The sequence below is a fragment of the Eublepharis macularius genome, chromosome 16 (genome assembly GCF_028583425.1).
Source record: "Eublepharis macularius isolate TG4126 chromosome 16, MPM_Emac_v1.0, whole genome shotgun sequence".
NCBI lineage: Eukaryota > Metazoa > Chordata > Lepidosauria > Squamata > Eublepharidae > Eublepharis > Eublepharis macularius.
In genome coordinates this window covers 36,632,363-37,133,922 of record NC_072805.1, presented here as the reverse complement: position 1 = coordinate 37,133,922, position 501,560 = coordinate 36,632,363, and the positions used below count along the sequence as shown (strand labels likewise).

The window sequence follows — 501,560 nt, the reverse complement described above, 5'->3', positions numbered from 1 at the left end:
CTGGCACAACAGGATGCAGGTGGGACTGTGGCTCGATGGCGGAGCATCCGCTTTGTGCATGGAGGGTCCTAGGTTCAATCCCCGGCATCTCATGTTAAAAGACTCTGAGTGTAAGTGAGAAGAAAGACCCTGGTCAGCCACTGCTAGTTGGAGTAGACAATACTGACTTTGATGGGCCAGTGGTCTTACATACAGAGTAACATTTGCAAAAGGAAAAGAGGACTTTGCCCCAAGATGCTTGCAATCAAAAATTTGATGGCGGTGGAGGGAAAAAAGGACAAGGTTGGCAGAACGTAAGAAGATCCCTACCGGATGGATCAGACAAGTGGTCCACCTGATCTACCGTTCTGTTTCACACAACAGAGAGAAGAGAAACATGAGAAGCAGGAATGAATGAAGGTAGTCACACAGATTTAACTTTTGCTTTGCTTGGAGGGACTGAAAAGTTTGGCTGCACATCTGGCCCTGGTGGTTGTTCTTTATCTCCTGTTGTCTTTTCCTCAGGCACTGCTTGAGCAGTTTCCAGCCCACCAGGTTCTTCAGGGAGCTGTCCAATCGCCTGGCTAAAGCTGTACTAGCAATGGCTGGAAATGAAGTTCTTATAACGAGCCTAGTAGCTCCACCCCTGCTGCTGTCCTGAGTGGGTCCCTGGGCCTGGCAAGACTCGAAGTCCCTCCTCCTGAGTAGGACTCTGTGATAGGATGCCCTTGGGGTCTTGGGGGTGAACACAGGGGTTCTGAAGGTAGACAGGTCCAAATTGTGGCCTTCTGATTAACCCGGTCTCTGGTTGGGAGTTTCTCCTAGCTGATTATTGTGGAGTTGGATTCCAATTTCTCAGATCCTCAGGTGTGGTAGGTTTGTGGGGAGTTCCTCCTTTCTGGAGAAGATCCCTTTCCAATCCAGAGCTGGGATGGGGTGAATCCTGACAGACACTACTCTGCCCCTGTTTCAACTGCATTGCTATTATATTGGATTCATGTACAACCATGCATATGTATGCTTACACAGGTGTGTACTAGGTACAGGCCTGTTAATTAATAATACCTGCGCACATATTACTTATGAAGAGTGATGTCTGTAATGCATTTCAGAAACAAAGTGGTAAATTTCATGTATTTTTATCTACATGGCTTTCCTCTCTTCAGTTGTGTTCCTTATTGACCTTTAATCATTTATATTAAAACTCACAAGGGTAAAAAATTGTATCTCCACAGTTTGGGGCCCTCTTTTTTTCCCTACAAATGTTTGGTTGCTTTTTTTCTGTCTACATCCATAGCGTGTATTTTGTGGTAATGGTCTGTTCCTGTAAAATTATTGAGGAAGTCTTTTATAGGCTTTTGTTTGTTCTCTGACATCTTTTGTTTTAGGGAAGCTAATGCTTCATTCTGTCACTAGGTGTCACTGTTTACTACTTTTCTCCTGAGGGCTAACACTGCATTCGGTCACTAGGTGCCACTATTTGCTGAGTCTCTGAACTGTAACTGGTACTGCAGTGCTAATTTCTTATGCAAAGAAATGAAAAAAAAACCCTTAGATTTCCCCATTCAAAGAAAGCACACTTTTAAAAACAAAACCATGGATAAGTGTGCTTAATGCCAACTAACCAAAGAATAATAGCTACACATTTTGATCGCATACGGTCACTCAACTGTGCCTTTTCCTGGTTGTCGGCATTTCCACACCTCCTTTAGATTCTCCACTCTACATACATTTCTGCTCCTACTACTATAGATCAACACCCTTCGTAGGCAAATGTGAAATTTCAGCAATGTAATCTGAATATGTGTTGAAGATCAGGTTATTCTTTCATAGTTGCGATGCAGAGGTCATATTCTGCCAAGCATACATACATATCCCACAATTTATTAAATTAAAAGGTACCAGTCTACAAAGCAAAATCAGGCCACTGAAATGTCACAAACGGCGAGGACCTTTGCCGTACGGGAACAACCTGCGTCACACAATCATTGTTTGAAACTGCTCAACAGATAATTATATCCTCAGCTCTCGACTGTTCTGTGCAAAAGGGGGAAAATCCTGTTTTAAGCAATGTGGAATAGCATTTGCCCTCTCTACGAGAAACAGAAAGATGGATTAGCTGTTTGGGGACCTAGAGACTTGGCTTGTGTTAATCTCCCAAGTGTATAGAGAAGATGTTAATAGTTAGGCAGGGGAGAGAGAGAAGTTGAATCCAGGGAGTTTGTCAGTTTAAGTTATGTGAGAATCAAATTCACTGTGAGAGTTCTTACAAGCTTTTGTTGTTCTATTTGTTCAACACACTCTATCTTTTCGAGCCAGCCCCCGGAACAATCTGTTACAGCTTTATCTCATTCCGCTGTCTTTTCCAACCTTTCGGTTTTTCATAATGATTTAATTTCTACCTCTGATTCTTGATTTTACAAAAAAAAAAACCCACAACTACCCTAGATTATGATGGTGAAGATCGCAGGGAAAGAAATTAAGCACAGACTCAGCATACTTGGAAGAGTTCGGTATATATATATGACCTCTGAAGGACGTACCGGTGTACGTGAAAAACACGAGCAGGAGCACCGCTTGGTTTTCTGTGCATGGAATGCTCTGCTGCAAGGAAGAAATTCCTGGTGGGCTGGCAGAACAGATGTGCAGATTCAGTCCAAGATGTGCTAAGCACTGCACATGCATAAACAAAGATAGCAATTAGGCAGTGAGAAAATAGTTGGCTTGTCATCCAAGCTTACCATCTTAATACAGGAGTGAATCTTAACCCACATCTTAATGAAGATGCTTACATGCCTTAAAGTGCTCTGGTATCAGACATGTGCAATGCTCATTTGCGTGTAAGTATCTTCAAAGCTTACACATCCTTCTAGTCCTCTGTTCTCCTGCTGCTAGTCTTTCTTCTCTTGGCAGAGCATGTTGTTACATGGAACATTTATTTACTTCATTTATACCCCACCTTTCTCCCCAATGGGAACTCAAAGCGGCATACATCATCTCTCCTCCATTCTATCCTCACAACAACCTGGTGGGGTAGGTTTGGTCGAGAGGGTGTGATGGCCCAAGGTGTCCTGCCCAAGTGATGGCCCAAGGTGTCCTGTCTGCAAGCTTCCGTGGCAGAGTGGGGATTCAAACCCAGGTCTCCCAGATCATAGTTCAATGCTTAAACCACAATACAACACTGACTTTCTTGTAATGTAGTAACATTCAGGGGTGGAATTATTAGGAAAGCTCTTGATAGACCACATTGCTGGATGTCCATTGGTGGTCAAAGCAAGTGGAATCTCAATGGCGTAGGCTGCACTGCAGGGTCTGCTCAGCCTGGACCTGTTGGCAGTTCATTCTAGGGATACCGTTCCCCCGATAGGGTCAGGGGCTCCCCCACTTCACTTCCTGGAGACTAAAACATCACTTCCTTGGAGTGATGTCATTGCACTGCCCCGGGAGAGCTCCTACTCTTTGCATCAGGCTGATTTGGGGCCCAAACGGGGCCCAAATCAGCCCACAGCGAAGCATGCACACGCCTCAGTTCCTGCACAATGACATCACTTCCTGGAAGTGATTTCATTGCACAGGGGTGGGGGGGGCACACGTGTGTGAATTGCATCCAAGAACTGACAAAAGGTAAGCATTGGGCGCTCCCTCCCTTCGCGTCCCCCCTCTACTGCCTAGTTAAGTCTTTGACGGTGTTGTTATAGAAAGAGATGGTGGGCATCATCATTAATGTGGCCCAGGTCTAAACCAGCAGCAGCACCTAGACTGCTCTGTTTTGCCTGTTCCTGGACCATTTTAGCACCCCGTTTTAATGTCCTAGAAAACACTGGGGGTGGAGCCAATCTATTGGAGAAGCGACAGCCTGCTAAGAGTCTATTTACTGTAAATACTGCTGGGAAAGCAGTGTAGTCCACTTGTACCCTAGCAGGAGTTGTGAAACATTCTCTATTTTAGGGTTTACTGATTTTTTTTCTTACCGTTGAACCTACCTCTTATTGTTTTCCTCTCTCTGCTGCGTATCCATATGCATTAGTGCTTATGCCCCGAAGGAGTCTCTGTTGCATTAATGGCCTGCAGTCAGTTATTGTCTTCTGCAAAAATCCTGTGGCAGTCAATAGATTGAAAGCAAATTCCAAAGCGTGGACTGGGTTATTTCCTGAACTCTGCCAACTCAACCACCCTCCAGTGAGCCTTCCTCCAACTTAAGTGGCTCTTCCTCCAATGGAAGAGTCATTTAAATTGGCAAAACATTTTAAGTAAATGGAGAAAACCAAGTACATGGAGAAAACCAAGAAGTACATGGAGAAAACCAAGAAGTATTATTTCAGAATTTTAAAAGATTCCATCATGAAGGATAGGATAAACCAAACACCTATGTACAAATGCTAATTTAAAGTAATGGGATGGATCCTACCCCTATCCTACTACTCCACTGAGCAAAGTTCCCACCTACAGAGTCCAAAAAGATAAGGTGAAATAGAAATTCCAGGTTCATCCTATAGTGTGGCACTTTTATGCCTAACTCAGCTATTGCCCCTGAATCCGAGGAGATAACATGGGATAGAAATGATGGGAGGGAAGCATTTGAGAGTTTTTATCTGGTTTTAACCTGAAACGGTTTGATTATTCTTTGTAAGACATCTTAAGCCAAGAAGAAAGCCAGAGTATAAATATATTAATTAATTAATTAATTGTGGCAGCAGCTTTGAAGGGCCAAAGCCCACTCGGTCAGAGGCACCAGGTATAATCCGAGTGAGTAAATAGATGTATCCAGAGGGAGGATGGTATGTAGAGCACACATGAAAACACAATCCTGTTGAACATGTAAAAGATTGGGGCGGGGGGGGGGAGCTCTCTGAATTGGCAAACTAAGGCCAATAGTGGTGCAATCCTATGCAGAGTTAATCCACTCTAACCTCATTTTATTTCAATGTACTAAGGGCCAAGCTACAAGTGATGAATGACACTTGAATGGCAAGTGGATCGAGTGGAGTGCAAGTGAACAGGGAGAAATACACTTGCCGTTCTAGTGTCATTCGTCACTTGTAGCTTGGCCCTTAGACTTGAGTAATTTTGCATATCATTCATTCATTCATTCATTCATTCATTCATTCATTCATTCATTTGCGTCATTTATAGTCCACCTTTCTCCCTGAGACTCAAGGCAGATTACATAGTGTGAGATTAGTACAATCAGGGGCAAGGACAAGGGCAAGCAAATGTCAAGGACATTTCCATAAGCAATGTCCTAGGGTAAATGAATACAAGTTTACAAAGACATAGCATTAGCAAGGATCCAATATGGGGTTGAAGAATTGCTGAAACAGAACATAATCAGTTCTAGGACTGTCATTAGACAACATGAAGCATAAGTAGTATATAGGAGTACATATTTAAAGCAACAGATAACATGTAAGTCAACTTAGTGGTGAAGTCTAAGGTCTCTAACTCATTAGCAAAGCATCTGAGACCCCCCCTCCCTGCAATACTTTTTGAATAATTTGGTTTTGCATCGTTTGCTGAAAGCTAGGAGATTGGGGGCTCTCCCGACCTCCTCAGACAGGCCATTCCACAGAGTAGGGGCCACCACAGAGAAAGCCTTTGTACGGGCTGCTGTTGACTTCGTCCATGTGTAGGCTGGCACCTGCAAGAGACCCTGTTCAGATGAGCGAAGCTGCCGTGGAGGGACATATGGAGGGAGGCATAAAAAGGGATAATGACTCTCTGTAATGAGCTAGCGCATTCCAGTCCCTGTTGAGCCCAAGTTCAGCAATGTCATATTTGCAATTGAATTTCAACTCAGAGGGCTTCATGCTGCAACCTCCTTATGGGATTGTTTTGGTTTGGGGTTATATTTTCCTACCTATTGAGATGACTACTTCATGTATCTGGATTTTAGTTCATGAATGATTATACTACCAAAAATGTGCTTGTTGTTAAAGTAGAAGACTGTTATTTTTCTGAAGCTGATATTCATGAACTCACCTCACCTCTGAGGGTGGAAACAAAATGGCAGCTGCCAGCCATGGAATAGCAGCAGCAAGAAAGAGAACAGCTCCAAATTCCCAAACCTGCCTTCAGCTTCCAGCACACAGCACTCTTTGCGCCTTTAATAGCAGCATGTAATTCCAATTTCAGTCTTGCTTTGTGTGGGTGGAATAATCTTTCTTGACCCACCTCTGTTTCTCTAAGCATAATGCTGTACATATTGGCATTTAATTCAAATATGTGCTTTATGCTGCAATGGTCATTTCCAAGCCACTTTGTCCAGAGTCATTCTATTGACAGAAGACGCAGATTGATTATTACCCCTCAAATGCTGTTCGCATCAGTTGTTTTATCCCTTTGTTTTTCCTAATATTGATCACAGAGTTATATCTCTGCAATATGCCGGTCCTGATTCCCCCACCCCACCCCTTCTCGTCTCCTTGACCAAATTCTCTCAACAGTTAAACACAGCCTTTCATTAGCTAACCTCACTTGAGGAGACTAATTGCCATCAAAATTATACATCTCGGTCTTTATCTCGGTTTGAATAAACGCGACCGTTTCTCCATGTCAATTAAGTGCAGATCAGGAGTTGCAGTTCCACTACTCAAAATGTAAATTTCCCGTCAAATGGAATTCTAAATAACAGGTTACTGGCTTGCACAGAACGGGAAGATAATATAGAAATGTAGCAAAATCAAAGGGCCAGGGCTGTATATCGCTTAAGAAAATCAACTGAAATGCCAGGAACAAATGAACATGGTGCAAATACAATTTTGTCCTTTATTAAGGTATTTGATTAGGTAATATCAAGGGTGGGTGGAGTGAGTGCACCTCTTTTCCTGTCCATATTTTTCCAGTCTCATCACTTCACACCAGCAGTCAAGCACACCCCTTGATGATGAGGTTGACAGCCCTGCCTAGACAAATTACAAGAGACTTTTTAGGGCAGTGCCAAAGGAGGAAGAAGTTCAAGAAAGATGTGATGTCACTTCTGGGTGACACTCTAGGAATTTATTCTTATCTCTATGATAAAGACCATAGAGACATGAGGAAATTCCTAGACTGTTACTACAGAGGCCATTTTCTGTTCTTTGTTCTTCTTTTTTTCCTCTCTTGGTTCTCAATTTCTCAAGGGCGAGGGATTGGGGCTGTGGCAAACCTGCTTGATCACAATATTGCAGCTCAAATACCCATGCAGGAGTCATATGAAAGATCCAGGTATGTACAGAGCTTCCATGGGCCTCCAGATGAAGAGTCCATATGTGCTTCATGGTGCAGATCTAAATAAACATTCTTGCTAATCCTAGGACTTTCTTGCTCTACAGACCCTCAGAGTGATCAGGGCCGCTGAATTCTGTTCCACAATTCTGGCAGCCCTAAAAAGGCCATGCATTTTGCATGAAGAAGGGCCCGGGTTCAGACATGGACATTGCTGGATATCACTGCTGAAGGTGATCCCATTTTGCCATTTGGTTTTGCTTTCCTTCATTTTATAAAGAGGTGTCCAGAGAAGTTTTCAGCAGTTTGTTAAAACGGTTGAGAATCCATAGATTTGAGGGGAGTGTCCCCCTTCTTTCTAGTAAGGTTTCATGAGCGTCAGATCAGGATGAATGGGGTTCACATCTCCTCTCTGCCATGAAACTCTTTGCAGATGGAAATCTGTCGCTCTAGCTTGTTGGGATGATCTCAGAAAAATAATGGATGGAGATCCTGTATATATGACCCCGAGCACAGTGGAGGAAGTAGGGTTGCCAGGTCCCCTACCTGGCACTCATCTTTTCTTTGCTCGTGCATGCATGAAGCACATGTGTGCATCCAGGCCTGAGTCATGATGTCACTTCCAGGTGACTTTGCCACTTTTTAATTATACCATTTTCCCAAAACAGCATGCAGCAACATTAATAAATGAAAATTTCACCAGATTTTTTTCTCAGTTTGGGCAGGCATACATAATTCTCCTCCCCAGGTTTTTTTTTCAGCGGGAATGTGGTGGAACGGAGTTCCGGCACCTCTTGAAAATGGTCACATGGTCGGTGGGCCTGCCCCCTGATCTCCAGACAGAGGGGAGTTTAGATTGCCCTCTGCGCCGCTGGCGGCGCAGAGGGCAGTCTAAACTCCCCTCTGTCTGGAGATCAGGGGGCGGGGCCACCGACCATGTGACCATTTTCGCCAAGGGTGATTTAAACTTTAAAAAACACCCCCCTTGTTCCAGCTGACCCAAAGTGACGTCATTGTGCGGTCCTGAGTTCCACCACTGAGTTCCACCACCTCTTTTCCCAGAAAAAAGCCCTGCTCTTCCCTGTTTTATCCCCACAACAACCCTATGAGGTAGAATAATCTGAGACTGGCCCACGGTCACACAGAAAGTTGCATGTTCACTGTAGAATTCAATCTGGGTCTCCCAGGTCCTAGTTGATACAGTAAACACTACCTCACACTGGCCTGGAAGTCTGCCCTGACAAATATAGCCCAAATCCATCAGACTTCTAAGTAAACAGGTTAGGAAGGTTAGTTTTATCTACTTATTTGTTCTTATTTTTTCCAACTGGAGGCTTCCTTTTTTCTTCTTCTCAGAAGGTCAAAGGGACAATCAGTTTTTCCACCGGCGCTATTTTATCGATTCTAACCTGCCGCGCATTCTACACAGAATACAGAGAAGAGGAATTAAGATCAGGGCAAAAAAAAAAGTATTTTCCCCCTCCCCCTACCTTAAACATCCAAATTAACGAAGAATTTAGAGATAGTGGTAAAGTTAGGTAAATTTAAGCTGTATACTTAATGGTCTTACAGGAGACCTTTAGATGAGAATGTATTTCAAATGCAAAGCACAGAACAAACATTCCAACTTGTCTCCTCTCATCCCACTTGAGTCTATGGGCCAAGCTACACATGACGAATGACACTTGAATGGCAAGTGGATTGATTGGAGGGCAAGTGAACAGGGAGAAACACACTTGCCGTTCAAGTGTCATTCGTCATGTGTAGCTTGGCCCTATGTCTAATTATTCATACTTGAACTCAACAGGGATTGCTAAAACAACCAAGATTTGGAACTTCTCTGCTTAGACCATAAGGTGGAGGGGCTTCTTTCCCAAAGCGTTGCCCTAACGGTACCTCTTACAACAAAAAGGAGGAACCCACTCAAATATGAAACCAACAGAAGAGAATACACATGAGTGGGGTACATTAACAAATACACAAGTATAAACAATCCAAACAATGTATTGGTGCAGATTTTCAACATTAATCAAAAGTCAAAAAAGTTAAAGTTCAATATCACTATGCACGTCCCACAGACAATAAAGTAGGTAAGTAGGTAAGTACCTGCTGGACGTCTTCCCGTGTATATCCCGTTACACTGTGATTGTCTGTGGGACGTGCATAGTGGTATTGAACTTTAACTTTTTTGACTTTTGATTAATGTGTATTCTCGTCTGATGGTACCGCTGTCTGGACAAATCAAAAGATGGCTCAGCCCCCCCCCCCCCGCCCCTAGACCACTGTCAGGAAGTGAGCCTGCCCCTTTGGTGCAGAGTTATGGAATACAGCTTCCAGTACTCCCTTGTCTTCAAAGAGTCGCAGATGGTTTACCGACCTATTTGATGATCAGTGCTAACACACTTGCAAAAGGAGTAAACAAATAAAACACCAAGGTCATTGCAAACGATCTTGTGTTGTGCAAGGTTAATTCCTGTTTTTCCACACACAAAAAAAACCACATTTCAAATGGACTGCACATTCTGTTCCAAATGCCTGAAACTAGGTATGAACAGTGTTTTTAAAATGCGGACATTTGCAAAGACACCTTAGGGAATTCCTAGCAGTTCAAATAGCTAGCTCTAGGATAATGCTATTCTGTCCTAGAAGCTCGGAGTCTTATGGGTTTAACCTTTGATATTCTACAGGCTAAATCTGGAGCATAGCTGCAGATTCCGCTGAATAGGAGAGGAGTTTCAAGTGTTCAAGAATTGCTTAGGCTTCTGGAATTCTCTGAGAGATTTTTTTTTTTAAGTCAAGAGTTATAAATGGCTGAGTAGAACGTTTGCAATCAAGGTGCTTCTAAGGTGCTTCAAGAGAAAATATGTATGCAAATGGCAGCGATCCTTAACTCATCCATCTCTCACTGTTAATGCTATGGAATTATTCTATGCATGATCAGAAACTGCTGAACAAAGCTGCAGATCAGTAGATTTGCTCTGCTTTGGATTTCCCATCTGCTGTGCGCTGCTCTAGCTACAGAGCCTCAGAAAATCCAGAGGTATTCAGAAGAAAAAGGGGGAGGAGAAATCAACAACTATTTTATGATCTTCAATTTCAGTTGCCAGCATATGATTCCTTTATAATTTATCTCAGGGCTTTTTTTCAGCAGGAACGCGGTGGAACGGAGTTCTGGCACCTCTTGAAAATACTGGGCAATAGTGCGTGAAAATAATATTATTTCAAAGAATCTCATGTGTTTCTTCCTCATTTCCCTCTTGAGAGTTCCATCCACCTCTTTTCCCAGAAAAAAAACCCTGATTTATATAGAGGTGGGCACAAACCAGGAAAATACCAAACCGTGCAGTTCGTGGTTCATCACATTTCATGAACCACGAACCAAAAACTTTCACAAACTTGCCCCGGTTCATGAACCGGTTCATTGGGTTCATGAAAACGTCACTTCTGGGGCAGCAGAAGGTCTGCAGAAAGCCATTCCCCTCATTGTCTAGGAAACTGATTGATCGGTGCCATGCTGTCTGCAGTGATGGACCGAAAAATGAACCGGCTTAAAGTTCGTGGCAGTTCATCAGAAATGAACTCTGACGAACTGTTGGTTCATGAACCGTGAACCAGCCAGGTACGTGATGAACTTTTGGTTCATATTTTGGTTTATGCCTGCCTCTAAATTTATCCATATCTAGATTGCCTAGTATGTTTCTATTCCACCTAAGGGCTGGTTCACACAGACATGCTTGTCATCTTTGCTCGTTTCACATTTGCTTGTAGCTTCATGTGTGAATTGGATCCATTGAAAAGCATGGTATTCCAGCTGACAATTTTAGCTACGGGCCAGTTCACACTAGAGATGGCTTTGATGTGAACATCTCAGGAATGCTCAAGGACCACACTGTTTATGGTTAGGCAGCACTTGCACGGAGACATTTGTGAGAACTAGAATCTTCATACCACTACCAACATGAATTTATTTACAAAATTTATATGCCATCTCTTCAGCAATACACACCCTACAGCTAATACAGAGCCATTAAAACATGTCCATTAAAAACAAATCCATTAAATATGTGTGTGCGCATTGTCAATCAAGGCACAACCAACTTACGGCAACCCCGTCAAAAGGCTTTTAAGGCAAGTGAGGAACAGAGGTGGTTTGCCACTACCTTCCTCTGCCATCTTCCTTGGTGAAATCAGAGGGACTTAAAAGTACTTGACCTTGCTGGATCGTGCCTTGTATAGCTATAATTCCACTCAATATTATTTGACTTCTAACTGTAGGCTTTATTACGTTGGGCTTTATTGGCGGTTTTAGTGTTTTGGTCTCATGTCTCCTTGTGGAATATGCCATAAAAAGCCTTCTGATAGATGGCAATGAATGAACAAACGAACGAACGAATGAATGAATGAATGGGGACCGTTAGTAATAGAGACAAACTTACTCCCACAACTTTTCTCCTCATCCTCAGATATTATTATTCACAATTCCATATAAGGTTAAATATATTTCAGCCCCACTGATTTCAGCGATAGAGAATTAAGCACATGCTCAACCTTCCTGCTGGAATCAATGCTCTTGATTTTAGATTGATTGCGCTCTTTGTGTTTAATTGGATATTGTCCCTCAAATCTTCTGATTCTCCACTGTGCCACCAAACACAAGGTTGCTTTTCCAATCAGCTTCTACAGTCTAGGTCACAGAGAGGGTATTGCAATCTGAACATCGTGAAATGGACATAGCTCAGCAACATTTCTTGGTTTTTGTACAGTTGGCCTCTGGGGGAGCTACAATTCTTGGGTCTGGTTTCTAGCTGCAGAAACTGCGGGAGAAAACAACCTAAAGCTGCCAATCCCTAAAACTGGCCCTGCTTCTCAGGGTGGAAATACATATAAGTACCTCAAGACACTCAGGTGAACTTCATTTCATGTGTCCAACTCCAACTTTCCATGCACTCTCTCACACAGTCACATTTCAATTTGCTCCACACGAATACATTCACATGTTCAATATCAATTCCTCCTCAACTGCTAAAACTAACTCAGTTTCCCCCACCTCCCCCTTCCATTCATACAGATCTTGACACTTTCTCACACCTTTAAGAAATGAAAATTGGCAAGTCAAAGGAGCCTACAGTAGAAACTCCCACAGTAACACAACTTGGCCCTGCTCTTCCTCCCACTTACCTCATGCTGGCAGCGTGCTGTGTCCACACGCATGTGTACAGCATGGCACCGCTCCAGCACCTGCACGATGACATCACTCCCGGAAGTGACATCATCACGTTGGCCATGGGAGTGCTCCCACACTCCATGCAAGGCTGATTCGGTCCATTTGGGATCAAAATCAGCCCCAAACGAAGTGCGGGAGCTTTCCCGAAGTGGGCACCATGACATAACTTCTGGGAAGTGGTGGACGACCTCTGGGGGAGCTTGACACCTCCCATCAATTGCTGGCAGATCGGCAGGCAAGGGTGCAAATCCCCAGGAGTTTGCCTGCCACCAGCAGACACCTGGGAACCCTATCTATTGATAGAGCAATTTATTTGTACATAAATGGCGACTGCATTGTTTCCAAAGTGAGTTGCCATTTGGGGATAAATAGATGCTGGCCCTGCAGCAAAATCCCCCCTCTCATTGATCCTCAGCATAGCCCCCCCCCCAATGAGTATTCTCAGAGCTTGATGGGAGTGGCTTTGCAAACAATGTTGTGACTTGACTAGGACACTTCTGTGCATGGAAACCATCTGTTCCAATCCACTGTCAGCCACAACCCTTGCCTTGGCTCAGCAATATTTCCAAATTCCACTTTCTGTGTGTTTGCAACAAGAAGACCGCTCCAGTCTAAAATTACTCGCCTCGGTCCATTTGCACTGGGAAAAGTTGCTCTTTGTTATGGCTTGCTAAGTAATCAATATTTGACGGTGCGGGTCAACCCACAGTGTTCTGATCTATCGATCTGGCATGTTGATAATGCTTTTGTAACATTTATCATACGGTGCAGTTGCAGTAATATATTCCCTGTCATTGTTCATGACCAATACATGCCCTGGGGTAGCAGCTATGCATTTGTTCCCGTTGACATGAGTTCCCTTCCTCCACCCAATTCTTAAATCTATATTGCATGTTTGGTACAACGCCTTCCTCAAAATCATCTGTTTTTTTAATTTATAATCCAGCAGATTTTTACTTCTCCATTGACTGAGAGCCAATCCCCACATTACAAAGTCGACGTGTCCACGATGTGAACTTCGTACAGGTGTGTTTGGGGATTTTCTAACTGGGAACTTAATTAGCAGGTGCGCTTGGGCCTGATTTGGGACTGTGGAACAGCAGGAAAAGTGACTGCAGCCTTCCTTCCCCGTCCTTACAAGCTGTTTTCTCAACTCAAATGTTATGTATGCTATTGGCCTATGGGGGAAACTTACATATACTGATAACTGGAGCAGCCATGGTTCAGTGGTAGAACATCTGACTGGCAGAAGGTCCTAGGTTCAATCCCAGCATATCCATTTTATAAAAGCATGGCTTTTTTTCAGCTGGTACGCGATGGAACGGAGTTCCGGCACCTCTTGAAAATGGTCACCTGGCTGGTGGCCCCGCCCCCTGCTCTCCAGACAGAGGGGAGTTTAGATTGCCCTCCGCACTGGAGCAGCATGGAGGGCAATCAAAACTCACTTTGGCTGGAGAGCAGGGGGCAGGGCCATCAGCCATGCGACCATTTTCACCGAGGGTGATTTAAACTTTAAAAAACTTCCCTTGTTCCAGCTGACCCAAAGTGACATCATTGTGCAGTCCTTGGAGCATGCATGCCCTTTGCACACACACATGTGGTACCAGGGGCACTACCTCCCGCCAAGAGTTGCCCCCAGTGCGGGCAACTCACTGAGTTCCACCACTTCTTTTCCCAGAAAAAAAGCCCTGTATAAAAGTATCAAGTAGTTGGCAATCTGAAAGACCCTGGAGACCTTGGAGAGTCGCTGCCACTCAGTGGGCCAAGCTACACATGACGAATGACACTTGAACGGCAAGTGTATTTCTCCCTGTTCACTTGCCCTCCGCTCAATCCACTTGCTGTTCAAGTGTCATTTGTCATGTGTAGCTTGGCCCTGAGTAGACAATACTGACATGAAACGGTTGGTGGTGTGATACTCTGATTCAGTAGTATAACACAGTTTCATGTGTCTAAATGCCTCGCTTTTGTCTCTTTCCAGAGACTTGAGTTCTTTGAAGACCTCACACGCACCTTCCAACAAACACGAATAGGTCAGGCTACAGAGTTTGCCGCTGTGATTCCGCCCGCCCGCCCAACCACCGCTGCCCATGCCTTTGTGCTGCCTTTGTCTGAAAAGGGCTCGTGCCATTCTTGATGGGAATTGCTTGGGAGAACGAAGGAAGACACGAAAAGCCTTCCCCGTTAATGCCAGCTGGATTTATTACACGTGGCATTATCACAGTGAATTCCAAAGTGAATTAAAAATGAATTAATGATGACTCGGGAAAGCTAAAAAAAGAAAATGTTGCTGCCAAGACCTTGATGCTATTCGCGCCTGATATGCGGAGAGCCAGTTCTTCTTTACAGAATTGCTAGAAGGTTGCAGGCGTCCGTAAGCCAGACTGTCTTGTTTAAATTATCTTCCTTTTTGAAATTATTCTGACCTCCATAAAGTCTGTGCATATCCCAGGGTGTGTAGCTGCAGGCAATGGCAAGAGAAGTCTTTGGAGGGTGCTAAGAATTGTATTATTTAAAGAAGCAAGCAGAAAGCGGTTCTTCTTTATCTCTCTTTTCTTGTGTGTTGAAGTGTGGCAATAACGAAGAGCCTGGGGATACTTTAAAATGAGGCTTCCCGCACAACTGTTGCCAAAGGATTTGCTTGGTTACTGTTTTTTTAATCACAGCCTTGCAATCTTTAGTGTAGACAAATGCATAGACCTGTTACCGTGGCTTACAAACCGTTTATTTAAAAATATATATGTAGAAATGGCAGGGGGAAAAATCTTCCACGTACATTTTATCAAAACGTAGTAAACTTTAAAGTAATATACATGCCTTCTCTGTGGTGGCCCCTGCCCTATGGAACAGCCTGCCTGAGGAGGTCAGAAGAGCTCCCACTCTCCTGGCTTTCTGAAAACGATGCAAAACTGAATTATTCAAAAGGACCATATTGTAGGGAGATCATCTCTCAAAGAGATGCTTCACTAACAAGTTAGGAACCGTAGACTTCACCTCTATGCTGCCTTATTCACTATCTGTTGCTTTAAGTATGTGCTCCTATGTATTACCTCTTGCTTCAAGTATGACCCTACTGGGTAGTTCTATGTTGTCTAACGTCAGTCCTAGAATTGCTAATGCTTCTGTTTCAGCATTTCTTCAACTCTGTATTGGATTTTTAACAGTGCTATGTCTTTGTAAACTTGTATTTATTTACCTTATGGCATTGTTTATTGAAATGTCCTTGATACTGACTGTGCTAATCTCACACAATGAAATCCACCTTGGTCTCAGTGAGAAAGGTGGACTGTAAGTTGTACAAATAAATCAAATAAATAAAGACACACCAATTTCAGATGCTACAAAATGGGTGGTCTTCAGGGCTCATTTCGAGGGGGAACGTGCTGGAACGCAGTTCCGGCAGTTCCCCAAAGAGGTCACATGACAGGTGGCCCTGTTCACCTGACTCTCAGCCATTTTGGGCCTGTTTCTGCCTGGATTGGGGCTGAAATGGCCCAGATCAGGCCTCTGACAGGTGGTGGATCACTCTCCCACTCAGCAGCAGCCCGATCCTGACCATTTCGGGCTCCTTTTCGGCCATTTTCAGCCCCTTTTTGCCATTTTGCCAAATCACAGTCCTTCGGACCATTGGAAAAAGCAAAACACCACAGTGGAGAATGCTAACTCCCTCTCTCCCATTCTGAACCCTAGTGGGTTAAAAGAGAAAACACTGAATGCTTCATACCCCAAGACACCCAGAACTGAATTTGGTTTGGCTCTGACTTCAGTCCCATAGCATTCATTGGGACTGATTACCATAGAACTCAATGGGAATTACAACCAAATCCTACACATGTTGATTTGGAAGTAAGTCACGAGCGACTTTATTTAGATTGGGGTCATAGTATTGATCAGATGACTGAAGTGCAGTTGTGAACATCAAAACCGATGAAACAAAATTATCGTAGGGTTGGATCCAATGGTTCATGCTGCCAAGTGAGGAAACTTCTTTTGGAGGACCTCCTCCAATGAATAGAAGCTTCCTCAGGCTAGAACATCCCCTGGGTCCCTCACTTAGCAGGAGGGAATTAAACCGTACTACAGAGTAACGGACATGGACATGGGCTAAACTACACAAGATGCTCACGCGTGTCCTTCACGTTTCGGGTTCCTGCAAGTTTCCCTAGGATGTGTAGTCTGACAAAGAATGGCTGCTCAATGCAATTCTCCACTCTGGAGAATCACCAGGAGACAGAGTTTCTCTAGGATCTGGCCAACTGCTCTCCCACACCTCTCCCTCCCTTGCTCTTTGCAGTTGCTCCGCACTCACACTTCACAGGGCAAGTGGAGCTTGCTTTTTTTGTTGTGTTATAGATGCTTCTCTTTCCCTTCTGAGGGTACTGTAATTACTTTGCCAGCTTTGCAAGAAAGTGAAGAAAAAAAGCAGGCACCACAGCACCGGGGAGATGGGACCACCACCACCCCCAGCTACGCCACTCTGGTTCGGGTTACCACCCTAAGGATGGGGTCTGGAGTTCTCCCAGACTTCCAAATGATCTACAAGGAACAGTTAGTTGGAAATGGATGTTTCAGCAGGTGGATTTCATAGCGCCACATCCCTGTTGAGCTCCTTTCTGTCCCCAGGCACAACCCAGAAATCTCCAGGAATCACCAACGCTGGAGATGGCTACCCTAATATGTACTTTAAAGGAGTGCAAATGCAGAAAAAAGAGCATTTAGGGATGGGAATGAAGAAAGCAAGAAGAAATGGCTGTCCTCTGAAGCTAGAAATGATTGACGTTTGAAACACTGAAAGCTTCTTTGGCTTGAACACTTTCTGTCAAACTTGCTTTTCTGCACTGCAAAATCCTGTCACACACTCTAAAGCTTCCTGGCTATAACACTCACTGCCTTTCTCCGAACAAGCAAATCCACTGTACTGATTATTTTCCTTCAAAGACATTAGCCTTTTGACCAGCAGATGCAGGCGCATATTGGAAAGATTTGTGTTGTTCTTTTGCCGAGATACAAATAAGGTGGGTTTTTTTTTCCTTTTGTTGCGGCTGGAGATGGAAAACTGCTTCTATTTTCTCATTTGAAAATGGGGGTGTTTTGTTTTTAATGTTAAAAGGCTTGTTTTTACCATGTTCAGAAAAATATCCACTTGTGGACAAATGCTGGAGCTTGTCCCCTGAGCTCTCAATCAGGAACATGAATGCGGACAGATGTTATGAGATCTCTTCTCTTGTATAACAAGGCGTAGGCACCTTGGGGGTTGCTACAGGATAATAATAATAATAATAGTAACAACAACAAAATTTGATTTTTACACCGCCCTTCAGGACAATTTAATGCCACACCCAGTGCGGTTTACAAAGTGTATTATTATTATCCGCAAAACAGTCACCCTGTGAAGTGGGTGGGGCTGAGAGAGCTCTGATAGAGCTGTGACTGACCCAAAGTCACCCAGCTGGCTTCAAGCGGAGGAGTGGGGAATCAAACCTGGCTCTCCCGATTAGAGTCCTGCCGCTCTAAACCACTACACCAAATTGGATGGTGCATTGAACTCATGCAAATCCCTATACCAAGCCAGACGATCGGTCCATCTAGCTCACGATCGACAGCAATGACACAGGAAGAGACAGTTCCTGAGATCATTAACTGGAAATACAAAGCACTGAACCCCAGACTGTCTGAATACAAAAGAGATGCTTTGTCATGGACCGGAAAAAAATGCAAAACGTTTCTGCAGCAAAGAACTGAAGCAATTCTTAGCACTAACCCATTCTGTAATTTTGTCATTCCACTGCAACGCCTTCTAAGGGTTCACTCGCACGTGTAAGATGCCATTGAATGTTGTCGTCCTTAGCTTCACACCTGTGCAAAACACTGATTACCAAATTCCTTCTGTGATAAGAAGCAGCAGATCGGCTGTGATCCAAAACTATCACACAACTGTATGCCTGACAGGGTTTTAGGACTGGGATTCTTGATCCATAAACCTCCACGCTATACGGCAGACCTATGTCATACATGTGATTGTCAAGTCAAAAATCCCAGTGCCTACGCCCAAGCCCTTGGGTGAACCTAATATTTGAACCCCTGCCACTGTGTGCAGTCACTGAGAGGCTACAGGGGTGTAGTGGTTAAAATTCTGCATTAGGAACTGGGCAATCCAGGTTCAAATCCGCACTCTGTTATGGAAGCTTGTGGGGTGACCTTGGGCATGTCAGTCTTTCAGCCTACCTGACAGGATTGTTGTTGTGAGGATAAAATCGAGGAGGAGAGACTAATATTGTAAGAAAAGCAAGCAGAAGCGTCCTTCTGCCATGTTTCTTCCCCTATCTGTCCTCCACATAAAGATGCCTTGGCCAATGCTCTGCCCATATGCAGTAGAACAGCAAGATCCACGTCCAGTAGCACCTTGAAGCCAACAAGATTTTCAGGGTATAAGCTTTCAAGAGTCAAAGCTCCCTTCATTAGACAATCTGACAAAGGGAACTTAGAATCTTGAAAATATATACCCTAAAAATCTTGTTGGTCTTAATGGTGCTATTTGACTCGAATCTTGTTTCCCAGTTTTGGCAACCTTGAACTGGTCTTACGAAGTTCAAGAAGTCAAATAAACTGGGAATCAATGATCGGCACTTTATTTCCCCTTCCATCCTTCCCCACCCCCGTCTCATCTTCCATGTAATTCTGAAACAAAGAGCAACTAGTCAGTTCTTTCAGAGCCCACAATAATTCTGATAAATGGAATGCCTGTGAAATACAAGTGGATTTCAAGGAGACAATTGATCAAAAGCTGCACCGTTGGGACTGTGTTGTGGGCGGCTGATAGAGATCAGATGGGACATAGTGTTTGCCTCCTGACGAACTACAGAGATGATGGATCTGCCTTAGGAAGCAGATTGCCAAGATGGGGGGGGGGAAATTCTACCCACACTTGGGGCTATCAAGGCAGGTGGTCAAGCTGGGTTCATATGTACTACCTGTTGCTTTAAGACTGACACTACTGGGTCATTTTATGTTGTCTAATGTCAGTCCTAGAATTGCTCTGTTATGCTCTGTTTCAGCATTTCTTCAACTCTGTATTGGATTTTTGCTAATGCTATGTCTTTGTACACTTGCATTTATTTACCCTATGGCATTGTTTATTGAAATGTCCTTGATATTGACTGTATTAATCTCACACTATGTAATCCAACTTGAGTCTCAGTGAAAAAGACAGACTGTAAATGACATAGACAGACAGATAGACAGACAGACAGACAGACAGACAGACAGACTGACTGACTGACTGACTGACTGACTGGTTGGTTGGTTGGTTGGTTGGTTGGTTGTATGGGCTGGTTACCAACCAGCTTCTTAGCTATTGAAATAGCTCGAAGAATCCCATTTTGAGTATCAAAAAAGCTATGCTAGAGTCTGTGGGACCCACACGTCCAAAGTCATGTAGGATAGGGGCAGTAATGAAGAGGGAAGTTGGGTGAGATCACTGGTAGGATCCAACATTTTGTATTCTTATTGGTATGTTTGCTTCCTTGGTTGTTTAGTGTCACTCCCAAGTAAAACAATACTGCATAAATCATAAAAAGCATAACAAATTATCAATATTAAAATCAAAAAAGCTCATTAATAACAAGCCAAAAATAGCATAAAACAACCATATAAACAGTACCCTGAAATTTCTATAAAACAGACCTCAGACAAGAAGCAGACCACAAAACAGCTAAAAGTTCACATTATTTGGCCCCCACCCAGCCAGCAGCCAAAGGCTTGAGGCCGGGGGCCGCATTTGCCACTGTGGAGGAGAAGCGGCAGTGTTTCCCCGGCCTCTCAGGGTCACATGGGAAGGGGGCGGGGCTAAGTGCCTTAACAGGACAGCCCTGCCTCTGCATCAGCACTTGCTGCCTCGTGCTCTCGTTCATTATATTGAGGCCCTTTTCCTTTTCAAGGGGCCTTCACTTGCCACCTTGAGCATATATCAAGCTCTCTCAGAGCCAAACTAAAAGTGACGTCTTACACAGGTTGGACACTAGTCGGCTTCCCTCAAGTTTTGATGGGAAATGTAGGCATCCTGGTCTTGCAGCTGTAATGGAGAGCCAAGCTGTAAAACCAGGATGCCTACATTTCCCATCAAAACTTGAGGGAAGCCGACTAGTGTCCAACCTGTGTAAGACGTCACTTGTAGTTTGGCTCTCAGTTGAGTTCCTCTGAGGCCAGTTTTACTGAAGGCCCTCAGGGCTAGGTGGCTATAGCTGCCTCGGGGAAAGCTGTGATATTCCCCTGCTTGATACCTTCAAACAACAAGAGGAGAGCCAGGGCCCAGCGCCAGGCTCAGTGGTTTGGTAGAGATTATTATTATTATTATTATTATTATTATTATTATTATTATTATCCCCTTCTTATTTACATTTGGGGACTGTTGTCTATCAGTCAGGAGTTCACATTAGTGTTGTTTCTCCGTAGTCCCCACAGCTCGGCTGCTTCTTCTGCCTTAAGTAATGAATTCACCATTGCTGGATGTCCAGGAAATCCAGAAGCAACAGCAATAGGAAGTGCCGTAGCATGATTGCCCTCCCCGTGCCCAGAGCCTGATGGGCTTTTCCAACCTCTCCACACCGTTTTAAAGACCATAGTGTATGGCCGATGAGTAGTTGTAGCTTGAATAAACTGAACTGAAAACTGAGCTAAAAAGTTAAAATCCTGTAGTTAAAAGTCTGGATAAAAAGAAGTTTTGAGGACCTGGAGGCTAAAAAACTGTACGGTAGGTGCCGGGCAACCTGCAAGGAGCAAGGCATTCTAAAAGTATTGTCGAAGGCTTTGTCAGACTGCACAGGGAAGCCATTGAAATTCACAAGCATAAGCAAAACTTCAACAGGAAAGAAGAAACCTTAAGAATGAACAGAGCATGGGCTCCAGTTCTGAAAAACACCAGGCCAACAAAACACTCCACACCCGACAATAGCCCTGCAGAGAAGATTAGCACATCAAGCACCAATCCATATGCAAAAGAACCTCCTCAGGTTACAGTGAAGCCTCCCGCCATTAGCATTCCACACCCTGGGAAACTCTTACAGAATGACTCAGCTCAACCCCACCCCTCCTGAGTAGATACAAATGACCTACATCTTTTCCACACTGTGACACTGAGAGATCTCTGTCTTTTGGTGCTACACCTCTGAAGATGCCAGCCACAGCTGCTGGCGAAACGTCAGGAACTACAATGCCAAGACCACGGCAATACAGCCCGGAAAACCCCCAACAACCATCATTCTAAAAGTCTTCATACAAAAGGTATTGATGTGAGACAGAATCAGTGACAGTTGAACACTCTTTTGAATGAACCATAAATTGATCATAAATTATGAGCTCTTCTGAACATTCAACGGTGTTCTCTTCTCACCAAACGCTCGGCATTGGTCTACAGGGTGTTGCTAATATTCCCACACTGGTTTCTTGCGCTAGTTGCCTCGTTTTGTAAAAGGTAAGGCTAAAGTGCCTCTCTAGCCCTGTCTCTGCCATCATGTGAATTGGAGGCCGCAGCCCTCATGGTAGAAGATCCCATGGTTCCAGGATTCATCCCAACTGAAACGCTGTCAGGCAATTACATACTTTGGACAGCTGCTGTTTGTCTGAGGGCCAAGCTACAAGTGACGAATGACACTTGAACGGCAAGTGTATTTATCCCTGTTCACTTGCCCTCCACTCAATCCACTTGCCATTCAAGTGTCATTCGTCATTTGTAGCTTGGCCCTGAGTTGGCAGTTCTGGACTAGACAGATCTCCAGTGGTAAATTTCCGCTAAAGGAAAAGAGGGATGAATTTCACCAGTCCCCCTTTCCCACTGCAGATCCCCAGTTTGCCCCTCATGCTATCCCTCAGGGTCCCCTGATCTCTCAGAAGCAACATTTATTTCAGGCTGTTGTACAGGAGAAGGAAGGGGAGAAAGTCCTTTTTCACCAGTTTGGTGTAGTGGTTAAGAGTGTGGGACTCTAATCTGGAGAATCGGGTTTGATTCCCCACTCCTCCACTGAAGCCAGCTGGGTGACCTTGGGCAGTTACAGCTTGTATGAGCTCTCTCAGCCCCACCCACCTCACAGAGTGTTGGTTGTGGGGATAAAAATAACATATTTTGTAAACCACTCTGAGTGGGTGTTAAGTCGTCCTCAAGGGCAGTATATAAATCGAATGTTGTTGTTGTTGCTGTTGTTGCTATTATTAGTTAATGGATTCCTTTCCATCAGTTGAAATTACTGTTGGATCTGACACTTTATAAGAAACTCCAAAGTAATGGGATCCAAAGAAGCCATCTTCCCAGATGAAATAATGAATCAAGCTCTGAATTTATACAGTATTTGTTTAGAAATAGTTTATTGCTTGGAGTGGCTCTGTTCATTTATTTTGGTAGAATGCTGTTATTTTCTGCTTTGGTAGTTGGCATGCCAAGAATTTTTTTTTTAAAGTGGGAAAGATTCTACACAAAACAGCAAGATTGCCCTAACTATTGATTTATCACTGCGATCGTAAATTAGATCTGTCTGAGCGATGTACAGCATTATAGTATTATTGTCAAATTTGTAGCTAAATTATGGTCTTAACTCATGCAGTAATTTAATTTAGGTTTTACTAGAGCGCTGCTATCGGCCAGCACAGAATCCTGCAATTGGATATTCATCGAAAATGATACGAGCAGGGCTGTTTTTCAGCTCTGAGAAAAGCTACCTAAATGTAACCATTCTTCTTCTATTAGATTAAATTAGTTGCCCCTTCTTAAATGAAGAAAAATGCCTTCAATCAAGAAGAGCGTTGCTGGCAAAGCAAAGGGTTTGGGGACATAGAAGACAGAGCATCACCGAGCCTGGTTTTAAGCAGAGTCATTCTACACAAGTGACATTTCCAATTCCCTTCCCAGGAGTCATGCGAGCCTAGAATTTGGAAACACATGTTAAGTGTGATGCACCAGTGCTCAGACTTTTTGTAACAGGCTGGATTTAAAAAAAAAAAGTCAGATGCATCGACTTTGGAGGCAGAAAGGAAAGCTGCTTTCTGTGGATAACATTACCGAGGGCCGGTGTAGGGGAGCGGCATAGTTAGGCAGCTGGTAGACCCCAAGGCCTTAGGAGAACCCATTGCAGAGTCTGACCGTGTGCAAGCAGGTATACATTCAAGTGGGACCCTGGAGATTCTTTTTTTTTTCCAGGCCCCTCCTCAAAATCTGGAGCCAGCCCTTATATTATACAAACTTGGAAGAGGTTGCAAGAGGAAGAGGCCAGACTGGTGAGAAAGCTGTGCTTCATGTGCTCACATCTTGGAAATAATAATAACCTGTGGAAATAACAACAACAACAACAACAACAACATTCAATTTACATACTGCCCTTCAGGACAACTTAACACCCACTCAGAGAAGTTTACAAAGTGTGTTATTATTATCCCCACAACAATCACTCTGAAGGTGGGTGAGGCTGAGAGAGCTCCAGGAAACAATCCAATTTCCCCAAGCTTTCTGCTTTCATTTTCTTCTTCCTTGGCCCCCATGAATATTTCTCTAGCGGATCCAAATAAATGCCTCTAGTACTTTTGAATTACATTGATTGAATGCCGTTCACTGGTCTTACTCTTATTTTTATTGGTGATTGATCAGGTTTTTTTATAGGTATTGCATACTGTTTTTATATTTGATTGCTAGAAGCTGCCTCAGGAGTGGAAGTTACGTGAGTGGGACAGAAATGTTTTAAATAGAGAAAAGTGTGTATTGTGTGTGCCAATTTTTCAACAGACAGTTCATAAACCTGCTCATGGCTGTTCGGCAGATTACTTCCAAGCAGGGCTTTTTTTCTGGGAAAAGAGGTGGTGGAACTCAGTGGGTTGCCCTCAGAGAAAATGGTCACATGGCCGGTGGCCCCACCCCCTGATCTCCAGACAGAGGGGAGTTTAGATTGCTGTGGCACGGAGAGCAATCTAAACTCCCTTCTGTCTGGAGATCAGGTGGGACCACCAGCCATGTGACCATTTTCAAGAGGTTCCGGAACTCTGTTCCACCGCGTTCCAGCCCTGCTTCAATGCATTCCTTCCTAAGTGTGGCACAGTGCAATCAGCTTTTTACACATGTGCATACATCTCATATAACTGCATGGAATTCTACTCCCCCCCATCACTGAAGTGCCACTGTGCCACTTGGCAGGGCAGTTGTCCGAATAAACAGTTAAATCAGCCACAAGTCATATAAGGTAAAAAGGTAAAGGTAGTCCCCTGTGCAAGCCCGGAGTCATTACTGACCCATGGGGGGATGTCATCTACACTTTACCCCCAGGAAACTGGGTACTAATTTTACCTGCCTTGGAAGGATGGAAGGCTGAGTCGACTTTGAGCCAGCTACCTGAACCCGGCTTCCGCCAAGATCGAACTCAGGTTGTGAGCAGATCTTGGGCTGCAGTACTGTCACTTACCACTCTGTGCCACAGGGCTCTTATAAGCCATATAAAACAGTCACAAATAAAGGCTAGGGCTTATATTCCCCAGAGCCAGTTTGGTGTAGTAGATAAGAGCGCAGGACTCTAATCTGGAGAGCTGGGTTTGATTCCTCACTCCTCTGCTTGTAGCCAGCTCAGTGACCTTGGGTCAGTCACAGCTCTTCCAGAGCTCTCTCAGCCTCACCCACCTCACAGGGTGATTGTTGTGGGGATAATAATAACACACTTTATAAACTTCTCTGAGTGGGTGTTAAGTTGTCCTGAAGGGCAGTATGTAAATTGAATGTTGTTGTTGTTATTATTTCCACAGGTTATTATTATTTCCAAGATGTGAGCTCATGAAGCACAGCTTTCTCACCAGACTGGCCTCTTCCTCCTGCATATCGGAGTCATGCTTTGCTTCTTTTCCTTCTAGCAGGAAACTGGAGATCAACCCAAGGCCTTTGCAGTATTGGAAACTTTATTTGATTGTATTTATTTGATTGATTCGATTTTTAGCCCGCCCCCGTGAATGGGCTCAGGTCGGGTTACAATAAAATGTTTGGTACACAATAGAACAGATAAATATATTTAAAATCCAAAAGCCCCAAAATGCATATAAAGCAGCATCTCAGATGGCAGCCCCTCCAACTTCCCCAGTTAAATGTAAACAAAAGAGGGGAGGTGAAGTTAACGTTATTTCTGTGACTGCGCTTGTGGGGGAGGGATGATTTTGTCACCCCCCTGGGAGGAGACCGGTAGGAAGGCTCCTAATACAATCAAAGACAGACCTCAACCATATGCCTGGCGGAACATCTCTGTCTTACAGGCCTGCCAAAAAGATATCAGGTCTTGGCAGGCTCGGGTGTCCTCCAACAGAGAGTTCCACCAGGTTGGGGCCAGGACTGAAAAATCCCTGGCCCTGGTCGAGGCCAGTTGGGCCACCCTGAGGCCAGGGACCACCGGTAGGTTTTTATTTGCTGATCTTAGTGCTCTGCAGGGTACATACGGGGAGAGGCAGTCTCGCAGTTATGTTGGTCCCAGTCCATTTAGGGCTTTAAAGGTTAAAAACAAAACCTTGAACTTGATCAGGAACGCCATAGGGAGCCAGCGTAGCTGCTGCAGAACTGGAGTGATACGTGCCCTGTATGGTATGCCCACCAGGACACATGCAGCACCGTTCTGGACCTGCTGTAATTTCCGGATCAAGCCCAAGGGAAGCCCTGAGTAGAGCGAGTTACAGTAGTCTGTTCTGGAGGCAAACACAACAAATGGGTGGGAGCTGCTTGTGCTAAATCAAACTTATTGTATTCCCATTTATGTTTCCACTTCCATAAGATCTCATGCAACCGATTTCTGGATACCATATAGGGATGGAAGTGCTAGGTATTGTACAAGATCTTGCACAAGTGGAACTGTACTCAGCCCATTTATGTTTCTGCCTACACATAGCTGGATCCAATCCTCTGGATCCCTGAGCCTTTGATTTGGTTGGACTTTATTACATTTCTTTTATCTCTTTCTTGGAGGAGCTCAGGGCAGTGTAGAGTTCTCTTGTATTTTTTCCTCACAACAACCCTGTGAGGTTGCTGAGAGAGAGAGTGATGGGCCCAAAATAACCTTGTTTGCTTTATTTAAAGACTTGAGTTGGTGTCTTTCTGGTCCTCCTAATCTGATAACTCCAACCAATGCAACACAATGGCTGTTATTCCTCCTCACCCTTCTTATTCCGTGGATTTCATTCTTCCTCCCTTTGGCTTTCAAGTTCCAAAGAGTCAAAGAAAATCAAAATCACTTTGGCAAGTTTTGTCCAATCTACAGGCCACAACATAGGGGAGACGCCTGTCATTTGGCCTATAGCCTGAAAAGACACATCTATGCCCGGTTTTGGAAACAAAGACCAGCTCACTGAAAATCAATACAAGTTGGCAACTCGACTCCCAGAGGAGTCTTTGAGAATCTCTGCCAGTATTAATGACATCCTAGAAGCTATTTCCTAACCCCCTGCCTATTTAATAGAATTCTTTCACTGTAAAGTGACAGGGCTATGGTGAATTAACTTTGGCAGCAAGCGGATTCATCTTTTGGGGAAACAGATTTTTTTTTCCCCTGATGGTGGCATATGAAGATCCATCATATGTGCCCCTTGATCTATCAAGCATTATTGTTCAATGGCATTGGCAACAGATGAAATGGTAACAGTAATTTTTATACTCCCAGGATCTGGAGGAAGTATGAAAATCATAGCAAACAGGGCATTTGCTATACCATGGGGATTTTTACCTGGTTGTTCAGAAACAGGGCTCATTTCGAGGGGGAATGTGCCAGAACGCAGTTCCAGCAGTTCCCCAAAGAGGTCACATGTCAGGTGGCTCCTCCCACCTGACTCTCGGCCATTTTGGGCGGCCCGATCATGACCATTTTGGGCCCCTTTTCGGCCATTTTCAGCCCCTTTTTGCCATTTTGGGCCCACTTTCAGCCCTGAATGGCCAGGATTCGGTCCAAAACAGCCAGGATAGGTGATGTCAGGGGTGTGGCATATGCAAATAAATTATGCTAATGAGTTATGCTAATGAGTTATGCTAATGAGTTATGCTAATGAGTTCCTCCAGCTCTTTTTCTATGAAATGACCCCTGTTCAGAAACATAAAGAAGAGAAAGTTGGAGAAATTCATCTGTGGTAGCAAGTGAAAGTCTGAAGAAATCATGGCCAGCCTTTGCAACTATAATGGATGAAAAGAGATTAAAATACTGTTCAAATATACCAATCAATGTCACAACTCTATTGGCCTCTTTCATCCTGACCACCTTAATTCTATATTTTAATTCCACCACAGAGACAGGAGCAGCAAAGGCGTTCTTCCCCCCTTCCTTATTTTGTTCGCACAACAATCCTGCACAGTGTTTAGTTAAGAAAGCATAAATGCCAGAGGTCTTAGGGCTGAGAAGGAATCTGAACCCATATCTCACCTATCCTAGGTTAAGACTCTAACCACTACGACATACTGTCTGTTTCCAAGCTTCTGGCCCTTGCATTGAGCAGAAAGGTGTCCTATCAGACATATCAGGCTGCACACTCTTAAGCTCACAGGTCATGTTTCTATGATGTAGCATGCCTATTTGAATACCGTTGCCAGCACTGTCTCAGCAATGCCAGGAGATCTGGGGGGAAGTGCCCTGGAGGGTGAAGTGTGGGCACTTCCAGATAATGCCCAAGGAATTTCCCTTAATCTCTACTGTAATGACCATAAAGAAATCTCTAGAATCTGTATGGAAGTCATTTTGGGTCTTCTTCCCTCCCGTTTTTCAATTTCTCGAAGGTGGGGGATTGGGCAGAAGTTTACCCATCATGAGTGAACAAATGGCGAACCTGTATTTGAATGGATCTCTTTTCAACTGGGGAACCCTTCTTTGCTGGTCTTATTATGTTTGGGTAAGGTTGTGTTACAGCCAGCTTCCTGAATAGCTGCTGTGTTTGCTAACAGCTCTTGAGAGTGTTGAAATCTCTCCTCAGTTTCCACAAAGCAAGGAGGGGGGGACTAATTGCCAGAGACCCAAGCCAGGAAAAGCAGAAAGTATTTTGCATGAAAGAAATCTCTCCCGTTTCCATTCTGAAATTCTTCAAAGTGGCTTACAATCTCCCTTATAAATGTCATCATAATAAATAATCAGAAATTCCCCTCAGGTGGCAACTCAATAAATACAGGTAGCGGTATTGCAGTTACCAAGAAAATAGTATTGTTTTGTTAGAGCCACTTTAAAATATTTATTACTCAAAACAACAAGCTGCAAAATCCAGGCAAACCTGAAAATGCATCCAGGAAAAACAAAACAAAACATTCACGCCCAGATTGATTTGGAGCAGAGCAGACTTCCCAGTACAAGAGAAAAACTGGGACGGGAAGGCTAAACAACATGTTACAGTTTTCCACAGGTTGTAGAGTAGCTCGGACTGAGAGAAAATGATAGGCCTAAAGGCACAGCAAATTTCATGGCAGAGATGAGATGCGAACATAGGTTTCCCTTGCCAGACATTCTAGGTACAATCTACCTCAGTCTTAGGGTCGCCAGGTGTCCTTACCCTCCTGGAGGGAGAAAGGGTACCTGGCACTCACCTTTGAAGTAATGTCATCATGCAGGCCTCGGGGGTGCTCCCACACTTCAAACCGGGCCAATTCTTAAAGAATCGGCTAATTTGGGGCCCAAAGCGGCTCTGCACGAACCTCAGGAGCAGTCCCAAGGCCTGTGTGATGAATAGGGATCTCGTTCCCTCAGTGGGGACAGGGGAACCCCAGCTCCCGCTTCGTGATGGGCTGATTTGGACCTGCTGCGAAGCGCACATGCTCCTCTGCCTTGCGCGATGATGTCACTTCCTGGAAGTGACATCATCATGCCAGCAGGGGGCTGGGCACGTGCAGTTCCAAGAGCACCAGTAAGGTAAGCACTGAGTTCCCCCCCTTCTATTAGGAGGGGAAGGGGACCTGGTAGCCCTAGTGATGATGTTACTCCTGGGAGTGAGGTTTCCGCACTCTGTCAAGAGCACGCCCCAGGAGGCCTGTTTCCATGCTTCCCCCCTCTGCCAGCCAGGTGAGTGGGGGCAGGTGGTGGAGGCTGGAAATGGAGTATCCCTCATCCCCACTAGGGGACCAGCAACCCTAGTACTGTAATGAATTATTTTGGCAATACAGGGTGATTCCACACACGTTGGATAATGCACTTCCAATCCTCTTTATAGATCATTTGGAACGGATTTTTTTGTGTGCGGAACAAAAAATCCACCTCAAATGATTGATAAAGTGCATTGAAAGTGCATTATCCAATGTGTGCGGAATCAACCACAGTCTTGTAAAGTCTGCAACTTCCATCACTACTGAAAGACATCTCGTTACATAGTTTTCTTCCTCCCTCTTCAGATTGGCTGGCTGACGCTGTACTAATTCAAAAATAACCACACGAACTGCAGACTTGTTTTGTTTTTCCCGACCTTTGACTTTGATAAGGCGCTAAACATGTGATGTCAGAAACATGCATCTTTTTACCTCCACCAATTTCAGGTTACATCTCAGTTTAATCAGAAACAAAAGGGCTACTTATTATTATTGGTGATGATTAAACACAACAGAATGTGAAAAGTAGCCAGTTTGGATAGGCTTGTATAGGGGACTTCTTGGTTCAAATCCAAGATGGGGTATAGTAGTTTGTGTTGGACTACGATCAACGGGACCCAGGTTCGAATTCCCACTCTGTCATGGAAGCTTGCTGGGTGACCTTGGGCCAAACACACTCTTACCTGATGCAACCTAACAGGGCTGTTATGAAGGTAAAATGGATGAGGAGGGGATGACGTAACCTGCGTTGGGTCCCCATTTGGGAGAAAGGTGGGCCATAAATGAAGTAAATAAATAAATATCCCTGTTCAGCCATTCCTTGGTGATCTTAGCCCTGTCATGCGCAAGCCCACCTTCTTGTGAGGCTAAAATGTACAGAGAGGAACATGGATCCTGAGTTTACAGAGGGGAGGAGGAGAAGAAAAATGTAATAAACTGAGTAACGCTTTTGCGAGAATGTACAAACACATGTATTGTTTGTATCCACTATCTTTAAGAATTTGCAGAAATTAGTGACAGTTACAGGTTTTTTTAGCATTAAACATTAATCACAATCCAATGCAGAGTTAAATGTTCTTACAGCCCATTACGTTCAGAAGTCATGCACACTGAAGTCTGTGTTGGTTTGCAACCTTTATGACCTTTGTAATATTTTTTTTTTTTACTTTGCAATTTATTGTGCAAATGTTACTGCTAAAAATGGCCAGTAATCCAATCTGAGGGATATTTTTCTCTAGTGAGCCAGATAAAAATGCAAATGGGGTTGGCTTTGCATTCATTCTCATTATTTGCTGCATTCAGAATATGGCAGGCGCTGATAAAAAGCTCACTGGAGTTTTCCGCCTTTCGGGGGTCCTCTGTGGGTGTACCGACTTTTCCCTATTCCAATAATGTGCTTTGAATGCTGGGCCCAATGTCAAGGGAACTTTATGAACTGCACAGGCTCGTTTTTAATCCCAGTTAGCCTCAAGATGTTAAAATAAGCTTTTCGATTCTTCCTTCTTTTGTGCATTCATTGGCTACGTAGCAATGACCTATTTGGCTCCATTTCTGGGACTGTAAACAAGAGTACACCTTTTGCTTCTTCGTGCTGTTCATTCAAGCTTAAAGGCAGACAGTTGCTAACTGTGATTTGGTTTTATGCAGCGTTGCCACAGCAAGTGACCTCCTGTCTAATTTTGGCAAATTCAGTAGGAAAATTGCTGGACATTTGGGAGGGTAGAACCTGGGGAGGCTTGGTGCACGTGCATGCCCCTTTCATGGGAGCTCCTTTTGTGGGATTACATCTGCAAATGAGAGAACAAGTACTGCCACAGAGTCCATCCTCCAAAACCGACATTTTCTCCAGGTAAACCAATGACTGTAGTCTAGAGATCAGTCACTCCCAACCCCAGTTCTATACCCCGAGGAACTGAAAAGTAGGAGAAAAATGGCCTCTACATATTGTGAATAACCTGGGGACACTCAAGTGCAGGATTTTACGTGTGGTCCTCAGTTCACGTGCAGGCTGTTCTTGCTTGGCACATATGAACGCTGCTTTGATGGGAACTCCGTTTGTGGGATTGCATCTGCAAATGAGTCCTTTGCTGAGAGAACAAGTACTGTGGGCTCCTTTGACTTGCCAATTTACATTTCTTTAAGGTGTGAGAAAGTGTCAAGATCTGCATTTCAATGAATGGATGTGGAGGTGGGGGAAACTGGGATACTTTTAGCAGTTGAGGAGGAACTGATATCGAACGTGTGGAGCAAATTGAAGTGTGACTGTGCAAGCAAGTACATGGAAAATTGGAGGGGGGACACGTGAAATGATGTTCACTTGAGTGTCCCTAGGTACTTAGTAATGTGTATTTCTGCCCACAGTAACACACTAAATATTTCCCCTCACTTGTATAGTAAAGATCATAGAGACTAGGGGAGACAGCCCAGAGTATCACACCAAAGTAACATCACATCCTCCCCGACAGTGTTGGGAACCTTAATCATGAGCAACTTGCAATTACAACATTGAAACAAGGTATCCCTGACAGGCAAAAATGTAGCATAATGACTTCCCAGAGACTTCCCAGACTTCCCAGGGACTTAGCAGAGAAAAGGACTATTCCTGGTAAACAGGGACAGTTGGAACATATGAGGGTTATCTGACCCTAAAAGGAAAAAATGGCAACCAATGTCTTTATATCAAGATGGGTAGCTGTGTTAGTCTGTCTACAGCAGTAGAAAAGAGCAAGAATCCAGTAGCATCTATAAGACGAACAAAATTTGTGGTAGGGTATGCGCTTTCATGAGTTACAACTCAAAAGAACTGAGCTGTGACTCACAAAAGCTCATACCCTACACAAATTTTTGTTAGTCTTATAGGTGCAACTGGACTCTTGCTCTTTTCTAATGTCTTCATATGTAAGACAGGAGTGTGCTTGAAGATGGTGCTTGAAGATGGTGCCTAAACTTCCGGGTGACTCCAGCCATTGCGAATCGCATCCGTTCCTATCTTCATGGTCTCATCCTGGATTCTGTTGTTCGTTCATGTTTGTCTGTGATGCTGGTAAGTTATGGAATCTTGGGAGCCATCTTGTATGTGGGCATATGCGGATGGACGGACGGATGGACAGACGGAAGGAAGGAAGGAAGGAAGAAGGCTGCAATGTGCCAGTTAAACTAATTAAGTACTTTCTGATTGAGTGATTCCACACACGTTGGATAATGCACTTCCAATCCTCTTTATAGATCATTTGGAACGAATTTTTTCGTGTGCGGAACAAAAAAACCACCTCAAACGATTGATAAAGTGCATTGAAAGTGCATTATCCAACGTGTGCAGAATCAGCTGTTGATGAACAAGCTTTTCCCTGATTAATTGGGCTGCAGATTTTAAGACTATCGTTGTGCTGTTTCCATATGAAGCTAATATATTCAAGAATGATACTAGACTTAAACTGGCTGAAACATCTCTCACTCTAGCCCTCCCTCCTCCTTGTGTATTTATCTCTGTCCTTCCTGCTTCGATTTGCATTACCTCGACGACTTCTTTATCTGCCTAAGACCACGCTGGTTTCTGTAGCTTGGTCACATTAGAGCTTGACAAAAAAAGAATGGAGAGCTTCTAAATTCTATGTCTGAGGAGCCTTCAAAAACTGCTGAAGAACCCTGAAAACTTTCCTCCGCAGTTTAGTAAGAAGGTGAGCCCCGGAGTCATGCACAAAGCGCTGTGTGGAATTTCCCTCCCTCCCGTCATCTTAACAGAGTCCTGTGCGCGTCCCTTAGATGAAATGCCTCACCTCCCATTACCTTTCAAGCAGGCTAACGGGGAAAGTGCTGCCTTTGCATTAAAGCTCCCCGACTCAGAACAGACTCTATTTGCAGTCGGTTTATAAGCCCCAGATTCGTTTTACGAAACTTAAAAGAGTCAAAGGAACAAATATTCCCGAGGTCACAGAACTGACAGGCAAGGCCAATGTTATTTCCAAGTGCCATGAAAAACAATGTGCAGGCAGGAAATTATATAAATGGAGGCTCCTGTAACTGATTGGGGCCTGCCTACGGTAATGAATCAACAAACGTAGAATTCTCTAGTTTTCTAGCTCCTTCCTTCTCTTTTTATAGTCTATTCTCCTAATACTCTGTGGGAGGGAGGGTTGTTGTCATTGTTTTTATAGGGAAAAAAGCATAACTCTTCACTGAGTGAAGAAATGTGAAGAAACGAGTGAAGAAATGTTGAAGATTCTCCTCTTGGATTTTCTTGTCCCTTTGTTGGATGATACTTTAGGTAGGGTTTTTCTTTTAACTGTTTCCTCATTACACAATATTTTTTTTTAATCATTGAGCAGACTTTCAGCCTAGGGATCCCATTCCCCTGGTGGAAGCAGGGGATCCCCTGCTTTCACCCTCCACTCCCTGCCTCCAGTTACCTGGCCAGAGGGGGAGGAAGGCAAGGGAACAGGACTCCCAGGCGCATTCCCAGAGTGGCGTGACAACATCACTGACGTCATCGCACCACATGGGGAGCATTCCTGCGCTTTGCCGCGGGCTGATTTGGGCCCCAAATGGGCCGAATAGGGTCCGTTTGAGGCGCAAATCAACCTGCTGTGAAGTGGGCGTGCACCGTGCACCTGTGCAGCAACATCACTAAAAGTGCCATCACCAGAAGTGACCATGCACTGAGTAAACAATACAGAAGGGAAGAGGGAGGGAAGAGCCAGGTTTCCCTCCCACTGGGAGAGTAAGGGAACCTGGCAATCCTATTTCAGCCTCAGGAGTCAAAACCTTTCACCTCCAAAAACGCAACCAAGCCTCCATGTTGCTTACCTAGTACTTCTAAAAACCATTCTGATCGTTTGTCTTTCTCCTTGCTCTTTGTAAGAAATACGTTCTGCCAGTTCCTGGGGAGGAATACTGGGAAGGCCACTGGAGCCTCTGTGCTAGAACGACGAGGCTGACCTCTAGGCTCAGTTACAAGTTACAGTCAGGGCTCATTTTGAGGGGGAACACGCCGGAACACAGTTCCCCAAAGAGGTCACATGACAGGTGGCCCTGCCCACCTGACTCTCAGCCATTTGGGGCCCATTTTGGCCTGGATTGGGGCCAAAATGGCCCAGATTGGGTGGATGGGTGGTGGATAACTCTGATGGGTGGTGGATCACTCTCCCGCTCAGCAGCGGCCCAGTCCTGACCATTTGGGGCCCCTTTTCAGCCATTTTCAGCCTCCTTTTGCCATTTTGGGCCCAATTTTGGCCCTGAATGGCCAGAATTGGGTCAAAACAGCCAGGATAGGTGATGTCAGAAAGTGTGGCACATGCAAATCAGTTATGTTAATAACATACTTCTGGTGCTGTCAAGAGGTGTGGCATATGCTAATGAGTTATGCTAATGAGTTCCTCCAGCTCTTTTTCTACAAAATGACCCCTTACAGTTTTGTTGTTATTTCAAATGACCTTTCTTTCTTTTGCAAATGCAGCTTCTGGGACATCTTTATTAAGGAGGAGAGCAAAAATTTAACTCTTTCCTCCCCAGCCATTTCCTCACTAGAAAAAGTCATACCACAGTTGGGAGGGAAATCCAAACACCTTTCCCTCATGGTTGGGTGACACTTTCCAATGAATAAATAGCAGGAGAAGAAAGAAAGAAAGTTTTCCTCTTCCCTCTCTCTCCCCATGCCATTTTTCTCCTTGATAAAACACTCCTGGAACTTGCATTTGCAAAAAGAAAGAAGTCATTGAAAATAAACAAGGGGAAAAACTGTAATGTGTTGCTGAAACCTCAGAGAGAATATTTATAATTAAGGGGAAACAGGGCTATCGTTTTACAGAAATCTGTTCCCTTCATATAGTCCCTTTATGCTGTATTGTTCACCACCTTACATCTTAGAAGTAAACTCTGACTCACAAAAGCTTATGCCGAAATACATTTTATTAGTCTTTAAGGTGCCACTGGATTCCTGCTTTATTACGCTTATCTCATTTTAATGCCTTGACTGAAACCTACCAGCTTTGCTGCTAGCACAAGAGGTAATATCATCTAATTCCTTTCCATTGCAGCTCTGTCCCAACTGGCTTTTTGTCAATATAGGTTTCAGGATGTTCAGCATGGCCTTTTCCGGGGACAAAGAGTCTTTTTCTTCCTGTTGCACCAGGAGAAGAGCTGTTAGTCTCCAACCTAATATCTTCAGAGAGGATTCAGTAACAATAATGATCAACGTAAAATGTCATATAAGGAAATGTTAACCATATTGCCAACAGGGCCCCCTTTTTCAACTATTAAGGAAAGTTTCTTTAACTGCATTTTTTTTTAAAAAAAAAAACCCAAACCCTGATACATATTTATATAGTGTATTATATATTGGATAATATTCCCATATATTTTTTCTTTATTAATTGGCTGTTCCACTGTAAGAGCAGGGAGTTTGTTATTAGCATTTTAAAGGAGGAAAAAAAGATGTATCTATGACAGATATGTCTTTTTTTCCTTTAAAATGATAGCAATTCTGATTATTTAAACTGAGCAGAGATTAATGGGTTAAAAAAACCTCTTTCTTCCCCCAAGCAGCCCCAAGACAAAGTGAGGCTGCAAGAGTGCTCCATTTGCAATTGGTAAATGGATACAGATCGATGTATGATTGTCATGAAGTCCTGAGACTGAGTGTTTGCTGAGTGTTCGCAGCCAAGCCAAACTGAAGAGTGGCAGGGGAAGCAGCCAGATAAATACCTGGCTGCCAGACCTGAGTGAAGACTATGTTTCCAAGATCCAGCACCAGGCCCCACCCCCTGCCTGCTCTGACTCTGGCTGCCACTGATTAGGCGGCCAGGATTTGAATCTGATTGGTCAAGGGGCTGCTCTGAGAATGCCGGGTGAGCCTTCAACATGGTGGCTGCCATGCTTCGCTCTCCTCCCTGCCAGTTGGTGGCAACCTGGCCACCAAGTGAGTCCAGCGGCTGCCGATTCACTGAGTAACTTTGGGCTACTTGCTTCATCTCAGCCTCATCTACCTCACAGGTTTCTTGTGGGAATCAAATGGGACAGGAGATCTATGCTGCTCTCAGAGTCGAACCACACGATACGAATTACACGAGACTGAGCGAGTGTCAGGAGTCCTGTCTTACCCCAAATGCCCATGTCCAGCATTCTATCGATGAGCACGTGTCCTGGTCCAGGCATGCTTTCAAAATTTTCTGCTCCAGTGCAGCCACAACGGCACGTGTACGCGGTCACGATCAGTAAGTCGGCAATGCAGAGCGTCCTTATTTCCTATATCTTCCGCTTCCTATCTGTGCAAAGTGGAGATGCATGATGGGATATCTTGGAGGTACACGGAGAAAACCCATGCCACCACGAACACGGGTTCGATAGAGGTCCTGCAGTCCTGACATGTGAAACAACGTTGGAACACGTGTAAGTAAGTCTTCGTGTCATTCGCATGTAATTCGTATCATGTGGTTCGGCTCTCAGTTTTTCAGAAGAACAGTGGGATAGAAAAGTTCATCTCATGCTCAATGCGTTTTCAGTAGAGTCTGCTCACATGACCAGAGGAAAATCAAATGTCTTATTCATTCAGGGGATGCCCTTGCATGCATGAACCGCACTCGCGCTGCATTTTAATTTCTCCCTCACCTGTCCTTCACATTTCCATTCACTCAGCTCCACCATTCACAGCCTCTGAGCCACCACTGCTCCTATTTACAACATAAAAGAAGTCTGGAGTGCCACATAAATTCCTGCCCTCCATAGAAAGCTGTTGAATAATATAGACACGATCTCCTTTTATGTGAATGCAGGGCAAGAGAATTGCGTCGGCCACTTACAAAGCAGCTCTTACTTTTCATCAGTTTAACTGCCTTCTTGGAGATGAAATAATGCTCCTCACACAATAAACTGTTACATAAACCACCAGACCATCGCCGAATAAAAGCTCTATGTGAATAAACAAGAGTGAACCAAGAGCTCATGTGACGCGTCATCGAGAAAAAGCCTGCTGATTTTCTCCAGTAGGAAATTCCTGCAATTGTTTTCCATAGAATTTTTATTAGAGTTTTTTGTGCTCGGCTTCAAAGGTATCAATCCCTAGGTTTTAATGGAAAGAACAATATGTATATCTCGTCTCCCTCCCACTTTATTCATGATGGAAAGTCACATTCTCCCTAGAGGAAGCGATGGAGGTGAATAGAGCAAACAACATTGCCTCATCAATAGAGAAGGAAATTTAGTTTAGAGATACTAACTTTTGGATGGCCCAAGTTAGCCCAATCTCATAAAATCCAGGGTCAGCTATAGTTAGTACTTGGATGGGAGACCACAAAGAAATCCAGGGTCACTATGCAGAGATGGGCAATAGCAACATTTGAGAAATCTCCATTCTCCACCACGCCCAGATCTCCAGTTTGGTGTAGTGGTTGAGTGGTAGGACTCTAATCCGAAGAGCCAGGTTTGATTCCCCACTCCTCTGCCTGAAGCTAGCTGGGTGACCTTGGGTCAGTCATAGCTCTCTCAGAGCTCTCTCAGCCCCACTCACCTCACAGGGTGGTTGTTGTGGGGATAATAATAACACACTTTGTAAACTGATCTGCGTGTGGCATTAAGTTGTCCTGAAGGTCAGTATATAAATTAATTATTGTTATTATTATTGTTGTTATCCATACTAACTCTGTTTTGAGGAGAAAGCACTGGAGATTTAAGACTTTTCATTTTTGGAAAATTTCTTGCTACTATAATGGGAATGCACGAAGATCCTCCAGGTTTCCCAAATAATTGATCCCAGCCATTTATGAAGGCTCTCAGCAGGTTTTATTTACATATATATCGCCTGGACAGAGATGCCCTGACTGCAACAACTCCAGTAGCCATCTTAACAACCACCACCACAGGTTCTTCTTCCCTGACACCACCAGGAAGCAGATGGCCTCTCCTTCAAACATTAACTCTTTCCTAATGATATCATCTCTTTATGACCTGAGTTCGATCCTGATGGAAGCCGGGTTCAGGTAGTCGGCTCAAGGTTGACTCAGCCTTCCATCCTTCCGAGGTCGGTAAAACGAGTACCCAGTTTCCTGGGGGTAAAGTGTAGATGACTGAGGAAGGCAATGGCAAACCAAAAAGTCTGCCAAGAAAACATCACGATGCGACATCCCCCCCCCCCGTGTCAGGCATCACTTGTAGCTTGGCTCTCACTTTCAGGTCCCAACCCACAGTTTGGGAAACACCATTATAACAGATCTCAGAGGTGGGGGAGAGAAAGAGACATCCTGTATGACAAAGTGTTTCACCTGCAGCCTGCCAGTTCTTCAGACAGATATACTTATCTGAGAAGTATCACCTTCCTCAAATTCTGATAGTTCCAAGCATGTTTAAGGAGCCACCATGTGTCCTTTTCCTTACAGTTACCTCTCCCTGATAAAACAAGTCATCTTACCATTCTAGAACCTCAGCCTATCAAAGAAGGGGTCAATCGGCAGCCACAACAATATGTTTCAAATTGGCTTTTCCTTGGCCTTTCTATCTCAAAAGGTGGGGGGGAGGGAGCAATCATGATAAGAAAATGCTAATGCAGAAGTTAGGTACAAAAAGTCCAACACCAAGATGAATGGGGGGTAGATTTATAAAGTTAAGGTAGCAGCATGCGTTAAGCAAATTCAAGGCACATAATGAACGGAGGCTTCTTCACAATTCTTGATAACGTCTGAGAATATTAAGAGGGAAAGATTAGTGGAATTAAAAGAAGCATGTAGAGGATTGATCTGTTGTCATGGGAACGATGGACCAATCATTTCTTACCTCAAGAATGAGTTTGAGATATTGGTGTTGTCACAAGCAAGGGATGCCCACTGCCTCTTCTTGAAATGCCACCAGGTGGGTCAGAACTGGCTGGCAGCAATGCAGGTCAAGAGCTGATGCCCCCCCCCATCTCCCACACCCACTGGGGGCTGGGAGTGATCTGAGTCCCCAGAGAATCATCCTTCTCTTCATGGTGCCACCCGCAAGCACGTTGGCTCGGTTGCAAAACCAGTCCTGCTTCCCTTGAAAAATAGGAGAGAATAACGTTCACATGCTGGAAGAAGGAGTTTGGTTTTTTGTGTCAGGAACTGACTGAGGGATGAACAAAGAGGAACCTGTCAAAAAAATGGCCATTTTCACATTTCATTAACATTGTGCCATGTTGTGCAATGTCGTGAAATAGGTTGGTGGTGTCGTGCAATAGGTTGGTTGCGCAATTTCTGACATCACCCTGTCATGATTCCGTTTTCATGGCACGGTGACATCAGAAATTGCACCATAAAGACACTAGCATTCCGTGAGTGTTGTGCAATGTTGTGTGACGTTATTGACATGTGAAAATGTACAATGGCAACAGGAAACGTTCCAGGGAGTGTTGAGAAAGGAGGCCAACGGGATTTAGACGCTGTCAGCCATTGTGAGAATCAGTGTAGAATACTGGTGTGGCTGTGACTTAATGGTATCTGCTTTGCACACAAAAGGTCCCAGGTTCAGACCCTGGAGAGTCACTGACACTTAGGGGTAATACTGACCTTGACGAACCAAGGATCAGACTCAGAGTCTACCTACACGAGGCATCTGACATGAGGACACTCAAGTGTAGAGAGACACAATGTTAGCCGGGAAGTGTAGTTAAAAAGACAGAGCGAAGGTTCTGTCAGTTTTACCTCTCTACACTGAGCCAGCTGAGATTGCTCCTCAGAGGGTTTGTTAATTTCAAAATTCACAGAGCCTTCCAGGAGGCAATGATGAAATTAACAAACCCTCTGTGGAGGGATCTCTGACAGCTCTGTGTAGAAAGGTGAAATTGACAGAGCCTTTGGCTCTTTATTTTTAAACTATGCTTCTTAGCTAACATTGCTTGAGCATCCTCACGTAAGATGCCTATTGTAGAGTGACTCTCAGTGTAAGAAGTCCATGTATCCAGGAGTTGTGGGTTTGAGTCTATAGCATGACAGATCTGTTTTTTAAAAGGTGTGTTTGCTTGGAGAGACTGTGTCCCAGTGCTGGAGAGTGCTTCCTTTGCATGTTGATTTGATTGCAATAAAGGGTGTTAGGTAGCTGTTGTTGGAGAACACTTTTCTCTGCCTGAACATCTGGAGACAATATTGACAGAGGAACCAGCGGCCTGACTTGATACAAAGCAGCTGCATAATAAATAGAGCCCCGGGGTATAACTATTTTCTTTGAGATTTCATTCTGTGCAATTTTCATCACTCCACCAGAGCAAAGCCTCTATTTCTAGCACAATAAGTATTCTGCCCCATCCTTTCTTTTCTATCCTATCACCTTTTGCTCTGGGCAGAGGAACTTGGGTTTTCTTTATAGCCTTTTTTGTAATCTGGAGAGGTGAGTAGCTCATGCCAAAAAAGCCTCACCTGACATTTCTCAGTGGACGGTTTTGGTGATTAGGAAAATACCTGGAGTCTGGTACGTTGAATGCGCTTTTATTCCCAATTTCCTGGGCAACCCGTTTGCCCTCTTCTGCTGCCTGTAAAATGCAGATAATGCCTTTCTGTTTTTGCAGCTTACAAAGATGTCGAGAGAATTAATTAACATCGGCCCAATGTTCTTTGAGATCCCAGGAATGAAAGGTACCAGCAAAGTGAAAAAGGTGATTACTATAATCTCTGTTCAGAGTGGCAGAGCTGCTGTTTGGATTCCCCTACCCTTCGCACTGCATAACCTCATCTTTGCAACACTGGCCTTGTATGTATGCAGTATCAAGGCATGGATATTCAGGGAGCTAGCACGTTCCCCTAGACAGGTCTGGTTTCAAGAACACACTTTTAAGTGATCATCAGATGGTGCAGTTGAAAGATTGTGAAATGGACTCAATTGTTTTAGATTGCAGGTGGTAATCATGTTCAGAAAAAAAATTCTGTTTTTTTTAAAAAAAACTCCTGTGTCTATGCAAGTAAAGAAAAATAGCACTCATTTTGGGTTATAACCTTGATGTGCTAAGTTTTTTTTTTAAAGTGCCAAGTAATGTTTACGTCAACAACATTTATTTCATTCTCAGCAATGACTTCTGCCTTTTGGAAGGCCTGCTTGAGGAGGTCAGAAAGGCTCCCACATGTCTGTCATTCCCAAAAATGTGCAAAACCAAAATGTTCAGGAGAGCATTTTTATAGAACTGTTGTACAATGGAACAACCCATATAATAGGTTGGAATAAGATTGTCGTCCACTGCAATGATTATTCTGTGAATCACCTACTTTAACTGCATTGTCTTTATCTTGTAATCCACTTTCTGTATTTTTACGGTATACCAACCTTTAGATTGTTTGTTGTTGTTGTTGTTTGTTGTTCATATTTTTCTCCAGTTCTGCAATCCTGAGAAACTGATCTCTAGTTTGAAGATCAGCTGGAATTCTGGGAGAACTCCAGGACTCGCCTGAAGGTTGGCAACTCTAGCTCTAAGGCAGCTTATTTTGGGTCATAATTCATCTCAATGCAGAACTTTCTCCGGCAACGTTTCATTGCAGTAAATAAGGGGTAGGATTAGTTTTCAGGATCGCTTTTCTTCCAAAGTTGAAGGAAAAATAGACAGAGCCCTGGAGTGATCTTTGGAAAGGCAGACTCCCGCACCTTTCAAAACGAGCCAACTCCTTCAGCCGCTTAATGTGGATCTCAAAGAAGTCACACAATGAACTTTTCTTTATCTGAAACGGAAGTTCAGAATCCAGCCAGACAGCAGCTTGTGCTGCATTTGGTGAACAGATAAGACGGGGAAGAAGAGTTTCTGGGGCAGGCCTTTGGTCAGGGCGCCTGTGGCGTTCTTGACACAACTTGCCGGCTTGCAAAGCCTGTGGCTCGCCTCCTACTTACCTGTGGGTCAGGGAGGTGAGGAGGTGTCTGCATAAAAAGCCGCTTGGATGGAAAGGCTTGGCATTTTGTCATTGTGATAGAAAACAGACTTCCTGAAAGCGTCTTTCTGAAACCAGCGTCTTTCTGAAACCAGAACGGTTACTGGATATACAAAACCCAGTCTTTGGACTGATGCATCTGCAGCGGTGAAGGATACCTTTGCCAGGCCTATGCCCACACTGTACCACGGCCAATCCAATCATATCAATTGCCATTTATATTGCTAAGGGCCCCTTAGACAAACTGTAGTATTTAATTTTTGTTTATTTGTTTGATTTATACCCCACCTTTCTTCCCACTGGAGACCCAAAGCAGCGAACATAATTCTGCTCTGCTCCATTTTATTCTCACAACAATCCTGTGAGGTGGGTTAGGCTGAGAATGTGTGACCAGCCCAAGGTCACCTAGCAATCTCCCATGGCAGAGTGAGAATTAGAACGTGGATCTCCCTAATCCTAATCCAGCACTCTTTAACCGCTATACAACACTGTCTCTATTTTTTTAGTTTATTTGCTTCGTTTCTAGCCTGTCTGTCTTGCTGAGACTCAAGGGGGATGACAAAGCATTAAAAAAAAATTCAGACCGACAGAATATGACATCCCAATGCAGTAGGCCTAGGCCAGCAGAACTGGGAAATAACGCAACCAAACCAAACAGCAACAATAACAACAACAACAAAACGTCTAGAGCACATCATGCTCTAATGCAGACAGTGGGTTCGAAAGGTAGAAGGCAATGTAGTAAAAGCAAGGTGATACCTCCAGGGGTCACTTCATAGAAAAAGAGCTGGAGGAACGCATTAGCATAACTCATTAGCATATGCCACACCCCTTGCCATCACCGGAAGAGTATATAACTGATTTGCATATGCCACACCACCCGATATCACCTATCCTGGCTGTTTTGGACCCAATCCTGGCCATTCAGGGCTGAAATTGGGCCCCAAATGGTCAGGATCGGGCCGCTGCTGAGTGGGAGTGATCCACCACCTGTCAGAGGCCCGATCCAGGCCGTTTCAGCCTCAATCCAGGCTGAAACGGGCCCAAAATGGCTGAGAGTCAGGTGGGCAGGACCACCTGACAAGTGACCTCTTTGGGGAACTGCTGGAACCACATTCCTGCACGTTCCCCCTCGAAATGAGCCCTGGATACCTCCAGTAAACATTGCAAAGATCATCATCCTATTCCCTTTCCTATTTATGACAAAATGTATATATTTTGTGTCTGATCTGACTCTTTGCTTAAACACTTGGATACTGAGCAGAGCAACAATAGAGAGAAGAACTCTGTGGGGCTGTTTGCGCACACAAAATGCTGACTGAACTGTACTGTTAGGAAGGAACCATTGAAGAGTCTTGCAAGCCACAAACAGACAAAGAGTTCATCAAAGAACTGGTTCCCTATCACAACTGGCAAGCAGGACCTGAGCAGAAGCAGCGGGTGTTCGAGAATCCTTACACCTTGCTCTAATTCTCTGTTAGAGACATTGCATGTCTCTATGCTCACTCCCACACTCGACATCTAAACCCTAACCCCCACCTCAAAGCAATCTCTGTGGACAGCTGTAGACCCTTTAAAGGAAAGATACATCCCATCAGGGCTTTTGTTTCTGTCTTTGATCCGCAAGGCAGCAGCCCGTTTTCGGAGGCCAAGCATGGAACCCTCATTCTGGAAATAATCTAGATTAACGTCATTATTTCCAGATATCGAATGGAGCTCTATCAAAAATAAACCAGTTGTCCCCACGAATTAATCTGCAGAAAGTGACAGTGTTTGCTCCTACTTAAATAAAACACTAAAACACCAACCCCCAATTTAAAAATGACCTCCATATTTGCTTAAGAACTAAAATGAAATATTTTAAAACCTTAATAATTAAAAAACATCTCAAGGAAAATGTCCAGACTCATAGAACAGGGTAAATTCGCAGCGGAGGATATTCCAAAACTAGAGCATGCAGTCTTTAGCTGCTGTTAATGTCACCTATGGTAAGTGGGTGTGTATTTGCATGCTTGCACAGATATAAAAATAACTAAAGAGAAAGCAAAATATTTAGAAAATTGTTATAGAGTTGTGGGGTGGGGGAGCTTCCCTGACGGGTTCAAGATGGCTATTTTCCTTTCCCGTTTTGAAAGTAGAGATTTTTAAAAAGAAATGAGGCAGGACTGGCAAAGTAGCCATAGAATGCTTCGGGGCACTACATCATAATGCCTCCCTATCTATTATGGAATTAACAGTTCACTGAAGCCAAGACACCTTTCCTGTGTGAAAATGCCCAAATTTCAAGCAATGATGCATCTTGGCCTAAATGCTCCAGAGATCTGCAAATTAACATTTGTGGCGGAAAAGAATCTGGTTTCACATGATTAATGGTACCTGGAGTTTCTCACTGCATAATAGTCTTCAGTGCCCCCCCTCCCTCCCTCCCTTCCTATACTTTCTTCCAAAGCCGTCCCCTGATCCCAGACAGGTTTTATTCTGAAGTAAGTCCCACTGATTTCAGTGAAACTTACTGCTAAGTCAGTAAGCTAGCAGCAGGGACTCTGTTTAAGTTGAGGCATTGAAGAGATTGCTGTGGGGTCTGACTGCTAATTGGCCTTACTCTGTTTCTCCAGTATATTGCATGCAGCATCGCTGGGTTTTAGCAAGCATCCAGGTGGTAACGCTCTCTTCTGAAATTTGCTGGCACAAATGAGTAGTGACAAGGCATGCCTTGCTTTAAACTCTTCAAGCATGGTGCCCCTAATTGAGTGCTAAGGAATGCTTGACGGGGGACTGGAGTTCGGGGAATGCTGGAACTCTGTGACCTGATAGCTGTCCCAATGGAAGCATCATGTGTGAATAATTAAAAGTAGGTCAGGAAGAAAACACAGGGGGCTCTGTACACAATGGCTGCCTGCGATCCATGCGCCGCTGTGGAGGCCATTTAGATCTCTGCTTCACATATCTGAAGAAGTGAGCTGACTCAGAAAAGCTTCTAGTGAAATCAATGTCTTGAGGATTTAAGGGCCCCAACGTGATGGCTCTGGCTAGCCCAGTCTCATCAGATCTCAGATGCTAAGAAGGTTCTGGCCCTGGATGGGAGACAACTAAGGAAGCCCATGGTTGCTACACAGAGACAGGCAATGACAGGCCACCTCTGAACATCTCTTGTCTTGAAAATCTTATAGGGTTGCTGTAAGTCTGTGGTTTGATAGCATTTCCCACCACCACCAAGTTTTAAGGTACCTCTTGACTTTTGTACTGAGCTGCTGGATTGTTTGGTGTAGTGGTTAAGAGCAGCAGGACTCTAATCTGGAGATCCAGGTTTGATTCCCCACTCCTCTGCTTGACGCCAGCTGGGTGACCTTGGATCAGTCACACAAAAGCGGCAGGATTCTAATATGGAGAGCCAGGTTTGATTCCCCACTTCTCCGCTTGAAGCCAGCTGGGTGACCTTGGGTCAGTCACTTATGAGCAGCAGGACTCTAATCTGGAGAGCCCGGTTTGATTCCCCACTCCTCCGCTTGAAGCCAGCTGGGTGACCTTGGGTCAGTCACAGCTCTCTCAGAGCTATCTCAGCACCGCTCACTTCACAGGGTGATTGTTGTGGGACTAATAACAACACACTTTGTAAACCACTCTGAGTGGGTGTTAAGTTGTCCTGAAGGGTGAATGTTGTTGTTGTTATTGTTATTGTTGTTTGTGGTTGTTGTTGTTGTGGTGGTGGTGGTGGTTATTCTCTAGGTCTCAGGCAACGAAAGGCCTTTCCTGACACCTGACACCCATTGGAAATTCCAGGGATACAACTTGGGACTTCCATCATGCTGAACTCTACCACTGAGCCATGGATTCCCACCACCCCCATCTGCTGAGCAGACTTCTCACACGAGCAGGGAGATCCTGGAGTAAAAAAGACATCATGATATCCCAAGCCAGCTCTCTGCAACATCCCCAGAGTTTCCCCTCCATCCTCTATCTCCCCATATATCTGAGTTACCACCTGAAAGGGACTCTTGTTTTCAAGCTGCTCAGATAAATCCTAGTTCCTTTGCGTGTGTCTGCCAACTGGCTCATTCCAGCTTTTTGCATTTCACATTAATCTTTCTACTCTATCTGGAAGTCTCTTGATAGGCTGCCTCAGCACATCCGTTAGTTCATTTTTCTGCATGACTACAGAATATGATGTAGGCTTGGTGCCTCATTAGCAAGGATGAAGCGCTATCTTAGGTTGGTAATTGACACAGCCGACGTCCATAATATGCCAATGATTACTCTGTAATGGCACCTTGGAGAGCGCCCCTTTGGTCACAGACATACTGATGCCTCCGTATTTGTTCTGACGGGGGCTTTTCTTTCTACCCCTGGGCACATGATCCTCTTGGTTGGCACTGGTATTCTTGGAACAGTCCCTGGAATTCCAAAAGTTATTCCACCTCAAGGCAAGCAGAATGGAGTGTCTATAATTCTCCAGCCTACCAACATTGAAGAATTTCACCATGTGTCCTGAAAGCTTTCGAGAATACGGGCTTGGATCTAGCGATGTACAAGCAAAAATATCTTAGCACAGTTCTGCTTGCACAAGGTCTCATGCAACACCTTCCTCCAGAATTGCACAACATCTTGTGCAGCGGAAATGTAAGTGGAGATATAAGAAGTTTGCACAAGTAGCTACCTTGTATTTCTGCTTGCGCAAGAGCTCAAATGCAAGCAAAATTTTGCACCGCATCCAACCTTTTCTCCAGCCGGTGGACCTATCCTCCTCCATGAATCTAACTCCCCTTTTTAAAAACAATTATTTGGAAAGGGAAATACAATAGCAATAGAAAGTGCATAGAAATGAACAAAATAGTAAATTTAAACTACAACAGAATGTTGATAAAATGTTGCGTCCCTGCATTGGCATTTCCAACGCTTTCCACTTTAATCTTTACTGAGGTCATTTCCACATGCTTTTTTCGGGGGTGCAGGAAAGTGCAGGAGATTGCATTCTCAGAAAAGGCGCTGAAAAAAACAGCCTGCTTCTGCTTTGAAATCAGAGATGTGTGGAGGGAGTGAGAAAAGCTGCTAGCGTTCGGTGAGTGGGCCATCCCTTTAAGAGCGTGTGGAAACAGCCTGATTCTTGCAATGTCTTTTAACGCAATCTATGCTCTTGGCCATCATGGTGTCCCCTGGCAGTGACTTTCACAATTTAATTACTTGTTGAGTAAAGAAGGATTTTCTTACGTCCATCCAGAATGTATTGCCCCTCAACTACATTCAGTAGTTTGAATGTAGAGCCAGTTTGGTGTAGTGGTTAAGAATGCGGGACTCTAATCTGGAGAGCTGGGTTTGATTCCCCACTCCTCCACCTGAAACTAGCTGGGTGACTTTGGGTCAGTCACAGCTTCCTGGAGCTCTCTCAGCCCCCTCCACCTCGCAGGGTGTTCGTTGTGGGGATAATAATGGCATACTTTGTAAACTGCTCTGAGTGGGCATTAAGTTGTCCTGGAGCGTGGTATATAAATCAAATGTTATTATTATTATTTGCTTTTCCCGCGTTATGGTATCAAGGGAGGTGCAGATTCCACGTGGGTGTGTTTCAGGAATGAAACTGACAGATGAATAAATGTGCAGCAGATACAGTTGAGAACTGAACTGAGGAGATATGCTGGCAGACAGGGGAGGGGAACACTTTATATTTCATATTCTACTCCAAACTTCAATGCAGATGCTCTGTGGAGAAAAAAAAAATCAGTGCCCAACATCCCTAATGTATTCCCCGCTTGGTCACGGTGCAGAGACAGGAGTTTTATTATGCAGTGGACACAGCGGCATGAAAGTGAGTGAAACATGCCCGGAGACTCATAAAATATATTCTCCTCAAAGCCTCGAGGGAGCATTGCTGTTTTAAATGGATCGCTATGCAGAGCAGAGCTTTCACTCAATGATAAATACAGAGCTGTTCCTCACAGGAAGACAAACAGAGGAAAAACACCAGGTTACGCACAAATAATGGGCGTAGGTTTTGACACTGCAGTTTGGACACATGCTTTCCTTTGAAAGGAAATAAAAAATAAAACGTGGAGGACCTTTCAACATCGATTACTACTGAGGGGTTAAGAACAGAGACACCTTTCTCTTCCTATCCAGATATTTTAAGGAGAAGCAATTTTTTTTTTTTTACTTAGTAGGAAGACTTAAGAACTGCATGAAAGGGGGAAGTTTCACTGCAATGGATCTTCAAGTTCTTGTCCATAACGGAGGAAACTTTACTAACAAGAAAGGAATCAGTAAGGACTTCCAGGAGAGGGGAAATTTCGTTCCCCGCACTGGCTCCCCTGCTTCCAGATCCTCATTCCCTCCCTCCTGCTGGCCCCTTTCCATTCGCCTCACACGGGCTCCATTTCCATCTCTCCCCCATGGCTTTGTCACCATTCCCTCCTTACCTCCTTTTTCCTTCTTCTCCAGGTTCTGTGGGAGAACAGGTTGACCGTGCAGTAGTTAGACAGAAGCACTGGCTGAAGAATTCATCTTCCTAAGAATCCCAACTTCCATTCCTGTCCCCGTGACTGTAAAATCATGCTTGATAGCAGGGCTTTTTTTCAGCAGGAACGCGGTGGAACGAAGTTCCGGCACCTCTTGAAAATGGTCACATGGCTGGTGGCCCCACCCCCTGATGTCCAGACAGAGGGGAGTTTAGATTGCCCTCCGTGCAGCAGCGCGGAGGGCAATCTAAACTCCCCTCTGTCTGGAGATCAGGGGGCGGGGCCACCGGCCATGTCACCATTTTCACCGAGGGCGATTTAAACTTTAAAAAACTCTCCCCTTGTTCCAGCTGACCCAAAGTGATGTCATTGTGCGATCCTAAGTTCCACCACCTCTTTTCCCAGAAAAAAGCCCTGCTTGATAGTGTATGAACAATAGATGTTTATTTATTTCATTATTTTTTATTCTGCTTTACTGCTCAAATGGTGAAAAATTACAGAAGGCTTACTGGACAGATTTTAAGCAATCATAAGGAGTGGTTTTCAGTACCCAGTATAGAAGGAATGCACAGATCTGGATAGCCCAGGAAAGACTGATGTCATCAAATCTCAGAAGCTAAGCAGGATCGGTCTTGGTTAGTAATTGGATGGGAGACCTTCAACAAAGGCCAGAGTTGCGGAGGCAGGCAATGGCAAACCACCTCTGTTAGTCTCTTGCCTTGAAAACCTCCGCGGAGTTTGCCATAAGGTAGCTATGACTTGATGGCACTCTCCACCACCACCATACAGGGAATAACCAATATAATAAGTGTACTGAAACATCTACTGTCGTAGATGCAGAGGAGTTAGCCGTGTTAGTCTGTGGTAGCAAAATCAAAAAGAGTCCAGTAGCACCTTTAAGACTAACCAATTTTATTGTAGCATAAGCTTTCGAGAATCAAGTTCTCATCTGACGAAGAGAACTTGATTCTCGAAAGCTTATGCTACAATAAAATTGGTTAGTCTTAAAGGTGCTACTGGACTCTTTTTGAAACATCTACTGTTATACAAAAATGTACAGTATATAGTTACATAGATCCACAAATGTAAGCCATGACTTGTGTATGTGACTCTGTGTTATTATTTATTGAACCTGTTTGTATAATGGTAGATTTTTTCAGTACACTCATTATATTGGATATTCCCTGTATTGGTTTAGGGTCCTTTTGTTGTTGGTTTCATCTCATACCTTTCCTACAATCAGCAGCAGTGAAGGAAACTATTTTGCTATCACAACTCTTTTCTCTTTTTCTTTATGCCAAGAATTCTCAGGATCTCCCAACTGCAGACAAGATCCAGACTTTAGCTTGTGCTGCCGTATCATACGCCTTCCAACCATGCTTTGGAACTCTACATACTAGCAGTTATTGCAGAATAGAATATGCACAAAGAATCACAGAAGTCAATATCATTTGTGCAGGTTGCAGAATCCTGTTTTCCTTGGGGCAGAATGTAATTTACCTTGGCATATAATCTATAATGTTTAAATATAATTTATATCACCATTATCCAAACCAGGTGAGTAACAAAAAGCCTTGCGGCCCCTTAAAGATGGAGCTGGGTCTGTAGTTGAGCAGAAGATTTGTTCTGCGAGCAGAATTCCTTCTGAGACTTCTTTCATGAATGGAAGGCACCTTTGGCTTCAGTCCTATGGTTTGGATCCAACCACAACACAATCATTTATGCATATATTTTCTTGAGTCATCTCAAAGAGCTGTGGCTCAGTAATAAAGTATCTGCCTGGCATGCAGAAGGTCCAAGGTTCAATCTCAGGTATCTCTATTTAAACAGATCAGATAGTAAGCGATGTGAAAGACACCCAGTGGAGAGCTGTTGCCAGTCAGAAGAGACAATATCAATGTTGTTGTACGCAGTGTTTTGACTCAGAAGAAGACAGCTTCGTGTTCATGTGTTAAGCAGACGTATGAAGCATCACACTCAGTGGGCAGAAGGATATAGACCCAAGGATACCAGAAGAAGAAGAGGGGAGATTTATTTCAAAGAGAGGGCCAGATAACCAGCATTCCAAGATGGGAGTGTATTATAGTACACAGCAGAACACAGATGAAAAAAAGATCCAGTTGCCAGATAGTTGAACTGCAAAGATGAGTAGTATGCATAAATCAGTAAGAAGGGTCAGATGCTTTTCTGTGGCGAACTAGCCACTGGTCCTTATTAAGCTCAAGTTTGTTATCTCATATCTGCTCCTGAGCAGGTGTCTGGACTGCAGTTAATAACATTTTTAAAAAATCCTCCTCTTCTTTGTGATGAACGCTCTTTGTAGGAGTGTTTATCACTCTTTTATTGTTTACTATTCATAACAATGTTACATTGTGTAAGTTTTCCTGTTTTTATTGTTACTGTAATACGATCCACGCTCCATTTCTCCTTTTAAATAAAATCATTTTAAAAGTAAAAAAAAAATAATCATCCTCATCCTCATTGGAGATTCTACAGAGGCCGTGTCTCCCGATGGACCAAACCCAGGGCTCATTTTGAAGGGGAACGCGCTGGAACGCAGTTCTGGCAGTACCCAAAAGAGGTCACATGTCAGGTGGCCCCACCCACCTGAAACTCAGCCATTTTGGGCCCGTTTCAGCCTGGATTGGGGCCAAAACAGCCTGGATCAGGCCTCTGACAGGTGATGGATCACTCTCTCACTCAGTAATAGCCTGATCCTGACCATTTTGAGCACCTTTTCAGCCATTTTCAGCCTCTTTTTGCCATTTTGGGCCCAATTTCGGCCCTGAATGGCCAGGATTGGGTCCAAAACAGCCAGGATAGGTGATGTCAAGGGGAGTGGCATATGGAAATCAGTTATGCTAATGACACACTTCCAGTGATGTCAAAGGATGTGGTATATGCTAATGAGTTATACTAATGAGTTCCTTCAGCTCTTTTTCTACAAAATGACCCCTGGACCAAACCATGTTCTCAAGGATAGCCAGGTACTTTTCTCAAAAGCAAGCCCTGTTTTCAAACCATTCCTCAGGCTGCTGTCTTCCATTTTTACCTAATATCTCCACCGCAAGGCACGCCAGGCATGTGTAAGCTGTAAAGGGTACCGAATGACAGAATCCCAGTTATACTATTATAAGAAACAGCTTCCAAATGATATTCATGAGGAGGCTCACGGAGCTATCAAGCCCTCCGACAGAAGTGTATGCCTCGCAACACCGTGAGGGGGCACATGCCAGAAACCCCTGTCAGCCGCCGTTCAGATTACAATGACTTTGACAATGAAATAATTGGGAATTTGCAGGCCACGGAGACTTTGGATAGGTCTGCCTCATAATTAAATCCACACTGCTCTGAGAACGGCTGCCCAGGCTGTGGTGAGACTTTGAGGTTAATAAGAAGATTTTTTTTTAAAAAAATCAATCCTTTATTTTATAGGAAGCCTGTGCAGAGATTGGAGAGGGGAGAGGAGAGAGAAAGAATGTGCGGCCTGTGCTTTCTTGCATGAAATACGAGGCTGGCAGCAGTAGAAAATTTCCACAAGCAGAATCCTTAATAATCAAGCGGCTTGATAGACCAGTGAGCAGGCCTTGTGGTTATCTAATCTTGAGAAGATAAAGGCATGAATGAGCTTTGCGTGGAGAGATTGGCGAGGAATACAGAGAAGACAAAGTGCGGGCATTTGTCAGTGGGTGGCTGAGAAGGTGTTTTATTTCTTCCTTTGGAGAAAGTTGCTGATTCTTTGCTAAACCAGACTGCAACCCAAAGGGTTTGTGCAGGGAGACTTTAATGACATTTATCTCCACCCTGCTCAGGGCTTCGTGCTCTGAAATGAGAGGTGATCAAACGGGTCTGCTGAGAAGCCACGTCCCCAGATGTGAAACTGGAATTCCATGACTGGAGCTCCAGATGTGTGATTTGGCTCTAAAAGGCACAAAGGGCAAAATCTGAATCAAATTTCCTCCCTTAATCCCCTGCCTTGATAGCTTGAGGAGCAGGAGAAAAGTGGTGAGAAATACCATTTTTGTATGTTCTTTAAGATAGAGACTATGGGAAATTCCTAGAGAATCCCCTGAAAGTGACATCACTTCCTTCAGAACTTCCACTCTTCCCAGGCACCAACTCCAGATCTCCCAGGATATGCCAGCACAGGGCGGGCAACTCTGGTCCTAGTGCTGAAGAAGAGCAGATTTGTCTCTCTCCCTCTAAGAATCAAGACATAGCATTTTTCTCACATTACAGATGCTAATTTACTGCATGTTGCACCCATGCTCTGTCAAGCGAATTACAACATGTATTATTGCTAGCTTCCTGACACTCTAATTTACAATTCCCCTCCCACCTTCTGCCCAGATTATAAAGACTCCTAACTTTTCCCACTCCTCATGTGTGACAAGAGGAGCTTTCACTCTTGAAAGTTCATACCCGAAAAACTGTAGCTACTTGCCGGAATATACCATGGCTGAGTCTCCAGGCAGGTGAAGAAGCAATTTATATAACTTTTGGCATGCAAGAGTCCCTCAAGCTCTTTGTGAAAAGGAAAATAAAAAGAACATTGAGACCAATGCTATCGAAGCACTGATAGCATTGTTGATCAGAGTAAGGCTGGAATGAAGAACAGAGTGTGTGTATTGAAGCATTAACAAGTTTAAACTTCCCTAGTGCTGAAACTATGGGCCAAGCTACAAGTGACGAATGACACTTGAACAGCAAGTGAACAGTCCCACATGTGTTCCTCCCTGTTCACTTGCACTCCACTTGTGCTCCACTCGATCACATAGTGGAGCGCAAGTGAACAGGGAGGAATACACTTGCTGTTCAAGTGTCATTTGTCACTTGTAGCTTGGCCCTCACATGTATTCCTCCCTGTTCACTTGCACTCCACTTGTGCTCCACTCGATCACATAGTGGAGCGCAAGTGAACAGGGAGGAATACATGTGAGTTTGTTCACTTGCCGTTCAAGTGTCATTTGTCACTTGTAGCTTGGCCCATAGTTTGATAAGTGGGGTTTGCGGTGAATATTATTGGTGCCTGGGTAGCTCCAATTTCGGAGAGGCAGAAGGAAGAACTTCATCACATAATGCTTAGTTGACTTACGAAGCTCACTAGCACAGGCTGAAGGGATGATCACTCGTTTAAACGATGGGGGGAAAGCGTTAAGACATTTTCACAGATAATGAGCCCTCCAGTGCCTATGAGCTATAACAGGCAAATGAAATCTTAATGCTCAAAGAAAGCAGCTCCCTGCATACCAGTGCTGGGGAGCAACAAGAGGGGGAGACAGCTTTTGCCAGCTGTGACATGCATTGGAGCCTTCCAAGGCATCCGGTTAGCCAATGTGGGAAATGGGATGGTGTACTAGAGGGATCATTGGCAAGACCCAGCAGGGCGTCTCTTATGTTTAGAGACAGAAAAGTGCTGCCCAAGAGGTGGCGCAGCCAGTGGAAGGGCCTTATTTGCAGAAACCCAACATGCTTCCTGGGATACACACCCGTTTTCCCCAACGGGCCCAACATCTTCCCTGGAACTGTTTCAGTTTGGTAAAATGTTGCAGGGGGGAAGGTTGAAGCTCCTTCTCCATGCATACCATGGAGACTCATTGGATCTCAACTAAGGGTAGAAATACACATTACAAAGCGAACCTCATTTCATGTTTCCCCCCTCCAACTTCCCATGCATTCTCTCACACAGGCACACTTCAGTTTGCTCCACACGAGTACATGCTAAAAGTATCCCAGGCTGTTTACAACTGCCAGATTCCCAGTGTCCCCCACCTCCCACATCCATTCATTGAAATGTAGATCTTGATACTTTCTCACACCTTTAAGAAATGCAAATTGGCAAGTACTTGCTCTACAGTGTCCCTCCCTGAGAGTCCTCGCTGCGAAAACAGAGCTGATTCGGAGCCCGGCCCTACCGACTTGGCTTTCCTACTCACTTGCAGCTGCAATCACACAAAGGGAGCTCCCATGAAAACAGCACGCACATGCACCTAGCAAGACAGCCTGCACATGAACTGAGGACCACACATAAAATCCTGCACTTGGAGCATCTCCAAGTAATTCACAATGTATATTCCACTCGAAGGTTTCTGCTAATGGAAGGTATTTCTTTCAGCAGAACAGAACAGCTTCCCTGCCTCCCCCTCCCCCTGCAGTCCATTATTCTTCCAAAATTCTGCTTCTAAGGGCCAAGCTACAAGTGACGAATGACACTTGAATGGCAAGTGTATTTCTCCCTGTTCACTTGCACTCCACTCAATCCACTTGCCGTTCAAGTGTCATTCATCACTTGTAGCTTGGCCCTCAGACACAGGGGAATTTCAGGAATGGCATGGGGGCAAATAGGGGGTCTGTAGCAAGAAGGGGGAATGAGCAGAAATTATATCCCCATCTGTGGAAAATAGGAGTCTGGACCCAAACCAATGGTCTCAATCCTAACCGGACTCTGCACACACCGCAACTGAGGAGACTCCACAACTCACATGTGATTATGTTACGTCTGTCACAGAATAGGGACCCGGATCCAATCTCTGTGCTTTGTAATAAGTCAAGACTTTTCCTTAAGAGGAAGGAAATCTAAAGTCTGGGAGTCCATTTCTTATGTGCCCTTGTTACTATACAAGATTGCAAACAAGGGCATGCGGGGGAATTGAAACAAATACCTTAGTAAGCAGAATTAAGAGACGGGATAGTGGTAGAAACCAGTCAGGCTGATTTATAGCAGTGTCAAAGCCAAGCTAGAAACTCGCTTGTTTAACTCACGTTTGTCGAACTCTCAAACTCCATGTCAAAACTGAATGGATGCCAGCAGCTAGTACTCTGGTGATTTGACTGGCAGCTCACTTTTCCCCCGGTTCCTCCGCACACGTTCCTCAGAACAAGTTTTGTTTCTCTGCCTTCCATAGCTAGCTTTCTCTAAACTAGAAATTTCCATTTCCGTCTCCAGGCTGAAATCTCCCCTTGCTCTTCCTGGTGGCTTGAGCACTTCAGTTTCTCAGTTCCCCTCCTTCTCTTCTGATTCTCAGCTCCCTCAACGCTCTGAGCACAGCGAGCATGCTTAGTCGTCAGAAGGCCAGTTTTTGGATGCTCCTTCTTTTATTCATAACAATTTTCTCCTGCTTACTAAATATGCAGAGTCCTTGAACTTGCCGGGGGGGGGGGAGGCTTCTTTCTCTGCATCTATTATGAAATTTTCTATTCGAGAGAACAAGCTGGGGACTGAGGAATCACTTGAGGAAGGGTAAACTTTGAGAAATCTCCATTCTCCACCACCCCCAGATCTCCAGTTTGGTGTAGCAGCTAAGAGCAGCAGGACTGTAATCTGGAGAGCCAGGTTTGATTCCCCACTCCTCCGCTTGAAACCAGCTGGGTGACCTTGCGTCAGTCAAAGCTCTCTCAGAGCTCTCTCAGCCCTACCCACTTCCCAGGGTGTCTGTTGTGGGGAGACAAAGGGAAGGTGATTGTAGGCCACTTCAAGCCTCCTTTGGCTGGTGAAGGGCAGAGTATAAAACCAACTCTTCTTCCTCCTCACCAGGATTCAATAGGGGGCTGAGCAGGTAAATTTCCCCTTTCCCCATTATTTTCTCTTTCATTCAACCGCTATAAACATTCTATGCCTCCAGAAGAATGTTTCGTTCTTAACAGGCCATTTTGAGTTTTCACTTTTTGGTTAATTCACACATTTTCTTCATAACTGGTAGGTCTCCCTTGAGTCCAGGTGGCCTGCCTTTGTTTCGTTATTGATTGGCACAAGCCACTCATTTTAATTTTAAATATAGAAATAATAATTCTGTGGTGTAATGATTTTTGCGACAGCCACTGTCAAAAACAAAATTATCTGTCTTTTAAAAATTGCAACAGCTTAACAGTTCACAATCATCCACTACTTTCTTAATTCTGTTTTTCTCATCCGAATGAAACAAGTCACTTCTGTTATCAGCATTGCAATGCCTGTATGCAAGAATTAAAAAAATAACAGATAAGTGGCCCTTCGCCTCTCCATGCTGAAAAGCCAAATGCAAGCAAGTCACTTTGTAGATTTCCTTTATTGATTCAACTTCTTTTCCCAATAGGACAAACTTGTCTTCTTTCAGCTGGGTCATTAAAAAATATTTTTAGCTTGAGACAGAGACAGAACTCTAGCCCAAGGGGAAGTCGTATGCTTCTCAGGGCTAAACTAGTCAAGGCATTGAGAAATCCCATACAGGCTGCTAGTGTGGGAAACCCATGTTCATATTAGGGCTGCAACATAGGGGAAGGTTTATCTGACCCTATGAACTCCCACTGTGCCTTTTTCCAACCTAATTTTGACTGTTACTTGGACCCAAGAGAGAATTGTACTGTTTGCTACACGTATTTTATTTATTTACTTCATTTATACTCCAACTTTCTCCCCGATGGCTTCTGTCATTCTCTTCTCCTCCCTTTTATCCTAACAACAGGTTAAGCTGAGAAAGTACTAATGTCCCAAGGCCACCCAGTAAACTTCCATGGCAGAGTGGAGATTCGAACCTGGGTCTCTGAAATCCTAGTCTAACCACTATACAACAGTGTCCCCCATGAGGCAAATGGCAGCAGGGGGCTGTCTACAATAGCACGATTTTATCCCATCCTCCTTCCAAGGAACTCATGGAAGCATCCACACTTCTCTCTTCCCTATTTGATCCTTACAACAATCCTGTGAGGTTGGTTAGACTAGGATAATTAGATCATCCAGTGAGCTTTAGGCCAGAATGGGAATTTCAACCCAATTCTCCCAGAGACTAGTCCACTTGTTCCCAATATGGCACCCATGGGCATCAGTTTGGTGTAGTGGTTAAGAGCGGCAGGACTCTAATCTGGAGATCCAGGTTTGATTCCGCACTCCTCCGCTTGAAGCCAGCTGGGTGACCTTGGGTCAGTCACTTAAGAGCAGCAGGACTCTCATCTGGAGAGCCAGTTTTAATTCCCCACTCCTCCGCTTGAAGCCAGCTGGGTGACCTTGGGCTAGTCACAGCTCTCTCAGAGCTCTCTCAGCCCCACTCACCTCACAGAGTGATTGTTGTGGGGATAAATAATAACACACTTTGTAAACTGCTCTGAGTGGGTGTTAAGTCACCTTGAACTGCAGTATATAAATAGAATGTTGTTATTATTATTAATGTTATTATGGTGACCTCCAATGGCACCCATTTGTTACTTCCCCGAAGCAACACTCTCCCAAAGTAAAGAGCAAGTTCTAGTGTTCCTCCACCTCAATGGAGTAGGAAGTGCTTCAGAAGATCCCAGAAGTCCTTTTTTGTCTGCAGGTAACATCCATTTGGAGGACACTTGATTTGAAACCTCTTAAGGATCCACTGTTTGCCTCATGGTTGCCATTTTGTGGTTCCTCAAAATTCCAGAAGTGCCCAGCTGCCCACAGACTGTGGGCCAAGCTACACATGACGAATGACACTTGAACAGCAAGTGTATTTCTCCCTGTTCACTTGCCCTCCACTCAATCCACTTGCCGTTCAAGTGTCATTCGTTATGTGTAGCTTGGCCCTCAGTGAGATTGGGGACACCTGTCCTGATCTAATACTCTTAATTACTATGCCACACTGACCAATGCAAATTGTGAAAATAACACAGGAGGAAAGGACTATACCACATTCCCTCTTTGCTGCAGGCACACTATGAATTGGTGCTACTCACCACTGCAGTTCTTCATCGACTTATTATTATGCATCTCCCATCACATGGAGGATTCTAGTCTTGGTGCATTACACAGCAAACACTAGGGAACTGGCATTTGTAGTAGTTGCAGTGAGGGTTGTAATCAGGGGTCATTTCGTAGAAAGAGAGCTGGAGGAACTCATTAGCATAACTCATTATCACAACTCATTAGCATACGCCACGCCCCTTGTCATCACTGGAACTGTGTCATTAGCATAACTGATGTGTATATGCCACCCCCCCCCCCCGACATCACCTATCCTGGCTGTTTTGGACCCAATCCTGGCCATTCAGGGCCGAAATTGGGCCCAAAATGGCAAAAAGGGGCTGAAAATGGACGAAAAGGGGCCCAAAATGGCCAGGACCAGACCGCTGCTGAGTGGGAGAGTGATCCACCACCCATCAGAGGCCCGATCCGGGCCATTTTGGCCCCAATCCAAGCTGAAACGAGCCCAAAATGGCAGAGAGTCAGGTGTGTGGGGCCACCTGACATGTGACCTCTTTGGGGAACTGCCGGAACTGCATTCCTGCGCGTTACACCTCGAAATGAGCCCTGGTTGTAATATAGGGGCACTGCATAGGGGTGGGAATTGACAGCGGAGCCCTGCTTCAGTAGTGGACTCTGGAGTAGTCTGGTTCGTCAAACCACAGGGCACCTCTGGGTAGAGCAACAACCCCTAACCAAAACTATAACCCACCCGGAGGTTAAAAGAAGAAGTCACTCTTACTTTCTAAAAATATTTTATATTTTAAATATTTTTTTTAAGTGCAAAAATGCACTTTAAAGTCTAATAGACTTTATTAATATGAGTTGTAGCTTAATATATATTGCTGCACATTTATTAATCACTGTTGGCACTTTTGCACTTTAAGATTGACTTCTCCTTTTAATCTCCGGGTGGGTTATAGTTTTGGTCAGTAGTCTGGTTGGCAATACACCATGTGATAAGTAAGGCATCACATGACAAGCATACCAAACAAGGTTGCCAAAATCCAAGTGGGGTCTGGAGCTTTCCCATATTTACAGTTGATTTCCAGACAGAGATCAGTTTCCCCTGAGGAAACGGCTGCTTTGGAGGGTGGACTTTATGGCATTATACCCAGGGCTTTTTTTCAGTGGGAATGCAGTGGAATGGAGTTCCAGCACCTCTCGTGACCGGTGGCCCCGCCCCCTGATCTCCAGACAGAGATTTGTAAGGGGGCCCGTATGTTTCTCCCTCATTTTCCTCTTGAGAGTTCCACCATCTTTTTCCCAGAAAAAAAGCCCTGATTATACCCCATTGAGAGCCCTCATTTCCCCAAACCATGGCCTTCCCAGGATCTGCTCCTAAATCTCATTAAATTTCCCAACTCATAGTTGACAACCCTAAAGCAAAGAAGACCTACATATGATATTTTATCATCAAACACTGTTTCTCTAGTTTCTCTTTAACTTACTGCTTTGGCTCTTTCCACTCTAACCAGCGGGGTTCCTTTGCAAACGCCTATCCCCTTATGTTCCTTATAAGGATGCACCCACTTCTTTAATTACAACAGTTCGTACAAAAGTGTGCCAAAAAATGGAACTGAGCACACAGTGGTGGATTTACACAACCAGCTTGCCAACAGTTTGGGAGCCAATAGGACTATTCAAAGTGGCTTCCACGTTTCCAGATGGCTGTATCTGAACGCACCCCAACTGGAGCATAGATTCCTCGGTTGGAATTCGCTGATATACAGAGTCTAGCTTACAGAACCCAAGGTTAGAAAATAAATCAAGTTGTACAGCATCTTGGAACAAGAATTCTGATCTTGGCAATTTGATATAAAGAACATATTATCTCTTGATAGCAGGAGCTGGAGGAAAAGCCATTCAGAATGTAAGAAATGTTGCAGATGGCGTGATGCTAACTTTGACATGTAATCCAACACCGTATAAAACTAAATGAGATCCGTGGGACTTTGAAATTATACTTCCATATGGCTTCTGTTAGAGCAGGACACAAGAGACAGCTTTCAAGTTTGTCAAACACCACTTACAATAAAAGTTTGTCATCTAAGAGAGAAAAGTAGAAGGCTATGATCATCTTTCACAGGAGTTCCCCTTCCAAATCTGTCTGAATATTTATTGCTCAGACAAAAGCCCCACCTTTGAGTTTTGCAAATCAGTTTGCTAATGGTAGCAGGTAGTAAATTTGATCAAAGGATGCTGGAGGTGCCACTTGCAGGCAACATCAAGCAAAGTGCAGACAAAGAAGAAGAAGAAAAAGAAGAAGAAGAAGAAAACACTCCTGTGGAAAATGTGTTGGATTTTGGCAAAGAGTCGATGGAGTGTTCCTAGGAAACAGTCCTTCATTGGCCTGAAATGAGCCTCCATCCATGTACAATGTTTTTTGTAGTAAAAAGCTGCCACCAGGAGGAAGATGGAGGAAGATGGCTATTAAGCAGAGCCCACATTTTCATCACAGCAGTCATTTTCCCTACGAAAACACCAGAGTGCTTTTGGAGGGCTTTCTAAAAAATATCAATAATTGTTATAGTGTGATAGCGCAATAACACTATTATGCTATATCGTTTGATCTACTAGTTCCTGAATTACAAGCTTTCATTTTTAAAAAGAAAGCTTTTCCCCATTGACAATCTCTGCAAAGAAAAGGGCTTAAGACTCTTTTTTTTAAAAGGAAAGCAGAGAATTCAGAGGAACTAGTAGATTGAGGCAATATAACTTTGTGCTATAGCACAATAGCATTTACTGATTTTAAAAAAAACTCACCAAGTCCTCTGGTAGAGCAGCAAAGGGAAAATGCAGGGGAAATAGTGGCTGGTAGAGGAAATTGCATGCAAAATTCCCTTGGGAACACTCTGTTGCCAGTGCAAATGCCTCCGAATTGGTAGCAATGATGATGGAAACAGAACCATTGCCGTGCAGCTGCCTTGTGGATTCCTTTCATACACCCTGTAACATCTGACAGCTTAGCAAAGGCTACCCAGTATGTTTGTAGCTGAAGTGAGATGTGAACCATTGACTCCCAAGCTCATGTTCTTCATCACTATGTTACACCAGCTCTCAAAAAGCGAATCCCTAAGAGAATTTCTACATGAGACATCTGACACTTGAAGAACACGTGTCAGGAGATGCAATGTTAAGGGGGAAGGGTAGTTTAAAAAGACGGAGGGCTGTGTGAAGGGCTGTGTGAAGGGGCTGTGAAAAGCTAGAGGAGAAATGTCAGCACATTATAAGCTCTCTAGGGCCAAGCCTGGCTCTGGAAGGCAGCTCCAGCCCATTTCCATTCCTCATTGCCCTCTGGCTGTGATCCCACACAGTTTTAGACTGGAGAGGTGACATTGACAGAGCCTTTGTGGAGGCGAAGATGAAATTAACAAACTCTCTGAGGAGTGATCTCCGCCGGCTCTGTCTTTTTAAACTACCCTTCCTGGCTAACATTGTGTCTCCTGACATTTGACAAACACATGCCGAGGCATATCGTATAGAGAGACTCTAAGGAAGCATAACAGATTTGACCCCTATAATTGTGACCAACCATTTCTCCTGGGACACCGTCATTGATTGCATTGGCCATCTCTGTCCTAGGCAAGATTTGAGTATGTTTTTTTACCTTTGTACTATCTACTGAGGAAAAAAAACCCCTCTGCTTGTAAAACTGTATTTCAGAAGCAACCTGTGCTCCTGGTGGCTTTAAAATCCATCAGCAAGGCAAAGAACATCGACTGCCGCAATCAGCACAAACATTTCCAACGATAAAAAGTAATTATTCTCTATCAACTGGGAAGTGTAACTTTAGACAGCTGACGACTTTACAAACCACATTTTTATAATTGAAACAGAAGGAAGGGAACCATTGGGATGATTAATATAAATTCCTGTTAGGGGACTTGAAAGGAGCTCAGCACAGGTTAGGAACAGATTTTATACTAAGATCAATCGTGATGTCGCAAATGTTCGTTTTCAACATTGCAGAGTGGAAGTACAGGTCCCTTTGATTACTCCTCCGTCACCCCTTTTGCAAGACTTTTTAGTAGGAACTTTAAAAATCTCTTCGTTCCTGCCAGGGGGAGAGCCGGTGGGCAAATGACAGTGTCAAGGGTGGATCTGCAAAAGGAGGGCTGTTGAGAAAAGGGAATCGATAACAATGGGGAAAGATAGAGAGGCTGCCGGTATTGAGGGGAGAAGAGAAATAGTTCAATGCCAGCCAAAACAAAGGTCAAATCGGGTGCAATCAATAGCATCCCACCCCCCGCATTTATACCTACTTTCTCGCATACTGAGAATTAAAACAAATATCATTCCAGGGGAGGAAGTATGGATAATAAGAGGCCTTATATTGCAACGACCTCTGTGACGTGCTTTGCACCTGTGCATTCTGGAAGCAGGGACGGCATGCTAATGCCCCTTGGAGGGTCTCAGTGACGGCTGGACCACCCTGGGTAAGAAATGGAAGGGAACTTTGAGTCCACCGTAATATTGTCCCCAAGCATCACCCTTTGGGCAGCTGGCAACTCAGAGCCAAGCTACAAGTGACGCCTGACACAGGTTGGACACTTGTCAGCATCCCTCAGGTTTTGATGGGAAATGTAGGCGTCCTGGTCTTGCAGCTTGAAGTTTACAGAGCAGCAGTAAACTGGGAGGGAGAACACGTGGTCAGGAAGGGAGTGCAGGCATCGTGCTCTTGCCGGGCGCCCCCCTTCCCCTCTGCTGGGTGTGTGTGGTGGGGTTTCCTGTAAACTTCTGTTAAATGGAGAGCCACGTTGTAAGACTAGGATGCCTACATTTCCCATCAAAACTTGAGGTAAGCTGACAAGTGTCCAACCTGTGTCAGGCGTCACTTGCAGCCTGGCTCTCAGATGCTTCTCTTGACAAAATCGAAGGATCCAGAGTGGCTTACAGAAAATTCCAAACTAGAATTGCAACCACCAGTATTGACAATATGAACATATATAAGCTGAGAAAACATGAATGTACCCTGGGATACTCCTGGGCCACTATGCTGCCCTTTGGGTCTTGCTGAAGGGCTCAAGGCTCTGGGCCGTGCAAAGGAGAAACAAATTCAGCCCGGAGGGCATTCAGCAAGCTAGCAGGATCTTCTCCTCTTTCACCTTCACCAGAAATGCCTCTGGCCAGGGCTTTTTTTCAGCTGGAACGCCGTGGAACGGCGTTCTGGAACCTCTTGAAAATGGTCACATGGCTGGTGGCCCCGCCCCCTGATCTCCAGACAGAGGGGAGTTTAGATTGCCCTGGCGTGGAGGACAATCTAAACTTCTTTCTGTCTGGAGATCAGGGGGCGGGGCCACCAGCCATGTGACCATGTTCTCCGAGGGCAACCCACTGAGTTCCACCACCTCTTTTCCCAGAAAAAAAGCCCTGCCTCTGGCCATGTCCTGGCCACAAGGAGAGATTGCCAAACCCAGTAATGTAAGTCTTGTCTGCTACTGCCAAGCTGAGGGTGGACGGCTGCAATATGCCTTCTGGGGATGAGCCGAATGCTTTGCTAGTTACATAGCTGATGAGGAGCAATTGAAAGCTTCCAGCTTCCCCCACCCCCCTTCCATTTAAAACTTTTGGATTTTTATTCCCGCTACTCTCAAGAAGCAAACAGGTTTCAGGAAAGTCTTTGGCAGGTGCTACAACCATTGCCGGTGTATGGCAGAAATGTCAAATGATCAACCATTCTCAATTTAAAAATACCCACCCTTCCTCATAGAGGCAGCCATGATAATATTCTAAATTCCCCCAAGGAGAATTCAAAACTATCATTTGATACTTCAGCTGGAGACAAAATAACAAAAATCAGATACTGTGGTTTAAATTTTTTTTTTAAAACAAGAATCAGATATTGTAGGCAGACATTACTAAAAAAACAAAATGCTTCAGTTATGGGTTATTTTTCTCTTTTCAATAATGTGTAAATATGAATTTCCGCTTTTGCCTGCAGAAAACATTCTGCTCTAGAATCCGCGGTCAAGAGCATGAGAATCAGCAAGAAACATCATCAACATCCTTAGACATAATAGTCTAGATACATTCTGACAAAGAGCCCCGTGGCGCAGAGTGGTAAGCTGCAGTACTGCAGCCCAAGCTCTGCTCACGACCTGAGTTCAATCCCAGCGGAAGCCAGGTTCAGGTAGCTTTCTATCCTCCCGAGGATGGTAAAATGAGTACCCAGTTTCCTGGGGGTAAAGTGTAGATGACTGGGGAAGGCAATGGCAAACCACCCCATAACAAAAAGTCTGCCAAGAAAACGTCATGATGCGACTTCCCCTGATGGGTCAGTAATGACTTGATACTTGCAACTTTACCTTTACCTACATTCTGACTTACGCAAAGCAGAGCAGCATTATAGTAGATCCTTGCTATTCATGGGGATCCCTTTCCAGGATCAATGCAAATGAAAAAATCTGCCAATATTGATAGGCAGGAGTCTGCTGCCAAAAGAACCAAATTTCCTGCAAAATTTAATGATGTAATGATTACAATGATGGCACAGTGGGAGTAAAAAGAGGCTGGAGACCACATCATGAGATCAGACCATGAACTGTAAGTCTCTCTATACGAGACACCTTGGCTCGCCTTCTTCAAGTGTAGGGAGATGCAATGTTAGCCAGGAAGCATAGTTTAAAAAGACAGATCTGGCCGAGATCACTCCTCAAATTTGTCAATTTCATCTTCACCTCCCTGAAGTCTGTCAATTTTACCTCTCCAGTCTAAAGTTGTGTGGAATTGAATGGAAATGAGCTGGAGCTGCCTTCCAGAGCTGGACTTGGATCTGGAGAGGTTCTAATGGGCTGAAGTTTCCCTTCTGGCATTTCACAGCCCCCTTCACACAGCTCCAGTGTATAGCAAAGCCTCTGCCCTGCTGACAGCTCTGTCTTTTAAAACTACCCTTCCCGGCTACCATTGCATCTCCCGACACGTGTTCTTCACATGTCAGATGTCTCGTGTAGAGAGAGACTGTGAATAAAAGAAATAGTGAGTCACAATTCCACAATTGGTGAGGATCTCGTATATTATTTGTCATGACATTTTTCAAAGCCGTACAATCTAGTGGCTATCACTGTATCTTGGGAGAGTGAGTTTCAGTTATTGCTTCCTTATAACAGTTCAGAAAGGCAAGTCTGTTGGCTAAGACCAAGTTTGAAATGCCATTCAAAATAAACCTTAAGGAAGATACGTATGAAATATACCAGCAGTGGTTTTTTATTTGTAACAACTGAATTTTCAAATGGTTTCATTCTTCTCCATTCTCTTGAGATTAGATAGCATCTACTTTCTATTACAACTGTAGCATATTAAAGGCAGACCAACAGTCAAAGGAGAGAAGTGTGGCATCTAACTTTTAAATACAAGGCCGGAATTCTCTAGAGAGGCTGTAGATGTTTTCAGTTTAACAGCTTTCCTCCAACTTCACAGTTACAAGAAGCTGCAATTGTCAGAGGAATAATAGTTCTATTAAGTGCAAGCAATTTCCACATTTTTTCTCCCAGAACCACAGTTGCTATTCGGCTAATTAATTGGATGGAGTTTGGCAAACGTATGAGCCCTGATCTCTGCCACAGCTTGCAACATCTCCCCAAATAAACCACTAGCAACTCCTTTTTCTACCCATTCAAAGCATCATTCAGCATGTGAGAGCAGCATGGAAAAAAAGACATAATGGGAGTGCACCGACAGCTCTGATAGTAAGGAAGATAAAGTGGTTACTTAATCTCAGTGGAAACCATCAATTTTTGCAAATTCATCAGAAATTTGTCTCCACGCAGTTGTTTCGTGTCCATTAGACACTGCGAATTCCGAATCTGATATGATATCAGTAAAGGCGTACTGCTCTCGGCTCAGATAAACACATTAAATGATAACCTTTTTCATCAGTCAGACGGTAATGTATAAATATAGCATGTCTCTCTTCGTACCCATAAATTCAAAACAGTGACTACAGCAACCACGACGTCTACGAATTATAAATAGCGGTTTATTCTTGCCAGAGGTTGTCTCGACATTAGATTTTGCAAAGGTAAAAAAATGTCTGCAGGTGCACAGTCTGCAATAGGGTTACGCAAGCTCTCTCTTTAGGGCAGACAGAGAGTCTATCTGGGGGGTAGGAAAAAACAGCTGTGTCCCCATAACAAGATCCAGAGACAAAACGTATCTGTCCATCTATCCATCCATCCCCAAAGAATCATAGAGCAGAACCACACGTGACAAAAGGCACAGATTGGACACTTGTCAGCTTCCCTCAAGTTTTGATGGGAAAGGTAGGCAGCTTGGCGGAATGTTGGACAAGTGACAGTTGAAAAGTCTATTGGACAGCAGTCAGAGAGCGAAGCTGCAAGACCAGGATGCCTACATTGCCCATCAAAACTTAAGGGAAGCTGACTAGTGTCCAATCTGTGCCTTTTGTCACTTGTGGTTCTGCTCATAGAATCATAGAGTTGGAAGGGGCCATACAGACCATCTAGTCCAACCCCCTGCCCAGTGCAGGATCAGCCTAAAGCATCTCTGACAAATATTCGTCCAGCCTTTTCTTGAAAACTGTCAGTGAAGGGGAGCTCACCACCTCCCTAGGCAGCTGATTCCACTTTTGAACTACTCTGACCGTGAAAAAGTTCTTCCTAATATCCAGCTGATACCTTTGTGCATGTAATTTAAGCCCATTGTTTCAGGTCCTACCCTCTGCTGTCAACTGGAACAGCTCCCTGCCCTCCTCCAAATGACATCCTGGGCCGATTCCAGATGGCCCTCCGCATCCCGAAACGTCGCGCGTCGTCGCGCGGAAAACACGAAATATTGCGTTTTCTCACGCAAGTTTTGCGCGAGGTCGCGCAAAACTTGCGCGAGAAAACACAATATTTCATGTTTTCCGCGCGACGACGCGCGACGACGCGCGACGTTTCGGGATGCGGAGGGCCGTCTGGAATCGGCCCTGCTTTTCCAAAGCACTTTCTCCCCAAGTAGTCTACATCGATACTGAAACAGGTTTGGTCTTCAGGCCGACAGTCTAAAAAGGCAAGAGACTCAAGCAGACCTGCTGGAAGTCTTCATAGCCAAATTGTCAAGCTATAGACTCAGGAACTTTTCACTTTAGAGAAGAGAAAACTAAAAGGGGGCACAACAGAAGTTTATAAAATTATGCATGGGGCTGAGAAACTGGATAGATGAGGAAAAAAATTCCTATGATGCTAGAATCTTGGGTCACCTAACAAAAGTGATGGGCATTAAACTGGTGGCCAAGGGAGACCTACCTTTTTCAAAAGCAGAAAAGTTGGTTGCATCCAACCCATGATGTATTATGTTGGTTTATGTATGAGTAGTGTGTCAATGCTGATTTATTACTGCACAAATAATGGGGAGCACTGGGCCCATTTTATGGTAAAACTTCAGTGCAACGTGGAGGGGGAAGGGAAGAATGAATGGTTCAATTTGCACAAGGAAAAGTGAAATCAAAACAAGGAGTGTTAGGGGTAGGGAACGAAACAACAGAGATGAGCAAGATTTCAGTCCAGTAGCACTTTAAAGACCAGCTAGATTTCAAGGGTAGGAGCTTTGACTCTCGAAAGTTCACACCCTGGAAATCTAGTTGGTCTTTAAGGGGCTACTGGACCCAAATCTTGCTCTTCTGCTACCGACAAGGCTACCCACTTGAAACAGAAATGAGAAATCAGAAACCATCCCTTTTGGTTATATATCTCCAAAGATAACCGTGTCCTGCCTTAAATACTACACTTTGAATGGTGGTACTATGTTAGCTACCAAGCATGAGAGTGCCATCCTAAGATGTATACTTCTTTAATCCCATTGAGTCAATCGGCATATTGTTTGTTTGTTTGTTTATAGTCGACCTTTCTCACTGAGATTCAAGGCAGATTACATAGTGTGAGATTAGTACAGTCAGTATCAAGGAGGACATTTCCATAAGCAATGCCATAAAAACAAGTTTACAAAGACATAACATTAGCAAAAATCTGATACAGAGTTGAAGAAATGCTGAAATGGAGCATAAGCAATTCTAGGGCTGACATTAGACAACATTAGACAACATAGAACTACCCAGTAGGGTCATACTTGAAGCAAGAGGTAATACATAGGAGCACATACTTAAAGCAACAGATAGTGCATAAGGCAGCACAGAGGTGAAGTCTACGGTTCCTAACTTGTTAGTGAAGCATCTCTTTGAGAGATTATCTCCCTACAATATGGTCCTTTTGAATGCAGTTTTGCATCATTTTCAGAAAGCCAGGAGAGTGGGAGCTCTTCTGACCTCCTCAGGCAGGCCGTTCCATAGGGCAGGGGCCACCACAGAGAAGGCATGTATATTACTTTAAAGTTTACTATGTTTTGATAAAATGTATGTGGAAGTTCTCCCCCCTGCCATTTCTATATATACCTGAGACAACATAGCAGTGAAGTATATGATCCCCAACTCATTAGCAATAGAGCTTGCTGCTTAGGATGGTGCTGCAAGTTTCCTAGGACCTGTCGCTGGGCAAAATGTTTGACCTCGGACTATCTTTTGACTTTCAAGGTATGAAAGATATGACGTTAATGAATGTAAATGTATCCCATCAACCTTAATGACAGCCATCCCTCTAAAGCCGTACACTCTATAAAAAGTATCCCAATGGACCGAAGTATGGGGAGAAGCATGCCGATTATCTAAAGATAGCAACAATTCATCCACATTTGTCCCAAGCCACTAAGTCAGCTAATTAGTCATGATAACCCTGAATCATTCATGCCATTAATGTATTCATTACCTTAGAAGTCATGGGAACGGAACCAGCGAGAGCAAGGGTTGACTTAGAATGGATCTCATTAACTCGAGTGACATGTATGTCAAAAGGGCGCTTGCCATCTCCTTCCAAAATCCCTGACTCAAATGCTTAACAGGAAGGCGGGACAGGTAGAAGTCTGCTACATTCGTGCCCGACTCTCTTTCACATCCCCTCTGGCTGGTTTCTTCTCTTCTTTTTGGATGTAAGTTCTCACGGTTTAAAAATAGTAACATTTGATTTATATACCACCCTTAAGGACAACTTACGGACAACCCACTCAGAATGGTTTACAAAGGGTGCTATTCCTATCCTCATGACAAATCCCCCTGTAAGGTAGGTGGGGCTGAGAGGGCTCTGAGAGAGCTGTGATGACCTAAGGTCACCCTGCTGGCTTCAAGCGGAGGAGTAGGGAATCCAGCCTTGTTCTCCAGATTAGAGACCTGCCACTCCTAACCAATATACCAAACTGCCACTCTTAACCACTACACCAAACTGATATTGCAATGTCAGAGAATGGTCTGAAGGAAGATGAGACTTGTCCAAATGTGCAATCCTCAGCAGAGTTATGCCCTTCTAAGCCCATTGGCAGGGTGTAACTCTGTTTAGGATTGCACTGTGAGTTCCCTGGTGGAAATGCAACAGTGGCCATAAATAAAATTGTGATCAACCCTGATGAGAGATATTTGTTGCTTTTTATCCCTGCTACACCAGAAAGTGTTTATATATATATATATATTCAGTGAAGATAGTTTGGGGGGTTCACCATGTTGGTCTGCAGTAGAAGAGCAAGATTTGAGTTCAGTAGCATCTTTAAGACCAACAAGATTTCCAAGGTACAAGCTTTTGAGACTCAAGCTCCCTTTGGCCCTTCAGGGAACATTTTTTTGAAGTGCACGTCCTCTCTGTGTCACATTGTGGGAAAATTGTGCTTCTTCCCTGTAACAGGATGGTGTAATAGTTAACCTTATGGCTCAGTTCTGATTGTGTTCCAGGAAACTGAATGGATAGAAGAAAAACCCAGCTCGGTTGCCAGTGGTTGAGGTATTTATCCCACCAGACAACAGTGGATCCAACCCAAACCAATTTGAGTCAAAGGGGAAAGCATTAATAGGTGATGTGATAACCCTCTTCAAGTACTTGAAGGGCCGTCATATAGAGGATGGCATGTTGTTTTCCGCTGCCCCAGAAGGTCAGACCAGAACCAATGTGTTGAAATTAAATCAAAAGAGTTTTCGGCTAAACATTAGGAAGAACTTCCTGACAGTTAGGGCCAAGCTACACATGACGAATGACACTTGAACGGCAAGTGGATTGAGTGGAGGGCAAGTGAACAGGGAGAAATGCACTTGCCGTTCAGGTGTCATTCGTCATGTGTAGCTTGGCCCTTAGAGTGGTCCCTCAGTGGAATAGGCTTCCTTGGAAAGTGGTGGGATCTCCTTCTTTGGAGTTTTTAAAGCAGAGGCTAGACAGCCATCTGACAGCAATGTGATTCTGTGAGCCTGGGCAGATCATGAGGGAGAGGGCAAGAAGGGTGCTTAGTTCTCGTAGCCCCTTCTTACATGCCCAGGGTAAGGCCAATCTCAACCTAGTGGTCAGGCAGTAATTTTCCCCAGGCCAGTTTGGTTAGGGATCCTGATTGAGTTTTGCCATCTTCTGGGCATGGAGTAAGGGTCACTGTGTGTGGAGAGGGGGAGGTAGTTGTGAATTTCCTGAATTTTGCAGAGGGTTAGACTAGATGACCCTAGAGGTGTCTTCTAACCCTGTCATTCTATGATTCTAATATATGGTTCCTCAGTGGTAACCAGCTAAACATTTTGAGGCCATATGAAATGGGCATTAGAGCATATTCTAAGGTCAATATTAAGTACTTTAACCCACTGGCTTATGATTCTGATAACACACACTTTAAAAAATTGGATCAATGTTGTTGAAAAATTCACTCATTAAAAAAAACCAAGGTAGCTTCAGGGCCCCTCCAGGATTAGGGGCCCTGAAGCTTAAGCTTCATTAGTTTCATAGTAGATCCACCCCTGCCAACCCAGCTTAGCTTCCGAGATCTGACGAGATCAGCCTTGCCTGGGCTATCCATGTCAGGGCTTCTTTCCATGTAATAATGCTAAAACCTGCATCTAGGGTCCTCCTATTACAGTACAATCTTAAACAGAGTTACATCAGCTTAAGCCTATTGAAATCAATGGGCTTAGACTGCAATATCTCTGCAGAGATTGGCACGGTCAGAATGACAGTATTGTTCCCAACAAGCTGCGTTCTTCTCTTCGATTCTGCTGGTTATGAGAATTCTCTCTTTGCTCGCATCCAGATTCTTCCACTACCAACCAAACAGAGTCTGTGTATGAATCCTGAAATCCAACTCCGGCTGGCATCTCTAAAATCTATACCTTCTTTGGTTTTCCCGTTCCCGTCTCAGCGGTTTCTCAAATAATGTCACACCACACGCCTCACAACACACTGCAGTGACTCTAAGCAAGACTCGATCAGTAGTGGGGAGCTGTCCAAAACTCTCCTTTTAGTACACAAACCACCACCGCGAGTATTTACACCGCTGAACAATGTCTGAGCCCGGCCAAAATATAGACCGATTGTTACCAGAGAAACACAAATCAGCACAAATGATGTTTCTATAGCAACGAGAAGATATGGGGGAAACCATCATGGCAGGCGGTAACAAAACAGTGGAGGAGAACATCTTCTGCTCTGGATGCTGTTTTAGATGGTACCCTCTTCTCCGTACCTCCCTCTGACAAAATATATGAGGCTTAGAGAACACATATAGGAAGTGGCCTTATATTGAGTCAGACCATTGATCCCTCAGTCAGTATTGCCTACTCAGACTGGTAGTGGCTCTTCAGTGTCTTAGGGCCAAGCTACACATGACGAATGACACTTGAACAGCAAGTGTATTTCTCCCTGTTCACTTGCCCTCCACTCAATCCACTTGCCAGGCAAGTGTCCTTCGTCATGTGTAGCTTGGCCCTCAGGTAGGGATTCTTTCACATCATCTGCCACCTACACTTTCTTTAGCTGGAGATGCCAAGGATTGAACCTGGGACCTTCTGCATGCCAAGCAAGGGTTCATTGACAGAGCCACAGGCCCTCTCCTTCTCTGCTTAACTTTGTTCTAACCAGGGCTGGTTAGAAAACCACTTTTCTCCCCAACGTAAACCCAGAGCAGCTTATAACATTCTCCTCTTCTGTGTTTTATCCTCGGAGCAGCACTGTAAGGTCGGTGTTAAGGGATTTTTCAAAGAAGAAGCCATGCGCCCATTTTCTAGCCCTAATGAGATGCTGGAAATTAAGTATAGGATATGAAGATAGGAGAGAATACTTACAGGAAATAAGCAGGGTAGACTTACAGGAAAATTAGGTTTTGGATAAGGAAAACAAGATATAAAGAAGAAGAAACTGTAGAGATGGAAAATGAGTATAATACATAGTTTGTTGTTATCATCGCCGTTGATTTCTTATGAAGTTGTGCTTGATATCCCCCGATGTGATGTCTATGTGTATATGTATGTATTCTTTTTTGAAATCAATAAAATAATAATAATAATAGATGCTGGAAATTAAGTTGGTCTTGGCTGCTACATCCCCTTAATGTTTTTATTTCCTTTTATTTTCATTTCACTGCACTGTTGAAGAAAAAATGTAATGTAAAGGAAGGACACTGGTAAAAAGGAGGGGGAATGTTTAGGGGAACTTGCTCGCAGCAGGCCCCAGGAAAGAAATCTTGAAGGCCACGCTTTTCCTCAGAGTGTCTTCCCTTCCAGCCTTGAGAGTGTTCTCTTCCTATTACCTTCAAAGATAACAAAGGAAGCCAGACGAGTGTTAGTTATATTACTTTCTAGTTAATATGACCTGTCACATTTTAAGGCTGACCTGTCACTCCTCTAAATTAATTGCAGATCTTTAAAATTCCATTGATTTCTGTTTGCTTGTCTGTGCAAATGATTTTACTGCTCTGAAGAATATTGCTTTCTTTGTTTTGCTTATGAAAAGGTATAAATGTTAACTACAAACCTTTTAGGGTACGCACTATTGTGAAAGAGTGCATCAGTTTATCGTGAGAAACTCAATAAAATTTTTCTTCTTTAATTACCAGTTGCCTTGACCTGGATAGCCCAGGTGAGCCGGATCTTGTCAGATCTCAGAAGCTAAGCAGGGTCAGCCTTGGTTAGTAATTGGATGGGAGACCTCCAATGAAGACCAGGGTTGCAGAGGCAGGCAATGGCAAATCACTTCTGTTAGTCTCTTGCCACGAAAACCCCACCAGGGGTCACCATAAGTCAGATATGACCTGAGGGCACTCACCACCACCTCCAATTACCAATTGTTGTCTGCCTTGATAAATGTAAGACCAGTAGCTGAGAAGGATCTTCATAATTGGATCCTAGGGAGAAATTCCCCTCACAGCAGGTTAGGCTGAGAGTGTGTGACTGGCCCAAGGTCACTCAGCAGGCTTCCAGAACAGGGTAGTAATTTCGAGTGTGCTTAAACTTATCCGCACAAAACTATCAACATTCATTTGACAGAGCAATATAGATGCTGGTGAACTGAACATTGGACATCGAGAGTCACATTTCTGCTCAGCTCTGCAGCTCCCTTTGGACCAATCAATATCAGCCTAGCCTACCTCCTAAGGTTGCTATGAGAGCCAGTTTGATGTAGTGGTTAAGAGCGGCAGGACTCTAATTTGGAGAACCAGGTTTGATTCCCCACTCCTCCACTTGAAGCCAACTGGGTGATCTTGAGACAGTCACATAAGAGCAGCAGGACTTTCATCTGGAGAGCCAGGTTTGATTCCCTGCTCCTCCACTTGAAGTCAACTGGGTGACCTTGGGTTAGTCACAGCTCTCTTAGGCCCAAACACCTCACAGAACGACTGTTGTGAGAATAATAATAACACACTTTGTAAACCACTCTGAGTGGGCATTAAGTTGCCCTGAAGGGTGGTATATAAATCGAATGCTGTTGTTGTTGTTGTTAAAATGCCACTATGAACTCCTTGGAATGGTGAGATAAAAAGTTAAGAAATCCATTACTTGAACCGACAAATAAATGTATTTTTAAATATAGATATTTTGTACTGCTCTCAGTTGGCTAGATGCTTTACAAATAATAAATATTGTTGTTCTTACAAATAAATCTTACTCAGCTGTGACCAACATCGAGCGTTCACCTGTGCTGAGTAATCACCGCTTATTTTAGTGGGATCCTTCTAAACCAGAAGAACGTGAAAGGGTGATTGGTGAGTTTAGCCAAACAGGTTTATACAGATACATAAATAAACAGAATGGAAAGAGAGCGACATTTAAAGTACTAAGATAAATCATAGACTCTTCAATCAGCCAGGAAGAGAGAGAAAAGCTGAGGAGGGGGTGGAGGAGAAAGAGCTGCTATGATCCGACTGTTGATCTTTGATCTAAGAATTTCCAGCTAGGCAGGAAGTAATTATCTGAAGCTAGAATCAAATTTCATTTTTTGATCCAAAGGTGACAGTGCCAGCAGATGTGGCGGGAATCTCTAATGAGAAGTCCGCAGGTTAAAGAAGGCATTATCTCGGGGAAGAATCTCCTCTTTGGGTAAATCCAATCAGCGACAAGACGATTTTTGTCACCGCCAACGTGTTAGTGAGACCAGGGGAGACAAAATGCAATGTTCCAGCTTCTACTACAAAACCGCAGAAACTTATACGTATGTAATAGGGGAGTGTGAGCCTTTTAAAAAATAAAATAGAACCTCAGAAGGAAATTGAATCTTAAATTCGTCTCTTAAACTATCTTCATCACAAAAAGAAAGTTACTGCTGTGGTCGATAAGCTGTAGGGTATGGGAAAGGACTGGTATCAATCACTACAGTTTGGTGTAGTGGTTAAGAGCGCGGGACTCTAACCTGGAGAGCCAGGTTTGATTCCCCACTCCTCCATTTGAAGCCAGCTGGGTGACCTTGGGCTAGTCATGGCTCTCTGGAGCTCTCTCAGCCCCACCCACCTCACAGGGTGTTTGTTGTGGGGATAATAATAACATACTTTGTAAACCGCTCTGAGTGGGCATTAAGTCCTGAAGGGTGGTATATAAATCGAATGTTATTAATGTTATTATTACAAAGTGACAGTCACAGAGGCAGTATAACAAGGCTACCCACAAAGAAAGGGTTTCTACATACTCGAGAATCCCAATATTCAGGGGGGCAAATGTGTCTTTTAAAATGAACCCAAAGGGGAAAAGCCTACCAGAAACAAACTAACGAGGACTGGACATGTTCCAAGAGGTGCAAAAAGCTGAGAGAGATTGAGAGAGTCAGTTAAAGGGGAGAAAAAAGAACAAAGGGGAAATTAGCGGATTCCAGTCTCTGAAAATTTATATCGTTCCAAAGCAGGAAGACTTTGTGGTTGGGATTTCCCAACTGTTCCCCTCCTGCAATTCCTCGCGAGACCCCCATTTGTGAATTTGTACATTCAGATACTTAAGAAAAGCATTAGAGAGTGGCAACATTGCAAGACATTATACACACAGGAGCCAAAAAGGAGCCCGGGCCCTTCAGTCATGACTCATCAGCCATAAAGGCTGATGAGAGACCAATGTGGGCTGAAATATCCATTATGCGCACATTGTAGGAACTGGGCGCATTGAAATGGTGTATCTAATGAGTCGTGTAGCTATGCTCTAATTGACACGTATTTCCACCAAAACCCAGGCCTTAAAAGCAAGGATGGTTTTCCATACAAAAAGTGAGATTTCTGGAATAAGGAAATGATCAGTTCCACAATCAATTCACTTCTGCTATATTGCAAACTGCATGTGCGCATCATAAAGTTTTACATTGATTATTTATAATAATTAACCCATCGAATGCCTAATCCAGCACCCAGCTGTGCAGTTGTTCCTAAAAAACATTATCTCCTCACTGCTGTTTCAGAGGAATATTTTCTCCATATCCCTTGTTAGATTAATCACACCTTCATCACAAAACATCACTTTTGGTAAGCAGTGGTTTAAAAACTGTGTCCGTTACCTTCGCAAATGACTGTTAAATGCATTTCATCTTTCTAACACAGAAACACAGGCATATACTTTTCAAGGATAAATAGCTTTTATTTTTCCCCCCTCCTCCTCTGTATTTACTTATGTCAGAAAAAGGATTGTTTTGAGTTCTGAAAGCATATAAATGAAAGCTTTCTTGCTTCTCTTCTGGGGTCCAGGAATGGATTCCTCGCTTACAGAAATTTAAGCATATAAACAGACATAGGGACAAAGCGCTTGACAGACATTCTTTCTACCCATTTCCTTGGAAAGTTCCAAAGGCATGTGAAAAGGGGGTTAAATGAAGCTACTGTGGGAGGAGCTCCATAAATATAAGAATGGCTGCCAAGATGGCTTTCATGAGTCCCCATGAAACGCAGTGGTGATAACTGTATTTATTTAGTTACGTAATGTATCATCTGCCTTTCTTACTGAACCTTAAGCCAATTCACATAATGGAAGTCAGTTGGAATCAATAGGATGAAGAAATGTCTAATAATGTAATAGGACTAGGACTGCAGAAATCTGAAGTAAGGCATAAGTATCAAATGTGGCATGATAAGCAATACAGCAAGTGGTGTTACGTAAGTAGAAATAGAATGCAGTGAGATCAAGATGAAAGCATATATCAACATATAATACTTAGTAGTAATATTATTTACAGTCCTATTTCTTTTACTGAAGAGTCTTCCGCAATCATTCTGTTACAGTGCAGCCCTGTTTCCTTTATAATTATGCCCTTCTGATGTGGGTTCCTTTAATAGAGGGACCTCAGAAGATCTCTGAGCAGAACCACAAGTGACAAAAGGCACAGATTGGACACTTGTCAGCTTCCCTCAAGTTTTGGCGGGAAATGTAGGCAGCTTGGCGGAATGTTGGGCAAGTGACAGTTGAAAAGTCCGTTGGACAGCAGTCGGAGAGCCAAGCTGCGAGACCAGGACGCCTACATTTCCCATCAAAACTTGAGTGAAGCTGACAAGTGTCCAACCTGTGTCATTTGTCACTTGTGGTTCTGCTCTCTGAACACAGGCAGGAACCTACTACTAGAGGCAACCTTTCAGGTGCTTTGAGGCCAAGTAATTCTTACCGTCAAAGCCAGAACTTTGAACTGAAAACAAACCGGGAGTCCATGAATTTTTATATATTTATTTTCATTTAGATACTTATACACTGCTTCTCTCCCCAATGGGGACTACAGTGGCTTGCGACATTCTCCGATTTATCTTTGCTACAACAACAACCCTGTGAGGTATGGCAGGCTGACAGTATGTGACTAGCCTAAGGTCTCCCAGTGAGCTTCCATGACTGAGTGGGGATTTGAACCTGTCTCCCCCAGATCCTAGTTTGACACCTTTACCTCTACCGATAAGGAGATTGAGATAGGGTTACAATGAAATACCCTGTGAAACATATATAGAATGTCAATTTCAATCTTCTATTTCACATAATAAATTTCTATTCCAATTCCTTATATGCAGTAAGTCACACAGTCCCGTTCCCAATTATATATGTTATGCATAAATCCTTAATTAATCCTTATGTTGTGTATTTATGTCCTTTCAATTCTTAGGTCACCTTTCCAGAACGCTCAGAATCGCTGACATGGAGTATATGCGAGCCGCTTGTCCTCCTCCGATGGGTAGAGTAGAAAGTGGCACTTCAAGATGTTGGCTACGAGCTCTGCCGGCTCATTTATTATAGGCTCGTTTCGAGTCCCGTCTTCTTCTGGCCAATTATTAATTTCTCCCGCCATATATTTCTCCAGTCAAGGTTACAGCGTAATCATTTCGGTCAATCCGAGGACAAAAATACACAACATAAGGATTAATTAAGGATTTATGCATAACATATATAATTGGGAACGGGACTGTGTGACTTACTGCATATAAGGAATTGGAATAGAAATTTATTATGTGAAATAGAAGATTGAAATTGACATTCTATATATGTTTCACAGGGTATTTCATTGTAACCCTATCTCAATCTCCTTGAGCTTCAGCTTTTCTATTATCGGCTGTATTAGGAGGTTTCCCTCTTGAGTGTGAGGACCTTTACCTCTACACCATGCTGACTCTAGTTGGTATAGATTTGGTTTGATGTCTTCGTTGCAGTGAACTCCATTCTGGCTACTGCATTCTGAATCTGTTGAAGGTTGGAAGTTAGGAAGAAACTTAAGAATTTATTTGCGGTCAGAGACCATTACAATGGCAATACATCCTTAACAGTCAATAGAATATAGAATAAGAAACTTATGGATCGCAACATCCGGCTGTTCTTTAAAAGTTTTTCAGCATTTCATAGAAACGCCCTGAATTGTTAAGCAGTCTACCAAGGGATGCTGTTACCCAAGCATAATTAAAGCAATATGGCAGCATGAAAGCGTAGCTTGGTGGAGCGTGTCCATCCTCTGCAAAACTTAAAAGGCCATATCTCAGAACCCTCGGCATTTAATTACCAGCTTGCTAATTAGAATCACTGCTTCTTAATGTGTCATCTGCAAAATCTGGCTCTTGCAGTAAACTTTGCTCTTTGCTTACCAAGTGAGAGGAAACTCTGGCAACGTGGTTTGTACAAACCTGCTTCTCTGACAACATTAGCAACCAAACTGACATTTGCCTTCATGCTTTGGCAAGCTTGAATATTTCGTGGAAATAATAAACTAGATAGGCCATTTGGAAGGAAATATGATAAGAAAAACAAGCACCCAGTGAAGAGAATCATAATTTCTGACAGTAATGTGCAATGCAATGAAAACTCTCCTATTTTCTATCAGGGGGAGGGGGGGAGCAGTCTTCTGAAGGTCTGAAAATGAGAAATATTTCATGCATGACGGGAGCCATTCTATGGAGATTGTATTAAAACATTCCCCTCTTTTGCTACATGGGAAACAATCAAAGCAAATTTTTTAAATATGATTTGCTATTAGAGACGAACCGCAAAATTGTCAATGCATCAAAAGTATCTCTGGCCTCATTTTTAAAGCAGGTTGTTCCGTATGTGTGTCACCATGCATAATATCCATGCTATTTAACCTCAGTGGAAGAACGGATATGTAATCGTTTTATTATAAACGGGCAGGACAGGATCTGTAACATTTAATGAAAATATTGCGCCAGAAACCTTGCACTTTCTAGGGGCTAAAGACAGACCCACAAGTATTTCTGATGCAGTTGTGTCTTATATATAGGGCTGCCAGAGACTCGAATCTCAGCTCCAATAGCCCAGTTTGGCAACTTAGGGCCAAGCTACAAGCGACGAATGACACTTGAATGGCAAGTGCATTTCTCCCTGTTCACTTGCCCTCCACTCAATCCACTTGCCATGCAAGTGTCGTTCGTCACTTGTAGCTTGGCCCATATTCTCAGGGTTTCAAGATGAAATCTCTATCCAATCAACTTGTGTGTGAACTTCTTATTCATTTAAAAAAATTATTTACTGTATTTTTATCCCACTTTTCTCCCCACCAGAGACCCAAAACAGCTTGCAAAAAAAACCTAAGATACAATTGCAATAAATTTAAACCAATTAAAAACAGTGTAAAGAAACAACTCCCCTCCCCCAATGGTACCTGGGCTATCCTGGGTTAGGCTGATATTCACCATCACCAGATCTATCTATCAGACTGCCCTGACCTGAATAGCCTAGGCAAGCCTGATTTCATCAGGTCCCTCAAGTTTTGATGGGAAATGTAGGTATCCTGGTCTTGCAGCTGTAATGGAGAGCCAAGCCGCAAGACCAGGATGACTACATTTCCCATCAAAACTTGAGGTAAGCTGACAAGTGTCCAACCTGTGTCAGGCGTCACGTGTAGCTTGGCTCTAAGAAGCTAAGCAGGGCCAGTTTGGTTAGTAACTGGATGGGAGACCTCTAGAGGATACAGGATTGCTGTTCAGAAGCAGACAATGGCAAACCATGGTAGTTTTCACATGTCTTTACCCTCGTGCAAAATCGCACAAAACTCACAGAATGGGGGCATCTTCGCAGCGCGATTTCTGATGTCATCCTGCCACGAAATGGAATCATGAGAAGGTGGCATCAGAAATCGTGCCATGAAGACGCCCTCATTCTGTGAGTTTTGTGCTATTTTGTGTGCAGGTGCAGCCGTGTGAAAATGACCCACCTCTGTTACTCTCTTTCCTTGAAAACCCCAGCAAGGGTCGCCGTAAGTTGGCTACAACTTTCCACTATCTCATCCTTTAGACCAGAGGCCCCAAGCTACAGGCTAACAGCTGAAGTCAAGAGCCCTTTGGCTTTCCACTCATGCCCAAGGGCCTGTTTTCTGCCACTCGCAGGCTTTAAGCACCTGCAACAGAAAAGAGCCAACCTAGATCTTGCAAGCCATCTAAGACGTCTTGCCTTGTGGTACCTACAGTGTATATTCACTGGAGTTGGAAGAAAATAATCTGGCACTGACAGCAAAACTACCTTTTGCATTTAGCACATAGGTAATTTCCACTTTTTGAATTGCGTGGTGAGTCATCATTTTTTGCTGCCCAGCACTGAAGGGCAGCAGAGGGGAGCAGGACACAGTGACAAAACCACCTGACACAATTGACTGGTGTAAAGAAGGCCACAACTTGCAGCTGAAAAGAGTGTGGGTGAAGCATATGGGATAGAAGCCCAAGCATCGGCTGACCCACCTGCCAGCCGATGACCCTCCACCCTTTCAGACCCCAGCTGAGGGGGGGGGGAACCAAGGAGTGGCAATCACGTGGGTGACTCCCCTGCCACCGATTGGCTGGCTGAGGAATTCAAATTCTATTGGGTGATGGGCCTGCCCAGGCAACCCTGGGAGGCCTGGACATGGCCGCCATGTCTCATGTCCTGCCGCTGCCCCATGGGCTGCAAATCGGGCCACCTAGGTGAGTCTGGAGGCTTCTACTTTCAAGCCTGAAAATGAACACAGCTGCAGACACCTACGTGGTCCACTTCCTGCCAGTATAAGCTTTCATGCTGTGATTCATTGTGACATCATCAAATCCTACATCATGAGTGTCAAGATTTGGGGTACTGAAGACATGGCCACCCTAGAATGCAGTCCTAACCCAAGTCACACCCTTCCGGCTCACTGAAATCAACAAATTAGGACAGAGTAACTCTGTTTAGGATTGCACAGCTATCCTCTTGGCATTCAGGCCATTGCATGGTTGAAGACTGGTTACAAATTCTGTGCACAGGATATCAAGGGCTGCCCAATATGCTAACCAATTCCATCATCTGGCTTCGTTGATTGTAATTTTTTTTGTCTAAATTAGAAATGCTCAAACACGTCTGGGTGCTTTTCTTATTTCCCTTTTTACCTTCATTTTCTATTAAAATATTCTGATTTACAGTACGAATGGGAAAAGCTCCTAAACTAATTCAAAAAAGTCAGAACACAAATTGGGTCCAGGTCAGATGAGAAAGCTGTCACCAGACTTTAAGGCCAAGTCTGGAGAGAGCTTTCCCAAACCACTCCCCTTTTTCTAACTTCTTGGAGGAAAAAATCTCGTTCCAAGTATTGTGTCGGTAAAGAGATAGAAAAAGGTCTGCAAGGAGAAGAAAGACAAGCCTAAACTTCCAGTGAAAACTTAAAAGCTGCCATCGGTAAGGTTTCTTTCTGGGCCCAGAGCAGGGCTTTTTTTCTGGGAAAAGAGGTGGTGGAACTCAGTGGGTTGCTCGTGGAGAAAATGGTCACATGGCTGGTGGCCCCGCCCCCTGATCTCCAGACAGAGTTGAGATTGCTGTGACATGGAGGGCGATCTCAACTCCCCTCTGTCTGGAGATCAGGGGGCGGGGCCACCAGCCATGTGACCATTTTCAAAAGGTTCCGGAACTCCGTTCCACCACGTTCCACCACATGCAGTCCAGCTCCTGCCCTCGTTTGATGGAACAGCAGGAAGAAAAATGGGGGGGGGGCAATCGATGTGAATATTGTGACATCATTTTTGACTGAGCACATGACAGTGGGATGACATAAACAGCATCCAAGCCTACTGTTAATCTAATTACATCTGCGACGGCCATAAAAGGGAGAATAACTTGCACTGAATTTGTTTTAACAACACAGCGGCACCGACAATAAACGGTTTTTATTGGCATAGTTCCTACTCTTTGATGGCCACTGGTAACGACGCTGATGAAGCCCAATAAAAATATGATGCGCAAATGGCACTTTTATCCACTGAAATGGCAATTAATAGGATTAAGTCATTGCTTATGATGACAATTTTACCCCCGTAATGCAGCAGCTGATGTAAACTCCGTGCTTTATGGATTATAAATGTGGAGATAATAGAGTCAAGTAAAGTTAAGCCTAACCTCATTAACATTTGAAACTACAAAATGTGTCTGTCAGTTCGGCTTAGTCTTGAGAACTCGGAAAACATATATCCCACAGCCTATAATGAGTATCTATCACACTGGAGCACTTAATAGAGCGAAACTGTAGGTGGGAGAACGCTCAACAGCATGTTACCATACAACTTGTCATTAAACACAAGTGCTTCATTTGCTTTAGAAAATGAAAGGGTTTAATAATAGAAATAAATATTTATTTAGTCCTCTTCCCAAATGCTCCAGGTAGGATCCAGATTCAATGTGACTTCCATCAGTGGAAACGAAAATGCCTTCCGCCACTCCCCCGCCCACTGCATCCTGTCGATCTCCAGTTTGGTGTAGTGGTTAAGAGCGGCAGGACTCTAATCTGGAGAGCCAGGTTTGATTCCCCATTCCTCCACTTGAAGCCAGTGTCAGTCACAGCTTCTCAGAGCTCTCTCAGCCCCACCCACCTCACAGGGTGATTGTCGTGAGGGTGATGATACACACTTTGTAAACCGTTCTGAGTGTGGCATTAAGTTGTCCTGAAGGGTGGTATATAAATCTAATATTATGTTATTAAAATGCTATTTCTGGGGAATGAAGGAGTCTCAGGAATGACATGAGCAAATCAGGAGCCTGCAATTAAAAGAGGGAATTGAAGGAATTGACACCTTCCTTTCCATTAGCGAAAAATGTTTAGTCTGGATCCTTTATCCATGAGAATATCTCAGTCATTCTTGCAACAATCCTGTAACAGGGGACTGTCATGAGAGGCGTTAGGTGTGAGTGGAAATCCTTCTACCCATGGAAACACTCCATTGGATCCAAGGCATTATGCACAGGGACATTCTTTTATGATGTGTCCAAACCTAATTGTCAGTCAAACTCAGATTCTAGCTCCCCATCAGCGGCACCAACAGATTCTGAATCCAAATTCAGATCAATTTACTGAACTGCAGAACTCTCATGTGCAACGATATCTTTGAAGATTTCTGGAATGGGTGGATGGATGGATGGATTTATTACAGTGGAAGACTAGTTCTCAAATACATATAACCATACCACTAATCCTTCAAAGGTTACATAAATTGTATTAAAATGAGCAAGAAGCATCTGCTAAGCTAATATCAAAGAGTGATGGGCTTCAGCAGCGGCATAGGTTTTGGCCATTTTGGCTGTGACCCCGGCATCCTGGGTGCAAGAGAAGAATGGCTGTGTACAGATCCTCGGGATGGCCTGGCATTTTTGGAAGAATGAGTGTAATGAGGCCTAGAAGTGCGGGCGCCATGTAAGAAATTGGCAAGTGTTTGCCGTCGGCAAGAGTCCACTTGCGATGGCTGAAGGTAGAATACCTGGCTGGCCATCTCTGAGAAATGACTGCTATCGTGTCCTGTAAAGGACCATTTCTTAATTATTAGCTCCATCTCTGCAGGTTCTTCATTTGGTTACTGTAAGACACTCTATGTTGAGCTGCCTCTGAAGATGTCCCAGAAACTGTAGCTAGTTCCGAATGTAAACAGCCTGATCATTCTCGGAGTCCAGCTGATGGGATCATCACTCACCTATCCTAGAACAAGCAACATTGGCTGCTAATTTGTTTCTAAGCTCAATTCAAGCTTGTTTCTAATCAGAATTCAAGGTGCTGGTTAAACTTACGACCTTCAAAGCACCCGCATATCTAAAAGACCGTTTAGTCCCATATGTCTCCATGCACCAGTTGCTTTCCTCAGCTTGCCACCAGCTAGCTGTGCCCCCCCCCAGCCCCATGGTATCAACCACAGCTTGTACCTTTTCTATTGCTGTTCCTACTCTGAAGAAGGGGCTCTGAAGAAGGTGAAGGGGGCACTGTTTTTAGCAGGCACTGCGATGCCGTTTTATTTGCCAGGGCAGTATAGACTGCGGGTATCTCTTTAAGAAGTGATTTGTAAGCCACTATGAGCCATGAGAAAAGGTGGAATATAAATACTTTAATAAAATAAAATCACACAATACAATAAATAATATAATTAGGTACAGGGCTCATTTTGAGGGGGAACGCACAGGAACGCAGTTCCAGCAGTTCCCCAAAGAGGTCACATGTCACGTGGCCCCGCCCACCTGACTCTTGGCCATTTTGGGCCCGTTTCAGCCTGGATTGGGGCCGAAACGGTCCAGATCGGGCCTCTGATGGATGGTGGATCACTCTCCCACTCAGCAGCAGCCCGATCCTGACCATTTTGGGCCCCTTTTGCCATTTTGGGCCCAATTTGGGCCCTGAATGTCCAGGATTGGGTCCAAAACAGGATAGGTGATGTCAGGGGGTGTGGCATATGCAAATCAGTTATGCCAATGACACACTTCTGGTGATGACAAGGGGCGTGACATATGCTAATGAGTTATGCTAATGAGCTATGCTAATGCATTCCTCCAGCTCTTTTTCTACGAAATGACAACTGATTAGGCGCCTCACCAATCCAAGTCTTTATCCCTTCTTCCAGTTTCTGCTGCCAATTTCACACATCTCTGTTCCCTTCTGTGCTTGGCAATTATTCCAAAGCTTGTACTTGCTCAGTCTAAGAATGCTCACCAGACTCTAAAGTTCCTGAATCCCATATCCCTTGCACCTCTGGTCTTGCAATGTACTGACCACCAGCTAAATTCCACAAAAGCCCAAGTGCACAGCCCCACAGGCGATCCCCTGGCCCTGTCAAGTTATGGCCAAAATACATCTCCCAATAAATCAGACTGTATAAACATCACTTCCAGTTGCACAGACAGGCATGCTAAGCCTCACTTCCAAAAGAATGCGGACAAACTGGAAGGGGTACAGAGGACAGCAACCAGGATGATCAGGGGCCTGGAGACCAAGCCCTACGAGGAGACCTGGGAATGTTCAGTTTGGAGAAGAGGAGGTTGAGGAGAGACATGATTGCTCTCTAAGAGCCAAGCTACAAGTGACGAATGACACTTGCCCGGCAAGTGAACTGACTCACGTGTATTCCTCCCAGTTCATTTGCCATTCACTTGCGCTCCACTTGATCAAGTGGAGTGCAAGTGAATGGCAAGTGAAGAGGGAGGAATACACGTGAGTCGGTTCACTTGCCAGGTAAGTGTCATTCGTCACTTGTAGCTTGGCCCTAAGTATTTAAAAAGCTGTCACTTAGAAGAGGGAATGGAACTGTTCCTGTTGGCAGCAGAGGATAGGATTTGAAACAATGGGTTTAAAATTAAATTATGCACGACATAAAGAAAAACTTTTTCACGTTAAAAGTAATTCAGCAGCAAAATCGGCTGCCTAGAGACGTGTGGGTTCCCCTCATTGGCAGCCTTCAAGGAACGGCTGGACAAATACTTGTCAGGGACGCTTTAGGCTATTCCTGCACTGGGCCGGGGGTTGGACTACATGGTCTGTAAGACACCTTCCAGCTCTATGATTCTATGAGTCTATGATTCAAATATGACATCAACCCCTTACAAAGGGCCACATAAAAGCAACAAGAAGATTATCTGCTTTGGTTTTCCCAGAAGCTTCATGCAAATAAAAGACTTGGGTGCTTCTTTTTTAAACCTCTAATGCTATATTTCATGGGATGCGCATCTTTTTTAAAAGGGCTTCTCTTCCTTTGGGCAGGCCAGTTTCTGCAAGGGCGCACTGCCGTCTGCTGCAATGCTCAGATCAACTTTCTCATCACCACCCCAGCGTGGGAGATGAGGAGTCAAGCACTGCCTGGAGGCTGGAGTTAGGTCTATGCCCAAGCGACAGATGGGCTGACAGCAGTGATATCATGAATTATAAACTGTTGCAGGGAAAAAAATGATGCACAGAAGGAACACAAGAGGCTAAAGGGGAAGAGAGAAACCCTGATTTACTTTACAGGCAAACTACTATCACATCATGGTAACTAAGATGGGATTTAGGGATGCTGCAAGTTTCGTTGCAAACATGTACGACTGTCATGCAGATAATGATCAGATATTAGACAATCGTTTGGACCATTTGGTTCAAATCGAGCAACCACAAACACCTACCGACCTGGTTTGTATCAGGTATGAGCAGGCACAAAGACGCTGCCTACTCAAACTGATTGGGGGCATTAGCATCACTAAGCAGGGGTCATTTTGTAGAAAAAGAGCTGGAGGAACTCATTAGCATAACTCATTAGCATAACTGATTTGCATATGCCACACCCCCTGACATTACCTATCCTGACTGTTTTGGACCCAATCTTGGCTATTCAGGGCCAAAATTGGGCCCAAAATGGCAAAAAGGGGCTGAAAATGGCCGAAAAGGGGCCCAAAATGATCAGGATCAGGCCACTGCTGAGTGGGAGAGTGATCCAACACCCGTCAGAGGCCCGATCCTGGCTGTTTTGGCCCCAATCCAGGCTGAAACGGGCCCAAAATGGCCGAGAGTCAGGTGGGTGGGGCCACCTGTCATGTGACCTCTTTGGGGAACTGCCAGAACTGCGTTCCTGCACGTTCCCCCTTGAAATGAGCCCTGTCACTAAGGTCTACATAGACAAACACCAAAGAGTAGGATTTTATTACCTCACATAGCAAGTATTAGGCAAGACCTTCTTATCTTCCCTTAAAAGATCTCAAGTATAAGATGATGGGAAAGACCTTTCTCAGCTTGAGAGCCTGGAGAGCGGCTCCCAAACAAAGTACATAATACTGTTGCAGATGGACCAATAGTCTGGCTCAGTATAAAGTAGCAACATCTGTTCATAAGAGGATAAGCAAAGAAGGCAAAAGTCTGTCTGTAGCAGTAGAAAAGAGCAAGAGTCCAGTAGCACCTATAAGACGAACAACATTTATGGTAGGTTATGAGCTTTTGTGAGTCACTGCTCACTTCTTCAGATACTGATATCACAAATTTTGATAATCTTCATCATGATACCTTTTATTGGCATAATAATCTTATAAGGTGCTAGCTCTGAACATTTACGGGTTCGGGCGGCTCTTGATTGCTAGGTGTTGGGCAGACCATGCCTGCTCAGGTTGGAGTGACAAAGAGTTTTGAGGAACTTTTTACAGGTAATTGGAGGACTCAGTGGGTGGGATGGAGAAACTGACATTTGTTCAGAATCCTACAGTATCTGCCCATTTCCCCATGTTGAACTAATAAGTAAAAAGATATTCAAACTAAACTTTAGTCTTCCATATTTTGTTCTCTTCAAAAGATAAAACTATCACATTCAATGAGTTGCAGAGAAGGAGTCATGAAACAGTAAGTGATGGATCAATATTGATTATAGATTACTATGCTCTCAAGGAAGCAATTAGGTAATGAATTAAGCCCTTCACTAATGGTGCGATTGGCCCATCAAAGGATGTGGGCAAATAAATCTTCCTTTCTTAAAAAGCTGAGATTAAAATTGGTTTGTTGGGCTTGGAGGATTCCCAACTCTATTTTCCTATAAGAGACTCGATACAATTTCTGTTCATTAATGTTCAATAGATCCTTGGGAAGAAGAGTGTAGCATAATAATAATATCATTGTGTGTGGCATTAAGTTATCCTGAAGGGCGACATATAAATTGAAGCGATGGCCACTGGACTCACCTGGGGGCCGGTTTGCAGCCAATGGATGGGGAGGAGGGTCGAGGCATGGCGGCCGCCGTTGCTGTGGCTCGCCCAGCATCCACCGCGGTGAGCTGGCAGCCAATCAGTTTGAAATCCCTGGCTGACCAATCAGAAGTGGCCGGGGACGTGCTGCGGGGGGCGGGGCTTGGCGTCAGACCTCAGGGAGGCAATTCTCCCTCTGGTCTGGGAGTGGGGTATATACCTAGCTGCCGCCCCACTTCCCCGCAGTCTGCTCTCGGGCAGCGAAGGCCCACCGACCTCTCCCCTGTTATTATGTGCTTGCCATTTCTTCTGTCACAACTTGGGCAGTTTGTCATTGGATCGGATTTTTGGGGGGGGAGCCAGGGTCAGCATGTCCAGGCTCCCCTTGAAGGGGATTCCCATAAGGAATCTTGGGAGTGGGTGATGGAGGTGCATGCCCAGCTCAGGGGCTGCCAGGGCACACTCAATCCCAGGTGGCAAGGGAATCACTAAGGGGTGTACACCCTGGTGATCTCCCCCTTAATGTCATTTCTTGGTCTGAGGTGGTGAGGGGTCATTAACTGGCAGGCTTGGTAACGGATCTGTACGATTCGCCAATGCTCCTCTTTATGCTGTATTCCATAAAGTTGTGGCCTTATTTTCCTCCAGCTAGGCGTGTGGGTTTGGTTTGTTCGCCTTACGTCTTCCCACTCTCAGCAGAGGATGCAATCTTCTTGTTGTTATAAAACAGACTGATGTGTTCAAGTGTATGAGAAGCCACCCTACAGCATCAGAGGTAACCATTTCTGCCTGTAATAGAAATTACTTGTCTCGATTTCATACCACAGTATATTATTTAAAGGTAAGTCAAATCTCAATGGAGTTTGCTTTTATAATAAAAACGAAATGAGCAAATATACTACTTTCTCCCCAGAATATTCGTATTGTTGGATTCTACAAGACACAGTTATTAAAAGTTAACTGTTCTATAGGCCAAGGCACTCGGGTGCCCTCTTCGTAACAACTGGCACAACTGTGCACAAAATTAGTATTTTAATATAAAAAGGAGTCTTGTGGGACCAAGATTTCAAAGCCATGCTGTCGTTTTTCATTAGTGCCCTAGCAGAAAAGGTAACAGTTCACTGGATAAAAATCCACCTCTTTCCCCCATTCCTTTCCCATTTGTACACATTTCTAAGCGGTTCTGCTTTTTTTCAAGTCCCGTGCTGAATCTATAGCAGATCACAATTATCTTACTAAAAAACTGCAAATATCTAAACATAAAATCAAACTGGGTTCTCGTGCAAATTTTGTGATATGGCTTCTAATCCATACGGTCCAGCATACTGGGAAGTTCCCTTGTACTGGTCCACATTTAAATGATGGGAATTGTTAGGTAAGAAGGAGTTTAATCCATATACTCACTCACTCCACCTCGCCCCAACCAGGAGATGATCATCGCTAACAAAACTGAAAGTACCTATTATTGCTGGATCCGATCCATTATAATGTATCTCCTTTGGAAGACTTTACTATGCTATCACCTCCTTGTTTGTCTTCAGAGAAAACCTGTCTTTTTGTTAAACATACATGGGCTAAATATATCAGAAACTAGGTTATCTTTGTAGATTAAAAAATAGCCTCAGCTATCAACTCTGGGAGCAAAGCTATATTCATTTCTTTTTAAAAGTCCTTTGATCTTATTAGCTGCCATCCACCTAGCACAGCATTTAAACAAAGTGATAAAATGCAGGGTTTATCCTTTAAGAAATATTTGAAAATATATCTTCTAAGATGTGTTTTCTATCCCTCTCCCACTGTTCTCCTTTTAACTACAAATATTTAGGAAATTCGTGTTGTACAAGGTTAAGACGCAACTCATCTTTTTAAAAGTGTGAATTAGTAATGCTCTTGGCCTTTTGAACAAAGAGAAGGGTAATGATTCTCTGAAATAATACGTAAGTTGTACTTCAAGCACAGCAGTTGGAAAACTTCATATCTAGGGATGCTTGAACACCTGCCTGTTTGGCTCATATTTCTGATTGCCCGTCACAGAGACCTAATTTTTCATCAAACAGTTTGGTTGTTCATGAGCGGCTCAAGTCTGTTGGGCGAATTATTTCCACACAGCCCTGCAGAGAAGATTAGCACATCAAGCACCAATCCATATGCAAAAGGACCTCCTCAGGATATAGTGAAGCCTCCTGCCATTAGCATTCCACACCCTGGGAAACTCTTACAGGATGACTCAGCCCATACCCACTTTCCTGAGTAGATATAAATTACCTGCCAACATCTTCTCCACACTGTGACACTGAGAGATCTCTATCTTTTGGTGCTACACCTCTGAAGATGCCAGTCACAGCTGCTGTCGAAACATCAGGAACTACAATGCCAAGACCACGGCTATACAGCCTGGAAAATCCACAACAACCATCATTCTCCGGCCGTGAAAGCCTTCGACAATATTTCCACATAATCAAATAGTACAGTACAGTGCAAAGGCCAACAGTAAGTCAAGGAGATCCAAGGCAAAGTTCACAAGTGATGGTGGCTGTCAAAAAACCACTGTTTTCCTGCCAAACATAATTGTGGCCCCTCGAAGTCATCCAAACAAATGGCAGCTACTGGCCCTAAAGAGACTCCTTTGCAGGGAACATGCATCTGAAATATCCTGGCATTTATGTAACCAGGGAGTGGCTAACCGAGAAGGGGGCATAGCTCAGTGGCTGAGCATCGGCTGGGGAGGGACTATGGCCCAGTGGTAGAGAAGTCTGCTGGGCATGCAGAAGTTCTTGGGTTCAATCCCCAGCACCTCCAGTTAAAAAATCAGGTAGCAGGTGATTCAAAAGGCCTCAGCCAAGACTCTGGAAAGCTACTGCCTAAGTGGACAGTAATGACCTTGATAGACCAATCGTCTGATTCCGTATAATGCAGTTTCATGAGTTTGTGTGTATGTAATACTTCTAGAAGCTGCAGAGCAGGACGTGATGGAAATAACCATTCTATGCTATTGGGACCCAAAGACGGGTATATGAAGCTTCAGGACCCAAAGACTTGTAGTCCACGGGTATATGAAGCTTCATATGTATTTGTTTTAGAAATTATAACCTGCTTTTAAAAATTGTTCTAAAAGTAAAGTATGGAACATCAAAATAAACCACAATTACGATACAATACAATACGATACGATACAAATACCATTTCAAAACCAAACTTCAGCCATCTCATATTTATGCACAAAGACATAGAACTTGGAAGCCCTCTTAAAACCACCCAAGTCTTGAGTCCACAGGTGGAAGCTGGTTCCATGATGTAGGAGCCACTATGGAAAACATTCACTCAGTCGGAGCCACTAATTTGATACAAGCAGGTACCACCAGAATATTGTCTGATGTTGATCTCAGGGAGTGAAGAGGAACACAAGGGAGAAGATGCTTCCTGAAATATCTCAGGCCAAGGCCATAAAGTGCTTTAATAATAAGTACCAGCCCGGGAACATACCAGACGAACTGATGTTACGGCTGATGTCATGTGCTTTATGCAACTTACAACGGAAATCAATCTAGACTAATTTATGAACTGCCCCTTCAAAGGGAGTCGAAAGTAGAGGACGTTCCAGTCGTCGGACAGGAAGGTTATTAGGGCAAGCACTGCAGTGACCAGAATGGAATATGTAGTTTCAAATTAGATATCGTTAAGGATGCTGTAGATTTTGGCCCAAATGTGACTGACGTTCAAATTTACTGTGACCAAATAGCTTCTCTCTCTTTTTCTCTCTTTCCATCCATGCATTCATCATCAGTATTCTCTCTATTTTCCACAATCCGCCAGATGTTTGGGCTGGATTTTTTGGTCCCTCACCAACTCAGATTTTGTCCAAGAATCTACAAGGCAGTGAGTAATCATCACTTTAGAATGTGGCATATTCCAAGTAGTGCATCTGTTTGCAACTGGCCAGTTATCCTGTTATCCTGTCTATGCCAATTTCACCTAGGTGTTTAGTCCTTTTGGAATCGCACTTGTCACTACTGGAAAAAACATTGTATGCTTCTCCAAGTGACATTGAACTTTGAATCTTAGATCTTGATATATTGTTATCATTTTAGTCTTTTCCCTCCGTTCGACTGTCACCTGGGATTGCTACATCAATCAGTTTGACTTTCTTAATGGCTGATTCCGCACACCTTGGATAATGCTCTTTCAATGCACTTTATCAATCGTTTGAGGTGGATTTTTTGTTCCACACACAAAAAAAATCCGTTCCAAATGATCTATAAAGAGGATTGGAAGGGCATTATCCAACATGTGCGGAATCACTCACTCTCAACCACCGTAATATCCAGAGCTTTTTATTCATGTGGTATTGAAATCCCACAAGATCTTAACTTTCTCATTTTCAGCAACTTTCTCAGGCTTATGTTCCCACGAGTATTTCGTGGGATCATACTTTTTGCGTAAATTCCAATGCAGCATTGCAGCTACTTTATTATGGTGCTTTTTTATAGTCAGTGTTGCGATATTACTACACCCGCTGATCAGATGGTCAACCATTTCATCCACCTCATAGCATAATGTACACTCGCAGACATCTGTCATCTTTTCAGTCTTATGCTTTCATATAGTTCATTCCTCATACCTGTTTTTGTGCAGCTAATGTAAGCCCTTCGGTCTCTTTTTTCAATATCCCTCGCATTAGCCATTTCCAGTTGTTACTCTTGTTGACTTTACCCTCAATATTCTTCGTGTATTAACTATGCAGCGGTTTACTGCCATGCCTCCATATGGTTTCTCAATGTTTCTTTTGTATCCTTAACTTTAATTATTCCTTCTGTGTAAATGTCAGCCAGCATCTTCTCTTTTTTGCTCCTGATGTAATCATTCGGCACCTTCTCCCCTTCTACTTTTATTTTTCTTCTACTGTTCATTTTATTCGTAACAACCCTCGGCCACCATTAATTTACTGCATATAAATTCGATTGTTTGAACAAACGTCTGTGAAGCAAAAAACAGATGAGAAATTAAGTTGTGGATTCTTTAAGCGTACATTAGAACTAAGATGTGGATTCTCTAAGTGTACATTATTGAGTGTGAATACCTCTGTGGATTTAAACGGACGGAAGAAATCGAGATGTGAAGTCCTTTATGAATTAAACTGAAGTTGAAACACGATTGGGTCTGTTTGGACTTGGTGTCCCCTTTGTTAGTTGACCATTAATTTGTGGCAAATAAAGTCAATCTACGTTGCTTTGTGAATGTACGGCATGATTGGCTGTCATAATTTTCCTTTATTTTGCAACCTAGCACATCCAGTTTGGCTCATGTCCAATCCAGCACAGTACTAAATCACAGGGATGGCCCAGGTGTTTGTAGCATGAATTATATTTCCACTGTTTCATTGTGACTTGAATATTTTTTGGATGCTTTCTGTGTATTCGGCACAAGTCTTCTTTTTCAGTGCTGTAGGCTGAGTATTACTAGCTTGCAATATACCCCAATATTTGTAGTTTTCTTCATAGTCTAAGCTTTGGATTCTGTTTCCATCCACAAATTGTATTTCCCTCCAATTCAGTAATCTTCTCTTCTTTCATTGATAGCATTGCATATGTTCAGTTCCAAAGTCCATAGCAATATCTTAGCTAAATACTCAAACTGTATTATTGTTGTTGTTTTTGTTGTTGTTTGGTAGAAAGATAGGAGGGACAATTGCTAACTGTTGGGTTTTCAGTGGAGAGAAACCCGTCACTCGTTATTTCTTGCTCCGAAAAAGCCAGAGTGCAACTTGACACCCTCACCATCTCAACTCTGCATAAATCCACATGCTTACTCAGCATTATATTAGCATGGCCAGGTCTTAAGATCGTGGACGGAGACATCTGCTCTTCCCCTTCCCCTTTTATTTTTGCAACATCCAGCTGGATGAAGGGTTCTGATGAACGCTAATGCTTGCATACTCCTTTGCGCCCTGTTGGTGTCCCAAATATTACATTTTAAATGTGATTCATTTGAACTGTGGTGCTGGAGGAGAGTTTTGTCAATACCATGGACAGCCAAAAGGACAAACAAGTGGGCTCTAGATCAAATGATCAAATGGCTCTAGATCAAATCAAGACAAACAAGTGGGCTCTAGATCAAGACTGAATTCTCCCTAGAAGCTAAAATGACAAAACTAAGGCTATCGTACTTTGGTCACATCACGAGAAGACAAGATTCTCTAGAAAAATCAATAATGCTAGGAAAAGTGGAAGGAAAAGAGGAAGACCTAAAACAAGATGGCTGGACTCAGTCGAAGAAGCCACGTCCATCAGTTTGCAAGATCTGAGCAAGTCTGTTAATGATGGGATGTGTTGGAGGTCTTTCCTTCATAGAGTTGCCCTAGGTCAGAGGCAACTCAATGGCACATAACACACACAAGTATTACTGTACTGTGTCCAATTTTGCTTGCTTACTTGCGAGTCTGGCCTCTCCCGGGTTTGCCTAAATCTTTCACAATGATAGCAAGACAGCAATCCCAGCCATGGTCAACAGCCGTTAAGGCCAGGTGCCACCTGTTGCTGCCCTGGAAGGAGGAGGGGCAGCTCTCTCCTTCTGGGACCTCAAGGGGGGCAGAGCCAAATACATTAGAGCTCCAAGTACATTAACACTCCATCGGGTGTCCCCTTCAGTCGGCGTTTCCAGCTCGGCCCACCCTCCACACCCTGCAGTAGGGCAGGATTAGCCAGTCGCCTTATTAGGGCCCAGGTAGGAATTTTTCCCCCTTTCACTTAGTTGGCCATGGTGAGGGTTTTTTTTCACCTACCTTTCTCTGCTTGCAGTGGTGAGGTTTAATTGGCTCAGTGGTGCTGCAGCCTAACTAGGTCATTGGCAGGTTAGAGTTGGGAAAATGAGAGTGGGCCAGTGAGTACCCTTGGCATATCCCCATTGATGGGGAATTGGGGTCTGTCAGGAGCAGCTGCGGCTCCACGGCCCAGCTGCGAGGGCAGACGGCCTGATGGGACATCCCAGACAAGTCCTTCCCTCAGGCTGTACGGCTTGGGGTGTTTGGAGCTTTATGGGGGGAACCATTTGCCTGGCCGGCCGGGCCCAAACCATGTCTCTTGGATGGCTTGTGCCTGTCTCGCTCAGACAGGTACAAGGAGCAGGTCCCATGGTAACCAATGGCTTGTCCTGTACTGCTAGTTAGTCCCTTGTTGCTGCTGTTAGATGTTATATTGTTGCTTTAATAAAGTAGCCCTTAGTGCCCAAGCCTGTGTCTGCCTCTTACTTCTGACTAGGGTAGCAATTCCTGTTTGCCCTCCAAAGCCTGCTCTCTGCTCCCAGAGTTTGTTGCTGCTCTTCCCGGCATAATTCACATCCGAAGCACACCCTCCAGAACTACATAGGCAGAAACAAGTTCTGGGAGCACCTTCGGCTCCTCTCTAAAAACTTCCACAGACCCCCCCCCCCTCATTCTGCATCACAGGAACAATCAGAAGAGGAAGTGGTGCCGAATCTTTCTCTGCACGTAGGGACTGAGATATTCATGATTCAACCGTAGCTGCTCAGGATCTACAGATCTAAGATCAAAATCAGACCTTCTTCATGCCGCATAGATAGGAATAAATATGCCAGATAGGAGGATTTTAGAGAGGAACCCAACAGCTTTATGAATACAAAACACGAAGAATATCCAGCCTCAGCGTAAGGTTATACGAAGGGGACAGAATAATAAAACATCACTTAATTTTTGAAATATTGGAACGATTATAATGTTGGCTTTTTTCAACTCGAGGGGTCGTGCCCCACATCGGGTGAGTCGCACCAGCAAAATCACCAGCATTTTTCTCTTTTAAGAAGAATGTTAACAAGAAAGAGAAAAAAGAAGGGAAAAGGCAAAGTAAAAAATGGCAAGCAAGAGATGACTGGTGTTCATATTTATTTCAATAAAGGCTAAATGAAGGCCAGGCATTCGCCCTTTAAAATATTTATAGATTAAGGAGTGTAGACATTAGAAAAAAGAGAGCTCTTATTTTTAATGTAGAGTAGAAGAAAATGTGAAAATACTAATATTTGTTGCGGAAGAAATTGGAAGCCTTCTTTTAGTTTATATAGTTTTTCTTTTCTTTATATGTATATTTTTTGTTCTGTTTGTATGGTGATTGTTGTTTGCTAGCTGATTTTTTTATTCAGTTAATTTTTTGTGTAGCTGTATTTTTATATTTTGTCTTTTCTCTTCCTATCTATTTTTTCAGAGCCTCTCCCACTACTGCTTGCACATGACAGATGTAAGTGTGGAAACAATTTTCATTATTTATTTAAAACATTTCTCTGCTGCCTTTCCATTCAATACAGGGTGAATATTAAAACAGAACTTTGAAACGTCAAAAACGTTTCAGTCATTAAAAAAGCATTTAAAATGCATACATATATTAAAATGTTTAAAACAATTAAATAAAGCATAATACAAGCACCTAAAGACATAAAAACACACAAACAGGGAGGAGGGCTACTAACAGTTAGCAAGGGAACGCTGACCAAATAACCAGTCTTCACCCACTGGTGGAAGACAACGATAGAGGGAGACAAACGAACCTCCCAAGGGAGAGAGTTTCAAAGCTTCATCATCAAGTTGCTATCTACCTAGTCTTCCATGTGGGGTCATCCAAAGCAGGATCTCCTAAGATCACCAGAGTAGTCGGGTCACTTGTACCAAGTTTACAAATTTTACAGCCATGCAGGAAGGTTGGTTTGCAATCTCATTTCAACCATCTTGCATGTTAAACTGCCATCTCAATCAAAGGGGGTTCCATGGGACTGCCAGGGGACAGCTGAGTATGTAAAGGCCAAAGTCTATTGATGTACAGTAGGACAAAAAGGAGGTGATTTCAGCACCATAGACAGGGGAACAATGGTAATCCCTTTGAGCCGTGAAACAACCTCCTCCATCAAAACTGAAGACTATCTATCTATCTATCTATCTATCTATCTATCTATCTATCTATCTATCTATCTATCTATCTATCTATCTATCTATCTATCTATCTATCTATCTATCTATCTATCTATCTATCTATCTATCTATCACTTTGCCCCTTCCCCCTTTTCACCTCTTGATCCCTGGTTTTGCCAGGGTTACCAGCCATGTTATCTAGGAATTGCAGGATACTCTTGCTAATCAGTTCTCGACCTATCCTAAAATCCCAATGTACTTATTCATCCATTTGTTTAAAATTCATCTGTCCCTCTCTTCCATAATGGTTCTGAAGAGGCTTACAATGCATAAGAGGGGGCAGCATTCATAATAAAACAAATTTAAATAGAAACATTTGAAAATAAGAGAAATAAGTCGATATAGATTAGCCACCTTGTGAGAACACTTGGTCTAGGGAGACAATCCAAAGACCTGACAAGAAAGAAAGGTCTTTTAACCCAATCAGAATGTAAGCAAAGGGGAACACTCTTTAGTTCTACAGCCTTGGGGCCATGGCTGTAAAGGCCCTGCTGCTAGGGACAGATGGTCATAACTGAAGTTTACCTCAAGCTTGTTTCTTGCCAGCTCCCTGAACTGCTAGATAATACAGCCTCCAAAAGATGAACAATATTTTAGAGAGAGGGGTGGATATGTTTTGAAAAAAACAGATGTTAAGGGCTTAGAAGGTAGCCCCCCCCCCCCACCTGCTTCTTTCTGATGAAACACCACAAGATTTATTATGCATGCCTTCCTCTCCATCTGCTTCTCTTTAAATAAATGCGGGATTGGTTCCAGAATAAATTTTCCACTAATGGAAAGGGGTGTGTAATTTCTGCCAATTCCTCCTTCCTCCCGCAGACACCTAATTTTCTCTTCGTGCCATTCTTGAAAGTCCCCAGTTCCCAAGAGCAGCATTTTAGGGAGATCAATGAGCTGCAGTAGAAAGCAGGACAGGTCTGTTCTGCTGATAGAAGGGCCTTCTGTTAATGGAAAATTTAGCCTGGATCCAACCCGCTATCATTTTTATCTTCTTCCTCTAACCCAGCCTTCCTGCCTTGCACGTAGTTTAGCACTTTGGACAATGCATTGGAAAGGTGGAGCAAAAATCTTCTAAAGAAATGAATAAAATGAGTGACATCCCTTGGGGCTGATAAGACAAACCTCATCCAATGCTACCCGAGGAACTGCTATTGCGGAAGAAAGAAATCTGGCCAAATGTGCAGTACGCTGTGGGCAAACACTCTGAATGCCACTCTGAATGGGATTTGATGGTTGATATGAGGTGATGGAGCTCCGAGGACGGCACCACTTCACACCTGGAGAGATCAAATTTTTACATGCTCCTCTGTATTAAAAATAAAGCTCCCTGCAGGTTTAAAAAATGCTACAAGAGCTAAGACCTCCTTTCCTTGATGTGCTTAATTTTTGCATGCAGGAAGGGTTTGTCCATTTGTTTTAATGAAGGCACTTTCATAAATAGTACACCCTACCTGTAGCCTGAAGTGGTACAGTCCTCTCTACTATCTAGGGTTTTCAGAGCCCCATACCTTCCAGGTGGGAGGCGGATCTGGCACTTACCTGTTTCCTTCTTTTCACATGTGCACGTCGTGCACATGCACTCCCAGGTCCACATAACGACGTCACTTCTGAGAAATGACATCATCACGCTGCCCCGGGAGGGTGCAGACACTTTGCACTGGTTTGATTTGGGCCCCAAATGGGCCCAATTTAGTCTGTTTGGGGCCAAAATTGGCCCTGGGCAAAGTGTGAGAGTGCTCCCAGGCCAACACGTCCTAGGAGTGACGCCGTTTCACCCCACCCCCGGGAGCGGGTCCAGGAGACCTGTTCCCTCACCTTTTCCCCTGCTGGCCAGGTGAGTGGTGGCGCCGGGGTGTGAGTGGAGGGTGGGAGTAAGGTGTTCCCACCCCTCAGGGAGAATGGCAACCTTATCTTGGGATTCTGTCCGTTCATTCTGTTGTGTGTATGTTGCAGGCCCGAAACAGGCAGGGAAGGAAATTTATTTACTGCAATTGGAGGCCCGTCTATTTCAAAAGGCTGTGTACGGTAGAGCTTTCCCAGGAAATGAATTATGTTTCAAATTCGTTTCATATTTCTGAAAGAATTTTTTCAAGTGTGGAAAGTGTAATCATAAAGGGGGGGAACCCACCCTGCCTAACGGTTTCCTGCTTTGTATAATACGACACAATGGAATCCTCCGGAAGAACGATTATAGAAATAGAAGGGGACTGGTAAGAAAAGAAGCCGTTCAATAGAATCCTGATGGTACAAAGGAAAGCGTTTCTTAAAAAGATTCAAGGTGTATTTTTTTTTAGATCAAAACTCATCTATAAAATAACATTGCAAAATAACATTGCTCTGACAGTAGTTAATCTTACAACTCAGTCACCTTCAAGAAAAGCTGGGTTTTTTAAAAAGAAAACGCTGATGTGGTGAGGGTTCCCCCCCCCCCCAACAGCAGTGTTTCTCTGCAGTTTTTTCTCCCCTGTCAAATAATCTTATTGTACAAAATTGCTTCCCCATCATTTTCCAATTTTATACTCCTTTGTTAGCCACCAAACTGTGTTCCACCTCTTCTCTACACTCCATTTCTTCTCATGGCTGCTACAGAATCTCATTCACCAAGAGACCCGACTCTTTCCTAAACAAGTTCTGTGTATCTTATGACCGGGGGCATCCTTCTAGACTATATCGAGAATCATTTGCTTTTTCAAGACTACAGGACAGTCTTTTCCATTTCCGTGTTTCATTTTGCATCTGTCATATCTGTATACAGCCATGCCATGGCTGTCTGTTTGTTATATGGCTTGTGCCACAATATGCTGACGCTATACTGCATTATTACAAAATTGATGTGTAACTCTCTCTGATCATCTGTAACTATATTGAAGACGTTACTTCCGTAGGACCCAGAAAGGGCCTCTCCTGTTATCTTAGAGAAATATGAGAGTCTTGGCTAGCCGTGACCTTGGTGTGTCTAGATGCCAGTTTTCACTCCTTTTCCCAGATGCTGGGAATTATGTATTGCACACCTAATGCATAGTCATAACTGAATAGATTCTTGCAGAACTCTTGTAGGCTCATGCGCCAAAACCTTAACTGTCATTTGGAGCACGGGAAAATCGACTATAACATAGATTGCTCGATTTGAATTGTCACTTCTGCCAAGCTCCGTGATGGAGAACAGACCTGAACTGCATAGATCCTAATAAAGCTGATTCTACTGGAACCAACGTGTGTCCACTGTGGAGGGGCTTGAGGGGTTTACCTGCCAGGGACTGACAGCATCACTCTTCTTCGCTAGAGTGTTATCCTTTGTTCCAGGGGCACATTAGCCATTAAGGCAACAGGCAAAAACTCCGGTTGGCCAATGCCCCCCAGTGCCCGCCCCCCAGCTTTGTCCTGTGTGATTTGAGTGGCACTGCAAGCTGTTGGCCCCAACTCCATGTGGGGCAGGTGGGAACCTGCTCTTTCTTCATTTCCCGCCCCCCTGTTGAAGGGGTGGGACCAGGGTGGTATATTTGTTGTGTAATGGAACAGTCTGCTTCTCCCCTGATATCTGTGTCATTTAATTTGGTCCTATTCGGTGGAACTCTTGTTTCAGTTTTCCAGTTATTTATATTCGCTGAAGTTATTCGTTAACGATAAAGGAGTTGCCTTCTTGCGAATAAACAGCTGATGTTTTGAGCCAGCTTGTCTCTGCTGAATGGACCTGAAGATGAGTGCCTGAGTGAGCACCGTCACCTGAGAACCCACAGTAAAAGAAGGACACCACAACCAGGAGGCGGGGCCTTTTCCGGGGCCATCTTTGCATCCTTGCCTTCTTCCATTTGTTCTCACTACCACTCTGCATGGCAGATTAGGCTGCGAGAGACTGTGGCTGGCCCACGGTCTTCTAGTGAGCTACAAAACTGAGTCGGGATTTGAGGGCTTCTCAAGACACTAACCTCTGCAGTGCCACTGTGGGGAACCTGAGCTCCACGGACCCGACACATTAAAAACCTGAATTAGTAATTTGGCCCCTAGTATGCCATGAATATGTGGTCATCTTGTACTCGTGTGCAATAAAGAGTTAGAGGAAGTGGCAAAGGGGGAGGCCTCAATCTATGGGAATCCACTCTATGCATACACAAGAGAGGAAAGATAACTGCCATAATTTCAGAAAGTTAGAGAATCGAGTCCCGAAAGGAAATAGGACAACAATGGATAATAACCGTGTCCCTGCCAAGCCATACATTACATTACACCCATTCCAATGGACAACTGTGTTTGCTGTGCTTTTCTTGGGAAACCTGCCAGAAAAACAACTATGATGAAAATCCCTGAAGGTATTTTCGGATAGGTAGCCATAATGGCCTGCAGTAGAACAGCAGGATGTGAGTCCAGTGGCGACTTAGAAACCAACAAGACTTTTTAAGGGTATAAGCTTTCGAGAGTCAGGGCTCCCTTATTCAGAAGAAGGGAGCTTTGACTCTCTAAAGCTTATACCCTTGAAAAATCTCATTGGTCTCTATGGTGCCACTAGACTCAAATCCTGATTTTCGGCCCTGGTTCATTTAGAAGATAGTGTGCTAATGTTCAGGAACTTACAACTAGAAGTACCATCAGATGGCTACTTAATTATACAAAACCAATTTGAAAGCAAAAAAAAGTGCTGTACAGCCTATAGGAAAAAATTAAGGTAACCAAGAAGCCATCTGGATATGCTATTTTTTCCCCATGAAAGCAGAACACACACAAGTTTTTATTGTGCTGCATATTCAAAGACAGGCATCAAAATGCAACCTGTTCCAAATTATAATCATCGTTAAAATTGACAGACAATTCCATTAAGTATTATCTTTTTATTAGAACTGACATTGCCCCCCCCCCATTGTCTAATGGGGAGAGGGAGAAGTTCTTTTAAAGCTTATCAGGTTTCTGTGCCATTTGTATATAATTATGCAAACAGTGTGCAAGTCAATTCGTTTTGTCAAAGGTGCCTTTGACAGAACAAGTAGGTTTGCACGGTTTTTAAACAGTGCTCGTTTGATGATAGAACTCTTCTCCTTGTAAAACTGTCACTTTTTAATTTTCGGGTTCTAAATGCAGATGGGTCTATCCAGGGCTTTTTTTCTGGGAAAAGAGGTGGTGGAACTCAGTGGGTTGCCAGCACAGGGGCAACTCTTGGTGGGAGGTAGTACCCCTGGTACCACATGCATGTGCGCAAAGTGCGTGCATGCTCCCAGGACCGCACAATGACATTTGGGTCAGCTGGAACAAGGGAAAGTTTTTTGAACTTTAAATTGCTTTCGGTGAAAATGGTCATGTGGCTGGTGGCCCCGCCCCCTGATCGCCAGACAGAGGGGAGTTTAGATTGCCCTCCGCACCGCTGTAGCACTCCAGCAGCGCTGAAGGGCAATCTAAACTCCCCTCTGTCTGGCGATCAGGGGGCGGGGCTACCAGCCATGTAACTATTTTCAAGAGGTGCTAGAACTCTGTTCCACCGCGTTCCTGCTGAAAAAAAGCCCGTCTATCATTTCTGGACAACTTTTTCAAAGAGTATCCCCATGCATCCCATGCATCTGCATTTCTGTATGACTTTGAGAGTGTCAAATACAAACAGAAAATAAAAGATGGCTCTAGCAATGCAGTCAGCAGTGTCAGGTTTTGCCCCGGGCGTGGCCTCGCCAAACACTGGGGCACCTGACGCCAGCTCCTGGGGGTCGTCAGGGAATATGTAGGGACCCACTCTGTGGACGGAAGGGAGGTATCCCTCACCCTTACTCCCTCTCTGTCCACTCGCAGGCCCGCTTAACCTGACTCAGCCCCTGCCTCCACCTTGCTCTCCACAGCCCTTCACCATCTTCCCTTCCTTGTTCATTCCTCCTCCAACCAACATTCACACACCATCTCCACTCCTCTACAACCCACCACGAACCCTCTGCTGAGCCTGCCTTTATAGGGCTTCTTCCTGCCCCTCCCTTCCTCCCAGGCTCTTTCCTATCCCTGATGCCTTCCAGCTGGGTCTGCTCTCACGTGTTCCCTCTCTCATCCCAGTTTCTCCTTGCTCTCCTGTTCCTTCTTGCAGGGCTGAGTTAGATGTAGCCCAGCTGGGGCTTCCCTCAGGTGTTCCCTCTTTCCTCAGGTCTTTCCCTCTTCCTTCCTCTCTCTTTCTTCTCTGCAGGGTGGGGCTGGCAGACTCCTCTGCTTCTGCTCACGAGGTGCCGCGCCGGTCTCCTGGGCTTCAGTCGGCTCTTCCAGGTGGCTGTTGCCGCTGGCTCCCCCTTGGACTTGTGCAGATGCTTCCAGCCCGTCTTGTCATTGGCTTCTCTGGCAGGCCTGCTTGCTTGTTGCCCTTTGGGGCATGGGAGGGCAGCATGCACCTGGGCTGGTTTCTCCCTCTGGCTCCTCGTTCCCTTCCCTTGCTGCCGGCTGGAGCTGAGCCACCTCCCTTGGGCTTCCTGTGCCTGCGATTGGGAGTCCGTTGGCCTTCAGGAAAAGGGTTTGTGGCAAGCCCGGGGTGCTTGGGGCGCTCCATCCCGGACAAGCATTTGGTATCACCTGCTGGATGCCAAACAAAGGGGTTGTGGTTTTAAAAGTATTATTACTCACCCAAGGCTTCCGTGATGAGTCAAGCAGAATAGAAAACCAACAATGAATAAATGTGGCACGTGGAACAAGATTATTCCGGCTGTCTCCAGATGTGGTGGACCTGCTGTCCCACTTCGTGGACATCTAAGATACTGGTGTGGATTCACATTTTCTTCAGGAGGGTCTCCTCCAAACTTCCTTCATCTTAAGAAGTTCTTCTGTTGGAGGACAAGCCACTGAAATTGGAGGAAGTTTCCTTAGGTTGAAGAAAAGCTTCATACTTTGCACTGGAGCGGTAGGGTGTGGGTAGATGAGCACTCCAGCTGGGAAATCTCTTTCATTCAGGGAGTTTGCCTGAAACTCATTCTGAGAGAAATACTAAAGAGTCCAGTAGCACCTTTAAGACTAACCAACTTTATTGTAGCATAAGCTTTCAAAATGCATCTGACAAAGAGAGCTGCAGTTCTGCAATAATAAAGTTGGTTAGATGTATTGTCGAAGGCTTTCACGGCCGGAGAACGATGGCTGTTGTGGGTTTTCCGGGCTGTATTGCCGTGGTCTTGGCATTGTAGTTCCTGACGTTTCGCCAGCAGCTGTGGCTGGCATCTTCAGAGGTGTGGCACTATGGATGACTCAGCCCAAACCCACCTTCCTGAGCAGATATAAATGACCTGCCAACATCTTTTCCACACTGTGACACTGAGAGATCTCTGTCTTTTGGTGCTACACCTCTGAAGATGCCAGCCACAGCTGCTGGCGAAACGTCAGGAACTACAATGCCAAGACCACGGCAATACAGCCCGGAAAACCCACAACGACCAAAGTTGGTTAGACTTAAAGGTGCTACTGGACTCTTTACTCTTTTTGCTTCTACAGACTAACACGGCTAACTCCTCTGGAACTCTGAGAGAAGACTCTACGGGCCACCCTGAAGCATAAATGGCACCTCCACATTGTTATTTTTACATGCTTGAACTTCGGGATTGTGACCAACTTTCTGGTGTGTGGTTCCCCCTGCTTGTTGCATGTAAAATGGAACGTGAGTGGCTCTGGTAAGGCAGCTGCTTTGCATGCAGAAAGCCTGGGGTTGCCAGCCTCCAGGTGGTCACTGCAGATCTCCCGGAATTACAACTGAATTCCAGACCATAGAGATCAGTTCCTATGGAGAAAATCGCTGCTTTGGAGGGTGAACACTGTGGCACTATACCTCGCTGTGGTCTCTCCCTCCCCCAAAACCTGTCCTCTCCATGTTCCACCCTGTAAATCTCCAGAAATTTCTCAACATGGCAGCCCTAAGAAAGCCCCAGGTCCAATCCCCAGCAGCTCCAAATAAAAGGTTCCAATAGTAGGCAAGGTTGGCAATTCCAACTCGGGGACATCCTGGAGATTTAGGTGGTAGAGGCTGGAGAGGGTGGGGTTTGGGGAAGGGAGGGACTCAGTGAAGTATAATGTAGGGCTGCTAGACCCCCGGTGGGGGTGGGGTATCCCCCACCCTCCCACCCCCGCTCCCACCTACCTGGCCAGCGGGGGGCACGCACCTTCAATGTGCGCCCTCCCTGCAATGCTGCGTGCCCCCACGCACAGCAGCAGCCAGGATCAGGCCTGTTTTGGCCTGGATCAGGGCCACTGTGGAGCACGGGAGCGTTCCTGCGCTCCGCAAGGGCCCACAACGGACCAAATCCATGCCAAAACGTGACCAATCCACGCCAAAATGGGCACGAATTGGGCCCGTTGTGGGCCCCTGCGGAGCGCAGGAATGCTCCCATGCTCCACAGGGGCCTTAAACAGGCCCGATCCGTGCCAAAATGGATCTGATCCATGCCAAAATGGGCACAGATTGGGCCTGTTTTGGCATGGATTGGGCCCGTTGTGGGCCCCTGCAGAGCGAAGGAACGCTCCTGCGCTCCGCAGGGGCCCACAACAGGCCCAATCCGCGCCCAAACAGGCTGCGTGGTGACGTCACTAAGTGACGTCATCGCGTTTGCAGGAGCACGCGCGCGTGCGCTCTATGTGCGCGCACCCCCCCCCCCTCAGGTAAAAGCCAGGCCCCAATCTCCCACTGGGAGATTGAGGGGGCTGGCAACCCTAAGTATAATGCCATAGAGCCCACCTTCCAAAGTAGCCATTTTCCCTAGGGGAACTGATCTCTGTATTCTGGAGATCAGTTATATTTCCAGGAGATCACCAGGCTCCACTACTACTACTAGGCCGTTGTCAACAATCTCTACTATGGAGAGCTACTGCCAGTCAGAGTAAACAATACTGACCTTGATAGACCAAGGGTCTGATTCAGTATGAGGCAGTTGTGTGTGTGTGTGGTGTGTGGTGTGTGGTGTATGTTCATTAGGGGCCCAGCGACTTTGAAGTTCTCCCAGCAAACGAGTCCTGTTTGCAGACTATAAATCATTCCCTTCTTTATGACCCTTCTTGTCATTGTCATCCTTTTTTTCCCACTGCTGGAGCTGCCTGGAGTGTTTGTAGATTTTTATCTGAAATACTATCAAAACTTTATTAGCTCCCACCCTCTCTCAGCAGAGGAATCCTTAATGCGATTAACAATTCAAAGCTTTTCTCCTAAGGGAGAAGGAGCATTTTAAAAGGCCTCTGTTATTCCTCAGCTTTGTTTCTGCTTCTAAATCTTCTCTCTCTAAAAGGGCTAAGCTTTGGGTGCAAATTTGATCATGTCTTTCCCCATGACCGAGCACTGCTGGGATATGAGAGTGGACGGCTTTCACCCTCAGGTGGTGATTGACAAGGCAAGAGGGGAAGGTTCCGTGGGAGACACCACAGAAAAACTCATGTACTCGAAGAATTTATGCACAAGATTATGTATGAAGTATGAAGGCGTGGCAGCAATTATTGGAATCATCCCGCATAAAACAGTACCTTTGTGGACAGTGGCGTAGCGTGGCTTGGCAGCGCCTGAGGCAACCACCGACAGAAAGTGGTGCCCCTGGCACCACATGTGCGCTCCCAGGACTGCATAATGACATCACTTCCAGGAAGTGACATCATCATGCAGGGCATAGCCGCCCCCCACAGGAGCGCTCCCATGATTCAGGCCTCTAGCCTCCCCACCCATTACCAGGCAGCCCTCCGCTGCAGTTACCCACAGCGCTGCTGCCAACTCAGTGCACTTCTTGGCTGCAGGACAGCCAGCTCAGTGCCCAGTGAGCTGGATGCCCTATCAGCATGGCAGGTGGCCAGGGCGCCGTGGGAAGCCTCCCACAGCACAGACACAGTGCAGGCTCTCCTCGGCGCCGCACCTTGCCCCCTAATAGATATGCACCACCTCCCAGGAGCGCACCCACAATTCGGGCCGCTCGCCTCCCCGGCACTTACAAGGTAGCCCACCACAACAGCCACTTACACTGCTGCCGCCAGCTTGGCACGTTCCTCAGCTGCAGGACAGCCAGCTCAGCGCCCAGCGAGCCTGCCATCCCATCAGCACAGCAGGCAGCCAGGGCACCATGGATGGCCTCCCACAGATGGTGTGTAGGCTCTCCTCGGCTTTGTGCCCTTTTGCCTCCCCCCACGCTACGCCACAGTTTGTTCATGGGAGGTGGTATTAACAGGAAAAAATGGGATAGTTTCCTAGGGTGTGACAGTGGTTTGAAAGCAATGAAATGGAGATGGGGGAATTACTCACAAGGAAGGGAAGAGAAATGGGAAAGAGCACACTGCTAAGCAGTGTCTGAGGGTGGAAATACACATTACTAAGTACCTAGGGACTGCTCAAGTACAGGATTGTACGTGTAGTCCTCAATTCACGTGCAGGCTGTTCTTGCTCAGCGCACATGAATGCCACTTTCATGGGAGCTCCATTTGTGCAATTGCATCTGCAAGTGATTCTGGAGGGCAAAGTGCCAATTCAGCTCTGTTTTCGCTGAGAAAAGGGCACAGTCAGGGAGATGCTGAGAAGGAAGGCAGAGTCACAAAGGAGAAAGATAAAGCAGGTTTTTCGAGTCCTTCTGTTCCATTTGAAGTTATAGGAAATCCTTGTAGGAAGCAGGGAATGAGAGAAGCTGCCTCCTGCTCCTTTTCTCTGGTGGTGGAGAGTGCCCTCAAGTCATACCTGATATACGGTGACCCCTGGTGGGGTTTTCATGACAAGAGATTAACAGAGGTGATTTGCCATTGCCTGCCTCTGCAGCCCTGGTCTTCTTTGGAGGTCTCCCATCCAATTACTAACCAAGGCCGACCCTGCTTAGCTTCTGAGATCTGACAAGATCCAGGTCACCTGGGATATCCAGGTCAGGGCACTCCTTTCCTTTGCACAAAGTAAAATCCCAGCATGCCCAGTATTTGCCATTCCTTGATCCTTCCAACCATACAGTGTATCTATCACATATTTACCCCATCCTTCCTTTGAAGAGAAGGTTAGCATAAATGGCTCTTTTCTTCTGCACAAATCCTCTGTGATACAGCAGGCCAGGGGTCCCCAACATGGTACCCCGACGACATGGCCCCCAACAACCTCACAACACCTTTCTGGGTGTCTGCCGTATCATTCACCTTGATGGCTAAAGGACGTTCACCTTGATGGCTGAAACCTTTCCTAGCCAAGACAAGTGAAAAGATTCCTTTCTGTTAAGGTCAACTTTCACAGCATCTACAAGAGTGAGATCATTAACCTTAGGTCCTGCACACGTCCTGTTTAAAAGACTCCTCAATACTTCTGTTGTTTTTACTGTCTGTACGTTTTGAAACTGGGAGCGAATAGCCTTTTGTACTTGATCTGAAATCTTCACACCGACTGCTTTCGTTCTTGAGATATTCGTCTGACATCCAGAAAGAGGGCAGACAAATCTGAGAACAGCTGGAATAGACATTACAGGATGAATCAAGGTCAAAGCCATATCATCTGCATATAGTGATATTTTTAAAGTTTCTCCAGACATTTCTCATTCCCATAATATTATTAATTGATCTTCTAGTGATTTTTAGGGGTTCAATAAAAATAGCAAAAGCAGATAAATGGCAGCCTTGTAATAAGCCACTTTCCATCACTCGCGGTTAAATCAAAAAGTCCTGGGTTCAGACTTTCAGATCTCCAGTTAAAAGATCTCAGACAACAGCACATAAAACAGGCGACAGTGTGGTATAGTTATTGATTTAGGATTGGGGGAGCCAAAGTTCCATTTCCCCCTCCGCCATGGAAGCTCACTGGATGACCTTGGGCCAGTCACGCTCTCTCAGCCTAACCTACCTCACAAGGTCATTGTGAAGATAAAAGGGAGGTTTACAAAGTAAGCCACTCTTTGGGTATCCTTTGGGCAGGAAAATGGTGTCTGAATAAAATAACACAGACTACAGCCTGAGACCTTGGAGAGCTGATGCCTGTCAGGGCAGTCAAGACTAACACTATGGCTTCCGAGTAAGGCAGTTACATATATTCATTCCCAGATTTAATGTTAAGTCTTTGCATAGGAAGGGGCTGTGGCTTATAGGACACCAGCTTTGCACGTCAAAGGTCTGGGTTCAATTTATGGGACTTCCAGTTCAATAGATCAGGCAATGTGAAAAACTTTAACCTGAGTCCATGGCGAAATGCTACCCATCACAGTGGACAAGACTAACTTTGATTGACCAGTGGTAGATGACTTCTGTCTGTGTGTGTGTGTGTGTGTGTAATTAACATCATTTATACCCATCCTTTCTTTCCAGTGGGGACCCAAAGCGACTCACATCATTCTCCTCTCCTCCATTTTACACTCACAACAACCCTGTGAGATCAGCTAAACTGAGAATATGTGATTGGCCCAAGGCTACCCAATGATCTTCCATGGCAGAATGAGTATTTGAATCTGGGTTTCCCAGATCCCAGTCTAAGGGCCAAACTACAAACTACAATCTGACACAGGTTGGACACTTGTCAGCTTCCCTCAAGTTTTGATGGGAAATGTAGGTGTCCTGGTCTTGCAGCTTGGCTCTCCGACTGCTGTCCAATGGACTTTTCAACTGTCACTTGTCCAACATTCCGCCAAGCTGCCAATTTCCATGTGTTCAAGATAACTTAAAACCTGCTTTTCTTTTTTAATATGTTATTATTAATATGTTTATTATTATTATTAATATGTATTATTATTATGTATTATTATGTATGTATTATTAATATGTATTATTATTATTATTAATATGTATTATTATTAATATGTTATTATGTTATTATTAATACAAGAAATGTTTGATGGAGGAGTGCATGAAAGCATCCAGCTCTCATTAACACTTGCAGCATTAATGAGAACAAATAACATAATAATAACATAACATTTGATTCATATACCACCCTTCAGGACAACTTAATGCCTTTCAGTGCGGTTTACAAAGTGTGTTATTATTATCCACACGACAACCACCCTGTGAAGTAGGTGAGGCTGAGAGAGCTCTGAGAGAGCTGTGACTGACTCGAGGTCACCCAGCTGGCTTTAAGTGGAGGAGTGGGGAATCAAACCCGGTTCTCCAGATGAGAGTCCTGCCACTCTTAACCACTATATATTTGTCCTCTTGGGTAGGGGGAGGGGCAACATTGGTGCCAGAGTCCACCTAAAATGAGTCTGTCATCTACATATGGACTGAGGGCCAAACTACAAGTGATGAATGACACAGGTTGGACACTTGTCAGCTTCCCTCGAGTTTTGATGGGAAATATAGGCAGCTTGGCGGAATGTTGGACAAGTGACAGTTGAAAAGTCCACTGGACAGCAGTCGGAGAGCCAAGCTGCAAGACCGGGATGCCTACATTTTCCATCAAAACTTGAGGGAAGCTGACAGGTGTCCAACCTGTGTCATTCATCACTTGTAGCTTGGCCCTGAGACTGCCATTCTATCCTAGGATATACAATACAAGAAGTGCAGTAGAGAGGATGTGTACATTTTCTGGAACACACTTCTCACATTTTCTGTCCCTTTGGAAGCTGTTATTTCATGCAGGTTCCCCCCCTTAAAGCCTCATTACTAGTTGAGCGAGTGACCTTTATTCTCGTAGGATGGAGCAGATGATTGCAGATTAAAAGTAAATTAAAAATAATGTCCAGCCAGGGAAAAAAATAAGGCCATTTCAAAGACAGGGCTGGAAAATGTTCAACATCCTGAGTTACGGCATTGCCTCTCAAGTGCTTAAATTCCCATTAGCACCTGTATAAACACCCGGACTAAAAGAAGCAGACCCTAAAATAAAACCCACAGGGCATACATTTAGCTGAAAGAGCAGGGGAAACAGATGAACTCATCCTGAACAACTTACGTAAAGCGACACCTATTGTGTGTGATTTGGTCCTTCAGGCCTCAAGGGGAGATGAATTCACTGACCTTGACAGAGTGGCAAGAATAACAGAAGTAGTCATTTTTAGATACTGTCAGCTACAGCAAAAAGAGCAGGCGCTCTGACATACACGGTGGGGGATTTTGTATTAGAATTTAAACACTGGTTTAATGGTATGAAAGTATTCACAATACCCTCGCCTCTTGTACGTCTACAAGAGATTCTTTGAAAAGCTCTCCCATCCAAAAGTTATTTTGGAATTTCGAAATGTAACCACTGCATTAGGAATTCTCCATTATTTCGTTTTCGAGTTACAAATTTCATGCCTGTAAAGTATGCAGCACTGTTCAGTTTGGTTCATTCATCATTTGTATCTTTCTCCTACCTGCATATTACTGGTGTGCATCAATAAAATACTGCAGAAAAGCAATCTGGGGTGATCATATGTAAGATGGCATCAGGACTCTTTCTGAGGGCCAAGCTACAAGTGACGAATGACACTTGAACAGCAAGTGTATTTCTCCCTGTTCACTTGCCCTCCACTCAATCCACTTGCCGTTCAAGTGTCATTCGTCATGTGTAGCTTGGCCCACAGACTTCCTCAGGATTCTTTGGGTGGGGTGTTTCACCAATGCACGTAAGCGCATTGGTAGAGCATTGCTCAAAAACAATCTCAAAGCAATCTGATCCATTTAGCTTGGAGTGTCAGGGATTGAACATGGAAACTTCTGCATGTGAAGCAGATGCTCTGTCACTGACCCTACTTTGCGTAAAATGAGGCCTGATTAGCGTCCCACATTGTGCATGGACAGTACAGCAAATAAGATAAAGTGCAGAAAACTCTGAAAATCGCTGGCCCGGAGATTTACCCTATTTTATTTTCTTAGTTTTCCCTCTTCCAGTTCAATATCTTCTCTCTCTCCATGTTTCCTGTAGAACCCCACTGGTTGACTAGACAGGTTTCCTCTCCCTCAATGAACTGATGAGCCACTGGGGGGGGGGGCGGGCTTTGTTCTGTCTGGTCCGTTTCCAAGAGAGAGATGGAATACCTGCTCCACGTCAGGTTCTGTTGCAGGTGACTAATGAGAACATAACGTTTATGAGCCATGCGTTTTGTATTCCTCTGAATCTCAAATTAGCCCTGTTTTTATTATAGCAATAATTGTATTAGCATAATTTGCTCACTCTTTCTTTCTTTTTGAAAAATAACATGCCGAAACAAGTTAAATGGCTTCAATTATAGACTTTCATAGACAATTAGAAGCACTTAGGAAAGTAGAGAGTCCATATTTGTACCCTAAATGACAGCATGGTCATTAATATCGATAATATGATCCCTAGATAAGCTTGATTACTTTCTCTGGCATGTCTTGTCCGCTCCACAGTTTATATCCTGGTGTGCTTACCTAGCAGCTGGAGAGCTGGATGTAGCATTCTTCTCCAATTTGTCACCTGCCACATGTTACAGGAAAGTGGACAAGACCCTTCTCTCAGTGGGTCTTGGGGTTGGCAAGTGGTCCCCACCCTGAAACAGCTGCCAGTGGGAGAATAGGTAAGTTGCAAGCTTCCCTGAAGTGCAGGTCTCATGCCAAAGATGGATGTAAATGTAGCTCTTTCGGTTGATGGTACTTGCAGATGTGGTTCTCTGCAAGCTAAGGAGTGATATAACCACTGTTGCATACCAGTCAACTGGTCTAAGAATTTTCCCAAAAGGCCTAGTCAGCCTGCACATGTGACAATGAGGTGCTAGAGCCCTGAAGTGGCAAATTATAGGACTGCTTCTGAAATTATCCACATCTTAATTTCTCCCCAGATTCTCAAAATCAATCCATTTGAAATTTTGCCATTGTTCCTTTTCTTAGCTGTGATACACATATACAGGGCTCATTTTGAGGGGGAACGCGCAGGAACGCAGTTCCTGTAGTTCCCCAAAGAGGTCACATGTCAGGTGGCCCCGCACACCTAACTCTCGGCCATTTTGGACGCATTTTGGCCTGGATTGGGGCTGAAACGGCGCAGATCAGGCCTCTGATGGGTGGTGGATCACTCTCCCACTCAGCAGTGGCCTGATCCTGATCATTTTGGGCCCCTTTTTGGCCATTTTCAGCCCCTTTTTACCATTTTGGGCCCAATTTCGGCTCTAAATGGCCAGGATTGGGCCCAAAACAGCCAGAATATGTGATGTCAGGGGTGTGTGGCATATGCAAATCAGTTATGCTAATGACACATTTCCGGCAATGTCAAGGGGTGTGGCATATGCTAATGAGTTATGCTAATGAGTTATGCTAATGAGTTCCTCCAGCTCTTTTTCTACGAAATGACCCCTGCACATATGCAACAGAAAGCAGAATAGTGATATAGTAGAATGGACAGTACTACTTCCAAATAGAGGGGAGAATTACAGGATTGTTTGGTGCAGTGCTTAAGAGAGGCAGGACTCTAATCTGGAGAACCCGGTTTGATTCCCCCCTCTTCCACTTGAAGCCAGCTTGGTGACCTTGGGGGAGTCACACCTTCTAAGAGCTCTCTCAGCCCCACACACCTCAGAGGGAGTTTGTTGTGGGGATAATAATAGCATACTTTGTAAACTGTTCTGAGAGGGTGTTAAGTCGTCCTGAAGGGCGATATATAAATTGAATGTTGTTGTTATTTAGTTCCCTTATATTGCCTGAGTAGACCAGATTGATAAAAGCTACCCTGCAGAAAATAACAACAACATTCAAGTTATATACCGCCCTTCAGGACAACTTAACGCCCACTCAGAGCAGTTTACAAAGTGTGTTATCATTATTCTCACAACAATCACCCTGTAAGGTGGGTGGGGCTGTGAGAGCTCTGAAAGAGCTGTGGCTGACCCAAGGTCACCCAGCTGGCTGCCAGTGGAAGAGTGGGGAATCAAACCCAGTTCTCCAGATTAGAGTCCCAGCACTCATACAAAACTGGCTGCCTTATTCTGAGTCAAGCTGCCTTATTCTGAGTCAGATAATTGATCCCTGCTTGGGTGGTGGATTTCAGCGCACAGTTTTAGTTTCTTGTTTTTTGTTTTGGGATTTTTTTGCCAGGGTAGATTTCCATAGTCTCAAGCCCTGCAATCCTTTAACTGGGATTGAAGCCTGTGCATTATGCATGCAAAAAAAAATGTGCTCTACAGAGCTATGGGCTCTCCCCATAATAATGACTATACTGAAAATGTGAAGCGGCCTTGTACCAAGTCAGATGGTTGGTCCAATTAGCTCGGTTCTCTGACTGGCGGTAGCTCTCCAGGGTTTTAAACAGAAAGGTCATTCCCAACATCTATAACTGCGATACATTTCCTAGAAATGTCAGGGATTGAAACTTGGACTTTTAAAATGCAAAACAAGGGCTCTGTCACTGAGCTGTGTCCTAGGGTTACCAACCTCCAGATGGGGCCTGGAGATCTCCTGGAATTACAACTGAACTGCAGGCTAAAGAGATCAGTTGTAGAGGCGGGCATAAACTGAAATATAAACCAAAGTTCATCACAAACCAGGCTGGTTCGTGGTTCATGAACCAGTGGTTCGTGGGAGCTCATTTCTCACGAACGGTGACAAATTTTAGCCCAGTTCGTTTGATTCATATTTCAGTTCATCACTGCAGACAGCCTGATACCGATCAATCAATTCCCTAGGCAACGGGGGCGGGGGGGCTATCCGAAGACCTTCTGCTGATCCAGAAGTGATGTTTTCATGAACTGAACAAACCAGTTCGCGAACCAGAGAAAGTTCGTAAAAGTTTGTAGTTCGTGAAATGTGATGAACCATGAACCGCACGGTTCAGAATTTTCCAGGTTTGTGCTCATCTCTAGGAGAACATGGCTGCCTTGGAGGGTGGACTCTATAGTATTATACCATGCTGCAGTCCCCAAACCCCACCCTCCCCTGGCTCTATCCCCAAAGCTCCCAGAATTTCCCAACCCAGTTCTGGCAAGTTTCCTGTGCTCTCTCCTCGACAGAATACTTTTCTGGAAGAACTAAAACGGATCCACACAGCATTTCTAAATAAAATATACACAAGTGATAGAGCAGCCAAAGCCGCTCCCCAAAGCTCCCAAGCTTTTTTGCTTACATTAAAGCAGTATTTTTTTTTTACTTCACCCAGTTAAATGGAGCAGCTCATCTAGCCCATGGGGTATTTTTTTTTTAAAAAAAATCTATTATTGTGAACAGAACTCTGTGTGAGTCAGGGGAAAAAATCATTACATTCATTTCCAGGATATGAATTCAAAGTGCATTTAAAATAAAACGGCATAGAAGATCGTGTCGTGGGTAGGATTTTGAGCCAGAAATACAAACAGGAGAAATTCTGCACTGTCAGAAGCAGGAAGAATGGTTTAGGAAATTAGAAACAATCAAGAGGGAATGCAATGCAGCTGTATTTAGTCCAAGTACAGAATGATGCTGTAATCCGGCGGCCATAAGATTACCAGCCTCAAGGTGAGGGGACTGCAGTTGTCTTGGAATTACAACTGATTTCCAAAAATTGGTTCCCTGGAGGGGAACAAATAAGGAGACTTAGAACACAAGAAGCAAATATTGTTTCTGAAAAGTGTAACAAGATTCTCACTCCATTAACCCTTTGTAGCAATTGCTTGCCGGCAGCCTACCGTGAATACCCCAAACTGCCTTGGTTTAATATATGCTGAGCAGATCCTCCAATTTAACAGAGAATTGTCAAAGTCAGTCTTGTTTACTCTTCTCCAAGAGCCTAACTAGACACTATGAACTGCACCAGTTCACCACAGGGACTTGCTACGAGTTCCTGGTGGCTACTGATGAGTAAACATATAGCAGAGCCCAATTCAAACCAGGACCATTTTGCAGGGGGCCTGGAGATCTCTCAGAACTACAAATGATCTCCAGATGACAGAGATCTGTTCCCCTGGAGAAAATGGCTGATTTGGAACGTGGACATCATACTCTGCTGAGGCCCCTCCCCTCCCCAAGCTCCACCCCTAAATCTCAAAGTATTTTCAAAGCTGGAGTTAGCAACCCTGTATGTTGGAGATGGAGGAATACTTTCCTTCTCCCCTGTGACGTTTTCAGTAGCTGGAACATCCTGGGGGTTGTGGAGGGAGTGTTATTTGCTCCATCGGGAGCCAACTTCTGCACTGGATGCTTGCACAGGTTGGTTCCCCACAGAAAAAATAATGATACCCCTTTGGCCCCTGAAAACAGCAGAGGGGAGATGGAAGGGATTCCTCTTTTTTCCTGCACAGTGGTCTCAATCTACACATTTAGTCATGAGCTGCCACTAGGAACTAGCAGCTACAGCACAAGCTGCAAGCCTCATGAAAACTTACGTAGTTTGTAAAATCTAGTGAGTTTCTCACTAGCAGCAACTCTCCAGGGTCTTAGTGGGAGGTCTTTCACATCACATCCTATCTGCTCCTTTTTAACAGCAGATACCTGGGACTGGACCTGTGTCCATCCAAGGGTTGCCAACCAGCAAATGCCACCTGGTGGGAGACTAGAGGGCGTAGTCATAGGGGCACTGTTGGCTTGACCATATGGTTTCCAGCGAATCCTAAAGTGCTGTGCCAATGCAATGACATCATTTCCAGGTTCACCATGGAAGTGACATCATAACATCGGCGCAATGCCAGTTTTCAGGGCATTTCCAACCACCATCTGACTGAGTGGCAAAAAATCAAATCAGATTTATTATACGGTCAAAGACTAGCATAGAGGGAATACTACAAAATTACATAGTTAAAATTATTAGTAAAAATAGCACAAAATTAAAATAGTAATATAAAGGGGAGGTATTTACATAAACCCTGATAATGAGAGTATTTGACGGATTTTATAGACTGTTGCATAAAATTTTGTGACTGAGGCTGTAGTGGTCAGATTTCCGTCTTCTGGAAGTAGCCTAGCATATTCCAAGCTCGTTCTTCCAGGTATGCTATTGATCAAAGGAGTAATGATCTTGATGCGAGCATCTTGATAGAAGGGACAACGTAGAAGAACGTGATCTACAGTCTCAATTTTTCCTTCATTGTAGGGGCAAAGCCTTTTCGCATAGGGAATTCTGTTAAAGCGCCCATCTAGCACAGCCGAGGGGAGTGCAGCACGTCTTGCAAGCGTAAGGACCCTCCTGTGACTATGCACCTCCAAGAAGGACAGATAGGCAGCCGGCTTGACTATATATCTGGTGTTCATAGGGGACAGAAAAGTAGGGACCCTCCCTAAATCAAGCTGGTGTTCAGTGTCCAATATCCTTATAGCCTGTTTTGCCGGATCAAAACCCACGGTTAAAATCTTGGAAGGGGAAAAGCCTAGGCTCACAAGTTTGCAAAGGACTGTCTTAAGCCATGACTGAATGGCATAAACGGTCAGGTCCTGCTATGGCAGCAGCCACCATCCATTTACATGCAAAATAGATGTTCTGCCATTGAGCCATGGACCCTCCTCCCCACTCATCACTGGAGCACAACCACCCTTGTGTAACATCCTGACTAGAGACGGGCACGATCCAAAAAAAATTAACGATCCAGCTGATCGTGGATTGGCGCCGGCAATGATCCCAAATTAACGATCCACACCGATCATCTCCCGTTCCCGAGCCATGGATCGTGGATCGTGGCGGCCAAAGCGGGCCGTGCTGCTATTCCCAGCTATATGGGAAGGTGGGTGGTGGCGGCAGCCGCCGGGCGTGGCAGGCACAGGGAGGCGGCGATGAGCCGCCTCCCCTCAGGCCCCATTCAGCAACACAAGAGGTCTGTGTTTGGCCGTCAGAGCTGCCTATCAGGGTTTGCAGGGATAAGATTGGAGTGCCCGTGGCTACAGAACACCCCCTTCCCCCTCCCTCCCCTGGGTGTCTTCTCCCAGCTTGTGACTGCTTTGCTGCTCCGTGGTTGGAAGGAAGCCCTGCTGATCAAGGAAAGCTGGGCTTCCATTTGGGTTTCCAGGGCGACAGAAGGAGGGAAAACACAGCTCAGGCTTTCCCCTGTCTCCGTTGCCAGGGGAATAGATTGCTGGCGCCTGAGTGTCTGGATCCCTGATCCAAGCCCAAACGCAACAATCCAGGCCTCTCCCGATCACTGGATCATTGGCCATGGACGATCATGATCCACTGGGTCGCGATTGCCATTATCATGGGGTTTTTTTCAATCGTAATGCAGATCATGCCCATCTCTAATCCTGACCCTCTTTGTTAAAATAACCTTGGGTGAAATGGAGGCTTTCTTCAGCATCTCCTCTTTTTTCTAAGGGCAGTAAACAATGGCACATGAGAGGAAAGGCAACATACTACAGCCTGATCTCATGAGATCTCAGGGCCAAGCTACAAGTGACGAATGACACTTGAATGGCAAGTGTATTTCTCCCTGTTCACTTGCCCTCCACTCAATCCACTTGCTGTTCAAGTGTCATTCGTCACTTGTAGCTTGGCCCTCAGATGCTAAGCAAATCAGTCCTTGGATAGGCAACCACCAAGGAAGACTCTGCAAAGGAAGTTGATGGCAAACCACCCCTGCTTCTCTCTTGCCTTGAAAGCCTCTGGCTGGGGTTGCCATAAGTCAGTTGCAACCTGATGCTACATCGATACATAATGGCACATGGGAGATGAGGGAAAGGCACAGCAACATGATTTATAGTCCAGCTCTCTTTGTTTTCTTGGGACAGAAAAGTTTTGTGGTTGGTTGTTACAAGATGGACTCTTACGGGTCAGGAATACAGATGAGCACGAACTGGGAAAATAGTGGTTAGCTGTGGTTCATGGTTTGTTGCGTTTCACAAACCATGAACCACGAACCACCATGAACTTGCCCGGTTCACAAACCAGTTCATTTGGTTCGTTGGTTCGTCACTTCTGGAGCTGCAGAAGGTCTGCAGAAACCCCATTCCCCTCCCCCCTATTGAGATTGATCGGTGCCAGGATGTCTGCAGTGATGAACCAAAAAACTAACCATATGAACTGCTTCACGGATCATCACGGTTCACAGAAATCAGGTCAGACGAACTGCCGGTTCACGAACCAAAAACCAGCCTGATTCATGACGAACTTTGGTTTGTATTTCGGTTCATGCCTATCTCTAGTTGGAACATGTCTTATAACTGACTGTACTAGCTTACAAACACAACCTATCCCAGAAGTATCTGCTTCCTGCCCTTCCTTGAAACAAACCTTCATCTTTTCCTTCTTCAGCTGTATCCTTTCCAGAATTCTTACCTGCTCCCCTCCCCCTCCAGTGCTGAACTCTGTTTGTGAGCTATACATCTCCAGGGACATCATTTCAATGCTATTTATATGTTGGACAGTGTTTTTTAAAAGCCCAAGGGGAACTCAGTGCCCCAGATCTGGAATTCCACTTTCATTAGGCCATCTCCTTAATCAATGGCTTACAACCTAGAATTTCCTTTTGTGCAAACAGTTAGTGGGGTTTTTTTGTTAAAGGCCCTTGGCTCTTCAATGCTGCCTCATTCCTTCATCGGTTTTACCTCCCGCCTCACCGACTAAAATAAAATAAAAGAGCCTGGAGGTGAACAGAAAGTTTTGCAGAATGTGAAACCCAGATTGTAAATCCTAAACTGAGAATAGTGAGGGTCAAAGGAGCAACTTAATAATATCTCGCTTCCCAGAGAGAACCAGAATTTCAACTCTCCAAGGTCCAAAAAAAAAAAAGTTCCTACTGCAGAAAGAATTTGATACAGTCTGCAAACTGTAATGAGGTTATTGGCTCCTGCTGCCGCTATAAACACCGAACATGTTGAGAGACTCCAGGATCAACCAAAAAGCGGGGGGGGGGGGACAGAAAAATATCCTTGTATTTATCACCACCCAGTCCAGGGCTTATCTATTGCTTATGTTGTTTGCAACAATGTCAATGTAAAAAATAATCTCCAATCAAAGGAATGTTTGAGTTTTTCAGAGGACTAAAGGGCATGGAGGAAGTAGGGAAGAGCCTGCTAACTTTTTAGCAGCAGCTGCCTGAAAAACATCTGGGATGAGTTGGTTTTCTCCTCTCCTTGCAAGTATTTAAGCCCGCGGCAGGAGCCAAACTTTTTGTTCATTTTCAGCTGTGGTAACACTGAAAATGTAAGATTTGGTTCCAGTAGCACCTTAGGGTCCAGCTAGATTTCCAGGGTGTAAACTGATGATGATGATGATGATGATGATGATGATGATGATGATGATGATGATGATAACCTTGTGCTTATAAACTGCTCCTCAGGACAATTTAACACCACACTCAGAGCAGTTTACAAAGTCAATGTCATTATTATCCCCCCAAACAGTCACCCTGTGAGGTGAGTGGGGCTGAAAGAGCTCTGAGAAAGCTGTGACTGACCCAAGGTCACCCAGCTGGCTTCAAGCAGAGGAGTGGGGAATCAAACCTGGCTCTCCAGATTAGAGTCCTGCCGCTCTTAACCACTACACCTTTGTCAGTGAAAAAAGGAAGTGGTCTTTATAAGTCCAGGCAGAGGGTGGGGAAGGGGTATTGTAAATTGGAGTGTCAGGAAGCTAGCTGAAATACATGTTGTGATTAGCTTGATAGAACAGGGGTGAGAAGTGCATAAAATTAGCATCTGTAATGTGAAAAAAAATCTTATGTCCCCATTCAACCCATTGTTCCAAATTTGCAAATAAACTCAGTTTCAACAATCTAGAGTTGTAATTTTCCTTTGAAGTTTTTCTGCTTGAGAACTGCTACTCTGAGGTCAGCGATATGGTGGCCTGGCAGGTTAAAATGTTCTCCCACAGGTTTTTGAATGTTGTGACTTTTGATATCAGATTTATGTCCATTTATTGTTTTGCAAAGGGACTGACCTGTTTGCTGAAGAGCATTGCTGGTGCTTGATGGCATATATAATGTTGAAAGATGAAAAAGTGAATAAGCCTGAGATAGTATAGCTGGTGTTGTTAGGTCCAGTGATTGTGCTGGTAGAATGGATATGTGAGCAGAGTTGGCATCTTGGCTTATTGCAGGGGGGAAAATATAGTGTTTATCCCTGTCCCTGATAAACATTATGCATCTTTGCATTCCATCACATGCAAGCCTGATTCATAGCTGCCACTTGTCCCAAGGCCTGTGCAGTTTCGTAGCCTGCCTTCTAATCATTTTTAAAATGTTAATACATATACATGGAAGTTACTAGGTCATCAGGAACAGCTGTACCCCAAGACAGCAAACAAAGGGGTGGAGTCAACCAAACTCCAAACAGCCTTCCTCCAACTGAAGTGACTCTTTGTCTGATAGAAGAATGACATAAGTTGGAGGAAAGTTCCTTAAGATTGGAAAAAGGCTTCATACTCGAACCAAATGGAAATGTTGGGTATAAATATTTAAATAAACTTTGCTCAGTGGAGTGGAAGGATAAGGGTAGGATCTATCCTACTAGAGTATAAGTTCATGCTGCATTTGTTTCAGCCGTGGCTTCTCTTTGAGAAAATAGCTTCTTTCAAGGTAGCAGGATGTCAGGCCTGGCTAGGGGATTCCCTCAGACTCTCCACTTCATCAAATGCAGTCGTACGAGTCTTTATTAGAGATTGTTCCCTAGAAGCGCACTTGTAATAGTAATTGCCTGGAATGCCAAAGCAAAGTACTCCCAGAAAGGTTATACCCCCCCAGCCCCCTCCCCTCCAGTTCAAACAACAATCAGTTAAAGTTGGCATGGAGTTGCAAAGCGCGAAAGTCCTGGAAGAGATGCAGAACCAAGTTTCCCAGCTGTACTGATAACACCACTCAACCCAAGCAAAGCGTAGCCAAAATACAGTGAATGAAGACAGCAATGCCACTACTACCCATCCCCCACCCCCAGTAGATATCCATTCACAGGTATGGCAGGCAGGCTGGCTTTATTTAACTGCTTGAGTCTGGAAGAATGGGGATGCCCAGTGATAGACAAGCTGGTTTGGTTTTATAAAGCTGCCTCTTGGACATCTATGTTTGAGCTACAAAAAAAAAAAGTGCAGAAATTAATTTATTGCTGAGCTGATTCCCAACATGTTTCGTGCATAAAAATAATTCCTAGAAGGAAGTTAGAAAGCTGCAGAAAAGTAGCACGATCCAAAGAAGGAGAAGTAGTAGGTAGCAGACCTGTTTCTCCCAGTTCTCAGCTGTCATCAGAGAGTGATGGGCAGCAGCCAAACATCTCTCTGTCATCTGTGGACCCAGATCGAACTCAGGCGGACACCCTTCCCCACCTTCCAGCTATCATCAGAGAGGTGGAAGGCAGCAACCAGGCATTTTTCCATCCTCTTGGACCCAGCTTTCTCCATCTTCCAGCTAAAGTGGGGTTCCTTCAGTGTGTCTGCATCGAAACCTAGTTGAGAATTCCCTCCAGTTTCCACTGATGGATTACCAGAGAAAGGGCAGGAAACATCTCTCTCCAGCTCCATTCTCCACTAGTTTTTATGTTTCACAGTGCTTTAGTTTACCATTTCCATAAACCGTTTTGAGACGTCCTTTAAGAAATGGTACATACAGCAAACAAATCATTGAAAGGTGCTTCACTACATGCATTTGCTATGTATTTCTTTCTGTAAGTGAAGTTTTTTTTTTCATCACTCTGGAGTAGTGACAAAGAATCATTGAACCGTTCGCACAGCAGGAATCAGAAGTGACACAAATATCCAGTCGCATCCATAAGTCCTGAATTTAGCTCATACGGCAGCGACCAAAAAGCCACACAAATGTTATATCCTAACAATTTCCTCCGCAGGTATTCCTGCCCGGCAGAAAAACAACATTCTGTCAAAATTAATCTGTAGTCATTGCAAAGCTCCCAACAACAGCTGAAGGAAATCTCTGAGATCGAAAGCAATTTACCGCTGACTGTAAGACCCCGGGGTTTCAAACCGGTGTGCCAGGCCACCTGTCCCATGCCCTGCGCTGTGACAGCAGGGCTACAAACATCCTTTTGTGGAAAGAGGGACTGCCATATTTCCAGGAGGGACCTCGAAGACATAATTTCTCACAAGTAACAAAACTGTCTATTAGTGCTGGAAACATAGACATTGTATAAGAACAGTTCATTTTACATGCAGACACGTTTACCTGTTTACACTGAATCAAACACCTCCTTTTTTTTTAGCTTGATACTAATCTTTAAAATATCATCCTTGGACCAGGTGGAGAACCAGTATAGTTTAGCGTTGATCGTGTTGGATTAGGATCAGAAAGAGTTGGTTTTGAAATCCCCTTGTTCACTGGGTGGCCTTGGGTCTGTCACTGTCTCTCAGCCTAAGCCTAACACACAGGAAGGCCTCCCATTTACCCACTTGGAGTGAAAATACCTGCCCCCATCTCCAATTTCCCATCTCTGAGGAACTGAGGATCAGAAGACAAAATAGCCTCCACATAGTGAGGCTCTCCGAATTTTTAAAGACCATAGAGACTTGGCAAGGCAGCCTGGAATGTCACCCAGCAGTGACATCACATCCTACCCAAACTCCACCCTTCCCAAACACCTCCTCAAAATCTCTCTGCATTTGCAAAAGCAGTGTTTGTTGAAAACACAAAGTTATTGTGAGGATTAAACAGAGGAGAAGATAATCATGTACACTGCCCTGTGGTCCTTAGGGGAAGAGTGAAATAATTTTTGGGGGGGTGAAAATTTTTTGGGGGTGGGATGTGTTATGTTGAAGAAGAGACACATACACTACTCTCATCTCAAGCAGGAACTCAAGAGTAGGGTTGTCATGTGTCCACTGGGGACAAGAGATCTCCTGCCCTGGCAGAGCAGGTGTTGACATGACATCACTTATGCTTTTCTAGGAAACATGGGAAAGTATAGAGTTTCCAGCAATTCCTAGAGGTGCATGACATCATTTCCAGGTTTTTCCAGAAGTGATGTCACAGTGCCACAAGTACCCTCCATAGCCCTGCCTCACCTGGTTTCTTGTTGGGCCTGTCAACCCTACTCAAAAGAGATCCCTGACCTGAAGAAAGTGTCTCCTTTAACTGAGTTCTTCCGATCATACTCTAGGACCCGATACTCGGAGATGTGCTTTCTTGAGCCAAGGTGGCTCCATTTCGTCATCGCTGGTAACAGCCACTGATGGCCCTCTCTTCCATGACTTTCTCTAATGCTCTTTTAAAGCCACTCCTTTCCAGCATTTTAAGTATCTCATAAAATCCTAGTTGGTGTCGGCAATATATTAATGCTGTTACCAAGTCAAAATAGATTCAGTTGGGTGTGACCAGAAGACCCTTACAAAGCATTCTGAGAGGTAGTATTATTTCAAGATGCAGAAAAATGAGATAACAGTATTAGCTGAAAGAGGCATTAAACGTTCTCAAGTCATACACTTTATCTCATGAAATTAGGTTTGAGTTTTAAAAAACATCCTTTGCAGGCTGTAGGATTTGTTTTGTTGTTGTTGTTGTTGTTTTTAGAAATGTTGCAATGCCTTTTAAGAGCAATTCTGCTTTATTTTTAATCCATGTTAAAGAACTTCAGAAATTTTACTATTTTAAGAAAAAGAAAAAAAGTTCTTAAAAACTAGGCAGTAGTGTATTAATATTAAATAGAGTACCTTTGCCCTCTGATGCATTTTGGTGAGATTTGTATGCTAGCTCTAGGGAACTCTGCTGTGCTGAGAGTTCTCATTTGAGAGGGCTAGGAACAAAATCCGTAGCATCTGTCTTGGGTTGAAAACGGCCATTTTCCTTTGTACTGATGAGCACGTTGAGAATTGCTTGAGGCTCATGTCAAAGAACTCGAGCTTTGAACAGCAGGATATAACATGGTAATAAATATCCTGGCGAAAGAACATTCCCAAGTGACGGATGGGAGCACCACAGCAAACTAAAGCTCAAATTAATCTTTAGAAATCAATTTTTTTTTGACCAGGCTAAAAACACTCATTTGGATGGGGAGATATTTTATCTTTCCACAACTGGCAACTCTAAAAAAGCCACCCAAAAGCCAGGGTTGTCACCAGAAAAATAATGAGCAGGAAAGCTTTAGGGTAGGGATTCATGTTGTAAAACATATGCCTTTTTTTAGAAGATTTTTTCTTTATTTAAGCTATAAACAGTAACATAAAAGCTATAAACAGTAAACCTAAAAAATAAACACAACATTCTAAAAACACACACACACACTAACAATACATACAAACATAAAATAACAAACAAGAAAAAGAAAAAAACCCTAAAACGAAACTACAAATTGAGTGCCGATTTTCTCCGCAACAATTATATACATCATTTTCAGAGTCTCATTCTTTTATTGTTTTACGTTTAACGTAAAACATATGCTTTGTGACATGTTTACTTGAGAACCATATCCTAATTAGAAGGCCATTCATATTTATACCACACAATAAAGCGCACACACAACAATCACCAAATTATAGAAACGCAAGGAAGAAGTGACTTGGCGGTCACCTCACACAGTGGTTGCAAATTGGTACCTTCAGGGAATTGGTACCTCGCCTTGTTAACCTCTCTGCTGAAAGGCCTCTTATGTACATGTTCTGCCTCCATTGCACAAATGGGTCTTTCTAGGAATGCTGTCTTCCATGGTAGCCTGAGATCAAAAAGCTGGTGCATGCAAGCTAGATCCTTGCAAACTGGTTAATCCAGCAAGTTTTCCCTCCCAGCTCAAGGCATAAAGACTGACATGAGAACAGACTCTTCTGCTCTGAGGGCAGCACCTATGACTCATGTTGCTAGGAATTAGTTCGGGCCAGAAGCCTGCAAAGTCCGTTGGTGTGATGGTCAGCCTTGTGAGCTAGAGCACAAGCATAACACTGCATCTCTGCTACAGACTTGCTGTTAGAGATGCCAGACCCCCACCAGGGGCGGGGGATCCCCCGCCCCCCACCCTACCCCCACTTATCTGGCCAGTGGGGGGAGCGCACCTTCCATGCGCACTCCCCTGCAGTGCTGCTCACTTCTGTGCGCTGCAGCCACCTGGATTAGGCCCGTTTTGGCCCAGATCAGGCCCAGATTGGGGCCGCTGCAGAGTGCAGGAGTGCTGCTGCCTTCCACAGTGGCCCAAAATGGGGCCATTTCAGCCCAGATCGGGCTCATTTTGGATCCGTTTTGGCACGGATTGGGGCCGTTTTGAGCCGCTGCGGAGCGCAGGACCGCTCCTGCGCTCTGCAGCAGCCTGAAATGGGCCTGTTTTTGCCTGGATCAGGCCCATTTTGGGCCACTTCAGGACGCAGGACACTCCCGTGCTCTGCAGCGGTTCAAAACTGGCCTGATCCTGCCAAAACAGGCCCAAAATGAGCCCAATCTGTGCAAAAATGGGCATGTTTTGGGCCGCTGTGGAGGGCAGGAGCACTTCTGCACTCTGCAGCATCCCCAATCTGGGCCCCTGCGGACTGTGGGTGTGCTCCCAGGAGCCGCATGATCACTTCGCTTCCCAGAAGTGATGTCATCATGCTTGTTGGAGCTCACGCGTGATCGTGCACACACCCCTATCCCCACAGGTAAGTGCCAGGCTGCAATCCCTCCACCGGGAGGTTCAGGGGACCTGGCAACCCTTCTTGCTGTCTCCTCTGATGTGCTGGGTGATTGTCTTGGCCTGGGCTGACCACAAGATGGCTGTCACTGGATCTGGAACATCTACTGATTCTCCTGGTGGCAAAGTCTCAACTTCAGACTCTTAGGCTGTGACCTTAAGAGTCAGGGGCCTGGGTCAGAGGAAAATTCTGTGGAGCTGGGGCTTCCCAGGACCCAATGATCTGCCTCAGACAATATTCCGGAATCTTCTTCTTGTTCATCCAGTTTTACCGTTTCCTGTGCTTCTGGCATGATGCCACTTCCAGGTTTTCCCAGAAATGATGTCACACATCACTGATAGCAAGTCAGAGCCTGGATTATCAGGGATTTTGACAATATCTCTTGCTGTAGAATTCTTGTGTGTTGAAGAATCAAGCACATGAGTTAATGAGTGGGCTTTGTTGCTCTTCCCCATGAATTGACTGTACCTTGTGAATCACGGGCAACTGTTCCCTAGAAGAGAAGATCCAAAGCGGCAAGTTAGCTGCCTTACAAGAAAACTTACCTACACTACTGCTCTCTTGATTGGGGATGCCCTATTAAGTGTCTAACATACCTATTGCTGGAAAACCCACCAGCCTTATTCCCTTGGCCCTTCATCATGTGGATTAGGACTAGAGATAGGCACAAACCGGAAAAAAACTGAACCATGCGGTTCGTGGTTCATCAAATTTCACAAACCATGAACTTTCACGAACTTGCCCTTGGTTCACGAACCGGTTCATTTGGTTCATGAAAACATCACATCCAGGTCAGAAAATCATCACTTCCGGGCCAGCAGAAGGTCACTTCCAGGTCAGCAGAAGGTCTGCAGGAAGTCCATCCCCTGTTGCCTAGGAAAATGATTGATTGGCACCAGGCTGTCTGCAGTGACAAACCAAAAAACGAACCAAACGAACCAGCCTAAAAGTTCATGGCGGTTCATCAGAAATGGGATCTGACAAACCATGGTTCGCGAACCACAAACTGGCCTGCTTCGTGCTTAATTTTGGTTTGTATTTCAGTTCGTGCCCATCTCTAATTAGGACACACAAGAAAATCCACACATCGGGTGGATTAGGACACACTGCATTCAGGAAACACTCCCCAATCTATAGTGTGTTGAACTAGAGGCACTGCATTGTTTTCTTTTTACAGCTAGGATTTTTTGAAAGAGGAGAAAGATGAGTAGGTGGGGGGAAGAAGAAAGGCAGAAGGAGACAGACAAATGGATATATAGCCGATAAGAGTGTCATAGCAGGACTGGGGAAATCCAGTTTCAAATGAAGAGGGTAAAACTGCTCTGTGTTTATTGGAGAAAGAGTGAGACAAATATATGAAAAAATGAAATCCTGCCCTCGAGTCACAGTTGATTTTCAGACTAACAAAATTTGCGGTAGGGTATGAGCTTTTGTGAGTCACAGCTCACTTCTGGTATCTGAAGAAGTGAGCTGTGACTCACGAAAGCTCATACCCTATCACAAATTGTGTTAGTTTTATAGATGCTACTGGACTACAGGCAAACACGGCTAACCATCTTGATTTTCAGAGAAGTTGATAGGTAGACAGGAGGGAAGGCAGCACTGTATAGCCCAATCTTGTCAGAAGCTAACCAGGATCAGTACTTGGAGGGAGGCCCACCGAGGAAGACTCTACAGAGATAGGCAGTGGAAAACTTTTGCTTCTCACTTGCCTTGAAACCCTGCTGTCTGTTGCTGGGGTCTCCATAAGTTGGTTGTGACTTGATGGCAGATATGTACATTGGTAGATAGACAGATATGGAGTCAAAAAGAAAGAGCCCCTTTCTCTGCCATAGAGTTCACTGAATGACTTTGGAGTAGTTATTCTTTCTCATACTAACCTAAGGTTTGTTGTGAGGACAACACGGGAAGGGGAGAATGGTGTTTCTCCGAGCAGGATACAAGTGTAAGAGATGTGTATGTATATATAAAAAAAATTACAGTAATCTTGTAGATTAGTTTAAGTATGGATCCTGGGCCTTGTGAAGTTATGTACTGAATCCAACCTTGTTATTTACTTAGTCTATTGGAATATCTTCCAACAATTCAAGATGGAGGGCTGGAGCATGACAGGGAGGCAGAAGTAATTTGAAATTTAAAATGGCTTTCGCTTTCTATGCATTGTGGTTTTGCTCTTATTTTCAAGTAGCTTAGATTCTTTTGCAATCTTTCATCAAGTGTCTTTGCAGTGCAAAGGGTATATGATTAATCTCTCCACCACCTGTGCAGACCTTGGTACAAACTCATACATTATTTGCTCATTTGTTTTCAACTCGTGCATCCCGTATCCCATATTCTTTGTTGTAGTCAAGTATGTATTTTTGATTTTCTCATTGCCTTGCCTTTTTACATTCATCCACGTATCGTTCTGCTAGCTTATCATGCTCTTATAATGCTTCATAGCACCTCAATGAATAGTTTCATTCAATATCAGTTAAAATTTAGATTCCCTGATTTCCTACTGGCAACAGTCCAAATCTATCAGGATGATAAGAACCAAGACTGCAAGTAGGGTGTGTGATAGGAACCCCGATAGGTAGGGAAAACCTAATTAACAATAGGATATGAGTCCAGATGTGCTGACTCTCAAAAAGTGACAGTGCAATCCTAAGCAGAGTTACTCCAGTTTAAGCCCATTGATTTCAATGGCCTTCGAATGGAGTAACTCTTCTTAGGATTGCACTGCCTGTCATTCATCTCAGTAGGTAAGACCTGGTTCTTGTGCAACTGAGTGGATGGCAGAATGGGAGAACGCAAGTAAAGGAGAAACCAGAGGAAGGTTGCCAACTAGAGATGGGCATAAACTGGGAAAATTCCGAGCCATGTGGTTCATGGTTCATCGAGTTTCATGAACCATGAATTAATGGTGGGCTCAAGGTGGAGTACAACATTTCAATTTACATTAAAAACAGATAAAACATTATACCAATTAAAGCAACTTTATACAATAAATACAATACAGCTTCTCTTCAGATGGTGATGATAAAATACTGCATTTCAGGGCCTAGCTTATTTATAGGCTCATATATAGGGTGGTAGACAGATCTCTAGTGTGGTTTGTGAACTTTCACGAACTTGCCCCTGTTCGCGAATTGGTTCATTCAGTTTGTGAAAACATCACTTCCAGGTCAGCAGAAGGTCTAAAGAGAGCCCATCCTCCCTGTTGCCTAGGAAACTGATCGATCAGTGCCAGGCTGTCTGCAGTGATGAACTGAAATACGAACCAAACAAACCAGGCTAAAATTCGTCATGATTTGTGAGAAATGAGTTCCCATGAACCAGCCTGGTTCACGACAAACTTCAGCTCATATTTCAGTTCATGCCCACCTCTATTGCCAACCTTCCATTAGGGCCTTCTAAAATTCCAGATGTTCTCCAAACCAAAGAGATTAATTTCTCTGGAGGAAACAGCAGCTCTGGAGGGTGAACTGTATGGCATCCCATCCCATCCTAAAACTCCATCCGTCCCCAATCGCCAGCATTTACCCAACCTGGAGCTGGCAACTGTACACCAGAGGTTAGTAGTCAAGAAGAACAAGGCTTCCAGTTGCTCAGACCAACAATCCTGGTCCCGATTTTTTAAAATAAGTTCTATCTGATCTGCTATAGCCTGTTGGATCAAGGAAACTTCCTTGGTTGGTCTCCATGTTTTGGATTCTGCTGAAATCTTTACCTGAAACTCGTCAGGTTCTAGGCTTCCTATGGGCTCAACAAAAAATAGCATTGGAATCTACACTCTGAAGAAATTCTTTACAAGGACAAAAGCACACTGTATTTAGAGAATGTAGAGTTAAGACACCTGGCCTTGCTTAAAGTTTGCTGCCAGGAAGACCGCATGCAAATATTTATCCTTATTTGCAAATTTCAGTGTTCCCATCATTTTGATGAATGCTGTTTCTTCAAGGAGAGGGCATTTTTCTGGTGAAAAAAGAGACACGAGTCTGAGCATTTCTGTTGGAAATTGTTCATGGTTTTGCTTTGAATTTCAAGTCAGGTCTAAGCATCCCTTGTTGTTTTCATCCTATAGCAGTGATTACATCTATCAAGAAAATGATCCATGGCAGATGAAATTTTGGGAGTGAAGATGCGCTAGCGGTGTGATGTGTAACTGGAGGATAAAAATTAGTGTCTTGTTCAAGGCCGCTGGAAAAGAGGATCTAGCCAGCTAAGGAAAGTGACTTTGTTTGGATGAATTTAGCATCTGTTGTGGCTTTGATTAAACATTCAGAATACTTTTAGGGGGTAAACATTGTTTAATAAGTGGCCCAAATGAATTTTAATTCTTCCAGTAGGCATCTGAAATTTTTGTGAACAGATGGAAAGTGGCTCATCTCTCAACGATGCAAATTAAACAGTAAATCAGTTACTGAAAAATACTAGGGTCAACATCCTCCTGTTACAACATTAATTTCAGTGGGCTTAAGTCTGTTTGTTGTTGTTGTTGTTGTTGTTGTTGTTGTTGTTGTTGTTGTTGTTACCAATGATTGTGCTTATATACCACTCTTCTAGACAGATTAATGCCCCACTCAGGGCAGCAAACGAAGTCAGTGTTGTTATTATCCCCACAGTACAGCTGGGAAGCTGCTGCTGAGAGGCTTACCCAAGGCCACCCATTGAACTCATGACAGTAGTGGGACTTGAACCACCAGAGTGCTGATGCACAACCCAACCACTTAACAGAATGCTAAAGAATTGTGGCTTAATGCTGGAAACCAAAGCTTTAGCTGACTAATTGGTGGAGCCCAATAGACAAGGTTACCTTTTAAGGCTTCAAGAACACTTATCTTTTAAAGGCTGTTCTGGGTTCTATTGCTTTACTGTGCTAGGGAATAAAAAATAAAATGTTAAGGATGTGATGTTTACCTTCTGACAATACTGGACAATATCCCACCACATAGATATTCAGACGTATGAGAAACTTGTTATCACTCATTCTACACAGCCTCTATTAACACAAAAATAGCAAAAATGAACTCACTATTTTTATATGTTTTAAGATGTTTCAAATATGGATAATCTTGTTTGGTGTATGAAATCATAAAGATAATAAGTTAGCCAAGAATTTGAGTTTCTAAAACTGCTATTGTTAAGAAAAGATTCTGAAACTCTATACTCTATAAATATGACAAGCTAATCTGAAGGAGAGCTGAAGTCAAGTGATTTGATACAGGAAAAGCTCACTAGATGCTCAGAGCTTCTTAATTGCACATCTATATCTCTATCAGGCCTGACCAGAACACTAGGATCTGGGAGACCCAGGTTCGAATCTCCATGGAATCTTGCTGGCTGACCTTGCCCTCCATTTGCACTCCACTTGATCCACTTGCCATTCAAGTGTCATTCATCATACACACTCAGCCTCAGGGCCAAGCTACAAGTGACGAATGACACTTGAACAGCAACTGGATTGAGTGGAGCGCAAGTGAACAGGGAGAAATACACTTGCCGTTCAAGTGTCATTCGTCACTTGTAGCTTCGCCCTCACAGGGTTATCGAGGGGATAAAATGGAGGAGAAGAGAAGGATGTAAGATACCTTGGGTTCCTTTTGGGGAGAAAAGTGGAGTATAAATGAAGTAAATTTTCCAGTGGCAGAATGGAACTTTCCTGCCTACACACACACACACACATACACACGTGCAGAAACATACTGCAGCCCATTGATCTCTATTAGAGATGGGCACAAACCAGAAAAAAACAAACCGTGCGGTTCGTGGTTCATCGCATTTCACAAACCATGAACTTTCATGAACCTGTCCCTGTTCGCAAACCGGTTTGTTTGATTTGTGAAAACGTCACATCCTGGTCAGCAAATCATCACTTACAGGTCAGCAGAAGGCCACTTCCAGGTCAGTAGAAGGTCTGCAGGAAGTCCATTCCCTGTTGCCTAGGAAACTGATTGATTGGCGCCAAGCTGTCTGCAGTGACGAACTAAAAAATGGATCAAATGAACCCGCCTAAAGTTCATGGTGGTTCGTCAGAAATGGGCTCTGATGAACTACCAGTTCACAAACCATGAACCGGCCTGGTTCGTCACGAACTTTCATTTGTATTTCAGTTTATGCCCATCTCTAATCTCTATGAAATACTACTGTTGGGGAATAAAGGATCCTGAGGAATACCATCAGGGAAAACAGCAGGAAGGCAGAGCCAGTTGAAATTGCCGGTTCATCCATCCGAAAATCTACACATGCCATATGTTCAAGGGTTCAAATGCAGAGAGCCCTCTTCTGAAACACAGGCAAATGCCCTTAAATTTGCCTGTGCCATTTATCATTTTAGGTAGCTGAACCATCTCCCCGTATGTTGTTCTTCCTTTCATTACTGCTACAATTAAGAAAAGGGTATAAACAAAACTATGTCAGCTAGTCTGACAGGCAGAAATTTGGATGTTGAAATTGGCCTTTCTGATGCCTCCGCCACGGGAGGTGCTCTGCTTCTATTCCTGTGGGGTCATTCACGCTGCGCATGTGTTGCTTGCCATTCACCAGGGTCTCTCCGTCTCCTCTCCAAATGACATCGCATATCCCTGTAGTCTTGAATAAAGCCATTCGGTCTTAACATTTCACATCCGACAGCTTTGCTGCCCATCATGTCTTCTCGCATTGTGTCAGTCCTATTATGTTATATAAGCAGACATGACAGATTCAACTTGACACCCTGGATCAATTGGGATTTTTTTTCCAGGTCAAGATTTAATTTTTTTCTTTAAATAAAACTTACCAGGAACAAAAAGACTCTCTTAAAACAGTTGGCCTTCTGAAACAAGAGACTTCTTCTTGGTTAACCTCAATCTCTTTTATATAAAGCGAATCAAAGGAACATATGCTAAGGTGCCACCGTTTGGGAGAATAAAGCTCCTTAGAGTTTAAACTTTATAACATGACCTGTCTCTGGATGTAACTGCTGTTTCTTCAACAAACCTCATTTTTTATACCTAAAATTTGTAAGATATTCTATAGGACCTGCAAACCAACTCAAAATTCTACCTCTTTAAACCTAATAAAATATATATGAAAAAAAATCCTAACTCAGTTGGAACATATGCGGACTCCTTTTTACCATCTTCTTCTAGTTTTCCTTGCCATTCTGTTTTTATTTTCTATTTCATCTCTTCCTGTGAGCTCTACTACACTCAGCTACATCATTACTTTTGAATGATAAGAACATTCAATTTATATACTGCTGTTCAGGACAACTTAACTCCCACTCAGAGTGGTTTACAAAGTGTGTTATTTTTATCTTCAGAACACAAAATGTAGGAGAAAATTTAGGACGTGTGAAAATGGCCTATGTTTCCTTACGTACTATCTGTTGTTTTAAATATGTGGTCCTATGAGCTACCTGTGCTTCATGTGCTCTAAAATTGCTTATATTCTGTTTCATTTCTTCAACTCTGTATTGGATTCTTGCTAATGCTATGTCTTTGTAAACTTGTGTGTATTTCCCCTATGGCATTGTTTATGGAAATGTCTTTGAAATTGACTGTACTAATCTCACACTGTGTAATCTGCCTTGAGTCTTAGTGAGAAAGGAGGATTATAAATGACATAAATAAAATAAAATAAATAAATGTACATTTTACAAGTTTACATTCAAACAATCCATCTTATCCTGCCTCTTGTTCCCCCTTCCACAGAAGCAATGGATACAAGTTTCTATAGGCAGCAAAAAAACTTAACTCCAAACCACAAGTGCCAAGCCTCAGGAATGGCGAGCTGCTATTAGTTGTTCCATCACCATCCCAGTTTGGTTTACAGAGCCAAAGGCTTCCAACCAAACCCAGGGCCGGATCGACGGGGGGGCAGGGGGGGTAGACTGCCCCCAGCGCCGCCAAAGAGGGGCCACCGGGCACAGCTGTCAGCCCCAAGAGCACGTGGGCGGCAGTACAGGGGGCATGCTTGCCACATGGCCCCTGTCCTGTGGTGCAGGCAAAAGGCAACGCAGGTGGCTGGGAGGCCGCCCACACCATTCGCCTGCCCCACAGGACAGGGGGCATGCGGCCGCCCCCTGTCCTGCGGGGCAGGCGAATGGTGCAGGTGGCCTCCCAGCCACTCACGCTGCCGTCGGGTGGCATGCACCGCCCTGCATGATGACATCACAGAAGTGACATCATCAAGCAGTGTTGGGAGTGTGCATGCGCTGCGCACATGCGCAACTGGCCAATCTTCAGTTGCACTGGGCACCGGCAACCGTAGATCTGGCCCTGACAAAACCCTATCCTTCAAGTCAGCATCTTCCTCACTTGGAAGAAGAGGAGAGGCAAAGCCAGCCCTCCACTCCAAGATGGGTGGAGGCTGGGCTTCTTTCAGCCCCTCTGCAATGCTAGGTCTTATTCAGGTCATGCACCTGTATCATCCGCTTTCATTCGTATTATTTTCCTGGTCATGGTCTGTTGACGCCATGCAGGTACCGAGTCCCTGAAATACACAGAGGTTAAATGTTCTTATCATAGTGACTACAGGGAGCTGCTGTGAAAGACACCCGAAAACTATTATTAATGTACAAAACATGTAAGGAGAAAAATAGAGCAAGCTGAAGAGTAATATGAAAGCACTTAGTCATTTTCTGAAGGCGTTGACTACTCCGCTTGTCTTGATAAAATTCTCATCTTTGGGAAGCAAGAGTCTAAAAGAAAACAAATCATTGTACACAGGATGCCTCACACACGTCAATCATCTTTTTGCTCTCAGTTCTCAGCATGCTCTTCAAAGGCGGCCTGGAGTCCCTCGCTCGGTCAACATATTCATCGGGGAACATGTGCCACCAACCTCTTTGCTTAACAAGAAAGGATTTTAAACCACTACCCAGCACAAGTTTCCCTTATAGGGATGCCGTGGACTTCATGGTGACCATGGACAGCAGGCAAACAGATTGTATGAGACAGCTGTGAACAGTCGTGAGTTGAGGTTTGGATCTCATTGCTTTGCAACTGCACAGTAAGCTCTGGTTTTGGACTTTTGTTTCCTCTGCCTTGCATATCTGTGCAGGAAGGGAAAACGATTTCCCCCCAAGGTGATGGATGGTGGGGTCAGGTAATAAAACGATGTGTCTGTGGGCGTGCTACAACTCCCGTAAGGCTGTGTGAAAACAGCGGCGTAGCATGGGTTTGGAGTGCCTCGGATAATTCCCAGGCTCCACACACGCATGCACTCCTGGGACTGTGTGATGATGTCACTGGAAGTGACGTCACCATGAAGGGCGCAGGAGTGCTCCCACAATTCGGGCTGCTTGCCTCCCTGCCCCCATCAGGCAGCCCTCCACAGCAGCCGCCCGCACTGCCACCTCCTGCCCAGTGCGCTCCTCAGCTGCAGGACGGCCAGCTTAGCGCCCAGCGAGCTGGCCGCCTCGTTGGCATGGCAGGCAGCCAGTGCACCACGGGTGGCCTCCTGTGGAGCGCAGGCTGTCCTCGGCCATGGTGCCCCATGGTTCCCCCCCCCCCAAATTATGCACCAAGGGCAACTGCTCCTCTTGCCCCCCCCACACACACTATGCCACTGTGTGAAAATGCACATATGCAAAATAACCTTGACAATAACACTGACTTAAACAAACACCATATGGTAAGGCTTTTTAAAAATATATAGGCAACATGTAGAGAGTCTCTATTTTTACCCCACAAGAGGTAAACTAGTTCTGTGGATGGGGAAATAGAATGGGGGGATATTATCTCATATATTTTTATCCCACCCTTCTCCAAGGAGCTTGGAGTGGTGTACATGATTCTCCCTTCCTCATTTTATTCTCACAACAATCCTGTGATGTAGGTCAGGTTGAGAAAGAGTAACAGGCCGAAGACCATCCAACAAGCTTCATGGAAGAATGCCATTAGTCCCACCTTCCCCTGTAGAGAGCCAGTTTGGTGTAGTGGTTAAGAGTGGCAGGACTCTAACAACAACAACAACAACAACAACAACAACAACAACAACAACAACAACAACAACAACAACAACAACAACAACATTCAATTTATGTACCGCCCTTCAGGACAATTTAATGCCCATTCAGAGCAGTTTACAAAGTGTTATTATTACTAATCTGGAGAACCGGGTTTGATTCCCCACTCCTCTGCTTGAAGCCAGCTGGGTGACCTTGGGTCTGTCACTTAAGAGCAGCAGGACTATAATCTGGAGAGCCAGGTTTGATTCCCCACTCCTCCGCTTGAAACCAGCTGGGTGACCTTGGGTCTGTCACTTAAGAGCAGCAGGACTATAATCTGGAGAGCCAGGTTTGATTCCCCACTCCTCCGCTTGAAGCCAGCTGAGTGACCTTGGATCAGTCACAGCTCTCTCAGAGCTCTTTCAGCCTCACCCACCTCACAGGGTGATTGTCGTGAGGATAATAATAACACACTTCAGAAACTGCTCTGAGTGAGCATTAAGTTACCCTGAAGGGTATAAAAATCAAATGTTGTTGTTTGTTGTTCTCTAACCCTAATCTTGAATGAGACACAGAGCTTTTAACATCTCGCCTAGTTTGACTCAGGAACACACTCCTTCCCCTGCATTGTTTATTTACAGCTGCACGAAGACATAGGAGGAAAAAAAAATGCTTCCTTTGCTGACACACTGAGAAGAGGTGAGTTTTGAAACCGCAGGATTATTTTTGAGCAAGCCAACCTTTGAGGAGAACAACCCTACCCACCATCACGCATGGAACAATTCCGTCTGCACGCATCCTCAAACAAGGGCGTTTCTGTGGTACCAGCAATGCTTAGCAGGGAAGGAAATCAATGATTCAGCACTTTGAAGTCGTGCCCAATTAGCAGTCGGACCATCTGGTGGAGTCATCGATTTATCATTCTAGGGAGACAGCACCTACTCCTCCACACGAAAGAACTTCCCTTTGAAAAGGCTCAGGGACATTGGGCCTTATTATCGTTGGAGAAAGCCTTCAGCTTTATTGCCTGAGGAAATCATTTTGGAAACAGGAATCAAAGAGCCAGTCCTCGCATCAACCTGTATCTCCTCTCTGGACTGACCTGATTGATCCCGCTATTCTTTTCACACGCACAGACACACACACAATTAGCTGGTCCACAGCCGGTGTTCATGAATCACTTGCTTCTGAGCTGGACCGTATCTAAGTGCGCATAAAATATATTTTGAAAAATTATACTCAATTATGGAGACAATAGAAAGTCTCAGAAGGGATCCAAACACTTGCCAAAATAAAATTCTGTTGCTCCTCTTTCTAAAACAAAAAGTATGGACCATAAGGGGCCTCCTTTAGAAAATTGTTTCAAAGAACTGGAGCCATCACCGAGAAGGCCCTACCGTATGCATAAGCTCTGCCTCATGACTCTGGTGGTGCGAGCAACTGAACATGGGACCTTCAGCATGGAAGGCACCAACAGCCCTTTCTCAAGACTGAGTCACCTCTTCCCTGTAGTAACAGTCATATCAACCTACCTCACAGAGCCGATAGGCAAATTATGGACATGTTTGGGGTTGGCTCCATATGATGCCACAGAAACCAATGATGGAGGGACCAAGAAGGGCAGCAGGATGTGGCCCTTGGCTTTCAGGGGGCTCTGGCAACAGAGGAGATAGCCAGGTCACCACCGCAAGGAAGGCCAGGGAAACACAAGCCAGGTGAGACTCCAAGGTCTCTCAATGATGGATGTCTGTAGGCAGTGCTTCTGTGGTCTACTGCATAGGAGTGCCGATCTCAAGGTAGGGTACATTTACAGAGATCATTTCTTTGGAGAAAATTATTGCTTTGTAGGGTTGATTCTACGGCGTTATACCCCTCTGAGCTCCTGTCCCTCCCCAAACCCCACCCTTCCGAGGCTTCACCCCCCAAATATCCAGGAATTTCCCGACCTGGAATTGGCAACCTAGCCCAAAGTCACCCACAGGGTTGTGAAATTTCTGGAGACTTGGGGAAGACCCTGGAGAGGGTGGAGTTTGCAGAGGAGAGAAAGCTCAGCAGGAAGCGCAGTGCCAGTTTGATGTAGTGGTTAAGAGCGCGGGACTCTAATCTGGAGAGCCGGGTTTGGTTCCCCACTCCTCTATTTGAAGCCAGCTGGCTGACCTTGGGTCAGTCACAGCTCTCTCAGAGCTCTCTCAGCCCCACCCACCTCACAGGGTGATTGTTGTTGTTGTGGGGATAAAAATAATATACTTTGTAAACCACTCTGATTGGGCATTAAGTTGTCCTGAAGGGCGGTATATAAATCAAATGTTGTTGTTGTTTTTATACGATGCCATAAAGTCCACCCTCTGGGGAACTAATCTCGGTCATTTGGAGATCAGCTGTGATTCAGGGAGAACTCCAGGCCCCTCCTCAAGGTTGGAAACAAAACAAAACTGGGTGTCTGCCCAACCAACCGGAGGTATAGCGAATGAGCAAGGAACAATAATCTCACTTAAAGGGGAAATCATGGGATATTTATGTAGCGTAAACTTCCAAGTGCATCAGATAAATAAACCCATCTTTAAGTGAGATTATTGTTCCTTGCTCATTCGCTATACCTCTGGTTGGTTGGGCAGACACCCAGTTTGGATTTGTTTCCAGTCTTTTCCGGGAGCTGCCTCTCTTAGTTTGTACCCTCCTCAAGGTTGGCAGCCTTAGAGCCAATCTACAAGTGATGCCTGACACAGGTTGGACACTTGTCAGCTTCCCTCAAGTTTTGATGGGAAATGTAGGCGTCTTGGTCTTGCAGCTTGGCTCTCCATGGCATTGAAGTTTACAGAGCGGCAGTCTATGGGAGGGAGAATATGCGGTTGGGAGTGCAGGCGTCAAGCTCTCACCGGGTGCCCACCTTTCCCTCTGCTATGTGTGTGTGTGGGATTTCTGTAAACTTTAATTAAATAGAGAGCCAAGCTCTAAGACCAGGATGCCTACATTTCCCATCAAAACTCGAGGGAAGGTGACAAGTGTCCAACCTGTGTCAGACGTCATTTGTAGCTTGGCTCTTAGTTGCCCAATGAGCTTCAAACATTCAAACATGGGACTCCCAGATCCTAGTTAGACCAACAGTACCCCATGCACTTAACACTGGCTTCTCTAACAATCACTCTAAAACCAGGACTGTGTCCTAAAGCCTGGAGGAGGGAAATGTTTCCTTTAAGATCTCGTTGACATGTTGACTATTTAGCATGCAGCTCTGAATTTAATTATGTATCGGACAATTTCAATATGAAAAGTGATAGGCTGTAAGCTAGCATCCATTGAACAAACGCTCGCCTTCCCAGTACTCACACTCTGCCACCCAAAATGAGTAATACACTTGTAGAAAAATCAAAAAGAGTCCAGTAGCACCTTTAAGACTAACCAATTTTATTGTAGCATAAGCTTTTGCTACAATAAAATTGGTTAGTCTTAAAGGTGCTACTGGACTCTTTTTGATTTTGCTACCACAGACTAACACGGCTAACTCCTCTACACTTGTAGAAATTATTCTAAATGAAAGCAAATGTCTGCATTGCTCAGGGCTTTCCCTGCTCTGGTGCCGACCCGCACCACTTTGCTATTCTAGACCAAATTCATTTGCTGTCCCTAGCCCTTCCTTTCTTCTTCTCTTACTGCAAATAGCTTTTTAGATTGTGCCGCTCAAAGATTCCTGTGGGGGGAGATGGAGAATCTAGCAATTTTTCATAGCCGAGACCAAGACTCCTCAGCGTGTCTCACTGTGGCCGCCTTGAGTATTTGCTAATCCGACTTGCCATTTTAGACAAAGTACCGTCACACAGCCCTGGCTTTTCCCTTAGCAACTTGTAACAGTTGTACCACAGAGACGGTAAGCCGGTAAGTATTCCAGCATGGTGGGAATATCCCTCAGGAAAAAAGACCAAAATAAATTCAGCTGCCATTGCTCTGCAAATACTTCAAGGCTGAAATTACCATTTTACCTCCCAGGTAGCCTACAAAACACAGGAAAAGCTCAGTTAAGCCTCCCTTAATGACCCATACAGACTCATGAAGATATTTTCAGGTGAATAGCCAGGCTGGCCTGCAATAGAAGAGCAAGATTCGAGTCCCGAAGCACGAGGCCAAATTAACCCTTGCAGAGCATGGAAGGGAAGAGAGAAGGAAGCGTGGGATGCTAGATGGAGTGTCAGGTAAACAGGAGGCATTTTTGAGGACGCATAAATTGTGACACTGATGGAGGACGTGTTTTTCACTTGCCAAGTGAAGCATTCATCTGTCCTTCGGCCAGACTGTATTTTGAAGATGAAAAAGAAGCCTGCAAATCTGATGGATGGTAGGGGAGAGCTGCTTCGTCTTTGTGCTTGGAACAAGGGGGTGAGAAACCTATTGACAGCCAGAATCAACCGGAATAAAAAGAGAGGTTGAAGAGCAGCAAAGACAGGATGAGTCAAAATGATAAATCCAGAACTGAAGAAGGCAAGTGGCCTTTAAACACACACACACACACACACACACACACACACACACACACACACACACACACACACAATGATTCGCCTTCTTAATTTAATTGATGAATACAAAAAGTAGCAGAAAATCTGACGCTGAGGAATTAGGGTGAAAGATGGAGGAGGGGGTGTTGCTTGATTTGCAAGTGCAAAATGTTGCAAGTAAAGATACCAGTGGAAGGAGAGAAGGGTCACATTGGTTCCTCTAGCTCAGCATTTCCTTCTCTGGCGGGCAGCTGTTCTCAGGCAAAGACCCTTCCCAGCCTTTGAATGGAGATGGCAGGAATTGAACCTAGGGCTTTCTGTGTACATATATGGGAGACAATGCATCTCTGAGCATGAGAAGAACATTTTATTCTCATTTGCAATCGGACATGCTTACAGAACGTAGAGCATAACTTTTACATAGGCCTTAGCACTTCTCTTTTGGGAAAGTAGATACTGCACCACTTCCCTTTTCAGCCTAATGTTCAATCAAAGAATTCAGTCCTTCTGAATAGAAATCCTCTCCTGATTTCCCTCCAGTTCCAGGTCTAGATACCCTTACCCGGTAATCTGAGCTCTGATGCAACAGGACTCTTAATTTGTAGCTCTATAGTAGCCTTCCCGTTTGCTGATGATGCCTGAATCTTGAATTGTCTGTGTCATGTATGCCAGCATCCATGCCATTGTTGTGTTCATTGTGTTACCATGCATGCCATTGTTGCCTTTTATACTGAGAATGATATAAGCAGCCATACCATCATTGTGTTTTACATATTGCCCTAATGCCTAAGTTTGTACTGTACCTTATGCATTTCATATAATTCATCTGAAGGGATTTAGATTGCTAGTACTAATTTCTGGAGGAGCAAACGGCCTCTTGCTTATCTCTAAGAAATATGCGCTTTCACTTTTGAGCGGCCTTGGGCCAAAGCTGCAGCTGTGTGCTGAAATGTATCTTTTCACAGAAGAGAATGATTTCACTCTATACTTTGTCTAGACTAAACTGCTTGGTTCCCATATAACTTTTTAGGTTTTTGCGCCTGAATGCAAAGGGGCAGGAGAACATCCCTCTATAACAGTAGTCCTATTGTTTAACTAATTACTTCTGCCAACTTCTCCGTATGAGTGAATACCTGACCTGAATAGATCTCTAAATAAAGTTTCTTCGACCAATGAACCTGTTTGCTTGCTGTGAGGGACTTGGGGATCTTACTGCCAAGGACTGACACCCTAGGACTGACAGTCTGTCATTTCTTTTTTGTTTTAAATCTGTATTTTTATGGTTGTGTGAGCCACCCTGAGCACATTCGCGGGGAGGGTGGGATGTAAATCTAATAAAATAAAATGAGCCTGTTTGGTGTAGTGGTTAAGAACGGCAGGACTCTAATCTGGAGAGCCGGGTTTGATTCCCCACTCCTCCGCTTGAAGCCAGCTGGGTGACCTTGGGTCAGTCACAGCTCTCTCAGAGCTCTCGCAGCCCCACCCACCTCACAGGGCGTTTTGTTGTGGGGATAATAACAATATACTTTGTAAACCGCTCTGAGTGGGTGTTAAATCATCCTGAAGGGCGGTATATAAATCAAATATTATTATTATTAATAATAATAAAATAATAAATACCAGCTTGAGGGGGGTGGGTATCACATCACCTTAGTACCCTCATTTGCAAGCTTCTCTTGAAAGGTCTTGTTGACCAATGCTGGAAGCAGACTTGTGTGTCTAGATAGGCCATGGCCTGGTGCAGAAACCTCTTCAGCGTTCTTAAAAGTCTACGGTTGCTGTTTTTGTTTTGTTTTTTGCAAACAACACACACGTTTGTTTGTGAACTGTTTTGTTTGTTTGTTTGTTTTGATATCTACCCCTTTCTTCTTACATCTGCATTTGCTGGACAGCTTTTCCCAGATGCAACTTCCATGTGGAACATTTCCATGCCAGGTCTTCTTTAATGCAGTTGCCAGTTGCAGTTTAAATGGATCTTTTTCCTGTGCTTCCGGAGACACACCGCTGGCCTGCAGGCTCTGGAGTCAAACCAGATGTTTACCTCAGTAACGCCAGAGGCAATTCAAAAAATCTGTGATACAATTTTAATGCAACTTAGGCAATGAAAGGGAACCTTTGTTGGCAAACTTAAACTAGAAACATCTTTTTTTCTGAGTTCAAAAAACAAGATATTACAGATTTTATAAAAAAACAACCAACAATAACATTGCTTTTATTCATAGAACTGTTGTCTTGTGGTGTATTGTGTGCTGTAGGCCTGCCATTTGCCTGGTGTAATGGTTAAGAGCGGCAGGACTCTAATCTGGAGAGCCGGGTTTGATTCCCCACTCCTCCGCTTGAAGCCAGCTGCGTGACCTTGGGCCAGTCACAGCTCTGTCAGAGCTCTCTCAGCCCCACCCACCTCACAGGGTGGTTGTTGTGGGGATAATAATAACACACTTTGTAAACTGCTCTGAGTGGGCAGTAAGTTGTCCTGAAAGGCAGTATATAAATTGAATGTTATTATTATGTTAATATAGGTTAGGCTGAGAGTTTGCGACAGGCCCAAGGTCAACCAGCGAACTTCCATGGCAAAACGGGGAATCAAAACTGGGATTCCCAGATCGTAATCTGACACCATAACCAATACGCCACACTTGCCTTATATAAGTGTTTTCCTCTGCCTTTATTTTGATTGTACATTTGCCAATAAAGTAAAAAACTGCAAAAACATGGTGACGAGTTGGATCCAAACTAAACTGGCAATTTCTACTGGGCTGCAGCGTGGGAGAGGGGAGGCAGGAATGATCCATTCTGCCAATAGAAAATTTAGCTTGGATCCAACCATGGATGTCTCCGGCGCTTTCTTTCCTCCAAAGACGACCAACCCAGGTAAGTGTAGTGCTTGGAAGTTCTTACCAAGGGTAGAAGTGGGATTCAGATTGGCAAACATCCCGACCCCCATATTCTTAACCAGTGAACCTTTCTGAATAACCTTCAAAAGAATCCCCACATATAGAGCATTGCTGGAGAACTGCAGTAGCTCTTCTTCTCTGTGTGTGGACTACAATGGGAAGCTTCCCTGGGTGCATAGGGCATTATTGTTTGTGTGTGACAAAGCATCTCGTTTTACATATTATTGTCCTTTTTATTTAATAACTGTTGTTGTTACATTTCAGGTGTGTGCATGAAGGGAAGCATTTGTCCAAACACGCAAACGGAGGGCAGACTTAACTTACCATACTTAACTTACCACACTCGGTACTCTGATGTGACCAGTTTAATTTTAATTAAAAGGAGCTGCCTTCTGCGATTCAAATGAATCAAGCCCATATTAGAAAGAAAGGAGGAGATGTTGCTAAGCAAAATTGCTCGACGGCTGAGAAACGGCCAAGGCCATTTCCTGAAATTGGCCAATTGGTATGACCAGCTTGCCTCACTACACAAAATACTGGAAAAGATTAGCACAAAATCATAACAGAAGGTTGTTCAATCTCTTTTCCTATGTAAAAAAATAAAATCCAATTTCTGGAGTTTGTCACAGTCTAGTGAAGCCAACAGATGGAAATCTGGCTGAGGCTATGCAGAGGTGGGGGCTATCTTTATTTTTGTTTTAAATTTTACTTTATTTATACTCCACCTTTCTTCCCAATAGTGACCCCTAATGGCTTACATCATTCTCCTCGCCTCCATTTTTCCTCACAACAACCCTGTAAGGTAGGTTAAGCTAAGAGTGTACAGTGTGACTGGCCCAGTCTCACCCAGCAAGCTTCCATGGCAGAGCGGGGAATCGAACCTGGGCTGCCCAAATCCTAGTCCGTCACTCTTGCCACTACACTATGCTGGTTCTCAATTGGCTGTACATTGGCTATGTAGATAAGTGCAGTCTTGGTACCCAATGGCTCCCATTAAGTCCTATTGGACAATGCAAAGGAGCTCCAATTATCAACACTGCTTTAGGAACGGTGACCCCACCTCTATCACTCCTTGAGTCATCCAGGGGAAAAGTATTGCTTTATTCCTCCTAGCCAAAGGAGAATATCTATTTGTCTCCATGAACAGCCGCTGCAATTTCACAGCCCATATGGACTAGAAACTTGCATTGTTTCGAAGGAAAGTGGAGACTCTCAAAATGACAAATGGCCACACACCAAATACAATACCAGCTTCTGAGGCACACTCTCTCAAGCTCAGGTGCAAAAGAGAAAATCGAAACTATGCCTGGCAAGGAAACCTCCTTATCTCATCTTCCTACCTCTTTTCAACAGCAGGTGAAATAAGTTATGAATGGCTAGAGCCCGTATTTATGACTTGGGACTGGAAGGATGCTTTGAAGTCTCAAATGATGAACTTTTTTGAGGCTTGAAAGGATTCACTACAGACATCGCTGTCGCAAATGATCTTCCAAGCCCACCAGCTCTTCATGGGAAGATTCATATTTAATGTCCAAGTCCTTGAAATCAGAATTGTTTGTAGTTCGGTATAACTTGTATGCAAAATTAACACTGAAGTCTTTGCAACTTCTCTTTAATTACTGTAAGAAAAGAGTTTCGCCAAGATCACAGCCATTATTACAGTATCATGTATATCGAACAGTTGACACGTGTCACAATCGGACTGCACGCTGTAAACAACCAAGACTGGTCATGACCCCAAAGGAGTGTACCGTCTGCAATTTTATTATAATCTTACAGTCTCTCTACACAAGATATCTTACACAGGGACGCTCAAGTGGGAGATGCAATGTCGGGAAGCATAGTTTCACCTCTCTACAGGAGGGTAGTTTAAAAAGACAGAGCCAGTGGAGATCATTCCTCAGAGGGTTTGCTAATTTTATCTTCACCACCAGGGGATGTGAAATTGACAGAGCTTTCAGTGAGGCAAAGATGAAATTAACCAGCCCTCTGAGAAATGATCTCCACAGCTCTGTCTTTTAAAACTACCCTCCTGTAGAGAGGTGAAATTGACAGAGCCTTCAACTCTGTCATTTAAAACTATGCTTCCCGGCTAACATTGCATCTCTCCAGACTTAAACGTCCCTGTGTAAGATGACTCATGTAGAGAGACATTTGATAGGAGAGAAGAAAGAGGGAGGGGAAAAGAGGAAGGGTAGATACAAGTAGGTGAGGATAGGTCCATGAGGTTACACATCCTTTGGTTTTTTTTCAGCTGGGGGAATGGGGAAGCCAAAGATTTCACAGAATGATTTCAAGGGGCATCACATAAGAGTCCTGGAGGCAAGTTCCAAGCACTGGGCTGTAGCCAGGGCAGGAGCACCTGGAATACTGATTTCTTTCACCTCTCCAAGGTGTTTATTAGAAGAGCCTTTTGCTGAATGCATGTGTGTATTGTAGTGGTAAGAGTATGAGGGTCGAGCTACAAGTGATGAATGACACTTGAACGGCAAGTGAACAGACTCATGTGTATTCCTCCCTGTTCACTTGCCCTCCACTTGATCACTATGTGATCAAGTGGAGGGCAAGTGGAGGGCAAGTGAACAGGGAGGAATACATGTGAGTCTGTTCACTTGCCAGGCAAGTGTCATTCATCACTTGTAGCTCGACCCTCAGGGCCAAGCTACAAGTGATGGATGACACTTGAACAGCAAGTGGATTGAGTGGAGAGCAAGTGAACAAAGAAGAATACACTTGCCGTTCAAGTGTCATTCATCACTTGTAGCTTGGCCCTCAGATTTCGATCTGGGAGACCCAGGTTGGAAGCTGCATTGAGCTTTCAGGAAAAGCAATATAGAATTGTTTTTTATGGTTGTATTATAAAGGTTTTGTTTTTTGTGGTTGTGTTTTAATTGCTTCGTTTTTAATGGGTGGATTAAATGGTTTAGAATAAGCTGCCTCCAGCAGGTCTTGGAAAAGGCGGCATATAAATTTTCAAAATAAATATAATTTTTTTAAAAATCTGTTAAAACGGCATTTAAATTTTGTAGCATGACAGAAGCCATTTAAACAATGCAAGCCTGGTTTATACTACAAAAATATTGCTTATAACCCCCCCCCCAAAAAAACCAGAGGAAGTAAAAAAGAAAAAGGAATCACATTGCACAGCAGTTTGATCTCATTGGAGGGGGGGGGAAAGGTCAAATAATATTTTTTAGCATGTCAGCCAACATCAAAGCAAGCAAATGAGCCTCCAAGTCAAATTGCTCAGCAACGAGTTTCACAAATCTTCGGGGGGGGGGGATTTAGGCAGCCCTGTTTTTATTTTCTCAGCTCCAAGTGCTGTTGTTATCAAGCCACATTTGTGAAATTAAATGGCGCTTTAAATTAGCTTTTCAAAATGCTTTTTTGTTAAGGGTTTTGCGGTAATCATGTATTTAAACACGGAGTGTGTTTCTTTTTCTTTTTTTTTACCAAAAAAGGACAAACAGCTCTTTGCTTGCTGTGCGATTATGTAGTGCATAATGCCTAATTACCCCCCAACAATGACCCGCTTCCTTGCAACGTGGAAAAAATCAAAGCGTTTCCAAAATAACACATTGTTCAAAGCAAATGAGAGGGGATGCAGCCTCTTCCTAGCATGCTTGCAAGAGCAGATACCTCCCTTGTCTCTTTCCATGAGTCATTGGCCAATTGAGATTTTGAAACATCTAAGTTGCTGGTATATGCAACTTGAGGCTGGTACGTACCGTGACAGGACAGCTGTGCCTGGGGCGGCGGTAGTGGTAAAATTGTTCTGGTGGGCAGCTGCAGCTCTCCATCCCTCGCCCAGGGAGACTCTTCTCTCTGAGAACAAAAAAAATTAAAATCTGTGTGCGCTGCATTCTGAATACAGAGGTAGCAGGTTACATCCCACCAACCAGGGCAGATCCGGACATTCGAGCAGTTCAAAAGAGAGCTGAGCCAAGTGGCCCCTCCCAAACAGTACTGGCTGCAAAATAGTGTCTGCTTGGTTCTGACCCAGCAAGCAGCAATGGGCCCCGCGTGGTTCTGCCAGCCCCATTGAGACTCAGTTTAGCTTGCTCTTGTTAAAATGTTCCTTGTAAACGTCCCCAGAGTTCTCCCACAAAGCAAACAGGAAAAAAAAGATAATCAGCAGTATGGAATAAAGGCACAGCATGACCATGGATGAAAGATCTTCCAAGGGTCTATGTCCTCCTTCTTGGGGCAGTTCAACCATAACATGAAGTAATCATTTATGCTAATTCTGGTTAGTTTGTGAAATAAGGACTCTCCTTGCAGCCAATCACTCAGTCCTTCTTTCTTTTTTAAAAAATTATTTTTTAATTTTTATTATAGAAAAGTTAAAAGATTGAGCAAAGAAGGAAAGTAAAACGTAACAAAAACGCAACTACAAGAACCAAACAGTGGCCTACAGACAAATGCTGATTCTGCACACGTTGGATAATGCACTTCCAATCCTCTTTAGAGACCATTTGGAACTGAATTTTCCGTGTGTGAAACAAAAAATCCACATCTAAACAATTGCTAAAGTGCATTGAAAGTGCATTATTCAACGTGTGCAGAATCAGCTAAAGTAAAAAAGCAGTAAAAAGCATAATAAGCATATTATAAATCCGTTACAGTTTTTCGCCTTCAACACTTCCTCCTTTAATATCAATCAGCTTGTGGTCGAATTAATATCTTTTTTCTATATCTCATCTTCTTGATATCGCAGATCCTTATTCTTAAAAATCAAAACCACAAATCATTAACTCATTTTTCTTCGTCTCTCACAGATAGTCCATAAAGGGTTTCCAATTTGCCATGAATATGGAGAATTTGTCTCTGATTAATGCTGTAAGTTTGGTCAGCTCAGCTAAGTCCATCATCTTTCCAGTCCAATCTTCCAATGAAGGTAGATCCTTCCACGTCCATTTTTGAGCGTATAAAATCCATGCTGCTTTTACCATATATAGACTTAAAATACCATACTCTTTTTCCAATTTTACTCAATCCTTGTTTCTCTTGCAAATGCACTTTTCTCTGTCTTGGGTCACAATGGTGTTCAACCATGCATTTGCGGAAGAAGGGACCCAAGACAACTGACAAAAATTCCAAAATACAGTTTAAATAAACAGAATGCAAAGAAGGAATTGTTTAAAGAAGAAGTTGCTGCCTTCCCAAGTCATTCCTTGGGGCACAAATTCCAGTAAGGAAGCCATGTTAGTGAACATCTCACTGATATTCAGGAAGCAAAGTCAGAAGCCGTTTTGGCCAAAGCTGAAGATGACCTAATCTCTTTGAACACCCCAAGCGCAACCCTAAGAACACTTTCCTGAGAGTAAGCCCCATTGAATAGACCCAAATTGGATTTAGTGTAGACCAGCTAAGGATTGCACAGTCCATCTCTCACCAACTTAAGTCCTTCTCTCAGCAATTTAGGGCAAGCTCTGGCTTAAAGATACCTGCAAAAACAGGTAGGGCAGATGCTAACCCCCAAGTCTCAGGGCCAAGCTACACATGACGAATGACACTTGAACGGCAAGTGTATTTCTCCCTGTTCACTTGCCCTCCACTCAATCCACTTGCTGTTCAAGTGTCATTTGTCATGTGTAGCTTGGCCCTGAGTCTGCTGACCTTGGGTTCCCACCGCACTCCCCTCCTTTTCTCGAATGAAGACTGATGCATAATGATGTGTGTGTGTGTGTTATGTGCGATCAAGTCGCCTTCAACCTATGGTGACCCTATGAAGGAAAGACCTCCAAAACGTCCTATCATTAACAGACTTGCTCAGATCCTGCAAACTGGAGGACGTGGCTTCTTTTATTGAGTCCAGCCATCTCGTTTTAGGTTTTCCTCTTTCCTACTGCCTTCTACTTTTCCTAGCATTATTGACTTTCCAGAGAATCTTGTCTTCTTATGATGTGTCCGAAGTAAAATAGCCTCAGTTTTGTCATTTTAGCTTCTAGGGAGAATTCAGGCTTGATGTGACATCACTGGTTTTCCATTCATTTCTTTGAAGCACGGTCTAGAAACGTGGCAGTGCCACTTAGCCGGGAGAGTCTTCTCTGCATCCATGCATTGCACCGTGGGCATTCTATTAGTAAAAGAATATGGAAAGAAATCTCATCATACTAGAGTCCTCCGCTACTATACCAGCTTCTATGCTGCACCCATCTTGAGATGACGTACCCGGTGAGGTCCGTAATGGCTTACAACTTTCCTAAAGGCTCAAGTTATTTCTCTGGCAAACCAGAACCATTTGGGGGGAGGGGGGGAACAAGGCCTGTATTTTTTGCGGTTTTTTTTTAAAAATCCAATTTCAATATTTATGAAGCCGCTTCTGCCCATAATTGCAAACAGGTGCAATTATCACCTCCCCCATTCATTAACCTCAGGAATTAGACAGCTGATAAGTAAGAATGTTATTTATTCAATCAAATTGGGAAGATGTGCTGCTCCTCCTGTCTTTTGCAGTTGACGGCTGCTGCCGAGCAGGCGACAGCCGCAAGGAACTTTTTCCTCCAGAGGCAAAGACCTAAGGGAGAAATTGGAGGCCGCTTTTGAAGTGAAGCAATTCAGGAGCACCTGCTTCTCTTTCCTAACCACTATTTGTGTGATGGTTAGTGTCGGACTAGGATCCGGGGGACCGAGGTTCAAATCCTCTCTCTGCCATGGAAATGTGAAGGGTGACCTTGGGCCAGTCATAGTCTCTCAGCCTAACATACCTCAAAGGCTGTTTTAAAGATCAAATAGGGGGACACTTTGCTCATTGGAAGGATTGGAGAAATAAAAATCTCATCAAAAGCTTTGCATTCCTGGGGCTATATTCTTTGGACAGAGCCCATTAGCTTGACAAGTTTTCTTTGATGCGAAAAGCCAGCCCAAAAATTTAGAAGACAGACTCATATTTCAGCCTTCAGACTTATGTATGATCTTGTTTCCTCATTATTTCTGCGATGAAAAGTACTAGGCTCCATGGTGACCTGGCAGCTGGGATTCGTCAAGTCCTGCACTAGCTGGTACTTACAGGGGATTCCAATACCGACCCATAAGAAAAGTTTTGCAAAATTATTCCCCTTCTTTTAAAATGTCTGTTTGGATAGCTCAGGAGAGCCCGATCTTGTCAGATCTCAGAAGCTAAGCAGGGTCGGCCTTGGTTAGTAATTGGATGGGAGACCTCCAACAAAGACCAGGGCTGCAGAGGCAGGCAATGGCAAACCACGTCTGTTAGTCTCTTGTCTTGAAAACCCCAGCAAGAGTCATGATAAGTCAACTGAGTCCATTGAAGTCAATGGGCTTAGAAGGGTGTAATGCTGCTTCAAACTGAACTGTCAGTTTTCTAACTTTAAATCTAGGTCACCAAAGCTCTTTGGAAAATCTCACTCCCATTAACCCATCTATAAAACGGGGTCCATTTTTGTTTTCCATCATGTCCGTTTATTTCTTTTATTAATTCTGTCCATGTGTCCATTTCTGCTGTCTCTAAGATTTTCTCTATTAATTCTTCTTTTGTTGGTATATCTGTGTTTTTCCAGTATCTGGCATATAGTATTCTTGCTGCTGTTATTATATGTATTATCAAAAATCTATTTTCCCTATTTAACTCCTCCGGTATTATATTTAATAGGAACATTTCCAGTTTATAGGGTATGTTTATTTCTAGCACCTCTTGCAACAGCTCGTGTATCCCTTTCCAATATCTCTTTGCTTTTTTACATAGCCACCATAGAGACAACTATATGTTAGCAGAATACAATCAAATGAATGAGCAAAGCAAAGAAGTACTAGAATAAAAGAATGCAGACTTAGAGTGATAATAGCATAGTGACAATAGTATAATTATGATGGAACTGTAGAGATGAAATGGAATGTATGATTTATAACATGTTTCCAAAGAATGTAAGGCTTTTGATTAATTTTGTTATTAGAATAAGATGGAACTAAAACAAATAAAAAATATTTTTTTAAAAAAAGGAAAATCTCACTTCTATTCTTGTGGCACAGAAGGGGGGATGGACATGCCCCCCCCCCATCATAACTTAATGTGTGACAGAGCCATTCTGCTCAAAAGAAGGGCTGTTAACAAAAATCAGCATTCCAAACATGTGGTTACCATGGGTGGGGAAGCTCACTGCTTCATAGATCTGAATCTTGAGAGCATTATTATTCTTCCTTTCCTCCAAGGAGACGAGGAGCCCTGTGGCGCAGAGTGGTAAGCTGCAGTACTGCAGCCCAAGATCTGCTCACAACCTGAGTTCGATCCTGACGGAAGTTGGGTTCAGGTAGCCAGCTCAAGGTTGACTCAGCCTTCCATCCTTCCAAGGTTGGTAAAATGAGTACCCAGTTTCCTGGTGGTAAAGTGTAGATGACTGGGGAAGCCAATGGCAAACCACCCTGTAAAAAGTCTGCCAAGAAAACCTCGTGATGTGACGTCCCCCCATGGGTCAGTAATGACTCGGTGCTTGCACAGGGGACTACTTTTACCTTTACCTCCAAGGAGCTTGGCGCAACATACATGGTTGTCCTTGCCTGTCTTTTATTCTCACAAGAATCCTACGGGATAGGTTAGCCTGCGGGTAGAAATACACATTGTGAATTACCTGGGGATGCCCAAGAGCAGGATTTTATATGTAGTCCTCAATTCACATGCAGGCTGTTCTTGTTCAGCACACATCCACGCCACTTTCACAGGAGCTCCCTTTGCGTGATTGCATCTCAGCTCTGTTTTCGTTGTGAGAACAAGTACTGTAAGCTCCTTTGACTTGCCAGTTTGCATTTCTTTAAAGTGTGAGAAAGTGTCAAGAATCCGCTTTTCATTGAATTGAAGTGGGAGGTGGGGGAAACTTTTAGCAGTTGAGGAGGAAGTGATATCGAATGCCTGAATGTATTCATGTGGATCAAATTGAAGTGTGGCTGCGTGAGCGAATGCTTGGAAAGTTGGAGGGGTGACATGTGATATGAGGTTCACTTGAGCATCCCTAGGTTCTTAGTAACGTGTATTTCCACCCTGAGAGAGATACTTGCCCAAGGTCAGCAAAGTTGTTTCATGGAGAGTCTAGATTTTAATCTGGGTCTCCATCCAACACTCCAGGGCTTTTTTTCAGCTGGAACATGGTGGAACGGAGTTCTGGAACATCTTGAAAATGGTCACATGGCTGGTGGCCCCGCCCCCTGATCTCCAGGCAGAGGGGAGTTTAGATTGCCCTCCGCGCCACTGGCAATCTCAACTCCCCTCTGTCTGGAGATCAGGGGGCAGGGCCACCAGCCATGTGACCATTTTCTCTGAGGGCAACCCACTGAGTTCCACCACCTCTTTTCCCAGAAAAAAAGCCCTAATTATATCACTCTGGCTCTCAAAAGCTATGAGGTCTAAAATTTGCCTGGGAAACATCAGTGGAAAAAGCCAAAGGACTCGGTATTTAGCTTGAACTTATCACTCACATTGGAATGTGGCCTGGAAGATTTCACATTATATCAAAACTCCTGGATGAACTAATTGGCGCCTTTACATGCCTTTCACATTAGACAAGAAAGGTTGTTTACGATCCTAATTTTGCAGAAAAACCAATTTGCCTATGCAGGTCTTGTTTAAAACACATGCCCCTTTATTCCAGTCAGAGCCACAATTTTTTGATTTTTTTTTTTTTGCAATTAACAGGGTAAATTAAAAAATCCCCATCTAATCCTGAAGGGAATTTGGCAAGATGGAAGTGATACCACCATGCAAATTGTTTACAACTGATGTTAATGGTTGCTCATCGGATGTAATGCGTTGAACGCAATTCAATTGCTCCGGGGGGGCTTTATTCTAATAGTCAATCTTGTCCGTAATTGCAATGGCCCGGCCTCCATCTGCCTTCCACAGCAAATGCATGGATGGAAAAGTGCCTTCAAATCTGGGAAACAGTTCAGCAGCAATCATGCCACAAAACAGACTGAACTTTGGGAGGAAAGGAATGAAAATCCAAAGCCAGTTTTTCGAAAACAGCATCAGTGGCTCACTTGCCAGTTTAACGGTTGTAGATCAACAGGCTGTGGTTTCTAACAAGCCACATAAGATGTTACTCACCAAAACAGGGTGGGATATAGGCCTGAAAGATCTTCACTGGCTTTCTGTCCATTTCTATTACAGTTGCCTTTGGCTGGCTACTGGTGGAAGGTTTATCAGGTTTGAGAGGGGCTCTGCAGTGATAAAAATGGTAATACACAATGCCACACATTATTTCCAGCTGAAAAACTGGAATTGATATTACTGTTTTTTGGAGACACTTTAGGAATGCCGCAAGTCACTATGGTATAACCATAGAGATCTATGGGATTTCTAGAGTGTCACCACATGACTTCTGGATTGGGGGCCAGAACTGATATTGTGGCACTGGCTATACCCCTTTTTTTCTTCCGGCCACTGAATTTACTGGGGGTGGGCAACTGGTTGCAGTGGAAGGCAATTACCAGTGGCTACCATAGTCTCCAGATCCAGTTCAAATTGTTGATTTAATCACCTTTCAGGGTCTGGGGGCTTCTAGCATCTGTTGTAGCACTGAATGCAATATAAAGACAATCCTTCAGGCGCTCGGTGTGAATCATTGCATTTGATTTTTTAAAATGTGGGTGGTTCATAATGATACTCATTTTCACTTTTGTTATTGCTTTTGAGTGAACGGTGAGAATGACAGAATATAAATGCAACAAATGCACAAAGGCAGAATTTGGGGATGGAAGGAGATCAGCAGGAACATGAAGCCATAGATTTCTTCCACCCAAACTGCCATTAGCCGTTTTCACACGTCTTACTGGCTCCGGTACATTGCACAAAGCTCCCATAAGGACAGCTTCTTCCTGGCGCGATTTCCCGGTTCTCACGTGAAATCGTGCCAGGAAGACACTGTCCTTGCAGGAGCTTTGTGCGACGTACTGGAACCAGTAAGACATGTGAAAACAGCCATTTCCTTCAAGGGAACTGATAGAAATCAATTGTAATTCCGGGAAAAATCCAGCCCCCTCTGGGAAGTTGGAAACCCTATACGCAGTCCATCTCAGAAATTTGCAGTTAGCGCTAGAACCGGGTATTGAAACTTAGAGTGTGGCAGGTCCTGTAATGTAAAACGTGCTGAGCAGGTCCAAACTCTCGGACACATAGGCCCTTGCAAAGGTCAAAAGAGATCCAGGACACTTCTGTTTTGAGGGGCCTCCCAGATATAAAAAAAAGATGACACAAGAAAACAAAATAAGGCACCAAAAAGCAGTGAGATATAATCTGCAAAATGTATCAAATGCCAAGAAATTGAGAAATGTCTAAATTTAAGACCTTTTAGCTTGAGACCCAGGTCAAATATCCCTCCTACTATCGTTGTCCCTGATTGGCCATGGGCCAAGCTGACCCAAAGACTTCCTACTTCTTTCCAATCCTAGGAGCCTCTAAAGAAATCCTTTGAGGTTTGAGAACACAGAGATCGAAGCAGCTCACCCACAGAGAGCTGTGAAGTTCCTCTTTCAATTTCGGGAGCCCCTGACAATATTTAGTAAAGAGTCCAGTAGCACCTTTAAGGCTAACCAACTTATTTGGTTAGTCTTAAAGGTGCTACTGGACTCTTTACAGTTTTGCAACTACAGACTAACATGGCTAATTCCTCTGGATCCCTGACGATATTTGAACATACCAAGGTGCAACTCGTGGATATCCTCTTCAAACGTTATAGCCTGCCCTCAAAGTGCATATTAAAGTCAAATGCGCATAGCAGACAATGAAAATTTTGCCCAATGACAAGCATTTTTTTAATGTTTTCCAGTCTGTGTACTTTATTTCCTAGCTTTGTTTTGTTTAAAAGGAGAATTGAAATGGGGAAGACAAATAAGTCACAGAATCATTCTTTTTAGACCCCTGGGGTTGATAGTGCTGAGAATGTAACAACTGGAGAGGAAAGGGAACATTAAACCGTTTGCAGAAAGAAACATTTCCGGATACAGGCAACTGGGCTCCCGGTGGCCTCAATGAAGTGAGACCTGATCTAAAATGTTTGATTCTTAATGGCACACTCAGAAGAGATTCCGCTGATCTCACTTCCATAGCTTAAGGTTTGCCAACCTCCAGGTGATGGCTGGAGATCTCCTGGAGTTACAGCTGATCTCCAGGATGTAGGCATCAGCTCACCGAGAGAAAATGGTTGCTTTTGAGGGTAGATTGTATGGAATTATACCCTGCAGAGGCTCTTCCCCTCCCCAAGTCATATATTCCCCTACCTCCATCCCCAAATCTCCAGGAATTTCCCAACCTGGAGCTGGCAAACGTAACTGCTTAATGCACCTACCCTGAGGAAATGTTGCAGCCTCAACAAATGCAAATTCTTTGACATTCATGATTTATTTTGTTATTCCATTACTAGTGGTTCATGTACATTGCTTCAGTTATCACACCAACTCTTCAGAAGGAAGAAAGTGCGTGCAACCCTTAACTCGCGTTAACTCCAGGTGCCGAGGAGAACCACTGTAGCTCTGGAGCAATTTGTTCAATACTTACTTTCTCCAGGTAAAGGATCTCATGGATTAGGGCTGGGGAAACTCAAAACACTTAGAAGCCATAATGTGGTTTAGATGGTGATCTTTCAGCTCGGTTGGCCCCAAGTTAAGCAGGCTTGTGGCACTTTGCTTGTTCACACCCTTATGAAAAACCATGTGATGACGTCAACTTCTCTTGTTCCCTCCCTGCCCCTCAGTTGCAATCATAGAATCACAGAACTGGAAAGTACCTCCAGAGTCATCTAGTCCAACCCCCTGCACAATGCAGGAAATTCACAACTATCTCCCCTCCCCACACCCCCAGTGTCCCCTGCTCCATGCCCAGAAGATGGCAAAACACCATCAGGATCCCTAGCCAAACCGGCCTGGGGAAAATTGCTTCCTGATCCCAACGTGGCAATTGGCATTACCCTGGGCATATAAGAAGACTACAAGAACTAAGTACTCATGTAACCCTTCCTGCCTTCCCTCTCATGATCTGCCTAGGTTCACAGAATCAGCATTGCTGTCAGATGGCCTTCTAACTTCTGCTTAAAAACCTCCAAAGAAGGAGCGCCCACCACCTCCTGAGGAAGCCTGTTCCACTGAGGAACCACTCTAACTGTCAGGAAGTTCTTCCTAATGTTTAGCCGAAAACTCTTTTAATTTCAACCCATTGGTTCTGGTCCGACCTTTTGGGGCAACAGAAAACAACTCCATGCCATCCTCTATATGACGGCCCTTCAAGTACTTGAAGATGGTTATCATATCACCTCTGAGTCATCACCTCTCCAGGCGAAACATTCCTAGCTCCTTCAAGCTTCCCCCCCCCACACACACACCCAGTGATCCCTGCTCCATGCCCAGAAGATGGCAAAACACATCCATGATCCCTAGCCAAACTGGCCTGGGGAAAATTGCTTCCTGACCCCAGCGCGGCAATCGGCATTACCCTGGGCATGTAAGAAGGAGCCGTGAGAACTAAGCACTGTTGTAACCCTTCCTGTCTTCCCTCTCATGCTCTGAGAGGTTCACAGAATCAGCATTGCTGTCAGATGGCCATCTAGCCTCTGCTTAAAAATCTCCAAAGAAGGAGAGCCCACCACCTCCTGAGGAAGCCTGTTCCACTGAGGGACCACTCTAACTGTCAGGAAGTTCTTCCTAATGTTTAGCCGAAAACTCTTTTGATTTAATTTCAGCCCATTGGTTCTGGTCCAACCTTCTGGGGCAACAGAAAACAATTCCATGCCATCCTCTATATGACAGCCCTTCGAGTACTTGAAGATGGTTATCATATCACCTCTTACTAGTCATTTCCTCTCCAGGCGAAACATTCCAAGCGCCTTCAGCTTTTCCTCATAGGACTTGACCTCCAGGCCCCTCACCATATTTGTTGCCCTCCTCTGGACACGTTCCAGCTTGTCTATATCCTTCTTAAATTGTGGTGCCCAAAACTGAACACATTACTCTAGGTGAGGTCTAACCAGAGCAGAGTAGAGCAATAGCATCACTTGGTTGCTTTCTCTGAGGTGACTGGTGCCAGGCCTCATCTTCTCCAAAAGAAAAAGAATCTCCCACCAGCGACTTTTCAAAACACCTCTCTGTCTTTGGAAGCATTTTGCTTTATGCTCCCCCACACCCTCCAAATTGAGTGAGGCCATGGAAAGCAAAGCAAAGAGATTTTGTAACAGGCCTCCCGCTATTATCCTTACATAACATCGCTTCTCCCATTGGTGGGCACAATTAATTTAATGTTGCAAAGAACATAACAGCTTTCTTGCAATCAACAGCATCAAGGGAGACAGTTATCTGCGTGGCCCCTGCTGGCTTGATGAATATTGAAAAAGCAGCTTCCCTAAGGCCCCAGATGAACAAATGTACATTTATGCAGCAAGATCCTTAGTACCTACTCCAAGCTAAAAATTATGGAGAGGAACAGGGCACCTACTGGGTGCCAATTTGTCCTTTGCCATTCGCAGTAAAGGAATAATTTCCAGGCTTTCACAGTGCTGAACCTTTTTTCTGCATTCCAGACCTGACTTGGCAACTTTCCCAGTTCTGGCCAAGGCGAAGCCCCCTGGAATGCACAATGAAGTCTGGGAGGGACTAATCTGGAGCCAATAATGGCTAAAGGAAGCTGTTATTTATAAAAACTGATCTAGAGAAATCCAACTTCAGTGTCTCTAGATTTCATGTTATACCATTCTCTGAAAGTGTCATTCCATTGGGAAAGTGAATCTTCCTATTGGGGGGGGGGGAATTGTTGATTCATTATATTTTTAAAAAGACATAACTTTCTATCTGTTTGGGTCACATAAAAATTGCTCCCCAAGAATCTGCTCTGACATTCCTCTGGCTTTTCCACTCCATTAAATGTGGCTACATGGATGCTACCCCAGAGCATTTGATATGGGCTCTTGCTGGGCCCAATGTGTTCCCTCCAAGCACCAGGCTGCAAAGCTGAGCAACCTTGCATGAACCCCGTATTCTCATGAGTGACTATAAACGAGAGAAGACACTTGGCAGCCTGGCTGTTCAAGGCCAGCAGTCACCGTGATAAAAACAGATCCTTTAAAAAAAAAGGTTGTGTGCGGAAACCAGAAGTTACTCTGAATCACACTTTCGGAAACCCAAAAGAGGCAGAAAGGTAGTTTTCCCACATTTAAATTGACTGCAATTTGACCTGAGTTTCAACAACATGTTAACCCTTCCCCAGAAAAGTTAGGTTTCAAATTTATTCAAATTCAAATTTATTATACGGTCAAAGACCAGCATAGAAGAAATACTACAAAATTACAGAATTAAATTAGTAAAAATAGCACAAAATTAAAATAGTTAATTAAAACAGTAATATAAAAGGGTGGTATTTACATAAACCCTGATAATGAGAGCATTTGACGGATTTTATAGGCTGTTGCACAAAATTTTGTGACTGAGGCTGTAGTTGTCGGATTTCCGTCTTCTAGAAGTAGCCAAGCATATTCCAAGCTCGTTCTTCCAGGTATGCTATTGATCAAAGGAGTAATGATCTTGATGCGAGCATCTTGATAGAAGGCACAGCATAGAAAAATGTGATCTACAGTCTCAATTTCTCCTTCATTGCAGGGGCAAAGCCTTTTCACATAGGGAATTCTGTTAAAGCGCCCATCTAACACAGCCGAGGGGAGTGCAGCACGTCTTGCAAGTGTAAGGACCCTCCTGTGACTATGCACCTCCAAGAAGGACAGATAGGCAGCCGGCTTGACTATATATCTGGTGTTCATAGGGGACAGAAAAGTAGGGACCCTCCCTAAATCCAACTGGTGTTCAGTGTCCAATATCCTTATAGCCTGTTTTGCTGGATCAAAACCCATGGTTAAAATCATGGAAGGTGAAAAGCCTAGGCTCACTAGTTTGCAAAGGACTGTCTCAAGCCATTCCGATTGATGTTTATCCAGAAGGAGCAGTGGGGGTCAAGGCTTGCCCGAAATAGCTGATCTCAAGCCAGTAATTTAGAGAGGCAAGGCGCACCTGAGCTTCCATTCTGACAGTGCTGGTCTCCAGACGTAGCAACGCATTTGGTAAGCAACTGGGGACTTGCAAAGCTGCTCTTAGGAACTTTGATTGGACATGCTCAAGGGGGGCAAAAGAAGGTGATGTTGGCGCTATCATGGTTCCATATAGGAGTTGGCTTTAAAGTTGGCTTTAAAGAGTTTTAGGGCAGCAGGGATGCAATGTCTACTCTGTGTTCGAAGAACTCTTAGTATATTGTGAGCTGGCTTTTGCCCAATATCTGCTGCGTTGTCCTGCTTCGAGTGGCTGCCGAGTCTGCAGAGTGCTGCTGACAGGTAACAAGGTCCAGCTGGCAAGGCGAGGAATGTGCAAAGTCCGTAAATCAAGGGAGTAGTCAAGGACAAGCCGGGTCAGAGGGCAGAGAGACAGTTCCAAGGAGCAAATGCAGGCAGCACAGTAGCAGCTCAGAGAACTTGTTGAAGCCACGCTGAAGGGAGCCCTCCCTCTGGCTTTTATACTCTAAGGGCATTCGGTCAGCTCGCACAGCTGCTTCAAGTCTCCTCCTCTGAAGCCCTTCCTTCCTCTGAGAAGGCTGGCCTGTTCAGAGCCCGGAGGCGTGCAGATTGACGTCCGACGTTGCTCTCGATAGTCTGGAGATGTTGGAGGGGATAAGGAAGCTGGCTGCGTCTGGGCCGGTGGCTCTGGGTGGGGAAGGGGAGCTTCTGGCTGGGATTCAGCCTCTGACTGTTCAGCTGTGGTCGGATGCTGGGAGACAGGCTGCTCCTCCTCAGGAGGAGCAAGGCTGTCAGCAAGCGTCAGCTGTTCCAGTTCCTCCTCCTCAGAGGACTCGTCAAGCTCAGGCTGTACTATGACATGCGTGGACAATATGCGCTTTTTTTGAACTGGAGGCATGAAATACTGCACCGAGATATTTGAAGGTCTGTACCTGTTCAATCAAGTGGCCATCGATGATCCAGGTTCTAGACTTCTGTTTCTTACCGAAGGCCATTATTTTTGTTTTTTGGTAATTTATGGTTAAGAGAGTCTTCCTTGCAGTGCTGTATTAGAGCCTTTAGGGCTCTTCTGAGCTTTACTGGGGTCTTTGACAAGATGGCTGCATCATCTGCATATAATAAAATAGAGATCTGGTGTTGCTGTAATTTCGGAGGATGAAAGGCCTGGTTGCTTAGGGATTTGACCAAGTCATTTGTATAGAAGTTGAAGAGAGCCGGTGCTAAAACGCAGCCCTGTTTCACATCTCTCAAAGTGGGAACAGCATTTGAAAGATGCCCGAGGTTACTGTACCTGACCTTTAGGGAGGTATTTTCATGTAGGGCACGGATCAGGAAGAGTACGCCTACGATCGATATTAGTGGCCTCCAACTTACCCCAGAGCTTAGCTCTGGAAATAGAGTCAAATGCCACCTTTAGGTCAATATAGGTGACATATAAAGATACTGCTGTCGTTGATGAGTATTTCTCTATAAGGTGTTTGAGGATCATGCAATGATCTATAGTACATCTACCTTCTCTGAATCCCGCCTGTTCGTCAGCAATCAGATTTTCCTGTACAAGCCAAATTTTGAATTTATCAAGGAGGTGGGATGCATATAATTTGCTGATAACACTAAGTAGACTGATTGGCCTATAGTTCGTTGGGTCATCCCTACTCCCTTTTTTGATTGCCAGTCCCCAGTCCTTAGGGATATGACCGGTTTGTTCGATGTAAGTAAAAAGGGATGCCAGCGGGGGGGGGGGGGGGCACCAATTGATGCTGCATTTTAGGAATTCAGGAGGAATAAAGTCGATTCCAGGTGCTTTGCCAGCCATCAATTGGCCGACCAAAGACTTAATTTCCTTAATAGTGACAGGAGGCCATGACGGAAGGATTTCTATGGGCAAAAAAGGCAGTAAGCAGCTATAATCCTCATACATTCTCTGAAAATACATTTCCCAGGTATCTGAGAAGTCCAGAGATGATGTTGTAGAGATTGAACTAGAGGTGATTTTCCAGAGCAGAGATGAATTCCCATCTCTGGGCCACCTGAATAAATCATGCCCATGGATTCATAGAGTCTTCTTTCTTCTTACAAGCAAGCAATTGCTTATATTGCTTCTTTTGATTTTGAAAGAGTATTAAAGCTCCATGTCTAGTTGTTCCTTCCGTCTGCCTAAAAAGGTGAACTGCAGAAATAAGCTCCTGTTTTGCTTTATGGCAAATCCTTAAGTTAGGTTAATTTCCACTATTGCTCAGATCATGTTATAAACCACTGAAGTGGTGGTCTCCACTTGGCCCTGGGGCACCATAGTGCCTAAAGTTGTATCTCCAGGCGCCTGCTTGTTTCTATCTTGAGTCTTGTGGATTAAAATCCAAAAGGTATGAAATGGAACAGAAAAAAATTGGAACTTTGAACTCCCTATCCATTCCAGCAGCTTCACTCATCTGAGGGCCAAGCTACAAGTGATGAATGACACTTGAATGGCAAGTGAACAGACTCATGTGTATTCCTCCCTATTCACTTGTGCTCCACTTGCGCTCCACTTGATCGTGATCTAGTGGAGCGCAAGTGAACAGGGAGGAATACACGTGAGTCTGTTCACTGGCCTTTCAAGTGTCATTCGTCACTTGTAGCTTGGCTCTGAGCAAAGCTTTTGGAAAGTACCAACTTGCAAATGGGTAAAGTCAACAACTGCCTGTATCCAAACTTTCTCTGTTGTGGCTCCCACATGGTGTAATAGGCTGCCTGGTGAGTTTAAGGAATGCTTTTACCATTCTGCACTCAATGTAAAACAGAATTGTTCAGGAGAGTGTTTGTATGATAGGGAATAAGTTCATAAGCAACATCTGATAAAAGTTCGGCAGTTTTCATTGCTTTATTCCCTTGCATACATGACACTGCAGTTATTGCATTGTTTTGCAGTTTTGCAATCTAGCCTCTCTTGCACTGTTTGCATGCATTACATCGTTTTAGGGCTCTGTTCTCTAATTTTGTCATCCAGTGTTATTCACTGTTGGTTTTATGTTTTCTGCTGGTTTTTATTCCATTGCTTTAATTTAAGCAATCCACTTGGAGTCTCAACAAGAAAGGCAGACTATAGGAGAAGTAGACAAACAAACAAAGCTACCTTTAGCAGAATCATTGGCCCATGTAGTTCAGATTGACAGAAGCCCTCCGGGGTCTTAGACAGATCAAGTACTTTCTGAATACCTGTTACCTAAAATGCTTTAACTGGAGGTACTGGGGATAGAACTTAGGGATTTCTGCATTCAAGGCATGTACTCTGCCACTGAGCCATGCCTTTTCATAGCCATATAAGCAGAAAGTCTTGGGCTCAAGCTTGACTGGAGTCATATTATGGTCCAGTGTACTTTATAATACAAGGTTCTATCTGCCTGTTTCCTACACTGATTTTCTTATTTCGGAAGATTTACCAGTCTTACAAAAAAAGCCTCTCCTAAATAAAGTATTTGGGACACGCTGATTGATATTTTACTCGGCTTGTTAAAAAGAGGGTTCCCTTCCATCACACACTGATAGCGCAATGAGTACCTCTCCCTATTTATCATTCGACCAAAACAGCTGTTCCATCATTTCTCATTGCATTGGCTAATGGTGGGTTATTTAATTTTATTACATTTATATTATGGCCCCGTCTTTGCATTTTCATTTATAATGGAAAATTATACACTTAGGCGTCACTGGTTAAGATAAATGTTGTTCTTTTTAAAATAATTCCACAGATAAATGACCCAACGTGGATCTCAAAGCTCTTTAGAGGGAGAGGAAAAAAAGAGAGGGAAATTATTGCTTTTACTCTCTGATTTTCTATCAGCACTTGTGGTATTTTAATGTTTGGAGAACAACCTTCCTGCCACACACAGTAGCAACAGAGCGAGAGTGGGGAGGAAATTTAGACAAGGTTAATTCTATAAGGAAGCAATGAAGCCACAGACTAAGGTGGGGGGTGGGGAGGTATCATTAAAGGATGCCAAATGACCATTAATTTAGCCTATATTCACATTCCCCAAAAGCACAGGTCTTCCTCTGAGGCCCTGACCTACATTCTATAGTGTCTCAGGTTGAGCAGGTGACACCACTAGACAGGGACTTTTCAGTGGTGGCACCAAAGGTATGGAATGCCTTCCCAAAGGAAGTGCAAGTAGCCACTTCATTGTCTTAAGTTAGTAAGCAAGTAAGTAAGTAACAGTAACAGTAACAACTGTGCTTATATACCACTCTTCTAGACAGATTAGTGTCTCACCCAGAGCGATGAATGTGTTAGTGTTATTATTATCCCCACAATACAGTTGGGGCTGAGAAGAGTGGCTGACCCAAGGCTATCTACTGAGCTCATGGCAGTAGTGGGATTTGAACCAGTAGATTGCTGATTTGCAGCCAAACCACTTAACCACTGTGCTACAGCAGCTCAGGCTGTTCTGCTTCAGCAAGTGTGGCTGAATTTACCATCAACCAGATAGCAGTGTGTGTATCTGTGTGTCTGTGGTTGACTTCTGTGCAATTGTTTTCCGGTTTTATATTTTGGAATTTAGAGCTGACAAGTTGTGGGCGTGGCTGCAAGGAATCATAGGGAGAAACCAGCCATTAATATCTTCCTACCTGCCCAACTCTACCCTTCCAAGGTAAGAGTCTGAACTTTTTTGCGCCTTTTCCGATGAAAATTTGGATACCCAAAATATCTTGGACTGATCCTTGGAAGAAGAGATGGGAAGCTCGGTTCACGGTTATGCCCACAGTTGTATCGATCTTATTCAAACCCAAACATACAACGGATTGCAAGGAATGTTTTGAACATTGCAAACTACCACACTTCCCACATTGTGCAGCAAAGCGACTTCAAACCAAAGCAATCGATCTTTACAAAAATAGCAGCTTTGGAGGGGGGGGGGACTATTAAAGACCGCCTGCATAGAGGACACATTTATCAATGTAAAGACATAAACAATGGCAGATGAGTTGCATTCTCTCTTGTTGTTGCCAAAGCTTATAAGAGAAGCCTCCAAAATAAAACATCCAGGAGAAAATGCCCCAGTCTTTTCAAAAGGGGCTTGCAGTTAAGGAAGGATTGAACTTGTGGTATCCACTGACAGAGGCCTGAGACGAAGAAGAGGAAAGGGAAGCAGGCCTTAACCCTATTCAATATCACAACGATCTGACAGCTAGAAGGCTGTTAGATGGTAGCGCTCAGCTTGCCTGAGAAGTGATATGAGTAACAACCAGGGCTTTTTTTCAGCTGGAATGCAGTGGAACGGAGTTCCAACACCTCTTGAAAATGGTCACATGGCTGGTGGCCCCGCCCCCTGATCTCCAGACAGAGGGGAGTTTAGATTGCCCTCTGTGCTGCCGGAGCGGCGCGGAGGGCACTCTAAACTCCCCTCTGTCTGGAGATCAGGGGGCGGGGCCACCGGCCATGTGACCATTTTCTCCGAGGGCAACCCACTGAGTTCCACCACCTCTTTTCCCAGAAAAAAAGCCCTGGTAACAACTTAACCACAATCGTGATGTACTAACGAAATAAAGACTTATAGAACACTTACAAAATGACTTATATTATAATCTCATAATTCAAATTGCCACTCAATAATTATCAATACACACCGTCTTCATATGCAGACCTATACATAAAGTGCTAGGGCATAATAACAATGATGGTATTGCCCATGAACAATTTAACACTTCTTTAATCTTTAGTCCATAAATGTTTTATAATCAGTTCAAAAAGTTCACAGGGTCTAAATCAAGTATAGGTCCAAAATACGGTTGCCAGCTCCAAGTTGGGAAATTCCTGGAGATCTGGGGAGTGAAACCTGGAGAAACCTGGAGGAAGTGGGGTTTGGGGAGGGAAAAGACCTTGGCATGGCAGAATTCCATAGAGTCCACCCCTCAAAGTAGCCATTTTCTCCAGGTGAACTGATCTCTGTGGCCGGGAGACCAGTTGTAATTCCGGGAGATCTCCAGCCACTACCTGGAGGCTGGCAACCCTAGTCCAAAATGACTGAAGATTAAAGAAGTGTTCTGTAAGTCTTTATTTCGTTAGCACATCACGATTGCGGTTAAGTTGTTACTGGTTCTCGTGATTCTCCGCACTTGTTAAGATTGCTTTAGGAGCAATGTCTAATGTGAAAAGTGGTATGAGGCAGGAAAACGTGACACAACTGAGCCTGGCATAGACTGAGGAGGGTCACCTTTAGCTATGGGCCACGACATCTCAGCCCTCTGCAGTGGGTGGACAAGTTTCCACTGCAGCCTTGTGTGCCCCCGCAAATATGTCCCTGTGGGTCGGGGATCCTTGGGAACAGCATGGGAAGTGGAAGTGAGAAAGGGAAATTGGTGGAAATCACCCCCACACATATTTCTGTGCAATCTTTTGCTCCACTAGCGCAAGAGGGGAAGACCCAACAACTGCAGCCATCAATGGTGCTTCCTGAACTCTTCCTGTAGGCTCCCCAACTCACAGCAGTGGCTTTCGGGAGAGGTCCAAGAGGCTGCTGCAGCAGAGGGAATTGGCAAAGAGCCCTCCCACAAACCCTGATTCTTTTCTGGTTCTTTGGATCTAGGAGGTAGGACAGATTTCCTTGTGGGAATAAGATCTGTGGGATATCACTCGTGCCTGCAACTCTCTACACCTTTCAGCCATCAGCTGGCTTGGATGAGCCAAGCCTAAGATACATAGCTTTCTAGCAATGCCTTGAGGTGCAGCCTCCAGCAACTGCTACTTTGAAATTACCAATCCCCTTGAAAACGCAGTTTTCAGCTTCAGACTCCAACACTACTACAGGATCTGTGCACTCCAGGTCTTAAGAGATGCTCCAAATTTCTGACACAGCATTTGTGTTTCTCCCAAACCCAGAATCCTAATACTTATATACTGAGAACTTCTCCCTAGGGTACCCAATAAGCCTGAAGAAAACTGTCTTACCTCATTAACAGCTGCTGTAGCATGGCGGTTAAGTGGTTGGGTTGCAAATCAGCACTCCGCTGGTTCAAATTCTGCTACTGCCATGAATTCAGCAGGTGGCCTCTGCCCCAGCTCCCCAGCTGTATTGTAGGGATAATAACAACACTGATCTTGTTCACCACTCTGAGTGGGCATTAATCTGCCTAGAAGAGCAGTATATAACCACAATTATTATCATGAAAGCTGCTGTAGCATAGTGGTTAAGTGGTTGGGCTGTAAATCAGCACTCTGCTGGTTTAAATCCCACTACTGCCATGAGCTCAGTAATTGGCCTTGGGTAAGCCACTCCTCTCAGCCCCGCTCCCCAGCTGTATTGCGTGGATAATAATAACACTGATGTTGGACACTGCTCTGAGTGGGACACTGATCTGTCTAGAAGAGCAGTATATAAGAGCAGTTATTATTAGAAGTGGTTGGGCTGCGAGTCGGCACTCTGCTGGTCTGAGTCCTACTCCTCCCATGAGCTCTGTAGGTGGCCTTGGGTAAACTGCTCCACTCAGCCCCAGCCCCCTAGCTGTATTGTGGGACAATAATAGCATTGCCTTTCTTCACTGATCTGCGTGGGGCACTGATCTATCTAGAAGAGTGGTATATAAGCATACTGTTGCTGTTATAATAAACAGAGGCTTAATGTATGGAAATGGGCCGTCAAAGCTTTTCATGGCACAAAAGTAAAGAACATCACCTTGTAAACAACATCCAATAACATTTCTGTTAAAGGGACAGGACATTTTTTTTCTCCGTCACCTGCATAGTGTTTTGCATTCCTTTTAATAGAGCTAAGTGATTGGCCAAGAAAGACAGTTTTCCGAAAGTCATAGAATCATAGAGTTGGAAGGGGCCATACAGACCATCTAGTCCAACCCCCTGCCCAGTGCAGGATCAGCCTAAAGCATCTCTGACAAAATAGAATCAGAGTCCCATCAGTCTAAGTTTAAGCTTCTCCCAATCATATCACCTACTCCAGTGTTTGCACAGAGCCAAAATGGGGTGAGGGAGTGGAAAATAATGGGGAATCACTTTCCTCCTTCAAGTTTATTTGTTTGAGGAGAGAGAAACGGAGAGGTTGGAGGGAGAAGAGATAAAAATTGTCTTTTATGTTGTATCAGCTCATTCGGATGCTATTGGTGATTCTCAAATTCAGGCAAGTATTTAAAAAAAACTCTGTAAGATGTGCTCACCAGCCTAGGGGACTTTAAGCAGGAAAAGGGGAAGCCCAGAAAAAGAAGCACAGAAAAATGACAAGATTAAATGAAGGGGAAATATAGAAACACTGTATTATTAATCTACTTGTCTAGAGAAGCTTTGTCCTGTCTTGGGAAGAACCGATGCCGAGTTTTCTACTTGCTGCTTGGTGACTGGCTTTCAGGCTATGATGAATTATAAAGCCTGGATAATTCCCCCTGTAGAATAATAAAAAGGTAGCAAAATCGTAGCAGGGAAGGAGCCCAAATTGTAAAACGTGGGAAGGAAGAGGGGAGGGAAAGGCAAGAAAGCAGAAGCAGCCTGCTGAGAAAATTCTCGCGTTGGAAATAGCCACTGGGTCACTGCCTAAATGGTAATCGTGCTACACGTTTGTTTAGGATGGTGGCAGCAACTCAGAGCATTGCCTTGGGGACTCATTCTGTTCAAACTTTGGCTTGGAGCCCACCTAGAATTTCCACGGGTGTAAGGAGAGCTCTGTTTTCTGATTCCCCTTCCCCGTGCCACTCCTGGTGGATAGGGGAGCCCCCCGGGAATAGTCTGGGGGAAAATAATATGGAGATTAAATGTATTAATGTATATGAATGATTTTACTGTGTATATATACAAGGTATTGTTATTTATATATTGAACCACACTGTGGATGCTTTTAAGCAAATTATGTACTTTTAATTGAAGATTTAAATTATATACCAGTGTTTTTTATTACTTCTATTACATTTTTTAGTTCTATTCGTTTTTTCTTTTGTCCCAAACTCTAAATCTCATCTACTCCTCCAATAGCCTTAATTTAAAGATTTCATTTTCAAGAAACCTATTTGGTTCCAATGGTAAGTCACATTTGGCTGTGAAGGTTGAAGACTGCGAGACGATACTTTCAAACATCTCTTGGTTTTAGCTGTTGTCAAAATGCCCCCTTTCGTTTCCAGTTTATCAACACTCTGGTTCATCTATAGGTTGATTTCATCCTATCTCATGTGATGAAATACACCTGGATCCAGCGCTTGGCTCAGCAACCAGGGTGTATCTGTGTGTGTGCATGTGTGGTCTGTGAAGAATTCGTGTTGCTTAACCAGAGTAACATCCTTCTCTCTCTCTCTCTCTCTCTCTCTCTCTCTCTCTCTCTCTCTCTCTCACACACACACACACACACACACACACCATGTCTGAGTGACATTTGAAGAGCAAAAGATAAGCTTCCCATTGTTAGTTTTTCAAACCATAAGTTGTCCAAAGAACATGTTAAGGAGAAGTCAATTATGACACAATCACACTAGACCTTTCTATGTCAATAATCCCCTGGGCTTTATTCTTTATAATCTTCCAGAATTATAAGAGCAGTTTAAGTGGTTTAAGCACTTTGTGACGGCTATCTTGGTGGTTGTAGCGCAGCTTGAAAAAAACAAGTTCCATTTGAACAGCCCAAATAGCTGAACAACTGCATGGCTTTTGCAACTACCCTGCAGGATGCGATGCGTTTGTGTCATTGTTAAGTACATGTCATAATGGGTCAATGAACTGGAATCATCTCATGAGACAAAATGTTTGACTTGGATCTGTTTTCTGTGTAGGGAGTGACATATACAGCACTACAGCCTACAGCCCTTGTCCATTGCAATTGGCAGCATCAAGACCTTTGTGCCTTGGTCATTTTAACAAAGAGCAGGACCATGGATGGTGGGAATAAGTAATAATAATAACAATAACAACAATGTTCAATTTACATACCGCCCTTCAGGACGACTTAACGCTCACTCAGAGCGGTTTACAAAGTGTGTTATTATTATCCTCATGACAATCACCCTGTGAGGTGGGTGGGGCTGAGAGAGCTCTGAGTAAATGTTGGAAGTTCTCTCAAAGTAAACAAAACAAAGCAGGCCTCACTGAGGTAACAAGACAGCCAGTGTAGTGGTAAGACTGAGTGAAATCCCCACTCTCAGGGCCGGCGCACCCATTGAGGCAGGTCCAGCCCCACCTCAAGCGCTGAGGCACTGGAGGGGGAACCGGAGGGGGCATCAGGGCGGGGGCAGCACTGCGGCGCTGGTGGCAGCAGCGCTGGCGGCTGAGCAGGAGGGATGGGAAGCCACTCGCATGCCGCCCCAGCCGCCTGCCATGCCTGGCCCGCAGCTGCTGCAGCCTGCCAGCCCTCCCACCCCACGCTGTCATCACCGCTAACACACATCCCCAGCCAGGTGCAGCAGCCGTGGGGCAGGTGCAGCAGGCGTCTGGGGCGGTGTGCAGAACAACGGAGCGAGAGGGCTGGGAGGACGCACGTGCACCTCCCCAGCCACCTGCCAAGCCTGACTGGGAGCATGGGCAGCCTCTGTGTGCCATCCCAGCCACCCACCGGCCAATGGGGCTGGCTTGCTGCATGATAACATCACATGCAGTGACGTCATCATGCAGTCCGGGGCACGCGTGCGTAGGTGCAGCCTTGGACGCCAGAAAGCCTGGTGCTGCCCCTGCCCACTCTGCCATGAAGCTCACTGGGTGACTTTGGGCCTGTCACTGCCTCTCAGCCTAACCCTACCTCAGAGGGCTGCTGTGCTGAGGATAACGTGGAGGAGAGGGGGGAAAGATGCTGTAAGCTCCTTTGGGTCCTCATCAAGGAAAAAAAGCTGTGCGTCTGTGAGTGTGGTGTTTTTTAAGGATAAAGAGAAGAGATGAGTCTGCAATGTGTGCCAAAACACATGCCCAGCATTTTCTGTCAACATGTTAATCAGGGATGACTGTAAATATCATTGAAAATTAGACAAGTATGAGACTGAGATTAGCATCATGTGGAATACTAAAATAACATTCATTTAAAAGCCTCGCAAAGTACAAAATAGAACAAAATCTAGTATACTGTACCAGTGCTTTTTTGTTTTGTTTTTTGTTTTTTAAAGAGGCACCAGTGCTCATATATAAAGTTGCACCTATTTCTACCATTTCCCACCTTTGGGAGAGCCTCCAAAAAAGCATGCCGGTACTCAGTACTGCTAAGTACTCCCATCCCCAAAAAGCCCTGTGTTGTAAAGATCTCTCTTGCTCTGTCATATTGGATCTGACCATTTTTGCTTAACTTTTTTGAGGATATTTACCTCCTGCCTCTTTGTAATTTCCACAGGTGCTTTACAGGAAAAAGTTGAATGATCAAAACTGTGATTTCACCGTCCCTATATCAGGGGGAAAGATGGGCATATAAATATTTCAAATAAATAAGCTGGCTTGAAAACAGTGGCAAAAATCAGAATAGTGAGACTAGCACTAAAACCACTGAAGTAATTATAGCAGAAGTAATATAATAAAGACATTATTAAAATCAGTAAAAATAGAACCATCCACCCATTCCAAGCAGAAACTGTATAGTAGTGTACAAAACTGTATCTCTAAGAACTATCCACCTATATTATTGTTGCTGTTATTATTTTCTATTCAAGGAGAATAGGAGGGCATACCTGTTTCTCCACTCCCCTATGCAGGGCTTTTTTTCTGGGAAAAGAGGTGGTGGAACTCAGTGGTGAAACTCAGGACCGCACAATGATGTCACTTTGGGTCAGCTGGAACAAGGGGGGTTGTTTTTAAAGGTTTAAATCACCCTCGGTGAAAATGGTCACCAGGGGCACAGAGGGCAAACTAAACTCCTCTCTGTCTGGAGATCAGGGGGCGGGGCCACCAGCCATGTGACCATTTTCGCCAAGGGTGATTTAAACTTTTAAAAACTCCCCCCTAGTTCCAGCTGACCCAAAGTGACATCATTGGTCCTGGGAGCATGCACACACTTTGCGCGCACACATGTGGTACCAGGGGCACCACCTCCCGGCAAGAGTTGCCCCCTGTGCTAGAAAAAAAGCCCTGCATATAGCTGTAAAACCAATAAAACCACATAAATATTTAAGAACCTGCAGCAGCAGACTCCTCCAAAAGCCACCCACCCAACTATCTCCAAAAGTATTTAAGAAGGCTGGGTGGTAGATACTTCTAGTAAGGGGGCACGTTTTCCTCTAGTTGGCCAGCGGGGAGGCTCAACCAGCGTCAACCATATGCAAGGACATTATGGAAATGTCCTTGACACTGTATGGAAATGTCCTTGATACTGACTGTACTAATCTCACACTGTGTAATCCAACTTGAGTCTCAGTGAGAAAGGCGGACTAGAATGACATAAATAAAGAAAATAAAAATAAATTAAATATTGTGACACAGAGGGAAATGCATTCTTCCCAAACAAGCCATGGCCTGCATGCATTGTTGTGGGCAACTATATTTCAATTCCAACCAGCATATTTCTAGCAACCTAAGCAGAAGGCATTTCATGCATCTTTTTTTTTCCAGTGAGAAGAAAGAAATCCACTCCAGAAAAAGTTGAAACGTTGGGTTAGATGCCAATTTGGAGATGAGTGCTTCTGAGAAATCATTCGAGACGTTCCTGCTTTAAAGGAAATATGTGTAAGCCAAGAAAACTCTACCCAGGTTGATTTTAAATATTTCATGCCTCCAGGCTTCAAGGCAACTCTTATTAGTGCCGCATCTCTACAATCGTGCTGGGTTTTTGTACGAGTGAAGTCATTGGTTGATCTGTAATAGGCTGACATATGGGAGATGGATCAAGGTGACCAGATACAGACCATGTCCTGGAAGGTTATATGAGGTGGCAAGCTATTCAGCTTTTCAGTTCTGTTAATCTAAACCCATTTTACACATCTGAGAACTGGGGCTGCCTCTCAATCACCGAATTCAGCAGTTCATTTGGATCTTGAACTTCTCTCTAGCCAGGGCTCATTTCGAGGAACGGTTTTACCCATGTACTGCGAATGATTTTATTGATGTTTTATTCTCTTCTGTGGTGCCTTCTATTGGTGTCTTTGTTAATTGCTGGTCATTGACCGTGAAAAATAAACTACTACTACTACAGCAGGTCATTTGGACCTTGAACTTTTCTCTAGCCAGGACTCATTTCGGGGGGGAACACACAGGAACGCAGTTCTGGCAGTTCCCCAAAGAGGTTACATGTCAGGTGGCCCTGCCCACCTGACTCTCAGGTCATTTTGGGCCCGTTTTGTCCTGGATTGGAGCCAAAACGGCCCAGATTGGGCCTCTGACGGGTGGTGGACCACTCTCCCGCTCATCAGCAGCCTGATCCTGACCGTTTTGGGCCCCTTTTCAGCCATTTTCAGCCCCTTTTTGCCATTTTGGGCCCAATTTCGGCCCTGAATGGCCAGGATTGGGTCCAAAACAGCCAGAATAGGTGATGTCAGGGGGTGTGGCATATGCAAATCAGTTATACTAATGACACACTTCTAGTGATGGCAAAAGTCGTGGCATATGCTAATGAGTTATGCTAATGAGTTCCTCCAGCTCTTTTTCTACGAAATGACCCCTGCCTCTAGCCATCCAGCTTTCATTGAAGTCACCATCTCAGAAACTGCAGACAACTGGCAGAATATCTCTGTGTTCTTTGCATTAATACAAAATGTAGAATGGAGATACCGTTTAAAAATCCAATCAAGATGGGCTTCTAAACGTAGAGAAACGAAGAAACCGAATAGTTCACGGGACCTCAGCAGTAAAAATGGAAGCATGGACCAGCAAGATTTCACGGTATAAGCCTTCAAGAGTCAAAGTTCCCTTCCTCAGATATGACTCTCAAACGCTCATCCCCTGAAAATCTTGTTGGTCTCTAAGGTGCCACTGAACTCACATCCTGCTGTTCCGCTGCAGATCAACATGGCTACCTCCCTGAAACTAGTTAAGTGGGAAGCCGTGTTGGTTTGCAGGGTTTTCATCCAGTGGCACCTTAGAGACCAACAAGATCTTCAGAGTGCTAGCTTTTGAGAGTCAGAGGTCCTTTCTTCAGACATGAAAGAAAGAGATCTGACTCTCAAAAGCTTACACCCTGAAAATCTTGTTGGTCTCTAAGGTGTGACTGAACGAAAACCCTGCTGTTCAGCCTGAAACTGTTGATCAGCAAGTTTGTGTCAGCATTGCCATTCATCAGCATTTGCAATACCAAAATGAAGCTTTGATATGTCAAATTGTGAAATGAGTATTTTTCCAACAGGATCTTCTGCATCCTTATTCACCCAGCAAGCTTCCATGGCAGAATGGAGAGCTGAAGCGGGTCTCCCAGATCCTTTTCCAATGCTAGAACCACTACAACACACTGTGGGGGAATTCTGATGGAGAAAATGGCATGCGGCCAATAGGGTCCATACAAACAGAGAGATTGGTTTGGAAGCCTTTAAAAAAATCATAAGAGCTGATCATGATGAATCTCCAATGTGACATGTAGCTTGTCTCTTAGTGTGGATAAACGCCATTCTGTTGGTGGAGTTAACTTTCTATGGGCTGCGGAGGGGAGGGGCCTGTTCTGGAATGGAATTTGATTGGAGGGAGAGTCAGTTGGTGGAGGCAAATTGGAAGTTGACAGTTGGTGGCTGAAGAGTTGAGGGAGAGATGGCTCTGAGGGGAGAGGTAGATCGAATGTAACCCCCATTAACAAAGTATCATGCCTGTCCTACACAACATCTAATTCCGGCATGAGTATAGAGAAGCAGAGGGAGAGAGAGTAGGGGTTTCTTTTTATGTTGTATTATTCCTTCTGTTCACTGTATATTTGCCTGTGTATAGTTAGAAGTTAAATAAATGATTTTTGGAATTTATGAAGGAAGAAAGCTCTTCTGTTCTACATAGTCCCCCAACCGCTTGGGCCCACTAGCAGAGGAAGGAGGTTAGGAGGCTGTCCCGCCTAAGCAGGACCCACTACAGGGACAGTGGTGGCAGCAACTACCCAGGGACAGAAAAGTGAGACGGGCCCGCCAGGTGCTAGGCTAGGCAAGGGAGGGGTAGGCAGAGCAGGTTCTACCAGTTAAGAAAAAAAAAAGAAGGGAGAGGCCCCGTTTCACCACACTTAGTGGTGAAGCAAAGCTGCTTCACACATGCTCAGAGAAACATCCAGTCATCAGGCACCATCTAATAAACTCTGTGAGATTGCATGTTGTAAGATCAAGCATAGAGTTCAAATCCAAAGAGGCAGGTCTAGGACTATTAAGAACATGAGCAATGTCTTAGAGGAGCAAACAACGGAACAGAAAGTCCCGAAGGTTGGCTGCTGGAGTGAAAGGGGGTGGGTTATTGGTAATATGACAAACCATCAGGTGCTTTCTCTGGAAAACATATTAGAGGACATGGAGGAAGCCAATTACCACCAGTCATGAATAAAAGATTGGCTTGGAACAGGGCTGGCTGCTTGCTGTTTCTTAACAGAAGTGGAAGAGCACCAGGTTAGCGGCTGCGATGCAGGAAACGCAAACTGGCATTTTACTGTCAAGCTGGCCAAAATGTCGCTTCAAATGAACAGCTTTTTGTGCAGAGAATGGCTGCTCAGTGGCAAAGCTATATATAACCCAAACTCAGCGCAGTCTTGGCCAGAAACATCTTAAAAGGTGTCTTGCACAAGCAGCAAAGGATGTTGCTGTTCGAAGGGCACCCTTTTAGAAAAAGATGCAGGGATGGAAAAGGAGGGCAGGGCGGAAAGGAGAAGGGGGTGGAATTTGGGCTGCCTGGCGCGGTTCCACTTACTCAAAAGGGAGGCGGGAGGAGAAGCAATTCGCTGGTTCCATTTAAACAGCAGAAAACAAACCTTCAAATGTAAAACCTACCTTGCTGATTAAAGAAGAAATCGATACAGTTTCAAATGGGAAAGGAGTCAAGAAAGAAGCTGGACAAGGAGTCTCTCCAAGCTATCCCGCTGATCTAATAGCTGGATAAGACAATCACAAGATTTTTTAGTCGTTTAAGTAGTCCATTTCTTGTATAGCAACCATGGCTCCCTGCTCCAAATTCTGTTATCATGACGAATGATGCACATTTAGATAATTAACTCTGATCCTGCTATACTGGCTTTTTTTTTTTACAGTTTGCTAAAATGTCCTGGAGACTGGGTGTAAAGAACAAGATATTGGCACCCTTTACAATGCAATCCTAAGATTACTTTCCTGAGAATAACCAATTCTATTTATTTTTTAAAAAACACTTTCAAAGTATTTAGCATTCGTGCAGCACTTTGAAGTACCCAAAGCATTTCACATGCAGTATCTCAGTAATCCTTGCAACTCCCATGTAACATCACATATGGTATCTCAGTAATCCTTGTGACTTGTTTACCATGTAAGGTGACTCAATATTATTAACTCCATATAGCAGATTCAGACTGGCACACCGTAAAACAATCTGAATACACTCATGTCTGAGAAGAGATTTGAACCTGTACTCAGCTGGGAAAAGCAAAGATTATAAGGTCACTCAAGGCCTTCCAGTGATCTCTGTAAGTGAGAAGGGATTTGGACTAGAGGCAGACACAAACCAAAATATGAATCGGAGTTTGTCATGAATGGGCCAGTTTGTGGTTTGCGAACTGATGGTTCGTGGGAGCTCTTTTTTCACGAACCGTGATGAATTTTAGCCCAGTTCATTCGGTTCGTATTTTGGTTTGTCACTGCAGACAGCCTGGCGCTGATCAATCAGTTTCCTAGGCAATGGGGGATGAACTCTCTGTAGACCTTCTGCTGACCCAGAAGTGAAGTTTTCACGAGCCAAACAAACCGGTTCGCGAACTGGGGCAAGTTTGTGGTTCATGGTTCATGAAACGCGACGAACCACGAACTGCACTGTTCAGAATTTTCCTGGTTTGTGTCCATCTCTAATTTGAACCTATGTTTTCTTAATCAAAAGTCCCTGCCTACTGCATCATATTGGCTGCAGTAATCTCAGGTTTGAGATAATAATCATACCATAATAATTTTCCATCATTTTCATTTCTGAGAACCTTTCAGATCTCTAAGAAGTTAATAACTAAGCTCTGAAATTGAAGTTACTTCAGATTACTCTCCTGGTATTTGGGATATTAATTGAAGCCACAGACATGGAACGAGAGTATGTGATGTCCTCAGGATACCACCGGACTTTAAAAGAGTGATTGCCTGAGGGCAAAAGAACAGAGCACAGAATATGCATCTCCAAGTGCCGACTGTGTGCAATCTGACCCAATGAATTAGCCATCAAAATTCATTACAGGAGAAAGGTTGGCAAAGAGATCTTGGCTACCAGAAAATCTATCTTCAACCTTCTGTCAGGCGAGCTATACAGAATAACTGAATCTCCAAAGCAATTTGGAACGTGTTTTTATTTGGCTTCCCTGGAACTTGAATAGTAATAACTCAATACGACTTCGCTTATCTTCCCATGGTGAAATCGGACGGAAAGCAAAGATGTGTGGAACAGATATAAAAGCCGGCAAAGCCCAGAGCGGAGGAGGAGGAAGTAGAGACAATAGGGCTTCATAGACATCCTAATAAATGGAAAGAAAATCAGAATTCTCAGCTAACATAAGCCAAGTTTGATACCACAGATTCTTGAATTCTATATAAATTATAACCAGTTTAAATACCTGTGGCTGAGAGGCAAGGTATATAAATATGTACATAATGCATATTAGTTTTGTGCATCTACACATCTATGCTTACTTTACCAAATTCATGCTATACTTGCTAGCCATGGGGAAAAGATGTATGTAGTACATTAAAGCCCCATCTATCAATGACTATAAAAGATCCTGTTCAGCCTCTCCCCAGCGGCTTCTGAGCCTCCATGCCTTTTTCAGTCTTTGGAATCTTATAGAGGAAATTGCTTTCTAAAAATGAAATTCCAGATTCTTCGGCTACTGAATTCAGCTCCCACTATCCATTTCTGTGCTTGTGCAATGCATTCACAGAACAAACACACTCTTGGAGAAATGCTAACATTAAAGTTGCAGAAATATTTTATTTCTATGCAAGGACAATAATATCCTAGAAATTATCAATCCCTCTCCATCGGCATCACCAGTTGGACTTTATTCAAGTTTGGCCGAACATTCGGAGCACGTTCGTCAAGGCAATGAGACCATTAGCAAGGGAAAGAGGCAAGATCTCCTTCATTGGAGGTCTTCAAGCAGAGGTTGGTCGGACATTTATCAGGGACATTCCAGCTTTGGATTTCCCACCTTGGACAGAGAGTTGGACTAGATGGTCTGTATAGGTCCTTCCACTTCTCTGGCTCTATTTGTATGCATAAGGGCTTATTTTGTAATAAGACCTGTAGCTCTGAGCCTGTTTCCTATGTTTACATGGTACAGTCATTGTAGATCCATTTTATTCAGCAATTTTTCACCCAGGTTACTCGTTGCATCATGCTGCCAGATAGCTCTCACATTTTTCATTTGAAAAAGCTTTCATACTGTATCTCAGAGTTACCAGGTGAAAGAGTTCCAATAAGAGCACCTGAAGAAGGGAGCTTTGACTCTCGAAAGCTTAAATTCTGGAAATCTTCTTGTTCTCTAAAGTGCCCCTGGACTAAAATCCTATTACCCAGAAAGGCTGTTTGACAAGAGACAGGGCACAGCTTCAAGAGGACAAATTGTGTGAGAAGGGGAAGGGGCTACTCGGCTTTTCCATCCAAAATGTCCATCATTATTTTCCACGGAGGGGCAAACAACAACCTGTCCTGAATCACACCTGCAGGACTTTCAGGCAACTCCGCCCACAAAATGGCTGAGCAGGACTGATTGAAAACTGCACTAGAAAAGAGATGATAGTGGTGCCATATGGCACCCATGACCTTGGCTGGGTCTACACCTGTGGCAGAATAAGGGGGGGGGCGCTAAGGTGTAGAGTTTTGCAGGGGTATAATAGGCTGTACCTCTTCAAATTGCTCATACTTTGGCCACATCGTGTGAAGACGAGACTCACTGGATGCCAAGAAAAGTGGAAGGCAGTAGGAAAAGAGAAAGACTCAAAATGGGAAGGCTTGACTCAATAAAGGAAGCCACGCCCTCCAGTTTGCAAGGTCTGAGCAAGTCTGTTCATGATAGGATGTTTCGGAGGTCTTTCATTCATAGGGTTGCCATAAGTCAGAAGCAGCAGCATTTTTTAAAATTCTCTCCAAAGTAAACATCTCCCTGCAAGTGCACATGAACCTGGCTTGTACCAATCAGACCCTTGGTCAGTCAAGGTCAGTATTGTCTACTTAGACTGGCAGCAGATCTCCAAGCTCTCAAGTCTTTCCTATCTGATCTTTTGAGCTGTAGAAGCTTGGGATTGCAAGTGGGACCTTCTGCATGCCATGCTCAGTCATGCTCAAAAGTAACATCTTGCACCTGCTCTGCTGCCTTGAAATTCTACCACCGCATCCAGGGTTGGTGCCAGAGTTTCTGGGGCCTGAGGTCAGGGGCAGCTTCAGGGCTGTTGCTGCCCCCATGTGCACTCGCAAAGCACACGTGCGCACCCAAACTGCGTGATGACGTCACTGCGTGTGATGTTATCACGCAGCACGTGCTGCAAGCCGGCACCATTGGCGTGGCAGGCAGATGGGATGGCATGCGGGTGGCCTCCCAGCCCTCCCGCGCCGCCCTGGCCACAGCTGTGTACAAGCAGTGGTGGCAGCATGGGGCAACTGAGCAGGAGGGCTGGGAGGCTACCCGCTCAAACTACTCCACGCCGCTGCCGCCAGCACATGCTCCTGGCCGGGCGCAGCAGCTGCGGACCAGGCATGGCAGGTGGCCAGGGCGGCACACAGGTAGCTTCCCAGCCCTCCTGCTCAGCCACCAGCACTACCACCGCCAGCTCTGCGGCATCCACCCCCATGCCCAGCGCCCCCTCCAGTGCCTCCATGTGCCTCCATGGATGCACCTGCCTCCATGGATGCACCGGCCCTGACCACATCAAGCAGCATACATAGATCAGACCTAAGATATTGCTAAAGTCATGTTCAAGGTCAACCTTTACTGATGGAGCAAAGCATTGATAGTTAGAAGTCTTTCTGACTTTTCCTATATTCTGTAGAGTTTTCGCACTTTGGAACAGAACCCAGTGCTGTGAAATATGTCAGTTGCTTGCCAAAAAAAAAAAAAAATCCCCATGACATCCCAGGGATAGCTATTAGAAGAATCCGAAGAGCAGAAAGAGCCAGAAAGAACTGCTTCCTAAGGCAGTACCTGACGTAAAGTTGCATTTCATATGCTCACCTGGGGACTGCAAGTGCCAAAAACATGTGCTCAGCTCCATTGAAACGACCCAACCGTACAAGAGACTGGAAGAAGCTGGTGGCTCCAATCAGGAATCGCTGCCAAATCTGGGGAAGCTAAAGGAGTATGGGGGGAGAGAGAACTTGGAATACATGTTCAACCAGCTAACAGCAGTGCAGTCTTGAAAACCATAATTCATCTGTCACTAGAGACAGGAGCTGACTACAGAAACTGGTGTGTTCCTGCAAAGGGAAAAGCTGTACATCTTTTCTGCCTGTGCGGCAGAAGAATCAGAAAAGATTAATGCTTCCATCCTCCCAGAAAAGTGGGAAAGCTGCTTACGAGAGTGCTGACTGGGCTGGAGTTGGGATGCCTACAAAGTCTACTTACTTCCTCTGTTGGCATAAACTGGGTGGGGGGGGGGAATTCCTATAAGATACATACAAGCCAATCCCTCGCTTTCGCATTTGGGTCGTCGCACTTTCAAGAGCTGTGCATCCTCCAGCCCTCTAGAGGGCGTGCACACACTGCAACTGTTTTTTTTCTCCATGCAACAGAATGTGCTTTATTTGGGAACATTGCTGGACCGAGAGCAAATCCTGCCCTCTAAGCAGGTAGCCCTTTTGCAAGTGTTTCCTCAGTTCACTTCCTTTCCTTTATCCAAGTCAATGGTCCTTGTTGACCAGCACAATGCAATGGGGTAACCCAGATTTCAATACTAGATGGATCGGATCAATCTGCTTCCTGTTTCACAGAGGGGTGGACCAGTTGACCTGGGGTCAAGGGGAATGGCATAGAGGCCTTCCCCTGATATTGCCTTCCAGCACTGTCTATTCCTCAGTTTACTGCTTTCGATTGTAGTTCCCTTCACCTGACACAGCTAGCAGCCCCAGATTGACTTCTCCTCCATGAATCTGTTTAACCCCTCTTTAAAGCTAGTAGCCATTCATTGGCAGCGAATCCCACGATTTAATTCCCATCAACTTCATTGGATACTTAGGGACCGCATCTTAGAGGAACTAATCTGTCCTGAAGATAGGGTTGCCAGCTCCAAGTTGGGAAATTCCTGGAGATCTGGCGAGTGAAACCTGGAGAAACCTGGAGAAAGTGGGGTTTGGGGAGGGAAAGGACCATGCCATGGCATAATTCCATAGAGTCCACCCTCCAAAGTAGCCATTTTCTCCAGGTGAACTGATCTCTGTGGCCTGGAGAACAGTTGTAATTCTGGGAGATCTCCAGCCACTACCCGGAGACTGGCAACCCTACCTGAAGAGCAGTATATTTATGTTCCAAATTCTAGTATTACGGGGGGGGGGGGGGTGGCGTCCACTCTACTTTCTCCAACCTATACAAAATTTAAAAATTGCTATCATGTCTCCCGCCAGGGTTGCCAGCTTCCATGTGGTAGCTGTAGATCTCCTGGAATTACAACCGATTTCCAGGCCACAGAGATCAGTTCCCCTGGAGAAAATGGCTGCTTTGGAGGGTAGACTCGATGATATTATACCCATCGAGGCCCCTCCCCTTCCCAAACTCCACTCTTTCCAGGCTCCATCCCCCAAATCTCCAGGAATTTCCCAACCTGGACCTGACAACCTTACCCTCTCCCCTTAGTTGTCTTTTTTTTCTAAACTGAAAAGCTTCTTTTGTCTTGCCTCAAAGGAAAAGGGCTCCAACCACTTAATCATCTCGGCTGATGACTTCTGCAACTAGTTGGGCTCGATGGAACTCAGAGACGGAGAACACTCAACTCTTGGAACACAGAGACATTTACTCACTCTTGCAGCCCTGAAATATAACCTCTCTTCTTCCCAGCTCATGAGATGGGGTATTTTATTAGTATGGCATAAAGAGGCTTGTTGTGTGCTATTGTAAAGGATATCCCCATCCCAGCTCAGAAACTTTTTTGTGGAACAAAGCTGTAAATGCTGAGATAAGCAGAACTGTTTCTGACACCGATCAGGAAGCCGACATTAGGGGCTCTCCGAAAGCTTAGGATCAAATCACTTGAAGCAGAAGCCAACCAGGGCTCCACGAAATAATGGAAAGGTTCCATCTGTGAGCAAAAGAAATCCGCCTTTCTCAGGGAGAAAGAAGGACTATAAATGAAATAAATAAAATAATAAAATAAGCAGAAGTGAAAGGTCGAATTGTATTCCAAACATGCACAGTAACATTCGCTCCAATACTTTATTGCTCGAGAGCACTGTCACATTATTTAAATGAAATTAAATTACTTGAAATGTTGGTGGCATGAAACCATTCCGCAAGTAGTAGTAGTAGTAGTAGTAGTAGTAGTAGTAGTAGTAGTAGTTAGTAGTAGTAGTAGTAACAACAACAACAATATTCAATTTATATACACCCTTCAGGACAACTTAACACCCACTTAACACCCAGTTTACAAACTATGTTGTTATTACCCCCATAACAATTACCCTATGAGGTGGGTGGGTCTGAGAGAGCTCTGAGAGAGCTGTAACTGACCCAAGGTCACCCAGCTGGCTTCAAATGGAGGAGTGAGGAATCAAACCCAGTTCTCCAGATTAGAGTCCTGCCGCTCTTAACCACTACACCAAACTGGCTCTCCATTTTATGAATTTCTACGGAGATCTAATTGACTAATTCTAACATGCTTGTGAGAAGATAAAATCTCAAAATGAACACGAAGGATTTGCTTGTCTGAACATGCCCCAAAGCAAAAAGAAATCACCCTGCTTGTGAAAAGTTTTAAGTCAGGAAAAAGACTTTGGAGAAAAGGGTCAAATTCAGTATTACATTATAAGTTGGAGGAGATCCTACAAAGATAAATTTATCACAGCCACACTTCCATATCAAATGGGCCATAGAAGATAACCTTACAATCACCAGACCTGCCATCCTTAAGAGAACATGCTTTAAATCAGATTTAAAGCTTGCCACGCTTTGCTAAGTGTGTTAATATTTTTACCCAGTCTCTCTTGCAGCTGTTTAAATATTTGGAAGCAAAAAAAAGGCCAGTGGGACCTTTTTATTGTTTATGGATCATAAAAGCCCATGAGTATCCAACCTTCGGTTTCAATACGCTATTTTCTCTGTAGTCTTTTTAGGATTCCCCGTTGTCCCTGCTACAGGATATGGAGACCTTTAGTTTTGACCAGGGCCGGATCTAGGGATGCCGGCGCCCAGGGCAACCCTAGTCCAGCCTTGTGCACGCTGGGCACGCATGCGCTCCCGGCGCGGTGTGATGACGTCATTTTGGTGACGTCATCACGCGGGGTGCCGGAGGCAGCATGCAGGGCTGGGAAGCCACCCACGCCATTCGCTTCTCCACAGGTGAATGGCGCGGGCGGCCCCGCAACCCCCCGCGCTGCCTTTCGCCTGCCCCACGGGACAGGGGGCGGCCGGCTTGCCGCGTGCCCCGTCCTGCAGGGAAGGCAAAAGGCAGCGCGGGGGGCTGCGAGGCCACCCGCGCCATGCGCTTGCCCCGCAGGACAGGGAGCGGCCAGCTGCCCCCTCTCCTGCGGGGCAGGCAAATGGTGTGGGCGGCGAAAGGCAGTGCGGGGGGCTGCGAGGCTGCCCATGCTGCCGCCTGCATGCTTTGGCAACTGGCAGCTGCTCCCGGCGCCCCCTCCCTGGCAGCGCCGGGGGCAGACTACCCCCCTGCCCCCCTCGATCCGGCCCTGGTTTTGACCCACCCACCTCACAGGGTGTTTTGTTGTGGGGATAATAATGACATACTTTGTAAACTGCTCTGAGTGGGCATTAAGTTGTCCTGAAGGGTGGCATATAAATCGAATGTGGTGGTGGTGGTGGCGGCGGCGGCGGCGGCGGCGGTGATGATGATGATAAGGGTTCATCTCATTGTCGTCACTAGATTAGAAATATCTGTCGGTCATAGGAAGTTCATCTGATCAAAGCTAGCAAATTACTGCCTAGGTTCTACTTGACTTTTTCAAAGTCGTAATTATTTGTGCTGCTTGCATTATAGGCAACGATAATACTCAAGAACTACATTTACTCATATTAAGACCACCTCCTTCTTTTGAGGTTCTAGTCCATGTTTGCTTACAGTGTGAGATGCAATGGGTGGCTATATGAGACTGGGCCTTTTTGGTAGTAGCTGGCACTACCAAAATATGCAACTCCATCCCCAAAGAAGAGGCCTTGACTCATCATTAAATATGAGTCTACGGTCTTTTCCACACAGGGCTTTTTCATTAGTTCTGGTCCCGTATTGCATTGATTTCTCTCCAGACTTCTGCATGCATGGTCAAAATGCCCAATTCAGTCTCCAAATGGCTTCCTGAACTTTTTTGCATACTGCATGGAGAAAAGTTGCAACTGCCACAAAATTGATCTTTCCTCAGCTTTTCTTCTTGCACACATACTCAGGTGTTTCCCCCCCAGCAAAGTCAAACCAGGGCTTTCTTTGAAGTGCAGAATGCTTTTTTTGGTGTGAGGCCTGGCCATGGCCCTGCCTTTCACCCTCCCCTTTATTCTTCTGCATCTTGATTAGTTGAGCAGCAACAAATCAAAGTTTTTTTCCCTGACTAACCAACCTCCAGGTGATGGTGGGCATTCTCCCATTCTCTGGTGCAGCCCTCCTCCAAACAGCAAATGGGGGACCAGCATTGTAAGCATCGTGATGTTGCTATCAGCAAAAACCCAGCAGTGAAGTAACAACTGCAACCCACCACCCCATTTGACTTTCTAGGAATTCCTCAGATCTCTGTGGTGTTCATCATAAAGATTCCAGGAATTCCTAGATCATTGTAGTTGGCTGTGATGCTACATATGTATTTTCGCTGGAAGTGATGTCATAATAAACCTGACACTGGATTTTCAAGGGTTCCACCTCCCCAAAAGCTCTAGCTATCTGCGGGTCCTAAGTTGGCAACTGCTGAATGACCTCACCGTCCTGTCCTACTGTTGCTCTTTGCATGTGTGTAAAGAAAAGACAAAGGTGTGGTGCTTTTGTAAGTTTTCTCAGCAGTCAACTGTAGAAACTGATGGATCCTCAAAACTTGCAGCAGAATCGGGTCACTTTGCTAGTGCAGGAAGAAAAAAAAAAAGACAACACTTTGGTTCAACTCCCTCAAAGTGTAGAATTAAAGAATCGAAGCAGTATGGGGACAGAACCGATGAATGAAGCAGATCCAATCCTCATGGGCTGAATATGCAGAAAGCTCAGTGTAAAGTTTACCATACGGAAGAGGCCTAATACGGATTAGCTCCAAAGGATGTTCACCGTACTTTCTAGTGAGATGGTTTTTGCTTTGTAGGAATGCTGCTAAAGATAATGGCTGTTTTATCTATTTCTATTTGCCTTGGGTTTTTAAAAAAAATTATGCTTTCATCTTGTATTTGTTTTTTTACATTAGTTTCTTCAAAAATGCTGGTCAGCAGCTGATAGCAGAAACAAAAAAAATTATGCATGAAAGCTGGTTACGTCAATAAATATACTTGTTTGGAACTAATAGTTTTCTTCTGCAAAGACTTCTTCATTGAAGGGGCCTGCTTGGGTCAGAGGAAGATCTCAGAAGGGTCTCTGTTGCATTCAGCCAGTTATATAGTGATGGTTCATTTCTCAATGGACGGAAGCCCTTTTGGGGAAACCACTTTACACCAGTGGAAATTTCACCTATAACAGAATGGATCTATGGGACCCAACCATTTGGATTTTACGGGTTTAAATTTAATGTAATTTATGTTTTGGGGTTCTGCTGTAAGCAGCCAATTGAAATCACCAATGATACTGCATTTGTTTTTGAAAGGTGAAATGTAAATATTTTAATGAAAACAAATAGCTAACACCTGGCACGGGGCAGAGGCCGAGTATGAACAAGAAGTCTTTGGCTGAAGTCTGATTTCAGCAGCGAATGCAGCCAATGTCCTTAGGCAAGTCGCTACGGTAATAACACTGTCTTATTTTACAGGGGAAAGGTTACTGAGATAATATATGTAGAACTCTTTGAAATGCTCTGCATAAATGCTAAATGCTATCAGTCTGTATAAAAGGAATTAATTACATCCACTCAGTTATGAGCTGCCAACGGTTCTAGCAAAGACAAAAAAAAAATCATACCTGCTAGAATATCGGATTGCCAGCAAATATTAATCTATCCTGGTAAATTCTGGAGTTTGACATTAAGCCATGCAAAGTAAATAAATAAGGCTCCAGAATCTTCTCCGAAGATTCATGTTCCACTCAATAGGGTTCTAGGCTGAATTCAGCTCCCAAATGGTTTCGCCTGACTCCTTTCTTTCTCCTATTTCCATTTCTTGATGCTTCTCTGAGTAGGGAGGGATTGTAAGAAAATTCCTTCCTATGTATGCCCCTTCCCTTTCATTGCTTTTGTTGTTATTTCCCTCAAGGAAAAGTGTTTTTAAAGGTAAGCCATAGTACAAGTGGAGACAGGGCTGTGGTCAGGACGTGGTCAGTTGGGTATTCTACCCCTCCTAGAGTACTGCTTTGCCCCCACCTAAGGATGTTTTCTGAAACAAGCCTTTAAAATTTGGTGAACAGATAGCTTCCATGGAAAGCATGAACTTGGGTGTTTTGTTTTTTTTGGGAACAGGAACTTTTTAAAAATGTGGCTTGTTCCTTCCTCCTGCAATATTCCCCAAGCCAATCCTACTTTGCTCTTCTCACCCAAGATCTCTCCTGGTTCAGGGTGGATTGTTCAATTTTCCTATTATCTTTACTGTGCGCAAGTGATCCTGGGGGGGGAAAAATCAACTTTTAGCTATGATTGCAAGGATGGCAGAGAAGAAACGACCAAGATCAAATAGAAAACTGGAATCCAGGGGCACCTTAAGAACTAACACCATTGGTTCCAGCCAGGGGTCATTTCGTAGAAAAAGAGCTGGAGGAACTCAATAGCATAACTCATTAGCATAACTGATTAGCATATGCCACACACCCTGACATCACCTATCCTGGCTGTTTTGGACCCAATCCTGGCCATTCAGGGCTGAAATTGGGCCCAAAATGGCAAAAAGGGGCTGAAAATGGCTGAAAAGAAGCCCCAAAAGGTCAGGATCGGGCTGCTGCTGAGTGGGAGAGTGATCCACCGCCCATCAGAGGCCCGATCTGGGCCGTTTCAGCCCCAATCCAGGCTTTAACGGGCCCAAAATGGCCGAGAGTCAGGTGGACGGGGCCACCTGACATGTGACCTCTTTGGGGAACTGCTGGAACTGCGTTCCTGTGTGTTCCCCCTTGAAATGAGCCCTGGTTCCAGCAGCTCTTTTACAGGCTTCCTTCCACACCAGCGGCAGGGACCTTATCCTCATTTGGTGCCAGGTCTCTCATTGCTCTGTATGCCTTTGTGATCCATTCTGTAATCCATCCGCCATTACTCCCCCTCCACCCTTTGCAAAACAAACTGTGCTTTATTCCTATCTAAATCCCTTCTCTCTCTAATAACGGAGGCTTTTAGAGCCCTTCTCACACACAATACGTGCTGGATAATCTCCCTAGGGTGTTTTGAGATCGGAGAAGAAGCAAGGTGTTAGGATCTCCCTAGGCTTTCTAGAAAGCCTGGCATTTACCTTTGGGATAAAAGTTGGATCAAATTTAACTATAGCTCTGCCCTTATGGAAAATGCACAGAGGAAAGATTCTGTAAGAAGGCGCTCAGCTCCAAATTTCCCCGTGCTTCGATGACAGCAATAAAGAACCAGACGTGTAAAGAACACCAAAGAGCTCAAACTTGAAAAATAAGATCAGGACTAGTCCTAATTCACGCACACTACAGATGAGATGGCAGTAGAGTTGATGGGTTGTTTCCGCTTCAGGCTGCAGAAACATTTTCCATACTCATGCAAATCTAGCAAAGTCTAGGACATTTTCTCTTGAATCTTCTATATTTTTAAAACAGAGGAACATTGTCTCTAAGGGAATTTGAAAGTAACACTCAACAGAAGGTTCAGGGGCTAGAGCATACAAATAAAATGTCAGACTAAAGGAGGAACGGAGTAACAAGAGAAAGGTTTAGAAAATGATGTAGAGAGTGAAAGGAAGCAGACAGAACTTTCCTATCACTTCTCCCTAGGTTAGAATCGGCAACAACGAACGGCAGTAGATTGACAACAGGCAAAGGAAAGTATGTCACATGGTGCATACATAATGTATGGAAGGTATAGCAACGACCAGAACCTTAGGATCGCTTAGATACATGCACCTTGCACCATGGTTGGTGCATGTATTAGTTCTTCATGGATCCCCCCGGCATGGCTGCCCAATTAGACAATTTTTTTTAATAAAAAGAGTAAACCAATCCTTCTTACACATAGGGTTGCCAGCCTCCAGGTGAGGCCTGGAGTTCTCACAGATCTCCAGACTACCAAGATGAGTTCCCCTGGAGAAAATGGCTGTTATGGAGAGTGGAGTCTATTGTATCACATCCCTGCTGAGTGCCCCTCCCCCCAAATTTTGCTCTCTCCAGATTCTATCCCCAAATCTCCATGAACTTCCCAACCTTCAGAAAGCAACCCTGCTTACCCATCCCACACCAGAGGTCTTAAAGGAGAAGCAGAGACCTGTGGTTATTTCAACCACAGTTTTAAAATACGGAAGAGTATTTGCATAGCCACCTTTCCCCTGTGAAAAGGAGCAGATTAACAAATTAGTCTGAATGTGTGCCATTGGTCTTACACTGCTTTAGAGGGGGTCAACCAATGATGAATAAATTGGACCTCCATTGCAGTACCCCCACCCCCAGCAGAACACCAGTTCTGATGGGCATTAGTGGGGAAAAGGGACTATTGTTTCATACCCTGGTTGTGGACTTCCTGGAGACACCTGATTGGTCACTGCAGGAAACAGGCCTTTGATCAGGTCTGACTCTTCTTCTTTATTAGCTTTATTTATACCATTCCTTTCTCTCTAAGGGGGCAGCTTACCTCATTCTCTTCTCCATTTTGTCCTCACAATGACCCTGAAAGGTAGGTTAGACTGACCCAAGGTAACCAGGTCAGCCAAGGTCAACCAGCAAGCTTCCATGACAGAGAGGAGATTTGAACCCAGGCCTCCCAGATGCTAACTACTACATCAAGCTGGCTCTCTTTTATGGTGAGATGGGATCCCACTTCTGGAACAATATGTTCTGTAAACGGAATGGGATCGCTTATTAGGTTGGATCATTCTTATTTAGATCACTTTGTCCAATAGCGTTTACTGACCCTTCCCCTCGATTCAAGATTTGCCTTCATGGTAGGTTAATTTAAGCGATGCTTCTTAAAGTGTCTGCATTATACCAAAGGAAGGATCTACAACGGCAAGAGTGGTTCTATTATTTTTAAATTAATTCCCTTCCATTTTCATCTATATAAAATGTGTAGGTGTAAGCAGTTATTATCCTAATCCTCAAACAAACAAACAAACAAAAAACAATTACTTGCACATTTTAAAGCAAAGTTATATACTTTTAATAGAGTAGGTTTTTTTTTTAAAACACTTCATAAGTTTTGCTGGAACACTCAAGTCCAAAGTCACAGGAACTTCTGCAGAACAATAAATAATGCAAAATTAAACATATGATCACTGATTTTTTAAAAATTTATGTCCATATTTCAATAGGTATTGATAACGTAGCCATTCAGTAATGAATTACAACACAAATTATGGGGGCGGGGCTGGAGCGTGAGAACTGAAAAGTCCTGCAACGTGCATTCGGTTCAATGTAAAATTAATAAATTTTCGTCATTGTGATCATTTGTAAGCAAGGCTCAACTAAATCACAAATCCAGTTGATTCTTCTAACACAACCAATCAGTATGTGCTACAGTGCGTTTCATGCATTTGCTCTGACAACGTACAACTGCAACGTTTGAGTGGAACGTGCAGGTTGCTATTGGAAACCTGGGGTGGGGGAGAGCACTGCTTCTTGATTAATCGGGCTTTTCGGCTGCCACAGCATCAGCTGTGATCTTTGCTGTTCTAAAGTATTTGCACTCATTGCAGTGACCGGTTTAGGTCTCCCCTTTATGAGCAGCGATTAAGTAGCACATGCCAAGAAACAACAGGGCCCTGGACAAGCCGTGTCTCATCCACTGGGCGCCACCAGCTCTAACTAATGGAACAAGGGTCCTCCGCAGAGGGTCTCACTTCCCCTTCCAGCAATAAGTTCATCACTGCCTTTGTCAGGTAGCTGCAGGTTCCTCTTTTCCCCAGCGGAGGAGTGTTGTAAAAGGACGTCATGTCATCCTGTAGGGATAAAACAGAATCTGATCTGAGTCACTGCGCTGATGGGTAACAATCCGAGCAACTAGCAGCAAGGAGAGAGACAGATGGGAGAGAACCGGGCTGATGAAAAGTGCATTTCACACAGTTAATGAACTCTGTTATTTAGTATGATAAATCTTTTGGATGTGAACCAAATTTTTGGGTGGGGGAAAGAAGTAGGGACAAAGACAAAAAATATACACAACAAAAAGCAAGAAGAGACAAAAGACAGACATTTTGTGATGGGTGTTTTCAGTAAAGCGTGCTGCTCACAACGGCATGAATCAGACATCTGAGGCCACTGGGAAACATCGGCTTTACAGGGTGGTAAAGCAGTGGCAGTTATTCTGTAGCTTTCTGAGCTGCTATTTTCATGACGGTAAATACACAGAGCTCACTGGCTTCCTGCCTGTAACCTGCTCCTTGAGCAAGGAGATCCATCAAATGTGATCAACAGTAATGGAAGCGCTGCAATTTCCCAATAGGCTGGGCGGCTTTCAAGTGGGGGGAGAGGGCTGCAAGTGGAGGAAATAAAAGGTACTGAAGAGTGGTGGAGAGGAGAGCAGCCAGCAGAGGAGACGGAAAGAGGACAAAAGGATTTGCAGGTGAGCAGGTGGCTGTTTCATCTGGAATCACTGTCACAACGGAGTACTTTCAAGGGTGCTTGGGGTGAAGTGGCAGCTTCCAAGCAACTACTTCACAAACTGCACAGACTCCTCATTCTGCTTGCTAATGGTCTGCAGCGTGGAAGCATTAGACCCAGCTGCTTGGAGCAAGGTTACCAACTCTGGTGATTTAGGGGTGGAGCCTTGGAAGGGTGGAATTTGTGGAGGATGTTCAGCAAGGTATAATGCCATAGAGTCCACCCTCCAAAGCTGCCATTTTCTTCAGGGGAACTGATCTCGGTTGTCTGGAGGTCAGTTGTAATTTCGGGGAATCTCCAGGCACTACCTAGAGTTTGGCAACTCAATTGGAGAGTGAAAGAGACACCTGCAGCGTTATTCAGGCATTACCAGGCGGCTAATTCATCTCAACGTATATAGAACATGTTGAAACAGACCTCCATGCTCTTAGAATCATAGGGCTGGAAGGGACCTCCAGGGACATCTAGTCCAGCCCAGAAGATGGCAAAACATCGTGAGGATCCCTAGCCAAACTGGCCTGGGGAAAATTCCTTCCTGGCCCTGAAGTGGCAATTGACATTACCCTGTGGCATGTAAGAAGGGGCCACGAGAACTAAGCACTGATGTAACCCTTCCTGCCCTCCCTCTCACGATCTGCCTAGGTTCACAGAATCAGCATTGCTGTCATTGTTAAAAAATTATTATGAAGAAAGAAGCGAGGAGTCAGTAGAGGATCTGCTTGCCACTAGTGTGGCCAACCTGGAACCCGTTATCTTAACAGAAGCAGAAATTAGATAAATCTGATGAACAGTTATTAAATAGTATTTGCCAGGAAATAAAACGGTAGTACCAATGATGGATATAATTGTCACCCGACATACTATGAAAGCCAGCGGGAAAAAAAAACACATTCATGAAGAAAAACCTCAGGGGACAATTTACACATCTGCTCACACAACTGCAAGCACATGACTGAGAAATATTCTTTCCTGAAGATTCTATAAGAGACTTGCCATTCTCCAGGAAACTGCTAACACTATCAGGGCTACTGATGGCCCAAACGGCTGTACGGCCCTCCTACCACAATGTTACAGCGGGATCGAAGGTCAAAGTGCCAGGGCATCAACTTCTAATTTAGCTGTCAAGGGAAAACTAGCTTTGGAATGAGTATTGCGCTCAGTGCTAACCTGCTTCTCAGTTCCCTTGAGTCTGGTCTGGTCCTTCTGGAAATCAAGAAATGCTTCTTTCATCAGTTTGTCCAAGTCCACTTTATCTTGAAACTCTAATTCTGGGTTTCTTTCCAGAATCACAGAGACAACCATCAACAACTAAAACAAAAAAATGAAGGGGGGGGGGATATATTCAAACACAATAGTCTTTCAAGGTTTTTACAGAACCTGCCTGTACAAAAGCATACCACGAATCCCATGAATAAAAATGGAAATATATGTTAATGCTGCCCTGACCTGGATAGCCCAGGTGAGCCTGATCTCATCAGATCGCAGGAGCTAAGGAGGGTCGGCCTTGGTTAGTAATTGGATGGGAGACCTCCAACAAAGACCAGGGTTGCAGAGGCAGGCAGTGGCAAACCACCTCTGTTAGTCTCTTGCCATGAAAAACCCCATCATGGGTCACCATAAGTCAACTCTGACTTGAGGGCACTCGCCACCATTTATGGTAATGCTAGTGACTCTTGTCACAGGGAATCATCCAGCAACCCTTTAAGCCCCACTGATTTCCATAGAATTCAACATATAAATGCTTTGCTAATCTACTACACGAAATATGTTAGAAATTAATTAAGACAAAAGAACACTAAAAACATTACTGTAATGAATTGACAGAGTAATAACCATAGCTAGAGACTGGATAAAAGGCATAATTACTAGCAGATAGAAACATTTGTGGGTCTGAAACACAGTAAGAATACAAAAGTCATTTACATTTTTACAGAATGTTTTTTTCTTCATTATCTTTCCACTTTGTCTGATTTGCCTGCCTTTTTCTCTTTATTTTTCTAATTTATGCACCCATTATGGATAACAAGAATTTTATTTTGATGTGTAACAACATAATCTTGCTATTGATAATGCTGTATCTGATTTGTAGCCCAAATAATGCAACAAATAGCTTTATAAAAAAACAAGCTCTTTAAAAGCAAATACACACACACACATACAGCCTTTCTCTGTTATCAGCAGATACATTTATTATGTCTTAGGAATAGATCCAAGGACTTTCTTCAGCTAAAACTTACTCCAATAACAGAAAATGTAATAGAAGGGAGTCATTGGGTCAAACCTAGTAGAAGAGAGTCACCGAGTTCAACCGTGTTCAACAGTCTCTACTGATAGTTCCTTCCTGCCACCAAGTGAGAACAGCATCTACACTTACTTTATGGAACGCTCCACCAAAAGAGGTACAGAAATGAAATTCTTCACAGGGCTTTTGCACCAATTGTAAAAGCCTTCCTTGTTGACTGGATTTTACTTATATGGCAGGGTTTTAAAGATGAACAGAATATGGGGATTTTTGGAGTCCTGTTGTAGATATTTCTATTACTGGCCTTTGGCTCTGTTGATTTGTACCACTGTGGTGCTGGCGGTCAGAGGGCTGGACTAGAACCACCGAGATCAAGTTCAAACCCCACTCTGTCATGAAGCTTGTGGCGTGACCGTGGGCCAGTTTTTCTCTCTTGCAGGGGTGCTGTGAGGGTAAAATGGAGTCTGCCACCCTGAACTCCTTAGAGGAAGGGCGAGTTAAGAAATGTATTAAATATATAAATGACATTAACAGTCTTGACCACAGGAGATAAATGCTGGAAATGGGAGATGCAGCAGAAGAATGGGTGCCTTCTAGAGATCCCTTCAGTGTTTCCAAGGATTTTGTGTACGCTTGGTGGGACTGGTGATTTCTTCTATGAATACCATCACTCTACCCTATGCTATATCACGAACTGGTATTTTAAAAGGTAATGACTAGAGATGGGCATAAACCGAAATATGAACCAGGCCAGTTTTTGGTTTGCGAACTAACGGTTCATTGGAGCTCATTTCTGACGAACCACGATGAATCGCTATGATTTTTAGAGCAGTTTGATTGGTTCTTTTTTCAGTTCATCACTGCAGACAGCTTGTTACCGATCAATCTGTTACCTAGGCAACGGGGGGGGATGGGCTTCCTGCAGACCTTTCACAGCCCTGGAACTGTCAGACCGATGAACCAAACAAACTGGTTTGTGAACCAGACAAGTTCATGGCGATTCGTGGTTTGTGAAATGCAACGAACTACGAACCACAATGAATCACCATTTTCCCAGTTCAAACCCATGTCTAGTAATGAATAAAAGCTTGCTAGACATCCAGCACAAACAGTACAATCCTAATCAGAGTTACTTCAGTCTTAGACTAGAGTATCTCTTCTTAGGATTACACTGAAAATGTAGTTTAGTGGGTGGTCATTGGCCAGTCTCTTTTTCACACCCTACACTAAGGGTCCTGGCAAGGATAACATGAAGGATGGAAGAACCAGGTTTTCCAAAATGAGTTCCTTAGAGAAAGGGCAGGAGAAAAATATAATAGGTAGATATTTATTATACTAATCAAATGATAATCTATGTGAGCTTTGCAACCGCAGTTCTTGAGTGCTTACTGTGGAGCTAATATTGACAGAAAGGTGGGGTATAAATGCTACAAACAAATGAACAATTTGAAACTTCTTTAGCACGATTGTCCTTGAACATACTCCCTCCAAACATAACATGAAACATTCTTCATTTTCAACATAATACAAACCTCTACAATTGTTTGCCTGTATTCAGGTTGATCGATATTTTGCAACATGTCCTCAACCAGAAGGGAAAAGTTCATTTCATACATCGTCATATCAGACAAGGTCGGTTGCTGTAAAAATAAATGCATAAACAAATGCAAATGCAAGTGTTAAAAGGGTGTTGTTATAGTGATTTGCCTCTTGAAGATCATACAATTTCTTTAGGGTTGCAGGTTTTGCAATAACTGAAATTGATACAGAACCTGATTTATTTACAGTGAGAGGCAACTGGACAATTTTACAGCAGTCTTCTAGTAAGCTGAGAATAATCCATTGTTTTATTATCAACATCTTACATCTCCAAAGTTCTTCTGATGTTAAAGATAGAGGAGGTGGTTTAGTGGCTACAACGTTGGTCTGTGACTAGGAAAAACCATGGTTCAAAGCCCCACTGAGCCATAAATCGCTGGGTGACGCTGGGCCAGTCATTCACTTTTAGAGTAACTTCCCTCACACAACTGTTGTGAGGATAAAATGGAGAGAGAAAAAAGAACCAAATACCACAATCCCTTTATCATCATCCCTTTAAGAACAATCAAGTTGTATACATGTGAAATACCAGCTATATCAGAAACTGGCATTTAAAAAGGTCATGAATAGAGATGGGCACAAACCGAAATACGAACCAGGCCGGTGTTTGGTTCGCAAACTGGCGGTTCATCACGATCCCTTTAAGAACCAAGGTTCATAAAGAGATCATGATAAAAAGACGACTGAATAGAATATCTCTGCATATACTGGTATTTCACATGTATATAACTTGATTGTGTAAAGCTGCTGCATGAACTAAGTCTGCATAATTCTTATTCCACAAACAAGGAAGCTGAGGCAAACAGACAGCAACTAGTCAAAGGCTACCCAACAACTGATCCAAGATGGAGCACCATCCATCTTAACAGAAGGCGCATGCCCCTATGTGTGAAAGAATATGCAAGAGAATAATTTTCAATGCTTATGATAAGGCGGAAGAGTTCTTGTAGGAACAAGATCGGTGTGAGTCTATCTTCAAGCACTTGTACTTATTAAAAAAGGACTTTTTCAGCTTACAAAAAGTGTGTGCAGGGTAGGGTTGCCCATCTCCTGGTGGGGATGGGGGATCCTCCACTCCCAGCCTCCACCCCCTGCCACCACTCACCTGGCTGGCAGGGGGGGTAAGGGCAGGAATGGGCCTCCCAGGACATGCTCCTGGTGAGGCGTGACAATGTGCAGGCCATGGGAGTGCTCCTGTGCTATGTACTGGGCTGACTTGGCCCCCAGATGGGTTGATTCTTTAAGAATTAGCCCGGTGCGAAGCACAGAACCACTGCAGCCTGTGCGATGATGTCACTCCCGGAAGTGATGTTGCAGCATCAGGAGCACACATGCGCTTGATGTGCACAAGAGGAAGTTGCAAAGGTGAGTGTTGGGTCTCCCCCCCCACTCCTGCCAGGAGGGTAAGGAGACCCGGCAACCCTAGTATGTGTGGGGGCGGTGCTACAGAGGTCTATAAAAACATGAATGATGCAGACAAAAGAGAAATAATTCTCTCTCTTAGATAATACTATTCCGAGTCATTCAGGGAAAGTGAAGGGCAATAGAAGGTTGGGGAAAAATGGAAAAGAAAAGCACCTTTATATTTGGCATTCATGGCCACCCCAAAGGCAATGATGTCCTCTGTCTTCAATTGGCTTTTTAAAAAGATGCGGCCATCTCATGGGGGACGAGTCTACTGACAGCAGTTAGTCAGTAGAAGAGCTAAATGGAAATGCCACGCTCAGAGAAGGCGCACCTTTGATTATCAGACGCCCAGGGCAAAAATGGCTATTTCCATCTTGCTCCGTTTGCAAGATTCCTGAAAAGATATTATTGGAAACTGTGCTGGGCTAGATAGACCCTTGTTTTGTGCCAACATTGGCAGTTTTTTGTTCTCTTAACAACTACTGGGTTGGACTAAAAGTGTCTGTGGGCAAGGGTTGGGGGGAAGAGACTTACAACCCAGTGTTTCAGTCCAAAACGAATTCCACAGCTACTAGGCCGACAAGTGAAAAAAAAAATTAAGGCAAGAAGTCCAAAATGATGGTGGCCCAAGGACCAGATGTGTGATTTTACCTGTGGCAAAAATTTTCCAGCAACTATTAAACCGTTAGGGGTCCTCTCCAAAATTTGCCACACCCTGTCATAGAACCCGCTGGGAGTCCTGTTCAGAGAGCCATCGATCTGACGTCTGTTCAGCCAGCATCTGAGGACAAAAGAAAACAAAAATGCCAGAGCCTTTTTTTTTTTTAAAATCTATTTCCAGATCAAAACAATACTTGCTTTGTGGATTAATTGAACCCAGTGAGAAATAAAGAGGAAAGAGCAACCCATCAATACAGCAAAACGCAGTATGCTGCAGTGCTTTTCCTGTTAAATGTTTCTTAAAGGTTATTTTAACAATAATAAAAAGAAACAAAACCTAGACGCTAATGAGAACAAAGCAAGACGTTCAGCTTTAAAAGCTAGTGTTGTGCTTAAATGTGAACCTTATTAATGGGTCTAAAGATTTTTTTTAAAAAAGTTAAATTTCCTTAAGTGGAAAAACAAAGGAACTGAACCACATTAATCTCTTTGGGTCATGACCAGAAGTTAATCTGATAGAGCAAAGCTTTTGGAGCAGAAAAAAACATTCTCGCTGTTCAGATATTTTCGCATCTTGTCATGTCTGAAAAATTTAAGCAGAGCTTTGCCTGTGATTCTTCTCAGTTGTTTTCTGCTATCCTTCCAGCATCTTTTTTTTTAAAAAAAATATATTTAATTTAGGAAGTTGCTGCTGTTAATTTTTTAATCAAATCTATATTCATAAGTGTTTTTAGCATGAACAGGCAGACATAAAAATCCTGCAGGCTGAAGGACAATACGGAAGCCTTCTAAAGGTGGAATGCTTAGACGCAAACTAGAGGAGGTTCTGAGAGATACAGGAATGCATCTTCTCACACGTTCTCCAATGAGACATGACAAGATACAGGGGCCTGTAATATGGATGTTGTGATCTTCTCATTTTACATTTCTCCAGCTGAGTCAGGTATTTGCTTAGAATTAGAAAGGACACCCCACCACAACAAGACTGATGTCAAATAACCATGTAATGTACTTTATTTTATTTATATTAGATTTATATTCTGCCCTCCCCGCATCAGCAGGCTCAGGGCAGATTACAACCAAGTTTAAAATCATATTTCACAGTATATACAATTTAAAACCAGATAACATCTTAAATACACAGATTAAAATACATACGTACATACAAACATACATATACATACACATACATACACACAAATATAAATACAGCAGCACACAATCTAGATGACCACCTTTTTAGCCATCTCCGGAGCATTTCGCCAGGGAAATATAAGAGATGGAGGTATCACTAGTAGGGAGGGCATATGTTGTACTCCCCCGACTAGGGGGCACCGTCTCACATCAACCAAATGCCTGGTGGAACAGCTCTGTCTTACAGGCCCAGCGAAAAGCTAACAAGTCTCACCAGGCCCTGGTCTCATTGGACAGAGCGTTCCAACAGGCTGGGGCCAGGACTGAAAAAGCCCTGGCCCTGGTCAATGCCAGGCGGGCCTCCCTAGGGCCAGGGATCCTGAGTAGATGTTTATCGCTAGAGCAAAGAGCCCTCTGGGGTTCATATGGGGAGAGGCATTCCCCATATGAACCCCATATAAGTGCTTACTGAAAGTGCTAGGCAGGGCTTTTTTTCTGGGGAAAGAGGGGGCGGAACTCAGCGGGTTGCCCTCAGAGAAAATGGTCACATGGCTGGTGGCCCCGCCCCCTGATCTCCAGACAGAGGGGAGTTTAGATTGCCCTCCGCGCCGCTCAGTCAATTAGTCCATGTTCTGCTTCCCAGCTGAAAAAGGGCAAGGAAGAAAACACAACAAGAAGAACCCAAGCTCTCTGCAATGAAATATCACTTCTCTATTAAAATCCGCCTCATCTAAAGCTGGAAACAGAATATCTAAAGTTTTCTGTTAACTTTTAAAATTATTCCAAGTGCATTTTTTTTCCTCCTGGCAACTGTATCTCCTCTGAGCAGCTCTTTCCTTTGAAGATCTCTCTATATGTAGCCCCAAAAGAGCCACTCTGCTGATTCTGCACAGAAACCGATAACATAAAATAAGCAAAAGGGCTTAGAAGAAATATTTTTTCTTGGGACCTTCATCTTCCCAAGAAGCAGGTGGCTAGGAGAAAGTAAGCAAGCCCATCTATTTTGGATCTCTCCGCTCCAAAAAGAAATCTGTTTAATCAGGGCTTTTTTTCAGTGGGAACGCGGTGGAACGGAGTTCTGGCATCTCTTAAAAATGGTCACGTGGCCGGTGGCCCCGCCCCCTGATCTCCGTGGAGGGCAATCTAAACTCCCCTCTGTCTGGAGATCAAGGGGCGGGGCCACCGGCCATGTGACCATTTTCACCAAGGGCAATTTAAACTTTTAAAAACTCCCCCCTTGTTCCAGCTGACCCAAAGTGACGTCATTGTGTGGTCTTGAGTTCCACCTCTTTTCCCAGAAAAAAAGCCCTGTGTTTAATCAATATTAGTGCAACCCCCCTGCAAAGAGAACATTAAGCCCTGCCTCTTTAAAGGGGAAAAAGGTTTTGATATTAGAAGTGCACACATACATGCAGATTTGTTTGGCAGAGAATGTGCCACACCAAATGTTCAGAGTTATTTAAAAACATCACTTTGTACAAATAGACCCCAACGCCTAACTAGTGATGATTGGCACTGTTTAAAGAATAAGAAAGAAGCCCCAAGCAGGGTGTTGAAAAGTTTTTTTCATACTTTAAAATGCCAGTTGAAGGATTTTATCTTGATGATAGCTCTCAGTCCAGAGCACCAGCATTTTAATCCTGTTTTGTACCAAGGCTCCAAAGTGGTGAATGAAACAAAGAGGGGGAAATTCAGACACCATCTTAAATATCAGGGCCTTCACAGTAACTGCTTATAGAGAGACTCTTCAGACACCTCCTTTGGTGACATTCTGAAGGCTGATTAAAACTTCTTTGTTTCAACTAGTATTGGACAACTGAGGTCACTTGTGCAACCAGGGAAAACAGGGTTGCACTTACCTGTAACAGCTGTTCATCAAGTGGTCTTCTGTGCAGGCACACATTGGAACTGCACACACGCCACGGAGAAGATTTCAAGAGCTTTCTAGAAGACTAGCAGTCCCACATTGGGAGACTAACAAGCTCACTTACTGAAGAAGGTGGGTGTGAAACTCTCAAAGTAAGAGGCTATGGAGGACCACCTTGCCAACAGATGCTTAGCGTCTCTCTGACATTCACCTAGAGGTCCTTCTAAAGAAGCTAGGAGCTGTCTAAACCCTGCCAAACTACAAGCAGGAACGCAGCAAGGAAAAAAACAGCGCTCTGGTGGAGAGAGTGGTGCCAGGTAAAGGGCATTGAAGAGTCATGCGCTCACGGGAGAGTGCGATGGCCTCTACCAACCCACAAATGAAGGATCGCGTGAGGATACGGCCAAGGTCTCTCTTGGAGCCTGAACGACTAATAGGACCGATAGTGTTGCACAACATGAGGGCTGAAAGTCAACTCCTGGTAGGAATCCTGGCCAGGGCATTGAGCACATTAACATTATGAAAGTCTATGAATGGAGGGGCCATAGGTTAGAAACCCACCGTGCCCGCCTCTGTTCAGGTGGGAGTCCTGAACACTAAAAATGAAGCCCCAGGAAGGTGCAAAAAGTTAACAATGAGTTACACTCCTACTTTAAATGTCTCTGGAGATCCAATAAGAAAGAGGAAAGTTAAGAGGGTTTTGAGTGTCCAGAACACAGCCAACAGCACAAGAAGAAGGGTCCAAGTCCTCCTCTAGCCTCAGTAGAGACTCTTACTCACATAGAGGTGAAAGATATAGTAGTCAAGGAGCAGCAGGTGCCACTCAGAAAAAACTGAGACGACTGCTATCGTGCAGGAAAAGGAGCTGACCAAAACTGCTAAAGTCATCAGCAGGAGTGAAAACATAGCAGATCCACACCAGAATAATGAAACCAGTGAAGCAGGTGCGATGGGGCCAAAGAAAGGACAGACAGTAGGCGGCATCAATGAATCTTGTGCTGCTAGGAGAACCACCTGCACAGCAAAAAACAGCAGAAAAAGCTGTTGTGGAGAGGCTCTGATGGGCCACACCTCCGGACTTAGCCCTTGGTACTCAGGGAGGAAGCTGGTGCCTTTAACCAGGCTGTCGTTTTCCAGCATCTTGAAGAGGCCTCTCTTGAGTCATAACGACGAACGGAAAGACAGAAACTTTTCTTCTTTAAACGTGGTTTTATTCTTCACTCGAATGACTATTGAGAGTTAAAAACTTTTAAAAGAAATAATTCTCCTCAGCCTCAAGGATGAGATGAGGGGAAAACAGAGAACAGCAATGGAGATCCTCTCTATGAGGCGGCAAAAAGAGAGCTGAGGGAATAGCGTCTCTCCTCCTGGTCATGTGATGTTTTTGGCAGGAAAGCGTCAAAGGGAGGACTTCTAGTCTTCTAGAAAGTTCTGGAAATCTTCTTCGTGGCTGGCATGCCTGTGTGCAGTCCCAATGTGGGACTGCACAGAAGCCACGAAGATGAAAACAGGGTTGTACATACCTGTAAACTATTGTTCGTCGAGTTTTTCTGTGCAGGCACACCTGCCCGCATTCCATTGTGGGAATGCACACTCAGCCAAGTTAGAACACTTCCCAGTTTGATCCGAGCTCCAATTCAGCATGACATCTGAATGCAAGCACAGTAGTAAATAGGAGTTTGCTCCCCTCCAATTTGCCAATGAAACCTGAATTTGGCGACAGCAAATCAGAGCTTGATCAAAGTAGGAAGTCTTCAATCAAGCTTTATGTGCGGGAGGAGTGAGAGGAAAGCGTGAGCACAGCAAACAAGCTGTGTCTGGGCCCAGTGTAAGAAACCCCTTTCTTTATTAGAGTCTGTTGTGATGTCTGAATCCGATCGTTGATGTTCACCACTTAGTTTAAGTTTAAGGAACAGCATGATAATATCATGTATGCACGCACGCACTTGTACACTCGGGCTGCTAATATTAACTAAGATTATAGCCTCGGAAAAGCAACACATTCCAGGCAATTTGGCTGCGGCTTGAACAAGCCGAGAGGGGATTTAATGACAACCCAGAAGAAAGAGGTCAGCGATCAGCAGATAAGCCATGCTGTGATTGAAGCAAGCTCCTTAAGTAACTAGTCTTTGGGTTATGCTGGCTCCTTTCCCAGTATCAAACTAGGTGAGAGAAATCCTACACACCAGATGCCTCTAGCTAACTGCAGTATCAAAATCTGATGATAAAGCAAAGCTGCAGACAGGGATAAAGCGAGGCCGAGCTCGCATTAAACACAGCCTTGAAAATCCTCAACAACCGAGCGAACAAAAGCATCTTTGCTTTTTTCTACTACCGAAAAAAAGGCATGGTGGGGGGGAAAAGAACAGGCTGCAAAGGGAAAAGAAATAAAATTGAGGGAACTTGTCTTTTACCTCCCTTGCTGCTGTGGCTGAAGAATGTCCAGGAGCAGCTGTTTCACTTCACTGGGTGACATTTGGTAGACATCCATGGGAGCCATCTCCCCTGCTCGGATTTTCAGCTCGTACTTCATGGCGTGCACAATCCATCTGAATAATGAAAACATTCGCTAAATCAATCACTGTTTTCCAGACCCCCCAAAGGGTATGATAAATACAGGCAGCTCAAGGTTCCCACCAGGAAGACAGGTAGATGGTGCATGGTGTGAAAGAATGGAACTGTTTCTACTACTTGGCGATAGGTTCTTGTTACGGTTAATGTTTAAAATGGGAAAAAAGGGAAAGTGCTTTGATTAGTTTCCAGCATAAGGTTCACAGAGATGGCCTAGAAAAACTGAAACAAAACAGTGGGTCTCTTGAGGGTCTGCAGACCTGAAACTCAGAGTCAAGCTACAAATGATGCCTGACACAGGTTGGACACTTGTCAGCTTCCCTCAAGTTTTGATGGGAAATGTAGGCATCCTAGTCTTGCAGCTGTAATGGAGAGCCAAGCTGTAAAACCAGGACGCCTACATTTCCCATCAAAACCTGAGGGAAGCTGACAAGTGTCCAACCTGTGTAAGGCGTCACTTGTAGCTTGGCTCTCAGGGACTGACTGGTCAAACCCTGGGAGGTCGTACTCAGTCCAAGATACAAAACAAGGAGGCACCTGAGGTCAAGAAACAGGAAGAAAGGTTTGAAACAAGAACGTCGGAAGCAAAGCAGCACTGCAAAGAACTGAGGAGAAGTCTTTCCTGGAGAACATGGCTGCTGTTAGGAGGGAAAAGGACCTGACCTTGAGGAAGTAATCTGGCTTAGCTACAAAGAAATTATTTCTTTTAGAGGCTGCCAGGATTAGGTAAATTAGGTAAATTTTCCCTTGTTGTCTTATGGTTTTTGTATGCTCTTATGCTGTCTTATGGTATGCTCTTATGGTTTTTGTATATGCTGCTTAAGATCTTTTTTGAGCCTATTTTTCTGATGCTTTTAAAAACGTTTACTAAAAACTTGTCTTTTTTGTTTAAGCGCTGTGAGTGTCTTAAGCTTTGCCTCTCTCCTTATGTCTAAAGCCATCACATTCTGTCTCGTAGGTGTGTCAGCTGGGTCCTATAACAACAACAACAACAACAACAACAACATTCGATTTATATACCGCCCTTCAGGACAACTTAATGCCACACTCAAGACTGGGTTACAAAGTATGCTATTATTATTCCCGCAACAACAATCACCCTGGGAGGTGGGTGGGGCTGAGAGAGCTCTGAGAGAGCTGTGACTGACCCAAGGTCACCCAGATAAGAAACTTACCAGGTTATAAAGAAAAGGTTGCTGGGGTGCGGGCAATTAAGAAAAAAAAGGCTACTATTTGGTAGCAGTGGCAACAGACATTAGAGGGGAGAAATCAAAAGGGGGCTCCAGTGATTGCTTTGGTTGGCCGTCCCTCGCTCTTTCATGGCAGCCGACTGATTGGACCGTAACGCATGGGATGCTCATTCTAAATAATAATGTTTTCCTTTTTATACTTCCTCTGAGCCCGCCATAAAGAACCACACAAGAACTAAATCCCTCATCACACCATGCTGTCTAGTTGGAACTAGAAGAACAGCAGTGAAACGTATCGTACAGTGATTCCATTGACACTGGAGCTTCTAAGCAAGTGCAAATACTTAACTCTGCCTTCTCAATCAGTCTAATTAAATTAATTGCCATATGAGCTGAACTCCAGAAGGGAGGCTGTGTCAGACTGCTGGGGCCAAAATGACCAAGAGTCACGTGGCTCCTTGAGGAGCATTTTCTTCATAAACTTTTGTTATCCTGGAGCCTTTCTGGCGAAGTGGGCTCTGGGCTCACAAAACCTTAAGCCAAAACAAATTTTCGTTTGTCATAAAGACCCTACAAAACTCTTGTGCATTTTAGTTGAGTGTCAAATTTGGCTGCACCTGGGCAGGTTTGAGCGATGGACAGTTTGCTCACTTGTGACCATTCGTGGACTTTGCCAGGATAGAAGCGCCTCACCAGGTCAAATGAGTTGATGATCAAAGAACGATAAAAAGCAGGTTCAGCTAGAGAGTAATAATTTCTCTTGTGACAAAGGGCAAATAGCAAGTGTTGCTGGAACAGAACTGAATGGCGCTTACAACACTCTCCTAAGAAAGGGCAGGAAGGAAATGCCAGTTCTCAGGCTCAATTACGATTCTTTTCTCCCTGCAGTGCTGATACAACAACGCAGAATCGCATCATTTGGAAAACAGCCTGAAGGATACATAATAATGCCGTTTGGAAATCAGGAGAGAGACGTCCACTGACAAAGTCTTCTCCATCTGTAATTGCTTATGTGAGTCATTCTCTTGATATAAAAGAAGAGCGAGGGGAAATGGCAAACGCACACCGCCTGCAAATCTTCAGAGGCTCGGCCTGCAAAACCTTGAATGGCAGAGGCTGGACAGACTGTATTGGTTTGGAAGTCTTTACAGTAATGGGGCTGTCAGGATCTGGATTCATTTCAGCATGAAACTTAGCACAAGAATCAATAATGAGACACCAAATCTAATCATTATCGGGAGAAAATAACATTTCTGCGAGAAGGTTAATTTTGTTCACTGGAGTGGGTTGAGAACAGTGAAGCAGAGGAAATTGAGGGTATGGAATTAACCTGGGATGTCCCAGGAAGGGAACCGGTTCATGCAGAGACTGGAATAAATATATAAAAAGGGAATTATAAATGAGACATAGAAAAAAATAAGGAAAAGTAAGTATAATAAAACAGCTTCAGGTGGGCAGCCGTGCCGGTTTGCAGTAGAACAGCAAGTAACACTTTGAAGACTAACACAATTTTCAGGGAGTTTTTGAGTCAAAGCTCCCTATAGTGCAATCCTAAGCAGAGTTACTATAATTTAAGTCCACTGATTTTAACAGGTTTAGACTGGAATAACTCTGCTTAGGATTGCACTATCAGTCAGATACAAGTAGGAATGGAAATCCCTGAACCTTTATATTTACATTTCAAATTGTTTCCCTCAATACTATCTCTGCCATGACTTCAACATTTCTGGCAATTTTACATCTCTCCGGTTGACAAATATCAGCCCAATTAGCCCAGTTTGGGCCCAGCTCATCAGGACGTGGGAGCTGAGCAGGGCAGGACACACTGAGCACTTGGATGGGAGAGCACTAAAGAAGAGTGGTGTTGCTGTACAGAAGTATGCGAAGGCAGACCACTTCCACACATCTCATGCCTGGAACGCCCCACGCGAGGGATAGTCATGACCGAGTCGGCTGCAAACTGATGGCGTGCTGTTCTTCAAGCTGACCAGCTGTTTGTCTGCTCATTCGTTCCGTAGCCCCCTTCAGAGACTGTCCCCTGGTGCAAGCAAGCCACAATTGTCACAGCTCTCTTAGGTAGATTTACAGTAAGCAGCAGCTAATGAGACGTTACAGCCCAGGTGATGTTAGCATACCCTCTACAAACCCACTCCTCTATCACAGTTTGAAACCAAAAAGTGGGTCAAACTGACCCAGACAAGGGGGAAAAAATGGACACATACTTTGACGCCAACCTTCGACAGCTTTATACGCGACATATTCCTCCGGCTTAGTAAGCTCAACTGCCCTGCTGTTGCTAGCACTGAAGCTCCTCTCCTGCAGTGCGCTGACCAGTGTGATGAACTTTTCATTTATCTACTTCATGTAGTTCCTTTTTACACTACCCTTCTCTCCAATGGGGACCTAAAGCAGCTTACATCATTCCCCTCTCCTCCACTTCAACCTCACAACAACCCTGTGAGGTAGGCTAGGCTGAGACGGTGTGACTGCCCAAGATCATCCGGCAAGCTTCTATAGCAGAGGGGGGATTCGAACTCGGGTTTCCTAGACTCTAGTTCAACCCGCCAACCAGTACGCCATAAAGGATCAGAGAGAGGACCCCCACGGGGGTCCACAGCTCAGCTGTAATTTCAGCTCTGATCAACGAGGGTCGCATTCATCGCTGCATGTACTGGATTATTTTAGCGTTGGATTAAAAATAACGTTGCTAGAACCTAGCGTTCTTCATGGCTGCATCTTGCTGAATGAAAGTGCATTGAGAAAATGATTTTGTTTTTAGAAGTTGGATGGCAAAACAAAACAACATCTTTCTGTTGTGATCTCGCAAAGTACACTGCATTCAACTGTACAGAAGCCTCGCAAAGGCAACAGGATTCATGCAGAGAAATGTTTTCTTCCATGACTGAGAAGCCAGAGAGAAGTCACAGATTAACTCACGTAAATTAGAACCGAGAATATATTACCATCCTGTAATTTATTTTTATTCACTGGGATGCACAGAAATGGTTTCTGTTTATGCTGCCTGAATGTTATTTTGACTTCTATTTATACCACATTTCAGCAGGAAAGGTAGCAATTTCTCATCCAAAACAAGTGGTGAAAAGAGCAAACGTGGAACAGTTGGGGGGCTATTTATGGAATAAGTTAGGCATAAGCACATTTACATAAAGTCTAGGGGAAACTTTTAGAAAAACTGAGAGGAAGAGGCTCTTATCCCAGTGAAATAAATTTAAATTCATTCCGAGATGGTAAACTAGCAGCGAGGCAGAAACATTGAAGGGGAAGAAAATATCGCATCATAAAACCCTGACAAACAAACTCCACTTTAAAGCTTTGTTTAGGGTCTTGTAAAATGATGCATCTGTGCAACGCTGTGGATGGGATGCTCACGCCAGGCACCGTGTGAATGGGCAGTACTGAAACTGTCACAGCAGCAGTATATCCTACTGGATATTCTGGGCTTTAACATCGGAAGGCTGAAGGAGTAAAATGGCAATCTACAAATTACTCCAGCTGAATCCAATGGAGACGTGCCAATTTTAAGTACATTTGCAGTGCATTAAGTGGGCTGTGAATTACAGCTGCCGTATGCAGTGGAGCTGGAGGGAGCAAACCCATGTCTAATTGCTATTTAGATGAAAACGACGGAGGGAGAAAGGGGCGTCGTCTCAGGTTTCCACCCTGCCAAAGAAGGAGAACAGCTAATGCCGGCCCCCAAGTATGGTATCCATAATTTATTGCCCTCTATTGTGTTTTTGGCGCGGCAATATACGGTTCCGATAGCTTCACAATCTAAAGCACCATCAGGAAAACAACATAAATACAACGCTCGCAAGAGAGCATAAATAACACAGGCCTTGCCTCAGGGAACATCTGTTGATGGGGGTGATGAGGGGGGGCTGCCAGGTAAATGGGGCTTTATCCACCAACTAAAGTGTCCATTTCTCTATTGGTATGAAAGGTTTCAGTGGGCTGATTTATCATCACGGCTTGCTTCCTCCCAAAGGCTCAGGGTGGGCAAAGCCTCCGCCGCAAAATGTCTCCCAAATAAAACAGCTGCTGAAACGTTCTCAGCTTCTAAAGGAGAATGCCGAGCCCCAAAGGCCTGCCCAGATAGATGGGGGTCCTACAACTAGAGATGCTGCCCAACTCATCTTCCCCATGTCCTTGGAAATAACAGTGTCTGTGTCTTCTGGTGTGCAGCTGAGCATTACGGTCCCATGTTTTTTCTCTGGTTTGCACTGTTCATTCAAAACAGCAAAGTACTCTTCCCTTCCGATGCTCACATGCTTGCATACTGGGACACTGGTTGGCCACTGCATGGGACAGTACGCTGTACTATATGGACTGCTGGTCTGACCCATCAGGCTCTACTTATGTCCTTAAGTACAGAGCTGCTGCAATTACTAGACTAGATTTCTGGTAACAGCTTGCCAAGTGGTTAGGTGGTCAACTAGAAGGTCAAAGAGAGCCAGTTTGGTGTAGTGGTTAAGAGTGCTCTGACTCTAATCGGGGCTTAGGCCCAGTATATCGGACACCTTGCCTCCTCCCATATGCACCATCTCAGAGATCTGTAAATGATGTCAAATCAAGACAGCACGGACACAAAGAGAGGTGTTCTTGACACCCCCCCCCTTTAAGCACTTCTCAAACCGGCTCCTTCAATTGATCCAGAGAGAGAACAGAGAGCAAATGAAGACTTTAGTGCGTGGCTCACAGCAACCTACCCAAATGAGAGGTGGCAGGCCGCCATGTTCAGAACCTTAATGCATTTACATTAGTACTCTTGATATGTTCTTCAATGCTATCACCCCCTTTTTGGCACATCCAGTCCACCCGGATCTTCAGCTAGCAAAACAAATACAGCAAAATATGGGTTTACTGACCCCACTCGTATCTTCAGCATGCCATTAAATAATTCAGGGGAGTTGGAGATGATCCAGCCAATGTGAATGACAAGTTCTTGCTGAAGAACAGCTTCTCTTTCATCCTGCAAATTGCACTTGTTGTAGATGATGTTCTTAATTGCGCCTGGAGACAAGGGATTCGATATAATTTCTTCTTCCTGGGCAAACGCCCCAAGAGTCACCTAAAGGAATATATTAGCAGCAATATATTAGTAGCAATTAAGAGTTGTTATAACCTGAGACAGGAAAGCAGTAGAGGGCTACTTATCCATCATATTCCCCTTCCGTCAACTCTCCCTGTCTGCATCAAGACTGGATAGATGACAATTAGCATGGCAAGTTAAATTTACAGCTGATGGGCAACGTAGATTTGCATGGCTTGGTTATTCGGTATTAAAATAGCATCCTCTAACTACCACCTCCGCCACAACAAAAGCATTTTCCCAAAAGGAAAAGTAATGAGTTGGGAAAACGCATGTTCAGAAAAAGGCATGATCTGCCCCATCAGTTCTTTGTAAATAAAACTGAATGAGCATAATCAAATAAAAAGTTTTTCTAGGTAGGTTCTATGGGAGGTCATTCTTCCCCCTGCATCAGCCACTGCCAGGGGAATCGTGCCTGTGGGGTTGCTAGGCTGGGTCTGAACCCTTCCGACTTTCTACGAAGTCATTGCTTACCATGCACCTGTCGATTGTTGTTATTGGTGGGGAGGCTTTGGAGGGTAGCCAGTTCAGGTTATTTTGTAGCCCAAGGGGAGGCATGGCTTTCATGGGGTGGAGTATACGTCAAAATAAATACAATTTGGAGCAGAGGTGGAAGCTGGGAACTGCTACAGGGGAATCAATGAAACATTAGCAACTGGGGGTCACGAGTTTAGCATGTTAACCTTTAGGTAACATGATGAAAGCATGACTCTCAGCTCCACTTTCAGTGGTTCCCCCATACCGCTTTCCAACCACCACCACCCTGCTCCAAATTTCCTCTTGCACATGTTAATGCTCTGATCCAGGCATTCCATTGACAAGCAAGGCATGCCTCTTCTGCAACTTTCGTGTCTATTTCTTCACACACAACCTCAGAGCCAGTGCAGACATAATGCTGCCCCCATCCCGTAATTATGGTTAACAAGCTGCGAGTCTCCAAGTCCTCAACTCACCCATCCAAACCAATCGCACTCCAGCTTTAACTATGGCTAGTCGTTATGTCTGCACCAATGTTAAGCTTATTCAATGACAATGAGGGATTGCTCTGAGCCAAGAACAGACAGTATGGAGGGAGAGCAGAATCCTGCCGTAGCCTTGGTCTTAACCATAACTAAGAGAGGCAGTAGTACATCTGCACCAGCCTTTGGACACACGCAAAAAAAGGCTATCAGGAAAGGCGCAGCCAAAGCGACAACAAAACAGTGCCAAATCATGCTAAATGAGTGCAAACAATTTAGAAGTATGAGAAATTCTCTATTTGTAAAAAAAAAGCAAGCTGCTACTGTAAGGGCAGGTATGCAATTTGGTAAACACAACATGGATTTCAGAGTAATTATCACTGTTTACTTTGGTCTGGAAATCACTTGATTGAGGTTCTCATCAAATGCAAACGCCCAAACATTTACTCGTATCTCATCCGCATCTCTGAAGTGATAAATTCTGCACATCTAGACTTTATATCTTACAAACTACAAACAGAAAATCTTTTTAGCCTATTATGTGAAGTCTAGTTTCAAAGCAAGCGCTCTCCATCCAGCTAACCGTGGGAGCCTTGTTCATATTAGCTGTAGCTTGATTTGCATCTTAAATTGGTTCTTATAAAACACCTCTCTGGAATGTGGAAGGAAGTGTCCTCTTAATGGAAGACAAGTAATAGCTGAAAACTCATCTCCCATTGATACCATTGGGGGGGGGGACAAAAATAACAGTAGTTACCAAAAACAAATAGGATGAATAATGAACAAAAGGAAAACGACCTTTTTTAAAAAGGAACAATAAAATTGTAACATTCCTACCTAATTATATATTTAGTTCGTTTTGTTTCGTTTTGTACTGCCCTTGAAGTTTTTCCAGCAAAACCCTCTCCACAGGCAGCTGTGCCCTGGGACTAGGTTAATAAAATACGAGACAGCAGATAAAGCCCCTCTGAAATAGCTTGGGTGTGTGCATGGGGTATTTTTTAGAACACATAAGACCTTTCATGAAAGCAGTTTCCATGGGCGCTATATTATGTGCATGAGATATGAGCTACTGACTTACACTATTGATTCTATTCATCTATCATTGTTGTTCAAGACAGAAAAAGCCACTGTAAATCTCGCAAGAACCTTTTAAAGCAAAATTTAGGCTGCACGCTTCTATTTTAGATAGTCAATAATTGATCGCACAGCAGTATCATTCTTAAATTCTGGCAGACAATGGTTCCGCTTGGAATTTTGAAACATTAGCTACCTGATCTTGAAGGAGAGAGCTCCAAAATTTATTTTAGAATAGCTGCTTTGTAACACGGAGAGATTGTTCCTTGGTTAACCCTCGTGATCCTCGGTTCTCGTTCGCTCATTTCGTCTTTGTGAGGACTTTGCTCTCCCTTCTAAGTTGCTCTGCATGTATTTTAACTGTAAGCTTTATGGGGCAGGGATCTGCCTTTTCCTTATGCCGCTCTATAAAGCATCCAATATACTGATGGCGCTATAATTTACAAAAATTAAATGAGAGCTAACATTGCCACTGCCAAGGAGAAAATGCTTTACATTCATTTAGTTTTACAGTTTCTCTATGAGATGAGCCATACTGCTTCCATTTCACAGATGAAAGAGTAGCAGGGAGCTATCAGCTTGCCCAAAGCTACCCAAAAGATTCGATTTGAAGCCAGGCATCCCAGCCTCAAATAAAACATACTGTCTAGAGAAAAACAGCTTACAATAAATATATAGATACATTTTTATTTCTCTTCCCAACATGAAGAAAAAAAAACCTGTGGCTTTTCTTACTAAAATAAATCTCCCTTATACTAAGAGGTATACTTTCCTTTATACCCTTTAAGGCTACAATTCTCGCCGTTGGCTCTACATATAACAACTTTCCCATGACCAATTTTACCTCCCCTGAAAAATGTCATCCGGAATTAACGATGTGCTAGTACAGACGAGACACTGGCTCCTGTGATCATGGCTTTCCACGCACTGGAGAAAAAACTGCCTCCTTCTCCCTTATGAGGATTTAATGAACAAACTGTTTCGCTACAGCCAAGGGTGTGGGGGGCAGTGTTGTAGAGTGGCCACAGTATCAGCCCATGACCCCCAATTCAACTCACAGGGTGACTTTAGGATAGTTGTCAAGATGTCTGCCTATCTGCTTCAAAGGACTGATGTGAGGATGTGGAGGGGAACCATCTAATGACATCTACCCCAAGCTCCTCAGAGGAAAGAGGGAATATAAACATAAACAAACAAATCTACACTGGGGAACAGAGGGCAGAAACTACACTGAGGGTAAGGTAAAGTAAAGGTAGTCAGTCCCCTGTGCAAGCACCGAGTTATTACTAACCCATGGGGGACATCACATCACAACGTTTTCTTGGCGGACTTTTGTTATGGGGTGGTTTGTCATTGCCTTCCTCAGTCATCTACACTTTACTCCCAGGAAACTGGCTACTCATTTTACCGACCTTGGAAGGATGGAAGGCTGAGCCAACCTTGAGTCAGCTACCTGAACCTGGCTTCCACCAGGATCAAATTCAGGTTGTGAGCAGAGGTTGGACTGCAGTACTGGAGTTTATCACTCTGCGCCACGAGGCTCTGGAGGGAGCAAAACTATTTTGCTAAGCGGTGTGCTGTGAATCAGCTTGTTTACCCCAGAGCCATGCCAAACTACTCCCAGCTACACACTCCCCCCCCCACACATTTTCTTTCGGCTCTTGTGCTTTACCCTTTAGACAAGAGCTGGAATACATCCTTCTTGCCCTCTCCAGCCCTCTTTCAGTGTTGGGTTGCTGGGCATGCCCAGTAAATCTCCCTGAATTCTCATGTATTTGCTTACCATGTGAGTGTTCAGGCATCATTTGAGTTGTCTTAACCATTTCATCATACAGTGAGGAGTTTGCCTCCCATCCCGTTATGTCCCTGTAGGGTCTTCTCAAAGAGGTCAGTTCCCTTGGCCTAGCGTCCAGAAAGCCAGGGATGAAGGACCTGACATTTCTGTTAAGGTCTCACACTGACGTGTCCAAATGTCTTACTGTACAAGATGGCTGAGGCAATCAAAATGGCGCCTGAATTATCACAGGACAAGGGAAGCTTGTGAGGGTTTGGGGAGATCTAGGGAAGATGTGTGTCACCTGGTATTGAAGGGGGATGGAGAAAAGTGGAGGATGTGAGCCAACTCTTGGGAGATGAGATGAGAGTGGAGAGGGTGCAGGGAAATTGGGAAATCCTCTTTATTTGCACTTCCAAAGCAGTGCTTCAGTGATCCCAAGAGGCACGTGACTCTGGTTTATGCTGACTGACCTGACGGAAAAGTTTTCTAGAGCAGCAAAAGTTTTCGTTATTACCTAGCTCTGATTCAGCTATGTTTCAAAACAAAACAAAACTTCTTACAACGTACTATCCAAGAGGATTTGGACCCCAGAGCTCATATTCCGTCAGATTTATTAATGATTCTGAAAATGAAAGGACTTACCTGTTTGCCCTGAACTAAAACATTAGTAATAGATGGTGCAAGGCTGTCCACTAGTTTACATAAAAGGCTTGCTGCGAAGCGTACAAGAGACCTGAGGGCAGAAAACAGAGCAATCCCGCTGGATATCAAATACTAGTTTAATGAATTCAAAACTAGGATTGAAAATTGGTTGTCGTATTTGATCAGTTCCCAAACGCTAAACATTTAAATATGCATGGTGTTTTGAACTTGAAATGTCTCTTCTTAAAACTGGTATTTTTTTTTGGAGAGGCTAAATCTTGAATTATTTAAACTACTGAAGCAAGAATACTCTTAATGGCCATGTTGGGAGCACAGTTTGATCTCATTAAACTGCATGCTACATTATAGGACACTGCTGTTCCTTTCTCTGACATGACAGCCAGATGACTTGATACAATTATGAAAGCAAAAAAAATTTTTTTTAAAAAGAATTATTTTTTCAGACCTTCTTGACAATTTGCATTTAGTAGAAACTCTCTCGGGGACGGTATTTTGGATTATCTAGATATAGTCAGGCATTTTCAATCAAATTGCTCTGTTCCATTCTTGCGAAGAAAATCAAAGTGCCTGATTTTCTTAATTTCTTAAGTTAAAAATGTGCTTTGAGACAGTCAATAAATGTCTTCTGCTGTGAGAGAAAGCAGAGCATGCAAAACATATTTAACTGCCATCTGACAATCCTCTAGCGTGAAAAATAAACATATTTACGGGCATGCCATTTGCATCGGACATAGATCAGGACTTCCAATCGCATTAATGGTGGCTTCGGATGACCCGTTCTCATGGCGATACTTTCATCATATACGACCTTGCCTCCCCATTGATGGGTGCATCATGGAATAAAGATGAAACACTCCATGATGGAAGTTACAACTGACTAGATGATCACGGGCCAACTGAGGTCATCATCCGAAATTCACAATCCTATAAAATGGCTTTTACTCTCGACTTCCTAAAATGAACAAGATGCACACATACTAACAGACAAAACACACTCTCGGCAGGTACCCATGCTGCCTCCGTTGCTGGACTGTACCACTTCAGACTGCAGGTAGGGGGGAATACATCAATGCGAAAGAACTCCCTATGGTTTACAAAACTAGCATGCTGGGCAGAATCCTAGGTTAGAACCTGTTCCTTTCCAGGCTACTTCTGTATATGCAAGGAAGCGTTCCAAACGCCAGTCTCCCACCAAGTCTGAGATCGCACAGGCCAGCAACAAACACGTCACATGGTGCTACTGATCAAGTTCGGCTGTGCACGCCAGTGTAAAGAGCCAAGGAATGGAAAAACGAGAACCAGGCAAACTGCTCCGTTTTCAAAAAAGTCTGAAGCTATGGGTATGAAAGTAACTTCTCCTACAAAAGAAATCCAAACATAACTTTGCTTCTGTTTTCTGAGCGTCAAAACAGACAAGATGCTGGAAAAGTAGAGCATTTGTGGCACTGCCCTCTTCTAAAGGACCCCCACGGGTGTGCCGTAGTGGCTAAGAGTGCCTAAGAGTATTTGTTTCACCAACTCCAGCCTTTCTTACGTTCACAGTTGAATTACTGTAATACGTTCCACACGCTGGGTTGCTCTCGAAGACACCCTGGCCATCACAACCGATTTGGAATGAGACATCTCCATTATTGTCATGGGCTAGATAAGAGAAACACATCTTCCCTGTTGTAAAACAGCTACACTTGTGGCCAATTTGTTTCTGAGTTCAATTCAAGAAGCTGGTTATTATGACCTTTCAAGCTCTTCATGGCCTGGGACCCACGTATCTAAAGGACAGTCTCTCTACATCTCTCTCTCTAAGTCTCTATGCATCAACTGCAGTCCTCGTGTTCTTCCCCATCTTAAGGTACCCTGTCTAATATCTACCTGAGCCCTTCCATTTTTCATTACAAGGCTACTCTTCCCACATACTTTTTTGAGATGTTGCAAGGCCATTTCACTCACCAGAGTTTTTAATGGAGCGTAGGCTGCAGGCAGTTCGGAGAAAGGTGGGCTATTTGGGGTGTTGTTGTATTTTGTACGTTGTAAATTTGGAATTGTAAGCTGCCTCGGACTACAAAAGGAAGACTGGATACAAATATTTTAACAAATAAACAAATTCATGAAAATATATAGATCTGGGGAAAAGCTACCCTTTCTGATAGCAATACAGCCACAACCCGATTTATACCTCTCCCTGTTACTTTGCTATAAAAACCTAGGAATTCCAGCATCTAATCTGGCTTGATCTTGAAAAAAAAACAAGATACATAGGAGAATGAGATATTTCACATTTTCTGACACAGGCTTTGTAGCCAAAAACATTAGTTGATCAAGAGTTAATGAATGAGTGGGTAACACCCCACTCAGTTAGTGCAAAATCCATCAACCGAATTGATGCTGACGTCCATGACCCACGGGTGTGCACTCCTTAAAAATCCAGAGCAAAGCATTTCAGGAAAACAACGTCAAGCGAGAACCATCAAAATGCAAAGAAGCTGACACATCTCAAGCAGCACGGTTTCCGGCCTCGGGGCGCACTTTACCTGCTTCCCATGTACTACCAAAGTGGTAATATGGGGGGCTAAAGAGGCTGCGAATTTCTGAATGTATGCCGCACTGCAGCGTAGCGCCAACCTAGACATGGCACAGGACAGTGATGAAAGTGGAATCAAAAGGAAGACTGTTTTCCATATTTATGCTGTAACAAAATAGTCCTGTTACTTTTGCGAGCAGCATTAGGCATGCCCGGGGGGGTTAGGTGTCCACCATTGGATTTTTATATTAAAACAGCACAGAACTATAATCCTCTCTCTATATTGCTAGAGTTATTTGAGAGTGTGGGGCATAGACAGGAGAAGCACAGCTGGCATTTGAGAAGTGGAAATCAGAAAAACCCCAATGGGGTGGGCAGGATTAACAGCACTTTGAAAGATTGTCTTTGCATGTCTCCTAATTGACTTATGGAATTCACCAGCACGAGATCTGGTGATGGCCGCTAGCAAAAGTTGACTTATTTAGGGAAACTTGTGGCTAGGTAATATCTCATGACGCTTAAATGGGATCTCAATGGACAGAGGCAGTATCATATTAAATCCTGTAGTCTAAACAATAGGAGATGGCCGTCCTCTTCATGCCAGTTTATAAGCTACTCAGGGAGTATCTGGGATACCGCTGTTTTAAATGCTCAAATGGGAGAGTTCGATCTATTAAATGGACTACTGAAGGCTTATTTACTTTGTTCTGTCCCCAAACCGAAATGGTTTCCCCACAGAAGATTGCCAGTGCTCTTTATCTGAATGTCCACAGATGGCACAAAGGAGGTACCAAAGGAGTCTCATCAAAGAGCGTGATGGCCGGACTAGGAACACGCACTCACAGGGTCCTCTTGTTTTAGCATCTTCAGGTAAAATTCTAAAGATACTGAAGGGAGGCAATGATACAGAAGACAAGACACCAAAACTGGGTGGGAAGTGAAGATTAAGTCTTTTAAAAGCTTAGCAGCAAATGAGATTTAATGGCTGACAAGTTTCCAGAAAAAGAACAAATAGGCCTCATCAAATTCACAATGTCTGCTCTGCGGTGATCAAGGGGATTTTTAATTGCAATGGCTGCCTAATAGCACCTAGAACAGTACAAATATCCTATTATTGCTTTAATAGTTACTTGCTCTCTCTTTCTCTGAACTAGCACTCAGTCTTATAATGCGATTCCTTACACGGATGCTCTCAGGCCTTAATCTGGGTCAGTTCTGCCATCTGTTTTCAATACCACAGCTTAGTACTGAGTCACATGAAAGACAGATAAGGGGCGGGGTGGTGGTGGAGGGCATAAAATGATGAATGATGTGGAGAACAGGGACAGAGAGGATCCTTTCTCTCTTTCATAACGTCAGAATTGGATGACTGGCTGCACATTAAATGATTTCTATCATGCAAAGCATTATTAATTTACAGACTTCACTGCCACAAGATGGCCTCTGGCTCAGATGGCTTGAAAAGGAAACTGGCGAATTCAGGGAAGAGATGATCTGTTGATAGCTACTAGCTATGATAGCAAAATGGCACGCCCATCTTTAGAGGTGTTGTGCCACTAAATATTAGCTGCTGGAGGACCAGGTACTGCCTCCTTGGCCTGCTTGTGGAAGCATTTTGTTGACCGCTCTGGGAAACAAGATGCTGGTTCTTACTGACCAGCGAACTGATCCACCAGGGTTCTTCTTACGTTTTTTGATGGAAGCGCCCCAGAGCAAATGTGGAGGGCATTTCTTTCACTGCTAAATAAGCTGCAGAGAACCCCACATGTCAAAGTTGACAGGGAATGGGCTCAAGATAAGAGGGTGGTACTTCCAAACTGGAAGCATGGCCTCTGTCCACAAATGAAGCACTCTGGTAATATATCCCGCACTTGGCCAAAAAAAATAAATAAATCAAAACCGACATTATTAATATGGTGCGATAGTCTCCCTAAGTTAAGTATTTCCTACCAAGTTAATATTGACGTACTGTGCAGAAAACATGGCTCAAAAATTTGTAGCAGGGACTTAAACATCACTATGCAAACAAGATTACTATGAAGTGGGAAGAGACCATATACAAACCAGAGCTTTTTGCTGCCAGCTTTTCGATAGATTCTTTCAATATGATCGGAGACCGTACCTAATTCACAGAGAACAGGCAGAAACAAAGAAGGAGGGAGGTTTTATATTGCAGCTGCATTATGAGTTTGATCTGTTTTGTTGGCTCGTTTCAAAACCAGAGTGCAAGGGCAATTGTTATATCTTAAGACTGAGTTCAGACAGCAAATTTAAGTGCGCTTAAATTGTTCATGAACGCGGCTTGTTGCTGAGCTCACACATGCACCTTGATCCTTCTTTCAATGAACACAGTGAAGGAATCCTGGTTAAAAAGTAACTCTGGCTACCTGCGGTGGACAAACGCAGGCAGCGATTAGACTCCCACTCACTAACTGGAATGTTAAGCCTGAATTACACTCTAGGTTAAAATCCTAGTTACTGGAGAAAATGGGAACTCAGGTTAACTCACGCACCTGCATTCACACACAACAGGTAACCAGATTTATTTTCTAACGAGAATTCCGTTGTGCTCTATTCAAGGAAGGAGTTTCTTAAACGATAAGTTAGGCAAAGAATCAGAGGCTATGAGGTGTCCACTGATGGTGCCGTGTGATGCAAAGATTTTGGCTGGTTCCATCTTTATGAACTTTATCAGAGTTCATTGCTACTAAAATAAGGGTAGCCATAATCATATATTTTAAGAAAAATACAACTCTCTCTGGCTATCGGAAAGGTACTTCTTTCCTCAAGTGAAATCTTTTGAATGCTGAAAAGGGCAAAAACGCAAATCTGCTGTGCTTTAGAACCGTCATGTGATTTTTTAAAAAAGCAACAGTTACAAGAAAATTAGCAATGTATTTTATAAAATCTTGATTACCAGCATATATAAGTTGCTCGTACTAGCGTTCCATATTATTATCTGGACAAATATTCTCGGAGAAAAGTCTAGCTTGAAATATTGAAACATTACATTTTTAAAAGTTTAATAAATTTAAGGAGTATTTTTTCGTGTGTGGACTGACTCCCTTCCCCCTCTTTTTGTCGTACTTCTTAGCAGGAGACTGTGCTCTTTTTAAAAACTTTTCTAAGCCCCTACAAAACAACATTCAAGTAATATATTTACATATAAAGCAAGCTGCGTATTCCACAGCCCAGGACAATCCAAGGCAATAAACTTGTCCTCCAGCTTCACCTTACTATAGCAGATGAAACCTATTTACTCTTAAAGTACATGCTCAGAATTATAAACGGGAAACATATGGTAAGCAAGTATAAAGAGCTGATACATCTAACCGTTTGTTCCACCCTACAGCGTATGAATGCATGTTTGCCATTTAAAAAAGGAAGTGTGTTAATGGAGAGAAATTAGCAACACGTCTTCCAATAGGCAAACCCACTATTCAAGTTCATCAATATCTGTGCAAAGTTGCCTCTTGTAACGTACCTTCCTTGGTGATGAAATTCGGGCCTTCCCTTTTGAGCAAAATGTTCAGCAGAATGGCTTGGCTTGCTAAGCAGCTGCAGTCCTGGAAAGGAAGAGCGAACAAGTGCAACTGACCCAGTCGGGAAATGCCGACCGTTACAAGCTTGAACTGAACACGAGGATACTGTTTTTCATTAGAGATATACGTATACACACCACGTTACTTTAAAATCTCTACGGCACTTTCTGTGATTACAGCATTTGGACAAAATTCACGCACTGTGAAAAAGGCACTATAAAAAGGCAGATTTGAAATGCAATTGTAAACCTGCTATCCTGCTTTTAAAACTGTGTGTTTTTTATCTGTGAACACCCAGCGCCTTAGTAATCAGTGGTTTCCCTAGGTCTGGTGCAAACTGGTGATACGGGCCACCAGATACACAAAACATCTATTCAATTTCTAAAATGACATAACTAGTGCGTAACATGGTAATAAGGCTGCCGTTTGGGCCAGGGCCCTGCTAGACCCTAATATAGTGCGCCATTTTCCTTTGCATACTTGGCCCTGCTCAATCCACTCTCCACAAGCCTACCAATTTTGGGTAAGAACTCTGGTGTGTTTTGTGTTCAGCATGAATGGGATTCTGCAATAAAATACCAGAAGTGAGGCTGGGCGGGCTCCTTGTCTGCTCTACAAGCAAAGATGGGTATGTTTAGTCTCTGACTGCTCTGTCTGTCTGTTTTATTCTTCTTATATGCAATAAACTTGGATAACCTTATTCAGACACGTGTTAAAGAGGTCCTTCTTGTTCACACAGAGCCAATAAGATTCCACTGCCTCCTGACAACCTGCAGGATCTAATGAATCTTGAGGACTAGCAAAGGCTGGAGTGAGTTAAAACCAGCAGTCCCTGTAAACCCTATTTTCTAACATCTATCTATCTGATCTGTCAGTGGGGGAATATTATACTTCAAGTTAGAAGAAGAGACTACAGTTTCTCCTACATACTTATATAGTGTACAAAGGCCTGGCTTGAGCTAGCCTGGCTGTCCCTGTTTACTCCCCCACTGAGAGGTAGATTTTCCCTCCAAAACTGACCGTTGTTTACTGGGGCTGGGAAGCCTTAGGTGTAAGAGTTCCTGATGTCCCACACTTCAAGAACGTATATATAGTTGGTTTATTACCCAGCCTAAGTTTAAGTAGAGGAAAAGCAGAGGCCCACGCTACCCTTTAAAATGAAATGGCACTAGAGGCTAAGTAAGGTTCAAAAAGGTAACAGCAGATTCATTCAACAGGCAGGGTTGGTATGAAGATAGGCAGGGAAAGGAAAGCTGAGGTAAATGTTTGTTTGTTGATCAGAATACTTCACTAGCATGAGGCACAAGAGTCATCTTATAGCTTAGTTTTAAGTGTTCACAGTTCTTAGATGTGAGAAGTTGGCATTTTCAAACTTAACTTATTTAAAGCAAAGTTCCTTCAGTGATTTTACTTCACAGCTTAGGTGTACAGACTTTTACATGCAGCACTCTTCCTTTACTGCAGACCCCAGGTATTCCACAGAACTAAAAACCCCTTTCCAGACACTGGGCAGAAATTATTCCTCCACTAAAGACATAACCCAGTTCTTTTTGCTGAAGGGGAGTCTCCTTTTACTACCCACTTCCTCTGCCAACCACACACTCCCAGTTTTAGCCTGTCTCATTAAAATTAGTGCTGGCCTTCCCACTTCAGTTCTTCAACTAAAAGCTTTTTATCAATCATAAGCTGTCACGGTAAGGGCCAACTTTTCCCTCCTTTTCCTCAAACAGGAATCTCAGTCTGACCCTCCCTCGTCACATTCCAAGCTTAGATTCCCCCTTGACAATCCTGTCAGCTCAAATTTTGTTACCTTCTCACTGGTCAATCACAGAGAGTGGGGAGCAGCATGTCAGTCTTCCTCCCTTCAGGCCGTTGTTTTAACCCTCTGCCTGCCTCTCTCTGGATGCAGCATTTGGTAATCCTGGCATTTAATATCCTTTCCGTCACCACTTACATTAAGTTTCTGAAGAATCTCGTAAGTTGGTCTGTTTTTCCAATCATTCGCATTAATATCTGGCTGCTGTTCCAACTCAGTAACATTCGGTGTGCTGGTTTGTCTCTTGACTTTTGAATGCTTCGGAAGGTCGAGCTCTTCAAAGCTCTTGAAATCGGGAGGCCTGCAGATAGGAATGATTGAGATTTCCAAAATTCAGGGCCCGCTTCAATGACCAAGCTTTGCAATTTGATTTTAAGTGGGTGGGGGAAAGATTTGGAAAGTCTGCTTTTTAATTTTCCTAAGCTCATCACATGTGTTTATTCATCATCATCATCATCATCATCATCATCATCATCATCATCATCATCATCATCATCATCATCATCATCATCATCATCATCATTATTCATTTGATTCCAAGGATACATACTCATCTGTTTCACTGATTCTTAGGAAGTCCAGTTGTTCAACCACTGCTCCAGAAATTAATGTCTGAAATGGGAGAGGGAAAGGGAGAGAGAAAATACAGTTTAGCCACCGTATTTAACAGTGTGTGTGCAGGATGACCCTGGATGAAGCGGAATATTCAGGACCTGTGCCTCCCCACCAACACAAGACAACCTGCCTACCAAATGCTAGCAAATGCTCCCATTTTCTACTAGAGTTTGGGTGTGTCAGACCAGGAACAGGAACTCTATGTTCCGGGGGACTGCAGGGTGACTTTCTGGATGGGTTGTGGCAATCCTTGCAAAATGGCTTGACTTGACGCATTACCTGTTACTCATGTTGGATTTTAACTTGGTTGTGGAGAGTGCCCTCAAGTCATAGCTGACTCATGGTGACCTCTGGTGGGATTTTCATGCAAGAGGCTAACAGAGGTGGTTTGCTTTTGCCTGCCTCTGCAACCCTGGTCTTCGCTGGAGGTCTCCCATCCAATTACTAACCAAGGCGACCCTGCTTAGCTTCTGAGATCTGATGAGATCGAGCTCACCTGGGCTATCCAGGTCAGAATGTTTTTTTAATTTACTACATTGTTAAATGTTGTAAGTCACCTCAAGTCCCTAGGGTGAGTGGTGCCTAAAAAATAAAAATCTAATAAATTAAATAAATAAGAAGCACTGGCACAGGAGGCCGATCTGACAGGGAACTACTTAGTTCACGCCCACTCAAGGGAGATAAAGAAGCAGCATTTGACAGCAACCTTCTTTTTTTTCCAATTTCACATTCTACCACTTTGGGATAGGGGAGACAAGATGCTTCACTTTGTTTGGCTTCTGGTAAAATGAGGCTGGGGGTTTTGCCCCCTCTGCTGATTGGTCTTGAAGGCACAAGTATTTTTGACCTTCCTTGCACCCATCTTGTGTAGGACCATTCAGGTAGCACAATGGTCTTGTCACAACTTTCTGGAGGGTGCGCTTTAGAGAAGGCAGGGCCTTTGGTTCTTAAGAGGTAAGCAAGAAGAGGAACCCATGATCCATAATAAAACTTTGTCCAAACATGTCAGTCGTTCCAAAAGAGAAAATACATTATAGGAGTTTTATGAGCTGGAAAAAACTGGGGGGCGGGGGAGGGAGTGGTCAAGAGAAAGAGAAAAGATTTTTCCAGGCCTTTGGCTCTCTATGTGGAATGGCATTGCTGCCTTCCTTCCCGTGCTGGTTTGGAGAGAAGCTAGTAATGAAGAAAGAGCCTTAAGCCTCCATGTGCCAGGCTATGGTCATGGTGGCAGTGGTGATATGTGGCAATGAATTCATGAGCTGCACTCAAACTCTGCCCTTCCAAAGTCCCGACAACTGGGAATTAGTAGAACATTCTGTGAGGGTTTGCAGGGTGGGGGTGGGGGGGGGAAAGTTAAGAGAAAGGAGGAAAGGCAGCAGGTAAAATCCAGCAAATGGAGTGGTGCTCAAGTAAATGAATTCTCCCACTCCAGCCTGCTGTGCCCTTGCCTCAAGAGTGTGCCCCCGCACCTCCATCAGTGGATAGCCATGGAACAGCACAGGCCAGGGGGGCAAAGCAGGGCTTTGCAGCAGGAGGGTGAAACGGTCAAACTCACTCCTCTGCTTTTCCAGTGGAAAGGGCTTTTGTCAGTGGAAAACAAGGATGCACGCCTTGCTTAGGTTTCTTTGAGAAGGACAAACCCCCGATTTCCAACCAAGAGACAGCTGTATCCTGTAAATCAAGACTGATCTCCAACATCCTGGGAAGATACTCCCTATTTTTTTTTTAACGATATGCTGTGCTACAGACAGCAAAACAGAGATCTATGGCTTTATCAGGCTGCCTTTGATCCGGCTTTCTCTCTTCTCCCTACCCCTTCCAGCTGAATTCTTTGCACAAATATTTATGTTCAATTGCAGAACAATGCTGCCCGCTTTTATTAATATTTTATTAGGTGGGTATTCATTGCTGTTAATTCAACGAATGTGCATATAAGGTTCACAGGTAACGTGGAGGGAAAATGTATCACAATAAAGCAACTGTAAAGTCTTTCTGTTTTAAAACAGGCTTTGCATTAACAAAGAGAAGAAATATACAAGGTATAGTGAAAGTCTAAACTTATGTAGGAAAATGTATTTTAAACAATACTGACTTGCCTACATAGGTCTCTGTTTGATTTTTACTGCTGATGCTGCCTTTTATGTTTAATGCAGAATCCTTCTAAGAACAAATTATGATAAAAGAATTATAGGATGCAAATGTGAAAATTATTACGGCTAGGACAGGAAACCTTGTACATTTTCCGCTGAAATGGAAATATTTTTATGCAAATAGTGCAAGCAAAGATTATGCAGCTCTTCCATGAATTAATGTCCATAAGCCTATATATCCCCTGCCATCTGCATACAAATGCACACACTGAAACTAAATTATGAGCATGCAGTACATATTCATTTAACACATAATGCATTATCGGCATTTCACAATCTCAGTATTTCAGTTATCCCTCTTTAATGCAATGGACGATGTCCAAAACACTGACAGGGAATTAATTTAGGAAATTAGTGTTCAAAAATTAGCAAATGGAAAAGTAGCATTATTAAAAATTGAGAAATTTACAATGCAATCCTAAAAAGATTCACTCCACTCTAACTCCGCTGAAGTCAAAGGGCTTAGAAAGCTGCAACTCTGCCTAGGATTTGTGCCGTTAGTGTGCAAAGGTCACTTTGGTAAAGCCGGCATGGCTCCAAAATTATGCACTGAGGAGTCTGCAAATGTGAAACAAGCGCAGCAATAGAGTTAAGCACTCATACCATTCTAAGGCAGACAAGGAGGTAGCAGTAACAACAACAGGCCCTTTTGTGTAGCTTTTGCACACACTGGTTTCTGTGTCAGCTGAAAAGAAAAGGCACCGAAATATGTGTAGCAGGGCCACTGGAATAGAAAAGCAGAGTGAATCCACTGTACTGGCCTGGCCTATCAACTAGAAGCCTGGTCTACTCCCTTTGTTTGGCTAATACCTATTAGTTGCATGACGTGACCTGGATGGCCCAGGTGAGCCCGATCTCCGCAGATCTCAAAAGCTAAGCAAGGTCGGCCTTGGTTAGTAATTGGATGGGAGACCTACAACGAAGACCACGGTTGCAGAGGCAGGCAATGGCAAGACACCTCTGTTAGTCTCTTGCCATGAAAACCCCAGCAGGGGTTTCAGTAAGTCAGCTATGACTTGAGGGCAGGATTTCATTCTGTCCTGACCTGGATAGCCCAGGTGAGCCTGATCTCGTCAGATCTCAAAAGCTAAGCAGGGTCGGCCTTGGTTAGTAATTGGATGGGAGACCTCCAAAGAAGACCAGGGCTGCAGAGGCAGGCAATGGCAAGACACCTCTGTTAGTCTCTTGCCATGAAAACCCTGCCAGGGGGTCGCCATAAGTCAGCCATGACTTGAGGGCACTCTCCACACTAGTTGCACACACATGATCCCATGAAACTTCCTTGCTATATGAGACTTGCCATATACACTGATCGTCTTCATAGATTTTTCTCCTTGTGTACAATGGTGGGTGGTAACAACGGAGGGTCTTTTGGGGCAGGGGTCCTAAAATGCCACATCCTTATCTCATAGGAGGTTACTGCAGACTCCTCAGTGACAGTGTTTAGGAAAAGAGGTAAAACCATTCAAAAAACTTGAGACCCACATGGAACTATGAGGAGAGAGGGTTGCCAACCTCAGATGGTGGCTGGAGATCTCCAAGAATTACAACTCCTCTCCAGGCAACAGAGATCAGTTTCCCTGGGTAAAAAAACAGCTGCCTTGAAAGGTATACACTATGGCATTTTACCCAGCTGGGGTCCCTCCCCTCCCCAAACCCTGCCCTCCCAAGGCTCCCCCCCCCCAAATCTCCAGGAATTTCACTACCAGGAGCTAGCAATGGTAGGAGGGTTTTTGAAAACCCCACCTTGCTCCCCTCTGCAAGCTCTTGGAGGCTTAAGCAGTCTGATCTCCTTCCTCCTCCTTTAAGAGCAAGAGTCCAGTAGCACCTATAAGACTAACAACATTTGTGGTAAGGTATCAGCTCTCGTGAGTCACAGCTCACTTCTTCAGATACCAGACATGTATCTGAAGAAGTGAGCTGTGATTCACGAAAGCTCACACCCTACCACAAATTTTGTTAGCCTTATAGGTGCTATTGGACTCTTGCTCTTTTCTACTGCTACAGACACACTAACATGGCTACCCATCTTGATCTATCTCCTCCTTTAAGTGACACTTAGCGATTTGCAATGTGTCATCCCTTCTGGAGTGTTTCCAGTCCTTGTTTTTTTAGGCCTTTTCATTTTAGTTCATTTACAAGGTCATATCACTCTTCAGTGCCTGCCCCCCACCAGTAGGTGAAGCCCTCTGTTTGACTCTGGGTGACCCCACTGTGCATCATTTGACATACAATCAGGGGCCAGCAACTATACTATTTAGAGAAAGTGATGCTGCAGTTGTGTTGAAATGTGGATATATGGAGCTCTGAGGACTTAGGAGCAAAATAGGGCAAAACAGAAAATAATAAATCAAGGGGTGGGATGAGGAGGTGGTCTTGAAAGAAGCAGAAAAGGCAGAGAGTTTGACAACAGGAGATACAGATGGAACCATGAAACAGAGAATACACCCGGTATGCAGAAGTACTGGCAACCTAGTCAATTGGCCCGCATCTTAAGCACTGCCAGAAATCTACAAACAGTGGAGAGAATAAAGGAGCTGCCGCTTGCGTAGAGTTCTGTGAATACTTGGGAGAAAAGAAGACTTTTCTGGATCCTGGTTTTGGACAACAGCCCAATCCTGGGTCTGCAGCCTATTTCACAGAAGGCAACGAAGCAGAAGGCTTTGGGGCATGCCCCCAACACTCTCCGCTTCAGCTTCCCATTGTGTTGATGTCTGTCGCTCTTCCCCGAAGATGCAAAAAGGCTATACGGTGCATAAGTTGGATCCACTTGCAATGCCTAACAGCATGAAAGAGACCTGGATAAAAACTAGACCAACGCCAAGCTTGCTTTAAAGGTTGTGAAAATAAAAGGAAGCCCTTTTTTTTTAAGTTAACGCCCTTCATGAATAAGACATATAACATAAACAGTGACAATTGTCAAAGAGACAAAAACATTCCTCTAAAACGTTTATTAATTATTAAGCAAATCTTCATGGAAAGGCAGTAAAGTGAGGAGAACAACTGTCCTCTAAGGACTTTTGAAATAGCTCAGCTTTTTAAAAAAAAAGTTACGCAAGGGCATGCTTTGTAGAGGATGTTGGAGGAAATTCCCACATGACGGTGTGTCATTTTAATCAGATAAAATATTGTTTAAAGACATTCATGCTAATTTCACTCTGTGTGTGAGAAGTTTTTTTTTTAAAAAAACCCAAACAGATATATGACTGTGAAATTTTAATCAGAGCAGAATTAAAATAACTGAGGCCAACTGGAACTTTTAGAGGACAGGCCCGTACATGTTTCTGTGCAGAACTGGCTATCAGACAAGGACATTCCAATTGTAAAAACTATCACATTTTTGTCTTGCCCTCCTCCGAAGGCGCCGTGGCTTGGCTCTTTGACATGCCTCCTTGGTCTCTTCTGAGCACTGCTGCACAGTGTGGCACCTCCTCCATGCTTCAAGAAAGCGAGCATGGCCCTAGCCCGGTAGCGCTTGTGATTGGCAGTTGGTTCCCACCTTGAAACAGCTGTTGCTAAATGAATGGAAAACCTGCAGGCCTCTCTGAGGTGCAGGCTTCGTGCCAGGGACGGAAGTAAATGTGGCTTTTTGAGTTGATGTTAATTGCATAAGCAGCTTCCTATGAGCCTTGGACTGAGTGCCACTGAAGAGTTCAAGGAAGCATGCACAGTTCTACCCTTCTCCACTTTATCTTACTAGGAAGTTGTTTGGGTCTCCCACTTGCCTAAAGGTCCCCAACGTGGCACCCATGAACACCACGGCACCCCTCATACCTTTACTGGTACCCACCAACTGTTTTTAGAAAGTGAGCAGGACCAAGTAGGGCTTTTGCCCACATGGGCTTCTGACACGCCACTGGAGATCTGACTGGCTGTGCCGATTAAAAGGCGCCCTGTTCTACAAAGCTTCTCCATGAAACGTACAAGAGTTACTATCAAAGTCGGGTATAACCTTGCACCCTGACCTCCTGTGGCTGGCTCCGCCTCCCATGACAGTCATTTTGTGGTTGGCTCCGCCTTCTGTGGCAGCCGTTTTGTGGTTGGCTCTATGTCCTTATGCAACCATGCTGTGCTTGCACCCACTACCCTGTATCAAGATTCCAAAGGGTCCCGCAAGCTCAAAGAGGTTGGGGACCCTTGGCAAGCAATTTACTATTATGAAAGAATGGAGGGGAGAAGAACCAGGTGCAGTGCAACTCCCTGAACTCCCTGAAGGAAGGAACAGAAGACTATTATAGTACAATCTCCATACAGGGTTACGCTAGTCTAAGCCAACAGCAATCGATGGGCTTAAACTGGAGTTAGACTGCCAAAGGCTGGAAAGGTGAGGGCGGAGAGTGCCCTCAAGTCATAGCTGACTTACGGCAACCCCAGGTGAGGTTTTCATGGCAAGAGACTATCAGAGGTGGTTTTTCTATTGCCTGCCTCTGCAGCCATGGCCTTTGTTGGAGGTCTCCCATTCAATTACTAACCAAGGCTGACCCTGCTTAGCTTCCGAGATCTGACGAGATCGGGCTCACCTGGGCTCTCCAGGTTAGGGAGGGCTAGAAAGGTATTCAAACAAACAAGTACCTGGATTTTGACTGATGATATTTGAAAAATTAGCCTACCTGCAGCCTATCAACATGAACCTTCACTCCTCCAACAACTCCTTTCTTAAAAGCAGCCAGCATGTCTAGTATGGGATTGAATCTGCTTCCCCTGTGGATTTGAAATCAAAAGAGATTTGGATTTGCACACTTCACTGCATAAAGAATGTGCGCTTTTGCATCTGAATGTCCTTACCTTATATTGTCCTCCCGGATAAGCACGAGGAATAAGGGACGGCCGTGCATTTTCCAGTACTGCTTAATGAACTGCAAAGCATTCTATACAAAAGTTAAAAACGAAGACAAAAAGAAAATGAAAATGAAGGGTATGGCCTATAGGCAACATTCTTCTGAGCCCTAATAAACTTGCAAAATAGGCTAGGCTGTTGTTGTTTTTCAAATAACTCAAGGAAGGGGGTTGGGGTTGGCTCTTTGTGGAGGTTCTCAGGGATGACCCTGACATGGAAAATGCAACCTGAGGCCACCAGGTCAAGTCATTTGCGCAAGCCCCAGAAAACATATGGAAACTCTGCTGCAACAAGCACTTGGTTTACTGCTCCACCTCTAAGAGCCAGCAAATGCAGGGTGCACAATCAGGGGAATATTGGACTGGAAAGCTGTATTTTGCCTGCTTCTCTTCCATTACAGTGACCAGAGAAGGCCAGATCTAATGGGTCTGTAACTGCCTTTATTTCTATCAGTTACGTCTCCTCCGATTCATGAATACTGAGCTCTGTAGCTCACTTATGCAACCACTTGTTTGCTGACTGAACTGGTTGTTCAGTCAGTTCAACATCCTCCGTTCCAGTATACCTCTCCACATTTTTCAATGATCTCTCCCTTATTGCACTTTCAGAGCTAAAGCCATTCATCCTAAATTTAACGTCCATAAAGCATGTACTGGGTGCCTATGAAATCGAGTTTTTCTGTGACTCGGGTTGACATTTAAACAACCAGCTGCATCTCCTTTATTGAGAATTATCCTCTCCCTTCATCACTTATCCTCTGCAACTGTATTACTTAGGACCATCTGAAACACTACTGATTTCCTACCATGCACACTGCGTGCAGCTTGATTGGTATGACTGCAAATGAGAAATTCCACTGTGTTGCTAAACTCTGCAGTGACTTGTGTAGCCAGAACCTCTGCACGTTGACTCCGAAGCAAGTCTTCTATGTTTAACAGGCTTGCAACCGAGCAAGTATGCACAGTATCGTAGCCTTAGACCAAAAGCACTAGGAACAGAAGGTGTCCTTATTTACTGGATACAGAGGCAAACAATCTTTTTGCCTATGAGGATCTAATGTGCAGGCATAGATTCCATCTTTTACTAAGCAAGCATGTACCTTAATGTCATCAATCAGCATCATAACATCTTGGGACATGTAGAAATCACTCAAGTCAAAGATTATCGGGTAGCAAACAACAGTCTTGCCCAAGATCCGATAAATCTACGGATAAGGAAACGTAAATCAATTTATTTCCCTGATAATCAAACCTGCTCTTACACAAGAGGAAAACCCTCACTGTATTTTACAATTAAATCCAGATTTATTTATTCACTTAGATCATTTGTACCCTACTTTTTCCCCAACAGGGACCTAAAGCGGCTTACAATGTTCTCCCTTGAGAAGTTTTATCTTCACAATAACCTTGTGAGATAGGTTAGGCTGAGAGTGTATGACTGGCCCAAGGTCACCCAGCAAGCTGCCTTGGAAGAGTAGGGACTTGGACTCCTGGATCCTAGCTGGGCACTAACCACTATACCATGCTGGTCATGAACAAGCCAGTCATGAATAAATATGATTTTAATTAATCATATACTCACAACAATCATCCTGTGGCTCTTTAAAGACATTTACTATGGCGTGAATTTTCAGAGACGAAAAAACTAGTTTCGTCGTATGCATGAAAGCCGCTGAGATATGGTCCCACTGCAATAACTTCTCAATCCTTGTGAACGAAGCATTTGACAAGTTTTAAGAATAAAAAGTAAACTCAAACGCATTTAAATTGCTTTCCATGTTTACAGAATAATACAGTTCTCCTCCCAACATTTACACTAACTATAAAGCATACAGATCAGTGACTCCTTGCAACAACCTTTGAGGATCCCAGGCAGCCAATTGGCCGGTCAGGTCTTCCCGAGAGGCCCAGTTTTTCATTGATCCCCAGGTGGAAGTAAGCCTGTAAGACAGGGTGGTACATAAATTCTAATGAAGGGAAGTTCTTGTTCAAATCAATCAACAAACAACAGGCGGAAGTGACTGAGGAGCCAGAATGAGTGAAGCCTGGATTTCAGGTATCACAGTGACGAGAGACTCCTTTGGGCCAAATGAGGATATTTATGGCCTTTGAGAAAAGAGATGACAAGCGAATGTGAACAGGGGGAAGGAAATGAGCTGGAACACCTTAAATATATATATATATATCACCAGCTCGTACTTTTTGCACATGCAAGATAGCCTCATTGAACACATTAACTCTTAGGGCGCCAGCCAAGACAATCCATCTGCTGCTTTTTGAGCCAAATAGACTGCAGGGAGCTTGGTCAATGGTTCAGCAACAGAGCGACCTTTTCAGAAAGTAAAGGTCATTTCACTGCGGGAAAACCTAGGAAAAGAACATTCCCCCTTCCCGCTGGAAACTTGCGGGGCTGCTTAGAAAAGGGGGAGAGTGAATGCAAAGCCAAAGAGGATATTTTTGAGGATAGTTTCAACGCCCACTTGTAGAAGAAGCAGCAAACCCCAATAACATCAGCAACAAAATAATCTAGGAAGCCAGCCAACAAAGAAAATAAATGTTGCCCCTTTTGTCTTGCAAAAAAGTAATCGTCCACTTTACTGAACTGCCCCTATGCTTTATAACTGGAGGTAGTATTAATAAATAGACAGGGCTCGATTAACTAAAGCATTGGATTCTGAACAAGGAAGATGTCAGCAACAGCAAGACTGCTCTGTTGAGAGAGAATAAAATTTAAAAGCTTTCTTTACAGTCACGGACATTAATAAATTTTTGCAACATGAGGTCAGGGCACAACACCCAAACAACCAAGCAGCCACTAAGCTTTTTGTTGCCAAAGACAGGAGCTCCGTCAGAGATAAGCACGTCTTCACTTAGGTCAGCTCTATTTCCCCAAAACGGTTAAAAAAAATGTCTATCACATCAACAGCTTTCTCTGCAGATGGATATGGAATTTCAATCAGTCTGTTATGCAGTTTTATTTCTGGACATATTACAACTCTTTGTATTCTACAGTTAATAATAATAATAACAACAACAGCAGCAGCAGCAGCAGCAGCAGCACACTTATTTACTGCTCTTCTAGACAGATTAGTGTCCCACTCAGAATGATGGACAAAGTCACTGTTGTTATTATTATCCCCACAATACAGCTGGGGCTGAGAAAAGAGGCTTACTCGAGGCTACCTGCAGAGCTCACGGCAGTCCTTGCATTCAAACCACCAGACTGCTGATTCGCAGTCCAACCACTTAACCACTATGCTACAGCAGCTTTCAATTCATTTTGGTGCCTCTATGTTGTATCTGCAAACCAGGAATTCACTTTCTTCTCATTGCCTCGCTCTGTAGGAAAGGGAGTGGGTATATATGGAACTCCCCTGGTAAAGCTTCCACCATTCACTTCAATGGAGGAAGCTTCCCTTTGGAATGAATGGGACAGCCTATAAGAAATCCCAAAATGGAAGCATGAATGGGACTCAACATCAGGACAGATGTGCTAATTTTGAATGTACGTTCCGTTCAAAGTGGGTGTGTTCTAGTCTGCTGCTTTCAACTAACCTCCAACCACCAAAGTAATCTTCAGTTGTTGGGTGATTTGGCAACTGAACCCTTTTTTTTTAACAACAGGCAAATTCTACAGCACTAGGAGCACTTCTGGTTCTAAGCAGAACACTGAAAACATATTTGAAGCTGCTTCTACACAATAAGCTGTAGAACGGATTGCATCTCGTGAAGTCATCTCCACTGTATCTCAAGGCGCATTCTCCACCTTCAATTACATGCGGCAAAATATGTTGTCATTATTGACCAACGTATATGTATTTTAGAGAGTTCTATGGATTAACTAAGAAGGCAAAAGCTGGACAAATCCATCACGGCACAGGAAGCAGAAGCTGAATTACCTAAGGTTTATCTGAAACCTGAAATCATGTATGAAATATATGATACTGTTATCCGCTCTGAGCTCGCTCGCAGGCAGAGCGGGCTACAAATTTAATAAAATAATAAAAAATAAATAACGAAAGGAAGATTGGTTTATCGGAAGGAAAGCACGTGGCTATTGTTTTTATTTTATTCAATTTATATTCTGCTCTCCCCGCAAGCGGGCCAGAAGAACAGCAGGCGGATCTTACCTTTACGAGCTCCTGCTGTGCCCATATCTGGATGGGTTCGACCTGCTGGGGCGTCTGCGTTTGGATTCCATACGTGTTCAAGAAAACCTGTAGGCTGGTTTGCAAGATGAAATGTTACGGTGGTTTAAACGCAGCAAATCCAGAACCTGCGTTTACAACGGGGCCCGGGCAGCGACTGCTTGTGAAATTAAAGAAGGCGGCTCAGGCCACAAGCCTTTGGGGCGAACTACTGAGAAGAACAGAGAAAGGGGCAAGAAGACCACAAAGGGGGTGTTTTTGCAATACGCATTTCTCCCCAGAATTTCTTGGAAGACTCCTGAAGACTTTCAGGGTCCAGCTGGGGGTCACGGGCAGCTGTATCCGAACTTGGGCCTGGAGGAAGAGTTCTCACAGTTCTAGATTTATGGAATTGAGCTAGAGATGCAGCAAGGACAGGAGCCCGGATGTGACCCTGAAGTGTGGCATGGAGAAAGTGCTCTTCTAGTGACAAGAGAGAACCAAGCCTCAGGACCTCGCCTGGGTTCCACGGGTGGGGGGGAAAGCCTTGCATGCCACGCAAAGTGGCCTTCACGCCGTTGTTCAGCAAGTGTAAACCAACAAACAAGGCTAACCCGCTACAGTAACACTGTGAAAGAGTGGGAAACCCCACCTGGGAAATAACAAGATCTTTCCAATTTTGCAATATCTCTTCAATTCATACTATAAATTTGTAGTAAAGTGACCAGTGCTCAAATACAAGGAACCACGTTTCATCAGTTTCATACAAGCAGGGGTCATTTCCTAGAAAAAGAACTGCAGGAACTCATTAGCGTAGCTCATTAGCATATCTCATTAGCATATGCCACACCCCCTGACATCACCGGAAGTGCGTCAGAAGGCACCATCCACCCCTCAGGCCCCTTTCCCCCAAAATCTCCAGGTATTTCCTTAAAGCAGAATGAACTCAAAGCAGCTTACCCTCCTCTGGAGAGCCAACCCTGCTTGCATGCATGCACGCACGCACTCACTTTCTCTCACAAGTCACAAATGAAAATAAAGCAGCAGAGCAGAATGAATTCTAAGCAGCTTACGTTCCTTTGGAGCCCAGCCCCACTCAGCTTGCACTCACTCACTCATTTTTTCTCTCTCTCTCGAGTCACAAATGAAAATAAAGCAGCAGAGCCTGCTGCTAAAGATGAAGACAGCCAGGAGGAAAAGGAATCACGTAGGCAGGGCCAAAACCCACGTGACCTCTTTTCAGATCTACCGGAACACCGTTATGGTGCGTTCCACCTCCAAATTAGCCCTGCATACAAGTGAAATATCATCAATTTCATACAACATATACAAAAGATATATACAGTAGTGAAAATGAGAACAGTCCCCCTAGGGTTTCCAAAGGAACCAGGGTAGTTGCTCTGGGACCACACAGAAAGTGAGGATAAATCAGTTCCTGTAAGTTCTTGAAGTTCATGTAACTTTTCTATTCTTTGTTAATTTCTCTCAGTGATTCTTAAGTTGACTCGGTGGGCAGATGGAGCAATGCAACGTCCAAACTGTGGCCGGCTATCAGGAACGCAGCTTTCATCCCGCGGACTTCCTCAGGGGCAAATCGTTGGTCCACCGTATCGTATGTCATTCATTAATGAGACCCGGAGAATGATGCCGATGCAATCTATCTATCACTTTCTGTGTGGTCCCAGAGCAACTACCCTGGCTCCTTTGGAAACCCAAGGGGGAGTGTTCTCATTATCACTACTGTATATATCTATAAGTTGTATGAAACTGATGAGATTTCACTTGTATGAATTGTATGAAACTGATGAAATGTGTTTCCTTGTATTTGAGCACTGGTCACTTTAGTACAAGTTTATAGTATGAATTGAAGCGATATTGCAATTGGAAATATCTTGTTATTTCCCGGGTGGGGTTTCCCACTTTTCACAGTTGTTCAGCAAATGGGCTGGAGGATGCCCTGGCATTTATTTCATACTGCCAGCCAATCAAGCAGATTTTTCTTTCTGGAACGCTACACACTACTCTGGGTTTTGAAGCCTACACATTCACCATCAAGAGGTTAGTTCCAAGCTTCAAGCCCTGAAGTTCCCACCTCAAAGATAAGACTTCCCAAAACATTCACGGTTTGAGTCCAGTAGCATCTTGAAGACCAACAAGATTTTCAGGATATAAGCTATCTGACAAAAGGATATTAGTATCTGATGAAGCGAGAGTTGACTCTTGAATGTTTATACCCTAGAGATCTTGTTGATCTTCAAGGTGCTACTGGACCCGAATCTTCCTCTTCTAATGCAGACCAACACGGCTACCCAGTACCTGAAACCCAAAACATTCAGATTTGAGTGCAGAGGGCTTATTGCTAATGCAAAGAGCTTACCGTTGGCTTTCAGCAATCAATGCGACATGGATCACCAAGTCATTTTCTAGAGGACCCTAAAACGTAAAAGAGGTGTGTTTTTTAAAAAAAAGAATTTGAGGAATTTGCTGCTTGTTTGTTAGATGCAACAAGAAAGAAGGGCAAAGTTAACCATGCTTAAACCATTCATTAACATGACTGACGTCGTCTGGCTGCATTGCTGCTTCCCCTCGCACTTTATTGCCTACTAATCAATTTGACGGTGCAGACAGGGAAATGGAGCACCAGAGAAGTTAAACACATAAATCTCAATGCCACCTGAGGAGCTGTATTGTCAATACACTTTTGAATGATGCGATACTGGGAAGTTAAGGGCAGGGTCCTTTACTTTTTTACTACTTGGCAGCAAAGGGAGGCAAAGGGATCGCTAACGTTTGATTTATTAGAACAGGTTTTGCACTGCAAAAAAACCCAAAAAACCCTGCTGTTATTGATGGCTGTTCAGCCTTTGGCATACTGCAATATTATTTTGGTCCGTAATACACATTCGACAATGCAAACAGCCTCCCAGAGGTGGCCTCTCCCAGTCATGTCAACAGCCAGAATTGATCCCCACATGTGCACAGATGAGCTCCCTCTATGAATGAGGGTGCTTATGGGCCCAGAAGAGCTGTATGCGCAGCAGAGAGCACCCAGTGCTGTGAGTTGGGGAACGCAAGTACTGACAAGTGCAAGAGGCTGGGAGGTGGTTGTTCGCCCATGCTCACCTTGAATCTCACACATACCACATACACACACGTTCACTGCAAAGGTCAAGCTGGTAGCCTGTTTATTGGGTTGTTCTCAGGTTTATAGTGGTAGGCTCTCCCCTGTGTTCCCAGCTGGATTCCGCCGGGGAAGAACTGCCTTCATTCCTTCCCCTGGGCACTTAAGCATGATACCTCATGGTCCTACCCATCTCAGTTCAACTCTAAGCTCTTTCTGGCTACCACCTACCCAGGAGTTTATTCCTTCCGTCGGGTGGAGCCCTTCCCTGCCTTGCCAACCTAGATCTTAGTGGGATGCCATCTCCTTCTATGGCTAGCCAGCCCTGCCCAATATGGCTACTGCCTGGTCCAACTTGGCCCACTGGCATCCTCCTATGGTTCTCCTATGGCCCAGGTTCCAGGGCGACTAACGCCTCCACTTTCCCCGGGGTGTAAGCACCTAAGGGAGACCCGCCCTGGCTCCAGGGGACTTAACTGCAACATTATAATGGCTTAGAAAGTCAAACTGTACACAAGGGCATTGCACCGACACTATCCAATGCTGTATCCAACTGCAGGGTGTTGCTGATTTAGGCAAAAACTGGATTCTACAGCCAGCAACCACCAGGGCAACTGCTCCTTTTACAGCAGATGTCCCTGAGCTTGTAAAAGAAGAATACTCTGCAAGACAAGAGAACAGTGTTTGCAACCCATCTTGTTATGCACGCTTAAGGATCATCCATCAGTAGAAAATCAGGTGCTTGTCACTGTGGGCTGGATTGTAACAAGTCTTTTGCACCATTATCATAAATCTGTGGTGCTTTTAAAAGAATGAGGCTTCCCTAATGAAGCTCAAACACTCGGCTAAGCGACGAAAAAGTTCCTCGTGGCCCCTCCTCTTCAGGCCACGTTTTCTCTGCGCCTCGATTTAAGTCGGCAAGTGGAAAACTGAGTCACTTCAACATAAGAGTCACCATCCTCAAGATGGGGCCTGGAGATCTCCCAGAATTATAACAGATCTCCAGAAGACAGAGATTGGCTCCTCTTGAAAAAAATGGCTGCTTCGGAGGGTAGAGTATGCCTGGCCAAGCAACCTCCCCTCCACAAACCCTGCCCCCCCCTGGCTCTATCCCCAAATCTACAGGAATTTTCCAAGCCACATTTGGCAACCCTACTCCGACAGCACACAAGCACTGGCTCTCAAGGCATGTTGTATGGTCTGCTAGGCCCCTGGCACGGCTGGCGATTTAGTTCTGGACAGACGCTGCTGCACATCGCCGGAACAAATTACAACAGCCCAAGTTTTCCTCAGTGAAAAACAAAACTGCCTTTTGAACATCTTCCTGCCACTGAGTTGCTGGAGATACGGGATTCCTTGCCAGGAAAGGAGGGATCCGCCAAGGCCTCGGGTCTCGGTGAATGACTACCTCAAACTAAGGACGAGCTGCGGCGCGGAGATGGGAATACAAGAAGAGAACGCAGAAGCCGGCGTCTACCTGCGCTGCGGGTGATTAAATTCCAGTCAGGCAGCTCCTGTGTTTGACTGTGCCAAGTTCGTGCCTCTCAGACAAAACACCAGAGAGTGCAGTCAGAGAAAAAAAAAATTACAGAAGCTGGTGGGCTTCAGTAGGGGCTGATTCCTGCTGTTATTAATAAGGTTCAGTTTTGATCTACCTGGTATGACACCAGGATTGCTGGTTTTCAAAGAGTCATTTGAAAACAGACGACAATAGGACTTCGGGCATCCCTTGGCACCAGACAAATCTCCTTGAAAAACAACAGCCCAAAACCCAGACAAAAACTGATTGCAGGAGGGAGAAACACAGGAGGACAAAATCTGGAATCGTCGCAAATATGCTTTGCTAAACTTTTTAGGTAGCATTTCTTTCCTATATTTTCACATGTTATTTAAGAAAATGAGGGTGAAGAGAATCATAATTCAAGCTGAAAGACCGGGGGGGAAAGACCCTTCACAGAAGGGAAGAAAAAAAGGGGGGGGAGATCCCTTCCATTCATATCTGCAGTTATGAGAGCTTCATCTAATATTTGGCTGCCCCTCCGCAATGAAGATAAAAAGATAAGGCACACAGAAGTTAATAGACAAATACTGCCTATTATAAGGCTAAAAACTGGGCTAGGATTTTGCCCTGAAACAAATAGCTGCTTCTTTTATTTCCCATTTAAATCTTTTTGCTGGTGAGCAAGATTTCACAGCTTACTGCACTTGATGAAGTGCTTTATCAACAAGGGGCTGTAATCTTTTTTCTAGGTGACTTGATGCTTCAGTCATTTTTATTTTAGAGTGCCTGCTCGAAAAGAAGTCAGCCAGAAGGCGGAAAGAAGGGCTGGGGGAGGATATTGCAGGCACCTCAAGCTCGGTCCATGAAATTTGGATGCCGCTTTTGTTTGCTCTGAAGCAGGTAAACGAAAGCTCTTCAGGGAAAAAAACACCCGCCCCCAACCTAGATTGACATCCTATAAAGAAAATAAGGCAAGTTAATGACTTATTATTTTAAAAACTGGATTGGGTGCATTTCAGCACAGCATAGCCTGATTTTGTCAGATCTTGGAAGCAAAGCAGGGTGAGTACTTGGATTGGTGACCACCAAGGAAGACTCTGCAGAGGAAGGCAAGGGCAAACCACCTCTGCTTCTCACTTTTCTTGAAAGCCCTTTGCTTGAGTCGCCGTAAGTCAAGACATCTCTCTCTCTCTCTCTCTCTCTCTCTCTCTCTCTCACACACACACACACACACACACACACACACACACAAAGCTAGTGGGTGCAGAACTGCTCGAAACTGTGTTTGCGGCAATAAGGAAAGAGACCTCACACACGCAGAGGAAAACATACTGCAGCTTTACTGAGATTAGCCTAATATCAGCTGTTAAGCGGTAGAGAAGCCAAAGGAAGGCAAGACGCAGGAGAATAGGAGAGATTGATTCAGGTCATGCTTAGCTGCTGTCACCATGCTATGTGGGCATGGAGAAGACCCTGAAGAGATAAAGCCCCACCCCAAGGCCTCTTTGGGAGACCTCCCCCCTTTAAAGCTGTGGTCTCCAATCTTACCAGACCCTGGAGCCACCTCTAAGGGCGGCATTAAAGGTGCAGAGCTGCAACTACATGGCCGAAAGTCACATGACATCAGAGTCAGGTGACAGGAAGTGGTGGGTCCGCAGCTGTGATCTCACCAGTGGACGCTCTGGTGAGATCCTGGAGGCCTGACGGGCTGAATGGAGGAATGGTGTGGCTGGAAGGAGAACATTTTGGTGGGATGTGGCTCTGCCTGTGTTAAAGAGAAACTGCTCCACTCAGCATGTAGGCAACGAACGGCAGGAGGCATATGGCTTTGCTTTCTACAGACACACCCAATTCCTTCAAAGGGCAGCCAAAAATGGTGATTCTGTAGGAACTTGCGGCCTGGCAACTTAGGGTTCTGTGACCCACCTGAGGGACCCAACCCATGGGATAAATGTGCTGTTTGGAGAATCAAACCTAACTCTTCCTGTTTATCTTTTCAAAGTCAGGGACACTGCCTACACCAGAAATACCCGATTAGCAATTAACATCTCACAAATACGTTTGGGATTTCTACGGGGGAACGTAAAAACGCTCATGGTGCTACAGTGGAGTAATAACAAATATTTCTTCCGGGCTGATCAGCTGGAATCCAGCTGAGTACCACGGTAATGTTTACACTGACTCAGAATTATGTTAGTTATCGGTCAGTAACATACCCAATATTTTCATCCCCTTTAAAAAAAGAAAGCCCAGGGTCCAGAAAACAGAGTAATAGGAAAGCAACAGCCACCGACACTAGCATTAGTGATTTTAGGTAGTTGCGCTACCTGCCTCTGTTCTCATTCTTTCTTGGCACTACACAGCAGGATCCTATTTTAGTGATTTTACTGGAAAGTCGCAAACAAAGATGTGAATTAAAAAAACGATATAAGACAGAGTTAAGAAAGAAAAAGCCTACAATTTTGGTATGTGTGCACAATGAGTATTGGATTGCCATTCTTTTGTTCTGGAGTGTTTTCCAGAAGTGTTTGTGAGAGCTTTCACACATACAAAACACCTGTCACATTGTTGCAACAACTTCTGTAGGCTTTAGAGATTTCGCCTCGGCTGTAATAATGGCTAATGCATTTCTTCTCGATAATACTGCATTTACAGGCAATCTTTTTATAAATCACTTAGCTAGACTGTATTTTTTTTATGTACATCATAATGCAAACACACACAAACACATCTTAAGCAAACATACACACACAAATTTTAAGCAGAAAGATCTGTACTCCCAGCTAAAGACTCTTATAATGCAGTTTGTCAAGGGGATTGTTCTTGACACGGAAATGGAATTCTTTTTGGGTGGGGAAGGATTCATCTGATTCTAAGTTCAGTTTCCTGTAGGAATATAAATGGTGTTCATTAGAACTCACTTGTAATTCCTGACAGTTTTACCACCGCTACATGTTTTTCAGTACTTTACAATAACTTGAACAGAGATTCAAGCTTCTAAAACATGACTCAGTGTAAGCCAACATGTACACACATTTTAAAACCATCTAAAGCACACAAAAATATTAAAATGGGTTGGAACAATACTCTATTGAACACATTAAGCTGCCTTATATGGAATGACACCACTGATCCATCAAGGTAGTATTGCCTACTGAGACTGGCAGCAGCCCTCCAGGGGTTCAGGCAGAGGCCAGAACATGTAGTGCTCACGGTCTGTACGCTGATCGATGTTACATATCCCAATATACTACTTCAGCTGCTGTATCATCTCTCATGGAATCCTAGGCATTGTACTTTGCTGAAAACTCAGTTCAAAATCCAAGCCCCCCTGCCTTTCAAGGAACTAACATTCCCATTGCATTTTTTAATTTTAATTTTTGATTGTATTTAAAAAGAAAAATAGTGGACAGTAATACAGTACCAATAAGAATAACAACCCATGCATAAATTAACATAGTTAAGAATAATAAACAATAAAAGAGTGATAAACAGTGCAGAGAGTAATATAAACAAAATAAACATCAGTTACATGAAAATAAAAACTAAAACAAGGCATAGCGCATGACTGCAGACTGCACTGTTCAAAAATGAAAAGAATCAGGGGGTAAACTTGCAATTCTTTGGGTGTGCAGCCCCAAAAGTCTGATTCACAACTGATTCTAAAGTGCACTTGCTATCCTGAACCCACCCGCTTTGTCCCAAAACACACACTGATGCATACACACATTTATGTCATCAGAGAACACATCATCAAAATCAATGGCTGAAGTTCTTTCATGTGTAGTCAGGTGCAGGAGTTCCACATCGCTTAAGCACAACTGCATGCCAATGCATTTTAAATAAGCATGTCTAGAGAAAATAAGCATATTTGACATGATCAATGCACGTCTGAAACCGATCCCAGCTGTTGCACCCCCTGAAACCTTTTCTAGAGAGCTGACAGAAGGGCTTTGGCTTGGATCCAATGCTGCACAAGCTGCATCACATAAATTGACTTTGCAGGGTTCCATTTGCGTCTGATCTTGTACGATACCTAGTGCATACTTCCCTGTATCTTATAAATGCCAATCAGAAGCCAGAAGACACTAGCCAATCAGGTTTAATGTGCCCAATCTAGGGGGAGTGAAAAGAGTTCCGGCTATGAATTTCAGAAGCAACCAGTGTAAGCTTGTGAGAGGGCATCTTTAATTTCAGGATTAAATGTTCGTGGGAATAAATTCTAATCAAGTAGCTTCGTTCGGGTTTTTATTATTTTATTTATTTTTATTTATTTGTGTTATTTATATTCCATCTTTCTCACTGAGACTCAAGGCGGATTACATAGTGTGAGATTAGGACAATTAGCGGCAAGGACAAGGGCAGGCATCTCCATACAGTGTCAAGAACATTTCCATAAACAATATCATGGGGTAAAATAATATATGTTTACAAAGATATAGTATTAGCAAGGATCCAGTATGGGGTTGAGGAATTGCTGAAACAGAACTTAATCAATTCTAGGACTTACATTGAACAACATAAAGCACAGGTAGGATATAAGAGTACATATTTAAAGCAAAAGATAATATGTAAGGCAACATAATGGTGAAATCTGTGGTTTCTAACTCTTTAGCGAAACATCTGGGATCTCTTTCCTACAACACCACCCTCCTAGCTGAGAAAAAAGGCCTTTTTGAATAATTCGGTTTTGCCTTGTGTTAAGCTACTTAAGGTTTGTAAGCTGTCTAGAAGGTTTGAAGAGGCAGAGTATAAATGACTTTCATCAATAAACCATCTTATTGAGGATCTGCAGGACCTGAATCCAGTGGCCCCTTAGGGACCATTGAGATTTTCAAGGTCAGAATTAGAGCTTCCTTCTAAGGTGCCACTGGACTCAAATCCTGCTGTTTGACTGCAGAATAAACCAACACAGCTAGCTAACAGAAACTACTGAGGGATGTGACAAATCCTAACATAGAGCATCTATCATTTCCCTAACTAGCCCAAGGACTCTTTTGCAACATCAGGTATCAGAACAGAGACTGCAACTTAACACCCAAGTTACAAAGCAAGGTTAAACATAAATGTACTATAGCAGATGCCTGATGGAACTGATGTGGAGGCAAAGAAATGAACTTTTTTATATCTTATTTATTGGAATTGCAATTCGGCATGGTTTACTACTGAAAAGAAATAAAAGTATTTTATGATACTATACGGAACAAACAAATCAGCATATGTTTCCTGCATTTTCTATATTCTAATTTTATATCACAACAGACTCCCGATGGATATAGCGCACAATGGATTTAAGCACTCATGTCTCAGTTAATGCTATGAATACCCAAAAGGTAGCCCAAATTCTGGAAGAAGGAAAGCAAGATTCTACCCTCAATCAATTTCAGAGAAACAGACCTGCGTAGGACTATTTTACATAAATGTATTCTGCTTCTATAAACCATGGAACAAGGGGCATGCAGAAGGCTAGTCTTTGCCCCCCACCCTTCACTGCAGGCAGAAGTCCTTGCTCAGCCTCCGTTCCAATGATTTCACCAGTCGAGGCACAATCATTTTCAACTTTCCTATGCCACCTTGCTGGCAAAAAACTTGCTTTTAAAAAAATAAGGAAGAGTTCAGATTCTTAAGATTCCTGACCTCTATGGCCAAAACCAATTTCCATGTATGCATACAGCTGTCATGGAAACACAGTTCAACACTCCTGACAAAGCAACTCACATGTGACCTGGCTTGATCCAACATTTACTGTCCCTTCCTGTCCGAGACATGTGATAAAACTCCGCCAAGCCAGTGTGGTATATCCCAACTAACATCTCCTCTACCAGCGCTATCAAGTTCTTCTGATCGCTTCCGCAACTAAAGACCAATTATTTCCACTAGAGATGGGCACGAACCGAAATACGAACCAAAATGAAGCACGAACCAGGTCGGTTTTTGTCAGATCCCATTTCTGACGAACCGCCATGAATTTTAGGCCGGTTCATTTTTTGGTTCGTCACTGCTGACAGCCTGGTGCCAATCAATCAGTTTCCTAGGCAACAGGGAATGAACTTCCTGCAGACCTTCTGCTGACCCAGAAGTGAACTTCTGCTGGCCTGGAAGTGATGATTTTCTGACCTGGATGTGATGTTTTCATGAACCAAATGAACCGGTTTGTGAACCAGGGGCATGGTTCAGGTTTTTTCCGGTTTGTGCCCATCTCTAATTTCCACTATTTCCCTGTCCTCAAAGATCACTGGCCTATGAAGTGGGGCGGGGTCTATCGTGATTGAACATAGCTGCTTATAGAAGCAGCAGACACCTATGACTACAGTTTAAGGACATCTGACCAACCACCAGTGGGAGGTAATCCAACTGTGCCTTATAACAGAGAGCCTCTCAAAAGTAGTGTGTCCTCAGATGTTTTGTTGAAGACTTGCTGAAGGCACATGAATTACTATAGACGCTTGTTTGTACCAAGTGGCTCTCTCCTAGGGTCCTGGGAATCTGAGCCACACTATCACAAGCTCATAAAAAAGAGAGCCCCGTGGCTGAAGCCACTTTAATAGCAGGGAACCACTGCATAACTGCAACGAAATACGTGGACACCAGTATGTGAAGGCACACTCATACGGCTGTGATGCTGCATGGATGACACATGCCCAAATGCTTTGGCGAAGCTAACTGTTCACACAGAAAGAAGATGCCTGTTCTACCACCACTGCTTAGATCTGGGGGAAAACCTAAAAGCTACTTGTTCAGAGCGGCAACTGGGTACGATGGAAATCTGCTTCATTGTTAAGTCTGCCCAGTTCTGTGGGTTTTATGGATCGAATTCATGAAAACTCTGGTACGAAGGATTGGGAATGTGGTAGACACTCTCACGTTCCCATGTCGAATGCTGCAATTCCCACCCTCCCTTCCAGTTGAGTTTGCACGAGCTGTACTCTGCCTGCCAGTTTAAATGTAAATTACAAGTCAACTGGGTTTGGCAGTCCTGACAAAGAGGAAGGGAATCTCATCTCATGCAAGGGGAAGAGGAAAAAGAGTAGCGCAGAAGCCCAAGACTCAAGCATGAATGGTCAAACCATGTGTGAACCAAGCCTACTGTTTTCAAGACAGAGGCAATATACAGCAACTGCAAACAACACTATTATTTAACCCATGGGCAGCATGCAACCATGTTACACGCACATCAGTGCTTTCCTGCCTCTAGTCCTTGGTGCTTGAATTCTAGCCACTGGTGAATAACTTATGTTTTGATAAATCTGGTTCCAAGGTAACTATACATAAAAGGTGCCACTTCCTAGCAAAGGACTTCTGTAATGGCAAACTGATATAACAAAGGCTGAGATGGATTAAGTTGGTTTATTACTCAGAGTAACTTCAATGAATTCCACTGATGAGTGGGATTGCTTCTTTCTTAAGTGCTAAATTTGAATGGATTGATTTTGCTTCCACAAGCCTGTATATTACTATATAAATTGAGGTGACTAAATGGATTTTTAAATTTGTTTTTGAACAAATTGAGACGGTTTAATTTGATACACTTTGTAGAAGAAAAGGTACAAAGCACTTTAAAAACTGCAGCAGTCTGTGGTTTCAAAACATGTAAGTAATGAAATGTGTTGAGTTTCTAGATTCCATTTTTTGGCCAGTTTGTTAACACTTTGAAGCAAACACGGACAGAAGCAACTGTATCTTTCAGCTATAAACTATGCATAAATTAGTTAAATTAAATAAAAGGATATCAGCAAACATTCAGATAAAGTATATCAGTAAATCCAAATCAGAAAATAAAACTTTGCGAAGGAGAGCCCGCGGGGACCAGCCTAGCAATGTTTACTCAGATGTAAGCTTCAATGTGTTGTTCAGTCAGGCTTACGCCCAAATAGGAGTATATAGGATTCCACCACCCGCAGCGCTACGATAAAAGAAAAACTGATTACTGTATTTTTGTCATATAAAAAACATAATTAGCTGTAAACATTAAATGAAAAACAAAATGTATGTTGTGCATCTCTTGAAGTGCCACTGCCTTAGCTTCCCTGTGTTGGAACACTGAAAAATATTAAAATATGAGACACAGAGAGAATTATGAGAACCCATAGACTACCAAAGAGAAACGCAAAGGGAGATTGGAAAGAGAGATTGCAGAATTGCAACTGATAACGAAGCTCAGGACAATGCATCCACCTGGACTGAATTGAGACCAAGGCTTCCTGTCTCATTACCAATGACCAATTACCACACCCACCACCCCTCTGCATACCCCACCCTATCCAATCACGCCTGCTATTGTTATTCACCAGCTTTTGTCATTTACCTGCTATTGTCATTCTGCATCTGAAACCATTCCACTCACCAAGATATAAGGACAGACGGACTCACATTCTAGCTGCATCTGAGGAAGTGAGCTATGACTCACGAAAGCTCATACCCTGCCACAAATTTTGTGAGTCTTATAGGTGCTACTTGACTCTTGCTCTTTTCTACTGCTACAGAGAGACTGACACGGCTACCCATCTTGATCTATCTCCACAGACTACCACAAAGTGATGATTTCACAGTGAGGGGTGATTGTTTGCATCCAGTGGGCAGTTGCCTTGCTGGGGGGGGGGATGGGGGGAGGAGAAGAGGCCTCAGCTTCACGGAAAGGTTTCCTGATGTCCTGGCTGCTACTGTAATCTGAATCAAAAAGTGGAACTAAAATGCAGAGGCATTCTGCATTGTTTTTTTCCAAAACTGCAAAGGCAACATAGGTCAGCTCAGAACTGTAAGCAGAAAGGGGTCCTGAAGTTCAAGAAAAGCAGACTATCGACTCATCCTTCAGTTTATTTTCTGAAATTATGGCCTCCTCTGTTCAGGAGGGCTTAACACAGTATAAAAGATTACGCAGCCAAGGAGTTGCGGCCAGCATCATTAACAGCCCACTCGAAACGGATGTCTGAGCGGCGCTTTGCTGAGTGATGGAATGAGCTCACTTAGTAGACCCCATGCAGCCTCACCATACTCGAGATGTTTTTCTGTGTTATTATGCGCGGATGTGTTTTTATATAACCAACTCATTAATAAAATGAATAATCTATTGGAAAGTTGTTCTGTCTACTGAGTCACGACTGAGCCGTTTCAGCTCGACCCAAGTTCTAGCTCTGATTGTCTCACTGCTTAAGCTGTTCCTTGACCTCATAACAGAATCTGATTAAGCTGTTGAAACTGGTTTAGTCAGCCTCCAGGGTATCCCAAATAAACTTTGCATCAGAGGGCCACGTTTCTTGTGTGGTTGGGCACTGTGGGTTTCTGTTTCCAGGTATCGCTGGTTTCATTCCATCCACGCCTATGTCCTGAAGCTCTGCTGTAAAAGTCGGCCTAGCATGTTGTATGAAGTTCCCTTAAACCAAGTCAGAAGCACCGAGACCAGAGAATCTATTCTGACAGCAAAAACATCAACGAGCAACTTAACGGCCAGGGGATGTGAAAGAGAACTTGAGGAGCCAAGGCTAGCCACAATAGCTGTTAGATGGACCAACGGTCTGATACAGAAGCAGGCAGCTTCACGTGTGTTAATTTCCCAATGTCAACGAACAGAAAGCCAGGTTAGTAAAAGGCACTCGTACCTGATTTGAGTATCTCATGCTAACGTTGCGTTGATCTTGGGGAGGTATGTAACGCTTCACCGGGTCGATATCTTTTGCGCTTACTAAACCGTCAACTGAAAAGAAAACCCACCACCATTTCATCATTTAATCTTTTTAAGCTAAAAGCATTTATCACCAGAACATAATTTATTGCTTTGCATGGGAAACAAACGGGTTAAAAGGAGGACGGATGGAAGCTCAACTGCAGGAACTGTGCTTTACAAATCAGAGCAGATCAGCACATGAATATACTTCGTGGAGGAAGTAACAGATTGCCTGGGTAGCCCTCTGAACTGATCGACGTGACTGTATATATTATTTATTTATTGATCTTTATTTCATTTCATTTATACTCTGCCTTTTTCCCCTCTGGGGACCCAAAGTGGCTTGCCTCACTCTCCTCTCTTCCGTTTTTTCCTCACAACAATCCTGTTAGGGAGGTTAGGATGGTCCGAGGTCACCCAGCAAGCTTCCAGGTCAGAGTGGGGATTCGAACCTGGGTCTTTAAGATTCTAGTCTGACACCATAAAACTTCCTTATAGCTATTGAGGAATTCAGTCTAGATGGATGATCCATTCCAAAGGAAACATTTTCAATAAATAGCTACAACAACAACTGCACTTTTACTCACATTAGTGTCCCGAAGTCAGTGTTATTATCCCCACAATACAGCTGGAGAGCTGTGGCTGAGGAGTGGCTTATCCAAGGCTCATGTCAGTAGTGGGATTCAAACCAGCGAGTGCTGATTCACAACCCAACCACTTAACAGCTATGCTACAGCAGCTCTCAATGTGTACCACTGGCAATAGCCACATGAGAACCCATCAGAACTGACCTACACTGAAACACAGACCCACGAGGTACTTTTTCACACTCTAGGAAACAACTTATTTCTAATAAGTTAATAAACTGGGAAATGTACAACTCTCCCAAGCTTGGTTTCTATTTCTTCCTACTTACCGAGGAGCTTTGCAATGATGTAAAGAGCTTGTCCCCACAGAAAGAGCTTTCCATCCCGCCCGTGGTTGCTAGGAAATCGTTTCTGACTGCCGGGATTTTTCTTTTCCAGTTCAACAAAGTCAGCTGGCACATAGAAATACTTAGGCACGACAGGACAGCCTGTGGAATTTCAGGAGACAAAGTTAAAACTATATATTACATTATTAAAACGAGAAAAAATGTAGACCCCGTGGGCCAGCAAGATGGAGGAAATGTTTTGTCGGTTGTCATTCCCAGTTCTCATTCCATGCCTCAGCCAGCCAACAATACAAACGGCTGTCTTGAACATGGGTGATGTTACACCTCATTCGTTGACTGAACAGATGCACTTTCTGTAAAAAAATATGCAGCATTTTTTGGCAGATAAAGAACTGCACTTTAGAGGTATCTGACGAAGAGAACTGTGATTCTCGAAAGCTTAGGCTACAATAAAGTTGGTTAGTCTTAAAGGTGCTACTGGACTCTTTTTGACTTTAGAGGTAATGATTGTCTTGTGTCACAGAACAGGAAAAAATGTGTTGAGTGAGGAGGATACTGGATGAGAACAACAGCCCTTGGTGAAGAAGCATAAAAACATTTAACTGATACCAGTTAAAACCATAAAACAGTCAAAGTTACACAGTTAAAAATACATATATATACATAGTCATAATGGCACAGCAACCAAATGACTGACCTTCACCCATCCCTAGAGCATCATACTGGTGCTAGTACTGCTAGTAATGAAATATGAATAGTACTATATAGCAGCCCCGAATAATAATAAACCAATAATACAGGTGCTAGCTATAGGAAGATAAGCAAACTTTTTTTATTACAGGGTAAATCTCCCATAATACTATATAGAATGGCCCCATGGATTTAAAATGTCAAAGATGAGCCAGCGTAAAACCCTGCAAAGAAAAACGTTCTTTTATTAATCTTCTGTAATTGTTCAAGAATGTCCAAAAATAAGATAAAGGTAGAGTTATCTGCCAATGCAATTCACTTTTCTTGATGTTCTGATTACTCATAATGAACGAAAGTGACACAAGGGGATGAGAAACTTGTTTACAAATTTATTAACAAATTGAAATGAGGGGCTGATGAGTCAAAGGGCATTTCAAAAGACCAGAAAGCTGATTCGCTCAGAACACTTCACTGGAAAAAAAGAAAGATAAAAGAAAAAGTTTGAAATGGAATCCATCTTTCTCAAATTAGTCCAGAGGATGAAGATCAAGAAATTCAGCTTGGGAAAACTTAAAAGGAGTCAAGTAGTACTACCCCAAATCTCTTTCCCAGATTACTATTTCAGGTTGCCAACTCTGAGCTAGGACATTCCTGGAGATTTCAGGGTGGAGCCTGTAGAAGATGGGGTTTGGGGAGGGGAGGGACCTCAGCAGGGTATAATGCCATAGAGTCCACGCTCCAAAGCAGTTATTTTCTTCAGGGGAACTGATAGACCATTTGTGATCCTGGGAACCTTTGAGGGACAGCCTTGGAGCATGGAGAAGACGAGTAAGTGCTTTTCTCTGGATTGCAAAGAAAACTGAACAAACATACCGAGTGCTTTCAAAACTAAACGAGAAAACTAGAACAGCTTCAGGTTGCCTTCTTGACTTGGAAAGATTATGGCAGAAATTACCAGGAAAAGATATGAGCAAAGGGAAAGGAAAGGGAAGCCACAGCGCACCAAACCAGAGGCCAGGCAAGCAATGCAATAGCTATTTAACTACCGACAGGGCCAATTTAATCTGCAGTTTCTTTAGCCAAGAGAGTTTTGTGATCTTCCTGTCCCGTATCTACAAATCTGTATACCTAAGTCACGAGATGATGCTCTTCTGTGCATTGATAAACAAGATGATTATTTCCATGGCCATCCAGCTCTAGAGTAAAAATGCGGCAAGGCTTTCAAAAACTTCCCCTCGTTTAAAATAAGATGCCATCAGATCAACAGGCATTGCTTCTCTAATGAGCTGTTACAAAGCCCCTCACATAATGACAGGAAAGTTTGGATGTAAAGAGCAAGACTGGGTGTAGAAGGACAGTGGTTCCAACGCAAAGCTAACATTTAACCTCTCAGGAGCTCCTTCCCCAGATAATGAACTCCCATTTTACGTTGAGCTGTATTTTACTGGAGAAATTAATTAAGTTTTATGTCCACATTTGGCCTAGAGCTCTGCTCTTCTAAGAACGTGAGTCCATTTCTTGGGATTCCATCTTCACTTGCTTCAGTTATCTGCAACATGAGAGTTTTTCCTCCTACTTTTTCAGACGTTTGGATTGGGGCTTGGATCTGCTGGTAATGTCTGTGGATAGAAGGCATCACTGTCTGCGGAGCTTGACTCCCTTGCCTTACTGCTCCTGCTGCAGCACCGGACACCACCTGAAACGGCACCCCCTTCTATCCACAGAAATCCACCACTGGATCCGAGCCTGCATCTACTGAAACCGCGTTATATTACCTTCTGGGGATTGCTGCAACAAAGGATCCAGAAGCTTCTCATACTCTTTGACTTGCTCCGTGTCGCCCCGGAAAACTCCTAAAAAGCAAAAGAGGCAACGTTTCATTAAACAAAAGACTTAAACGTTGAACGAAAACCTTCTTCCTTGTACGTGTGCACTTGGGTTTATTGCTTCAGATATTTATACAGTGTGGGAACCCAAAGCGGATTGCAACACCATTCTCCCCTCCTCCATTTTATCTTTGTAGCAACCTTCCTGCCGGGTAGGTTGCTTCCATGGCAGGGTGAGGATCTGAACCTGGGTCTCCCAGATCTTGGTTAAACAATCATTGCTGCACCACCCTGGCTCTCTTTATGCGAGTACCAACGTAATTTCAAATGTTTTAAATGAATAAAACAGCCCAAAGTAACAAGAGCTTTCCCCCAATGCTGATTTCAGCACCAGAGATTTACAAGGATCCGCTTGCACAGAATGCTGTTTTTCTATCCCACCACTCTAAAGATCTATGAAGCCAGTTCCTCGTGCGTTGCTTTGATCTCCACTGCTTTAGTGTACTTCTGGCTGACAGTAATTTCCCTGGGAGGCAAGGGTCTGTGTGATGACAAATGGACTTCCAGCCGGCTGCTCTTACGATTACAGTGTGGGGCTTTGATCAGTGTGGATTTCCTTTCATGACATTTGCTACAATTCACGCTTTTCTGCTGTTCCATTCCCCCACCCCCTTGCAGTATTATTACTCTTCTTCAGTACTTCTGAATGCATTAGGACTGAGGTTGCAACCTGAAATGATTTCTCTTCCTAGTGCGTGGTTTATGGATAGAATGATTCTCACAAGCATTTACTGTACTGTAGAGATCTCTCCCCAAACATAAATCCTTACGGCGGGTGTACATCATCAGTGTCTGGCTAGATCGGATTAAACAGTTCTTTTAGTCCACTATTCTGTTTCAGAGAGTGGGCAGCCGGATACCTCCAACAACCAACAAGGAGGGTATAGTTGCGGTGTCATTACTGTTAACAACATCTGGTATCCAGAGGTGGGCTGTCTCTGAACATGAAATCCCATGGAGCTACCGGGGCTAATAAGCATGGGATGGATCATAAGATTTTATTCCATCAAGTGAGGAGTTTTGCTGTGGAGGAGGGAGTCTTTTCAGCTGAAGCAAGACTCCTTCCTTGACAGTAAGGCTCCTTAGCAAAAAGGAGTTGGATGATCTGACCACTTGTGTTTGTGTAATACTTTTCAAATAGCTTCTGCGAAGACCCCTTACTACGCCCAAGGCCCTCCAAGGCCAGTGGAGTACCAGATCAGATTCAAGGTTCTGGTATTGACCTATAAGGCCCTGTGCAGACTGGGATCAGTGTATCTACGGGACCATCTCTCCCATATATTCCCCAGAGGACACTCCGATCAGCTGTTGGTAGTCCCTGGCCCCAAGGAGGCCCGCCTAGCCACGACTAGAGCTAGGGCCTTTTCAGTCCTGGCTCCCACCTGATGGACCACTCTGTCTGCTGAAATCAGGGCCCGGCAGGACTTACAGTCCTTTCGCCAGGCCTGCAAGACAGAATTGTTCAGCCAGGCATATAGCTGAGGCTGGGCCTCCACCAGCCTGGAAAAAGGGGTGTATAAATCTTAACCCTCCCTGTGAAGGCTGCCCACCATCCTGTTTTAAATGTACATGAATTTTTAATTGTATTTTTAATATGTTGTTATCTGCCCTGAGCCCGCTCGCAGCGAGGGCAGAATACAAATTTGAAACAAACAAACAAACAACATATAACATAACATACATATACCACCCCTCAGGACAACTTAACGACCACTCACAGCGGTTTACAAAGTGTGTTATTATTACCCTCATGATAATCCTCATAACAATCACGTGATACACATAGTTTCCCTTTAAACCTCGACTACTGTGAATCCAGATGCAGAGTGTGGCAAATTGCAGAAACAGTGAGCCACACGCAAAGGACTGATACGATGTAACAAGTTTTAATCCAAAATCTCGCTAACACCATTTATCGCGAAAAATCACTGTCACCATTTATCGCGAAAAGCGATGTAAAGAAAGGATCATGAGTCCTACCCAGAAGCTTTAAAATTGTCTTTCAAGCTCATAGCCTTCTCTGATGTTTGCTTTCCTTTCCTTTGCTAACTATTTGAATGCTATGCTTGAATGGATGGGAGCTGGATTACTGTCCTCACGGGTTAAAAGAAATGCATTTCACTATTGGAAAATTAATTCTGCTGAACAGAAGAAACCCTGCTTGCCTGAACGGCAGAGAAGTTTAAAGTCTGTCCGTGATGAACGACATGTTACAGGGAGATAGGAAGCCAGAATTTTTAAGAAAGTTGCTGAGATCTCGATGTTTTATTTAAGGAATGTGAAGGGAAGGGTTTGTGCCTGTTTAAATAGCTCGGAAACCGGTATCCTCCTCATCGACACAGAGAAGAGAATGAACATGTCTTCCTTTTTGCTGCAGGAACTCCAAAGGGAGAATTATATGAACATCCCCTCAGCATTTCAGATGAGAGAGAAGAGCGTGAGAGTGTGTCGTGCATGATAAACGGAACAAAAAAATTTCAAGTGCTCAGAGCGGAGATCAAATTCTGTAAAGAACTTGCATGCCCGTTCGCTCATCATATAATTTGAACCGTTTCATGCTTGCAAAGGAGGATATGAAAGAGGTTTAGAAAATTAAAAGCGGGGACCATCGCATTTCTCCCTCCCCCACTATTTCTTCTCTCCCTTCCCTGAAACCTCCTATAGCTTTTGCTTCCCTATAGCTTCTGCTTCCTTCTTCCTGTTTTTATCTGCTTCCCTGTCTTTAAGCTTTCCCTCCTTGCCTCCCAGCAGACTCTACCCAGGAAAATTATGGCCCAGTTGTGCAGTGCTGGCAAATCAGGAGTGGCAAAAAGAAGAACTTTTGACAATGCATGATTAATTTGTGGGCTTTTCCCCCATGCACTGGGGTGATGAACACTGGGTTAAAAAAATTAGACAACTAAATACTCTATCAACAGCTGTTAGTCACCATTCTCATCATCTTCACTCTACTGATAGCATACCACAGTGAAGTTCTAGCAGTGCAGCAGGGCAGTGAAATGGGACCATCCACAGGTAAGATAGGAGGCTGCATGGACTTTGAGGAATTCTATGGAAATTAACAGGGAAGCTCTCACAGCTAGGAAACCAGTAACCAAACACTTGGTGAAGTGGGTGAACTGATTAATAACCCAACTGGGTGAACAGATTAATAACAACAACAGTGTGCTTAGATACCACCCTTCTGGACAGTTTAGTGCCCCACTCAGAGCAGTGAACAAAGTTAGTGTTCTTATTATCCCCACAATACAGCTGGGGACCCGGGGCTGAAAGGAGTGTCTGACCCAAGGCCACCTGCAGAGCTCATGGCAGGAGTGGGATTCCAACCAGCAGAGTGCTGACTCACAGCCCAACCACTTAACCGCTATGTTACAGCAGCTTTCATAATAACTGTGCTTATATTCTGCTCTTCTAGACAAATTAGTGCCCCATTCAGAGTGGTGAACATAATCAGTGTTCTTATTATCCCCACAATACTGCTGGGCTGAGAGGACCAGCTTACCCCAAGGCCACCTGCAGAGTTCATGGCAGTAGCAGGAGTCGAACTAGCAGATTGCTAATTCACAGCCTAGCCACTTCATCCCTATGCTACTGCTGCTCTAAATGAACTAAATGAAGGATTAGTTGATGTGACCCAGCTAGAATATCCAGTTTGAATGTTACAACTGACACTGGGGGACACTGATCTAATGAATGTGATCAGTGAGCGAGAACAGAACAGAATTTTGGAACCGTGAACATATCCAAGCATTCTCTTCTCAGCAGTATATAAAACAAATATTTAAAATGTTCATTCTACAAGGGCTGGAATCATTCTAGCCATTTTACTTAGAAGGCAGAGTTGTCATTCAAAACTTTGGCACAACTGTATTATGGCCTTCCCTTCTGGATTGGCCGAAACCATTTCACTGCTCCACTCCATAACTTGTTCTCCATCCCCCCCCCAAAAAAGGAAAGAAAGCTCACACTTACCATCGATCATCATGAAAATAAAAAAGAGAGGAAATTCACATTCAATCCCATCAAAGAGCTAAAATGGAAAAAAAAGGAAAATTAGAAACTTGCAGCATTCTTGAACATTCAAACATCTTATCATACAGTCAAAGGATCTAAGCATAAAATACGTGAACGGATTATTATTTTAAGTGTAAAAAACTTATTTTAAAAAGAAAAAAGATTTGCAGTACTTTAAAGATGTCACAGCCCAGTTATATGTATTTTTTTTATTCTAGGCAAGAAAATTTTCATCGAAATTTAAAAAGGCAAAAATAAAAGTGTTAGAAGGAAAAATGGGAACTCCTTTCAGAGAGCCTTTAATGGCAAGCATTAATACTCTGAAGCACATAAAGATTTTTGTTATTAATATAGTCTAGTCTGTAGTCAGCTGTGAAATTAAATAAAATGATAAATAACATGGCCGTTTGTTGTGGGAAACAAACTGTATATTGCCTTTGAAAAGTAAGCACATTTACCTCTAAACAAATCAATCAGGGAAGAAATTGCTGACAGCGCACCCTCTTAGGCCCGCACATCTGAAGCTAGTACAGCAAGTAATGTCTCCTTCACTAAAATGGATAGCCAGGAAGTGCCAAAGCCAACAGTTCATATGATTTGCTGTTTTTCTCTCCCCACCTTTTTTTACAAGAAGGAAGCGGTGGAAATCTCCTTCCATTTCAGAAGCGCTCACGGTAGCGTTAGAAAAAAGGAATTAAAGACACGCTTCAAACTCAGCTTGTACCAAAAGATCCGACGACAACAGTCTGGATTAAAATATAACATCGGAACTCAAAACATCTAACCTGACTTTTCACACCTGGCCTGGCCGCATTTCTTCCCCCAGGTCTTGAGAACTCACAGACTGCGATGCCGCCCAATGACATGCACGGGGCTAGTGATGTGATGCTCTTGTCCACTTGCCACATAGTTAAGAGACAGAGACTAGGTTACAGCATCAGGGGACAGAGACTGGGTTACAGCATCAGGGGATAGAGACTGGGTTACAGCATCATAGAACATAGAAGCTAGTTAAGTTGTAGGACTGCTGGTCTATTTAGCTGAGTGCTGCCTACTTTGACTGGCGAGTGGATCTCGGACTTGCTGAGATGTTTTAAATGAAGCAGCCATGGCCTGAGCCTAGGACTTTGTGCATGCAAAACACATGCTCCGCTACTGAGTTGGGGTCCACCCCCCTTGTACATACAAAGCCTCCACTGCTGCCATTCTATGCTCACTGGCTATAACATGGTATGTCTAGCCCAGATTAAAGCCCTACTTCAAATCTTAATTAAGACCCTCATTATCATTCATCACGGTTAACACCAAGACCAACGCAGTGAAAAAGCAACAAGTGAACCTGGTGGGGTGTACAGGAGATGAAGAGCTCAGGGAACAGAGCATGGCGTCCCACAGTCCATTCTTAAGTTTTTCTTAACTATAGTTAAAGGGCTACCATCTTCTGCAAAGCCTCAGAGATTACACTGCTGAGCACATGCAATCCTTTAGTGCAGGGGTCTCCAAACCTTTCCAGTCTATGCAATGCTTTAGGGCAAGGGTCTCCAAACTTTTGGAGCCCACGGGCACTTTCGGAATTCTGACACAGGGTGGAGGGCACAACCATGATATCACTGCCACGGGAAGAGGAGCCAACCACAAAATGGTAGCTGCAGGCGTCAGAGCCCCCCACCCCCACCCCCACCCACACACACAAAGGAAGTCCAATGCCAGGGAGAAAGGGGGTAATTTTAAAAAATACACTGAGAAACAGCAAAGAGAATAATACCGACACTGTGGTGGGAGCTGCTGCTGAAACAACGTTTTTTTAAAATCAGCACAGCCAATCAGATGCCCTGCTAAACAAAAGCCCCACCTAGCTCCACTTACTTTCTAAAAACACTTGGCAGGCATCAGGAAAGGTTATCAACAGGCAACATGGTGCGCCCACGGGTGCCATGTTGGGGATCCCTGTTTTACTGCCTTTGGATGAACAAGAACCAGAAAAAACTGGAAACTGCAGAGTCACAGAATTGTACTGCTACTATCTCATAAACAACGCTGCTAAAAGATTAACATGCACAGCGCTAAGGGCCTCTCATGCAGAATTCAACAGTTTCCTTTCATCCACTATGGAAAAAAAAACATTTTCTCTGCCAAAGTCGAATACTTGTTGTCTGGCCTGGACAGAGGGAATGCAGATCAATAAAACCATCTGATCAAAAGTAACTAACTTTGGGCTAAGTCTACAAAAATGCTCCTGTCATTTTCTGTTGAAGTTACATCGGAAGATCTGGTATAAGCTGTGTTCAGGCATGCATGACCACACTGGTATAATAAAGGTAATTAGAAATTAGAATTTGACATTTGGAGTCATCGTAATTAACTGTGTTAAAAAAATCCTAGTCAGAGTGGGCAAACCAGAATGTCTTTATCCAGTAATTATACCACACAAATGTCAATAAATAAGAAACAAACCCTGCAAGGGGAAAGCACATCTGAACACTTATGAACACACCAATTAATTCCTTCCCATATCGCACTAATAGCAGCATTACCTTAATTTCTGCAGGTTTGTAGTAATGACGATTTTTGTCCTCCAGTGCGGTTCTATAGCCATCTCTCAAAAACCGCTTAAATCCGTATTTCCCTTTTAGCTTTCTAACCACCTTATCAATCGTTTGGCTGTACAAAGCGTCGTCATCCAGGGCAAACGCAGGATAGCTAATACAGGGCAGGAGAGCAGCATCGGTGTTCTGGGGTAGGAAAGGAAACAACGGTCTCAGTAAGGGACGGCAGATCAAGATGGGTAGCTGCGTTAGTCTGTCTGTAGCAGGAGGAAAGAGCAAGAGTCCAGGCACACCTATAAGGCTAACAAAATTTGTGGTAGGGTACGAGCTTTTGTGAGTCACAGCTCACTTCTTCAGATACCCAATAATGGATGAATGAGGGTGTTAAAGAAGCAAAGAAACTGTGAAGCAAGAATTCAGGTAACTGGAGTGCTTGCTTAAATTTTAGTATTTGTGCACTGTGAATACTACATATAATGGGTTGGATCCAGACTAAATTTTCCAATGGTATAATGGAACTTTATGGCCTTGGCCCTCCAACTGCAGCCCATGGATTTCTACGAAATGCTGCTCCTGGGGGATAGAGGACTCTGAAAAGGGACATGGAATTGGAAGGGGGAATTGGTGGAAACTGCCAATTCACTATGGATCCAGTCCAGGAGCTCCAACCCAAGGCTCAATGGGAAAGGCTCTGCTCTGCCTCTGTGCCCTGCTGTTGGCCCTCCAGAGCAAGTTGTTGGTCACTGTGCGAAACACAAAGCTGGACTCGATGGACCACAGGTCTGACCCAGCAGGGCTTCTTTCCAATGTCAGGAGCTGCTTCCTGAGGTTGAGACCAGTGACGAAATCCGGTTGTGCCGAAGCACACCAAACACATTCGGCCGAACCCCTTTGGAACCAGGTCAGGCCAAAAGCTTGAAACGATGGCCCTTTCAGCTGTTTAAATAATGGGTGTTTTAAAATGAATATGGGGTACCTAAGAGCAGCATGGGGGGGGGGGGGTGCTCAGGGAGGTGAGAAAGCCTTGCTTTGTGGATGAAAATTCTGAACACAAAAATGCTGTCTTGGATCCAAGCCATAGATTATTTCTCTTCTGTGCAAACTACGGTTTAATCTTCTCTTTCAGTGAAATACTAAGTAGAGTTCAATGTGCTTAGAGTCTCTCTACACAATACTTTTCACACATGTTCTTCACGTGTCGGGAGAAGCAATGTTAGCCGGGAAGTGTATTCCACCTAAGATCACCACCTCTTCTATGACTGCCCTTGGCTATGCGTTCTGCCCACAGCTATGATCTATGCAGATTTTTCATCAGTATCTAAAGTAGCCTATGTATAATGGCGCCTGGAGTATTTTAGTGTAAGTTTTAAGTGTGTTTCTAAAGTTGATTATTAACTTATTGTATTTTATGAATGATGTGGGGAGGGTGGGATAGAAGTAAAATAAAACAAATAAATAAACAATAGTTTTAAATGACAGAGCTGGCAGAGATCACTCTGGAGGGGACAGATTCTCTCACAGCTCTCTGCTGCCTCTGGCATCTCCCCTTCTGGAGCCTTTGCCATGCTCGGTTAATTCAAAGTTTCAAGTGGCAAGGGCGGCAGGGTAAAAGCTCTGGAAGAGGAGACAGTCTGGCATACCAGAGGCGGCGGAGGGCCGTGAGAGAATCTGTCCCTTCCGGAGTCATCTCCACCAGCTCTGTCTTTCAAAACTACGCTTCTTGGCTAACATTGCATCTCCCGACTGTTGGCAGTTGCAGCAGCAATGAGATTAATAATAATGATAATAAATAATAATGATAATTAATAATAATAATAATAATAATAATAATAATAATAATAATAATAATAATAAGTTTGCAGAGTTGCAGAGTTTGATTATAGCGCAATGGAAATAAGTAGACAGACTTCTGTGATTCCAGCTCTATAAAAATACTTTACTACATAATAGGGTAAAAAGGGTACATTTGGTAGGAAAAACAACAAACAGTTTCTGACTACATCTTGATAGTCTCAACTAGGTACTAGAGAGAGAAAAGTTTAGACTGCATGGTCTAGTGAAGTAGCAGACTGTAGACGCCGACTGACGACTGAATAAAGAGCACTAAAACCTTAGTATATGTTGCTAGCTAATTGCCCCCCCCCCAATAAACTGGCTCATCCAATAGACATTCCTGGATTCCCTCATTAAGACTAAAGACTCCCACTTTCTCTGGCGGGAACTTCTCTCAAAGCCTCAGTGGTCCTATGCTAACTAGCTATCTGACTAAACAAACAGAGCAACAATTTAACTCTTTCACGACTGAGCGCAGGACACTTGCACAGATTCCAACACAGACACTTGATGGACACGAGCCCTGGCATCTTGTGTAGAGAGACTCTTAGACTGGAATAACTTTGCTTAGGATTTCGCTGTTGAAATCAAAGTTTGTATGGAACACATCACACCACAGTCTCCAATGCAGATGCAACAACAAACAGCAAAAAAAATTACCTAATAAAGCCACCTGTACGATATGGGAAAACTGACCAAGTAGTTGACGAGAACTGCGTTCTTATTGGAGCTGCACAAAATACCTTCTTATTTGTCTGAATGATATTTTCCACAGTATTTGAGCAACTAATGAAAAGACCTTTAAAATTCACTACCAGGTAACAACACACACACCACCACCACCACCACCACCACCACCACCACCACCTTCCGATACATAGGAACAAAATACTCCGATATTCAAACTTGCATTCACCAGGGAGGAGGCAGAAGTAGAAGAAGGTAGGAGTAGAAGAAAATATTAACTAAATAGCAGCCAGCAACTGGAAACCTCTTATTGACTTTCTGCATGATACAAGGAATAGTAATTTGATGATTTGTGGTTTTGATTTTTAAGAAGATAAATCTGGGGAAAAAATAAATAGAAGGGAAGCAGTAGAGGAAAAGGAAATTTTGAGGAGATTAAAATTTAAAGTATGATGTTCACTAAAACAAGGTAAGTGTTGCAGAGAAAAATGGAAATGAAACATGTATTATTGTTTTCCTTTATTTTTAATTTCTGTTTCTTTTTTGTATGTTTCTTTTATTATCTCTTTCTTTCATTTCTTTGCCCTTTCTATTTGGCTTTTAACTCTATTAATAAAATAAAAAAAATTATGTGAAAAAAACCTAAATAGCAGTCAGTGCTTTTTTCCCCCTTTTATAAAATCATGAAATGTAGTACTTCCATGAGAGCAGTAAGAGTGAAGATTAATGGGATGTTTAATTTGTGGAAATGCTACAGGATTCAGGAATGAAAGAAGAGGCATTGTGCCATGACTGCTAATTTTAAGACAACGGAAGACAGCACTTGTGATGTTAATGAAAAGTATCTAATGCTAAACTAGCATTCTTGGTGAAAGGCTCACCCACTGGCTTCTCACAATGCCCTTCTTGTATTATTAGAAAACCCGCATGGAAATTGTCAACATCAAAGATATTGTTCCATCCTATAGAGTTCCCAAATTTGACAGCAAAGAGCTCTATTGTCCGGAAACAACGGCTCCCAGACTCACCTGGGGGACTGGAATGCAGGCGATGTGGGAGAGGCGAGTGGGGAGATGGCATGGTGGCCGCCATGTTGTGGAGGGGCAGGGAAAGATCGGGGGCACGGGGGCACGCCCAGCACTGCGTATTGGGCATTGGGCACCGATCCATTTGGGAGGAGACAGGGCCCTCAGTCTCAGTTTCCCTATTATGGAGTGTGGAATGGCTGGTGCATGCCCAGTCAGGGGCTGTCAGTCCACTTCACTGCCAGGTGGCAGGGGGTGGTTCACACAGGGGTGTATACCCACATGACATCCCACTGACTGTCATCCCATGGTTCCCCCCCTCAGCAGGGGTCTGAGGGGGCATGTGGGTCATCGGCTTGGCAGGCGGGTCAGCCGATGCTCAGATCTGTGCCCTATGTGCTCCTTTGCTCCCTGAGCTGTAATCACAATAAAGTTGTGGCCTCTTTACCTCCAGCACTGTGTTTGTGTCTTTTGTCAACGTGCTCCCTCCCCACTCTCCTCCCCCACTCAGCACTCGCCTGCAAAGTGAATTGGAGAAATATATTATGTATATATACATAAAATATATACGTATATATTCTGTATAACAATTGTAATGTCCTTAAATGATAAGTAGTGTTGGGAGTAAATGTTGATGTTATGGGGCTGATAGGTTAAGCAGAAATGACCCATCAAAGACTAGTGCTGGTGGACGGGAGGGGGTGGGGGCTGGCCACAAAATGGAGGATGTGGAGAAATACCAGATGTCCAAGGTTACTACTATCATGTCAAAAGTCAGATATGCATACCGCTGGTTGAGAGCCACTTGCCTATAGGGATTCTTCACACAACAAAGATATATCTACAATACCACTTATAATTCAGGGGGAAATCCCTGCTGTCCACTCCTGCTACATAGAAGAATTTCATCCTGTCCAGAGTTACAGAAGATGTATCTACCATAATAATTAGCTCCTAGAATGGTCTCTCTTGTGCAGTAATATTTAAAGAACGAGTTCTAATTGCTCCCTAACCAACAACTTCAGTTCCTTTATTAAACAGGATATTAAAACTGCAATACCGCTAAGAACTATATTCGAGTTCATTCCCTCCCTCTCCTGTTAAACTCAATTTCATCAACCGTTACTTACGTGAGATCGTGATTCTCGAGGAAGCAAGGAACAAAGAGTTTGCCTGTTCCGATTGTGGGCATCAAGATCTACAAATATGACAGACCAGGAGCAGCCCTGTAAAGGGAACAGAAAGTTCACTCGACAGATGATGCATACTGAAATGACCGGAGCAGAAAATATTGGTAAACCTTCAATTTTTTAGGGGGGGGAAAAGCCTTACTGTCTCGGTCTGTTAACCACACAGGCATCTTTTTAGACTTGCATTACCTTTTCTAACCCAGGGAATATGTCCTATTCAACTAATACGGTTTTAAATATCTTCCATGCGTCCGCTTGGGATTTGACTCTCAAGTTTCCGTTTCAGCACCTTCTAACTAGCCCCCTCATTTTTGCTCCCTCTTTTGAAGTCAAATGTGACTTCAATGTGTTTTGGACTCTGGGGGCAACCTTCCATTGGTGTGAATGCTGTACTTAATAGCATTGTGTTAACTGTTCCTAATCGGCATAATGACATCTCCATCTCGCACCAGGTTCTTAAGCCTCACTCAAACCAAGTCTAAGATCACTATCTATAGGCTCTGTCAACAGTTCCAGTGCATAATCACTTACAACGTCTTGAAGAAACCTCACTTCTACAGCATGATGCAACCAAACATTTACCCAGTCAGTGGGAGGGTAGTTGAAGTCACTCAGTATTGCAACATTTTCAAAATGTCTTTGTTTTAGATATTTCAATTTCTTCTGGTTTTCTTCTGTCTCCTGTAAATCTAATTGATTCTTTCAGAGTGGACAGATAAGGCCCATAAATATGCCTCAGTGGCCAAATTAACTACTTATGTACATAATAGACCAATAGCTGAATTTTGGGGGAAAGGGAGGGATAGCTTTGATTACTTAGGCCAGAACTAATATTAATTAAGGCAATTTAACATAAAGATAAAAGGATCAAACACAGGGAATGATTAGTTAGATCCCCCTGCCGCCTGCCAGCTGATATTTTAAAGGGCCCTGCTGCTTGCAAGTGGCAGGGCCCTTTAAACAGCCCAGTTCCCACCCTCAGCCCCCTACCCCAGGCCCCCATTTACCTTCCCTCTGATGCTAGGGTGGAGGAGGCTTCCTCCACTGTCCTGCAGGCTGGCACGGCAGCAGAGGAAGCCGAAACAGGCCCTCCCGCCCCTCAAACGACAGCTGCAGTTGTCATTTGGGGGGCAGGAGGGCACTTTTCCACCTCCTCCTCCACGCGGGCCCGCAGGGCAGCGAAGAAGGCAGAAAACTCCCTTGCAAGCAGCAGGTCCCTTTAACCTATCAGCTGCCAGGCGGCGGAAGGGGGGATCCCCTCTACCGCCTGACAGCTGATACAAGGGGTCCTTTGAAGTTGCCCTGAAGCTTCCCAAAGCAACCTGAATGCTTCGGGAAAGCTTTGATTCGGGATTCCTGAATTGGAGCCACCATGCTGGCACCGATTCGGGAATCCCAAATCTTTACAAATAGTGTCTGATTCAGGTATTTTTTCCAAATCGGACACCCGAAGCGCACACCCCTACTCCCAACATGTGTTCTTCACGTGTCAGATGTCTCATGTAGAGAGACTCTTGAGTGTATGGGCTTCTCTGGATCCTGTCCTTTTTTTTAACCTTTTCCTTTCAATCTTGGGAAATTTGCTCACACCTTCTTACTGTGCTACTAAGTTCTTTTATCAAAAAGCAGCTGATGGAAATAGCTCAATTTTGGTTTTGCTGCACTAGTTCTTAAAGATCTCTGCTAATCATGCATTTGAAATTGTTCAGATAATTTTAGACCTTTGAGAGCAATTTGAATGCATGTTAGGGGGCATAATGGCATATTTCTACATCTTAATATATCATTTCAAGGTTACTGACCTATGATTGGCTTTGAAATACAGCAACAGGTTACTTAAAATACACAAAACAGAAACAAATTTAACACTACACAGGGTTCAGTAATTGGTGTTGAGTTTTCTGTGATAACTCTGGCTGAGAAAAAAAATGCAATAAGGATTTTTAATTTGCCTAAGAGAATGGAGAGCTTCAGGAACTGTCAAATGTTTTGAACCCAAAGTTGACAGGAAACTGGCTAAAAGCAAAAAGAACTAGTAGTAAAACACTGGCATATTAGCAAAATAGAAGCATTTCTTTATTTTAAAACAGGACCCAATAATTTTATTTTCTTTACAAGCTTATTAGAGACAAGCTCGAAGAAATTAACTGAGCATCTCTGCCAAGTAGTAAAGAGAATAAGTGGAGACTATCCCGGACAGGCCATATGTGAGTGCAGGAAGGGAATGTTGGCCGTATAGCCAAACCAACTTTAATAAGAGGGTTACTTTCTGTAGTTTTCAGGATGCTGGGATAGGGCAATCCTACAGTGCCCTCCAGCTGAGCACATGAATGCTGCAAATGAAGCCTCGGCCAGTTGCTGGAGCAACCACGAGGAACCAGAGAAATCGCCCAGGGCTGGGGGCCCAATTCAGTTGCCAGGACAACCATGAGCATGTTCCAGTACCTTCCATGAGTCATAGGAAGACAAGGTATGAATAAAGTACACTCAGTGAAAATATATACAGAGAGATTATCGTTATTGGTTCTGAGGGGAGGTGAACACTTTCTGTTTGGACAATCAATGATTCAAGGGTGGGAGGAGTAGGGAATCTTTACAACTTTATTTAGTTAGTTCATTTTTATCCCAATCTCGCTCCAAGGCACTCAGGGCAGTATACCTGGCACTATCCTCTCCTCAGTTTTATCCCCACAAATACTCTGTGAGAAGTCCAAGATCACCCAAGGCCGAGAGGGAATTTGAATATGGGTCTTAAGAGTTGTCCTTTGCCCACTTAAAGCAGAGTAAAATACAATTTAAACAACAAACATATATTGAGTCTGTTGCCAGGATGAGCCTACAACATCGTATGACAAGGCAGCCCAAGACACTTTATTTCTCAGTTCCAACCTTTAAAATAGAAACATCAAGACTGAAAAGAAGCTAAGTGCTCGTATTTCAAGGTCAGAGGTTCCTTGCAAATGCATTGATTTTCAAATCCCCCAGATTAAGACACTGTTAACTTAAAAGTTAATTCCCACCCACCACCCTGCTAGTGTTTACACTTTGCCCTCTGCTCAGCTCGAGGATCTCAGTTAAAAATTTAGTGGAATCCTGTTAAATGTACAGATAAGCTTTCAGATATTCTGTTTCTGAGCCTGCTAGAGTGACGACTTGACAGTGGTGTCAGTCGTCTCAAGGAAGATGACAATATTTCCGCACAAAGAAATTTCTAGCATTTTGAACCTTTTAAAGGACCAGTTCTTAAAATGCAACTTATTCCTTGCTTCATGTTTCTTTCAACCATCTGGGCTTTCTTCCCGGTGCGTCTGGATATCTATTCTTGTGCTTTTAAATAAAACCAGTGATGATTTCACACAAAAATTCAACAAGGATAGCACATTGTCAAAGCATTGTTTTTCTGTAACAATTTTTTTAAAAAAATCTGGGCATCAGAGTGAGAGATGCAGTGTTTAGATATTTGACTTTGGCATGATTTTTCAAGGGAAGAAAACATGGTGGGTTACGGTGCTCTGCTTTTAGACCTTTTTCAGAAATACAGTGTTATGAAACTATGGAACAGAAAGCAGCACCTGGGCCAAAATCTAATAACACATGCTGAGTAGTTTATGTTGCTTGCCCCTAGCCAACTCACAATTAAGAAGGATGGCATCGAGACAGCAGTTGCTGTGATATAGCTATATGACGTTCTGTGTCCACTGTGTGTGGAGGGCAGGTCCTAGACTATCTTCTCACTTCAAAGAATCCACCCCCCCCCCGCCATAAAACTAGCTGCTGACTTGGGGCACAACCAACCTATCTTCACATTTTTAACCTGCCCTTCCACCAAGAAACTCAGGCATATGTGGTTCTTCCATGCTAGGAGGATTGGGGGAGGGGAACGGACTTATCCGTCCTGAGCCCACTGATGTGGGGAGGGCGGAGTATAAATCCAATAAATTAAATTAAATTAAATTATGGTGGCATGTGACGTTGGCAACAACACCGATGTCACTTCTGGGTACAATCCGAAAGTGACAAAGGGTAAGTCTAGGAATCACTAGAAAATCCGTGGCTTTACTACAGAGTTTCCGCATGATTCCTAGAGCTACTCACTGTCACTTGATTTGTAGAGAGAAGTAACATACCAGCACAGAGGCCAGCAGTGTTTTTGTTTTTATTTTTCTCCTGTGGCTGCTCAGAGCAGCGGCAGGCAACAGAGATGATTGGCAGGAAACATTATCCATTCCTCATATTATCCTCACAATAGCAAATTACCAGAGGAGAGGGGTGGGTGAGGAACCCTATCAAAACCCAGAAAAACAACACACTTAATGAAGGTATGAAGTGACCCTGAGACAGAAAACAGAAAAAAGATAGGACAGCTATTCATATAAGCAAATGGAGCTGTTTAAAGTTGGTCAAAGGGACTGGAGGAAAACATGGGGAATTTCTAGACATTTCACTTTTCAGACAAGAGGAAAATAAATGACTAGAAGGACAAAAAATATTCCTAATAGAGCAAGGAACGAGCTGTTTTTGATGGGTTATGAATTCTGTACCCAAAGAAGCGAGAACTAATTTGCTACCCTCCTTCCTTGGAAAAAATTAAAAAGGGGAAAAAAATAAAAAAGAGAACAATCTTTACCATATGGATATTAGACCCCCTTTGATCTGCAATGAAAGCAATTTACTGAAGAACAAGACGTTAATTAAAAATGGAGAATGAACAAATACTTAAATATTTTTACTACCTGATTGCCAAAGAGGTTGAATCCATTAATTGCTTCTAAGGCGGCTTTTGCTAACCCGACAGAACTGAAAAAGGAAGAAAGAGGGAGGGAGAAAAAGTTGCTTGTTATGCTTATAACTCTGGAAATAAAATTCAGCTCCCCGAAGACTGGACTACTTCTTGCTGAGAGGATCTTTTTAAAAAACAAAAACCTGAGGCTAAAAATTATGATACAGTAGGCTTATTTTATTATTTTCAGCAGTTTTATCTTTAAAGGTCAATGGCCATCTGCATAATATATATATATGGAATCACTTTGCATTTGGACATCTGGTACCGAGGGTTTAAAGCTCTTGCAGAGAGGGCACCAGGAGTACAAACACAGATTTTATTATTTTTAAAAAGACCTTCATTGGCAAACACTAGTACTTTTTCACTTAATTTAAGGTTAACGCTAACACATGGGAATCTGGCATGAAATATATTTTTAAAACGTTATCAAGCACTATTAATGTACATGGCCCTATACAGAGCAAGAAACTTATATCTGAAATCTTGACAGGAGACTGTAGAGAAGCGATCGAGAATCTGCGGTTCTTTTCTTTCACAGTCTGTGTACCTTCAATCTGTCTCCCTGACACAGAAGGTCCAAAATCCTATTTGCTGCCGCTGCTTTACTATCTAGGGATCTCTAAAGACACCTGATTAACCCTCTCATAAAAAGAAACAAAGAATGTTGGTATCATCTGAGTTTTATTTTGCAAGCATGAGCAAGCATAGGTAGACAGGGCTGAGCATATGATGAAAAATTCCTGGCACACAATTATAATCAGAAAGTTAAAGTGTATTTAGTATAATGGAAATCAGAGGTAACATGGCATTAAAAGGTAAAAAAACAGAAAGATACTAAAAATGGAAAAATCCATCCACACTAATAAAACACAAGCTTTCCACACAATCGGATACTGGGTCTAAAACAAATATATCTGAGTTACAGTCTTTGTTTGGTAGTGGAGAATGCCCTCAAGTTAAAGCTGACTTATGGTGACCCCGTGTGGGATTTTTCATGGCAAGAGACTAACAGAGGTGGTTTGCCATTGCCTGCCTCTGCAACCCTGGTCTTTGTTGGAGGTCTCCCATCCAATTACTAACCAAGGTGGACCCTGCTTAGCTTCTGTGATCTTACAAGATCAGGCTCACCTGGGCTATCCAGGTCAGGGCAGATTGTTCTATAACAGCATGCAAACATAGTTCTAAAACTAAAAAAAAGTAACTTTTGAAACAAGCCCCTGTAAAGAGCATAGCTCGTTATATGCACCCCATGGAGTAATCAGGCAGGAAAGAAGACATTGTTCCAAAGCACTTGCAGTGTTCACATTTACTATAACTTACAAAACGGAGTGGAGTGGGGACAATCTGTTGCAACTTGCAAGTAAGTCAGCCAAGAAATTTCACGATCACACATCAGTAACTAGCCAACCTGAAAAAATGTGGCACAAAACTGTGTTTGAGGCAGGAGGGGGGACTTAGAAATATGGAGCTAGTCTAGTCAGCTGACCTAACTTTAAAATCCAGCCCCAGAAATGCTTTAAACAGCAATGGCAAAAATGCAATGGATCAGTAGAGAAGGAAAGGTAGCAATACTTAGGTTTTATTTCAGCTGAGGGTGACGACCAAAAGGTTAAGCCACAGGTTCTCTGGAAGAAGTGGATTTTTTTTAAAAAGGGAGATGACAGCTTATAGCCTTTCTGGGAAGCAGTTCCAGGCATAATGGGCAGAGCTATTTAAGGGCGAACTCAATCCTCTGAAACTTGAAGATAACTTTGAAGAGAGTATAAACACAAATCTCTGTGCAAACCAGGACTATCTTATCAGGGTAATTATGTTCACAGCCCTATGACTCATGGAGAACTTTCAGAAACACAGATGGGTGTAGGAAGGGGTCATTTCGTAGAAAAAGAGCTGGAGGAACTCATTAGCATAACTCATTAGCATATGCCATGCCCCTTGCCGTCACTGGAAATGTGTCATTAGCATAATTGATTTGCATGTGCCACACCCCCTGACATCACCTATCCTGGCTGCTTTGGACCCAATCCCGGCCATTCAAGGCCGAAATTGGGCCCAAAACGGCAAAAAGGGGCTGAAAATGGCCAAAAAGGGGCCCAAAATGGTCAGGATCAGGCCGCTGCTGAACAGGAGAGTGATCCACCACCTATCAGAGGCCTGATCCGGGCCGTTTCAGCCCCAATCCAGGATGAAACGGGCCCAAAATGACCGAGAGTCAGGTAGGCGGGGCCACCTGACATGTGACCTCTTGGGGGAACTGTCAGAACTGCGTTCCTGTGCGTTCTCCCTTGAAATGAGCCCTGGGCGTAGGGCACGGAGCTCTGTTCATACAACAGAGGTGTTGCCTTCACTCCAGAACTCATGGATCAGGTACATGGTATTCCCTTGCACCATCATGGTAACCCATGTGCCACCTTGTTTTGCTGGCATCTATTTTTTGAGGGTAAACAGGAAGCTTTGACCTCCATACGCTTTGGCTGAAAAAAACACTCATTAGGACCGTTTCCAGAGTAAGTGGCCTAGAAGCCAATGCATTAGTACCCTTTTTAATCAACCCGACATTGTGACAAATAGAATACCTCTATGCTGTGAACAGAATAGTGCCACCAGTCCCAAATTAAATGTTAATAACTTGAAAGAACACAAAGAATGGTTGGTAAATGGAGGCATGATTCATCCGGGATTGCTCTCGCTCAGCATGCTGATCTTGAGATTATCAGTTAATTAATCAAGGAGTAACTGTGTTCATATCTTTTGTTATTCTAAAGTGTGTGGGGGCCAGGGGTGTGTGCGCAGAGGAGACCTCAAAAGGTGAGCACAATTCCAATGTAAAATGCTTCTATGGGCAACTCTCTTTATACAATTCTTTTACTTGGCACACCCATCTGCATTGGTTTGGATGCTAACTAACTGGAGAACGATCCTGCCTCCCCCCTCTCACCACAGCCCCCGATCCTGAAGAATAACATGGGGGGGGGGTTTCTGCAGCAGGAAGGGAAGGGAAACTGCCAATTTAATTTGGATCTGGCCCCCTAGACTGGCCATGCCTTCCAAGCGGACAGATGGTTTAGCGCGGCGAGATAAAACGGTCGTGTGAACAGATGGCGTAGTGCCATGATACAGCACGATTGTGTGAACAGACCTTGAAAATCTGTGCAGAGAAGGAATGATGTGCTTAAATCTTAATCTCTGTGTTCAGTCCCTTGCGTGTTCAGAAAAGAAGAGCTAAATCCTCACCGAGATCACTTCCCTTCCCCGTGTTCACAGAACCACAGGTATTTGCAGACGCTAAATACCGAAGTCAGGGAACTCGAACTAGTTCAAAAATAAATACAACCTTGGTTGGGTGAGAATTGCACAAAAGATGCTTCGAGCAGAATGGAAACAAGAACAAGTGCCAGGCTGCTGGACTCTGTGTAGCGTATTTATTATAAATATAGCTTCTGTTGGAACATTTTCATTAACAGCTTACCATGAAACATTGATTTTAGACTGCTTCTTTATTTCTAACCGTCATACCAATAGATTTCAAAGCCTTTCAGAAACTGTGCCAAGGGAGTGGGGGGGAAAGACTTGTGGGATTTAATTCTAATTGGTTCAACAAGGAAAAGCTGATTAGGTTGGCTACAAAACTCTGCCCAGAGCAGCTGCCATCAAAGCTGGTGAAATCCTACAATTCCTCTCCACCTTCTGCTGATGAGAAGTTATTGTTAGCCAGATAATGTGAAGACACATTAAGGTAGCCTGGACTGACTGACCCGATGGGATACCATTTTTAATACCAAGCCTCTAAATCAGAAATGGGTGACCAACCTTTGTAGCAAACGTGCTACAAATCCAAAATGAGGAACAGTACACTTTGATGCACATTACGGAACCCATTAAATTATTTACCCACTGTATTCTTATACCCCTTCACAGCCTTAAGTTTAGAAAGCAAAACAAAAACCAACCAAAAGAATTAAAAACCACTTCAAACCATAAGACACAAAGCAGTACTAAAAGCATAAAAATAAATTCAGCTAAGCAGGAAGTAGTACAATTCCTTACAATGGACTGAACAAATGAAAATGTCTTAACCAGCCTTTGGGAGCCTCTTCAAGAGAGTGAAACTCTTAGAAAATGGGGGTTCTAGACTTCCAGGAATTCTGCCAAGCAAGGCCTGCTCCTGGTAGAAGAGAGAGAACCTGGAAGCAGGCTTCATGAATGCTCCAGGGGGCATTCATGAAGGATATGAAAGAAGTTCTCAGGTCTTTGCCTTTAGCCTTTCATGCCAGAAAGCAGGAAGTAACACACAGTATGAAAGAGGTAGGAAAGAGAGTGGACTGATCAAAGAGCTGAAGCACCCAGGAAAGGCAAAGGAAATGGAGGACTTTTTATGGTTTAGAGAAAGTTAAGGAAGAAGAACCCTGATCTAGATAGCCCAAGCAAACCCAATCTCATCCGATTTTGGAAGCTAAGCAGGGTTGGCCTTGGTTAGTAATTGGATGGGAGACCTCCCACGAAGAACAGGGTTGCAGAGGCAGGCAACGGAAATGGCAAACGATCTGTTCCACTCTTGTCTTGGAAACCCCCGTTGGCGTCGCCGTAAGTCAGCTATGATTTGATGGCACTTTCCACCACCACCAAGTAAGGAGGACATGACATTTATAAAATTACACAAAGGGCAACTGTCTCCCTCTCCCATCCTAGATCCCACATACGGCTAATGAAATCAAAGGGCACGATTCACGATGGACAAAAGGGAGTATTCCTTCACTCAAACAATAATTAAGTCTTGAAATTAAGCCACAGAAATTAAGCCACAGAAGTGACGGCTACCGGTTTAAGTTAGATTTAAAAGATGATTTGACATATTCATGGAGGAGAGGTCTCATCAGTGGAATACTGGTGCAGAGGGCCACAGGGGGGCAGCTTCAGCCTCCATATCCTGCTTCTAAACCTTCCAGCTTCCGGTTGGTCACTGTGCAAAACAGAATACTGGACTACATGGACCATTGGTCTAATCCAGCATGGCTGCTCTTATGTTAAATCGATTTTCTTCATTTATACCCAGACTTTCTCCCCAGTGAGGTCACAAAGCAGCTTACATCATTCTCTTCTCTGGTTAAGCTGAGAGCCAAGCTATAAGAGACAAATTACACAAGGAGGAGCACGTGAAGGGAGTCGCAATGTTAGCTGGCAAGCTGAGTTTTAAAAGAGATCGGAAGGCTTTGTCAATTTCCCCTCTCTACAGTGCCAGGGAGATCTCTTCTCAGAGGGTTTGTTCCCTTCCTCTTTGCCTTTGAGAGGTTCTGTCTGTTTCACCTCTCCTTCAAAGAGGCAAAGAGGAAATTAACAAACCTTCTGAGCAGGGATCTCCCTGTCTCTGTAGAGAGGGGAAACTGACAAAGTCTTCTGATCTCTTTTAAAACTCAGCTTCCTAGCTAACATTGCGACTCCCTTCACGTGCTCCTCCTCGTGTAATTTGTCTCTTGTAGCTTAGCTGTGAGAGCGTGTGACTGACCCGAGGTCACCCAGCAAAGCTTCCATGACAAAAGTGGGGATTTGAACTTGGAACTCCCAGATGCTAGACGGGCATTCTAACCGCAACACCACACTGGCTCTGTTCTGGTCTGAGTATAGGCTACAACCAGGCCTGCAGTGCTTCATTCTCCTTCACAGGACATTTATAACCTTCTATTGCCAGAGGCACTTGCACAGGTGCTGGAATTAGGCTAAGGGCCAAACTACAAGTGACGAATGACACTTGAACGGCAAGTGAACAGAAGCACAAGTGAACAGGAAGGAATACATGTGAGTCTGTTCACTTGCCATTCAAGTGTCATTCGTCACTTGTAGCTTGGCTCTACATCACAATGCAGAGCCAAGTTTCAGCTATTTCATATCTTTCTTATAAACAACCATTTTTAAACGAATTTTAAAAACAAGCAAGCTTAGAAGACAGAGGCATAGCAACTTCACGAAAACGTCGTTTTCTTCAAGAATTACAGGTATATACTTGATACATGCAAAAAGCGTGATAAACTCATCACTTGGGTAATTTAATTAGTTGTTAATGGAGACGATGTCCCTGTTTGAAACAGCACAAATGAACGTGTTTTTGAGAAATAGGATTAGTCAAGTGGCACCGTCTGCCATCCCCCCATCCCCATCCCGCACAGAAATCGTGACGAGAGGAAAGAAAAATGGACGATTTACCGTCTGCCGTTGGTACACATAGCAAAAACTATGATGGCCACAAACACAGATGGCTTTAAACTGAGTTAGACAGTCTCGTGGAGGAGAGGTCCACCAATGGCTACTACTGAGACTAAAGGGAACCTCCATATACAGAGGCAATAAACCTTTAAACCCGTACTAAGAAGCAGCATCAGGGGAGGGCCTTGGCCTCTCTGCCATTTGTAGGCCCTCTGGGGCAACTATTTTGACTGCTGTGTGCTGGCCGAGATGAACCATTGGCCTGATCCAGCAGAGCTCTTCTTATGTTTGTTACACCCAAGTTGCCGATGTTAACAGAAGCCAGTATGTCTCTAGAACGCTGAACTGCCCTCCAAAAGGACAAGCTCCATGATTAGGCATTATGGCTGCCTTTAAAATTTTGACACTTGATTGATGCCTTCATAACTGTCAAAGGGGTGGGGGGAAACCACCAGTAAATTGCATCTGTTGAACCGTGTTTAATTGCAGGGGCCGAGAATTCATTTAACCACCAGGCAATCAAAGGCATGTACTTCGGTGTAATACGCTGGTTTTAAAGCATGTGGAGACACTATGCATTCAGCTGAATGAACCACGTCTCCTTCAAACGTGAAAGGCAGTGAAGGAGGATGCAGTGTTAAGCACCTTGAAAGCAGCGGTTATGAAAGACAGCTGTCCCTGGACCAAATTATCTAAATCAGTGATTTCTAGTGTCGCTCGTGGGAAAATCTTACAACCTTTGTTTAGAAGGTTTTCCATCCTTCCTGCATCAGAATTCACTAACAAGCTTTTATCTGGCGTAATTCTTCAGCTTTCATCTGCCGGCGCCAGATTCCTTGCCACAGCCTACAGAATTCGCAAGGAACAAGTATAGAAGGTAGTCGATATACGAATTAAGTGGTTTTCTTGGTCTATTTGATAATATTGAGCCTTGCTTTTAAATTTACCAAGTTTTTAATGTTTATTTTTGTAATTTCTATTAACGTCTATTTCTCAAAATCCTTTCAATTTTGTTATAATCTGTTTAAACTGACATGTGCTGATCATGAGCTGCAAGAATAAATTGACTGATTGAATGAATGTCTAGTGCTGAATATGTTCAATTGGGCAACTGAGGTGATAGTTATGCAATGTTAGGCTTTCTTGGATGAAACAGATTGGCTGAAGTTCATTTAAGTCTAAGTTCCAACCTGATTTTGGAACTGAAACTGCTTTTGTTGCTCTGATGGATGGATTCCACTGAGACGACATCAAGGAAGTGCAACTTTTTGATTCTTCTGGTCCACTCGACCACTTTTGGTACTACCATCCATGGTATGTTCTGGACTTGTGTGACTAAGATAGGTGTTCAAGGCCCAGGTGATTCTGGTCCTACCCAGCTGATTGGGGGATACCTTCTCAGAAGTTGTGCTCTGGAGTCCAAAAAGTTCCACCTTGCCCTTCATGTTGTTTAACATCTACTCGAAATTGCTGGGAGAGGTTATATACAGGGAAATGCCACCAGCATCCTCCTTGTGATCAGAATCCGATGAAATCATGGACACGAAGAATAGATGAAGGCCAATAAACTGACACTTAATTCAGACAAAGCCCTGTAATAACCAATCAGGTATTAAGAAGTCAACTTGTTCTGGGTCACGTTACCCCTACGGGAGTACTTTATCACTTGGACTTGATACTGTATCAATGTGTCCAGATGGAGGCTAAGCTTTTCCTGGTGGCACATAGCTCCTCTCGCCAACTTTGGCTGGCATGCCAACTATACTGTTTTCTTGAGACTTAGCCACAGTTACTTGTGCTCTGACCCAGTCCAAACCAGACTGCTACATTCTGCTCTATGTGCATGTGCCATATGGAACTGCCTACAGTTTAAAAAAAGGAAACCCTACAGTTAGTTGAGAACACGTCAAAATTTGCTGAACAGCGTAAATTATATAGCTCACTTCTTGTCAGTTCTAAAAAGAACTACGCTGCCTGCCAATTTGTTTCTGGGCACAACTGAAAACGCTGTTTCTTAAAGCCCTACACAGTCTGGGAGCAAGGTATTAAGAGGACACCTGCTCTCATATGACCCAGAAAATCAGCTAAGATCTTCTGCAGAGGCCAGTACTGTGTGCCATCATCGTAAGAAGACAGGCAGGTGGCAACCAGAGAAGAGGGCCTTCATGGATATGATCCCTTCGGTCTTGAATTCCTTCTGTGCACGAGTACGCCTGAGTCTCTTCTCAGGTTTAAGCACCAAGTAAGCCACTTTTTATTTCCCTGGACATTTCAGCCCCCCCCCCATTTTATTAATGGACACGGACATGGCTCTAATAATGTTAGTTTTAACACAGATGATTGTACAGCTAGTTTTGAAGCAAATCATTTTTAAATGTTCCGCACTGTTTAATAATTTGAGATAGTATTATTGTGCTGCCATTTTTAAATTGATTAAACTTGTACTTGATATTTGATACTTTGTGGGTGTGTTGCTGTGAGCCGCCTTAAGCAATTTATACAGAGAAAGTAGTTTTGATGTAACTTTAGATGTAGATCTGAGTTTCTTCCTCCTACTCAGTCTTAAGACACGATCAGAAGCACATTCCCCCTAGATCCCTAAGACAAACTTTATCAATGCCTACAGTGCTTTGGAAGCAAATTAAATTTTCCAAAACTGCAATGAAAGATCACTTTTAACTTCGAGGTACCCACAGTTCTTCAAGTTGCATCTCAACCTGGCTATTCATCCATCCCAGCAGTTCACTGCTCACAGCCAGCTGAATGCTGAACTCTTCATCCATTAAGGACACGATGGCTTCCAGCCAGATCTAATTAAGTGATTGAAGGAAAACAGCAACAGACTAGATACTGGGGAAGGGAGATCTTCAGCAAGGAAACAAAGGAAGTAGATTAGGAAACAATGTAAGGTAACTCAGCTAGGAAAATTTGGATCCTGCTCCTGAAATGCTCGGAAATATCTACTGTATCCAATTTATAAATTTCCCAGTGTTCACAAACTGTGCATCTCTGGGAAAGGTGCTGAAGAGAAAGAAAAAAAAAGAAACCATATACAAGTGTTAGGGACTTAAAGCTGTATTAAAAAGGTAGCCAGGCAGATGAACAAACAAAATAACCTTAATAGGGACAGACAACATGACGGCAGTATATCGGCTACTGAACAAAAGATAGCAAGTTAAAGATGCCAGTGCCTTTTAAGTCTTGGGCATATGAAGATGCTGCATCTCAGAAATACCCCCAATTCTCAGCAACACAGATGGGAAACGTCAAAAAATGTTTTTGCAGAGGTAGTCGGCAGATGCTTGGAAACAGCTTGATCAAAATGGTTACAGGACAAATGAATATTTCAGGAGCCTGAACACATGGGAGGGAAGCACAAGGCTCGGAAAAAATGTTACAAAACTTGCTTATCGAAAATCAGCAGAAGATTGCATGCTCTGTACTGAAAATTTAGCAGTAAAAAGCCATAGAGGGTGCAAGGAACACTAACAGGAGGAGTTCCAAATGAAGCTTTTCAACTCGGTGTGAACCAGATGCAGACCTTGAAGACATGCAAAGAGCGTCGCTGCTGCAGCTGTAGACTGGGCTGTTTAATTATCACAGTCATGGGCTGTAATCCACTCTGAACAGATTTCACAGCACAGTCTTACAGGGTCAGGCCAACGGTAGTTTATATTCACAGAAATGTCCTTTTGTGAACTTGTGATGACCAGGAAAAGAAAGCTTCAACTGGGATCTCCAGAAATGGCTTTCCTCGGTCCACCTGACAAACCTACACGTCCACAGCATCTTTAAGATGAGCTTGCTAACTTCCTGGTTGTATTGGCTGGCAAGAATCTTGCTTTGATTGGTCAGTAGGGGTGTGAAGCGGGGAAAAGTTTCGGTTTTCCCACTTCGGATTTACCCGAAGTGGGAAAACGATCTGGAATAACTGGAAATTTCGGGGGTTTGGAAATCACTTCGGTATGTTTCGAAATGATTCAGAGCATACCCCAGAGAGATTCCCGCCTCCCCCCTGAGCCCCCCTTCCCCCTACCCCACTTACTTTGAAGGCTGGAGCAGGCCTTCTGCCACCGCTGCCACAGCCAGCAGAGCGGTGAGGAAGGCTGCAGCCGGCGCCTGCACTGCCACTTCGGCCTCTGTGGCAGCCGGCAGGGCAGCAGCGAACGTTGGCGCCTGTGCCGCCCACGCCAGCGCCAGAAGACTTCACCAGGTAAGTGGGGTGGTGGTGGGAGGGCAGGAGGCCAGGCACTCTTTAAGGTCCCGAAGCTTTCCGAAGCAATCCGAATTACTTCAGGAAGCTTTGATTCAGTATTTCCGAATCAGGGCCATCATACTGGCCCCAATTCGGAAACACCTAATCTTTACAAATCGGGTCCGGTTTGGGGTTTTTTTCTGAAATGGGAACCCAAAGTGAACACCCCTATTGGCCAGCCCAGGAATAAAAACTGGAAGAGCTGCCCAACAAAGATTTGCCTACCAGCCTCTCTAATTTCCATCTCTACTCTCATGAGTCTCTCTACATCTATTTCTACAGTTATCAATTTATGACCAAAATTCAGATACTGGAGTGGCCACCCAAGACCTTGGCTTCCTGGGACCAACAAGATTCTACATAATGAACATCTGTGGATCACAGGTGATCCATCACAATCCATCTCTCTGTTCCACGTTGAACGGGAAGCCAATCTTTCTTTGGATCAGTACATCATCAAAAAGTGAACTGGCTACAGATGGGTAAACTCAAATCAAGGTTCAGAATGTTTATACAACAGAATTTAATTGCTGTCCTGTGCATCTGGAGTGCAGGAAAAAATGAGGCCTGGATAGTCCTACAGCTTTTAAAATTGGCTCACCCTCTTTTTTCCTGCACTCCAATCAGCCAACCAATTTATAGCCTGCTTTTTGTCTACTGCCCCCCTAGATGGCTAACATATTTAAAAATACAATTTAGCTCAACATGAAACCCGTCAAGTCAAACAACTTAAAGGCAGAAATTCATTGGTTCGTCTCTCAGCAGCACGCCAACTAATCAGGCCTTGGATAAATCAAAAACAAGGGTGCCCAAGAGCATATGTCTTCAGAGCCAGAAATCCCATTGGAAACCAGAAATGTTAGCAACAGCATTGCCAAAATAGTCATAATTTTGTCATTTATATATATGGCTTTTGCCGGATAAGATGGCACTTAACCTTTTTCATGCTATCATGAATGCTCAAAGCTGGAAGGTCTCCTCTGCAGCTCACACCCAGCAATAACAACAACACACCAAGGTAGATTGTCCTATGATTATGGAACACCTTAGGTTCCCCCCCCTCTTCTGCCTTGTTTGAATATCTTATATGTTGCTTGAGCAACACAAGTTGCACAATCTCTCCAGGGCAGAAATGCCCGGTTGATGATCTTGACACATTCCCTGAATATACCCGCTGAACTCAAAATGAAAGGACTGCAGTCTGACAGTTAAAAAATAATTGTAATTTAAGGTATAAAGAAACAGTTTGGAATCTTGACTTAACGTTACCCATGTAATTTTAGCCTGTACTAAAGCAATGGAAAGGAACAGCTAAAATTAATATGAATACCTCATTTTTATTGCAAGAAGTTACAAAATACCTAAAATTGCAGACACAAGCGCCCACCTTGCTCTCTTAATGTTACTGCGTATTGAAATAAACGCACTGAACCAATACAGCAAATTTTATATATAACTGTCATTGTGACTTCTCTTTTAGTCTACAGTATTTGTAAGCTATTTTCCCAAGGAAATTATTACAGTTGTCATCTTAAAAGGCCACAGTTCTACTGACTTCACCGCTAATGGAGCACAAACAGAGGTAACATATAATTTCAGAATTTTATTTCAAAAGGGTATGGGTAATAAAAAGAACACAGTTACAAAGAATATTGGTATTTTTATCACAGAGAGCAGATGGACCATGGAAGTTTTATATTACCTAGGAGTTTGTAATGATTTGGCTACATGAACCATAAGGTGCACCTGTTTGAACATGCCTGGAATTGAAGAGTATGGGTTGATATATTTAAAGCGATGGGATCAACTGCTTGATACTGCAAATGATCACTGGCTGAGAAGTGGCTTCAGGGGGCTCACTTCACCATGGTAGGGGGGAAGGAGCAATTTGCCATTTCAGAGGTGGCCATTAACAAGGTAGGGTGTACTCCATACCCCATACGCCCCATTCTGTTCCAAGAAAATAATAAATATTGCATTCAAATCAGACCCAGCATGGAAGCAAGCTATACAAATGGATCCATATGGATCAAGAAAAACGCAAAATGTCCTTTCATGCTACTGTTGTCACTATATTCTCCATGGCTGCCGCCTCCCCCCGGACAATGAAAGCAGCAAAATCAGCCCACTCACCAAGTGATACAATGCATTTCCCACCACCCCACACCGAAGTAGCTTAAAAATGCAATGCTGTAGAAACTGTTTTGAATTACTCTTTTCCCCCAAGTTTACACATAGATTTTCCCTTTGAAAGATGGGTGGGAAGCAGGGTGGGGGGCACACACCCGAAAACAACATTTTCCCAAATTACCTTGAATGCAGTTCAGTGCTCCCGTTGTTATATTTGCTTCCTCTTTCCCACACACCAAAATCTGGGACACGATATGCTCTTTCCACGCAAAACACGAGGTTTTGAATGAAGGATACCTGGGAAGTGGAGGATGTGGATAAGAGAAAAACAGAACGGTTGAAATACGCCAATATTTCAAGACACTACCCTGTTTTTAAACGCACCCATCCTCTAATTCAACTTTCTATTCCCAAAGGCATAAATCAAGACACAAATGATGAACTATTTGGAAGATGTATTTCAGCTCTTTCTACCAGTGTTGCAAATAAGCATTTAACTGGTGTTTACCCACAAACCACTCATCACCTTGGATCGTCCTCTAGCCTCCGAATGAGGCCTCATTCCATCTTCCCAGCCTTCGGTGCTGCTCTGGCGGACAACTGTCCTGAGGTATATCTATTAACCCCCCTCCCTTTCTTGGTGGGGATAATGTCAGAGAAAAGACAGGGAAGTCTAAAATTGCTACAGTGATACTCTATTTCCCTGTCCAGATTGGCTTCTTACCCCTCTTCCTTCTCTCTCTTCTAATGTTAACCAGTCACACAGTTACAGCTGCATTGTCATTTTGCCTAGCTTTTGCTTGGTTGCAACAACTGCTACATTTTTTGAAAGATGTTAACTGGCTATTTCCAGGGCCTACAGACAATCATGTTTTATGATTTATTCCTAGCCAAGGGACCAGCCTACAGGAGAGGTTTCCTAGCTGCCAGCTATGACCGCCATCTGTGCATCTGTAACCGTGGGTTTAATAGCATTCTTCATATGTTGAAATGAAGGAAAACATGCCAAACCTGGCACTGTGGTCGGAGGGGAGAAGTGTGCAGGAGAATAAGGAAACTGGCTATTTAAATAGAAAATAAGAAAGTGGTATAAACGTGGAGTTTTTGAAAGGAATTCCAAAGTCACATTAGTGTTGCTTCTCCAACCCTGATTTTCAGGGAAACCTAGACATTCAGTCACTTTTATCTTGCCAACTAGACCAATTTTTAATATTTTTAAGACAGGCCACATTTACATAAGAAGATTCCTGCTGGGTCAGACCAAGGATCCATCTAGTCCACCAAACCGGTTTCACACACCAGCCAACCAGCTGCCCTTGAGAACCAACAACACGGAACAAAGGCCAAGGACTTTCCGTGATGTCTATATTCAGACTGAACTAGTTTTTAAAAATAATCTCCAGGGATTTCACTCCACAAATAATCTAAGACATAGGCCTGAATCCAATACATGGGACTGTATCCAGAGGTATCCACTCATGGAAAGATATCTCCTGGAGCCAACCCCCAAGTTTTTGATTCAATCCATTGTTAGTAAATACAGTTTTATTTACTTATTTATTTAATTTATTATTATAGTTATGTTCCACTTGCCTTGCAGAGTAGGCTCAGAGCGGATTGCATCACAATAGAAAAACAGGTTGCATAATAAAACCAGATTCAGTTTATAAAATCCAGCGGCACTCACACTGTCCTTTGATTCCAATATTTAAGAAACAATTACACAACTTGCAATCGTACATTTCCAGGAAATTGGAAATAAGGTGGGAAAGGGTGTGTGTGTGTGTTGCTATTTATAAGAATGTAACTAACCCTGCTATTCTACATGGGAGTACAAACTCCATTAAATTTACCCAACCATTTTACACTTGCTCAGCATTTGCTTCTACTACCGGAGGCAACTCATTTACCTCCAAGGGGAACAAACGCTAAATACCAAATTGCTTTGCTGGAGCCAATACACGTAACCTCCTCCGCCACAAAAGAATTGTCAAAATGGGAAATGAAAGGATGATTTTTTAAAAAAAAGGTCCAAAAAATACTTAAAGGATCAAAAGAGACTCATCCACCTATTTAAATAATGCACAAATCAGCTCTTAGCAGCAAATTGAAAACGTACAACACTGGCCGAGATGTCTCTCAGCCTCCAACTGAAAATCGTGGTAAAAAACACTTATAAGTAGTCGCAAATATTAAAAGAGGGTCATGACTAAAGAGTGAATATAAGTGTAGTACCCTGAGCATTCCCCTGTGTGCTATAATATTATCATCAGATAATGACCACAGAGCCATCAAGTATTGCTATTAATAAGTAACAGCCATAAGAGGCTTTCAATTTAGACTGGGGCTGTGACATAAGTCTAGCCTTCCTCCTTCCCAACCTCAAACTGGAACAAATGGAATAAAACATACAGGTTCAAGGAAGCTCCAGGGAAACATCTGAGGTTAGAATAATGAGAATGAATCGTAATCCTCCACTGCTGTTATTTACTAAAAAAAAAAAAATGCTTGAGGAGTTACAGTACAATCCAAAAAGTTTAAAACTGGGGTAACTCTGCATAGGATTGCACAGCCATTGGCAGGTCGCTACACATCTAGTGTGGCCCATAGAAAATGCTGGTTTCTTGTCATATGCTAAAAATTGACTTAATTTGTGGGATGGAAAAGTCAGATCACAGCCTCATCAAAATGGAGGGCTGTTGGTGGAAGAGAGTACCCTCAAGTCATAACTGACTTATGGCGACCCCTGGTGGGGTTTTCATGGCAAGAGCCTAACAGAGATGGTTTGCCATTGCCTGCCTCTGCAACCTTAGTCTTCATTGGAGCTCTCCCATCCAATTACTAACCAAGGGCGACCCTGCTTAGCTTCCGAGATCTGATGAGATCAGGCTCACTTGGGCTATTCAGGTCAAGGCAGATTGTTCTATGACAGCATGCAAACATAGTTCTAAATCGAATATTGTTCTATGACAGCATGCAAACGTAGTTCTAAATCTAATAACAATCGAATGTTGCTGTTGTTATTATTCCGAAATCTGACAAGATCAGGCTCACCTGGGCTATCCAGGTCCGGGCATGAAGGGCTGTTGCACACCAGGAATTATCTGCACACTGGCTCCAGTTAAGGTGATGCAAACTGGCCCACATTTGTAAATGTAAAAGTTGATGCCTGGATTCCCTGGACATATGAATGCTGTCCAGCAAACAGTTAACTAGCTAATTAACAGGCCAGGCACTGACGGTAAAGGATCCATTTTGTAACATGAGCAGAAGTAGTATCCAGCTTGCACCTGAACTGAGAGCAACATGCATGATTTTCCTTGACCAAGAACTTGAAACAATCTGGGATATGACCCGATATTTGAGTACAAGAGTATACAACGTACGGAAGGAGATTTTTTGGTATCTCAAAGAATGAGGAGCAGCTGCAGGCCTGCACCTCAGATCATTAGCTATCTGGATTAGAAGTAACAACCATTCCACAGCCTCATAATTGCACGGAATGCTCAGTCGGCTGCACTAAGAAAATTGATCTATGTGCTTGGGCATCAGGGCATTTAGTTATTTTGAGCTGGGGAAACATTAATGTGACAGCTTTGGACTAAACTTATACTGACATGCACTGTCTTGGGCATCTGTACTGAGATAGTACATAAGGGAGTAAATATCCACTATCTTTCTTGGCAATAGATTTTGCCCCTTTTTGTGCAACAGAGGAGCCAACATGACAACAACTTTATATCCAAGTGTGCAACGGTCACCTCCAGGCTAGACTACTGCCACTCACTCTACGCGGGGCTGCCCTTAGGCCTGACCTGGAAGTTACACCTGGTCCAGAACGCAGTGGCACGTGTCCTTATTGGAACGCCAATTTGAGCACACATTCATCCTGTGCTGTGCCAGCTGGACTGGCTCCCAGTGGAGTTCTGGATCCAGTTCAAGGTGTTAAGCTTGGTGTTCAAAGCCCTTCATGGACTGGGACCTGCATACCTGTGGGACCGCCTCTTCCATTACGTCCCCTGCAGGGCGTTGCGCTCTGCAGACAAGCAACTCCTGGTGGTCCCCAGCCCGAAGGACATCCGTCTGGCCTCGACCAGGGCTCCAGCCTGGTAGAACGCTCTCCCGCTGGAGATCCGGGCCCTGCGGGACCTGTTACAGGCCCACAGGGTCTGTAAAACGGAGATGTTCTGCCAGGCCTTTGGCTGAGTGCCAGTGGATGTCCCCCTTCCTCCACCTAAAACCACCACTTTTTCTGGGACTGCCTCCGGCCACTTGCTATGCCCATATACGGACTCCTAAATATTTATTTAAATAGCCTGTACCTGAACTATTTTAATGACTCTTTTGAGATTATTATTGATTTTATGGTTTTGTGATTGATTCGTTGTGTTTTGTGAATGTTTAGCCGCCCTGAGCCCATTTGTGGGGAGGATGGGGTATAAATCAAATCAAATCAAATCAAATCAATCAATCAATTTATATTTGCACGAGAGGAATTTCTAGATTCCACTGCATTAAATCTAAAAAGATGACTATTCGAAAATATTTCTAACACTGCAGTCCTAAATGGGTTTACTGGCTTTTCTATTCTTTTGAAAAGAGACTGCAGTGTTTTGATTTATCATCCAGTTCAGTCCACATGGAATTAGTGCACATGTGCAAGGCTATTAATGAAAATGATATGAAAAGAAAAAAAATTGTATTTAAATGACCATTTCAAGATCAGCTTTCCACAGTGACATGGGATTTGGGGAAAAGGACCCACCCTTCCCTTCCGAGAGCTCAGGGTAGTTTACGTGGGTTATTTAATGTTGTCCTTTCACCAACCATGCGAGTCAGTTTAACCTAAGATATAATGACTTGTCTTAGAGCTTCAGGGATGAACAGAGATTTTAATTGGGGTTTCTTCATTCAAAAACAGCCATCAAGAGATTGGCCAATGAATTCAAAGGACAAATCCAGTCTCTGCAGCTAGGACAGTCTGAAATGACAACCAAGCATTGGTTGCTATAAAAAATTGTAGTTCCCTGCCTTATTTGCTTTAAAATATGGTCCTAGGAACCAAAAATGGATTTTAAACATACTACAGACAATACATAAAATGTTATTTAAGTAAGTCAAAGAGATCAGCGATAAAGACAAATGTGTTTATGTACGTATTTAGAAAACTCGCTTAAAAAGTTGGCTTGCGGAAGCAAATGAGTACAGGACCTAAACAAACAAGCAGCCATGTTCAGGACAAAACGAGGCCAATTAGGAAGTGTTCAGTAACATATGTTGACTTCTGGGAAATGTACTCTACTGAATTTCAAGTGGGCTGACATATTTTCCCTTCCGTTTTCAAGGCTGGTTTACAACAGGGTTTACTTTCCCAAGCACGGCGTTGAGTGGCGTAACGGAATGTTCAAAAGCAGACGCACTCCAATATAGTGACCTACTCTAAGGATTCTCAAGCACACATGGAGTTCCCCCCCAATCTCATTCACTTAAATGGTCTATTGTGGATACACAGCTTCAAGAAAGACTTTTCAACAATTGGGAAGCCACTGTAATGAACACTTACAATGTCATTCTAAGTAGGTCTACTTACAATCCTGAGGCAAAGGAGCTGTCAAGTCATAGCTGTCTTATGGCGACTCCTGCTAGGGTGTTCAAGGCGAAAGACCCCTGGTCTTCTCTGGAGGTCTCCCATCCCATTACTAACCGGGGCTCACCCTTCTTAGCTTCCAAGGTCTGACAAGACTGGGCTTGCCTAAGCTATCCCGGTCAAGGCACTCAGAATCCTACTCAAGCCTAGTCAATGTGATTACTCCCAGGAAAGTGTTCTTAGGATTGCATTGAGTGACGGCCAAACTACAAGTGACGAATGACACAGGCTGGACACTTGCCAGCTTCCCTCAAGTTTTGATGGGAAATGTAGGCAGCTTGGCGGAATGTTGGACAAGTGACAGTTGAAAAGGCCATTGGACAGCAGTCGGAGAGCCAAGCTGCAAGACCAGGACGCCTACATTTCCCATCAAAACTTGAGGGAAGCTGTCAAGTGTCCAACCTGTGTCAGGCGTCACTTGTAGCTTGGCCCTGAGTCAGCAGAGAAAGCCACCGAAGGTAGACGACCTCCATGAACGCACCAGAGGATATACAAGGACTGGGGCAAAAAGGTTTTTAAAAACCCACTCAGATATTATCTGGATTATATTACCCTTAGCTTCTGATTAAGGCAAACAAGACAGCAAACTAGAAGACAAAATCAGATTTATTATAATCGTCTGAAATGTATGATGTTTATATGAGACCAGGATAAATATGTTCTTCGGAAGCAATAATGCTTTATGACCCGGCTTTCCTTTATATGAGTGATGTTAACAGAAAAGAAAGCAAAAGTGGTTTCTTGCTATACCTCGCGACGTAAGAAGAAAATTGTTTGCTCTGGTTTCATTTTAAATTATGCATCCTGGAAGAACTCTTCAGCATGAGAAAATGGGTTGCTATTGTTTGTTTAATTTATGTAGCCTGTAAGAACACTTCAGCATGTTTTATGGGTGTAGGGAATTGGTTTATTCGTACCTCATCTGTGTTGTAGATAATCTGCAGGCCAGATGATATCATTTCAACCAGGTAGAGGAGGAACAGCGACACTGCATTTATCTGAAGCCGGGAGGAGGGGGGGGGGAGAAAAAGAGGATAAAATGAGCTCTTGGTGAAACAAATATCCCTTAAAGTAAAAAAAAAAATCTTACATCCAGATGTTGTTTTCGTGTCTCTTCTTTAATAAGACGCCCCATGGTCAACTTGTCAAGAACAGAGGTGATTACAGGGAAACTGACAGTGGGAGTGAGAACAATCACAGCAGATACGGAATTATTGTGCGCCCTTGTCCACCAAATCTCCAAGCTTCAACCTGGATAAAAGGCATTGGTTTGCTTTATAATGGACTCTCTCCTCTCTATGTAAAATCTACATCAGGATCCAGCAACCTTTTTTTAATTAAAGAGGCAAACAATATGAAAATTCAGAGCAGGAGATCAACAAAGAGCCAGTATGAAAAATCTCATTTGTGTAACTGAAAATAATAATAATACTATTTCACTTTATTGACAAGAGACGTGAAAATTAAATAATCTATAAGCCTTCCACAGTTCAAACGCTGGTTGTTGAAAGTCATTTAGTAGGAAGGGGCACACATCAGATCTCACAAGATGCACACAGGAGCACCTGTACAATGGCTTTAATGCACGGCAAAAATCTGCACATGGCTCATACCTGCCTTACTGACAACGGTTCACTTCTATCACTTCCTTTACTATAAAGCATCTCTAAGAAGCCCATAAAAATATTTGCCTTCCCTTCATATACTGGTGTTTTTTTAAAGCATCTACCACCTACTCCTCCAATATATGTAAAGATGAATATCTGAGTTCATACTGAACCGCATTCAGGTCTGGAGCCATAGCTGCCGACCCTCTGACCTACATGATATTAGAAAGCACAGAAATAATGAAAACTCCTCCAACTAGTGCTGCTTGCAACCGCTCCTACCGCATCTATTTTTTTAAAAAAGATTTAACTGCAGTTTCAAGCAACAATATTTATATGGTCTAAATACTTATTTCTCCCTTCGCCATATTCTCCAAAGCTGCTGGCAAGTGAAACATTTCTTCAAAATGCAAAAAGCCAAGAATAGAGCAGCATGAAGGGAAGTAGTCAGATTAATCATCTTCTTGGCATTTGAACTTCTAAGATTTAAATCAGATTTACAGGGGGTGGGGGAAAGGGCATCTGAAACAGAAGATCAGATAGATTTATGTGTGTGAAGCCCAACACCTTGAGAACTCTATGGTGGGGGTGACCATTCTGGCGAATATCATGTACTTCCCTACTGCTTTCTTTCCCCTCTGGATTATCATATACATCCGTTATATTGACTCTGAGGTTCAGGGAAAACCACGTTCACAGCTATTACCAATCAAAAGAGCCACATTTACTTCCACCCCTGGCATGAAACCCAAACCTGAGGGAGGATCACAGCTTTTATGTCCCTTCAGCAACAGCTATTTCAAGATGGCGACCAACTGTCAACCAAACGCCACAGGGCAAGGGTCTTGCCCATTTTCCTCAAGTTTGAGGTAGAGCCCCCAAGGGGGAGTGGTGCCCAGAAGAGCCACACATGGGTCTTAAGGCCCTGACTGAGTATCACTGGTTTGCTTTCTGAATGATTGAACCCCCCTGCTGTGGGAACTGAATCTCTGCCTGGCACCTCCACGGATAGGCAGCTACGTTCAGCTCTGCTTTATCCTCTCACTCTAGCACTTTGGCCTTTTGCCTCCCCTTCTTGAGCAGAACATATTTGCACAGTATGGAAGTATGGGTACTTGGGAATACTTGGCTCCTGATATCGGCGTTCTGGTATATTATTATTGCCTTATCATCGCTGAACGCTTGATATGATGGTGACGGCTTGAGTTTGCTAATTCTCCAGACCAGCTGCTTGTATTATATTTCCACTCATTAAAATTTGTTTGATTCCACTTTGCCTGAATTTTGAGTATTCCTTCCAGGAGAGCAGGGAAGCTCGTCAAGGGAAGGATTGAGTTTGTCAAGGGTAGTGTCACCACCTTATAGCCGTGTATGAGGCATTGCTCAGACACGGGGGCTCCCTTAAGCAGGAAAGAAAACTTAAATCAGCAGCGCTTTAACAAAGGAATGACAGCTGGCAGAAGGAAATTTTCTTTTTTACGCTCAGGCTATTTTGGTGTGGCGTTGGGCTGAATTGGAAAGTGGGTCAGAACCACACTAACACAACTCTAGGGTGCACAAATCTCTCTGTTCACAGACAGTTAACAAAGCAAAAGACTTTTTTTCATGTGGGAAATCCTGTTTTCATTTATTAACCTGTTAATTTCATCAACATTTATGCGGTATCACCTCCCACGTTATCCCACCTAGCCCTGTACTAATCTTTCTGGATATCTGGACTGATTCCACTATACCACACCAGAGGGACTTAATACGCACACTCCTGAACGCTGCCAAGAATGCGATTGCAATCAAATGGAAGTCACCTGTCCCCCCGGGCCTGCACATGTGGTACAGGATGGTGTGGGACCATCTTATAATGGAAAAAATAACTGACAGAGTACAACTTATTACAAACCCAATGAAATCTTCTGACTTTGCTGCCAAGTGGTTCCCTTTCTTGGATCATCTAGCCAAAAATGAGTTGTTAGCATCGCAGCTGCCCTTTCAGGAAATCATACAACCAGAAGTGTGAGGTCGGGGGGCCATTGTGATACTAGAGTAGTCGTGTTAGCTTGCTCATGAGATGTAGTTCAACTAATACCCTTTCCTGTACTTTCGCAGACAGTGTAATGTATGTTAGAAAGAATATATATACCGGAAATAGTTTCTTATGTCCCGGTTGTACTATGGAAATTGTTTTGTGTATTGTTATCTGGTATGTTCTCCTGCAGTTGATATTGTTATGACTCGTTGTTAATAATAAAAGTCTTTAAAAAAAAACATTTATGCAGAAGTATGCAAGTGACAGCTCTGGCGACAGCACAAAGACGGCATGTAGGGGTTATGTAACAGGCAAAGCATCCCCATTTCCCACCTAATAAACAAAACATTTATCCAGCCTCCTGCAGAGGGAAGTATTCATTTTAATCAACTCGTTGGCATTTGAATGTGTATGATTCAAATTAGATTTATAGAGGAGAAAATGAGTTGTTTTCTTCTTCGGTTTCTATAGCAGGCGGCAGGATTAACCGCCGTAGCATTTCCCTGCAAAGCACTCGTGCCAAGGGAGTACATGGCCGGATATTGACAAGGAAATACAACACACCGCAACACAACTATTTTACAATGTACTATATTATACTATGCTTATTCAAAAAGCCTATTCACTCGGTGATACGCAAATAATTTCAAATTACTATTTCTATTTCCCGGATAATTGCGTAACAGTGCAATTCTATGCAGAGTTACTCCGTAATCCCCCTGATTTCAATGGACTTAGACTGGAAGAACTCTGTACAGAATTATACAGCAAGACTGCGTGCACGAGGAGTATTTTTAAATAATTGAACGGATGTTCCTTTTCCCTATCGCGGCAACCACTTTTGAATGAGAGAGAAAATGTAAAAGCGCTTTCTCTGGTGTTCAACTCTGCTGTTCAAAGAAAAGAGAGTAAAATATTCCATGGGAGCCCTCAGCTGCATCTGTAATAGTTGATGGGATCCTGACTACAGCATGGAACCACGTCAGGGATTTTTCTGAAAACTGTCCTTAGCTTTGCCTTTTCTACAAAGGGATTCTTTCTTGAGGTGCATCAGAAAACCGTAGGCAGGTAAGAAGGGCAACAGTGATCAATAAACAGGAGGCCTGAGCCTGAAGTGAGGCATTTGATTAAAGGTAGACTCTACACCAGAAACCTCACATTACTGTTCCAGGTCCAATCAATGGGCTGGATCGAACCACTCAATCTCATCCAATTCCACCCCCACCCCTACTGTTTATTTATTTGCCTCGTTTACAGTCTGCCTTTCTCACTGAGACTCAAGGTGGATTACACAGAGTAAGCCAAGGCAGTCAACGGGATCGACAGCAATGTAATAGGATTACGGCTGCAGAAATCTATACCCAGAAGAAATCTGAACGATTACCGCTCCAGTGTCACATGGCTTTTGTCCACGTAGGTCTCCTGATCCCAAGCACCCTCTTTTTGGGGTGGCTGAAGGGAGTCAGCTCAATACCTGACATATGTAGGCTACGGTAGTAAGGAAACTGCAGTTTTAAGTTACAGAACCATGTGCCATCAATTCAAAAATTTGATCAGCAGTAATGGGGATCCATGGAATCCTTCCCATTAACTAACAGCTTTCCCCCCACTATATGAGTTAAACATGGCTAAAACTAAGGCGTCCATCGTCAGCAGCTGTACATTTCATTTATAATAACAGTATAAATGCAAAGGCTTTTTTTAAATGCCAAGTTTGTGTACTGCCATGCTTCAAAGAAAACATTTTTATTACTGTGCTGATTTTTTTCAGTCATACGTACAGCATGGAGTCAGGCTACAAAAGAGTTTGCTATTGTTGGTATTGTATAGCAGAAAAATCAATTTACCAAGCTCCGTAGTTTTGGCACGTCTTTAAAGAACATCAAGCTTTAGGCAAGCAACAAGGGAAAATGACATTGCTCCAAGCCGGCCAGTCTCTGAGAAATACTTAATAAACTTTTTTTATTTTTGGTACCTGAAGATGTCCGTATTCCTCGTGAGAAAAAACCTCATCCCCAGTGTGGGCACCAAAAACTGAATGGAGGCATTTGGAGGGCTTAGGGTCTTGCTTATATTGTTGTACCTTTGGGGAGGAAATAAGAAAAAGCAGAAGATAAACATCAGGCACAATCCTAAACAAACATATACACGGTTAGGCCTCTATCTGTTTGGTATAGTAGTTAAGAGTGGTGGGACTAATCTGGAGAACCGAGTTTGATTCCCCACTCCTCCGCTTGAAGCCAGCTGGGTGACCTTGGATAAGTCACAGCTCTCTCGGAGCTCTCTCAGCCCCACCCACCTCACAGGGTGATTGTTGTGAGGATAATGATAACACACTTTGTGAACTGCTCTGAGTGGGCATTAAGTTGTCCTGAAGGGCGGTGTATAAATGGAATGTTATTATGAGTAGTAGTAGTAGTAGTAGTAGTAGTAGTAGTAGTAGTAGTAGTAGTAGTAGTAGTAGTAGTGGATGTGAGGGCGATCTGGCTACGACATCTGTCACCCCATTGATCGCCAGGGTTGATTCGGCTGATCTGGCTGGCTAGGCGGGTGTCCCCTTCCTCCCTCACTGCTCCATGTGCATCCCTCACAAAGCTGCGTGCTCGGTGGAAGAGGACAACCATCCCAGATAGAAGGAGTGTACCATTCTTCGGTCAAGGGTATACAATAGCTGCGCTCCCCTGCTAGAACCTCCAAACAAGCTCAAATGGACCTTGTAGTAGTAGTAGTAGTAGTAGTAGTAGTAGTAGTAGTAGTAGTAGTAGTAGTAGTAGTAGTAGTCAGGGCTTTTTTTCTGGGAAAAGAAGTGGTGGAACTCAGTGGGTTGCCGTTGGAGAAAATGGTCACATGGCTGGTGGCCCCGCCTCCTGATCTCCAGACAGAGGGGAGTTGAGATTGCCCTCCGCGCTGCTGAGCAGCGTGGAGAGCAATCTCAACTCCTCTCTGTCTGGAGATCAGGGGGCGGGGCCACCATCCATGTGACCATTTTCAAGACGTTCCGGAACTCTGTTCCACCGCGTTCCCGCTGAAAAAAAGCCCTGTTTTTAGTAGTATTAAGTCATATGGACTATGTTAGATGAATAATACTGGAATATAACGTATTGAAGAGATCAGGCCTATATTTCTTCAACCTCAGTCTCTTATTTTGAGCTAGCACAAATCATGTTGCAGGCCATTCTCTAACATAAGCTTTATTCCAGGTAGGTCACATGGGATTCTTAAATCCTATCATGTTGGTGGACTAGAAGGTTACCTCTCTACTGCAACAGAAAACATGGCTTTGTTTAATGTTTCTGGGGTTCTTTTTTCATACTACAAGCAAACACCTGTTTTCATGGGGCTGTTCAGACATCATTTGCCTCTGGGGTTCTCCCTGAAGAGTGATCTGGAGTAGATCTTGGTCTCCCACAGGGTGAATTCCCCTGCTTGTGGGGATGAATGAACAACCAAATCTGGAGTTATTTGAATGCTGCCTCTCTGGTGATTCTGGAAGGTTAATTCCTCTTTCCCTCTAGTGAGGGTGTATGGAGAAAAGGCAGCTCGAACTCTGCTTTGGGTCTCTCTTCAAAGAGAATACAGGGGGACATAAAAACATCCCAACAAACCTTGTAATCTACTCATAACCTAGAACGGCTCATTTTTCTCCTCTCCAGACAGCAGCTGCATAAAAAATGTATGACCTTTGATGGAGTCCCATTATCTGAGTGGTTTACCTCATTAATTTTAGCCTGCTGGTGAAAATTAGTAATTTTGCTACCATTTAGAGAGGCTGCAGTCTTTGCGAGAACTGACATCAAAGCTTTGTCATCAAAGTCAGGAACAGTCATTCTAACCCATCAATCTTCATTGTTTTAGCACAGACCTAATGCAACTTCATTAACTATCAGAGCGTATACAGCAATATCTATTGTACATGTACAATAAATAGAAAAGGGTTAATCTGACCAACTATATCCACTATCAAAATAAATTTAAAAGATCTACAAAGGTATAACAACATTGTAAAAGATAACAATTAAGGCAAACTCAATACTCACTATTGCCTAATACCAAACATTAGGATGCAGAACTGACCCTTGGAGTTGGAGAAAAGTAGATCTAATTTAAAGTCCAGTCTCATCTCTGTAATGTTAACATGTACCAACTGTTTGCTAACATTGGACTATAGGCATGGCAAAACCTCTCCCACTGCTGCTTTGGACTGATTTTATTTGCTGCTACTATTGCTAAGGTAAAGCAAGGGCTGTGATAATTCCCTCTGCCCTGCCTTTAACAAAAAACTTATTTTTTCCCTAACTACTTCTAGTCTTTAAGCATGATTCCTACTTTGCATGCATAGATTACCAAATCCCTTTAGAAATACATTAAGTACAACTACCTCCACACCCAAGAAAGTGTACAAACTTATATTAACATAAGCTGCTGCTCTTATCCAAGTCAGATCACTGGGCTATCTAGCTCAAACTACTGGGTTGGAGCCGCCCATCCCTCACCTTCAAGAACTTTTCTCCAACTGAAGTGGTTCTTCCTCCAATGGAAGAGCCACTTAAGCTGGAGGAAGACTGCAAGCCAAAGGGAAATACTGATTATAAATATTTTAATAAATGAATACATTTTGCTCAGCGGAATGGTAGGAGGGGATGGGATCCAACGCACTGTAAATGACAGCGGCTCTTCAAATTCTCATGAGGCGAAAGTTCTTTGTCAACAACTGCTGCCTGAGATCCTTCAACTGAAGAGACTGAACCTGGGACCTTGTACATGACTGCAAGAAGCATACCCCTAAGCCATGGCCCTCTTCCCTAATTTTTTTGGAAGATATACACCCCTTCCCTCTACACTTTGTGTGGACATGTATGAAAACAGAAATTGGGCCCTCTTGCACCCATAATGGACCAACAAAACTCAACCTTCTGCAGCTGCAGCCTGTTGTCTCGGTACATTCCTGGTGGTGGAGAGTGCCCTCAAGTCATAGCTAGAGACTAGCAGAGGTGGCTTTTCTATTGCCTGCCTCTGCAACCCTGGTCTTCATTGGAGGTCTTCCATCCAATTACTGACCAAGGCTGACCCTGCTAAGCTTCTGAGATCTGATAAGATCTGATAAGATCGGGCTCACCTGGGCTATCCAGGTCAGGGCCTATTCCTAGTATCACTGAACTAAAACAGATCTTTCTTTACCAAACACACCACAGGTAAAGATATTGTCTGATAAATAACAACCCGTCACTCTGTCATTTGCATCTATCCTCAACATACACAAGATCAGGGCATGAAAACTGCACGTACTATAGAAAGGGAATACTAACGACAAAGAGATGAAAGTTATTTTTTTTAAAAAAAGAGGAATGAGGCTTTGAGTGGCTGAAACTATTAAAAGACAACTAATTTAAAAACACTAAGTGAGAAGACAAGCTTGATAAACTTCAGTGATTAAGAGGGGATGCTATTGGGAATTAATGAAAACATTACAGCATTCATATACAATAAGAAAAGTCATTCAGCATCCTTTTTTCTGGCTAGCATGCACAAAAGCAAATAGACTTCTAGGGAGTAATTTCCTAAGCTAAATTAGAAATTGAATTCTAAAAATTCTCTTACACATTTCATGACTTCTTCTGGACATTTAAAAATATCTGGTGTAAAGGATACAAAGAGCTTGGCTGAAAAATATTTGACCAAACTGCCATCAAACATTTGATGGATATCATGATAGAATATTTTGCAAACTTGTTGGAAATGAACTCCTGTAGCCAGAACTCTCTTGTGGGCCTCATCTTTTAATGAATACAATCAGAGTAGTTAGCCGTGTTAGTCTGCAGTAGCAAAACAGAAAAGAGTCCAGTAGCACCTTTAAGACTAACCAACTTTACTGTAGCATAAGCTTTCGAGAACCACAGTGCTCCTCATCAGATGCATCTGATGAAAAGAACTGGTGGTTCTCGAAAGCTTAAGCTACAGTAAAGTTGGTTAGTTTTAAAGGTGCTACTGGACTCTTTTCTATAATGAATACAACGTTGTTGTTTGCTTTTGCACTACTAAAGCTGCAGTGTTATGTACTCTTATTTGGGAGCAGGTATCCGAGTCACTGGGACTGACTTCTGAGGAGAATGTAGCAAATAATCAATAATCAATGACAAGGTTTCCAGCTCTCATGCCATGGGGGGAAATTTTGGAGGACATGCAGTCTTTCTAGTACTCACAAAGCAAAATAGGAACTGCATGGTATTCAGATAATTTCCCACTCCCTATAACTCATTCTTTCTTTCACCAGCTGTTGTTTTCCCAATGATCATAAACTCCTTACAACTTCTTCCACTATCTTACTGATATATTTTGCTCTTCTGACAAAGGGACTAAGCTGCGAGGATAAAGGGAGATAGCCCCTTTATAAATCCCCCTGAACTCACTACTGAAAGGGGAGAGTGCAAACAAATAAACTGCAAAGGTGTGGGTCAATAAATCATCCTTGTTTGTTTATTTATTTGTTTTTCTTATTTGCTGTGAATTCTCTAGTGTGGCATTGGTTATCATAAGCCAACTAGGCTTATCGTGACAGGCGGAATTTAGGGTCTGATCAGTCAAAGCCTGAAAACTAAGATTAAAGAAAACACTGCAAACCACAACATGTAAAAACCAGTGGGGGAACATTTTAACCTTCCAGGACTTAGGACATTCAGCGGCTGACCTAAAAGTAGCAGTCATCCTGCAGAGGAATTTCAAAGGGAGATTTAAAAAGAGAGGCTGCTGAATTGCAACTGATAACAAAGCTCAAGACTATGCATCCACCTGGATTAAATCAAAACATGTACTTCCTTTCCCATTACCAACACTGATTTCTCCACACCACCCCTTTGCATACCCACAGTGCCGGATCTAGTGTTGCCTGCGCCCAGGGCAACCCAAGTCTGGCCCCCTGCGCACAGCGCGTGCACTCCTGGCACTACGTGATGACGTCACTTCTGTGACAACATCACACAGGGGCGGAGCATGCAACTAGTGCGGCAAGCCAGCTGCCCCAGCACACCGTGTGCTGCAGAGGCCGCCTGTGCCATTCACCTGCCCCGCTGAGGGGGCAGCTGGCTTGCCGCGTGCTCCCTGTCCTGCAGGGCAGGCGAATGGCGCGGGCGGCCTCCCTCCCTCTGCTCAGCTGCCCACACTGCTGCCGGCGCACTCCTGGCGGCTGTGCCCAGCGCCCCCTCTTTGGCAGCACTGGGGGCAGACTACCCCCCCCGCCCCCCTCATCGATCCGGCCATGCATACCCACCCTATCCAATCACACCTGCTACTGTCATTCACCGGCTATCATCATTTACCTGCTATTGTCGTTTGGCATCTGAAATCACTCCACTCACCAAGATATAAGGACAGATGGACTCACATTCTAGCTATATCAGAAGAAGAGAGCTGTGACTCACGAAAGCTCATACTCTACCACAAAGTTAGTCTTATAGGTGCTACTGGACTCTTGCTCTTTCCTACTGCAAACTTGTTCACTTTCCACTTACAATTAAGCAAAGCCAATTCAAACCACCTTTAGTCTCAAATGCCCAAGCATTTACAGAGGCCGCATAAGTAAAATGAAAATATTTTAAAAACTGTGTAACTATAAGGTATATTAGATTACTTACTCAGAAAAAAAATAAATCCATCTGATATGGGGATAAGAGTTGGGTTTTTATGCTTCGGCACTATAAATGACTGGCACCATTAGCCTAACTAGTTACTTCTTTGTACTGCAGAATGAAATTACATCTACTGTAGCATAACATTTGAAAAGATCTTTCTTGATAATGATGTGCCGTGTCAAACCTCAGTAGACAAATTATAGGCTTGTTAAATAGCTTCACCATCAACTAATGAATACATTCGCTCTCCTATTTGTTATCATTTTAATGCATTCTCTTCTTGGCACAAAATTCCCCTGCTAGCTGCATGCACGCATATTTCAAACGGTGAACCTGCGTCCAGGGACATGTGAGAAGAAAACCTAAATGGGCTGGAACCAAAGGTATCCTTCCACAAGCAGAAAGTGGCTTCTGATCACCAAAGGGCTCTTTTCCACTTAGGGTGCCGTTCCAAATAAAGGAAACTAAATCCGACGATGATCTCCTATTTGCACGAGAGCTTGTGCAAGAATTTATGCAACCTATGGAAGCCCTGTGAGAACTCTTTGTCTAGTGGTTTCCCATCCTTCCACTAGATATTATTTTATACTCTGCCAGTACTTTTCCTCTTTGACTTCCCCTTACCTCCGGAGAGTATTTATGTTAGCGCACTTTAGTGTTCTTCCTTCTGCAGTACTGCATGGGAGGTTTTAAAAAATTCCTTACTCCACAAGGTATTGTGCCTGTGGCTTAAGAGATATAGAAAGTACTGAACATGTTCTCCTGTACTGCTTATTGTATTGCGATATTCGCACCGTTTATCCAGGGCCAGATCGACAGGAGGGCAGGGGGGGTAGTCTGCCCTCGGCGCTGCCAAAGAGGGGGCAGTGGGCGCAGTTACCAGTCCCGGGAGCGCGCGGGTGGCAGGACAGGGGGCGCGCTTGCCACGCACCTCTGTCCTGCGGGGCAGGCGAATGGCACAGGCGGCTTCCCAGCCACTTGCGCTGCTGCCACCAGCTCCGTGGCGTGCTGGGACAGCCGGCTTGCCGCAGGGCGGCACACACCGCCCTGCATGATGATGTCACCAAAGTGACGTCATCGCACAGAGCCAGTAGATCTGGCCCTGCGTTTATCTAGAACCTTTGCTTCAAAATCATGATAGTCCATCGGATGACAGTGAGACACGCCTTCTACTATCCCACACATAACCCTGGGATCACTGAGTCTGTGGCTAAATTTCTTTGTTGTGCATCAAAGAGGAGAGGAATGGTTTAAGTGATGGGGCCAGGGATGTTCCTTTCAGTCTCCTTGCTGACTGTGCATAGGTATGTCCTGTTATGCCAATAAAGGTATTCGATTTTATACTCTGCCTTTCTCCCCTATGGGGTCCCAAAGTGGCTTACATTGTTTTCCTCTCCTCCGTTTTATCCCCACAACGAGCCTATAAAGTTGGGTTAGGCTCAGAATGTGTGACTGGCCCAAGATCACCACCGAGCTCCATGTCAGAATGGGGTTTTGAACGTGACTCTCCCAGTTCCTCGCCTGGCACTCTCATTACTGCACCACAGTGGCTCTCGTATATATGGAAATGAAACTCGTGGGAAGGGGCAGGGCATGGCCTGAAAGCACGTGATGGAACAACCTTGCGGAAGCTAAGCAGGTCTGGAACTGCTTAATACCTACATGGGAGACCACGAGGGACCTATGAAGGCCACCCTGAACTGCAAGGAAGAGAGGCTGAGTATAAGTGAATGAACAAGAAGAAAGAAGTACTTGAGCTAGTTCGCACAGCCATGCTGGGAGAGCTGGCCAGATTACTCTACTTTTAAAACTATGGGGCAGCTGCCAAAATGGCCACAGTGCTCCCACCTCCTGGACTTCATTAGCTTCCAGGCTGAATTGGATCAGTCTAGGGTAGGTGAAAAAGAGATCATGCAACACCTTTGGACCAGGATCCAAACAACTCCAGTCTTGTGTGCCATTCACCCACCCTGCTTCCAGCAGAACGGTGCTGAACGGTTTGTGATGTGTCATGTTTCTCCCACCCGCCCCAGACTGAATAAGTGCAACACTTTGTCACCTCTAAAGCAGCTCTTTTTATGCTGAGACAGGTATCTGTGGAGAAAACGGCTGTGACTCAGTCTGCTTCTGACAAAACGCTACTCGGAAAATAGATTTTAAAGCGTATTATACACAAATATTCTCTCTATGTTTCATCCAATCATAACAGATTGCCAAGACTGACCCTTCGAGAAACAAGCTCCAACTTAATTACGAGAAAAACCGAGAGCTTATATAAAATAAGGAAAAGAAAGCTCCTCCATTTGTGAAGAGCAAGACGGGATTCTCTTGGGGAGCCAGGCTCATAAATAACCTCTCTATCAAAGCTGGTTACACAGTATCTTGTCATATGAGTCTGCACAGAAAAGAGACAGATACCTTATTTAAAGGAGACCATGTCACACTGAATTTTTTTTCCACTGAACAGAAAAATAAAAAAAAACAGGTCAAGCAGATAATTCTTTAAATAACTTGATCTCAATGCTGCCTTAAAATCTCCAAGCCATTCTTGAAAAGGTTAATGTGAGTAATTTTTATTTATTGTATTTCATTTCATTTATATCCCCCTTTTCTCCCCAACAGGGGCATAAACTGGCTTATGTTTCGCCCATTCTCCATTTTATCCTCACAACAACCCTGTGAGGCAGGTTAGGCTGGACGTGCATGACTGTCCCAAAGTCATCCAATGAGCGTCCATGGCAGAGTGAGGATTTGAACCTGGGTTTCCCATATCCTAGGTTGACGCTCCAACCATTACGCCACAGTGTCTCCGAACCAATATGACCAATGCCTTTACAAAAGACAGCTCAAAATGATATGTTACTCTTATTTATGTCATTTACAGTCCACCTTTCTCACTGAGACTCAAGGCGGATTACATAGTGTGAGACCAGTACAGTCAATTTCAGGGACTTTCCCATAAACAATGCCACTGGGTAAATAAACACAATAGCATTAGCAAGAATGCGATACTCTTCAAGGGGTTGGATCAAAAGACGCCCTTCCAGATGTGAAAAGTATTTTCCACTCACCAAATGGTTGTTTTAAAATAGTAGTAGTAGTAACTAATAATAATAGCACTTATATACCGCTCTTCTAAGATTAGAGCCCCACTCAAAGTCAGTATTATTATCATCCCCACAATACAGGAGTGGCTCACCCAAGGCCACCGGCTGCGCTCATGGCAGGAGTGAGAGCCGAACCAGCAGAGTGCTGACTCATAACCCAGCTGCTTAACCACTATGCTACAGCAGCTCTCTGCAGCAATGTACAGTTCCAAACAGTGCGGTCCAACTTAGGCAAAAACACCGTGTACTTGAGGAGCTTGTTCACAGGAGCAACGTAACAACATGGGAACTGCGCAACTGAATGAAACGGCCTGCTCCCTCTGTGACTGTGGCAAGTGAGATCTTGCAGGTGATCTCACACAAGTCTCTTGCTACCATCACACGCCACTCGCGTCACATTCAGTTCTTCTGGTGCGAGTCAGCCTCTGATATATTGTCAAAACCAACTCTGTAGCTTCTAGGTACATCCCAGTGCTTCTCATGAGAATACCAACTTGCTATGCCATTGTAATACCAGTGAACTTCTATCAATCATAGGCCTTCTAGCTAGTGAACTTCTATCCATCATAGGTTCCGAGAATAATTAAAAGCAGGAATTTTTGAAATGAATTCAAGAGCTGGCTTACAGTGTCAAGCGCATTTTCGCTGCAGCTTTGAAATTCCTGGAGCCTGGGAATGGATCTTTTCTATCTGGCCACAAATGTTGTGGCATTACAGCCAATGCCCCTTTTAATTTGATTCCTTCTCGGAACATTTTAAATGCTGACAATTAACCTAATCCTTTAGAATTAAGTGCGTGCTTGTGGTCCATGCTGCAATGTTTTTACCTTATCAGCCTGGCGCATGTAGCAGTAGAGAATCCCTCGCATGCATTTTATAGCAGAATGCTCCAGCTCATGGGTCCTTCCTTTGTCATCATCGATGCGCCTGGGTGGGAGAGATAACCCCAGAAACAAATTGGAAATGCATTCACAAGAAACTTAAAAGGCACCAGCAGCTCTTTTCTTGATAATTAACTATTAAGAATGTGTTATATAGTGGCCCCAGCTATCTCTGATACTCTCAAGCCTCCTCTGCTTGGCCACAGTCACGCCAATAGCTTAAAAAACCCCAAAACTTCACATCGAGGCTGTGGAGAATAAAGTCAAATAAAGGTTGCATACATACTTGGAACCCCAGAATCAATTTTAATTTTTCTCTCCTTTTCCAAATGATTTTGAATTTGCTGTGAGTTTTAGAGAAAGTACACACCTGTCATCAAACTCGAAAGGCAAATGAGTTGCCGATCTGAAAACTGACAGTGACATATTGGTACATCTGTGGTGGTGGTAAACTAAACAGCGTTTAGTGTGCAGAACACTTCACCTGTTTTACTCCTTGCTTTTCACAACAGCAGTGCAAATAAGAACAAACCTATTTGAGAGCCAGTTTGGTGTAGTGGTTAAGAGAGTGGGACTCCAATCTGGAGAACCGGGTTTGGTTCCCCATTCCTCCGCCTGAAGCCAGCTGGGTGACCTTGAGTCAATCACAGCTTCTAGGAGCTCTGTCAACCCCACCCACCTTACAGGGTGTTTGTTGTTGTGGGGATAATAATGACATACTTTGTAAACCGCTCTGAATGGGTGTTAAGTCGTCCTGAAGGGCGGTATATAAACCGAATGTTGTTGTTGTTGTTACTACTACTACTACTACTACTACTATATTTCTTTCATGCCAGTACATCCTCTGGTAGTCCTGCCAAAGTCTTGCCCCTGTCTCTTTAAGAGGCTCCGCCCACTTTGTGGACTTCAATGACATCACAGCATTACGGATTGTGATCCTGATGAAAGCTTTAAGGCTGACAGAATTCACTTTACTACACTAGCAGTATGTACTACGAATAAATGTCTTCAAGATTCTGGGGTATATGTGGGAAAACAAGGTTTGTAAAGGCATACAGCTCTACGCAACCCAGTCCTTGCTCCTTTCGGCTACAGATCCTGCTAAAAATTAAGTGCATGGTCAGCTTACAAATGGGTCGGAAAGGAGAAATCCAAAATGACACCAGGAAATCTGCAACATGTGGAACCATGGAGACCTGTGGAACCATGGCCCCAATTCCGTGTGCACTTACTTGGAAGTAAAGTCCATTTAGAAAAGTGAGAATGATGTCTGAGAAAACATGCATGCCGATCTGGCTCTATGTCATCTATAGTGGCTATCATGCTGCGCAAAAAGCGATTATTGAACGTGTGTGTGTGCGTGTGTTAAAAGCACAGGAACAAAATCAAACATACACATTCTGGAAGCTGACATTTCCGACTTGTAATTAAACTAAATCCCCTTCGGTGGTGCTCTGCAGGTTAAAGAACATTTGGGTTTTGATTTGCAGTGACTAAGGGAGTTTCAGACAAAGAGCTGTCATTAAAAAATGAACAGGGAGGCTTTTAAAGGTGAGTCCAGTAAGGGAGAAAAATTCTCTGGAAATCAAACGGGTCGCAAATGAATATTTGAAGAAAAAGGTAGCTGATAACAGCTATGCAAGCTTTCAGAATAACAAAGGCTACCATCGAAACTGGGCGGGGGAAACAGACTAGAATTCGGTGAAACAAGTCGTTCAGAGAAGAGATCATCTGAACTTGATGGGAAAATCTGTGCATGAAAATGAAATTATAATTAGCTCTTCAAATGAAAAACTAGCGGAGCTGCGCTCCAAGAAGGGGGGGGGGGGGGGGAGGGAAATGATCTCCCCACTGTGTGATGCTGACTGGAAGGAGGGAGTAAATTATTCAGCATTCCCGTGTCATTTTTCTTCCCTCATAAATATATCAGTTAAACTAACATCACCCTCCTCCACGCCGTGCATTCGAAAAATAATGCAGACTCCGGTAACCCTGGGGAAGCGATGTTTTGAAGCCGATAAACACTTTCAGAATTAATCATGAAGGAATAGCGGGACATTACTCCCAAAGTGCTTCACACCTGATTCTATAGGGTGCGTTCTGGCTGACCCCTCAGTTGCTACAAGCCGGTTTGCTCCTGCCAAGGCTGAGCAGATATCTGAACTGAGATCTTCTGCAAGCTGCTCGTGAATGATATTTTGGCTGGGAATTTGTTTTATTTTATTTATTTTCAATTTATATTCCGCCCTCTCCACATTTCCAGCAGGCTCAGGGCGGATTACAGACACATACGGTTAAAATATATAAACGATTATTATAAATTAGTAACCATAAAAACATCCAAAATTACTACACTAGTTAAAATACATATAAACATGAACATAGCAGCACAACTAACCAGCCTAAATCATCTCCAGAGCATCTTTGTAGTACAGCCTGCCTGACGGGGAGGGCGGTCTAGAAGTGTAATAAAATAAAATTAAAATTAAAATAAAAGATGATTTAAATGGGGGGTATTTGTGGTGGGGAGGGCCCAATCCGGCCAGCCCCCCCCCCCGCCTAGCACCGCCCATATGCCTGGCGGAACAGCTCCGTCTTGCAGGCCCAGTGAAAGGAATGGCTGGAATCCTTTCAAAACAGATACGTTACAGAAATATGTAGAAGCCAAGAAACTGCAGACCGGACGCATCCAGGGCCCCTTGCACACTATCTTTGTGGTTTGGAAACTGCTGTGATGTAATTCCTACATGTTAAAGAGAACATCTGGAACCACGGGACGTCCGGAACGACCCCCACTGCGGCTTGTGTGCATGCCAGTATTTCTGCAGCTTCTTGAAAAGGTAGAACGGGCATGGGTGGAATCTCAACAGTGTCCATGCACAGGGCACGGCATCCGTAACCTGAGAAGCAGGTATGCTGCTATTTGAAACCTGCAGCAGAAATGTCAAGCAACGCTGACTTTGTCAATAAGGCTCAGGCCTCTGAAACAGCAACATGGAAAAGGACATGCTACCCCTCACTAAAAAGTCCTGGCAGAGAGACTGGAAACTGCAAAACGAGCAAGCTGCATTCAAACAAGTAACTGCAACCATTTAAAAGGAAGCAATAACGCAGTCTGAAGAATGACAGGACCAGAGGGGCTAACTCTGAATACAAAGTCGCACCTGAATTCCAAAAATGGTCTGTGTGTAGCTTCTGAAAGCAAGGGCACCCTTCACAGAGCATGAAGGTCAAAGCCGTTTAAATGAGAAGATGGGAGAGTTGGAAGAAGAAATTATGTCCATAAAAAGGACATGCAGAATGGAACAGAATATTTAATCTAAATGCCAAGCTAGAGCTCCCCAAACTATGTATGCTGATTTTGAACACGGAACATAAAGTATAAATTCAAACAATGTCAAATGAAGCTGTGTATTATATTAAAAGAAACAAAAAGCCTCCTTTAAGTCTGAGCATATTCTGCAAAGATACCACGAGAGAGATCTTTTTTTAAGAAAGAACTATCAATACCTATGTTTCTAGCAGGGAAAATGAGATTTACAAACCCTTCAACTATTTCTAGGAGGGCTGAAAATATGTGCCATAAAAATTTCAAATTCCTCAAAACAAAATCCTATGGTACAATATGATTAATCCTATTAGAATAACATACATAAATATTCCTAAAATACATACTTCACCAGTTAGGTGCCAGTTTGGTGCAGCAGTGAAGAGTGGGAGGACTCTAATCTGGAGAGCCAGGTTTGATTCCCCACTCCTCCACTTGAAGCCAGTCACAGCTCTCTCAGAGCTCTCTCAGCCCCACCCACCTCACAGGGTGATTGTCATGAGGATAATAATAACACACTTTGTAAACCGCTCTGAGTGGGCGTTAAGTTGTCCTGAAGGGCGGTATATAAATTGAATGTTTTATTGTTGTTGTTGTTACGGGTTTAGAGGTCTGGGGCATACAGAGATGTTACCCAATACAGTAACATTCTTGACAAAGTCACCGGCTCCACTCTCATGACTGCATAAAGTGGTTCCAGCATGCTGCACAGGATTCAAGTTTGACCAGCTATAGGCAGAACTTCAAGCCTGCAGCATAGAGGCGGACAGTTACCCTGAAACCCTTGTGCAGCTTCATTATAACACTGACTTCCACACCATACTCTGCACCCATGGAGGTGTGTGTGTGTGCGTGCGGGGGGGGCGTACTCTGGTTTGAATTAAAGCACTCCTTGCTTTACAGGTGAAAAGTATACTTTTATTGAACACCAGTACACTGCAAAATTGCTGCTGATTTTAAAGTACTCCCCCATTACTATGGCAACACTGCACTGTAATGAATCCTTCTACCGCTACAATTGCTCATCATTTATAATTTAGACAGTTTCATCATATTTAATTATGCAATGTACTAAAGTATCATACATTAATTATTCCGCATTTATTTCTGATTTTATCCTGGATGCGTTCATCTTGCTGCTCAGCTTGAATTTTATTCATTTATTTCAGAGCAGGAGAACCACTCATATTATCCAATGAGCCAAATTACAGCAAACTTTCATCCACATGGAGTTAACAAAACTACTTTTATTCATCTCCTCACTGGTGGGGTAATTAAAAGGAAGGAAGGAGGTTAGGCTGTGAAAAATCATGTGGAAGGATGGGGGGGGGGGAAATAGATGTAAGAATTCCAACGGAGCAACTTTAAATAGTGCTTGTACAGATAAGGGGATGATAGCAAGAGGAAGAGAAGCCCTCATGTTGGCACATCAGCTATGAGATGAAGAAGAAAATGGCTTGGATCCACATATGAGCATGTACGGTGGTGCTCGTGCGAGATCTTGTGCAACACCTAGCACTCCCCGGCTTTTATTATCATTGGTTGTTCAAGACCATGCATAAGTGAAAACACAAGTGGGGATACCATAAATTTGACTTAGCACAACCCCCCCCCCTAGGGGTCCATTTTTTTTGTTATTATGTATTATTTCAGTGAATAGATACTAACAGTACAACTATCATGTGGGGGGGGGGGGCAGGTCCTTGAAATTTTTTGATGTTAGAAAAAGGTCCTCTTGCTCGAAAAAGTTGACTTAGAGCACGAGGCTACATCTGCCTTATTCTGGTGTTTCTTCTTGCGCAAGAGCTCTAGCTCAGGTCGAAATTTTGCACTGGATCCAACCCAATGTTGTAAAACCAACTATTTTTCCAGATGGCAGGGTTGCCTGGCTCATCTGACATGGGGAGCTGCCAAGCGGAACCCTGCATGTAAGCAGCGATAATTAAGGTACTGCAGTGAGCTGCATGTTTAGAGGAAGGGGTGGGTGGGAAGGGGGAAAGACGTATCTACACAGCAAACAACGGAACGTATTATGGGAGACAACATAGCGGGAGGGCCTAGAGAACTGCAGGATCAGAGGAATTTCAAAGGGAGATTAGAAAGAGAGACTGCTGAATTGCAATTGATAACGAAGCTCAATCTGGATTGAATAGAGACCTAGGCTTCCTGTCTCATCACCAATGCTGATTTCTCCACATTCATCACCTCTTTGCATACCCCACCTGCTATTGCCTGCTATTGCCATTCACCGGCTATTGTCATTTACTTGCTATTGTCATTCAGCATCTGAAATCACAACACTCTCCAAGATATAAAGACAGATGGACTCACATTTTACCTGTATCTGAAGAAGTGAGCTATGACTCATGAAAGCTCATACTCTACCATAAATTTTGTTAGACTTATAGGTGCTACTGGACTCTTGCTCTTTTCTACTGCTACAGACAGACTAACATGGTTACCCATCTTGATCTATCTGCAGGATCCCAGTTAGACAGCACAGCATCTTGAAGGGCCTGCTCAGGCCGCCTAACCAGGGGCCAAAAAGGGAACAGATTTAAGAGAGAGAGCAAGTTGTGGACCACTTTCTTTAGTAGGGTTACTCCACCCTTCGTAATAAATTTTGGAGCTATAAACACTGAGCTACAATTAAAGCTATCCTAAAACATATTTACATTCAATGACAGAAAACAAAAGGAAGAAAAACCTCCAGCCGCAAGAGAAACCATTCTTTTTGTGGACGTGGATTATTTTAGGACTAAATTACCACAAATTCTCACTTATGAGACTCCCTTGAATCAGTTGCGCGTGCTCTCTCTCTCTGATTCCAGCAGATGCCACTCAAGTGTCTTTTCCTAAGCTACTTACTTTCATTATTTTGCTCCAGACAAATGTTATTAAACAACATACCCCTTCCTAACATGACACTTGAATTACATGCTGCATCAGAAGCCCAGTACTGATGGAAACATTAGTTGCTAAAAAGAAGATTTCTCAACATTAACATAATGAAATGGTACAGAAACCATCATCCTTCCTATAGGAGAGGAACTCACAGTGGGAGGTGGCTAGATTTACAGGGCAGTGCCGAGAAGTGAGACGAACTACACAAGGGCACGTCTGCAGTGGATAACTATCTGTAAGGAGGAGCAATGGACTTTCTGAAATTCATAAAGAGTGGAATCTGTAGAAAAGCTTGAGAAAAGCACAGGTATGGCATTTTAATCACCAGCACTGGGAACACAGTCCTGTTTGTAAAAAAAAAAAAGGAACTCTACGCTCCAAAAGAGATGGTGGGGGAAATGCTTTCCAGTAACCATGCAAATAGTTACTCGCCCGGCAGCTGGACCACAAAGTGTTTAAAATGCTGCTCTTTTTAGACCGTAAATATCTAACGACAGGCAGGATATTCCAACCTTCTTGTGGACCAGAATCAGCAGATTTCTTGCAATGGGCCATACAAATAACACACGATCCCACTTACCGATATGCAAGCGCCAAAGCCCAGGCACACGCAGCGCAGTACAGACTGTCATGTACTTTTGCCCTCTGGTTGTCACCAAAAGTTTTTGTGGGAAAGAGACCAGTGGTTGGGCTTTGGTACAGCAACACTGTCGATTTGACTGTCAAGAGAAAACAAATCGAATCAATTCTTGCATCCTCCATAGCTTAAAAGGAACATTTTCATTTCAAGGCAGTCAATAAATATAGAAAAAGCAAACAACGGAGCAGAAAGAAAACACACCAAAAAAAAAAAAAAACCCACCCCAGGATGTTTTTTACAATTCATGCCTGTTTTTCAGCTGTTTTTCCTTTCTGCCTTTTTGCTTTGGGATTCCTCTTCCTCGAAACATTTGCTAACTGAATTTGTTCTAGACCATGTCTACATTATAAACTGCACTTTTACCTATTATAGCTTGCCCTCGAGGGACCTTGGGGTCAGTAATTCAATGGGAAACCAAGGAAACGATATCATAGAAGCCTCGGCGCTAGAAATAAAAATTCTGTCTCTTGGGGATCATGGGTGCACAAAAGTGATCATTTTGCTATATGTCTGGAAGCATTTCATCTACAGATGGGGGGTATTCCTGACCACTTCTCAGAGCCCATCCATTCCATTTTAAGCATTATCCTGCCAAATAGCAAGGCTCATGGAAGGTGCCCTGCAGCTGGGCAAAATCAACAGCTGCCCATAGATGCGCTTTCTCTGTGGGAGCTCCCATCTCACGGAATGGCCTGCTTAAGGAGGTCAGGAAAGCTCCAACTCACCCGGCTTTCTACTCAGATTATATGGCTGTGTCATAAGAAATAGCTCAAAGAAATATGCTAGTAAAGGACAGGAACTACAGACTGTGAGTCTCTCTACACAAGACATCTGATGTGTGAAGAATACATGTTGGGAGATGCAATGGTAGCAGGGAAGAGTAGTTTAAAAAGACAGAGTTGGCGGCAGGGCAAAGGCTTTGCTACACGCTGGAGCTGTGTGAAGGGGCTGTGAAAGGCCAGAAGGGAAGCTTCAGCCTATTATAATCTCTCCAGATCCAAGCCCAGCTCTGGAAGGCAGCTCCAGCCCATTGCCATTTCTCAGTACCCTCTGGTTCTGATCCCACACAGTTTTAGACTGGAGAGGTGAAATTGACAGTCTTCAGGGAGGAAGAGAAAATTAACAAACCCTCTGAGGAGTGATCTCTGCCAGCTCTGTCTCTTTAAACTATGCTTCCTGGCTAGCACTGCATCCCTACACTTGACAAACGCCGAGGCGTCTCATGTAGAGAGACTCTGTGTTTGGCTTTATGCTTGCTGTCAAATTTTCTGCTACCATAACCTACTGTATCTGTTTACCGAATGTCCTAATTGTTGATCATACTGTATTTTGCTCAGCAAATGTCCTAGCTGTGAATTATATTATATTCACTTGCACTGTGTAATCCACCTTGGATCTCAGTAAGAAAGGTGCACTATAAATAAATAAAAACATTTTAACACCTTGAGACCTTGAGTGTGGTGTGAAAAACACCTTGAGTGTGGTGTGAAAAAAGTGAAACTCAATCCAAGATGTTTTCCTCTTCATTACAATTAACAGGTCTGCTACATTAAGTTGCACCACGGGCTTCAATGGTGACAAACCTCTCCAGTTGGTTCTACCAGTTTTATTTCTTCCTTCTGTCTCAAAGGCAGAACAATCTAAAGTCATGGTGCTGGAAAGATTTAACTGTACCAAGTTTATAATGCTGCACCTCAACTACAAATAAGAATTAATGTGAACTAGCATAATGGCAAAAACTGCATATTATTACCCAAAAAAGGCCTCTTATGTGGCTTACCTATTCTGTAGTAATGATCCAACTTATCCCACACACTCTCTCCATCTGGCCTTGGAAGGTTAATGCTTTTCACGGGTTCATACACGGAGCCTAAAGGAAGAGGTGACTTTGTCTTAATTACAGTCACAATACAGTCACAGTGGTCATAAATGAATTGTCAAGAATATCCTTGTATCCAAGTAGTCAGGGGAATGCCAGGGCCTCCCTCCCCCCAGGAAGCAGCAAAATACTGAGGGTATTTCTGCAGACAGGCAGAACTTTGTACACAGACAGCCCCAAAGATAATAACAGCATCCGAAAACAGTACTCTGATGCCAAAAGTTGGATGCAAAGGCTTTTTCGGGGTAACCTACAGCTTACAGTCAAGCTGCACACATACAAAACCAGAAGAGCATGCTGGAATTCCTCCTTTCCATACTCGTGTCTGAAGAAGGGAGCTCTTACTCGCGAAAGTTTACACTTGGAAAAATCTTGTGGGTCTCTAAGGTTCCACAGGACTCGAATCCTGCTGTTCAGCTGCAGACCAACATGGCTACCCACCTAACTATCCTTTCCATACTGGAACCAGCTTTGGACTGCAGCGAAAGGCTCTGCAGTGGCAGGCAGGCCTTCATCGGTATCTGCAGACAGCAAGTTACTACTTTAGACTACGTTTCTTCTGCAATTATATTTTGGGAGAGGAAATCAATCATTCCAATAAATGGGATGGCGATATTTTACAGAGCGTGACAGCGTAACATAGCTGCAGACGGAAAAACAAACATACATAACCTCCTCATTAATATTGTTTCTTCCACTTGTTGAAAATGTATTATTCAGTTCGCAGTGAAGTATATATAATGCCCTTTTTTATTGGAAACCTTCAGAAATTGCCTGAAAGAGTAATCATTCAAGTTCATTTTAAGTTTTTAGACCATCACGAACAGTAAAAATATTTGGCTTCCCTTCTTCCATCTTCCTCCTGCCTTTATGTTGTCAAATTTGCTTGTTAAAATCTCAGTATTAACTAGGAATCCATCCTGTCTAGTTAACTAAAAAATCAGTCCTGGCTAGCTGTATATAAAAAATTAACCTGTTCTTTGAATAATATATTCATAGTTCTTGTATATGAGCAATAAAAATGAAAGCCCTTCCAGTTTCACTTGATACCTCATGCTAATTTTATCAATGGAAAACTTTAGACTAAAATATTAACAATGTCATGTATGTTAACAGGTAGATGAAAATGGATCCAGAAAGCACAAGTAAGAATTACATATAGGATACCTTTGAGCACGAAGCTATAATCTACACAAGTGATAGACTGAGGATCACTAGCGTTCCTTAGAAGTTTATCAGGTATCTCTCAATTAGAATATTCGTAATAATGATAGATGTTCTTGATTGCCTACCACCATTAATCTCCCTCTTTAATGCAGAGCAACTGAACGTGCCCTAAGATCTTATGGGACAATTAGAATGTCCTCAGGAACAGCCAGTCTTCTACGCAAACAGGCGTCACTCAAGAATTCGTATCTGAATCCTTTACAGTGTACAGAAAACAACTCAACATAGAAAGGGTCCTCTGAATACAGAAAGTTTGAATTCCACGAACTGCTAAAAGACTTGCTGCATCTTACAGACCTGACCGTTATTGCTGCTAGAGCTTTCATTGGCTAGCATCTACTTTGTCAGATACATGAAGTGCTACTTCAGTTAATACACATATACGTGGGTAAAAAGGAAAACCGAGAATGAAAAAGCCATGGAATACAAGATGACAAGGAAGTCTGAAATGCTCTCATGCACTGTGATCTCACATTACACGTTTTCCTCCAGAAGCACATGAATATTATCAAGAGATAGAAAGACAGAGATCTGCCCACTGAGGATACTGCTTCATGAATCCAATGAAGAGGACTCTAGTCCATGAATGTTTGTAAATCCCATGATCTTTAAACTACAAGACCCTCTACTGTTTGCTGCTGGAACAAACTAACATGGCCTGCCCTCTAGAACTGGATTTAAAACATAGTCAATCCTTAACCACCTATGCTATAAATCTAGCTGTAGTTATTTATAACGACCGTTGCCCAAACGAAAAAGGGTACTTTTCTAATTCAGTACAGAGGTCAAGCAGACCCCAAGGTTAGTCCCAAACATAAAATAAAATAAAAATCATGGGTGTGATACTGAATATACCACAAAGCTCTCAAGAAAAAAAAACCCTCAATCCTTTTTATTACATTTCCTTTTGCCAGTGTAGAATAACAAAGACATCATTGTGAATATATAAGAAATATGATTTTGCTAATTTCATCCTATATGATAACTTTAGTTTACAGTTCAACGCAGTTTGGGGTAAAAATGACCCTCAAACCATCAGAATATATGCTGCAATTTACCAACAATTGCAAGAGCGGAGCAGGAAGCCGTACAACTGACCCTATTCAGATAGATTGAAAAAATGGAGTATGGCATTTGTAGAAGATTTAAAACAAAGTTTTATCATTTTTCCCTCTCAACTATCCAGGTTGATTTGAGCCTAGTTGTTGGTTAATGCAATATCCTAGCAAAACTATGTTCTAGTCATGTTCCCAGTTTCCCCCAACAATACTCTTTTGAAAATGATCGTATAAAATGCAACAGAATTCCTGTGAAAGAAAAACGTATCTTCGTTTTCGCCGGCTAGGATTCTTCCATAAAAACTGCAATGCTCGAGGTCAAGAAAACAGGTGGTGTACTGCGCTGTGTTTATTTAACATGCTGATTGGGGTGACAAGGGAGACAGAAGCCACTAAATGTGTTTTTGCTATCATTTACACACATAGGGAAACTGGTCAGTACTTTGCATACTGATAAATTGTGCAGTATATTTAATATCAACACAGCAGTGATTGATTCTAATTAAAATGAAACTTAATGCCAGTTGATGTGGTAAACATGTGTGAAGCACAATCCTGAATACTAATAAAGAAAGGTTCGCCGCACTGAAGTCATAGATAGCAGTATCCACTTGGTAAAGATTTAACTGGAAATGGCTCTGGAATACTGAACGAGTCATTGAAGTGTGTGTAGCTGGGGGAGAGAGATGACAACTGCAGCCAGAATAGCCATCAGGTAAGGAAAATATTGGTCAATACTCCATATAATCCAGTTGCGTAAAATATAATAGTAAATGATAAATGTTATTATATATACATGCAATGGAATTGGGAACCAAAGTCAAGGAGCACTTAGATATTCAAGCTTGTACTCGAGTAAGTTCAAAATTAGATGAGGCTAATTCTACATCAGTAAGACATAATGGAAATCAGCCCTACGACTCTCAAGTCTTTGATGTATCTAATTTGATGACTCCGTGCTGTTTCTTCCACTTACAAAGAAAATTGCATCCTTTTAACTTGAAGCATCACCTTCTATTTTCATCTTCTCTTATAACGGGGGACTAGCAAATGAAAAGCAATAAATGAAAATCACTTATTTGTATTGATGTATGAAAATGCATTTGCCAGGTTCTGCCCTTGACCAAGTTCTCGAGCGCGGGCAGCTTCGCACACTGCACACTGCCACACAGAAAGTGCAAAAAAAAGTGAAATCTGGACTTCATCACATGATAAGCCACGATTCCCAAGAGCAACACACATGTGTGGTCGTCACACACAAGATAGTTCATGAAGAAGAGATGAGTTTTCCAAATCCTTCCCAGGTACAATCCAGGGTGTTTTAAATCTACAGGGACAAGTGAGGGGGAAAGTGCCACTGAGCTCACTTATAGTGACCCCCCTGCTGGGGTTTTCAAGACACGAGACTAAAAGAAATGGTTTGCCATTGCCTGCCTTTGCAACCCTGGTCTTCAATGGACTTCTCCCATCCACTTACTAACCCGGGCGGATCCCTGCTTAGCTTCCAGGATCTGATGAGATCGGGCTTGCCTGGGTTATCCAGGTCAGGGCACAGAGACAAGCAGTGACCCAAAAAAGATTCTGCAGAACATTTCAAGTGATGTATGTTGATAGAGACAGTCCCTATAACTTTCTTTTTATGAGGGTCTGGAGGGCAGCTTTTCTGTCTAATCCCAATAACTCAGTTCAGCAAGAGAAGTCCTACTATACCAGTGATGGCGAACCTTTTTGAGCCCAAGTGCCCAAACCGCAACACAAAATCAACTTATTTATTTCAAAGTGCCAGCACTGCAATTAAACCTGAATACTGAGGTTTTAGTTAAGAAAAAACAACTCATACAGTTGTCTCAACTAATTAACCTCTCTCTCTCTCTCTCCACGACTGAAAGTAAAGCAAGTTAAATCAAAGCAGTTTGCCCTTCTTTAGACCAGCAGCTTGAAAGCACTCTCTCTCTCTCCCTCTCTCTCTCTCTCTCTCTCTCTCTCTCTCTCTCTCTCTCTCTCACTCAAGAGCCACGACTGAAAGTAAAGCAAGTTAAATCAAAGCAGTTTGCCCTTCTTTAGACCAGCAGCTTGAAAGCACTCTCTCTCTCTCTCTCTCTCTCTCACTCAAGAGCCACGACTGAAAGTAAAGCAAGTTAAATCAAAGCAGCTTACTCTTCTTTAGAAAGCCAGCCCGAGCAGCCCGGCTGCTGCCTCCGCTTCCTGCTGCTAAAGAGACGGGCAGCAGGGAGGCAGCCTTGAGGAAAAGGAATCACATGGGCAGGGCCAAAACCCATGTGATCTCTTCTCAGAACACCGTTCCAGGCGTTCCCCCTCCAAATGAGCCCTGGAACTACCGATCCGGTGACTTGGCTCGTGTGCCCACAGAGAGGGCTCTGCGTGCCAGCTGTGGCACACGTGCCATAGGTTCGCCATCGCTGTACTATACACTGCTGTTGGGCCAGAAACTGGGGTACTGAGCAAGCTGTGTGACAAAATGCTCCAGTACTCTTAATCACATGTTATCGGCTACTGTAGGGGTGAGGTGGGGAATAGGTAAACAGCTTGTTCTTCACCTTATCCTCCCCATTCCCAACAGTATTTCGGGGAAATCTTCCCTCCTTCTTCCAACTTGTTTCCATTTGGCCTACTTGTCAATGAGAAGGATGAATGCCTGCTGCTACTTCTGTAAATCATGTTGCCAAGGATGGCTGTTGTGGGTTTTCCGGGCTGTATTGCCGTGGTCTTGGCCAAGGTTTCATGCCAAGGTTTCATTCTAGCGTGAGGACAGCATACATTCATAGTCCTCATTCTGCCCGTTATGGGGGTACCCTCCCCTTTTCATAGTGCACGTAACATACAGGGAGGCAAGCACTAGGTGTTGCTTATGCACTGCTGGATCCAAGCCAGTAGGCAGAAATATATTTTCTAGCTCCATCATACCACAAGACACGAAGACTCTGCAGAAAGCACAGCATCTGACTATAATACTGATGATTTAAAATGCAAAAGCAATTATTGGGGGGGGGACCTGCACTAATTAGTTTCTTCCCAGGTTTAAGGAGTGCATTAAATACCTATAATGAATCTCAAATTAACTTACTTTCAGCAAGCCTCTTGCCTCTTGCCATTTTGTTGTGCAGATTCAATTATTACAGTACAAGTCTTAATACTGTATCAATGAAAACAGGTATGAAATTAACGCTCCGTGTCCCTCAACATACTCCCAAAGCAAGCTTAAGACTGTCCAATTACATAACTGGCAGAACTCAGGTGAAACATTCCACATTAATTATGAAATTAAACCCTTTCAAATGGCAATTGTGATCTGACCTCTCCAAAGTTTATTCTAAACTTTTCTTCTGTTCTGAAGAAAAAAAAAAGGTCAACTTTTTTCTCCCAATGAACATTTTTTTATGGAAAATGGGGCAATTATAGGAGTTTAGAAGGCAAAGGCTATTAATAGAGTTACGAATTTTCAAAGATAGCAATGGATGTTCATTGCAAAATTTGAGTCTAGACACCCTAAAGATAAGAACACAAAGCCGAGGATATAAAAAGGCTATTACACTCAGCTCTTGGTAATGTCTAAAATAAGAACAATCATTTCATTTATTCTCGAGCCACTTTTTAAAAGACACAAATGCAGTCTGCAGCGCAACGCTGAAAGTACATTTTCACATGATCACCGGCAAAAAGTACTATTCTAACATTAAAGAATATCTCCGGTATTCCACCTAACAAACAGTCCTAAAGTGAGAAAGCCAGTATAGTTACACAGATTACAAAAAGGTACATTGGTACTGCAAAAGCTGTACTTACCAAGAAATCTGCCCTCTGCAGCCAATAAAGAAATAAAATGCCTGTTAAAATCAAATAGTACTCTCTGTTTGGTTTTTACTGAGGGGGGCATCATGTAACCATGCAAACAAAGCAACCTAGGGCATGTTCATTCAATACAGCCAAGCCCCATAATCCACATAATAATATGACTGCACAACTTGTCAATTTCCTGCTGTACCACATGGCAGACACTGAGAACTGTAGGCATATCAGTGGTGGGTTGGGGGGGGGGAGGGGAAGAGCCATATCATCATATATGAACCAAGTACTAATTAACATCATCTGTTACCCAGTACTATTTCTCAAAATCCTAGTCCTGTACTGCGTAATCTTTATCGTTCAAGCTATTCCAACTCCTATATCATGGGAAAGGTACATGGACAAAGCATTGGGCTATTTTTGTTTCGGTTCAATGACCATTTATTTATGCTGATGCATCAACAACATATTACAAACAAGACTGCAGATCAGGGCTCCCCAAAGTGGTGGCATGGTGACCACCAGTACTTCCCCTGGTGCCAACCAAGCTTTTCAGAAAGTGGCAGGAACCACTGTAAGGCAGGGCTTGTTACTTGCTATCTTCATCCAAAGGAAAGGGTTTTCCACAGCTGCACTAGCCGCACCAGCCACTGGAGAAGCAGAAGTGGAAAGCACCCAGGCCTTCTTAAGTCAGTGTGTGGTTCCGTTCCCCCTTCAGACTATAGTTCTTTTTATTCTCTCTCTCTCTCTCTCTCTCTCTCTCACACACACACACACACACACACACACAAAGCTTTCTTTCATTGCTTTTTATTCCTCTTCTGCATTTCTTTTGCAAAGCAAGGAGGGAGGTATTACCTTTATCTCTGTCTCCTGTGGCAGCCATTTTTGGCTTTGCTTCACGCCCTGTGGCCATTATTTTGGGGTGGTCCTTACCAGCCCCTCTCAAAATTCCAAAGGTGCCCGCTTACTCAAAAAGGTTGGGGACCCCTGATGGGCCTCATCTCAATCTCATACGAGCTCTTTGAAAGGGAGGTTGGCAGGTGAATTGCAGGGTTGGAACTTAACAGACTATCCCAAAAGGTCACCCCTACTCTGGCTTCATAATTCAGTCATATGAACCAAAAGGAGAGTGGTCCTCATATTACCACCATTAAAAAAAAAACAGGATCCGAAGACTGTACAATTGTTGTGTGAGAACAAAAAAAAAAAGTAACAACAGCAACAGAAATAGCATATAGAACGGCTATAAAATGGACAAAGACAGAGGTTTGTCAATGATGCCCAATGATTGTACAGACATAAAAAATATATACAACAGTCATAGTGCAATAGATGTTGCGACGTCCACCAAGATCTTCTAGAGGTCTGTTTACACACTCAACGGATTCCGGTATCTTGCTGCTTGCTAGAATGCATACATCATGTTCATATCCTCACCCTTTTCTATTAGATTTTACAGAAAATCCTGTGTTTATGACATGCTTCTTTGATTCGCAAAGATACTAACTTTACTACCACCCACAGAGTTAGTTAGCCAAAGGTGCCATCAAAGTTAATGAGCCTTTTTAACTCACTTCAAGCTCCAAATCACCCCATGATCATGTAAACAAATCCAAGGTTGAAGCAAGTGAATGGAATTATTTAAAAAAAACTGATGAAGCTTCCTATCTATTCCCATACTGAGAAGTAAAACAGGAATATTATAGGACTTTAGCAGTGCAATCCTAAACAAGGTTACTCCAGTCTAAGCCCACTGATTTCAATTGGCTTAGACTGGAGTAACTCTGTTTAGGATTGCACTGTAAAACACACACATACTCTATCTGCTTCACACGTGAAAAAGAAAATTATTCTTGTCAGACCCACAAAAACAAATCAACTTTTTCCATGCCTCCTGATTTTCAGGCAGTTAATGCCGTTCAAAAGCATTTTAATGGACAAAATATGTCATCGCCTGACAGCTTAAATTCTCTGTCTAACAAATCCTGTGTTAAAATTATGCTTAATCAGTATTACAATCTATTCCATGGCAACAAATGCATGTCATAAACACAGGATTATGGCTTCAGTGCAAAATGAAGCAGAAGATAGGCTATGAAAGATATTTATAAGCAAGGGAATGCACATAACAGCAAACATTTTTTGCTTCAAAGGCACTGTATCTTCCACCCACCTCTTTCCACATGTATTCTATTGAGGAAAGCCCATTATTTTAAAACTCATAACTAAGGATTTGCAAGTTAGCAAATGTAAAATATACAGAAAATGGCACTCAGATAGGGTGTTATGAACACGAGCTCATTCGCAAGTTAACCAACATCACAACATTTTAGAAACATGCTGCTGCAGGAAGATGAAACAGCCCCGATTTGGACTTGTCGTCACATGGCAGAATGATTATTTTACATTAGGAAGCATTTAGACATTGACGCGGGAAACTCTGTATTTTATTGAGCAACCATTACAGCACAATACAATATTCATTGCTCGATATTCATTGCTCAGTCTCTGTACAGCCTAAGCCATTTACGTACTATCAATATTGCTGAACGGTCATTATCTCCAACTCGATACTGTGCAAGAGCCCTTCAAGGGCACTGCCTCTTGAGACCACTGGCTAAGTACGATTCCTTCTGGGACAACAGAGAGCAACCAATTCAAGGCACAAGATGAGAAAACAACAGTCAGATCCTAAGTTTTGCAGCGGATGATCAGATCCATAAGCCTAAAGCCGGCACAAAGATGTCCCAGCATATAGTGAAGAGGGACAGCAGAATGGAAGCGGGGGCAGAAATGTTCTGCTGTAGCTGTAGTAAAAAATAGGAACGGGCTATGCTTTTTTTTTTTTTTTGAAAAATTTTTTATTGGGTTAGAATCAAATGTTTACACATTACAGTCAATATTCCCGTTTCCCAATTTCTAACCCCCTCCCTTTCCCCCCCCCCATTTTGTTGACTTCCAACAGTTTTCCAACCCTTTATCCCTTTTCCCTTACTCTTTATATATTCCTCTATCTAGCAAATATATATTCTCCCTTTATTCTAAGCAATACTTCTTTAACTATTTTTAATACTCTGTACCCTGCCTATGAGTCCCTTTTTCCATAATGGATAAACAATTTATCCCATTTTTCATTATTTCACTTTCAAACATTTCTATATATCATAAACTATGTAAACCATACATTCATATAAATCAATCAGTTTAACTTATACTCTATATATTATTCTATTCTTATTCTATGTCATTATTTCTTCTTCTTTCTATTTTAATTATATTTGTTTACATTAGTATTTCTATTCCCCTTCAATCATAAGTCTGTATATGATATCAATCAATTTGACTCATATACAGCTTCAAATAAACATATTCAGTTTGGTACATTGTACGGAATCAAAAAGAAAATATTATTAGTTAGTCCATCCTTATAGTTAACCCTTATGATTAATTGTATTCTATTTATTATTCTATATATATCAATCTAATATCATAACTGCTTAGAAATTCTCTTTTACCTCTTCTCCTCCCCGGTAAAGTCACCCCCCTCTACATTTTATTGTACTTCAGTAGTTCTCAAACTGCCACAGTTCTCCTCCCACCTCCCATTTCTTCTCCAAATATTGTTTCAGCTTCTCCCAATCTGTGTTAAACTGTCCTGAGTCCAGGTTTCTCAATTTTCTTGTCATTTTGTCCATTTCTGCCATATACAGCAATTTATGGATCCAATCTTCAATGGTTGGCACTTCTTGTATTTTCCATTTTTGCGCATACAAAAGTCTAGCTGCTGCCGTCATGTAAAATATCAACGTCCTATGATGGGCTGGAATTCCCTCCTTTCCCAAGTTTAGTAGCAGGAGTTCTGGGTTCTTATTAATTTGAAATTGTAAAATTTCACTCATTTCTCTTATTATTTCCCCCCAGTACTGCCTAGCTACCTCACACGTCCACCACATATGGTAGAGGGAGCCCTCATGCTTCCTGCATTTCCAGCATTTATTAGAAGTGTTCAAATTCCCTAGCGCAATCTTCTTTGGTGTCATGTACCAACGGTAAATCATTTTGTAAATGTTCTCTTTAATACTAGTGCATGTCGTTGTTTTCATTGTAGTCTTCCACAAGTATTCCCATGCCTCCATTGTTATTTCTTTGTTGAAATTTATGGCCCATTTCACCATTTGTCCTTTAACTACTTCATCCTCAGTATACCATTTCAGCAGTGCTTGGTATACCTTAGATATTCTTTTCTTATCCTCTTTAAGAAGGGTCTGCTCTAGTTCCGAGTTTTCTGTTCGTATTCCTCCCTTTACAGAGTCCGAGTTATATAAATCTCTAATCTGTCTATACTGGAACCAGTCGTAATAAGGTGATAGTTCCTCCTGAGTCTTTATTCTAAGTTTAGATTCTTCCATTCTAGTTATTTCTTTATAAGTTAAACATTGTTGCTCATTATCAACAGCTCTCGGATCTATCACCTCGTATGGAACTACCCACAAGGGGGTTCCTTCTTCCAGATAGATTCTGTACTTCTTCCAGATTATATATAAACTTCTCCGTATATAGTGATGCAGGAACATCGAGTTCGCCTTAACTTTATCATGCCATAAATATGCGTGCCATCCAAATATCTTTTTATATCCCTCTAGGGCTAATAATTTCTTATTCTTTAGCGTCATCCACTCCTTCAACCACACCAAGCAAATTGCGTCATGGTAAAGTCTTAGATTGGGCAGTTGCATTCCGCCTCTTTCTTTTGCATCTTGTAAAACTTTCATTTTCACTCGAGGCTTCTTGCCTGCCCATACAAAGTCTGATACTTTCCTCTGCCATTTTTCAAATTGCTTAGAGTCACTGATGATTGGTATTGTCTGTAGCAAAAACATTACTCTTGGTAACACATTCATCTTAACTGCTGCAATCCTTCCCAACCATGACAAATTTAGTCTGTTCCATTTAATCAAATCTCTCTCTATCTGAGTCCATAGTTTTTCATAATTATTTTTAAATAAATCTATATTCTTAGCAGTCAGTTCGATTCCCAAATATTTCACCTTGCTTGTTACTTCACAATCCGTTATTTCCGTTAACAATTGTTGTTTCTGCTTAGTCATATTTTTGCATAATATCTTTGACTTCTTTTTATTAATATAAAAACCTGCCAAATCTCCGAACTCCTTAATCTTATCTATCACTTTTGGCATGTTCTCCAATGGGTCTTCTACAATTAACATTATGTCATCCGCAAATGCTCTAACCTTATATGAATAGTCCTTTATTTTAATTCCTCGAATTTCTTCATCTTGTCGTATTTGTATCATCAGGATCTCCAATACTAAAATGAACAGCAGTGGAGACAACGGGCAACCTTGTCTTGTTCCTTTACTTATAGTCAATTTCTTAGTCGCTTCATCATTCACCACAATTGCTGCCGTCTGGTCTCTGTAAATTTCCTTAATTGCTCTAATGAATCTTTCTCCCAATTGTAGCTTTTCCATAGTGGCAAACATAAAGTCCCAGTTTAAATTATCGAACGCCTTTTCAGCATCAACAAAGAAGAAACCAACCTCTTTGTCACAACGCTTATCATAATATTCAATAGCATTAATCACTGTCCTTAAATTGTCTCTGATTTGTCTGTCTGGCAAAAAGCCTGCTTGTTCCTCCTCAATGACTTCCGAAAGCCACCCCTTCAGTCTCTCCACCAGTATCTTCGCAAAGATTTTATAATCATTGTTAAAAAATAGGAACGGGCTATGCAATAGTCTGATCTTATGAACCACTGTGATGGCATCAATACTGCAATGGCTGCACAAATTCGGAGCTGGCACATGTATGCCAGCAGTGGGGCATGGCCAAAGATGAGATATGCTCAATTTGCAGAAAGGTGGAGTCATCAATGGATCAAAAGGTGAACAGTGTAATCCAAAGAAGAGTTACTCTGGTCTATGCCCATTGATTTCAATGGGCTTAGACTGGAGTAACTCTTTTTAGGATTGCACCAAAAAGATCAAAGAAAACCTTGGCCAATGCAGCCCCACAAATGCTCAAGATCAACAACTGCCTGTACGCATGCATTCTCTGTTGCAGGCCCCACCTTGAGCAATGGCCTGCCTGAGGAGGTCAGGAAGGCTCCCATCATGCATCTGTCTTTCTGTAAACTATATAAAACAGAGGGGTTCAAGAGAGGGTTCCTATAAAGGAAGCAGGGCTATATTATAACAAGACAGCCCAGGAAGGGGCTTTTGTAAAGGGAAAGGGGACTATGAACTACACTGCTGTGAATAGTATAGATTATCTGTTTGCTCTATATATTATTCTACTTTCATTGCATTGTTTTATACTTACATAACACAGTTTTCTGCATTAACATATTACGTGTGAATCTATGCTTTGTTTAAAATTGCTGAATACTAGTCCTGTTCCATTGTTTATCAGATGTCTTGTCCTATTGTTTGCACTGATTTCCACTGTGTAATCCTCCTCGAGTCTTAGAGCTAAACCACGAGATGAATTACACGAGGATACTAAAGTGAAGGGAGATGCAATGTTAGCCCGGAAGCATAGTTTGAATTTCACCTCTCTCTACAGAGCTGGCTAGATCACTCCTCAGAGGGTTTGTTAATTTCACCTCTCTACAGAGAGTTTGTTGATAATTGATAGAGCCTTCAGGTAGGCAAAGAGGAAGTTAACAATCTTGGCCAGCTCTGCAAAGAGATGAAATTAATAAACCCTCAGAGAAGCGATCTAGCCGGCTCTGTAGAAAGAGGTGAAATTCAAACTATGCTTCCCAGCTAACACTGCGTCTCCCTTCACTTGAGCAATTCGTCTCGTATGGTTTAGCTCTTAGTGAGAAAGGAGGGCCACAAATAAAATAAATTTTAAAAATAAATATGTCCCCATCAGTTGCAGTCCAGGTAATCATTTCTTAAAGAAGAAGTCACCTTCACCCCACAGTGATTCCCTATCGGGGCCGGAGGGGTCCCTTCCCCCTCACATTTGGGCTTAGAGAAAACAAGACTTGTTTAGGCCACTCTATAAGTTTGTGAAATTTCCTTCAGTGACTATCTAAGAAGATTTTAAAAAATGACACCGCACATCACCCAATTAAATCTGCTTGTGTTGTTAACATTACTATTAACATTTAAGGTAATGTTCCGTTTTACAAGGCAAAGATAGAAAGCAGAACGTCCGATAATATTCAAAGGCTGAACAAGCTGAGCGAATCGTACGACAGAAGGATGTGTGTAAAAGATTAAGATCACCGTTCATTTTCTCTCAAAACAAATCATAAAATCGTTTTATGTCAGGAAGCCTGAAGCCAATCCTTCCTTATGCTCAGACAGGGCACACAAGCTTCCCACATCACTACATACCTGTGGCAAGCGCAAGGCTAACAAACGATAGCCACGTACATTGCCTGAACGGCCATGTTTATTTGTTAGCTAAACCTCGGTGACAGACCATCGCCGGGGTCTAAGTGACAAGTGCAAATGAACCCTACGCTCTTGTACATATGTTAAATCCAATTTTACAGTCCAGAAGTGTGACCCAACAATTTCGGCTAATGAATCATTTCATCATAAGGTTCACAGTAATTCCAATGACAGACTGAAATCACGTTACTGATTTTGCTCCATTGTGCTGAACTCTTTGAACAGTGGTGCCACAAAACCACTTCTGGTAAGGCCTATGAATATGCAACAAGCATGAATTATAGATTTATTATTATATGTTTTATAATATGATAGATGCACAAAATGAGACCACCTCCTACAGGGTCAGGGACAACTGAGAACTTGTGTGCTAACAAAATGCAACATTGAAGGTAATCATAGAATCATAGAATCATAAGGTTGGAAGGGACCTCTAGGGTCTTCTAGTCCAACCCCCTGCACAATGCAGGAAATTCACAGTTAACTCCACAACCCCACACACACACCCAGTGACCCTTGTATATTAAAATGCTGCCTTATAATTCTCATCTCCAAACAAGATAGTGCCTCAGATGCACAGTAAGAATGCCACCGCCAATAGCCTATGTTTCTGAAGTGCTCACACACTCTATCTTCCTGCTGCCATAGTAGATCATGGCTACAATGCAATAAAAGTATTTTTTAAAACTTTCTTTCAAATAAATCTACTGGGTGTAGAGAGAGATAAAAAGTACAAACCACATGACACAGCAATAGGAGATGCTGCTGTTTTTTAATTTCTTGCACAAACATGGACAGAGCAGCATTCTATTGAATCAGAACATTAGACCATTAAGGTCAGCATGGTCTACACTGACTGGCAGATGGTCTCCAGTGATGTCTTACATCATCTACTACCCAATCCTGCCGGGGATCAAACCTGGGACCTTCTGCATGCCAGGTAGATGCTCTGTCACTGAGCCATGACCCTACCCCCATTCTGAAAGGAGTCAGTTAGAGGAGGGCATGAACCGGGAAAATGGCGGATCGTTGCAATTTGTTGCATTTCACAAACCATGAACCATGAACCGCCGTGAATTTGCCCAGTTTGTGAACTGGTTCGTTTGGTTCATCGGTTTGTTACATCTGGGGCTGCAGAAGGTCTGCAGAAAACCCTCCCCCCGTTGCCTAGGTAACAGATTGATCGGCGCCAGGCTGTCTACAGTAACAAACGAACAATATGAACCACTCTAAAAATTGTTGCAGTTTGTCAGAAATGAGCTCCGACGAACTGCTGGTTCGTGAACCAAAAAGCGGTCCGGTTCATGATGAACTTTGGTCCATATTTCAGTTTGTGCCCATCTCTCGTGTCAATTAAAAATACAGCTAGATTTTGAACTGGTCTCTGGCACAGCACTTTGAACCCCAGTAAATTAACAGAGCAAGATTTGGGCCCAGCAGTACCTTCAATACCAACTAGATTTCCAGAGTGTGAGCTTTTGAGAGTTAGAGCTCCCTTTGTCAGATACATGGCGTATCTAATGAAGAGAGCTCTGACTCTCAAAAGCTCACATCCTGGAAATCTAGTTGGTCTCTAAGGTGCTGCTACTGGACCTGAATCTTCTTACTACAGACCAACACAGCTACCCGTCTAAAAGTAATTAACAGGTATTTAGTTTCATGACATAAAAAGCTTCCCATGCTGTTTTCTGCATATCAGAGCCTTGTTAAAGGAGCAGGAAAATTCCAATCTAGGGGTAGGGAGCTGTCGACCACAGCTAGATACCATCATCTATTAATACTTTACAAGCTTGGCTGTAGCTGTGTTAGCAATAAGTTTTCAGTTTTGTTAAGGCCAATCAGGCAAGATCTATAAAGTGCTCTGCTGACTTGCACTTTCCCAGCACAGGCTGCTGAACGCTGGCAACTCCAGGTGCTGGAATCCTGCAGAGCAATTGTGCAACGTCCAACGCAAGAGCTGCAAATGGTCAGAGCAGGTGCAACAGTTCCTAGCATGACTGGGCAAGCCTGGAGGGAGGAATGGGACATTCAAGGCACATGGCTCCCAACCAGCAGCAGTACAGCTGCTCCGGTCATCCGTAGCTGTGGCAACAGACCTGAAACAGGAACTTCTCAGGAAAACTCTTGTCAGGCCTAGACTGCCTGCTTCAACACAGAGAAGAATGAATCAACGGAGCAGTTTGGAGATTATATTCAGTGAGCTCTGGTGAAGCATCCCTTGTCATTTCCAAGGCACCCTCAGGAGCCCTTTTATGGAACTGCAGGTGGCTGCAGACAGCAGGGAGAGGCAGGAAGGTCTGTTCTTACTATCAAACCCAGTGGTAGCTGCTTTGCACCTCGTGGAGAAACACATTCACAAGTACCATCAACCAAAAGAGCCACATTTACTACCCTGCCTGGCACCTCAGGAAGGATCGCCACTTACCCATTCCTCTGGTAGTGGCTGTTTCAAGGTGGGAACCTGCCGCCAACACAAGCCCCCACTTCCCAGAAACGTGAGGACCCACCAAGCCCTGAAACACGCGACAGATTGGAGAACAGGGCTCAGAAGAGCGACGGGCGGCATGTCTAAGATCCACATGTGGCCCCCAAGTCGCTCAGTGAGCATCACCATAGATTCCAAAGTTCTTACGATACTAACAAACGCAGAGGACATCAAAGCCTTCCTTACGTCAATATTTTTTTTCAAAAATGTACGGATAAGCAATTACACTTTTTAGAGACCAGCACAAAACAACATCAAAACGAAGTGACCTGTAAGAGGTCAGCAGACTTACCAGACCACGAGAAAGCACGAGCAGAGGCGGCCGTGTCAGCATCCAAACTGGCCATTTCAAGCTGCTGCAGCTAACCACAAACGTCTCAGGCTAAACTATGGCAATGTGTGAAAATGTTTAGTGAGGGTTAGAGGCAATTAGATTTAAATTAAGCAAAAGCAGTGTTAGCAGAGTTATTAACATGATGCAGCATACAATAAAGGGGATAATTAGATTCATTATATTTCATGTTTTCCCTCTGCAGTCCAAAACTTCATTCTCCTAAACCGTAACTTTCAATCAATTCACTGGTTGACATACTGTTATCTGCTTTTATGTATATTTACTGTTCTACAACAAGAGTATTATTTGGCATCAATGTTTCTGACAATTCTAAACAATATTGAATATTAAAGGGGGGGGTGTCTTCTACATTGTGATGAATAAATTCCAGGTTCAAATGAAATGTACTTGTTCTTGGGTTAACGAAACATACAATTGTCCTGAACTGCAATGGTACATGACACACTTTTTTCAACACGCTGCCTTCCTGTGGCTCTCAGGCTTCTTTTTGAGGAAGCCATCAGTAGATTTTTTTGCATTTGTTCAGACCCGTTCATTTTTCCCACCACAGATCTCAACCCTTCTTGAGATCTAACAACGGTTTATCCAATCTACTTATTTATCTCAACTCACTTTGGGACAAATTCTTGCTATGAAAAAGTTCAAGATAAAATAAGCTCACTTCAAATAATCATGACAAAGCCATGAACAGCGGTTAAGTGGTTGGGTTGCGAATCAGCACTCTGCTGGTTCAAATCCCATGACTGCCCTGAGCTCAGCAGGCAGCCTTGAGTAAGCCATCCTCAGCTCCGCAGCTGTATTGTGGGGATAATAACAATACTGAATATTGTCACCACTCTGAGTTAGGCACTATAAAAAAATTCATTGGTTTAAGAATTTTGGAAGTAAATGTACCTAAAAATCAGAACGATTAAACTTGTTAAATCGATCAGCTTCCTCTTTATTGCTTTTTAAGAAACTAGTTAAAACATCCTGTTTTTCCTTTACTTTTTTCTTGATAGTCTTTCCCCCCTTACTTATTTATGGTATAGGTCTTCCTTTTTTTTACTTTTTCCTCTATTTTCATTTAATTCAGTCAGTGTCCACAACTTTTCCTACTAATCCCCTTTCCGTTTGCTTTGATAGTGAGAGTCTGAGCAGAGACCAGGCCAGTTAGTATTATACAAAAAAAGGATGACTTCAAATATTTATCTCATTTGAACACACTAATTCTACTACTGGTTTTTTTGATGTAACTGATATTTTAAGCATCTACAGAAATTCTATAGTATCTCGATACATTTCCATTTTTCTCAAAAAACAGCACTGCGTAATACATATTCTTACTCTAGCAGAAGACTTGACAAAAGATTATTACTTCATCTAGTTTGTATCTTTATACTTAAGGCAAGGAAACCTTTCTATTATTTGCAGAGTACCATTGTAACCTATTTTATGCTGTGACCTGAGCGTATAAGGCAAAAACCCCAAAGGCTGATGGCCTGAAGTGTTGCTGGAAGAGTTCTAATGGAAATGAGATCAAACTTATTGATAGTTAAAAGCAGTATGACTTTTTGCAAAGTTTACTAACACTGAAATCCTAAGCAGAGTTATTCCAGTCTAAGCCCATTGAAATCAGTGTGTTTGGACTGGAGTAACTCTGCTTAGGATTTCACTTTAAGTTGCCTGAGGCACATTTCCATCATGCTTAATGGGTCCTCTTTTTGGAAGCCGGTGGGGGGTGGGGGATTTGTGGGCTTTGGGCCGTTTAAAGGGCCCTGCCACTTGCAAGCAGCAGGTCCCTTTAAACTATGAGCTGGAAGGCGGCGAGGGGAGGATCCCCCCCTGCCACCTGATAGTTTAAAGGGACCTGCCGCTTGCAAGCGGCAGGAAAGGGCCCTTTAAAAGATCAAATGCCCCTTTCTCTGCCGCTGCTAAGCGGCCGGAAAGGGGCATTTAAACCCCACAAACCACGAACCACAAACTGGTTCGCGAACTTGCCCCAGTTCGTGGGAGTTCGTGGTTCCTGGTTCATGGAAACCCCACGAACCACATGGTTCGATTTTTTTTGTGGTTCGTGCCCATGTCTAGTAATAACCCGCCTGAGCCTGCTTGCAGGAAGGACGGGCTAAATATCTAAAATAATAAATAAATAAATCATTCATCACAGCAGAATGTGAATTTGAAATCCCAAGCCCAAATGATTGTATTTACTGGCTAGCGTTGGGACCATCATTATGTGACGACTGGCATCAGCAATGTAAGTAGAACCCCAGCCCCCAAGGGAAGGAACTACAAATGTGTGCAAAATCCTTGGTGTGGTAAAAGCGAGAAACTTCTACAGCAATAAAACAAGTCAAAGCTTAACACATGCAGAAGGTTATGCAAGCTTCTCAAGCCCAATGCACAGTTCCATCATACATTCTCAGAAGACTTTTTATTCGTGATATTTATATCTGTGCCAGGAGGATAAATGTAAACCAGACAACAGCAGAGGTTGCATCTTCAGTGTCAGCCAGAGCTAGCGCTGCCTTTCTGAGTGACTTGTGAAGCTGCCGGATAGATTATGGAGGGCAAAAATAGCTGCAGGCCAAGGAAGGGAAAGGGTTGTTCTGGGCCAAGGAAACTGAGAGCAGAAGAAGAGTATACAGTGAAGGGAAAGGAAGAGGGGGTTTGGAGGGAGCAGAACTTAAGGGGGAAAGTGAAAAAATATAGCTTCTGAAGACTGAGAAAGGAAAATATGAGAGTGAACAGAAGACTGAAGAGAAGGGTGGCCTTTGATTCACTTCCAAGGGATCATTTATGGGACAAGTTAGGGAAATCTTCAATTGATCAAAGACTGTTATGGTTAATTAAAGTTACATGATTCTCTTTCAGCTTGGGTTTGGAAGTAGCTTGGAAGGCCACTTGTACAATTCTCTCCCTTTATAGAAGGGTGTTCAGCAAGGCTGCTTGATATTGTTTAATCTGTACATAAATGATATGGCAGCTTTTTTGAGAGACCCTATATTTCATCCTCCAAGGTTAGCTTAAACCCCAATTTCGGTGGTACTACATACAGACAACATACTTCTTCTAGCTAGGTCTCGTAGCTGAAGGCCTCCTAGCTGAAGGCCTTCTTCAACTATTGCAATGCAAAATTGTTGACAATAACTCAAGGAAAGTCTAAGGTTATGGTGTTCTCTAATCATCTACAGAAATGTAATTGGCACCTGTAGAGCAAGTAGTTTTGTTACTAGGGCCTATTTTAGCTGTCCCAGTAACAGTTAACTAACTTGGTATCAAACTTTCCGATAATTAATTTTTTGCTGTTCTAATGAAAATAATGCTTTCAGAATCTTTGAATGTTATTTGACCCATTGGGTAACCAAATCTTTTCAACTGGTCAAGTGCTCAATCCTATCCAGGACGGCAACCAATTTTTAAGCACCAGCCCTCCCTAGGCAGGTCTGGAAAAGGTCAAACCTTCATATCTGAAGAAGGGCGCTTTGAAACCTGGAAGCTTGCGCTCTGAAAACCTTGTTGGCCTCTAAAATGCCACTGGAGTTCAATCCTGTTGTTCTATTGCAGACCAACACAGCTACTTAACTTTCCTCAGCAAAACATCAGGGGATGACATCACAGGCATTTATTAAACCACGGCAACTACAAGAAGTGACTATTGCCTCAGGCAGACCTTCTGGTTGGCCACAGTGGGATATCAGACTACATGGACCTTTCATCTACAAGAGAGCCTGAATGAGGTTTGATCAAGGATTTGGGATTTCTCACTTGCTATAGGTGCTAATTATACCATAACCCACACTCGACAGAAGTTCATTAGTTCAGTTGTGTCTCTTTACTTAATTGGATCTGCTAATCACATTTCACCCTGCACTTTCCTTAATTAGATCTGTTTAATCTACTTTGCCTACTTATCCAGATTTCGTTTCGGTTTGATTACTCTTTTAATTGAATCTTGTTTTAAACTGGTCTTCCTTTGTAACAGCTTCCACCTTTCATATTTTTTTTAGTATAGATATATCTGCCTGCTGGATTCATGATTGGTACATCTGCTGCAGTGAGCTCCAGCCCAAGAAAGCTTATGTGGTAATAAGATGGTAGTATCGACAGAAATACTAGACTCTTGTTTTATTTTACTGCTGTAGACTAACATTTACTCATCTGAAATTATCAGAGTCTAATTTTTGTTTTTACCATGCATATTTTTAAATGTAAGTTGTTATTGCGTTCTTAGCCCTTCTGAGTCTAAGGAAAGATGGAAGGACATATAAATGTTTTAAATAAATAAATTCTGCATCTAAAGACTTCAACGGGTTTAGATCAGGGAAGTGAGACACACTGCTGAACATTTTTTTAACCTTATATATGAACACCGGCACTTTTTCCCCAAGAATAGTACTGCATGATGTACACTTCATGCATATGATAAAGTGGGGAGGGCTCTTTAGTCCATGAAAAATTATACCGGAACAGCCTTGAAAAGTTTATGGATAACACAAGTTTGTCTCCTTGAAGGTCACTAGGATTGGCACCTCCAGGCTGGGAAATTCTTGGTGATTTGGGAGGGGGGGTGGAGCTTGAAGAGGGCAGGTTTTGAGGATGGGAGGGTCTTCAGAAGGGATGTGAGCTGAAGAGCTGTCTCTCGAAAGCTTATACACTGAAAATCTCATTGGACTCTAAGGTGGCACTTGACTCAAATCCTGTTGTTCTACTGGATACCAACATGACTACCCACCTGAAGCTATGTCGCATGGGGAATGTTGCACTTAACAGGGATGTTATTATTCTGGGAGAGGTGGAGGAGAGACTGCAGACAATGGAATTTAGGGGAGGGAGGGAGTTCAATGGGGATAATGATGCCCTGGAGTCCACTCTCCAAAGCAGCCGTTTTCTCCAATAAGATTTTTAGTGTATAAGCTTTTGAGATTCAAAGCTCCCTGCTTCAGATACAGCTAAAGAGCATTGATTCTCTAAAGCTTATCCTTTCAAGTTCCTTCAATCCAATGATCTTGAGCAGCGGATAGGAAATATTTATTTCTTTAAAGAAAATACGGTAGAGATACTCGGCCAAAGCCAACGTGAACCTTGGGTCTCTATCAACCCAAAAGCTTATACGCTAAAAATCTTATTGGTCTCTAAGGTGCCACTGGACTCAAATCCTGCTGTTCTACTGCAAACCAACACGGCTACGCACCTGAAACAAATTTATTTTACACAGAATTACAATCGAGGCCTGGCCCACTGTGAACTACAGATGCACTCCAGAAACTTATTCAATGCACCGCAGTTTCTTATCAGGTATGTGGAGGAAGTTCTGAAGCTTATTAAGGGTACAGACACCTACCTGAAACTAAGAGAATGTTGCACTTAATAGGGTTGTTATTATTATTTATTATGACTATTTCTAGAGATTTGGGGGCAGACCCTGGGGAAGATGGCCTTTTGGGGAGAGAGAGAGCTAAGTAGGGATAAAGGCTACCCTCCAAAGCTGAAATTTTCTCCAGGGGAGCTGATCTCTGTGGTCTGGAGATAAGGTTGCCAGGTCCTGGTTGATAAATTCCTAGAGATTTTGGAGGCAGAGCCTGGAGAGGGCAGGGTTTGGGGAGGGGAAAGTCCTCAATGGGATAGAGTGCCAGTGTTCTCCCTCCAAAGCAGCCATTTTCTCCAGGGGAACTGATTTCTGTCACCTGGACAGTTGAGATTCCAGTAGGTCTCCAGCCACCACCTGGAGGCCGGCAACCCTACCTGGAGATCAGGTACAATCAGGGTTGCCAACCTCCAGGTGGTGGCTGGAGACCTACTGGAATCTCAACTGATCTCCAGGGACAGAGATGAGTTCCCCTGAAAAAAATGGCTGCTTTGGTCAGTAGACTCTATGGGATTATAACCTGCCGAGCTCCAGCTCCTCCTCAAACTCCATTACCAAAGTCTCCAGGAATTTCCCAAGTCAGTGCTGGCAACTCTAGTTAGAATTCCGGGAGGTCTCCAGGCACCCCCTGGAGGCTGACAACCCTGGTCGTCAAGCCCTTGCCAAGGCGCCTGAAGGGAGGAACCACTGGGCAGTTGTCAGACTGTGATGCCCGAAGCGAAGAGAGGGAGAGAGAAGCAGCAGGAGCAGGGGCTGGAGTGTGGGGGGGAAAGGCGGAGAAGGGCCTGGCGGGGGTCCTCCACAGCCTCAGGCGAAGCGAAGCTCCCCCTCCCCAAGCCCAAGCCGGGGAAGCGGCGGGAGGAGCGGGGTCAGACCTGAGCGCTTGGCGCGGGCCCGCAGCTCCAGCATTTTCCAGCCCACGTCGGCCAAGGAGGCGGCCATGGCGGCAGCGGAGGAGGAGAAGCGACCCCCCCCCCCGGGTGCTCCCACAATCCCCCGCGCGAGGGAGGCCCGTTGCCCCGCTCGGCCGTCGAGTGTCGCAAAACGTCGCGCGGCGCCGCCAAGCGAACCCGGAACTGTGACGGGCGGGCTCTATGGTGACGGGCGCCGCGCCCGCGGGTGATGATCGTGGTGGGCGCCGCCGCCGCCGCCGCGCCATGGGGCCCCGCCGCCTGAGGGCCCTCGGGGGCGCCCCGCTGCTGCTGCTCGTCCTGCTGGGGTTGGCGGAGGCGGCCAGGCCGGGCTGGGCCCTGGAGGATGTCACCGCCCAGCTCTTCGGGGACCAGGCCTTCGGGACCGTGGCCGCCTTCGGGGACTTCAACTCCGACAAGCAGACCGACATCTTCGTGCTGAGGGGAGGTGAGAGGCCCTGGGTTCAGATCCTGCGCCATCCCTGGTTGGGAGGCAGCCACTCCCCTGCTCGCTCAGCTTCACCTGTTTCTGGGGTTTGCCAACTCCGGGTTGGATAATTCCTGGAGATTGGGGGGGGGGGGTGGAGCCTGGAGGGGCGGGGTTTGAGGAAGGGAGGGAATGCCAAAAAACCTAAACTAGGGTTGCCAGGTCCAGGCTGGGAAATTTCAAGAGATTTGCAGGTGGAGCCCAAGGAGGACAGGGTGTGGGGAGGGAAGAAACCTCAGTGAGATATAACGCCATAGAGCCCACTCTCCAAAGCAGCCATTTTCTCCAGGGGAGCTGATTCCTGTGGTCTGGAAACCAGCTTACCTGCCACTGAGGAAACCTGATCCCTTGTTGGTAGGATGTGATTTCACCCTCAAGTTACAAACTTGTTCCTTTAAGGAGAGCAGAACGTACTGATTCCTTAATCTCTGATTTGTCACTCAACAGCACCTTGGTCCCAAGCTTTAGTTTATTGGGCTTTCAGCCAGTACATTACTGCCTTTGGACACTTGTTCATATCATCCACTGACTCACCTGACACTGCCAGCAAAAAGAAATGGGTTCTGCATCCTTATGACATTTCACAATTCTCTATAATCTCTCCCAGTGGCTCCATATGGATTTGAAACCTGTGTGTGTGGAGTGCATTCTATTGAATTAGCTAGAGTTTCCTTTTGACTAAGTGTGTTTCGGATTGCACTGTTAGTGTCTTCCTTCATCTGTTGTCTCCATAAACTGCAAGTCTTTATTTTCAACACGTTCTAAGATCCAGCACAGTATCTATTTAGATTGTAAACCTACTTGCAGAATTTTTGAGTGTAGCCTACAAAGTGCACTGGTTCCAGCAAACTGGCTGATGTAGAAAACTCCTTCCTGAGACAGAGTTCAAAATTATGTCATTTATTCACTGTGAATCAAGATGGATTACATAGTGTGAGATTAGTTTAGTCAACTCTCTGTTGTATATACTAATTCTTGATCAGGAAGTTCTGTTTAATCTAAGGCCACGTTTCCTTGCTTTTCAGGAACTGAATTAATTATCTTCTTGGCAGACCAAAAAGAACCCTATTTTAAACCCAAAGTCAAGCTCAGGTTGACGTAAGTATGTGTCCAATACATAGCTTTTGTTCCAGCCAAGAAAAGTCTCATTTTTCTTGTAACTGTTTGTTCCTTCTGCTTGGTGGCCTAATTTAATTTGCTATGGATGACATCAAGTCTGGAGTTGGGCAAGGGGAAATCAAGAAAGCCTGAAAAACCGCAAAGTTCACATTTGTGAATTGTGAAATAGAAGGCTATAATGTTCAGGTTCTTTACAGTTCTACCAGTCTTGTGTAGTAACAGCTACCAACATTGCTATTTGATGACAAATTGTGAGCCTTTAGTGAAGAGAAATAGGTAGTGACTAAGTACATGACTCTGTTTTGTTTTCCTCGTTGAAGGGCTAGCTCTGCTTTTTGGAGGCTTTTTGGTCACCTTAGCCTAAGAGGGCTCTTAACATCGTCGCAGTGTACTCTGAGGTGGTGGGTTCTTTGTTACTTTAGGGCCTGACTGAGCCTTGTGTGCCAAGGGAAAGTTTAAATAGCAACAATGGCACTGCTAGTCTGTGTTTTGCATCTGTAGCCAAAGTTTCTGCAAACAGCAATGTATTTTAAGCTGTGTTTTGACCATTATACTTCCATTCTTTTTATTAAACAAAAATCCACTATTTGTTTAAATGGGCTTGATGGTAATTAGATACAAGTATGTATCAGACCCTCAGGAGGAGCTTGTAAAGGTTTCTTAGGTCTAGAAGAAATAACTCATGGGTATGTATCATTGGGCTAAAGTGCGCTCGTTGTTTTTGCTCTGCTGCTACAAGGAACTTCAAGACATTTTTTGCAATTGGCATAGGAATCAGTTTGTCAGAGAAAAGTTATGCTTACAGGAAGTCCGTTTGCTGATAGGAGTATCAGTACTTAATGCGCTAGAAGAGAGAAGCTAAAAGCAGAGCCACTGAATTACTGATCTCAAGAAGTACAAAGCCAGAGCTAGGTTTCTGTGCATCTTAGCAGCAGAGATTTACAATTGCGTTTGATATTTCAAATTACAGCACTGAAGCTGTATGGAAGCCAGTTATCGAACACTGACTTTAGAAAGTAAGCTTGAAATTCTGGGTAGTTTAAATGGAAGGGAACAAAGAAGATGATTTACGCATTAGGTTTAACCCTGCATTCTGTTAAGGATGTCGCTGTACCCACAGTCCAAGGTCTTCCTTGGAGGTCTGCTTGGTGAGCCACCCCCAACTTAGATGCAATATCTGGTTATGTGGGGGTTCGATCTCTTAAATATTGTCCCTGTGTACTGCTTGTTCCAGTGCTGCTCTAGGATACAGGGAAAGACAAAAACAGGACGCTGCGTTTGATTCATTGTCTCATGTACATACAGATATGAGAATATAGTACTTACCTTGTTTCTAATTGTCTTACACTGTGGAAGCTTACCTGTTGGATGTCTTCCCAGTTGGAGTTTCTTGCTGCACCTGTTGAATTGGAAGATTACCGGTTGGATGTTTTCCCAGCTTGAGTTGTTTACTGTACCTGTTGAATTTTCTTGTTAATAATTAATGATCACACAAAGATGTTTCAGTGAATTGTTTATTGGTTTATAATGGTCCATGTAGTGTAAGTGCATGTATAGAAGGTAATGTGAATTCTGTACTCTTAATATATTCAATATATACCTTCACTTTGACCTTCATTGCTTTTTCATTTATTTGATTTATTTTTGCCTTCCTACATGTATGGTTTTCCATCTTCTAACTGGCTAGGATACAGGCAAAGCAGGACCTCTTTCAAAAAGTTTTTACATTAGTAACACTAGTCAGTTGCAGCAAAAATCAACACCTTAAAAAGCAACAAGTTTCAATTCCTGCGTAAACTTTCATGGATTAGAGACACCCTTGTCAAATGCCTGTATTCGCTGGTTGCTTTCGATATTTGAGTGCTGCTACTGATCTTTTTTTGCTGATTCTACTAGTGTAGTTTCCATTAAATTTACAGTGCAATCCTAAACACAGTTACTCCAGTCTAAGCCCATTGATATTGTTTAAATGGCACTGCTTTAAATGCTGTAATCTAGCAAGAATGGCAGGTTAAAACTAAGGTGAATAATTAAATAAAGTATGAGACTCTTTTGCTGTGTTTTATAGATTATAAGATTATTTAAACTAGTTTTCGGGAACAACCAGAGCTTTACTCAATTCATGTATGTCACATCTGGGTTTTCAGGGGGATGTGATGTCACACATTGCCAGACCTCATTTTCACCTGTTGCCCTGGCCCATTGACAGCTTTGCATCCCTAGGTAGGATGGAATAGATGTTTGAATAACCTAGAGACAAAATTCTGTTCAAACTAACATGGCATTGTTAACCCCAAAAATATTATTTTTGTTTACAGAGTTTGAGGAAGTCGTGCTGTTTATCTTAACAACTTTTCCTTTGAATTCTAGGAGTGTGATCACCAGTGTAGTTCCCGGCGATTATAATGGCGATTCCCAAATGGATCTCCTCCTAACAACTCGCCTACAGAATCAAACCGATGCTGCCCTATCAATGTTTATTTTCTGGGGGAATAATCAAACTCTAAGTAAGAACCACTGATTTTAGAAACATTAAAAGAATCTGTTTCAGTCGTAATACTTGGCTCGTGATACAAATTGTTTGGATGAGCGTCTGAGCAGCATTTGTTTTCTTTCTTTCCCCTTGTCCAGATCCTTAACCAACTCCAGCCTACTTCTGACTGTCATCTGTTGCCCAATTTTAAAATTCTTGGGCAAGCCTATCTATACACTGTAACTTTTTAAATTAAGTGAATCAGTTTTGATCTGTAACAGACCAAGTTCATATATTGGCTTTGCATACCTCCCCTTTAGTTTCCAGGAAGCAGCAATCTTTCAGTTTCTTATCTCTTGCTCTGTTACGTGGGAGCGAGGATAATGCTAGTCTTCTTTTTAAGGTTGCTGTAAGGATGCTTAGAAAAGTGTTATGTTGAAGATACAGTCCATTCAGAGTAAAGCACTGTCAAGCCCAATTGATCTCAGTAGCAGAAAAATCTCGTGCATGTTTTCATATTGTGCTGAAATTTTGACACACTTGCTTTGTCTTCAGTTTTTTCTTCTTCTTCATCATCATCATCATCAGCTTTATTGCAATAGCTCACTGCCTTAGCAATTGATATCAGCAGTGTCAGCATTGTAATACAACCATCACAGTAACAGTAAAAACTTTAATATGCCTTACAATTTTATAACAATAATTAAAATCACTACTAATTTAAACTAAAACCAGCATCAATTCAAGCAATTCAGTCAGATAGTCAGCAAAATATGTATTTTGCTGACTGTCTGACTGAATTGCTTGAATTGATGCTGATTTATTCATCAGCCGCAACAGCAGTAGATGGTTTTGATAAGGCCTTTATCAGCTTTGCACTGAACTTTGCCGTTTGCATTGTTATCCATTTACTTTTGTCGACAAGTAGTATAGTTAACCTATCATTATCTGCTCTCCCAGGATATCGTGATAAAATATCCCCCAAATATCTTTCACATGCCAATGCAGATCTTGGGCAATAGAAGACCGCATAGCCTAAATCTTCGATACTGATCGCAAATACAGACATGTTCTTTATATGGGATTGTATTATAGTGGCCTCTTACCATCGCCTTCAACCTTTTAACAACTCACTTTATTTAAAATGATTCATTTAAAAACTCAGGTCATAGCAAGCTCTCAGTGGTGGTCACAAAAAAGAGATGCTTGAAATGTTAAAATCCAGGTAATAACCCAAATGAATTTTTAAATTCTCTTTTCAGATATCAGCGACAACTTTGCATTAAAGAAGACTTTTCGTGATGAGCCACTAATCATGGAGTAAGTTTATGTTCTCACAGAAGAGTTTTTAAACTTAAAATTGGAACAGTGCACAGCGGATACAATGATAAGCTCAAAGCGGTCATTCTCTTTTTTTAAAAAAAGTTAACACGTGGGCTTTATACGGTTTTTGCTTTTTAGACTTCAAGATTCTAGAATCTGGGGAGGAGGGATAGTATATGACAGTTATTCAGTCTGACTATGGCATGGGCTATTTAATTGTGCCGCTGGAAAAAAACTTGGCTTTTTCTCGTTGCAGCTTCAATGGTGATTTAATTCCTGATGTTTTTGGAGTATCAATGGAATCTGCAATGCCAGAAATACTTATTGGCAGGTAACCCATATTTATTTACAACAGTTTGGAAGCATGCATTGTTATATCATAAGAACCTTCTTTGCAAGGTTGATGCCCATGAATTTTCTTACTGTCAGATGCTTTGAGGGATATACTGAACTTACAGTGAAATCCTAAGGAGAGTTACTCCAGTCTAAGCCCATTGGTTTCATTGATAGTCTTGGGCACGTATTAGTGGGAGTCAAACAGACACAGAACTTTATGGATGGTGTGGCCACAAATATATGCCCGATTCCCGTATTTTCTACATATAAATCTCTTGCTCTTCCAGTTTCTGGAAGCGATCAGGAGGTAACTGACCTTTTGAGCTTCTTTGTCCTTCCTCGCCTCTCTAGCATGCAAATTTATTTATTCTTTCCTTTGTTTAATTTTAACCATGATAGATTATATCATCACTGACACTAACCATGGTTAATGCTAGTCTGGGTTTCTCTCGTAAGACAGGGTTTGCAGGCTAGTTTCAAGTCTTGGTTGTAAATCTCTGCTGAGGAAGGAACCTGGTGAAAATAAACCATTTGCTTCAATGCCAATCAACCATGAAATCACGATCAAAGCAAAACAAGAAAAATTGTGTCTGAAGTGGGAGACAATGGCAGTCCATGTCCTGCTCCCGAGTTAACCGTGGTTAAGAGGCTGCACCTTAAATTTAGTTGGTTCTTTTGAATTACTTCTAATGCTCAGGTTCAAGAGCTAGTCTTGGCAATGCACATCCTTTACTTCCTCACTCTACAGCACCTTATTATCGGAAGCACTATTTTGTTGAACATGATGATCGTCAAATAAATGCTCCCATCGACCATTTCTGTGTTATCATGATCAGTGATGGCAGATAGTGGACTGCTGTTCCGAACTGTCATGCGGTGATTATGTCTGTTACCAATCGGTCAGGTCTCACAATGCTTGTGTATACCTGGTGCTCATTTCTTAGGGATTTTTCCATGCAGGTAACTTTTAAAATGTAAACCAGTGGATATTTTCTGTTCTGCCTACCTGCAGCAGGGATCACGGTCGTCTGACCTGATTGCCGTGTACTCAGAGCAGGGAGAAGATATTGAGGGAAGGGAAGAATCTTTTTAGGCCTTTCAGAGAAGCTTGATCTGATCAGAATTGTCAAAAGCATAAACACCCAATACGCTTACACAGCTGTACTTACAAAGATGTGTTAGTAACATCTCTGGCATTGTTGAGGCTAAAGTAATAAATTTGGTTCAATAAAGTACTGATGCTAAAATAACTGATCATTGTACAAAGCAACCGGTGTTAACTAATTACTTCCATTATCATCCTCTTTCATGAAGGGTAAAAGTAGACATTGAAGTCTACTTCAATTAGAAGTGGACAATGAGAGCTGCTGTAGCGCAGTGGTTAAGTGATTTGGCTGTGAATCAACACTATTGGTTCGAATCCCAGTAGGCGGCCTTGGGTAAGCCACTCCTCTCAGCCCAGCTCCCCAGCTGCATTGAGGGGATAATAATAACACTAACTTGTTCACCGCTCTGGGTGAGGCACTAATCTGTCTAGAAGAGCGGTATATAAGCACAGTGATGATGATGATAAATGCGAGACTGCTGCTGAAAATGGTAGTCCTGTGTCAGTTCACTGTTCACAGAGTGTGTAATGAAACAATCCCATGTTCTGACAATATGCTGCATGTATCTTCATCCTTCTTTCTTATAACTGGCCAGCAGAGAAACACTCAATGAGATGTCTAGGCTCAGATAAGGTTGCTGCACATTATGGAAGGTTAGGGAAAATTAACTGAAATGCTGCAAATTTGGTTTATTTGAAAGGATGCTGTGCCTTATTTTGATCAGGAGGCAGGATTGTGGGTGAGGGTTGGGCACAGGCGCTTGGCTCCTGCCATATTCCTGACTGTGAAGGGGAGTGCACAGAAGTCCAAAATTTGGAGAAAGCTTAGAAATAAGCTTTTTGTTTGTTTTGGCTCAAACTGTTCAAAATTTCAGACAGTGGTGCGGGGGGGAGAGCAGGGCATACCTTTTAGTAATCAGAGGGTTGTGATGCTGACTTCAGTGAGAGGTCTACACAATTTAAAACAAGAGTAGAAGATTTACAGTGAAATCCTAAGCAGAGTTACTCCAGCCAAAGCCCATTGAAATCAATGGGATTAGACTGGAGTAACGCTGCTTAGGATTTCACTGTTACTGTAGCTGGAATTGGCTTCAGAATGTTGTAACCATTTTTCAATTTTTGCTGCATAAACCTTCACAAGGCCTATTTGTTAAAAGGCAATGCATACCTGTTGTAAATGAATAAGAGAATATAATAAGAGAAACACAAAAGGGTATCCCTCTAAGCTTTACATCTTTCTGGGCCTTTGCTTTTTACTTCTCAGTCTGGTTGTAGACTTTTTATGAGGCCTCGTCTTCCATTGGTTCATCTTTTAAATATAGAGGAATATGCCTTAACATGGGAACATGGCACAGCATTCACTCACTGAACAAATCCAGCTGCCTACAGCCTTTGACAGATGTTCGAGGTTTATATGTAATCAATGACGGCGCTCCTCACCTGGAAAGGAAATGGTTTGTTGTGAAGTGTTTTGCCCTTCCCTCGGGATTTTTAGCTGTTTTGTCAAGAGAAGTGCATTAGATCTGGAGAAGTCAATCAGATTCTGCCTCTGTTTCCATGGAAACAAGGGCATCAGGGTTTTTTTAAACATGTCCCCCAGGCATTTAGATGCTTAATTAAAGAACCTGTTCATGTCACTCATAAGTAAGAATATTTTCAGATTATTGTCCTTAACTCAAAAGGTTAAAGTTGCCTTCATTTAGGTAAATTAACCCGTAATTTAACATATGCATATGTAGATATAGATGGATGGCTGTCATTTCACTGCTCTTAAGGGTTTACTTCTTAGAAAATCTGTTTTAAATGTCTTTTTGACAGGGCAAGTTGTTTTGGATTATATCAAGCGAAACAGCATTTTGATGTTGAAATCATCTTGTGTGTCATGGGGGACGTTTTCTGCCCTTCTGAGAGGGGGGTATTTTTTTGCGCCATTAATCTTTTTCATTTTTATCAAGATGACTTCTGTTTTAAAATCTATGACTTATGGAACAAAGCCTGCACATTTTTCAAGAGTGTACATGACAGCAACTGTAACCTTGCAATGATTATGCGGGAAGATTTTATCAGCTTTTGAGCAAAAAAAGAAAAAAAAGCCTCTCCCTTCGTGCACCTTCTCCCTTCCTCTGAAGGGAAATTTTTAGTGGAAAATAGCACTGTTGTTCAAAAGAAGAGCACCTACTGCATGCCAGATTGTAATTCATCCTTGCAATGTATGAAAAGCCGTAGATATAGTTGTATTTCTTTGCATATCTGCACCCTGTTTCTAATGGGAACAATGTATAATCCTCCTAGGGGACTTCTTTAAAAAAAAACGCAGACTTTCTCAGCGTGATATCTCTTTCCATTTGGAAATGGAAATATTTGTCTACCAGCTGAACTGCCAACTGATTTTTAAAAAGTGACGAAAAAGAGCAGCGTGCTTTTGGTAGCAATATATGCAAAAAAGCTGAGAAGTAGCTCTAGGCAGGAAGGGGAATCAGCTGGATAGTACTGTGTTGGGGGAAATCAGTTGTGGGGTGAAGAGGGATTGGGGAGAGGAAGAACGACGGTAGAGGCAATTGAGACATGGTCGCCCAGGCAGCTCGATCTCAGAAGTTAAGCAGAATTTGGCGGGGAAATCACCAAGGAAGTCTAAGGTTGCTGAATAGAAGCAGGCAGTGGCAGACCGCCTCTGAACCTCTCTTGCCTGGAAAACTCTACAGGGTTTCCGTACAAAAGTCAGCTGCCACTTGACGGCACCAAAAGGAAAAAAAAAAGCAAGTCTAGTATTTGAGGCTTCATGGCTGAACAGGAATTTGAACTCAGGCCTTCTTGGTTCTTGGCCAGCACACTCTCCCCTACCACGATGGCTCTCTTCCCTCCTGAAGTGATCGTGCCTACACTTTTAAGCATCAGTTTGCTGGGAAGACCATCTATGATGTCCTGATCCTTAACAGGCCTGGCTCTTTCCTTAATTTCCTCCCCCTATTAATGATTCAAGCAAAGACATCCAATTCCGCCGATCTTTTATCCAGAGATCAGCCTTTCCCCACAAACCATTAATTTGCAATCTCTCACCATGAATGGGTTATAGTTTTCATGCACTGGAGGTTAGACCTTAAGAGCAGAAGGTTAAATAAGTAGTAAGACTACAAATGGGCTTCAGCTTTGAAGGAGTAACCATCTTAAGCTAATCTTCATAATGGATATTTAATCATAGAGTGTATTAGTTGGTTCAGCAGTAGCAGAAGCAATGCCAGCTAAATGTCTTTGGGTGACAGTTTGGAAGACGATTTTTTTTCTAGGTTTCACATAAGCTTTCTACTCTATTCCGGCTTCTACAAGTCTTGTCTTATTAACGCAATGATGGCATTCTGCGTAATTCCAAATTGTGTTTTCTTTGTACTAGAGAGTGCCATATGGATACGCTTGAGTGTTTTTTTTACATGTTTAGTTTTTCTCAACAAGATGGATTCTTGGGTATAATAGTTTTTTGGAGGTACTCCTGGACATACTGGATGTGGCACTGACAATCTTATTTCAGAGATTTCATTTATTTGCCGCTTGGAAATAGTTTCTGTATGCGGAAAGCAAACAAATGCAAAACTGAACACGAGCAAAGGACCCAAATGTTGTCAGACGATGTGAACCGAAAAGTACGGACTGCAGGAATGATGCTGTTGAAGCCATTCTTCAGCTACGGTGGATGGTGGGAGATTATGCCATCTAGAACTAGATAATTAGTTTAATTTAATTTGATTTATTACATTTATATTCCACCCTCCCTGCTTTCGCAGGCTCAGGGCGGATAACAGAAATACAAATATCAAATGCCATTAAAAATTTTAAAAATATTACATCTAACACACTACATCTAATCAATTAAAATTACAACTATGCAAATGTATAAATAGCCAAAGAATAGAAAAGATAGCCAAAGAATACAAAACTCGTTTAAGCTATAGCAGTTCGGATGCTACCACTGGTAGATTCTGACCAGCATGATTTAGGAAGAGTTGCCCCACGGACAAAGCTAATGCTTTTTCTTAACTTGGTAGCTGATTTACCCAACAAACAATCTCCTGCAGGCAAAGGGCAAGTCGACAAATGGATAGAGGACGAGTGATTTGGATTGTTCCGATGCAGAGAAAAATAATGAACGTAAATAGTATGTTCTTAAACTGAGACACTTGATCCTTTGATAGAGTGCTGTTTGTTCCCCTCATCTCTCCCTCTGGTGTTCTGATGCAAATTGAAGGAACAAAAATAGTTGGTAAACACAGCAGTGTCTTTGGATAGAGAGTAACAAATAACAGGCTTAATTCAGACAACGCCAAACCAAGATTTGATGCTATAGGAGCAAATCTGGAAGGAGCTGCAGGTTTGTTCACACGATACCTGTTCTTGTTTGTTTGAGCTTCCGTGGGCCAGATCCCACTTTTATCAGATGTGTTGAGGAGGTAACATGAATACAAGGAGAATCTTTTTTTGACCAAGCAGTGCCAAATGAAGCCTGTTTAGAAGGAAGGGTTTGCTGACATTAGCAAGTACCCCAGTGGTACCTTGTATAAAACAAATCTCTCCAAATTCATTCCTTAGGAACTTAACATGGCATCCGGTTCCCGATATGCAGAGCAAAATGCACGAGCCTCACTCTCACGCTTTCATAGATTTGAATAATGATTTCACGGCAGGTGAGTCATCCATTTTGAAATCTTTTAAAAAGTTTTACAGGGCAGTTTAACTGTTCGTGTTTAAATGTTTATGGGTCGTGATTTTTCTGTGGCTGGCTGAGCTTTGGGACTAGAGGAGGAAAAAAGGTTTTTCTCAAGAAGAGGAAATGGAGACAAAAACTCAACAGGTTCCAGTCTTTCTGTGCTTCTGCACTGCCATCCGTTTGTTGACGAGTATAGGTTGGGAAGAGCATGTTACGTTCCACGTTTTGACGTTGAGTCTCTCTGCACGAGACATTGGACATGTGAAGAACTCGTGTCGGGAGATGCAATGGTAGCCGCGAAAGGTAGTTTTAAAAGACAGAGCTGGTGGCAGGGGAAAGGCTTTACTATACACTGGAGATATGTGAAGGGGCTGTGAAATGCCAGAAGGGAAACTTCAGCCCATTAGAACCTCTTCAGGTCCAAGCCTGGCTCTGGAAGGCAGCTCCAGCCCATTTCCATTCCTCACTGCCCTCTGGTTGCGATCGCACGCAGTTTTAGACTGGAGAGGTGAAATTGACCGTGCCTTTGGGAGATGAAGATGAAATTAGAAAACCCTCTGAGGAGCAATCTCCGCCAGCTCTGTCTTTTAAAACTACGCTTCCCAGCTAATATTGTGTCTCCCTACACTTGACAAACATGCGCTGAGGCGTCTCGTGTAGAGAGACTCCTTTAAAGGCACTCCTGGCCTGGGTTGTTAGTCTCCCAAATGAGCCTTAATATCCGCTAGTGAGGCTCTTCTACAGTTCCTACCTTCCTTTAGAAAGGTAAGATTATTACTTATCAGGAGCGGGGCCTTTTTGGTGGTGGCTCTTGAGATGCACAATGCTCTTTGAGACATCCCCCTGTGGTGCTTCTTGTCTCTGTAGTTGGATGGCAAACGCTCATATTCTCTTGGACGTCTGGGGCTTAGTAGAGATTCTCATTGTGTGTATGTAGTTTCAAGTTTCTTCTTCTTTTTTTGATAGTTTGGTCTTCAGTTCAATTGGTATTTTTAAATTGTTGGAACTTCCTGCTGAAAGGTGAGCTCTAAATAAGAGAGTCCTGCAAAATAGGAGTAGAGCGCCTGGAAGTTCGTGGTGTAACCAGCATCCCTACTGTTAAAGTGGAACTCTGAGAATAGGTCCATCTAGTTGCGCATCCTGTGTTCTCGTTTGTCACATGAAGATGTTGGCTGATCGGTTTTTATTGTATCTGAGATTCAAGCCCAGCTGTCAAATTTAGTCATATTGTTTTGCTTCAGCAGATGCCGAATATTTAAAACTGTGTGTGTTGCTTGGAAAAGTTCTTGGAAGAATTTACTGTCTATTTTTATTTGCTCAAGTTGAATATCGACATTTTCTAAAATTGGTTATCCTTTAAAACAGCAGATAAATTTGTGCCTGTTTAAAAATTCAAAGATCTCTTTTTTTAAATTACAACAACAACAACAGTCGATTTATATACCGCCCTTCAGGATCACTTAGCACCCACTCAGAGAGGTTTACAAAGTATGTCATTATTATCCCCGCAACAAAACATTAAAAAGTTTTGTTATATTCATCTCTCTTTTTTCCAATTAATGCTCATTAGCTTAAGAAAAACTAAACCCTCTAAAGAGAGGGTGAGCGTGCCGTTGTTGCCTAGTGGTTAGAGTGTCAGGCTAGGATTCGGGAGTCTCTTCAAATCACCCCTGTGCCATGGAAGCTTGTTGGCTGACCTTGAACAAGTCGCACACTCTCTGCCTAACCTACCTCACAGGGTTGTTGGAGAGGATAAAATGGAGGAGAAGAAACGATGTAAGCTGCTTTGAGTCCCCATTGGGGAGGGAAGTAGGGTATATATGAAGTAAATACATAATTATATGGGACTGAATACTGATCTCCCATGTTGTAACATGCTGTTTTTGAATATGGCTTGCAGTGGCTACACTCTTTCCTTTCTCTCCTCCTCCACCCCTTCCCCGCTATTTAAATTCAGGCCTACGTATTCCATATTAGTAGTCTTGTACAGTGGATGCCGAGAAGGAGGGCAAGACCTGTGAGCGCCTGGTTTGCTTACATAATCATCCATAAACTTCTCGCACAGTCGCGCCTCAATGTTTTCTCCAGGGTGGTGACTGGAATTCATTGATTGTAGGAGAAAGATGGATCATTTGGGATTTGGGTGTGTTTGTTTTAAATGTGATGTTTTTAATTATGATTTGTAAGCTTCCTTACGCTGAAAGGCAGGATATAGATATTTTAATAAATAACTAAAATCAGTGTTAATGTGAAAACAGGATCAATATATTTTGTACTGATTGGTTAAACAGTGTAAGTATGTTCTTATGAAAGGGTTCCCTCTTAGCTGTCACCTATCTGGCTCTTTCAAAGGCAGTTTTACATTATAATCCTGTGCAGTTACTCCAGTCTACATCTAATGAAATCAGTGGTTTGAGACTGGAATAACTATGCATAAAATTGACCTTCTGGTTGCTTAAAATTTATTTACTTCATTTACTTTCTCCCCAAAGCAGTTTTACTTGGTTCTCCTCTCCTCCATTTTATTCTCACAACAACCCTGTGAGGTAGGTTAGGCTGAGAATGTGGCACTCAAGGTCACCCAGCAAGCTTGCATGGCAGAACTGGAGATCTAGATCTAGTTATCCCAGCTCCTACTCCAGTACTCTAACCACTACACCACACTGCTGTCAAGTCCTAGGCACATAATGCTTCTCATTATGAACACAGCACCCATATGCTGAGTGGTCTGCATACAGCATAACAGAACTGTGTTTCCCACCCCAGCCCCAGTGTGCGGAGGTAGCGCATGAACCCGTTACATGGAACAGGAATCTTGTGTGCATCTCCAGGGCAGAGAAGGAAAAGGAGGCCCTCATGCCCGGTGGGGATCCCTCTCTACTTATCAGCATTGGGGCAACGGTGTCCTGTGTGTTTATTTTGCAACTATTTATTCTGCAACAGATGTTGCCCCCATAGTCAAGCCAGCTAAACTATTTTTGATGGTTATATCATCATAAGCAGCTTAACAGATTGAAAGTGTGTCTGAAAAAGAGAGAGAGAGAAATCCTCCCTAGTCGGAGAATCTTGATACCAATTTCAGTCTAATCCATTTTCAAGCGATCTGGGTATGAAAGCTCTGCCGCCCCGTGTGGAAGCGAGCTTTCTGCCCTAAGCAGGGTCCAAAGAATTGTGCACATTCTTTAGTGCTCTTCAAGGGAGCTTTGGCCTTATGGTTTCTTTCACACTGCAGCTCCCTTTCATACCAGGAGGCAAGCAGCTTTTGGAATTCAGCAGTTGTTAAAAGTTGTGGCCTTGGAGGGATTTGCAGTTTGAAGAATGCAAATATTCCAAACAGCTCCAAACTTTTCAGAGCATTTAAAAGAGCTCTTTGTATCCTGGCCCAGCTTATTTCTTTAGGAATCCCTCCCCTACCTTTCTGTCATGTCCAAAAGATAGCTTAAAGCAATAACCACAAAACCTTCAACAGTTAACCTAACTGGAATTATTGTTAATAATCATATTTTATATTCTTATCAGCTAGAGGAGAACTACATTATATGAATAATAATGGACTTAAACCCTGACAATACTTTGTTAGTTAAGTTGGAAAAATATGAGCATCAACCAGGGCAAATATAATATTGATTGGATCTACCATAAAGAGTCTCATTTCCAATTTTTTCTGTATCCATATTTTAATCTTGTTATAAATGCAGATTTATTATTTCAAGAACCATTCCTTTCCTTGAAGGCCTTTTTTATCTTCAAAACTCATACCCTTGACCTGGTTATTGTAGTTTTGTATGTTGCTTAAGAAATCAACAAGGAGGAATGCAAGATAAATAGAAAATACGAAGGCCACCGTATTACTTTCTGTATCTTCTTGCTTCCAGTGTGCTCACAGTTAAAATAGTGTTCTCTTCATAAACAGCAGTGAGGCGAACATGACTTGATTTGTTTGAGTTGAATATACCTTTAAATCAGGCCATAACAAATTTTCTTCAATTTTAGGAGCCATCGCACATAATGTAGGAGCCAGTCTTATTTTTCAGTCTTCGGGGTTTTATATTTTAATGACCATACTTTCTGATTCTTGCTGCCACAGAACCTAATCCTAAACTTTTTCACAGTTGCTTGTCATTTTTAAAGCTATAACAAAAGTGCTGTAGAGTATAAATAAATATGGGGTGAGATAGCTGTCATCATCACAGCAAAAAGCTCACCTTTATCCCTCACGTAAATAAGCACTATACTTCTACTGAGAATCACCAAAAGGCAGTTACAAAAAATGACTGATGAAAATATTAGGCCCCACAATGAAATTTTTACATGCCAGGGCACCTGGGATTTGTCAAGCCATGCTTTAGATGACAGCATGCTGTATTTACTCAAAAAGGGAACCAGTTGGGTATAGCGGTTAAGAGCATGGGACTCTAATCTGGAGAGCCAGCTTTGATTCCCCACTCTTCCACTTGAAAACAGCTGGGTGGCATTGGTAGTGGAAGAGCAGTGGGACTCTAATCTGGAGAGCTGCGTTTGATTCCCCACTCCTTCACTTGAAGCCATCTGGATGACCTTGGGTCAGTCACAGCTCCCTCAGAGCTCTCTCAGCCCCACCCATAGGGTGACTGTTGTGGAGATAATAATAACATACTTTGTAAACTGTTCCAAGTGGGTGTTAAGTTGCCCTGAAGAGTGGTATATAAATTGAATGTTGTGGTGGTGGTGGTGATGATGATGATGATGATGATTATAAAAAGAAAATGATTTTTTTCCAGGTATGCCACAAAGAAAAAGAGAGGATTGTCATACTTATTAATTTCATTTCTTTTTATCATGCTTTTCTCCCCAATTGGGACTCATGGTGGCTTAGAACATTGTTCTTCTCCATTCTCCCACAACAACATTGCGACACAGATTAAGTTAAGAGTGTCCAAATCCAAAATATTTATTGTGTACATAAGCAGCACAATAACAACCTAAATGAATCCACAAAGCACATAAAAGAACGGTATCAGTATCAAAGAGAGCTTAACGTGAACATAAAAGACATAGGCTGAGTGTGAAAACCTCTGGTTTCGTGCTGCAGATTTACAAGTGTTAATATAAACATAGAACCAGAGGAGTTAGCCGTGTTAGTCTGTAGTAGCAAAATAGAAAAGAGCCCAGTAGCACCTTTAAGACTAACCCACTTTACTGTAGCATGAGCTTTCGAGAATCACAGCTCTCTTCGTCAGATGCAGTTAAAAATTTAAAAGCCAAGGTCAGAGATAACAAATAATACATAGAGGACTCTAGGATCGTGTGTCCAATGCCCTCTGTAATTGATCCTTGTGTGTGGTAAGTGCTGTAGCAAGGAATCTAGCATTTGCCCATGTGAACTGTGGAGTTACATCCGATAATAGCCTCTGAGCAGGTGGGAAACTTCCTAAACAAGGGATGTAAAATTTTCTCCTCTGCTTCCTGGTAGAAACTGAAGTGAAGCCGTGTGTGCTCTATAGTTTTAACCAAGCCTGCTCTGCAGGGACAGACCCTCTCTGCCCATGTGATCTTTTTGTAACATCCCTCGACAACCGCAGAAAATGGGGGGAAATGTTACATCTGGCAGCAACGGGAAGCTGCTGAATTGGAATTCATATGTTAATTTGACTCAGGCTGGGACTGAATAGGGACTATGAATAGTTATCTCATTATCAGAAGTAACTGATTTCCTGAACAGAAGCAAACTGATCTCCATATCAGAAGTTACTGTTTGTATCTACTCCTCCCTCCCCTCTCCACCTATATATCTGACCAGTTTCTTCTTGCCCTCCATGCATCTGACGAAGAGAACTGTGGCTGAACATAGCCTAACTCAAACAGAGCACAGTATCTTATTCCAGGACACCAAAATACTGGACAACACTTCCAACTACTTTGTCAGACTGCACAGGGAAGCCATTGAAATTCACAAGCATAAGCAAAACTTCAACAGGAAAGAAGAAACCTTAAGAATGAACAGAGCATGGTTTCCAGTTCTGAAAAACACCAGGCTAACAAAACATTCTATCCCCGACAATAGCCCTGCAGAGAAGATTAGCACATCAAGCCCCAATCCATATGCAAAAGAACCTCCTCAGGATACAGTGAAGCCTCCTGCCATTAGCATTCCACACCCTGGGAAACTCTTACAGGATGACTCAGCTCAACCCCACCCCTCCTGAGTAGATACAAATGACCTACATCTTTTCCACACTGTGACACTGAGAGATCTCTGTCTTTTGGTGCTATACCTCTGAAGATGCCAGCCACAGCTGCTGGCGAAACATCAGGAACTACAATGCCAAGACCACGGCAAGACAGCCCGGAAAACCCACAACAGCCACAGAACTGTGATTCTCGAAAGCTTATGCTACAATAAAGTTGGTTAGTCTTAAAGGTGCTACTGGACTCTTTTTTGATTTTGCTACTACAGACTAACACGGCTAACTCCTCTGGATCTGGCAAGCTGAGAGAGAGTGAGTTTCTCAAAGTCTCCTGGCAAGCTCCCACTGTAAAGTGGAGATTTGAATCCCAGGGTCCTAGTCCATCCACCACTCCATGTTGATTCTCTTTCATTTGCTTAACAAGTATGTGCACTAATAACATTTTGTGTATAACATTTTTAAGGGAATTATCTTCATTTTGGATAGATACGGTAGTTATCTCTATACTGGCATTGTCTCTTTGTTCTCCAAACACTTTCAGTGTTCCAATGGAGAAAAGTTACTATTTAGATGTAAGTTAAATTTGTATCTGTACCACAGCTCTGTTATCTTTTATTTATCTCTCTCCTCCCTGCATCTCTGTGACACTGAAATGGTAATTTGAGTTTTCTCATTTAACTAAAAATATTGTTGCTGCTTGAAATAAAATTATACTTATTTGGATGTTTTTTTTCCTTTGTAATGACCTCTGGTTATCAACAGTGTATTCTAAATGAATATTTTCTACATTTGAAATTATTTATAAGATGGATAAATAAGGGCAACTCACTTCATACTGTGTGTTTAAAGTACTAATATGTCAGTCTACTACAGTTTCTCCTGACTGAAAGGAGCTTGGTTTTTGCAGTGCATGAGGGGGGCAGATAAGTTTCAACAGTTTTTTACATTTCACTGCTTCATCTTTAATATATCCCTTCCTCAGCTGCTGAGCAGACACCACAAATCTGACAACTCAAAACCTAACATTTCTTTTGGCTAACCAAACAATCTCTTACTTCTGATGTATCTCCTGAAGGGGAGAGGCGGACGTGCAAGTTCACAGTGAATTTCTTCGTTGCTATGGAATACAGTAGTCCTGGCTTTGCATATATAGACCCATTCCACTGGGGTTATACAGTATGGCATCTCTTAATGCAGTGATAACATTGGGAACTTGATACAATACCATTCTGGGTTTTTAAAAGTTCAACTGGATACAGTGAATTCACCTAGTACTCCTTGCTAAAGAGAACTTTGGAGAGGTGTTCATACAAAAGCAGATCTCTTTAATACACTGCAAAATATTTTTGGGACCGTGGAGGTTCTCATAAAGCTCTGGTGTTGTGCAGTGGTTAGAGTATCAGACTTTGATCTATGAGACCCAAGTTCGAATCCATGCTCTTCCTTGGAAGCTTGCTGGGTGACTGGGCCAATCACTCACTGTCAGCCTACCCTACCTAACAGGGTTATTGTAAGGATAAAATGGAGGAGAATGATGTAAGCCACTTTGGGTCTCTGTTAGGAGAAAAGTGAGAAGTAAATGAAGTAAGTCAATAAACAGGCTGTGCATTCTGCTCAAACAAATTTTAAAAAATTCCTCAAGCCCCTAGCTCTGTGCATACTGGGCTCAGCATCATAAAGCGGCTGAACTGTGTAACTACTTAGCATTTTTAGTTCTCTTATACTGGTAGTTGCCTCAGAGCAGTATTTGTGTTGTCAAGAGTTTGGTGTATGAAGAGGCAACATGTCGAACATTGGAGACAAGAGGCAGGGATTGGGATTAGGGGGAAATGGGGCAGCATTTTTTAAAAAGTTGTATTTTTATACATATTCGGGAAACTGCCCCTCCAGCTACCGGTTCCGATTCTTGCTTTTTGCTTTCCTTTGAGTGCCAGAGTTTGGTGTGCAGAACTCCAATTCAGTGAGATCGGTTGAAGTAAAAGAAAATAAGCACATAAATGTCACAAATGATATCTTGTGCTGGAGTAAATGGAAACAGTGAATGGTGGGAAGAGAATTAAGCGGCTGTCCACAGAGATTTTACTCAACAGCAGTTGATGTAAATTTCACCTCCCTTACCTTTTTTTAAACCTTAGTACCATGTATGAGTAATCTGCTGCTGGCTGTTCGTTCAAAAAATGTTAGGTGCTTTGCAGAATACGTTTTGTTTGCAAGGAGGCAGCCAAAGACGATTTAGGGAAAGGCGCGGCAGCCTTTCTGCGCTGCGAGTTGCTAATTGCAATGCAGGCAACACGTACAAGTGAAAACAGTGCTTTGTTTCCTACCTCACCTTCCTTTCTCTCTAGCAGTACATCCCCTCACCGGCCAGTAGTTTGCAAACCCATTCCTAGTATCTTGTCCGTCACAAGATTGTTGGAAAGCCTAGAGTTGAGCTTGATAATCTTGCAGTACAAACTCCTAGGTACCGTATTTAAGACACACTGGAGGTCGAATACCGTTTTAACTTGGATGGGATAACTGCATCCTTTCATAAGGAGATTTTCCTCTGTGGTCTGCGTTCATCTGTCCTCTTGAACTCCAGTGGGATTGCAACGCTATTTAATTCTTCCAAGTACTACAAATCTTTTCCATTTCTATCAGGTTTATACTAGAGAACAATTCTCTGTGTGTTTTTATTCAAAAAGGAAGTCCCACTGACTGTAGTGGGGGAGACTCTCAAATAGATGTGCATGGAATTTTCTTCCCCGTGTCCCAACGAACTGGGTGAATACCTGCCAAGAGTCCAGGCCAGTTCACCAGCATCTCTTGAAGCAGAGAAATACTGCTAAAAACGTCTCGTCTTCCAGATGACTCGGCTTCTGTGAGTCTTCTACACGAGACATCTGACATGTGGAGAACACGTGTCAGGAGATTCAACGTAGCCCGGAAGGGTAGTTTAAAAAGACAGAGCTGGCAGCAGGGCAAAGGCTTTGCTATACACTGGAGCTGTGTGAAGGGGCTGTGAAATGCCAGAAGGGAAACTTCAGCCTATTAGAACCTTTCCAGGTCCAAGCCCCGCTCTGGACAGCAGATGCAGCCCATTTCCATTCCTGGCTGCCCTCTGGTTGGATCCCACAGGGTTTTAGACTGGAGAGGTGAAATTGACAGAGCCTTCGGGGGGGGGGGGGGGGGATGAAATTGACCAACCCTCTGAGGTGCCATCTCTACTGGCTCTGCTTTTTAAAACAGAAATGTGTCAGAAATCCAAAGGTGTCTACAGGCTCAAAAAAGGTTGGGGACCCCTGTCCAAAGCGTTCCTCTTTCTGCTGAGCATCTGCTCAGGTCTACTGAGGATGCTGTGAGTGCAGAGTTTCCTTAATATCTTGTTACCACAACAGTAAAAGCTGGCATTTCCATTGTTTCCAAATCACTCATAAAGAAGTGTGAAATGGTCAATCTCATTCTTTTTAATGACTCAACTGTTCTTGAGTGTTTTATTCAAAAGCTACATTCAGTGCATCAACCATAAACACCTTTTTTGCATATGTGTTATGTGCCGTCAAGGCATCTCCAACCTATGGCAAATCTGTGAGTGAAAGACCTCCAAAATGTCCTATCATTAGCAGACTTGCTCAGATCCTGCAAACTGGAGGACATGGCTTCTTTTGTTGAGTCAAGCCATCTCATTTTAGGTTTTCCTCTTTTCCTATTACCTTCCACTTTTCCTAGCACTGTTGACTTTTCCAGAGACTCTTGTCTTCTCATGATGTGATCAAAGCACGATAGCCTCAGTTTTCTCATTTTAGCTTCTAGGGGGAATTCAGGCTCAATTTGATTTAGAACCCGTTTGTTTGTCTTTTTGGTTGTCCACGGTATCCGCAAACCTCTCCTCCAGCACCACCTTTCAAACGAATCAGTTTTCTTCCTGTGAGTTTTCTTCATTGTCCAACTTTCACATCTATACATAGTAATGGGGAATACCATAACTTGGATTATCTTGATCTTGGTTCCCAGAGAGACATCTTCATCTTTAAGGATCTTCTATAGTTCCTTGCTTGCACACTTCCCTCTAAGTGTGCTGTTGGCCAGATTTCCATTTTTTCTCCTGTTGGCCAATGATCACCTAGTATAGTCATTCTCCCCACCCTGAACAGAAGGCTTGGCTTGTCCAGCCAAGATGTTCTGAGTTCGGGCTTCTTGTAGCTGCTCAGTTTGAATGAAGAAAGAACTGAACTCTATTAAGTGGTGTGTCCTGTCAGCCCTTAAAGATCTGATACCGTGTTGAGTAGAATGTTCGTGTTTTCTATTGATATGCTTACTTACCAGTGTTAGCCTTTTTTTTTGCTGTTGTTGGTTACTTGTAAATGCTATGTACATTCTGGTTTTTCTTTTAATTTTTCCTTATTCTAATCATGTACCCTTGTGGGCTCTTTCACACACACCTACCTTATGCCTTACATTGATTGGTGCTATTAAGGTTGCTTCCCAGAGAAAACTGGAGTGGTTCTGTTTTTATGTGAGAATTTGTGACCCTTGGGAGCCTAGTGGACAGACAAGGTGATGATCATTTCTCTGGTTTTACAGATATGGCTTTGAATTAGGAGCTGGATTGGGAGGGCAGGGTCAGAATTGAGATTAGAAAAAAATTCTGCTTGCACCTGGGCACCAACTTTTACAGTGGAATGTAAGCATTAGGTAGGACTGACAACTTTTATTTCATTCTGTATTCCTTTTTTATTCTGGCATGGTATCCAAGACAATATAAATAGGGTTCCCAGAGAATCTCCCAATCACGCTCGGACCAGAAGCAAATCTGCTTAGCTTCAGTCAGGTTGCAGCCATGTGGCTTGCAACCGTACTCTGAGATTAAAGCAACATTTGGGGACCTGGGAGCATTATAAGGGCTCGAGACCATAGAAAACACTCTGTACATCTAAGGTATTCCGCGGTCGCATAAGCCTGCTACTGAGCAATGCCATACTTTCATTAAATTGGGCCCACCACCAATGACTTAACTGTGCCACAAGACAGAAGCAAGAATTCCGAGCGCATGCAGAGTGGATAATCTCCAGCTGGGTTGACTAAAAACTATTTGGCTGGTAACGTTGTTGTTTGGCAGTAACTCTCCTAATGGTGGAGGGACCTGCCCTTGGTATGCTTTACCAATCAATCGGCACAAGCTGTCAGTAGGCGGCTGCAGTGTAGAAAGTACGAGGTTTACCCATCCTGTCGTTTTCTTTTCTGGAAAACCATAAAGCAAATGTCTGGAAGGGAGGCTTGAAAATCCAGATGCAATTACTGCTACTCTGATTTAAATTGTCCCCCCTCCCCTTTTTCCTGGTAAATCTTAGCAGGCGTGACATTTTAGCATTCTAATGTGAAGCCCAATTCTGTGTGCTTTCATGAGTCATCTCGCTCTCTCTGTGTATCGAGTCTTATGTTTTCCAAGTATCTTACTAGTGAAGTTCTCTGTGTGTGTAGAACTACATAGGTGATTATGTGGGTAAAGTTATGGTTTGATAGTCTGATTCTCTCACAGGGGGACTGAAACTGATTCTAAAAGGTAGATGTTTCTCTTAAAGCTTAGGGCTTCTTGCAAAGAAAAACCATTGAGTTTGCACCTGCGTTCTACATATCTATATGTAATACATTTCAAATTTACACATGAAAAAATTCTGTTGGGATTTTTTTTCCTGCTGAAGTTAGGGGTTTTTTTTATGAGAATCGGATGCTGAATGTAAATGAGAAATTAATTGGGTTTTTTTAAACAATATTGTTTGGCTTATGAAGTGTTGAACATAAAAATAATGAGTTCTGAAAGCCTGCTGATGTGGACTGTGGTTTCTTCCACTGCTCATGGCAAAACTATACATTTTTTTGCCCAGAATAAATGTTTTTTCCAGTGCATGGTGCTATGCTTTCATTGTGAAAATCCCAAAGGGTAAATCCCAGTTGATCTGCATAATCAGAAACATAATTTTCTGTGGAGAGCTAATTTAATACCTGTATGCTTTAAATGAAGCTCCAGGGTTAAAATGTAGACATAGTCCATTTTATCAATAGTTTGCAATTAGTTATGCCCAACATGATCTGTTCCCAATGCGCTTATTGTAATAAATCAGCAGAGTTTTGGAATAAACATTTTTTAAAGGGCCACATTGTTAATTTTATGTGCCAATAGCATCAACACTTGGACTGAAATGGAAGAGCAGGGAGAGAAGTTCAGTGTGTCTACAGAGCTGCTGTAGCACAGTGGTTAAGTGGTTCGGCTGAAAATCAGCACTCTACTGGTTCGAACCCCACTTCTGCCACGAGCTCAGTAGATGGCCTTCAGTAAGCCACTCCTCTCAGTCCAACTCCCCTGCATTGTTGGGGATAATAATAACACTGACTTGTTTACCGCTCTGGGAGAGGCACTAATCTGTCTAGAAGAGCAGGATATAAGTGCAGTTGTTGTTGTTGTTGTTTAAATATAGTGTTGAAACTAATTCAAAGCTTTGTGTGGGAAATTTTCTTGGAATAATATTTGTAAGAATGGGAAGACAATAATAATAATAATAACATTTGATTTATATACCACCCTTCAGGACAACTTACGCAATATACATTGGATGTAATTTCCCAACACAATAGAGTTTCCCTTCACTGGGGCACCTCAGTTTCACTAGCCCCGTGCAGACATCCCATCTGCAGTTGCCTCACTGGATGGGGAAGGAGAGTGATGATAACAACAACAACATTTGATTTACATACTACCCTTCAGGACAACTTAACACCCACTCGGAGTGGTTTACAAAATGTGTTATTATTATCCTCAAGACAATCCCCCTGTGAGGTGGGTGGTACTGAGAGAGCTCTGAGAGAGCTGTGACTGACTCAAGGTCACCCAGCTGGTTTCAAGCAGAGGAGTGGGGAATCAAACCCGGTTCTCCAGATTGAACTTCTGCTGCTCTTAACCACTACACCAAACTAGCATGTACATCCTTTACATTGTTTAAATTTAGACAGATGTGGGTATGGCTGTGAAGGAGCTAACAACTGTTGACATGTTAATTTTAGCACTCTCAAAGAATGTACGTGATATGCCTTGAACGTGACTGTTCACCTGCCTGTTTCAACAAATGTAACTCTTCTACAAAATTATAATAATAATATTTTATTTATATACTGCCCTTCCGGACAACTTAATTGCCTTTCAGAGCAGTTTACAAAGTATGTCATTATTATCCCTGTGAGGGGGGCTGAGAGAGCTCAGAGAGCTGTGACTGACCCGAGGTCACCTAGATGGCTTCAAGTGGAGGAATGGGGAATCAAACCCACGTCTCCAGATTAGAGTCCCGTGTCTTAACCACTACACTAAACTGGCTCTCTAGAGCACTGTGGTTTCATTGTCATATTCCATAGCTTCATTTGCATTACTCACTAGTTCTAGTTTGGTTAAGCTGAGTGTGTGTAACTGGCCCCGTATTACCCAGCAAGATTCCATGGCTGCACGGAAGTTCAAACTTGTGTCTCCTAGATCCTAGTTTAACACTCTTAATTAGAGGTGGGCACGATCCAAAAAAAAATACCGATCAAGCCGTTCGTGGATCTGGGCCGCCGCTGAACCCAGGTCACCGATTCTAACCGATCAAGTCCCGTTTCCGATCGGGAATCGGGGAGGCCAAAGCGGGAGGCACCCCGCTGTTTCCAGTGATATAGGAATGGTGGTTGGTGGCAGCGGCCACCAGGCCCGGCGGGCACGGGGAGGTGGCAATGAGCCGCCTCCCCTCAGGGAGGGAGGGGACATTCTCTCTCTCTCTCTCTTTCTCTCTCTCTCTCTCTCTCTCTCTCTCTCTCTCTCACACACACACACACACACACACACACACACACACACACACACAGAGCAGAGGGGGGGAAAGTTTTTAACCCGGCAACGAGCCGCCTCCCCTCAGGAAGGGGACATTCACACTAGGGCCGGATCTAAGGTTGCCAGCGCCCAGGGCAACCATAGTCAGGCTCTTGCGTGCGCGCACCCCTGCGTTGCCCCCCCCCCACCCACGCAGCAAGCCGGCTGTCCTGGTGCACTGCAGAGCTGGCGGCAGCACGAGTGGCTCGGAGGCTGCCCGTGCCATTCACTTGCCCCGCAAGACAAGGGGTGGCCGGCTTGCCCGCGCGCTCCTTGTCCTGGGGAAAGGTGAACGGCACAGGCGGCCTCCCAGCCTCCTGCGCTGCCTTCTGCCTTTCCCCAGGACAAGGGGCGGCCCGCTTGCCCGCGCGCCTCTGTTCTGGGGAAAGATGAACAGCGCGGGCGGCCTCCCAGCCACCCGTGCTGCCTTTTGCTTTTCCCGCAAGCCGGCCGCCCCTTGTCCTGCAGGAAAGGCAAAAGGCAGCGCAGGTGGCTGGGAAGCCACCCGCGCCATTCAACTTTCCCCAGGCGCGCTCCTGGGGCTGGCAACTGTGCCCGGCACCCCCTCTTTCGCCGCGCTGGGGGCAGACTACCCCCCTGCCACCCCCATCGATCCGGCCCTGATTCACACACACACACACACACACACACTTAGAGCAGAGGGGGGGATATATCCCTGCCTCTCCAAATAGAGACACCCCGTCAACATGTTTCAGCCGGCTTTTAAAAAAAAGCAGGGACAGAATCCTCCATTCCTCCCCACCCGATTTTAAAAGCAAGCAGCCAGTCTTCCAAAAGCATATTTTAAACACACACACACAGAGAACCGTGAATGAGGTTTTCCCACAAAATACAATGTTTTAAAAGCAGGTTAAAAACAGAGAGTGACAGACAGAAAAACACCCATCCTCCTACAAAGCCCCGTTTTTTTTAAAAGCAAAAAACCTTTGTGCCCATGGTTTCAGAACACCCCCTTCTCCCTCCCTCCCCTGGGTTGCTGCTCCATGGTTGGAAGGAAGCCTGCTAATCAAGGAAAGCTGGGCTTCCATTCGGTTTTCTAGGGTGACAGAAGGAGGGCAAACACAGCTCAGGCATTCCCCTGGCTCCGTTGCTAGGGGAATAGATTATTGGCGCCTGAGTGTCTGGCTCTCCGATTAGATGACGATGCCCCCCCCGATCAAGCCCCCCCCCCCGAATGCTGGATCGGTCACCGTGGACGGAACCGATTAGCTGAGTCACGATGGCGCAAACGCCATTATCGGGGGGGTTTTCACATCGTGATTCCGATCATGCCCATCTCTGCTCTTAATCCCTGCAGCTGACCACACTGACTTCCATTCCAGCACAGCCATGAAATCACAGTGTAGTTAAGGCCTAACCATGAATTGTCTCTCAGCCCCATGTTCCCATCTGCAAACGGCTGTAACTTACAGGATTGTTGATAGTAAATAAAAAACCAAAGAGGCATGTCTTGGGCATGCTCAGTTGGATCTTCGACATCCCTCGCCCCCACAATAACCTCCCCATACCAAGTTGCTTTTGAAAGGGGATCGTATTGATTCCATAAAAAAGTGTGTGCCCCACCTTTTAATCCAGTGGACGAGAGATTGAACACAAGGCAAAAATAAAAAGCAAAGTAATTAAGATAAGATAATGCACATAACGAGCATGTGCACGAATGTTTGAGCAAGCAAAGCTGCTTTTACTAGCCATTTAGCAAAGTGAAGTGATCACCGGGGAGAGCGTTCTGTTCAGGGTTGCCAGGTCCAAGTTGGGAAATCCCTGGGGATTTGGGGGGTGAAGCCTGGAGAAGACAGGGTTTGGGGAGGGAAAGGACCTCAGCATGGTACAATTCCATAGTGCTCACCAGGTGAACTGATCTCTGTGGCCTGGAGATCAGTTGTAATTCCGGGAGATCTCCAGCCACTTCCTGGAGGCTTGCAACCCTAGTTCTGTAGCTGGGGTGCAACAACAGAGAAAATCGCACCTAACTTCTGAAGGCAGGAGTGTTGGAGAAGGTGCTCCTTCAGATAGGCTGGTCCCTGATGTAGGTGAAGAAACAGCACTTTGAACTGGGTCCACTGTGAAAAGTGGTTTGCCGTTCAGCATGCAGGGTGGAAAGGGAAATGAGTGCTATTCGAGCCCAGAGCAAGACTGAAGGGGGGAAGGTACATACATACCGTAAGAACCCAATAAAAAGTTTAAAAGATTAAGACGAACTTTTTTGTAAACACTTTAAGAATTATTCTCAGAGTAAAACGGATATATTAGAGGATGTATAATATATATTATATACAACGTACTATGGTGTGTGGTGTTAGTACATCATACAGTATACTATATTGGGCTGTTTTGTTATGTTATATTATAATGTATGCTATGCTATATTGTATGGTATAGCATACAAAAAATACTATATTGATAGTATATTTGATAGAGTATATGTATAAAAGAATTAGAATATGCTTAGAGTAAGAGATATTATGATATATGTGTTGTAGAAAAATACAAGTGAAATAGAGCTAACTAATAAGAGGGGGTAAGGGTTGGAAAGCTGTTGGAAGTCAATAGGGAGGGGGGAGGGAAAGGGTGGGGATTAGAATAAATGAGATATAAGGGGAATGTATGTATTAAATTGGAAATTTAAACTCACCAATAAAAATTTTTTTTAAAAAAAAAGAATTATTCTCGACACACAGCAGGCTTCCATGGTTTGTTTTTGATGTGAAGTATTTGCATCAGATGGAGACAGATTGCAAACTATTTTCCAAGTAAGTGTTTCTTGCAAACGATTACAACAATTACACTTGGGAACCTGGGAACAGAGAATCGAATTGCCAAATAATTATTTCCAACAATTCCCTCCCTTTCAGTTGTTTAAATGTTGTTGTAACTGAAAGCAGCATATTCAAAATACAGATTATTATATGTGAACGGTGTTTAGCATGGAATGAACATTCTACAATTTTAATATAGCTTATAGAATCCTATTTAACATTTCAAAGATCAGAAAACAATGTTTTCAAATCGCAGTATAATTAAATTTCAGGTTTCTCTAAAGAAGACATAATCAAAATGATTGCTATGATAATGCTTTTTTTTTTGCATTCTTTCTATATGCACTAATATTATCCTTGTCTTCTGAATGCAAGAATCTTGAATGCCCAGCATTCAGAGATTATTTCGGTGAAAAGTTTGCATTCGTATATCTAACGTAATTTTATAATGCTTGTTCCCCCTCGAACCTCTTTCCCTTATGAAAGCTTCAATCCCCCCCCCCACCACACACACACACTTTCTAAGATTTATATCCCTTTCTCTAGCCAATAAGATTCTTCTAGTGGCTTATAAAAATAATTTAAAACTCCCATAATGTAAGAATTTTATTTCGTGGTGTTTTACTACAATCATAAAAGGGCATAAATAACTAAAAACAACAGCAGGAGATAAAGCATGGCTCCTGTTGCATTTTTAAATCAATTATGCAGAAGTGCTTAGGTTTCTGGGCGGCATAAGAAGAGGGAACGGTCTGCTATCTGCAGGGGTCATTTCGTAGAAAAAGAGCTGGAGGAGCTCATTAGCATAACTCATTAGCATATGCCATGCTGCTTGCCATCACTGGAAGTGTGTGAATAGCATAACTGATTTGCATATGCCACACCCCCTGACATCACCTATCCTGGCTGTTTTGAACCCAATCCTGGCCATTCAGGGACGAAATTGGGCCCAAAATGGTCAGGATCAGGCCGCTGCTGAGTGGGAGAGTGATCCACCACCCATCAGAGGCCTGATCTGGGCCGTTTCAGCCCCAATCCAAAATGTCCGAGAGTCAGGTGGGCAGGGCCACCTGACATGTGACCTCTTTGGGGAGCTGCCGGAACTGCGTTCCTGAGCGTTCCCCCTCGAAATGAGCCCTGGCTATCTGTGGGGAGAAATGAGCCCAACGCAGTGGCCTACTGTTTGGGATCCTAGCCAGAAACACTTCTGACCAAACCATCTTCTGACTCTTACAAGCACTCTGTGGTGGTGCTTGGAAATGGGAGTAAACTATAACCAGATATCCCGATATTGTACTTTTTGTATTGGATGTATCTTTGTATAAGCAAGCCTCAAGCATTGGGTTGAATTTGTTAACAGTAGACTAAGGCAGGTGGAAATTGAATAAATGTGTGCATGAGATGATAGGGAAAAGGCTTGATAGAAGAGTTAGTCTCACTGCCATCCTTTGTTAGCACTTTGCATAGTAAGTTGAACTGGTCGTCATTCTTACGGCCAGCCCTGTAAGGTTGATAAGGAGCCTTTTTCACCATGGCTGATTCTGCACACATTGGATAATGCACTTTCAATGCACTTTGTTAATTGTTTGAGGTGGATTTTTTGTTCCGCACACAAAAAAATCAGTTCCAAATTATCTATAAAGAGGATTGGAAGTGCATTATCTAACGTGTGCGGAATCACTCCATGCAGAGGAGTGTGAGGACTGCTGGTGGCTTCTACTTAATACTGTGTATTCAGGCTGTGTGTTACTGTCAGGGCTTTTTTTCTGGGAAAAGAGGTGGCGGAACTCAGTGGGTTGTCCTTGGAGAAAATGGTCACATGGTCAGTGGCCCCGCCCCCTGATCTCCAGACAGAGGGGAGTTGAGATTGCCCTCCGTGCCGCTGAGCAGCGCGGAGGGCAATCTAAACTTCCCTCTGTCTGGAGATCAGGGGGCGGGGCCACCGACCATGTGACCATTTTCAAGCGGTTCCGGAACTCCGTTCCACTGCATTCCTGCTGAAAAAAAGCCCTGGTTACTGTCATTGTTCTATCAACAAACATAAAGAAGAAACTAATCCCAGTTGCCCCTACAAGACTTTTAGTTTATTTTATTTCAGGGTTTTATTGTATTTATTGTATTATTTATTTGTACAGATATTTTAAATTTTATTGTATTTTGTTATGATGGACTGTCTAACTTGTACTGAAATGTACTGTGCTACGGGGTTAGGATGTTATGGCCCCACAGCTACAACAATAAAATATTTTGTCTTTGTCTACTCTCATTGTTTCTCATCTCTGTCCTTTAGACCAGGGGTGTGTAGTTTGGTTTGGAATTCAGATTAAAATATTGAATTTTGGTTGATTTGGTGAAATCCAAGTATTCCAAATCAAAAAAGAGGTATTCCAATTTTTTACTGAATTAATTTGGTAATTTGTCCTCTGAAGACACCCCTCCCCCCCCCCCCGAGTGATTTCCCCGTAAGGAATAATGACTGAATGTTACTAATTTTTTCAGAAACAGCTGAACCAAATTGGAGAATCAATTCAGTATTCAGAGAATTCTGAATTTTTTCTCAGTTTTGGTTTTAAAAAAAGTTTACTGAATTTGTTGTTGTTGTTGTTGTTGTTGTTGTTGTTGTTGTTGTTGTTGTTGTTGTTGTTGTTGTTGTTGTTGTTGTTGCTGCACACCCCTACTTCGGACCTGAGACCAGTCTGAAATTCAAAACGGTTGTCTCCTGCAATCAAGACTGCTATGTACTTAGGCTTCTGTCCGTCATGTTTTGCTGTAAGCTTTCGGCGGTTTTTGTGAGGCACATTGCAATTGTCAGGCTGTCTGTTCTAAAAATCCATCCGTTTTCCAGGTAACAATACAAACCTGAGCAGTCTTTTCTTGAAAACAAAGTGCACTGCAGTCAATGAAACACATGTCTTTTTTACAGGCACCGCTACATTTTTGTTAACTTAGTAAACCTTTCCAACATTTAAATTATCATCTTTGCTTTTGTTCTTTGGAAGTTTGACTCACTTTTTTTTATATCTAAATCCTCATGTTTATTCCTCCCACACACTGAACAAACACATGTTTTGTTTTATTGTGCTAAGCTGGGTGACACATAGCCACTGTATTGTTGTCTGTTTTTTAAATTGGTTTGTTTTGGAGAGACTTATTATTATTCTGGTCCTATCACTTAGTTTTCTATACACTGTCTTTAAAACAAACGGTATAGGGCCAAGCTCTTCTGGTTTTCACCGTTATGCTGATTTTTGGTCAGTCCATTGGTCCGTCTGCCTGAGAGCTAGGGAAGGGGAGCTAGTGTAAAAGGGCTGATTCTTTCCCACATCTAGAAAAGCAAAGACAATTCAGGCACAATTTCAGAATACAGGTATCTTTGCTACAGGGAGAGCTGGTTGACACCTCACGCGAGGATGCAGCTCGGAAGATTAACCTGAAGACTACCATGCTTTTCCATTTGCACATGACCTTCTGTAAGCCGTGACAGTTTGGATCCGGACTGAATTTCCCACTGCTGGAAAGGGAAATATAATCTCTCCCAATTTCAACTTCAGACCCATGATTTGCCCCTTCTGCCATTCCTGAGTGAGTCCTATCCCCCAGGAGCAACATTTCGGGGAGATCTGTAGGCTGCAGCTGGAGGCAGAGGGACAGGAAAGTTCCATTCTGCCGCTGGAAAATTTAATCTGGATCCAACTCAACAACTGGTATAAAATCTACCTCTTATATCTCTCTGTGGACTCTTGTACAGTGGCTTGCAGAGATGCTTCGCTAATGAGTTCGGGACCTTAGACTTCATCACTACATTGCCTTACATATTATCTATTGCTTTAAATATGTACTCCTATGTACCACCAGTTCTCCATGTTGTCTGATGTCAATCCTAGAATTGATTATATTCTGCTTCAGTATTTTTTCTACCCTGTATTGGATTCTTGCTAATAATTTCAGAGGAGTTAGCCGTGTTTGTAGTAGCAAAATCAAAAAGAGTCCAGTAGCACCTTTAAGACTAACCAATTTTATTGTAGCATAAGCTTTCGAGAACCACGTTCTCTTCGTCAGATGCATGGAGGGCAGAAGGAAACTGGCCAAATATAGAGGGGGGGGGGAGGAGAGGGGGGATGTCTTTTAAACTTGTATCTGTTTACCTTATGGTATTGTTTCTGGAAATGTCCTTGATACTGTATTGAAATGTACTTGATATTGATTGTACTAATCTCATACTACGTAATCCGCCTTGAGAAAGGCAGACTATAAATGACATAAAATAAATAAATAAAATAAATTTGCAGAACAACACTAGCAGTTCTTTGGAACCAATCCTTCTCGTTCTAGTACTACCCTCTTAATAAGCTGGCAATTGACTGCGCTAATTTTACCAGCTGTTCGATCGTGTCATCAAATCACATAATACGGCTATTGACATGAACGCACACGAAGCCGCCTTATTCTGAATCAGGCCCATCAAGTATTTTCTGCTCAGACTGGCAGTGGCTCTCCAGGGTCTCGGGTGGAGATCTTTCACATCGTCTGCTGCCTGGTCTTTTTATCTGGAGATGTCAGGAATTGAACTCAGGACCTTCTGAATGCAAAGCAGAGTCCATTCAACTGAACCACACTCCCTCTCCAACATAAACTAAGCATGGTGGCTATTATGGAACTGTTCTCCAAGTGGTTCTTGGATTTTTATTTGATTTTATTTTTGGAAACAGCAGAATAAAACCTTCCATGGATGGGTCAACAAAAGGTGTCTTGCCCTGGAATAAAAGTAGAAGGAAATGGTAGGATCCGACGGCATGACAGCAAAATCCAATTGCTATATTCAGAGGCAGTGGAGCTCTCATACCAGATGGCACCGCAAACAAGGGACAGCTATCTCCATCCAGCTTTGCTTGTGATCTTCCCAAGGGTGTCTTGTTCCTTTAGCACTGGATTAGGAAGTTTGATTCAGCAGAAGCATGCCTTCGGGGGCTGCGTCAGCTTCAATCCGTTTTTCCTTATTGAGTCACTTCTCTATTCAAGCATTGCCATTATTCTCACAATTTTGGATTCAATCTTAGAGCGTAGCGTTGCCAGTGTGTTCTTCTGACCTTATGTAAAATGCGTTTTTAGAAACCCAGCTATTTTAACTCAGTGCCAGGATTTTATCCACTAGCTCAAACTCTTCCAGTTGAAAGTGTGTTGAGATTAAGGCAGCATTAAAATGTAGATGAGGGTAATTATCACTCGGAAGGGACTTCTCACTGAGGTCTACTGAGTAAAATTGCTGTAATGTGGTCATTATGCTAACATAGTAAGTAAAGCTTCTGGAAAGGTAATGTTAGACTGCACCTTGTTTCATTCATTTGGGGACGTTGGCTAACCAGTTTGTCACCTTCTCTGTTTTTCCAAAGGGTATTTTAGTAGAAGGAAACAAAATTGATAAGGTTGTCTCTTGAAGTTCGAATGGGTCATACAGTGTGCAAGAAATAGCCACTTAGTATGGGAGTCAAAAGCATACTGCAAAAGAAAATCCCCCAAAAACAATTCTTGCAAAAAGAAGCTACTGTAACTGGTCCCTGGAAACAGAGACAAACCCCAGAATGAGCTGTGCTTAGGGTTGCCAGCTCCTGATTGGGAAATTCCAGGAGATTTGGGGGGTAGAGCCTGGAGAGGGTGGAATTTGGGGAGGGGAGAGAGCTCAGTAGGCTACAATGCCACCTTCCAAGGCATCCATTATCTCCAGGGGAACTGATCTCTGTGGCTTGGAGATCAGTTGTAATTATAGGAGATCTCTACCTGAAGGCTGGCAATCCTAGCTGTGTTTCATATTGCAACCAGGAGGCCAGCTGAATTGGGTGGGAACATCCAATGATGTTGATGGGTAGTAGATTATGGATGGACAAAAGGAAATATTTCTTTACTTGACAATTGATTAAAATGTGGAATTTGCTGCCAGAGAATGTAGTGATGACCACAGACATAGACAATTTTAAAAGGGGATTAGACAGAGTCATGGAGGATACATAGCCACGGTCATAGAATCATAGAATGAGTTGGAAGGGGTCTTATAGATTGTCTAGTCCAATCTCCTGCCCAATGCAGGAAACAGCCTAAAGGATCCCCGACAAGTATTTGCCCAGCTGCTCCTTGTAGACTGCCAATGAGGAGGAACCTACCACATCCCTTGGCAGCCGATTCCACTGCTGAACTACTCTTAATATGAAGTTTTTCCTAATGTCCAGCCGGTACCTTCCCTCCTGTAATTTAAACCCATTGTTTCGAGTCCTATCCTCTGCTGCCAACAGGAACAGCTCCCTTCCCTCCTCTAAATAACAGCCTTTTAAGTACTTAAAGAGAGTAATCATGTCTCCTCTCAGGGTGCTCTTCTCCAGATTGAACATTCCCAGGTCCCTCAGTCTTTCCTTGTAGGGCTCGGTCTCCAGGCCCCTGATCATCCTAGTTGCTCTCCTCTGCACCTGTTCCAATTTGTCCACATCCTTTTTGAAATGAGGCCTCCAGAACTGCACACAATACTCCCGGTGGGGCCTGACCAACGTGGTATATAGTGGGATAATGACATCCTGTGCTTTGGATGTTATGCCTTTGTTAATACATCCTAAGACTGTGTTCACCTTGTTTTCTGCTGCATCACACTGACTGCTCATATTTAGCTTCCTATCCACCCATATCCCAAGATCTTGTTCACATACACTGTTACCCAGAAGTTACCCACTGTTATGTACACTGTTACCCAGAAGTGTTGCCCACATCCAGTATGCATGCTTTGCATTTTTGTTACCCAGGTGGAGAACCTGGCACTTATCCATGTTAAACTGCATCTTTTTAAATCGGCCCACTTTTCCAATGTGTTCAGATCTCATAGACTTGATTTTTTACTATTTGTAAACTAGACCTCCGGTGGCTTTAAGAAAGGGTTTAGAGATATGCATGGTCAATGACTCAGCCAGCAGGATAGCTAAACAGAATCTCCGCTTCTCAGAGGTAGCATAACTCTGAATTACAGGTGGTGGAAACAGAGACAGCCATCCCAGAAACCTTGGTTGGTTGCAGTTGGATACTGTGGTATAGTCTAGCTAACATATATATGTCCTTTGATTGAGGGATAATGTACCTAGGCTGAATTAATTATGAAGCGTCATTATGATATATTCTTTGTTTGACTTCTGTCCCTTATGTGTCTTTACAGATTTGTTTCTTACGACAGAATCCTCGAACAGAGTTCAGTTCGAAACATGGGTAAATCAGGTAAGGAGAGCAAACGGTGCAAAATGTTTTGGGACAGAAAAAGTACGCGTACCTTCGGGCCTGTTAAATGCAAAAGGTCATTTGGTCCCACTGACTTTTTAAGAGCAAAAAGCTGGAATTATGGAAAACATAGCTGCAGCTTTGCACCGTGAACTTTTTAATATTGCTCGGAGGTAATGTTTTACTCAGCATCCCTTCCTCTGCAGGATTTTAGCTTGGCTGCCAATTAAACCAATCAGTCTGCCCTAATGTGTACGTTAACAGGATTCCTGTAGCGGTGTCATCTGTTGTGTGAAGTTACTGTCATTTAATGTGTCGGCAGGATGGCTTATGAAGAAAGAGCATATCAGTGGAGTGCGCTCTTTTCCAAACTGCTGTCAGGCTTCTCTGCTGTCTAAACATGGCTGGAAAAGATTCATTGGAGAAATGGAAAGAGACAGTGATAGGATTCTTCAGGTTTTTCCTCCCGTACAGTTCCCCTTCTTATACGAGCTGCTTAATTCCCAAGGAGGTATCTCAGCGCAACTTGGCATGCTGCGAAGTGAGGAAGAAGGCTTGAAACTGTCATTTGCCTACAGCAAGTAGCCAAACCACAAAACTGATCTAATTTGTGTTGTGGCTGATCACGGAGGGAATAAAATGTCAAAAGGAATCCCACTGTCCAAGAAGCAGTTGGTCTAGTAGATGAAGCCCACTGAAAAAGATTGAAAAAGATCCAGAGGAGTTAGCCATGTTAGTCTGTAGTAGCAAAATGGTAAAGAGTCCGGTAGCACCTTTAACCTTTACTATAGCATAAGCCTTCAAGAACCACAGTTCTCATCATGCATCTTTGTCTTGTATCTGACGAAGAGAGCTGTGGTTCTCGAAAGCTGATGCTACAGTAAAGTTGGTTAGTCTTACAAGGTGCTACTGGACTCTTTACTGTTTCACTGTTGAAAAACAACCTGGAGATTTGAATAGCATTTTGAAGGAGCTGTGATCCATTTTTGGTACCCATTGGGAGCCATTTCTGGAGGTGGCATTTCACACATCCAGCAGGTCCATGTCCCGTAGTAAGGATAAAGGTGTCCGAGGAGGGACCTTTAAAATTGTATTTTAAGATGCAAATTGTTTTGGGGACCTCACAGTGGGAAAGCAAGATATTAATCAAATAAATAAATGAGTGGCTTTTATCAAGTAGGAATACTGTTATCTCTCTCTGAACTCAGCACTAATACTTGGAGTGGCTTTTGAAAAATGAAAATAAGCTTGCGTCGGGGTGAACTTGAGGCACTTCAGGAGTTCAACAGTATTTAGAAGAGACAATTGCGTTTTCTCAGTTCCAGTGATTTCCACAGGACCGGAAAGTACATGAAAACACACTCTGCATTAATGGGAGTCTGGAGTTTAAAACTCCAGAGTGTTGTCAAAGCCACTCAAACAATCGTTTTATAACCATGGGTTGTTCACACAATGAACCTTTTGTGTTCAAAACGGAAGCTGATTTTGAGACGCGGTGGGTGCAGCTCACAAGGAAAATCAAGGCCTTGCCGAAATGAATGGGCTTTTCCCAGGGCCGTAGCTTGTTCAAGAGCTTTTCCATCTGAATTCTACTGAGTTCTCTTGCAACACGTAATGTACTGATTGCTAATTCAACAGGAGGTTTGACTGGGCGTGGCGAGGGGTCAAAAGCTTTGCCCCGCAGCAAGTTGCAGCCATCTTAGCCCTACTTACCTGTTTCCAGGGCTTTTTTTCTGGGAAAAGAGGTGGTGGAGCTCAGTGATGGAACTCAGGACCGCACAATGATGTCACTTTGGGTCGGCTGGAACAAGGGGAGAGTTTATTATAGTTTAAATTGCCCTCAGCAAAAATGGTCACATGGCCAGTGGCCCCACCCCCTGATCTCCACACAGAGGGGAGTTTAGATTGCCTTCCGTGTGGAGGGAAAGCTAAGCTTCCCTTTGTCTGGAGATCAGGGGGCGGGGCCACTGGCCATGTGACCATTTTCAAGAGGTGCCGGAACTCCGTTCCTCCGCGTTCCTGCTGAAAAAAAGCCCTGCCTGTTTCAAGTAATGCCCCCTTCCTGCCTATCCAAAAAGAAACATCTTCCTTTAAGCCACATATCACTGATTATAGTTAGGAACAGTCTATTCAGTCTGTTACAAATGGGGCACTCTTTGGGCAAAAGAGTAAGCAAGGTAAATTACCTAGTCCCAAGTAGCCTCGTCGACGTTTCCTCCTTCTACTAGTGGCATGTGTCCCCCCCCCCCACCAAACCCTTTATCATTCTTCTAGCAAATCTACCTGGGAGACCCTTTTTCTGACTACAGCAGATCATACGGTAGTGGCTTGAAAGGCAGCTTCCTGCGATCCCCAAAAAGCTGATGCTGGTGGTTAAGGGGGGCTTGAACACAGAGAGCTGCACTACGGAAGGGGAAATCGGGAAGAGTCGCTCCTCCTTCCTCTTGCTTGAATGGAAGGCTCGTTCCACCAAGCTTTTCCCACCAGCAGAAGGAGGTGGGGACAATTTTGCCCAATTCCTCCTCTCTGCAGCTCCAGTGTTGCATGGCATTTTGTCCATGAGGATCCTTCAGCGTTGGCTTTTTGTCGGTCTTAAGGGACTGCTGACGAGAGGGAAGGGCCCAGAAAAACTGCTTTGGCACTCTTTGATCTAGCATAATGATGGGTGTCCATGAATTTGGAGGGGGTGAGACCTTGCCCACATCGTCCTCCTGATGCAGCCCACTGAGCCCCTTGAAATTTTGTTTTTGGAGGCTGGTGGCTCTTCAGAGACATCATAGGGAGTAACGTGTGGATCTGCACTGCGGGGTGGGGGGTGGAATTTGTGAAGATCTTTGTCTGCTCTTGCCCAGAAGGAAATGCTGCTCCATTGGAAAAATTGTGTGATTGGGTTCATGCTTGTGTGTGTGTTTCAGCCATCTAACTAGAACACTGAAATCCGTTGGAGACTCAGAGGAACTTTGAAAGAGGCATGATTACTTACGCCTCAACAACAAAGAGACCAAAACACCAAGGCTGATATTTGAGTCTTCGGTCTTAGAAGCAGTGGTTGTGTTCAGTTTTCAGATTTCATGATCACCCAACTTGCATTTGTACAGAGCTTAAGAGCCTTTAAGATGTAGCTGCCTGGATGCAATTGTTAATTCCAAATTTTTAAAAAGGCACAACTCTCCTACATAGGAGATGTTAATAGCAAAAGGTTCTTAAACCTTTCACTTGAGACTCAGATATTGACTTTTGAAAATACCAAGTTGTAGTATTTTTACATGGGTTGTAGCTTTTCATCGTTGTTAGCTTGGTTGGATTAATATATTTTTTTCTTTTCAAAATATGTTTATCCCTGACAGGATGGAAATTTTTCCAAACCTAAACACCCCGACCCGCAACCCGCAGGTGTGAAGGTTGTTGGACAATCAGTGTTTGCAGATTTTGGTAAGGTTCTCTGTGTCTGAGATATTCTTTTCAGTTTTAGTCGCAATCCTCAATCAGCCATGCGCTTCAAACAAGTCAACAGTACATAAAAGTAATACATAAAAGGATAATATGTACTATAAGAGGTTCATAGCATCGGTGATAGTGGTAAAAATTGTTTAAAAACTAGGCCAGCTTCTTCCTTATTGAGCATGCCAAGGCTCAAAATTTGGTCACTTAAAGGGTGATCAACAAGGGGACGAGTGGTGTAAAAATTGTCAGATCTGCCCAGATGCTTCGAGTGGATTGGGACAATATATTTTTTCTGAGTGTCTTTGTAAAATGAACAATGCATACGGACATGTTTGACTGTTTCAGCCACTCCCGACTGACAGAGGCAGATACACTGGGAATAAGACATAGGTGAATATCTCTGTTCTAAGAAGTGGGTGAGAATGATACAAAACGATGCATGGAACAGAGAGAGTAAACAAGAAAGGCTGATAGTAACATATTTAAGCAGACCAAGATAAAGGCTGTAAAGTGTTTGTAGAATTCTAATGTATAGAGGTGGCCTGCTGGCACAAAACTTTTACCACAATTCCCAGAAGCCTGAGCAGATTTGGTCTACGCTGTATCAGCTTGAAGGGCTGTATCCCATATTTGTTGTTTAATTATTTCTTTAGCACCCAAGATGCTGTAGACTAAGAGGGTTAAACCATAAAGTTGTAATTTTTCGTCAGCATCTCTCATCCACCCTGAGTGATAATTATCTAGGACAGTTAATGAGATTAATCCAGGTGGGGTGAAATGTAACTTGAGCCAGAAATATATTGCTTGAAACCAGCTGGGTGCTTCAGGTGGAACCAGGGCTTTTTTTCAGCGGGAACGCGGTGGAACGGAGTTCCGGCACCTCTTGAAAATGGTCACATGGCTGGTGGCCCCGCCCCCTGATCTCCAGACAGAGGGGAGTTTAGATTGCCAATCTAAACTCCTCTCTGTCTGGAGATCGGGGCGAGGCCACCAGCCATGTGACCGTTTTCACCAAGGGTGATTTAAACTTTAAAAAACTCCCCCCTTGTTCCAGCTGACCGAAAGTGATGTCATTGTGTGGTCCTGAGTTCCACCACAGAGTTCCACCACCTCTTTTCCCAGAAAAAAAGCCCTAAGTGGAACCAACCGCGACTACTCTGAGAAGGGCATTTAATACACATGGATAAGGATGCGTCTCTAGTGAAGAAACACTTTTGGTCATTTTAAACAAAATGCATTTACAAACATTAAATGTCTGTTCAAATAGTGGGAAAAAGGAAATTTCTAGACTTGATAAACGATTGTGCCCGAGAGCAGTCAGTCATGGGGCCAACTTGAAGGGAAGTGTCCTGGGATTTGATCCCGGGGCGCACCCAAGATTTTATACTGGGCAGAGGTAAAAAGTGGTCAGACGTCTAGGGAGGAGTGCCCATAGAGCTATCAGATTTGAAAAACACATGAGAAGTAAGATGCTTGGCAAGTACACTGCAGCAAAGTATAACTTCAAAAGGAATAATTTCTCAAGGAAGAAAAAAGGAAACCAAAAAGAATGATCTATTCAGTCTTCTTAGAGCATTAAAGCCTTTCACGGCCTGGCACCTGCTTATCTAATGGACTGCCTTTCCCCATTTGGTCTCGTGCATCAACTAAGGTCAACAGATGCTTCACTTCTGGCAGTCCCTTCTATCCAGGAGCACCATTCAGCGATAGCTTGTTTTCACTGATTGCGCCCATGCATTAGATCAGCCTGCCAGGTATGGTGCAGGGCTCCCATACTCTCCCCCTCCCGTAATAAGCTCAATGTGAGCTAATTTTGACTTGCCTTTAACAGAAAACAAAGAAGTTAGCAGAATAACGAACATCTCTGGCACCTGGTAGTTTGCAGTGTTGTAGTTTTAACTTGATGTATTTTAATTCATGAGTTTATATGCTTATATTTTGTAAACTCTCATTGCGGAAAGGCAGGATATAAATATTTTAAATAAAAGTTTAAAAACCTCAAGTGGAGAAGCTCAGCTAGAATGTATTCCACTGATTGGGAAGGGAGGATACAATGCCAAGAAGAAGGATGCCGTGGTAAACAAGTCGACAAAGCCATAAAACAAAAGCAGGCCTCCTGGTAAAAGCAGAAACCCAGGTTTTGCAAAAATTGAGAGAGAACAAACTTGGGTGAAAGAGATGAAATACGGCAAGCCAAATTAATTAATCCTTTTGCATCTGTCTTCACTGTGGAAGATACTGGGCAGGGACATGTCCCTAACCTGGGTTTTGTTTTTTTTTAATTGAAATAGTTGTCCAAAGATGTTGTCTTAGGACTAGTTGACAAGTCAAACCAGTAGAGTGTTGGCTCAGAGCCCAGCCACTTAACCACTATTCTACAGCAGCTGTGTATAGTTCTGGTCACTGCATCTTGAAAAGGATGTCAAAGGGCTGGAAAAAGTGCAAAGAATTTTTTTTTTTTTTAGTCATTTGACAGAGGGTGGATATGATACAAAATGATCCAGGGGGTAGAGACAGAAACTTTTCTTCTTGCCCCTGCTATCACCCTATGAAACTGGTTGGCAGAGAGATTTGGAACAAACCAAAGGGAGTGCTCCTTTCGCAACGAGTAATTGACCAGTGAAAGCTCCTGCTAGGCATAGTGGGAGTGACCGCCGGCTTATAATAAGCGGATTTTAAAAGGAGCTATTAGCCATGATAGGTCAGTGGTGCATCTGGACTCAGAGACAAAATGCCTCTGCTTGTTAGATGGTAGGTGGCCGTCAGCAGGTGAGGATTGAATTCTTTGGCCTGGGGTGGGGTGGGGGGGTTCCTTATGTCTTCTGACCGACCACCACCGGAAACTGGTGCGGGACTTGATGGGCCCATTGGGCTGATCCGTCATAATTCCATCTGTGTTCCTTTACTGCAGTCTTGTAAAAACCCTCTTATAATCTCAAATCATTCATTTACAAAATTTTAGCCGATAAAGTGCCTATAAAGTCTGACATGCACGAGAAACATTTAAATTAATTAAAGCAGCTTATAAAAAGATTGATGAAACATGTCAACATTCTTAATGGTTATAATTGCCAGTTGTTTCGCTGAGCTTCGGAACAAAGAGAACTCTTAATTTATATGCAAATCTAGTTAAAAGCCATTTTTGGCCAGCTCCCTGATTTTTTTTTAAATTAACAATACATTGGCAGTGCATTGTATCGTTTCAAGCCAAAAAGGCTGCTACTAATTTTATAACTTTCATATTTTGTAATCCAACTGTTGTTACCCACCTGGATTATATTGTTGTTACCCACTATTGATCCCATCCATTCTTATATAAACATAATATTTTGGGGAAATCTGACAAACGAAAGTAATTCTGGATAATGGAGTGGTATTCCTGGGGGGGGGGGCAGATGCATGCAAGATTATGAAAGTATCCTATATGATGGCTTCAATGAACTTCTGCCCAGGAATACCAGGACGTGAACATGACTACCAGGTGATCTTATCTTGATTAAACTTTCTTGTTTGCGTGTGAGATGAACTCTCAATCAGTTCAGGTCAATGGTTTCTGTTAAAATTTGGTGGTACCACGGTGTTTCCGAATCCTAACTAGAAGTCTCAGTAAGGAAAACTCAAACGTTGTTAACGTTTAGGTTCCTAAATCTAGCTCTGAGCCAATATACTCCTGGATTATGTGCTCTCTCGTGTCATATGAGATGGTTCTCCAGAACTTTTATCTGTATGAGATGGTACGCCCCCGCCATCCTTGTTTGTCCATCATGATATGAGAGGTGTAAAAAGAAAGTCAAATGTTTTTTAAAAAATCCCTGCCTTTTAGCTTGAATGTTGCCAAATCCTCTTCATTGGTGAGTGTGCAGTTCTTTGGGTCATCCTTCGAACATCACAAAGTATGAGCTGCTGTATAGCACAGTGGTGAAGTGGTTTGGCTGCGAATCAGCACTTGGCTGGTTCAACTCCCATGACTGCCATGAGCTTAGCAGGTGGCCTTGGATAAGCCACTCCTCTCAGCCCAAGCTCCCCAGCAGTATTGTGGGGATAATAAGAACACTAACTTGTTCACCGCTATGGGTGAGACACTAATCTGTCTAGAAGGGCGGTATATAAATGCAATTGTTGTTGATGATGATGATGATGATGTTATATTGATGGATTCATAATTTAGGGTACTGATCAAGTGGCAAGTCTTTTTCATATTTAGATATTATGAGTACAGTATGAAGTAATGGATTTTTTTGGCTACTGTGTGTATTTACCTACAGTTGAACAACATGTGATTATTAAATGATACAGTTCACATCACTGAAACATGAATTAATCATAGTTCTTGTCCAGTATATTTATTTCATTCTTGTAACTTTGTATGTTGCAGGCCAAAAGTAAATTGCTCCTGCCCAAATAGCTACACTTACAGTGCAATCCTAAGAACATTTTCCTGGGAGTATGCCCCATTGACCAGGCTGGAGAAGGATTCTGAGTAAACCTGCTTCAGATGGCTCTCTTAGACACCCTCCCCTCGCTCTTTCAGCAGATTAGTTGTATCTGTTCTCTTGCTGCATTGGATGCTTTTGGTGGCATCTCCAAAATACATTTCTCCTAGGTGATGAGGTGGCGTTATTCAGATTTGGAATTAGCATGGTCAAAATATGCAAAGATTTCTGACAAGTACTACGTGCTTCAAATTGCAAAGTAATCTTGCAGTTTGCCCGATTATAAAATACTATCTCCCATGGGTGACATGCTTTTAAAAATAATAATAACAACAACAACATTCGGTTTATATACCGCCCTTCAGGACAACTTAATGCTCACTCAGAGCAGTTTACAAAGTATGTCATTATTATCCCCACAACAATATTCAGCCTGTGAGGTGGGTGGAGCTGAGAGAGCTCTGAGAGAGCTGTGACTCACCCAAGGTCACCCAGCTGGCTTCAAGCTGAGGAGTGGGGAATCAAACCCGGCTCTCCAGTTTAGAGTCCTGCTGCTCTTAACCACTACACCAAGCTGGCATAAACACGGTGAAGATGTCTTTAGTGTCCATAGACACCAGCCAAAGTTAAAAGGCACACGTGGGGTAGACTAAAAGAAATCATTTTTTTTTACAGTAAGGTTAAATTAAAACATTCGCTCAAGCATTTGCATAAAGTGTACTTTTTCAAGTCCCGACGGGCCTTTCTTTGGAAAGAAACTCATAATATTTGAAGCCATCTTTTGTCTGTGCCTCCTCCTGTTTTTACATTATCCTGGTGGAGGAAGTTGTTAATGATTCCCCCAAAGCAGATGGTACTGAAAAATGCCATGAATGCTAATAAGCATAACGTATATGTCAAATACATTTATTTTGAAAGATGTCAGGGGGATAAGTAATCTGGATTTGAATTTCATCTTGCCAAGTGTTACTGCTAACAGCAGTGGATAATACACCGAAAGGGTGCACTGTAATTTCAGAAATCTGCCATGTTTCGGAGAACTATGATTTAACTTAAAATTTAGGAAAGGTAAAGGGGGGGGGGATACAACGGTACTTGAGGTCGATCTCAAAACTTCCACTAATGGGAAGAAAGGGTCTTTTGTCGTCGTTTAATTCCGTCTTCTGCTACAGACTTCTTTGGGGTAGGCCAAGCTCCTAATTGACATATTCCACCTCCATGCCAGAAATACCAAGCCATAGCTATACATATTTTTCTATAGAAAGCCTACATTTGTCATGAATTGCCCTTTGGTGTTTTTGTCAGATTACTAGTCCATCTAGCTGAGACCCCTCTAACATGACTGGCAGCAGCTCTTCAGAGTTCTAGATGAAAAAAAGACCCAGTCCTACAGCCTGAAGTCCGTTCAACGGGATGTGCTGGGGAGCCAATTTTAGGCTTTCTGCATACCGAGTATGTGTTCTGTGCTGAGCCACAGGTTCATCCCCAGCAGAGTTTTTAATGGAACTTTCTAGAAGTACCTGAGATCACGTATTATTTCAGCAATCTTCTACAACCTGGATTTTCCTGGTTGTGTTTTCTAAGTGAAAACGCAGTTGTCAATGTGTGATATCCGAAAGCCTGCTGTTCTAGTATACAGTAATGCCATTCTTCTTTAGAGATCAATGCTATTGAGTTCTCTGGTAAGGCTCTTAAATATTTTTTCCCCTTTAGTGGAACAGCGCAAAATAATGCATGTATACAAAAACCTGATCAGAGGTACTCAATTGGCTGTCCTTTTTATCTCATTATTAACACAGAAATAGCAGGTTGCAGCAAGTGAAGACAGATAGCAGTAAAATATTTGCATTGACTGTTTTGACATTTTATTTTGGTTCATAGAATTTTGTTTCTTTGGAATCCAGGTTTGTTACCTAATGTAGCCTAGTATGTATTATTTTCGGGAAGTAGCATCATGGGATGAAAGAAACTTAAATATTTCAACTGGTGTAGCAACTCAGAGTGAACACTGTATCAGGTAGTCCTCTTCTCACTTCTGCCATAAACTTAATAGGTAGTCTTAGGCAAAGAGGTCTCTGAGCCTTGACTTCCCTCCATCTGCTCTGTAGGGGCAACATCTTCCTTGCCGGGTAGTTGTAATGAGTTGGACCCAACCAGGTACATCCTTCATATCGTTCCAGGGGATTGTCTGTCCTCAGGAGTAGGATTTTGTGGACCTCTTTTGTATTGCAGTAAGATGGGTGAGGCAAGACAGTCCCATTCTATTTGCACTGAACCCAGCCCGATGGGTTGGCTCAAAAGACGCCCTTCTGCACGTGGAAAAGTGCTTAAGGATTCAACCTCAATGTTTAGATCCAGCCCATACTTTGCAAAGCGCTTGAATGCTCTCAAGTGCTGCTACATACATGCTTGGTCATAATTTGTCCTCGGTTCAGGCTGCACATGTGCGGGTCTTGTAAATCAGCTCATGTTTCCAAAAGAGAAGAACCTCTCATTTAGCAGAATGGAATCTGACTTCACAGTAACAAGAACACTGTACAGGAAGGCAGACTGGCAACAGTAGAGGGAGTAATTATTTTTTGCTATAGCAACCGGTGTATTGCGATTAACCATCATGACATTGGGAGAACAGAGAAAACAACAAACGGTTGTGCTTGTGCAGTTGACAGCGTGATCCCCACAAAAGCACCAGTTTCTCATGCACTGACTTTCTTATCATAGTTGTTTGGACACCGTTTACATTGCTGCAGTCTCTGATGCCTAGCCAGCCCTGTGGCTCTGAGGGCAAATCCTACCCCACTCCCTAGCGCATAGTTTTCCAGCTGATTAGTTCGAGCCCACAAGTAGTTTGCACTTTGATCTAAGGTGGGTTGCGCCAGTGGCATTACTGTTTTACGTACCTCAATTACTTTGGATATTTTTCTTGAGAAAGATGAAAGGGGCAGAGTACAATCTTTTGAGGTCCTACTAAAGGGCATCAAATTGCAAGTTACTTTGTTGTTGCGTATTTACCACCACGAATCGGGGTGCCATTTGAATGATAGCCTGGACTATCTCTGCCAATTACCATCTCATTAGAGTTCATGGGAGTGGGCTTAAAAGTAAACGGTTGCTGTATTATTAGCTTATAACTGCTTTGTCCACGACCACGTTGTAGCTTTTGTAGTCTGTACTGAGTTCTTCATATCTGCTTAGGGCAAAGTAAAACAATGAAGTGACCAGAAGTTATCTCCAGGAGCACATTTCATTGTGCTCACCTGTAATGAAAGATTAGCACACTTCATAGACATTTGTTTTAAAATTCATTAAACGTTTAAGCTGGCATGAGTCATAATTCTGGCTCAGATCGGCAGTGTGACCAATTGTTTGTGTAGGCTAGCTCAATATGGAAAATCTTTTCCCAATGAAACTCATATCATTGGCTCAGTCTTATTGTAACAGTGAAATATCCTGGAAGTAGGTGTGTATGCTCTTTGCTTTGGAAAAAAAAATCAAAACCTTGTACCTGGAAACTCAGATTCTGTGCCGAGTCAACTATTCAAATTAAGCCAGATATGTATATTGTGTGTATAATAAATAATAGAAACCCATCAGGTAGTGCAAAGCACTAAAATCCTCATCTCCTGATTGTTCACCCACAGCAGTAAAGCCTTAAATAATGCAAAAATTGAGTTACTTGGAAAGTCAGTTCTTGGGTCCAAATCTTCTTGAGTGCTTCTGTGGAATTGTCTTGAGCAAAGCAAGACTTGCGGCGATCCAAGATAAGCACATACCTGTGGCTTTTGATTGCTTGGTTTAAAAGATTGGGATTTGGGTTTCCATTTTTTTTTGGCATAGTGGGATAAGCTTTGACAGTGAGCATTTAAAAGGTTACATGCATGCTCCTCCTTACATGCTCCATCTCTGACCCACCACCTGAGCATCTCACATGCTGGTTTCAGCACCAAAGAATCCTTTTTTTTCAAGTAAAAAATAGCTATGGGCCAGCCTTTGTGGATGAAGAATGCACTCAACCCACCCCCCGACACCAAGAGGAAAAATGAATCTACCGCTGTGCAGTGAGAAGTTATAGAGATTGTGAAGTCCAAACAGTAGCAAAATAAGAGCAATTAAGAAGAAATGTGAGAAGCAGGGTTGGCCTCTTTCTGGATTTAATTAGAGACCCAACTGATACATGAATTGGGTACTGGTGGCTCTATCAGTACTATTTAAGCTGAGCACTGTTGTTTTAATTCTTCAGCCTTCTTGCCATGATACACATCTCAGGTGAAAATGTCTTTGCCCCAGCTTTTGATGGCAAGTAGATTTTGATGGATTATCTCATGTCACAGCTGCTATGCAACTGATACTGTTTAAAGTCTTGTCCTATGTTTTGAAAATCATTTTAAAGTAATCACTAGGTACTGTCGTGGGGAGCATTTGATTGAAACCTGGGATTCTGTGAGGACATCTGTGTGCACAGTTGAACTACTTTGCCTTGCACAGTTCTCTTGGCAATGTTTACATTTGAAGGAGAGAGGGAGGTATGCATTTTGGAAGGGGGTGAGATTAACGTTCCAGGGTGACAGTAGGAGAAGGGAAATCAAAAAGAGTCCAGTAGCACCTTTAAGACTAACCAATTTTATTGTAGCATAAGCTTTCGAGAATCAAGTTCTCTTCGTCAGATGCATGGTACAGAAACTGGTCAAATATAGAAGAGGAGGGGGGAGAAGGGGAGGAGAGAGAAGATGCAGTTAAGGGCGGGGAGAGAGGGATGTAACCAAAACATTCCTTTGCTAGTAGGAGAAGGGAATAGTCAATACATAGCTAAGTAAATGTATTCTTAATAGTAATAGGGTTCCTATAAAATCAGTACAGAATCAGTAGATTCAAGCAGCATACTTTGCCCAAGCCTGTAGATGTACCAGAACAGCCTTTTGGGCTGGGCAGGCAAACAGAAAGTATTGGCTCATAGTGGAATTAACAACTCACTAACAATCCCTGCAATTATACCACATTGCAAAATAGGATGTGCCAAGGACAGGTAGAGAGTTGGATTAAGATTTGGGAGACCCAGGTTGGAATCCCTGCTGTGCCATGGGAGCATGCTGGGTGGTCTTGGGCCAGCACTCTTTCTCAACCTAGTCTACCTCAGGGGTTGTCCTGAGGATAAAATGGAGAAGGAAAAACATGATGTTGTAAGCCCATTGGGGGAAACAATAGGAGAGAGAGAGAACTTCCGCCTGGAGAGAGAACGTGATGGCTGGTGTTTTGTTTTTTGTTTAAGTATTTCACACCAAGTATTTCAGTCGCGTTCCTCAAGAATTGTAAACTATTTTGCTTGAATACGTAATTCCAAATGACAGGCTACTTCTAAGTCCTACCTTTTTATGAAGATATCAGGAGAATAAGTCTTTGATAATGCAATTTCAAAGTGTTATGTTTCCAAGATGCCCCACTGGATTTGTAAAAAGCCTGGCTCCGTTGAGATGCAACACAGAAATCCATTTGTTTTCTTCCATTCAGGCTGGATGTTGCATCCAAATAGCGATGCCCAAATTAAGTTTCAGCCGATGACCCATTTTATAAATAGGTTCTTCTGAATCCAAGGAATTTGTTAATTCCAGTTCCCGTTTTATCCGTCTAAACGAAGTTAACTTTGGCCCACAAGGCAGATATGTGATACCATGCACAGGTTCTTTGTGTAAAGAACAGGAGGTGTGCTGATACAGCAGCGGGAGTGGAGCTCCATTTAGAAAACAAAAACCTTTTTGCTTGCACATTACATTACTGCGGTCCGATTTTTTAAAAAAAGATCCTCCATTCAAATTGACCAGGCTTCCCTCTTGCATCTGAACCAAGGCAAAAGGATTCTTCTCCCTTTTCTGGTTACTAATGTACTTAAGGAGGGTTGGCACCTGTCTGGTTGTTTTTCTTCTTTGCAAGCCTCATTAGCATTCACAGTATCTTGCAGCCCACTTCTCCCAGAAAGGAGGGAAATGTTCTTTAACAAGACTTTAATAGCACAATCGAGGGCATGTTGTGTGTTCACACCATGTACGCATTTAATATAGGGCGATTGTTTTCCTGTTGCAAAGTCGACTTGCTATCTGCCGCCTCCCGGTGAACGGTTCCAAGCTGCACCGGACAGGTCTCTTACCTTCTGTTGTGTAACTAGTATATTATTTGGAACTGCTGAAACACCGAAGAGGACGGCGTGGATGTGCTTCCTCCTTCCTTTTGATGGTTTGTAGCCTTATGTTAATTCTCTGATCCAATTAAATTTTCTCACCAATTAAGCTTGTCATAGCAGCCTGGCTGCTGAGACTTGCCCATGCTGGTCACTTGAAGTCTAACATGTGCCTTCTCCAGCAAGCGCTTGTATTTAAATGCGTCGGTGCTTCAAGGTGCATTTCCGAATAATGCAGGCTGCAGCCAAGCAACTAGCCATCCAGGCGGGCCAGTTATCTTTGGACATTGGTCCTATGTGCTACCTGTGCTTCAAGTATGATCCTACAGGGTAGTTGTCAGTCCCTGGCAGTTAGGTCTCTCAAGCCCTCCACAGTTAACATGCAGATGTTCCAGCTGAAGTCGCTTTATTGAGATCCATACAGTACAGGTGTTCACCCAAAGGTGGCAATTGGCAGAAGTGACAATTCAAACAAAGGCATAACTAATTATAGGGAAACTTCCCGCCCTTTGGGGTCCGTTGACATTCTGGCGCAAAACCCCGAAGAGGTTGCATGGGAACAGATTAGTTAAGACTACATGAAGTACAAAACGAAATATCCCAGTCTCTGGGAAAAGATAAAATGTCTGCTGCTAGCAGCTCTCCTCCAAGGACACTTGCTGGAAGAAGGGAAAGTACATATTTTCAGCAGATAACAGAGAGCCCCACTGGCCCTCCTGCAATTAGTATTAGCAGTTAAGACACTCCCAGATGATCCACACAGAACATAGCATATAACTCTGGCAAACAGCATTGACCAGTACAAAACGCAGCATACAATCATGGCAGGCAGGTATGCATACATGAGAGTAGTTCTGTGTTGTCTAATGTCAGTCCTAGAATCGCTTGTGCTCTCTTTCAGCATTCCTTCAACTCTGGATTCTTGCTAATTCTAGCTCACTTGGATTTATTTACCCCATGGCATTGTTTATGGAAACATCCTTGATACTGAGTGTACTAATCTCCCACTGAGTGATCTGCCTTGAGACTCAGTGAGAAAGGCAGACTGTAAATGACATAAATAATAAAATAAAGATACCCTTGCTCAGGTCAAAGGTATGCAGAAAAGTTGCTGCTTTCCTCTTCCTCCCCCCCCCCATGTTGCTCCAAATGCTATGCCCAAAGGTTTGGGGGTGGGAGGGGCATAAGGCAATTGAATGCACATCCAAATAACATACACAATATACATTGGATGTAATTTCCCAGCACAATAGAGTTTCCCTTCACTGGGACATCTCAGTTTCATTAGCCCTGTGCAGACATCCCATCTGCATGTTGCCTCACTGGTTGGGGAAGGAGAGTGATGATAACAACAACAACAACAACAACATTTGATTTATATACTGCCCTTCAGGTAGGGTTGCCAGGTCAGTGGGGGACTGGGAACCTTGCACTCACCTTCCGCAGCTGCTGTCATCACGCGGGTCAAAGGGCAGCCCAGCATGTGCTCCCACACTCGCCAAAGGGCTGAAACGCCCCCCACGGGCCCGATTCAGCCTGAAATGGGCCCTTTGCAGGATGCGGGGGTGTGGCGCGGCACGGGAGTGCACCGTGTCGCCAGGGGGTGCTCCCCCCCGGCTGGCCAGGTAAGGGGTTGGGGGGAAGGAGGTGAGAGCAGGTGATTTTCCGCCCTGGGCGGGGGAATGACAGCCCTACCTTCAGGACAACTTAACACCCACTCAGAGGGGTTTACAAAGTGTGTTATTATTATCCTCACGACAATCACCCTGTGGGGTGGGTGGGGCTGAGATGTGACTGACCCAAGGCCACCCAGATGGCTTCAAGCAGAGGAGTGGGGAATCAAACCTGGCTCTCCAGATTAGAGTCCTGCCGCTCTTAACTGCTACACCAAACTGGGCATGTGTATGCTGGCTCCGCCCCCTTTCTCCATGTTATTGCTGAGTGGTCTGCCCAGGGCACACACATGGAGGAGATGTGCATGCAAATGCCCCCTCCCTGTGTTCAGCAACGCTGGTTTTGGAATGTTGCTGATCACAGGGAGAGGTGGTGTGCGTGGGCAATCTCTCCACACGTTAGCCCACTGCACATGGAGGCAGGAGGGGCAGGGCCAGCATGCTAAATGCCCCTTCTCTCTTCCCTCCTGGTGCATGAACAGGTCGAATGGATATTTGTATAGAGCTATGATCACTCTTTGTAGCGTCACTTGCATTGCTCACTAATTTCTGTATCAGATTGGTGAGAGGATAAATACGAAGTTTAGTTTTGGATTTGATTTGACCTGCCTGCGTAGCTGATCGGGTGAAATCTTAACTCTTTTTTTTTAATGGATTGTCGTTTGTACATGTGATTTTATTCCTCTCATCCCAGATTTGCAAATCAATGCAATGCATGTACAGTTTCTAGAGGTGCTCACCTGGAAAACATTAATTACAACTTTGACACTCCCAAGTTTGCCTAATATTGGATTGGCAGCAGTGCTGCAGTAGTGGTGGTCTGCAGTGAGGGGCGTAGATTTGCAGAAATCCGCCTCCTCCATCAACAGTTTTAAAAATATCAGTAACCCTGTTTTTGAAGAAAAACAACCATGATACTGTGGTTTCAGACCTAACAGTTGTAAGCCACTCCAAGCCTTGGTGGAACGGCTTATAAACATTTCACATAAATAACTTCGATGCTTCTTGACTTGCATAGTAAAAAAATACTTGTAGCATTTAGAGGAGTGTGCAAAGCATACGTTGATATAAGAGATCAGATGCCAGAAGATCATTGCTGCAGCTTTGTACGGGTAAAATTAATAAACCTGCTGCAAAAGAAGAAGAAAATCGCAGCTGCCAGAACTGAAACAGCGTATGTCCCAGTGCTGCAATTATTATTCACCTGACAGCACTGCTCTTCTATAAAAATATAAAATTTCCCAAGACGGTACTCACTGAGAAGTGAGGGGTTTTTTTAGACATGATAGCAGTAGATCTGAATATGTTCAAGCGTGGATCTTCCCAGGGCTTTTTTTCTGGGAAAAGAGGTGGTAGAACTCAGTGGGTTCCCCTCAGAGAAAATGGTCACATGGCTGGTGGCCCCGCCCCCTGATCTCCAGACAGAGGGGAGTTTAGATTGCCCTCCACGCCGCTGAGCGGTGTAGAGGGCGATCTCAACTCCCCTCTGTCTGGAGATCAGGGGGCGGGGCCACCAGCCATGTGACCATTTTCAAGAGGTTCCAGAACTCCGTTCCCCCACGTTCCCCCTGAAAATAGCCCTGGATCTTCCCCAATCCACACAGAAAGAAACAGGTGAGGCCCATTTTAACAGCAACGCCTGGAGTGTAGACCCTTTCTTCCCTGCTGATCATAGCCCTTCTCACCAAGAGCTTTTTGTTCCAGCTGAACCTTATGCCTCTAACATTGGGTCTCAGCTATGGAGGAAGCAGCTGGTGGGGGGGACAAGGGGGAGAGAGAAGCTGCAACAATTGGGAAGTCCCTGCCCTCCTCATCCACACACTTCCTTTATCAGAGTCTTCTTGAGACATACCACTATAGACTTCACCTATGTTGTATGGGATTCCTGCTAATGCTATGTCCTTGTGAGCTTGTATCCATTTACCCTATGGCATTGTTTATGAAAATGTTCTTGATACTGACTGTACTAATCTCATAGTGTGTTATCTGCCTTGAGTCTCAGTGAGAAAGGCATGCTGTAAATGACAGACAGACATATCTGTATATAAACACTCAGGTCTGCTATCATTGTGTGTAGCACGGGGAGCGACAATTGGTTAATCCTCCAATAATTTACCACCTTCTGATTCTCGAATCTTCATTGCCACAGAGAGAGAGCCAGTTGGATGTAGGGGGAGAGCCAGTTTGGTATAGTGGTTAAGAGTGGCGGGACTCTAATCTGGAGAACCGGGTTTGATTCCCCACTCCTCCGCGTGAAGCCTGTTGGGTGACCTGTGGTCAGTCACAGCTCTCTCAGAGCTCTCTCAGCCCCACCTACCACATTTCATGGGAGTCCAATCAAAAACCAACTAAGTGACTTCAGTGAAAAAACTTCCTCCCCAAAGAGCCTTGGTCACAAATGCAGACTCCCCCCCCGCTTTCATAAAACCATTCATTCTTTGTAACCTCTCTTGATTTCATCTCATAGCATCCATACTGTTCATCTACTGCAACATGCCTCTTAATCAGTTTAATTTTCTTCTTAAAATGAGTTTGAGACTATACCTACATGGTATTAAGAAAGGCTGGGAAGTATTATTTCAGCCACTTCTGTTCAAGAATGAGCATTAATAATGGGTAAATTGGAAATCTTCATCTCTGAGTCATTTTCATAGAACTGCATCCTCATGAACGAGGGTGAAAGCTGTGATGGCTGAGAGTATCTTTTCTTCTAAAGTGGACAGAGCTGGATTGATTAAACCCATTTAATAAACTTGCTGATTTGTGGAGATGGCTGAACTGTTGGGAAATGTGTATGTTAGAAACTCAGTATGGAACAATAATACAGAATATATCCAAGCTTCAGCTTCATAGAAAGCATCTTTTAAAAATAACACTTGTAACCTAGTATGTGCTTACAGCTGACTCTGTAAAGGTATTTTTTGCTTTCACAAATGTCGTATTTTATGTGGAAGGGTGAAACTTGTAACAAAAGCAGAGAGGAACGGTTCGTTTATAGCTAAGGTTGATTTTCATTCAGCACTAAACATGGGCTGAAGCAGTGCTTTCCCGATCGTAGATAAAAACTGAATATTCAGTAAATGTTTTTTTTTTCAGAGATTCAAATGCCAACTTTACCCTTTTTAATTCACTTCATTTCTGGTCTTGTGTAAATTTATTTTAAAAGTGGAGATCATTATGCATGTTGTCAGCCTGAGAATTCCCTGTTTACAAGAATCCAATTTAAATTTGAAGTTCATCTCATCTTGAAATGATCTCTGCAAGATATGCTACATCCTTTGCAGTTGTGTACTTTGTGGGATTCACAACAATGATGATCTACTGCTTGCAAATGCAAAAACTCAGAGAAAAGCTTTGTTTTCTGTTTCGTTACCAGTGATTGTATCCTTATTGCAAGTATAATTTTTCAAGGTCAGATTCAAACCTTTAAGATGCTGTGTAACACAACTCCACAACCATCCCAATTAATGCAAGGGGAAGAAATTATTCTATTTCTGAAATGACATGAGGAAGTAGACACATGGGTTTACAGTCTAAGCCCATTTACCTTGCCCCAAATGCTTGTACCCTAGCTGTTGTTTCAGATTGATTCAGAATTAAGGGATTTGGACTTGTTTATTTTCCTTAAGATTGTAGGTATCCAGCGGTGTGTTTGTTAAGAAGCATAAAGACTGAGGAATTAATTTCAGAATTATATTTTTACTATCTTGCATTCAGATCTCATGGGAAGAAGTATCATCCCCATTTTGAATTGACACAAACAACACATTTTAGATAAAATGAAGAGCCAGATGTACAGAGAAAAAATACTGTCTTCAGCTTTGTGTACTTTCTTACTGCCCCCCTATTTACTGGGGGGTGGCCACAGCTTTCTGGCTGGTGTCTCTATTTTGTCTGTCTTTAGAAGAATACCCTTTTAAAAAATAACTTAACAGAAGTATCTTGTGACACCTTAAATTAATTATGGTTTATCTTTGTCAGTCTTTAAAGTGGCCCAAGGTTCTTGTATTGCTTTGGCTGCAGCAGATAAAACATAGCTGGTGTGTTTGCTACCATCCCATCCAGAGAGTAGGCACTGCTGAATGTGTTGGCACTGGGAAGCACACTAGGGCACCTGTAAAATACTGGAGGGCATGAACTACTTTTATTTGGCCGGTACCTGTTCTGAAGTCCTCCCCGCCCCCCGTGTATACATTTGGAAAGCAAACCTGGTTGTGAATTTTTTTAGGGGTTTGCCGTGTGGGTGTTTCCCATCAGTTCTAGCCCAATTTGTCATCTGATTTTTTTTCTCTCTGTCTCTCTCTCACACACATTGCCTTTAGTTTTCACTTTGGAGGCCTTTCTGGTTGTTTTTTTGTTTTTAATTTACCTTTTGGTTCATGGACCCTCTGAAGGCCTCCCCCCCCCCCCCACACACACACACTAACACCTGTACTAGGGCTTAAAATCAGTAGTTGCTTGCCACTGTAAAGTCATATATCTGTATATCTTCACTGTTTTAACGACTATATTGGAGCCAGAATAGATAAATAAGTTTTCAAACAGGCCAATTTCCGACAGCCATAGAACAGCGGTAAGCAATGGAACAGTGTAGACAGAAAAGAAAACAACTGCAGGCCTTCTGAACATGTGCCTCTTTTATGTGTGCACACACCCAGGACTCTTTTTTAGATCCCAGTCTTTTCCTCAGATCACTTCTGCTAAATTATTTGTGATTATTGTCTCTTTCAATTAGCCACGTACGCCAAATTGTTCCAGCTTCACCTACAAGTAATATATTCATTAATAAGTGTGGCAGGGCGATGCACTGATATTTTCGTAAGCTCCAGAAAGTTGATTGAGGCAGAGAGGATGTGTTAATGTAATCCCTTTCCCATCCCTCTCACCTCCTGCTGTGGTATTTACATCCCTAATTAAAAAGGACAAAGCCTTGGGAGGATTTTATTTAAATTGAAAATTAATCCAAATAGAGGCATAAAAGTTATCTCAGTGGGTGGGAAAGCAAGTTGGTGCACGTACCAAAGATTTGGTTGTATTTTGGAGAGAGGGTAAACCAGTGACCCTTTTCGCAAAGCAGACTACCTAAGTATGTAAATAAAGCACAGTCTCCAGAAAGCGACTTCTTAAAAAGTTAGCGGCAGTGAGAGAGCCGTAGTGTTATTAAAGGCCTTTGCAATGGTTTAAAAAACAATCTCTCACGCAGTTATTCATAAATGAGTCAGTTTAAATCTCTCAGGATTAGATTCAATTTGTGCGCAAAAGGAACGAATTTGCAGAAGGGATTTTTGCTGGCTTCTTCTTTATGGCTCCCTGCCCCCCTCCTCTGAAAAAATTGGAAGGCATTCTGGACCAGTACATAATGCAGCGGGGTGAGGGGGGCATTGCAGCAAGAACGGGGAATTTGCAGAAGTCTGCCCTCCTCCAGCTTTGTATGTGCTGGGGCCATGGCTAAACTGTAGAGCATCTGCTCTGCATCCCGAAGGCCCAAGGATCAGTCTCCAGTTAAAAGGATTCAGTGATGGGAAGGACTCAAGACCTTAGAGAGCCTCTGCCAGGCAGAGTAAAGGCAGTGAGTGGCTTGGGAGCCACATGTGGCTCTTTGACATGTCCCTTGTGGCTCTTCTGAGCATGATTGCCCGGTGTGCCACTCGCCCCGTGTTCCAGGAAAGTGAGTGTGGTAGTTGTCTAGTAGAGCTTGCAGTTGCCACCTTGAGACATTGCAGGAACTGGAGGATGGGTAAGCTGCGGGTTAGGGGTGGACATAAAGCGTTGATCCTCTATTAACACCCCCCCCCCAAAAAAAACCCTTTCCCACAGCCTCCATGTTCTCAGGTAGCTCTCAGGAAGAAAGCAAGAAAAGATCAAGCTGTCCACAGTAGAATGGTAGTGGTTTTACTCTCCTTTTTCCAAAGGAGAGTAAGATGCTCTTTCCAGGCACCTTGGCAGTCTTACTGTCTTGCCTATAGCACTGTGCCTCATGAGAAGGCCGACAGGGAAGCCCTTCCCCTCACTTCAGGTACATAAGAGCTGGCTACAGTTCAGTAGTAATGGGGAAAGAGTACCGTATGTGCTCAGAGGTACACTAATGATAAAAAAGTTATGGTTATAATAATAATTGCATATACCGCTCTTCCAGACAGCTTAGTGCGCCATTCAGAGCGCTGAACATAAATCAGTGTTGTTACTATCTCCACAATTCATTTGGGGAGCTGGGGCCGAGAAGAGTGGCTTATCCAAGGCCACCTGCAGACCTCATAGCAGTAGTGGGAGTCAAACCAGCAGAGTGCCAATTTGTAGCCCAACCGCTTCACCGCCATGTTCTACGTCATTGTATGTGGTTTGGTAGGGAGGTCACATGACTTACAGTCGTCATGTGACCCTTTTAATTCTTGGTAAATTTGAATGGAGCCATGGAGTAGTGGCGGCAGTGATGATTTGTCTGCCTTTCAAGATCAAGGCAGATTACACCATGCAAGTGAAAATGCAATATAATCATGAAAGAGCTAGGACATTCACTGAGCAAAGTACACAAAGAGTGAGGACATGTAGTGAAAAAGAGATACAATATGGTATGGTAGCAGAAAATTTGAAAAACAAGAATAAATCCACTGGAATAGACAGTACTGACCAAGCTAGAGAGTGATAGACATTGAAAGACAAACAGATTTACTTAGAGCACCAGGGTTTATTTCTTCAGATACTACTAAATATATTGCCACTCCTGCAACTTATTTTTACTTTCTTGAATCCAGTAACTCCGGAAGGGCATTTACTTTAGCTAGAAGTTTAGCTGCCGTTCTGGAAGGAAAGTTTAAAGCAGTCCCTTACTCTCTTAGGCTTTGCTCCTGTCCAGGGCTTTTTTTCTGGGAAAAGAGGTGGTGGAACTCAGTGGGTTGCCCTAGGAGAAAATGGTCACATGGCTGGTGGCCCCGCCCCCTGATCTCCAGACAGAGGGGAGTTTAGATTGCCCTCCATGCCACTGGAGCAGCGCAGAGGGCAATCTAAACTCCCCTCTGGAGATCAGGGGGCGGGACCACCAACCATGTGACCATTTTCAAGAGGTTCCGGAACTCCGTTCCACCGTGTTCCAGCTGAAAAAAAGCCCTGCTCCTGTCCCCTAAGAGAAATTGACTCAATGGAGCACATCTTTTTCAACTGCCCAAGTCACAGTAAAATTAAAGCGGATACCATCAGTCCGTTAGTAGAAAGATTCCCTGGAAGTTCAAATAAAATCAAACTTAATTATCTTTTGTCTGGCCGGAATCACCAGCCAACACGTCAAGTGGCAAGATTCTGTGCCCAGGTCTACAAGCAACACAAATCGCATAAGGCAGACTGAATGTATTTTAACCTTTTAAACAACTAATTTATGATGATTTTATTTTTCTTTTACTCTTATATTTATGTATTGCTCTTCTCCTGTATCCAGTCTTAACTGTTTTTAAACTATGGTTGTTGTGGGTTTTCCGGGCTGTATTGCCGTGGTCTTGGCATTGTAGTTCCTGACGTTTCGCCAGCAGCTGTGGCTGGCATCTTCAGAGGTGTAGCACCAAAAGACAGAGATCTCTCAGTCTAAGTGAGAGACTCAGACTGAGAGATCTCTGTCTTTTGGTGCTACACCTCTGAAGATGCCAGCCACAGCTGCTGGCGAAACGTCAGGAACTACAATGCCAAGACCACGGCAGTACAGCCCGGAAAACCCACAACAACCATCGTTCTCCGGCCGTGAAAGCCTTCGACAATACATGTTTTTAAACTGATTTGCAAATGGTTTTATATGTGCTGGTCGCAGACTGTAATAATAAACCTAAACCTGACCAAGCTAGACCGGTGGCCTGGCTCCAGGGTTCACACGCAGAGCAAAAGTTTGCTTACAGATGGAGAAACAGTTCGCTCCAGTTCCATGTTCCCTCAGTACAATATGACACGTTACTTTTCTGGAGGCACAGTGTCCAAGGAGCTGCAGAAAGGAGCAAAAGTCTCTTCTGTGAACTGCTCCGTTTGCAAAAGACTTGAATTCAACCCATATGAATAACCTTCAGCATTTAAAAGGGGTGGAGAGTAATCCCCTGTCAATGAGATGATCCGAAAAGCTAGATAACAGGTTGGCAGTGTTGCAGATTATACAGTGTGTATCTTTTTAATTACCTCCACACATTCTTTCATTTACATTTTATCAAAATATACTGTCTTCCTGTGAGCATGCATTCTCCCCCCCCCCCGCCCCGATGATAAAAAGTGCGCCTATGCAGAATTAATTTTTTATCCTCTTGTTCTGCCAGATGGTGATGGACAGACTGAGCACTTACTGCCAGCCTGTGATGATGAAGCCTGCCAAAAGAGTGTCATCTACCTATCTAAGCCGCGATCGGGCGAAGTAAGTCGACTTTCCAACTGCAAAGATCCCAAAATGTGTGCCTAGTTGGGTAGATTAGGTTTAAGGCCTGCTTGCCCTTAAAAGGATATCACTTTGGGCTACTTGGCAATTTGTGGCAGTCACATTTGCAGCATTTGCAGCATTAAATTCTCTGTGTGAATGTGGAATACATGTTGGGTACAGCCGGTAGACGCATACTGAAGAGTTGTAACCAATCACAGCCACAGCCTGGGTGCTCGTACCCTTTTCCCCCCTGAAAAAATGATGATTGGTGGATTTGTTTTTACACTAGAGAATGCAGATCTACAGTACACTGAAAATACAGGCCTGGATACCACAGTAAATCTTCAGCAGTAGTGATGGCATTTCCGTTAGCAGAACTGGCCTGGCTTGCTTTCCACTGTAGCTCGAAATGCAGTTCCTGAGGGATAAAATGGAGGATAGGAGAATGATTCCGTAAACTGTTTCGCATCCCGGTTGGGGAGAAAGATCGGAGTACAGTTACCTTAATAAATAAAATATACGGGGCAGTTTGGGGGTCTACAGTGGAACACGGAAATCAGCAGAAATCCCCCTCTGCTGTTAGTTGGAAATCTACCCCTGGATCCAGGCGGCACATAGAGAATCTTTTCTATAGGCATATAACCATTTCAATACATTTCAAGTATCTACGGTTTAACAAGGAAGCGGTCTCATTTCCGGCGATACCTTCTGCACAGTAACAACATAGAGTAAATAAAATATTAAGACAAACTGTCTCAAAGGTGAGGCTTGATTATTGTTGTTTACAAAATCTGCATGTTTTTGCATGAATATTAAAACGCCCCTTCTGAAGGAAACAAAAGAGTATTTTAGTTTAGATGCTGCACAAATACGTGACAGTGGGTGCAGTTTAAAGGGAAGATTTTCCTTTTCTTAGAGGCACAGGAGAGGGACCTCGTTTTGTGATATGGTGCCTGCCACCAATGCTTTTAGCGAGCGCATATATAAAAAACAGTTAACCATATTTTTTTTCAATTAAATCACCTCCTTGATTAATAGGAGGACTGTTTTAATGGCTCAAAAGGGTTTTAATCAATCTGTCTAACTGGTTAATTAATTATTGCAGCCCTGCCACAGAGCGTGGCTGCTCGGAGCCTTCTGAGCTATATCCACAACGGGTAAAGACTTGAGTCTCTGCAGAGCATGCAATTCTTTCTGAATGCCTGAGAATCCCAAACCATTGTTGCATTCTTATTTGTATTCCTAGTAACAGCGCAAGCTGCTGTTTACCAACTGATCGTGCTGCAGGGGGGTCAAAGCTAGCAGAAACAGATCTCAGATTTCTGTCTGACAGCTCCTTTTATGCCTAACGATATTTTAGCAGATGATTTTTTAATCCTTCTTTCTTTTGATCATAACTGCATCCGTGAGATATTTAGAAGCTAGCTACGAATGATATTCCGATTCTCTCTTTGTTCTAATGCATTTTGCAGTGTTAAATTCTTCTGAGTGAAGTAGATTGTATTGAAACAACATCACTCCGGCTCTGCTTTTCTTTGTGTTTGTGCATAAGAGAAAGAGAAAAAGAGATCAGTTATGCTTGGATATTTTCGGCTGAGCAAAAATCAGCCTTAGTGAATTATTTCGATCCGCCCAAATCCCTTAAAACGCTTATTGCTTTTTCTCTGCTCGTCACAGACTTTTCAAAAACCTGGCAGCTCTCTGTGATGCTCAGATCTATAAAACAACAAATGTACAGATTAGGAGGGGGGTGCCAGGACAGGACAGAGGGAGGCGGGAATATGCTGTTGCCTTTGCATTATCTTATTGGCTGTTGAGTGGAGAACTCTCCCAATAGCAGTATTAGTGGAGTCTCTCTTTTCGGCATAGACATGGTGCCAGGTCCCAACAGCAGCCATTTGCCATAATGATCAGGTGTGGGAGTGGCAGCGGAATCTCATAGACAAGCCATGCCTTTGAGATTTACGGATTACAACATTGTGCAGTATTATTCTGCGGTAAAAAGCCAGGCGTGGGAGTCAAGGGAAAGGTGGGAAGCGAAAAAGAGTAAGACCAGATGGGTCACTGAAGAGGATAGCCGCTGCAGAGATCAGCAGGCTACTTGGCTCTGATTCCTCTGCTCTACACAAGACACCTCGGCATGTGTTTGTCAAGTGTAGGGAGATGCAATGTTAGCTGGGAAGCATCATTTAAAAGGAGCCAGCGGAGATTGTTAATTTCATCTTTGTTTCCCAGAAGGCTCTGTCAATTTCACCTCTCCAGTCTAAAACTGTGTGGGATCGCAACCGGAGGGCAGCGAGGAATGGAAATGGGCTGGAGCTGCCTTCCAGAGCCAGACATGGACCTGGAGAGGTTACAGTGGGCTGAACTTTCCCTTCTGGCCTTTCACAGCCCCTTCACACAGCTCCAGTGTGTAGCAAAGCCTTTGCCCTGCCACCGTCTCTGTCTTTTTAAATTACCCTTCCCAACTAACATTGTCTCTTCCGACATGTGTTCTTCACGTGTCAGATGTCTTGTGTAGAGAGACTCTGTATCTCAGTCCATTGCAGCCTTTCTTCAGCCACAGTACCTCTGGATTCCCTGCTGCTCAGCTTCTACATTTCAGAGTCCCCAGTCCTTTTCTATCCCCACAAACCACCTCTTGTCCTCCCTGGGTTACCTCTGCCTGTATTAAATCCCAGCCGAACTAAAAACGTTCCCTTCCTTTACAGAAGTCAGGTGGCAGGCGTTCCGAGAGACTTTCCCCCTCTGAGCATTTAGAAGGTTTGTGAACATCTCGTCACATCGCACCCGCTCAGCCCATTGGTGCCCAGTGAAGCTCCCCTGCCCACAGCACAATACGATAATGATAGGGAGAAAGATCCTGTCCAGTGTCATTAGACACTTGAAGCCAGAAGCTCCTAATCCATTTGCTTTTTTTTCTTTTTTGTCTGCAGTGGTTTCCAGTGTTGCAGGATTTCACATACAAAGGCACTTTGTGGGGCTTTGTTCAGTATAATCCAACTCCGGCTGAATTTTCAGTCCCTATCACCCTTCACATCGGAGATTATAACATGGATGGCTATCCAGATGCACTTGCCATATTGAAAAACACATCAGGAAGGTATAGTTCTGTTGGTAAAAGGGGGGGGAATGTTAGGTCTTCCTCTTGGCATTATTGTTCGTTGTTCTCACCTTGAAATACCATAAATCTCTCTAGGAGGTGAATTGCTTCTTTTTGAGAAGCACCCAGATGCTGCAAGAATTGGATCTGTTTATCAGTGTTAAAGAGACTATCTTTTCTGACACTTAATGGGATGTTACAAGTGGCAGTTTAGGCAGAAAAGAGTATTGAGCAGAGATGGTATGTTTTATCCTCACCGCATGGAACTAAGCAACAAAGAGTTGTGTGTAAGTTGAACAGTCTGATAGTTTTTTTCCCCTCCATCCTAGAATGTCAGCTAGTATACGTAGAAAAACACTGGCAGAAGTGCATTGTCCTCTGTTTGTGTGTGTCCAACAAAGTACTTCTGCAACTGCAACTAGAGATGTAAAATTCCAAAAACCTTGAAACCGGAGTGATTTCTACTCCCAACCCATAGGAAAATGTTTATAGTTTTTGCAAACAGTGGAATATATACAGTAATGTCCTGACAGACTTAAATGTGTAATTTACTGCTGTTAGAATATGAAATATATTATGGATAACTTGGCTCATAAAGGTATGGTGTTTGTCACTTTTATAGCATATTAAAGGTATAAATGCCTTTTTAAAAATTAAAACAAGAGCTGCAAATTTACGAAGTGTTAGCAACAGAGCTGCATGCAGCTGTATCCAGAGATACCCAACTGTAGCTTAATTTTTGCCAGCTGGGAAATTTGGTTGCAGGGGCGATTGAAAATAGAGAATCTATCAGCATAGACTATCTTTGACTATAATTAAAAAAAAAAATTATTGTGAACTGCTTTGGAAGTTCTGAAATTTGAAACGGTGTAGGTATTTAAAAGTAGGGGGGGGAACTAAGGTTTGTTTCTTCATTAGTATGCAGAAATGGAAGAGATGTGCCAGTTCTTGTCCCTCCCACTCTCCCTTGCCCACCATAATTGGAAGAGGGACTCACTTAGATCCAGAAAGCTCCACCCCATCCACAGTGCTAGTTCTGTATGCCCAAGTGAGCTTCCAGTTTACGTTTCTCAAACCCTAGCCTCATGATACTTGGCAAACCATTTTTTTTCAACCCAAAAAGCAGTTTATGCTATGGCATTAGGATCTGGAGAATGTGAAGAATGCAAAATCACTCTGGGTATTTATAAAGTATCTCTTTGGATCCCAGTTATAATCAGCAAAGTGTCAGCTTTCAGTTTATTACAAGGTTTTCAGTATCTGCCAACTAACCTGCACCCTGCAAGCAATAGTTCTACAGTTGAATTTAGTTAAAGATAGAGATCGGCATGAACCGGAAAAAAAAAGAACCGGGCAATTCGTGGTTTGTCACATTGCACGAACCGCGAACTTTCACAAACCTGCCACCACCACCACCCCAGTTCGCAAAACAGTTCATTTCATTAGTGAAAATGTCACATCCAGGTCAGCAAATCGTCACTTCCGGGTCAACGGAAGATCACTTCCGGGCCAGCAGAAGGCCACTTCCAGATCAGCAGAAGGTCTGCAGGAAGTCCATCCCCTGTTGCCTAGGAAACTGATCGGCGCCAGGCTGTCTGCAGTGATGAATCAAAAAACAACCCAAATGAACCAGCCTAAAGTTCGTGGCGGTTCATCAGAAATGGGCTCTGACGAACCACCAGTTTGTGAAACACAAACTGACCTGGTTCGTCACGAACTTTGGTTCGTATTTCGGTTTGTGCCCATCTCTAGTTTAAAACCATTTATTGCTTTTGAACTCAAATTCTGAGATCTCCCTAGTTGCCCTTGGCATCCAGGCTTCCCCCATTCTTCCATGACATCAGAGCCATGGCAGCCACAAGACCTTCTGAATGCACAGCCGCTCAGAGCCTGACAATGGACACAGTCCATAGGTTGTAAACAAGGGACACAAGCATCTGAGCATGATAATGATGTGGCTTAGCCAAAGCCTTCCTTGAAGGCATTTCTGCTTATCTTTCAAAACCCACACAACCTCTGCCTACCTGTTTCTTTTCCTCCCCAGAAATCCAGGAATTATTTTACTGACACCTCCCACCTTTTCCCTTTGCTAGCTGGGAAGGAAGAATTGTGATTCTGCTTATTATAGGTGCTGCTTACACCATCTTTTCCCCTTTATTGTAAACATTGTGACTCACTAGCGGCTGCAGCCTTTTTACCCCCGAGGCTCTCGGTTCCTGGCAGTGGTTACAGCACGCGCTGTCAGTTCCATTTTAGCCCCAGGCAGTTCCTCTCCCCTCAAGCAGTTGTTGACCCATTTCATTTTGATGGATACAATGTTAGATGCATTTTCTGGTAGCTGTCATATGCATTTCTGCTCAGTCTCCAGTCTGTTGCCACCAAAATCCTGCCATCATCCTGACCTACAATTGCTTTCCACCTAGGTCCCCTTGACTTTGAAATGTACAAATACACGGATGTATTATCTTCCAATAATTTATGGCCCAGAGGTGCTGTACCGAACCAAGAATGCATAACGGCCATTGCAACATTTGATATAATTGCATGCAAAATGTTTACGGATAACGAGATCTGAGCTTCATTTATAGCAAGAACTGATGTTTCATCAGAGCAGATGACCCAGTTCTTGAAGCTATCTCGCAAGGTTTCAAAGTAGCACAGAAGGTGAAAATAAATGAATTCAGCAGTTACAGTAGAAATGTTTGTTGTTACAGCCTTTATTTTATGTTTTTACCTTATTTACATCCCACCTTTCTCCTCAATGGGGATCCAAAGTGACTTACTTTATCTTTAACTTGGTTCTCCCAAGTCCTAGCCTGGCACTCTAACCACTACATGCTATTCCTGAGGGTTACTCTAATGATTTCAAGTAAATGTGTGCATGTATCTTTAAATGCTTGGCGTGAGATAGGTGAAGAGTGGGGGTGAAAGAGAGGGATATGATTGGTTGATGACTGAGAGTGTGGGCGGAGTGAAGGCGGTTTAGGCTGAGAGTGGAGAGCAAAGTTTCAGTCAGAGGAAAGCAGGCTAGCTGTGTGCAGCCTGAGTAAATTTAAGCAGTTCTGAGAGAAATGCTGAGACAAGAAAAGAGAGGCAAGCTGTGTGCTGCCTGAGTAACCTTAAGCACGTCTGTGAGAAGTATTGAGTCAGAGAAAGAGGCTAACAGTGTGCGAAGCCTTAGAAGAGATCTGTGTGAATGAGTTTAAATGAAGTAACTTTAAGAACCTAGAACTACTTTTATGAAACCGATACGCTTCTTGACAAAATAAAAGTTTATTTTGTTTTTGTTATATCCCAGAGTAGCTGTCATCGCTATATCCCATTCCTATCCTCAGGGCCACATAGAACCACGAAGGAGCCTGACGCTTAGGCACGTTACCAAAGGGAAAATTTAAATAAAATATCTTGGAATATAATATTCCTGGTGGCAGCAATCTACCCAGAGGGTGTAAGGGAAAGATTAAAGGTAAAATCTACCCAAGAGAAAGTAAGGGTCATAACAGTTACCTTTCCCCAGGAACAGAATTTCAGGGAGCAAAGGGAGAAGGGGAAATGGTGCTCTAGGGTTGCAAATTGTTGTTAGGAAAGAATTCTTTAATGTTACTCAACATTAAAGAATTCTTTCCTTGCACTGTTCGCTGTTCCTTCTTCATTTTGACTTGGTGCGCCTCCCCGCTTCTTTTCCACTGATTACCCGCAAATTGTTGTGCCAACAAAATCCCTAGTATGAATCCAAGCCCTTCATACCTTCTCAAGACGATCCTCTTTCCTCAACAGCTTTCGTCATATTTTGGTGGCCATCGGTTCTTAAACGAGCATACGGTAGCATCATATTGCTCTGCTTACCGCATTGATAGCTTGGAGGAGGGTAATCCTCAAATACCTTGTAATGCTTTGAGAAATCCCTTAGAATCCTCATTTTAAAAGCTCTATAAAAGCAGATTATTTTGGCAGATATGAGATGTAATCCATTAAAAATGGATTTTTTTTTAATATGTGTGCTTGAACCCAAAATCTTGTGCTGTTATTGTAACATTTTATTGACATCTAGGAATTAATAGTAAATTAATATTTCTGAGCTGAGCATTTACAAAAAAAAAGAGCTCTGAAGAACTTTCTTCTTCGTCCTTCATAGAACCAGCTAACATGTGGATAAGTTAATTTATTGGACGCTTACCAGTGAATCCATCTTCTTAATAAGCTTGTCCTTTGGTATCTAGGCATCTACTGTTTTAATCCTCAGGGGGAAATGTTGTGATACTGGGCTGTCTTTGCATTCCTCCTTTCTTTAAGAGAGAATATATGACTTTTGTTTACTTACTTGTATCACTTATAGTCTGGTCCACCATTCTCCCAGAGACTCAAGGCATATTACAAAAATTAAAAATCAACAATACAATAAAAATAAATACAACAAATAAAAAAAACTAACTAGAAAATTTCTACAGAATGGCTTGGACCTAGTATATTCTGAACAAACTAAAAATTCCATTGATGTGCCTTTTGGTTAGGATATCTCTACAAAAATCTAGGCTTTTCCAGAAGACTATTGAAGAAAAGGAGTTTGTTTTTAATGCCCTAATGTGTGGAGCAGTACACACACACACGTATATACAGCTGCTGATTATGAGAAGACAATTTTGGGTGGAAGTTTGTCATATTCAGTGTTCAATAAAATATCAGTTGAAAACTGCTGTTGTAACAAGACACTAATCTCGCATGAGGAGCCAATTTTGTGACAGTCTAACATATTCCATGTTAGCATATTAATTACGAAGCTCATCTGCAAAATGGATAAAAGGAATCTTTAAATCACAACAGACTCGCTGGCCACACTTTATTGAAAGTTTTCACAGCGGTTGACAGTTCCAGATCTACAACGTTTACAAAAATTCCATATGGTAAAGAAGTGCCAAGACCCTTTTCAGCAAATACTTAAAAAGGAAATATTTCCTCCTGTAAACTAGAATTATAAATAATTTATATACATACTGACAGAATCTGAACAGATCATGAATGGCTGAGCCATTTCTTCTCTAGCCTTTCTGATGAAGATAAAAATTTTCTACGTGCATGGCTAGAAGTCAAGAATGTATAACCAATCCAGTGACCGATCATGACTCATGTTGCCTCTTGCTTTCCACCTCTGGCGGACAGAGCATGTTGCCAGGCATTTGTAACCAGGCACCCCTCGATCAAGATGGAAGCCTTGATGTATTTAATTGGTACCTCAGTTTAGAAAGACCACGTATGAAAGGTACATTGATTTATGGGCCACACAGAAATGCATCTTCTTTCTTCCTTTATCAAACATGATGGAAAAGACCTCCTTTTTCAAGAGCGATCCAAATTGAAATAATGTTCTTTTTAAAAAATTAGGCAAAACTATAGCGGCTCTCTGAGAATACACACCATCAACAACTGAAGCTGGAAATACTTAGCTAGCTGCAATCTGCATCAATGGACCTTTTAAATACGAATTTGCAATACTGATGGGATTTGAAGCGCTTCATTTTTAAAGGCATTTTGGCTGCTGTAATAGAGGGAATAAGGAAGATATGCCAAAAGCAGTCTGGGCAGTTGTACTCACTTTTGGCTTCCTGGAAGGATGCCTCTTTTTGCCTTCTAGACAACCATGGTGTTGCCATAATGAGAGTCCTGGAATATGTTGCAATACATATTTTAGTTTTTAAAAATATTATCAATAGAATGCCTGGATAAAGCAACACTGTGGTTCTCCTGGGTGTAGTCACTACAGTGTAGAGCAGATTCTGCTATCAATTCCACTGCCGCGCCCCTCCCCTCCCATGGTCAGTATGAAGTGTCTTCCCACACATTGTTAGAAATGAAAATAATAAGGGTAGCGTTTACCTGTGCAAAGTCTAATTGGGGCTAGCTCTTCCCACATACAATAATAGGGCATAGCTGAGAGTTGACTGCAGATCAATTGAATTGCTTTCAGCAGCCGTCTTTTAATCAGGACACCATGTTTCCTCCAATAACTGCATCAGAACTCCATGGGATGAATCAACCTGACACCTAATTCAAGCCCACCAATTTACTGGGGGCGGGGGACCTTCAGAAATTGCTTCACGACATTAAAAAATTGCATCAACTATTCAACAATTAGCACAATGACATCAAAGAGCTAGTCTCCTTTATATATGATCTTCCGGTCTTAACATACTACATCAAATGAAAATGCTATCTTTTTTGTAGTCATTGATCTTTCTCAATGACCTTCAGTAATGCTGCTTTTAAAACCTGAAGGACACAGTTCAGAAAAGCTACAGATAGGGCTTTGGAGTTAGGACTAGAAAGGACAAGAGGGGACCCATAAATTGGCTCCTCAAGCAAAATTAGTGTCTTGTTACACTTTCCATTCAGTTCTACCCCAAATTGTGTTGTGTGTGTGTGTGTGTGTGTACATTAGATCAAGAATTTTTTAAATATACTAGCTTGGTTCCATTACAGGAATGAACCTTGGAGGAACCTCACACAGTCCCTGCTCCCACTTTCCCCTCCACAATAAACTGATTTGTTTCTTTCAGATGTGCAGCAAGCCATAGTTTGCCTTTAAGTCTCAACAGGCAAATTATGGTTTGCACTCATTTTGCAAATCAGGATTCTAAATAGAAAACACATCCATGTTCTTGGAATCTTGTTCTCTACACTTTAGCTGTTCAGATAGAATCATACTGTAGTTTGCCACATGCCCAGAAATTATTGACTCACCTTGTGTACCCGAGCTAGGGACAGGGACACAAGATATCATGCAGGTTCACATAGTGGGAAATGATGGTTTATTCTTGTACCTGAACCAAGCCATGGACATCATTGGAGTGATGGAGAGTACTGTCAAGTCATAGCTGATTTCTGGTGACCTGTGGTGGGGTTTTCATGGCAAGAGACTAATAGAAGTGACTTGTCATTGCCTGCCTCTGCAGCCCTGGTCTTCCTTAGAGAGTCTCCTATCCAATTACTATCCAAAGCCAACCCTGCTTAGCTTCTGAGGTGTAGCTCTCCTGGACTATCAAGATCAGGGCACGGACTTCATTATTGTTCATTATTTTGCATTAATTTGTTTAAATATTCTTGCAATGACTAATTATAATTCCATGTAATTCCCATTGGGACCCTTTCCCACCTCTATAGCCTAGTGAGTCTATCATGTTATTACAGTGGTTAAATAATAAATCTCTTGTGAATATTTAAGTTAGGAGATTAATATGCCACTTTTCCTATGTTCAATCTTAGTCAATAAATGTGAAGCCTAATAAAACCACAACAAGCATATGTAAACCACTTGTAATTCACACCACAATATGTTACCATTTAAAGCAGCTCAATAAAAACAACACTTTAATCAAATCCTTTCAGAAGCCTGACTTGAAAAATACTCACTACCCCAATCGTTCATTAAAAACCAATTGAAATAATCTTTCAACTTCTAAGAAAACTCAGTAGATGCTGGAGTTTTCTTGTCTCTGCCTACTACTAGCCACGGTGATAAAAGCAGGATTTGAGTCCAGCGGCAACAAGAGACCAACAAGATGTCCAGAGTATGAGCTTTCGAGAGTCAAAGCTCTCTTCCGAAACTACTTCCAGCCCCCCAGTCTTCTAAAGAAGGGAGCTTTGACTCTCGAAAGCTCATACCCACTGAACTGAACTCCTGCTGTTCTACTACAGATCAACGTGGCTACCTACCTGAAACTATGGCAACTGAAGGGAACCTTCATGGCCAGAGGCAGTAAACCTCTAAATACCAGTGCCAAGAGGCAACATCAGGGGAAGGCCTTGGCCTCTATGCCCTGTTTGCTCTCGAGGACAACTGGGTAACTGTTGGGAGAGACTTTAATTACCTCTGTTTGCCAGTTACGAGGTCCCCCTTCTCTCATTGTCTGAATCAAGATATCAAACTTGGTGATCTTAGAAGCAGAAATGGTTTATTATGAGACATTCTCAGATAAGCCTGATGCACACACTATCACAGCAGGGTGCATGCCAAAAAACAAGCGGCACTTGCAGTTATACCATCACACAGGCATGATGTAAGTAAACAACAATTGCTTGCAGTACAGAGGATGATTACAAGACTATATAAACAATCCATGCCCTGACCTGGATAGACCAGGAGAGCCTGATCTCATTAGATCTCAGAAGCTAAGCAGGGTTGGCCTTGGTTAGTAATTGGATGGGAAGACCTCCAACGAAGACCAGGGTTGCAGAGGCAAGCAATGGCAAACCACCTCTGTTAGTCTCTTGCCCTGAAATCTCACCAGGGGTCGCCATAAGTCAACTTTGACTTGAGGGCTGGATTTCATTTTCATATAAACAATCCAATGAATGTCTCATGATGTTCAGAACATGATAGATTGACAGGTTGAAATTATGTTTCCTTTCAGATCATGTAACATAAACTATCAGAAAGATTCCATAATTATCTCTACATTGCTGCGGATGGATATACCCAAGGCTGAGAACAGGGTAGGAAGGAAACATGTGTCGCCTTCATTTGTTCACCGAGCACAGACTGGCTGTATATAGCAAGGCCTTCGTATTATTTCAACCAAAATACAGAATAGAATGAAGAGTGATGAGCACACAGGGAGAAGAGTTCTTTAGTCAATTTAGACCATATATAGAAAACAACAAAAATTCCCTAACGGTAACCACCATGAAACATGATGTTTAACTAAATGGACCACTGGAAAAACCCCGCAGGTCTCTTCTTATGTTCTTACAGATGGTGATTTCATAGAGAAGGCACAGCTACTAATTCCGGGTGTATTTAGTCTGGAGATATGAATACTGAGGAGTTGACTTGATTGCTTTCTTCCCATATTTTAAGTGCTGTCACATGGAAGAAAGCAAAGATTTGTTCCCTTGCTGCTCCAGAGGGGAAGACTGCTAGATCGAATGGGCTTAAGTTATAGGAGGGTAAATTTCAGTTGGATGTTAGGAGAAATTTAATAACAGGAAAAGCAGTTTGACAATAATAACATTAATAACAATAACATTTGATTTATATACTGCCCTTCAGGACAACTTAATGCTCACTTAGAGCTGTTTACAAAGTGTGTTATTATTATCCTCACAACAATCACCCTGTGAGGTGGGTGGGGCTGAGAGAGCTCTGAAAGAGCTGTGACTGACCCAGGGTCACCCGATGAGCTTCAAGCGGAGGTCTGGGGAATCAAACCCAGCTCTCCAGATTAGAGTCCTGCTGCTCATAACCACTACACCAAACTGGCTCTCAGTAGAACCAATTACTGAGGGGTTGGTGGGTCAGCTCTCCTTTGCTAAAGCAGAGCAGGACAGTCATCCGTTGAGGCCGCTTTTGTTTGGGTTTCCTCCATTGAGTGGGTAGGTGGGTGGACTTAACAGACTTATAAGGCTGCTTTGGATTCTGTGAACCATCCAGAAAAAAATCCAGTTCAAATTTGGCATCCTTAAACTAGCCTCTGTTAAAGAAAACATGCAACCCCCCCTAATCTCATTAAAAAATGAAACACCAGTGATCAGTTGTCCTTTCTTGCACTGCAGACTCTCTTAGCCAAGTGATGTCTTGCCCTGGTGAAAGATTCGTTGGGGTTGTAGCATGTCATTATCCCATATTAAAAAATATATATATTTTACATCAGACAAGAAGAACAAAGATTGTTTAATTTACAACAGTGAAAATTGGATCTGCCTTCACTCCACCATTGTTGTTTAATGTTATTCCGTTTGATGAAACGATGGCACACATAGACTGGAGTTTTATATGTTCAACCCTTGTTCCAGAGACCTCAAAATTACAGTAGTATGTTCCGTGCCAAGCGTATGCCACATGTTGCCTATCCGTGGGCGAAGCCTCTGATGCAGAGACCAGATTGATTTGCACATCCAGTCATAAGCAGCCATACTGAGTCTAAACAGTTGTATTGTAAATGAATTCTACAGTTGTGTTGTATAGCTCGTGAGGGATAGATGTTTGGCTTTGATTAGCAGCCTTTGTGTCTTGTACATTTCATGCTAGATGTGTGATTGTGTGTGTGTGTGCGTGCACGTGTGCTTGTATTGGATTTGGCTCCATAACACCAGCCCTTCTTCAGTTTCAGAAATAAGCAATGAAAAGCGTCTCTGATTACTACAATTGAGGAATACAACCCCCCCCCCCCAATGAGGAAATATAGAAAGATGAAAGGGGGAACTTTAAAAAAAAATTCTGGGTGGCTTCAAGTTTCAGTTAGAAATTGCTTATTAATGAATGTCCTAGTTTCAGTGCAAGTTAAAAGCTTTTAAGAAAGCAAGTGATTTTTTTCAAGGAGACAAATTGTTCTGACTTTTAAGGAATAATTGTACACAGCTGCTTAATTGAAGATAATTTCAGTGAGATGTCAACCCATTTTAAAATGCAGGGAGAGAAGAAGAAAGATAACAAGAAGACTATAGAATGAAGATGCCTTCCTTGATTCCACCCCCCCCCACCCCCACCCCCCACCAACTCCCTTTGGGTAGGATTGGAAAACAAAACATTTTTTTTAAAATGATGCATTGAGCAAAAGAAATGATTATTTATGAGAAATGCATGAGGCTCCATATTTAATACATGCTGGCAAGTGATTTTCTTCCACCAAATTCTGTAACTGCACATGCCTGCTTCCAACTGGCAAGTGTCCAAACAAGTTTTCAAAGCTGTAACATACATTTCAGCCCTTTGCCACGATTTTTCTCCTTTAGATGTAGAATCTTTTATTTTCTTACAGCCTGTAACTTGGTTAGAATTTGGGTTTTAAACCTTTAGCCTCACCTTTTCTGCTAGAATAAAAGGTACGTAAAGATGTATGCTCTTAAAAGGGATAGGGATTTTTTTTCCTAACAGCAAATGCGTTGCCAAAGGTGGTTATAAATATTTATAAATTCTTGTAAAATCTGAGCCGATAATTGGCAGGGGAGGCTTTTAACATGAAACACTTAGCATGCCATTTTAGAGCGGAAATATCTTGACAGTCGTTTAACAGCTGCAGTAAAACACTGAAAGTTTCCATGGCTGTCGTGAAACCAGTCCAACTGAGGTAGCCTAAATCAGATGAATCACTGATGAGATATTTGTCATGCGCTCTAGAACTCATCTTCACAGTGCAAAGAGACAGGAGAAGAGTGGAGCTGTTGCTTCTCTCACTGTTTAAAGTTTTCGCTGCCAAGTACCCTTTTTAATATATGTATGAAACCTTGGCTGCGCATTCAGAAGGTAATTTTGGTCTCACATAAAGATTCACTTTAATTTTGATGGCCGTAGTACCACCTAGGGAGTAACGTAGGATTCCTCATTTGTGCTTCAGAAAAAAAAATGTTTTGAGATTGCCAAAATTGGTACAAAAGACACCATTTGTTCATAGTCTCCTCCCTCCCCTTTATCACCAGAATGTATGGGGATGGAGAAAAAACATCTGGTGATCTGGCAGACGGCAAGCTGAAATCCAGCAGATGCATTGCACAGTGGGTTTAAGAAACCGGTTATTTAGTGGAAGGCACGGCTGTCTAAAGTAACTTAATGATACAATTAGCCAAGGTTGTCTCCTCATCGTGTCGTGGGTGCATTCGGTCTTGGGATCGAACAGATGGGCTTGGGAGGGTAAGCATTGCTCTTCTGCCCAGTTGAGCCTCCTCTTCTGTGGTGTTTCAGAGGAGCCTGACCTGTATTCTGGCCTTAAATTTTCATCAGCAGCCAGCTGGCTTATTTGTTGCTTCAAAGTACATAATCCCCGCATGAGCAATTCTGATGTTGGCAGCAAAACACTCATTTAAGTTTCTGCTGCTCCGTCCACAGAAGTTGCACAGCCATTTCCAGCCTGAGGTGGGGCAGGGCTCGATGCAGATGTGGGTGCTGCTGTATCTCCAGAAGCAAGTTTTATTTATTTATATGTTTTTTTATATCCCGATTTTCTCCCCAAAGAGATCCAATGCAGCTTACAACAATACAAAAATGCAACGTACATAAACCAAACAAAAGAACAAACTACGTCCTGAGCCCATGCTGGATTCAGTAACTGTAGGGTTGCCAACTCCAGGTTGAGAACTTTCTGGAGATTTGGGGGTGGGGCCTGGGGAGGGCAGGGTTTAAGAAGGGGAGGGGCCTTCTTAAACCCTGCCCCTCCCTTATACCCCAGCAGGGTATAATGCCATAGAGCCTACCCCTCCAAAGCAGTCTTTTTCTCCAGGGCAACTGATCTCTGTCATCTGCAGATTGGTTGTAAATCCTGGGAGATCTCCAGGTCTGACCTGGAAGTTGGCAAATCTAAATAGCTGGCTCATCTAAAGCCTCGAGCTAAGAACCGAAAGGGCCAAGAGCCCCTTAGCTCTGGCTGAAGTCTCGAGCCTTTGGCCTCATCCAAGTTTTCAAGCTGTAACAGGATGGGAAAACAAAAGCTCAGTCTTCCCCTCGTTGTTAGAAAACGGAAGCAGCTTGTAGCTTTGCAGGCCAGACTAATGAGCTCCCGACGTTTCCAAAACCCATCAGATTAAGTAATCAAAGGAACAAAAGCAGTGAAAAAAGCACGAAACTGCAACTTGCTTATTTTTGCCAGTCCCTTAAATGGGCTCTTCTTCCACTGACCTGCAGTGTATTCATTATTTAATTCTAGTGTTTAGATGCTGCTGTCCTCTTAGCATTCCAAATGCCATACATTCAAACACAGAATGAATAGAACTGCAAAGACTTCCAATCCATGCTGAAAAGGCCCCAACTGCCAAATACACTAAAACGGCATGTTTTTTTAAAAAAATTCCACATCATATCCACCGTTCAGAGAGAAATGGCCTTCACCATTTATTAGTTTTCACCCACCAATAGGAAGACAACGAGGAGGGATCCAGATGGATCTCTTGGAGAAGCCCAGTTCTCTTGGAGAGAGCCCTGCCCAGTGTTTTCAAAGAGTGATTCCGCACACGTTGGATAATGCACTTCCAATGCACTTTATCAATCATTTGAGGTGGATTTTTTGTTCCGCACACACAAAAATCTGTTCCAAATGAACACGTAAAGGAGGGAGCTCAGAAACAGGGAAGCTTTTGCCAAGCTAAGGGAACTGTGCGGATTGTGGTATGTGCAGAAGCGTATTTTTTTAAAAATGAAATAACTGGTGCCCTTTTGTTTTTCCTTAACACAACGAGGACTGTTCACTGCACAGAAACAAACACGCCCTTTGCTGCACATTATTCATTCGATTACTTATATGAACCACGTTAGGTGACTCACCAAGAAATCACAACAATTAAGTTAAGAGAGGAAGAGCGGGGAGGGAAAAGAAAGCATCCACAAGCTAGTTGCTAAGGATACATCATGAGCTGAAGCAAAACCATTTAATTATTTCTCTTCCAGCTTTTAATACTAGTTCCACAGATCTAATTTTGGTGATTGATTACTATGATTAAGTGATAAGAGCTTTTTGCGACCCTTTGCCTTGAGATTGTGCTGCTAGTCCAGGAGGCCTGGTTCTTAATTGCTAGGATCTGTAACAGAGTAGAATTAAAAGGGGCCAGTGCAGCTTTTTATTCATCGGAGGCCATGCTGGTGTATATAATGGCCTCGTGGCACAGGAGAGACTTAATTATATGCTTTTACCATCGTTCTCAAAAACACGTTCAAAACGGGGTGGATTTTTAGTTCTTGGACTGTGTAGAAAGGCATACATATAATAAGGTTTGAGGTTGTTGGGGTTATTTTGATTCATTTTCTAGGTGAGCTGCCAGGAAGAGGGAATAGTCTTAACGTGTGTGTGCTAGGGTTGCCAGGCCCCCTCAATCTCCCAGCAGGGGATTGGGGCCTGGCTCCTACCTCTCTTCCAAGGGGAGTGCATGCACGCTCCTGCAAAGCACGATGATGTCACTTGCGGGAAGTGACGTCATCACGCAGCCCCCCCCCCAAGCACCCATGCTCCGCAGGGGCTTGCGTTGGGGGCTGCTGTGGAGCGCAGGAATGCTATACTCCACAGTGGCCCCAAACGCTCCAGCGGATCAGGCCCGTCTTGAGCCGCTGTGGAGCGCAAGAGCGCTCCTGCAAGCCGCAGCATCCCAAAATGGGCCTGATCCATGCCAAAACAGACCCTATCCACGGGAGCATGCAGCTCCACAGAGGAGTGAGCACAGAGGGCGCGTGCCCCCTCCACTGGCGGGGTGTGGGGGGCGAGGGCGGGGGATCTCCCGCCCTCACTGGGGGTCTGGCACCCCTAGTGTATGCGCGCACGTTTGGCATAAAATTTCATATCATTCTATAGGCCCAGTAAATGCATGGCTCTCACAATCCATGGTTTTGGTTGGGGGGGTTAAAATTTGCATTATTTATAGTCCGCCTTTCTCTCAGACCCGAGGCAGATTAGAAAGTGTAAATCAATACAGTTCAACAGAACAGGACATTTAATAAACAATGCAATAAGGTTTGTATTGCAGAAATCTGAAAAAAGCAGAACTCTAAAACAGAGTAGAAACAAACATGACCCGATAAATAATGGGAGAAATTACATAGTAGGAGCATACTTGCATCAACAGACAGTATGTACTATACGCAATAGTATAGTCCACAGCCCCTATACCTTGCAAATTAGGAGCCAGTTTAACAATAATAATAATGATAATGATAATAGCATTCAATTTATATACTGCCCTTCAGGACAACTTAACACCCACTCAGAGCAGTTTACAAAGTGTATTAATATTATCCCCACAATAGCCCTGTGAGGTAGGTGGGGCTGAGAGAGCTGTGACCGACCCAAGGTCACCCAGCTGGCTTCAAGCAGAGGAGTGGGGAATCAAATCCAGCTCTCCAGATTAGAGTCCTGCCGCTCTTAACCACTGCACCATGGAATATGTGCTCCCCTTTCCTCTGTGGAATGATTTTTGCTCACTCTTCCCTTTCTTGCATTTAAACCATATTTCTTATTGCATGTACAAATTATGGTTCTGTTGTAAAGCAGAGATGATAACCATGGCTTGGAGTGGGTTTGCAAGGTGTGTTTATGACCGAACCTGGTTCATGTTAACCCAGAGAAAAGTGTAACTTGAAGCCAATACCATTTAAATCTGCTCTGGACCTAGTGCAGGCTTGAACAGGACTTAATGCCATATCACCCTCCTCCCCCGTCCCCCACACACACCAGGGCTGTTACGAGTATATAATAGGGAAAATTCAACTTGGCAGAATATTAATGGGAAAAAATGTGTGCCTTTGCCAATGGAGCATTTCACACATTGCTTCCAGGAAAAGGGCATGTAGTCTCATACCAAATGAAAAGTATGTTGGGTAATTTTACCTAGAAAATAGTAAGCAACATTGATAAAAGTATAACAAGACAAAGAGAGAAATTCTAGAGAACCCTCGAGCTGCAGCGTGTCTGTCACCTTTTCTCACATCTGAATGACAGGGCATTAATAGGATACATAATGAAGGAACTGGAGTAAGCTAGTAAATTGTATAATGGTATGTTTTGATATTCGGCTGAGACAGAATGAGAAATAATGGCGATGCAATGTAATGATAGCCGTGACTCACGCTGGATGTAAATATGTAAATATTCATGAAATGTGTTAAAGAAGAAACTTGTTATCATGTTGGTAATGAAAAGCTTCATTAAAATGTGGAGTTGAGGGAGAAAGTCTGAATCATACATTGTAGATTTTGCACAGTTGGAAAGAAGTAGTTTACGGTACAATTTAAATTACTTGGCTTGGCAGATGAAAGAGGGGACATGTATATTCTTTTCCCAAAACCTCGACCAAGTAGCTAAGATAAAAACTAGATATCGGACACAGTCCTGCTGCCAAAAATGGCATCCCTGCCTCTAGTTCTCCCTCTATCCCCCTTCTCCCCCCTACTCTCCATAACATCTACTGAAAGTCACTATATGATGAGACATCACACCATGAATTTTCCCACCACCTACTAGACGATGGCAGTGAGAAAGAATGGGACAATTTGCCACATGTTGTGATGTCGGGTGCCGCTCATAAGTTGAGCGCCATTACAAGTGACAGAGCACAGGGGGATGCGGGGATGCCATTTTTGGCAGCAGTCCTGTGTCATCTTTTAACATAAAACTAGCAGTGACATGGAGAAGAGTAGGGCAGTCTGCCATGTAATGTGACACATCCTAAGGTGAGTGCTACTACATTTTACGGAGAATAGGGCGGCAACTACACATAAGGATGCCATTTTTGGCAGCAGCCCTGTGTCATCTTTTAACATAAAGTTCCACCCTATAATCTTTTCTCCTGTCAGTGTCTTTTTGTTCCAGCACCCCAAAATATACTGAGCCTGTGTGACCCTGCCTCTTCGCTCTGATTTGATAATCTGTTATCCTCACTTTAGAGGCAATCACACGTTGACCTCTTTTTCTTCCATATAAGAAATAGTGTGGGTAGTGTGTGACTTGTGTAAATTGTCAGTTGTGATTATAACATATCTAGCCCAGATATATGTTTGGCAGGAAGATCTTGATAAGTCAAGAAAAAAACCCCTAAATATATTAATTGTGCTATTGTCCGGAACCTAAAGAGTTACATTTGGTATACCAAAGACTTGAACATACCCAGAGGAGTTCCCCCCCCCTAATATTACCCCCACACACACACACAACAATGCCATAACAAACTGTTTTTTTGAAAGTCTGCTTGCTGTCTTTCATGGGTGCATACAGGTTCAGGAATGTGAAGTGGAAATCCCCCTTGGGCACATGAGAGTCGGTGTAGTTCTCTTTATCCTAACCATACATCTATCAGTATCCTTTGAGTTGTATAGAGTATCCTCAACAACAGAAGAGAAATGTTTTGGAGGTCACAATCCCCCAAACGTTATTTATTCAGTAAGCACTAGAGGAACTATCCCAAGTTTCCCTCAGAAAAGAGTGGTGGGATTTTTTTAAAGATTTCTTAATGAATTTAAAATAAAAGGAAGGTTGCCCCTCCACACCTTCTGCAGCCTTGCAGTGAGTGTTTGCTGAATCCCAGGATCAAAGAGAGACAATAACTGGCCCACTAATGGAGTTTGTTTAGAACCCCTTAGTTGCACATCCATAGTCAGCCATACAAAGAGCTCACAGCAGAGAAGGAGGATTGGAAAAGGAAACCCAAATCTGTTATGTGTTTCCCTCTCTTTTTGCAGCAACCAGCAAGCTTTCTTGTTAGAGAATGTCCCGTGCAACAACGCGAGCTGCAGGAGCGTACGCCGCATGTTTAAGGTCCACTGGGATCTCTCGGATCTAAATCAAATCGAAGGCGCGGTAGTGGCAACCTTCTTTGACATTTATGAAGATGTGAGTTCAGCTCTCTTCCATGTTTTCCTGCTGCCTTAACTGCCATCTGCCCATTCTTGTTTAAGGTTTCGTTCCAAACTAGCATTTCATAGTATTTTGACAAGGCAATGTACAGCAGACAATGAAAACTAACAGTTCGATGGGGATGGGGGGAATGCTCATTTTCGAGCTAGAGAGAAAGCTGTTGATGGATGAAGCTGCCTTATAGCAAGTTGAGCCCCTGAGCTCAGCATTGTCCATTTAGCTAGCTACTGTTGAAAACAGGATGTTAGTCTCATTGGACCCTTGTTTGATCCAGCAAGGTTCATCTTATCTCCTAGATCCACTCTAGCTGTCTAGCCTGAGGATTGTGCATGCTGGCAGCAACTTGTTAGGAAAAGAGTGCAGAACAGTTGCTGTGTCGTTATGAAATGTCACAACTGAGTTGCTTGGACAGAGTGACTTGACGCTTTAATCCTGCCATGCAATTTTGGAAAATGAATCTGCAAATATTTGGTAGTCAGTGCGCACCAGAGTAGCTTGGAATCTTACATTAGCTTTGGTCAGTACAGATTTTCCAAAATTGCATGGCAGGATTAAAGCGTCAAGTCACTCTGTCCAAGCAACTCAGTTGTGACATTTCATAACGACACAGCAAATCTGCAAATATTTGGTAGTCAGTGCGCACCACTGCACACTTAACATTAGCTTTGTTCAGTACAGATTCCCACACAATGCATGAGCATAGAGCATATCCTGGCCTTCACTGCCAAATTTCCCTTGGCCTCATCTTTACTTCTAGCTCTTGAACTGTTAACCACCCCTGTTTGTTCACTCCCATTCACAAAGGTATTCTGAGCCCCTTCAACAGATGTCATTTCTGATTTTGTTTTCCCCGTGGCTGGAGGTTTATTTGGAAGTTGCAAGGGTGAAAAGTACATCTCCACCTTTCTTACTTTTTTTTTTTTGCCGTGTGTTCTGCCAAATAAGTCATTCAAAATGTGTTTCATGTTCCTTAATATCTGGAGGTGAAGTTTGACACTTTTGAAGCATTGTTAAATGCAAGCCCGATATCTGCTTAGCACAGCAGTGCTTCCTGTTGCAGAGAAGTCATAAAACTGACATATTCCCTGTTAAATGTTGTGATGGATGGAATGGCATTGCCTCAGAATATATAACTTTTTACCTAAACAGGTGCCTTCAGCCTCTATCCATGCAAAGCTAAGTTGCAAAGGAACATGTGTGAAAAGTTATTGTGTGGTTTCAGGTCTTTTTTGACACCATTTAATTTATGATGGGGGATGTTCAGATTTGAGTCTGAATAGAGATGGGCACAAACCAGAAAACAAACAAACCATGCGGTTCGTGGTTCATCACGTTTCACAAACCACGAACTTTCACAAACCTGCCCCGGTTTGCGAACCGGTTCATTTGGTTCATGAAAATGTCACTTCCAGGCCAGCAAATCACCACTTCTGGGGCAGCAGAAGATCACTTCCGGGTCAGCAGAAGGTCTGCAGAAAGGCCATCCCCCATTGCCTAGGAAACTGATTGATCGACACCAAGCTGTCTGCAGTGACAAACTGAAAAACGAACCAAACAAACCAGCCTAAAGTTTGTGATGGTTCGTCAGAAATGGGCTCTGACGAACCGCTGGTTCGCGAATCACGAACCGGCCCGATTCATGCCAAACTTTGGTTCGTATTTCAGTTCGTGCCCATCTCGAAGTCTGAATGCTATTCCTTGAGCAAATGTGTACAGCAGGCTTGAACTGACTTGTAACATCAAAAATATCTAAGAATTGTCCTTTGAAGTGGGAAGAAGGGGCTCAGACAGCGATTGCTCTGATATAATTCTCAGTAGCCTCATCAGACTACAATACCCAAGATTCTTTGGGGGGAACCATGACTGCTAAATGCTATAAAACTAATTTAGAAGACTTTTAAACCTCTGGTGATCTCAAACAAATAAAACTTGTTTTTCTTCCTCTGGATTGCCACTTGTGTCTTCAGTATGCATGTGCCTCAATCACAGCTACAGAAGTGAAACGGGCCAGATCTTAATTAATTTTCTTCCGCTCTTTCCCACCTGGGACTATTCTTCTCTCATTCCACTCTAAGCAGCTTTCAAAATCCAACAGTGAGTTCAAAGAAATCAAATTGAAATTTCTAAATTTCCACAAGGATTGCTTTGCTTCTCTTTTCAAAGAATGACAACATTCTGGCTGCATGTGAACGGTTTCCCTTGGTGCGTGTAATTTAACTAAATTATTCCAGCTAGGGTACCTGACATTTGTATTCTTAACTGCCACTGTATTTTCAAAACATGATCTGGTGACTAAAACGGTGTACTGTTGCAGAATCCAGCCTGCTCTATAATAAATATGATGCCACCAGGCGACAGGAGCATGTTACAATTATGGTGCATATGTAGAGCCGAAAAAAGATATATAAAAGGAAAAGATCTATTAGAATGAGAAATTTCTCTTTCTTGCAACTTGTTAAACTGTATTTTGTTTGCAAATAAAATGGTGGCCAAATATTTATCACAGCCGTATTAAAAATAGTTTGGGGGGTGGTGGTGGTAAATAAAAGTGTTCACAGGCTCAATTGTATCCATGCATTTTTGGACAGCTATTTCTGTTTTTGCAATTTAAATTCTAATTTGAGCTAAAGTATATATGATCTCGTGCTGTTTGCTTAGGTATTCTGCTGCTGGTGGTTTTTTGTTTTGTTTTTGTTTTGCGTTTTTAAAAAATGATGCTTTTCTGGTTACTCATTGATCCTTTTTACCCCGTTTTTCTTTAGGGGATCTTGGATATCGTTGTTCTCAGCAAAAGCTCTAAGTCAGACCTTGCCATCCACACATTAAAAAATAACTTTGAAGCTGATGCTTATTTTGTTAAAGTCATTGGTAAGTGGATTGTTTTGAAGATATTAAAATGTGTGCTGGGAAAAAAGATTGTTACTGCTTCTACTTGCATGTCTAGAGCAACGGAAAGTATTATAGTAAAAAAGAATAGTCACTGAAGGCATGTTCGTGAGTCCTTAATTAAGGGAAACGGGTTGGATCCAAGGAGGTGTCCTCTTTGACCCCCCAAAAAGGCTGTGCTGAGATTCATGGGACCTGCCCGTGAAAAAGTTATGTGGGGGGTGGAGTGTAATATGTGTGTGCGTTGTGTCGTCAAGTCACTTCTGACTTATGGCGACCCTATGAATGAAAGACTTCAAAAATGTCCCATCATTAACAGACTTGCTCAAATTCTGCAAACTGGAGGATGTAGTTTCCTTTATCGAGTCCAGCCATCTCGTTTTAAGTCTTCCTCTTTTCCTACTGGCTTCCACTTTTCCCAGCATTGTTGACTTTTCCTGAGAGTCTTGTCTTCTCATGATGTGACCAAAATACACTAGTTTCAGTTTTATCATTTTAGCTGCTTGGGAGAATTCAGGCTTGATTTGATCTAGACCTCACTTATTTGTCTTTTTGGCTCTCTTTTGTATCCACAAAACTCTTCTGCAGCACCACATTTCAAACGAATCGATTTTCTTCCTATCAGCTTTCTTCATTGTCCAACTTTCACATCCGTATATAGTAATGGGGAACACCATAGTTTGGATTATCTTGATCTTGGTTCCCAGAGAGACTTCTTTATCTTTAAGGATCTTTTCTAGCTCCCTCACAGCTGCTTTTGCAAGTTTCAATCTTATACAGTCTAGGATATTAATTCTCCTCCTTATACTTGCCAGTTTATATCATCATGGTGGCGTTATCTGTGTAGAAGCCTAATTTGGATCTCAGTTCAAAAGCTGTGTTGTTTTATCTGCAGGATTTGAGTCCAGCGGCACCTTAGAGACCAACAAAATTTTCAGGGTACAAGCTTTCCAGACTTAAAGCTCCCTTCTTTAGTATCTGAAGTCAAAGCTCCCTTCTTCAGATACCAAGAAGAAGGAAACTTTGACTCTTGAAATCTTATACCCTGAAAATCTTGCTGGTATCTAAGATGCCGATGGACTCAAATCCTGCTGCGTGCTGTTGACCGTCTACCTAAGTATTGCTTAACTGGGTACTGTGGTTAGCTGTCACTGCAGTTGGGGCAGAAGAAAATTCACTTTGGGTAGGAACTGGGAAAACGTGGCCCCTGTGGCTGTTCCCAGACTCGGAATCTTTGTGACCTGTGTGTTCCAGGTACTTCTCCCATGCAATCAGACCATCAGATTCATGGGAGTCACGTGCAAAGACAAGTTGTGGTTTGGGAATGAAGCTGAATAACCTTCAGGCTTGCATGATTCCTCTTCTCTTCGCTGCCCTTCTTCCTTTCACACACGGCTCAGAAATTAAACACTTTTGCTTTTGCAACAAACCAAAATGTGTCATTTTGTCTGAATCACAAATGGTGGCTTGCTCACTTACTTACCCATTAAAATTCTAAACCACAATGCGGGAGGAGGGGAGGACAAACTATATATGTTGTGAGAGCAAGATTCCAGCCGAGTAGCACCTTAAAGACCAGCTAGATTTCTAGAGTACGAGCTTTCAAGATCAAAGCTCCCTTTGTCGGATGCAAGGAGTGGAAAAAGGAAGCTTTGACTCTCAAAAGTTTATACCCTGGAAATTGAGTTGGTCTGTAAGGTGCTACCGGACCCAAATCTTGTTCTTCTACTACAGACCAACATGGCTACCCACCTGAAACTATATAGGGACAGCACTGGAATCAGCTGCCTGGGAATGTGTTGGGTTCCCCCTCACTGGCAGTCTTCAAGGATTGGCTGGACGAATACTTGTCGGGAATGCATCAGGCAGGGGGTTGGACTAGATAGTCTGCAAGGACCCTTCCAGCTCTCTGATTCTATGATTCAGACAACACAACAAATGTTGGTGTGCTGCCAAAGCATTCAGCATCCCTTTATTGGTCTTCACAACTAATCTTGTCTGAGCAGATCTTTCATTTTCTTATTTAATTTGTGTGCGCTTATTTTATATTCCCATGTATATAATATATAGCTGTATATTCTAATACATAGAAGACTGCAGTGATGAGGGAGTAGCAGGGGGAGCAGAAAACTTTTCACTTGTAGAGAAAATATGCAAGGTAAATAAAAAGGGAAAATACTATTTTCAGCAGCTTTTATCCGGAGCCCAGGAGGAGGGTTGCTTTTAATCAGGGCTATGGAGAATTAAGTTCAATACGATCTACCTCTTGCTGCTTCTGAGGATACACAGTATGGCATTGCCAGTGCACAGTTGGTTCAATAAAAGAAGCAGCGTACTCCGGATCACCAGGCACGATTGATCCTCAGCCTCTGAGAACAGAATTCATAGCGCGTAGAGACTACCAAAAGGTTAAACTTGAAATAAAGCATTTTAAGCAACTAAGCAACTGTGCGTTTAACAGAGTATTTCAGAAGCACGACTTCCAACATTTCACATATGAAAACGTGGGAAGCTTATTCGTGCTTTCAGCTATCGCTTCTCGCGCATTGGTATAATGGCCTGAATGCTCTCCATGCGCAATTACACAGTCATTCCAGAGGGGCAACCGTATTCATCTGTTGCTGCAAAATGGAACAGAAGTCCAGTGGTACCTTGAAGACTAACAAAATTTATCCCAGCAGAAGCTTTTGTTGAGTCAGAGCTCACTATTACACTCTTTTTGATAATTAAAAATTTTATTTAAAGAAAATCGAGTACAGTAAGAAAAGAACATAGAGTAAATTAAGTGCATAATATAAAAATTAAGCAGATTCTAAATTAGACAATAAATTGGAAGTTATACAATCTTATACAATCAATAAGTATGTAAACAGTACAGATATAAAAGTCTTGGGAACAAAACATGTAGTTTCTTCAAGCTAATAAACTAATTATTACCTATTTGGCTTCTCTGAACCTAGATGCATCACGTTTCTCCTCCTCTCTTCTTCCCTTCCTACACTCTTCTTTATGTGCTGCAAGTTATATTCATACCGCTCCAGCTTCTGAAGCGGTTGAGTTACTAAACTGACCACAACGGTCTCTAAATTTAATGTTTAACCTCAGTCGCACAGTTTTGTCCTGCTTCTAGAATTGACTGAATGTAAACGAGTAGAGTAGCATTTACGATGTGCATTGGAAGTTGGTGGTTTCAGGGAGGAGGTTGTGATGGAAAGAAAGCATTTACCTTGCATTGTATGTTCAGGAGCTAAAAAGAAGAGATCAGCTTAGTCACAGCTCAGGGCTCACAATTTATAGCAAAGGAAGGATTTGTTCTTTAGGTTAAAGATACAGTAGGCAGATATGCCTGTCTTATAACACCATATTTAACCATCCCAGCTGCAGTAAGGGAAATGGAAATCGGAACCCAGAATAATTACTTTGAGTGCACATGTGAACAAGTTGCATTAAAAAAATATTATTTTCTCCCCAACATGCAAAGTAAGGACAGTGGTTTCTCAAAGATAAGTAACAAAAACAAAAGGAGACAGTATGGAGAATAAATTCTTAAAAGTTTTTATGGAGTTCCTCTGGTTTGCATTCTTCCCCTCCCAGCAGAATTTCCTCCATGGCTGTTTTAGAGCTGGCATGAGACGGAAGGGGCTCTGGCCCACCAGAGCCTCAATAAGTATGTTGGGTTGCCCCAAGAGTCCTCTGCGGGGTGGGGAGGTGGAAGATATTGCTTGTGAAGGTTTCAAGACCCCTTTCAATTGTGTCAGGACTCTAAAGACAACCGGTTAACTGGCTTCAGTGGGAGGGAGCAGAGGGGATACCCTTTAGCACTTAGAAGCTGGTCGCCAACAACCTGTAGGACCTTTTATCTGGAGCGTTTTCTCTTCATCTGAGAGAATCTCTGATAAAGACTGAGAGATCTCTGTCTTTTGGTGCTACACCTCTGAAGATGCCAGCCACAGCTGCTGGCGAAACGTCAGGAACTACAATGCCAAGACCACGGCAGTACAGCCCGGAAAACCCACAACAGCCATTTTTCTCTTCATCATTCAGCACTACAGATATTTTCTGTGCCAGTTTGATGTAGTGGTTAAGAGCGGCAGGACTGTAATCTGGAGAGCCAGGTTTGATTCCCCACTCCTCTGCTTGAAGCCAGCTGGGTGACCTTGGGTCAGTCACAGCTCTCTCAGAGTTCTCTCAGCCTCACCCACTTCACAAGGTGTTTGTCGTGGGGATAATAATAACATACTTTGTAAACCACTCTGAGTGTGGCATTAAGTTGAAGGATGGTATATAAATAGAATGTTGTTGTTGTTGTAGTTGTTATACCTGTACCCCCGTGCACACTCCCACCCAGGAGATGTCACAGGCTCTCTTGGTTTCTGCTGGGGCCTGTCAAGTTGGGCACTAGCTCCCAGCAAACTAACCGACTGTCCACTCTCGAGTAGCCAACTGTAAACTCTTTAAGACCCTGAGCCTGATTTTTTTCAGTTGCACAGCCTGAATCCCTGCCGTGCCACATGAGCGCATGTGGTGACAGACTGAACTATTAGTGGTCTGCCGTATTCTCAGCTTCTGGTATATCACATCTCATCTTTGTGGGAAGTCTCCTGTGTTTCTAGTTAAAGCGATGATAAGATGTTCCCATCCCAACAAACTGTAGGCATGAAGTTGGCCAGGGAACACCCTCTCCCTGCATTGTCGCTTGTGTCACATACTGTGTCCCTCCCCCACCCACCCTGCCAGTAGGTAGATTAGGGGCTGGGTTAGGCTGGAGATGAACTCCATTTAACATGGGGAGATCAGATGTTCTGAAAGAGCACATATAATTTATAGTTCCACTCAGGGCTTTTTTTCTGGGAAAAGAGGTGCTGGAACTCAGTGGGTTGCCCTCAGAGAAAATGGTCACATGGCTGGTGGCCCCGTCCCCTGATCTCCAGACAGAGGGGAGTTTAGATTGCCGGAGGGCAATCTAAACTTCCCTCTGTCTGAAGATCAGGGGGCAGGGCCACCAGCCATGTGACCATTTTCAAGAGGTGCCGGAACTCCATTCTCCCGCGTTCCCCCTGAAAAAAAGCCCTGGTTCCGCTTCTCCTTCCGAACATTCAGAAATCTTTACGTGGAGCTCTCACTGAAGATTACGTGGACTCCCATTCAAGCATCGGTCAGCTCTGTACTTGCTGGCTCCCTGACTCTTTCGCAGACCCTGTTTTCTTTTTTCAATCATTGCATTAGTTTGCATCACTTGACCTAAGTAAATTCACTGTAGGAATGTGAGTAGTGTGATATATGTAAGACGGTTTAAATTCGGCAGAGCATATCATAAAAATGGTCTATTTAAATGCACTTTTCTTTTCTTCTCAGTACCTACTAGGCAACACTATGACCTAAATATCATATTTAAGAGGCTATGATCTAAATTATCATATTTATCATATAATAATATTTATTATAATTTATGACCTAAATTATCATATTGAAGAGGCTATACAATGTTGGACAATATAATAATAATAACATTCAATTTAGATACCAACCTTCAGGACAACCTAATGCCACATTCAGAGCACTTTACAAAGTGTGTTGTTATTATCCTCATGGCAATCACCCTGTGAGGTGGGTGGGGCTGAAAGAGCTCCGAGAAGCTGTGACTGACCCAAAGCCACCCAGCTGGCTTCAAGCAGAGGAGGGGGAAATCAAACCTGGCTCTCCAGATTAGAGTCCTGCCACTCTTAACCACTATGCCAAACTGAACAATTCCATATGTATTCACTTGAAATCCTTTTTATTTTTCATTCTGTCTCTCAAAAGTGGAGTTCCTGTTTCTTGCATCTAATATTGTAAAGCCTACCAATTACTCGAGAAAGAGCAGTCCTTTAAGAGGGCAAACTTCTTTCAAAGATGCCCAGCTTTGGCACGACTTTATTAAGGAATCGGCTGCTTAATCACAGCATATTACATGGTTGAACCAGTTTTAAGTCTTGGCGCAAAGATAAAGTGCTTTCAGGAACAGATGTTGTCAGAGTATTAAGGGGCAGGGAAGAGGAAAAGAAGTGAATGAGACATTAATTTGTAGCCTGCTGACAAAGAGACTTTTCTTCGTTTTCCATGGCCAGTAAGCTATTTGCTCAGGCATCCGTTACCTCTCCAGTCCCCACCCCCAACCAACTCTTAGTGATTTTTTAAAAAAAAATCCATGTTTTGAAGCTGTCAGATGATGCTGCTCTTCTGCAAATGATATATGAAGGTGGGTACATTACAAGCAGAGGGAGACAGTAACATATTTTTACAGAGCATACTCTAGAACACTTTATGACACAAACAATGGAGTCCATGTCACACTCAGGCTGTGGCTGAGCAGAGATTTGAACCCAGGTCTTCCAAGCGTTTGTCCAATGCGCGGTATCCATTTGGCCTATTGTCATTTGTTTCCTGTATGCATGGGTGGTTCCTTGAATACAGTTCTATTCATTTTCTCTTTCATAGAGTAGATTCAGCTGTTTGTATGAGGTTTTCACAAAATAACAAAGCAAATACAGGCATACTTGGCAAATGAATGAACCTGGCGGCTTGTGCGCCTTCCTCCTACCTTTGCACCCAACTTGCTCATAAAGGTTTCTGCTTCTGTGGCAGACTGTGGCTTATCTTCATGTCTGAATCTCGCTTAGGTGCAAGAATATTACCAGCAATTATAAAGATAATAATTTTGTATTCCGTAAAGTGCCAAGAGTGCAGTGAATCAAGCAAATTCCAATATGTCTGAATGAAGTGGTGGCTTCGGACGGGAAGCAGCTGGTCACGTGATTTGTAGTGACAGCCGAAATGTAGGAGTATTATGGCAAGAAGGCAAACTCTGGAAGAAGAATAGTGATACGAGAGATAAAGCCAGACCACTCTTTGAGTGAACAAAGCCGAGAGCCAACACCTCTGCAGACCTGTAAATGAAAGAGCAAGAATGTATCACTTAACATTTGGACAATACCAGGACTTTTTTCCTGCCGGAATGGCATTACGGCACCTCTCCAAAGAGATCGCGTGGTGGTGGCCCCACCCCCCTGATCTCCAGACAGAGATCAGTTCCCCTGGAGGAAATGGCCGCCCATTTTACAAGCCAAGCCTGCTCCTGTGAGGGGGGAGCACACGCAGCAGGAGGGTGGGGGAACAGCGTACTGGCCCATGCCGGGTGCCTCCTCCCCTCTGCTCCATCAGGGAGGCAGGTTGGGACCCCCGCCTGCAGCTAGATGCAGCTCAGCTGAGCGGCACACGCACCAGCCCCCACCGCTGTTTCACAGCAGGCCTGCTTGCTTGCTCGCCCGGCTGGCTGGCCTGCCTCCCCTGCTGAAGTGGGGTGAAATGCCAGCCGTGGCTCATCTGAGCAGCACATGCACCAGTCCCCCCACTGCTTTGCAGCGGGCCACAGCATACTCGCTCGCCCAGCTGGCCAGCCTGCCTTGATGTAATCAGGATAAGGAGCGGGGAGGTGAGTCAGTGCAAATTGCGGGGAACGCTCCGGGGGCGTGTGATGATGTCATTGCACAGGAACGTAGCCTTTGGGCATATATTTCAGATGGTTCCTACAGAAGCAAAAGGATTATCTTACCAATTGGGTCATTGGGCCACCATTGTTTATGATTGTTGAGTGTATAGATACATCTGTATTTATTGTTATATGTATATAGGTGATGGTGGGTAGCCGTCTATATGTATTTATGGCACATTGGCACTTTAAGTGAATTTAGATTTGAATTCACTTGATTCATTGCACTGTTTGCACTATATGGAATATAAAATTATCATCTTTATAATCGCTGGTAATATTCTTCTACTATTGGTTATTAAAAGATTGTCATAGGAGGGCTTGTCCCTTGGTATTAGTCACCACCAGTGTAATGACAAACAATGGCTTGCTGCCATGAGCCAGTGTTAAAACCATCAACAGAAGTTGTATTGCAGAAAGTTTAAGAAAGAAAGCAATGAAGTGTTGAATTAAGAAAACCCTAGTTCTCTATTTGATATGGAGGCATACTGCCTGAATTTCTTCCGTTTCCTGTTTCTCGGAGTAATGATAAAATAGGACCATCCCACGTGTGTTGCCCTGGGTTTCTTGGAGGAAGGGTAGGATATGCATAATAATGAAGAATAATAAATGGTGTATTAATTCAAGAGTTGAAAAATAAGCATAATGAGGGAAGTGCTTCAAAGTTTTATTTTTAGCATGCATTTTAATTTGTGTTCAGTTTTAGATGAGTTATTGCGCCTATCTTTGGTACCGTGCTACCAATCAAGTAATAGGTGTGATAGAACAGTGATTACTTAATTTAACGTCTTCATTATGCAAAACTGCACAATTTGGGCAGATCAATAATGCCTTTTAAAATGTTAATGTGCGGCAGACAACAGTAATTTAAATTTTTATGAATCTTTATAAAGGAAATGCAATTTGACTTGCCTCCACAAAGGAGCATGAAGCAGCAACAAGATTACAAGGTGTATTTTAGTGGAACACTGTTGACCGCGCAAATAACCCGTTGCTTCATGTGTGTTTTCTCCTCCTTTTATCCACAGTTCTCAGTGGCCTCTGTTCCAACGATTGTCCTCAAAAGAGAACGGTAAGTATGCTTGCTCAAGTGTTCTTGGACTGTGGTTTGGGATGTCCCTGTCAGCACCTGGCCTTATCTAAAAACCTTGCCAGGAGAAAGGAAGGATAGTTTTGCTGTGCAGATCTCAAGCTAAAATTCTGATGTGGCATCCAAGAAATTCTTTCATGGATAGGGAAAGTTGTGGGAATGACATGGCCACTTATTTCCTAATTTATGCTATCTGGGAATTCTAAAAACAGTCAAAAGAAACTCCTTAGAGGAGACACTCTGTCATTTGGTTATATGCTGCTGTTTCCTCTCTCTTTTCAATGTAGTTCCTGGGAGAATGAATGAATGAATGAATGAATGAATGAATGAATGAATGAATGAATGAATGAATGAATGAATGAATGAATGAATGAATGAATGAATTCCTAAGCTGCTTCTCCACAAAATACGCCCAAGCAGCTTACAACAAACAGCATACTATATTGTCCAGGAACAGGACCACCCTGGAGCCATGATATGGTCACTCCAAAACCTACTGTGAGGGCAACAGATATGGCTGCTTCAGCGACAGCAGCCCCACAGTTATGGCTCTTGAATAATAACATAATAACAGTGTGCTTATAAACCACGCTTCTAGACAGATTAGTGCCCCATTCAGAGCAGTGAGCAAAATCAGTGTTGTTATTGTTATCCCCACAATACAGCTGGGGCTGATAAGAGTGGCTTACACAAGGCCACCTGCAGAGCTCATGGCAGTAGCAAGATTCAAACCAGCAGAGTGCTGACTCGCAACCCAACCACTTAACCACCATGCTACAGCAGCCCCACTGGAGCTACTTCTGACAGCTGTCAGCAGTCTAGCCTGGCCAGGGTAGTGAGAGGCTGCAGGTGCAGCTTGAGATCCCCCTCAAGCCTCACGAGACTGCTAGTTCTCGTGAGACTTCAAGGGAATTGACTGGGCATGTGCAGCCTTCTGTACTAGCCTCATAAGGAGCTTAGAAGCAGGCCAGGGAGGAGGTGGCTATGCATTCTCTCTCTCTCTCTCTAGGCTGAGCAGGAGTAACCCAGTAGAGAAGATGACGAGGAGGAACCAGGTGCTGCAAAGCCCCTCACCTTTTTTGTTTCGATGGCTCTGCCAACCCCAAACGGAGCAGATACGGACACGATAAATGAGGGAGTTTCTGAGGATAGGGACGTGGACACCTCTGAACCTCACATACCTCACGAAACAAGTAAAAGCAACAGTCAAGGAAGTCATTAAAATCACTAATACAGCCAGAAGAAGGAGGGACACGCAAAAACACATTAGGGTAACAGGACGTTAAAATGGAATAGAAAAGCGGCATAAAATAGAAGAGTAGCAAAAACAGTATGGTTGAATGATTATTGGTAATAAACTAGCTGAATAATATTCAGTGGTGCATCTTTAAGGGCCAGTTACACTAAAACCATCTCCACAAAGACAGTCCGATATTTAAAAGTTCAAACAAAACATAAGATTCCAAAGTCAGTCAGTCAGCTTGGTTATTTGCCCTGCCGCTTCTCTGTTGGCATCTAAGGATTTAGGTTTGGGCAGGGCTTTTTTTCAGGGGGAACGCGAGGGAACGGAGTTCCGGCACCTCTTGAAAATGGTCACATGGCCGGTGGCCCCGCCCCCTGATCTCCAGACAGAGGGGAGTTTAGATTGCCCTCCGCGCCGTGGCCTCCCTCTAGATCTGAGATCACTATTTCCCAATATTCCAATAGTGATCCACAAGATCTTCTCAGGGTAGAGGAATCAAAAATGCCTTTCCTTCCTCTTAAGATTCTGGAAACTTTGTTTTATGCACGGTTGTGCTTCCCTAAGCATTTATAACTTCTTTTTGAATCTGTTCCATCTTTCCCCTTAACTCACTGTATTTCAAAGTATTTTCAAAACTCACCTCAATGCTAGAAGCAGCTCTAATGCAATGCTTGTGGGGTGCTTTGGGGTTCATGTACTATCTAGAGAGAGAATCATGGAAAGGCAGACTTGGGTGAGGAGAGCGCCACGGGACATGTATTTATCTTGGCAAGATCTGCTGTCTTCTCTTTTATTTGACCAGTTTTTTATCTTTTGTGATGCAGCCTCTAAATAATAAGCCTTGAGCAAAACCCACTAATTTTGGAAGTCACGTTTGCAAGAGCTATTCTTCAGCTGAGTCGCTTGACAGCTTGGGCTCCCTAAGGCGCTGCTGCTGTTGAAACGTTTGCCTCTCGCTTAGCCGCTTCGGACTTCGTTTGAGGATCAAGCCTCCTTGAACGGCCCTGCCTTAGTCTTTATTCTCCCTCTCCAAAGATGCCTTACCACTGTCTTGACAGTTGGGGGAAATCTTAAAGCACGTTGTTTTTCCTACGCTTTGTCCTTCTGAAGTTTGTCTTAAACATCCTCGGAGGCATAAGTAAAGTTCATAATGATTTTGACTTGAGAATCGTTTATTTATAGTACTGAGCGTGGCTGCCATCATGAATACTGTTAATGAATTGGAATAGTCGTAACCGGCAAAGGATGGACCATATTAGGCCTAAGAGCTGTATCTGGCTCTCTCTTTAAATTGGTCATGTAGCTCTTTAGAGTGGCTATCAGCATTCAGTCCTTGTACAGTCTAACTAAAAACAAAGGGGAAAGGGATTTTAAAAACTCAACCCAAAATGGAGAATGAACTAGGAGGGTCAAGCTAACATATGAAAGTGTTTTAAAAAATTTCAATGTTTATTATAGGTTGTGCGCACAAACACCATTAAAAATATAAAAAGATAAAAGTTAAATAACAGAACTCCAAATAGATATATACACAAGATTGAAAATTACATACAAATTGATGGAGAATCCAATGACTATATACATACATCAAAATAAATACTATATCATAAATACTATAGTATCTACAAATAAACTGACCAGATGCGTTTCAGCCCATACCAGCCTTCCTCAGTGGTATTACACAAAATACCATGGATAAGTTGTGGTTATCTCATGGTGGTTTCGCTACACGACAATGCCTTCAATATTATTCTGCTATAAAATGATATCTATCACTGGAGGTGTGAAGTCTCCATCAAAGATAGTAATGATGGAGACTTCACACCTCCAGTGATAGATACCATTTTATCCATGGTATTTTGTGTAAATCCTCTCAAGTACACATTATGCAAGCTATTTTAACACCAACATCTGGTTTTTAATTCATTTCTAACTCAATTTTTAATTATTATTGGAATAATTAATTCCTGGATGTGTGTGCTTTTACATAGGATTTTAACGACCGCTGAGGATGGCCGGTATTTTAACTTCTATATTTTTATATTTTTAATGGTGTTTGTGTGCACAACTTATAATAAATATTGAAAAAAAAATTAACACTTTTATATGTTCGCTTGACCCTCCTAGTGCATTCTTCTTGTACAGTCTCCATGTCCACATGAAGCCATAAAATCCCACCCGAAATTCTTTTTTTAATACATTTTTATTTCAATTAATATACTCAAAAATATAATCATACAGTCACCTAAACCATACATCTATTACTACTACGTATATCTACATAAAATATGAACTAGGCATACACTTTTTAATCTAAACATAAACTAAAGTCATTCAAATCATATAATTCACATATCTGTATAGCACTTGCTTTATATATTCTTGATTTTTCACATCTTTTTCAATTTTTCTATTCTGTCTTTACTGTGTATCTTCATATCCAATAATGATTTGTTACAGACACATATTGCCAATCTCTTTACTTTCCATTCTAATTTAAACTTAAAATTCTTACTTATGTTTGATTAAATAGTCAAAAAAACTTTTCCATTTTTCTTGAAATTCTAAGATTGGTCTATTATGTATATAAAAGGTAAAGGTAGTCCCCTGTGCAAGCACTGAGTCATTACTGACCCATGGGGGAACATCACATTACAACGTTTTCTTGGCAGACTTTTTGTTATGGTGTGGTTTGCCATTGCCTTCCGCAGTCATCTACCCCCTGGAAACGGGGTACTCACTTTACCGACCTCGGAAGGATGGAGGGCTGAGTCAACCTTGAACCGGCTACCTGAACCCAGCTTCTGCCAGGATCGAACTCAGGTCGTGAGCAGAGCTTGGGCTGCAGTACTGCAGCTTACCACTCTGCGGCATGGGGCTCTTGATTATGCATATAAAATGTTTGTTTTGCCATCATTGCATATGCATGTAATTTATTCTTCCATTCCTTCAAACCTGGACATTCTTCTGCCTTCCAATTTGCTGCAAATATCACTCTTGCCGCCATCACCGTATACTTAAATACTTCACTATGCATTTCAGTGGGCTTACACTGGAGTAGCACTTCTTAGGATTGCACTGTAAGTCATTTCTTAAGGTTGTGAGAAAGACCACTGCCGTTTTCTTTCTGCAAAGTGCCTGGTCTGCTTCGTAAGCACTATATGCTCTATGTCACGGGTCAAAGGTTTTCACTGACATGCAGAAAAGGTGCTGCTTTCCTCTTCCTTTCCCCCCCCCCCCATGTTGCTCCAAATGCTATGCCCAAAGGTTTGGGGATGGGAGGGGCATAAGGCAATTGAATGCACATCCAAATAACACACACAATATACATTGGATGTAATTTCCCAACACAATAGAGTTTCACTTCACTGGGGCATCTCAGTTTCATTAGCAGACATCCCATCTACATGTTGCCTCACTGGGTGGGGAAGGAGAGTGATGATAATAACAACATTTGATTTATATACTGCTCTTCAGGACAACTTAACGCCCACTCAGAGTGGTTCACAAAGTGTGTTATTACTAGCCTCACAATAATCACCCTGTGAGTTGGGTGGGGCCGAGTGAGAGAGCTGTAACTGCCCCAAGGTCGCCCACCTGGCTTCAAGCGGAGGAGTGGGGAATCAAACCTGGCTCTCCAGATTAGAGTCCTGCTGCTCTTAACCACAACACCAAACTGATGTAGTGGAATTAAGAAGAATGGCGTACGAGGGGAGGCGAATGGGGAAGCTGAGAAGGCAAAAAGTAGTAAGGAAGGAATTGAGCAGGAAAGATGGTTGTACTTATTTTAGCAAACTGCATATGTAGCCCACGTATCTTTCTTCATGGCAGCGTACATAGGGGGTTCCATGAGGCCCCCCAATTGGGTATTGAACCAGTCTAGACCCACTTAGTTTCAGCCAGCTGTGACTGCAACTGACGATCGAGGGGGCTAGTCCAAGGAGAGTGGCATAAGAAAGCAGTGCCAGGGGGGCATGAATGGAGTGAGTGGCAGCAGAGGCAGAAGGGGCGTGGCGTGACACCCACTTTGTCGGCTTTTCCTGGTTCCTGTTCCTCCTCTAAAAGAGAGTGAGCCACCAGTAATAAAAGTCACATCGAGTCCTTTTTTTTTAATGTAAAAATTAAAGTAAAAATTAAATAAAATTGCTGGCCAACCATTACAATGTTCAACATTCCTTAGTCCTTTTCCTGGCATCTCTTGTTCTTATGAAACTCTCAGCCTGCACTCAGACATCATCTTTTTTCCCCTTTTGTTGCATTAGCTGATGAGAATAAAATATCTCTGTTGGAAACACATACTGTTTTCTGCATCACCGGCTAAAAAAGATCTCCCCACGTTCCTTTTCCCCCCCCCACACCAGATTGGATTTGCTACTTTAAATGCTATTGTATTTGTTTCACATCAACCTCAACATTCAGTAGCTAGGTTAGCGCCAGGATGCTTTGTACCGAAAAAAGAGCAATTCCTGTCCCAGTGTGTTCGAAAAGGCGTGTACAGGAATGAATTATCAACGTTATCATTATGGGGGAGCAGGGGATGGAACAAGCAACCCTCATATCGTTTGCAACATGAAAAACACATTGTCTTCTATGATCAGAACATCAACAATAAATCATTGTAGCCTTCCCAGCGCTGGGAACAAAAGAAGACTGCAATCATTTCATGTTTTTGATTCTTCATGCACTGATTGCTAAGCTTTGAAAAGAAAAAAAAAAGAAGGGAAAGAAAAGTAAAACCGATTATCTTTCATTCCAGCCCTTTGGTGTGAATCAGCCTGGACCTTATATTAAGTACACAACAGTAGATGCAAATGGATACTTGAAAAATGGTTCAGGTAAGACTGCTTTCTGCTGATTTGCTTTCTACATTTGTTTCCCGTCATTGGGCTCTTGGATAGTGATAGCAGGAAAGGGGGGGAGTCTCTTAAACACCTGATCTGTCTTTGCCCTGCAGCCTACAAAGGGTAGCCCTGTTTCCTGGAAGGAAGGCAGCGCCTAGGGAAGGAACTCTGACCTCCCTCCCCACCCCATGCATTAGTCCATTCACAGCAGGTAGATTCCTTGATAAAAAAACTTGGGTTTCAGTACTTGGCGTTAGATCGTTTTCTTTTGTTTGCCGACTGCTTTAAGCCCACATTGTGCAGAGAAGAGCCAATTAAAAGTGCCCTAATCAAAATATTATTCAGGGAAGGAGAATTGCTCGGATTTGCTGTGCCCATTACGGACGAATGAGGCGTAATGGGGAATGACGATCTAACGTAGATAGGAAGCCTGCATAGATATGGCCTGCCTATGTGGATTTGATGCATCCTAGGGGCAGTCGGAAGCTTTTCAGTGACTGCGGAGCCTGCGTGCTATCTTGGACTTGCACGTGGGGAACCCAGTTTGATCTTCTTCTTTAATTTTTTTTTAATGTAATGAATGTATCAGACAGAGGGTGTTCCATGTGCTGTTCCTTTTTCTTGCTTCTAGTGATTTAGACACTATTTATGTTGGTCTTTTGGTGTAGCGGCTGACTCGGTGGACCCTTTCAGCAGTTAAAGCTTTAACCTATTGAGAGACCTACCGTGGAGCAAGAGCGAGAATAAACAGCCTTCCTTCTGGAAAACTCTTGGCATGACATTCATTTATAGGCAGCCATGGGCCATTCCAGATGTTCCCAGTAGAGCCTATTTTGTTAAACTTAGCCTAGATAAATCTCTGCCCCTGTTTTGATTATTTTTCTTTCTTTTCTGTTTTTTTGTTGTTGTTGTTTTGGGGACTTTTGGGATATGCCTTGCTACTATTTTGTTAGTGTGAGTTGTCACTGTATGCGTTTCCATTCCGCCTCACCATCTCTGGGAAATCAATTTCTGACTGGGTGGAATGGCTGCTTTTTCCCCCCTCAGGAGCATGTCTAAATAAGTCCATGGGCATGAACACTAAAACCCCAATCAGTGCACATCTGGCCACTGCACCTCTATGTCTTGAATGGTAGGTATTCTATTTTAGATATGCAAAGAAATAGTTACATTTGTTTAAGTTTTCCCCTTCCCTCCAAGGAAGACTAAGCCTCCTCATGGCCTTCAGAACGCTGAGAGCAACTAACAGTGCAATCCTAAGCAGAGTTACCCCAGTCTAAGCCCAATGAAATCCATGGGCTTAGACTGGAGTAACTCTGCTTAGGATTGCACTGTAAATTAAAAGAGAGGAAATGCAGAATGTACTACCTGTTGCTTTAAGTGTGACCCTACTGGGTTGTTCGGGGTTGTCTAATGTCAGTCCTAGAATTGCTTGTGCTCCATTTCAGCATTTCTTCAACTCTGTATCGGATTTTTGCTAATGCTACGTCTTTGTAAACTTGCATTTATTTACCCTGTAAATTGTTTATTGAATTGCCCTTGATATTGACTCTACTGAAAGAACAAAGCTCAAATGAATTTTTAAAGGACTGGGGAAAACTTAAAGAATATATGGAAAACAAGTGGGATGTAAAAGGACAATTATGGTCTATGGATAATTACTGATGTCTGTATATTAGGGAACTAGAATTTACGTAAGAACTTTACTTTTGAGAACTGGAAGAAGTATTAGAATAGAAGGAACATGTTAAGATTTAAAAAGGTTTTAGTGCTGTTGGGGGTCTACGGGGAGGGTGGGAAGTGTTTATTTGAACTGAGAATAGTAAGACAATTAGTATGTAGAAGTTAAAGGGAAAATGGATGATTTATGTAATTTGTAATACTTATTTTAACCTACCCAATAACATTTAAAATTTTCTGGAAAAAAAAGATATTGACTCTACTGATCTCATGCTATGTAATCCATCTTGAGTCTCAGTGAGAAATGCGGACTATAAATGACATACATACAGGGGCAGATCTACTATGAAACTAATAAAGCTTAAGCTTCAGGGTCCCTAATCCTGGCAAAAATTGATGGAGTTTTTTAAAGTGTTTGTTATTAAAATAAGGATGTTTTAGTGACAGAATCATAAGCCAATGGGTTGAAGTACTTAATATTGACCTTAGAATATGCTCTGATACCCTTTTCATATGGCCTCAAAATGTCCCTGTAAATGGTCAAATTTCAAAATTTTCTGGGGGGCTCGCAGCACCTGAACCCCCAGCCTTTGCCCTACCGTTGCCGGTTGAGAAGGGGCCCTTATAACAGTTCAAGCAGGGTCCCAAAAATGTAGGTTTGCCACTGCACACATACATGCATGCGTACATACATACATACATACATACACTTTAAGCCGTAAGAGTTTATGATATCTTGGGAGAGGACGTTTGAATTGGGGCATGGATTCTCCTCCCCCTCTCCCCCATTACTTGTGTGGTCCTAACATTCATTCATTCATTCATTCATTCATTCATTCATTCATTCATTCATTCATTCATTCATTCATTTATATGCCACTTTTCTCCACAAAAGATCCATGAGCAGCTTTGTAGGAAACTGCTGAAATACAAATATTCTAAATAATATGGAAACAACCACCAACCGAACAAAGAAAGGAAATGTTTTCTGGACTTGTCCTGACCAATGCAGCTCTGAGCCAAGGGCCAAGAACCTTTTGACTCCTGCTGTTTAGTTTGCTCTTCGGGTCCCACCCCGACTTAGAAGATGACAAATGAGGCTCCAATGGAACTTGTGTGCACTGCATTAATGATGTTTTTTAACATAATGTCACTGCTACCACTGTTTTTATCTTTTTATGTATATTACTGTATTGTGCGCCATTCTAAGCCCGTTTGTGGGGAGAGTGAACTAAAAATCTAATATAATTAATTAATTAATTAACTGCCGGCAAGATCATCTTCCCTTCCCCACCCCCTCCACCAGCTGCCATTTTGAGAGCTTAGTCCCTCTGATGCAATTAGAACACGGTCACATACATTCTCGCTCATGGAGATTAGAGTTCTCTAACTGAGCTGTGAGCTTGCCAGAGCCAAAGGCTGTGCTGACCCATGAATATACATGACCACGTTATAATTGTATTCTCCCAAAATTGTGACTCCAGGCAAGCGAGTCCCTTTTTTTATGGCAGAAAAGTTATGTGCATTTATTTAGGAAAGGAGACTGGATAAAGGTTGTCCTTTTTTAAAAAAAAGATAACATTTGTTAGTCTCCTAAGAAGGGCAGGATGCAGCATACCGCTAACTCGGCTTTAAATGAAATGTATCCATGACCTTTCCTTAGGCTTAATTGCACTCGTCGGATCTGTTTATGCAATCATGGCTCTTTTTTGTGTATTAATTTTTTCCCCCTGTGCTGGTTATGAATTAGTCGGTACATATTCAGGCTTAATATTTCAGGAAAGCCGAAGCCATAAAAATATACGCTGAGGAACAGCTGGCTGCAGGTACCCATATAATTAAGCAGATTATAATAAGCATCTCATATACAAGGTGGTCATATTTTAACGATTCCAAACTGGCAACAGACCGATTCTCCACATGAGCACTGTCAGTCTGGGTGGTTTTATAACCATGTTGGCTGTTAATAAATTAAAACATTTTGAGTGCACAGATGGTAAAGAAAACCTGTCCTCCTGATAGAAAGACCAAGAGGGGGAGAGTGCAGAATAAGCCCAGAGGTTGCATCGCCACAGAATGAAGCTCACTGGAAGCCAAGCTTTGTCTTAAGGTCTAGCATGCTACACCGAATTGGCTAGGGCAGGCCGCAGCGATCCATCATGCAACTTTTGGGTGACTCAGACTAGCACTTTTGATCCAGTGTGGACGTTTATTAGTTGCCGTTGTTTCAAAAGTACGAGAAGCTTTTGAGGCATCGTCTGAAATGGAACTTGTGGATTTTGCCCTTGCGGAGTTTTGTGTACAAGAGGTCATTTGAGATCTAAGAAGCTCTATTTGTAGAATAATTCAGGAGCAGAGATTCAGATGTCACTTGTCTTTCCATAATGCTCACAACCAGGGCTTTTTTTCTGGGAAAAGAGGTGGTGGAACTCAGTGGGTTGCCCTCCAAGAAAATGGTCACATGGCTGGTGGCCCCACCCTCTGATCTCCAGACAGAGGGGAGTTTAGATTGCCCTCCATGCCGCTGAGCGGCATGGAGGGCAAACTAAACTCCTCTCTATCTGGAGATCTGGGGGCGGGGCCACCAGCCATGTGACCATTTTCAAGAGGGTCTGGAACTCCGTTCCACCACGTTCCAGGACTGCATGCGGCATGGGAGGCGGGTAAAAATGTGATTCAGAGCTAGCTGAGGGCTTCTGAACTCGAACACGTTTTCTGCAGAGCCACTCTGCTGGCAAATGCTGCTCTGTTTATTTCTGACAAGTTCTCATTGTGTTTTACCAAACACAACTTTGTAGGCTGTTTCTGTTGCTCCAAGCCAAAGAACAAAGTTGGGCTTTTAATACGTGATATGAATATGGCAAATTGCCATTGATCCAGACACCATATCGCACAAATACTACTGTGTGAAATGCACTGAATTAATCAGGGAGATACTTGTGATTCAGACTCTCTGGTGCTCTTATAACCAAGTGAAAAACAAACTTGGTTCTGCAGCTGGTCTGTGGCCCTTGCAAGGAACGGTTCGATTCGGGTGCTAATTGGCAGCGACAAACTTAACCATTGGCATAGCTTTGAAGGAAAACCCGGTTTACAGAAATTGTTCTTGAGATATTAACCGGCCGGAATGTTTCTCGCTAGCGTAAAATGGTCATGAATGATGAATTTTTGTTTGGACTAAAAGCAAAATGAAGGAAAGCAACCATAGCCGCAGATAAAAATGTATTTCTCTTTGAAATATGAATTTACAGAAGGGGTTCTGGTACAGTAGTTATCTTGTACATGATACATCCTTTCAGAAGAGAAATGCTACCAGCTGGCCTACAAAATGAATGTATAGAGATGGCAGTTCTTGTTGTATAGAGTAGACTTCGATAAAAAAAATGTTTTGGGCATTGCAGATAAACCGTGTGAAAGACTCAGTCTGTGGCCAACCTCTTCCCCATTGCATAGAGCAGTGCAGAAGTGATGGATTTTATAGTGATAATAATAACTATAAATTTCCACAATTTACAGAGGCGTATCTCAAAAGTTTTAAAGAGAGCCAGTGTAGTGGTTAGAATGTCAGACGAGGATCTGGGAGACCCAGGTTTGAATCCCAAGTCTGCTATGGGAGCTCACTGGGTGACCTTGGGTCAGTCACACACTTTTAGCCTAATACCCCATCAGGGCCGGATCGAAGGGGGGCAGGGAGGGTAGTCTGCACCCGGCGACGCCAAAGAGGGGGCACCGGGAGCAGCTGCCAGCCGCCGGGATCATGCCGGCGACAGCAAGGGCAGCTGAGCGGAAGGGGGGAGGCCGCCCACACCATTCGCCTGCCCCGCAGCACGAGGAGCAGAAATGATGTCATCACGCAGCGCCGGGAGTGCGCGCACACTGTGCGTGCGGGGGACCAGACTTGGATTGCCCTGGGCGCCGGCAACCCTAGATCCGGCCCTGTACCCCATGTGGGTTTTGTGAAGGTAAAATGGAGGAGAATGATGACAGCTGATTTGGAGAGAAAGGTAGGGTGTAAATGAAGTAAATGAAAAGTTAAATGAATTTACCTCTTGGGCAAACAATTGGAGACCTCCAAAAGAGTTATGCTTGGGAAGATGAATTCTGAGGGGCGTATTTGTGTAAAATAAAATTTATATCCCATCTTATTCTCTTAGACTCAAGGCAGCTATGGAGCACGAGGTGACTGAACAAGGATTTGTTCAAGAATTTATTCAGGGCTTAAACGGGGTTTTGCATTCTCAAAGCTAAGAGAAGCCCTTCTGATTGTATGAGACACATTGTCTGCCTCCTGTGGGGACCCCACCCCATCGAGTCCCTGAGCTGGCTTGTAAAAGGACCACCTGTGGCTCCTGCAATCCTTTTGGTCCTGGGGCAAGGATTTAGGGCAGAGGTCCCCAATGTGCTTCCAGCAGGCACAATCATGCCCACCGACACCTTTCCTGGTGCCCACCGAGTGTTTTTAGTGGGTGGGGCCAGGTGGAGCTTTTGCAAAGTGTGGATTCTGATTGGCCACTGGAGTGTTGATTGGCTGTGCAGATTTTTCAGAACATTGCTTTGGCAGAAACGGCTTCCACAGCACAAGAATTTTCAATGTGAAACTGAAGGTAAGCCGTAGCAGCTGTTTTGTGGCTGGCTCTGCCTCCTGTGCCAGCCGTTTTGTGGCGGCCGTATTGTGGCTGCTCGCACCACACTGTGTCAGAATTCCAAATGTGCCCACAGGTTCAACAAAGTTGGGGACCCCTGATTTAGGAAATGACAGGAACCGGCGCCCATGGGCTTTCTTGCTGGGTCTCCTCCCTGCTCATCCCAGGGATCTTAAAGGGCCGGGTCTGTGTCTGGCATGGGCCTAAGAAAGCCAGGGAACAGCAGCCGGGAAAATAACCTCAGGGCCTCCCGCAATTGAGCATGGCCCAGACTGAAAGAATGCAGGAGGGCTTGGTGCACTATAGCAAGCAGTGGTGTATGACTGGCTGTGTGGGATCGCCAGGAGAATTCTACTGTATGGTCTTAAGTTTCCTAGTTTGAATAGGTGCCAGCTTATTCCTCCAGTCAGCAAGTCCAATGGCAAAGGGAGCGCAGAATGAATCCCAAAGTGTCTGATAATTCCTAATCTCCTTTAGAGAAACTAGTGCCAATCTACACAGTCTAGAGATGCCATTCCCCCGTTAGGGGCAGGGGATCCCCCGCTCCCACCCTCCACCCCCACCTCGACTCACCTGGCCGGCGGCGGAGGAAAGGTGGGGGAATGCTGCCTTGGGCATGCTCCTGGGGCAGCGCAATGATGTTCTCTCCAGGAGTAAGGTCATCACGCCACCCCTGAGAGCGCTCCTGCATTTCTCAGCAGGCCAATTTTGACTCCAAACAGGCCAAATCAGGCCCCTGCCTGTGCAATGACATCACTTCCCAGAAGTGATGTCATCATGTAGATACGGGAGCACACATGCGCACGCACCCAGGAACAACAGAGAGGTAAGCACCAGGTCCCCTGCCCTCCCACTAGGAGGTCAGAGAACCTGACATCCTTGACATAGTCTGGTCTGCTTTGGTGCTTGTTTCTAGCTGCCTGGGTGTCTATTCCATTTGGGAAGTCTATTATTTATTTGTTTATTAAATGCTTTTGTAAGTAGCTTACAAAATAAAACATAATAGCTACAGGAAACATTAAATGTTAATTAAAAAACCTAGCCAGAGCACAAAAACAAAACAATTGAACAACTTAAATGGATTTAACCGTTTTCAAAGTAAAAGCACACTACAAAAATGATGTTAAGAGATCCACCCTTTAATTAAAAGTTTGGGTAAACTGAAATGTTTTGGTCTGGCACCAGAAAGATAGTCGTGTAGGTGCCAGGCGAGGCTCAGAGGGGAAGGGCACTCCATAAGTGAGGTGCCACCACTGAAAAAGCCTCGTCCCTGGTTGCAGTTTGCCTCACTGCTTGAAGGCAGGGACACGGAGAGCAGAGCTTGTGGGGCAGATTTTAGCTGGCAGGCTGGACAGTACGGGAGAAAGAGGTCCTCCAGCCTGTTATTGGTATGCTGGTGTGGTCGTCTGGCGGCCAGAGAAACCGGTGGTATTAACCACATCAACCCCCGTGGGTTGATCCCAAATGTCTTGGGATTTAAGTGGTTTCCAGCGTCTGCTGAAATAACTGTTTGTAGGAGCCAGGGGAGTTAACAGTGCGAATTGCAGATGTACGTAGGTGGCAGAGCGACGACTTGAAGCTGCAGTTGAGCTGAGCCCAAAATTAAAGCCTCCTGATGTATAAATATTGATGAATTTGTGAGATTAGTTTTTAAATATTAATGCCCTGTTGTTTGCAAGCAATATTACAGTCAGCTTGTTGAGCGTCAGGCTTCGGTGTCACTCTTCAACCTCGCCATCGTATGGCTGATGACAATAACGGTGATGATTAGCTGATTAGCGCCTAATATTTACTCGATGAACAGTAAAGCTCAGGAAAAAAAGGTGCCTTGGCTTACAGGGAAAGGGAATTTGTTTTCCAAACTACAATATCGCTAGGAATCCAGTTTGTCGTTTTATGACAAACCAATTTATGAGAACAAAAAAAGTCTTTCTTGTTTACATAATATTTGAGAGTGCTGGAAGTGCGTTACATATTATTTTATTACACCATGCAACAATCCTGTGAGTTGAGCTAGAAGAATTATCCCCATTTTGCAGATGCGGAAGTGAGACTGAGATAGCAAGTTGCATAGCAACATTCGAATTGAAGATCTCTTGACTCATCACTCATTCTCCTAGCTACTGTTCTCTAGTCTTAGCTGTTGTATTTGGTAATTCTTTAAATGATTTTTTTTCCTAATTCAACTCAAATGTTCAAAAACTACATTTATGTATTTTAGAAGAACAGAGTCTGGCGCATACGTGAATGTTTCCTTTTTGTTTTAAAATCGATATACGACATGTTTTTGGGCTTTGGGTTTTTTTGCAGTTTGCCTCGGATAGAGCTTTCTCTTCAACAATATCTGCACCCACGTTTATTTTGTTCTTTACACTCAGTAATTATCATGTTCAGGCATCTCCCAACCGAAAATGACTTATTGTCTGTGTGAAAGAGGATTAGACAAGCTTTCAAGTCTTTAACAAAGCTTCTTTGAGCCTGGAAAAGCTCATTTAAGTTTCAAGCTAAATACCAGAAGGAAGTAAATCATTTGCATAACTGGCTAGGTTGAACATTGAAGGCACAACAGGTTTATTTGCATTGGACATACTCTCCGATGGAAGAAATTCCGCAGGAGAACGGCTACGTGTCTTAAATACTGTCCGATTAAACCAATGGGCTTAGACTGGAGTAACTCTGCATAGCATTGCATTGCCATTCCATTGCACCAAAAACAAGCCTCGTGGTGCCTTAAAGACTACTATTTTATTACAGTGTGGACATTGCCATTCAATCATTTTAGCCCCTCTTGCTGGTATTGTGCAGTTGTCTTCAAATGAAAGACCCACCTGCCCTAAGATACGTGCTGCTTAATTCAGATAGTGTATATAATAAGCAACGTACACCCTCTATAAACATGTTGCCGTTCTCTTTTCTCTGTAGAATTTGGCTCGGGGCGGGGGGGGGCGTTCCGTAGAAGCAGCAAGGGAACTTTACAGAGATGTGCCTCATTCAAAGCAAGTCTTGGATTCTGTTGCTGCAGTCTGGCTTACTCTGTTTCCAAACAATCCTAGGAGGCGATAAGGATGTGGCGCAGATGCCAGAGCAAGAGCCTGGCAGGGCCTCGGCAAGCCAGGAGACAGGCTTCTGTGCCCCGCACCACCCGCTGCCTCTGTAGAACGGCTTCCATGCACAAGGCCGCTTCAGTGGTGGACTCATCCCTTGATCCTAGCCCCAGAATGTCTGGATTTAAGGGCAGGCTTGTTTCTCCCTGGTTCACTGTCCGTCTTCTGTGCAGCCCCACATGGGACTGCGCCTGCGCAGGCCTGCCGACCGGATTTTTCTTTTCTAGCAAACATCCACTAGGGGGCGCACGTCCGACCCAATGCGCATGCGCGGCCGTTTCCCGCCCGAGCAACATTGGGCGACGTCGCCCTCTTTCCCCTCAGTTTCTTCTTTGCCGCCGACCGGTAAAGATCTAGCTGTCCGCTTTGTGAGGAGACCTTGTGAGGAAACTTCTTTGATCGTGAGAGAATGTCGGAGAAGTCGCTGTTTAAGCGTTGCTCTACCTGCTCGACGAAGATGACGAGAACGGACGGTCATTCCGTTTGCCTCGAGTGCCTGGGCGAGGGGCACATCGTCGGGAAATGTGAGCACTGCCAACGGTTCACCCCGAAGGCTAGGGCTGAGAGGGCGAATAGGCTGAACGCCCTGCTGTGGAGAAGGGCGATGCGGGCGTCGGGGGCCCCGGGTACCCCGGGGGGCCGCCACCGGCTGGTGGGACGGCTGACACCCCCCCTGAGATGGGATCTGTCCGGAGGACTGCTTCCACTTCGCGTTCCCGATCTCCGGATCGCCGACAAGCCCAACACCCGACCCCGGATCCGAAGGAGCCTGCGAGTTCCGCGTCGGGTCGCAAGCACTCAACTCCGAAGCCGGATCCGACTCGGAAGCGGCACCATTCCAGGTCTCCGTCGAGGTCAGAACCGACCACCACACCGGCTCCGAAGGTGTCGAGGACCTCATCGGATCCGAACATCCCGGCTGGGTCGGTTCCCAAACCGTCGGATCCGACTCCGACGGCGTCGGCTCCGAAGCCCACTGAATCGGCTCGCACTGGTCTGGTTCCAAAGGCGGGCTCTCGATCGGATCCGAAGATTTCGGATCCGTTGTCCATGTCGCCGGCTCCGATTGATCGGAACCGAAGCTCCGATCCGACTTCAGCCTCCAAGGGCGGAAAGAAGTCGAAGAAAAAATCTAAGCACCAGCAGTCGACGTCGGTCCAGACGGATGAGGTCCTCTGGGAGAAGCCCTCAACCCCGTCACCACACCTGTCACCTCCGTTACACCACTCCACTGATGACGATGGTGATCTGCCCGACGCTCCACCTCGGGCTGCCGAGACATGGCATGCCGATGATTATATGGGAAGGGAGGACCGGCCTTATTGCCTTCCTCGGAGTGGCTATGACAGAGAGGGCTCCCTGTATGCCAGCTCTCCATCGTTTGGAAGGGAGTATTGGGGTGACACTCGTAGTGAGTTCTCCCACTATGGTTCTCCCAGGCGCGTCTCACCTTTCCAACGTGCGGAGCCTTATCAGTGCCCGAGTCCCAGCCCACCATCTGACCCGTCGCCAGATGACATCATTATTGGGACTGGTCGTGTATCACCCACTGAGGACTACCGGCTCTACTCTGAGCAGATGGTCAGAATGGCCCATTCTCTCAACATCGAGATATCGGCTGTCGATCCTAAGCCGAAGGACAAAATTCTACAATATGTCCAGTCTGGTAACCCTCCAACTATTGCGTTCCCGTTCACCGAGGGCTTGGTGGAAATCATTCACGACATCTGTGAGAAGCCGGTCTCTGTGTACCCAACGTCCCGCAAGCTGGAGGCCCTGTACAAGACGCGAGATGATGTTTGTGCATACCTCTTTGCACATCCGCCTCCGTCTTCCCTCATTACAGAGGAAATGCAGACCCGCCATCGCCAGGGGTCTTATGCGGTGCCCATTGACAAGGAGAGCAGAAAGCTGGATTCCTTGGGCAAGAAATTATATTCCTCTGCTGCCCTTACACTGAAGATCTCTAACTATTCAGCCATCATGGGGGCGTCATATCATGGCCAGATATTCCTTTGGAACCGCATGGCGGCCTTCATGGAAAAACTCCCGGCAGACCAGAGAGTGTTGGCGAAGGTGATCCTCGATGAGGCCTTGCGGCTGTCTCGGCAACAAATAAATGCGGGCCATGACACGGTGGATACCTCGGCGAGGGCATTAGCGTCCTCCGTCGTCCTCCGCAGGCACTCGTGGCTCCGCACAATTGCGTTGCCGGTCGAGACACGTAATAAAGTTGAAAATCTGCCCTTTGAGGGTCAATCCCTGTTTTCTGCCAAAACGGATGACTACTTGTCGCAGAAGCGCAAAGATCGGATGACAGCCCGTTCCTATGGCATTCTTCCGACCAGGCCATCCACCGAGAATCCGTTCCAGTATCGCCCTTCGCAGGGCTATCGTGGACGGCAACAGCGATACCAGCCGTATCCACGTTATGGGTCCTACAGGCAATTCCAGCCGCCTGCAAGTTCCTTTCAGCGCCGGAGGCCTAGCTACCGCCCTCGTCGCGGCCCACAAGCCCACGATGCCAAAGAGTCAGCAACGCAGCCTAAGCAGTTCTGACTAGGATTCGAACAGTCTGTCGTGTTTGGAAACAGATTGGTTCAGTTTGCCTCTGCATGGGCAGAAATTACTTACGATAGTTGGGTTCTTAAGATCGTTAATGTTGGATATAAAGTTCAGTTTGATGTTTACCCAGTGTTCTCTCTTCCTGACCACTCATTACATTCCTCTTCTGCTAACTTACAGGCTGAGGTTATGAGGCTACTGGAAAAGGGGGCTGTGAAGGAGGTACTCCCTCAGGACCCCCTCTTAGGTTTTTACTCCAGGATGTTCCTGGTAGACAAAAAGGATGGAGGGGTGCGACCCATCTTAGACCTACGGGAACTGAATAAATTCGTTCTCGTCAAGAGGTTCAGGATGCTTACCTTGCACACGGTCCTCCAGTTAATGCCCGAGGACATGTGGTTCGCTGTCCTGGACCTCAAGGATGCATATTTTCATATTGCCATCCATCCTGATCATAGGAAGTACCTTAGGTTTCTATGTAACAATAGAGTTTACCATTACCAGGTGCTTCCCTTTGGTCTCTCAACAGCCCCACGAGTTTTTTCTAAATGTATGGCTGTTGTAGTGGCTTATTTGAGGGAACGGGGTTGTACTATCTATCCCTACCTTGACGATTGGCTTCTAGCAGCACCCTCTGCTGACGCACTCCTGGCCCAGATTCATACGGTGATGCTCACCTGCTCCAGATTAGAACTTTTGGTTAACTTACAAAAGTCTAACCTTACCCCGTCCAGGAGAATACTGTTTATCGGTATGGAACTGGATGGTGACGTGAACAGAGGTTTTCTGCCCAGGGAGCGTGCCTTAAAGATTGGCAGGATGGTGAACCTTTTTTCTAAATGCAGGTTCCAGTCCGTAACAGCTATCCAGAGGCTATTGGGCCTCATGGCCTCTTCTACAGCTGTCACCCCTATGGCCCGGTTGCACATGCGACCTCTCCAGCTGTGGTTCCTGTCGGTTCATGATTTTGAACACGACTCCCAGAATAAACGATATTCCATCCCCAGAGGGATTATCCGGGCCTTACGATGGTGGCTTGATGAGGCTAACCTTCTTGGGGGTATTGCTTTTGGGTCCATCCAAACCGAGATCACAATCTCGACTGATGCCTCCACGGTAGGATGGGGAGCCCAGTGTGGTGCCCTGAGGGCACATGGGGTTTGGTCAGAGCAGGAAAGAAAAGATCATATTAACCTGCTAGAATTGAGAGCGGTCCGTTATGCCCTTATCGCGTTCGCAGACACGCTGCAGCAGAAGGCAGTTCAGGTGCTCACGGACAATTGCACCACGATGTTCTACCTGAACAAGCAAGGGGGCACTACATCCAAGGCCCTCTGCGACGAGGCCGTTCGGATCTGGAACTGGGCCATGGACAGAGGCGTGTTCATTCAGGCGGTCCATATTCCTGGCACCACCAATGTCGTTGCGGACAAGCTTAGTCGGATGCGATTCGACAGCTACGAATGGTCCGTAGCAGACAATTACCTGAACGCCATCTTTTTGGACTGGGGGTTCCCAGACGTAGACCTCTTTGCGGCAGAGGCCAACAAGAAGGCCCCGCAATTCTGTTCCAGGGGAGGGCTAGGTCGCCGCTCCCTGGGGGACGCGTTCCAGATACGCTGGACAGGGCACCTGTTTTATGCCTTCCCTCCGTTCCCACTGCTGTCTCGGGTCGTCAGCAAAATCCAGAGGGATGGGCCGCACTTAATTCTAGTGGCGCCTTTCTGGCCCAGACAAGCGTGGTTCCAACATGTCATGCAGCTTTCGCAGGGGTCATATTGTCGGTTCGCTCTGAACCCGGACCTTCTGTCCGACAAAGGGGTTTGGTATCACGACCTACCCAAACTCAACCTCACTGCTTGGCGCATTCGGGGACGGAGGGGATGTCTGCCAGGGTAGCTGAAATTTTGTTGAATGCCCGTAGGGACACCACTCGCAGGTCATACGCAGCTAAATGGAAGCGTTTTGAGGCCTGGGCTGTTGACAACGAAGTTAATGTTTGGGATTGCCAGTTGTCTTCTGTGTTTGAGTTCCTCCTGTCCCTCAAGGATGGGGGACTCTCTAATTCTTCTATTAAAGTCTATTTGGCTGCCATCTCAGCCTTTCACCCTAAAATAGATGGGAAGACGGTGTTCTCCCACAGTTTGTCAAAGTCTTTTTTGAAAGGGTTGTATAATATGTTTCCACAAGTGAAGGAAATTGTTCCCCAATGGTCACTGCAGGTAGTGTTAGCAGGACTTATGAAATCACCCTTCGAACCACTGGCTACCTGTGATTTCAAATGGTTATCCTGTAAAGTGGCCTTCCTGATTGCCATTACATCTGCCCGCAGGGTTAGCGAGCTTGCTGCCCTGAGGTGGGATGCTCCCTTTTTGAAGGTCCATCAAAATAAGGTGGTGCTGAGACCTGACCTTCGTTTTAGACCCAAAGTGTCCACTCAATTTCACACCTCACAGGACATTGTCCTGCCTATCTTTTTTCCTGACCCTTCCAGTGGCCCTGACAGGGTCTTACATTCCTTGGATGTGAGAAGGGCTATTTTATTTTACCTCCAATGTACATCACAGTTTAGGAGTGCCAAACAACTGTTTGTGTGCTACTATGGGCCCAGGAAGGGTAAGGCTGCTACAGCCCAGTCGATTTCTCGCTGGGTTACCCAGACTGTTAGGGTCTGCTACTCGCATGCTAAGTTACCTTGCCCTTTGGAAGTGAAGGCTCATTCTACCAGGGCACAGGCTGCTTCTGCAGCCTTCCTTAGGGGCGTACCCTTGCAAGACATCTGCAGGGCTGCAACGTGGTCGTCTTCTGACACGTTCGCTAAACATTACGCACTTGATGTGTGGGAGAGGAAAGAGGCTGCTGTTGGTAGTGCAGTGCTTCAGTCTCTTTTTCGGTGAGAACACATGCCCGCCTCCTGGGTAAGTGGCTTGTGAGTCTCCCATGTGGGGCTGCACAGAAGATGGACAGTGAAAACAGAGTTGCGCTTACCGTAACTACTGTTCATTGACGTCTTCTGTGCAGACACACAACCCTCCCTCCTACCCCGCTGTGTTCTTCCAGATGATGTGAAGGCATTCGGCGGCAAAGGAGAAACTGAGGGGAAAGGGGGCGACGTCGCCCAATGTCGCTCGGGCGGGAAACGGCCGCGCATGCGCATTGGGTTGGACGTGCGCCCCCTAGTGGACGTTTGCTAGAAAAGAAAAATCCGGTCGGCAGGCCTGCGCAGGCGCAGTCCCATGTGTGTCTGCACAGAAGATGTCAATGAACAGTAGTTACGGTAAGCGCAACTCTGTTTTTTATACTAAACTGGCACGACAGATGACTGTGTGAGGAAATGGGGAATGAGTAGCCTATATGCTTATTTGGGAACTCAAGGTATTAATTCTGCAGTTGGTTTGATCTTTCTTTTAAAGCAGCAAGCTTAGTATTTCTAGCGCTCCCAGCGCTTTAAGAAACAACCCACAGTAGTAGTTCCATCCATGATGAAAGCAGCATGAACTTCACATGCCTCTGTGCCCCGTCAAATGTCCCCCAGTCCCTCTCTTCCCTTTCTCATAAGGCGTGAATGCAAGGCAGCTAATCTTTTCCCCTTCTCCTTCCTTCTCCCCGGCTTCAATCTCTGCCTTCCTCCCCAACGATCTACCTTTTGCAACGCTTAAATTTTGAACATGCACATTCCAGTCTGGAGTAATTGGATTACGCAAATCATTCATTCTGATTGTGAAAGGATTGGTACAGGCAAAGAGAGCGCTGGTTTTGAGGGACCCGTGTTTCCTGAGAAGCATCTCTCGGGATCCCAGAAATACAGAAGAAGATTCAATTTCAAATGTTTCTTTTCCCGAGATCGTGAATCACCGAATAACGGAGCTCTGTAATATTTCAAAAGGAAAGAGATGACTAATCATCATTAAATTCTGTTGCCTATTAACCCCGTGGCCCAGTCTGGCAGGCAGAAAGGGCACATGAGGACATCTCTGTCCTTCAACTCTGGGGTCATTTTTCTTCTCAATCCATTGCTCTTTATGTCCAGGTCTGATGACCAATGCCTTGCTATGGCATTTTTCTACTTGGCTGACGATTTTTAACCTTCCTCGGCAGCCTGGCCTTTCACCTGCTGCTGAGCCAGCAACTCGGTAGCCCTTCTGGGCTTACACAGTTTAGTAATGCCAGTTATTCAGTACCACTTTGGGTCTTTTTGCTTATGATCTACAATAATAGCTCCGGCCAAGAACAAGTTGTTTGCAGCAGTTTTACCAACATGCTTTTACAAAACACATTCAAGCTGGTGCTGAAATGTAAGGACATAATCAGTTTGGGGAGCAGGAGGCCAGTTCTCATTGAAGGAGTCTCCTCTATGTTCCAGAGACAGGATGTGGAAGCGGTGTGATGGAGGAGGATGATAATGGGTGGAGAGAGGAATTTCCTAGGAGAGAGAAACGGAACGTTGGGAGATTAGTACATGGAAACGTTGCTTTCGAAAGAGGTGTACTTCACAGCTTAAAAGGTTGCTGCGTATTCACCTTTGATTGAATAAAAGGCACTCTGTGAAGCAGATGCGTCTTTGCTTGGACTAAGATGGCACCCATTGTATTAACTGTTGCCAAGTTTAAGGACTGCTGGGAATTATGATGGCACAGGGAGAGCGCCCTGACCTGGATAGCCCAGGTGAGCCTGATCTTGTCAGATCTCAGAAGCTAAGCAGGGTTGGCCTTGGTTAGCAATTGGATGGGAGACCTCCAACAAAGACCAGGGTTGCAGAGGAAGGCAATGGCAAACCACCTCTGATAGTCTCTTGCCATGAAAACCCTACTATGGGTCGCCATAAGTCTGCCACCATCTTTCTTCAGACTATTTGTCTTCTAGCCTTCCTCACTATCCTTTATTTCTCCTGAGCTTCTGCTCTTCCAGACGGTTAGTAATTGGATTAGTAATTGGAGATGTCGCCAGAAGTCAGCTATGACTTGAGGGCACTATCCACCACCATAGGGGGAGCAGAGGACAACTTCAGGACAACTTAACACTCACTCAGGGCGGTTTGTAAAGTGTGTCATACCTTATAAAGGAGGGTGGGGCTGAGAGAGCTCTGAGAGAGCTGTGACTGACTCAAGGCCACCCAACTGGCTTCAAGCGGAGGAGTGGGGAATCAAACCTGGCTCTCCAGATTAGAGTTCTGTTGCTCTTAAGTGACTGACCCAAGATCACCCAGCTGGCTTCAAGTGGAGGAGTGGGGAATCAAACCCGGCTCTCCAGATTAGAGTCCTGCCGCTCTTAAGTGACTGACCCAAGATCACCCAGCGGGCCTCAAGCAGAGGAGTGGGGAATCAAACCTGGCTTTCCAAATTTGACTCCTGCTGTTCTTAACCATTACACCAAACTGGCTCTCTAGGAAGCAAAGGAGGAACTTGGAGGGTGACACTTGTCAGCTACAGCAGAAAGGTGGCTACACCGACTGGGGGAGCAGAGGCTAAGATGAGAAGACTGGAAAAATAGAAATTGCAAGGGGAAGACTGCAGATTTGCAACTACATCCTCTTTCCAGTCAGAATAGGGGGAAATATTCTCTACCAGGTGATGGTAGTAGAAGAGGTGTATGCGTCTGTGCACGCGCCCACGAGTGCACACTTGCACACGCTTCTAAGTAAAAGCACCAAATGAGCAGGAGAGATGGGGCCTTTGTGTACAACACTTAGAGTTCAAGGTCCAATGTTGCAATCATTGCTCCAAATTATATTTGCGCAGACTCGGCCAATTTGTCTTACAACTGCTTTCTACTTTCGTTGCTTCCCTACAGCTGCTGGCTTTGTTAGCCTCCGGCTTTGTAAATTAAAATAATTGCTGCAGTGGATTTTTGACCCAAGGTCCTGAGGCCTCGTCGGAGGGGATAACCTTTCCAAATTACTCTCTGCAAAGGTACTCTGTTACTTCTCACGCCGTTATCCCTGTTTTCCTGAATCTGCTCTGCTACGGCTTAGTCGTAGGTAGCCCTTAACTGTTCCGCAAATCATTGTCTTTTGTTTTTGTTTGCAGGTTTCCAAGTAAAATAAGATTTAAAAAAAAAATTACATCTGAGACTTTACCCTTAATCAACAGTGTCAGTATTGTGGAACTTGAAAAGGAAAATGAAAGTTTGCACAGCTGTTTTCCTTTCCATAATTACAGCCGTTCTGATTTACATAAGAACGAGCACCAGGCTGCCATCCTTGGCAGAAGCTCCGGAGGTCTCGGGAACGGGGGGGCGGGCAGAAGCAACACCCAGAATATGGTGGGAAGATAAGAAGCACTTTCCTTTACTTGGGCAAAGCATCTTTCAGTGCATAGGTGGTGACTTGACGTATTTTAACTTCTTTCTTCTCTTTAAACTGATCAGTCGATATATTGGTTTTGAAAAGCATTTTGGTTCCCTGAGTTGACATCAAACAAGAGCACCCCTCAAGGTCATAGCCAAGATGGGACCTGTAATATGCTGTCCTTGTATTTTTTTTAAAAAAAAAAAACTTAAAATAGCTTTTTTAATTTGTGGCATGACAGTATCCATTTGAAGAGAACTCGCTTTTACAATAGAAACACATCAGCTTTGGGGGGGTTTCAAATGACAATTGATGCTTTCCCCTCCAGCATACTCCAGACTCCACCTACCTGACTTGCCCAGCTGTGTCCACCCAGGGTGGATGTTCTTCAAGATCCCAGCACCTTTATCAAGCTCCAAGCAATCCTGGGAGGGGGGGATCTTGAACATAACAAATGTACTCTTTAAGAAAGATAGTTCAGGTGTGTAGCCATATTGGTCTATAGTAGAAGAGCAAGATTTGGGTCCAGTAGCTCCTTAAAGATCAACAAGATTTCCAGGGTGTGGGCTTTTGAGATGGGAGTTCATACCCTGGAAATCTAGTTGGTCTTTAAGGTGCTACTGGACCTGGGTCTTGTTTAAAGAAGCTGTTTGGTATAAATATGTAAATGTAGAAACTTGAAACAAATGTTCTTATTCAGCTTGTATGTTTCTGGATCTAACAAAAGAAACAAAAAACCCTCTCTCTGATTCTTTAGGGCCAGTTTGGTATAGTGGTTAAGAGTGCGGGACTGTAATCTGGAGAGCCGGGTTTGATTCCCCACTCCTCCGCTTGAAGCCAGCTGAGTGACCTTGGGATGGTCACAGCTCTCTGGAGCTTTCTCAGCCCGACCCACCTCACAGGGTGATTGTTGTAGGGGAGATAATAATAACATACTTTGTAAACTGCTCTGAGTGGGTGTTAAGTTGTCCTGAAGGGTGATATATAAATCAAATAAAGTTGTTGTTAAATCTCTGAATACCAGTGCCAGGAGGCAACATCAAGGTACAGCCCGGGCCTCTATGGCCTGTTGTTGGCCCTCCAGAGTAACTGGTTGGCCACTGTGTGTGACGGCATGCTGGGCTAGACGGACTGCTGTGCTGATCCATCAGGCTTCTTCTTACGTTCTTAGCTAACCAGTTCTGAGGCAGTGGCAGACCTTGAATTCATTTCTTTCAAGTGCGTCCTAGAAACGTGACAGTCCCACTAGCATGGACCACCAATTATGGCCCCATCTCCCCTCTCTGGAGGTCTTGGCCGTTTGTGCTGCCCATCAAGGCCGCCCTCAGATCAACAGAAAAAGAAACCAGGGCCATAGGCAAAGGAGCCAGGCCATCTGGAATTTGGATCATCCATTAATACGGAAAGAAGGGACAAATCGGAATTGGGGGATACAATTGACCATTCACATCTCCATGAAGGGCTAGTATTTACTATGAATGGTTGCTTCGTTTGAGAGTTGAGCCCTTCAACTCCACCTAGTTTGAGATGGTTCATTTTAAACTATTTAAAATGAAAAGTTGATTTGTACGGGGGGCGGGGGGGGGGGGCGGATGGAAGCATTGAAAAATAGCACCCACTGGAAAATTGAATGTAATCTTAGTTCAGATCCTGGATCTAATTAAAACTCGGCCATTCATTAATTGCCCTTCACGTTTTTGACAAGCAGGCTATGAATGACTCAGTGCTACAAAATAATCAATAACGGCTTACTACATCAGTGCTTTCCTTAATTCCTTTAATTTGTTTATTTTTTTTTTAATTTGCCTCAGTTGATGTCTGTTCCTGCATACATATTATTCAGCAACAGCAGCTCGTAGTTCCTAAACAAATACCTCATTTTCCCAGCCACAAATATCCAAGCAGTGTCTATGTAAAATGGAGCAAGCAGCTGCCTGAATCCTTTCAGCAGTCTAAATCACAAAGGTTTTATACCAGGTCGTAAAAACATTGAGTTATAAAATCTGAATTTGGATCCTCTAATAGAATTGCAAGGTAGCAAGTTATTCCTAGGACAAATGGCCGCCCTTTCAGCAGTCGGTCCTTTCTACCTTTCTGGACTGGTGTCTGATGTTTTGGAGAAATCTGTGTCCCAGGGCCGAATCAAGGGGGGGTGGGGGGTAGTCTGCCCCTGGCGCCACCAAAGAGGGGATGCCAGGCGCAACTGCCAGCCGACGGGAGCGCGCCGGCGGCAGCACGGGCAGCATTCGCCTGCCCAGCAGGACAGGGAGTGCGCAGCAAGCTGGCCGCCCCCTCAGCGGGGCAGATGAATGGCGCGGAGAGCTGGGAGGCTGCCCGCATCACTCACCTGCGGGCTTGTCGCGTGCTCCCTGTCCTGCGGGGCAAGTGAGTGGCACGGAGGACTGGGAGGCCACCCTTGCCATTCGCCTGCCCTGGAAGACAGGGAGCGCGCGGCAAGCTAGCCACCCCTTCAGCAGGGCAGGCAAGTGGCACGGGCGGCCTCCCAGCCGCTGGCGCTGCCGCTGCTCAGCTGGCTGCTTGCCCACCCTGCACGATGATGTCATGAAGTAACGTCGTCATGCAGTGCTGGGAGTGCACACACAATGTGGGCAAGTGGGCAGCCGGATTAGGGTTGTCTCGGGTGCCGGAAACCCTAGATCCGGCCCTGCTGTGTCCTCCACTGCAGATAACCTAATCTAAGACATACGTCCCATTTCCTTGTGGTTTAGGAAACAGCAGTCTGTCAGGGGTGCTGCACTCGGGCATAGGGCAAAGTCGCACTGTAGTTATTGGATCCTGCTCATAGAGACGGAGCCATTGAGCTGTAGTATGCAGATCTGGGTCCGCTAAGGTGCCGGGAATCCGAACAAGCCGCAAAGGCACACCAATGCCAGAGTTGTCAGCTCCCACCATCAGTGAAGCAGTCACCAGATGGCTCTCCTCACCATCACTCATAAAACTTGTTGGAGCCCCCAGGCTCCATTACCAGGATGATATCTGCTCCTTCCTGGCCTAGGGTGATCATCCAGAAGAGCAGAAGCTTGGGAGAAATAAAGGGTAGGGAGGAAGGCTAGAAGACAAATAGTCCGAAGAAAGATGGTGGTGGAGAGTGCCATTAAGTCATAGCTGACTTAGGGCAACCCCTGGTGGGGTTTTCAAGGCAAGAGACTATCAGAGGTGGTTTGCCATTGCCTGCCTCTGCAATTCTGGTCTTCGTTGGAGGTCTCCCATCCAATTACTAACCAAGGCCGACCCTGCTTAGCTTCTGAGATCAGGCTCACCTGGGCTATCCAGGTCAGAAGGACCTTAAAAAAGGTAAGAAATTAGAAAAGTTCTCTAAATGAGGAAGAGGTAAAAGAATGAGAATCACCTTAGAGCTAAAGAGTAGCAGACTGCTCTTGAGGGACTGCTTTCCCTTGAGGCAGGAACAGAGCTGAGAAAGGGGTGGCCCACACACCAAACAAGAAGAGGAAGAAAATTAATTTCCTGATTGGACGGTGGGAACCACCCCAAGATGTCCTCCCCCTTAGAGGGAGAACTACTGTTTTAAATGAGAGAGGGAAAAATCCTTAATACCAGGGGAATGCTCCATGGTTCTCACCACATGTCTTGGGTCGATCTAAGAATGGTAGCCTGCCTGGAGAATCCTATAGCTCCCTCCTACTTTTGTAGCTGTATATCAGTCTCCAGCCTTGAATCTGCCTTTTGCTTCTTTTACCCTTTCCTCTTTGTGGCCTTCTGATAATCGGTGGCAACAGCAGACACTACCCCCCCTCCGCTGCCTACACAAACACAAACACTTTGCATTATTTCTGGTTGAAGACAGAACCAAGGCTTTTTTTCAGCAGGAACGCAGTGGAACGGAGCTCTGGAACCTCTTGAAAATGGTCACATGGCTGGTGGCCCCGCCCCCTGATCTCCAGACAGAGGGGAGTTGAGATTGCCCTCTGCGCCGCTGTCTGGAGATCAGGGGGTGGGGCCACCAGCCATGTGACCATTTTCTCCAAGGGCAACCCACTGAGTTCCACCACCTCTTTTCCCAGAAAAAAAGCCCTGGATAGAACTATTTGCTATCTTCATGCATCAGCCTGCTTTGGGTCTTCCTCCAGAGATCGTATTATCTGCTTTAGTCCTGGCAAGTCCAGATTTAGGATTAGAGAACAGGAGTCACATCCCAAATGAGTGCACATCTTGTGTCATACTTACGCAGTGCAGTACAAAAATCACTTCTTGACCCGCTACAACGATTATGCCAATCACACAGTGTGTAGATTCTGCTACTTTGTTTTGCACACAGTGGAGATTTTTGATAGGGCAACATCACAGCTAAAGCACACCATTGTCTTGAAAGTCCACATTTTCGCCTTCGTGGTTGGCTCTTGATGCTGTGGTCCATATCGCTGATTCTGCTCTACTGTTGATTTTGTTTTATTGCCCTGAGTATCACAGAATTATATTTGAGAATTGCACGGCACTGTGGAATGCCTTCTTTCTGCCTTCTGCATCCACGACTCCAAACGCTGCCCGTGATGGACATGTTTTGATGATGCTTTCGAACACCTTCAGTATTGTTTGACATTTTTCATTGTGAATCCAACATTATTGAAGTTCCTGTAATTACGGTTTCCTTCCATTTGCCTAGCTCAGCATTCTATCACTTCTTCAAGGGCTGAGGACGTTACTGTTAACCGCAGTTCTTTTCATAATCTAATGTTTCATCGCACTGGCATTTATCTTGTGATCTCAGGTTAGAGTGAATTGTGTTAAGAGTATCAGGTGTCCAAAAAAAGGGATGAAGACTCATGTCATGATTTACATGACCTGTGCTAATTGTGTATATTGTAATGTTAATTGTATAAGACTTATATCCTTTTGGATGATGTTTGGTATTCAGAGAACAAATGATGGACGATAAGGGAGAAGAAGAGGCTCATGTTTCCATCTTCTAACCTCCACATGGTTTAGACAGTAATCTGAAACGATTCTATGCGTTATGCACCCAAGGAGACGGGGAAAAGCAGGGTTCTAAATCAAGCAAAATAGAGTATGTTGAATGTGTGTCACTGTATGTTGCGGGGGGAGTTTACTGAAAAATGGGGTGCTGGTACTCCTGATGTTCTCAGCCCAAGTCCCAAATATCCAAGAGGTGCCAGTATAACATACTGGCACATATCCCCTGAAAAAATGCCCTGGCTGTAAGCATGTAAGTTCTGTTCGGACCTTTAATTGAACAGTGAGAGGTAGGGGCAGTAAGTATAATTCTGCTGCCCCCGCATTTCCCAAAAATACTGGATGATTTTCGGAAAGGTTCTTAAGTCAAGCCTGAGTATGACACTTTACATTTCCCACTTTTCTCCCCCCCCCCGCCCCGCCACATACACACACAAAAGCTGTATCAAAATCAAGACTCCTATTGTCTTACCATTTTCAAACATTCCATAATATTGTTCCTATTGAACATCAGATTAGTGGTTTATGTATTAACTTTTCGTCTTCTCTGAAGTGGATATAATTGAAATTTTCACCTGGCACAGATATCCGGATCCAATAAAATTGGGCACAGGTCCATGCAGGGATAAAAAGTGTAGTCTCCAGATGTGAATTATAGATGTGATACATGCAGTTTCTGCAATAGCAGTGGTGCTTTTTGGAATCCCTGCCAAAAATGCACCAGCTGCTTTGTCGGGTGCGGGGGAGCAAGGTTATTCTTCCGCTTGTATGAAAGGAACAAGTGAGGACTGACGGTGTCGTTTTACTTTCCTGAATATCAGCTCTATTTTGAGGCCCCTTTGCCTGTCAAGCATTGTGCAGAGTATATTTTGGACTGTAGACTCAAACCGATAGGGGAATCTATTGTTCTCTGTATATAGCCGGAAATAAAATGAAAGTTCCCAATAGATTTTAAGCCCTGGAAGATTATAAAGTCAACCATGCTTTAAATGTGTCAAACATTTTGATTACTTCACTTGCAATTGTGTGTGTCTTCTGTATCTGTCAGAGAGAAAACATGGCTTCACCTCAGAGGAAAACATGGTTTTTACTTAGTAAAGGAACTCATTGAACAAATCATGTTGTGATAATTCACACCTAGTTGCAGAGATCAAGTTCTGCCTACGAGTTCCCATCCATCACGCAAACTGATTTACTGAGTGATGACTTATATCTGTCATATATGATTGCTTAATTTGAGAGCCTTCAGTTAATAATGTTGGAGCGCATGAAAACAGGGAATCGCATTGGTGACCATAACAAAATTAAATGATGGGTCAAGTTGGCTCTTTTGTCACCAATTTACTATCGATATTTTTTTTTAACTAAGTGAAATATTAAACTCTGGATTCTGTTTGGTGATTCTCTTTCTGTTGATTTTCTTTGTCGTACAATGCGCCAAAATAGACCCTGTTGTAGACGTGAATCAGTGTATGGTTAAACATGGAAAGAGTTTAAAAGTTATGTTCACCATGCTTAAATAAGTGGCAAGAGCTAGAGCTGCAGGTGAGGAAACCCCTGGGTTCAATTACACCTTTGTCTTGAACTTATCGGTGGTGCTAAGCAAGCCTGCCTCTTTCTGTCCCAGCCTCAGCTCCCGATCTGCAATAATGGGAATAATAATACTCCCTTGCAGGATGGTTGCCAAACATACAAGATAACATTTACATTGTGCATTCAGCTCTTATTATAATGTCATTTATAGTCCGCCTTTCTCCCTGAGTCTCAAAGTGGATTGCATAGTGTGAGATTAGTACAATCAGTAGCAAGGACAAGGGCAGGCAAATGTCAAGGACATTTCCGTAAACAATGTCCTAGGGTAAATGAATACAAGTTTACAAAGACATAGCATTAGCAAGGATCCAATACAGGGTTGAAGAACTGCTGAAACAGGACATAATCAATTCTAGGACTGACATTAGACAACATGAAGCACAAGTAGTATATGGGAGTACATATATAAAGCATAATATGTAAGGCAACATAATGGTGAAGTCTGTGGTTCCTGACTCATTAGCAAAACATCTGAGACCCCTTCCCTGCAATACCTACAATTATTCACATTAGATTTGTACATTTGTAGGGCTGGAATATTGCTGGTGACCATGTCCCTGTACTGGCTCCTCTGCATAAAAAGAAATTATTGCTCTCAAGGTTCTAAGCAATATGTTCATTACAGGATCCTTTTTTTATTTATTTAATTGCATGGCAGCTGGACAACTGAGTCAATCAGCACACTTTTCTCTCCAACTCCCGTATAACGTTTTGGGCTTGGGACGAAGCGCGAATTTCCTCGATCACTTGTACGTTGGCATTCCTTGCCCTCCGGGTGGAAAGGTATGTGAAAGTTCATACTTGGCCTAGATAACTCAATATTAACGTTTGAACTCAGTTTAGTGTTCTGCTGAGGATTACACTAGATTCCTAACAGATGGGTGATAGATGTCATGATCCCGGTGGGTTTTGTCTCTTGAGAACTGCAGTGAAGACTCATTGGCTGAAATTTGAATAGGTGAGGTTTAATACCTATAGCTCTTTTTTCCCCTCAGCTGTCAGCAGGACTCATTTCGAGGGGGAACGCACAGGAATGCAGTTTCGGTAGTTCCCAAAAGAGGTCACATATCAGGTGGCCCCACCCACTTGACTCTCGGCCATTTTGGGCCTGTTTTTGCCTGGATTGGGGCCGAAATGGCCTGGATCAGGTCTCTGATGGGTGGTGGATCACTCTCCCACTCATCAGCAGCCCGACCCTGGCCATTTTGGGCCCATTTTCAGCCCCTTTTTGCCATTTTGAGCCCAATTTTGGCCCTGAATGGCCAGGATTGGGTCCAAAGCAGCCAGAATAGGTGATGTCAGGGGTGTGGCACATGCAAATCAGTTATACTAATGACACACTTCCAGAGATGGCAAGAGGCGTGGCATATGCTAATGAATTATGCTAATAAGTTATGCTAATGAGTTCCTCCAGCTCTTTTTCTACGAAATGACCCCTGGCTGAGAGCAGCTATGGCACCAGTCAGTAGACTTTTAGAACTGAGGAAGGCGCTGGGACAATTTCATTCAAGCCAATTTTATTAAGATTATGACACATATTTATTAAGAATTTTGATACATTGTTTTGGTGGCCCTGATTTCTCCCATGGAATTCAAAATAAAAGGGAGTGTAGGACATAAGCCAAGTGCTTTCGTTCCTTCTTTTTCAGTCTACAAGGAAGCAGGAATGGACGGCCATCATCCCGAATTCCCAGCTTATAGTAATTCCGTATCCTCAAGACATGCCTCGAAGGTAATACTTTTGATTTTGAAGTAAATAGCGTAGAATCAACAGCAAGCAGCTGTAACGGCCATCTCTTTATAGAATATTGTGTCCGGCATCAGGCCATATACGTTTCCTACTAGAATCCTTGTACCTACAGGAAAAAATAATAGACTCCAAAAAGTAAATGGAAGCCATTCAAAACCAGCTTGGGTAGAATTGCAGAGAGAATCCAAGTTGTAGGTTGCATATGCTGTATATAGACTCATGCTTCAGAGGCAAAGGATCATGTACACGTACAAGAGGATATTGTGTGGCATGTGAGGCGCATATGAGAGCAAGCAATATTTGTAAACTAGCAATTCTCGTTGCATTTATTTCTAAGACAGGTATAAGATTTTAGGTTCTAGGTGGACAAATTTCCGCTTGCATTTCAGAAAGGGAAATCACTTGAATTTCACCAAGTTTATTTTTCTTATAGTGATGTCTCTGTATGAATGCAAACATTAATGGTTTATTGATCCAGGAGCCCAGAAAAGGTTCAAACTACACAGGGTGGGAGGGGGGCCTATTGTATAGAAATTGATAGAAAATGTCTGTCCTTGCCTGCCCGTGCACATCTGCCATTATCTGAATTATCTGTGTGTTCCCTTTATAAACTGCACTCCTGTTTCTCTGAACTTCACATGGCAAAAGTAGGTTGAACATTTTCAGGGCATCACGATAAGGGTGACTGCACACGGTATTGCTTAAGGCAATTGACAGAAACTTCCATACAGACCAGGAAGGGCCAGCTTTTTCATTCTAAAAATGGGATTTTAGAGATTTTCTGAATGGGAAATGGCTCATTTCTCATTCAGACATACACATATGACATGTATGACTTGGAATCCTTTGATAAACATTAGTCCACTGCCTTGTTGAAAGAATTCTTTCCACTAGAAGTACATGCTAAATGAAACTTTCATAATGAAACAAATTCTCCCTAATTGATATCAACTACCTGTCACTACATTGGCAGGTGGACAGAATAAACTTGTCACCTCTTGTGGAGCTGTGTACCTCTTCAACATCAGACTGAGGTTTTATAACTGTGACATGCAGGAGTAATTTACATGTCAGTCATGTTGACTGTTTCACTGATGTGCAGTTGGTGAACTGGCTCTTTAGTTGCGTTTCCGTACTGATTCTAGCTTGGAAGAAACCCGCTCGTATAACATAAGAGGCCAAGAACGGAAGGCGAATGCCCCATTACAGTCTCCAAACATAGCATAGCTCCAAGGGCCACCTTTTTTGGTGACGAGGTTGTGTAGCTAGCCATCTTACATGCATCTCCCACGTGGTATAAACATAATGGGAGATAAAGCTTAGAGGGTGGATATTTCCAGGCCAGTGACAAGAAAGCATTTCTAGTCCAGAAGTTTCATCCTGTGCTCTGCAACATGGGATCAGAGTCAGTACTGAGCCTTAGGAACTGCTGCCCTTCACCCCTTTCCTGCTCTGGGACACAGTAAAAAAGTTTGCTAGTAGATGTCATGTTCGACTGTGCCCATTCATCCATGCCAATATTAATTATATTAATTCTGATGCTTATATGCTTAGGTGCCAGTTAATGCCAGTTGTAACTCAATTACGTTCTACTGCCAGTTATTGTAATCATAAGCCTGGTGTAACTGAGTTTCTTCTTCTTAGTATTATAGTGGATTCTCAAACGTTCACAGGTGCCTGTCTGTTTACGACTTTGAACTTTTCCTCTGGACTATGATATGTCTTCCCTCTTCGTGGAGTGATAGCACAAATATGCAAAACGTTCTCACACAGAAAAGAACAACAATGAATTGTTTGGGCATTGGGAGGGGGAAGGAGAGTTGGGTAGAAAAGAGATGTGTTTTTCCCGTGTTGCCGTTCTTGTCAAACTTCTACTAGAACGACTTAGTTGCTTACCTTACTCCTAAGTAGACCTTTGGACCTGAATACGGAAAAGATCTGATTTCTGAATAAAAGTCATTTAACCAAGGACCTGTGTCTTGCTATAATGAACCACGGATCTGTCTGCTGTATTCTGTCATCCAGAGCCTGACAGTAGAGAGGGGTCCGAACACTGACTCTCAGCTGAAAATCAGCATTCCGACCTCCCTTCCCAAAATATCTGACTCTGTCCCGCCGCAGGGATGCAGCCAGACTTTTCCTGGCTGGGAAAGGGGTCAGAAACTTCTTGCCTTATCCCACAGCATGAAGGGGGTTTTTTTGAGGGAGGGGGGTACATAGCATGGGTCTTCCAGGCTGCATGTTGTGCTCCCCAGATTCTGACAAAAGCGATTTCTTTCTCTATTTTGCAAGGATAGTCGCCAAATAATTCAGGCATTACATCTAGCACAAAATTTACTCCCAAGCACACGTACCCAAATGCGTTCATTTAACTGCACAGTCCGGTTCAAGCATCATTGAATCCAGATACAATAAGCATAATGAGAAACTGTTACAATAACATCTCATTTAGTTGAAAGCCATGCGGTGGGCTGCGATGCTCCTCTTCATAATTGGCATCAAGTGTGTCTTTGGGTGCTGGTGCTTTAGCAGATTTTCAGTATAATGCTACTTCTGGCGATAAATGAATTTTTAATCATTAATTTCTTATTTTGCTCCTGGTATTTCAGAAGAAATGTATGTATTCCTTTATGCGATGTATATTGATTTCAGTTTTCAGTCTCTTTTAAGATTTATTGATCATAGAAACTGACCTCAGTGGTCAATAAATCTTTATTGAAATCCTAAAACAAACCATACCTGTTGGGGGGGGGGGGGGCGGGAAGCGTTATTAAACTTGGAAATAAACCAGCAATGCAATAGCTCTTTTAAAAAAAGGTTCCCATATGCTTTTGGGCAGGTACTGTAATGTTATTGAAACTACAAGTTGTGATAACATGGCAGTTGGGGGAAGTTATGCAGAAAGGATGCAATCTGCCATCTGCTTACTCAAGAGTAGTTCCATCAGTTTGGGACTTTGGGAACACTATTCTTAAGCAAAGTGCTAAATAGCAGCTTAGGTTTCTATTAATCTAATTTCTGCTTTGGGACTTGGGCTTTTCATTTCAGAAGAAAAATGTGTGGGTAGTGGTGGTCATGATATTGCATGGAAAGATAAGATTTTGGAAAGAAAGAAGACCCTTTGGAAAGAGAAAGAGACATACTAGATTTTGGCAACTCCCATTGATAGGCAGGCAAACATCATAATACAACCATGATAAAACTTGCACTGCCCCAAGATAGAGCGATGGCCATTAAGTTAATGGCTTTAAAAGAGGAATTAGACAACTTTATGAGGGACTGGTCCATCAGTAACTATTAGCTAGGATGGTCGAATGGAGCCTCTGTGTTCAGGAGCAGTCTGTCTCTGGGAAGGCATCAGCAGGGGGAGAGTTGGACCTCTGTGCCCTTGCTTATGAATCTTTCAGTTATCCAAACAAAGAGAGTAACGGGATTACTCTTACAAATCTTTCAGGGCATTTAGTTGGCCCCTGTGAGAAACAGGATACTGGAGCAGACAGGCCATTGGAACGGTCCAGCAGGGCTCCTCTTATGTTCTTCATTACTTTCACAAAGGCATTAACTACCAAACATCTGCAGTGCATCCCCCGTACCTCCGTGAATCTACCTGAACTTTGTTTAGTTTTTGCATCTCCGCACTTGGACTGGTCTGCATGCCACCTGGAAAGAAGGGTTGAAATGTTTTATTAAAACTTTTTAAAACTTTTAAAATTAAAACTAATTAATCGGAGAGCAAAATTATTGGCCTGTATACTAGGCTAATTTATATATCAACTAGCTTGATACCTGTGCTTTGCTATGGTATTTAACTACTTTAAATCCAGTTATGATACTTATGGGTATGTAACTTTTTTTAAAGTTGGTTTTATAGTGTAATAGCATAGTACCAACTGTCTCGGGGGGGGGGGAGGTGTGGAATGTTGTGAACCCCAATCAGCCTGCATATGCAAATGACCTTGAAAGGCTGGCCCAATCAGGGAAGAGTGGCTGAGCTGACAGTGGGCAGGGGTGCAAGCAGGCAGCAGCCTGCCAGCCACACAGGGAAGCTGTATCCCTCTGGGAAAACACATTTGACCCCTTTTTACTCCCTTAGGGGGTAAAGGTGTTATAGAACTCTTTACTGTTTTGCAGCTACAAACTAACACAGCTAACTCCTCTGGATCTATGTTAATGTGACTTGTATCAAATCCACATATGGTGCATAGTCAAATTTAAAAAACCTTAGATAACGAATGAAAAGTACAATTTATTTATTTTATTTTATTTACCTCAGTGATGAAAAATTGTGCAGAATCTTGACAGATGTACATTTTCTTCTCTGTGATGTGTGTGTTTGTGTGTGTGTGTGTGTGAGAGAGAGAGAGAGAGAGAGAGAGAACAGCAGTTAGTGAATAGCTGTAGTGATGGACTTCTATCAGTACAGCAAATTATTCTTGCTTATGCCAAATCTACATGAAAAGAGAAGGGGTTTATTGTTTATTATTATTATGAAAATGCTTTTCATGTTTGCTCTGAGTAAATCAACCGGGAAAAAAATAGGTGGGGTTTCAGAAATTAGTCTTGTGTCTTAGATAAACCTAATGGATTATGCAAAAGATTTTATCCCTTTCTAATTGTGATCCATGGTATTAAAGAGTCTTTCTTAGTTACTAGGAAGTTAGAAGAAAGGAATAGTATTAAGAGAGCTTCCCTTTAGGTAAGGGGTAGGATTGTAAACGCTTAATGTAAAATGGGGAGGGGAGTCAGTGCAGCTTTGCAGAAAGCTGCAGAAAAGGGCCAGCGTTTGGGTCTCTCTTTGGGATGTTCTGCCTTAATCTCAGTAACGTGCTGGTGGGGCTCAGCTCCGATGCTGCTGTTCCGCAGACCAAGAGGGGATTACAGATGCAGGTAACTTGTTCCCACTCCCAAAAGAGAGAAAAGAGCGGACTGGGAAAATAGACTTTTAATGTACCATTTGGGAGAAGACCATTTTTAATGGTGTAATTTTCTACGTGGCTGAGTTGAAGCCACTCTCTGCCTCTCTCCGCAAACGGGGCAGTTACAGCTCATTTTGCCAAAACGCGTTAAGTAAAATCAATATCAAGCAGCCTGCACTCCGAGGACAGAGCGAGATGATGGGCTAAATGCTGTCTTGCAGCCCTCCATTGACATACTGTTTATGAACTTCCAATAATCAATAGAGCCATTTGCCAAGCAATTAAACACATGCCACGGTAGCCCGGCCAGCCCCTTATGGAGCATATAAAATACCATACCCCCCCCCCTACTCCCGATAATTAAACAACTCATATATATATATATATCGTTTTTTACGGTAAGGTTTCTGAAGCCCAAACTTTCAACTGCATTGGAGAGAAGATAATCTTCTCTTTCCAGTATTGAGCTTACTGCGAGTATGATGCGTTGGGCAACCATGTACATTTTCAGCATAACAGTGTAACGTGAAAAATGGTACTTATAAAAAGAAAGAAGGAATGCCGTTAATGTGTTTGGATCTATAAAACAAGTATTCTCCTCTGCTGAGACCTCTGAGGGAAGCTTTATAGTTGTGTAAATCTCCTTACATGTTAAAAACGGGAACTCCAGCGATCTTCCTTTCCACCTCTCCTGCTTGTACAGCTCCAAGCCATGAACATCATTCAGGGCTGAAGCAAGGAAAAAGATCCCTACTGGCATTCCTGGAGGGCAAAAAGATTGCTTTCTCTCAATCACCCCCCGTCCTTCATTTTCTCTGTTCTAAGGTGCCGCTTAGCAAAAGAGAACATCAGCTTTGTGTTAAGGAAAAATTTCTTAAAGGTACTCTGCATTCAGATTATATTTCCCAACAGCCATCACCCACAAGTGATTAAGACACCAAAACAGTGATCCGTAAAGAATAATGAGCTTTATTTACAGTAAAACCCAGATGCAATGCCATGTTCCGACATATGCATAAAGATCGGATACGGCAGAGAATCTTATATACCTTTCAAAGCTAATTGTTTACAGAATAAAAGATCAAAGGTTAACACAGGGTTTGTACAAATAATTCTTTGGAAATGCTGCTTTCAGGAATTACGGCTCCTGATGGTTCTGGGTGACTAGACAGTAAACACTTCCTGATATAAACATGTCAAAAAGTTTGGCGCCTTGCTTTGTACAGTGACTGCATTCCAAGGCTATTCTTGATTAGGGAAAAGGAAAACAAGGTTACTCCGAATGTGTGTGCAGGTCTGCTTCAATAGCACTCGTAAGGGATGAAAGGTTATAAAATTCCCGAACACTTTGCGGTGGAAAAGTCACTTCTTGAAAATACAAGTCAAAATGTTTCTCAGACTGACGTTACAGAAATCTGCCGCGCTGCGGCATACCAAGAGTGTTTCTTGTTATTTTACAACCCGTATGAACAGATCTGAAATCGCGCTCCCCAATCATTTTGCTTTCCATAATCTCTACGGAATATGTTTTCGGGTCCGTAAGAGAAAGTACTGATGCTTTCTTGGGTTTACTTTTTCCCCACAGCTGGAGTGCCAAACTGTACCTGACCCCAAGTAACATTGTGTTGCTCACAGCCATTGCCCTGATTGGGGTCTGTGTGTTCATCCTGGCGATAATTGGCATATTGCACTGGCAGGAGAAGGTAAGCTCTAATTCATAGAATCATAGAGTTGGAAGGGGCCATACAGACCATCTAGTCCAACCCCCTGCCCAGTGCAGGATCAGCCTAAAGCATCTCTGACAAATATTCATCCAGCCTCTTCTTGAAAACTGCCAGTGAGGGGGAGCTCACCACCTCCCTAGGCAGCTGATTCCACTTTTGAACTACTCTGACCATGAAAAAGTTTTTCCTAATATCCAGCCGGCACCTTTGTGCATGTAATTTAAGCCCATTGCTTCGGGTCCTACCCTCTGCTGCCAACTGGAACAGCTCCTTGCCCTCCTCCAAATGATAGCCTTTCAAATATTTAAAGAGAGTAATCATGTCCCCCCTCAATCTCCTCTTCTCCAAACTAAACATTCCCAAGGCCCTCAGCCTTTCCTCGTAGGGCTCAGTCTCCAGACTCAGTCTCCTCGTAGGGCTCAGTCTCCAGACTTGCAATTAGTTGCAAATGTTTGTCTGCCTTGCTATCCATCAGATGGTCTAATGGTATGCCACCATCTTTGTATTAAGCTTTTCAGTTTTGCAAAACTGTTCTAAACAGAATTATTTCCAGCGAACCCTTCTGTAACCAAGTGCTAGAATGCTAGTGTATGTTGCAGGGGAAAGAGTCCGAATAGAACATGCCAAAAGTTCCAGGTTCAATGAAAGAATCTCAGGTAGCTAGGCTTAAATGTAGAAGAGAGTGGTGTAATGGTGTGCATCAATTGTACGTTAAGCGTTGAGTCTTATCAAGTATTAGATACTTCTGTATGAGTTATTCAGGACATGAACTGTTCACACATTAGATTCCCCTCAAGGAGAAACTTATTGAATGAATCAACAAGAACAGGCCAGCATGCTTCCATTTCTGGAATAATGGCAGTCCTTCTGTTAGTGATAAACTGAGGGGCTGTGAGAAAGGGTGGGTCAGGCAGGCAGCTCAGGATTATTTATTCCTTTTCAAAGGGAAATATCTGCTCGTGTGGCCCTCTGGTTTTAATCACTTTCCCAAATGTAGCAGAATGGAACCCATGTCTACAAACCTGCCTGCCCACTAAGATCATCTTCCAAGGCCCTGCTTCGGGTACCCCCACCTCCTGAGATTAGACAGGAGGCAACCCAAGGGAAGGGCCTTCTCTGCGGTGGCATCCAAACTATGGAACCCTCTACCCAGAGATATTCATCTGTCCCCTTCCATCACGGTCTTCTGCCAGTGGGTGAAGGCTGTTTAATTTCGTCTGGCATTCCCTAAATGGATTCCTCCTTGCCCTATGTTTTAATTATTGTTTTATGTGCTTTAATATGTATTTTTGGTTTTGGTTTTCATTGTTTTTATGATATGTTTTTATAATGTATTACCTGTTAGTTGCCTTGGTGGCCCCAGTTGGGCAGAAAAGCGGCGTACAAATAACTTCTGATTGCTAGTGAGGGAGCTTAAATGTAAATGCTTGCTTCTGTGTTTTGTTTTTCTAAACCATACAGCAAGTAGAATGCTAGTACTTCAGAGAGAGGGACTGGGCGTCCCCCAGTGTGCTAGACTTCCTTTTGCAGAGTTGATGGTTTTGATTTGCATAGAAGAACATTTTTTAAAACAAATACATTCTGCTCTGCCACCTTATTCTGCAGCACATGTAGACCAATTCAGAATGAAAAAAGTTTGGGAGTTGGTGTCTTAAAGATTTGTTAAAACTTGAGGTCTTCTTGCAACCACGGCCTTGAATGTCTTTCTCTGCTCACAATTTACTGAAAGACACACCGCGCAACATGGCTTCTGGCAATGAATGAAATTTAAACCACTTTTTCTTCATTTTCAGCCAGGATGTAATACAAAAGGATTTCTTCCCTCTGAATTAGGAACCCTTGCTGACTTTTATTGACAAGCTTCAAAACTGCAATATTTTACCATGAGCAAAACTGTCTGTTTTACTCTATAGAAATGCATTGATCTGCAGAAGCCATTTAAGAAGCTTCTTTTAATACTACAAAAGAAAAATATGTCCCAATTTCTCACATGGCTCTCTATTCAGAGTTAACAGCCAGCCAGCAGGATAGCCAATATGCACTGCTGCCTGGCCAGGCCATAATCGTACCCGTCAAAATTACTGCATTTTAAACTCTCTCTAGCTCTTTGTTGGCATTCATGAAACAAAAGGAACTAGTTAAATGTTTAGGAAAAAAAGGTTTTGCACACATTTGAACATAGTAGGGGGCATTTTCATGAAACTTTGCAGAAATTTTAATATGGATGCCAGAGGCTAGAAATAAAGACTAACCAAGAAATTAAAAGCTCGGTGAAGTATTTTGATCTTTGTCTTGTCATATACAAGAGCTAAGTTCACCCAGCTGTCTTTTTGCTCATTGAGGACTCTCCTAAACTCTAAAATGGAAAGTCTCTCTCTCTCTCTCTCTCTCTCTCTCTCTCTCTCACACACACACACACACACACACACACACACACACACACACCAGTGAATTGAGAAACTCACTGAAATTGGGAGGAATTTGGTAGTGCCCTTTACTTTCTGAAGAATGTGATGGGTATATGAAGGCTCACATACTCCAGAGGTCTTGGGAAAGCAGAGGTTTGTGAAAACCAGCCTGAGGGTGAGATCTGAAGGTGTCTCCTTGCTTTTTCAAAATTTTGTACGTTTTTTTTTTAAGGCAGGTTTTCCTATTTAAAACAACTGGCCAAATTCAGCAACATTTAGTGCATATTCCGGACGCAAGAGCTGGGATACAACAGAGCGTCTCTGTATGTCCCAGATTGCGCCTGGCTTTCAGACTTGAGCGGTAAATGAAAAGAGCTAACCTTTTCAAAATGCCATGCAAAAGAGAGAGCAGAACTGGCTTGGAATTACTATTTGAAAGGGGAAAAGGTGGAGGGAGAGGGCAGAGGAAGAGAGACAGCGGTGCACTGTGCAGTGTGAATTGGCTCTGTGTAGAGTGGGGGGTTGGAGAACATACTGCAGGCTATTTTTTTTATAGACTGAGATATGCCAGAGCCTCAGTGGCAAGAGCGTGTCCCTGCCAAGAAGGCAGAGCGTGATAACACCTCCGAGCAGCACTGTTTTCCAGAAAGATAAAGGCCTGACAGGCACAGTCCAGAAGGGCCGAGCGAATTCAACACGCAGCCCCTCTATACCCTTAGAGAGCAGCAACAACTTGTCAGATAAGGGTGAGGAAAGTGAGGGTGCACACGTCTCGGAAACCTTGCAGCCTTGTCCCCCTTCCTGTCGCTGACTTATCTTCTAGTTACAAGTGTAAGCATACGTTTGGCCTAGTAAACTAGCGGTAAGCAACGCTTGTAGTCACTTCTGTACTGGACAAATGACGGTAGGCTGCGAGTGAAGGCACACCTGGACCCAGATAGAGGCTAAAATATCCTTGTTTTGTCCAGAGCATCAGCATGTCAGGCATATGCCCACATCTACCAAAGGCTGGACTTTCAAGCTTTTATCTACTTTTCTGAGAATTTTTAAGCCCCTTTTTTCCTCTGACATTGAATAGTCTCTTGAGTTTTAGCAATGCTAGTTGCCCTTAAGCTTCCTCCTTCTCCAGTTGTCTTAATTTGGCATTCTGAATAAAATTCTAGTATATTTAAAAAAAAAATACAACCCATCAGGTATAGAAACTTCAGCATCTCTCCTTCCATTTCAAGGTATCAGATACTTCTTTGCAATCCAGATGACGGCAAACGCACATGTCCCAAGAAGGATATCTGCTTCAATTATGTATTGCTGCTTTAGAAAAGTGATATTGCCAAATAGACCACTCCAAACTGTTGGGCCTTTAATACCAAAAGGAGCGAATCCTCAACTGCAGCAACCTTTGAGAGCGAGTGTGGTAGAATAATTATCGGACTCGGATCTGGGACACCCAAGTTTGAGCTTCCAGTTTGCCATAGAAGCTTACTGGGTGACCTCGGGCCAATCACACCCTCTCAATCTAACCTACCTCACAGGGTTTTTGTGAGGATAAAATAGAAGAGAGGAGAACAGCGTAAGCCGCTTTGGGTTCCCGCTGGGGAGACAGACAAAGCATAAATGAAGTAAATAAATTTCTGAACGCACTCCTTCCTCCAAATTGGCAGGTATTTAAGTAACTAATTGCTGAAGAGCCTTAACCTGCTTTCCATCTTCTTCCACGATATTCGTTGAGTTTCCAAGAGTCAAAGAGAACAGTCCTAAGCAAGTCTACTTTGAATCCTACTCAAGTCTGTTACTCCCAGTTTTTAGGATTGCACTGAAAATGCAGGGCTAGCCACCCTACCCACCACACTTTTTGCTGTTTTCCAGAAAGCAGATGATCGAGAGAAAAGACAAGAAGCCCACCGTTTCCACTTTGATGCTATGTGACATGCCTTAATAGCTTGATGGAGAAATTGCTGCTGGATCTAAAATACTACATTCTGGCCTACAACAGCAGAAGGGGGGAGGGTATTGTAACTGTACTATTTGTAAATGTTGCATTGTTTTTAATTTATTTGGAAAGTGTTAAAAAATCAAAGCTATGTCACACAGCCTTCCAGTGATTTGGCTGTATATATTGTCGTTTACTCAAACCGTACATTCTTTTTTAGTCATGGATTCTGTTGTACACATTCCATGGTTTACATACCCTCATTTTCTTCTGTACATCTCACGAAATGGAAGTTGCATGTAAATTAAAAAGTTTCGACAAGCAAAATTCCTTTTAGTGCCGCTTGAATTGGTCCTTCCACGTACACAACACCAGGATGCAAATTGCATTTTTCTAACTGACTGTCCAGCAAGACAACTCTTACTGTTCCAACTGTTCGGAGTATTTGATTTGAAGCACTCCTGTCTGCTTTATCTTTCTTTGAATCTTTGCAGCCAATCGACTGAGAGGAAGAACTTTAAATTGGTAGATGATAACATCCGACAGTAACTAATTAAAAAACTCATCATGATCGCTATGATTAATATATTAATATTTGATATGGAATTATGTAATTCAATTGATATTTCAAATTATGCCTTTTTAAAACGGAAGAATGTTGCATGACTCTTTCTTATTGGTGTTTGCCATGCAGTTATAGTAAAACTTAATCATGAAACATTTGACTGCCAAGGATGGAATGAAGTTCTTGGGGAGCAGGGCAAAATCCTCTAAGGAGGCGCGCGAGTGGTCCATGTTCACATGATTAAGGACTGGATTATACTACATTACATTTTAATTTAATCTCATATGAGGCTATGTTGCTGATTCAAACTAAATGATTGCAGTCCCAGGGCTGCAAGCAAAGAGAATCCCAGCTACGTCCAATATGTTCATTGTTTTCCAGATTCCATTCAGGCTTGGGCTGTTTTATTAAATGAATTATGTTGGAAACATACTTGATGTGATGTGGACATTCCTTTATTCTCAGACCCTCTAATCGGTGATTTATGATGTTTTTGAAAACTGTTAACCTGTGTTTCCTAATAAATGGTGTCTATTAACTTAGATAAAGTATATGTTGGCTCAGTTTACAAACGCTGAAAGGAAGTGGTGCCTGCTGGCAGTAGGGTGTCTCTGTGGGTTATCTCTATGGCCGGCTGAACTTACAGTGCAGTCCTATGGTGACTTACGTCAGTCTAAACCTGTTGAAATCAATGGGTTTAGACTTGAGTAACTCTCCATAGGATTGCACGGCAAATGTTGGGCAAATATTGCTATTTTGACGTGGACATATTCAAAGAAGGATCTGGGAAAGAAAATGAGGGATTCTTACTAAGCTGTCTCCTGCTAGATCCAGGCTATCTAGCTCTGTACTGTTTCTTCCGATACCATCTCTTCCAGGCAGACGCCTTTCCCAGCTCTGCACTCTGAATTGCTTCTCTCTGAAAAGGCTGGAGCCGCGGGCTCTGCCACCGAATTACGACTCTTCTCCAGTTGTCTCTGTTTTGCATTATTTCTGCCCTGCCCCAAGCACTGCATAGGGCAGTAGTAAAATTGAGAAGAGCCCAGGGACTGCAGATTTGCATCAGACTTCAGAGCTCATTTTCTCTCTGTTTGTCACAGGCCTTTCTCATGAATATTGGTCAAGCCCTGACAGAGTCTGTCGTTTTCACACTGCACCATTGTCTGTGCCTGTTAGCCGCTCTGGCTGTTTTCCGCTGGCACCGTTCCCCGATATGCAAACCAAATACAGAGGGAAGACCTTTCAAGTGAATGGTAACCTCTGTGCTATTTTTTCCTCCCTTGGTTTCCCCCCCCCCAACCAATAAACGTATCAGAGAGAAAAAATAGGAAGTATGTTGGGGATATTTTTTTTCCCAGTTGCAACTGTTAAGCAGAAAGAAGAGAAATGCTTAGGGTTTTTTTTCCCCTCATTTAAGATAAAAGCATCTTTTGGGGTAGGGGGGGATGACTGAATACTCCCTTTCTCATAGAATCATAGGGTTGGAAGACACCTCCGGGGTCATCTAGTCCAACCCCCTGCACAATGCAGGAAATTCACAACTACCTCCCCCACACACACCCCCAGTGACTCCTACTCCATGCCCAGATTATAGCAACCACACTAACCTCCTCCTCACCTCTGCCACAAACTTAACACATGACCTTAGTCAAGTTGTGTTTTCTCCGGCCTCCCTCACCCCCAGTCTGTAATCGGGATGTAATCCAGGCCTACCTTATAGGGGCTGCTTTGAGGATTGATGAGTGCTTTGGACACAGACAGAATTGTGTCCGTAGTACTACTAAGTATTACTCTATACATTCTAAAACCGTTCTTCTGAAAATAGTGGCACAAGAGTTGCTGTTGTATTTCATTACTGTGCCACCATTTAGATCTGCAGTAGCTTCCCTGCCCCCCCCGCCCCCCCAGATGCATCGCCTGATATTCAGCACTGCAACAGCTGAGGCTCAGCTACAATGAACAGAGCTTGCCTGAGCTGAACAAAGTGCAGTTCGCAGCCCTTTCGAATGCTCTACCATGGCATTATTTTGCAGCCATGAGAGCTGGCTTTTAAAAACCAGACAATTATAAAATCAACCAATTCACAGGCTATATTTGGCAGTGTATAAAAAAGCCAAGCATGTTGGTGTGTTTTTACAGTCCCTTGTATCATCCAACTGGTAGGACTTTGGGCTTTACACAGGTTGAGTCGATCTTAGACACTCCAAGTCCTTGTAAGCATTGTTTTATCAACTCTGCCACAAGCAGCAACATGAAAAGTGTGACTGTAGTTAGGAAGTGCACACACGGAAAGTGCGCATCTGAGAGGTCTTTATGGCAACTGGATAGTGAAAATACCCAATTATATTAAAACAACAATGAATAATGGCGTGGGCAGAACTTTTCAACTTCCCAGCATTTGAACATTCAAGTACACAACGTTGTCTGCTATGTAGCAATTTCATAACCTATGGGATAGCTACTAGAGCCCTCCTATAGAGGTGTTTAAGACCTCTGGCCAGTTGAGTGGTAGATATAACTTAGATATGGTAGAATTCAAATAGCTAGCCAGATTCCCTTCAGGCACCCTTGGAGGAACTGTGATTCAGTGGCAGGCACAGCATGCAAAAGGTCCCGGGTTCCATCCCTAGCATTGCCGGGTTAAAAGGTCTGTAGTAGATAGTACAGAAAATCTCTTTCTTTAACCCTAGAAAGTCACTGACCGAGCAGGCAGTACGGACCTTGATGGACCAAGGATCCAATTCAGTGTAAGACAGCTTCATGAATTCATCCTTCTCAAGCCTTCGTTGGTCACAGAGTCAGGTGATACGAAGTCTGCCTTACCCTGTACTACATTTGGGCATTCCCACCTCCCTGCCCTTGCTTACGGTTGGAAAAGCCTCGTAACAGAATCAGAGCTGACAAGGAATAAGAGCCTATCGCCAGTCTCCATGAACTGACCTGTCTAATCCAGGTGATGAAAGAAAATGCACCTAAAGGCACAAGGAAGAGCAAAGACCCCCGTTTGGCAGACTTAATGAGCCTTCTGGCAAAACAGAGTCTAAGTGAATGGAAACAAGATGTGATGGTATATGTTGAGCTTGCAGTATGAGGAAACTGGGCGTTTCCAAACTACATTTGATCTGGCTGATGGCACTATACAGTGATCTTTGCTGGTTTTCAATGATACGCAGGTGCCTAGCAAACGAATCACTGGGGACAAGTGGCCCCAGTGCAGAAGCAAAAAGAGCATGTCTCTAACCACATCCTCTCCTCCAAGGTGTGTTCAGGAAGAATTCTCGGAGTCTTTCTACACGAGACATCTGACACACGAAGAACACGTATCGGGAGATGCAATGTTAGCCGGGAAGGGTAGTTTTAAAAGACAGAACTGTCAGCAGGACAGAGGCTTTGCTATACACTGGAGCTGTGCGAAGGGGCTGTGAAATGCCAGAAGGGAAACTTCAGCCCATTATAACCTCTCCAGGTCCAAGCTCAGCTCTGGGAGGCAGCTCCAGCCCATATCCATTCCTCACTGCCCTCTGGTTACGATCCCACACAGTTTTAGACTGGAGAGGTGAAATTGACAGAGCCTTGGGGGAGGTGAAGATGAAATTAACAAACCCTCTGAGGAGCGAGCTCTGCCTGCTCTCTTTTTAAACTACGCTTCCCAGCTAACATGTCTCTTTACACTTGACGAACACACGCCGAGGTGTCTTGTGTAGAGAGACTCTCAATGTATAACCAATGCCGCAATCTCAATATTGGATTTTTGCTGGTTTTTCAGTCTTTGCAAAATTGCATGTATATACCCATTACAGATTTATTGAAACAACCTTGATATTAACTGTACTGACTCACACTGTGTAATCCGCCTTGTGTCTTGGTAAGAAAGGTGCACTATAAACAACATAAATAAATAAATAAATAAATCACATACTTTTCATTTTAAGCTCTTTATTGAGCTGTTTCAGCATCTTTTGCTTTTATTTAACACATCTCACTTCTGGTCTGGGTTGTTTTAAATCACTAGGTAGTTACAAATTAAAGTTTGTCCATTCAGCTTTCCCTTCGCTATCATCAGTAACAGCTGTTGATAGCAGGCTTCAAGGCTAACAACAGAGTTATCAAGAAACAGTAAACAAAACAAAATATAGGTTAGATAGATTGTTTCAGGATAATGTTATATATGACACTTCAAGCAAGTTTTAAAGCAAAGCTACTGAAAGCAACTTGTAAAGCAATGAATCTTTTTAACATGAAATTTCCTAGAATTAGGCTAACTAGTGGAGGAAGGAGGTAATCACTTTCTAGCTGGTTTTGGCTGATAGTTTTGGGAGATCTGAAAGACAATTATTTTTAAAAATCAGTGAACAGAACAGAAATTAAGTTAAAATCTTATGAATAAATATTATTGTATTTAAAAACAAATTTAAAATTAATGTTATGCGTATTTTTAAAACATTGTAGAAACTAGCAGTAGGAGAATGTTTACAGACCCTACCCTTGTACCAACAAATCTCTCTGATGTATCTCTTGCCTTCACCTTCTGGGGTACCTTTTCGAATAGTTGAAATTTCTGCAACTGTTTTCTAGTACAGCCTGGTGGAAATCTTTCTAGAAAAGAACAAAAATGACCAAGTTGGGGGGCAGAGATTTCCTATTCCACCCCACACATCTCCAAACCCAGATGTAATCCTAAACTGGCCAAGCTTTCCCACCTTCTCAAACTCACACTATGGCTGATTCTGCACACCTTGGATAATGCACTTTCAATGCACTTTGTCAGTCGTTTGAGGTGGATTTTTTGTTCCGCGCACAAAAAAATCCATTTCAAATGATCTATAAAGAGGATTGGAAGTGCATTATCCAACGTGTGCGGAATCGCTCTATGACTGTTAATGCCTTTAAAAGGAGCTGTGACATGGAGGTACTGCCTTTTGCTTGGGGAGATTTTGTCAGCTGGTGATTTGACATATTCTTATGGGACTTCATATTTGTATTTTTATGGGATTTTATATGCGTTTTGTGTTAGAATTTCATGTTTGTTAGCTGCTTCGATTTTCCTTTTGAACAAGGCAAGGTATAAATACATTAAATCAGTAACTCATGAGTTCTCCTTTTGGCACTTCGCCAATACCTGTGGAAATGTAGGGAGTATCTCTTAAAGACACATGTGCTTGCCATGTTGTGTGTGTCACAGCTGACTTATGGCAACTCTGTAGGGTTTTCAAGGTAAGAGACATTCAGAGGTGGTTTACCGTTGCATGCCTCTAAAAAGTGACCCTGCCCTTCTATAGTGGTCTCCCATCCAAATACTAGCCAGGGCCAACCCCGCATAGCTTCCAAGAGCTGACAAAACCAGGCTGCTTGGAGCATCCAGGACAAAGATGTGTACGTTTACTTCCAGGGCATCCCTGAGCCAAGGCCCCAAAGCTGGTCATGTACACCATATCAGATTCCTATACGGTACACATAGATATGTCTGTTCAGCTGCACCTTGACTTCTTTGCTATTGGGGAAGTTTGGTTAAAGTACATTGTGCAAATAAGCCAAACTATATTTTCATGATTCCTGGAAGAGAAAGTCATCCTTGACTTCAGAAGCTTGAGAAACCGTCACAGATTTAGGCCAAACTATTCATGTGCAACCGGCATTTGTAAGATAAAGAGGCTATAATTTGTGCAGGTATAAAGTGTCTTTCAACTGCATAGTAGAAGCTTAAGAAATCTAATATTTTGCTGTGAATAATAACTACACAATTACACTGCAGAGGCACCACGCTCTTTAATCCAAGTTTTACACAGTCTGTGTGGTCTATTTCAAGGGCCCTTATCTCTGTAATACATTTAGATCTATAGTGATCTGGCAATACTGGATGCCATTCCTTCTACAGGATATTGATTCTAATATCCGCCGTTTTTGATATTGTGCATCGGCTTTCACTTTCATTATGATTTCTTTCCAATTAGCATAAGTATGCAAAAAAAATCACAACGCACAGGGGAAAAAATCTAATTACAAATTTGTCTCGGGAGCTGACAGTGAAATGTATCTCTTGCCTTTTAAACTTGCCTCTGAAAGGTAATGCTAACAGTGCATTCCTAAGAGTTACTCCAGTCTAAGCTCATTGATTTAAATGGGCTTAGACTGGAGTAACTCTCCTTAGGATTGCACTGTAAGTAACATATTGCAGTCCTTCTTTGTGGCTTCTGCTTTGAGAATTCAGAAGACTTCCCCCACCCCGAGGTGATAGTAATCGTCATGCGCATGGTCAGAAAAGAGGAGGCTAACCACTAATTTTTTCCCACTGATGTTCTCTTTGCCTCCTCTGAAGCTAATTTCGCCTCTCTTCCTCTTCCCATCCGCTAAGGAAAATCAGCCACTAAGGAGAATATTGGAAGAAATGCAGCAGGCGGTCAGTTTTCTCTGTATGTACAATTGTTATGCCTTCCAGCTTTCCCTGCTTGTTGGTGCGGGAGCCTTCCAAATTCTCAGTAACCAGAATAAATTTAAAATTTAAATTTTAAATAGAATAAATTTAAAATGAGTAAGGGAAAAGGGACAAGGGGTTGGAAAACTGTTGGAAGTCAACAAAAGGGGGGGAAAGGGAGGGGGTTAGAATTGGAAAAATTAAAGGAAACTGATTGTAATGTATAATTTAATGATATCTAATCCAATAAAATTATTTAAAAAACAAAAAACAAATTCTCAGTAACCAGACGCTCAACAATTGGGGCTATTCGTAGGCAATAAGTAACCTGTAACCAGGCACAATTTAAAATGTCCTTGAGTTATGCCATGTGTTCGTCCTCCTTCCAGACTGAAACAAAGCCTTGTAACCTCTTCTGGGCTGGGGCCTGACTGTTGTCTGAGCTGTTCTACAAGATGCCACGTACACGTATGGCACTAAATAACCCCTAATCTTCAATGACACCTGCTTCAGCCATCTCAGCTACACTTACACAATGAAGTGAAACACATTTTGACCTTGGTATCAAGAGTCCCAAATGTAGCAAAAACTACAGACAGTATCCTTTAACAAGCTGCATTTCGTGTCTCAGTTACTCAGCAAAAAACTTGGGTTGCTCATGTCAGCAGCAGAGATGTTTTAAATGATGAAATCCCAAATCTGCTGAATAAGGTAGCACCATTTCTGCAGTCTATTTCTTTTATTTAAACAACACAGCTGCCTCTCCTCTGACATAGAGGAATGCATATGTACGATGCACGCAATTCCTCATTCCTCTTAACTGTGAAGACCTGTAGCAAGTTTTGCAATATATAAAGAAGACAGGAATTTTGAAACTCTTTTGACTGTACCTATCCTATAAAGAATCTGCAAAAAAAATTGCTGTGAAAAATGCAAATTAGCACCAAGTTTATGACCCCCGACTTCTACCACACTGGTGCAGCATCTTCAATGCTCAACATCCTAAACCACAAGAGAAGAGCTAGTAAATTAAACAGCGCCATCTGCTGCACCAAAAGTATCGTCAGCGCTTCTGTATTCTTCGTTCCAATGAGCCCATCCCCCTGTTTCAGTTGCTATAATTCAGACACTCAAGACTTCTGTGCCAATTGAAAGCTTGCCCATTTTTTTCCCCATCAGAGAGTGGACCCAAGGTATCATCTTCCCTTTTTGGAGGCATTTAACAGGAGTATGAAAGATAGCGATGACCTTTTCCTCTTTCAGTAAGAATAGCTAACCTTTCAAGACAATAATGATAACCAAAAAACATCAGGACAATAGCAGAATACATAAGGCATGGAATCCATTATTGTTCAAGCTCCAGTGAGTAAAGTGAACCATTAAAATAGATATAAAAAGGCAGCCATTTATAAGTATCCATCTAATTTACAAGCCGTTTATTAGATTTCCTAGATTTTCTATTAGATTTCTCTGAATTCAGCTGTAAATTGTTGCCTTAAGTACTGGAACCCTGGCAGATGAAATACTGCAGGCGTATCAATTGTACGAACTATACTGATCACAGAGTTTTGGTTTAGTTTGACTATATTCTACTGTATTCGGTATTCTACTGTATTCGGTATTCTACTGTATTCGGTATTTGCGACTCTATTTTGCTATCACTATAGAATTTGCAAGTATGGAACCTCTTAAATTAGGACTGCAAGATATATGCATTTCTGTATATATCTTATATACCTTCCTGAGATTCATTATAATGTGACCAAAGCCTGTCTTCATTTGTTTTTTATATATAGTGTTTAAATCTTTAATGTTTATAATATTAATATTTATAATATAATAATAATAATACTATTAGATTTATATTCCACCCTTCAGGACAACTTAACGCCCACTCAAAGCGGTTTACAAAGTGCGTTGTTGTTATCCCCACAACAATCACTCTGTGAGGTGGGTGGGGCTGAGAGAGCTCTGAGAGAGCTGTGACTAACCCAAGGTCACCCAGCTGGCTTCAAGTGGAGGAGTGGGAAATCAAACCCAGTTTTCCAGATTAGAATCCCACCGCTCTTAACCACTACACCAGACTGGCTCTCAATATAATATATAATATTAAATAATATTATATTGTTATATTTATATTTATGTGTGATTTGGGTACATACTTGCTAAAATATATTACTGTGCTGTTATCCCACATGCCAGGGTAGTGTAAGCAGAAGAGCTGATCCATCCATTCCAAAAAAGTTCTTAAAAACCCACAAAAATATGGGGAAGGGATCTTTGGATGCATGCTTTCTGCACAGTTTTGTCCTGCTGATCCTGCAGTGAATCCAATCAATGCAATGTTTCCATCCATCCATCCAGGCTCCCTCCTTGGCATCCCTTTTGCTACGAATTATGCACTGTCCAGAATTCAAAAAATTAACTTGCCAATAAACAGTTCCGTGGTTGCTCTTCTAATTTTTCTACAGCACCCCCTCCCCCCCCACACACACACACCTGTGCAGTTGTACAGAAGCATCCTCACTCCCATGAAATAAGCCTTCTCTGAACTATTGCAAAGAGCTAGACAAATCGTTTCAGTATGGCGTGTTTTGCCCTGTCAGCCCCAGAGGGTGAGAGACAGAAGTTAATTCAATAAAAGGTTCAATAATCTTAACTTGCTGGGTTTCTCCCAGGCGAACAGGAGCTAGTAAATACAGCAAGACAAGTGCCCAGTGGTTAGCTTGAAAGGATCCAGCGATATGACCCTCACGGCTACCTCCAATTTCCTCTGCCCAGCTGAGGAGTTGCAACGGCAAAGCCCCAGTTCCCTGCAAACAGAAAGAAATCTCACTGTACACAATTAGGTTTACTCCTAATGTAATCAGCGCCTTTGGAACTGGAGCAATGACTTCCCACCGAATCTCTCCCCAGATCCATCAAACCTCCCAGCCATGCTATTTAGTAGCATGTTCAACTGCCTACTCAGGCAGCAATTTGGGAAGCTGGCTGCTTGGTTACATCTCGCAGCCAATGTATTTAGAAGGAAACACAGATGAAAGAAGACGCGATGTGCAGAGTGCCAGTTTCAGATAGGGCGGGGTGGAGGGGGGACACCAGGAAAGTCATCCAGAGCTCAGTGTTTTAAACTGGTGTTGTCAGGAGGACTCAGTCCTGCCTTGGAGTCGAACTCTCTATCCTGGCCGGTCTTAACTCTCAATCAGAGCACGTTACCTGCTTTTTGCAAGGGGAAAGGCCCTCTATGTATGCTCAGAAGTATGCCATGCAGGGAACTTAGGGCGAGACCTGGCATTGGCTTCTGGGCCCAAAATCTTGCCTAAATTTAATATTCACCACTTTCCACAATTTCTCCTTTCCCTACTGATCGGAGTCCCTTTCCACTGCAAGCATCTTTTGGGGAGGGGAGTTACCTTCTTTCACTCACTCCTACCATTTTATTTGTCAACCCCCATGCCGCCTTGCCTATATCCCCCTACCCATTACACACCCAAATATTCCCCCTTTGTCTTTTCCCATCCTGTCTCACCCACTTCACCTGCTCCACCTAGGGTTGCCAGCCTCCAGGTGGTGGCTGGAGATCTCCTGGAATTACAACTGATCTCCAGGCAACAGAGACCAGTTCCCCTGGAGAAAACAGCTACTCTGAAGGGTGAAATCTACGGCATTATACCCCACTGAGGCCTCTCACCTTCCCAAACTCCACCCTCTCCAGGCTCCAACACCAAAATCTCCAGGGATTTCCCAACCTGTACCTGGCAACCCGAGCTCCACCCCATTCCCTGCCTTCAATGGCTCCATCCCTTTCCCTACCCCATTTCCTAGGATTTCTCCACCCCAAACATTCCCGACCCTTTTCTCATCTTAACCCACCACCACCAACTGCCTCAGAGTTTCTTCTCTTCTCACTCTCTGTGGCTATTTATTTACTGACTTCCTGCATTTATACATCCAAAATAACCTCAGGCTGCCTACAGTACAAAAGATGAAAAAGGGAAAGACGCAAAGCAATAAAGCAGATGGATTTTCTCTGACCGTGGGCTAGGCTGTTTTGGGTTCTTCTTTGCCTGGGCCTTTCTTCTCCTGCCTTGCCCTTGGAACACACAGATCTTTAAAGTATCCCTTTGGACTAATTTCAGTGGGTGAAAAGGACCTTTTACCAAATATTTTAATACGCATCTGATGTATGTTAAAATCTTCCTTAAACTGCACGTAAGATACCGATGATCAAGCTAACAGAAAGGAGTGGGGGAAAGCTCACCGTAGGGCAATTTGATTGTCTGCATTGGCTCCCAGTCTCCCGCCCCCCCCATACCACATGTTCGCTTTTAGACCACAATATGGCCCTATCTCCATATCTCCTATTCATACACATATATCTATTATATTTTTGTCCCGCTCTTGCCTCGAAGGAACTCAAAGTGGTGTATATAATTCTCCTTTCCTTGTCTTATTTTCACAACAAGCCTGTGAAGTAATAGAAAAGAGCAAGAGTTCAGTAGCAAGAGTCCAAATAGCTGAAGAAGTGAGCTGCATGACTCACGAAAGCTCACACCCTACCACAAATTTTGTGAGTCTTATAGGTGCTACTGGACTCTTGCTCTTTTCTACTGCTACACGGCTACCCATCTTGACCTGTGAAGTAAGTTAGGTTCCTGGTCCCAAGGTCACCCAGTGAAGTTCATGGCAGAGCAAAGGTTTGAACTTGGGACTCCCTAGATCCTAGTTTGACCCCCTAACCCCTATGCCACACAACTGTCATTGTCCTCTTGCTTATTTAGTCTACAGCCAGCCTTCCAGGCGCTCAGTGTAAATGTGACACTCACCCATGCAACTTTGCACATACCCAGTTTCTAGCTGAAACCAGACTTCTTCACGTGCACAATAGCTATGCATGCAATGTTTGCATGCCACAGCAAATGTCTGTCCAGGCTACAAATCTCTGGCGTGCTAACACTGCAGGCGTAGCAACTGAGGGCCTGGTTTAAATATGTGCAAAGTTGCACAGGTAAAATATTTTGTCCCACCATCTTCATATTAAAACCAGGCTCCTTTCAGCCAGTCTCCCACTGTGGGTTTGCGCGTGTGAAAAACAGGCCATTTTAAATGGACTTGTAAAGGTTGCTGAATCGATTGACAGCCATGAGAGACTGAAATCACACGTGCATCGTAAAGCACAGAAAGGTTGAAATGGGATCGTAAATCACCCCTCCTGCACAGGCTGGCAAACAATTCAGAATCCAGTTCACGCCCTTTAAAAAGCTGCTTTTTTCCTTCACATGTTCGAAACCTGATGCGCACATTTTAAAATGGCCTTTCTACTTTTTCCTCACAAGCATACAATAGGAAAGAGGTGTAAAACATGGCATGTGTGACCTTATTGCAGGAAGCATGAATCATATTCCAACCCTCCTCTGAAGTGTCCCTTTTCTGCCTTTTCCACAAATGTTTATGTGGATTATTTATTTAATCCATGCAGTTTTATCCAACAAACAGCTTCTCGGGATGGTGTATGTGGTTCTCCCCTCCTCTATTTTATCCTCACAACAACCTTGTGAAGTAGGTTAACACTGGCCCAAGGTTTTAAAAAGAGAATTACACCTATTTGTGTCCATCAATGGCCACTAAGCATGGTGATTAAAGGGAATTTTCACATCCAGAGGCAGTAAACCTTTGAAACTCAGTGCTAGGAGGCAACGTCAGGGGAAGGCCTTGGCCTCTGTGACGTTTGTTGGCCCTACAGGGCAACAAGTTGCTGCTGTGTAAAATACAGTGTTGGACTAGATGGACCACTGAACTGATCGAGCAGGGCTCTTCTTATGTTCTTCAGGTCTCCCAGTCAAGGGAGGGTTTGAAGTCGGGCCTCGTACATTCTAATCAGTCAATCTATCCCATGGTTAAAGGGATAGGGACTGTAGACTATACTACTGCACACTTTGGTTAGTGTCACTTATGTCATGTCAAATTGCTTATATTTTGTTTCCACATTGTCTCAGCTCTGTATCGTATTTCTGCTTGTTTTCTAAATTCTGCAATCCGTATCCTATTATATCTTTTATTGAATGTCCCTGCTAAGGTCCCTCCCCTCCCCAAATCCCACCCTCCCCAGTGTCCAACCCCCAAATGTCTAGTAATTCCCCAACCTGGAGCTGGCAACCCTAGGGTAGAACCTAGGGAAGGTAGAGTTTGGAGAGGGAAGACAGCTCATCAGGGACGTGTGATATCACACAGCCCTCTCTCTGAAGTTGCCATGTTCGCCAGGGGAACTGCTTTGTGATTGCCAACCTCCAGGTGGTGGCTGGAGTGGTGACTTCCTGGAACTGATTTCCAGGCCACCGAAATCAGTACCCCTGAAGAAAAATGGCTGTTTTGGGGGAGGCGGCGGGATGGACTCTAGTGAGTTTCCTTGCCTGTTCAAACTCCACTCACCCCAGGCTGCACTCCCACTCCTGAATCTCCAGGAATTTAACCAGCCAGAGTTGGCAAACCTCCTTGCCAACCTCTAGGTGGGGCCTGGAGATCCCTTGAGATTACTACAGATTTACAAAAACCACTTCCCCCAAAGGAAATGGCAGCTTTGGAGGGTGGACTCTAGGGCATTATACCCTGCTGAGCTCCAGCTCCTCCCCAAACCTTGCACCACCCAAATCTCCAGGAATTTCCCATCTCAGAGCTGGCCACTCTTCTTACCAATCTCCAGGAGGGGGCTGGAGTGACACCTTCTCATAATCCCAGGAGTGCTCCTCCAGGCCCCACTGATTACCCCTGATCTCCAGACTTCAGAGATCTGTTCCCATAGCAGAAATGGCCGTTTTGGAGGATGGACTCGAAGGCATTATATTCTGTGTTTCCTTGCCTCTCTCAACCCCTCTCTCCCCAGTCTCCACCTAGGGTTCCCAACCTCCAGGAGAGGCCTGGAGATCTAGAATTACAACTGATGTCCAAGTTACAGAAATCAGCTCCCCTGGAGAAAATGGCTGCTTCGGAGTGTGGGTCTACGACATTATACGCTGCAGAGGTCCCTCCCCAAACCCCTTCCTCTAAGAAACTCCCAACCGAGAGTTGGCAACCCTACCCCACCCCCCAAACACTCATTAATTTCCCCTTCCCAGAGCTGGCAACCCTCCTTGCCAACCTCCAGGTGGAGGCTTGTAGATCCGCCTCATAATCCCAAGAGCGCGCCAGGCGCCCCCTGGAGGTTGGCAACCCTCCCCAAACAGCCCCAAAGGCCGTTGTGCGGCGCTGTGAGGAGAAATATTTGGGGGGGGGACGTGTGAACGTGTGTGGTTGTGAGGCTTGGGGGGGGCACATGCGTAGAAGCGGCTCCTCCGGGCGCAGCGAAGCCTCCCCCTCGCCCGACCCGCCCGGCGAGGGAGCCGCGCGGAGAGGCGGAGATTCTCCGCAGCGGAGCCCGTCAGCGCGCCTTCATTTCGCCTCGGCGGCGGGGAAGGAAAGGAAAGGAAAGGAAAGGAAAGGAAAGCGCGGGAAGCGCTGAGGCGAGGCGGCGGCGGCGCCATTCCCTCGGCTGGCTCCCCGCCCCCGGCATGAAGGGGCGGCCGGGCGGGAGCCCCGGCCAGGCAGGGGCAGCCCTGAGGGCGGCGCGGCGGCGGAGGCGAGCCTGAGGCGGGAGAAGGGCGGGCGGGCGAGGGACGGAGAAGCCGGGCGAGGCGGGGATGGCGGCGCTCCACCGCCCGCGCTGAGGGGCCACAGGTGCGCCGAGGCGGCCAGCCGGGCAGGATGGCTCTGGACCAGGTCTACTCGGTGCTGGAAGGTAGGCGGCGAGCGGGTGGCTGGAAAGGCAGGCGGCGGGGAGGCGAGGCTCGTCTTCCCTTCCAGGGGGGCGCCCGGACCCGAACGCGGCCGGTCGCGCTTTTGCACGAGGAGCCCCCCGCATGCCACACCTGGGAAGAGCGCCTTCATCGCAATGCAAATGCAGTGTGTCGGGAAGAAAATTGCACTTATGGAAGTCGGTTGCCGTGCAGTCCGTAGCAGTTAGGGAGATGTCAGTGGATGCAAAAAATAAATAAATAAAAATCTGGCGAAGGGAGCTCTGGCAAACTCCCCCCCCCTGCGAATCTAGTTGGTCTTTTCAGGGGGCAACTGGACTCGAATCTGGCTGGCCAGCAGGTCGCTGTTTGGCTTGATGAGCCCCGAGCACGCCAGACCGGAGAAGCTGCGTGGTTGAAGAGCACCTTAAGATGATAGTAATAATGATGGATGCAATGTGTCGGGAAGAAAATTGCACTTATTAAAGTAGGTTTCCGTGCAGTCCGTAGCATTTAGGGAGATGTCAGTGGATGCAAAAAAAAAAAAAACTGGCGAAGGGAGCTCTGGCTCTGGAAGACTCACCCCCTGCAAATCGATTTGGTCTTTTAAAGGGCAGCTGGACTCGAATCTGGCTGGCCATCAGGTCGCTTTTTGGTTTTATGAGCCCGGAGCGTGCCAGACCTGAGAAGCTGCGTGGTTGAAGAGCACCTTAAGATGATAGTAATAACGATGGATGCAATGTGTCAGGAAGAAAACTGCACTTATTAAAGTAGGTTGCCGTGCAGTCTTTAGCATTTAGGGAGATGTTGATGGATGCCAATTCTGGCAAAGGAAGCTCTGGCTGTGGGAAACTCGCCCCCTGCAAATCTAGTTGCTTTTTTCAGGGGTAGCTGGATGCAAACAAAAACCAACCCAAAAATATCTGGCGAAGGGAGCTCTGGCTCTGGAAAACTCACACTCTGGAAATCTAGTTGGTCTGGACCCGAATCTAGGTGGTCATCCGGTTGCTGTCTGGCTTTATGAGCCCCAAGCATGCCAGACCTGAGAGAAGCTCCTTGCTAAATATGAGGCTACGTTGTTGAAGAGCACCTTAAAATAATAATAATAATAATGGATGCAATGTGTCAGGAAGAAAATTGTACTTATTAAAGTCAGTGTCGTACAGTTCTTAGCGTTTAGGGAGATGTCATTGGATGCTCAAAAAAAAAAACCCACCCCAAAATATCTGGTGAACGGAGCCCTGGCTCTGGAAAACTCACACTTTGCAAATCTAGTTGGTCTTTGAAGAAGCAGTCTGGCTGGCCATCCAGTGGTTGTTTTGCTTTATGCCACCACACCTGAGAAGAATCCCTTGCTAAATAAGAAGGTGTGTTGATGAAGAGAGCCTTAATATAATTATAGTGATTGCAGTGTGTCATGAAAAAAATTGCACTTATTAAAGTCAGTGTTGTACAGTCCTTAGTGTTTAGGGAGATGTCATCATATGCCAAAAAAAAAAAATCTGGCGAAAGGAGCTCTGTCTCTGGAAAACTAACACCCTGGAAATCTATTTGGTCTTGTAAGGGACAGCTGGACGTGAATTTTGCTAGCTATCAGGTCACTGTTTGGCTTTATGACCCCCCAAGCATGCCTAGACCTGAGAAGAGCCCCTTGCTTCATAAGAAGCTGCGTTGTTGAAGAGCATATTAAGATAATAATAATAATAATAATGAATGCAATGTATCAGGAAGAAAATTGCACTTATTAAAGTCAGTGTTGTACAGTCCTTAGCATCGGATACAGGGAAAAAAAGACCACCCAAAAATATCTGGCAAAGGGAGCTCTGACTCTCAAAAACTCATAATTTAGTTGATCTTTAAGGTGCTACTGGACCTGAATCTTGCTATTCTACAACAGAGTGACGTGGCTACCCACCTAAAACACCCAAAATAATATCAGGTGGGTAGCCATATCCGTTTGTAGTAGGAGAGCAAGGTTTGGGTCCAGTAGCACCTTAAAGACCAATCAGATTTCCAGGGTATGAGCTTTCAAGAGTCAAAGCTTTGATTCTCAAAAAGCTCGTACTCTAGAAATGTAGTTGGTCCTTAAGATGCTACTGGACCCAAATCTTGCCCCCCAAATAGTACTTAATGATAACATGTGATCCTGTACTTGTTGATAATAATAGCACTCGGTGATATGCAAAACAAACAAAAATAGCAGGGTTTGAGTCCCGTGGCACCTTAGATACCAAGAGTTCCAGGGAGTAAGCTTTAGAGAGTCAAAGCTTCCTTCTTCAGATACCTTCTCAGAGAGCTTTGACTATGGAAAGCTCATACCCTGGAAATCATACGTTGGTCTCTAAGGTGCCACTGGACTCAAATCTTGCTGTTCTGTTGCAGACCAACATGGTTATCTATCTGAAACAGCCCTATCCAGTGCAACAGATAAGTGTCAGGTGGATAATCGTGTCGGTCTGAAGTAGAACAGCACTATTGGAGTCCAGTAGTACCTTAGAAACCAACAGGATTTCAGAGTATGAGCTTTCAAAAGTCAAAGCTCTCTTCTGAATCTGAACCTTTGTATCTGAAGAAGGGTGCTTTCACTCCTGAAAGCTTACACTCTGAAAATCTTGATAGTCTTTAAGGTGCCACTGGACTTCAGTCTTGCTCTTCTATTGCAGACCAACATGGCTAACTCCCCCCCCCACATAGTGCTTATTAATAGCATGTCATAGAGTACTTAATAATGTCCGATGCAGGCATGTGCACTTTGTGATCGATAGAGTGAAAATAGTCCTTATTAATAACATGTAATAATAACACAACAGTGATTTGCGAGAATAGCACTTGGGGACGCATGATAATAATATGCCATAGCAGAACTTAATAGCGGCAAGTAGTACTTTGATAATGGGATTGTAGTGCTTAGGAATAGTAATAATGTCCCTTTAAGAAGAGGTGATCAATTTACTTAATAACAATAACAGCACTTAATGCAGTCGCTGAGTAATAAAGATAATTGTTGAATAGTGGGGATAGACTGGCTTTCTATACCTCTGTTTTGGAGGAATGGGTTCTTAGCACTTAACACCCACATCCACACACACACCCATACAAACCCAAATAAATTCCTCTCCATATTGGAAAAAAGAAGAAACTGACTTTTCCATGCCCATAGAAGGACTTAAGCAGGGCTAATCTGAGAAAGGGGTGGATGGGCGCGTTTTTGCTGCCCTATCCCAGAGTGTAAGAAAATGTAGAAAAGGTGTGTCAGGACATGACCCTCCTCCCTCCAGAAGTCTAAGGCTTGGTGGGGGGGGGGGTGCAAGGTGGTTCCCTTCTAGTTGATTTCATCTCCTAGCCCCCTAAGATCTGGCATCCCTACATAGACAGCGTTTCCAGCTGAGCACATCATGAGCCAGGGACACCCTTTAAAGCCAAGAAAGGAAGTAGATCTCCCTCCCCCAATATCGGGGATTTCCTCACTTGTATGATTCCCCCTCCCCTCTTTTCCCCTCCTCCCTCAGAAAAGCAAGAGTTGCCCCCCACATCCAGGAAACAGAGACCAATGAGTCCTTCCCCCAGCAGGCTTCCATTCTCCACTTCAGAGCGGTTGGTGCTGGAGAAGCTGTCCCTGCATCACCCTCCCCTAAACCCAAGGTTGCTTGGGGTAGCAGGGTGAGCAAACCGGTGTCTTTTGCTTCTTCCCCCCTTGTTAAGATTAAGGTTTGGTCCAGATTTTGGAAGTTTAATGAGCATAGGTCTGAGTCACAAGATCTCTGGCTAGTTACCTGCACCTATTGTGGGAAATTTCAGGTGGGCAGCTGTGCTGGTCTGCAGTAATGTGGAAGGTTTGAGTCCAGAAGCACCTTAAAGACCAACAAGAGTTTCCAGGATATAAGATTTCGAGAGTCAAGCTCCTGTTGTCAGATTGTTGAGGGAAGAATCGGGAATGTTCAGCATGGTTGTGGTTTTGCAAGGTGCCTCTTTAATTATAAACGTCCGTCTCCGTGGGGTTTGCCAATGTAAGACAATCACCCACATTCTCTTTTGCTCCTATAGGGGGGGAAGCTTTTCTTGGCAGGATCTGCAACTATGTCCTCAACTGTTTCGAAGGCAGAGTCTTCCAAAGTGCCTACTACAGCTAGTTAGCATCTCTACTTTCTCACCTCCCCCCCCACCCCGCCCTAGATCTGAACTCCTTAGACACTCCGGGCTTTTCCTCTAGTCTAGTTGTGTCCAGCCACCTGAGATCAGTAGTGCAGCCTCTTTTTGCCCATCTGATTGTGCTTCAGCCAGCTGCAGAACTGAAGAAGTTTGTTTGTTTCCCATTGTGGCTGATGAGATCCAAAGAAGACCCTGGAAGCTTGTTTTTAAAAAAATTGGATCGGTGCAGTTCCAATGATACTGCAACAAAGACAAAAGTGGTGACACTTTTTCAAAAACACATCGAGAAAATAGAAAGCTCCCCGTTTTGTTGCTTTATTTGTGCAAGTGGTAGCCTTGGAGATGTTACTTCTCTATAATCCCACTCATTTATCATCCTTCATAAGCATAAATGACTTTTCTTAAAAAACTGAATAAACATAAGGCAGCATTGCAGCTTTTCATACTTTTATGCTCATTCATCTTTTTATTGCCTTTGATTTTGCCCACCAAGGCTCAAATGATTAAAAGAAGGCTTCTTATCTGAGACTTTTGCACTTTATATTATAGCATTGTAGCATCGCTTTAAATATTCCTTTAGCATGAACGTGTCAGGTAATTTGCAACCTCCGTGTATCTTTAATAATACCCACTTTAGAGCTACCAAGAATGGTAGCTGCCTTCATTCAAATATTCTGTCAGGGAAAAAACCAAGAATTGTTCCTGTGTTTGTTTTTTTCTAATTTAGGGCACAGGCAGATAAATATTGCAGCTAGAGAGGACTGTCTCTGTTGTGCTGCTAGGCTGACCTCTTTTGGTGTGCCGGTTGCAGAGTTTATTTTGATTCTGTCGTTTATTCATACTCATTCACACATTCCCCTGTGGAACAGGCTAGCTTAGGCTGCTAAGATGTAAAGAAATACTGCCATTGATGTTTAGTACTACTCTGTAAATATTGTCTTTGAACATTTTGTACTTAACTTTTCATTTTGTGTGTGGTGGAGAGGGAGTTTTAAATGCATATTGATATGGACTTCTAAACGTATTTCTAAAAATGGTGTAGTAAAGTCCATAAAATGGAATCTGTGAATGTGCCATTACATTACTGAACAAGACCGAATGCACGTGGGAAATATATGCGAGTTATCAATGTATATAAATCCATCTCAGTCATAGCCTTCATCAGTGCATTCATTTCTTTTATCTAGTTTTTCTCATTAAGTTAATGTCTCCATTTAAGCTCACTTTTAAAATATTCAATTAGGTGAATTATTTTTAGTTTACTTCAACCTTGTTTCTGTTAAAATATTGATGTTATGCTACACTGAGGTTGTGTAGTAGTCTGAAACAATTTTTCTTGGCTTTCATAAATAGCCTCTGGCTACTTACTACATGTTTATTTTATCCTCTCCACTAGGATATAGCCAGTTACTACATGAAATTCTGCAAATTAAAAAAGGAGGTTCCTATAAATTAAACATTTTTCGTCTTACTCTTCATGGAAATAGTGCATTGATCTCCATTTTTTTCTGTAGTTTAAACATACAATTGAGAATCAGGAGTCCCCATGCTTTAGAATTTTTTTCAGCCACACAGGAGCAATGCCTGATTACTATTTAATAATTGTATATGATACTATTTAATGATTGTATAATACTTCCTTGTTGCATTGCTTTGGTAAGTTGAGTCATATCATAGCTAAGCTATAAAATTGGAAACATAATATGTTTGGCTTATTTAATCAGTTAGCTGACTCCCGGGTGCCAGTGATTCTCTTCTGTGATATCAATCCTATGCTTCATACAGTTGGATATCAATCCTATGCTTTATAAGGTAAATGTAGTTAGTTTCCCTGATACAAAAAAAAAACATTTTAAAATGCTGCTTATATGGTTGGGTTGTTTAGCTTTGTTGCCCGTAACAACCTCTCCTTTGCAAAGACAGGCGACTAAAAAGAAGAAGGACAATCTTGAGATTGTCTCACTGGTTCAGGATTTGCTTCCCAGCCAGTTCTAGAGCTCTTTTCTTCCACTGATGTACATTCTCTTGCTTGCTCATCGTCTTTCTCAATGGGAATTTTATCTGCGCATCTCGATTATGGAAAAGCAAAGCTTATGCTTCCACCTCCAAATCTCAGCAAGCTCTTAATAGTGATATAAAATATACATGCTTTGATTATGATTGACATGCAGTATTAAGAGCAAAAATCTAACTTGCCAATCATCAACAGCTATATAGGAACATATTATAATTATCTTTTCATTTTTCTGACTGTATAATAGCATTTCGCTTGAATGTAGCTGGTTTTCGAATAAACCTCAGTAAAATCAGTTATTCAAATTTATTCTTGTTAGAATGGAACTTGAAGTAGTATTCAAAAAGCCCTTCTTCCTGTGAAATCTATGTATGTTTTCCATTGATTGATAGACTTGGCAATTAATTTCTTCCTATTGAAAACTTAACATAGCAATCCTTTTATGATTACAAGCACCGCATAGAATCCTTATTCAGCCCAGCATATATCAGGCTTTCCTTGATTAAGCAATTCAGCTATCTGGGACTCGATCTCGTGGGACCATTTGATAGATTTCTTGAAAAGGGTTGTCTGTATTATTTTTGCCAATAAAGGTTGCTGTGGCTGTGTGAAAAGGGTCCGATCTTGGGGGGCCATAGTGATATAGGTGGACATATCCATCTGTTGAGGTGTGAATTCAAGAATCAAAGGGAGGTGATCTCCCCCAAGATATTCACCTGCTTCCACATTGGTGGTTAAGGAACATAAGCTTGGGGATGCCAATAAATGGTCAACTACGCTTAGACCATTAGATGCAGGTGAAACAACCTGATCGCTTAGGTCCTTATTCAGCTAAAGCCTGTGCTTCTGGGCTACTTTGGTTTTCTTGATGCTTCTTTTCACTTGCAAAAGGCAGCATACCTTAAACATCTTTATTCGTTTTAAAATACAAAATGGTGTGTGTAGTGATTAGAGTGCCAGACTAGGATCTTGGAGACCCAGGTTCGAATCCTTACTCTGCCATGGAAGCTTCCTGGGTAACCTTGGGCCAGTCACACACTCTCAGCCTAGCCTACCTCACAGGGTTGGTTGTGGGGATAAAATAGAGGAGACGAAAATGATGTAAGCTGATTTGGGTCCCCATTGGAGAGAAAGGTGAGACTATAAATGATGTAAATAAAATAAATGAAATTTTTGCTCTATGATGATTCCGGAGAAAATCACAAAAGATTTCGTTGCGCTGTTCATCTTGAAGTGCTTCCCGGATGATTCTGTTATCGCCGTTTATAAACTGAGGTTTTTTTAATCCCACATTTCCCATCCAGGAATGCTGGAAAGGAATTCTGTCCAAGCTTGAGGTTGCTTGTTCTAGAGCTGAGGAAGGCAGACCCAGCTTCAAACGCTTGTGGAGCCCAAGTAAACATAATGGCTTTGATCTCTTTTTTTAGTGTGTGTGTGTGCGCGTGCGCGTGCGTGTGTGTGTGGGGGGGGGCTTTCCAGGATAGGCACAGAATACGAAATAGGTATAAACAAGCTGTTGCATTTGGACATGTACCATCTAGAGTAGCACCTTTATTACTGTTTGGGGGATAAGGACTTGCACAAACAGAACAGAGAGAACGGAATTGCCTTCTGGCCCACCTCTTGACTGTACTGCTTCTTGAAACATACCTTTTTGCTTGTGGGTGGGATGTTCTCTATGCCCCATTAGTGCTTTCTGCCTGAGTGAGTCCAATTCTCAAATAATAGTCCCACCTTCCCAAGTGTCCGCAGTAAAAGAGTTTTTGGAATTTCTTTTCAGCCCTTTTATTTTTTGGAACATACAGCAGTCTTTGGTTCCTCTTTACGGTTTCCTTTGAGGCACATAGAGAGATCTTGAAATGGAAGCTAATGCTGCTTCGAGTGGAATTAATTTATCGGATTTCCCACTCTCTGAAGGCTTGTTGGATCCTGAGGGGAGTAAGCAAGCCGAGAGCATCTGCCTCTGCACTGAAACAAGTTGGAAAAGACCTCAACTGACCACTGTAAAAACTCCTCGGTGTATCGAGGTGAGGATCATATGGCAGTAATTCCAGTGGCCTTTTTCTGAAATCCATACTAGGTTATCTATTCAGTGCATCTGAAGTGGGCTGTGTCCAGGAAAGCTTATGCTGCAATAAATTTGGTTAGTCTTGAAGGTGCCTCAAGACTTTGTTTTGCCACACCAAGCTAACATTCATCATCATCATCATCATCATCATCATCATCATTTATAGTCTGCCTTTCTCACTGAGACTCAAGGTGGATTACACAGTGTGATTAGTACTGTCAGTATCAAGGACATTTCCATAAACAATGCTATAGAGTAAATAAACACAAGTTTACAAATACATAGCATTAGCAAGAATCCAGTAAAGAGTTGAAGAAATGCTGAATCAGAATCAAGCAATTCTAGGACTAGCATTAGGCAACATTAAGAACAGGTAGCTCATAGGAGCACATATTTAAGACAACAGATAGTATGTAAGGCAACATAGCGGTGAAGTCTATGGTCCCTGACTCATTAGCAAAGCATCTGAGACCCCCCTCCCTATAATACTTTTTGAATAATTCAGTTTTGCATCATTTGTGAAAAGTTAGGAGGGTGGGGGCTCTCCTGACCTCCTCAGACAGGCCATTCCACAGGGTAGGGGCCACCACAGAGAAAGACCGTGCATGGGCTGCTGTTGATTTTGTCCATGGACAGGGTGGCACCTGCAGGAAACCCTGTTCAGATGAGCAAAGTTGCTGTGGAGGAACATAGGGAGGGAGACGGTCCCGTAGGTATGCTGGGCCAAGACCAATTCTAGAATGTCATCTGTCGGTTTGGGAAAAGAATAAGCTTTTGGAATAGGGTTGGATTAAATCTAATTGAATAAATAATTCTTTTTGAAAAAAATTAAAATTAGGTTGTTAATGTTAACACTTAAGAGTTACACTAGCAAGCATTGGAAGATCCAGCGTGCTGTAGTGGTTAGAGTGTCAGAGCAGGGTCTGGGAGAACCAGGTCTGAATCCTCACTCTGCTTGCTGGAGGAGATCATGATGAGCCAGTCACACCCTCTCCGCCTAACCTGCCTTTCAGAGTCATTGTGAAGATAAAATGGAGGAGAGGAGAATAGTGGAAGCTGCTTTGGGCCCCCATTGTGGAGAAAAGTGGGATATAAATGAAGTAAATGCCACATCCAAGATCCATCTTTTGTTCTCGCATCCTTCACTCTACCCACTCATTTTGTCCCATACAAATGCCACGTTTCAACCTGTGTGCTTTTTTTTTTTTTTTTTTTTTGATTTCTACGCTTCCTCCAAGGATCTCGGTGTGGCATACGTGGTTTTCTCCTCCCCATTTTGTCTTCATATCAGCTCTGAGAGTGGTCAAGGTCGGCCAACAATCTTCATGACCTGAATGGGGATTGCAACTCAGTCCAGCACTCTACCCTCTTCACCATATTAGCTGTTCCAATGTAGTATTGTAGAAAAGAAAGGTAGAATTGCAAATGAAGACTGCTGTTCATTTTTCTTGGGTATGAAAGAACTTAGGGAGATAGGGATACTACGGGATAATATCTTGTGCTTGTATTACATCTCCTTTGAAAAGCCATCGTGTCTGTGTCCTTTTTGTTTCCTAACTGTCTGGCATCACCTGAGGCTTTCTGTTGGGTTCCCTATCCCAGTTTTGATGTGAGATGGTTTGCAAAACTTCTGTCCCCACAACCTGAAAGCGAGGAATAGTGAGGAGGAATAGTGAGGAATAGTGAGGAGCTTTATGTGTGGCTGCAAATTTCTAGCCATTGTAATATGATTGTTCTCTTCTATTTAGAGATTACATAAAGTATGAAGTGCGTTTCCTGCTCAGGATCGTTGATTTAATTCATATTTCAGAATTAGAATTTCCATCAGACTGTTGCTTTTTAAATTATAAGGGTTTAAAAATTAAAAGCCATGTTTTAGCATTGCAGCCTGTGAGGCAATTTTTTTAATCATGACACTTTTTAGGGGCTTTGAATTAAACAGGTCTTTAATAGGACTTGATGGAGAGGGAGGGCACTTCCTTCGTGGACCGTCACTTATTTTTAACCATATTTAATCCCTTGAATTCACTTGCTTCTGCTATTGCATAATCCCGTAACATTTTTCCTCCTACATTTCTCAAGCAGGATTTTCACTGGCAGCACTTAACAGCTACAGTAGCAGCTGTCACAGTGGAGACTATATAAAACCAGTTCCCTAGATGCATGTTTAGCGCGCCAGGCTGAATGAACTGGGCAGGGGGCGGGAGGGGCAAAGTCCTTCCAGCTGTCCTAATTTCAATACTTCCAAGTCATGAAGATCAGAAAGGCCAGTGTGGGCAGTAGTTAAAGCGCTGGAGTAATATTGGGGAGACCCAGGTTCAGATCCGCAGTCTGCCTTTGTTATCTCATTGGGTGACCTTGAGCCAGTTATTCTCTCTGCTTAACCTACCGTACATGGTTGTCGTGGAGATGAAATGGGGGAGAGGGGAATGATGTAAGCTGCTTCGGGTACCCATTAGGAGGAAAGGTAGGGTATAAAAGAAGAAAATAAATACTATGGAGAAGTAGGGCTTCTTCTGTGGCAGTACTCACCAGTACTGAGTACCTTGCCTGTCTCCTCAGTCGGGACCCTAAGCAGCTTATAGTGTTCTCCTCTCCTCTATTTTATCCTCCCAATAAGCCTGTGGGGTAGGTCAGGTTAACTGTATCTGACTGGTCTAAGGTCATCCAAAAAGCTTCCATGTCCGAGTGGTGATTTGAACCTGTGCCTCCCACGTTCTAGTTTACTCTAACCACTACACAACACTTGCTTCTATTTGATTTGCAGTAAATCAGTACATCAGATGGTTGCAAAGAATAATTTCTAATGGCTCAGGTCCAGAGTTCCCCATATGGATGCAGAGATCCCATTTATGTATATACTAAGGATGCCATCAGTGGTGGAAATCTTGGTGAGTGGGGAGATGGGGGAGCACCGTCAGAACAAAGGTGCTATGTCACTTCCGAGAAAAACTCAGATGTGACATAATGCCTCTCTAGGAGAAATGTGACATCACTTCTGGGTTCTCCATAACTGACAGTAACACTGTTGTGCTGGTGTCATTTTTTCAAATTTATTTTTTCTCCCAGCAGCAGATGGAACAGTGGCAGGCAGCAGGGGTTGCTGGCAAGAGGTCTCCTGCCACAGCAGGAGACCTGGCAACTCTGGGATGCACAGAGATCATTGACGGTTCCTTGGCACCACGTTCGATGTCTGAAGTGCAGTGAACTCAAAGAGATTTTGCAGTGAGCTCCAGAGGTTGCGGGGAGGGGTTAGAAAGCTCTGGAGTGTCTATAGAATACTGTGCATGGACATTAGAACTCTGGTGTATACAATATAAACGAAAAGCTTTTTTGAAAAAACTAAGCAAATAGTAAAACCAGTCTCTTTGGGGGTGGTAAACTGCTAGTTTTTGAAATAGGGTTTTTGCTTTTTGTGCTGTCTGAAAAGAAAAATTATGTGACAGTGCTTCTACAATGAACGTGTACCTTAGTCTCATATTTTCCCTTGTATCTCTGCCTCCGTTTTCCCCCACTTGCTGCACAGCCCAGCAGGCCATGGTTGGAAAAAATAATAATCCAGTCTTCATCTGTTCCACCCCTGAAGAAATCTTACCTGCCGAGCTTTGCCTTATACCATATAGCAAGATAGCAGCTCCCTGTCTGGGAAGATATTTGTCATAATGTGGGGTTTAACAGAGATGACATGTAGAGGTTTGATAGCCTTTCAGACCTCTTTGTATCTAGAGTACGGTTCTACCATTCAGCTAGACAATCAGTTTTGTTTCTTCAATCCTGCACTAGAGTAGCTGTATTTAACTGTTACTTCAGCAAAGTTTCTTTTTCTGTCTTATATGATGGAAGGAGATTTGACTCTCAAAAGCCCGTACCCTGGAAATCTACTTGGTCTTTGAGAGGTGCTACAGGATCCATATCTTGCTTTTCTATCTTATGTTATTGCCTGTCCTAGGGGAAAATGGCAGAAGGCATTTTCATTGTCTCCAGAATCATGGCACAGTTATGGGCAAGGGAAGAAAAGTGCAGAAAGAAAAGGAAATCGTGGACATGAACATTAAAAAATGAATGGGATGGGGGACTGGACTACAGAAACCCAAATGCCTAGCTGCTTTATCTTCTGTAATTGCCTGCTTATCTGCTACTTAGCCATGCTGCTCCGGTATGCTTTTCTTCTACACATACACACAGCTCTCTCAACTATTTATAGAATCAACATGAGCTTTAGTGAAAACCAATCAGATTTTATAAACCCTCGAGGAGGCTTGTTTCTGTAGCTGCAGCAGTGAAAAGAAGTGGAATTTCAGAATAGTGGCATTGAAATATGTAGCCTGTGGTGTCTTTTGTTTTTCCTCTTAATTCCGAACGCCAAAAAAGCTGGTACCACAGGAACAAGCATCGATGTTCATTGATTTTTCTTTTCCATTCTCAGTGTACAGTAAAGGGGCAGGCATAGTAAATAGACTTATCATTGTCAGTTGAAAGTGATTGGCTGTCTGGAGTGTTGAATTACGCTACTGATAAAAGACCTGTGTGTTTGTGATATGGGATTCTGGGTGGTTGTTGGTCTTTAAAATCTGATTTTAGATTTTGTGAAGCTATACCTGCACGTCAGCTGTTGAACTTCCCTGCAGAGATTTGATGTAAAGCATAAGGCCTATTGTGTGTTATGGAAGATTGTACTGAAATATGGTGTCGTCCAAGTTCAACATGCCAACCACCCTCTTCTCTGTAAGAGCAGTGTTATGGTTGTTCCTCGCCTATTCTTTTTTTCATTCATCTCAGAAATTTCATCAAGCAGATAATCTCTATGTTCTTGTATCTCAAGGCCAAACTAGATGTAGCCTCATCTGTTTCTTCAGCTGAATGGACCATTTGCATATAAACGAGAGGTACTGGAGGGAGCGCACTGGTGGGGGAAACTGAATATTCTTCCTCCCTCCCAGTTTACCTTGCTATAGTCACTTGCTTCAAGCAGTTTGCTCCCCATCCTGGCTCACTTCCATTATTGGAGCTGGGCTAGGAGAAAAATGCTCGAGGTGATGGAGTGCAGCAGTGAGGTAAGGCAAGGGGGTGTATAATTTCCCTCTATGTGCTTGTGATTTTTTTAAAAAGGTGCCCCCGGTTTCTACTTTATGTATGAATAAGGCAGACGTGTGTAAATATATGTGATTTCCCCATCATGCCTAGACTGGGCCTCAGTTTGGCTGTCTTTATTGTACTGTATCATACTGTCTTGTACAATACTGAAGGAGCTGGGTGTGTTTAGCCTGGAGAGGAGGCGACTGAGAGGTGATATGATAGCCCTCTTCAAGTATTTGAAGGGCTGTCACAGAGAGGATGGAGCAGAGTTGTTTTCTGTTGCCCTAGCAGGTTGGACCAGAAATAATGGGTTAAAATTAAAGGAAAAGAGTTTTCAGTTAAACATTAGAAAGAACTCCCTGACAGAGCAGTTCCTCAGTGGAACAGGCTTCTGCAGGAGATAGTGGGTGCTCCTTCCTAGGAGGTAATGAAGAAGAGGCTAGATGAGCATCTGACAGCTGTGATGATTCTCTGACTTAATATGAATGTTCACAGATCAAGAGAGGGAGTGCGTGAAGAGATGAGCTGGTGTTTGGCGCTCATGGCCCCTTCTTATATGCCCAGGGTAATGCCAATTGCCTCTTTGAGATCAGGAAGGAATTTTCCTCCAGGTCAGATTCCTGGAGGCTTTTTGCCTTCTTCTGGGCTTAGAGCTGGGGCCACTGAGGGAGATGACGGGGGGATAGCTGTGAATTCCCTGCATTGCGCAGGGGGCTGGACTAGATGATCCTTGGGATACTTTCCAGCTCTGCATTTCTTTCTATAAGGCATCTCTTCTCACAGGAGCGCACAAAAAACATGAACTGAAACAATTCCAGGTCTCCTCAAAGTAGTCCTGGCTTACAATGTCTGTGGAATTGATGCACATACTCCATCCACTCTTCCTGCGTGTTCCATGAGTGTGGCACTCGTGGAATACGCCTGAAGCTGTCTCAAGGATTCACAGAGCAAAGTGAGCCTCTGAATTCATTTTTAAAAAATATTTTTGCAGGACGCTGGGGTTGGGGCCTGATGGTGATCAGGGGTGGGGACAGCATGCTCTGCTGGTTCTCCTGAAGTGAAATCTGGCGCTTGGTGAACTCGGAGCCCTGGCGGGTGAACTCGTCGCTGTGGCTGTGGCTGTGGATGATGTACTTGCTGGTTAAGAGGTCCTCGCTCTTGCTGTAGGAGGCAAAGGTGTCAGGGTTGCCCTCGGTGGGCCAGTGTGGGTGGGAGTGCAGGGGGCCGGCGGCTGGGCTGTCGGAGGCCATGTGGAAGAGGGGGTTCTGAATTCATAATGCATGGTTTCAAAGCAAACTGAAGCTCCACAGAACCAGATGCACAACTCAGGTATTGCAATGATTCAGAGCTCTGCAGAACATACTGACCTATCAGCTTAATAGAATTAAGTTTCTGTCCTGTTCCGAGGACATTGGGCAACAGATAACCATCTACCCTGTTGTCTTATTTTCAGAAAATGTATAGTCAAGCATTTTTTAAAAAAGCTGTACCAACTGATTTGTTGGTACCATCCACCCTCAAAGAACAGGTATTTCTGATAAGCACCATAATTCTTCTCAGATGCCAAAGGAATTACCACCGTAAAATTATGATTTGTCATAATATTTTATGATTTGGCTGTAAGGTTGGGTAGAAAGGTCTTTCTCTGTATGCTTCGATCCTTCTAGCCTAGAGAGAACAGCAGTCTGTAAATGTAGGTATTAGACGGGCTGCAGACATGGAGGAGTATATTTATTATTGGCAGCAGTATTGCTGTTCTCTCTAGAAGGCTCAACGCTTCAAGCAGAAATCTGTGGAACAGTTCAGGTAATCCTGTCCTTACAGCCCTCAACTTTTATTTAGTTTGAATGATGTTTTCCCCACCTTTCTACTTACATAGGCTTTGAGGTGGCTCACTGTTCTAACTGAAACAGTAGTAAAAAAATAACGTTTAGTTAACAAAACCTGAACAAAAATTGGAACAGAACAGATGACAATAGGAAGAATCAAAACCAATCAATATTAGTTGTAGGTTATAAACTTGGACAAAGAGGGTATGCACAGCCTGGCATCTAAAAGACAGCAGCAATAATGCTGTATGAATTTGCCTTGGGAGGAATTCTGTAATCAGAATTATGTACCACCATGTATCAAGGTGATCTATTAGATCAATTTATGTATCACTTGGGTCTGCATGACCCAATATGATAAACTTTTTAGTGAGAATGACTTCTCCTTACCATTCATTAAATGTTGCCTCTTGACCTTGTCACCATTTGGAATTGTGAAGGATCTAGAGTTTTTCCCTTAAATAAACCTGCTTGACCTGTATCTACAATACCCAGAAACTAGGATCTGATTGAAATGTAGGTATCTTTGTTGGTGGTAACTAGTTAGAAGTATAGCACTGCCCTGGGGACCTATACTGGAAAATAAGATTTTCTTCTTTATGATGCCTGTTCAATGTCCGTAGTAGGTCAGTAGTGATGAAAAGCAGTTAACCATCTGTCGCAGATGGAATACCGTCTGTTGGGAACTCATATTTTGCTATAGATTTGTGCTAATGAAATTGGAAGCTGTGACACATGTGAGGATTTTAAGGGTTAGTGCAGAATCTAACCTGTTGTCTAACATTTAATCCAAGGGGAGTCAATGATGTCTTTAGGAATGTTAACATAATTTGCATGACCTGACAAGCTGCTATGGGACACAGTCTGTTACGCTGAGTCAACTGATAAATGAATTTCCCAAGGCGGTGGGGGAGACACAATACAATTGTATGTAAGACCATGCAAATAGCTAGTACAGGTTCTTTGGAGAAGAGAGAAAAAATGGATGCAGAGTTGATCTATTAATCCAGAGTATGAGAAATTGCTCCCAAATCTTTTTATCTAGTAGATCGATTGTAATTTTTCATTGATCAGCTTTTAATCTGATTCTTCTGCTCTTTGTTTCTTTGTAAAATGAACTCTCGAGGAGTCTAGAGGTGGAAGAAAGTAAAGCCTACAGATTCTTGGTGTTACTGAGTACAAAGTTTAATACATTCAAGTGTTTTGTGGGGCTGTCAGATTTCAGAGCATATAGGCTCTGAAGAGGGTGTAGGCCTCTACTTGGGTAGAAAAATAAGGTTCAAATACATGTGTAGAATACTGGCCCTGCCTCTGTAGTAATTGGCAGGATAAAATAATTTATGCTGTACTTACTGCCAGTGCAATGTGAGGAATTTTTTGGCTGCCCAAAACAGGGCAAAAAATCCTTGCATGAATCAAGGATATGCTTCCAAGAAACTTCTGTGGTGCACACTCGATTCTCCTGGGCACCTAAATATGCTAGAGACCAGGGCTTTTTTTTCTGGGAAAAGAGGTGGTGGAACTCAGTGGTGGAACTCAGGGCCGCACAATGACGTCACTTTGGGTCAGCTGGAACAAGGGGGGAGTTTTTAAAAGTTTAAATCACCATCAGCGAAAATGGTCACATGGCCGGTGGGCCCGCCCCCTAATCTCCAGACAGAGGGGAGTTGAGATTGCCCTCTGCGCTGCCAAGCGGCATGGAGGGCAATCTAAACTCCCCTCTGTCTGGAGATCAGGGGGCGGGGCCACCAGCCATGTAACCATTTTTAAGAGGTGCCAGAACTCCGTTCCACCGCGTTCCCACTGAAAAAAAGCCCTGCTAGAGACACTAAGAAAACCTGGACTTGCACTTCACTTTTGACATGCCAGGTAGTCCTTAAATAGCATTGCCCCATGTATTGCCTGCTCTGTATAGTAGTCTTCCTTGAGTCTGGCTCGCATGCATGTAGCCACCCGCCCAGGGCTTGGACAGTTCACCCTTTAGGAATTGATGTGGTAGGAGAAAGTGAATAAAATACTGCTCTAATGAGAGCAACTTGTTCTGAGAGGTGGAACAGGGAATAGGGAAGGGTGCATTCTTATCGGTTTCCTGGATTTCTCAGCAGAGTTCAGTATCTGGGTTGGAACTGGGTTGCCTCATTCCTTTCCGGAATTCAGGTTTAAAGAAAGGTTTTAGGGAACTGCTGCTTTGCCCCACAGTCATCTTGCAGAGTGCAATTGTCTGTTTTGTCCCTTCTGCAAAACTGAGATGTCGTTGGTTGGAAATAAGAGTAATCCAGGAATTGGCATAGTGTCTTTATTAGATGGGATTACATCTATGTAGGCACCATATTCATAGTGAAGGAATGTCACTGGATTTAATTCAGTGTTTTTGCCTTTGTTTTGGATTTGTTGTAACCTTGGGTATTCATTGGGGAAAGGAGAGTATAAATATTTTAAGCACTGTTTCTGAATGGCCTGGCCAGGAGTGCTTTTGGGCCTATTAAAGCTGGCACCCCAGTTGTACCCTTTCTTAGAGGTCATGATTTACCCATAGCTTAGTGGCATTCGGACTGGGGTGCCATAATATGCTCTAAACAATGCTGCCTTTTGAAGAGTGGTTGAACACTATAATTGGTCTAGAATGTGGCCAGTAAAATTTGGTGTTACAGTTTGCTGAGAGAAGGGTTGCCAGGTTCCCTTATCCTCTCAATGGGAGGGGGGAACCCAACACTTACCAGCTCGATCTCCTCATGCGCGCAAAGCACACTCATGCTCCTGGTGCAATGATGTCGCTTCCAGGAGTGATGTCATTGTGCAGGCCCCAGAAGTGCTCCAAGACTTCACGCCGGGCTGATTTGGGCCCACAAATGGGCTGAATCAGCCCAGTATGAATCCCGGGAACAGTCCTAGGACTGGCACAATGATGTCACCATGTCTGGAGTGTGCTGCGGGAATCCAGAAGCATGCCTTTCCCCCCACAGGACAGATGAATGGGGGGGAGGTGGCTGGGAGCAGGGAATCCCCTCCCCCCACTGAGGGATTGGCAACTCTAGCTGAGAGCCACCTCTTTCCTATTTTGTATCTTCTTCACTGGCTGCCAGGTAGTCTAGATCCCATGTTGGTTTTGACTTTTAAGAGTTTGTAAACAGCATAATTTCAAGGTCATCCATACAGACCTACATAAAATTAAAACCATCTTCAGAGGTCCTTCTCTGTGTTTCATCACTAGCTGAATTCCCGTTGATGATGACCAAAATGGAAGCGGCCTTCAGAAGGCTGTCTCAGAGCCAAGCTACAAGTGACGCCTGACACAGGTTGGATACCTGTCAGCTTACCTCAAGTTTTGATGGGAAATGTAGGCATCCTGGTCTGACAGCTTGGCTCTCCATTTAATTGAAGTTTACAGAACCCCTCCCCCCCACACACACACAGCGGAGGGGGAGGGGGGTGCCCAGTGAGAGCCCGATGCCTGCACTCCCCTCCCAATCGCTTGTTCTCCCTCCCATAGACTGCTGCTCTGTAAACTTCAATTAAATAGAGAGCCAAGTTGCAAGACCAGACTGCCTACATTTCCCATCAAAACTTGAGGGAAGCTGACAAGTGTCCAACCTGTGTCAGGCATCACTTGTAGCTTGGCTCTCAGTAGTGACACAGCGGCCAAGAGCAGGTCCATCTCGCCTCTTCCTCAGTGTTCTGTCATCAACTGAAAACTGCTTTACTAAGGCATTCAGAATCTGAAATGTCCACCTTATTTATTTATTGTCTTTATTGCTACTGTATTTATGATTAGTTTTTATGCTGCTGTTTTTTAAATTTTTGCTTGCTTTATTTTAATTCTTGTTGAAAGCTGCTCTGCAGACCTCATATAGGATGGAAGGTCAGGTCAGACTTGTTTAAATAAATAAGTAGAGGAGAAACATGTATGCTGTCCTGAACTTCTCAGAGAAAGGACAGAATAAAAATGTGATCAGTAGATTTTTCCAGTTCAAAGTACTGGACTGGGTCAAACACTTGTTTGTTATGAAAATAAGCCAAATTATTAAGATTGTGTATTCCCTCCTCTTTCATATAGCACATAAATTGCAAACCAGTTTGTTCTGCGAATAACGTATCTGGCAGTGCCAATAAGTTTTTTTTTTTTGCAACCCAGGACTTGTTTAAAGGATTGAACTGTGCTTTAAAATTCTGGCTGGTAAGCAGGAAGCAAACATCAGTTGGGTGTCACAATGAAGCTGTGATTTAAGAGTTCCTGGATTTCAATTTTGGTTCTGTGCATTTGAGCGGGGGGGGGGGGGCAAATAGAGAATTGAGCACATAAGTTTTGCGCTCTTAGCTTGTTCTTGTTGCAAACAAGCCATGATTTGTTCGTGATGTCTGAATGCAGCCACGTGCTCTCCGCACCTTTAGAATTAACTAGTTAATACAAATTCACCTGGTAGTTGCTGTTTAGGGCTTGAGGTTTAAAAGCCAAGTAGAAGCTCGGATCGTTGACCGAAAACACATCTTTACTGTTTCAGTTGCTGCTTAGCCTTCAGCTCACCAAAAGCTCAAGGAAAACAGACATTCAGAACAGACGGCCATACCCATTGTTTCCAGATTTGGCATTCCCACTTGCTGTCACACAGTTTCCATTGGCAAGGAACAGAATTTAAGATTACTGAAGAGCTGTTGCTTGTGCCCTAGCAACTGCATTTTACTCTGATCTAAATTTCTGTCCTTTGATGCCTTAGCTCAGTGCACCACTGCAGTACTGGGTTAGACATGAAGCATTGCTGGTACACCAACCATTTTGCAGCCATTGTGATAACCCTTTTCCTTCATCACCTGCTTTGTGTGGTGTTTGAGGTTAAGAATTGAACGTTTGCTTGAGTTTCAGAAGAGAAGCAATACCAGCAAAAATATGCAGCAATACTAAGGCTTTAAAATATTGGAAAGTAAAAGCGTTACTCAGAGATTCTTTATGCCAGTGACCCAGTGTGGGTCACCTAACATTCTGCGACTATTTACCCTCCCCTCCTTTTTTTCCCTGGCACAAACCTGCTGAATCTTGCCGTGAATTGGAAGTAATGTGGTTCTTAGGCTCAGGTAGTCTTCGGGAATGTTATAACAGGCTGCTGCTAAGCTGTAAAACATGCAAGAATTCTGCCCTTGATGAAAAAGGGGAGTCCTGTATCTTGAATATATTATAATTGAGGAAAACATAGGACCATT

The 501,560-nt window shown here is 43.5% G+C and overlaps 2 protein-coding genes across 5 annotated transcripts; one reads left to right on the top strand and one right to left on the bottom strand.

Moving 5' to 3' along the window:
* Positions 1 to 189,203: 189,203 nt before the first annotated feature.
* PHKB (phosphorylase kinase regulatory subunit beta) lies at positions 189,204 to 331,299 on the bottom strand. 4 transcript variants are annotated; one of them, XM_055000358.1, is made up of 32 exons: positions 331,201 to 331,278; positions 324,913 to 325,002; positions 308,515 to 308,604; positions 306,675 to 306,813; positions 299,809 to 299,908; positions 290,225 to 290,332; positions 285,537 to 285,617; positions 279,154 to 279,269; positions 266,340 to 266,403; positions 261,547 to 261,642; positions 256,860 to 257,057; positions 254,284 to 254,341; positions 250,201 to 250,278; positions 247,718 to 247,876; positions 246,737 to 246,831; positions 234,896 to 234,951; positions 232,522 to 232,615; positions 230,249 to 230,332; positions 229,492 to 229,596; positions 228,341 to 228,423; positions 228,166 to 228,256; positions 221,341 to 221,402; positions 220,929 to 221,091; positions 218,917 to 218,998; positions 217,497 to 217,554; positions 212,894 to 212,984; positions 208,215 to 208,417; positions 201,982 to 202,116; positions 196,558 to 196,687; positions 194,433 to 194,540; positions 191,826 to 191,966; positions 189,204 to 189,997 (listed from the first exon to the last, which is right to left on the bottom strand). In XM_055000358.1, exons 2-32 carry the CDS (start codon positions 324,965 to 324,967, stop codon positions 189,860 to 189,862), a joined length of 3,261 nt encoding a protein of 1,086 aa, XP_054856333.1. In that variant the 5' UTR covers positions 324,968 to 325,002; positions 331,201 to 331,278; the 3' UTR covers positions 189,204 to 189,859. The 4 variants fall into 4 exon arrangements, with proteins under 4 accessions (XP_054856333.1, XP_054856332.1, XP_054856331.1 ...); XM_055000357.1 differs by having other exon boundaries at positions 324,913 to 325,007; positions 331,201 to 331,273; XM_055000356.1 differs by lacking the exons at positions 212,894 to 212,984; positions 324,913 to 325,002 and adding an exon at positions 215,443 to 215,533 and having other exon boundaries at positions 331,201 to 331,299.
* A 94-nt stretch (positions 331,300 to 331,393) lies between these two features.
* Positions 331,394 to 467,485, top strand: ITFG1 (integrin alpha FG-GAP repeat containing 1). Its single transcript, XM_055000558.1, has 18 exons — positions 331,394 to 331,684; positions 332,749 to 332,821; positions 335,213 to 335,349; positions 336,578 to 336,635; positions 336,895 to 336,969; positions 342,658 to 342,752; positions 366,776 to 366,834; positions 370,182 to 370,266; positions 390,836 to 390,930; positions 393,870 to 394,036; positions 411,177 to 411,327; positions 414,114 to 414,219; positions 422,794 to 422,837; positions 428,855 to 428,933; positions 454,419 to 454,543; positions 455,410 to 455,492; positions 462,012 to 462,129; positions 466,425 to 467,485. The coding sequence occupies exons 1-18, from the start codon at positions 331,420 to 331,422 to the stop codon at positions 466,482 to 466,484; spliced, it is 1,875 nt and encodes a 624-aa protein (XP_054856533.1). The 5' UTR covers positions 331,394 to 331,419; the 3' UTR covers positions 466,485 to 467,485.
* The last annotated feature ends 34,075 nt before the right edge of the window (positions 467,486 to 501,560 follow it).

Excerpts from the sequence above, each read along its gene's own strand:
- PHKB (XM_055000356.1), bottom strand. The coding sequence starts at position 331,267 with ATGGCCGCCTCCTTGGCCGACGTGGGCTGGAAAATGCTGGAGCTGCGG. Across the intron at positions 229,597-230,248 it reads GCTGCCTGGGATCCTCAAAG|ATTTATCGGATCTTGGGCAA; the intron begins GTTGTTGCAAGG and ends CCTTATCCGTAG. Across the intron at positions 228,424-229,491 it reads TGCTGATTGATGACATTAAG|AATGCTTTGCAGTTCATTAA; the intron begins GTACATGCTTGC and ends ACTTTTGTATAG.
- ITFG1 (XM_055000558.1), top strand. The coding sequence starts at position 331,420 with ATGGTGACGGGCGCCGCGCCCGCGGGTGATGATCGTGGTGGGCGCCGC. Across the intron at positions 394,037-411,176 it reads TTGAAAAACACATCAGGAAG|CAACCAGCAAGCTTTCTTGT; the intron begins GTATAGTTCTGT and ends CTCTTTTTGCAG. Across the intron at positions 411,328-414,113 it reads TCTTTGACATTTATGAAGAT|GGGATCTTGGATATCGTTGT; the intron begins GTGAGTTCAGCT and ends GTTTTTCTTTAG.